Raw genomic sequence first — 493,291 nt, 5'->3', positions numbered from 1 at the left:
CTCTCTCCTCCCAGCCTCCCCCAGCATCAGCCTCCCACAGCATCAGCCTCTCTTCTCCCAGCCTCCCCCAGCATCAGCCTCTCCCAGCATCAGCCTCCCTCAGCATCAGCCTCTTTCCTCCCAGCCTCCCCCCTCCCAGCCTCCCTCAGCATCAGCCTCCCTCCTCCCAGCCTCCCCCAGCATCAGCCTCCCTCCTCCCAGCCTCCCCCAGCATCAATCTCCCCCAGCACCAGCCTCCCCCAGCATCAGCCTCTCTCCTCCCAGCCTCCCCCAGCATCAGCCTCCCTCAGCATCAGCCTCCTTCCTCCCAGCCTCCCCCAGCATCAGCCTCCCCCCTTCTAGCTGCCCCCAGCATCAGCCTCTCTCCTCCCAGCCTCCCTTAGCATCAGCCTCCCTCAGCATCAGCCTCTCTCCTCCGAGCCTCCCGCAGCATCAGCCTCTCCCAGCATCAGCCTCCCTCAGCATCAGCCTCTTTCCTCCCAGCCTCCCCCAGCATCAGCCTCTCTCCTCCCAGCCTCTCCCAGCATCAGCCTCTCTCCTCCCAGCCTCCCCCAGCATCAGCCTCCCTCAGCATCAGCCTCCCTCCTCCCAGCCTCCCCCAGCATCAGCCTCTCTCCTCCCAGCCTCCCCCCTCCCAGCCTCCCTCAGCATCAGCCTCCCTCCTCCCAGCCTCCCCCAGCATCAGCCTCCCTCCTCCCAGCCTCCCCCAGCATCAGCCTCTCCCAGCACCAGCCTCCCCAGCATCAGCCTCTCTCCCCCCAGCCTCCCCCAGCTTCAGCCTCTCTCCCCCAGCTTCCCCCAGCATCAACCTCTCTCCCCCAGCTTCCCCCAGCATCAGCCTCTCTCCACCAGCTTCCCCCAGCATCAGCCTCTCTCCCCCAGCATCAGCCTCTCTGCCCCCAGCATCAGCCTCTCTACTCCCAGCCTTCCCCAGCATCAGCCTCACTCCTCCCAGCCTCCCCCAGCATCAGCCCCCCCAGCATCAGCCTCCACCCTCCCAGCCTCCCCCAGCATCAGCCTCCCCCCTCCCAGCCTCCCCCTCCCAGCCTCTCCCAGTATCAGCCTCCCCCACTATCAGCCTCTCTCCTCCCAGCCTCCCCCAGCATCAGCCTCCCACAGCATCAGCCTCTCTTCTCCCAGCTTCCCCCAGTATCAGCCTCTCCCAGCATCAGCCTCCCTCAGCATCAGCCTCTTTCCTCCCAGCCTCCCCCCTCCCAGCCTCCCTCAGCATCAGCCTCCCTCTTCCCAGCCTCCCCCAGCATCAGCCTCCCTCCTCCCAGCCTCCCCCAGCATCAGCCTCCCCCAGCACCAGCCTCCCCCAGCATCAGCCTCTCTCCTCCCAGCCTCCCCCAGCATCAGCCTCCCTCAGCATCAGCCTCTCTCCTCCGAGCCTCCCGCAGCATCAGCCTCTCCCAGCATCAGCCTCTTTCCTCCCAGCCTCCCCCAGCATCAGCCTCTCTCCTCTCAGCCTCTCCCAGCATCAGCCTATCTCCTCCCAGCCTCCCCCAGCATCAGCCTCCCTCAGCATCAGCCTCCCTCCTCCCAGCCTCCCCCAGCATCAGCCTGTTTCCTCCCAGCCTCCCCCCTCCCAGCCTCCCTCAGCATCAGCCTCCCTCCTCCCAGCCTCCCCCAGCATCAGCCTCCCTCCTCCCAGCCTCCCCCAGCATCAGCCTCTCCCAGCACCAGCCTCCCCCAGCATCAGTCTGTCTCCTCCCAGCCTCCCCCAGCATCAGCCTCCCTCAGCATCAGCCTCTCTCCTCCCAGCCTCCCCCAGCATCAGCCTCCCTCAGCATCAGCCTCCCTCCTCCCAGCCTCCCCCAGCATCAGCCTCCCTCCTCCCAGCCTCCCCCAGCATCAGCCTCTCTCCTCCCAGCCTCCCCCAGCATCAGCCTCTCTCCTCCCAGCCTCCCCCAGCATCAGCCTCCCTCAGCATCAGCCTCTCTCCTCCCAGCCTCCCCCAGCATCAGCCTCCCTCAGCATCAGCCTCCCTCCTCCCAGCCTCCCTCAGCATCAGCCTCCCCCCTCCCAGCCTCCCCCAGCATCAGCCTCCCTCAGCATCAGCCTCCCTCCTCCCAGCCTCCCTCAGCATCAGCCTCCCCCCTCCCAGCCTCTCCCAGCATCAGCCTCCCCCCTCCCAGCCTCCCCCAGCATTAGCCTCCCCCTTCCTAGCCTCCCCCAGCATCAGCCTCCCCCAGCATCAGCCTCCCCCCTCCCAGCCTCCCCCAGTACCAGCCTCCCTCCTCCCAGCCTCCCCCAGCACCAGCCTCCCTCCTCCCAGCCTCTCCCAGCATCAGCCTCCCCAGCATCAGCCTCTTTCCTCCCAGCCTCCCCCAGCATCAGCCTCCCTTAGCATCAGCCTCCCTTCTCCCAGCCTCCCCCAGCGTCAGCCTCCCCCCTCCCAGCCTTCCGCAACATCAGCCTCCCCCAGCATCAGACTCTCTCCTCCCAGCCTCCCCCAGTATCAGCTTCTCTCCTCCCACCCCATATGCAGATCTCCAGTCTGCATTAGAGACACCCCCACGCTCCTTATGAATCTTCAGCTCTGCGAGCACTTACCTGCTCCAGGGCCCGCCCTCATCTTCCTGGTTCACATGAGTATCCTCTTCTGACACCGGCTTCCATCGCGGCATCCTCTGCGGCGTCCTGCTATGAGCTCTGCATGTGAAATCCACACAGCATTGGACGCAGCACAGAGGAAGGAGCTGATTGGCGCGCCTGTGACCCCGGAAGTGCAGGCGCCGGCAGTTCCGGGGTCAATCAGCTCTCTGTGCCCGGCCGCCGCAGTTTCTCTGCATTCACATCTTAATTGACGCGGATACAAATAAATAAAGGTGCGCCTCTCCCCCCTCCGAAAATACAGCGGATTTAATGAATGTGTAAAAAAAAAATATTTTTTTTTTTTTTACTGCTAGAAGGTGCTGCCCCCCTGCATCCTGCCGCCCCAGGCACGGGACCACGGGTGCCTAATGGTAAATACGGCCCTGGTGTGTGGACTGGGAACCCTTGTAGACCACATACTCACACTGTTGTTGGCTGGCCAGGACCGGATGACGACTTACACACACAAGAAGACCATCTGTTCACTGTAAACTACAACACTTTACTGGATTGTTCATTGTCGTTGACAACTTTACACTCCAGATAGTGTGCATATATCTTCCAGTACATTACATTTTCACTTTGCATTAACAGACACAGTTCAACTTCCCTCTGCGATGTGTCCAATCTAACTAGGCCGGTGAATCCTAGTGCAACCCAGTCCAGCATCAGAATGTACACTGTATGGCCCCTTCCACACGTCAGTGATTCTGGTACGTTTGTGCTTTTTTTTAAACGTACCAGAATCACTGACATACGCAGACCCATTATAATGAATGGGTCTGCTCACACATCAGTGATTTTTCACTGCACGTGTCTCCGTGCGGCGCACCCGCGTGTCCGTGATTGCCGCACGGAGACATGTCCATTTTTTTCTGGCATCACTGATGTTCCACGGACCACACAGTGGTGTGATCCGTGAAACACGTGCCAGAAAAAAACGTGCTTTTAAAATAAAAATCATTTTTACTCACCCGGCTCCAGCGATGTCCTCTGCAGCCCATTCTGCTTGCTGCTTCTGAGCCGGCTCATTACTGTCGCGCATATTTATGATGCACGACACAGCCGACCCGAAAGCAGCTGCTGCGGGGGTCAGCGCCGGCCGGATGCTGCACCGCGGGAGCGATCAGCACCATGGAGAGCGGGAGCGGGCGCTGGTGAGTGAATCTCTAAGTGCAATCACGGGCCACGGAGAACGGAGCCCGGATTGCACTTAGACAACCCACGTGTGCCGTGATTCACGGCACACGGAGGGACATGTGTGTGTTTTACACGCCAGTGAAAAACGTCTGTGTTTTTCACTGACGTGTGAAACAGGCCTATTGGTCACTTTCCCTTACTGCAGTCCCATGTCCAGTCTCCTTAGAGGTGCCATAATGATCGAAGCAAAGCTTTGTACACCCAGACGTCTAACAGGACACCGCACGGTTAGTCACACGACAGTAGAGGTTAACCCAGTACCTTGACGGCTAAGGGGCCTGGTTGTTAGGGTTCTGTCTTCCGACTCCTATTGTATGGAGCCAATGTCCAAGGCTCGGTCTCCTGTTACAATTCTATCCTCACCCTGTGCTTCTGGCCTCTGTTGAGCATCACGCTATCTTCCCTCCTGTTTCCTTTGTGCCGTTGGCACAAACTACCCACTGTATGCAACCTTCACTATTGACCAACTATTGTCTGTTACGTTCACTCAGTAGGCCTTTACGAACCATCCTTTCCCTGTCAGCTTACCCCTCCCAGGGTGGGCTAGTCCCAATACTTACTTGTTTCTGTCCCTGCGGTCTGTTGCTGGGCACACTTAACCTTTCACCTACATAAACATTGTAATATAAATACTATACATCTCACAGCATTACATTATACACTACGCATTATACATTACATTACACAGGAACATATCACATTACAATACATTACACTTCACAGGACACTATTTAGAAAAGATGCAAGATGCAATTCACATGATGCTGCATTGACACTATTGGTGTAGGAGAAGGGACATGAAGGCAACCACCATTGTCCACCACTCTTACATATGCAGAAGTTGTGTAATTTCCTTTTTGATTTTTTCATACTTGACAATGAGTGATGAAACTGATGGCAAAAATGACACACTGACCAAACAAATGAAAATCAGACCGTTTTTTTGCATATATGAAAAATCACTGCATTCTGAGAGCCTTATAGACTTTTTCTAGTCATAAGGTAACACTTTGACATTAGTTAACCATAGTTTTCAGGGTTTAATATTGCCATCTTGTGGGTAAATATGAAAAGACATGCAGATCAGAATCCCACCTTGTTGCCAAACTACATATGGATATATACTATAGATTGAGCAGGGTAGCATCCAGCTGCATCTACTTGGTTCTAGCAGTTGGGTGATTGAAATAACAGCTGTATTAAAAAGTGAAGTTTTGACCTGGTTGTGTCCCTCATCTTCGGCTTCCCATAAGTCTTGCCACTGCCTATGCGACCTCTGGACAACAAAGACCATACTCCCTTCTTGTGTGGTCCTTCTCATAATCCCTCCAAAGGCTAATTGGGACAGCAAAGTGAATTTAAGCATTCTATATCCCCCTGCCCACTTCAACAAGCTTACATATACTAAGGGTATGTGCACATGATCAGGAGTGCAAGCGCTCTGGACACAGCATGTTTTCTGCTCCGAAGAGGGATGTCCTATCAACAAAGTACATTTTAGTCAGATCTTGTAATAATAGGTCCAATAATTGGATTTCTTAAAAAAAAATGCTCCTGTGCTGAGATGATCTTATATGGGATTATGACGCACCCCAGGGCTTTGGGGTACTCGGTCTCAGGCCTTCTATTCACTGGGACGTATCACGGGTGGCCATTGCCCAGTTTCGTGACCCTGGGGGTCACTTAAAAAGGGGGATAAATGAAAAGAGAAAAATAAAAATAAAATGTTTGTTGTGACGCCACTTGCGGTATGCGGCTATATAGGAAAACCCGCCGCTGCAAAGTCTCTAATTGCTGGAGCTGTTAGTATTGGGCAGCTTGGATATTGTGGCTCTCCGAAAGTAGAGCTAGGCCTCAGGGGAGGATGATGGTGGTCGTAGTATGGTGATGCAGATGTGTAGGAAGAATTCAGACAACACAGGAGCTGCGGTTTAACTTGTGCTTGTGCTGGTTTGGAGTAGCTGAAACCCGGATGGTGCTGGTCTCTACCAGTCTGGGTCTCAGGTGATCCGGTATTCCCTTGGTCCCAGTGCCGGTGTAGTGACCAGGTGAGCTTTACTTCCTTGCACCCGTCTGTAGTTGGTGGGTCCCCGTGGCCTGGAGCGTTTTGAGAGTCCCCTCCTGTTGTCACAGTCTTGGCCCATATGGCAGGCAGCTTGAACCTCTCTTGGGTCGAACCTCTGTCCCCGTTCCCGGGTTCCCTCTTTGCTGCTGTGCCCCGGACACTAATGCTGGTGAGGAACCGTAATGATTCCCTCACCGGGCAGATTTATCAGGTGAGCTTGAAGTGTCTTCCTGAACTAGGGCTCTGCACCCCGCCGGTGCTCGGTCCAGTGTGTACTCACACCGTACTCTCCCTGGCAACCGTACTCCTTTGGCCCAGTAAGTCACTTTACATTTTCTGTCAGATTTAAACTAAAGTGAAATCAAAAACGCGTAACAACCTGGTTTCAGCTGCCATGGGGTTGGAAAGGGGGAAACCGGGTCAGTTGGCTTCTTGGGATCATTGCTCAGGGTCTGGGTACATTGATCCCTTGCACCTCTACTGCCTCCTGGTGGCATTGGTGAGACTGATGCTAGTATGGAAGCAGGTACCGGTGATGCTGCAGCGGCCCCTGCTGGACATTTCACCATGTCCAGGGAGTACCAGCCCCGCTCCCCATAGTGCCGGATGTACGAGACCACATCAACCGGGTGTAGGTCTCGTCCAGGGTATCATTTTGGGAGGTGGGCCCTCACATCCCGCCAGTAGACAAAGACCTCTGGTTCCAGTTCCGGCTCTGCTTCCGCCGGTGCTCGGTCCAGTGAGTACTCACACCGTACTCTCCCTGGCAACCATTTTCCTTTAGCCCAGTAAGTCACTTTACACTTTCTGTCAGCACGTCAACTTTTTACTGACTGTCTGTCTGACTTTTTACTATCTGACAAGATGTCCGTCTTCCATCCACTCCACTGACTAGCTCCTCCTCCTCCCAGGGTTCTGACTAGTGGAATGGATGAGTCCCGACCAATAGATGGCCATCCATCAGTTCTGTCTCTAGCCTGTTACCCAGTCTGGGGAAAAGGGCGTGGATTTGTGTGTGTGGTTTTTTTTACTGGCACTGGTCTTCCAGGAATCCGGGGTTAGATGTAATACCTTGTGGCACCTGACACTCAGGGGTGCCACGTTTATAGATGCTGGTTTCAATAAAATTTAGGCCTAGATTGTGACTGGGCCATTCACTCACTTGAATCAAATGAATATGATTTGATCTAAACCCTGCATTATAGCTCTGGCAGTTTGTTTAGTGTTGTTGTTCTGCTGGAAGGTAAATCTGCACCACAGTCTCACGTTTTCCTGCAGGCTTGTCCTATATTTAGCTACACTCCATTCATCTTCCCATCAACTCTGACCTACTTCTCTGTCCCTGCTGAAGAAAAGCCTCCCCACAGCATGATGCAGCCACCACCATGTTTTTGATAGTATCTAGTATATAGACCATCACTGAACAGCTGTAGTTATACTGAGAATAAATTACAAACAAAGTCATTTGGGTAAACTCAATTAGGTGACTTTTGGAGGCAATTGGTCACACAGATTTTATTTAGGTTTAGATACATGAGACCGAAGAAAGCAGGGGTGGACACTGACAGCTTGGGGCCCCTGTGCATGAAATTGTGCCTGGGCTTCCCCTTTTCTTCATGGTGAAAAAGCTGCAGATATATGATATATATCGATATAGATATACCTCCGCTTCAAAAGCCGGGCCTTGGTCAGTAAGCACTTTTTCTGAATATCCATGTGGGCGGCAGAAATAAGCCTGGAACGCTCGAGCAGCAGTTCGACCAGTTAGGTCCTTGACGGGGACAACCACCATGAATCTTGAATAGTGGTCTACGATGGTCAACGCGTAGGCGTACCCACTTCTGCTGGGGGTGAGCTTGACATGGTCTAGGGCGACCAGTTCCAGCGGTTGATGTGTGATGATTGGGTGTAGGGGCGCCGTCTGGCTGGTCTCGTCCTTCCTTCTCAGCGTGCAAGGACCACACTCTCGGCACCAGGCCTCTACCGACTCCCGCATCCCACTCCAGTAGAACCGCTCTCTCAACAGCATCTCCAGCTTCTTCAACCCGAAGTGTCCGGCACCATCATGGTATGCCCGCAAAACAGTAGCCACATCAGCTTGGGGAATAACCAACTGGCAGATTTTCTCATGGGTCTTCGGGTTGATCAGCTCACGGTACAGCTTCCCTTGATGTAGATAAAGCCGTTTCCGTTCCTTCCACAAGCGCTGGGCTTCAGCTGGAGCGGCAGGGTCCATTCCAACAGCACCTTGTTCCACCAGGGTCTTGACGAGGCGGACAACCGGCGCCTGGTTTTGAGCTTCCTGCCACTCTTGACTGGGCCGTGGGTCCAGATCCACCCGTTGTTGGTGTATTTGTACCTTCTCAGTTGGTGGCTGGTGAAATGCAGGCAACTCAATCTCTTCGAGGTCATCATCCTCGCCCCCTTCTTCTGACAAATGGGGCATTCGGGAGAGTGCATCAGCATTAATGTTGACACGACCAGCTCGGTACTTGATGGTGAAGTCGTAGTTGGCTAGCCGGGCCACCCACCGCTGCTCCAATGCGCCCAGCTTGGCTGTGTCCAGGTGGGTCAACGGATTGTTGTCCGTGAAAGCGGTGAATTTTGCTGCAGCCAAGTAGTGGCGGAACCGCTCTGTGATAGCCCATACCAATGCCAGGAGCTCGAGCTTGAAGGAGCTGTAGTTCTCGGGGTTCCTTTGAGTTGGCCTAAGCTTCCGGCTAGCATAAGCAATCACTTTTTCCTTCCCATCCTGGACCTGGGACAGAACTGCTCCCAGTCCCACATTGCTGGCGTCGGTATAGAGGATGAATGGGCAGCCATAGTCAGGATACGCTAGGACCTCTTCCCCAGTCAAGGCCGCTTTCAGCTGGCAGAAGGATTCTTCATGCTTTTCTTCCCACACCAGTGGGGCCCCTGGGGTCTACCACCTTTGGTCTGTCCCACGAGGAGATCTTGCATGGGAGCAGCCATCTTCGTGTACCCTTTGATAAAGCGCCGGTAGTACCCCACCAGACCCAGAAACTGCCTTACTTCCCTCACTGTGGTTGGTCTCGGCCAGCCCTGGATGGCAGTGATCTTCTCAGGGTCGGGGGCGACACCTTCTGCACTTACCACGTGCCCCAGGTATTGCACTCTGGGTTTCAGCAGGTGACACTTAGAAAGCTTCAATTTCATCCCGTATTTGGCAAGGGACGCAAACACCTCGGCCAGGTGCTCCAGATGGGCTTCATACGTCTGGGAGTAAACAATCACGTCATCCAAGTACAATAGGACGGTCTCGAAGTTTAGGTGTCCCAGACAGCACTCCATCAGCCGTTGGAAGGTTCCTGGGGCGTTGCACAGCCTGAACGGCATACTATTGAATTCACAGAGCCCCATCGGGGTGGTGAAGGCGGTTTTCTCCCGGTCTTCCGGGGCCACGGCCACTTGCCAGTACCCACTGGTGAGGTCAAGGGTAGAGAAGTAATTTGCAGTTCTCAGTGCGGCCAAAGACTCTTCAATACGAGGCAGTGGGTAGGCATCTTTATGGGTTATCTGATTAATCTTCCGGTAGTCCACACACATCCGCATGGTACCATCCTTCTTCTTGACCAGTACCAACGGAGCGGCCCAGGGACTACAGCTGTCCCGAATAACCCCTGCCTCCTTCATATTCCTCAACATATCTTTGGCACACTGGTAATGTGCAGGGGGAATAGGCCTGTACCTCTCTTTGATAGGGGGGTGTTCACCAGTGGGGATGTGGTGTTGAACCCCTTTGATCTGCCCAAAGTCTAGTGGATGTTTACTGAAAACCTGTTCATACTCCTGCACCACCCTGTACACCCCTGCTTTGTGATGTGTAGGAGTATCGTCAGTGCCCACGTGTAGCTGTTGGTGCCACTCCTTTACCACCCCTTGAGGCGGGGAAGTGCTGGTGTTAGGTGGGGAGACTGAGGGACTGGCTTCGTGGATGGTGTGGGGATCCAGGGTGAGCAGCTTGGCAATGGTGGCATACCGGGGAAGCCTGACTTCTTCCTCCCCACAGTTCAACACCCTCACAGGCACTCTCCCCTTCTTTACATCCACCACCCCTCGGGCGGCCATTACAGTGGGCCAGTGCTCGGAGGGCATGGGCTCCATCATGGCAGGTAGTCACGCCCCTGAGGCCCTACTGCTGCCCTACACCAAATCATCATCTCACTCCTAGGGGGCACAGTCAATGGAGCAACATCCATCACTCTCACTCCACCAATCTCCCCTCCTGTTGAGCTTACATGCTGGCGGTACATCAGGGCTCGGATCTCACGCTGCACAGCTCTCTGCCGGCTTCCCGCCGCTGTGGCGGCTAGCTGTTGCAGTAGGGTCAACACATCAGCCATGCAGTGCTCCATCACATTGGTTCCCAGCACTATCTTTGGGTTATGATCACTGGGTTCATTCATGATCACAATCATACCCTGGTGTTGCAGTTCAGCTTGCCCCACTGTCATAGCCACTTGTTTATACCCCACCTGGGTCAATGGGAGTCCATTAGCAGCAATTAGCGTTATACTAGTATCTGGGGGTGCCAGCTCGTCTATTCCCCAATACCGCTGGTACAACGTGTATGGTATGGTGGTTACCTGTGATCCAGTGTCCAAGAGAGCCATCACTGGTATGCCGTCCACAGCCACGGGGATGATGGGGCGGGCCCCGATATATCGGTCCCGCCAGTCCGGGGGGCCACGATGTTCTACTCCTGAGGATTGGCCCGGGGCCCCAGGGGTTGCTCGTTTAACGGGCACTGTCGGAAGTAATGACCAGGCTTACGGCACTTGTAGCAGATTGGAGGTCTGCTCCGCGGGTTATTAGCACTTCTCCGCTGCATCCAGGGAACATCCTCGGGGATGTCAGCAAGCTGTATCTGTGCTGGAGGCTGAGATCTGGTCAAAGGTTGTAGTGCAGCAAGGATCTTGGCGAGGTCTCCGTCCATGCGACGGACCTGGGCTGCCAGTTCTTCCACTGTGCTGCTTGGGGCTGCAGGTATTGGAGAGGTTGGTAGGGCAGGGGCCGCCACAACGGGGGCCGTCTCGACGGGCCACGGGGCTGGCTCCAGGACTTCTGCAGCTGTGGGCTGTAGTGCTTTAATGGCCCATTCCTTTAACACAGCAAAGTCCATATCAGGGTGTTCTAGGGCCCACAGCCGGAGTTGTTTGCGATCCTCAGGGGATCTCATCCCCTGCACAAATTGCTCTACTAACATCTTGTTGCTATCCGCCTCATTGATAGGGTTCACCCGCTTTAGCGTGCGGAGGGCGGTCTGCAGACGTAAAGCATAGTCCCGAATGCTATCCACAGCCCGTTGCTGGCACTGGTAAAACTGCATCCTCAGCTCAGCTTCAGTCCGGGTCTCAAAGGCAGTCTGTAGCTTCTCAAAGATGGTGGCTACAGAGAGCCGGTCCCCCTCGGCCCAGGTCTCCGCCTCCTGCTCAGCCGCGCCGGTTAACTGGCCCAGCACTACCGCCGCATGTTGCTTATCGGTCAGGGGGTACAGTTCTAGCAACGGGTTAAGCTTTTTCCGGAAGACCTGTAAAGCATCAGGTTTCCCGTCATACTGCGGTAGCCAGGTAGCTCCGGGCGCATAGGGCAAGGAGAACGGCATCACCTGAGCTAGCGCAACCGGGGCCTGGGCAGGCCCATTCCCATCCGAGGGTGCCACTGCGGCTGCGACCGCCGCTCCTCCAGCGGCTCCGTCGGGCGCAGACATCTTGTTTCCGTCCTCCTTAGCTTCTCTTCAGCCACTCCTCTATCGGGGCGGGGTTTTGGCCTTCGCGCCTCTGCTACTCGAGAAGACGCTCGAGCGGGGACTTTTCGCGCCAAAGATGGTGGCTTCTGAAATTTTTCTGCCGGACACCTCCGGCGGTAACAAGGCGCACCTCTACCAGACGGCAGAGCGGTAAGATCCTGTTCGTGACGCCAAGTTGTTGCGGGCGGGGAGGAGTGTGTCAGCACTGCGCTCACCCCTCTGCTCGGGTCCGGCTGCTGCTGCTCAGTGGTGGCTCGAGCGGTGGGCCGGATCCCGGGGGTTCTCGAGCGGCGCTCCTCGCCCGTGAGTGAAAGGGGATTGGGTTTTTGGGATATAGTCTATTGTCCGTGACGCCACCCACGGCTGTGGTGATTTGTTAGCACCACCGCTGCTCGGTGTGGGGATCCCGGGAGTGATGGTGTGAAGCAGCAAGTTGTTGTGTTGCCCCTCCGTGGGTAGGGGTTGGTGATCCAGGGGCCCAGTGATGAGGTGGGAGATGCAGGGCTTGGTGGGCGCAGGGACGCGGGGGCAGCGCTGTGCCTTGCGGCACTGTGGTACTCACTCAGCCTGAGACGATGACACAGTTCTCGGTAAAACACAAGGCTGGAAAGACGGTTCCCACGGACGGCTGCACTTGCTTTCCCCAGAAGGTGACGGTGACGGTCCCTCTGTCCTGCACCTATGTTGTTGATGGTTGCGATGGGTTCCCACCGGTAACCCGCTCCCCGGCTTCAAGCTGGACCGGAGGAGCTCTACTCTTTGCCCGCAGGCGCTGGCCCCGAGGAACTGGTGCCCTGGCGGTGGCGGTGTTCCTCCTTAATGGTTGGACTGTTGCCTTCAATCGGGACTTGGTTGTTTGGAGACAGACGTCCCCTTCACTGACGGATTTGGCAAATTATGGCGACTCCTAGCCTTGCCGGGGTCCGAGAGGCCCCTGCCCTGGTGCTGACTGTCCTTCGTATACTGCTCCAGACCGCCGGGCCACTACCCGTCCGCGGTCCTTCCAGCAACCTCCGAGCAGTCACCCCTCCAGACAATCACCGCCATCTGCTGACCTTGCTGTCACTGTCCGGGCACACAGCCGGACTCACTTCAGGCTTTATTTCTGTCACCTTTCACTTTACTTCATCTCCTCTTACTTCCCTCCTTTACCACTTCACTTTCCTAGCTGAACTCCTTGTTTACTCCTCACTCAAGCTCCCCCTGAGCTAATCTGCCTGGTTCCTCCTGCCTCCAGGGCTGTGAACTCCTCGGTGGGCGGAGCCAACTGCCTGGCCCACCCCCTGGTGTGAACATCAGCCCCTGGAGGAAGGCAACAAGGATTTTTGGGTTAGCTGTATGTGCCTAACTGGGGTGTAGGGTGTGGTGGTGTGATGACCTGTGACCCCTGGCTTGCCCAGGGCGTCACAATGTCATCAAGGTGCACGCACCTGTGTCACAGTGAAAGTGCCCGGCAGGAAGCAGATGACAGAATTCTGCGCTCCGTTGCCTGCACTGTGTGGAGCTGCAGGATCACTCACTGCCCACCGGTACGTTGCATGTGATGAGGGCAATCTGGCCAGGGGCCTCCTGGAGCCTAGAGCTCCAGACAACAGGTCAGATTGCCCCCGTTATTAACCGATCAGCAAGGCCCCCTGAGCCTCTGAGCCCCAGTGCGGCTGCACCAGCATTATGTCAGTCACTGGAAGAAAGTGTATGTGGCAAAGTCCATTCGACCAGACCCTAAATGTCACCCCAAGGAATACAGAACAAATGGGAAAACTCCAGTTTACGATGGGAAAACGGATCACTCCTTTTCCACAGTAGTGGCCAGGCCAGGCCCGAACACTGACTCCAGCACTACCAGTTCTAAAGCAAAGGTTTGACATAGACTTGGGCGAACAGGTCGACACGAAATCACCAATAGACAAACTTTGCCTGACGGCGGTCGAAACCGTTAATAGCAGCAGGTTCCTGTGGAAACTCTATTGAGTGAAACCATGGTGTCAGACAGTGAAGAGGAGGACGTACAAACATCAGCACTAGTGCCAGGAACTATAGAGCAGTAAAACTGTATTTCAAAGTATAATGTACTGTACTTACATAGTTCAAGTGTTGTGCCCACAGTAATGATGTGACAGAAGTACTGTGAATAACTGTTATTAAAAGACTGTTGAAAAATAAACCCGAATCTGTGTCTCCCCTGTATATAATCCCCCTTTAAAAAGCGACCCCCAGGGTCATGGAACCGGGCATCGGCCATTACACAACAGTGACACAGCATCTCCGTACATATACGGCCCGGGACCGAGTACCCCATAGCTCTGGGGCGTCACACTCATATCTCTGGAACCAATGGGGGATTAAAAAAAAAAAAACGAAAAAAAAAAAAACACACGGGAATAAAATGAGTGCAAAAACAGACCACTGTTAACTTGGCGACAGTCCATATAAATATAATTTATCTATTACTATAACCATACCACTATTTTCTTTTTGTCTATTTCTATCTATATCATATCATTTATTCAGTAATTTTAAAGGCAGCACATTTTTATCATACTACTTGGTTCTTTAAGAGAATAATGAGTTACATATGCCAACAACGTTTATTTTTTCCATTACTATTCACAGTTAAGACAAAAATAATTCATTGTACAAATATAGCAAAACTGATAGATTCTCATGTGTCCTATTTTTATCTATGAGTTCAAGGGCTTGTTAGGAACATCGGCATCACATGGATAAAGTCACAGGAAGTGATGTCACACAGTTTCTATGCTGTCTGTATATACTATACAGTATGTGCAGATTCATTATTTGCTGAGATACTGTTCTGTCCCCACTTAAAGGCAGTTGAAGGTACATAGTTGTGCGATGGTGTGAGAATCTTACCGTCGTCTTCCAATAAGTGAGGCAGGCAGGACAAGAGTGCTCCAGAGTTTATGGATTGAACGTGCACATTCTAAGATGAAATAACGGTGGTTTATTTTCTCCAAAGGTTAAGGACATGCATTAGTACAGTGGTCCGAGTACCTGGCATTGTGGTTATTTTGTGATGCTTGTCTCTGGAGCCACTAAGGTCAAAAGACTTTACCTTTCTGCAGCCCAAATGAGGAAGATGTGATTCTCACAAGCACTGGCAAAACTAAAATGGATGCTAGGAAGTGAGGTGCAAACAGGGCAGTAGACACTCCCATGGTCTGGACAAGAAAAGAAACTGGTGAACAGAAGGGCCTGACCAGTAGGTGGCAGCAGAGTACAAGCATGAATAACATAAATAACATACATTAAATAACAGTGGGTATGAACACTAAAGGTAACAGTTTAAAGAAAACAGGTAGGAACACCACACACACTCCCCATCTGAAATTCACTTTGAGGATTTCGCTACTTAGTCCATAATATAACAACCTGTAAGAAAAGGCATGTTAAAATGCAACATTAACGATCGTCCATATCAATGAGGATGACTCAAAGTTCAGGTTCGGTAGCATTCAACCGCAGGAATGCTCTCGATGGGCGACAGCCCAACGCTCACTGTTTGCGTGGCTGGCGCGAGTTCTGCACGTGGACAGCATCCATGGCCCAAAGACGTCTAGGCCAACGTCGGTGAAAGCTGGCTCTGTAGAAAGTCTGTCTGTAGGCACGTCAGCCATTTGTTAGTGTAGTTGCCTTCCTCACACTTTGCGACAGTGCACAAAGTCATGCAGTATTTGTGCTACACATCTCTTCATTCCAACTATCCAGAGACCTGCAGACCGTAACTTGCCCTCAGTAATTTGCCTGCCTTGGTGTTCAGTCTTTCCATGGTGGTGTCGGATCAGCAAGACTATAACATGTTGCTTGTTGGGAATGATGAAAGGATTTTGTTCTGCAACTCCAAAGTGTGCTTGATTTAAACAACCAATAACTCTCAGTAAGCCAGAACTGTCGATAACTGGGTTTAAATTGGAGAGAAGGCTTCTTAATGGAATCTGCTGTTTATTGTATAACTGTGACGACATGGACTCTCATGGGTTAACGTTTCTTAAAAGCAGCCAGACAGCATGATAGATTGTCTATAGATGGGGGAGAAGTCCCTCATTGTTTTTACAAGACTCTTGTTGACTCAATGTAATTGTGTTGGCCACTGAAAGCTAGACTATTGTTCTCCAGACATTTCCAGTAACCATTGTATTGTAGTTGTGTATTGATAATGTAATTACCTTAGTAGCCATTGTCTAGTCAGTGGCTCCCAGTTTACATGTACACCCTCAGCCTTTCTAAGCACATCATTTAAATGAACATTATCCATGCAGCTTGAAATTCCTCCAATGGGAGAAGCAATCTTGTCCAACCAATCGATGAGGACGCAGTGTATCCAAGGGGAAGGTTGTGGCTATAAAAAGGACTTCTTTAAGCCACCAGTGGTTGTTGATGGTTGATGGATTCAGTCTAAGCTCTTTGGAGCTGACTGGAGGATCAGGACATCTTATGGCTTCAATCTAGGGACTCCGGATCCGGTTGGAGACCATATCCACAGCCTAGGGATTTCGACTCCGGCTGCCAGGATTGTAACATCAAACCAGGACTACCTAAGGAGGACACGCAGGTTGGGACAGTTCAGTCACCTGTTACAGACTTTGCAGACCTCAGACAGCTTGGAACCTGTGAGGCATGGACATTCTAAATCCCTGGTGAGCCAGCGGAAGGGTGAGACTCTGTTGCCTGTTACATTTTGTGTGTTTTGCTGGTTATGTGTTATGTGCCGTTAATTGTTTGGGGATCCAATAAAGTCTAATTATTGTGGTTCCCTCACCCTGTGTTGTCTGAGTAGTGTTACGCCCACGGTTAGGGAGGCCGGCGTTCAGTTGGGATGAGCCCTGAGCCACGCTGTCTTTCTAAAGGCGGCGGGTTTTAGTGGACGAGAGCGCCCACTGAGCCCCGTGTCTCCACAATTGGTGGCAGCGGTGGGATACTACTCAGCCTGGTTTACCCAGGGGAGCTGCAGTGGACTGGTGTTTTCGGACACCGTCCAGGGCTCAACAACCAGGGAGGCACATAAGCATACCCAGCAGGCCATAGGGGAGGCATTCAGGTTTCGGACGCTGCCATGTCCAACCCCACCAGCTCAGCCATGGGACAAGGACCAGAGAGGAGTTACGACCGCAGCAGTAAATGGATGCTACAGGATCTGTGCCAGATGCGAAAGATTGACTACAGGAACACTGACACTCGGTCAGACTTGATCCGGAAATTAGTCTGTTGGGATGCCCAGAATGATGCAGAGGATGATGAGGACACTGCCGTCGTGGTATCAGAGGAGGTAAACCCTGTATCTCATCCTAGATCCAGTGACAGTCTGGAAACAAACCAAACCCAAGCAGACCGAGTCAAGGAATTGTTTACTGCATTGGGGCCTGAAGCTTCAAGGGAAGAGAGGGCTGGTGTTCTGCAATTTGTGTTTGGATTTCCAATTTCCTCACCATCAGCACCTACCTCCAGGATAGACCACCACCAAGGAAGTCATCTTCGCTACAGGGATGTGCCAGTGTTTAATGATTCCAGCACTGAGATAGATGAACACTTGCAAAACTTTGAGATGCTAATGCGTATGCACCAGGTGCCCACAGATGAGTGGTCCAAATACCTGTGGACAAGCTTGCCGGTCCGGGCCCAGGAGGCTGTCCGATCACTTGAGCCTCAGGACTGCTTGGACTACGGAATTATTAAGGACACTTTGTTGGCCCTTTTTACCATAACACCCGAGAGACATCGCACTAAGTTCCGGACTATGTCTCGCCAGGGTGTCTCGTACGTCGAATTTGGCAGTCAACTCCGACGACACTGTAATCGCTGGCTCGATGGACGGGCTGCCCACTCCGCTGCTGCCCTCCGTGATGTGATAGTGCTTGAACAGCTGCTGGTGCAGATGGACCCGGAAATCCGAGAATGGGTAGCTGACAGGAAGCCCGACACCCCAGAGCAAGCAGCGCGATTGGCTGACGAATTTACAGCCAACCGACCCAGCTGGAGGCCCAATAGGTCCCTCAACCATGGATCCAAGCGACCCCCAGACTCACGTGCTGGACTAACTCGTTACCCCACAGAAGCCCCAACAAGACAAAGGTTTACCAACAGGGTGGGTGACTTGTCTAACCCACGGCGCTGTTATACGTGTGGGCGCCTTGGACACATGGCCAAAGAGTGTCTACAAAACCGGGACCCCATGCCTGGAGCCCGTCTACCAGTCAACATATGCCGAGATGAACCAACGAGACCTGAGGAATGCTACTCCCGAGAAACACCAATAGCTGAGGAAGTGGTTTATCCAGTCCACACCCTACGGCAGGCCGGACACCGTACACCAGCTAACCTCCATCCCCACATCCAGACGGTCAAGGTCGGTGATATACAGGCTCAGGGACTTCGAGACTCGGGATCTTCCATCACCCTGGTCAGCCCAGATATTGTTCCCACAGAACATCATTTACCTGGCCGCCAAGTGACCATCATCCTTGCTGGGGGCCAGCGCTCGAACATCCCTCTGGCACGAGTGCAGTTGGACTGGGGAACTGACCAAGGAGAGGTTGAAGTGGGGCTCATGGACGGCCTCCCCACCCCTGTAATTTTGGGAAATGACCTAGGACAAGGACTATCCAGCCAGTTTGTCACCGCCATCACCCGCAGCCAAGCCAAACACCATCCTGGTGCAGGTCTTTCTTCCAGCCCATCAGAGGAGAACCCAACTCCTCAATCTTCAGCCTCCTCATCAGAGCCAACAAATGTGAGTACATCAGACCCAACTGTGGCCATTGATTGGGGGGAGATAGATCGTAAAGAGTTCAGGGAAGCTCAACTGTCAGACCCCACCTTAGAGCTTATCCGTAGTGCGGCAAGCCAACCTGGGGGAGGAAATCAGGGGGAGGTATATAGATGGGAAAAAGGCCTCTTATATCGGGAGAAGCCCGCATCCTGCCCAGAAAAACCCTGGACCCGTGTACATCAGCTTGTGGTACCCCAGCCATACCGACCCCAACTGTTGCGTTTAGCTCATGATGTTCCTGCGGCTGGGCACATGGGGACCAAAAAGACTCGGGCCCGCCTGCTGCGTAGTTTTTTCTGGCCAAGGGTCACTCAAGAAGTGCAAAAATACAGAGCCTCTTGCCCAGTGTGTCAGCGTATGGGGGGAGCCCCATGCCGTGCCCCACTTCAACCCATGCCCTTGATAGGAGAACCGTTCCAGAGAGTTGCCATTGATATAGTAGGCCCCTTAGCCATCCCCAGCCGCAGTGGAAAAAGATTCATCCTCACCCTGGTAGACTTTGCCACCCGTTACCCAGAAGCCGTTGCCTTAACCTCCATAGATGCAGAGCACGTGGCTCAAGCTCTACTGGACATCTTTAGCCGGGTAGGGTTTCCACAGGAAGTATTGACTGACCAGGGGGCACAGTTCCAAAGTGAACTGATTCACACCCTGTGGGAAAAACATGGAGTCCGCCCCATGCGCACAACCCCCTACCATCCTGAAACAAATGGATTGTGTGAGCGCTTCAACAAAACGCTCAAACAGCTCATTAGCCGATATGTGGAGTCCGAGGGGGGGGACTGGGAGAAAAACTTGCAGCAGCTCCTTTTTGCTTACCGGGAGGTGCCGCAGGACTCCACTGGGTTCTCTCCCTTTGAATTGCTGTACGGCCGAAAAGTACGAGGGCCCCTAGAGCTGGTACGAGAGAGTTGGGAGGGCACCTTCCCCACAGAAGAGGTTCCCATACTGGACTATGTTCAAAAGTTTAGGGAAAGGATGAGGCACCTCATGGCGTTAGCCCATGGGAATTTAGAAGTGGCTCAGGAAAGGCAAAAACGATGTTATGACCGCACTGCCCGGCCCCGAGAATTTGCCTGTGGACAGAAGGTCCTAGTACTAGTACCGGTGCGGAAAAACAAGCTGCAAGCCATGTGGGCGGGTCCATTCACCATTACCAAGAAATGTGGCAATACTGACTACACCGTGGCCCTGGATAGAGCAGGTGTTCGTGAGCGTACCTACCACATCAATAGGCTAAAAGCTTATGAGGAACGAGAAGTCACCAATTTAGCAGTTTGCTGTCCAGAGTTAGATGATCCAGAGTTGGACCAGATCCCAGACCTATTAGTGGACTCCAAAAGGGAAATGGGGGTAAAAGATGTATCACTAGGGGAGCAGCTTTGTCCATCACAGAAGCGACAGATATCAGACATACTCGGAACATATGAAACCCTGTTCACAAGTCAGCCTGGTAGAACCCCCCTGGTCCAGCATCATGTCAATACAGGGGCAGCCACCCCACTAAGACAACCCGCCTACCGGGTGACCCCTCCTGTGTTGGCAATGATGAAGGCCGAGGTGGATGACATGTTAAATATGGGAGTCATAGTCCCCTCCCATAGCCCATGGGCTGCCAGTGTGGTATTGGTGCCAAAAAAGGACAAGAGTACTCGTTTCTGTGTGGACTATAGACGGCTCAATGAGGTCATGATTACAGATGCTTACCCCATGCCCCGGGTGGATGAACTACTAGATAGGTTAGGGGGGTCTCGGTTTATATCTACCCTCGATTTGAGCAAGGGATACTGGCAGATCCCACTCACAAAAAACGCTCAAGAGAAATCGGCCTTCATAACCCCTTTTGGCCTCTTTGAGTTTACCAGCATGCCTTTTGGGATGAAAAACGCCCCAGCCACCTTCCAGAGGATGGTAGACCATTTACTAGAGGGATGTCAGGGGTATGCCCAGGCCTATTTGGATGACATCGCTATCTTCAGCGACACTTGGGAAGAGCATCTTCAGCATGTGTCCCAGGTGCTGCAGAGGGTAGCCAAAGCCCAGCTCACCATCCGACCTGACAAATGCCAAATGGGGATGGCCGAAGTGCTATACCTGGGACATCGGGTGGGAAGTGGGTGCATTCGTCCCGAACCTGCAAAAGTAGAAGCCATTATCCAGTGGCCACGCCCGGTCAATCAAAAACAGGTCCGTGCATTTCTAGGAACCGCAAACTACTATCGAAAGTTTATCCCCAATTACAGTACCATAGCAAAACCGCTCACTGACCTCACAACCAAAAGATATGCCCGTAACCTTATCTGGACCCCAGAATGTGAAACTGCGTTCCTCCAATTGAAAGACCGGCTAGCCCAAAGCCCAGTCTTGACTGCTCCTGACTTCCGTCGCAGATTCATTGTCCAAACAGACGCATCGGACACAGGACTAGGAGCTGTACTTAGCCAAGTGGGGGACAACGGTGAGGAACATCCGATAGCTTACCTCTCCCGGAAACTGTTGGACCGAGAGAGGGCTTATGCCACCATAGAAAAAGAATGCCTGGCCATAGTCTGGGCCCTAAAAAAATTGCAGCCCTACCTCTATGGCAATGAGTTCACAGTTCTCACTGACCACAATCCATTGAGTTGGCTAAATCGCACTGCCGGGGACAACGGACGCTTGCTCAGGTGGAGTCTGGCATTACAATCTTACAATTTTTCCATCTCCCATAAACAGGGCAAGAACCATGGAAATGCGGATGGGCTTTCCCGACAAGAGGAGAAGGATGATCGGAAGCCTATCATGTCTGGCTAATATTAAGAAGGGGGAGGAATGTGACGACATGGACTCTCATGGGTTAACGTTTCTTAAAATCCAGCCAGACAGCATGATAGATTGTCTATAGATGGGGGAGAAGTCCCTCATTGTTTTTACAAGACTCTTGTTGACTCAATGTAATTGTGTTGGCCACTGAAAGCTAGACTATTGTTCTCCAGACATTTCCAGTAACCATTGTATTGTAGTTGTGTATTGATAATGTAATTACCTTAGTAGCCATTGTCTAGTCAGAGGCTCCCAGTTTACATGTACACCCTCAGCCTTTCTAAGCACATCATTTAAATGAACATTATCCATGCAGCTTGAAATTCCTCCAATGGGAGAAGCAATCTTGTCCAACCAATCGATGAGGACGCAGTGTATCCAAGGGGAAGGTTGTGGCTATAAAAAGGACTTCTTTAAGCCACCAGTGGTTGTTGATGGTTGATGGATTCAGTCTAAGCTCTTTGGAGCTGACTGGAGGATCAGGACATCTTATGGCTTCAATCTAGGGACTCCGGATCCGGTTGGAGACCATATCCACAGCCTAGGGATTTCGACTCCGGCTGCCAGGATTGTAACATCAAACCAGGACTACCTAAGGAGGACACGCAGGTTGGGACAGTTCAGTCACCTGTTACAGACTTTGTAGACCTCAGACAGCTTGGAACCTGTGAGGCATGGACATTCTAAATCCCTGGTGAGCCAGCGGAAGGGTGAGACTATGTTGCCTGTTACATTTTGTGTGTTTTGCTGGTTATGTGTTATGTGCCGTTAATTGTTTGGGGATCCAATAAAGTCTAATTATTGTGGTTCCCTCACCCTGTGTTGTCTGAGTAGTGTTACGCCCACGGTTAGGGAGGCCGGCGTTCAGTTGGGATGAGCCCTGAGCCACGCTGTCTTTATAAAGGCGGCGGGTTTTAGTGGACGAGAGCGCCCACTGAGCCCCGTGTCTCCACAATTGGTGGCAGCGGTGGGATACTACTCAGCCTGGTTTACCCAGGGGAGCTGCAGTGGACTGGTGTTTTCGGACACCGTCCAGGGCTCAACAACCAGAGCGGCACATAAGCATACCCAGCAGGCCATAGGGGAGGCATTCAGGTTTCGGACGCTGCCATGTCCAACCCCACCAGCTCAGCCATGGGACAAGGACCAGAGAGGAGTTACGACCGCAGCAGTAAATGGATGCTACAGGATCTGTGCCAGATGCGAAAGATTGACTACAGGAACACTGACACTCGGTCAGACTTGATCCGGAAATTAGTCTGTTGGGATGCCCAGAATGATGCAGAGGATGATGAGGACACTGCCGTCGTGGTATCAGAGGAGGTAAACCCTGTATCTCATCCTAGATCCAGTGACAGTCTGGAAACAAACCAAACCCAAGCATTACATTTTGTGTGTTTTGCTGGTTATGTGTTATGTGCCGTTAATTGTTTGGGGATCCAATAAAGTCTAATTATTGTGGTTCCCTCACCCTGTGTTGTCTGAGTAGTGTTACGCCCACGGTTAGGGAGGCCGGCGTTCAGTTGGGATGAGCCCTGAGCCACGCTGTCTTTCTAAAGGCGGCGGGTTTTAGTGGACGAGAGCGCCCACTGAGCCCCGTGTCTCCACAATAACCACTTCCATTCTGTGGTGAATTCTCCTTGTTGGAGGTGGCATATTATGAGGGGTTCACTATGAGAGATGTACTTGTGGCGCCCTGGACAAGCCAGGTCGTCACAGAACTACACCAACACACCCCACACCCCGGTTAGGCACACCAAAGCCAAACACAAAATCCTTGTTGCCTTCCTCCAGGGGCTGATGTCCACACCAGGGGGTGGGCCAGGCGGTTGGTCCCGCCCACCGAGGAGTTCACAGTCCTGGAGGCGGGAAAAGTAGGCAGATAGAGTTTTGAAGTGAAAGTGGAAGGAGGGAAGTAGGAGTTTAGGAGCCTGAAGTTGGTCCGGGTGTGTGGCCCGGACAGAACAGCAAGGTTGGCAGACGGTGGTGACCGTCTGCAGGAGAGGCCGATTGGAGCCAGCCGTAAGGACCGTGGACGGGCGGTGGCCCGGCGGTACCGGATCGGCGAGCAAAGAGAAGCCAGCACCATCCGGCAGGGGCTTGCGGACCCCGGCAAGGCTAGGAGTCGCCGTGAATTTGCCAAATCCGTTAGCGAAGGGAACCTCCTGGGTTTCCCAGCAGCCAAGTCCCGACAGAAGGCAACAGTCCAACTGAGAGAGGGAAACACAGTCACCGCCAAGGTTAAAGTTCCCAGGGCCAGAGCCTGCGGGCAAAAAGGGCTCCTTCAGCAACATCCAAGCTGGGGAGCGGGTTACCGGTGGGAACCCATTGGAACCGTTACACTACACAGGTGCAGGGAAAGGCAGTCACCATCAACCTGCCGGGAGAAGAAACACCGCAGCCGTCTGTGGGACCCGTCCATACAGCCGTTTGTTTTACCAGAGACTCTGTGTACATCATTGGCTGAGTGAGTACCACCGTGCCGTGTGGCACAGCACTGCCCCCGCGACCCTGCACCTCACCAGGCCCCGTAACCCGCCTGCAATCCATCCCTACCCTATCACCGGGCCCCGGGACAACCAACCCCCTACCCACGGAGGGGAGAACTAACAACCAGGCTGCTCCCTGTCATCGCTCCCGGGATCCCCGTCCAGAGCAGCGGTGGTGTCACCAATCTCACCACAACCGTGGGTGGCGTCATGGACAATATCAAATCCCCACAATCAATCCCCACCCTTTTCACTCACGGGCGAGGAACGCCGCTCGAGTCCCCGGGATCCGGCCCACTGCTCGAGCCACCACCGAGCAGCAGCCGCAGCGGCAGCGGCCGGACCCGAGCAGTGGGAGAGCGCAGCGTCCCCTCCTCCGCCCGCAACAAGTGAAGTTTTGAAGTAGCATTTTGGGATGCGGATGTTGTCCAAACCGCACAAAGACTGTTTCCAGGCTTCCCATTTTTGCTCTTTGTCAGGAGGTAGTGGGACATCCCAATCATTGAGAGTTTCAGAGAATTGTCTCAGCAGGGATTTAACTTGTATAGTGATGGGCGCTACGAATCCCAGCAGGTCGAATAAGCTGTTCACTACAGAAAGGACCCAACGTTTTGTGAATGGCTTGTCTGAGCAACTTACTTGAAATCTGAAGGAGTGAGCTGCAAGATCCCATCTGATGCCCAGGCTCCTCTGCAGGGGTGGACTGTCTAGCCCCAAGTCGATGTCCTTGAACCAAGTCGCATGATCACCTGACTCGAACACTCTCATTATGGCCAGGCTGTTTGAAGCAATTTTGTGTAACCTGAGTTTAGCCTGAGACAGTGTCGCTGGCGGGGAGGGAGCCGTCGCTGCTGCGCTCTCGCTGGCGCTCAGGTACGGCGCTGCTGCTGCTGCTGCTCGGTGGCTCGAGCGGTGGGCCGGATCCGGGGACTCGAGCGGCGCTCCTCGCCCGTGAGTGAAAGGGGTGGTTTGGGTTGGGGATTTGGTCCGTGACGCCACCCACGGTTTGTGGTGAAGGTGGGCACCACCGCTGCTGGTGACGGGGATCCCGGGAGCATTGTGAGGGAGCAGCTGAGATGTTTTCCCCCCTTTGGTGGTCCCGGGGCCTGGTTGAGGTGACGGGGAAGCAGGGCTGGCAAGGTGCAGGGTCGCTTGGACTGCGCAGCGCGGTGCCAGTCAGCACGGTAGTACTCACTCAGCCACAAATGGATGCACAGTCTCTGGTAAAACAAACGGCTGGATGGACGGGTCCCGCAGCCGGCTGCTGTGGCTTCTCCCGGACGGTTGGTGGTGGCTGCCTTTCCCTGCACCTTTTGTGTGTGTTCGGTCCCGATGGCTTCCCACCGGTAACCCGCTCCCCAGCGTGGATATGTGCCGGAGGAGCCCTTTTGCCCACAGGCTCTGGCCCTGGGAACTCTAGCCGTGGCGGTAGCTGTATTTCCCTTTTGCTGATTGGACGGTTGCCTTCAATCGGGCTTGGCTGTTTGGAAACCCCTGGGGTTCCGGTCACTAACGAATTTGACCTGTTTAACGGCGACTCCAAGCCTGGTCGGAGTCCGCAGGCCCTGCCGGTTTGTGCTGGCTTCCCTTCGCTCCCCGGTTCGGTACCGGCGGGCCACCGCCCGTCCCCGGTCCTACGGTTCCGCGTTGATCTGCCTCTCCTGCAGACGGCCACCACCGTCTGCCAACCTTGCTCTCGGTGCCCGGGCCACGTACCCGGACACAGTCAGTTTTGCTCCTCTCCTACCACTTCCCTAACTTCACTCGAGCTCTGCCCGAGCTTAACTGACTTCCTTCTCCCGCCTCCAGGACTGTGAACTCCTCAATGGGTGAGGCCAACCGCCTGGCTCCACCCCACCTGGTGTAGACATCAGCCCCTGGAGGGAGGCAACAAGGATTTGTGTCTGACTGATGTGCCTATCTCGGGGTGGGGGGTGTTGTGTTGTAGTCCCTGTGACGACCTGGCTAGCCCAGGGCACCACAACAGCATACCTTCAGTCTTCTTAAATAAATCAATGGGCAGAAGCAGTAAAAGACCGATCTGGACCCCTCTCCTTGCTTCTGCTCACTGGGCTCCTTACACTAGTAAGGGTTGTAATGTGCTGATGGCAGCTTAGGACTCGACCTATGTAACCGCCGGATCACGGGTGGCACCGCCATTGTGCATTGTGCTCTGACTAGCATAGTGACAGGACGCTGTTCGAGTGAGGGACAGTACTAGGTTATTCCTGTTACTCCTCTCTTTGTATACTCATAAGACAGGTTCTGTATGAGCACATTGCACCAGGTTCTCTGTGGGTATTCTTAAAAAAAGGCTCTGTGTGGGTAGTCTTAAAAAAGGCTCCGTGGGGGCACTGTGCACCAGGCTCTGTTGGGGCACTTTTAAAACAGGCTCTATAATGGTACTCTGAAAAAAGGCTCTGTGGGGCAACTTTGAAAAAAGGCTCTTTGTGGTCACTCTACACCAGGCTATGTTGGGGTACTATTAAAAAAGGCTGTGTGAGCACTCTATACCCAGCTCTATGTGAGAATTCTAAAACAGTCTCTGTGGCGGGACTCTTAAAATTTTGGCTCTGTGGGGGAATGCTGAAAACAGTCTTTGTGGGGGCACTCTGCATCAGGCTCTGTCGAGGTATGCTGAAAACAGGCTCTGCGTTGGTACTCTGAAAACAGCCTCTGTGGGTGTATTCTGCACCAGGCTCTGTGGATGTATTCTGCATCAGGCTGTGTGGGGACACTCTGAAAATAGGCTCTGTGGGGGCACTCTGAAAATGGGCTCTGTGGTGGTACTCTGAAAACAGGCTCTGTGGGGGCACTGTGAAAACAGGCACTGTGGGGTCACTCTGAAAATAGGCTCTGTGGGGTGGGGGCACTCTGAAAACAGGCTCTGTGGGGGCTCTCTTAAAATGTTGGCTCTGTGGATTTCCTTGAAGCAGGAAACAGGCTCTGTGAAGCACTCTTAAACAATTTTGGCTCTGTGGGGGCACACTTAAAATTTGTATTATATTAATTTTCTTCCTATTTAACCATGATTGCTATGGTAACAGAACCCCTTTAAGTAATTTCCCTATCCACATTTGTTTGCAGAGCAATTGTCCTGTGCTTACCCCAATTTTCTTCCTTTTGCAGTACTCTAGCCCTTACTATGAACACTTTACAGCAGTAAAGTTCAGGTTCCCATTGATTTCTATAGGGTTCCGGGTTCAGGGTCAAGTTCGGGTAACGAACCGAACTTTTAACTACAGTTCGGCTCAACCCAGTGAATCCAAACATTCACTGGTCCACTCGTCCCTACTGTTGACGAAAGTACCTCCTGGAAGTGGTTCCCCACTGTAGTAAGGTGACATAGTATGAGTGTGACGCCCCTGGACTATCAGGTCGTCACAGGGTATTGCACAATCTGCCCTCCCGTGCAGTATCCACCTCCGTCTTGGTTATGGGTCCCCAACTATATGGGGTTGCCTACATCAGCTAATCAAATCCTAGGTACACTCTGCACCACACCCACCAAACACTCCAGTGGACGGCTTGAGTGGAATAGAGTTGCCCACCTGGGGGGTTGGAGAGGGAAGGTCAGGAGTGTCAGAGGTAGGAGAGTGAAGTCTGGAAGTGAAAGAGAGAGGAGGTCAGGAGCAGGGCTCCTAGGATGCTATCTAGGTGGCAGACGGTGGTCTGGGCCTAGAGGAGCTGGACCCCCCGGTCACAGGGGATCGTGGCAAGGGGCACAGATCTGTCGAGGAGGACAGCCGGCGGCCTTGCACCATCACCGGGCTGGGACAAAGGCACGACGGGGTACGTGGACCCTAGGTCGCGTAGTAACTTGAGGCAACCCGATAATTTACCCGAGGAAAACGGAGTCTTCAGGAGCCGTTCCCACCCGCTCCAGAATCGGGGTATTAGCGCAACGAGGGGGATAGGACTTTCCACTCAAAACGGTCCACAAAATCCCAAGCGTGAACCCTGAGAGCAAGCTCCCACACTTAGCTATAGTGGGGAGCGGGACCCGGCAGGTTTCATAAAACCGGGACCAACAGAGAAGTAAACTGAATGCCAGGATGCAGGTCACAGATCACCAGGCAACACCATTGGGGATGGGACCCGAACTAAGCTCCCCTCAGCAGCAGCGTCAGTCTAGCGTGTTGGGGTAGCGGGGAAACCCCCGGTAGGCCCCGACCTTGTCTTCAATCTAAGCTGTCCCCGCCAGCCTGCAAGGGCCCCCAGCCGGGTGTATTAAAATGACTGTCGGGCCGCCGCAGGGTTATGTCATAATCTGACTGCTACATACACGTCCTGACGGTCATTTTGATACACCCGGCGGGGTGGGGGGGGGCTGCAGGCTGCTGGAGCTACAGGGGGGCAGAAGGGGCGGTCCTGGCCTGGAGTTTTATTAGCTGCAGCACGGCAGGGGCAAAGCAGAAAGCTCCTTCCGAGAAGAAGAAAATGGAGTGGTTTAGCAGCCAGGACCTGCGATGACTCATGCCCATGTGACCGTGTGGGAGGAGCCGAGCAGGAACTGCTGATGGAGATGTGCCCGCCGGTAATGAGGTAATGAGAGATGAGGGTTGCTTGGGGGGTGAGGGAGGGCAGGGTGAGAGGCATATGAGAGGCCAGACTGTGACACAGAGGTGTTAAGTGATACAAGCTGTGTGGTACATGGGGTTTCAGTGTGTTTGAGAGAGAGGTCATTTGGTTTACAGCCAGTCTGTCTGAGAAATGCAGGGCATGAGTGCGCTGGGTGTGTGTGATTTGGGGGGTGCAGGGTGTGTGTGATTTGGGGGTGCAGGGTGTGTGTGATTTGGGGGTTGCAGGGTGTGTGTGATTTGGGGGTGCTAGGTGTGTGTGATTTGGGGGTGCAGGGTGTTTGCTCCAGTCCCTGCTGCGTGACATGAGTGAAGTCCACACAGTAACCATATATCAGTAGGGATTAGGGAAAGAGGGATAGCATGGGATGGAATTGGGAAAGCTGGGTGCTGAGCTGAAAGAAAGGCGCACTGTTACTCATCACCCAGCTTTCCTATGTTCTGATATCCATCTTGTCCTCCGCTCCCCAGCTCCCAGCTTTCCCATTCCCTGAAGCACTGCAGAATATGTTAGCGCTATATAAAAATAAAGATTTGATTTGTTCATGGGAAAGCTGGGTACTGAGGACAAGCTGTTTATCAGAACATAGAAAAGCTGGGTGCTGAAGGAAAGAGCCAAGTGTCAGAGTAATTATCTTGTACCCCCAGTGTCAGTATCCCGTACCCCCAGTATCAGTGTCATTATCCCGTACCCCCAGTGTCATTATCCTGTACCCCCAGTGTCAGTGTCATTATCCTATACCCCAGTGTCAGTGTCATTATCCTGCACCCCCAGTGTCGGTGTCACTATCCTGTACCCCCAGTGTCAGTGTCATTATCCTGTACCCCCAGTGTCAGTGTCATTATCCTATACTCCCAGTGTCATTATCCTGTACCCCCAGTGTCAGTGTCATTATCCTGTACCCCCAGTGTCACTATCCTGTACCCCCAGTGTCAGTGTCATTATCCTATACCCCCAGTGTCATTATCCTGTACCCCCAGTGTCATTATCCTGTACCCTCAGTGTCAGTCATTATCCTGTACCCTCAGTGTCAATGTCATTATCCTGTAACCCCAGTGTCAGTGTCATTATCCTGTACCCCAGTGTCAGTGTCATTATCCTGTACCCCCAGTGTCAGTGTCATTATCCTGTACCCCCAGTGTCAATGTCATTATCATGTACCCCCAGTGTCAGTGTCATTATCCTGTACCCCAGTGTCATCAGTGTCATTATCCTGTACCCTCAGTGTCAATGTCATTATCCTGTACCCCCAGTGTCAATGTCATTATCCTGTACCCCCAGTGTCAGTGTCATTATCCTGTACCCCCAGTGTCAGTGTCATTATCCTGTACCCCCAGTGTAATTGTCATTATCCTGTACCCCCAGTGTCACTATCCTGTACCCCCAGTGTCAGTGTTATTATCCTATACCCCCAGTGTCATTATCCTGTACCCCCAGTGTCATTATCCTGTACCCTCAGTGTCAGTCATTATCCTGTACCCTCAGTGTCAGTGTCATTATCCTGTACCCTCAGTGTCAATGTCATTATCCTGTACCCCCAGTGTCAATGTCATTATCCTGTACCCCCAGTGTCAGTGTCATTATCCTGTACCCCAGTGTCAGTGTCATTATCCTGTACCCCCAGTATCAGTGTCATTATCCTGTACCCCAGTGTCAGTGTCATTATCCTGTACCCCCAGTGTCAGTGTCATTATCCTGTACCCCCAGTGTCATCAGTGTCATTATCCTGTACCCTCAGTGTCAATGTCATTATCCTGTACCCCCAGTGTCATTATCCTGTACCCTCAGTGTCAATGTCATTATCCTGTACTCCCAGTGTCAGTCATTATCCTGTACCCTCAGTGTCATTATCCTGTACCCTCAGTGTCATTATCCTGTACCCTCAGTGTCAATGTCATTATCCTGTACCCCCAGTGTCAGTGTCATTATCCTGTACCTCAGTGTCAGTGTCATTATCCTGTACCCCCAGTGTCAGTGTCATTATCCTGTACCTCAGTGTCAGTGTCATTATCCTGTACTCCCAGTGTCAATGTCATTATCCTGTACCCCCAGTGTCATTATCCTGTACCCTCAGTGTCATTATCCTGTACCCTCAGTGTCAGTGTCATTATCCTGTACCCTCAGTGTCAATGTCATTATCCTGTACCCCCAGTGTCAGTGTCATTATCCTGTACCCCCAGTGTCACTATCCTGTACCCCCAGTGTCAGTGTCATTATCCTATACCCCCAGTGTCATTATCCTGTACCCCCAGTGTCATTATCCTGTACCCTCAGTGTCAGTCATTATCCTGTACCCCAGTGTCAGTGTCATTATCCTGTACCCCAGTGTCAGTGTCATTATCCTGTACCCCCAGTGTCAGTGTCATTATCCTGTACCCTCAGTGTCAATGTCATTATCCTGTACCCCCAGTGTCACTATCCTGTACCCCAGTGTCAGTGTCATTATCCTGTACCCCCAGTGTCAGTGTCATTATCCTGTACCCTCAGTGTCAGTGTCATTATCCTGTACTCCCAGTGTCAATGTCATTATCCTGTACCCCCAGTGTCATTATCCTGTACCCTCAGTGTCATTATCCTGTACCCTCAGTGTCAGTGTCATTATCCTGTACCCTCAGTGTCAATGTTATTATCCTGTACCCCCAGTGTCAGTGTCATTATCCTGTACCCCAGTGTCAGTGTCATTATCCTGTACCCCCAGTGTCACTATCCTGTACCCCCAGTGTCAGTGTCATTATCCTATACCCCCAGTGTCATTATCCTGTACCCCCAGTGTCATTATCCTGTACCCTCAGTGTCAGTCATTATCCTGTACCCCAGTGTCAGTGTCATTATCCTGTACCCCAGTGTCAGTGTCATTATCCTGTACCCCCAGTGTCAGTGTCATTATCCTGTACCCTCAGTGTCAGTCATTATCCTGTACCCCAGTGTCAGTGTCATTATCCTGTACCCCAGTGTCAGTGTCATTATCCTGTACCCCAGTGTCAGTGTCATTATCATGTACCCCCAGTGTCAATGTCATTATCCTGTACCCCCAGTGTCATTATCCTGTACCCTCAGTGTCATTATCCTGTACCCTCAGTGTCAGTGTCATTATCCTGTACCCTCAGTGTCAATGTCATTATCCTGTACCCCCAGTGTCAGTGTCATTATCCTGTACCCCCAGTGTCACTATCCTGTACCCCCAGTGTCAGTGTCATTATCCTATACCCCCAGTGTCATTATCCTGTACCCCCAGTGTCATTATCCTGTACCCTCAGTGTCAGTCATTATCCTGTACCCCAGTGTCAGTGTCATTATCCTGTACCCCAGTGTCAGTGTCATTATCCTGTACCCCCAGTGTCAGTGTCATTATCCTGTACCCTCAGTGTCAATGTCATTATCCTGTACCCCCAGTGTCACTATCCTGTACCCCAGTGTCAGTGTCATTATCCTGTACCCCCAGTGTCAGTGTCATTATCCTGTACCTCAGTGTCAGTGTCATTATCCTGTACCCTCAGTGTCAATGTCATTATCCTGTACTCCCAGTGTCAATGTCATTATCCTGTACCCCCAGTGTCATTATCCTGTACCCTCAGTGTCATTATCCTGTACCCTCAGTGTCAGTGTCATTATCCTGTACCCTCAGTGTCAATGTTATTATCCTGTACCCCCAGTGTCAGTGTCATTATCCTGTACCCCAGTGTCAGTGTCATTATCCTGTACCCCCAGTGTCACTATCCTGTACCCCCAGTGTCAGTGTCATTATCCTATACCCCCAGTGTCATTATCCTGTACCCCCAGTGTCATTATCCTGTACCCTCAGTGTCAGTCATTATCCTGTACCCCAGTGTCAGTGTCATTATCCTGTACCCCAGTGTCAGTGTCATTATCCTGTACCCCCAGTGTCAGTGTCATTATCCTGTACCCTCAGTGTCAGTCATTATCCTGTACCCCAGTGTCAGTGTCATTATCCTGTACCCCAGTGTCAGTGTCATTATCCTGTACCCCAGTGTCAGTGTCATTATCATGTACCCCCAGTGTCAGTGTCATTATCCTGTACCCCAGTGTCATCAGTGTCATTATCCTGTACCCTCAGTGTCAATGTCATTATCCTGTACCCCCAGTGTCAATGTCATTATCCTGTACCCCCAGTGTCAGTGTCATTATCCTGTACCCCCAGTGTCAGTGTCATTATCCTGTACCCCCAGTGTCAGTGTCAGTGTCATTATCCTGTACCCCAGTGTCAGTGTCATTATCCTGTACCCCCAGTGTCAGTGTCATTATCCTGTACCCCAGTGTCATCAGTGTCATTATCCTGTACCCTCAGTGTCAATGTCATTATCCTGTACCCCCAGTGTCACTATCCTGTACCCCCCAGTGTCAGTGTTATTATCCTATACCCCCAGTGTCATTATCCTGTACCCCCAGTGTCATTATCCTGTACCCCCAGTGTCATTATCCTGTAACCTCAGTGTCAGTCATTATCCTGTACCCTCAGTGTCAGTGTCATTATCCTGTACCCCAGTGTCATCAGTGTCATTATCCTGTACCCTCAGTGTCAATGTCATTATCCTGTACCCCCAGTGTCAGTGTCAGTGTCATTATCCTGTACCCCAGTGTCAGTGTCATTATCCTGTACCCCCAGTGTCAGTGTCATTATCCTGTACCCCAGTGTCATCAGTGTCATTATCCTGTACCCTCAGTGTCAATGTCATTATCCTGTACTCCCAGTGTCAATTTCATTATCCTGTACCCCCAGTGTCATTATCCTGTACCCTCAGTGTCAATGTCATTATCCTGTACTCCCAGTGTCAATGTCATTATCCTGTACCCCCAGTGTCATTATCCTGTACCCTCAGTGTCATTATCCTGTACCCTCAGTGTCAGTGTCATTATCCTGTACCCTCAGTGTCAGTGTCATTATCCTGTACCCTCAGTGTCAATGTCATTATCCTGTACCCCCAGTGTCAGTGTCATTATCCTGTACCCCAGTGTCAGTGTCATTATCCTGTACCCCCAGTGTCAGTGTCATTACCCTGTACCCCCAGTGTCAGTGTCATTATCCTGTACCCCAGTGTCATCAGTGTCATTATCCTGTACCCTCAGTGTCAATGTCATTATCCTGTACCCCCAGTGTCAATGTCATTATCCTGTACCCCCAGTGTCAGTGTCATTACCCTGTACCCCCAGTGTCAGTGTCATTATCCTGTACCCCAGTGTCATCAGTGTCATTATCCTGTACCCTCAGTGTCAATGTCATTATCCTGTACCCCAGTGTCAGTGTCATTATCCTGTACCCTCAGTGTCAATGTCATTATCCTGTACCCCCAGTGTCAGTGTCATTATCCTGTACCCCAGTGTCAGTGTCATTATCCTGTACCCCCAGTGTCAGTGTCATTACCCTGTACCCCCAGTGTCAGTGTCATTATCCTGTACCCCAGTGTCATCAGTGTCATTATCCTGTACCCTCAGTGTCAATGTCATTATCCTGTACCCCAGTGTCAGTGTCATTATCCTGTACCCTCAGTGTCAATGTCATTATCCTGTACCCCCAGTGTCAATGTCATTATCCTGTACCTCCAGTGTCAGTGTCATTATCCTGTACCCCCAGTGTCAATGTCATTATCCTGTACCCCCAGTGTCAGTGTCATTATCCTGTACCCCCAGTGTCAGTGTTATTATCTTAGGCTATACGTAATTACTCTTCAGGGGGAGGGGTGCCCTCTATATGTGATGATAGTACAGGGGGGCCCTAAAAATAAATACATGGAAAAAAAAGAAAAAAAAAAAAGCCTGATCTGCCTATGGAGCAGTATTGTCAGAATACACAGGGTTAGTGAAGGGTTTATCCAACATGTTAAACTAATGTGTAAACCATAGTGCGGCTTGTATAGGCCTCTGTCCCCATAGAATGACTGGTCACATCCAGTACAGACACTGGTGGCCGATCATTACCTGCTAATTATATAATGTGTGAAGATGGAAAGAGAAGAGAATTCACCAGTCTCCAAATGGAACAGTGTATGGAGGGTAATGCTTCACACCTCCACATACTGACTCTTAAGGGTGCTTTACACGCTGTGACATCGCTACTGATATATCGTCGTTGTCACGTCGTTAGTGACGCACACCCAGCGCCGGTAGCGACATCGCAGCGTGTAACACCAAGGAGCGACGATCAACGATTGCAAAATCGTTCAAAAACGGTGATCGTTGACACGTCGCTGATTTCCTTAATATCGCTGCTGCCACAAGTACGATGTTGTTCGTTGTTCCTGCGGCAGCACACATCGCTATGTGTGACACCGCAGGAGCGACGAACATCTCCTTACCTGCGTCCACCGGCAATGAGGAAGGAAGGAGGTGGGCGGGATGTTACGTCCCGCTCATCTCCGCTTCTATTGGACGGCCGCTTAGTGACGTCGCAGTGACGTTGCTATAATGCCGAACGCACCTCCCCCTTGAGGGAGGGATTGTTCGGCAGTCACAGTGATGTCGCAGAGCAGGTATGTGCGTGTGACGCTGTCGTAGCGATAATGTTCACAACGGCAGCGATCACCAAATGTCGTACATACGACGGGGGCGGGTGCTATCGCGCTCGACATCGCTAGCTATTGCTAGCGATGTCGCAGCGTGTAAAGCACCCTTTAGGCCCGGTGCCCACTAGAAAATGGCATTTCCTTAAGAAAATTCCGCTCCCTCTGGCTGAATCCGCATCCGCGGCAAAAAAACGCACCAAAAACCGCATGCGGATTTTCTATGGTGTGTTGCGTTTTTGGTGAGGATTTGTCGCAGTTTTTCCGTGGGTTGGTCCCTGCAGTTTTTAACCATTATTTAATGGCAAAAACGCAGGTACCTGCGGAAATTAAGTGACATGCTACTTCTTTTTGCTGCAGAATTTCTGCAGCAAAACCTGGAAAGAAAAAAAACCCGCAATGTGCGCACAGCATTTTGATTTTCTCATATATTTTGCTGGAGAAGGACTGCAGGAAGGTTATGATGAACAAATTCTGCAGCTTTTCTGCAGCAAAATTTGCGACAAAAAACTCAGCGTGCGCACAGGGCGTAATAGGGGATTTCTCAGATAGATGGGGGCAGAGGTGGATTCATTTTAGTAAACTTTTCCATGTGAAGATGCTGGATAACGTTCTGCTTTTTTTTGAATGCTGTTTGGCTGATGGGCTTGGTGGGTTACCGAGGACAAGGAACGTCCGTGTGTAAGAAAAACTGCGACTGACTGTAAATAACAGTTTCCATTATTAACTACAATAAATAAGATGCTACAAGAAATCCTGCGCTATCTGCAGGCACAGGACAGGGCTCTTCTGCGCACTGTAGAGTTTGCTAAAAGGCGCATGTTATAGTGAGAGAAGCCGGAAATGATCAAGTAATAAAAACGTTTATGGCAGCTATAGTGTGGGCCCCTAGAGTCAATTATCCTGGTGGGCCCCTCACACCCCAGTCCGACCCTGGGCAGCGGTGTCCAGAACTTTGGTTTATCCAGGTGTCGGTGTCAGCTTAATGGACTGAGTGAGTACGCAAGTGACCCCATTGCATCCAATGGCACTCCCCTACCATCACCGAGCCCCGGGGTATGCCCCCTACCCGTGGAGGGTCATAACACCTGGCTACCCCATTCCATCATCCCCGGGTACTCCCAACTGCAGCGGTGGTACTCCTAATTACCACATACCACAGGTGGCGTCACAAACTCTATAATCTCCCTTGTAAATACCCCCCTTCATTTGAGTGGCTGCACTAACCCCGGGTCCGGAGACCCTCGAGCCACCACAGATCTGGATCCGAGCAGCTCGGCTGCTGGCACCTGGGTGGCACATGAGCACATGTATAGTACAAACTTTATATTTCTACACAGATGAGCAAAAACCAGGTATATCCTGTGTCCAAATATGTGCCACACTCAATTTGAGGAAATAGCATGTATGATCAATACCATCTAAGATACCCATGAGTGGGAGTTGCCTCATCGAACAGGAACGTAACCCATCCTCACCATCGTTTGAATTGTAACAATATCTTGAAGATACATTGAAAACAATGGTGGGACAGAGAGCCATTAGCTCCCTCTCTACCATTCAGCCTGGGCTTCACCATTTAGCACAGCAGGTGTGATGACTTCTCTCTCCTGTTGTGTAAAGCCTCAGTCCACACTGCGCAGACTCAAACATTACATCAGCGAAAAAGGGTTAGGTAAAGAGTAGAGCTGGTCTAACTCGCAAAAAAACGGGACCAGCGGGTCCCTGCTAAATTTAAAAGAAAACATGGATCTACTCCGGAATGTGGTACCCGTGTAAGTCTATGGGGACCAGAATCCAGAGATTAAAAACGTTCGTGAAAGGGATTAGAGCGGTAGGAGCGCGTGCGGTGTACTCACTGAAGCTCTGTCATGGCAACACACTCCTTCCGGGTCACTTTTTCCCTTCCGGAGCCGACAACAAATCGTCTTTGAATATTCACTGCTTTCCCCCGCCCACTGGTGCGTGTAATTGGTTGCCGTTAGACGCACCCCCACCCTGAGTGTAAGCTGACTGCAACCAATCACAGGCGCCAGGACAGCCGGTGGGCGGGGAAAGCAGTGCAAGTGTCTGCGGGGCAGTATGGTGGGATAAAAATAAATTAATAAATAAAACAATCGGTACAGGTTCCCCCGTATTCTGATGCCAGCACAGATAAAGCCCACGGCTGCAGCCCCCAGCTGTCGTGCTTTATCTGTGCTGTGTATCAAAATAAGCCCAGAGCCACACGTTTGACTCACATCAAATCATCCGACACGGCCTGCCACTCTCTGAACATGAGCGTGCAGGTACATAGAAACACATGCGGCCAACCCGCTCCTGTTAGGAGAGTGTGCGGATGTGCCTGGTGATGTGATGTGAGACTTGTGCGAGTCTGGCATGACATCACCCAGCACTGCTTGCCACTCTCTGAACATGAGCATACAGCTCCATAGAAATGTGGCGCCCCTGAGGCTTCAGTCGCCACAGGGTGCTGCATCTGACCAGAGGTGCGGTCGCATCCCGGGTAAGGAGGAGGTCGGTGCTGGTTCACAACATCCATCACCACACATAAGCCAGTTGCCCACTCACCAGGACGGGGTTAGGGTAGGGTCATATAGGATGGTCACCATATCATCTGGGACCTCCCACCCACTAACTCTGGAGCTCGAGTTGGCGGAGTGACTGATCTGGGGAGCAGGAGCCACACACCCACTTATTCAGTCTAGTCATGACCGGGAACCAAGTGAGACGCAGGAGAACACGGTCGCTGAGGGGAAAGCTGATAGCTCCCTCAGGACCGGCGCACATCTCAGGGTGCGGAGCCCTAGGCTGGTGAGCACTTCAAGGCCTGTCAGCAGAATCCACTGGGCAGAGGATTTCAAGTCTTTGGCCCACAACAGCGCCCGGGGCAGAGCAGTATATACAACCAGGAGCTGTGACCATAGGGCGGCCCATCAACGGACTCACGCTGCCTACTGGATGGGACGGGGAACATAACCACCCCAAAGGTCAGAGGTCCCTGTGTAGCTTCAAGTCTCTGGGACTCACACAACAGAGCGTAGGGAGGAAGGACTCACAAAGTATCTCTCCGGTACCGGCCCCGAACTATCCGGGATCATCTGGAGCCCATCACAGCGTAGTCTGGTAGTCCAATGGCAGGAGCAACTCAGTGAGTAAACACCTTAAACTGCAACCGCTGTGTTGTCTGATCCTTCCCGCGCCCCGCGCTTCCCATACTGGGATGGACTACTACTCTCAACATCCTCCCTGGGGCCTAACTCTGCCTGTGGAGAGCTGCAACATCTGTGCTGCGTTACCATCCGCCCCAGCAGAGAGAGACCTTGAGCAGCGGCGGCCCCCATTATAGCCGCATACCACAGGTGGCGTCACGAAAGGCAACTACTCCCTTCATTACCACCATCTCCATCATTTTGGTTGACACCGCGGGATTACAGAGCCGGGCCAGGCCACTGTGACAACCCAAACTCCCCCAAAACCGGCCCGGTGGCGAGTAATTCTCCAAGACCCCGTGGGCGCGTCAGAAACACAACGGCCGATCCGGTCCTGTTAGGAGTGTGCGGCTGTTCTGGGTGATGTGACACGAGACTCGTGGGAGTCCTTCGCAAGTGTGACTTCAGCCTAAGAGAAACCGCATGCAGCTTTTTTTTTCTTTTTTTAAATTTAAATAAATAATTAAAAAACGATGTGTGGTCCCCCCAAGTTTGATACCCAGCCAAGATAATGCCAGCTGGGAGCTGGTATTCTCAGCCCTCAGCCGCGCAGATCCGTACTTTTACAGTCCGGGTCCACTCAGCCCTAGTGAAGAGTTTTTTTGTATTTTGTTGGCACTTGTTAAAATTTAGTGGGGCCATCATACTGTATTGGGGGTTGAGGGGGGAATGTGGGGGCATATTACTGTGTGGGAGAAGACTGTGGGAGCATCAAACTGTATGGGGAGCTGTGGGGGATATCATACTGTACAGGGTGACTGGCTACATTCTGTGGGGTGGGCATGGGAATTTCATACTGCATGGGGACCATGTGGGGATCTTGCTGCAGGAGGTAAGTGACTGGGGCCATCATACTTTTGGAAGCACTGTGAAGGGATCATACTGTGTAGAAAGTCATTGTGGGGGATTCATAATGTGTGTTAGTGAATTATGGGAACATATTGTGTGGGGGCACTGTAAGGGATGCTGTTGGCACTGTGGGGGGCAACATAGTGTTGGTTTCACAGAGGGAGGGCATAATACTGTGTTGGGAACACTTGCAGCATTATACTATGTTGAGGGCACTGTGGGGCACATCATACTGTGATGAGGTTGAGGATGGGGGCGTTATATTGAGACCCGAGACATACTTTTCTGATGGCATGTGCTGCAATATTGTCACACAGAGTTTTGCACAAACTTTGCCAACTGCCGTGGTGGCAGTGGAATTTGTGTAGATTGCAGATTGTGACATTCCACCAGATGGTTTCTCTGTTAAAGAAATATGTGGGAACCCCTCTTGCCTTACCTTTGCCTCCTGTCTTAGTCGATGGGTCATTAGAATTTCAGGTGTCCAAAACAGTTTATTCTCACTTTGTTCGCTGATCTTTAAAGTATTTGGTTCATTGGCGAGGTTATGGTCCTGAGGAGAGGACTTGGGTACCAGCCTCAGATATCCATGTTGAGCGCATGGTTAGGACACACCATCGTCTCCAACCTGAGAGACAGTGTCATGAGGGTCCAGTGGCTCCTCTTAGAGGGAGGGGTACTATCACACATGAGTTTTGCACAAACTTCGCAGACTGTCATGGCAGCATTGGACTCTGTTCAGATTGCAGATTTTGACATTCCACTCAATGGTTTCTCTGGTGTCTGGGATCAACACAGGCAGACTCGGGGGTTGACCTACTGTGTGTTGGCAGCCTAGCAAGAGTTAATCTTTGCTAGTCTGCTTGCTTCTTTAATCACATGTTGTGGGGAGACCTATCACATCTACTCCCCTCTTATTTATACTAGTGGAATCCTTCTACCCATGCCAGCTATAGTTTATTCTGTGTTGGTCTGTGAGATGTGGTGTCCCAGACTCTCTCTGGTGAAAGTTTTTTTTAGTGGTGGTTATTGCTTGGTGCAGTTGTGGCATGTACCCCTTTTGTTTTTTGCTTCCTTCCTGCTCGTTTTCTTCCTGAATACCTTATTGTCTTATCCTGTGTGTCTGTGTGTGCTGTGCAATAGAGTTTTGGTTTTTCCCTTGTCTGTGTTTTTCTGTGGTTTCAACATACTCCTGTTCTGTCCATCCTGGGGAAAGTGGGAATTAGATCAGGACTAGTCAGGAGGAAGGCCAGGAAGTAGAGACAGGCCTCTCCACCATTAGGAGTATCCTTGAGAATTGGGATAGCATAGGGCCCCCTAGCTTGAGGGACAGCTTAAGAGCCCCGGTTCCCCACTATCCCATAGTCATCGTGCCAAATACATGTCCTTCCCAATGTCTAATAGTTGAAAGGTATGCCTTTCTGTGACTTTGTCTATGAGCCATGACTCTACCTATGCTGATGAATATTTTATATTATTTTTTGGGGGGTTGCGGAGAGTGACTTTTGCTATGAATGTATGCCCCTAGTTGTGTTACCAGACTCAGGAGTGGCAGAGATCGCTTTTATTTTTCTTTCATTTTTTACACAACATATAAGGAGATGTTACACGCAGCGATATCGCTGGCAAATCGCTGCCCGTGGCGCACAAAATCGTTTGGAGCTGTCACACATACTTACCTGCCTAGCAATGTTGCTGTTGCCGGCGAATCGCCTCCTTTCTAAGGGGACGGTTCATGCGGCGTCATAGCGGTGTCACTAAGCGGCCGCCCAATAGAAGCGGGGGGGCGGAAATGAGCGGGATGTAACATCCCACCCATCTCCTTCCTTCCGCATTGCCGGCGGCTGCAGGTAAGCTGCAGTTCGTCGTTCCCGAGGTGTCACACGTAGCGATGTGTGCTGCCTCGGGAACGACAAACGACCTGCGTGCTCAACAGTCAACAATTTTTTAAAAAGGAACGACGTGTCAACGATGGACGATAAGGTGAGTATTTTCTATTGTTAACGGTCGTTCCTTGCTGTTACACGCAACGACGTTGCTAACGATGTCGGATGTGCGTCATGGAATCCGTGACCCCGGCGATATATTGTTAGATCCGTCGTTGCGTGTAACGGGGCTTGTAGGCGAATCTTTATATTGCTCTCACCACCAGGTGCCGCTGATCTCTCGACTGCAGATCATAGTTCCTAAGCCATGTGCTGGTCAAGTAAAACTGACTCACTTTTCACAGCATTATTGGACAAAAAACACATCACTTCATTTGAGGTCACATTTTAAACATGAAGATAATTCTTTATTCTCTTATATACAAAGTACCTCTTCTCCATAAGGACCTGACGGTGCAGTGCATTACAGATGAGGACAACTAATGTAATGTGTCCATATTATTGCTGCGTATAGTAAACCACAACTTGCATGGTCAATAATACCTGTGGTCAGTTTTAGAAGCATGTCCACATGAGTATAAACAATGTGCGCAAAGTGAAATAAAATGTATGAAATACGAAAACCAAAAGCTTCCATAGAAAGCATTAACTTCTATACTTAATTTACATACACTGTATACACATATAGTTTTGTTAAAATATTTTATAGATAGATATAGATTACATATCTACAAGGTCTTTATACAATTAAATTAAAAAGGAGCAATATCACTGATATCTCCATAACGTCCAGGAGTTCCCTACATGCTCAGCGCTGCTCTATGAAGAGTCATTGTCACGTCTTATATTGGATATTCCTGTTATCGTATGCAAAGTCTTTGTGTAGAACATTCTTCAGATTTTCGTCTCTGGTCCTTCTGCTGTAAGGGGCTGAAATGAGTTTCGGATTCGCAAAGCTTCTACGGCACAAAGATGTCCAAAGCATTTGTTGTACCAGTCTAGGCAATGGCCTCTGAAATAAAAATAAAAGACATTAAAAATCAACTATTTCAACCATCTCCACCATAAATATGACTGCCTGCCCTGGCAATTTTGGAAAAACTTTTTTCAATGTGCATAGGGATCCACCTCCCAGAGGCTACTGATTGTGGCGCACTTTGGACGCTACACAAGAAACCAATGATCAATGATGCCTAGGAAATTTCCAAACTCTTCTGCAAGTCTAGAATATCTCTTTTTTTTCAGTATTTTTTATGATCTACAGTGTAGTGAGCTGAAAGTGATGCTCCACCAACCAAACCTAAATATGACTATGCCTTTCTCATATATATATTGATCATATCTGGTGCTCTCCACTTTTCTAACTCTGCTCACTCTGTTAGATCACCTGCCTTTTTTCCTCCATAATGCAAATCTGCAAATGCATGGGGAACGTAAAGTCTAAACAACGTCCCACCTGCCTTTTCATCGGTGGTGGATGAACAAGCACAAACTACAATGGTGCTTTGTCCATCTCAAGGCAGAGAAAGACAGGGGAGATGGGGTTCAGACTCTCTGTAGCGCTCCCCATACCTCTGCAGTTTGGAGAAGTATTATAAATATGGCCTGAAATCTGTTGCCAAACTAAGGACAAACCCCGGCATACACATTGGCTAATGTTCTCCGAATGTGCCAATATCAACAAGTTCAGCCAACAGCCCCGATCAATTTGTCAGGGGAAGAATTGATCCAACATGTCAGATTTCGGACTGTCATCGTATTATTTCTTGGCGACAAACCACCACCAGATACAGTTATATGAAAAAGTTTGGGCACCCCTATTAATGTTAACCTTTTTTCTTTATAACAATTTGGGTTTTTGCAACAGCTATTTCAGTTTCATACATCTAATAACTGATGGACTGAGTAATATTTCTGGATTGAAATGAGGTTTATTGTATTAACAGAAAATGTGCAATCCGCATTTAAACAAAATTTGACCGGTGCAAAAGTATGGGCACCCTTATCAATTTCTTGATTTGAACACTCCTAACTACTTTTTACTGACTTACTAAAGCACTAAATTGGTTTTGTAGCCTCATTGAGCTTTGAACTTCATAGGCAGGTGTATCCAATCATGAGAAAAGGTATTTAAGGTGGCCACTTGCAAGTTGTTCTCCTATTTGAATCTCCTATGAAGAGTGGCATCATGGGCTCCTCAAAACAACTCTCAAATGATCTGAAAACAAAGATTATTCAACATAGTTGTTCAGGGGAAGGATAAAAAAAGTTGTCTCAGAGATTTAAACTGACTGTGAGGAACATAGTAAAGAAATGGAAGAACACAGGTACAGTTCTTGTTAAGCCCAGAAGTGGCAGGCCAAGAAAAATATAAGAAAGGCAGAGAAGAAGAATGGTGAGAACAGTCAAGGACAATCCACAGACCACCTCCAAAGACCTGCAGCATCATCTTGCTGCAGATGGTGTCAATGTGCATCGGTCAACAATACAGCGCGCTTTGCACAAGGAGAAGCTGTATGGGAGAGTGATGTGAAAGAAGCCGTTTCTGCAAGCACGCCACAAACAGAGTCACCTGAGGTATGCAAAAGCACATTTGGACAAGCCAGTTACATTTTGGAAGAAGATCCTGTGGACTGATGAAACAAAGATTGAGTTGTTTGGTCATACAAAAAGACGTTATGCATGGAGGCAAAAAAACACGGCATTCCAAGAAAAGCACTTGCTACCCACAGTAAAATTTGGTGGAGGTTCCATCATGCTTTGGGGCTGTGTGGCCAATGCCGGCACCGGGAATCTTGTAAGGCTATGTGTCCACGCTAGAATGTCCCTGCGGATTTTTTTGCCTGAAAATCCGCGACTTTCGCGGCAAATCCACACCCGCGGATTTGCCGCGAATTTACCGCGGATTTACCGCGGATTTGCCGCGGATTTTGATGCGGATTTCATTTTTTTTTTCCCCCATTCAAAACCAAAAATCCGGACCAAATCTGCACCAAACAATTGACATGCTGCAGATTTTTCCGGATCAAAATCCGCGGCAAATCCGCAGCGGAAAAATCCGCAGCATGGACACAGCATTTCCAAAATGCCATTGAAATGGCTTGGAAGTGCTGCTGCTGCAGATTTTCGGGAAATCCGCGGCAAATCCGCGGCAAAATCCGCGCAAAATCCGCGCGAAATCCGCAGCGTGGGCACATAGCCTTAAAGTTGAGGGTTGAATGGATTCAACTCAGTATCAGCAGATTCTTGACAATAATGTGCAAGAATCAGTGACGAAGTTGAAGTTATGCAGGGGACGGATATTTCAGCAAGACAATGATCCAAAACACCGCTCCAAATCTACTCAGGCATTCATGCAGAGGAACAATTACAATGTTCTGGAATGGCCATCCCAGTCCCCAGACCTGAATATCATTGAATATCTGTGGGATGATTTGAAGCGTGCTGTCCATGCTCAGCGGCCATCAAACTTAACTGAACTGGAATTGTTTTGTAAACAGGAATGGTCAAATATACCTTCATCCAGGATCCAGGAACTCATTAAAAGCTACAGGAAGCGACTAGAGGCTGTTATTTTTGCAAAAGGAGGCTCTACAAAATATTAATGTCACTTTTATGTTGAGGTGCCCATACTTTTGCACCGGTCAAATTTAGTTTAAATGCGGATTGCACATTTTCTGTTAGTACAATAAACCTTATTTCAATCCAGAAATATTACTCAGTCTATCAGTTATTAGATATATGAAACTGAAATAGCTGTTGCAAAAACCCAAATTGTTATAAAGAAAAAAGGTTAACATTAATAGGGGTGCCCAAACTTTTTCATATGACTGTATGTCTGGTAATGGCTCTCTCGTGGAGAACACAGGAGTAATCAGCCAAACTGTGTATGGGAGAGCCGGCTGAGATAAAAGGTGGCTGACCATCGGCCAAACTATTGTTTGGCTGACCGCCATCTAATGTGTATGATCCTACAACCTTTCACCATGAGGAACCCAAAGAAAAGTTGAAAATGGGGTATTTACTTTAGGTCAACTCTGCAAATATAGGTGAGCCTGGATTTTCCGGAGCCGCAAGGTTCAATCAAATATCGAGTGTCCAATACTGCTGCTCTCACTCCTCCTAACAGAGGAGCATCTTCATGCTCTACAGAGGTGGCCACCAAACTGCACATTCCCTTTGGCAAATCAGTCCTCCATGTCCTACAAGTGAAACGAAAGGTCAATGAGAAATAGTTACAATGAAATAGCATTTGTATAGTTTTAGTAAAATTTAGTAAATGTTCTTTGCACATTGACTGAACTGAAACATTAATTAATATATTACATATAGTACATTTCTAATTTTATACATTTTGGATATAATATCTCATGGGATTAAAGAACAACTTCTTCTTAAATGTCCAAGTCCTCCGAGTAAAATATCAAAACCTGTCGCATCGGCACCGAAACCACAATGTCGGCACCGGGTCTCCTGGTGCTCATGTGACATTGTTATGTCTTGTGAGCGCTGCAGCCAATAAGTGGTCAGTGCTCATCAACATTCCATCGGAGCGGACATCCACGCGGACAAGAAAGTAGCCTGCAGTCAGTCAGCAGCTGCTGATAGGCTGCAGCGGTCACATGACACAACAATGTTTTGGTGTAACCTACATATGAATACAGGCTGCCCATGTGGCCATAAAGAGAGGAAGAGGCAAATGCAATGCTCTTTAGACCTGGATGGCACAACCAGACACATTATGGGGGTAAGATTTTTTTCTTTAGTTTGGAGCAACACTAATGATCTATTCCAATATTTAGGCAAGAGATGGGCCACAAATAAAAAAAGTATTTAGAGCTATAAGAACTAGAAATGTCTTGAAATAAAAATTCCCCTTATTTCATAGCGATCTATAATCTGGTAACATTAATACAACTTTCCATACCTCAACACTACAATATCCTTGGCCGGATGAGGAGCCATACTGTCCACCACATACTGGTAAACTTCGGTTTGATTATCCATAGTTTCTATTACTTTTGCTTGTGCAAAATCATCATCCCATAGGTGGCGCTCTCTTAGTAGACGATTGAGTACAACTGATGGAGGAGCCTCTGCCTCCACAGACACCTTCCAAAGCCTCAGAGGATTTCCATCTCCAACCTGAATAATCACATGATCCAGTCAATATAAAGAGCAATAGTAATCTAATAGTCAAGTGAATTACGTGAAACGCCTTTACCTTTTTGTAAGCCAGGTCTGCGTTCTCAGAACTGGAGAAAGACACCCATCCTTTAAACTTTTCCTTGGATTCTTTCTGAAGATTTTGGATGACCGTATCAAAGTATGTACAGACACTGCCGGCTTCCTCCTCGATCTGCTTTATCAGTTCCTCCATAGTAGGAGCATGAATATCAGCCTCCGAATATGAATTTCGTGATTGGGCAATAATTTCTTCAGGAATCTGAGGAAAATAAATCTATGATTAGTGATTGAATGACAATTTCAAAGTCTCCCCTTCTGATGCCATGTGATTTCCCCCAGGTAAAATTAAAAAAAGCCTATACTCATCTCCGTGGCCTGTACGGTTCCAGCGGTGCAGCGGTTCTCATTCCCAGGACAACCCCTTCTAACGTGGAATTAGAAGGGTTTGTCCTAGTAGTAGACAATCCCTTTAATTACTCTCTTACAAAATCTGACGGTTTGAACATTTGCATGACATAAATAATGGTCAAAACAGTCAAAATCAGCCATTTTTAAACCTTAACATGCAGGAACATTTGTATACGGCACACGACACTTACCTCAAACAGCTTGTTGCACTCCATTATCATATGGGCCAGACCCTGTGTAGCTGCCAGGTTCTCATTTAAGTCCTTCTGATCTGGCTTTCCGGTTGCATACTTCTTCTGAATAGCTCTGAAAGCCAAAAGATGTCAGAAGAAGTTAAAATTATATTATGTTAATCTTGAAAGAATGTCAACATATTTAATGAGAGGATAATCCAGCTGTTTCTTGTATTAAAGTATGTCAAACCCTTGTTCCAAAAACTTTTATAAAAATTGGCAATACTGTATCTTTACATTAAAGCAATCTGCAAGTTGTCCTTCCTATGCGTTTCAGATGTTAAGCCCTTCCATGATTAAGAACTTAACATGATAAGAAATGGGTAGGAAAAGTACAACTTGCATATTGCTTGGATGCACAGGTATTGCCAATTTGTATCAAAAATTTTTGGAATAACATTTTGACATATTTTAATACAAAAAAAGTCTGAATTATCCTCCATTGTTCTTTCACTATTCAGCCACATTGAGCAGGAGGTGGCGTTTTTGTGCCGAATCTACTTAGAAGCCTCAATTTGGGTGAGCTGGACTATGTCTGCACCTGGCACCATATTTACCCTTGAAACAGTGCTAATTGTGTGTGTGTGTGTATTTATATTTTTATATATATATATATATATATATATATATATATATATATATATATACAGTACAGACCAAAAGTTTGGACACACTTCCTCATCTCTAGAGCAACTATTAAGATGAGACTTTGTGCAGCAGGCCTTCATGGTAAAATAGCTGCTAGGAAACCACTGCTAAGGACAGACAACAAGCAGAAGAGACGTATTTGTGCTAAAGAACACAAGAAATGGACATTGGGTCAGTGGAAATCTGTGTTTTGGTCTGATGAGTCCAAATTTGAGATCACTGCATCCAACCACCGTGTCTTTGTAGAAAAGGTATACGGATGGACTCTACATGCCTGGTTCCCACCGTGAAGCATGGAGGAGGAGGTGTGATTGTGTGGGGGTGCTTTGCTGGTGACACTGTTGGGGATTTATTCAAAATTGAAGGCATACAGAACCAGCATGTCTACCACAGCATCTTGCAGCGGCGTGCTATTCCATCCGGTTTGCGTTTAGTTGGACCATAATTTATTTTTCAACAGGACATTGACCCCAAACACACCTACAGGCTGTGTAAGGGCTATTTGACTAAGAAGGAGAGTGATGGGATGCTACGCCAGATGACCTGGTCTCCACAGTCAACAGACCTGAACCCAGTTGAGATGGTTTGGGGTGAGCTGGACCGCAGAGTGAAGGCAAAAGGGCCAACAAGTGCTAAGCATCTCTGGGAACTCCTTTAAGTCTGTTGAAGACCATTTCCGGTGACTACCTCTTGAAGCTCATCAAGAGAATGCCAAGAGTGTGCAAAGTAGTAATCAAAGCAAAAGGTGGCTACTTTGAAGAACCTAGAATATAAGACATATTTTCAGTTGTTTCACACTTTTTTAAGTATTTCATTCCACATGTTTTAATTCATAGTTTTGATGCCTTCAATGTGAATCTACAATTTTTAGAGTCATGAAAATAAAGAAAACTCTTCGAATGAGAAGGTGTGTCCAAACGTTTGGTCTGTACTGTATATGTATATCCAAAATTATGTATAGGCAGAAGGTCCTGGGTCACAGGCCAAATCTTTACTAGGCTGCCCCTCTCTTCCTACATGCCATTTATATGCCATCTTGGAATAATAATAGATTCCCCAATTGGATGTGTTTAATTATGTTTCCTGTGCTGAGATAATCTTATATATGTGTCCCTGCTATGTACTGTGTAATGGCCGTATCTGACCGTACACCACACGGTCTGATCATAAAACATCTCCTGGGCCCTGGAGGAAGTAAAAAAATATACAACAATTCCAGCCATGCATCATAAATGATTCTTTCTGTGAGGTAAAACAATTTCCTGACTGGCTTTAAAAAATGTTTTACCTCAAAGAAAGAACTATTTGGGATCCCATGCTGTCTTGTTTCTATATATTTTTACTTCCTCCTCTGCCCAGGAGCTGTAGTATGATCAGACCATGTCCCTGTACGGTCACACATGGCCATTACACAGTACACAGTAGGGACACACATATAGGATTATCTCAGCACAGGAACAATTTTTTTTAAAGAGGACCAACCACCAGGATTTTCCTATATAAACTAAATCCAGTGCTATACTGGCGCTATCATGCTGATTCTACACATACCTTTAGTTGTGAGATCGGATGTATACTTTCTGAAATACAGGCAAGTAAAGTTTGTGCAATGCACTGTTATTTGGTGAGAGGTGCTGCAGATTATCTAATAGAGAAACAACAAAGAGCCAGCACCAATGTGCACTAAGGCATCAAATATTCCAAACTGCATTATAAAAATTTTTTTTTTTTTTTTGAGATTTTTGGCAAAAAATTGCAATTTCTTGAGCTGCTTCGCCACGTCACGGCAAATCTCATTTGAAGCAGTCCTACACTAAAATATTTTTATAAAATGTGCCATGCGGCCTCACATATAAATAGCAGAACTGCTCTCAGCAGCACTCACCTGGTCTATTGCAGTCCCGTACCCATGACTGAGTCATGGCTGTGGGCGGGACAGGTCCAAGCAAATGCTGCATGAAGTATATATATAGCCTGTGGACAAAGCCTGATGACCCAATGTGAACAGTCACCAAACGCCAAAATCTATACAGATGGAATACATCCCAAATTGGGGTGCATAGCAAGGTGGAGGTCAACCACCGACCAATTCAACAAAGAAACAACAAAGAGCCAGCACCAATGTGCACTAAGGCATCAAATATTCCAAACTGCATTATAAAAATTTTTTTTTTTTTTTTTTTTTTTTTTTTTTTTTTTTTTGAGATTTTTGGCAAAAAATTGCAATTTCTTGAGCTGCTTCGCCACGTCACGGCAAATCTCATTTGAAGCAGTCCTACACTAAAATATTTTTATAAAATGTGCCATGCGGCCTCACATATAAATAGCAGAACTGCTCTCAGCAGCACTCACCTGGTCTATTGCAGTCCCGTACCCATGACTGAGTCATGGCTGTGGGCGGGACAGGTCCAAGCAAATGCTGCATGAAGTATATATATAGCCTGTGGACAAAGCCTGATGACCCAATGTGAACAGTCACCAAACGCCAAAATCTATACAGATGGAATACATCCCAAATTGGGGTGCATAGCAAGGTGGAGGTCAACCACCGACCAATTCAACAAAGAAACAACAAAGAGCCAGCACCAATGTGCACTAAGGCATCAAATATTCCAAACTGCATTATAAAAATTTTTTTTTTTTTTTTTTTTTTTTTTTTTTTTGAGATTTTTGGCAAAAAATTGCAATTTCTTGAGCTGCTTCGCCACGTCACGGCAAATCTCATTTGAAGCAGTCCTACACTAAAATATTTTTATAAAATGTGCCATGCGGCCTCACATATAAATAGCAGAACTGCTCTCAGCAGCACTCACCTGGTCTATTGCAGTCCCGTACCCATGACTGAGTCATGGCTGTGGGCGGGACAGGTCCAAGCAAATGCTGCATGAAGTATATATATAGCCTGTGGACAAAGCCTGATGACCCAATGTGAACAGTCACCAAACGCCAAAATCTATACAGATGGAATACATCCCAAATTGGGGTGCATAGCAAGGTGGAGGTCAACCACCGACCAATTCAAAAAAAAAAAAAAAAAAAAAAAAAAAAAAAAAAAATTTTTATAATGCAGTTTGGAATATTTGATGCCTTAGTGCACATTGGTGCTGGCTCTTTGTTGTTTCTTTGTTGAATTGGTCGGTGGTTGACCTCCACCTTGCTATGCACCCCAATTTGGGATGTATTCCATCTGTATAGATTTTGGCGTTTGGTGACTGTTCACATTGGGTCATCAGGCTTTGTCCACAGGCTATATATATACTTCATGCAGCATTTGCTTGGACCTGTCCCGCCCACAGCCATGACTCAGTCATGGGTACGGGACTGCAATAGACCAGGTGAGTGCTGCTGAGAGCAGTTCTGCTATTTATATGTGAGGCCGCATGGCACATTTTATTAAAATATTTTAGTGTAGGACTGCTTCAAATGAGATTTGCCGTGACGTGGCGAAGCAGCTCAAGAAATTGCAATTTTTTGCCAAAAATCTCAAAAAAAAAAAAAAAAAAAAAAAAAAAAAAAAAAAAAAAAAAAAAAATTTTTATAATGCAGTTTGGAATATTTGATGCCTTAGTGCACATTGGTGCTGGCTCTTTGTTGTTTCTTTGTTGAATTGGTCGGTGGTTGACCTCCACCTTGCTATGCACCCCAATTTGGGATGTATTCCATCTGTATAGATTTTGGCGTTTGGTGACTGTTCACATTGGGTCATCAGGCTTTGTCCACAGGCTATATATATACTTCATGCAGCATTTGCTTGGACCTGTCCCGCCCACAGCCATGACTCAGTCATGGGTACGGGACTGCAATAGACCAGGTGAGTGCTGCTGAGAGCAGTTCTGCTATTTATATGTGAGGCCGCATGGCACATTTTATAAAAATATTTTAGTGTAGGACTGCTTCAAATGAGATTTGCCGTGACGTGGCGAAGCAGCTCAAGAAATTGCAATTTTTTGCCAAAAATCTCAAAAAAAAAAAAAAAAAAAAAAAAAAAAAAAAATTTTTATAATGCAGTTTGGAATATTTGATGCCTTAGTGCACATTGGTGCTGGCTCTTTGTTGTTTCTTTGTTGAATTGGTCGGTGGTTGACCTCCACCTTGCTATGCACCCCAATTTGGGATGTATTCCATCTGTATAGATTTTGGCGTTTGGTGACTGTTCACATTGGGTCATCAGGCTTTGTCCACAGGCTATATATATACTTCATGCAGCATTTGCTTGGACCTGTCCCGCCCACAGCCATGACTCAGTCATGGGTACGGGACTGCAATAGACCAGGTGAGTGCTGCTGAGAGCAGTTCTGCTATTTATATGTGAGGCCGCATGGCACATTTTATAAAAATATTTTAGTGTAGGACTGCTTCAAATGAGATTTGCCGTGACGTGGCGAAGCAGCTCAAGAAATTGCAATTTTTTGCCAAAAATCTCAAAAAAAAAAAAAAAAAAAAAAAAAAAAAAAAAAAAAAAAAATTTTTATAATGCAGTTTGGAATATTTGATGCCTTAGTGCACATTGGTGCTGGCTCTTTGTTGTTTCTTTGTTGAATTGGTCGGTGGTTGACCTCCACCTTGCTATGCACCCCAATTTGGGATGTATTCCATCTGTATAGATTTTGGCGTTTGGTGACTGTTCACATTGGGTCATCAGGCTTTGTCCACAGGCTATATATATACTTCATGCAGCATTTGCTTGGACCTGTCCCGCCCACAGCCATGACTCAGTCATGGGTACGGGACTGCAATAGACCAGGTGAGTGCTGCTGAGAGCAGTTCTGCTATTTATATGTGAGGCCGCATGGCACATTTTATAAAAATATTTTAGTGTAGGACTGCTTCAAATGAGATTTGCCGTGACGTGGCGAAGCAGCTCAAGAAATTGCAATTTTTTGCCAAAAATCTCAAAAAAAAAAAAAAAAAAAAAAAAAAAAAAAAAAAAAAAAAAAATTTTATAATGCAGTTTGGAATATTTGATGCCTTAGTGCACATTGGTGCTGGCTCTTTGTTGTTTCTTTGTTGAATTGGTCGGTGGTTGACCTCCACCTTGCTATGCACCCCAATTTGGGATGTATTCCATCTGTATAGATTTTGGCGTTTGGTGACTGTTCACATTGGGTCATCAGGCTTTGTCCACAGGCTATATATATACTTCATGCAGCATTTGCTTGGACCTGTCCCGCCCACAGCCATGACTCAGTCATGGGTACGGGACTGCAATAGACCAGGTGAGTGCTGCTGAGAGCAGTTCTGCTATTTATATGTGAGGCCGCATGGCACATTTTATAAAAATATTTTAGTGTAGGACTGCTTCAAATGAGATTTGCCGTGACGTGGCGAAGCAGCTCAAGAAATTGCAATTTTTTGCCAAAAATCTCAAAAAAAAAAAAAAAAAAAAAAAATTTTTATAATGCAGTTTGGAATATTTGATGCCTTAGTGCACATTGGTGCTGGCTCTTTGTTGTTTCTTTTTAGATTATCTAATAGGTGGGTTGGGTTTTACTAGTTATTCCCGCCCCTGTCTGCCTGACTGTCCTTCCTCCCTCCTTATACCATCTGTAATAACAGAGACAGGGGGAGGAAGGACAGGCAGCAGACAGGGGCGGGAATAACTAGTAAAACCCAACCCACAAATTAGATATTCTGTTGCATCTCTCACCAAATAACAGTGCATTGCACAAACTTTACTTGCCTGTATTTCAGAAAGTATACATCCGATCTCACAACTAAAGGTATGTATAGAATCAGCCTGATAGCGCCAGTATAGCACTGGCTTTAGTTTATATAGGAAAATCCTGGTGGTTGATCCTCTTTAAACACATCCAATTGTGGAACTTTTTAATCCAAGATCTATTGATTAAAATTAACTTTGGTAGTGGGAAAACCCCTGTAAGTGAATACACATACAGTATAGTAATTTCTGAGATAGGAGATGACAGTTACTGTCCATAAAATTCTATGGAGGATGGAGGAGTTCACCGGATACAACAGTTAAGGGTGCTTTACACGCTACGACATCGCTAGCTATAGCTAGCGATGTCGTGCGCAATAGCACCCGCCCCCGTCGTACGTGCGATATATGGTGATCGCTGCCGTAGCGAACATTATCGCTATGGCAGGGTCACACGCACATATTTTGTCAGCGACGTCGCTGAGACCGCTGAACAATCCCTCCTTCAAGGGGGAGGTGCGTAAGGCGTCATAGCGACGTCACTGCTGCGTCACTAAGCAGCCAGCCAATAGAAGCGGAGGGGCGGAGATGAGCGGGCCGAACATCCCGCCCACCTCCTTCCTTCCTCATTGCCGGCAGGACGGAGGTAAGGAAATGTTCGTCGCTCCTGCGGTGTCACATATAGCGATGTGTGAAGCCGCAGGAACGAGGAACAACATCGCTACTTACCTGACAACAATTTTTTGTAATTAAGCGACCTCTCCACAACAAACGATTTTTGTCTTTTTTGCGATCGTTTTAGGTCGCTGCAGCCTGTCACACGCTGCGACGTCGCTAACGACACCGGATGTGCGTCACAAACACCGTGACCCCGACGATATTAGCGATGTCGCAGCGTGTAAAGCACCCTTTACACTTTCTGATAGCCTATGGATAAAATCTCTTTTGCCCTAGAAAATATTTAATTTCCAAACTACATTATTATATTTTAGGATAACTTTTCTTGAAAATTTTGGCATTTTGCTCTATTTTCTTAACTCACAGCATTCCAATATTTATGTTATCTACGAAAAAGAATCACTTTTCCTATATTTTTTTTAATAAAATATATATATCAGTAATTACATAAAAAAATATTCCCGGTAATAAATACCTACCTAGGGGAATTGTCTTTCTTCAACAAATTGAGGTGGAAGAGTGATGGCGCCAAACACACAGCCAGATTCATTGGGGTCATCTGATTCTCTTCTACTGTGGTGACATCATTTAGGAAACACAGGAGCGTTTGCAGAACTTCACGGTTCTCATCTGACATTAACATGATGGCCGACTGCACCGCCTGGAGCCTCTGGTCCTTGGGAACATCTGAGGAAATTGAAATAACGTAAAATATCATTAATAGGATGTTATATTAGTAGTCCAAGGCATATTGTCAGACACCATGGAGGAGACAAAATTAGCTTTGGGCGAAACACACATTGATTTCAGCACTTTGTCGCAATTTGACAATTTTTTAAAAGAATTTTCCAGGAATGTAATTTATATGGGGACAAGACAATTCACTGCTGATGGGTCATGTCAGAAGAACACACTAAACTGCTTTGACTTAAAGGGTTTTTTAAGATTAGAAAAACTTTGTTGATTTATTTAAAAAACAGGGCCGTATGCACAAGGATTATGTCTGGTATTGCAGGTCTGCTCCAATGAAGTGAATGAAGGTGAGCTGCAATACTACACACAAACTGTGGACAGGTATGGAGCTAATTTTGACAAAAAAAAAAAGATTTTCCTAATGCTGTACAGCCCCTTTAGAGTTAGATTTTCTAGAGTTGAGTGAACCAATATCCAAGACCTGGTCTACTAGACATGTTGGCAATATGTTGCCGTTGGGTTTGAGCCTTTGGGGAGTGAATCGATTTGTAACACCCGGTCTATTGGCAATATGTTGCTGTTGCGTTTGAGCTTTGGGGGAGTGAATTAATTTGCAAAACCAGGTCCATCAGCCATGTTGGCAATATGTTGCCATTGGGTTTGAGCCTTGGGAGAGTAAATAAATTTGCAACACTTGGTCTATTAGCCATATGTTGCTATTGGGTTTGAACCTTAGGGGAGTGAATCAATTTTCAACACCTGGTCCATCGATCATCTTGGCAATATGTTGCCGTTAGGTTTGAGACTTGGGGGAAGTGAATCGATTTGCAACACCCGGTCTATTGGCCATATGTTGCCATTGGGTTTAGCCTTGGGGGACTGAATCACTTTGCAACACCCGGTCTATTGGCAATATGTTGCCATTGGGATTGAGCCTTGGGGAAGTGAATCAATTTGCAACACCTGGTCCATCGACCATCTTGGCAATATGTTGCCATTGGGTTTGAGCGTTGAGAGGAGTGAATTGATTTGCAACACCCGGTCTATTGACCATATATTGCCATTGGGTTTGAGCCTTTGGGGAGTGAATCAACTAGCAACACCTGGTCTATTGGTCATTGCTGTTGGGTTTGAGCCTTTGAGGAGTGAATTGATGTTTCAACCCTTGTTCCATCGGCCATCTTGACAATATGTTGGGCCTTGGTAATCACCTCCTGGCATCGGCAGCTCTTCGTTTGGTTAGCCAGCCTGGCGTAACACTACTGTTGCGGCATGAAGCACATGTGGCGTTGTGCCAGGCTGGCTAATCAAAAGAAAATCTGTGGATGCCGTCAGATAGGAGACTGTTCTCATGGCTCCCGATCGAAGACCATAGATCAGTGATGTAGTTGATGTGGTCCTGCAAATCGATTAGCTCCAATTCTGCCGGTCTCATATTTTGGAAGCGGTTTGGGATGTTTTTGGGAGCCCGGTATCTTCTACCTCTATTAAAACAATTTGGATCTGAGTGGAGCGGAGCTGCAATACCAGACACCGCCTATGGACAGGAGTGGTGCTGTTTCTGGAGAAAAGAAAACATGTTTTCTAATTTCCTATAACTTTTCAAAGCTTGCAATTTTCTCAATCATCTATTTTCCTAAGGGTAAATTATGAGATCCCCACTCTGGTGACAGTTCTTGTGCACAAAATGTATAAAAAAAAAATCTAAAAAGGTCTTAAAATAGAAATTATATGAAGATTATTTTTAGACGTGTCTACGAGTTGTTATTTTGTGTAGACACAGAGACAAATCCTGGAATACATGTGAGTAATGACAGCTATTTATGTGCGGTACTGTTATGTGACTTTTATATCCACAGCTTTTATCTTCATGTAAACATGGTATTGTGTCTTTGCTCCAGATTAAATACGTTTAGCTGGTGTCTCAAGTAGTTTACATAGGACTGGCATTAAGAGTTAACACGGCTATTGCAAGACTTGCCACACATTTCTCCACTTGGTTGCAATTATGGTTCTTTTAATTAAATGTTACAATAAATAATATTATGGATGTTTTCTGGCAGAAACAGCGCCACAACACTTTACAGGTTGTGTCTGGTATTGCAGTTCAGCTTCATTCACTTCCAAGGAGCTGAGTTGTAATACCAGACACAACCTGTGCACAAGTGATCTACTATTTTCGGAAGAAATCAGCCACATTTTGAAATCCTGGACAACATCAATGTCTTATTTGTTCAAGCTGTTGTTCAGCACAAGCACATCACATTCCTATTATAGTCTATGGGGCGGTTCACATCTACTGTATGTTTATTTTAAAAAGGGAGACAAGTCCAATTTTGATTTGATTTGTGGATCAAAATCACTTAAAAAGTATTCATATGGGCACTGCTGTCCAGTGATAGTGCTCGTGTTTCAGAGCGGCAATCCAAAATATCAACATAACGATAAAGACCGACACTCACATCGATTTATTCGATGTGAGTGCCGGTCTTTATTGTTCATTCAGGTCAATGGGACCATGAAACAAAATGTATAGCAGACAGATCGTATCCACAATGCATCCTGTTGCTAGCCATTTACTATCTACTATGTGGGAGAAGTGGAAACTTGGGCTCCTAGTCATGAAGACATGCAATTTTCTCGCCGGTCTTAATGAGGGGGTGTGGTGGAGCCTGACGCTCCTGATTCACGAAGAAGTGCACGCCTCTTCATGATTCTGGAGCATCTGTTGAGCAGTGTGCGCCTCCGTGTACAACGCTAAAAATCTTATTCCAGTCTGGGATTGGAGTGAGATTTCCTGAGTGGTGATATCACGCTGTCACAGGGTATATGGAGACAGGACAGGGGCTCCTAGGCTTGCCCTGAGACTTATGCCCCTGCGTTTTCCCTTATCTCGAAGGTAGGTTTGATGGTAACCATGTTCAAGTCCCCAGTGTGACCCCAACTCCTGTCCGGACCCTGATCTTACTCCCCCTCTCCCACACCATAAAGACCAAACCCCAGAAAACGACATGGACAAGGGAGAACGAAAACTCGTACACACGGCACTGAAAACACACAGAATTGACAATATGTGTACAGGGGAACAACAAGAAAGGGGGGGGGGGGAGTAACGTACAACCGGGGAACACTCACACCACTCAGAAGTGCAGCACAAATCACCATAAACAGGAGCAACAACAAGACTGGGATCGCAAAAGCTATCATTGGCACAAAAAAAGAAGAAAGGCGTGCTTAATATAGGAAGGAGACAGCTGTACTTGGCAATCGGCAACCTGAGCATTTAGGTCCTGCTCACCAATCTGCCGGAGTGAATTCCTGCAGAGCTGAAGACCAGTGAACCTGAACCAGCCAACGCCCGGCTCTGGCTGAACACTCCAGAAGCCTCAGGTTGCTTGTCAGACTCTGCAGTGTGAATAGAGTCTGATGCCACTGTGCCAGCAGGTGTGTGCAGAGCTGAACATCGCATGACACATGCCTCAGCTGCTTCAGCTCTGACTAAATGGCCCGACAAAGCCAAATGTTGGCTTTTCAAAGCTTTTTTTGCCAGAATTCTAGCATGAGAGCTTTGATGAATCAGGCCCCTTTTTTGCATATGAGAAAAATGGTTGATGGTAAAAACAAAGAGTGAAAATTAATTAAAATTGCATTCAAAATTAATTCCTTTTTTGTCTTATGGAAAAAACCCTCAATTTTACAATCAGTTTCTGGAAAAGCTGCTTACATTGTAGTCAGGGCCGGCGTCAGCACCCGGCATAGCCGGGCAAATGCCGGGGTCCTGGAGAGCTGGGGGGGGGCCACTCGGCCTCGTCACTTCAGCTGACCCCGGGCCCTGCCCACTCTCCTTCAGTTCTGCTGCCCCCCGGGCTGAGTTCCGAGGACCGCAGTCCTCGGCAGGAAACTGTGGCTACCGTCCCTTAGCTAGTTTCACACTTGTGTTGCAAAAAGTGTAATAATAAAGGCCACGGATTCCAGTGAAATAACGCGTTGCGTTAAGTTTTCTTTAGCCGAAAGAGAGAGCCCTCATCATCACCGCACACATCCTGACATCACCGCACACATCCCAACATCACCGCACACATCCCGACATTACCGCACACATCTCGACATTACCACACACATCCCGACATTACCGCACACATCCCGACATCACCGTACACATCCCAACATCACCATACACATCCCGACATCACCGCACACATCCCGAAATCACCGCACACATCCCGACATTACCTCACACATCCCGATATTACCGCACACATCCCGACATCACCGCACACATCCCGACATCACCGCACACATCCCGACATCACCGCACACATCCCGACATCACCGCACACATCCCGACATCACCGCACACATCCCGACATTACCGCACACATCCCGACATCACCGCACACATCCCAACATCACCGTACACAGCCAGACATCACCGCACACATTCCGAAATCACCGCACACATCCCGACATCACCGCACACATCCCGACATTACCGCACACACCCCGACATTACCGCACACATCCCGACATTACCGCCCACATCTTCACCGCACACATCCCGACATTACCACCCACATCTTCACCGGACACATCCCGACCTTACTGCCCACATCTTCACCGCACGCACACCGGCACTACTGCACCCATCATCACCGCACACACACACCGGCATTACCTCAGTGACGCCCCCGCTGACAGCGCGATTCACTTCAGTTGCTGCGTGGAGCTCACAGGAGCGGCGGTGTTCTACTGCGCTCCTGTCAGCTTCATGTAGCAGAGCTGGATGCGGGACGTTGTGTGGATTACGCCGGACCTGGAGGGGTATTTGGGGATTTTAATAAAGTGGTGAAAGAGGGTGTATTTTTTTGTCTTTTATTCCAAATAAAGGATTTTTTCGGGTGTATGTGTTTATTTACTTTCACTTACAGGTTAATCATGGAAGGTATCTCGGGGAGACGCCTGCCATGATTAACATAGGACTTAGTGGCAGCTATGGGCTGCAGCCATTAATTCCTTATTACCTGGATTGACACCGCACCAGGGCAATTCGGGATGAGCCGGGTTGGTTCCCGGGACTGTCGCATCTAATGGATGCGGAAATTCCCGGTGGCTGCTGGCTGATATTTTTAGGCTGGGGGGCTCCCCATAATGTGGGGCTCCCCATCCTGAGAATACCAGCCTTCAGCTGTGTGGCTTTACCTTGGCTGGTATCAAAATTGGGGGGGACCGCACGCCGTTTTTTTAAAATTATTTGTTTATTTATAGTACTGCATGATATAGAACCGCCCACTGGCGGCTGTGATTGGTTGCAGTGAGACAGCTGTAACTCAGCATGGGGGCGGGTCTGACTGCAACCAATCATAGGCGCCAGTGGGCGGGGGAAGCAGTGAATATGAGATTGAATAATGGGCGGCCGGCTTTTTCAAAAGAGGAAAAACCGCTGGAGCAGTGTGAGTGTGTCTGTATGTATGCAGCAGAGCAGTGTGTGTCTGTATGTATGCAGCAGAGCTGTGTGTGTCTGTATGTATGCAGCAGAGCTGTGTGTGTGTGTCTATATATGCAGCAGAGCTGTGTCTGTATGTATGTATGCAGCAGAGCAGTATGTGTGTGTCTGTATGTATGTATGCAGCAGCAGTGTGTGTGTCTGTCCGTATGTATGCAGCAGAGCAGTGTGTGTGTCTCTGTATGTATGCAGCAGAGCAGTATGTGTGTCTGTATGCAGCAGAGTTGTGTGTATCTGTCTGTAGGCATGTATGATGTGTATCTATGTATGTCAGTGTATATGACTGTATAGATTTGTCTGTTTTTATGTATTTTGTGAGTTCGTCTTTAAATATGTATATGTACATATCTGTGTATGTGTGTGTGTCTGCGTGTTTATGGGGCCCACTGGGACTCTTCCGCCCGGGGCCCACAAAAACCTGGAGTCGGCCCTGATTGTAGTTGTCACCCAGTTTTTCCATTCTCCTGGATGAAAACCAAGGATACTTATACATCCAATGCCGTCATATCACTTCATAACTCTGTACATTGACATTCAGGGCTTTAGCAATCCCGGAATAACTCCTGACCATGGGAGCAGTAACCCCGGGGGAGATATCTATTTATTTTGCTGAAGCTTTATCCCGCTAATAAGGAGGTCATTTCCTGCAATGTCTCTGAAGACGGAGCCCGGCACCGCTGTGCTTACATTGACTCCTGGCTGTTAGCCATAGGCACTGAGCACAACAGTAGTGTATATTACACTCAATTACCATATAGGTTGACTATAGTGACTGTGTATTGCGGAGACAAGGCCATTACGATCTGTGTCCTTATAGCGGACAAAGACCAAGTGTAGTAAATATCCTGTAACAACTTGTTTGCTTAACTGAAAGCTTCCAAAAATACGTAGCTAAAACCATCAAGGAGGTAATAATAAGGGGCTGAGATGAAATAGTGATTATTATTATTTTTTTTTTTTGTAAATGGAAAACTATAGGCTTGTAGACATTGGGGGGATTTATCATTTCTTTGAGGACAGTTTTTTGGTACTAAAAAGCTGCAAAATTTGTTCACTTTTTGATCATTTGTGCTAGCCCCAATCCTCTTCTAAAAATGCATGGTGCTGCACAGAAGAGGGCATAACTACGGTAGCAGCCACACAACAAAATGACTTCAATATATGGCAGAAAACAGCCCAAAAATGGCCCTATTTTATGTCTTAATAAGTTTGGTGCACCTTACTCCAGCTTTGGGTTCAAAACACTGAAACTCAGAAGTTGATAATTTGATTCCATTATTTAAAACATCTAAATTGTAATATGGCATTCTAATAAGTTTATGGAGCATAGGAAACGGGTATTTTTCCTGGTTCCAACTACTCCATAGAAACATTTTCCGCTATAAGAAGTATGTACCCATAAGGCCTCAGTACATTGCTCCACAGTTGTGTAAACGAGCTCTTCCACAGTGTGTACACGAGCTCTTCCACAGGTGTGTACACGAGCTCTTCCACAGGTGTGTACACGAGCTCTTCCACAGTGTGTACACGAGCTCTTTCACAGGTGTGTACACGAGCTCTTCCACAGGTGTGTACACGAGCTCTTCCACTGAGTGTACACGAGCTCTTCCACAGGTGTGTACACGAGCTCTTCCACAGGTGTGTACACGAGCTCTTCCACAGGTGTGTACACGAGCTCTTCCACAGGTGTGTACACGAGCACTTCCACTGAGTGTACACAAGCTCTTCCACAGGTGTGTACACGAGCTCTTCCACAGGTGTGAACACGAGCTCTTCCACAGGTGTGTACACGAGCTCTTCCACAGGTGTGTACACGAGCTCTTCCACAGGTGTGTACACGAGATCCTCTACAGGTGTGTACATGAGATCCTCTACAGGTGTGTACATGAGCTTCTCTACAGGTGTGTACATGACCTTCTCTACAGGTGTGTACATGAGCTCCTAGACAGGTGTGTACATGAGCTCTGTTTTGTGCATGAACCTTATGTTATGTCACAGGCCAGTGGCTCCATTAGGGCTTCCATCTGAAACCCTGAAAAAAGGGATTCAGCTGGACCCCAACAGAGCCATTCAAATTGATGAGGCAGACTGAGTGACTTTGTGCTCTCCTTGGCCTCCAATTCAGGATTTTTGAGGTGAACACATGGTTGACCATGACGGAGCCACTGACGTATGTCCTAAATGCAAAATAAACATAGCCTTATGGTTAGACTAGACACACATTAGACTAAAGTAGGGTGAGCTTATGTGTATAGGGGCATGACAATTCTTCCCCGAAAGACGAAATCAGTGGAGAGAAGGATCCAGCCATTGGAATTTCCTTTTGTTCCTCGGGAAGACAAGCCGCTGCTTATCTCACCGTTATCTAGTAGCTGCTCTCTCATAAAGTAAACTTAGCCTCTAAATTTTAATATGGCATTCAAATAAATGTATTCATAAATTTAAGTTTATGAGTCTAATGAAAGGGATATTGCCCAATTCCAGGAATTTTTTACCCTACAAGTATTATAGAGAAAAAAAGGAACCAGCACAATCTGAAATTGGCATGCATCATATAAAAAGTGAAAATTCACAGATTTATTCCAACTGTACTATAATAAAAAAAAAATGAGATTTTTAGCAAATAATTGATCAATTTTTTGAGCCACCCCTGCCAACGTCACGGCAAATCTCAATAGGGGGGTCCTACTCTATATTCTGTATTTCATGTGCCATGTGGCCTCCTAGATAAAGTTAAAAGCAGAACCATAATGGAGCACACATACCTGTAACCTGTATATAGCCGCTTCCATGTTGCAAAAAAGGCAATTGTGGATAGAGACCAGCCCAGGTCCCAGCATGTGGAGCAAGCTCTACACATACCAGGACTATATCAGAACTGATCCTCCCAGTGCCAAACAGCAACCATTGATAAAGGCGGACCAGATCCAAGAATGGTGCTTAATTAGCATTGCCTGTGGAAAGGGGTGAGGTAACTGAATCTGAACAGCTACCAACAGTACAGTTGGAATAAATCTGTGAATTTGCACCTTTTATATGATGCATGCCATTTTCAGATTGTGCTGGCTCCCCTCTCTCTCTGTTTGGTTGTAGTTATGCTACAAATGTCTGGTGGCTGGTCACCACCATGCTATGCACGCCTGATCTTGGTTTGCAATATATTCCTCCTGTTGGTAGCTGTACACATTCAGTTGCCTCACCCTTTCCACAGGCATTGCTAATTAAGCACCATACTTGGATCTGGTCCGCCTTTATCAATGGTTGCTGTCTGGCACTGGGAGGGTCAGTTCTGATATAGTCCTGGTATGTGTAGAGCTTGCTCCACATGCTGGGACCTGGGCTGGCCTCTATCCACAATGGCCTCTTTTGCAACATAGAAGCGGTTATATATACAGGTTACAGGTATGTGTGCTCCATTATGGTTCTGCTTTTAACTTTTTCTAGGAGGCCGCATGGCACATGAAATACAGAATATAGAGTAGGACCCCCCTATTGAGATTTGCCGTGATGTTGGCAGGGGTGGCTCAAAGAAATGATCAATTATTTGCTAAAAATCTCATTTATATTACAGTACAGTTGGAATAAATCTGTGAATTTGCACCTTTTATATGATGCATGCCATTTTCAGATTGTGCTGGCTCCCCTCTCCCTACAAGTATTATGTAAGGCTAAGCCGAGCGTTCCTGTGTATGGGAGAGTTTGGACAGATATCGGCTAAATGATCGTTTATTTTAGAGCTATTTAGAGTGGGTCCTAATGGGGTCTTAATATAATTTATGTTATATTAAAAATATGTAAAATAATGAAATATATATATTCATTCTCATAAAAATATATAATAATAGGGTCCTAATGCCTTTGCTACTTGGCCTCCACATGCAGCTACACATAGAAATGTTTCCACTTCCTTCACATTTAAAAGTTTTTTTTTCCAGAATTTTCAAAAGTAGAAATATGTAAAATGTATAGCAGTAATTATTCTAAGCCTTATGTATGGATAGTTCCGTGCACAATATAGAAAATGTGTCTATATGATGGCAGCCTTCCAGGCTTGATTCCGGGTATGTCCGGCCTGGTATGCCAGTGTCTTGTGTAAAGCCCCCGGCTGGCTTCTCACATATATACTTACACTGGTAAATATGTAGGAAGGTCTCTCCTAGTTTGCTGGTGAGCAGGGGCTCTGGAAGGTCCCTGAAGAACTGCTTCATCATGTCTGCCACATCGTAAGCACACTGGCCCTCGTAGTTTACATTCTCGGGGCTGCTCTCATTCATTTGGCGCAGGGCCTGGATCCGAGACTTAACACCAGACTTTCTAAACAAGCCAACCTGCAAGAAAAGTAAATGTTTTCCATAACTATTTCACAATTTACCAGTTAGGACCATTTATCTTCTAAGGACTGGAGACAAAAATACATAACTCCATCTGACATTTTCAATTATTGTATGCAGATCACATTTCCACTAACCAGAGGTGTAACTACAATATGTGCTAGGATTGTAATCGCACCCGGGCCCTGGAGCCTAAGGGGCCCAAAAAGTCCCTTTGGCCTATATGAAAAGACCACTGCTATTAAAGATTTGCAATAATTTGGGGCCCGTTGGAGCTTTTGCTTTGGGGCCCATGAGCTTTAACTTACACCTCTGCCACTAATCTAACTTCTTATTGAAACTGCAATTAATATACAACTTAAAAGTCAAGGAAAAGTAGACACACCTGTTTTACAGACTGTAGGATCTGATTCATTATTGCATTCGCCCCTTTTGTGTCTACTTTTTGGTGTTTTTTCTCTGTTTTCATTTGCACCCTTGTTAAAGGGAACCTGTCACCAGGTTTTTGCTACCTCATAATTTAGGAAAAGAGACCCTGATTCCAGTGATGTGTCACTTAGCTTACTGGGTGCTGTAATTGTGACACAATTAGAGTTATTAAATGCAGCATAAAGCAGAACTCAGAAAGCTAACTCCGTCCATACCACAGCTTTCTGTATACATTGTATATTGAGAGTGAGCTACTTATGAATGGAGGGAATGTGATTGGACCAGGACTTACATGCACTGTAGTCCTTATCAACTGTTGATAAAGCCTTCATTGTATGGAAACAACAGCATACAGCCTAAAAAGTGACACAACCCTGAATTCAGTGTTTCACCCTCTACAGCGTGCGGTCTTTAGATTACATAGCAAAAATCTGCTGACAGTTTCCCTTTAAAGTTTATTTTATATTTATTCATTGTCAGCGGGGTTTGAGCTTTACAGATGTTTTTGGATAATTCATCAATTGCAACTTTTTAAAAGTCACAAATTTTGAAACAAATGTGTACCCCTGGAGTGATTTTATGTACGCCAGATATTTTCATGCAATTTTTTACATATTTTAGAGACACTTTGAAGTGTTTCACTACATAAAAAATGGCAAAACGTGTTAAAGACAAAAATAAACAGCATTTTTTTTATTTTGCACCAAATTCTTCAGCCAAATGCTCCAATTTGAAGAGTTTGGTGCAAAAAATGTCAAGGAATACAAAAAGGCAAAAATATAGAAAGTGAGTTTTAAAACCCGCAAATGATGAGTTGGGCTCATACTGTATTCTACATGTCTAAGGTCCCCCCCCTTCAAACCTCTATTCCACATTCCAAATAAAACCAAGGTACAGCAAGTGCCATGGCCCATGCTCACGGTCCATAGGATAGGCAGTGAATCATTTCCCTTTGTAGGCACCCACATTTTTTCTTATTTTTTTGGTAGATGGCATCATATAATGCATTATTTTTGATAAGTAATTTTTCACTTCTTGTCTGGGGTACGACTAGGAGAAAAATAATTTTCCCCTCGCTGTCATGCACGTTGTAGATAAAAAACTTAGATTGCTACAATGTAGAAAACATAGCAAGTATATTAAAGAGGTTGTCCACTACTTTAATACTGATAGCCTATCCTTAGGTGGGCTTTACACGTTGCGACATCGCTACAGATATATCGTCGGGGTCACGTCGTTAGTGACGCACATCCGGCGCCGGTAGCGACATTACGTGTAAATCCTAGGTGCGACGATGAACGAGCACAGAAGCGTACAATATTGCTGATCTGTATAACGTCGTTCAAATCCATAATGTCGGTTCGACCGCAGGTATGATGTTGTTCGTCGTTCCTGCATCTCCACACATCGCTGTGTGTAAACCCGAAGGAACAACAAACATCTCCTTACCTGCGTCCCGCCGGCAATGCGGAAGGGAGAAGGTGGGCGGGATGTTACGTCCCGCTCATCTCCGCCCCTCCGCTTCTATTGGCCGGCAGAATAGTGACGTCGCGGTGACGCCGAACGCACCTCCCCCTTGAAGGAGGGATTGTTCGGCAGTCACAGCGACGTCGCCGACCAGGTATGTGCGTGTGAAGCTGCCGTAGCGATAATGTTCGCTACGGTAGCAATCACCATATATCGCATGTGCGACGGGGGCGGGTGCTATCGCTCTAGACATCGCTAGCAATTGCTAGCGATGTCGCAATGTGTAAAGCCCGCCTTAGGATAGGTCATCAATGTCAGATCAGCCGGGGTTTGACACCCCACACCCCTGCTGATCAGCTGATCTCGATGTTGGTGGCATCAGCAGGCAGCCGAAAGTACTCACATCCGGAACTGCTCTGTCTTCTGATAGTGGCTGCCGCTGGGTACTGCACATCTGCCTCCTCCTCAAATATATACGAGGCGGATTTGCAGAACCTAACCATGGCCGCTATCAGAAGACAGAAAGACGGAGCAGCTTCGGAATTGAGCATTTCTGTCCGCCTGCTGCCGCTGCCGATGGCCGGAGCAGCTGATCGGCGGGGGTGCAGTGTGTTGGACCCCAGCAGATCAGACATTGTTGTAAGGATAGGTCATCTATGTTAAATAAGTGGACAACCTCTTTAAGGCTCAGATTAAAGAGAACCAACCATAAGGATTTTCATATACAAAGTAAAGCCAGTGCTATACCGGGGCTAGAATGCTGAATGTCACCATACCGTTTGTTCAGAGATTAGATGTTTTATTTCAGAAATATGTGCAAGTAAAGTTCCAACAATGCACTGCTATTTGATTGACAGGTGCAACAGGAAGGAAATATGTGGGTCGGGTCTTGTTATCTATTCCTACCTTTGTCTTCCTGCCTGATCTTCCTCCCCCGTCGCCGTCATAGATGTTAAATCTGGCGCAGGCACAGACAGGGGCGGGAATAGATAGCAAGACTCGACCCACATATTCCCTTCCTGTTGCACCTGTCACTCAAATAGCAGTGCATTGCTGGAACTTTACTTGCACATATTTCTGAAACAAAACATGGAATCTCAGAACAAAAGTTATGCTTACATTCAGCATCCTAGCCCCAGAATAGCATTGGCTTTACTTTATATATGAAAATCCTCCTGGTTGGGTTCCTTTAATCAACACCAGCATTGTTCATGCCGGTCTTGAAGAGGGAATGTGCGGGAATCAAATGTGCCTCTTAATTAATCAGAAGCGTCTGAAGAGTAGCGTCAGAGACTGGAGCAAGGAACTCCATAGTTCATCATGAATTAAGAGAGCTGTAGCATTACGCACCCGTAATTTTTGTGGACCTGGGTGAATCAGGAGTGAAACGGCCAAAAAGTACAAGATTTTTGCACAACCTCAATTTCCTCAGAAATGTTGTGACTTGTTTTACTTATTTTACAACAGATTTCTGGTGCAAACGCTTTGACGTTCTTGTTGGAGAACGCATACACACACTAGGTGATGTTGAATTTTTATTTTTTTAGTATTTCTCTAGCATTTTGTCCTCATACAAAGCAATAATTTCTTGTTTCTTCATACCATGCCAGGTTATATTTAGACTAAATCCTATTCACTTCATAGAACAATAAGACATTTTTTTATGTTCCAGAAATGATGTTCTGGATTTTTGTTCACAGAAGAAAGGGTTGGCCATACCCTACCATGAATGTGTCACTGTCTGAAGGCTCTCAGAGAGACAGTAGTCAGAGCGCAGCTTTTTCTGCTCGCAGCGAGATGTCTCTGAGGAATTACATGCTCTCTCCCAAGACCTCAGATCTAAAATTATATTGTGTGGGAGGACAGTGAACTAAGAAATCCTTGTTCTAATTGTCCTGAGAGCAGCACAATCCGCATTCTGTTTTGACAACATAAAAGTTGCAGTTTCCATGTCAACTCTTGTTATGAGGACACAAACGTATTAATCGAAGAGAAAACATACAAAACTACTCACTGAGCCATCACGCCCATCACATCAATGGGGGTTCTAGATTTGGCTTCCGGAAATATACAATAATTACCGGTACCTGAGAGGATAATGATTAAAAGTGCATTGCTTATCAATATTAGTTTTTGTTTTAATGCTTCTGGGTAGAGTTGGTGGAAAATGATTGGCAGGAACTGGTCCATCGATTGTCCAAGTTATGGCCACTGGATGGGAGTCCAGAGAACTACCACCAACTTCTCAGCATATGTGGCACACCAGTGGTCTGGTTGCCACAGTAGCGTTGCCCTCCTCACAGGTGGTGATGTTATGCCTGGAAGCAAGAAGGGGGGCCCACTGGCTAAGTAGCACCAGCTGCCAACACTTTCTTGACTCTAGACCAGAAGGGGGAGCTCTAACACACGGTTTAAGGGGAGCTTCCCTATACATTGTGGCCTGGGGAAGGGGTTGGTGAGTGAAAGGGAAGAGAGAGAGGAAGTTGAGAAGAGCTTGGGGAGCAGAGCAGTGACAGAGCTCACCCCAGAGTTGAGCAGTAGAGAAAGGACGCTGGAGTCCTTGGTTGTTCGGGTACTGAAGTCCCGGCAGCTGAATCCGGTGGGCAGTAGACTGAATGTCTTCTAGCCACACCAGATGCCTGGTGGCACAGCAGCATACAAGAGCCTGGAGCCACTGCCAGAGGAGCGACACTTGTAAAAGGCTCGCGCTGCTTTCCATACAGGTGAGAAACTGTACCAGCATTAGGAAGAAGGCCGCAGCATAGCTTTGAGCAGCAGGGACCTACATGGGACAGTGCAGAAGGAAGGCCTTCAAGCAACCTGGCTAGGTGGATCCCCAATTGCTTCCAGGCTGCCCAGACCTCCATTACCATCTGAACTAGGTTCCCTGGCTGGCACCATCCACTACCAATAAAAAAGGTAAAGGAAACTGTAGTTCCTGTGTCATCCAGTTATTGCCTGCATTTTCGGTCCTGCACGCATAATTCCTCCATCACAGACTATACAGGTTGCCCTGGGGTACTGCTCCATCTATGGGGAGCGGTGCCATCATTTCTGCATCACCATCTGCCCCAGCAGTCCCATCCAGCAGCATCGGCCATACGTTGCCGAATACTACAGTTGGCATCACGACTCACCCCCTGTAAATATCCCTCATGTAAATGACACCGCCAGGGTCATAGAGTTGGGCCCTTTCGTCGTGACATCCCAATAGAACCGGCCCGGTCCCGAGTGCCCCACAGCTCTGGTGGGCCTGTCAGATACTAAGTTCTTCTTCTGATTAGCTAGCCTGGCGCCAAATCATTGTTGTAGCGTGATGCTAAAGAAAAGAAGAGTCTTGGTTGAAGTCAGGTAAGGGGCAGTTGTCAAGGCCAGAAATTAGTGATGGGCCCAATTGGCCGTGTCCTCTTACTGAATCGATTTGCACCACCTCTACTTTTGGGATAACTTTACAATTGTACATGACATTTTCATAGCATTATTCTCCTTACCTGATCAAGGCAGTTGCTGCGCAGAAACCGTAATGCCTGTTGGATGCTCTGCGGTATCGGCTGCCCAGTTCTCTGCACATGAACCATCAGGGGTACACCAAAAACATTCTTATCCTTGTAATCAGGACCCTTCATTCTCTTCATAAACTTTGGTACAGACCTGTAATTGTGATTGTACAAACAATTGCATAAGAAATTGCCTGCATGCTAATGAATGAGAGTATGGTTAAGCTGGATACTTCTTGATGCACCTACCACGTCCACCCATGTTTGTTTGACATTGAATATTTTTCCATGATGGCGGTCAGCCGTAATAAGGAGAACTTTTGCAGCAGGTTGAGCTGGTTTGCAGACTGGTTACTAATTTGCAGTGATGCCAGAGAGCCACTCAACTGGTGAGAGACCTGGAAACTGTGCCACCTCAGGTGCCTACAGGGAACAAAATATAGAAGAAGTGAGAAAAGAAAAGTGTAAGAAAGAATAATATACATTATACATATGCTTTGTCTTGTAGTCTTTTGAGTCATCTTAAGGCGCCGTTTTCTTCACGTACGTTTTCTTTACGTGTTTTTCCATGTTTCATAACACACATACCCATTATAATCTGTGGAGCTGTTCAGACTTCTTTGGGATTTTTTTTGTGGACATTGTGTAGGGAAAAAAATCATGGAGACATGTCCGTTTGTAATCCGAGTCATGGACCAAAATTTCCCATACAAGTCTATATGTCCATGAGAATCATGATCAGATGAAAGCTGGATGAAAAGTACTGATTAAACTCAGACCATTTGTTGCAAACTAGAAATTTCATGAACGATCCCTCAAAGGGAAGCTATAATAATACATAATAAAATATAGAAATCTTACAATTCTCCCACCAGCCTCTGTTTTTATTTGTTAGATTCTAACTTCCTGGTTTTTTTTTAAATCCACAATCAACAGACTCCAACCCTATTTTCTTTGATTAAAGCATCTAATGAGCGTGTGCAAAGCTCATTGTGAAGGTAGGAGAAGGATCAACTGTGACATGGCATTTTTGTAATTAGTGGGTCCCTTCTAATTGGTTGTCATTATTATCCTGCCTCTGATGATAATGAGTCTGCTGAAAACGCCTCCTAAAAATGACAGTATGAGTCTAAACAAGCCCTAGTTGCCGGTATAAAAATTGAAAGATGTCTAACGTTGTCCTTTTTTTTTATAAGCACCACTACAGCATTATGTCTTTTTCACCACTCCTGTGACACTTTAAATGTAAGCCACCCAGCTCCCTGTCTTATACTCATCTTCTGGTGATTTCATACTTCACTGACACTGTTCGATCCTGCAGTGCCATCTTGCGTCTATGGCTTTCTAACTGGCCGGAAGTCAGAAGTTACCTCACAGGCAATCAATGCAAGTCTATGGGAGCCAGTATCTCCGTCACTCCCACCTCGGTGCTCATTGAGGACACAGGTAAGCTGTAGTTCGTCGTTCCCGAGGTGTCACACATAGCGATGTGTGCTGCCTCCGGAAAGATGAACAACCTGCGTCCTCAACAACCCAACGATTTTTTGAAAATGAGCGACGTGTCAACGATGGACGTTTTGGTGAGTATTTTCCATCGTTAACGGCCGCTCATTGGTGTCACACGCAACGACGTCGCTAACGATGCCGGATGTGCGTCACGGAATCTGTGACCCCGGCGATATATCGTTAGATACATTGTTGCGTGTAACGGGGCCTTAAGACAAGGGCAGGGGACTTAGACTTAAAGCACCACTCCAACAACGGTGCAGGGAAAAGCAAAACACTGTAGTGGTGCTATTTATAAAAAGATCATGATATGAAAAATAAAACTATCAAACACTTTTCGAAATATACATTTTCCACAAAAACCTGATTTAATAGGTAATTTTCTCATAAAACATTACCTTTAACACTAGAACTACTGGACTCGTGACACCTATGTAGAAATACATAGTGCAAAGTAGTCAAAATGACTACCTCAGTACTTCTAGTGTTAAAGGGAATCTTTCACCAGATTTTTGCTCCCCCATCTGAGAGAAGCATAATGTAGGGGCAGAGACCCTGATTCCAGTGATGTGTCACTTAATGAGCTGTTTGCTGTGATTTTGATAAAATCAGTGTTTTCTCTGCTGCAGATCTAGCAGTTATATAGACCTCATCTATATGCTTGACCACCTGGCAGCAAGACAAGTAGTAATGATAATCTACTGCTGATTAAACAGTGATTTTAACAACACTACACTAAGTGCATTTACATAGACAGATTAGCAGGAAATGTGAATCCTTGGAGCATTTGTTCCTGATAATCAGGCAGTGTAAAAAGGCGGCTAATCACCTAATGAACAAGCAAAATGCTCATTTGTCTTATGAAATGATTTCTAAGTTCAATTAAATTATCATGGCTGCACATTGCCAGATGAAAACAGGACATGTGCTGCAGATAACAATGACAGTCTATGCACACCACCGCCGGTCAGCTTCTATGTAGCCAGTAGGCGGTTGTTGAACGCCAAGGATCAACAATTCTAAACCCACTCTTTATGTGTGTCTTTATTTAACTTAAAGGGGGTTGTCTGGTCTAGAATGACAAGTTTGCAGTCACTGAGACAGAGTTGTGAATCCACCTAGTGCACACACTGTATGTTGCGAGGATTCCTCGGTGTCTGCGCCAGGCATGGTAGTCAAGCATGTGCTATGCATATATTTGTACTGAGCGACGTTACGCCCAATAGTCAGGTATTGACTAGGTGTCTGCATATCACATATTTGATAACAGTTCAGGCGCAAACACAGAAGAATCCCAACGCACAGTGTGTGCGCTGGGAGGATTCACAAGTCTACAGTCACACAAAGTGACTGCAGACATTCAGTCTAGACCGGACACGACAGACTGCAGTGGCAAAGGCCCACCAGTAACATTGACCATGGGGATCCATTGTTCAGCTACATGCAAATATTGCATGACCCTTTTTCATAAATATACCTATAGTATGCGTCTGTATAATAATACACTGGTAATTTTATGAATGAATGATGAGAAGCTGCTCTGAACATAGTGAATCAAATGTATTGATTGGGCCAACTATTGCTTTTACTAGGATGTAAGGCGGGCTTTACACGTTGCGACATCGGTAACGATATATCGTCGGGGTCACGTCGTTAGTGACGCACATCCGGCGCTGTTAGAGACATCGCAGCCTGTAAACCCTAGGAGCGACGATCACCGATCGCAAAAACGTCAAAAACCGTTGATTGTTGACACGTCGCTCATTTTCATAATATCGCTGCTGCTACCGGTACGATGTTGTTTGGCATTCCTGCAGCACCACACATCGCTGTGTGTGAAGCCGTAGGAATGACAAACATCTCCTTACCTGCGTCCCGCCAGCAATGAGGAAGGAAGGAGGTGGGCGGGATGTTATGTCCCGCTCATCTCCGCCCCTCTGCTTCTATTGGCCGGCCGCTTAGTGACGTCACGGTGATGCCGAACGCACCACCCCCTTGAAGGAGGGATTGTTCGGCGGTCACAGCGACGTCGCCGACCAGGTATGTGCGTGTGAAGCTGCCGTAGCAATAATGTTCGCTACGGCAGCGAGCAGCAGATATCGCATGTACGACGGGGGCGGGTGCTATCGCGCTCGACATCGCTAGCAATTGCTAGCGATGTCGCAGCGTGTAAAGCCTAAGTGTTTTACTCCTGCACAGAGGCCCACCGGGGCATTCACCTGTTCCTCGGTGGGCCAGTCCAGGCCTAAAAACAATTACACCTGATTCTTAAAGTGCAAAAGAGCCAAAAGGTCTTTCTATCCCATAAAATTTTATTTGGATTTATTTTTTTTTAAATATTTTTTTTTTAAAATGTGGGCACAAAGCAGAAGAACCTACCTGTTTGTTCTCGTAAGAGATGCTCCTACTCCTGAGTCTCTTCTTTCCCTTGTTCCTGTGGCATCGGACTCGTTAAGGGACGTTGCGTCTCTTTCCATATCACTTGGCGTTGTTCTTCCATCAGAGATAGAATTTCCTTCAAAGTCTACACCGGCTGGATTTGGTGTGAGGAATGCCGGATTGGGACTTTGAAACAACGATAAGTTATCATCTTGTAGTTCTGGCATTACATCTTTTGACCAATGGTCTACGGACTGTTGCAGTCCATTAATATGTTGTAATACATCATCTAAATGAGGGAAAAGATCATCTTTTTCCAAATCCATGAGATCTCCAGTGCTGGCATACAAGTGGGATCCGGGAACATTGTCATATACGCTAAGCCTGCTGCCTCTTGGGCATCTTGAAGATAAAGGCCTTGGTTCTTTAACAGAGAGGCCCTTTGGCCCACTAAGAGATATGCTTGCACCTCGCCAGTTCACACCACAAAGATTATCAGTAGGTGACAGGCTTTCAATGGATATTGCTTTTGGAAATGTTCCAGGTTTGTGGTCCTTTGGAATATGTACAACCAGATCCTCTTGGGAATGAAATTCATTTTTATGATTGTGGCTGGGTTTAGCCCGTAGCCCAGTCATTGTGAAGAGGTCAATGTCCTCTAGGTACATGCCAGCACGTTTGTTTGAGTCAGATATCTCCCCATCCTTTAAACTTGAAGCACTTTCAATAATTGTCCTCATTTCTGATTTTGAGCCGAATTTTCCAGTTACCTTAAGGTCCATAGTTGGGTCACTTACTGGTCCATTGCCTATCTGAAGACAGTTCATCGACTTTACAGAATCAGGCTCCAGTTGCAGAATCGGTTCACTAATTATGAAGCCTCCAGTTTTAGGTGGTCCTTTTAGTTTCCCATGAGCTCCTTTTCCACGAAGCGTACCCATGCATTTTAGTAGTGTTTTTGCTTTCGTATGTGAAGATTTATCAGTCTTTGTATTTAATTTGCTATCCAAGATATCCCTTGACCAATATGGAGGTAAAAAGTTAACCGAGTTGGAGTCTGGCACGCACATGGTGTCATTACCCTCGAATGTTTCACTGGAAGCACATCTGCAGTCGCTCCCACCGCTACTTCCACTGTGAATAGAACATATTTCAGGCTCACTGAGATCTGTCAGCACACTTTCACTACTTGTCGTATTTTTCATGTCCCCGGATGACCCAAGTCTTTCTGATCTCCCAAGCAGAGTATCAATGTCATCCACCCGAGACCATCGACGACTGAATCTTTGGAATGTCCATTTGTCACTGATTGCGCAAAGATCTTCTTCATCTGAATCTTCACTCTATAAAACAATACACATGATGTTACATCCTCATTTTCATATTCATTTTATCATATTGTGTATATGTTTTTAAGGAGTCTAGGGGATAAAGTTTTTCCTTTTGAGGAATGAAAAGTTGGTGTAAGTAGACTTAAAAGCCATGCAATGCTCCTCTAGGAATTTAAAGGAATTTTAACTTGTCATGTGAAAAAAAAGCTATTGACCTGCAGGTATGGGGTTAATGTGCAAGTTAATAGCATTTGGAAACTGCCCAGGGGCCTGCAATTCCAACCCTGCTGCTGCGAGGAAAAAACTTTAATCCTCCTGGCAGCCTTTGGGTTTCAGTCATCAGGTTGGCGCCGGTGCCAGTTCAGTCACTGCTATCTGTAACCACACTGACTGACAGCCTGCTCTAAGACTGAGCGAGCTGTCAGTCAGTGTGGAAGGTGCAGTTATAGTCTCCGCCCTTGATATACGCAGCGGTAACTGAACGTAATTGAAACCCGAATGTTGCAGGGAGGATTACAGGCCTTTTTTTGTCCCAGTGGCGGGGAAGCCAATGTGCCAGGCAGGTTCCAAATCCCAGTTGTTTCAATTATTATTCATGTGCATTTCACTCCTATATTATTAATGATTCAATTATGACAAATTTCCATGGTGAAAACCAATTGTCTGAATATAAAAAAAAACATCAACATTCGTCTTTTCCTATCGTATGACTAACATTTATTGTTACGTGTTGTGGATCTTACAATGTTGCCAAATTTTGATTTACCGTCAAAACACTGACAGAAAATCCAACATATTTGTAAACATTTGTGACTATGTGTCACAGGTCGTAATGCGATACTATGGGAAATCATTAGACGTGTTCCATGTTGCGCTAAATATGACGCTGCGTAGTTCTGGCCTAAATACTCACACAGCCTGTACTTCTGATTGGCAGCAGTACTTTTAGTTTAGCCCTTAAAGGAGTTGTCCACTACTTTCACATTGATGGCATATTCTTAGGATAGGTCATCAATGTCTGATTGGCCGGGGTCTGACACCCGGCACCCCCGCTGCTATTCTTGGTACCAGCAGCGGCAGCAGGCAGCCGGAAACGCTGAGCTCCGGAGCTCCCTCGTCTTCTGATAGTGGCCACGGCCGGGTACGGCACATCAACCTCCTAATGATCTGAATAGGAGGCGGACATGCAGTACCTGGCCGCGGCCGCTATCAGGAGACAGAGCAGCTCCGGATTTCAGCATTTCCGGCTGCCTGTTGCTTCCGCTGGCACCAAGAACAGCTGATCACCAGGGGAGCCGGGTGTCAGACCCGGGCCGATCAGATAGTGATGACCTATGCTAAGCATAGACCATTAATGTAAAAGAAAGTAGTGGACAACCCCTTTACTAATCATAAATAAATAGCCTATTCAAAGTTTAAATCATCTATGCATATTACTGAGAGAAAAAAAAACCTTTGGAGACAATTGTTTTTGTTTTTTTTAACTTCAATGCCCTTTTTTTCAATTGAGTCGTATTAAAATTTTTCCATGGTTTTACTTTTAAAGACTCTTTGTTTCTGGGCACATTCAACTTTGACATGATTTGTGACCATAAATCAGCTTAGAGCAGATGAGAAAAAGAGAGATCAGAGTTAGAAACTCCCCAACAGACAGAATGAGCTTACTGATGGATTCTCAGTTAAAGGGAACCAACCAGCAGGATTTTCATATATAAAGTAAAGCCAGTGCTGTACAGGCGCTAGGAGGCTGAATAAAAGCATAGCTTTTGTTCAGAGATTGGATGTTTTATTTCAGATATATGTGCAAGTAACGTTCCAGCAATGCACTGCTATTTGATTGACAGGTGCAACAGGAGCAAGAATATGGGTCAGGTCTTGCTATCTATTCCCGCCCCTGTCTGTCTGCCTGCACCAAAATTAGCATCTATGATGGTGACATGGGGAGGAAGGCCAAACAGGCAAACAGGGGCGGGAATAGATAGCAAGAACCGATCCACATGTTCCCTTCCTGTTGCACCTGTCAATCAAATAGCGGGGCATTGCTGGGACTTGTACATATTTCTGAAATAAAACATCCAATCTCAGAACACAATCTATGCTTACATTCAGCATCCTAGCCCCGGTATAGCACTCACTTTACTTTGTATATGAAACTCCTGCTGGTTGGTTCTCTTTAACTCATTCAGCAGCCATTAATAGACAGTGCAACATAGAGGCTACAGAAGGCAAACGGTATAAAATATTTTATGAAACCCAATTGCAAAACAGAGTTTTAGCTAAAAATGCATGTCATGTCCCCAAACGCTGTTAAACTGTAAAGGTGGGGTTAATCTGCAGATTAATAGTTTCAAAGCGGTCCGTATCAGTGCTGTAAGTCAGTACCAGGGAGTGAATACAGCCTCCACTCACTGTGTACTAAGCAGTGACTGAAGCCACGCTGGCCGCGCCTCTATGAATGAAAACTGGAGGCTACAGGGGAGAACTAAAGTTAATTTTCTCCCAGTAGCCAGATCATCAGTAAGTAGGCCGGGCAGCTTAAGAGTGCTATTAACCCCTTCACAACCTAGGACGTATATATACATCCTAGGTTGCCTCGCTCCGGTTACCCTGGGCTCATGCGGCGAGCTTGCTGTCATCTCCACACGTCTGCTGATCTGATCAGCAGAGATCTGCGGCTAATAGGCGTGGGTGGATTGGAGATTCAATGTTAACCCCTTAGATTGCGCAGTCAAACTCTGACATGATCTAATGTGCTATGGTGGGGATTGTGCTGTTTCCCGTCGCCATCAGTGGCCGCGTTACGTGATTACGAAGTGCCAATGGATTGCCATGGCAGCACGGAGTCAGATGATGACCGCTGACACTGCCATGATATGTTTCCGGTGAATGCCGGCATCGGTTTCAGCAGGAGAAGCGATCGGACAATGAAGTCATAAAGTCCCCTAGAGGGAATAGTGAAATCAATTAAAAAAAAAAAAAATAAGAGGTTTAAAAAATATAAAAAATTAAAAATCCTAAAAGTTCAAAATGCCCTACTGAGAATAAAACAATAATAATAAAAAATACATATATTTGGTATCGCTGGGGTATGTTTTTTTTGTTGCCATAAAACTGCATTAAAATGTAATAACAGGCGATCAAAACATCCCAGCCACCCAAAAATGGTATCATTAAAAACATCAGCTCAAGACTCAAAAAATAAGCCATCTCTGAGCCCAGATATCGAAAAATGAGAACGCTACGGGTCTCGTAAAATGGCAACAAAAGCGTAACTCTTTTTTTGTTTTTACCCAAACTTCAGAATTTTTTCCCACCACTTAGGTAAAAGTAAAACTATACATGTTTGGTGTCTATGGATCCGTAACGACCTGAGAAATCATAATGGCAGGTCAATTTTACCATACCTTGAAATGGTAATTAAAATTTCAAAAAAACTATTGGGGAATTGCACTTTATTTTGCAATTTCACTAACACTTGGAATTGTCGTCCCGCTTTTCAGTACACTATGTGGTAAAACTATTGACTTCATTCAACAGTGCAACTTGTCTTGTAAAAAAACAAGCACAAATATGGCAAGAGTGACAGAAAAAAATAATAAAAAAATTATGGCTTTTGGAAGGAGGGGCGGAAAAAAACAAAATTTAAAAATGGAAAATCGGCGGCGGGGTTGAATGGGTTAACCTGTAGATTAACCCCATATGTGAAACGTAGTAATTTTGTAGGATATGACAAGTTCCCTTTACATAAGAAAGAAACATTGGACAGAGAAGCATCATTATCATTATAGCTCAACACCTCCAAAGAGTAATAATGTATTAAAGTATCATTTTGCATGTGGTTTCTTTTCCATAGACAATAACAGATAATTGATTTGCTGCCTTTGACAGGACACTCCTACATACCACCTTCATTTAATACAAGTACCTTAAAGGGAATCTGTCACCAAGTTTTTGCTCCCTTATCTGAGAGCAACATAATATAGGGGCAGAGACCCTGATTCCAGCGATGTGTCACTTACTGAGCTGTTTGCTGTCATTTTGATCAAATCAATGTTTTCTCTGCTGCAGATCTAGCAATTATACAATATGAATATGCTGGACTATCTGCAGCATGCCAAGTAGTCCTGTAATGATAATCATCTACTGATTAATCAGTGATTTTATCACAACTACACTAAGCAGCCCAGTAAGTGACACATTGATGGAATCAGGGCCTCTGTCGCTACATTATGCTGCTCTCAGATTAGGTGGCAAAAAAACCTGGTGACAAATTCCCTTTATTACTAATTAGTTATTTATATGGTGAATAACTCATTTACTGACACTATAAAATCCTGAACAAGAAAGCAATAGAAAACCTACAAAAATAATGGAAAAAAACACAACATACAGTGATCATGTTAGTTGTGAAAAAAAATGAATTGTACACAGATGACAAGTGAGAAAAAAATTGTTTTTCAGGATGAAATTCTGACAATTTTTTTATATGGATGTGTGAACATAGCCTTAAGATAATGGAAAAAAATGGTGCTTCCCTAGGATCTAACAAAATTATAAGATCGAGATGAAAACTGCAGCTGATTTTCTCCCCTGGGGTAGGTGGAGCCAATATTTGAGTCCACTATTAAATCTTGACAGTATGACTGACAGACAGGGAAAACACAGGCAATCCACACCTTACAATTACTTATGACTCTGGCAATGCTAATTATCTTCTCCAGACTAAACACCATTGTTGGTCCATTGTTGGTCTGTAGGAACATAGCCTAAAGGTGGTGTCACACACAGCGGCGACGACAACGACGTCGCTGCTACGTCACCATTTTCTGTGACGTTGCAGCGACGTCCCGTCGCTGTCGCTGTGTGTGACATCCAGCAACGACCTGGCCCCTGCTGTGAGGTCGTTGCTGAATGTCCTGCTTCATTTTTTGGTCGTCGCTCTCCCGCTGTGAAGCACAGATCGCTGTGTGTGACAGCGAGAGAGCGACGAAATGAAGCGAGCAGGGAGCAGGAGCCGGCGTCTTTCCCTGGTTACCCGATATTTACCTTCGTTACCAGCCTCCGCCGCTCTTGCTGCTAGTGCCGGCTCCTGCTCTCTGCACATGTAGCTGCAGTACACATCGGGTAATTAACCCTATGTGTACTGTAGCTAGGAGAGCAAGGAGCCAGCGCTAAGCAGTGTGCGCGGCTCCCTGCTCTCTGCACTGACATGTAGCTGCAGTACACATCGGCTTAATTAACCAGATGTGTACTGTAGCTAGGAGAGCAAGGAGCCAGCGCTAAGCAGTGTGCGCGGCTCCCTGCTCTCTGCACATGTAGCGACGTTATGATCGCTGCTGCGTCGCTGTGTTTGACAACTAAGCAGCGATCATAACAGCGACTTACAAGGTCGCTGCTACGTCACAGAAAATGGTGACGTAACAGCGATGTCGTTGTCGCTGTCGCTTAGTGTGAACCCAGCTTAAGAACCAAAGAATTGACCATTTTGATGCCAATTTTATTTGTTTTTAGAAGAAAAAAGTGCTTCCTATTCATGTGCCCCTAGGTTATGTAAAAAGTCTATAGATTGCTTGTGTACATTTCACCTCCTGTAGAGACCACTGAATAAAGCGAGCCCACCTGGTGTGAGCCGCTCTATCCACTGGCCACATCGGATTCCCTCATTGAGTTTCCAATGATGAACATTGTGTCGAGTATACAAAATATTTATGTACTTTTTGATACCTTTATTCAGAACTTTACTGTCTGTACCACTTAATTTGCGTAGTTTGAAATAACTTTTTATCTCCTAACCAGAGAATAGGAGATGACTTGACCTGACCTTTGTCTGGGTCCCCTGCTGATCCTCATGCTGTGAAAAGCCCCATTAAGACAATGGCCTTCACATCCATTCATTGTTTAGAGGAGTGCCAGACATGCTGAGTGCTGTACTATCTCTGGCAGTCCCATAGAGAATGAATGGATAATGGCCACTTTTTTTTTTTATCAAATAAGTCTCAGGATAGGTGATAAATTACATGGTTAGGAAAAACACTTTCACTTAACACTTAAGTTTTTACTTGCAATACATTTTATATACAGTATTTCTAGATCTCCATAAAGAAATTCTTTCCAATTTGTGGCTCGTAAGCTGTGGAAAAGTACAGCAACCCGGAATGACCTGATCGGTGGAAGCTGGCGGGGTATGCTGAGAGTATTGATTTCACAGGTAGACAGGTACACATTTAGAGACCAGGACTATACTGGAAATGATAATTGCATGTTGTCGAAGAAAACGCACAATTTCCCAACATCTAATTTTTAATACATTAGACCCTAATAATAGCACATCCAATCTAAGGCGGGCGGTGGGAACTGTGCACTTATTCTTTGCACCACATGCAAAAGTGTAATTTTGTTTGCTTGGGGATATATATATATATATATATATATATATATATATATATATATATATATATATATATATATATATATATCTACTGTGTATGTACATAATGAATGAGCACTAAATATGTGTGTGTGTATGTATATACTGTATATATATATATATATATATATATATATATATATGTCAAATGAGCACTGATCGTCTGTGTATATATTTAATCAGTGCTCATTCATTTATATATAATATGTCTAAAAAAATACACACACAACCAGTGCTCATTCACTATATATATATATATATATATATATATATATATATATATATATATATACACATATATACACCCACCCCCACACACACACACACACACATACACATATATATGTTATGAATGAGCACTCATTGAATTAAGTAAAATTGTTCTAGTTATATACAACAAACCATTTTTCTATTACGATTTATTCCTAAAGGGGTATTCCCATCTCCAACATCCTATCCCAATATGTAGTAGGTTTAATAGTAATAATATTATCAGTAAATACAGTACCTCCAATTGGAAATGTAGTATAGTTATCCTGATAAAACCATGTCTCCTACCTCTTGTGCAGGGCATTGCAGCTTAGGTATCCATGGTTTAAAACCACAAGCCGCTAACTAAATATCATGATCACACAAGGCCCATTCATTCCCATACAATAAAACTGAAGCAGACAACAGAGTATGGATTGGAAAAACTTGGCCGATTGTTTATTATTAAGGGTTACCAAATAATCAAATAAATAAACCATAACAACATATTTCCCATATATAAATAACATTACCAAAAATTACCAAGATAAAACCAAAATCCACCCAGAGCCCCTGGGCGATTTTTCCCCTCTAATAAAAACAACCGACAAAAACAAGAGAACAAACAAAAAATAAAAAGGAGGCGGGAGGGCGGGGCAACTTCTTCCTTGTCCGTCAGCTGTGGAATGACACAGCTGACTGAAAAACACCTCTTTTATAGAGAAATAGCTTCCCGCACAAAAGAACACCACCAATGAATTATTCCAAAACACCCGCGCAGTGAGCTGATTGTCTTCAGCCACCCACCCGCGTTACTAGGCAAAATACTTATAATAAACTAAGGGCCTGTGTGATCATGGCCATCCCACAGCTAATCGCTATGGGATTTTTCATGATATGAGTGGATGTAACCATGGATACCTAAACTACAATGTCCTGCACATGATGTAAGAGACATGGCTATATCAGAAGAAGAAAGGTTTCCGGCACATCCTTGTATAAAATTCTTTACTTCACAAATTTAAAACTTGGCTTCTGACCCTGATGCTGACTTTGCCCTTAGTCGTAGGATAACTCAATAGAGTAGGGCTGTATACTTAAGGTACCGTCACACTAAGCGATGATCCAGCGATCCCACCAGCAACCTGACCTGGCAGGGATCACTGGAGCGTCGCTACACGGGTTGCTGGTGAGCTGTCACACAGGCAGATCTCACTAGCAACCAGTGACCAGCCCCCTGCCAGCAGCGATGCGTGGAAGCGATGCTGCACTTGGTAACTAAGGTAAATATCGGGTAACCAATCCGATATTTACCTTGGTTACCAGCGCACACCGCTTAGCGCTGGCTCACTGCACTCCTAGCAACAGTACACATCGGGTTAATTACCCAATGTGTAGTCTGGCTATGTGTGCAGGGAGCAGGGAGCCGGCACTGACAGCGTGAGAGCGGCGGACGCTGGTAACGAAGGTAAATATCGGGTAACCAAGGAAAGGGCTTCTTGGTTACCCGATATTTACATTGGTTACCAGCGTCCACAGAAGCCGGCTCCCTGCTCCCTGCACATTCAGTTGTTGCTCTGTTGCTGTCACACACAGCGATGTGCGCTTCACAGCAGGACAGCAACAACTAAAAAATGGTCCAGGACATTCAGCAACAACCAGCGACCTCACAGCAGGGGCCGGGTTGTTGCTGGATGTCACACACAACAACATTGCTAGCAACGTCGCTGCTACGTCACAAAAGTCGTGCCTCAGCAGTGATGTTGCTAGCGATATTGCTTAGTGAGACGTGGCCTTAATGAACACAGGCAACCAAGCTATTTATTTATTTTCCTTTTATGTGCTTTTCATTGGTTGTCTGTGTTTACAAATATCCACCCCTACTCTATTGTGTTATCCTACGACTAAGGGGCAGTCAGTGCTGGAAACGAGTCAGGGTCAGAGGCCAAGTTTTAGGCTAAGACTGCACTTTGCGTTCTCCTACATGCAGTTTTGAACGCACGTTTTGGACTTAATTAATTTGACCAAAGTTGCCTTTTTCAGAACTTTAGCGCTGAAAATGCATGCGTATTTACAGTGTTTAAGATGCGTTTTCAGCGCTTTTTACATGCTTTTTCACCTGCATTTTGACAGATGCATTTAGAACATCAAGACACTGCTAAATAAAGATTAAATAGTCAAACATCATGAAAAAAGAGAAAAAAAAGGAAAACAGGTAAAATTTTGGAATTAATAAAGAAAATATTTATATTTCATGAAATTATAGCGGTTTTATAATATTTAATGTTAAAATAGCAATAAAATCAAAATTTTCTTAAATTTAATTGTCGGACTATGTGTGTGTGTAAAAGGACATTTTATTCCATTATTTTAATGTCAGAAAAGCATGCGTTTTTGAAGTTAAAAACGCATGTTTTCTGCATCTAAAAAGCAGGTAAAACGCAGGAAATTTGAAGTTCTTGGTTTTTGCCATTTCTCATTGACTTCAATGTTAACAAAACGCACCCAAAATGGCAAAAACAATTGACATGTTACTTCTTTGAACGCATGTTTTTTGCCACAAAATATGCAAATTAAACGCAGCGTTTTAAACTGCAAAGTGCGGTCTAGAAATCCCCATTTCCCATAGACTTTGCTGTAAAATCAAAACGCATGCCTTTTGGCATGAAAAAGGTGCATCTCAAAGCAGACCTAAAAAGCACCTTAAACGCAGGTGGAAACGCAAAGTGCGGTCATAGCCTTAAACTTGTGAAACATGGAAAAAAAATTGAATTTTACACAAGGATGTGCTGGAAACCTTTCTACTTTATGTTGCAGATCTCAGTGGCGGACTAAACCAGAGCACTCCTGGATGTGCAGTGGTCATTGATATTCGAAACATCAGTAAGCTCTTTTTTATCAGATTATTATATTTCTGATTGGAGGTATTTGCTAATATTATTATTATTACACCTACTACATATAGGATAGGATCTTGCAGATGGGAATAACCCTTTAAATATTAAAGGTCTGGTACTTCAGAGAATTAATACCCATCTGTCTGCCATATGACCGCTCTTGTAGGCATCTAGGGAGATGTTACTATGTAAGGACCGTGGGAACATAGAAGAGATTGCGCTTACCTTCTTCCTTTGGAGGCTGACATCGAGTTTCATGGATGCACACTTGTTCAACGTGTTGAGCCGTCTGGAAGCAAAAACACAGCTTTGAATTATTAGGTGACTGACGGAAGACAAAGATTTCTTGCGTTTGCCAACTTTCCAGTCCTTCCAAGGCTGGCCTCCCATCTTCTCTGCAGTTTTTACGCAAAATCCAAATGCTTTAAAGGATAAGTCCACGTTCCTTTAGCAGAACTTGGCTACGACTATTGCTGACATTTAGCCTAGCGTCCTCAGCAAATGTTGATCTAGTAAGAGTATCATGGGCTGAAGCTGCTTCATCCTTTCCTGAATGGATTGTGTCCTCCTGACTAACCTATAAATCAGGTCAGGGCTGGGGGCTCGGCTTCACAAAAGGTCCAATTACAGTTTGGTCTTCTGTGGCCCACCCATGCCCATGCGCTCCTGGTACGTCACCTGTTTCCGTTATCAGAATGCAAATGTGTACATCACATTCTCTAAGATCACAATGTTCTGTAAATCCATTTGCATTGGGCTAAGCCTGTCAGCTTTTCTTCCCCCCTAACCTTTAGCATATCTATTGGTAGTTATCTGCAGCTATTGAACCCATTCACTTACAAGTCCATGCCGGATTGCTGCTGCATGCAAACCATTGGGCTGGATTAAGATTTCATTTACTGGGGATGATTGTGGATTTAGCCTTAAATCTCTTCTACTGCATAACATTTTTTATTATCTGTACTATAATAATATTTGCATTCACTATATATTTGAGTAGGTTACACTGTTATAAAGCAACTAGATGGTGGCCTGATTCTAGCGCATCGGGTATTCTAGAATATGTATGTAGTTTATTTATGAAGATTTAAGAATAATGCAATGAATATGCAGAGTAAAATATATACATTATCATTAAATGTTATTGTTCATAGAACTTAATACAACTGAATAAAATTATTAAACGTGTTAATCGTGATAGCATACAGTAAAGAAGTATCTGTTCAGCGCAGTGAACGTGACAGAACTACGTGGCACTGTGACTGACAGAACGTATTCAATAAATGTGACTGAACTACGTGGCACTGTGACTGACTGAACGTATTCAATAAATGTGACTGAACTACGTGGCACTGTGACTGACTGAACGTATTCAATAAATGTGACTGAACTACGTGGCACTGTGACTGACTGAACGTATTCAATAAATGTGACTGAACTACATGGCACTGTGACTGACAGAACGTATTCAATAAACGTGACTGAACTACATGGCACTGTGACTGACAGAACGTATTCAATAAACGTGACTGAACTACGTGGCACTGTGACTGACAGAACGTATTCAATAAACGTGACTGAACTACGTGGCACTGTGACTGACAGAACGTATTCAATAAACGTGACTGAACTACGTGGCACTGTGACTGACAGAACGTATTCAATAAATCTGACTGAACTACGTGGCACTGTGACTGACAGAACATATTCAATAAATGTGACTGAACTACGTGGCACTGTGACTGACAGAACGTATTCAATAAATGTGACTGAACTACGTGGCACTGTGACTGACAGAACTTGTCCAGTAAACGTGACTGAATTACATCACACTTGCTTAGTAAACATGAGTGAACTACGCAGGGCCGGCGTCAGCACCCACCGCCGCCCACACACATCGTTCCATCACGCCGAAATCATTATTTTCCCCTGCATTTGCTTATTTTCCCCTCTCCCCTCCATTTGCTCTCTAAGGCTGGGGCCACACGGGGACTAATGCGATCCTCGCATGACACTCGGCTCACGCTGACAGCATAGCGGGAGCCGAGTTTCATGCGAGTGTCACTGCGACTGAGGTCCGATCATGCAATCGGACCACAGCTGCGGGGGGCAGGCTGACACTGAGGAGGGGCGGGCCAGCGCTGAGGAGGGGCGGGCCGGCTCTGTGGAGGGGAAGGAGGGATTTATCTCCCTCTCTCCTCCGTAGCTGGCTATTGCCATTCTCGCCCTGCACTCGTGGTACACCGGTGTACTGCGAGTGGAGTGTGGTCTTTCTCTCGCCCCATAGACTTGAATGGGTGCGAGACAAAGAGTTTGGCATTACAGCTAATCGGACCAAGAAAACAATCGCTCATGGGTGCTAGCACATAGGCAAATATTGGTCCGAGGGGAATGCAATGTTTTATCGCATTCCACTCGGTCCAATTTTCATGCCGTGTGTCTTAGGCCTAACACAGGTTCTGTGACAGTCTGTGTCACATTGCTAAGGCCGCAGTCGGGTATCAAAGGGGCCTGCCCGCACCACTCCCTCAGCAACACCCACATCCAATCTGGAGGCAGCTGAGCAGAGAAGTGGGAGGGACATGCCGAGGAGGAAATAGGAAGCAGCCGCATCTCCCAGCCTGCAGGACCAGCGAGGGGAGGGAGAAAGTACTACAAAGTATGAAAAGAGAAGAATATAATCCTTTTTTTTTTTTTTTACTATGTGCTGGAGGCTGCTTCTGGGGTGTATATGGAGGCTTTGTCTTGTGGGGTGTATATAAAGGCTGCTGGGGTGTATATAGAGGCTTTGTCTTGTGGGGTGTATATAGAGGCTGCTGGGGTGTATATAGAGGCTTTGTCTTCTGGGGTGTATATAAAGGCTGCTGGGGTGTATATGCTGGGGTGTACATAAAGGCTGCTGGAGTGTATATAGAGGCTGCTGGGGTGTATATAGAGGCTTCTGGGTGCGGCAGTGTCTGTGTGCGGTGGTGTCAGTGTGCGGCGAATCAGCAAAGCGTGGTTCAAATTTTGCGTCAATTCGCGGCCGGACTGCGCCGGTCGCTGATTGGTCGCGGGCGGCTGGCATGACCAATCAGCGACGCGGGATTTCTGTTTCAGACAGACAGAATTAGACAATTATACATATAGATGAATGAAGAAAAAAAAAAATAAATAAATAAATAAATATAGCTAAGTCTATGCTCAGTGACGGTATATGACCATACAGATACGCAAGGAAGGAAAAGCATTTAGCAAATTATATATCTTATTATAGAAAGTATTTAGCTTTTTACGCATAACAAATGAATTTGGAGCTGCATGGAGGAACACAGAGCTCCTCCTGCAGCTGCACAATATGAAAGCACTTTATGTGCCGCCATATGGTGCTCTGTATAATGCCGTGATGTGAAATTATTCCTCTATTGAAAATATCTTTCTACAGGGGATTAGCTCTGTAGAAAAGTATCTCCTGGACCATTCTCTTTCATCCTCCACAGTCCATAAAAATGGGGCATTGTTCTTACAGCGTCCGTAAAAACAAATATTGAGATGTGCGAGCTATCATCATGGTGAATTTCATTACTCTATGATTGATTCATGAGTCGTAATAATTTAGGCTCAGTTCATATCTATGTTGGAGGTGTACATCTCAGATCTACCCCAAAATACTGAACAAACAGATAAAAAGCCAAGAGACCCTATTAGCGTTAATGGGTGCAGCAGGAGCTTCTGGTGTCCGCCATGTTACGGATCTGATACATCTGTCATTTTCATTGTTGGAGCAGAATAATGAAAATTAATAGCATAGATAAGAAAAGTATTATGACCCTCATAGACAGGGCCAACCATCCAATATGTTTTGGGCCTCATGCACACGCTGCGTTTTTTTGCCGCATTTTTGCCTCATTTTTAAAGTGCAGTTTGTAGCACAAAACTGCATGCATTTCATTCCCCAGCAAAGTCCATGAGATTTCATTTTTGCTGTGCGCACATTGCAGCTTTTATGGGCTACATCTTTGTAGTGACCACAAAGATGCAGCATGTCAATTATTTTTGCATTTTGTCCCTATGTTTCGCACTAGTGATGGGAGGACTCACAGATCAATCTATCGCTGACTCGGGGTCAGCGGAGGATTGATACCTGAAATGTGGCCGGATGCCGGTCCCCAGATAAAGTCTAAGGGAACCAGAATCCGGCGCAAACGGGTAGGTGAAAACACTTCATACTTACAGAGTCACTTCCGGGGGCCGCTCATTACCTTAATTAAATATGCACTGCTTTCCTCGCCCACCAACGTCTGTGATTGGTTGCAGTCAGACGCGCCCTGTGCTGAGTGACAGTGTGTCTGACGCTTCCAATCACAGACGTCGGTAGGCGGGTCTATATCATACAGTAAAATAAATAAATAAAAAAAATTAACGTAGGGTCCCCCTGCATTATGATACCCAGCACAGATAAATCATACAGCTACAGGCTTCAGCCCCTAGCCGTGTGCTTATCTTGGCTGTATATCAAAAATGAAGGAACCGCATGCTGCTTTTTTTTGTTAAATATTTAAATAAATATTTTAAAAATTGGCGTGCGGTCCCCCCAATTTTGATACCCAGCCATGATAAAGCCGACAGCTGGGGTGTTACGGTTGCTGTGGCACTGGAGACTAAGTCCAGATTTCTTGCTACTGCACATGTGCGAGCACTGGAGACTATGTCCAGATTTCTTGCTACTGCACATGTGCAAGCGCTGGAGACTAAGTCCTATCTTGGAACCATTGCACATGTGCGGGTGACATCATCGCTAACACGAGATCACATGTCTCTGACACCTTCTATGCCGATTGGCCGCTGGTCATGTGCTTGTGACACGTGGTCACATGTCTCTGACACCTTCTATGCCGATTGGTCGCTGGTCATGTGCTTGTGACGCTTTGCTCGGTGATAGGCCAGCGTGACGTCATTCCTATCGTTCTGGCAGCGGATTGGCTCTGGTGTCCTCCATTTTGGATGAGGCACAGAGTCTATATAAGACCCTGACGCACGCCGCACGGCGCTCAGTCCTCTTGGTTCATGCATGAGAGTAGACGCTCTGTGCACGGTCCTCTAGGCATCTCTCTGTCTATGCTAGGTGAGCGCTACCGGCAGGGTAGCGTTCTTATACCTTACAGCTTCGGCTGCAGTCCGTATCCTTACCTCTTAGGGGAGCGGACATAGGCAGGTGCCTGAGGCACATGGTCCGGCTGGGCCTTGTGATTCTACTCGTAGGTGGACGTTGCCGCTAGGGTAACGTTCCTTATACTGCGTCTGGCAGTTGTTCGTATCCTCGCACACTAGGGGAGCGAACAGAGGTAGGAGCTTTGTGCGGCTTATGCTGCTGTCTGTCTCTTTTGCACCACTAGAAGAGCGGACCTAGGCAGGTGCCATATCTAGTGGTTAGTGTCCTCGCACACTAGTGGAGCGAACGCAGGTAGGAGCTTTGTGCGGCTTACGCTGCTGTTCGTCTCTTTTGCACCACTAGAAGAGCGGACCTAGGCAGGTGCCATATCTAGTGGTTCGAGTCCTCGCACACTAGTGGAGCGAACGCAGGTAGGAGCTTTGTGCGGCTTATGCTGCTGTCCGTCTCCTGGCACCACTAGAGGAACGGACCTAGGTAGGTGCCATTTCACACTCACTGCCTTTGTCTCTGTGATTATTAACAGAGACCATTCCACACACCCTCCAAGTAAGGGAGGAATTGCCTTATTTACTAATTATATTCCTCTGTGAGTTTAACAGAGGTATTGCACTCTGCCATAGTCTGCAGCAGAGTCTTTGCACGGTGGACCCTGACTGTCTGATACTCCTTTAGGTTTTATTATCAGACAGCCCTCTGTAACATTAGGACTGAGCCAAGGGTCTGGCAGTTATGGCAGAATATCAGCAGTTACACCGTTACATACAAGTACTTGAGTCACGGCTCAAGAGTATAGAGGATAAACCTCAGACCATGGTGACATCTGCACATGATCCTCGACTTGCTCTGCCAAACAGATATTCTGGCGATGCCAGATCATGTCGTGGTTTCATTAGTCAGTGTCAGATACACCTAGAGGTCAACTCTTCTCGCTTCCCTACGGAGAGGTCCTGAGTAGGCTTTATCATCTCCTTACTTCAGGACAAAGCCTTAGAATGGGCGACTCCCCTACGGGAGCGCTCTGATGTGGTTACTCTGAGTCATCAAGACTTTCTTGATGCTCTTAAGGCGGTATTCATGGGTCCGCAGGTTACCCATGATGCGGCCCTGAGACTGTTAGATCTATCTCAGGGTTCGTTATCCACTAGTTCTTATGCCATTGATTTTAGAACTCTGGTGGCAGAACTAGATTGGCCAGAGAAGGTGTTGATTCCTATCTTCTGGAGAGGGTTGGCAGGCTATGTCAAGGATGCTCTTGCTACTCGTGAGGTCCCTGCTTCTCTGGAAGACTTGATCACAGTAGCAACGAGGATCGACGTACGCCATAGGGAACGTAGACTCGAGGTCTCTTCCTCACGCCCTAAGCATCGGGCTATTCCAGTTGTTGAGGGTCCACTACCATCTTCCTCAGCATCTGAAACATCTCCCACTCCTATGGAGTTAGGTCATACGTCCTCCAGACTACGCAAGTCTGGTCCTCCTATATGTTACGTATGTCGTCAAGCTGGGCACTATGCCAACAAGTGTTCTAGTCGTCAGGGAAACTCCCAGGCCTAGTAACCATTAGACGGGGGTTACAAGAGACGTCTTCTGCACCCTCTAAGTGTAGTACCCCAGGTCACCTCTCATTCTCTGAGAATACATGGCCTATTATGGCTTTTGTGGATTCCGGAGCTGACGGGACTTTTGTGTCCTCAGGATTTGTAAAGAGACACAATATTCCCTCTATCATGTTAGAGGCGCCTATTCCTGTCCGTGTTGTTAATGGAACTATGTTGTCTGACTCCATTACATTGAGGACAGTTCCCTTGCTCCTTTCCCTGTCTCAGGGTCACATAGAGGAGATTTCTTTTCTTGTTTTGCCTGAGGGTATAGACGACGTCCTTCTGGGTCTCCCATGGCTTCGGACTCATGCTCCTCACATTGACTGGGAGTCCGACAGCATTATTAGTTGGGGTTTAAAATGTCAGTCCCGATGTCTTCCCTTACCACCTAAGGTCGTTGCGGTTGCATCAACTGATCTCTCTCCCATACCTACACCCTATTTGGATTTCGCTGACGTGTTCTCCAAACAGGGTGCTGAGGTTCTTCCACCCCATAGGCCGTATGACTGTGCCATAGACCTTATCCCAGGTTCGGTTCCACCTAAGGGCAGGGTTTACCCCTTGTCGATTCCTGAGTCGGAGGCCATGTCGACCTATATAAGAGAGAGTTTAGAGAAGGGGTTCATTCGTAAGTCTGTCTCTCCCGCGGGAGCTGGGTTTTTCTTTGTTCGGAAGAAAGAGGGTGATTTGCGTCCCTGCATAGATTACAGGGGTCTCAACGCAATCACAATAAAGAACAAATACCCGTTACCTTTAATTTCGGAGCTCTTTGACAGACTGCGGGGAGCTCAACTTTTTACGAAGTTGGATCTGCGGGGTGCGTATAACTTGGTACGAATTCGAGAGGGTGACGAATGGAAGACCGCTTTTAACACCCGAGACAGTCACTATGAATACCTCGTCATGCCTTTTGGTTTATGTAATGCACCCGTAGTATTTCAGGACTTCGTAAACGATGTGTTCAGGGATTTACTGTTATCCTCTGTAGTGGTGTATCTGGACGACATCCTGATTTTTTCTCCTGATCTGGAGACTCATCGTCAGGATGTCGTTCGTGTCCTTTCCCGTTTAAGGGAGCACTCATTGTTTGCTAAACTCGAAAAATGTGTATTCGAGCAGTCATCCTTGCCTTTTTTGGGCTACATTATCTCACAAGAGGGTCTGGCTATGGATCCTGCGAAGCTCTCTGCTGTCCTGGAATGTTCCAAACCTCATTCCTTGAAGGCGGTGCAACACTTCTTAGGATTCATAAATTATTACAGGCAGTTCATACCCCATTTTTCTACTTTGGTGGCCCCTTTGGTGGCCTTGACTAAGAAAGGTGCTAATCCCAAAGTCTGGTCTACTGAGACATCTCAGGCTTTTGAGGCAGTAAAAAGACACTTTTCAACTGCTCCCGTTCTTCAAAGACCCGATGAGAATAAGCCCTTCCTCTTGGAGGTTGATGCCTCTTCAGTGGGTGCTGGTGCGGTCTTGTATCAAAAGAACGGTGCAGGTAGAAAAAGGCCGTGTTTCTTCTTTGCTAAAACCTTTTCACTTCCAGAGAGAAACTATACCATTGGGGATAGGGAACTGCTCGCCCTGAGATTAGCCTTGGAGGAGTGGCGTCACTTGCTGGAAGGAGCGAAACATCCTTTCCAGGTCTATACAGACCATAAGAATCTGACGTACTTACAAACCGCTCAGCGTCTGAACCCTTGCCAAGCCCGCTGATCCTTGTTTTTCTCCCGCTTTCACTTCTCCATCAACTATCTGTCTGGGAGTAAGAATAACAAGGCAGACGCCCTGTCTCGCTCTATGGTTTCTACCCAGGAAGAGATTGACGAACCTCGTCTTATCCTTCCCTCCAGGGTTTTTCATACGCTCTCCCCTGTGACGTTAGACCAAATCCCACCGGGCAAGACCTTTGTTCCGCTTGATCGACAGAATGATATACTGTCGTGGGCCCACACCTCAAAGGTGGGTGGGCATTTTGGTATTAGGCGGACACGAGAGTTACTGGAGAGGTGGTATTGGTGGCCACACTTAGCCAGCCACGTCAAGAGATATGTTGGTTCCTGCTACTCGTGTGCTCGCAACCGTCCATTACGGCAGAGACCGGCTGGGCTCTTGCATCCTTTACCAGTGCCAGATAGACCATGGGAGGTGGTAGGCATGGACTTTGTGGGTGATCTTCCGTGTTCACAGGGACATAGATTTGTGTGGGTCATTACAGACCATTTCTCCCGGATGGTTCATCTCGTACCGTTATCGAGAATCCCATCTTCCAGGGTACTAGCCAAACTATTCCTCAAGCATGTCTTTAGGCTTCACGGGATGCCAGATCGTATCATTTGTGATAGAGGCCCGCAATTTGCTTCCCGTTTCTGGCGAGATCTTTGTAGCCTTCTGCAAATTGAGTTGAATCTCTCTTCGGCATACCATCCGGAGACCAATGGTTTGGTTGAGCGTACCAATCAATCCATGATTATTTACCTTCGACACTTTGTTGCTGAGAACCACGATAACTGGTCCTCCCTCCTACCCTGGGCAGAATTTGCCCTTAACAATTCGCTGGCTGAGGCCACTGAGCAGACACCGTTCATACTCAATAATGGGCAACACCCTAGGGTACCGATACCGTTTCCCGCTGCTGCACCTCCTCCTCTTGTGGCCGACTGGGCAACTAATGCCAGAGAGGTTTGGGATCGGACTCAAGAGTCGATCCAAGCAGCTAAGGACCGTATGAAGACGGTGTCCGATCGGTTTCGTCGCCCAGCTCCTGTCTTTTCTCCGGGGGACTTTGTGTGGCTCTCTGCAAAACACGTGAGACTAAGGGGCACTTTGCACACTGCGACATCGCAGGTGCGATGTCGGTGGGGTCAAATTGAAAATGACGCACTTCCGGCATCGCATGCGACATCGCAGTGTGTAAAGGCTGGATGATACGATTAACGAGCGCAAAAGCGTCGTAATCGTATCATCGGTGCAGCGTCGGCGTAATCCATGATTACGCTGACGCGACGGTCCGATGTTGTTCCTCGCTCCTGCGGCTGCACACATCGCTGTGTGTGAAGTCGCAGGAGCGAGGAACGTCTCCTACCGGCCTCACTGCGGCTTCCGTAGGATATGCGGAAGGAAGGAGGTGGGCAGGATGTTGACATCCTGCTCATCTCCGCCCCTCCGCTCTGATTGGCCGCCTGCCGTGTGACGTCGCAGTGACGCCGCACGACCCGCCCCCTTAACAAGGAGGCGGGTCGCCGGCCACAGGGACGTCGCACGGCAGGTGAGTGTGTGTGTGAAGCTGGCGTAGCGATAACTTTCGCTACGCCAGCTATCACCACATATCGCTGCTGCGACGAGGGCGGGCACTATCGCACTCGGCATCGCAGCATCGGGCTGCGATGTCGTAGTGTGCAAAGCCCGCCTTAGAGTGAGCTCTGTCAAATTTGCTCCTCGCTTCCTGGGTCCTTATGAGGTTCTTCGACAGGTAAATCCTGTAGTCTACCAATTGAAGTTAACCGTCCATCTTAGGATCCATGACAAATTCCATGTCTCACTGCTAAAGCCGGCTATTTTACCTCACGCTCGTGAAGTGCACTCTCCTGCCTCTGATTCCTCTCGCTCTAGCTATGAGGTACGAGCCATAGTTGGTTCTAAGATGGTTAGAGGGCGCAGGTTCTTCTTGATAGATTGGGAGGGCTACGGCCCGGAACATCGCTCTTGGGAGCCTGAGGAGGCTGTCCATGCTCCCGACTTAGTTGCCGATTACCTGCGTCGCCGAGAGGGGGACCCTTGAGGGGGAGGTACTGTTACGGTTGCTGTGGCACTGGAGTCTATGTCCAGATTTCTTGCTACTGCACATGTGCGAGCACTGGAGACTATGTCCAGATTTCTTGCTACTGCACATGTGCAAGCGCTGGAGACTAAGTCCTATCTTGGAGCCATTGCACATGTGCGGGTGACATCATCGCTGACACGAGGTCACATGTCTCTGACACCTTCTATGCCGATTGGCCGCTGGTCATGTGCTTGTGACGCTTTGCTCGGTGATAGGCCAGCGTGACGTCATTCCTGTCGTTCTGGCAGCGGATTGGCTCTGGTGTCCTCCATCTTGGATGAGGCACAGAGTCTATATAAGACCCTGACGCACGCCGCACGGCGCTCAGTCCTCTTGGTTAATGCATGAGAGTAGACGCTCTGTGCACATTCCTCTAGGCATCTCTCTGTCTATGCTAGGTGAGCGCTACCGGCAGGGTAGCGTTCTTATACCTTACAGCTTCGGCTGCAGTCCATATCCTTACCTCTTAGGGGAGCGGACATAGGCAGGTGCCTGAGGCACATGGTCCGGCTGGGCCTTGTGATTTTACTCGTAGGTGGACGTTGCCGCTAGGGTAACGTTCCTTATACTGCGTCTGGCAGTTGTTCGTATCCTCACACACTAGGGGAGCGAACAAAGGTAGGAGCTTTGTGCGGCTTATGCTGCTGTCTGTCTCTTTTGCACCACTAGAAGAGCGGACCTAGGCAGGTGCCATATCTAGTGGTTCGTGTCCTCGCACACTAGTGGAGCGAACGCAGGTAGGAGCTTTGTGCGGCTTATGCTGCTGTCCGTCTCCTGGTACCACTAGAGGAACGGACCTAGGTAGGTGCCATTTCACACTCACTGCCTTTGTCTCTGTGATTATTAACAGAGACCATTCCACACACCCTCCAAGTAAGGGAGGAATTGCCTTATTTACTAATTATATTCCTCTGTGAGTTTAACAGAGGTATTGCACTCTGCCATAGTCTGCAGCAGAGTCTTTGCACGGTGGATCCTGACTGTCTGATACTCCTTTAGGTTTTATTATCAGACAGCCCTCTGTAACATGGGGGCTGGTATTCTCAGGCTGGGGAGACCCATGGTTATTGGGCGCGCCCCAGCCTAAAAGTAGTAGCCTGCAGCCACCCGGAATTGTCACATCCATTAGGTGCAACAATCCCAGCAATTTACCAGGCTCTTCCAGATTGCCCTGGTGCAGTGGCAATTGGATTAATAATGGGTTAATAACAGCCCACAGATGCCACTAAGCCCTTGCTTAGTAATGGGAGGCATCTATGAGACCCCCATTATTAATCTGTAAGTGAAAAGAAATAAACACAAACACAGAAAAAAATCTTTTATTTGAAATAAAATACAAAAAAGCACCCTCTTTCACCACTTTATTAACCCCTAAAACATCCCTGCAGGTCCAACGTAATCCATACAAGGACCCACAATGATTTTAGCTCTGCTACATCTAAAGTCACAGCGCGTGATCATGAAACATGACTGCTCGCTGTGAGCTTCAGGCAGAGACTGAGTGAGCCGCGAGATTATTAGCGGTGACGTCACTCAGGTTAGCCATGGTCACATCTGAAGATTCCCAAGGCCCTCCACCTGTGAGCACAGGTAACCTGACCCTAGATGACCTCAATGAACTCAGTGACCTCACCTTAGGTGAGGTCATTGAAGTCACCTGAGGTTAAGTTTACTGCGGTCACAGGAGGAGGCCATGGGAACCTCCAGGTGTGGCTTACCTGAGTGACGTCACCCTTTATTACCCCGATTGCCACCGCACCAGGGCAATCGGGAAGAGCCGGGAAAAGTGCTGGGATTGTAGCATCTAATGGATGCGGCAATCCTTGGTGGCTGCAGATCATCCAGTAAGCACGTGTCTCCCCAGTCTGAGAATACCAGCTCCCAGCAGTCGGGCTTTAGCTTGGCTGGGTATCAAAATTGGGGGGCCACACACCGCATGCGGTTCCTCTTATTTTGATACACAGCCAAGATAAGCGCACGGCTGCGGGCTGCAGCCTGTAGCCGTATGCTTTATCTATGCTGGATAGCACCCTGCATCAATTTTTTTATTTATTTTTACTGTACAATATAGACACACAGACCAAGTCTGTGATTGGAAGTTTCAGACACGATATCACTTAGCATGGGGTCGCATCTGACTGCAACGAATCACAGACGCCGGCGGGCGGGGAAGCAGTGAATATGTATGAGGCTAATGAGTGGGCCCGGAAGTGAATGAGAGTCCGCAGGAGCAGTTACAGCAGCGCCAGTGACTCGTTAAATATAACGCGCTCGCTTTATTTGAACCCGCAGGGGTCGGACTTTACAGTCTGGATCCGCCCATTACTATTTTTCACCCACTTAATTAAAAAAAACACATTGTCAAAAATGCATTGCATTTTTTGGATGCGTTTTTGAGCCCCAGGCTGCGTTTCTGCGATCACACAATGAAATTCTGTGGTCACCACAAAGATACAGTTTGCGGACATAGCCTTAAGGCATCTCGACTTTCCCAAAACAGACAACTGAATTTCAATGACCGATCCTTTTGTTTTAAAGAAACAATAAGGGTATTATACTGTGTGGAGGGCTGTGTGGGAGCTATTAAAAGTGTAAGAGCTTGTGTGTATGGGGAAGTCAGGAGAAGTAACTATTCGGCCAACCATTATTTCATGTATATAGCCATGTTAAGAGGTCCCTTGGCTATTGGTATTATTTTTGATCTGTAAAAACAATAATCAGCTGCTGTGACAAATATTTAGATAGGTGCAATATATCATGGGCTGCCAGAATTAGAAAATCTTGGCTGCATTCATCCAAAAACAGCACCACCCCTATCTATATAAAATATCTTCTATTGCAGCTCAGCTCCATTGAAGTCAACGGCACATAGCTGCAATAAAACACAACCTGTACACAGGTCAGGTGCTCTTTTTTGAGGAAGGGAGACATTTAAGCTTTTACATTTACAACCCATCATACAGCAAAGTATAATTGCCACCACACAGTTGTCCACATGGTATAATGGCCCTGACACAGAATAATTGCCCTCATACAGGCCTCAACATAGTATAATGGTCACCCGTAGCCCTTCACATAGTATAATGGCACCCACAATTATCCCCACAGTATGGTGGCCCCCAAACAGCACATTAACAAAGTATAAAGGTTCCCACACAGCCCTCTTGTCAGTATAATGGCCTCCACACAGTTACTGGCCCCGCACACAGCATATTGGCCTCCACAGAGTATAATGGCCCCCACAAGGTCCTCACACAGTGTAATAGCCTCACACAGCATAATGGCCGAAGCACATGTTTCCACACAGTTGAATGGCCCCTACACAGCATAATGACCCTGCAGAGCCCTCCATAATGTATGATGACTCTCACACATACCTCCACACAGTAAAAGTGCCTCACATAGCCCTCCTCACAGTATAATAGCCTCTACACAGTTTTATGGCCCCCAACAGGTCCTCACACAATATAATGTCTCTCACACAGCTCAACGCACTAAATAATATTTCCACACATTATAATTGACCCCACAGCCCTCTACACAGTTTAATGGCTCCCAAACAGCCCTCCTCAAAGTATAATGGCCAACACAGTATTATGGTCCCACCAAAGCCCTTCACATAGTATAATGGCCTCTTCAGAGTACAATGGCACCCAAAAGGCCTCTACGCAATGTAAAAAACTCACACAGCATAGTGGCCTAAGCACAGCTTTCCACGCAGTTTAAAGGTCTCTACACAGCATTAAGGCCTTGTATAGCCCTCCACACAGTATAATGGCTCTCACACATATCTCCAGACAGTATATTTGCAGCATATGGTATAATGGCACCCACCTCAGCTATCTACACAGTATAATGGCCCTCCACACAGCCCTTTTCACAGTGTAATCGCTACACAGTATAATGGACCCACACATCCTTCGAGGAAGTATAATAGATCCCACACAACCCTCCAGCTGATGGGAATGTCAGAGGAGGTGAATTTCTTGCCTTCAGCTCCCTTGGTAACCCTGCTCCATAAGTTTACGTGATTTCCACTTTGTGGCTGAGTTGCTTCGGCTCCTTTTACTTTTCAATAATATCACTTATTGCAGAATATTTAGGAGGAAAGAAGTGTCATGATGTCATGTGGTGTTCTGCTTTGCACTTGTGGCGCCCCTGACCTGGTCAGGCACCACTGAGTACTGCACCCATGCTGGGGACAGTACAATACAGGTAATCCAGAAGGCTGACCGGGGTGTGGGACACAGGCGCATAGTGATCAGGTCTCACACATGTACCTTTGAGAGGACCCCTGGGGATCCCAGGAGGGGGCGAAGCATGAGCAAAGCCTCCATCTCCACTCAAGGGGTGTGGTAAGAGAGTCTGGTTGCTAGGTGGCGTAGGCAAGAACAGGAGAGGAGGGGCAGTGAGCCAGTTCAGTGTGGAGTTCAGGGAGCTCGAGTGAGGAGCAGATCCCTGGGGCTGTGCAGTCTGACAGCGCCCGCGCAGTGGCTACTGACGGGGGAGAACGGTCAACTAGGAGTGCTACCCGAAATCCATCTTCAGCTAGAGAGAGAGCACGGAGTGGGAAGTAAGGAGACTGCTAGAGAGCACCAGGCCCAAACGGGCGGCAGATCCCGAAGCGGAGATAGATCCAGCTTTCTTTTGCTAAACCTGCCGGTGTGGGGCTCTCAAAGCCCACGCCACAACACCACAAAAGCCGCAGCCACGTAGCCACAGTTAGGGCCCATAGGTCACAGGAGGCAAGCAGCTGGAGTGGCCTGGTCCAGGCGACAAGCAAACGGCAAACGAAGGGGAGAGAGGCTGCAGCATCTTCCCTGGGTGACCCCCATAGGGACTAAAAGTCGGGGTTACCCCAAACCACCAAGGGCTAAGGAAGGCGAGTTGGTAGTCACCCTCACAAGTCAGCCTGAAGGACACCTGGTTCCCACTTGGTTCATCCCAGCTACGCCCGGGTCACTCACCCTGCCATCAACTGTGAGTAAAAACCCTGAAAGACATCCTGCTTGTGTGGAGTCATTCTGCGCCTTGTAGTTCTACACATCTCCACAGGGCCCTGGGGCTTGCCTCACTCTCAGGAGGCTACTACAACTGACTGCACCCACCATCAGCCCCAGGCATCCCTTAATCTGCAGTGGCGGTCCCCACTGACCGCAATTCTGAGAGTGGCGTCACGACAAATAGAAGATTTCCTACCTGTAACAAGATACAGCCGAGTGGAGTCCCTGAAGGTAATGCACCGACACAGCACCTGTGGGGCTCCACATCTGGCGTCACGAACAGGATAAGGACTAGACCTGTTCAGACAGGTGACCATGTGCCTGGGCGGTCCGCTTGAAAAATTGGAAGCGCCGCCATATTGCCACCATGAAAAGCGCGCTGAAAAACAACCGCAGCCCGCGCTGGGAGAAGTTACCGCCCACGAAGAGGTGTGGCTACCCAGAGATCCCCTGCAGAGTTCTGACCTCGCTTGTGAAGAGAGCGGAAGCGTCGAGAGACGGCGGAGCAGAGGAGAAGCCAGTAGCGTGCTAGAGGAAATGGAGTCCAGACGCGGATACCCAGAACCAGGCTCTGCTGCCTGGTGGTGCCGGGAGCTTGCTATCTTCTGCGACCAGCTGGAGGCCAGGATTATACGACAGCTCAGTGAGGGACGCACGGAGCTTCTGGAGATGGCTGCGGCGGTTCGGACCTACGAGGAGGGAGCCGCGCGACGCATGCCAGACCGAGCGGCGACGACTCAGACCCCGATGGTGCCACCGATGGGTGAGTCCAGAGTTGCCCCGGCCAGCGCAAGTGCTCCGACCCCTGCTGCTACGACCGCGGTCCCAGAAGAGGCGCCTGGCGCGGCGACGCTGAGCGAGGCCGCAGCCACGCTAGGTGCGGCCCGCCAAATCCAGGCCGCCGCAGCGATGCCCCGCCTGGCCCGCAAAGGTCCGACTGCCACGGCGATACTCATCCGTGCCGCAGGTGTGACGCTGACCCAGGCTGCCACCCTGCTGAGCCCAGTCCGCCAAGACCCCACCGCAGCAGTGACGCTCGTCCGTGCCGCAAGTGAGATGCTGAACCAGGCCGCAGCCACGCCAGGTGCGGCCCGTCAAGCCCCGATCACTGCAGCGACGCCCAGCTCAGCCTGCACAGAGCCCTCTGCAACAGCGACCCTGATCCAGGCCGCCGCCATGCCAGGCGCGGCCCGCCAAGACCAGGCCGCCGCAGCGATGCCCTGCCCGGCCCGCCAAGACCAGGCCGCCGCAGCGATGCCCTGCCCGGCCCGCCAAGACCAGGCCGCCGCAGCGATGCCCTGCCCGGCCCGCCAAGACCAGGCCGCCGCCATGACAGGCGCGGCCCGCCAAGAAAAGACTACCTCACCATTTTCCCCGGCCTGCAGGGCCAGAGCAGACACCGCTCCCCAGTCTAAGGAAGTCCCTACTAGGAAATCCCTGGTAGGTGAGGACCCCGCATACTGGCAGCTGAAGGCTGACCTGGAGGCCAAGTTCCCACAGGAGATGGTGGACCAGTACATGCTCCCTCCGCACACCCCTAAGGCAACCCCTGCAGCAACTACGCCGAAGAGTCCACCGCCTGGGCCAGCTGAGGAACACTCATCCCCAGCGCTGCCACGACCAGAGTGCAGCGAAGAACTAAGGGGGAGAGGAGGGCAAGAAGCTGAGGAGTTGCCCCCGGAGCCAGCAGCAGTGCTAGTCCCAGAGCCGGAGATGCTGCCATATTCCCGCTGGGATGAGGAAGACTTGACCCCTCCTGCTGAAGAGGACCTGCCCAACCGCCCCACCTGGGAGCTTGTAAGCTGTACTTCGCAGAATCCAGCCCGCAAGACACGGCGCCGAGGCGGTAGTACAAAGTATCCTCCAAGTCCACAATCCCCTGAGCAGAAAGACGAAGTCACCACCAGAGACCTAGAGGAGAAACGGTTTCTGAGAAGGTCCAAAGCACAGGTCAGAGGACCCCTGCGTCGAGGAGTTGTCGAAGATTTTAGCCTCAAATCAGGATACGGCTTTATAGTATCACCTGGTGTGAAGGAAGGGATTTTCGTCAATAGAAGGGATGTGAGAGCCCATTTGCCCAGAGGACACCCTGGAAGAAATTTGAAGATAGGAGACTCGGTGGAGTTCACTATGCATCAGGGAGAAAGAGGCTGGTATGCCCTAGATGTTGCACCATGCCCTAGAAGTCCTTGCAGAAGCCCTGCAGTCACCACAGAAGAGGAAGACAGAGACACAGAAGAAGAAAGGAAAGACAGAGATAAAGAAAGAACAGAGAAAGACCCTACTGATGAGACCACTACAGATGAAGAAAGAGGTCAAGAAAACGACAGGTGCCGCAGCCCTACAGGCCCAAGCCCTGGTGAAGAGGAGTTTGCATAAAGTTCATGTAAAGTAAGAAGTACAGCAGTTGGAAAGTTAAAGTTTTGAAAAGTTTGAAGTTTTGCAACGTTTGCGTTTAAGCATGTGCCCACAAAAACTATTGTGAGAAATAAACCTTAAGGCTATGAACTTGCTATAGCCACAAACTCTCGCAGTGTAAATAGTTACGCCAGTGGCACCACCACCAGAGCCAGCCTGTTTAGGGGCTTGGCTCGTCTGCAACCAGGAGGAGCCCGTCCGTATATAGGGCCTTGGCTCGCCTGCGACCAGAGAGCATGCCTGTTTATGGGGCCTGGCTCTCCACCACAAAGAGGGTACCTGGTCAGCACCAACTGTGGAGGCCGCCTCTACATCCTGCCAGAAGAGGCTGAAGGCGCGGATCCACCAGGCCAGGTATACCCTGAAACCACCAGCCCATGAAAGCCGCCTCAACATCCTGCCAGAAGTGGCTGAAGGCGCGGCCAACGGGAGAGGGTCTGGGTGGTTAACGGACTTGTGGGTGGAGGGTGGTGATGTATGATAGCTGGTGGTCTTAAAATGTTTTACCATGTTTTAATGTTTTATGCATTTTAAAATGTTGTCTTGCAGCCCGAGGACGTGCTGGTGATAACTAAGGGGGAATGTGGCGCCCCTGACCTGGTCAGGCACCACTGAGTACTGCACCCATGCTGGGGACAGTACAATACAGGTAATCCAGAAGGCTGACCGGGGTGTGGGACACAGGCGCATAGTGATCAGGTCTCACACATGTACCTTTGAGAGGACCCCTGGGGATCCCAGGAGGGGGCGAAGCATGAGCAAAGCCTCCATCTCCACTCAAGGGGTGTGGTAAGAGAGTCTGGTTGCTAGGTGGCGTAGGCAAGAACAGGAGAGGAGGGGCAGTGAGCCAGTTCAGTGTGGAGTTCAGGGAGCTCGAGTGAGGAGCAGATCCCTGGGGCTGTGCAGTCTGACAGCGCCCGCGCAGTGGCTACTGACGGGGGAGAACGGTCAACTAGGAGTGCTACCCGAAATCCATCTTCAGCTAGAGAGAGAGCACGGAGTGGGAAGTAAGGAGACTGCTAGAGAGCACCAGGCCCAAACGGGCGGCAGATCCCGAAGCGGAGATAGATCCAGCTTTCTTTTGCTAAACCTGCCGGTGTGGGGCTCTCAAAGCCCACGCCACAACACCACAAAAGCCGCAGCCACGTAGCCACAGTTAGGGCCCATAGGTCACAGGAGGCAAGCAGCTGGAGTGGCCTGGTCCAGGCGACAAGCAAACGGCAAACGAAGGGGAGAGAGGCTGCAGCATCTTCCCTGGGTGACCCCCATAGGGACTAAAAGTCGGGGTTACCCCAAACCACCAAGGGCTAAGGAAGGCGAGTTGGTAGTCACCCTCACAAGTCAGCCTGAAGGACACCTGGTTCCCACTTGGTTCATCCCAGCTACGCCCGGGTCACTCACCCTGCCATCAACTGTGAGTAAAAACCCTGAAAGACATCCTGCTTGTGTGGAGTCATTCTGCGCCTTGTAGTTCTACACATCTCCACAGGGCCCTGGGGCTTGCCTCACTCTCAGGAGGCTACTACAACTGACTGCACCCACCATCAGCCCCAGGCATCCCTTAATCTGCAGTGGCGGTCCCCACTGACCGCAATTCTGAGAGTGGCGTCACGACAAATAGAAGATTTCCTACCTGTAACAAGATACAGCCGAGTGGAGTCCCTGAAGGTAATGCACCGACACAGCACCTGTGGGGCTCCACACACTCGCTTGGTGTCATGGTGGCGCCAGACTCTGTTAACACTGCAGAGTCTGACAAGCAACCTGAGGTATCCTAGTTGTTCAGCCAGAGTCGAACGTTGGCTGTTTTAGCTTCACTGTTCTTCAGTTGAGAAGAAGTTAATTTCTGCTAACTTGTGAACTTCTGCTAGGGTCTCAGGCTGCTAACGACCACTCACAGTCACCTTAACTCATTATAAGGTGCTGGATCCGGTTTCTCGTCTCTGAATATAGCTCAGCTTTGCTTCAGCGATACCAGTCCTTATTGGGGTGATCCAGAACCTGGTGATCTGTTGTCTGCTTTCCTGTATGGTGTGGAAATATCCCTGTTGTAGTTTATTTTCTACTCTGTGTTTTATTTCTTCCTGGGCACTTATTGTCTCTAACCTGTGACTAATTGCTGTGTGTATGTGTCGCGCTCAGGGTTATGGGGTACTCGGTCCCGGGCGGTGTATAACTGGGGAATGTCACTTTGGTGGCCGTTGCCCGGTTCTGTGCCCTGGGCCCTTTTTGTAAAGGCAATATATTTACAGGGGATTAGAATAGTGTTCACACGTCACGCCACTTGCGGTGTTGCGGCTATGTGGATGGAGCCGCCGCTGCACAATGTCCGCTACTGGGGCTGGTATTAATGGCAGCCTGGATGGTAGGCCCTCAGCAAGCAGGGCTGGGCCCCAGAGGGTAGGTGATGTGACAGGTATCGGAAGAAGGTAGTCTACACAAGAGTTCAGTGCAACTGGGTTTTTACTCACTTTTGCTGGTGTTAATTGGTTACCCGAGGCCGGCTGGTTTCACCTCCAGGTTCCCTTAGTCCCAGTGCCAGTTTAGTAATCTGGTGCCTTCTTCCCCTGCACCTGTCTCTGGTTGGTGGGTCCCCGTGGCGTAGAGCAACTGGGGGTCCCCGTCTGATTGTGTTTCTTTCCACTGCTGTCCGCCTGACAGTAGCGTGAACCCTGTGGGGTTGGAGTCTCTGGTCTTGTCCCCGGCTCTCTCTGTGCTACTGAGTCTTGGATTCTTAGGGTCAGCGAGGTCCTTGATGGTCCCCTCGCTGTGCAGGTGTTAACAGGCTTGGAGATTCTGCCTTTCCTAGGGTCCTGTACCCCGTCGGTGCATAGTTCCGGGAGTACTCCAGCGGCAACTACCCTCCTGGATACCAGGTTACTGTCACCCCGTGTCAGTGCGTCTCCTCCTGTCCACCTTCAGTCCTCGACACTCTCAGACCATCTGACTCTCTGTCCTCAGTCCGACCCTCCCACCTGGTCAACTAGTGGACTGGACTGACTCCACCTCTAGGCGGCCATCCATGGGTCCGACCCTAGCCCTGTACCCTTCTATGGGGGATTGTTGGGGAAAACTGGGATTACCTGGAATGTTTGTGTGTGATAGGCACTGGTCTTCCGGGTCCCTAGGAGGTAGGCCCTGCATCCTGGTGAGGATGCAGAACCTTGTAGCTCCCTAATGGCTTCAGGGGCGCTACATATGAGTTTGGGATTTTTCCCCTGTCTGTGGTATTTGTGGGGTTTGCTACTCCGGTCCCAGCCTTCCTGGTGTTAGATCAGGGTTCAGACAGGCGTTAGAGCTACGCTGGCGGTTCAGACCTTGCTACCATTAAGTGTACCTCTGGCATAAGGGACAGCCCAGGGTCCCTAGTCTGAGTGCCAGCTTAGAGGTCCCTGCTTCAGCTACACCAACATTCCCGTGACACATGAACCGAGTTGTTGTCCTATAACAAGACCATTTTGGTATCAGTGAGCTCTTTATATTGAGCTACTGTCTCACAAATGTTAGTAAAGGACAACAATATGGCCAGGGGCTGGATGTTATGTCTCTAACAATAGGACTGAATGAAAAACTTGAATTCAATGATTAGAAGGTTCTCCAGTACTTTTGACCATATCATGTATGTCCTCCAGCTGATACAGTTTTATAAGAAGGGTGTTCTAGGTAATAATGAAAGTGGAGATGAGAGTTTATATCACAGTACTTTTCACTAGGCCTCATTGAAGGGAATCTATCAATGTGATTTTGCTATGAAATGTAAGAGCATAATTATTTATAGGCAGAGATCCTGATTCCAGTGATCTGTCACTTATTAGGTTGTCTGTTGATGTTTCAATAAAATCAGTGTTTTATCATAAGGAGATTAGCACTACAGCACTAGTTGTCTGAGACATTCTGAGTATTGCTACATCTGCAGCAAAAAAAACAGTGATTGTATCAAAATTACAGCATATAGACCAGCAAGTGAAACACTGCTTGAATCAGGGTCTCAGCTCCTACATCATGCATTGACCTGCTGACAGATTCCCTAATCCCATAAAGGGACATCAACTCTTCTAAATGTAGCCTTATCCATCGGATTTATCTCATAAAGATAAGCTAATGGCTCACACATATCTACAATACATATGTTATCACAGTTGCATTGGAACGCTATCAGTAATGTGCTTTACAATTCAGACAAATCTCCTATTTCTACAATTGTGTCCTAAACTATAAAAGCTCAGAAAGTCTATTCACTATGTGGCAAATGAGGTTTTACGACAAAATATAAATGAACTGATGTTTTTTCTTGCATCTGCTAGTTATTCAGCACATACCAAGCAAAGTCATATGGAGCCGTCCTGAGAGCCAGACTGAGCAAAATGTATATGTCAGGGTAATTATTACCAGGGGCCGTTTAGAATAGTTGGTCATTGCTTTGCCACCATCTCTAAAGAGCACAAGTGTTATATTAGCATGTACATGGGCAGGTCATCTCACCAATCTTGAGACCTCTCTAATGCGGGCGTCACACGATGCGATCTATCGTGCAATTGCATGTGCGATCGTACCCGCCCCCGTCGTTTGTGTGTCACGGGCAAATCGCTGCCCGTGTCGCACAAAGTCGTTAAACCCCCGTCACACGTACTTACCTGCTGAGCGACCTCGCTGTGGGCGGCGAACATCCTCTTCCTGAAGGGGGAGGGACGTTCGGCGTCACAGCGACGTCACACAGCCACCGGCCAATAGAAGCGGAGGGGCGGAGATGAGCGGGACGTAAACATCCTGCCCACCTCCTTCCTTTCGCATAGCCGGCTGGTGCCGCAGGATGCAGGTAAGCTGTGTTCATCGTTCCCGGGGTGTCACACGGAGCGATATGTGCTGCCCCGGGTACAATTAACAACCGGCGCCATGAAAAATAACCGATTTTTTAAAAATAAGCGACGTGTACACGACTCACGATTTGTGACCGATTCAGCGTCGCTCGGGGGTGTCACACGAAACGACGTCGCAAACAATGCCGGATGTGCGTCACGAAAACCGTGACCCCCGACAATGCATCGCACGATAGATCGTCTCGTGTGATGCCCGCACAAGACTTGATGAGAGCTCTCCAGTAATTACTGTAATTTAAGTGTTGCAGCAGGCAAAGATATGACTGCAGCCCTCAGATCTCTGTACAAAGCAGTGAGTAGAGCGCTGACCAATTTTCCAACCTCTTCATACTTCCTCATGTACAGCAGTTGAAGATCCTCATATCTGTTTCTATGACCAGCTTTCCCAGGAGAAGAGGTTCTTCAGCCTCTGTTTTTTTGTATCTTCTCCTGGGAAAGTTGGGTACTTTGGAAAGTTACACAGATTTCCCAAGTACCCAACTTTCCCAGGAAGAGATAAAACTAGCAGTGATTGAAGACTCTGCTCCTTGGTCTCCTGGGAAAGTTGGGTACTTAGGAAAGCTGAACAGCTTTTTCAGGATCAGATACTAATTTAGTAGCATAGGAGGAGTAGTTATGGAGGGGATGTGGTCAGCGTTCGCTACAAGCCACCCCACTCGTAACACTGACCCTACTCACCTCTAAAAAAAATAAATTAAAATTTTACTCTGTCCTATCTCTAATACTAAAAATAAAGAAAACACAAATATTAACATCCACAAAACATCCCTAAAAATCTGTTCTACCCACCCTCCCCCCCGTTGTCATATACAAAAACTAACTGAAACAGCAGAGTTGTGGTTTTTATGTCACCTTACCTCCCTTTTATATATATAAAGTATATAAAATATATATAAGATCAAACCATGGTGTGTGTACCATATAAACACATCAGCTCTCCACGTAGAAAAACAATGGAAAAATAAAGATGTTACAGGCCTCAAGAAGAGGCGACACCAACCATTTTGTATTTTATTGAAACTCGAACTGCAAATTTGGTATCACCATCATCATGCTGTCCTTGAGAATCATGTTACTAGGTCATTTTTACCATACAACATACGCCGTAAAAATGGACCCCAACAACCAATGGAGGAAATGCGTCTATTCACGGCATTTTTAGGTTGCACTGTGGGCAAGGGGTGCCAATTCAATGCTCCCTTAGCAGGAAAGTCAAAATCAATGTTGCCGGGCGTTCTTGGTGATACTGACTGCATCTCTATCACATTGCAGTCACCAACAAAATGGTGTTGCACTGCGATCCTTATTTATTTATTTTACTGGCTTTACTTCCACAGCGCTTTACAGACACCACCATCACCTCCATACAGTTTGCATATCCCCTTACTGAATTAGGGTGTGAGGGGCCCACAAGTGTGAACAGGGCTCGGGACAGAGCTCCCTCCACACGTGGTAGATGGCAGCTATATTATATAGACGGAATCTGTCTCTAAAGGGTGCTTTACACGCTATGACATCAGTAGCAATCTCGTTAGCGATGTGACACGCCAGATCGCAGATATGATTTGCCAAGATCGCACATAGGCCAGTTTTTGTAGCGCCAGTCACATGTGTAACTCGTATGTGCGATCTGGCGTGTTACATCGCTAACGAAATCGCTAGCGATGTCACAGCATGTAACGCACACTTTATAGTCGCGGCCAGAGACAATCTAACTGCCTACATATCGCTGTCGATCTCTGATAGCACCATTTAAATGGAGAGGTTGCTGTTTCAGGCACGCACTGGCTCCCCTCTGCCCACTGCGATGTGTGGTACTAATGGATTGGCATGATAACCGAGGGCCTGCTGTAGGCCTTGGTCGCTGCTATCTTGGTTCTCCTTTGAGGCGTAGCCACAAGCTGAGCTTCGAATCAAGCTGTGATTTTTACTGTAATACTGTGGTACAAGTTAATCATGTCCATCCATAGATGTTTCTTCTCAAGACTAAAGGTGGCGCCCCTGAGGCTTCCGTCGCCACAGGAACATTGCACCCCAGTCAGAGGTGTAATGTCCCATCCTGGGTAAGGAAGGGGGTAAACGCCGGTCCACAGGCAAATTTGCACTACACCCATTGTTGGGCGCACACAGGGACCAGGGACAGTGGCAGCAACCCCCCCAGGCTGCATGCTGGGGGGCCGTAAGACCCATCCCTGCTCCCATAGGGGAGGGCTTAGCAACTGGGAGGGTGGGAGGAGCCAGCAGAGTGTAGAGTAGAGACAGGAAGGTCAATTTTTAGTCAGATTGAGTTGGAGTTGAAGAGAGTGAGACGTCTGCGGGAGGCAGAGGAGGCAGATAGCCTGAGGGAGAAGTGAAACAGCAGAGAAAGTGACGCTTCCTGGTGGAGACCCTGAGGCCCAGATAGGCTCAGGTGACACCACAGCAGAACACCACAGAAAGGATTCCAGGGCCACTGCAAAGCTTTCAAGCCTGTGGCCTGTTCCACCAAGTCACCGGGTGGAGAGGTCAAGCTGCACACGGGGAACGGTCCCTAAAAACTGGAGGAAGAGAAGTTATTTCCAAAGGTGAAAACCGAGGCCCAGGGTGGTTGCAAACGCCCAGGGCCACATCCCACTGCAGAACCCCTGGGAAAAGGGTACAGTTCCAACTAGGCAAGCCCTCTTGTCCAGAACCTGTAGTGGAGGCCAAGCCAGGTTTATCCAGCAAAGGCAAGGCTTAGAAGTCAGCTGAAGAGAGGGACACAATAGAAGGGTGCAGCGGCTTTTATTGCCAGATCTACCCGGGATCGGCGGAGGTCCCTGACAGTGGGTTCCAGCAGTCCAAAGGCACCAGTGTGCTACAACCCAGGAACTGTGAGTAAACAACTTGAAACTGCACCCTTGGTGTCGCCTCCGTTATTTTGCCTGCACTGCACCATCTACAATATCCTCATAGACTCTTACAATCACCAACTGTTGCCCCGGGGCACCGCTCCACCTGTGGGGAGAAGGACCATCCAAGCTGCCATTCCTCCAGCCCCGGAGGCCCCATACAGCAGCGGCGGCTTAATAGCCGCAAACCACAGGTGATGTCACGAATATAAACTTTAAGCACCCCCACTGAAGCCATATTAGTTGACCCCGCCAGGTTCATGGAGTCGGGCCCCGCCACCACTGACGACCCTCCGGACTAGTCCGGCCCGGCACCGGGTGTCCCATAGCCCTGGGGTGGGCGAGTCATAAATATATCTAATTATTGTTTTATCTTTCCATCTTATCGGTTGTGTTGCTCTGGTTTGTACCTTTTCTAACCCCAGTGCATCTATCTATAAACCGATTCCCAGGACCAAACTGTATATCCCAGATGAGGTCGCACTAAGGGGTACTTTGCACACTACGAAATTGCAAGCCGATGGTAGCGATGCCGAGCGCGATAGTCCCCGCCCCTGTCGCAGCTGCGATATCTTGTGATAGCTGCCGTAGCGAACATTATCGCTATGGCAGCTTCACATGCACTTACCTGCCCTGCGACATCGCTCTGGCCGGCGAACCGCCTCTTTCCTAAAGGGGCGGGTCGTGCGGCGTCACAGCGATGTCACTCGGCAGGCGGCCAATAGAAGCAGGGGGGCGGAGATGAGCGGGACGTAAACATCCCACCCACCTCCTTCATTCCTCATTGCAGCCGGGACGCAGGTAAGGAGATGTTCCTCGCTGATGCGGCTTCACACACAGCGATGTGTGCTGCCGCAGGAACAAGGAACAACATCGTAACATCGGTCCTTCTGAAATTATGGAAATGACCGACGCTACACCGATCATACGATTTTGACGCTTTTGCGCTTGTTAATCGTAGTAAAAAGGATTCACATACTCTGATGTCGACAGCGACGCCGGATGTGCGTCACTTTCGATTTGACCCCATCGACATCGCACCTGCGATGTCGTAGTGTGCAAAGTACCACTAAGTCTCCATTTTCACTAAAACTTTATTTTCTATCAAATATCCCAATATGTAACTTCTTCTAAAGGCCCCTTTACACACTGAGACTTTCAGCAATCCCACCAGCGATTCCAACCTGGCCGGGATCGCTGCAAAGTCTCTGGTGAGTCTCTGGTGAGCTGTCAAACAGGCAAACCTGGCCAACGACGCAACAGCGATCCGGACCTGCAGAGCGACCTAGCTAGTCAAACACTGGAAACGAGTGATGTGTCACAATATCTGTCAATCACTATTCTCGTTCAGTCGGTCTCTCCCTCTCGGTCTCTATTCTCTCTCTGTCGGTCTGTCACTATCTCTGTCCCTCTCTCACAGTCTGTCGGTCATTTTCCCCTCCTCTCTCATACTCACCGATCCCCGATCCCCGGCGCGGCACTGCACGGCATTCACACTGCTGAGGCGGCTTTTTCTATTTTGAAAAAGCCGGCCGCTCATTAAACAATTTCGTATTCCCTACTTTCCCCGCCCACAGGTGCCTATGATTGGTTGCAGTGAGACACGCCTGCACGCTGAGTGACAGGTGTCTCACTGCACCCAATCACAGCAGCCGGTGGGCGGGTCTATACTGTGCAGTGAAATAAATAATTAAATAATTAAAAAAAACGGCGTGCGGTCCCCCCCAATTTTAATACCAGCCAGATAAAGCCATACGGCTGAAGGCTGGTATTCTCAGGATGGGGAGCTCCACGTTATGGGGAGCCCCCCAGCCTAACAATATCAGTCAGCAGCCGCCCAGAATTGCCGCATACATTATATGCGACAGTTCTGGGACTGTACCCGGCTCTTCCCGATTTGCCCTGGTGCGTTGGCAAATCGGGGTAATAAGGAGTTATTGGCAGCCCATAGCTGCCAATAAGTCCTAGATTAATCATGTCAGGCGTCTCCCCGAGAAACCTTCCATGATTAATCTGTAAATTACAGTAAATAAACACACACACACGAAAAAATCATTTATTAGAAATAAAAAACACAAACAAATTCCCTCATCACCAATTTAATCAGCCCCAAAAAGCCCTCCTTGTCCGGTATAATCCACGGACCTCCAGCGTCGCTTCCAGCTGTGCTGCATGGAGGTGACAGGAGCAGCAGAAGACACCGCCGCTCCTGTCACCTCCACGCAGCTAATGAAGACAGCCGAGCGATCGGCTGAGCTGTCACTGAGGTTACCCGCTGTCACTCCATGCAGCACAGCTGGAAGCGACGCTGGAGGTCCGTGGATTACGCCAGACAAGGAGGGCTTTTTGGGGCTGATTAAATTGGTGATGAGGGAATGTGTTTGTGTTTTTTATTTCTAATAAATGATTTTTTCAGTTGTGTGTGTTTATTTACTTTTTAATTATTTAATTATTTATTCACTGCACAGTATAGACACGCCCACCGGCTGCTGTGATTGGGTGCAGTGAGACACCTGTCACTCAGCGTGGGGGCGTGTCTCACTGCAACCAATCATAGGCGCCTGTGGGCAGGGAAAGTAGGGAATACGAAATTGTTTAATGAGCGGCCGGCTTTTTCAAAATAGTAAAAGCCGCCTCAGCAGTGTGAATGCCGTGCAGCGCCGCGCCGGGGATCGGTGAGTATATGAGAGAGGAGGGGAAAATGACCGACAGACTGTGAGAGAGGGACAGAGATAGTGACGGACCGACAGAGAGATAATAGAGACCGAGAGGGAGAGACCGACTGACAGAGAATAGTGATTGACAGATATTGTGACACATCACTCGTTTCCAGTGTTTGACCAGCTAGGTCGCTCTGCAGGTCCGGATCGCTGTTGCGTCGTTGGCCAGGTTTGCCTGTTTGACAGCTCACCAGAGACTCACCAGAGACTTTGTAGCGATCCCGGCCAGGTTGGGATCGCTAGTGGGATCGCTGAAAGTCTCAGTGTGTAAAGGGGCCTTATGACTACACATTTTACTAAGAAGAACATTAGAAGGTGTGATTAGACATTAATTAAGACTACTGTATAGACAGTGTACTAAATTAGGATAGAAAGGCAACCCCATATTTAATGTGTCATTCTTGTGTATCCTCATTAACTGATTTCCTAAGATGTTGACAACTTGCACTTCATCCACCAGCCGTCACTGCAGTGCGTTCATAGAGCGCTGTATACCTTATCATTGAATCCACAACTGTGTCATTCACTTCTGGCTCATGTCCTCCTCCTTAATGCAAAACTATGTGAAGTATTAGCTGGCGGTGCACGAACAACAAATATGTCCCAGATGTAGAAGTTATTGCAGGTCAATTTCGATGACAGATGTAAATATAACATCCAGTTCAAGTGAAAAAAAGAACAATACCCTACACAAAACACTACACCATGGCCCCAATACAAAAGCTTCAATGGGCCCCCAATTAATGCAAGTCTTTAATTGCATTGGTTTTTTTTTCAAATAGACCAAAATGATATTTTGGGCCCCTTAGGTTCCAGGGCCCGGGTGCGATTGCAACCCTAGCACCTTATTGTAGTTACCCGACTGCTATACATGAACATCATGGTGATTATGCAGCCCAAAAAACATATGTACCACAATCCATACCGATCATGGTGCTGGAAAAGGAAGTTTAAGGCTATGTGCGCACGTTGCGTACTGGCCCTGCAGAAATTTCTGCAGCGGTTTGAACAGCACACGTGCGCTTCAAATCGCTGCAGAAACAAAAGCCGATTTCATGCGCTCTGAATGTAGCCCCTCCCAGCCCCTGCCATAGACAGAGCAGGGACTGCATGCAGAGCGTACGAAAGAAGTGACATGTCAATTCTTAGAACGCGCGCTTCGGGCAGCAGCCGAAGCGCTGCGCTCTAATACGCCACGTGCGCACGTCTCCTGCATAATCTCCATAGATTGTGCAGGGGACGCAGGGCGCATGCACTTACGCTGCGGTGCAGATCGCAGCGTAACTGCATGCAATTATGCAACGTGCGCACATAGCCTAAGAATTAAAAAGGACTACCTCTGGACTGGAGAATCTTCCGGTGGACACAAGCTGTGACACATTAACAGAGGACAACTCAAAAAAAATATTTTTAAATTATACTTGTTATTTAAAGAGGTTTTCCCAAGAACAAAGTTAATTTTAAAGTTCATTTAAATCAATAGATCTCGGAATAGTAGCAAAGGCAAACACAAGAAAAGTTCTGCACCCCTGAAATGAATCTTCAACCCCCTGAATGTGTGGAGGATTAGCAGCAGGCACTCAAGTGTGTAAGATTTAATTAACACGCTTTTAGGCGGTGCACACTACAAAAATTATGGAGTACATAATAGTTCATGAAAACGGAGAAGAAGAACATACTATGGCACTCACAATTGCGTAAAAGCTCAGGTTTATTGTGTCAACTTAAAAACACAGCAGGTTTTATTAGAAAATATGGTCCCTACAGACGACGGCCGTTTTGTGCCCCAAGGGCACTTCTACTTGGAAATGCACAGATGTGCAGGGATTACCGCGTCCTTGGTCGTAAAGGGGTAAAGAAAGATTTTTTTGTGATTCCATGCTGTAATGTCTATACTTTTTTGTTTCCTCCCCTGCCCAGGAGATGTAGTATGATGAGACCATGTCCCTGTACGGTCAGACACAGCCATTACACAGTACATAGCAAAGACACGTATATACCACATACAATTGTGGAATTTATTGTTATTCAAAGATCTATTGATTAAATGGACTTTGTTTGTGGGAAAACCCCTTTAAAGTAAGCATGCAGCAGCATGTTGGCATGTGCAGCTCCTCCTGCCCCCTCCCCCTTCACTTTCCATAGAACTTTATGAGCAGCAAGTGTCATCATCAACCTTAGTAATATGAAGATTTGTCTTCACTGAAGACAGATTTTACAGATCAGTCCAGGAGGAGAAAAATCAGTCGAGGATTGGATCTATGTGATTCAGATAGACATCTGCCATGAGTGGCTCATGTACTGAAGGTGTGATTTTAAAAAAGTATCATCAAACTTCCTTTAAAAACTAAAGTGTCAGTCTTTGTTGATGACACCAAACTATGTAGGATAATAAAAACAGACCTTGATAGTACAATATTATAAAACGATCTGCATAACTTGTCAGAATGAGCAAATGACAGTTAGCACATGAGCTTTAATGTTGATAAATGTAAAGTAATGCACCTAGGACGGAGTAATCCTATTGCTGCGTATACATTAAATGAAACTCGGGACTACAGAACAGGAGGACTTGGGGATTCTGGTTACAAGTAAGCTGAGCAGCAGCACTCAATGTCAAGCAGCAGCTGCAAAAGCAAAAAGATTTTAGGGTGTATAAAAAGAGATTATTCCTGTGATCCCAACGAATTGTTACCCCTCTATAAATCACTTGTAAGGCTACATCTAGAATATACCGTAGGAACTAGGTTTGAGCTACAAATTTTAAAAAGGATTTTCGGAGGTTAGAGTCTATTCAAAGGCGGGTAACTAAATTATGGAATTGAAGACCTCCCATATGATGAGAGGTTGGAAAAGTTGAGCTTGTTTAGCTTAAAAAAAGTCATCTCAGAGGAGATCTCATTTATATGAATAAATACATGTGTGGCCATATACAGGACTGGCACATGACTTATTCCGTCGAAAAACCATACAAAGGAACAGGGGGCACTCACTGCGAGTGGAAGAAAGGCGATTCTGGCAGCTACCACAAGAGGTAGTAATGGCAGATTCTATAACAGCTTTTAAAAAAGGGCTGGATGATTTCCTCAGCAAAAATGGCATTGTGGGTTTTAAATAATTTAGTTACCAAAAATGGATAATGGGTGGATAAAGGTTGAACATGATGGACCTAAGTTTTTTTCAACCTATATAACTATGTAACAATACAAATGTGCACTTTATCACAAACAGGAATGAAATGTTTTTTTTTAGCATTACAAAATTTATGGGCAAAAATTAGGATAGGCCATAAGTACGAAATTATTAAGGGTCTGATCCCCAGCAACCCTGACAATCATCTGATTTAATAGGCCGTAGCGCCGCAATGCGCAGCTACCCCTTTGCCATCAGCAGCTCGGTACTTTTGGTATTATCTGTGCCTGGTGTTGCAACTAAGACTTATTCAACACTAAAATTTGCTTGCTACTGAAATTTGTACACACAAATAAGTAAAAGGGTGTTACCATCCAAGACATTTTTGGCATATCCAAATTTTAGGCTTTAAAAAGTCTGACCCAATTGTAGGACTTAGGCCATGTGCGCATGTTGCGTCATTACATGCTTTTACGCTGCGTTCTGCACCGCAGCGTAAAAGCATGCGTCCTGCGTCCCCAGCACAATCTATATATATTGTGCACAATCCATCCACACGTTGCTTTTCAGAACGCAGCGTTTTGCATGCTGTCAAAACGCTGCGTTCTAAAAAGTAACATGTCAATTGTTTTGTGCGTTCTGGATGCTTTCTCCACTCTGTCTATGGGAGAGGCAGCATCCAGAACACACGAATTTAGCAGGAATTCTGCAGACACCAAACTTTCAGAACGGAGCTTTTCAGCTGCGTTCTGAATCGCACAAGCAGTGACTTTACGCTGCGGTGCAGAACGCACTTATGTGCACACATGGCCTTACACTGAACTCAAGGACAGCGCATGGCACGCTGTACTGCTGTGAATAGAGATGTGTCCGCGCATGCGCTGCTCTCTCCATTAATTTCTAGGGGAATACCAGAAATAGCCAAGCAAGTGTTCTTGACTATTTTTTAAACTCTGATAAAGCGAAGAGGCATGTATTTGTGGCCACCTATCATTGGCAGAGTCCACAGCTGGGGCTTGCACCTAACAGACATTTATGGATCATTACACAGATAATACAAAGGCTAATGGGAAAAAAAATAAAATTAAAAGTGTAGCTATGCTTTAAAGGGAATCTGTCAGAAAGATTAACCCTCCTAAGACATCTAAATGGGCATGGAGGTCATGGGAAGCTGAATAAGATGATACTTTGATATATGTGATCCTATGTCTTATTTTAGACAAAAGCATATTTTTTTTTAATATCTTAATGAAATGCTAAGATCTAAGTACCAGACATAGATCTCCTTGGGAATCTGCTCCTAGAGCTTTTTTTAAATGAAAGGAGGAGATACCAGTTTGAGACGGACAGCCTGCTCTCGTGATATCACTGCAGAGTTGTGTGTGAATATAACTAACCCAGTACAGCAGGGCTGAACTTAGTCTCATTACAAACACTTCTGCAGCTGCAGCTCCCTTATTATAATACTGTCAATTCTGCTGCAGTAATGTGCTGATTATAACTCACACTTCTTCAGCTTCCATCTCACAGGCAGCTAGGGTGGGTAAGGGGAGTACAACAGAGCTGACAGCACTATAAGCAAAGGGCTGTAGCTGTACAAGTGCTTGTAATGAGACTAAGCTCAGCTTTGCTGTACTGTGTTAGTTATATTCACACACAGCTCTGCAGTGAGATTAGGGGAGCAGACTGTCAGCCATTACATGTCTCACACTAGTAAAGCCCCCTTCATTTAAAATAAATTCTGGAGACAAATTCTGAGGGAGATCTATCTACTGCCCATAGATCTTAGCAGCTCACTTACATAGTAAGAAAAATATACATTTTTCAAGAATAAGACACCAAAGTATACATATCAAGGCATCATTTTATCAACTTTCTATAACCCACATGTCCATATAGATGGCTTAGGAATGTTGATCCTACTGACAGATTTCCTTTAAGTTTGACTTGCAGAAGCTTTCTGTGACCCTTGTTTATGGCGGTAGGACATTACCCTTCCACTCAAATCAATGTCTATTCAGGTAACTTTTCAACATGGGTGTCCCTGGTTTTATGTAGACTTTTTTCCAGTTTATAAAAGGTCATATTTTGAGTTATTATAGAGGATCCCATGAATATGATCCATATCTTTTGGTCAATGTGAAGAATAGTTACAAAAAGCATCTCTGGCGGACATGTCCTTTCCTGCATTACAAAGAAAATCCATTGATTTGAATTGATTTGAATGAGAACTGTGTAATGTTTCATTTCCCTTGTGTTGGCTTTGTAGGGAAAAAGTCACTTACTATCCGGATTTCCAATGATGTGATAGCTTATCATCAAGAAACCCATTTAGGTAAGAATTACCCAATATGGAGAACCCCCTTAATCAGTTCTTCAATTACCCTATCACACATTAGGTTCCTGTGACAAAATTAAGTCTCTTTATCCTCTATCCTCATCATCAATACTCAGATATGGCTAGAAATCATTAGCCAGTCCAGGTGAGAATCAATGTCTGGATGGCGAATAATAAAGAAGCCATGTGAATTGCTAATGTGTTAAAAGCAACACCAACAACTCTGGGATTATCACATGGATCTGTTTATCCCATCACTCCAAGTAGGGTCATTAATGGCCAACGCTCAGTTACTTATCTGGCTAGGTGAACAAATGTATGATAAATCAATGTTCTCTGTTAGAAAATTACTTAAAAAACTGGACAACTCACATCACATTTCTGTGCGTGTCTTATACTGCATCATAATTGCTAATTACAGTGTATCGTCAGTTTGATAATATTGCTGTATGGAAATGATGGGTAATAGATGTACAGGGAATACATTATTTATCTGAACGGGTAAGTGAGGTCAGTGACATCACAGGCAATGGCTACTGAATAAATCATGAGATTACCTTCAATGGTATCAGGAATCGAAGAAACAGCACAAAAGATGAGCACATAGTAATGGGAAGGTCACACATTAGCGAGCTATGCATGAAGAACACTCATTGGGTTCACTTGTACGGTATCTTTGTTGCAAATTTTCCACATGCAAAATATGCACCATTTTACAGTAGCATCAAAAAACAACTTAAAGAGTTGTTCTAGTATTTTATATTGATGACCTATCCTAAGGGCGGCGTCACACGCTACGATATATCGGGCGATATGTTGTCGGGGTCACGGATTCCTTGATGCACATCCGGCATCGTTAGAGATATCGTAGCATGTGACAGCTACGAACGACTGTGAACAAGCAAAAATACTCACCTTATCATTGCTCGTTGACACGTCATTCATATTCATAAAGTCGTTCTTCCTTCTGCACATCGGTTGTTCGTCGTTCCCGGGGCAGCACACATCGGTCCGTGTGACACCCCGGGAACGACGAACACAGCTTACCAGCATCCCGCCGGCAATGAGGAAGGAAGGAGGTGGGCGAGATATTACGTCCCGCTCATCTCTGCCCCTCCGCTTCTATTGGGCGGCTGCTGTGTGACGTCACTGTGACGCCGAACGTCCCTCCCCCTTCAGGAAGAGGATGTTCGCCGCCCACAGCGAGGTCGTTTGGGAGGTAAGTACGTGTGACGGGGGTAAACTACTCTGTGCGCCACAGGCAACAAATTGCCCGTGACGCACAAACGACGGGGGCGGGTGCGATCGCTCATGCGATCACATGATAAATCGCTGCGTGTCACGCCGCCCTAAGGATGAATATCAGATTGGTAGAGGTCCAACACATGCACCGAACAGATGTCATCAGTGCGACCGCCAACAGGTAGCGGTTATAAAGCTGAACAGTACAGCTCCATCAACTGTTTAGTGGCCACTGCCAGGTACTGCTGATTCTTCCCTATCCGTCATGGCTGAAAGTGTTGGCACCCTTGAAATTGTTCCAGAAAATGAAGTATTGCACCCAGAAAATGATTGTAATTACACATTTTTGCTATACAGAATGTATTTCCTTTGTGTGTATTGGAACAACACAAAAAACAACAGAAAAGATAGCAAATTGGACAAATTGGACATAATGTCACACAAAAACCCCCAAAATTTCACCACTGATTCTCTATTATGAGGCCCCCTCCCTATAAACTGTTTTCTCAATCTATGGCAGTAGCCCAGCCATTTTTGTTTCATGTATGAAGATGCATTCCATGCACCACTCCACGAATCGTGCACCTTGGTACCACCCTTCACATGGTTGTAGAACTAGATCAATTCCAAAGAATCTGTGGCACTGAAATTCATCTTTCACAAAAACGTTATTGATCGCGAAATACTGTACATATTAAAACATACAGGAATTGTAATGTTTTGGCCACACGGGGCCTTTTTCAAGCCATTAGAAAGATATATACATTTATATCTTTCTAATGGCTTGAAAAAGGCCCCGTGTGGCTGAAATGTTATATTTCCTGTATCTTTTTATATGTATATCGGGATCAATAAAGTTTTTGTGAACCTGTAATAGTTATAATATATTAATGAGTGTCACAAAATCACACCCCCAACATCTTTATTAAAGGGAACCTGTCACCACTTTTTTTGGCTATAAGCTGTGGCCACCACCACCGGGCTCTTATATACAGTATTCTAACATGCTGTATATAAGAGCCCAGGCCGGGGGTATAACATAAAAACACTTTATAATACTTACCTAACAGTCGTGCGGTGGGCCTTATGGGCGTCTCTGCTGTCCCGTACCGGCGCCTCCTCTTTCAGCCATCTTCGTCCTCTTTCTGAAGCCTGTGTGCATGACGCGGCTACGTCATACACACTCGCCGGTCCTGCGCAGACGCACCACAATACTTTGATCTGCCCTGCTCAGGCAGATCAAAGTGTGCCTGCTCAGGACCTGAATGCCGGCGAGTGTGTATGACGTCGGACCCGTCATGCACAGTGGCTAGAAAAGAAGGAGCACAAAGATGGCCAAAAGAGGCAGCGCCATCATCGGACAACGGAGACGCCCATAAGGCCCACCGCGCAACTGTTAGGTAAGTATTATAAAGTGTTTTTTATGTTATACCCCCGGCCTGGGCTCTTATATACAGCATGTTAGAATGCTGTATATAAGAGCTCGGTGGTGGTGGCCGCAGCTTATAGCCAAAAAAAGTGGTGACAGGTTCCCTTTAAATTAAATATTAAGCAGAATTTAAGTTAAGGATTATTATAAATGGAACGTTTAAAGGGAACCTGTCAGCTCATTTTTACATACAGATGTAGTGGTTCAGCTGTATGGCCTTGTTTCACAGTAAAAATGATAGTGTGAAAATTTGATGTGCCGTCATCAGAAATCGAGCATAGAAGCCATATGCAAGTAGGCTGCAAGTGCATTGGGGTGGTTCAATGCACTTGAAAGACGCAGTGCAAGTACACTGATACGCCCCCAAAGAACTTCCAGCATAATCTGCTTATGGCTTCCATGTTCAATTTCTCATGACAGGCCCATTGGATTACTACCTAAAAGACTGTTTTTAGTGGGACACAAAAAACAATACAGCTGTATCACTTTCTTCCTTAAGTGAAAACATCCTGCAGGCTTCCCTTCCGTAGATTAAGATTAAGATTATGACATTGTTTAAAGGGGTTGGCCACTACTTTTATATTGATGATCTATCCTTAGGATAAGTCATCAGTATCAGATAGGTGGGGGTGCATCAGCTGTCCTCAGCTCCGGTGGCGGCCAGCCGGCTGTTATCAGTTGTGGAACAGCACAGCTCTATCTGTATAGTGGCCACAATGGGGTACTGCAGATTCACTTTCATTTGAATAGAGGCCAAGGTGCAGTACCCCCCACAGCTACTAAACAATTGTCAGAGCTGTGCTGTTCAGATCAACAACATCCAGTGGCTGCCAACACTGAGATCAGCTGTTTGGTGGGGATGCTGGGTGGAGTCACACCCACACCGTTCTGATATTGATGACCTAACCTAAGGATATTTCATCAAAATAAAAGTAGTAAACAACCACCTTAAGTGAAACAACAGACAAAAAAATTACCTGCAAAGTGGTTCTACATGGTCTCTATCAAGGAAATCATGATCACGTTTCACAGATGCAATATCGATGGGAAATTGAGAATCTGAAATGATAAATTGTATAGTTGTGTCACGTGACTAGCTCCTCAACAGTTTCCAAAAACATAACTGATAGTAGTGGAAAAACATAAGCCTTTAAGAGAAACTTTGCAAACAATAAAGTGAGGAACAGGCAAGAAGGGAGCAAAGAAAAAGACTATGTGAAGGTCAGAGATGAGGTGTCGTTAGGTTATGGGAGATTAGGGGATGTCAAACAGAGTATGTACTCATCCATCACCCAACAGCATCTGCGAGCAAGTGTCGCTAACTGCTGGCTGTACTGTGAGACAGGAACTGAAGAACAGAGTGTGTGTTCCTCAATGGAAGAGTTTGGAGGAGAAAACACCTGGTCAGGTGAGAGTTGTGACGCAGTTGTTTAACATAAAATCCCGGGTGCTCAAGAAGGGGGGGTGTTGGTGCCAAGGTTGAGAGGAGACAGACGTGTGAGCAGTGGAGTAGCCCCACGGCTATTATTGTAGGAGATGTACTGGGAGTGATCCGAACACCGAGAACAGACTTCATGGTCAAGCACTGAAGACCAGATACCAAGGACCACACTTTGTGGTCAAGCTTCGAAACCTAGAGATGAGCAAACTGAACTGTAAAGTTCAGGTTTGTACAGAACACTGGGTGTCCAGGGATTGAATCAGAACACTTTTTTTTAAAAAAAAAAAAGTCTGTGTCCGATTTCAGCTGTTGTTCATATGCTAATTACTTGATCAAGCATCGATGTGCTTTGGTAAACTCGGTGCTGAGCCCAGTGTGAGCTGCTTGCAGTCTCTGAATGGCTCTCATAGGGGGTAAAAGCCAAGGTTTTGGATGTAGTATGTCTCCCTCCAAAAAAAACATCCCCACCCTTCCTCCCCTGGAAATGCTCTGTTTATGGCTGGCTGTTTGTGAGTAGACAGCTGACTTGCATTATACTCATTACGCAAGTCGAGACCTGTAGTTTAGGTCTTCATTGACTTATATGGGGTTCGGAAACAAGTTCAAGTCAAGTCTGGGTCCCGAAATTAACTTTTAATTAAAGTCCGGCCGAACTCGATGAACCCGAACATCCACGGGTCCATCCATCTCTACCGAATACTGAACAATGAGAACAAGACTTTATTGATCAAGCACCAAAGACCAGATACCAAGGACCAGACTTTTGCTGGTCAAGTACCGAAGACCTAACACTAAGAAACAGACTTTGCAGGTCAAGCATCAAAGACCCAACACCAGTTACAAGATCCAGAATATAGACACCACAAGTGAGCCTGGCCACTGCCAAAACCAGATGAGTATTGCTAGTTTTAGATTAGTTAGAAATTAGAGAATGACTGTTCTTAGTAACATTCATTTTCTACTATCAATGTTCATTTGCAGGGTGTCATGATTTTGAGCTAACTTAAAAATTATTTTTGTGTGCCAGCGCATCGTTCTGTAAACATAATAGTGATCTATCGGCCCTGTAAATATAGAAATGATCATTGGTTCCTGTGAACATGCCTGTGCCCTTGCAAATATGGCACTGAACATTGGTCTATGTAAACATGGCACTGATCATTGCCCCCTGCAAACATGGCATTGATAACATTGGTCTCGTAAACATGGTACTGATCATTGACCCTTGTAAATATAGCACTGATCATTGGTATTTTGTAATAGGGCATTGATCATTGGTCTTTCTAAACATGACACTGATCATTGCCCCCTGCAAACATGGCACTGATGATTGGTCTTGTAAATATTACACTGATCATTGGCCTTTGTAAACATGCCACTGATCATTGGTCTTTGTAAACATGGCACTGATCATTAGTATTTGTATAAATGGCACTGACCATTGGTCTTTATATACATGGCACTGACCATTGTTTTTTGTATACATGGCACTAATGTTTGTTCTTTGTATGTATGGCACTGATCATTGGCCTTTGTATACATGGCACTGATCATTGGTCTTTGTATACATGGCACTGATCATTGGCCTTTGTATACATGGCACTGATCATTGGTCTTTGTATACATGGCACTGATCATTGGCCTTTGTATACATGGCACTGATCATTGGCCTTTGTATACATGGCACTGATCATTGGTCTTTGTATACATGGCACTGATCATTGGTCTTTGTATACATGGCACTGATCATTGGTTTTTGTATACATGGTACTGATCATAGGCCTCTTAAAATATGCCAGCGATCAGTCAAGACGTTTAGGGCCGGGGTACTGGTTTGTGGGACAAATATACCCTTGTCAAAATACCCTGACAGTTATTGAATCTGATGGCATGAAGCAATGGTAGAAGTATGTATCAACCTGCTTACCTGCCCCAGTATTAATGTCATTTCATAAAATTCAATCAAGGACACTAAAGGAAGGACATAAGTTTATCAGACACCTCCGGAGTCTGCAGCCCTTCCCCTAACATAATCTGTTAACCCAGTCTAGTCCTTGAATCCTTGAGATTCAGAGCTCAGTAGATTGATCCTGCAGACACAGGTTGTGACACCTTAATTATTTTGCTTATTACATAAATATTATTTCTGAGTGCACACCGTCACTACTGTATCAAGGACTGGGTGGTCCTGATGAATGGGATCCGCTGTTCTCAGGCTGGCTATGTTTTCAGTGGCTGGCATAATTATGGTTTTAAAGCTCATAAAAATCAGCCTTCCCGGGGTGTAAAGTGTGATGGAACAGAATGATGTCATGGATGAAAAGCATGGCAAATTCCATGAGAAGACTCGGTGCCGTTACCTTCATAAAGCTGAGCGTACTGAGGAAATCCAGCCGCCCGTAACCACTCACATGCTTCTTTCGCCTCGAGTTCTGTAAAAAAGAAAGAACATAAAGTAAATGTATGGCCTGGACATTCATGCTTTATGGATACAGAACTTCATAAATCATTTGAGATTCTCATAAACAAGGAAGTCACCAGAATCATAGCAGAGAGCGGAAAATACGTCACACACACATTCATAGCAAACCTGCTGCAGTAAGACCATAAGTTACCTAGGCTGGAAAAGGACTGCAGAAATTACTGAAAATATGCAAAGAAAAACAGAAAGATGTGTTTTCTTTTACCAAATAAATGGATTTAAAACTATTACAAAGGCATGATCCATTACAGAGATCTCCTGCACCCCGATGTTGCCACGGCACAGACTAGGGGAAAGTCCGGCAGGAGCCAAAACACACACCAACAGAGGATACACAACGACAACAAGGGGTACAGCAGGGACACTTTAACGGAGGGTCCTAGGACTTTTGAGACACATCCTCCACTTACCTGCCGATGTACCCTGCACTACTACCTAGCCAGTTCCTATTCATGTTCCTCACCTGTCGCCAAGCAGAAACCTGAAGACCCTACAATAGTCCCTGGCTAGTGAGTGGGCAGGTGAAGGACACTAGCCCCACCGCTGCACTGAAACAACATACCAGGAAAGGAAGATAGATGGGTGGAAAGTACACAAACTGCTGCACGCAGCACTTAGACTGCAGCCACCAATGCTATTTCAACAGAGGTTTTCTGCAGCTCCTTACACATCCTGGCTCAGCATCTAAATGGCAAAGAAAATAACCAGCACCCTCTGCTGGTAGCAGAGGGTATAAAAAGGGACTTGGAGTGGTCTAAACCGGAAACACCTGGTAATTAGCCTGCTTGCTGGCAAGGAATGACTGACATTAATCATAAAACTGCCAAAAGAAAAGAAAACACGTTTCATATTGAGAGTCAAGAACGGAAATGACTCTCGAGTCCTGAATCTGTTACTAGTTTCATAATGCAGAGAGACAGCCATGACAGATGTCCCTCCTATTTCATACAGAGGCAAAGGGATCATTTTTTGTTAGATTTTACATGCCTGGCAGTGATTAAGGACCTGTTTTAGTCAGAGACGCATTACTAGGTTCTTTCTTCTTTTTCTAAATGCTCTGTACCATGTACCATACTGGATGCTTTTAATCATTCTAAACAATTGGATTTTATAAGTTTTCAGAGAAACTTTGTGCTGGTCGTATTATCTTGTTTTCTTGTTTTTTTGGAGTTCATGACCGTGCACTAGGATCAAGTGAGCTAACATTTGGCTATTATTTAAAGAGGACCAACCACCAGGATTTTCATATATAAACTAAAGCTAGTGCTATACTGGTGCTAACATGCTGATTCTATACATACCTTTAGTTGTGAGATCGGATGTATATTTTCTGAAATATAGGCAGGTAAAGTTTGTGAAATACTCTGTTATTTGATTGATAGATGCTGCAGAATATCTAATAGGTGGGTTGGGTTTTGCTAGTTATTCCTGCCCCTGTCTGCCTGTCCTTCCTCCCTCCTGTCTCTGTTATTACAGGGGAAGAAGGGAGGGAGGAAGGACGGGGGAGGAAAGACAGGTAGGCAGATAGGGGCGGGAATAACTAGCAAAACTCGACCAAAATATTACATATTCTGCAGCACCTATCAATCAAGTAACAGTGCATTTCACAAACTGTACTTACCCATATTTCAGAAACTATACATCCGATCTCACAAATAAAGGTATGTGTAGAATCAGCATGATAGCGCCAGTATAGCACTGGCATTAGTTTATATAAGAAATTCCTGGTGGTTGGTCCTCTTTAAATGTCCAGGATAGTCACCCTACAATACACCTCCGTCTGCCTTCTTTGCTTTGATCGCTGGTCCATTTCTGCTGCTTCAAAAATCTCCACCACATTGGCATGGAGAAAACAGGAAAGACATGATTTAGCCTTATCACTGGACTTCCCAAGACATTGTGCTGCGGTCATCTTGGAAATAGGAGAAACAGAAAATCGATCTGAGTGGAAGAGACTAAAGAAAGTAAATGGAGGGTACCAGTTATCCTGATCATACATGGGAAATATCTAATCACTTTTTAGTTCCAAGATGGAGAGTCGTTTTAAAGGGGTTGTCTGGTCTAAAACGACAAGTCTGCAGTCCCTCTATGTGCCACTCTATGTGACTGCAGACTTGTAAATCCTCAAATCGCGCGCACTGTGTACTATGAGGATTCTCAGGGTAAGCACTTTCCGCAATATACTTGCATTCAGTGTGCTGGAAACAGTCTAATTCTGCCCGGAGTCTGAATACTGCATACTTGCAGTCACAAGACCACCTTTCCTGGCTCTGACACCGGTGAATTCTCACAGCACACAGTGCGTGTGGACAACGCCTTTAAAGGGTTATTTCCATCTACAAGATCCTATCCTAATATGTAGTAGGAGTAATAACAATAATATTATCAAATACCTCCAATTAGACATATAGTATAGTTCTTCTGATTCACTATATCGCTTACCTCATGTTCAGGGCATTGCAGGACCTTAGGTATCAATGGTTACGACCACACATTTAGTCGCAGTTAGTTACTTGCTTCTGGTCATAACCATGGGTACCTAAGAAAAAGACTGATGGCACATCCTACCTTTTTAATGTGAAAAGGTAAAAACTGAACATGAAACAGTAACTAACAAAAAGGAGTCAGTTGCACTCTGTAGTGCTAATATATGTGTAACAATGAATATGGGAATATAGACATGCATTACTGCTATGATAAACATGCAAAAATTGAGATACTTAGCACACAAAAATGGCCAGTTTTATGTGAGCCCAACAGCCAATGGCAAGGCGACCTCTTTTTTCTTAGATTACAGGGCTATGTCTTCAGATTGAGCACTCCTGTACTTCAGCCTTAGGCAATTTTAATTCTCCATTTGTAGATTACTATCCGCCCATAAATAGTAGGTTATTTAACCCAAAGAGAGGCATTAGTTTGGTAGGGACCCAACAAAAAGAGGTTACTTTGCTGTTGACTGTTGGGCTCACATAAATCTGGCCATTTTTGGGTGCTAAGTATCTCAATTTTTGCATGTTTATCATAGCAGTAATGCATGTCTATAGTCCCATATTTATTGTTAAACATATCTTAGCACTGCAGAGTGCAACTGTCTCCTTTTTGTTACATGGATACCTATGTTCCTGCAATGTCCTGAACATGAGGTAAGAGACATGGCTATATCAGGAGAACTTACTACATTTCTAATTGGAGGTATTTGCTAATATTATTATTACATCTACTACATATTGGGATAGGATCTTGGAGATGGGAATACCCCTTTAAGCCCAATTGAAGGCTAGTGAAAATTTGGAAAATATGGGAATCAGTGGTAAGTGGGAAAGATCACTCTGATCACTCAGCAGGGTTTCTAATAGATTGCAGAGAAGACATTCCAGCTCATGGTCCAACAGGTAGACATTGTAGTAATTGAGATGGAAAAAGAACAGTTGTGTCAAAGAGTCAGGAATGATGAAGATATTGTGCAAGAATTAACAGTAAGGTAAGAGATGTTCTGGATGTGACGAATGAAGGACTAAACTGATGGTTATTAGGGATGATCAAATATCACAAATATTCGGCAATATTCGGCTTCGCGAATATCCGACGAATAGGTCGCCGCTATGCGAATATTCGATGCGCAATGTAAGTCTATGGGAAGCCTGAATAGTTGCTATTCGGCAACTATTAGGGTTGCCCATAGACTTACATTGTGCATCGAATATTCACAAATAGTCGAATAGTCGATCTATTCGGCGAATATGGGCGTTGCCGAATATTTGAGGTATTCGAACATCCCTAATGGTTATACCAAGGAGTCAGCACATTATATAGGACTAGTCACAATACCATCTACAGAAACCATCTTTAGGTCTACCCCTTTGTCCACGGACATCTGTAAAATATAAGATTGTAGGTAGATTAGCTTAATAGTCAGCTTTCCCATGTCTTTCGCAAGTGATATACAGTATCCTGGAATCTAGAACAGCTTCCCTCCCTACGTGCTACTCTGTGATGGCTTTAAGAAAGATCTCATGTTTCTTCCCCAGCGTAAACAATAAAAATATTCTTGGGAATGTGAAAAGACTCCGAAAAAGTTACAAGCTACATTTCTGCTCAGAGTAAAGTACAGTAGGACGTGAACGTAAGACACAAGCACCGACTCTCCAGCATAAACACAACTTCATCCGAGACCTTTGAGTTTTGACCAAACACATTAACAATAGTTAGCGGAGCCAATCTGAACGAGCCTTTTTTGGCCCATTGTTTTTGCTGGAAAGCCTCTGCGCCAGCTCATTAGTCTTTATTTACTTAGACAGCAGTTTAATGCTTTGGCCTCTGTGACTTTGTAACATGTGAGAGTACATACAGTTCTTATTAACCAAAAAAACACTGTAGATATCGTTAAAAGAACACATCTGCGCCCAAGGTAACAACTGCTGCGGTCAGTCCAAGAGCCACGGCGATCTGATGTACATTGGGCTTTATATCTGTCGGGATCATGTTACTATATAGGTCAGAAGAATTTCTGGCAAGTTTAGAAGATGGTGTCTGCCAGAGCTAGAGGTGCGGTCAGGCCACTATATCTAATGAGACTCATAGCTCCTCTGCAGTATAAAATAACTGTACTTACACAGTATAACACTACTATAATTATCTAATATAACAGTACTATAATTATCTACTACATAAATGGCTTAAAACATGGGTGGGCAATTCATTTTCCAGAGAGGCCATGAGAGACTGTTACTGTTGTGGAGGGCCGAGCCAATAGGCCAAACTTTATTCTGCTCAATACTAATATTAAGTATAATTATTTTATATTAATTGTATCACTTAATATTGAGCAGGATTAAGGCTGGTGACTTGCTGCAGCTCCGCAAAGCAGATCTGCTATATTGACGTTATCGCGTCTACTGTTCCAGTCACACGCGCTGAATGGTGGAAGAAGGAGCCTGTGGTTCCCTCCTCCATAGTTATATTCACTGGTATATGAGGATGCAAATACTGGTGAAACTGGGACTGGCAGGGGAAGGCGACCACACTCACAATGCAGCCTGCAGGCCATTGTTTTCAGCCTTTTGGCTGTACCGGTCTGCGGGCCGAAAAGCAATAGCCAAAAGGCCGGATCTGGTCTGCGAGCTGCACTTTAAGACTGACCTGGGTGAAGCGTCCTGTGTCAATTTGTAACTGAAATACTGTCACATGTGTTGGGTGACCTAATGCCACAATAAGGCATTTATATATGTGAGCCAATAGAGGGGAACTTGACAGCAAATTGATTATACTATAAAGGGCACAATGGCCCGTACTCACCAGCTGGGGGGAAGGAAGATTGAATGAGAATGAAGCTGTGCCATCCATTCACCAGCATAGTCACAATCAATGTTCACATTGATGCACTGGACAATAATATACACCGCGATGTGCACAACACCAAGTGACAGGGTGGTGGTGGGGAACGCCGTTTCATCCAAACTCACTCCACTATGCCATACAATCAGTGAGTAGCAGAGAGCAGCTCCCGCTACGCTAACCCATGCACCAGTTAGTCTTGTTTCACAGCATCCCCATCAAAGCGCTAAAAAGGGATGTACAGAGGGATGTGGATGCTACCAGGCTGAGCAGGAGCGGTGCTCACAGACTTCAGTGGAATCATTTTCTAATACTGTCACTGTTCTTGGACAGGCTATTTACTAGTAGAGTATAAGACCCTGTTCCCACGATCAGGATTAGCAGCATTTTGGACGCAGCATATTTCCAACACACTGCGTTGTAGAGTACAAGCACAGTGGATGGGATTTATAGAAATCTCATGCCCACTGTGCTTCTTTTATCCACCTATCTCTCGACCCGAGAGTGGAAGCTCCATAGAAATATATGAAGCTGTCACACTCCGGTCAGAAGACGCACCGCCAGTCTGTCCATTGCGATCCAAGATTGGAGTGTTAGGGTGAACTCTTGCAAAGTTCCACAAGTTGCCTACTGCCTGATTCTTATTAATGAGGATCGAGTGCATGCTTGAAAAATGAGATCAGACACACAGACGGATATTTATCTTTCCTCGACTTAGATCGGCCCAGAACAGACAGGTTTATTCAAGATCATGCCTTTATAAAAACTAGGAAAAGGGGCATGGTCAGCCCTACAGTGGGCATACTTGGATGTGTCCATTGGTCAGTGGGTTGAACAATGTGTTAGTCAATGAGCTGATTGGTGGGCGTCATTGTAGGCAGGTCTATGACGTCATTGGACGGATCCATGCTGATGGGAGGGTCTATGTCGTCATCTGGTGGATCCATGCTGATAGGAGGGTCTATGTCATCATCTGGTGGATCCATGCTGATGGGAGGGTCTATGTCGTCATCTGGTGGATCCATGCTGATGGGAGGGTCTATGTCGTCATCTGGTGAATCCATGCTGATGGGAGGGTCTATGTCGTCATCTGGTGGATCTATGCTGATGGGAGTGTCTATGTCGTCATCTGGTGGATCCATGCTGATGGGAGTGTCTATGTCGTCATCTGGTGGATCCATGCTGATGGGAGTGTCTATGTCGTCATCTGGTGGCCATCCTAGTTATCTCTGAAAACCTGGTTCATGTAAGGCAAATTGACACATTTCCCACAATCCCCTGTGAAGAGGTTAATTAAGTATTTGATCTAATGGCTCTCTTCAACAGGATCAATGATAACGGAAAATAATAAAGCATTAAGACCATGTGCACACATTGCGTAAAAGTTTTGATCAATAAGTAGTAAGAAAACCTCAACAAATCTGCTACAGAATCTGCATTTGTTACTTCCAGATTTTGTCATGGATTTCACCTTATTCCATTAAAACGCACAGGATAGGGTGAAATAGGAATGAAAATCCGGGAATCAGCAAGCTGTGGATTTGAAATCAGCACCACGCTCCCATTGTCATGCTTTTTATTTCCTTTTTTTTAAACTCATTTTTTTATGTTATACTGTAAAACATTGCGGGTTTGTGGTACGAAATTCGCACCAAATCTGTCATGTTTGAACTTTGCCTAAAGATTTATTCCCAAAATAAAAAAATAATAAACTCTGTTCTCTGGATCGTTTGGGGGCTCAGAGGTTGGACTCCCATTGATCAGCAAGTCATCCCCTATCTTTGTTTTTTGGGAAATAACCCCTTAAAACATTATAATAGAAAATAACAAAACCAATTAATATAACAATACATAAGCTTTATTTATATAAAACTGGAAAACCGCAGAAGACAACATGCTGGAATAACCATCTGCTATGGAAAGACTTTATTTAGAGGAGGTGCCTCCTCTGGACATCATTACTGAACCCACGGTGCGATCATCGAAGCTTCAGACACACAATGATTTCTATCAATCACCAGGAAGTCAAATCCAAAACAAAACAAAACATGATGAATCAGGAGGATTACATAGCGGTAATAGGAAATGGCCACCCACACCCGGCCCGAGCGCCTGCATCTGATTATAGACGTTCTGCAAAATAACTTTTTAGTGTTAGTATTTATAGGTTGCACGTATGAGGAGGATGTGATTTTAATAAGTGGATTGAGTCATTTTTCTCCCCCTCTCGTGATGCCAAATATCCACTATATGACTCATTTTTTAATCGTGTTTATTTGCTTAATAAAATGTATTTGAGATATAAATGGTACAATTTCCATTTTTTTCACCCTTGTATATAATAGTTTCTCCATACCTAGTGAGATGGCGCCTGTATAATGGAAGGTGCAAGCGGGTTTTTTTTAACATGGATTTTGGAACAGATTATGCTTCAAAATCCAGGTAAAAAACGGCTTCAAATACTCTTTGAATAAGACTCCAATGCATTTTAAAGAGGTTGTCCACTACTTTTACATTGAAGGTATATTCTAAAGGGTGCTTTACATGCTGCAACATCGCTAACGATATATCGTCGGGGTCACGGTATTTGTGACGGACATCCGGCGTCGTTAGCGACATTGCAGCACGTGACAGCTAGGAGCGACGATCAACGATCAAAAACGGCAAAAATCGTTGATCGTTGACACGTCGCTCCTTTTCATAATATCGTTGGTGGTGCATGCCGCTGGTTGTTCGTCGTTCCTGAGGCACCACACATCGCTGTGTGTGACACCGCAGGAACGACGAACATCTCCTTACCTGCATCCACCAGAAAAAAAGGATGGAAGGAGGTGGGCGGCATGTTCCAGCCTCTCTTCTCCTCCCCTCCTCTTCTATTGGGCAGCCATTTTATGACGCCACTGTGACGTCGCTGTAACGCCGAACGCACCTCTCCCTTGAAGTAGGGATTGCTCGACAGCAACAGCGACGTCGCTGAACAGGTATATGCGTGTGACGCTGCCGTAGCGATATTGTTCGCTACGGCAGCGATCACCACATGTCGCACGAATGACGGGGGCGGGTGCTATCGCTTGCAACATCGCTAACAATCGCTATGGTGTGACTGGATATGGATAAACCCATTAAGGATCAACCTAAACTGTCTAGAACGGCTTGAGGGACAGTTTAGGTTGATCCTTAATGGATTTATCCATATTCAGTCACACCATATAGATAACCAATCTATGGGGTCCAACACGTGGCAATCCCCATCAAACAACCAAAAACAGCTCTTATGGCAGCTAGATGCAAACACAAGGAATGGAGCTACCTAGAGCAGCCTTTATCAATGTGTAGTGGGTTGCTGCTGGGTACTGCAGAACAGCGGGTGCTACAGACTGAATGATGCTGCGCTCTGCAGCTCCATCCTATGCGCTTACATCTTTACGCGGTCAGATGCCGTCCATTTTTACTGACTAATGTAACAAGCTTCTTTTCTCATAGGAGAAATGGATAGAGATGAGTGGACCCGTGGATGTTCAGATTCACTGTGTACAGCCAGACATTAGTTAATGTTCATTTTGGAACCCAGACTTGACCTGAACCCTAACCCCATATAAGTCAATGGGGACTAAAATTTACAGGCTCGACTTCAATAACGAGTATAATGGAAATCACTGATTGGGCAGTTCGGCTCTTCACCCACATACAGCTAACTATATACAGAGTATTTCCGGAGACATTTTCATTTTTTTGGACACACTACATCCGATCATGTTGCCTTTAACCCCCTCCCCCATTGAGAGCCATTATTAGACTACAAGTGGCAGCACACCCGAGCACAGCGATGCGCGATCCAGTGGTTAGCATATGAATAGCCCCCGAACCCCGACACAGACAGAAGACCGTGTTCGGATTTGAGCCCCAAACTTTACAAGTCGGGTTTGCTCATCTCTACATATGGATGGAAAAATGGACAGATGGACCAAAAATAGGTGAAAATCAGACCCAGCAAAAGAGGAGGCGCCGACACCGGAGAACAGAGACGCCCATATGACCCAACTCCACCGCAGCGACCGTTTAGGTGAGTATTATAAAGTGATTTTTATGTTCTACATAGCGGTCTGGGCTCTTATATACAGCATGTTAGAATGCTGTATATAAGAACCCACTGGTGGTGGCCGCAGCTTATAGGCCCCAAATCTGCTGACAGGTTTCCTTTAATGTCTTAATGAATCATTAAAGTAATACCAATAAGTTTTACTTTAAAGGGAACCCAGCATCAGAAAAAGATCTATTGTTTAAATTAGGAGGTACAGGTAGGGCCAAAATTGTCAGGCAGGAGATTGGTCAGCAAACGAGCCGAAGTCAGAATAAAGGTCACATTGGCATACCGTATGTAAAAATCGGTCCCATTCTCATCCAGAAAAGTGGCACGAGTGCCATCTGTTTGGTACTCTGTATGCAATGTGAGTGCTATCCGAGTGTGCGATTTTTTTTCTCGCCTAGGATCCATATGACATTCGTTTTTTCCCTCAGCAGTCATTATTCTACAGTCATTTAGAGTGTCCTATGCTACAGAATTGTAATGTATCAGAAAAAACAGATGCTACTAGTAATTCACAGAAAAAAAACGTCCGCCTAAAAAAATCCAGCTTTATTCATACAAAGGATTAAAATTCTGAAAATTACAACCCAATGGGTAACAAAAGCGACATCAATGGGCAAAACAATAATACATCGTTAAGCCTGCTTTACACACTTCAATAGATCTTTCAATCCGTCGTTGGGGTCAAGTTGTAAGTGACGCACATCCGGCATCGTTCGTGATGTATTTGCGTGTGAAACCTACATGCGATCGATATTGAACGAAAATACGGTGATCGCGTACACGTCGTTTATTCCTCATACATTGGACGTTTGGTAGTACGAAACTAGTCAATTGTAACGTGTGACATCCCTCATACGATTTCGTTGTCTGATGCTATGAGTGCAGGTGTGCGCTCTGCACCGCAGCTTAAAAAAGGTCCACTTCAGAGCGCAGCTGAAAAGCTGCGTTCTGAAGCGCCTCACAATGTCTGTCATGCACTAATCTCTGTCAGTCCGTCACTATCTCTGTCCCTCACTCTCTGTCCATGTCAGTCTATCCCTCTTACCCCCTCTCTCATATACTCACCGATCCCCGATCTCCAGCGCAGCGCTGCACGGCATTCACACTGCTCCGGCGGCTTTTACTGTTTTGAAAAAGCCGGCCGCCCATTAAACAATCTCGTATTCCCTGCTTACCCCGCCCACCGGCGCCTATGATTGGTTACAGTGAGACACGCCCCCACGCTGAGTGACAGGTGTCACACTGCACCCAATCACAGCAGCCGGTGGGCGTGTCTATACTGTGTAGTGAAATAAATAATTAAATAATTAAAAAAAACGGCGTGCGGTTCCCCCCAATTTTAAAACCAGCCAGATAAAGCCATACGGCTGAAGGCTGGTATTCTCAGGATGGGGAGCTCCACGTTATGGGGAGCCCCCCAGCCTAACAATATCAGCCAACAGCCGCCCAGAATTGCCGCATACATTATATGCGACAGTTCTGGGACAGTACCCGGCTCTTCCCGATTTGCCCTGGTGCGTTGGCAAATCGGGGTAATAAGGAGTTAATGGCAGCCCATAGCTGCCAATAAGTCCTAGATTAATCATGTCAGGCGTCTATGAGACACCTTCCATGATTAATCTGTAAGTGACAGTAAAAAAACACACACACCCGAAAAAAATCCTTTATTAGAAATAAAAAACACAAACAAATTCCCTCATTACCAATTTATTAACCCCGACAAACCCTCCATGTCCGGCGTACTCCACAGTCCTCCAGCGTTTGCGTCCAGCTCTGCTGCATGGAGGTGACAGGAGCAGCAGAAGACACCGCCGCTCCGGTCACCTCCATGCAGGTAATGAAGACAGCCGTGCGATCAGCTGAGCTGTCACTGAGGGTACCCGCTGTCACTGGATACAGCGGTGGATGCAGCGGTGGCCGCGGGTAACCTCAGTGACAGCTCAGCTGATCGCGCTACTCACCGCCGCTCCAGTCAGCAACTGAGGTGAGTAGCGCGATCAGCTGAGCTGTCACTGAGGTTACCCGCGGCCACCGCTGCAGCGCCGGGGATCGGGGATTGGTGAGTATGAGAGAGGGCTGCTAACTTCAGTAATTTAGGAGATTAGCGGTCACCGGTGAGTCCTTCACTGGTGACCGCTAATCAGGACGCGACACAGACGGAGCCGCAGCATGACCGTGAAGTCGGGTGAAGTTCACCCGAGTTCATTCTGACAGTGCGGCTCTGTCTGTGTCTGCTGTCATCTGCCATTCAGCTCTGCTACATGGCTGTCTGTGGCTGCTGTTAGCGGCCATGTAGCAGAGCTGAATGGCAGATGACATAGTAAAAACGCATCCCTACACAGTACACACGCTTGTCAAGTCAATAAATAAAAAAAAAAAGGGTGTCCAATGCATACGTCACGGAACACATGATCTAAAGGATCGCACACAAAATTGATCAATTTAACATAGGCTACTAACGCACGTGTGACAGCAAATGAACGACCTATGTGCAATCTCATTAGATCGCATATGCGACCTGGGCGTGTCACATCGCATACGAGATCGCATCCCTAATTGTAAGGTGTAAAGCTGGCTTTAGAATGATCCCAACCGGACCTAAGTGGACAGGTAGGTAATATAACCAAAATATTGGTATTTATATCACTATACCAATCAAACTAGATCAAGATGTCATATACGTCAATGAACCATAGTCTCTATTTAAACAAAATCTTACACCACACACTCAAAACTTTCATGTTAGTCAAGTCAGGTCCACAATGGTGTCTCTAAATATAACAGTCAATCGACACATCTTGCCAAGATGGTCCAGTGGTTAGTGTGGCATTTAGTGAGTGATAACCACCCGGTAGTAATTAAGTTCACCTCTGGTGTCTATAAATACTCACAATGCTTCCATATCAAAACATGATAGAGTGATGGCTAACCTGTGGCACTCCAGCTGTTGCAAAACTACAATTCCCATCACGTCTTCACAGCCAAAGCTTTTGCTTTGAATGGCCAGGCATGATGGGAATTGTAGTTTTACAACAGCTGGAGTGCCACAGGTTCGCCATCACTGTAAAGAAATAGAGTAACCCAAGACATAAAAAAACACCCAAAATAGTAATCGACAGTTGGGTCTATGTCCCTACATTAGCGAATTGATACACATGGCACTTCTGGGGTGGTGCTCAAGTAGCGTCCAAAACCATCTCAAATAGATGTAGAAACTTGGTACTCAAGATAAATGTGAATAGTGGTCTTTTATTGAGAAGAACTTGTAGGACCAGCACAAGCACAGACGTTTCGGTCATAGACCTTCATCAGTGTGCGTGCAAAGGATCCTCAGAAAGTATAGGAACTTGGCAACTGGCGTAATCAGGTATGACGCGGTGTCCACCGCGGTCTATGTGGCTCAAAGACCTTCATCAGTGTGCGTGCAGTGACTGTCCTCAGAAAGTATAGCAACTTGGTAACTGGCGTAGCCAGGTATGACGTGGTGTCCACCACTGTCTATGTGGCATCACATAGATAGCGGTGGACACCACGTCATACCTGACTACGGCAGTTGTCAAGTTGCTATACCTTCTGAGGACCCCCTGAACGTACACTGATAAAGGTCTTTGACCGAAACGTCTGTGCTTGTGCTGGTCCTACAAGTTCTTCTCAATAAAAGAACACTGTTCACATTTATCTTGAGTGCCAAGTTTCTACATCTATACCCCTACATTAGGCTGCTACCAGATTAGGAGGCCAAAACATGGTGACAGATTCCCTTTAATGAAAACAGCCTGTGACCACACAAAGGGGACATTTCTCCTTGGCATTATTTCCATTGGACTGACCCAACCGTACAACTTCTAGCAGCTCCCAGTATGGTAACTCCGCAGTGTCAGCCAACCTAACTAAAGGTACCGTCACACTAAGCGACGCTCCAGCAATCCCATCAGCAACCTGACCTGGCAGGGATCGCTGGAGCGTCGCTACATGGGTTGCTGGTGAGCTGTCACACAGACAGATCTCACCAGCCCCCAGCCAGCAGCGACGCGTGGAAGTGATGCTGCAGGTAACCAACCCGATATTTACCTTGGTTACCAGCGTACACCGCTTAGCGCTGGCTCCCTGCACTCCTAGCCAGAGTACACATCGGGTTAATTACCCGATGTGTAGTCTGGCTATGTGTGCAGGGAGCCGGCACTGATAGCGTGAGCACGGCGGACGCTGGTAACGAAGGTGAATATCGGGTAACCAAGGAAAGGGCTTCTTGGTTACCCGATATTTACATTGGTTACCAGTGTCCGCAGAAGCCGGCTCCCTGCTCACTGCACATTTAGTTGTTGCTGTCTCGCTGTCACACACAGCGATGTGTGCTTCACAGCAGGAGAGCAACAACTAAAAAATGGTCCAGGACATTCAGCAACAACCAGCGACCTCACAGCAGGGGCCAGGTTGTTGCTGGATGTCACACACAGCAACATCGCTAGCAACGTCGCTGCTACGTCACAAAAGTCGTGCCTCAGCAGCGATGTTGCTAGCGATGTTGCTTAGTGAGATGTGGCCTTAAGCTTAGTTTATATGGCTTTTACACCCAGTATGACCCTCCTCATGATATTATTTTATCTAACGTATACAGTATATTATAATATAAAAGAGATGCTTAAAAAAACCCAAAACACATAAAAAATGTAAGAGGAGAGCATATAGGTCATCTTGCCAGCAGCATTGAGCTTGGGCTTTATAAATTTATGGTTAGTTTAATATTAACCTTATGTTTGGAGTTTGCCTACATATTTGGAATCCTGATTAAATACTTAGGGTCAATTTTGTAAGTTTAGTCTCACTTGCTACAAAAGAAAATAGAGACATCCCATGGGCTGGAGGAATTGGCAGCAAGTGAATGTTTGTATAGGTAGTGTAAATTACAGTATCCAGAGCATCCGTATCCATAGACTCTAGTAAAAGTTAAAGGGGTTTCCAACATCTTGAAAAATCCAGCATGAACTGCATATGGGAAATATTACAAATAGCCACATCCGAACCTGTTCCATTCCTGGAAGCTGCTGTGTCTTTTTGTGGTTCCCAGCAGGTCTTGGTTTAGCAGGAAACAGTGGTGGTTTCCAATATTCAGTACTGGATATGGCCGCTAAACATTATTTGCCAGGGTAGCAAACATGGACAGATGAGAAGGACAAACATACATATTTGGACCCATTGCTTTCCAAAAGGTTATCATGGGCTATCTCTAAAAATGTATGAGCATTGAAATTCATTAATCTAGTCTTTGCATCCACTACATAGTAAGACACTGATTTTAAGGGCAAGTGCGCTACCTTATATAATAGAGCTGTCACGTGTACAGTGTAAGGACAGGCTCAGGATCAGAGTTCTCTATTACCATCTGAGACCATGCACTTTTAAACGTTGCTTTTTTCCTTTGGGCATTTTAGGGTTAATCCCTTTCCTATTGCAGCAGCAGACTTGATCAGCTGTCTTCAGTCAAACACTTCCAGGCTGAATTTAATCCCTGTGCTTCCTGGAGTGGTTGCTGGTTATTCACCTCAGTTTGGAGCTAGCCCAGGAGCAGAGAGGACATGCTTGTTGCGGTCTGCTGTGGTTTGTCGATTGTTGTCTGTTTTTGTTCTTACCTCCTTTCCCTTGTTACCCCTACCCTTATACCTTTGGTTGCTACTTGGTGTAGGTTTTAGGTGTGCATGAGGTTATATTTTACCCCCGTCTGTTTTTCATAATTGGGGGAGTTTTTGGGATTTCTGTCCTGGTCGGTCCCCTGGGTGGTGTGGGTAGTGGGGACTTTGTCATCAGGGCCAGGACAGGAGGCAGGGCATGGTCAGGGGCCCAGACCTCTCTACTTTTAAGGGTACCTCTGGGCATGAGGGAGAGCTCAGGGACCCCGTCTTAGCGTCTGCATAGGGTTCCTTGTGTCCCCTGGCCATCTGTTACACACCCGTCTCTGACAAGAGCCTTATGAAGTTACACTTGTAATACATAACATCTTTTGAGATGCACACTCAAAATATATTAAATGTGAGCACTACAAAAGTTTTGGAGACCAATAATAAATAAAAGAAAGGCAATACATATTACATTGTGTACACATACAAAAAATATGAAGTTTCATTTACAAAATATAAATAATTTCACATGTAAAGCACCATGGAATAAATGGTGCAATAATATTAATAATAATAATAATAATAAAAAATGTGTCACAATGTGACTACAAGTGTCGCACCAGGTACAAGAGGTCTCCTGGTGAACGGCGCAACAAAGCGGGAACATCTGGGTAGTTACGTTGGGGGGAAGGGAAGACCCCCCCAGCCGATAATGCAACACAAACGGTACACAACACAACGGTAGATCCTTAACCTAGGGAGAAGGGAGAAGGGTCACCCCCCTGACACTCATCTGAGGCTGATCGCTGTCCTCCCTAATGTCCCTAGATGGATCCTGCCCCAATGTGCTGATCCCATGCCTAGGCCCTCGCATGCCCTGAACTCTCCCTGACTAGTGAAGGCCAGTAAGACGCTAGTCTTGCCACCACAATAAGACAACTCGAGATAGATATACAACGAAACGAAGCGGCTGATTGGTATTGTATGCTGTTATTTAGTCTTACATCTACTAGTACACCCAGATCCTTCTTTATAAGTGACTCTCCTAGTTTTCTACTTCCTAGAATATATGATGCTCCATCCTTGAAAAGCATGAATAGAACATATACCTGAAATATGGACTGAAGCCTTGGTATTATGTTTGTAAATGACAAAAAAAGTAAGTATATTGTGTGAAGTTACTTACACTTGTGAAATTCTGTACAATGATAAGTCTGCATTATAAAACACAGAATCTGGTAGAAAATGGGAATAGCTCTCCTTGGACTTCATTGACCTTGGCTTTATAACACATACTAAATATTTCCACGGTATTAATCAGAACTGAGTGCTTTCCAAATCCTAAGTGATATTCTCTGTGAACTTCCTGAAATAAATGTGTGTGCTGGAAAATATCATGTCCATTTATCTAGTGTTCTTTACAGGGTGTACATCTGATCGAGAATGGAAAACATCCAGGTCTACAACACAAAGAATAGGAAACTCCAAAACATGGAACAAGTTGCTGAAAGCTAATGAGATGCCCATTTTCCCATTCCAAGCATGGACAATCTGGCAGAATGGGCCCGTTGATGCTACATGAAGAGGCGGTTAAACACTTTTGGCACCAGGAACAATTAGGTTGTTGGAATAAACAAACCCATGTTAAATTTTGCTACTGGAAGACATCTCTGCTGGTGACTTCCCCCTTTACAATTTGGCAGAAATCAATGTTTTTTATCATCAAACATTTTAAGGCGATGGACCCGAGCACCCCAATGCTTGATCGAGTATCAAGAAATGACGAGCACGTTCACCCAACATTAATCAATAGCCTATCATTAGACTAAAGAATGAATGTGTAATGCTCCTAGGAGCCCCACTAACTAATCAACAGTATGAAGGGGTCCTAGTGCTCAGTTCACGCATCCACTGTGGTTCACCCATTCTGTTGATTACTCAACCAACATTGGTTCTTAGGTTATGTTACCCTAATAGAGGAGATGATACTATCGGACATATTTTTGATTATTTGATTCAGTATTTTCATATAATAAGCGGTTTAAACGTGGGCACAAAACGTGTCATTCCTGCTTCTATCGCCCACACACAGTGATTGATAGGTTAATATATAAACACAGAAGGGACAGCTATTAGATAACCCATAAATATTATATTCTTATAGAGGACCTTTCACTGGGTAAACAGAGCACTTCCTCCAATTGATGCTAATCCACTGATTCTAGAAGCTTTTTCTTTTCTGTGCCCCTCTGTTACGAAGTTATGCCCGCTAGTCTCAAAAATTCATATTTTCCATTCAACTAATTGGGTGAATACTCCAGATGCTCCTGATGGGCGTGGCCATGTTTTAATTGGCCAATGTCAGAGGAGAAAGTGCAAACACCCACAAAGTAGTAGGAATATGCCAAATTCAAATTGGTTAAAGAGAACAAAAGTACCATTATTCTCAGAGGTTCATAACTTTGGAATGGAGGAGCACAGAAGTAAAAAAAAACTGTCCCAGAAATGGAGGAGGTACACAGTTCATAGAGTAACCATCATTTTAATTTTTATTTAATAAATTAAACATACACATGAAAATTAGCAGCTTTGTAATGTATCTTATCAGAGAAATCTGCTTTTTTTTTCTCTGCCAGAATTGATCAGTCATTATTAAAATTCTTAATTTTCAGGTAAAATCTGTATTCAGGGAAGACTTTCCCATTTCTGAGATAGGAGATGGCAGCTGTTACTGAGGAGATTCTATGATAGGAGGAGGGAGAGGCTATAGGCACACAAGGAGGAGCTAGATTCAGAGGGGGCGCTAGAGGCAGAGAAAGAAGCTACAGGCAGAGAGAAGAGCTAGAGGCAGAAGGAGGGGCTAGAGGCAGAAGGAGGGGCTAGAGGCAGAAGGAGGGGCTAGAGGCAGAGAGAGGAACTACAGCATTTCATACTTCAAACAAATAGCCACATGGTCATAGCTTGGAGTCTCATGTGGGTCACACCGGATAGGGCATGATTGAAACCTCCCAGTGTGGCCCCGAGACGGCACACTCCAACAAACATGTAATAAACAAGAGCACTAGGAGTACTGATGCAAATAGTATAAATTTTATTTTAATTAATAAATAACAGGTAGAAAAATAGTAGGACGTTTGTAAGCACGGGTTAGGGAAATAAAAGTCTGGATCCCATGGACCACAATAAGAAATTCAGTGATAGGTAGGTATAATAAGATTTAAGCTCAAGCCACTCACAAAATAGCATAAATGAGGATTAAACCGAATCCTATGGAATCACACATGAGCTTCACTGATCAAGTTATAATGTAGTATATTATTTTACCCATTCATGGTAGTAGTGCAGGGGAGCCAGGTCCAGAGGACTAGGTCACCAGGAGTCTGAGTCACATGGGCCACGACCATGAACTAAGTGGTTCGTGTATATGTATAATAACAACGTGATGCCCGTATGGATACACAGGAGTATGATGTTTAAGTTGTCTGATTAAAGACAGGTATGAAAAAAGGGGGGAGGCTTGAGCTTACATTGGTATCAGTGGAAAAAGGGCTAAGTATAAACAATTTCACATAGTGAGGCAGTAATTAGTAGCAGTTCTATAGCCCAAATCCACAGTATAGCATGATGCTTACCTAATCAATGGTGGTACAGGGGAACCAGGTCAGCCCAGGGGGAATTAGCATTTTATACTTACTGAGACTTGGTGTCATGGTGGCACACTACTTCCGGGTCGCGCATTTACTTCCTGTACTGTGCATCGTATATACACAGCTTTCCATGTTTTCCCCGCCCACCGGATGTCCTCTTATCTGTGATTGGTTGCAGGCACACGCACCCCCAGCCTGTGACAATATCTGCCTGTCGTGCAGTCATCGCGGCTCAGTCATTGTCTGCACAGCCAGCGGTCGTGCTCTATGGCAGCTGGCTGTGTTATGTAGCAGAGCTGAAGCGGCGTGGGACCTCGTGTGGATTACGCCAGACCTGCAGGGTGTTGGGGGTTAATAAGAGGTGAAGAAGGGTGTGTGTTTTGTACTTCCTTCCAAACAAAGGATTTTTCTCTGTATCTGTGTTTATTTACTTTCATTTACAGGTTAGTGTGATGCAGGCATCTCATAGACGCCTGTGCCATTACTAACCTTAGGTTTAGTAGCAGCTGTGCGCTGCTATTAACCCCTTATTACTCCGAATGCCACCGCTCCAGGACAATCAAGATGAGCTGGTATTGCACCGGGATTGTCACATCTAATAGATGCGGCAATACTGGGTGGCTGCGGGCTGAGACTACCAGCCCCCAGCCAGCATTATGATGGCTAGGGATGAAAATTAGGGGGACCACACGTCATTTTTTTAAAATGTATTTAAATAATAATTAAAAAAAGCCACATCACCGACACAGCTGCGCACACTTCTGACAGGAACGTACATGTGTTTCTGAAAGACATGCACGTTCACCATACTGACTCGCAGACGTTTGCACTGCTTTCCCCGCCCACCAGCCGTCCTGACGCCTATGATTGGTTGCAGTCAGAAGACACGCTGCCTCTCAGGGTGGGGGCGCATCTAGCTGCAACAAATTACACGCGCTGGTGGGCGGGCAAAACAATGAATATTGAATTGTCGGCTCTGGAAGGGAAAAGTGTGACCAGGAAGGAGTGTGCTGCCATGACACAGCCTTGGGTTAATATACCGCGTGTGCTTCTACCCCCCCCTATCCCCTCCACAAATGTTTTTAATCTCCGGATTCTGGTCCCCATAGACTTATCTGGGCACTGGAATCTGGAGCGGATCTGGATTTTTTTTTTCAATCCGGCAGGGATCTGCCGATCCCGGATTTTCGCGGATTCGATCAACTCTAATAATGACTGATCAATTCTGGCAGAGAAAAAAAGCAGATTTGTCTGACAAGAGATATTACAAAGGTGCGTATTTGCATGTAAACTATTGATTTCTGAAATAAAAATTAAAACAACAATTACACTTTAAATGAAGGAGTCCAGTGAACTTTCCTCATAAAGGAGAACTTACCACTAGGTCAAAAGTGGCCATTTTTTTCCTTTTTTTTTTATTCTGGTTGCCCCCCAAGTATCATGTTTTTTTTTGTTAAATTCACTATATGTTTCCAGAGATCAGAGTCTTTTTGTTTAATGCTCCCAATATTTTTTTATGGCCTTTACAAAAGGGACCGTTCCTCACAGGATCCTCTGGGGGCGTATCTTAGGCTGTTTTGTATAATTACTCTGTGCGCCCTCTTGTAAAGACTATGACAAGTAGTATACGAGCAGCACTAAATAAAAAGGACTTACATATAGTTACTAAGGTTGAAAAAAGACCTAGGTCTATGCAGTTCAACCTTCCTCCACCAGTTCTACATTTGGTCACAAGTCATTTATAACCAACAATGTTGTGTGTACTGAGGAAATCATCCAGCCCTTTTTTGAAAGCTGTTATAGTGTCGGCCATTACTACCTCTTGTGGTAGGGCATTCCACAGTCTGACTGCTCTAACTGTAAAGAACCCTTTCCTATTTAGCTGTTGGAATCGCTTTTCTTCCACTCGCAGTGAATGCCCCTGGTCCTTAGTATTGTCTTCGGAAGAAATAAGTCATGTGCCAGTCCTTTATATTGACCACACATGTATTTATACATATAAATGAGATCTCCTCTGAGACATCTTTTTTTCTAAGCTAAACATATCTAACTTTTTCAACCTTTCATCATATCGGAGGCCTCCATTCCTTGTAGTAGTCTAGTTGCCCGCCTTTGAACTGACTCTAACTTCTGAATGTCCTTTTTAAAATTTATTTAAATATAAATATACCGCTGAACGTGGTACTGACATCATTCACCTAACTAACATGAGTGCCATCTTTTTCGAACGTTTTGTGAACTCCTTACAACCTAAGCTCCAAACATTGGAAGGTGGAACAGTTGCTTCTATTGCTTTATATTGTTCTATGACAGCACAGGCTGTTCTTTTACATTTTGTACTTTGAGGTCACCATATCATTTAATCAATCAGAGATCAATCTAAGAAAATGCACTTTACAAGACTGCATTGTTTGCAGATTACTCAGCCGTAGTATGTACACTGTAGTAATCAGATCTAAGAACACAAGACACCAGTCTTGTGAGTGTGCTTTCCTGCAAGTAGTAATTCACTGAACAAGAGCTGGGGCTGGAGCGAGGTGAACTCTACACATTAGTAAGGAATGAAGATGAATATAGTAAACTATATTGCATCGTAAATGGGTTTTATCAGGTTTGAAAGTTATATCTGGTGGACACTAAGGGGTACTTCTCATATAGCGAGATCGCTAGCAAGATCGCTGCTGAGTCACGGTTTTTGTGACGTACCAGTGACCTCATCAGCGATCTCGCTGTGTGTGACACTAAGCAGCGACCTGGCCCCTGCTGTGAAATTGCTGATCGGTACACACAGTGCTGGTTCATTTTTTGCTCGTTACTCTCCCGCTGTGAAGCACACATCGCTGTATTTGACAGCGAGAGAGCAACGATCTGAATGTGCACGGAGCAGGGAGCCGGTCTCTGGAAGCTGCGGACGCTGGTAACCAAGGTACATATCAGGTAACTAAGCGGAGCGTTTTGCTTGGTTACCCGATATTTACCTTGGTTACTAGCGTACGCCGCTCTCAGGCTGCCAGTGCTGGCTCACTGCACACGTAGCCAGAGTACACATCAGGTAACTAAGCGAAGCGCTTTGCTTAGTAATCCGATGTGTACCCTGGCTACGTGTGCAGAGAGCCAGCGCTAAGCGGTGTGCGCTGGTAACCAGGATAAATATCGGATAACCAAGCAAAGAATTTTGCTTAGTTACCCGATATTTACCTTGGTTACCAAGCGCAGCATCGTTTCCACGAGTCGCTGCGGGCTGGTGGCTGCTCCCTGGTCGCTGGTGAGATCTGGATGATTGACAGCTCACCAGCGACCATGTAGCGACGCACCAGCGTCATATCGTGGTCGGAATTGCTGGTACATCGTTTAGTGAGACGGTACCCTTACAGAAGAGGCCCCTGTGCAAGAACCTTGGGGTTTTTTTTAAGTCCAATAGTTCATTATAATGCACAATTCCACCTGCGTTTTAGGAGGCAGTGGCCCCCTTACCCCTTGTGCGACTATACAGGTTGTACCAATGATATGTCCGCCCCTGCCCCATCCTGATCACTGAGATCACTGTCCAACCGCTGAGACCATCATTGATCCTAAGAATAGTTCTTTGAGGAATCCAGCCTTAAAGGGAACCTGTCACCATGAAAATCCAGTCCAATCTGCTGGCACCATGTTATAAAGCAGGATGAGTGGAGTACAATTAGATATAATTTTGTGAGAAAAGATTCAACATAAAGTGTGCATTAATCATTCCAACTTCTTTTCTTCTTGAGAGTTTCAGTCCAGTGTTCGGTCCTATCAGTGATTGACAGATTATTTTTGTATAAGTGTGTATAAAGAAAGACCTGTCAATCACTGTTAGGACTGCCCACTGGACTGAAAATCCCAGAAAGAACAGAGGATTAAATGATTAATACACAGGTTATACTGAATATTATCTCACAACACTATATACTCCTCTCCCCTATTATATAATATGGGGCTTTCCGATTAGACTGCATTTTCATGGTGACAGGTTTCCTTTAAAGGAGTACAGGTTGAATATGTTTACCCCTCCTTCCATTCTCTCTGCACTATACGCAGCTATCTCCAACAGTCCTATTAAGAATGAATTTAGTGGAGATGTGAACGCTTCATGTCTGATCTGCTCTGACAAGACTCTTCAGAGTCCTGTTTTAGAAATTATTGGGGGTCCCAACAGTTGTACCCCCAGCAATAGACACAGGACAACTTCGAAAGTTGGCACAACCAACAGCACTGTAAAATGTTGACCCAAAACATTTTTATCTCTCCATCAAGCAAGGGCTTGTTATCTGCAGGACATCTTGCAGTATTCATAGTTATTATTTTGGGATACATATACGGTAACTTTCTAATCAATTTCTGTTCTAGTTTTATTGATATTCTTTTTTTGCTATTCGCAAAGCAGGGTCAATACCAATAACTTTTTATAGCACAGGTTGTATGAAATGTGACAGTACCATAAATGTTTTTTTTGTCTGTCTATAGCAGATCTGAAGGCTTTTTCTCGGGCCTTTAACCTATAGGTTAGCACACTAAGCTCCCTCTATCTAGTAAGTGCTGCATCGAAGGGGTTAGACAACCTAGTCTGATCCCACACACTTTTTATAGGTATTTTTTAATGTCCATACCAGATTTGAACTTTTGTCAGGCCTCTTGACCCATGGGCTCGCAGACTAAGCTCCCTCAGATGCCATGGTCAGTAGTAACTGCTGCATCTAAGGGGGTTAAATGACCTAGTCTGATCCTACACTTTTTATATAGTTTTGTCCATAGCAGATTTGAAGGCATTTGTCAGGCCTCTGAGCCGTGGGCTGGAAGACTAAGCTTCACTCTGTTCTGTAAACTCCTCAGATGCCATGGTTAATAGTAACTGCTGCATCCAAAAGGGGTTAAACGACCTAGTCTGATCCCACACATTTTGTATAGGGGTTTTGTAGCCTGTTCAGAGCAGATTTGAAGACTTTTGTCAAGCCTCTGCCCCAAGGGCTAGCAGAGCATGCCCACTGCCCACTCTATCTGGTAAACCCCTTAGATGCTATGGTTACAAATGACTGCTGCATCTAAAGGGGGTTAAACAAACTAACTCTGATTCTGGCTTTTTCAGCAGGTTGTAAACCACATGTTACTACTTATAGCCTTTGTTGATGGTCCAAACTTATCTCATGATGTCTGTATATTTAATTAAGAAAAGAGAAAATCGATTTGCAGTATAGCATACAGGATTTTTCCCCCAAGATTATATATAAAATCTCTATATGCTTCCATATTACAATACAATATGTCCTTAAAGAAGTTAAATTAATGAACACTAGCACTCAAGAGACTCCTTTTTTTCAACAGTTATGACGTATTAAGGTGTATCCAAAACCTTTCCCCATTAGTACTAAACAAAAAAACCTGCGGCAAATTTTTACTTAAAGTGTAGGGCCAACCACAAGGATGTAAAAAAGCGTTGGACCCATACCTACTCCAAAAGACATAAGAAAAAGGAGGAACAACAGAGTTTTAAGGTATAAAAATTAAAATACAATTTTATTATGACGTATTTTTTTAAAAGGATTACATAACAAAGTGCAATTTAAACATGACACGTCATTTGATTACTATATAAATTAATTATACAGGTGTAGAAGTACAGTGGGTGGGCAAAGATTAGTGGATGGATATACACCCTATCCGGGCACAACCCGTATTAGAGAAGTCCCCGGGTTAAAAACTTACCAGCATTGGATACCGGGAGGGGGTTGAAAGCAACAGGATTTACCTACGGCGCCAGTACACACAGCTTGCCGATGGAAGAGGAGCTCCGCGTGGAGGACCCGACGTACATTTTGCCAAGAATTATGATCGCTTACTCACCCATGAATAAGCGACCATAATTCTTTGCGAAACATACGTCAGGTCCTCCACGCGGGGCTCCTCTTCCATCGGCAAGCTGTGTGTACTGGCGCCGTAGGTAAATCCTGTTGCTTCCAACCCACTCCCGGTATCCAATGCTGGTAACTTTTTAACCCGGGGATTTCTCTGATATGGGTTGTGCCAGGATAGGGTGTATATCCAGCCACTAATCTTTGCCACCCACTGTACTTCTACACCTGTATAATTAATTTATATAGTAATCAAATGACGTGTCATGTTTAAATTGTACTTTGTTATGTAATCCATTTAAAAAAAAAAAATACAAGTCATAATAAAATTGTATTTTAATTTCTATACCTTAAAACTCCATTGTTCCTCCTTTTCCTTTCCCCATTAGGTAGCGCGGTAGTTTGTATCTATTTAATGTCCTTACAGAGGTTGTATATTATGGGTCCATACAATGAGAGGGTTGTACGAAGTCATATTTTGGGTGTGAGCCCCGAGGCTTTGGCATGGCGTGCTATTGTTTCAAGGAGTTACACATTGTATATTATTCTCCTTTGGGAACACAGTACATAACTGCATTAATTATGCAATTCCATTGTTAAAACCGCTCACGTCATTAAATCCCAAGTGTGATCCAAGCCTACATAGTAAAAGGTAGACAATAAATGAAGACTTAGGGGTACTTTACATGCTGCAACATCGCTGCCGATATATTGTCGGGGTCACGTCGTTAGTGACGCACATCCGGCGCCGGTAGCGACATCGCAGTGTGTAACACTAATGAGCGACGATCAACCATAGCAAAATCGTTCCAAAACGGTGATCGTTGACTCGTTGTTCATTTCCTTAATATCGCTGCTGCCACCGGTACGATGTTGTTCGTCGTTCCTGCGGCATCACACATCGCTATGTGTGACACCGCGGGAGTGCCGAACATCTCTTTACCTGCGTCCACCGGCAATGCGGAAGGAAGGAGGTGGGCGGGATGTTATGTCCCGCTCATCTCTGCCCCTCCGCTTCTATTGGCCGGCCGCTAAGTGACGTCGCTATGACGCTGAACGCACCTCCCCATTGAAGGAGGGATTGTTTGGCGGTCACAGTGACGTCGCTGACCAGGTATGTGCGTGTGACACTGCCGTAGCGATAATGTTCGCTACGGCAGCGAGCACCAAATGTCGCATGAGCGACGGGGTCGGGTGCTATCAAGCTCGACATCGCTAGCAATCGTTGGCGATGTCGCAGAGTATAAAGTACCCCTAAGTCTCCTATCATTCACTTTTCACAGTCTGCATTCAGTTAGCAGAGCAGTCACTCCTACCGACAAAACATACTTGACTCATTTGCCGTCTTTTAGGACATTAATTTCTTTTTCCTCTTGCGGTTATTACAAAGTGCAATGTTTATCCTTTCATTTCCAATTCTGCGTATACTCGCTCCTTTCCCAGATCGCAAGTAAATACAAGTAATCAGTAGGAATTTCAGTGAAATACATAAAGCAGTCATCCTTATGACTTTAGCAGAAGATAAACGATTCCAGACATTGGATATGATCCACTTTCCCACACAGACTACAATGTTTTGTCATCCATATTGGGTAATAACACTGGGATTTTTTCCCGTCAGTTAACAGCCAATTTTTTTTTTCAGCTTCTGGCCTGTTCAAAGGCACATGCAATAAAACGAAGACAATTAGTCTTTATCTCCTATCATTTGGTAAGATAAATATTTAACTGAAGGCAACGATGACTTCTAAGATTTTCCATTTCAGCCTGATCTTGAAAAGCTGTGCGGAATTGACATGTGGGCGTCTCAGCTTTACTTTTTAATGATCTTTCAGCCTTGCCTCCTTTTACGTAAAGTATATTTCCACCAGTATAAAGAAGGATCTAGAAAACGAGCTTCACCTAGAGATGACCACGTTTATGTTTGCAATTTTAGACTATTTTCAGCCCTCCCCAAGTCCCACCCAGGAGGACATCCCATAAGTGTGGGCAAACCCAATCCTTCTCAGGGGAAACCATAAATTTGTCAGAACTATTTACCCCTCAAATTGGAAAAGCCTGGAATGCTGGAACGTATATGAATTTCATCTAAAGCCCTGTGCGCACGCTGCATTTTTTTGTTGCCCTAAACTGCATGCATTTCCTTCCCCAGCAAAGTCTACGAGAATTCAGAAAGGCTGTGCGCACGTTGCTTCTTTTTTGCCTGCAGTTTTTGCTCAAGAAAAAAGAAGCAGCATTTCACTTCTTTTTGTATTTTGTCCCTGTGTTTTGGAGGACTGGCAGATCAATCCCCCGTTGATTGATCCACCGGAATCTGGTTAGATGCTGATCCCCATATAAAGTCAATAAAGACCAGAATCCGTTGTAAAGGGGTAGGAGCAAGCGCTTCATACTTACCGAGTCACCGGCACCGCTGTCACTTTCGTCTTCCTGGGCCACTCATTAGGCTCATACATATTCCCTGCGTCTCCCGCCCACTGGTGGCTGTGATTGGTTGCAGTCAGATGCACCGCCACTCTGAATGACAGCTGTCTCACTTCATCCAATCACTGATGCGGTGGGTGGGTCTATATTGTAAAATAAATAAAGGCTATGTGCACACACTGCAGTTTTGTTTCTTCAGCAAAAAGCACACTCTTTGGCAGAAAAAGGCAACCTCTGGCTGAAAAACGCAAAAAAGGCATGCGTTTTTGCCCCATTTCGGTGCATTTTCAGTGTGTTTTTGGACTTATGATGCGTGTGTTTTTTGCCCATGCGTTTTTTCACTATACTGTATTTTCACTATATTCAATGCAAAAACACAGGTTAGAAACGCAGAAAGGCTATTCTGCAACAATTAGTATGCTGAAAGGAGTCACACTGTGACCAAGTGGTGTCTCCCAGCTCAAGGATGGCACCAGGAACAAAGTCCAAAGTCCAAGATGTCGTTCACAGACTGCAAGAACATCGGTTCAAAGCAAATAACATGATTGTCTTATAAATCCCCTATAAAAGGGGCCACCTGGAGGCAGATTCCCTAAATGACCTTACTGTTTAGACTGGGTTTACGCCTTTGTGGTGTTTTCCATTTTTTCTGCTCCATCAAAGGAGCAAAGATAAGGACAATAACTATTTGGTAAAACACATTTATTTCATTGAATATTATTATGTCTTGTATTGATTATTATCATTATTATTTCAATTGTTTTTAGTTTTGATCTGTTTAGTCAGTTTTCTGTTTATTTTACAGGCAAAAAATAGAATTTTTATTTTTTTTGGCAAAAAAAGATGGAAACAACAAAAATGACATAACGTTTGTATCCCTTTCATTCTGATGGATCTGTTATGTGCAACTGCACATGCTCAGGAGGAAAGCAGCATTCTATAAAAGGGTAAAAGATAGAAAAAATGAAAGCAGAAGTTTTCATTGTTTTAGAGGGATTTCTCATGAAAACAGTAACGTATGTTTTTTTGTGTTCATATTTTTTTTCTTGCGACTTTCCAGTAGAAATAAAAAAATCGTTAGACAGTGATGAGACATGGTCCTAGTATGGTCACTGATGTACGGACAGGACGCAGGTCTTCAAAACAAACTCAACAGCTTCTTTTTATCACTCCGAGGCTACTCTGGGTCGTGGACCATCTTTCATGGCACAATTCATTATTTAATTTGCAAAGTTAATTCCATACTAGCTGTAGTATCCGGAGTTGCCCGGGATAGTAACGAAGTCTCTCTCTCTGACTCTCTCCCAGTCTCCTTCTCTTCCATTATCTCTCTATCCCACTCCCCCACTCTTCCACTCTCACTCCCTCTCCTTTCCCACTCTTAAGGCTGCTTTACACCAGACAATCTATCGTGCGATAGATTGTCGGGGTCACGGTTTTTGTGACGCACATCCGGCATCGCTGGCGATGCCGGCCTGTGTGACACCTCCTAGCGACGCAGTATCGCTCACAAATCGTAAGTTGGGTACTGCTCGCTAGGTTCCATAATATCGTTTAATTTAGTTGACCATCGTTTCCGTGGTAGCACACGCCGCTCCGTGTGACACCACGGGAACGATGAGCAGCTCACCTGCCTCCCGCGGCCGCCGCCGGCTCTATGTGGAAGGAAGGAGGTGGGCGGGATGTTTACGTCCCGCTCATCTCCGCCCCTCCGCTTCTATTGGCCGGCGGCCGTGTGACGTCGCTGTGACGACGAACGTCCCTCCCACTGCAGGAAGTGGACGTTCGCCGCCCACAGCGAGGTCGCACGAGAGGTAAGTATGTGTGATGGGGGTTACTAACTTTGTGAGACACGGGCAGCGATTTGCCCGTGACGCAAAAAGGACGGGGGCGGGTACGATCGATTGTGAAATCGCACAATCGGTCGTACCGTGTAAAGCAGGCTTTACTCTCTCTGCCACTCTCCCTCTCTCCCTTTGGCTGGAGTCACACTTGCGAGAGACTCGCGCAAGTCTGGCATCGCATCACCCGGCATGGCCACATGCTCTGCTGATAGAAGCGGGTCGGCTGCATGTATTTCTATGCTGCTGAGATGCTCCTGTCAGGAGAGTGTGCAGCCATGCCGGGTGATGTGATGCGAGACTTGCGCGAGTCTCTCGCAAGTGTGACTCCGGCCTTTGTCTCTCTCCCACTCTCCCTCTCTTCCACTCTGTCTCTCTCCCACACTCCCTCTCTCTGCCACTCCCCCTCTCTCCTACTCCCCCTCTCTCGCACTCTCCTTTCCCACTCTAACTCTCTCCGCCTCTCTCCCTCTCTCCCTATGTCTCTCTCCCACTCTCTCTCTCCCACTCTCCCTCTCTGTCTATATCCCGCACTCCCACTCTCACTCTCTGCCTCTCTCCCACCCTCCCTTTCTCCCACTCTCTCTCTCCCATGCTCCCTCTCTCTCCCACTCTCCCTCTCTTTCACTCTGTCTCTCTCTCACTCTCCCACTATCCCTCTCTTCCACTCTGTCTCTCTCCCACACTCCCTCTTTCTGCCACTCTCCCTCTCTCCTACTCTCCCTCTTTCCTACTCTCCTTTCCCACTCTTACTTTCTCTGCCACTCTCCCTCTCTCCCTATGTATCTCTCCCACTCTCTCTGTCTTTCTCCCACTCTCTCTCTGCCACTCTCCCTCTCTGTCTCTATCCCGCTCTCCCTTTCTCCCTCTCTCTTTCTCTCCCACTCTATTCCACTCTCTCTCCCATGCTCCCTCTCTCTCCCACTCTCCCTCTCTTTCACTCTGTCTCTCTCTCACTCTCCCACTCTCCCTCTCTTCCACTCTGTCTCTCTCCCACACTCCCTCTCTCTGCCACTCCCCCTCTCTCCTACTCTCCCTCTCTCCCACTCTCCTTTCCAACTCTTACTCTCTCTGCCACTCTCCCTCTCTCCCTATGTCTCTCTCCCACTCTCCCTCTCCCACACTTACTCTCTACCTCTCTCCCACTCTCACTACCATTAGATGTGTGATAAGTTGTACATGTTATATGTTTTGGGAATTTTTTTGTGTTTGTCATTTTGATCATGTTTTGGTGGTTTCCAGATGTTTTTGTCTGTTTCATAAAAGTTGTGGCAGAAATATATATAATTTACACCTCCCCCTTGAGCGATTTTATGTACATCTGACATATTTTAGGCAAACTTTGCATTATTTTTGAGAAAGAGGAACATTTTTGTGCCAAAAAGTTTAAAAACACAATAAACAGCATTTTGGATTTTGCACAAAATTCATGAATCGCAGGTGTCGTTTGGAAAAATTTGGTGAAAAACTCTAAACAAATAACGCAAGATGGTAGCTAAAGAGGAAAGCGTTTATTTTTACATTTAGTATACTGTCTTTATTTATAACAGGGAAAAGGGAAAGGGGAAACATAAAATGAGGTGTAGCAAGCATTGAAATTACTTATTTTACAATTTTTGTCATTTTTTAACAAACAATAGGCTTTAGATATATTTTTACATTTAGGACAGTCAGACTGTGGACTGTGGCTCTCATTTATATGTATAAATACATATGTGGTCAATATAAAGGACTGGCTCATGAGATATTCCTTCCAAAGAGAATACTAAGAACCAAGGGACCCTCACTGACAGTGGAAAAAAGACGATTTTGGCAGCTAAATAGGAAAGGGTTCTTTACAGTAAAGGGGGCTTTACACATTGCGACATCGCTAGTGATTGCTAGCGATGTCGAGCGCGATAGCACCCGCCCCCGTCGTACATGCGACATTTGGTGCTCACTGCCGTAGCGAACATTATCGATACGACAGCGTCACACGCACATACCTGTGCAGCAACGTCGCTGTGACCGCTGAACAATCCCTCCTTCAAGGGGGAGGGACGTTTGGCGTCACAGTGACGTCACCGCGACGTCACTAAGCGGCCGGCCAATAGAAGTGGAGGGGCGGAGATGAGCGGGACGTAACATCCTGCCCACCTCCTTCCTTCCGCATTGCCAGTGGACGCAGGTAAGGAGATGTTTGTCGTTCCTGCGATGTCACACATAGCGATGTGTGCTGCCGCAGGAACGACAAACAACATCGTACCTGTGGCAGCAGAGATATTAAGGAAATGAGCGACGTGTCAACAATCACTGTTTTTGAACGATTTTTCGATCGTTGATCGTCGCTCATAGGTTTTACACACTGCGATGTCGGTAACGGCACCGGATGTGCGTCACTAACGACGTGACCCTGACGATATATCGGCAGCGATGTCACAACGTGTAAAGCCCCCTTTAGAGCACTCAGATTGTGGAATGACCTACCACAAGAGGTAGTAATGGCAGACGCTATAACAGCTTTTCTAAAAGGGCTGGATGATTTCCTCAGTACACACAACATTGTCGGTTATAATTGATTTAGTGACAAAATGTATAATTGGTGGAGGAAGGTTGTACTAGATGGACCTAGGTCTTTTTTCAACCTATGTAACTATCTAAGTCAAATAAGTGAAGAATGACTTAAAAAGAAGTAAAAAATAAATCAGGCTTTTAGGGTTTAATGACAGGCTTGCTGACAGTTTCCAGCTGGCAGATTTGTGAGCGCAGCTCTGGAGCTCTGGTCTTTAGAGGGTGTTGCTCAGCATCAATACAACATAAGCAAAGTAAAGTATCCACAAAGTTGCACGACTTTTTCTGCAGATTCTATCTACAGATAACATGATAGTATAAATAGCAGAGTTCACCGACAGATGTAGCGAACGGCCACATGACCATGTATAATCTGTGGTTGTACATCTGCATGGAAACTTAATGAGTTTTACAGAGGATCCATAGTCTGAGACATTCATTTTCTATGTGCCCTGTACCGAGCAATCCTACAAGCGGCAGGAAATACAGAAAATATTACAACAGAAGAACTACGTAGTCATAGTCAACCATAAATCATCCTCATGACGCACAAAGGAAACGGTGACATTTTCAGCTCTGCTACATCTGCAAACAATAAGACGCTTTTTGTACAATTTTATACAATAACAGCATATTAGGGCATGCTGGGATTTGTAGTTCTCTAAGGTTAAATAAATATTAAACTATTGCCTCCTTGTTAGAAAGTCGTCTTGGGGTAATAAGTCGATTCCTGATGACACACAGTATTGGCATGCCTTTCAGACGCGACTACAACACCTATCGATTGATTGACATTGATGATGGAGCGATCCCTGTGAAGTGACAGGAGGGGGAACAATACCTTGGCAGCAGATCTGTTCCTGGTCTCATTTTGCTGGCGTTTCCCGGATTTCCGCAGCTCCGTGTGCCCCCCTATAATCCGTCTCCGAGCTTGTATATCCCAGTGATGCTGTATACAGCTGTGCTCTACATCATTGCCGCCCGAGCAGAGCTGTGACTGTTTCCACAATCCCACAAGCCCGGCCCATCCGTATTGAGGGACTGGGGCTAAAAACAGCTGGAATTCCATAAGTTCCTCAGCAGCTGCTTGTAGTAAGACACCAGTATTACTGTAAATGTGCAGCGCCGCTCCTCCAGTAATTATCCCTCATTTCTGTCTCGCTTAGTAAGAGAAGAACAGAAAGAATATGATTTCAGGACGTCACTAATAGAAATGTTCTGGTCTGTGAGACAAATGGAGAACGGGACGTCGCTTACTGGTAATGTAAAGAATAGGCTGCGGAGTTTAACCCCTTACAACCACAGACATGTTTTTTTTATATTTTGATGGATTTATTGAGAACCCAATGTGGACACTTTTTGCTGCTATTTCATTCCCACTGCTTTCCCAAGTATTTTTTTTTAATCCGCTACACTTTTTCTGGACTTTGCCAAAGGGGCGGTGCTCACATGCTTTTCATGTCTTTACGCTGCACTTCGCTAATGTGACGCCCTGGACTAGCCAGGTAGTCACAGTTAGACCCCCGCACAACACCTGTCCCCTAAAAAGGAGTCATCAGCCAACCACAAAAACCCTAGTCTCCTCCTTCAGTGCTAGAAAGACACACCAGGGGGTGGAGCCAGGCGGTTGGCCACACCCACCGAGGAGTTCAGAGGGCCTGAGGCAGGAAAATACAGTCAGTTTAGTCAGTGCAGATTAGTTGAGGAGTGAGGAGGTGAGGCCTGTGAGACAGGCCGGTGACAGTCTGACAGGTGTGAGGGTCGTAGCCCGAACACCTTGGCTAGGAGGCAAGCGGTGGCCTCAACCTGCAGGAGCCGGGAAGACGGTTCGGTGGAACCGCGGTGGACCGGGACAGGGTAGTGGCCCGCAGGTACCGACCCGAGGAACCAACTCGGAAACTGGAGCACACAGGGGCGTACTCAGACCCTGAAACGAGGTCCAAAATCCACTGGACTGAGTTAATTAACTGATTGCGGTCTGGACTATAGGTCCTTTCCCACCCAAGTCCCGACTGAAGACAACAGCCCAACGAGGGGGATAGAAAGCCACCGCACAGGCAGAGAGATCCCACAGGCCAGCGTCTGAGGGCAAACGGGCTCTCCCGACATACACAAAGCCGGCGAGCGGACTCCCGTCGCTGAAGCGTGGGCAGTCTACAGCTACGCAAAACGGTGCAGGAGAAAGGCAGATGTACCGCCCCGCGGCATCGGCTGCGGCCGCCGACCCGCTCGTGTGTCGGTGGCTCGAGCGCCTCCGGACCCGGGGGTCACGTCTCTCTGGAAGGATGTAGTGGCGGTACACGCAGGGGGTTTGGGGTGATAGTTTGGTAAAGTTTGTGACGCCACCCACGGGTTGTGGTGATCGTAGGATGGACACCACCGCTGTCGTTGACTAGGCTTCCCGGTGACGGTGTTATGCAGCTTGGTGTTAACCCCTCCGTGGGCAGGGGCGATGGTCCCGGGGGCCCGCGGGGAGGATGAAGGCCGGGGTGCAGGGCGCATGGTCGCGGTGCAGCGCGGTGCGGTGCCTGACGGCACTGGTGTACTCACTCTGACACAAGATAACGGAGTCTCTGGTAAACCAAGCGGTAGAATAGACGGGGCCCACAGCCGGCTGTGGTGTTCTCCCTGGACAGGTTGGTGATGGCTGTCGTTTCCATGCACCTGTGTTGTGTTGTGAGTGACTCCTGTGCCTGGACACTGGTAGCCCGCTCCCCGGCGTGTAAATGTCATAGGAGCCCATTTGCCCGCAGGCGCTGGCCCTTTGGATCTCTTGCCTTTGGCGGTGGCACTTATCCGGGATGGTTGGGCTGTTGCCGTCAATCGGGACTTGGGTGGGAATGAACCCCTGAGGTCCAGACCGCAATCAGTAAATTTGACTATCAGGGCAGCTTCTAGCCTAGTCGGGGTCTGAGTACCCTGCCTGGTGCTTGGCTCCAATCGGCTCCCCGGTTCGGAACCAGCGGGCCACCGCCCGACCGCGGTCCTACGGTTCCACCGACCGTTCGCCAACTCCTGCAGACGGCCACCACCGTCTGCCGACCTTGCTGGAGGTGCCTGGGCTCCGACCCAGACACCTAGACAGTCCGTGGCAGGCCTGGTCCCAGGTCTGCCCTTGACTTCACTCCTCACTCCTCCACTGTCCTGAACTCAACTCTGTACTGTACTGGACTCAACTGTCTTTGTTTTCCCGCCTCCAGGCCTGTGAACTCCTCGGTGGGCGAAGTCAACCACCTGACTCTGCCCCACCTGGTGTGCACATCAGACCCTGGAGGGTGGCAACAAGGGTTTTCAGTGTGACTGTTGTCACCTATCCGGGGAAGGGGTGTGTGTGGTGTTGTGTCTGTGACTACCTGGCTAGTCCAGGGCGTCACACAGAGACCACCATCCGGGTGGGGGACCCGACCGCAGCCGGCTGCGGGCACCGAGCACCATCAACTTGCTTTACCAGTGATTTGTGTGTGTCAATAACAGTGAGTACAACAGTGCCCTTCGGCCGTGCACATCGCCCTGTACCGCCCAGCTATCCCCAACGGGTCCCGGGGCCATCATCCCTGCGCACAGAGGGGTTAACATCTGGCTGCACTACCATCTCCCCCGGGTACCCCGTAACTGCAGCGGTGGTGTCTACCTTCAACACGTCCCGTGGTTGGCGTCATGAACTCAAGCGCGGCTCCGGCCGTGCACCTACCTAACCCCCCACCGAAAGCGCCAGCATCCCCTTTCACAGCGAAGTGACCCTGGGTCCGGAGGTGCTCGAGCCACCCACCAACGAGCCTGGATCCGAGCGGCTTGGCTGCAGCCGAGTGCGGGGCGGTACACTAGTAGCCTGTGAACACCGCCTGGTTTAAACTTTATAATTTGGCGACTTCTTTTCACCAAAACATGCAATTGTTTGATTACTTGTGCAATATATCCCAACACTTCTGCATTGTAGTGTCGCATTCCACTATTATACCCATTGGGACCCCCCACTCATAATGTGGGGGGTTGAGGTAACACAGGACTCCCTTGTCTATCCACTTACAGCACTAAACACAATAGCCTTAAGTTGGCTAAACCCACTGATATCAGCAGGATAGGGCAGCAGTCTAATGTGCATGATGGCCTCCAGACTTTCCAGGCAAGAAATCTAATGTGCATGGTGGACTCCCGATTCTCCAGGCCAACAATTTAATGTGCCTGGTGGCTTCCCGACTCTCCAGCCCAGCAACCTAATGTGCATGATGGCCTCCAGGCTTTCCAGCCAGCAATCTAATATGCATGGTGGACGCCCGATTCTCCAGGCCAACAATCAAATGTGCATGGTGGCGTCCTGACTCTCCAGACCAGCAATCTAATGTGCATGGTGGCCTCCTGACTCACCAGACCAGCAATCTAATGTGCATGGTGGCCTCCTGACTCACCAGACCAGCAATCTAATGTGCATGGTGGCCTCCTGACTCTCCAGACCAGCAATCTAAGGCTGGAAACACATCTATGCGAGTAAAATCGGTCCGACTGGGCTGAAAAATACTCGGCTGATTTTAGTTCACGTTAAGTGCGAGTGCAACGCAAGTGCGATGCTTTTTGCTCGCGTGTGTGTCGCGTTTGCGATGTTAGTTTCATGCAACATCTTAATTAGATAAAAGCTATTACACATGTGTCATTTAATTAACCTATGGGAATGTGATGTCACATTCATCTAATGTGCGAAGTTACTGCCACACTCGCAAATGTGAACGCTGGTGCGCGTGTGTGATCCTACTTTTAATCCCCTTCCATAGGAAATCATTGGGACAAATGGTGCGAGAAACTCGCAAAAAAGCAGCATGCTGCGATTTTTTTCTCAGTCCGATTTGGACTGAGAAAAAAATCGCAGATGAGAGCTGAATCATTCACTAACATGTGTCCGATTCCAATGCGAGTTTTTCTCGCATTGCTCTACTGCGAGAAACTCGCAAGTGAGAAGCAGCCCTTATGTGCATGGTGGCTTCCCGGCTTTCCAGGCCAGCAATCTAATGTGCATGGTGACTTCCTGACTGTCCAGACCAGCAATCTAATGTGTATGGTGGCCTCCTGACTCTCCAGGCTAGCAATCTAATGTGCATGGTGGCCTCCTGACTCTCCAGGCTAGCAATCTAATGTGCATGGTGGCCTCCCGACTCTCCAGACCAGCAATATAATGTGCATCGTGGCCGATTGACTTTCCAGACCAGCAATCTAATGTGCATAGAGGCCTCCTGATTCTCCAGGCCAGCAATCTAATGTGTATGGTGGCCTCCTGACTCTCCAGGCTAGCAATCTAATGTGCATGGTGGCCGATTGACTTTCCAGGCCAGCAATCTAATGTGCATAGAGGCCTCCTGATTCTCCAGGCCAGCAATCTAATGTGCATGGTGGCCTCCTGACTCTCCAGCTGATAACGTTGTGAGAGAGAAGACTCTGGCCTGTTGGATTTTCAATGGTAAGAAATAATATAAGCCACTGCCAAATGAAGACATACAGATCACCGGAAAGGTCGGCCGAGCATTCCTGTGTATGAGGGATTCGGGTGGAATAGCTGCCAGATAAGCCTATGTCCGCACGCTGCAGTTTTTTTTTGGTTAACAAAACTGCACCTTCTGGCAGAAAATGCAACAAAAAAAACCACTTGTGTTTTTGCCACGCTTTTTTCCATTCTTTTTTTTGTGTGAAATCAATGGCTGGAAGGGCTAAAAACCGCCTGACAAAAACGCAGGAAGAATTGGCATGCTGCAGTTTTTTTCATCACACAAAAACTGCAGTAAAAAAAAAAGCAACGTGCGCCCAGCAACTCTGATTTGTCATAGACTTTGCTGGCGAAGGAAAGACATGCAGATTTTGGCCACAAACTGCACCAAAACAAACGAGGCAAAACACGTCAAAAACCGCAGCATGCGCATGAGGCCTATGCTAGCTAATATGCTCGGGGGCCTTTAGATGTCTAAACACAGGCCAGGATTTCCCATAAGGCCAACCTACGCCATGGCCTAAGGTGCAGCAGTCTAAGGAGCAGCGTATATACAGACGAAGTAACAACCTAATATTTACAATATTTTATGTATTATTTTAAAAAGGCCATATAAAATGTGTTTTTTTTTCTGTATATCCATATACATTAAATAAATTGAGATGTTCAGTTACGCTGCCAGTCACAGGGGCAGCGCTGCAGTTATTTACTACAGTTTTTTGAATTGCTGACCTCTCTGAAGATGTCCTGGATCCTGGGTGACAGATGCTATTGGAGATGTGAGTGCAGCGCCGGCTCTCTGCTTTATCTCCACTTCTGAAGCTTCTAACTGCAGCAGAAGACATTGTAAGGGGGCACAATTAGCGGCACTGAGTGACACCAGCGCCATGGGGATGGGGTACAGAATTATGTGCTTTGGCCTAGGGGCGTAGGAATCTGGCCCTGCCTAGACACTATTGACCATAAGTGGTTATACTGCTGGGATCTCCAAGCTATCTCCAATACCATCCGGTGTGACCAGGTGTTAGCTGTCTATCACAGCCAACACCCACAAATGATAACTGGTAAGCGTATACCACTGCTGACAGTCCAAGCAAACATTTGGGTGACCCTTTTAACGAAAATGAAATGTAAAAATAAGTAACTTTATTACAGGGTAATTCCATCTTGTGCCACCTAAAAACAGGCCAACTATAACATTGTGGTGGCCAGTAGGTTGTAGTCACTAGCAAATTTCTGCAATAAAGTGGTCTGAACTCCTATTACACACTAGGTTACCGGGAAGTATGAAATGCACAGCGAAAGGGAAGGTAAACCTGTGTCTAGGGAAGGAAAAGATGGTGACCTCTGACCAAACCTACTGATGGTCCCTCACCACCCTAGACAGGTTCCACATTTATGTTCCGAGCCTGATGCCTACCCTAGGTATCCCTAATGCTGGGCCCTAATTAGGGAATGGATGGCATGAGCTCTTCGTCAAACCCACTAAACAACTATAGAAGAAACAAGGGGGACACACAGGGGGAAAAGCATGAACTAATTATCTACAGATGATTCAGATAGAAGTTCAGCAGAGTTTTCAGAAACGATATCACACAGGAGTACAAGCCACTTGCTTGCAACCAAGGCTTGAGGGAACTGAAAAATATCACCAGCACTAGTCCAAGGAAGGAAGGGGCATTTAAGCACCAAGATAATACTGATGATCAGCAAATGGATGTGTCGCAGGCGGGGAGGGCGCGCTGCGCTCACCACGCTCGGGTCCGGCTCTGGGCTGCTGCTTGCTCGCCGCTGTTCGGTGGCTCGAGCGGTGGGCCGGATCCGGGGACTCGAGCGGCGCTCCTCGCCCGTGAGTGAAAGGGGTGGTTTGAGTTGGGGATATGGTCCGTGACGCCACCCACGGTTTGTGGTGAGGTTGGACACCACCGCTGCTAGTGTCGGGGATCCCGTGAGCGATGGCGGGGAGCAGCTTGGATGTTGTTTTCCCCCTCCGTGGGTAGGGGTTGGTTGTCCCGGGGCCAGTGATGGAGACTGGGAGGAGGGTTGCGGGACTTGGCGAGGTGCAGGGTCGCGGGGCAGCGCGGTGCCAGGCGGCACGGTGGTACTCACTCAGCCAGTAACGTACACGGAGTCTCTAGTAAAACAAACGGCTGGATGGATGGGTCCCACAGGCGGCTGCGGTGTTTTTCCCCTGGCCCCAGTTTGGTAGTGTAAGTCCTTTCCTGCACCTTCTTGTACGCTCCTCCTGTGCTCCGGTTTCCAGCTGGCTCCCCGGTTCGGTACCGGTGGGCCACCGCCCAACCCCGGCTACCTACGGTTCCACCAAGACTGTCTTCCCGGCTCCCGCAGACGGCCACTACCATCTGCCTGACTGCTACACGAGGGCCCTAGGCTCCAACCTAGGCCCCAGTCTGCGTCTGCCTCTCTGCAGACCTCCTCTCTCTTCCTCTGCCTGGACTTGTCTCTCTTGCTTCCTGCCTCAGACCAGCTAGACTTTTCGGGGGGCGTGCCCATCTGCCTGACTCCGCCCACCTGGTGTGTCTGTCTGAACCCAAGGGAGGAAATCAGGTCTCACTGGAGATGACTGCTGTGACCTGCTGGGGGTGGGGATGTGTGTTGTTACCTGTGGCCCCTGGCTAGTCCAGGGCGCCACAGATGGAAGTCGAGCTCCTGTTGGGTCCAAAAGGGAAAGAGATGAATTCAGCAGGAAAGCTACCTATACCAATGAATACTTACAGCAGGAACAATGGAAAGTCTGCAAGAATTCTGCGCAGCCAGACGCTGTGACCTTCTATGGCCAGAAACCACATTACTGTGTGTCACACGTGACACAACTGTGACACCTGTAGTGTCAATTATGCCGATGCTTCTAAATGGCATATCCGTCTTGTGATGCAGTGATAAATCAACCGCTTCGTAGAAATACAAAACTGGGTAGGTATGATGTTGAGTTTCTATGTTAAAGCATACCTGCTTAATTTTCAATTGTCCCTGAACTAGTGGGTGTAGGGTAGCTGCTATGATGTCTCCCATACATGGCACACAGATATAGGAACAGAAGGCCCTCTGCCTCTTTATGTAGCTCATCTTCAGAAGCAGCAGCATCATGTAGGATATCGTACAGCTGCACTGAGCAGTACACCTATCAATCCAGCTCTGGGCTGAGATGAAACACTTACTAGAAAGCAGCAGCACAGTTCTATGTATCTGTGCATCTTTTCTTTAATAGGCAGCTATAGTTTGATTCCTTAGTGAGCTAGAAGCCTTTCTTGTTGGGACCAAGCCAAATTTCAGCAGTTTTTCCACAGTTTGGGAGGGGTGGGTGGTAGAGGAGATATAAGTGTCCTCTAAAAATTATTATTATAATTTTCAAGCTAAGCAAAGCTGCAGAAACTCTTCAATGCCAGGGTTTCTATAACAGTGAAATGCACTGTAGAAAGTTTTAGGCAGTTGTGGAAAAGATAATGCAAAGTAAGAAGGTTTTAAAAATAGAAGTGTTAATTGGTGTGAAGACAATTTGTCTTTGCAAGATCAGCAATCCTTCTAGGTACACTCGCGCAGTTTTCGATGGAACTCACCACCAGGGAGATTGTTCCAAACTTCTAATTCTTACCACAGACCTTCTGTGGATGTAGCTTAGACAAATACTTCTGTCTCTTCTTGGAATCTCGGACAGACTCGATGATGTTGAAATCAGGGCTCTGTAGGAGCGATATCAAGACTTCCAGGACTCCTTGTTCCTTTTTACCCTAAAGATAGTTCTTCATGACATTGGCTGTATGTTTGGGGTCGTTGTCCTGCTGCAAAATAAATTTGGAGCCAGACGTCTCCCTGATGGCATTGCATGTGGACAAGTATCTTCCTGTATTTCTCAGCATTGAGGACATCATTAATCCTGACCAAATCCCTAACATCTTTGCTGAAATACAGCCCCAAATTTGCTAGGAACCTCCACCATGCTTCATTGTTGCCTATAGACACACATTATTATTATATCACTTTCCAGCCATTCGATGAACAAATTGCTTTCAGTTACAGACAAGTATTTCACATTTTAATTCATGAGCTCTGTGAACCTGCTGCCATTTTTCTGCACCTCAGTTCCTAAGTTTTCGTGTATAGTTGAGTCACTTGGCCTTATTTCCATGCTAAAGATTTGTTTTTTATTTTGCCAACAAGACCACATCTGGCCATACTTCTTTCAGTAGATCGGTGCAGCTTGGTTTCAGTGATTGCTGCTAGTTCTGAACTGATGGCACTGATGGACATCTTCCAATTTTCGATGTGTCTTTCATCTGCTGCACTAATATTCCTTCACCGGTCACTGCCTCTATGATCCTCTACATTCTTAGTGCTTCTTCAAATAGCACATCTTCATATCACAGTCTGCTTTGAAATCTTTGCCTAGGAGAAACCTTTCTGATGCAATATAACTACCTTGTGTTTTGTTGCGGAGCTCAGTTTTGCTATGGTGTATGACCTGTGACATGAAACTGTCTTCCACAACCTCACCTTTGTAGCAGAGTTTGGCTGTTCCTTGCCCAGTTTTAAGCCTCCTACTCTGCTGTTTCTGTTTGAATTGATGACTGTGTTTCAATCTACTTAAAGCCCCCGTCACATTTAGCGACTTACCAGCGATCCCGAAAATGATGCAACCTGATAAGGATCGCTGGTAAGTCGCTGGGAGGTCACTGGTGAGATGTCACACAGTCAGACCTTACCAACAACTCAGTAACGATCTCTGCTGTCATTGGGACCCTGTCACACAGTGTCTTACATAGTGATGCGTCTTGCCCAGCAGGACATCGCCTTTGAAGAAAATGGTCCAGGACATTCAGCAACGACCGGCGACCTCACAGCAGGGACCTGGTCGTTGCTGGATGTCACACATAACGAGAGTGCTAGCGAGATCGCTGTTGCATCACAAACCCCGTGACTCAGAAGCAATGTCGCTAGCGATGTCGCTAAAGGTCCAGTCACACTAAGCAACTTACCAGCGATCCCAACAACGATAGGGATCGCTGGTAAGTTGCTAGGAGGTTGCTGGTGAGATGTCACACTGCAACGCTCCAGCGATCCCACCAGCAACCTGATCTGGCAGGGATCGCTGGAGCGTGGCTACACAAGTTGCTGGTGAGCTCACCAGCAACCAGTGACAAGCCCCCAGCGCCGCGTGGAAGATGCTGCGCTTGGTAACTAAGGTAAATATCGGGTAACCAACCCGATATTTACCTTGGTTACCACCGCACGGAGCTACACGTGCAGAGAGCAGGGAGCAGCGCACACTGAGCGCTGGCTCCCTGCTCACCTAGTTACAGCACACATGGGGTTAATTTCCCGATGTGTGCTGTAGCTACATGTGCAGAGAGCAGGGAGCAGCGCACACTGAGCGCTGGCTCCCTGCTCTCCTAGTTACAGCACACATGGGGTTAATTTCCCGATGTGTGCTGCAGCTACATGTGCACAGAGCAGGGAGCAGCGCACAATGCTTAGCGCTGGCTCCTTGCTCTCCTAGTTACAGCACACATGGGGTTAATTAACCCAATGTGTGCTGCAGCTAAATGTGCACACAGCAGGAGCCGGCACTGACAGTGAGAGCGGCGGAGGCTGGTATCAAAGGTAAATATCGGGTAACCAAGGACAGGGCTTCTTGGTTACCCGATGTTTACATTGGTTACCAGCCTCCACAGAAGCCGGCTCCTGCTGCCTGCACATTTAGTTGTTGCTGTCTCGCTGTCACACACAGCGATCTGTGCTTCACAGCGGGACAGTAACAACTAAAAAATGGCCCAGGACATTCAGCAACAACCAACGACCTCACAGCAGGGGCCAGGTTGTTGCTGGATGAAACACACAGCAACATCGCTAGCAACGTCACAAAAGTTGTTCGTTAGCAGCGATGTTGCTAGCGATGTTGCTTAGTGTGACGGGGCCTTTAGTAAGACGTGGCCAATAATGATCATTATCAGATGTTTGGTATAATCGGTTACTCATGCTCCTGATTAAATCCTATTTAATCCCTGACTTTGTGCATGGGTATTGTGCTGTTTCTATTTGTCTTAGTTAAAACTGTTATTTAATGTTTTTCATGCTTGTCTCTGCTGCCATCTACTGGTCAGACCTTTCTGCTCCTCTGTTTCTTTTGTCCAGCCCATGGGAGTGTCTGATGACCCTCTTGCATCACATCCTGGTATGTTCATTCCAAACCAGAGTTTGTGAGAACAACATCCCTTATTGGAGCTGCTAGAAGCAAAGTCTTCTGACCGTAGTAGCTTCAGAGACCAGCATCACAGGAGAACTACAATGCCAAGTACTTGGACCGCTGTACTTCTGCATGTCCTTAACCTTTGGAGAAAATAAACCACCATTGTTTCATCTCAGCATGTGCATGTTTAACTCTGGAGCGCTCTGGTCCTGTCTGCCTCACCTATAGGAAAAACGAAGGTAAGATTCTCACAACTACGCACCTTCAATCGCCTTTAAGTGGGGACAGAATAGGTATCCAGAAGGACTGAGTCTGTTTTGAAGGCAAAAGCTTCTCACACCAAGTATTGATTTGATTTATTTTTATCTTTTTCTCACTTTACATTTTATTTGCTAAAAATAAACTATTAGTATCTTTAATTTTGAAAACATTCTTACTTTTCAGCCTTTTTCCCCACACTGGCCTATAACTTTTGCTCAGTACTGTATGCAATACACAGAAACATGAATAGGCAGAAAAATCACATCAGATTTACTGCATAAAATACCCAGAATTAGGTCACCTGAAATCGTCTCATTGCTCCTTTTTGATGGAGACATTGGTATTACTCAGGTTTGTACTTTTATGGTGTAGTATTAGCAAACAATTAGCACCATGTTACGGAATGTTTCATTTTACTTGCGAATCTTCTGGGAAAACCATGGCAAAACATGATATAAACAATAAAAGCCCTTAAAACGGGAAATCAAAGAGAATAATAGCGAGCCATTACTGTAAATGGCTGAAATGATTCAGCAAGTGTAACCCATGTGGTGTGTAGTTGGGCAATAGATGGATACATGCACGTTTTTGTTATTATTCCTTCATTGTAAAATGACGGAAAAGCTGCGGGAAGCAAGTACACAGCAATGTGGTACATAATGAGGACGAGCGCTTCACGCCAAAGGCTGGCCATGACCTGATTGCCCTGGAAAATACTCCTCTTTTTTGCAACTAATTTTCATTAAAAGAGTCATCCTGCGATCACAATTTATCCCCTAATCTCAAAACAAAGGGGCATGTCTTTTCTTTACTAAAAGTTAAAGGGGTTTTCTGCTTTTAAAGGGGCTTTCTGCTCTTAATTAAAAGTAACTATCCTGATAAAAGAAACCATTCTTAACACCAAAATCCACCATCCCCTCCGGCGCTACAGTCTTTCTCGTCCTGGATCGGACATTATGACGTCTCAACCACCAGCCACCTGACTCTGCAGCTAATCAGTGGCATCAATGGTCAGGTCACTGATTGTCATGGTCATCTCCCTGTTTTTGGAGACTAGTGATAGCTTTAGGACTGGAGCCTCTAATCTCCTTCTGGCGCTCTACATTTAAATGTTGTTTCATTTCTTTTGGTGAAGAAACAGTTAAATGTCCATTTTGCTGCTAGCAGATTTCCAGCAGTGTAGCTCAGCTGTAGCTGCTCTGTAGCCAGGCCCCTTTGTGTTTAAGTAGCTAGGTTTCCCAGGAATCTTTGATGGTTATACAAATCCATTTGTATTCTGGCTCCCTTGGTGAAAGGACCTGTTAAGGAGTGTTTCAGAAGCTGGACTTTATCCTTTTGTTGCTGTCTCCCCTGTTTGTCTTATGTTTCCTTGTGTCATCTTAATGCAGCATTGGGGCTAGTGTCTCCCACCTGCCAACGCACTAGCCAGGGCAACTACAGTTTTTTTCAGGGTCTCAGGTTCCTGTTTGGTGACAGTTGAGGAGACTGTATAGGGCCTGGCTAGGAGAGTAGGGACAGCTACAGGTGAGGATAGGAGGTGTCTCATCTACCCCTCTCACTAGAGCTAGGGCCCACCATTGTTATTGTGTCCCTGGTGTTCCCCCTTACTTGTCGTATTGTTCTGTTGTATTTTTATTGTGTGTCAGACATCTATTGGTCTGAATGCTCCCACCACATATAAAAGTGTGACACTGATGGTCAGGAATTCACATCTAATCTGGCAAAGACCATCAAAGCTACAGCACTGATAGAGAGTGTATCTGGGAAAGTAATTATGACTTTTTTAATGAGTATGGTTTCCTACTGACAACTAAAAGGCAGAAAACACCTTTAGCCTTTTAGAAATTGACCCTTGTGGCCAGTGATAGGCTCTTTTATTGGCTCATAATAAAGTCGTTCTCTGCGGGACCTTCAGTCCCTGTTGCACAATATTGTGTCAGATCCTGGGTCCATTTACCAAGCACCAAGACGGAAGTAGAGATATTTTCATGGAGAACATGGAGCTGACGGGAGGTAACTTCTCTCAGCACAGGAGGAAGTGATATTCACATATTTACATTGTTTTTGGTACATAGTCTGTGTCAAAATCCATATAGCAAAAAACCCACAAAATACGCTTGAAGTAAGATTACAATTTGTTGAAATAAGAAAAATATCTATAGTGCACATGACATGTTTTTTTTTCTGTATGAAAAAAGTGCCATTTTTGCCCAATTAATTCCATGGAAGCAAAAAACATACAGCGTCAACAATCGGATAAAAAATGAGTGTCCAATAAAAAGATTCCACTTTTATACAAATAAAAACTACATAAAATCTGTGTGGACATCATGTAAAGGATTTTATATTGAACGCCATGGGGAATTTAAGTATAAGTTGTGAAAGTATTCAGGATTCAAGGGTGGAATAATCACATACAGGCCCCTGTTCATCAAAACTAGGGTTTTGCACCAGTCTCTTAGTAAGTGGAGTGCTGGAGTAAATGGTTTGTATCTTTCCATATGTACTTCACTCTACGAATGGTCAAGAACACTTCACATCGCCGCCTTTTCAAAAAAAAAACTCTTGGAAGAACTGGCCAGGATTGGCATAAAAACTGTGGTATGAATCGTGACCTTCATTTGAAAAAGTGGACAATTCCTTGAATTAAGAAATCCGCATGAGTGCATTAAAGATATAATTGTAGATGAAAGAGAGATAGAAAAAAAAAACGTGTATTTACGGCGAGGTCACATTTTCATGTCTCTTTAGTTCTCCTTCAGGGCGATGCTTACAATAGTAAGAAATAGAATAGATGGAATACTGGAGACAGTAGAAGTATAGTCGTCTCACAACCTTCTGACATTGAACCGTTAATTATCTTTATAACGCTGTGTGTGGTCAAACGTGATATACTGCATAGCATATGCTACTAAAGCCCTCATTAACACCGGCAGGCAACAGCTACTGGCAATTAGCAGATTAACTCCAACTATTTCATATTCTGTTTTCACACTCATTTATAAAAACCCCTTTCCTAAAATCCTAGGTGGGAGTTTTAAGTTCATAGGGGGTCATCCATTCCAGGTCTACATCCATTAGTCTAAAGGGTGCTTTACACGCTGCGACATCACTAGCGATCTCGTTAGCGATGTGACACGCCAGATCGCAGATAAGATTTGCTGAGATCGCACATAGGTTATTATTGTATCGTTGGCCACATGTGCGATCTCGGCAAATCGTATGTGGAATCTGGCATGCTACATCGCTAACGAGATCGCTAGTGATGTCGCAGCGTGTAAAGCACCCTTTAGTTGAGAGCAACTACAAAGAGCTTTGGAGAACCAAAAACCACCCATTGATTACAACAGGAAAGGCAAATATGTAATAATTAAATTGGAAGCGTGCGCTCACTCCACCATATAACATGGACTTGTTGTCATGGGAGTGTCTCATGTGACAAAGTCATGTGGTTTCTGGCCATAGAAGGTCACAGCGCTTGGCTGTGCAAAATGCTCCCTGACTTTCCATTTATCCTGCTATTGGTATTCATTGTAATAGGAAGCTTTCATGCTGGATTTTCATCTCTCCGCCTTTTGGAGCCAGCAGGAGTTTTCCTTCCACCCAGCTGCTGATCATCAGTATTCTCTTGGTGCTTAAATACTCCCTTCTTCCCTAGACTGGTGCTGGTGATATTATTCAGTTTATTCTAGCTCTGGTTGCAAGCAGGTGGCTTGCTCTCCTCTGTAGTATCGTTGTAGAAGCTTTGCTGAACTCCTGCCTGTGTCATCTGTGGATAAGTAGTTCATGCTTTGTAGTGGGGTTGACGAACAGATCATGCCACCCGTACCCTATTTAAGGTCCAGAAGTAGGGATACCTAGGGTCAGGTATTCGGCTTGGCGCATAGGTGCGGAACCTATCTAGGGTGGTGAGGGACCAGAGGGAGCATGCTATAGGTTTGGTCAGGGGTCACCATCTCCTTCTTCCCTAGATGCAGAGGTCCCCTTCCCTTTGGCTGCTCGCTTGGTGCTTCTCTGTACCTAGCATGATACGTGTGCTACCTGATGTTTTTTTGGATAGCACTCCCTCCAGTGCCAATTAGCATTTTTTTTGTCATGCTGATTCGTCATGAGAAAATAATCGCAGAATGCCGTGAATGTCTGCGTGTCTCAGATCACATGCACCCATATAGGTGTATGGGTGTGTGCAAAACATCGGACTGCACTCGGATATCATCAGTACAGTCCGATATACACAGAGACAGGCAATGGAGAACATGGAGAAATTAATCTCTCGATCTTCTCCTCACATGTGATCTGATTCTTACACATGACAGACTCTGATCACAGTGAGTGACACTCGGTCACGCTCACAGCAGAGTCTGAGCAGTGTCATTAGCAGATCACATCTCATTCTCTCACATCAGATGCTATATGCCACTGTGACCCCGGCCTAAGTAGTATTTCAGGTGACTGATAAAAATATGCTGTCATGTGAGTGCACATGAGGAATCACAATAAATTTGGTCGTTATATGACTTGTTCCTGTTTTTTTTACAAGGGGCTGCTGATAAGTCTTTGGCTTTGTGATTTTTTTTTGTTTCTATGGTAACGAATGTTACATCACATGAAAGCCTTATGTGTTTAATATATGTTTTCAAAATGTTATGTTTGTTGCTTACGGCAACAGTGTTCTACGCATGTGGGAAAACAAAATTGCGTAGTCTAATGCGATATTCACAGCAACTGAGAGTAGAGGAGTGATAAAATTCTTGTTTCTGCAAGGATACGCATGGTGATATGTCACAGACATTGGGGGATCAATGCCCTTCATATTCCACAGTTAAGAACTGGATTGCCAAATTTAACACGGGCCACTTCAGCACCAATGATGAGGAACATCTTGAAAGAGTGGTTGTTGTTCTGGAGATCGTCGATGCTGTGCACAACCTCATAATGGAGAATCGACGAATTTCAGCCAAAGAAATAGCAGACATCATGGGAGTGAAAACTTTCCAGTCTATTAGTCAGTGTTTCCGGACTGATAAGATCCTCCTGGATCGACTGGTCACTATTGATGTGTGGCGCCCCTAAGACACCAGGTTGCCACAGGGTAATGCATCTCCTGGAGACGTGATACCCATCCTGGATTCTAAGGACTCCTGTGCCGGTAAAAGCCACTAACAGCACACAAAGACACACTAGTTCCCCATGGGCCTGACTGGGTTACTGGGCTAGAGTAGGATTATAGGGATGGTTAGTCACTTTATGGGCACATCTAATCCGCGAGTCAGGAGCCTGGGAGGAGCTAGGGGTGTAAGTACACAGCACAGGAAGGAGAGAAGCAGTCTGAGTCAGGAGTGAGGTGTGAGAGGAACAAGAGGTTGAAGGGAGAGTTCTGCGGGACCCACAGTCTGGGCGATGTGAGGACTGGGGTCCAGCCTGGCCACCGGTGTCAGGTGGACCAGAGGAGCAATCAGAGAGAAGCAGAGGACAAGAGAGCAGTGAGGAGCCGGAGAGGCCAGTTGGTCTGGTGGCGCGGCAGCCACAGCGCTGGCAGTGCCCGAAGCTGCTTGAGTACCTGTGTGTATCCTGGGGCTGGTAACTGGAGCTCAATCCAGGTTCTGTCTGTTAACCGCTGGTGAAGCTAAAGGTGCAGGAAGGGTTCATCTCACACGGTACCAGCATGGGAGTCTGAGAAGAAGAGATTCCCTGGAGTCCACCTTGGTAGAAAACAGTACCAGGCGGCTGCACCTTTTACCGTGAGTAAAGTGACATCAACCGCAGCACTTGTGTGGACTGAATAATTGCTGGCACACTGCACCGCAACACCAGCTCCAACCACTACTACCAACGTCATCACCTGCTGGGGAAAAGCCCTACTTGCGGAGGGCCCAAGTCATCAGAGCTGCACATTCCATCAGCCCCAGCAAAACCTGCAGCGGCGGCTCGCTATACTTAGCCGCAACACCGTAAGTGGCGTCACAAATAACTTTATTATTACAACTCCCCTGTAAATATTCTCCATTACAAAAAGGGCCCAGGGCACGAAACCAGGTAACGGCCACCATCGTGACATTCCCCATAGAGACACTGCCCGGAACGAGTACCCCATATCCCTGGGTGCTACAGATGAGACCTGGATTTATTTGTATGACCCTGAAAACAAGGAGTAGTCAAAAGAGTGGAGGCACAGTGGTTCTCCTTGTCCAAAGAAGTTCAGGGTGCAAAAATCAGCCACTAAGGTGATGGCTTCTGTGTTCTGGGATAAGGAGGGCATGCTGCTAGTGAACTACCTTCAAAAGGGTTGCACCATCAATGCAAGGTATTACATTGAACTTTTGGACTAACTGAAGGCAGCTCTGAAGGCCAAAAGGTGCGGCAAGATGTCCAAAAGAATCTTGTTCCTGCAAGACAACACCTCCGCTCACACTGCACAAGCGAACACAGCAAAACTGGCAGAGCTCGGCTTCCAGCTGGTTGACCACCCACCTTATTCACCAGATCTAGCTCCCTATGACTATCATCTGTTTCCAAACCTGAAGAAACACCTCAAGGGTACCAAAATTCACACCATTTCTGATGCCATGGCTGCTACAGATGCCTGGTTTGAGGCACAACCAAAATCCATTTTTTTGCTAGGCTTACAGAACTTGGAATACCGATGTAAGAAGTATGTTGACATCAGTGGAGAGTATGTGGCATAAATGTAAAGTTTCATCATCCTTTCTCGTTTCTTTCTGGGTAAAACCAAGGACTTATCGGCAGCCCCTTGTAGTAGTTTCCTACTTCTGGCCAGATTCACACATCCATGTTTTTTGGCCTGATTATGAATGTAAGAATTGCCCCAAGGACTCCTACGGCCTAATTTCTGAAGAGCATAAAATACGATTGTGAGAATCCGGCATTAGCCTCAGGTTCTAATTGTCAGTTTCTGCCGATCTCAGCGCAATTGTTGATACAGATGAGCTGCTATTATTTCGGCCTTACACCACACACATAGTTACATAGTTACATAGTTACTTAGGTTCAAAAAAAAGACCTAGGTCCGTCTAGTTCAACCTTCCTCCGCCAGTTCTACATTTGGTCACTAAGTCATTTATAACCAACAATGTTTTGTGTACTGAGGAAATCATCCAGCCCTTTTTTAAAAGCTGTTATAGTATCTGCCATTACTACCTCTTGTGGTAGGGCATTCCACAGTCTGACTGCTCTAACTGTAAAGAACCCTTTCCTATTTAGCTGTCGGAATCGCTTTTCTTCCACTCGCAGTGAGTGCCCCCTGGTCCTTAGTATTGTCTTTGGAAGAAATAAGTCATGTGCCAGTCCTTTATATTGACCACACATGTATTTATACATATAAATGAGATCTCCTCTGAGACGTCTTTTTACTAAGCTAAACATATCTAACTTTTTCAACCTGTCATCATATGGGAGGCCTCCATCCCTTGTAGTAGTCTAGTCGCCTGCCTTTGAACTGACTCTAACTTCACATAGAAAGGAGGAGATCGTGCTCTCCTATCTCTATGCAGAACATCTTCAGAAGCAGCAGAATGAAGGACTTTACACATCATTACTGGCCCTTGTCACCTTTAGGTTCCTTTAAAGAAGCAGAAATAAAGTATTCATGTGGGGATACATCTGTCATGTGGCTACAACCATTGTACAATGGATCCTGTTGACTAATGAGCGCCTCAGGTTTATATCATGAACCATCTTTTCTCTTGGAAAAAATAGTACACATGTTACCCTATTTTTAAGTTAAAAATTATGGAAACTTCAGCTTGAGCTTGTAATGCTGATGTGAACAGAGATCAGTGATCAGTGCAAGAGCCCGGGGGAGAAAAAGAAGTGGCTTAAAAATGGAGGAAGAGGAATTTTCCAATAAATATATTAAAAATGTTAGGCCTCATTCAGACGTCTGTATATCACGGTCATGTCCACACTGACTGCAAGTCTCCTGACCCCAACTCGACAGGCTCATATCTACTTCAGGTGACCCTCAGCCGGTCTGTGCATTGTGACCCAAGCAAACACAGCTAAGTAAAGGCCACGTCTCACTAAGGCTACTTTCACACATCCGGATTTTTGCTCTCCGGCACAATACGGCGTTCTGCAGAAAAACCGCAACCGGCTTTTGTAACGCCGGTTGCGTTTTTTTTTTGCATAGACTTACATTAGTGCCGTATTGTGCCGCAGGGGCTTGCGTTCAGTCCGGTTTTTGCCGCATGCGGCAGATTTAGCCGATGCCGCGGCCGGATCGAACGTTCCCTGCAACGTTTTTTGCTCCGGAAAAAAACACCGCATCGCGCAGCATCCGGCTGCTGCGGCGCATTTTTCAATGCATACCTATGGAGGCCGGATGCGGCGCGATGCGTAAAAAACCGCATCCGTTTTTTTCCACTGCGCATGCTCAGTAGCATGCCGCAACCGGAAAAAAACGGGCCGCATGTAAAAACTTATGCAAAGGATGCGGGGTTTTCGCCGCATCCGTTGCATAGTTTTCACAGCCGGATTGAGCCGCAGTGCTCAAACCGGATGTGTGAAAGTAGCCTAAGCAACATCGCTAGCAACATCGCTGCTGAGGCACGACTTTTGTGACGTAGCAGTGATGTTGCTAGCGATGTTGCGGTGTGTAACATCCAGCAACAACCTGGCCCCTGCTGTGAGGTCGCTGGTTGTTGCTGAATGTCCTGGACCATTTTTTAGTTGTTGCTCTCCTGCTGTGAAGCACAGATCGCTGTGTGTGACAGCGACAGAGCAACAACTGAATGTGCAGGGAGCAGGAGCCGGCTTCTGCGGAGGCTGTAACCAATGTAAATATCGGGTAACCAAGAAGCCCTTTCCTTGGTTACCCGATATTTACCTTCGTTACTAGCGTCCGCCGCTCTCACGCTGTCAGTGCCGGCTCCCTGCTCCCTGCACACATAGCCAGACTACACATCGGGTAATTAACCCGATGTGTACTGTGGCTAGGAGTGCAGGGAGCCAGCGCTAAGCGGTGTGCGCTGAAAACCAAGATAAATATCGGGTTGGTTACCCGATATTTTCCTTAGTTACCAATCGCAGCATCGCTTCCACGTGTCGCTGCTGGCTGGGGGCTGGTCACTGGTTGCTGGTGAGATCTGCCTGTTTGACAGCTCACCAGCAACCCGTGTAGCAACGCTCCAGCGATCCCTGCCAGGTCAGGTTGCTGGTGGGATCGCTGGAGCGTCGCTTAGTGTGACGGTACCTTTAATCCTGGATAAACCTGTGAAAATTTGCTACACTGGTGTTTGGTTTGTTGGCGGCTACCATGGCTGCCTCTAGGTTTTTCAGGCCTTTCACAGTGGGTCATCTTCACTTTTGACTTTTCTTCCTCACCTATAGTCAGCACTCTGCTCTTGAGCTTGCTCCATACATGCTGTGCTCACATCCACGTACAAGTATGGTGGATATCACAAATTGAAATCTGAGTCAAATTTGCCTCACCCTTCTTGTGGCATCATGGGCCCTGGCACTCCCAGGTCTACAGGTGATAGCATCAACCCTGAATGGCCAAATTACTTATTATCAAGTCGTATTTTCCTCAAATAGGTTGTCCACCACTTTTTGTATATACAGTGGAACCTTGGTTTAAGAGTAACTTGGTTTGAGAGCGTTTTGCAAGACAAGCAAAGTTTTTTAAAAATTTGTAACTTGGTTTAAGAGCAATGCTTTGCAATAAGAGCAAATATCCACCGTGTACCCTTCCGGTTCTGTCGTTTCACCGTATTCTGACCCGCTCTGGAGGTAACTATCTGTACATATGTACTGTATACAGTATGCCATTGTACAGCACAGTATATAATATATAGCATTTCTTTCAATTTGCATTTGTAGATGCAGTATTGTACTCTAGGCTAACCAGTACAGCACATACTGTACCTCTCGCGCACCAACAATTCTATTGTAAGCATATGTAGTTTCATTTGTTTTATATGTTTTTCCTGTAATGTACAGTATTTTGTATTAGTGTACTGATATAATTTTATATGCATACAATACATTATTTTGTATTACAGTAAAAAGTTTATATAAATACAGTAAATATTTTTGGGTTGTGGAACGAATTGTCTACGTTTCAATTATTTCCTATGGGAAAATTCGCTTTGATATAAGAGTAACTTGGTGTAAGAGCTCAGTCCCGGAACCAATTATGCTCCTAATCCAAGGTTCCACTGTATTGATTTGTTTATAAAATTTACCCAGTATGTTCCAATGGTAGAGATCATCATATAACATTGTTGTCTTGCAGCGCTGGGGTCCTGGATTCAAATCCCACCAAGGACACCATCTGCAAGGAGTTTGTATGTTCTCCCCGTGTTTGTGTGGGTTTCCTCCGGGTTCTCCGGTTTCCTCCCACACTCCAAAGACATACGTACTTATAAGGAAGTTAGATTGTTAATCCCATTGGGGACAGTGTTGTCAATGTATGTAAAGCACTGTGGAATTAATCACGCTATATCAGTGAATAAATATTATTATATTATCTACCAAACCCTGACCCCCTGCTGCCCCTCTGTACCACACCAGGGTCCTCAATTGCTGTCCTCTCTATTTTTTCGGCAGGGCTATTAATTCCATAGCACTTTACATACATTGGCAACACTGTCCCCATTGGGGCTCACAATATAAATTTCCTATCAGTGTTTTTGAAGTGTGGGAGAAAATCCACGCAAACACGTGGAGAACATACAAGCACTTTGCAGATGTCATCTTTGGTGGAATTTGAACCCAGGACACCAGTGCTGCAAGACTGCAGTGCTAACCACTGAGCCATCAGACCAATCTTGAATATACAAATTACACTGTATGTAGTTTTAGCAATCTGGAACAATCTAGGCTCGGGATTATCCTCGCTTTTGATCTTTGCACTTTAACAGCCCTCTTTTGTTCTTTTTTTTTTATGGAATTGAGAACCGAAATGCTACTGCCAAATTAGAGCTCCGGTCTAATATGCCCATCCGATGTCATCTGTGTTTCCAGGTCACGTTCTAGCCCTGCTTTTCGCAGATAGGACACGTACCCATTATAGTCTATGGTGATACGTACCCATTATAGTCTATGGTGCTGTTCATATTTGTGTTTTATTTGTAGACTGAGTATGTGCAAAAAAATAAAAGAGACATGTATGGAACATTTTTGATACCTGCCCATTAATATCAATCAGTCTGTAAAAAAAGCAAACATTCATGGGTCATCAGAACGTCTGTTTTTTACTATTTAATGGTCAATAGGTGTTGTGAATTTTTTTCATTTATTTGCAGATGACAAAATTGGATGCCACTTTGATGGAGACCAAAAGTGGATTAAAACTGGACCTAGCCCCATGATGAAAAATGGTCTGTTTTCTTCTCGCATGCTACAAAAAATGGGTCTGAATTAGGCCTTATGCATATATAGGGGGTGCAATAGGCATTGCTTTTACCTGTCTTTGCCAAATTGGCATTTGGCCACCACATGATCCAAGACTTCCTTGGTTGCACACCTACTGATGGCAGTAATATTCTAATATTCAGGTAGTTACCAAAAGACGATTTTGTGCTAGGGTTACTGACGAATGAACAAGGCAATACAAACCGTATCCCTGTTCTCTAATCACAAAGTGCATGATCCTAACCCCACAAATACAGGGCTACCCATAAACCGAAGGTTAAAGGGAACCTGTCACCAGTTTTTTCACTATTAGGCTGGGGCCATACGGGGATTACTGCGATCCCCTCGCATGACACTCGGCTCACGCTGGCAGTACAGCAGAGCCGAGTGTCATGCAAGTGTCATTGAAACTGAGGTCCGACCATGCGAGCGGACCTCAGCTACGAGGGGCAGGCCGGCTCTGAGGAGGGGAGGGCCGGCCCTGAGGATGGGTGGGCCTGCACTGAGGAGGGGAGGGAGGGATTTATCTCCCTCTCTCCTCCGTTGCCAGCTATTGCTATTCTCCCACTGCACTCGCGGTACACCGGTATACCGCAAGTGCAGTGCGATTTTTCTCTCGCCTCATAGACTTGAATGGGTGCGAGAGAAACAATGATTGCATTACAGTCGCAGCATGCTGCGATTTTTTTCTCGGTCCAATTAGGGTTGAGAAAATAATCGCTCATGTGCGCTGACACACAGGCTAATATTGGCCCGAGTGGAATGCGATTTTTATCGCACTCCACTCGCACCATTTTTCTCGCCGTGTGTCTTAGGCCTTTAACTAAAAGTATCACTTTCTGCAGCTCCTGGGCTGCATTCTATGAAGGTGCACCTTGTTCCCCGACTCCCCTTGCAGACCCCAAAAATAGCCTTATAAAACATGACCGTTACGTATGCTAATTACCTGTGTTGGCCAGATGGGTGGGCTCATTTTCTGCTCCAGTCCCCCCTCCTGCTCCTGTTCGCCGTCCTCCTTTCTTGATTGACGTGATGACGCCTCCGTCATCATCCACGTTGCTCTTTCAAATCTCGCGCCTGTGCAGTCATTTTCGCTCGCGCAGGCGCAGTTCGCTCTGCCAAATCGCAGGCAGAGCAGAAAACATAGCTGCCCTTGCGCACGCCGGTGAGCTATTTGCACAGGCGCGAGATTATGGTCGGCGCTGTGCATGGCTTCACTGCGCCATCTTCGTACCAGACCTAATTCTAACGCCTGCACATTTAGCTCACCGGCACACGTGAGGGCATCTATGTTTTCTGCTCTGCCTGCGACATTGCAGAGCGAACTGCGCCTGCGCGAGCTGACCTAACTGCACAGGTGCGAGATTTGAAAGAGCAACGTGGATGATGACGGAGGCGTCATCACGTCAATACAGAAAGGAGGACGGCAATCAGCGGCAGGAGGGGGGACAGGAGCAGAAAATGAGCATGCCCATCTGAGCCACACAGGTCATTAGCATACGTAACGGTCATGTTTTATAAAGTTAATTTTGGGGTCTGGAAGGGGAGTCAGGGCCAAGGTGCACCTTCATAGAATGCAGCCCAGGAGCTGCAGAAGGTGAGACTTTTAGTTTAAAAGGGAAAAATCTGGTGACAGATTCCCTTTAAAGGGGTTCTCCTGGGAAAACAATTTATAGAATTAGATTTCATGCACATAGCAACCAATGGTATCATGTGTAATGGTGGCAAAATGATCATCCAGAATCATTAGAGGGAAAATAGTCATTTCTTTCATGGTCTAATAGGTATATAAGTGCTATTCTGCTGCCCTCTAGTGCTCAAACGCTAAGTATGGCGACAAAACACAAAGAAGCACACAAAGAAGAACCGCATCTAAACTCTCAATTTCCCTCGGCATCAATAAATTGCATCATATGGTATCACAAATAATGTCATAGGCACGTTACTCATCAAGGTATTTTCCTAGGTAATTGATCTTGGCATGGCCATAGCAAAATAACAGCAGTGTCAAAACGGTGATAACAAAAGGAAGTATAACACAAATGAAAACAATCTAAATGCAAATTATTAAACAATGGAAGTTCAGTAATCTATAATACAAGAATAAGTAAACAATCCCAAGAACTGTACGTAGCCCAGCACAGCCAGATAAGACGATATAATGTTGAAAATCCAGAATATCGCAAACTCCACTGAATCCCCGGCATGGAGGTGGCTACAAATATCAAAGCCTTTATCATTCCCCAACAGTAATCATTTTTGAGAAATGAGGTTGAGACCAAAAAGAATGTACTTATAGGATAGTATGTGGTCAACCACTGTAGTTTTGGCATGGAAAAGAATACAAAGGTACAAGGTACCCAACATATATATATATGTGTATATATATATATTTTTATATATATATATATATATATATATATATATTGTATATATATATATATATATATATATATGTCAATTTTACTAATCCTGCCTAATATTTAGACAGCCTGAAGTGGCGCCAAATTGATTGCATTTGTTGATGCGGAGTAGTGAATGCGCCACATCTATAGACAGTTTTGTGTACCTTTACACCGTCTATTGGTTGGTTTACTTTGTGCCAATTTGCCATTAATTAGGCAATTTAAAGAGAACTTTCCACCAGATTTGGTGACTATAAGTAGCGGCCACCACCAATGAGCTTTTATATACAGCATTCCAGAATACTGTATATAAGAGCCCAGGCCGCTCTTTATAACGTAAAAAAGACATTTATAATACTCACCTGCAGTCCAGTCTGGGTCGATGGGTGTCACTGCTCTCCGATCCGGCACTTTCTTTCTGCAGCGATCTCAATCCTCCTTTTTCACAGGCCCATGTGTATAACACATCCTACATCATCCACCCAGGCTGGCATTGCGGTCCTGCGCATGCGCACTTTGATCTGTCCTGCTGAGGGCAGATCAAACATGCGAGGGCGGTGTTTGTCCTTTCCTAGCACCTGCACATTACAGTACTTTGATCTGTCCTCAGCAGGGCAAATCAAAGTGCGCCTATGCAGAACCGCAATGCCAGCCTGTGTGGATGATGTAGGACGTGTCATGCACAATGGGCTGCGTAGAAGAACGACGGTGATTGCCGCTAATAGGAGGTGCCGGACCGGAGAGCAGTGACACCTATCGGAACAGACCGCCAACGAGGTGAGTATTATAAAAGTGTTTATTACATTATACAGCGCGACCTAGGCTCTTGTATACAGTATTCTGGAATGCTGTATATAGAGCTCACTGGTGGTGGCCGCAGCTTATAGTCGCCAAATCTGTTGACAGGTTCCCTTTAATTAGGCACAAAAAGTGTCTAAAACACCAAATAAATGGATTACAAGGCATGTACTATTGTTTTGGGCACAATTTGTGTGCCAAAATCTGTGTGGCACAGTGTGTTAAATTCACAGAGCTCTGGTGAAACCGGTCTAAATTCAATCTAATAAAACAAATAAAACAAATATGAATCGAGGCATTGTATTGAGGCATAGAATCATTATTGTGTCCGTATTACAGAAATTAACCCTAAAATAGTCATTCTCATTAGTTTGGCTTTTACCTAATCTCTACCTCTCATATAATTGGCCCAAAACATTATTTTTTTTATTTCAGAGGACAGGGGAATAAACATTTGTCAGACTTCTCCATCTGCAAGTTTTCAGACTTCTCCTTTTTCCAAGTGTTGTATTCCAAGTTTTTCCATTATTTCCAAGTTTTGTATTCTGGAATAATAAAGGATTGGACAATAAAGGATTGCTGAATTTTCCAGATGTCTAGGGGACATCAAGGGACTGTGATTAGGCCCTCAAATATATAAAATGTACTAACATTTACACAGATGATCCTCCTGTATTTGTTCAGAGCTCAGCAACTAAGTTTTAGGTGAAACAATTGTTTCAGAACGTTCAAGAGGCTTCCTAAAAGAGAAAGCAGGGAAACCAGACTTCCAGATTACTTAGCAAACCTTCTGGTTGCTGTTGAATCTTCTCAAAACCTCATGGAAGACCATATTTCTGGAAGAACTCATGTGTTCTGTATGAGAGAGCCGCTGCCAGACTCCTTAGGCCTCAGGTTGTTTAGGAGAGATCAAAAGGATAAGACGTTGGCTATCCATTGTGCTGATCCTTCTCTCCCTTGACATCATCTCCGGAGGGAGGGAGAGTCGGTAAGCCCTCATACGCATTAGACTGTTGGCCAATCACATTGATATTTGGTGCATTGTAGCCAGAAGTCTCTTCCAAACATATTGTCACAATAGTGATTAAGGGTAGAATGGTGCACAACACAACACAGGGATAGATCGGGGACACTTTTAATAACGGTGGGCCCTAGCGCTAGTGAGGGAGAAGATGGGACATCTCCTTCACTGACCTACTGCTGTACCCTACACTACTAGCCAGTCTTTATACAGGTTCTGCACCTGTTGCTGAACAGGATATCTGAGACCTTGGCAGACCCTGTAATAGCCCTGGCTAGTAAGCCGGCAGGTTAGGGATGCTAGCCCACCCCACAACTGACCTAATAAAACACCAAACAGGGGGAAACACAACAACAGACTGCTGCAGTAAGCACCAAGACTGTAGCCTACACAGCAACTTGCAGGGAGGGCTCCACTCTATTGGGAGCAGAGGGCATATATATATGGACTGGGAGTAGTCAAAACTGGAAACACCTGGGAAGGTAATGAGAATGCTTGCTGGCAAGGAATACTGATATTAACCCTCTACTCCCCAAAGGATAGGGAATACATTTAAGCTGCAGAGTGTCAAGGCAAAGAGACTCTGGCCCAGAACCTGTCACTCTTCTTTGCAACAGAGAGACGACCATGACACATATCTAGCTGTGCCGTATCTCCACGAAAATAAAGGTTTGAGCATGTTGTAACCCAACATGCCCAATCCTTGTTTCTCCAACAGCTGACATTAGACACCACAACAAATGATTAGCTGCTCCTGCTAAAAGGGGTTGACTGGAATTGAACGTTTATAACAGCAGAAATCAGGCCGGTAGAGGCAAGATGTCAGCAGAATGTCGGCCTCCAGTTGTGCTTCATGGTCACACATTCTATATAAAGTTATGGAAATAAGTTACAATTTTCCCAAATATTAACAACAACCAGTTTTTCGTCCAGTGACCGGATGATTGAGTCAGGCTGGACAAAGGCATTTCTCAGAAATGGAACAGATGCTGATGTATACGATTCATTGCTGAAGAAAGAAAACAGAACCATTGAAGTAGCCAATAAAGCAAGCAAACTAATCAGGTTATAGACTCCCACGGAACAAGAGAAATAACATTAGACATCCCCATATGTCTGAGCTAGATTCCGGAGAATACAGATAGCTGTGTCGTTTTGTGTTAGTTGGAGCACAGTAATGCAGCACATAAATGGTTTATCCTTCAAAATGCATAGCTCTATTTTTACAAATCACTGGACACTGATCTATCATTGGCATTTCAGAGCAAAAATAAATTGGGTAGATTTATCAGAACACTCTAAAAATTGTCTCTATTTATCCACATCAACCAATCACAGGCCAGCTTTCATTTTATGAGATCATTAAAAAAAATGTAAAGCTGAGCTCTGGTTCTGTCATGGGGTATGAGGGGATAACAGGGAATTGGGGCTCCTAGACTGGCCCATAGGTTAGGGGTTCCTAGCTGTCCCTAATCCTAGAGATACTTCTAATGGTGAGGATGTCTAGGCCGCCTTCCTTCCCTGCTAATAGCCAGCCCTGACCTAGTACCCCCTCTCCCCCACCTCTTCCCCACCCCAGGGGATGACCAAGAGAGGAGTGGTTGCGTTCACAGATAAAGACAAACGGGGAAACCAAAACCTCTACCACACAGCTTGCACACACGGAGATATAAGACAATACCTGATGAGAAAATAAAGAGCAGGGAGGAAATAACCAGACGACAAGAGGATTTCCACAGCACACCAAGCAGCACACAATAAAATACCAGCAACAGGAACACAACAGCACACAGACCGGTTTAGCAAAAGCTACAGTTGGCATGGGAAGACAGGATCCACCATTTTAAAAAGTTGGGCAGTAACTGTGATAGGTCTGCCTCAACATGTGATCCAAGAGGCAACCAGCAGGGTAGCAAAGATTAACTTCTGCAAGCCCAATCACTAATGAGCACACAGCTGGTCGACGCGCGAGCCTGTCTGTGCAACTCAGAAGCCACAGAGAAGGCATAGTATGGAGTCTCAGATTCTGCAGTGTGAACTGCGTCAGTCATTGACCCTTCTCCAATTAGCAATACGAACATGTTAATTAATCTAAAGTTAGAATATTAACCTTTTTTGAGTCTTTTTGAGACAGTTCAGTGGCTGCAGCTTTAAAGTGAACCAACCATTAGGATTTTCATATATAAAGTCAGTGATATACTGGTACTAAGATGCTGAATGTAAGAATAGCTTTTGATCAGAGATTGGATGTTTTATTTCAGAAATATGTGCAAATAAAGTTTCAGCAATGCACTGCTATTGATTGACAAGTGTAACAGGGGAGGGAATATATGGTCTGGGTTTTGCTCTCAATTTCCGCCCTTTTGCCTACCTGGCCTTCATCTTCCTGTTGCGATCATAGATGTTAAATCCGTCACGTGCACAGTATCATTTGTAAGTATTGCAGAAAACTGTTCACTAAGATGGCATTGGACTAGGCGCTTGCACATAGCTCTATCTCTGGCGCCATCATTGAGAACCTGTCTCCTTCCTGAGCGGTATCATGGCTGGACATTACCATCTTCTTTGTACTTGTTTATAATTGTTTGTACAGATGAATGAGACACCTTTAGGTATCTGGAATTGCACCCAAGGATGAACCAGACGTGTGCAAGCCCACAAATCTCTTCCTGAGATCTTGACTGATTTCTTTTGACTTTCCCATGATGCTACACGAAGAAGCAGTGTGTTTCAGGTGTGTATTAAAATACATCCACAGGTGTGTCTCTAACTCACATGTTACCAATAAACCTATAAGAAGCCTCCAAAGACATGACATCATCATAGGGGCTGTCCCATATTTTTTTTAAAGGAATAGTACTCTTATTGTATGTAAAGTTTTGAGTTTGCAGAAAGTAATAAAAAATGTCTTAAAACATTCCCTCTCTCATTATTCTGGCATTTGGCAAATATAAAGAATTTTAGTTTCTAATTGACCTAAAAACGGGAAAGGTTTATTCTGATTTTATGTCAGCTAGTGAGAAAAACCTGCAGATGTGTCTTTATAGAGAGTGTATTTAACTTCTGGTTTCAACTGTATGTATCTGTTATTGAGAATATTAAATATGTTATATTTTAATATAATCTAATAAAAGTTATTTTATTTTTATTTGTTCTGAATCCACTTTCCTTCTCTTGTTCCCCTCCTCCCTTTTCTCGTTATGTAACAATTGTACAAAAAATATCTCTTTATGAAGAATACTATTTTTATTATCAGACCATCCTATTACTTTTAGGCACAAATATTCTGTTCATTCCAAAAACGAGACTTCAATGGAGTGCCTTGTCACTGACTAGACAAGAAATCCTCCTGATGACCCAGCAATCTGTATAAAGCACCTTCTGCTGAACCTTGTATTATATAAGAGCCATGTAATTACTTATACGGATACCTAGATACCTGGGTGACATCACTTTGTTAGGACGCTGATGATGTCATATAAGACCAGAACAAGCAAGAAGACCGTATTATGGATCTCATTCTACTTTTATTGATGGAGACTAAGATCCTTCATGTTTAAAGGGAACCTATCACCAGATTTAGCCCTTATAAGCTGCGGCCACCACCAGTGTGAGTCTTTATATACAGTGTTCTAGAATACTGTATATAAGAGTCCAGGCCACTTTGTAGAACGTAAAAAAACACCTTTTAGTATACACACCTAGGGGGCGGGGCGGTCCGATGAGTGTCGCTGCTCTTGGTCTGGCACCTCCAATATCTTGTGGGATCCCCATCCTCCTGCCCAGTCCCATGTGTATGACACGTGCTGCGTCATTCATACACAAGCCTTCATTGCACTCCTTCTGAGCATGCGCACTTTGATCTTCCCGGCTGAGGGCAGAGCAACGTACTGTAATGTGCAGGTGCGAGGAAAGGACAAAGACCGCATGCGCCTGCACATTACAGTAATGTGATCTGCCCACAGCAGGGTAGATCAAATTGCGCATGCGCAGGACAGCAATACTGGCCTGTGTGGATGACGTAGGATGCGTCATCCACACTGGACTGAGAAGAAGGAGGATGGCAATCGCAACAGAGAGGAGGCGCCGGACCCACAAGCAACGACACCAATCGGACAGGGCCGCCCCCTAGGTGAGTATTATAAAAGTGTTTTTTTACGTTATACAGAGCAGCCTGGGCTTTTATATACAGTGTTCTAGAATGCTGTATATAAGGACTCACTGGTGGAGGCCACAGCCCATAAGGCAAAAACCTGATGACAGGTTCCCTTTAATGTTCCATTTTTTAACAGTATTAATTTAATATAAAGTAATTCAATAAAAGAATATGAGGAAATGGAGAACAGACAAAATACTTTTTAAGAATAAAAGTGAGAAATGATGACCGTGCCTTTCCTTTGGTGTCTTTTTCATTACACCACTTCCAAAAGGTTTTCTCTACCTTTCTAATAATTCTATAAAAAAAACCACCCTAGAGCTGTCTAGACAGCCAAGAATGTGAATCTGTGCTCGGTTACAGTAAAATTAGTAATTCTGCAATAGATTTCATCCCCATTCTACACCAGGATGTAAACCAGGACCTTCTCCTCCAGACAATACAATGTATACCGTATAAGACTAAACCGACGCGGCAGGACCTTACAAGCACAGGTATTATTAATTCACAATCCAAACCAGGTTTTTAAAGAGCAGATGAAATCATATTTCAACTAACACCGCCTGCAACTGCTTGCAACAGGACCCGACGCTGACATAACAAATGGAATAGAAGATGTGATAATAACACAAGGCACCAGAAAAAGAGTCATAAAATCTTACATACTGAAAGAAATAATGATAGTGAACCACAAGTCTGCCTAGAAGCAGAAATCAGTGTAATCGCATGTAGACTACAGGTGTGGAGGGGTAGAGGCCGGAGCAGAAGCGTATTTTACGAATTCCAAATATGTTAACCACTGGAATCTATACACCTATACTATACCTCTGTGTGCCTCTGATTTAATATGGAAGCAACTGTACCCACCCCCATACCTTATTACCGAGGTATTTACACCCTACATGGAGGTGCAATTGAACGGCTAAAGCCAGCTTTACACACTGCAATGTATCTTACAATGTGTCGGCGAGGTCACGTTGTAAGTGACGCACATCCGGCATCGTAAGGTACATTGCAGTGTGTAACAGCTACATGCAATTGCGATTGAACGGTAAAACGTTCATCGAACGCACGTCGTTCATTTCTCATGAATTGAACGTCAGATTGTTCATCGTACCTGGGGTAGCACACATCGCAGTGTGTGACACCCCGGGAACGATGAACAGATCTTACCTGGGTCCTGTGGCACCCGCCGGCAATGCGGAAGAAAGGAGGTGGGCGGGATGTTTACGTCCCGCTCAGCTGCGCCCCTCCGCTTCTATTCGCCAGCTGTGACGCCGCACGTCCCTCCCACTCCAGGAAGTGGACGTTCGCCGCCCACATCGAGGTCATATGGAGGGTAAGTACGTGTGACGGGGGGTTCCTCGTATGTGCGGCACATTCAACAAATAGAACGTGATGCACATACGATGGGGGCGGTTACGATCGCATACGATATCGTATGCTGGATCGTAAGGTGTAAAGCAGGCTTTATACTCCAAAATTGTGCAAGCGGCGTGCAAGGGGTTTAACATTTACCGTATTTTTAGCTTTATAAAACGCATTGGATTATAAGACGCACCCCAAATTTAGAGATAAAAAAGGCAAAAAACGGGGGTCCGTCTTATACTCCGGGGGTGTCTTACCAGAGAGGAGCGGCAGCGGTGGTGAAGCTGGGTCACAAGAGGCAGGGGAGGGTACTGGAGTAGGGCGATGCTGGCTGCGGTGGGGGCAGCTGTGCTGGCAGCAGTGGTTGTTGTGCTGGCTGCGTAGGCTGTGCTGGCTGTATGGAGCAGTGTAGTGCGGCAGGTATCCCAGATGCTCTGTCGGTGGTGCGGGCTTCAAAGAAATGGCGCCCGGAATTGGGGCGTGTGCAGATTGAACTCTTGGCTCAATGACAAGGAGTGTTCTCATCTGCGCACACTCCACCTCTGGGCACCATTTTCCTTCAGTCCACTGCTGGGAGATCAATGGGCCGGAGGTGGCGCGTGCACAGATGAAATCTTGAGCCAAGAGCTCGATCTGCGCACGTACTGACTCCGGGCACCATTGCTTAAAGCCCTCACCGCCTGCAGCCGATGCCGCAGATCCTGTGCAGCCACCGCCGTAGACCCTGTACAGTCACCGCTGCAACTCGAGCACATCCGCCGTAGCCCATGCACAGCCGCCCAGCATTGCCCCTGCCTCCTGCTACTCCTCTCCACCATCCCCCGGTAAGCTACATGCATATTATAAGACTCACCCCTCACTTTCCTCCCAAATTTTTGGAAGGAAATGTACGTTTTATAATCCAAAAAATACGGTACCTAAGTACTTAGTCTATGATTGCGCTAATGTTTTTTAATCCTAGTTCACATTCATTTATGATAATAGTAAGAAAATACAACTCTTATATTTTCAAAAACATGTTATAGAAATGTTCAGAGCGCACTGTCTACAGCATTGTGGCTTTTCTTGGGAACCCTCTACACATTTGTGGTTTTAATAATAGAGTAGGGCCTTCTCGAATGGGTACACCTTGTCTTGGTGGGATGGCTTTTCCACTTTTTGATCAAACAGTATTATTTATTTTACTCTATTATTTCCACAGCGTTTTACAGATGTGATCATCACTGTCCCCATTGGGGCCTCACAATGTAAATTTCCTATCAGTATGGTTTTGGAGTGTGGGAGGAAACTGGAGCACCTAGAAGAAACCTACACAAATGTGACGCCCTGGCAAAACCAGGTAGTCACAAAAAGTTTACATCCTCCTTGTTACCATCAGAAACCCACACTTAAGGCCACTTTACACACAGAGATAAATCTGTGGCAGATCTGTGGTTGCAGTAAAATTGTGGACAATCAGTGCCAGGTTTGTGGCTGTGTACAAATGGAACAATATCCCTGTGTGTAAAGTGGCCTTTAGGCATAACACACAGCCATTAAACCCTAGCCACTCCTCATGATAATAGGGGCACACCAGTGGGCGGGATCAGGTGGATGAGAACGCCCACCTAGGGTTCCTGAGGTGTCAGAGGCGGGAACACAGTAGATTAAATTCAGGCTTTGAAGTGGACACAGTCAAGTTGAAGTGTGGAGAGCTGACAGCAGTGTAGTCCAGGGTAGTAGCCCTGGGACTACCCGGCTAGGTGGCAGACAGTGAACAGGGCCACAGGCGACGGAGATCCGGTCGCAGGAGACCTAAAGTGGACCAGGGCAGGGTTTTAGCCCACCGGTGCCGACAGCGGGAATCCGGTCCAGAGGCCGTGCACAGTTGGGGTGCCCGGACCCTAGGCGAGGAAGGTTGCAAGCCCCTCTCCAATTAACCAGCGAGGGACAAGGTTCCAGACTTTGTCCCATTAACTGCCCAGATAGAGCGAAACGGAAGCCCAGCGCGGGGAATAGGGTGTCCATCAGAACCCACTGAGATCCCAAGGGTCAGCTTTCGCAGGCCACAGCTCCCAACACACACAGAACCGGGAGTGGATTTTTCCGTTCCATGCAAAGTCGTCCAAAAGGAAAGACAAACACTAAGGCAGCCGGTCACTGGCAACTTGGTTTACTACTGGACTTGTGTGAAATTACTGAACTGTGAGTACACCATTGTCCATTTGGGAAAGCCCGGCGCGCCACCTCCAGCAGCCATCACTCCTGCGTTCAATCCTCGGGCCCCGGGACTATACCTTCCCTACCCGTGGAGGGGATCCCATCTAGCTGCCCCGCTCCATCAGCCCCGGGCGCCCCATCACCAGGCAGTGGCGGTGCCACCATCCCTCACCGCAACCCACGGGTGACGTCACAGACACAACAACTCCCCTGTAAATATCCCCTTTCTGACGGTTGTGAGGACGGGCGGCCGTGAGAGTCGGGGTCCGGTCACCACTCGAGCCGCAGCAGCGAACCCGGATCCGAGCAGGCCCCCGAGAAAAGCGGCAGTGGCCTCCACCCGCAACTCAAACACAGGGAGAACATATAAACTACTTGCAGATGTCATTCTTGGTGGGATTTGAACCCAGGACCCTAGTGCTGCACAACTGCAGTGCTAACCACTGAGCCACCATATTAACCAAGAGCCCTATGTTATTTACATGTACTACAACTATTTACTTATTTTCTTACTATAGAGTAAATGTTCCTTTTGTTTGTTTTTTTTCTTGGATTTTTTTTCGGGGTGAAAGGCAGAACAATAAGGTAAACTTACTGTTACTGTCCTAATAGTAGACAGGGTGAAAAAATAACCAGTAACTGATAAAAATGGTGCATATTGTATGAGAAATGTGGTGCTTTTTTTTAGACTCTTATTAGACAATTAATTTTTCTTACTTGACCTTTTTTTATACCTCTTAGCTGCCCTATTTTATAGCAATAATGTGAACTTTACACATTTTTTGATTCCCTTTTTCAGCTTTTTTAGACACTTTTCAAACCTGGCTAGTAATGTGTAAAAAAAAAAAAAGTGTCTTACACATACACTATACTACAAAACTGAATACAATTCTCAAATTTTTGTAAATAATTTTTCTGCAAATTTTTTTTTTTTTGTAAATCATTTTTTGTAAATTATTTTTTTCATGTGACAACACTGAAGATCTGACACTTTGATAAGATGTAAAGTAGCAGTGTACAGCTTGTATAACAGTGTAAATATGGTGCCATCTCAGCACATAGCCATTAATGTCTAAACCGCTGACACCAAAAGTGAGTACACCCATATGTCAACATGGCCAAGTTGAGCCCAATTAGCCATTTTCCCTACCCAGAGTCATGTGACTCATTAGTGTTACAAGGTCTTGGGTATGAAAGGGGAGAAGAGGTGTTACATTTGGTGTTATCTCTCACACACTCTCTCATACTGGTCACTGGAAATTCAGCATGGCTCCTCATGGCAAAGAATTCTCTGGGGATCTGAAAAAAAGAATTATTGCTCTACATAAAGATGGCCGAGGCTATAAGAAGATTGCTAACACCCTGAAACCAAGGTGCAGCATGATGGCCAAGATCATTTAGCGGTTTAGCTAGACAGGATCCACTCAGAACAAACCTCGTCATGGTTGACCAAAGAAGTTGATTGAATGCTCAAAGTCATATCCAGATGATGTCTTTTCAAAATAGACGTATGAGTTCTACCCGTATTGCTGCAGAGGTTTATGGTTGGGGGGGTCCACCTGTCAGTGCTCAGACCATACGCCACACACTGCATCAAATTGGTCTGCATGGTTGTCGCCCTCGAAGGAAGCTGCTTGCCGTGTTTGAACGGCTCGCACTGGTAACAAGGGCATTATCGGATGTAGTGTGCACCAAACAAAATGGAAAAAACTCCGTCCAACCGACCCCCGGAAGTGATATCTGTATAGCTGGCCTTATGTAAGCGGAGAGCTGAACTACCTAATCAATTGGGGTTCAGGTCAAGTCCGGGTTCCAAACTGAACTTTATCTTAAGTCAGGATGAACCCATTGAACCGATCAACTTGTCTGCCCATCTCCGATGGTGAGTAACGCACTTTGTTTTTTTTGCGCTACCAAATTGCAACAGGTCCTTTTTTATTTTAGGATGTTTAGGCTACCCTGAATAACACAAAAGTGCAATGTGTTTGCATTAGTATCTACTCAAATCAAGAGATGGGCATTTTAATATGCTTCCTATAATGCATGTGTTGTATGCCTTCATGGGAAGCTACAGGTTTTATCAGGTTCAGTAGTCTCAGGGGCCCAGTATATGAGATCCCACTATTTGAGATGAGTGACCCCCACCAGGCCACTTCTTTATATGGTATGGGTAAAGCAATCATGTATCTTTACTTGGATCCTGTGAGTGGTGTTAATACTAGATTTATGAGATACAGTATATCACGCCGACCTTGTTAAAGGGAACTTGTCAAGTTGGATAATGTTATTGACTTACATATACAGGGTTAATCTGCAGGTAAATAGCATTATGAAGGCTGTACTGAAAGTGATGAAAATTAACAATTTTTCTCAGGAGCTATGGCTTTCAGTTATTGAGGTGTACCAGTGCGGCTACACACAGCATTGAGAGTGGTGTAAACACAACCCGACACTGATTGACATCCGAGTGGTGTCTGTAAAGGCCCCTTTACACACAGACTTTCTAGCGATCCCACCAGCGATCCCAACCTGGCCGGGATCGCTACAAAGTCTCTTTTGAGTCGCTGGTGAGCTGTCAAACAGGCAGACCTTACCAACGACGCAGCAGCGATGCGGACCTGCAGAACGACCTAGCTAGTCATTAGGGACGTGTTAAAGCAGCTATTTGAAAGGGAAGTCTCTAACGAAGTCGTTGTAAAGGTGTCAAACACACGGATGCATGCTGCTAAGCGGGAAACAAAGGACCAAAAAATGTTCCTGAAAGATTTGTAGTGATCAGCAACTTCACAGCGGGGGCCAGGTCACTACAATGTCGCTGGGGAGGTCGCTATTGCGTCACAAAACCGGTGACGTTACAGCGATGTCGTTAGCGATGTTGCAGTGTGTAAAGGGGCCTTAACTGTTCAGCACACACCTGCTTTACTGAAAGATGGTGGCTCCAGGGAGAAATAAAGTTCATTTTCTCCTGGGTGCTGTACTATCAGTACTGTGGCACTACCATAATGTTTTGACCTGTAGATTAACCCTATATCTGCAGGTTAATAGTGTTATCGGCCCTGACAGGTTCCCTTTAAATAGGATCCTCTGTAACAATGGGCTTGCAGACAGTCACATAACCATGCCCTCGCCTTTTATCAATAAGAGTCTATTGTTTCCATTGTATTCACTAAAGTGTAAAGCAACCAGGACTTGTCAGCAATTGTTCTCGTGGCTTCATGCCAAAGACTGGTCATAAAATCTTCTGTGGACCTATCTTCTAATAGGGATGACATGTACCGTAGTTTTTTTTTTTTAACTAAAACACATTGTAAAAGATATAAATAGTTATATTGATTTCAATCCAAGCACTGTCCTTATCAACCGTTTCAATATACCGTATGTGGGCAAGAAAAATGTCCCTCCTCGATTGACCCAAAATAAAAAGGTTGATCAAGAGATCCAAATTATTCTTATGGTTTAAGGGCTTTAATTGGGAAACATAGACCATTAGCAATAAAGTTTTTTTGTTACACAGCTTGACATTTGTATATAACCTAAGAAAGAAAGCAGAAACATTTTTATTTTAAACCACAATATATGTATTACACATTTTGGAAAAATTGAGCCAAATGAGGCGCCAATAATCCTAATCCTTTTTCACTTGGATTCTGGGTTGTTTGGTTAGCACAATTTTTTTCACCAGACCAAATGAGGATAAGCAGTCTGGTTTACTGAAAAAACCCTCTAATTTTGGAGGTATATTATGCCATCAAATATGACCAGCCATTTTACATTTGTTATAATTAAAGTATTATGACTTATAGCCTACTATCTTTGAGTGTCACTATTTTTATTTTTTAGGATTTATATGGGCAAAAGGTCCTGTGAGCAAAATACACTCCTTCTATTCCACTGGAACTCCAAATTATTAAGATTTGTTTTGCAAGCGCTTGGGAAATCAAGATAGCACACATGCTATTGTGGTGTACTGAAGGTTTCTGCTTTATTACATCATGTGACCAGTTTATATAGTATGCCAAACAAAGAAATACCTCCCCTGAACTATGCACCAATAAGAGCCGCAGAGGTGTGTGCAAAAATGTGAAACTTCCCCGCCCATGAGTGTTAGCTGAGCCCTATGACATCATTCAGTTATTATAAGACAAGATGGTTTCTAGAAAAACAAAATGGCTTGTGTTCTCTCACAGTCCCATTACATATTGGATGGCTGTGGGAAGAATTCTGGTTCAGCCAACAAATATCACAGAGGATGACTTATCTCTCGGGGAACAAAGTGACCGGTGGTCCAAAATCGAACATGCCTGATTGACATTTCCTTCAATAATCAGTTGGCCATGGCCACCATATACACTACTGTGTTGTCTGCACCCGTCAACAGGGGAGGATGTGACCAACATTAGTCTAATGTGTGGGTTTGGGGTGGGCTTCAGGCAATAATGTATCTTTACTTGTATTCTGTAAGTGGTGATGACACAAACTAAGGATGTGAGAAATGTCACAGAGGTCACCTAAAGTAGGGTCTACTTTGGCACTGGACATGCTGCCAGTCACATAACCATGTCCTCGCCTTTTATCAATAAGAGTCTATTGTCCCCATTGTATTTACAAACGTTTAACACTTAAAAGTAACCAGGACTTTATAGCGATTGTTATCATGGCCTCATGCAAAAGAATGGTCATAAAATCTCCTGTGATTAATCCCATAGCTCGCAAGCTAAGAGAAGAATGAACAAACTTCCTCTTCTCCTCACCTAAGCATGACAGTACAAGATCAATGATTCACTATCATCACCAGTGTAACGTGCTGGCACTGATATTTATATACACGTACATGAAGAATTTACTCTTTGACTTCAAAGATAATAATCGGAAACATTACATAGTTACCTAGGTTGAAAAAAGACCTAGGTCTATCTACTTCGACCTTCCTCCCTTCTTTTGGTCTTGACTCTTGAGTCATATGTCTGGATACATCCATTAGTAGAAGGATAAAAATGAAAATTCTCAACACAAGACCATGATAATACAAAATTGCTGATGAATGACACGGCCAGATGGCCAAACAAATCCATAATTTGTCAATGTTCTTAACATAAAAGCTCCTCTAATAATAACACATCAAACAATAGAAGGGCAGGAAAAGTACAAAAAGTCAAGGTACATAAATCAAAGCAATCCAACACCTCGGCCGAGCGTTTGTTTGTTCTTCATGACAGATCCATTGCCAGAATCATCTGACGGCAGCTTATCTACCTATTGAACAAAAGGATTGGGCGACTGATTTCCACCCACCCGATCTTCATATATCCGACGACCGTGAACAAAACCTGTCAGGGAACAGTCATGGGGCACCTATGCACACTAGACGGCTCTTGTTAAAATCGGTGGGTTAGGCCGGTTATTATCTACGGTTTTATATATTTATATTCAGAAGGAATATGACAAGAATTGGTCAATCTAAACAATGTTCATTACTGATTATATCTTCAATTGATAACCAGTCAATGGAACATGGTCTTCAGATGCCAGATGATAACAAGTCATTTCTATCACAGGTCTCCTCTACTACCGCTATAACCTCCTCAGAAGAGGTTTCATCTGGTAACCTGTATCTTAAGTTCTCAAATTCATTCACTTCTTTCTTATTTATTTATTTAAGATCTTACTACACCGGCTGATTATCGGCCAACAAGTGTCCATAAGAATGCTCATTTCCGAAAAATGCTCGAGGCAATGATGCCCCCAATTAGCTGAAACAAAGCAAAATTTTATTTGTTTGGAAGGGCCTTAAAAAGAACCTGACAGCTGATCCATGCTGCCGAATCCACAGAAAGCATGTATCAGGCACTGGGTATAAAATCTCGCTAGGTATGTTTGACTCTGACTCATACATTTAAAGTCACCGGAGACCAAGCCAAAGAGTCTTATCAGATAGGCGGATCCATGGCAATTTTTCCTACCCAATGCCAGAGAATGATAGGTCTTTCCCTGTGTGTGTGTGTATAGGGACAGACCTGTCACTCCAGGAGAGCAGGCGGGGCAAATTTGAAAGGGATCCACCTGCTCTAATAGTCTCTTGTGCGGCTCGGTCTCTGGTGGCTTCTAAATTATGTTTTTCTCTGAAGTGCCGCACCATTCCAGAGTCAAACATGTCTGCTGAATTTCTACAGCCAGTGCATGATACATGTTACCCATGGATTGCAGGAAAATAGCATTTACATTTCATGTAGTTGGTTTACTGGACTAGTGGCTACAGGGAGAAAATTAAGTTACGTTCTCCCTTCAGCCGCTTGCTTCAAGTTATTAACGTGCAGGCCAAGGTAAGCCTGGCACGTTGACTGACAGCCTGCTACGCAGCGTATATGTGCAGAAGGAGTGATTGCAGCTGCATTCACTCTATAGTGAGCTGTTACTGTAATAATGACTGGTCAGAGGCTGCACAGAGAGTATAACTTCAATATACACCAAAGCAGATAAGACAGAACAGGCAGCTTCTCATTGATCATATGAACACTGAAGCAGATCGTGCAGTGTAACTAGAACTTCAGTGGTACAAGTAACGTACAGTCCTAAAAATCTTTCCACAAAGATAATTTGTAGAACAGATGACGCCACTCACCCATTGCTTCTTAAAATACTTCAAATTATTATTGTGGTGAGATTATAACTTCATTTTCTTCCTGCAGCCGCTGCTCAAGCATAGCAGCTTGTCGTGATTTAACCCTAGAACGCGCAACCATAGAAATCTACCATAGAAAACAAGTGACCTAGCAGGCCTGCGAGGCCCCAGGTATGCGTTCTAGGGTTAAATACTATTAACTGCAGATTAACACTATATCTACAGGCAATTAGTGTTTGTGGACATGACAAATTCCCTTTGAATGACAGTTGATTGACTTGTCATATAATCTATTGGCACTAAAAGTAGAAAGCTACCTTTGTAAAGGAGCTGTTAGCCATCTCTCTAAGGCCTGTTTCACACATTAGTGAAAAACACAGACGTTTTTCACTGACGTGTAAAAAACGCATATGTCCTTCCGTGTACCATGATTCATGGCACATGTGGGTTGTCCATTTGCAATCCGTGATCCGTACTCCGTGATTGAATATGGACGTATACTCACCTGCCCCTGTTCCTGCTGTCCGTGGTGCTGAAGTCTCTGGCTCTGCAGCATCCGGTCCCTGCTGTCTCTCACCTCTACAGCTACGGTACTTCCGGGTCGGCTGCTCCTGCATACATGAATATGCATGCCATAATGAGCCGCCCAGGAAGCTGCAGAGAGCAGGGGCCGAACACAGCGTCGCTGGAGAAGGTGAGTTGAAAATGTTTTTTTTTTTTCAATGTACGTTTTTTTCTGGTATGTGTTTCACGGATCACACCATAGTGTGGTCCGTGGGACATCAATGATGCCAGAAAAAATGGACTTGTCTCCGTGTGGCAATCACAGACACGCGTGTACGCCGCACGGAGACACGGTCAGTGTAAAATCACTGATGTGTGCGCAGACCCATTGATTATAATGGATCTGAGTATGTCAGTGATTCTGGTATGTATAAAAATTAGCATATACGTATCAAAATCACTGATGTTTGAAACAGGCCTAAGACTGCAAAATGCGCTATAAGGCTGGGGTCACATGAGCGTATAAGAAATCTGTCCCATTCTCATTCAGTAAAGTGTGACGATTTTTTTTTCTCATTGTCAAACTCTTGCTGTCCGCATGCAATCTGGTTTTTTTTACTCTGCAGCTATTAATCTTTTACAGGACTATTTACAACTTTCCATCTTACAGAATTGCTACATATCCATACAAATTGGATACTATACTGATGATCCGGATGGCATCTGATTTTTTTCAGCCAAGTCTTTTGCAGAGATGAGGCAGGTCAGTGGAGGAGGGAGTTAAAAGTGTTGATTAACTGTTTGGAGTTGGGATAAAGAAGATACGAGGGTTGTATAGTAGTCTGGTTTAGCAGAGGTGAGTGTAAGGGTACCTTCACACTTAGCGATGCAGCAGCGATCCGACCAGCGATCTGACCTGGTCAGGATCGCTGCTGCATCGCTACATGGTCGCTGGTGAGCTGTCAAACAGGCAGATCTCACCAGCGACCAGTGAACAGCCCCCAGCCAGCAGCGACGTGCAAGCGACGCTGCGCTTGCACGGAGCTGCCGTCTGGAAGCTGCGGAGACTGGTAACTAAGGTAAACATCGGGTATGGTTACCCGATGTTTACATTAGTTACCAGCGCACAGCTGTGTGTGCAGGGAGCAGGGAGCCGCGCACACTGAGCGCTGGCTCCTTGCTCTCCTACCATAGCTACAGTACACATCGGGTTAATTAACCCGATGTGTAATGCAGCTACATGTGCAGAGAGCAGGGAGCCGCGCACACTGCTTAGCGCTGGCTCCTTGCTCTCCTAGCTGCTGTACACATCGGGTTAATTAACCCGATGTGTACAGCAGCTACATGTGCAGAGAGCCGGAGCCGGCAGCACAGGCAGCGTGAGAGCTGCAGATGCTGGTAACTAAGGTAAATATCGGGTAACCACCTTGGTTACCCGATGTTTATCTTGGATACAGCTTACCTCAGCTGTCAGACGCCGGCTCCTGCTCCCTGCTCGCTTCATTTGTCGCTCTCTTGCTGTCACACACAGCGATCTGTGTGTCACAGCAGGAGAGCGGCTTTGAAGAAAACGAACCAGGGCTGTGTGTAACGAGCAGCGATCTCGCAGCAGGGGCCAGATCGCTGCTCAGTGTCACACACAGCGAGATCGCTAATGAGGTCACTGCTGCGTCACAAAAAGCGTGACTCAGCAGCGATCTCGGCAGCGAGCTCGCTGTGTGTGAAGCACCCCTAAAGTTGCTTGTTTGAATGTGGTGAAGTCCTTTTGTGAGTGTGTTTTCTTCTAGTGCTACTCAGCAACCATGGACACTTGATGAAGCTTTTACTGAGGTTACTGTGCCAAGGTTGTCTATTGATTCGTCGCACTCTGCCATGTTTGAGAGGTGCAACTGAGTGACTAGCTGATTCGAGTGTGGGCGTTGTAAAAAATGGTGGCACTGTCTGTGTCGTGGATTGAAGATATGGAGGACAGTGGTAGAATAGAGTCAGAGAGTGTGTGCGGTTTCTGAGGGGGTTTCTAGTTGCTGGACATTGAGGGCATGTGGGGAGGACATGGATGAGAAAGTGAGTAGATAGTGGTCAGATAGAGAGGGAGAGATGAAGTTGGATAGGGAGCAGAGGTGGGTGAAGATAAGATCCAATGTATGTCCGTATGTGTGGGTGGCTGTACAGGACCATTGAGTAAGACAAACGGATGACAAGAATTTAAAGGTTGACTACTGGTGGGTGACAGTGAGGATGTTGAAGTCACCCATGATAGTGGTGAGAACATCAGCAGAGAGAAAATGTAGAAGCCAGGTGGAGAATTAGTCAATAAGAGCAGTGGCCAGACCAGGGGTCGGTATATGACGGCCAGTTGGAGATAGAGGGAGTATAGATGTGGACAGAGTGCACTTCAAAAGAATAGAAGATAAGGGAGGGTAAAAGCCGCTTTACACGCTGCAATCTCGCTAACGAGATTGCTAGCGTGCGTACCCACCCCCATCGGTTGTGTGTCATGGGCAAATAGCTGCCCGTGGTGCACAGCATCGCTCGGACCCGTCACACTACTTACCTACCTAGCGACGTCGCGGTGACCGGCGAACCGCCTCCTTTCTAAGGGGGCGATTCATTCGGCGTCACAGCGACGTCAATAAGCGGCCGCCCAGTAGAAGCGGAGGGGCGGAGATAAGGGGGATGAACATTCCGCCCACCTCCTTCCTTCCTCATTGCGTGCGGCCGCAGGGAAGGTGAGGTTTCTCGTTCCTGCGGTGTCACACATAGCGATGTGTGCTGCCGCAGGAACGCCGAACAACATCGTACCTGTAGCAGCAACGATATTTGGGAACTGGACAGGGTGCCAACGAGCAACGATAAGGTGAGTATTTTTGCTCGTCAGCGGTCGCTCGTACGGGTCACACGCAACAACGTCACTAACGAGGCCGGATGTGCGTCACGAATTCCGTGACCCCAACGACATCGTGTTAGTGATGTCGTTGCGTGTAAAGCGGCCTTAAGTGTTGGATTGGGTTGAAGGTGTAGTTAGAAAGGAGAAGGCCCTCTCCTCCACCATGTCTATTGCCATGATGAGGAGTGTGGGTGGAATGATACCTGCTACTTAATGTTGGTATATCACATAAAATCCCAATAAAATACATATAAGCTTGTGGGTCTAATGTGCAAACCTTCATGGGGGTATGAATACTTTTCAAGGCGCTGTAAGGTTTCAGTGTATATATTAATACAAGTGCAAACAAATATATGGGCTGGATGAAAAACTTACAAACAAAAAAAGTAAGAAAATTTACTATTCACCCTGAGACTAGGGAGACCTCTTGGCACAGTTTATGGTGAGAACCAAAGTGTTCCTCAACATGTGACTACCCAAGAGAAGGTTGAGTGAGTCTTCTAGAGAGACCTCCAGTCTCACCATCAATCATAAATTTTTAAGTGTATATATTAATCTCGTGCAAGCAAATATATGGGCTGGATGAAGAACCTTACAAACAAAGATAGTAAGAGAATTAACTAATCACCCTGGGACTAGGGAAACCTCTAGCTACAGTTTATGGTGAGAACCAAAGTGCTCCTCAACATGTGGCCACCCAAGAAAAGGTTCAGTGCGTCTTCTATAGAGACCACCAGTCTCACCATCAATCATACATTTTTCAGTGTATATACTAATACAAGTGCAAACAAATATGTGGGCTAGATCAGGAACCTTACAAATATTGATAGTAAGAGAATTACCTACTCACCCTGAGACTAGGGAGACCTCTTGGTACAGTTTATGGTGAGAACCAAAGTGCTCCTCAACATGTGGCCACCCAAGAGAAAGTTCAGTGCATCTTCTATAGAGACCACCAGTTTCGCCATCCTAACTTTCAATCATACATTTTTCTTTAGGAACTTTCTGAGCTATCACAAGTCTGAGTTATGTAATTATTCATCTGTAATCATCACTAATCTAAACAGCCATTCATATTATCAAGGCCAAGAGTTTATCATACTTTAGGCGTGACCGGATCATAACTTTTTACTGTTTATATGAAACGTACAATGGATGCTAGCCATAGAGCGGAATAGCTGAGCTTCATAATTGATAGATAAGGCTGACATTTCTGTTGTTACACGAGGATGACATAATGTGCATCTCGGCTTCTGTTCCCAAATAGAAGGCAGCTGACGTGTTTGGCAACAGAAGAGACCAAGATGTTTACAATGATAGATTAAAATGCCACAGGAAATGTTTTCATACAGCCGTGGAACAGCTCATGAATGCTTTATTCTCTCTTGAATAGACTCCGCGCTGTAAGTAGGCATTATTGAGCGTGCCTGCACATTACATGCCTTTTCAGTCTCCCTTTATTCCAAGCCGGCTGGAGAATGCCTGCCCTATGTGATCAGCTCCATCCAAAAAAAAGTGACCAAACCTTCTTGGAAATGACAAACTGAACATCAGCTCTGGAAATGTGTAGAACACAGTAAAGAATATCTCAAATACTGCCATGAAAAGTAATGTCATGCCCTTTGGCAAACAACACTCTACATGATTGCCAATGATTATGCCTGTATGAATGGTCAGAAAGTATTTGGCATAATAAAAAAGCTATGCAAACTACCGGCCAAGAAATAGATCCAAAACCGCGAAAGAAGCCACTTATTAAAATTGAAATTGTGCATTTATTTTTGTAATTTTAGATGTTATATAGGTAAGAATTAGCTTTTAGTTTGTTTTCTAGTCATAGAAAGGTTGTATGAAATTAGAAAAGCATGGCTGACTACCACAGCGCCACTTTTGTCTATGTGTTGGGTGTTTCATTGCAGCTCCGCACCTTTTACAAGAATGACTGAGATGTATTACCGCACTGTTTTGGGAAGGAATCAGTCATTTTTTTACTTTATATACAGTGGAACCTTGCTTAACGAGTAACCCAGTTAGCGAGTATTTCGCCTAATGAGCAAAGCTTGCTGTAAATTTGTAACTCAGTTTATGAGCAATCTATGCTGAACAAGCAAAATACTCACCGCACACACTTCCGGTTCCGTACATCCACCGCGCTCTGACCCACTCTTGCAGTCCACTCAAACACACACAAACATGCACAAACACACACAAACACACAAGCACACATGCACACACACATATTATGCTCACCTTACCTTCCGTTCCATTTCCGGCCTCATGGTTCTTGTAGTTCGCCGGTACAGGATGTGTATCGGCAACCATCGCGATGAGGGAGGAACTTGCTGCTCTGGCAGCGGAAGTTCCTCCCTCGTCGCGATGGTTGCCGATACACATCCTGTACCGGCGAACTACAAGATCCATGAGGCCGGTGATGGAATGGAAGGTACACATATTATGCTCACCTTACCTTCCGTTGCATCGCTGGCCTTCTGGAACTTGAAATTCGCCGGTACAGGATGTGTGCAACCATCGCGACGAGGGAGGAACTTCCGCTGTCAGCCACTACTCAAAGGCAGCGCGCTGACCAATCAGAGGCAAGTGGCTCCTGCGGTCGTTCCTCCCCCGTCACGATGGTTACCCGATACACATCCTGTACCGGAAAACTGCAAGTTCCAGGAGACTGGCGATGGAACGTAAGGTAAGGTGAGCATAATATGTTTGTGTTTGTGCGTGTTTGTACGTGTGTGGAATGGCACAATAGGGGATCAGGATGGGACATTTAACAAGTTGTGGAACGAATTGTTTGCATTGCAATGATTTCCTATGGGAAATTTTGCTTTGCTGAACGAGTAACTTGGTTAATAAGCACACGCCCAGAACAGATTGTTCTCGTTAACCAAGGTTCCACTGTAATGCTTTTAAAGGGGTTTCCACTAAAATGGTATTGATGACCCGCCCTTAAAGGGTTATTGCCATTTCCATGATCCTAACCCAATATGTGGTAGGTGTAATAATAAGAATATTAGCAAATACATACAATTAGAATGCAGTCTAGTTCTCCTGATATAGCCATGTCTCTTACCTCATGTGCAGGGCATTGCAGCTTAGGTATCCTTAGTTACATCCAGTCATATAGTGACAGTTAGTTCCTTGTGGTTACCAAAGCAGCAATGCCCTGCACATGAGGTAAGAGACATGGGTATATCAGGAGAACTAGACTACATTTCTAATTAGAGGTATTTGCTAATATTATTATTACACTTACTACATATTGGGATAGAGTCTTGCAGATGAAAATACCCCTTTAAGATAAAATAGGAAGAACAGCAGCAGAATATATCCCTTAGGGAGCAGAGTAATGTTGCAGTAATACCTTGGTATTCGCAATGTTAAGTATATCTCTAAAAAAACAAAACATTTTCCACAGGTTCCTTATCATCAGAGGCAGAACTACAAGGTCCGATAACATCTCAATACATAGCTGATAACATAGCATATGATCACAATAGGTGATATCACAGCCTCTCCTGCTCCCACTCCCTTTAGGATATGCTCACACAGGGCTTTTTTGTTTTTGCTGCGTTTTTTAGCTGCAGATTTGCCTTGGTTTTATGCAAATCCATGCTAATAAAAAGCTGCTTTTTACAGTCCCTGCAAAGTCTATGAGATTTCTGAAATCTCATGCACATACACCTACACACACACCTACACACACACCTACACACACCTACACACACACACACCTACACACACACACCCCTACACACACACCTACACACACACCTACACACACACACACACACACACCTGCATATTTTTTCCTGACTGTTTTGTCAAATACCTGCGTTTTTTCTGCTGATTTCAAAGAATTAGCCTGTCAATTCTTTGCACCAAAAAAAACCCGCACCAAAACGCAGATGACTCAAAGGAGATTTCCTGCCCCAAGATCAGGTTTTGGTCAGGAAAAAACCTACCAAAAAAGCCCTGTGTGAACATAGTCTTATAATGATCTTTGCACACTCTCTTTAGATGCATAAATGCACATAATAGTGTGAGAGTTTGTTTATTGTGGCTAATGTACGTGTTATTTCCTGAATCAACAGGACATTACAGCTGAAAGAATCTCTGGTGTGAAAATTGCAACTTTTCTGTATTTTTTTTTACTTTTAATACAAATTATATGGAAAAAAATTAATCCCCCTCCTCCCTCCCAAAAAAACATATATATGTAGATACTTTTAACACAAAAACCTGGGAGCTTCACCTTCTCCTTACAACATCAATTCTATCCCTCCTATCTGATGCCAAAAAGTAAAAGTATTTGTGGGACAATTGTACAGATTTCTTTTGCTTTATAAGACATTTTTCCACTTTGGCTTAGGGTGCTTTTCATTATGTTTCCAATGATTCCTGAAATGTTGTAGTTTGTTGCATTATTCTTTCTTGATGGACCATTTGTAAGTCAGTGGGATCCTTTACTGCTCAACTACCGATGAGCGGGCACTACCATGCTCGAGTGCTCAGTACTTGTAACTAGTGATGAGCGGGCAACTACCATCCTCAGGTGCTCAGCACTTTTAACTAGTGATGAGCGGGCACTACCATGCTTGGGTGTTCAGTACTCGTAACTAGTCATAAGCGGGCACTACCATGCTCAGGGGCTCAGTACTGATAACTAGTGATGAGCGAGCACTACCATGCTTGGGTGCTTGGTACTGGTAAGTTGTGATGAGCGGGCACTACCATGTTCAGGTGCTCTCTACTAGTAACTAGTGATGAGCGGGCACTACCATACTCGGTTGCTCGGTAGTCGTAACTAGTGATGAGCGGGCACTACCATGCTCGGGTGCTCGGTACTTGTAACTAGTGATGAGTGAGCACTACCATGCTCAGGTGCTCAGAACTTTTAACTAGTGATGAACGGGCACTACCATGCTTGGGTGCTCAGTACTCGTAACTAGTGATGAGTGGGCACTACCATGTTCGGGGCTTGGTACTGTAACTAGTGATGAGCGAGCACTACCATGCTCAGGTGCTCAGTATTCGTAACTAGTGATGAGCGGGAACTACCATGCTCGGTGCTTGGTACTCCTAAATAGTGATGTGTGAGCACTACCATGCTCGGGTGCTCACTACTCGTAACTAGTGATGAGTGAGCACTACCATGCTCGGGTACTCGGTACTCATAACTAGTGATCAGTGAGCACTACCATGCTTGGGTGCTCGGTACTTGTAACTAGTGATCAGTGAGCACTACCATGCTTGGGTGCTCGGTACTCATAACTAGTGATGAGTGAGCACTACCATGCTCGGGTGCTCGGTAGTCAAAACTAGTGATGAGCGAGCACTACCATGCTCGGTACTAGTAACTAGTGATGAACGAGCACTGCCATGTGCGGGTGCTCGGACAGGCTCGACTCCCATACTGAGTATAATGGAAGTTAATGGAGAATTCAATCATTTTTCTGTAAAGGTTCCTGTAAAAATGCTCTAGTTCCCCATTGAATTCCATTATACTTGGTACTTGAGTTGCGCCCATCGGAGCATCCAACTGCTCTTTATGAGAACCAAACATCCGAGCGTGGTAGTGCTCGCTCATCACTACCCTCAACCTGTCATGGCTCCGGTATAGAGGACATGATACCAGTGTGAACTAATCCTTCTACCAGCAGCCTGATTTTACAGTAGTAAATGCTGGATTTCTCTTAAAAAATAATTGACATTATTCTTCAGATTATCAGAGAGCTATAATCTACCATCAGTGTTTATCGATTCCCAGTAAGACGCGAAAGACATGGACGTTTCCACACAACTATGCTTCATATCTTAATTTCTGCCAAGGTTTATAAACATTATGATCTATATAACATTTGTGACTGTGCTGCATTCTGTGATTTATTCCCCTGGTGGATTTCACTGTAATCCTTATTCTGGGGGATCTAATGCTTTTAAATGATGTTACATTTACATAAGTGGAGAACATTATTACATTGCAGATAAGCTAATGCCTTAGGCCAATCCAGGAGACCAGTTTAGCTTTATAAGACGCAGATACCATCTGTAGTTTTGTGTTCATACAAAAGAAAAAGGATACAAATCATCATATCATCTCACAAAAAAAAAACATTTGGGTATTACCAAATTATACAGTTAAAGGGGGTTTTTCTTTTGGAGAATCTTTCTTTGTTTTAAGGATCTTCTGATAATAAAGGACACATTAGATCAAAATCGGCATGGTGTGTGAGGCGATCCGTAGCTCAGTAACCCAGGGTTATCATGGTGACGACCCAGGGTTGTCATAGCAGTGATCGGGTCCCTGTGATCGCATTACAGGGACCCGATTGCCAGGGAGAGGTAAGCGATTCCTCTCCCTGCCTCCTGAATGCTGTGATCACAATTGATCGCAGCATTTAGGGGGTTAAACTGCTGGGAGCAGTGTGGGCATCGTTCCTGACAGTGAGAAACGGCCCCGGCTGTAACATCAGCTGGAGATCCAGCGTTGATAGCAGGGGTACAGCACAGGAACCCCCGCAATCACCATGAAGTAAAAACCCATGAAAAAACAAGAAGAAACGCATAAAAAAAGTGATAAAAACATGCGTTTTTCTGGGAAAACATGCAGTTTTGTGTGCAGAAAGTCTGCTACGTGGGCACATACACTTAACGTGCCCATAATCACTCAATGTCCTGCCTAAACACACCTTAACCAGCTGAACAATAAGGCCATCATTGTAGGGTTTGACAATACAGATCAGGCTCTGTTCACATCACACTAAAAGCTTTCTGTTATAGTTATAAATCAGACGTGTATTCATGATATGCCAGACACGTCACTAATGGGCTCCCATTGTACTAAATGTATAATGCTCACACAGTGTACTGTGTTACTGCATACTGGTATACTAGTCCGGCAGTGGCTAAAAGAACACTCTGTTAGTCTCCATGGAGTGTACACGACATAGTAAGGATGATGGGAACAAGTCCCCAGATAAAAACGGAATTTGTCAGCAGGTTTTTGCTATTAAACCTGACTGCAGCATAATGTTGGGGCAAAGACACTGATTACAGGGATATGTCACTTTTTCATCAGCTTGCTGTAGTTTCAATGCAATCAGTGTTTTATCAGAAGGAGATTATCAATGCAGGACTAGGTGTCATGTGCCAGGCAGTCCAGGTAATTGGGGTAACTCCTACCCATCACTGATTGTCAGCTTTCTATACAGTGTTAACAGGAAACTGCCAATCAGTGCTGTGGGCGCGGTTATACACAGCTCAGCATTGTGAGTAATGCTACATCAGAGAAAACAGGGATTCTATCAAACTGTACCAAGAAATTCGGGAAGTGATACATCATTGGAATCAGGATCTCTGCCCCTACATTATGCTGCTCTCAGATTCCATAGCAAAAACCCGCTGAAAGATTTCCTTCAAGAGCGTATTTTGCTGAAAATAAATTGATCTGGGCAATTGTGTGCTTGGGCTGCAATGCTGAGAGCATTTGCCTGTGTTCAGATGAGGACATGTATAATCTGATCTTGGATGTTCGCTGTCATCTGTGAGAATCTGTATATATTCTTCCACATACCTGATAATCATCCTGTCAATTGGAAGTGACTCATAAAGTAAAACTTGTTATTGTTTTTCTCTCCTAAAGGCCACGTCATAATCTAGATATAATTATTGCACTGAAGTCTTTTGTTATCTTTTCACAATTGCTTGTAGATTGCTAACTGTATTATTTCTTCTTTTCATTGCATTGTGGTGTTAGATTACTCCAACCTTTTACTATATTAACAGACCTCACAGAAAGACGAACAGCCTTACCAAAACAAGGGCTTTAATCTGCAGGTTAATAGCTTTCTGGCACTGTGCAGTCATTGCACTGAGAGCCCCACTGCCAGGAGGAAATTATCTTTTCTCCTCCCAGCAGACTCCAGCTTTCAGTCATAAGGCCGGCAGGGTTTTAGTCACCGCTTAGTTCATAGTGAGAGGGGGCTGTAACCAAGTCCCAGGACTAACTGATAGCCGGCTCTGTCAGTGCAGGGACGTGGTTACAGCCCCCTCTCACAATGAACCAAGCGGTGACAGAAAATGCGCCGGCCTCGTGAGTGCGGCGGCTGCATGATGTCAGAATGCTATTAACCTGCAGATTATCCCATATCTGCAGGTTACTACCGTTTTTTTACATGACAGGTTCCCTTTAAAGAGAAGGCTGTAAAGGGTGCTTTACGTGCTGTGACATCGCTAGCGATGTCAAACGCGATAGCAGCCGCCCCTGTCGCTCGTGCAACATTTTGGGATTGCTGCCGTAGCGAACATTATCGCTACGGCAGCGTCACATGAACATACCTTGTCAGCGACGTCGCTGTGACCGCCGAACAATCTCTCCCTCAGGGGGAGGTGCGTTCAGCGTCATAGCGACGTCACTGCGGCGTCACTAAGCGGCCGGCCAATAGAAGCGGAGGGGCGGAGATGAGCGGGACGTAACATGCCGCCCACCTCCTTCCTTCCTCATTGCCGGTGGACGCAGGTAAGGAGATGTTCCTCGCTCGTGCGGTGTCACACATAGCGATGTGTGGTGCTGCAGGAACGAGGAACAACATCGTACCTGTGGTAGCAACGATATTAAGGAAAGGAGCGACGTATCAGCGATCACCGTTTTTGAACGATTTTGCGATTGTTGATTGCCGCTCCTTAAGCCTGCTTTACACGAGACGACCGATTGTGCGATAGCACGATCGATCGAACCCGCCTCCGTCGTTTTTGCGTCACGGGCAATTAGTTGCCCATGGCGCACAAACTCGTTTAACCCCCGTCACACGTACTTACCTTCTGGACGACCTCGCTGTGGGCGACGAACGTCCACTTCCTGGAGTGGGAGGGACGTTCGGCGTCACAGCGACGTCACATGGCAGCCGGCCAATAGAAGCGGAGGGGCGGAGATGAGCGGGATGTAAACATCCCGCCCACCTCTTTCCTTCCATTAAGCCGTCGGGTGCCGCGGGACGCAGGTAAAGCTGCTGTTCATCATTCCCGTGGTGTCACACGGAGCAACGTGTGATGCCACGGAAACGATGAACAACCGCCGCCATTTTAATTAAACAATTTTATGAAACCTAGCGACGAGTACACGACTCACGATTTGTGAGCGATACTGCGTCGCTAGGAGGTGTCACACGAGACGACGTCGTGCGGTATGCCGGATGTGCGTCACGAAAACCGTGACCCCAACGACACATCGCACAATCTATCGTCTCGTGTAAAGCCCGCTTTAGTGTCACACGCTGCGATGACGCTACCGGCGCCGGATGTGTGTCACTAACTACGTGACCCCGACGATATGTCGGTAGCGATGTCGCAGCGTGTAAAGCACCCTTAAGAGTTAACATGAAGTTTACAGCCAGCCATCTCTTATCTCAAAGTATGCCTTGTTTACCTGCATATTAGTTTAAGCCTCTTAGCTTTATGATTAGTGGGTCTCAGTAGCATGTGAGCTGTAGTCCAACTCCACCCCCTCTCTGATTAGCAGCTTCTGTCTATGGAAATGTCCACTGAAAGCCTGGTGTGGGTGGGGGCAGCTCTCAGAGCTCTGCAAAACAATAAAATCTTTTACTGTGTCAGAACGGCTGCAGCCAGTAATCTAAGTGATACATCGTTAGGTTCAGGTTCTCTGTCTCTACATCATGCTGCTCTTAAATGAGGTAGCAAAAACCAGCTGACAGATTCCCTTTAATGCAGATCTTAAAAATAAAAAAATAAAAAAAAACAAACTTCACATATTGTGCTTTATAAGTATGCAGTAAATTAAAGAATGTCAAGTTAAATCATGTAGTTGCTAACAGTAAGATAAAGCTGTTATTGTGGGTGATACACTCCCAGAAATGGAGACATTAATGTGCCACCATTGAATGCACCAAAAATAAATTGGTAGGAAGTAGTGATGAGCGAGTATGCTTGTCACTACTCGGTACTCGCACGAGTATCGCTGTACTCGGGCTGCTCGGCGGGGACCGAGTAATCTCGCGATACTCGTGCTGTACTCGTGGTCTTCATTTCTGCATGTTGGCGCTCTTTTGAGAGCCAGCCCTCATGCAGGGATTGGCTGGCAGACCACTGCAATGCCACAGCCCTGTTAGTTGTGGAATTGCAGTGATTGGCCGGCCTGCACAGCGTGACTGAGCCTTTATATCGGCCGGCGCGCTGTGCTCTGCTCACAGCTATCCAGACTGTCAGTGCAGGGAGAGTGTCGCTGATTCAGGGAAAGCTTTGCGGCCCTTTATAGCTTTTTCAGTTGCAGGGCTGCAAACAGTGTGACCAAAAGTCCTTCTCAGGACTATTCTAGTTGTATACAGGCAGGCAGGGTATAGCCAGGTCGGAGTACAGTAGCAGAGTCCTTCTCAGGACTACTGTTGCTATATACAGGCAGGGTATAGCCAGGTCTGAATACAGGCTAGTGACCAAAAGAGTCCTTGTCAGGACTATTGTACCAGTATACAGGCAGGCAGGCAGGCAGGGTAGTGGTGACCGTATACCAGCCTTCATCATATCTGGGGCTGGTGTACACAGTGTAAAACAGTCCAGATAGTGTCTGACTTGTCTGTAATTGTCGCTCCCCAAAAAAACCTGTTAGGTTCTTATTGCGTCCGTGCTTGGTTTTTAAAACCGCACGTGTGTGCCTGTTGGTTGCAGCGTACAGGTGCACTTGTGTGCAATTTCCAGAAACTTTAATATAACGCACAAGTAGTGAATATACACGTCAGCAGTGCACAGCATTGCAAAATGCGCAAGGGCATTGGCAAGGAACAAGGAAGTGGACGTGATGGTGGTGCAGGCAGAGGCCGAGGTCGTGGGCAAGCTCTAATTTCGCCACAACAAAGGGCCACATCTAGTCGCTCGCACGTCCTGTCCCAAATTCTTGGGGACCGCAGCAGTACACCGCTCTTGAACCAAGACCAGTGTCAACAGGTTGTTAGTTGGATAGCAGATAATGCTTCCAGTCAGATTGGCACCACCACAAACACTCTGTCTTCCACACGGTCAAGTGTCAGTAGCCGTGATACTGCACCGCACATTTCTGAACCTGATCCTCCTTCCTACCACCAGGCTGAGTACACGTCCTCCTCGGACATTAATGATCCCACACTTGGACACTCGGAAGAGCTGTTCACGTTTCCATTCACACATTCTGGCCTCTCGCCAGCTCATATTGAAGTGGGTCATGAGGAGATCGTCTGTACAGATGGCCAAATATTTGAGCAGCCACGTTCTCACGAAGTTGGCAACGTGTCTCAACAAGTGGTGGACGATGATGAGACACAATTGTCAGGAAGTCAGGAGGAGGAGCAGGGTGCGGAAGAGGAAGACGACGTGGTGGATGATCCAGTAACTGACCCAACCTGGCAGGAGGATATGCAGAGCGAGGACAGCAGTGCACAGGGGGAGGGAGGCGTAGCATCACAACAGGCAGTAAGAAGCAGGGTGGTGGCCCCAGGCAGAAGTCAGGCAACCGTTCCCCGGAACAACACGACGACACAAGGTGCCTGTACAAATGTTAGGTCTTCCCGAGTCTGGCAGTTTTTTAAGTTGGATCCAGATGATTCAAAAAAGGCCATTTGCAACACCTGCCGTGCCAGCATCAGCAGGGGTACCAAAACTAGCAGCCTGACCACCACCAGCATGATCAGGCACATGTCAGCCAAGCACCCGACTTTGTGGGAAGTACAACAGAGTCGAGGAGCAGTGCTTGCTGATGTCACTGCTACGTCTTCGCTGGTTGTGCATGCGAGCCAATCCCCTGTCCATGCTGCCTGCGAACAAGCCTCCTCCACTCCTGCACCTGCAGTTGCCTACGCAGAAAGAACACCATCATCAAGCACGTCCTTGTCCCAGCGCAGCGTTCAGTTATCCATTCAGCAAACCTTTGAACGCAGGCGCAAATACACTGGCAACACCCCACATGCCACAGTTCTAAATGCTAACATTTCGCGACTGCTTGCGCTGGAAATGTTGCCTTTTAGGCTGGTGGAGACAGAAGCATTCCGTGACCTGATGGCGGCAGCTGTCCCACGTTACTCGGTCCCCAGCCGCCACTATTTCTCCCGGTGTGCCGTCCCCGCGTTGCATAACCACGTGTCACAAAACATCACACGTGCCCTGAACAACGCTGTTTCACCCAAGGTCCACCTAACCACAGACACGTGGACAAGTGCTTGTGGGCAAGGCCGCTACATCTCGTTGACGGCACACTGGGTTAATATTGTGGAAGCTGGGACCCAGTCTGAGCGAGGGACGGAACACGTCCTTCCCACACCAAGGTTTGCAGGCCCTACCTCAGTCAGTGTTTCACCCACACTCTACAGCTCCGGAATGTCATGCTCTTCAGCCTCCTCCTCCTCCTGCGCATCCTCATCCACTGTGCCCTCCACACCAGTCACAAGCTGGAAGCACTGCAGCACTGCCTCGGCGAAGCGGCAACAGGCTGTGCTGAAGCTAATCTGCATAGGTGACAAACCCCACAATGCAGAAGAGCTGTGGACAGCTCTGAAACAGCAGGCAGATCACTGGCTCACACCTCTGAACCTAAAGCCAGGAAAAAGGTCATGTGTGACAATGGCCGGAACCTGGTGGCGGCTTTGAGGCGAGGCCAGCTGACACATGTTCCATGCGTGGCCCATGTGCTCAACCTCGTGGTTCAGCGGTTTATAAAGTCATACCCAGAGCTGTCTGATCTGCTGGTAAAAGTTCGCCGCCTGTCTGCACATTTTCGAAAGTCACCTACTGCTTCAGCCGGCCTTGCCGGCTTTCAGCGCCGTTTGCATCTTCCGGCTCACAGACTGGTGTGTGATGTCCCCACGCGTTGGAATTCAACTCTGCACATGTTGGTCAGGATATGTGAGCAGAAGAGGGCAGTTGTTGAGTACCTGCATCACCTAAGCCGTCGGGAAATGGGTCAAACTCCACACATAACACCTGAGGAGTGGAGATGGATGTCAGACCTATGTACCATCCTCCAAAACTTTGAGGACTCCACCAAGATGGTGAGTGGTGATGACGCCATTATTAGCGTCACCATACCGCTACTCTGCCTTCTAAAACGGTCTCTGCTGAAAAACAAACATGATGCATTGCAGGCGGAGCGCGATGAGTTGCAGCAAGAAACAGTAGTGGGTGTGGGTGATAACACACAGCCCAGCCTCGTCTCATCACAACGTGCAGTGGAGGACTATGACGAGGAGGAGGATGAAGACATGGAGCAACTCTCCGGCCAAATTGAGGATATGACATGCACACCAGTCATATCCTCGGTTCAGCGTGGCTGGCCAGAGGACAGGGTAGATGAGGAGGAGGAGGAGGAGGAGGAGGAGAAGGAGGAGGACAGCATGTTCAGTCATCTTGTTGGTCAGGCTACTGAAGTCCTGGCTGTTAAGAGTCTGGCGCACATGGCTGACTTTATGGTAAGCTGCCTGTCTCGTGACCCTCGCGTTAAGAACATCTTGGCCGACAATCATTACTGGTTGGTAACACTGTTAGACCCACGCTACAAGGAGAACTTTTTGTCTCTTATTCCCGTGGAGGAGAGGTCAACCAAAATGCAGCAGTTCCGGAAGGCCATACTCACGGAAGTAGGCAAAGCATTCCCCTCACAAAACGCTAGCGGCATAGGTCAGGAATCAGTGGACAACCGAGGCGTACAGCCGAGAGAGGCACAAGTCCAATCCGCCAGAGGTAGGGGAACAGTCTTTAAGATGTGGGACAGTTTTCTCAGCCCCTCACGTACCACAGCCCCTGAGGTGCGGGGTAGTGCCACAAGAAATCCTAAGTTTGCCCAGATGCTGAAGGAGTACCTTGCAGATCGAACAACTGTACTCCGACATTCCTCTGTGCCTTACAATTATTGGGTATCCAAGCTGGACACGTGGCATGAATTGGCTCTCTACGCCTTGGAAGTCCTGGCCTGCCCTGCTGCTAGCGTTTTGTCAGAGCGTGTTTTTAGTGCCGCAGGTGGAATCATTACAGATAAACGCACCCGCCTGTCAACTGAAAATGCTGACAGGCTGACTCTGATCAAGATGAACAAGGGTTGGATTGGGCCAGACTTCACCACACCACCAGCAAATGAGAGCGGAATTTAAAGTTTGCCATGTACCTCCACTCACCCATGGGTACACACTTCTGGACTTTGGATAATCGCTGGACTGCTCCTCCTTCTCCTCATGCGCCACCATGATGATGACCGTTACAAATTGCAATACTTAGGCCTTTGTTTCAGGTATACCCCCAGTGGTAAATTTTTTCGCCCATTCTTTGCAGAATGGACATTACAACGACAGGAGACCCGCTCCTTTGCAATGGGAACAATGTTTTGAGGCCCTCATGCACGTCTCTACCCAGGGACAACGTGGAGCCTCCCAATTTTTGGCTGCCCTGCCTAAGGGCTATACTATAATACACCCACTTCCTTAAAATGGACACTTAATGTTTTGAGGCCCTCATGCACGTCTCTACCCAGGGACAACGTGGAGCCTCCCAATTTTTGGCTGCCCTGCCTAAGGGCTATACTATAATACACCCACTTCCTTAAAATGGACACTTAATGTTTTGAGGCCCTCATGCACGTCTCTACCCAGGGACAACGTGGAGCCTCCCAATTTTTGGCTGCCCTGCCTAAGGGCTATACTATAATACACCCACTTCCTTAAAATGGACACTTAATGTTTTGAGGCCCTCATGCACGTCTCTACCCAGGGACAACGTGGAGCCTCCCAATTTTTGGCTGCCCTGCCTAAGGGCTATACTATAATACACCCACTTCCTTAAAATGGACACTTAATGTTTTGAGGCCCTCATGCACGTCTCTACCCAGGGACAACGTGGAGCCTCCCAATTTGTGGCTGCCCTGGCAAAGGGCTATACTGAAATAGACCCACTTCCTTACAATGGGCACTTCAGGTTTACAGGCCCTCATGCACGTCTCTACCCAGGGACAACGTGGAGCCTCCCAATTTTTGGCTGCCCTGCCTAAGGGCTATACTATAATACACCCACTTCCTTAAAATGGACACTTAATGTTTTGAGGCCCTCATGCACGTCTCTACCCAGGGACAACGTGGAGCCTCCCAATTTTTGGCTGCCCTGGCAAAGGGCTATACTGAAATAGACCCACTTCCTTACAATGGGCACTTCAGGTTTACAGGCCATCATGCACGTCTCTATCCAGGGACAATGTGGAGCCTCCCAATTTTTGGCTGCCCTGGCAAAGGGCTATACTGAAATAGACCCACTTCCTTACAATGGGCACTTCAGGTTTACAGGCCATCATGCACGTCTCTATCCAGGGACAATGTGGAGCCTCCCAATTTGTGGCTGCCCTGGCAAAGGGCTATACTGAAATAGACCCACTTCCTTACAATGGGCACTTCAGGTTTACAGGCCATCATGCACGTCTCTATCCAGGGAAAATGTGGAGCCTCCCAATTTTTGGCTGCCCTGGCAAAGTGTTACGGTTGCTGCGAGCACTGGAGACTATGTCCAGATTTCTTGCTACTGCACATGTGCGAGCGCTGGAGACTAAGTCCAGATTTCTTGCTACTGCACATGTGCGAGCGCTGGAGACTAAGTCCAGATTTCTTGCTACTGCACATGTGCGAGCGCCGGAGACTAAGTCCAATCTTGGAGCCATTGCACATGTGCGGGTGACATCATCGCTGACACGAGGTCACATGTCTCTGACACCTTCTATGCCGATTGGTCGCTGGTCATGTGCTTGTGACGTCTTGCTCGGTGATAGGCCAGCATGACGTCACTCCTGTCGTTCTGGCAGCGGATTGGCTCTGGTGTCCTCCATCTTGGATGGGGCACAGAGTCTATATAAGACCCTGACACACGCCGCATGGTGCTCAGTCCTCTTGGTTCATGCATATGAGTAGACGCTCTGTGCGCGTTCCTCTAGGCATTCCTCTGTCTATGCTAGGTGAGCGCTACCGGCAGGGTAGCGTTCTTATACCTTACAGCTTCGGCTGCTGTCCGTATCCTTACCTCTTAGGGGAGCGGACATAGGCAGGTGCCTGAGGCACATGGTCTGGCTGGGCCTTGTGATTCTACTCGTAGGTGGACGTTGCCGCTAGGGTAACGTTCCTTATACTGCGTCTGGCAGTTGTTCGTATCCTCGCACACTAGGGGAGCGAACAGAGGTAGGAGCTTTGTGCGGCTTACGCTGCTGTTCGTCTCTTTTGCACCACTAGAAGAGCGGACCTAGGCAGGTGCCATATTTAGTGGTTCGTGTCCTCGCACACTAGTGGAGCGAACGCAGGTAGGAGCTTTGTGCGGCTTACGCTGCTGTTCGTCTCTTTTGCACCACTAGAAGAGCGGACCTAGGTAGGTGCCATTTCGCACACATTGCCTTTGTCTCTGTGATTATTAACAGAGATCATTCCACACACCCTCCAAGTAAGGGAGGAATTGCTTTACTTATTATATCCTTCTGTGAGTTAACAGAGGTATTGCACTCTGCCATAGTCTGCAGCAAAGTCTTTGCACGGTGGACCCTGACTGTCTGATACTCCTTTCGGTTATTATCAGACAGCCCCCCGTAACATTAGGACTGAGCCAAGGGTCTGGCAGTTATGGCAGAATATCAGCAGTTACACCGTTACATACAAGTACTTGAGTCACGGCTCAAGAGTATAGAGGATAAACCTCAGACCATGGTGACATCTGCACATGATCCTCGACTTGCTCTGCCAAACAGATATTCTGGCGATGCCAGATCATGTCGTGGTTTCATTAGTCAGTGTCAGATACACCTAGAGGTCAACTCTTCTCGCTTCTCTACGGAGAGGTCCAGAGTAGGCTTTATCATCTCCTTACTTCAGGACAAAGCCTTAGAATGGGCGACTCCCCTATGGGAGCGCTCTGATGTGGTTACTCTGAGACATCAAGACTTTCTTGATGCTCTTAAGGCGGTATTCATGGGTCCGCAGGTTACCCATGATGCGGCCCTGAGACTGTTAGATCTATCTCAGGGTTCGTTATCCACTAGTTCTTATGCCATTGCTTTTAGAACTCTGGTGGCAGAACTAGATTGGCCAGAGAAGGTGTTGATTCCTATCTTCTGGAGAGGGTTGGCAGGCTATGTCAAGGATGCTCTTGCTACTCGTGAGGTCCCTGCTTCTCTGGAGGACTTGATCACAGTAGCAACGAGAATCGATGTACGCCATAAGGAACGTAGACTCGAGGTCTCTTCCTCACGCCCTAAGCATCGGGCTATTCCAGTTGTTGAGGGTCCACTATCATCTTCCTCAGCATCTGAAACATCTCCCACTCCTATGGAGTTAGGTCATACGTTCTCCAGACTACGCAAGTCTGGTCCTCCTATATGTTACGTATGTCGTCAGGCTGGGCACTATGCCAACAAGTGTCCTAGTCGTCAGGGAAACTCCCTGGCCTAGTAACCATTAGAGGGGGGTTACTAGAGACGTCTTCTGCACCCTCTAAGTGTTGTATCCCAGGTCAGCTCTCGTTATCTGAGAATACATGGCCTATTATGGCTTTTGTGGATTCCGGAGCTGACGGGATTTTTGTGTCCTCAGGATTTGTAAAGGGACACAATATTCCCTCTATCATGTTAGAGGCGCCTATTCCTGTCCGTGTTGTTAATGGAACTATGTTGTCTGACTCCATTACATTGAGGACAGTTCCCTTGCGCCTTTCCCTGTCTCAGGGTCACATAGAGGAGATTTCTTTTCTTGTTTTGCCTGAGGGTATAGACGACGTCCTTCTGGGTCTTCCATGGCTTCGGACTCATGCTCCTCACATTGACTGGGAGTCTGACAGCATTATTAGTTGGGGTTCGAAATGTCAGTCCCGATGTCTTCCCTTACCACCTAAGGTCGTTGCGGTTGCATCCACTGATCTCTCTCCCATACCTACACCATATTTGGATTTCGCTGACGTGTTCTCCAAACAGGGTGCTGAGGTTCTTCCACCCCATAGGCCGTATGACTGTGCCATAGACCTTATCCCAGGTTCGGTTCCACCTAAAGGCAGGGTTTACCCCCTGTCGATACCTGAGTCGGAGGCCATGTCGACCTATATAAGAGAGAGTTTAAAGAAGGGGTTCATTCGTAAGTCTGTCTCTCCCGCGGGAGCTGGGTTTTTCTTTGTTCGGAAGAAAGAGGGTGATTTGCGTCCCTGCATAGATTACCGGGGTCTCAACGCAATCACAATAAAGAACAAATACCCATTACCTTTAATTTCGGAGCTCTTTGACAGACTGAGAGGAGCTCAAGTTTTTACGAAGTTGGATCTGCGGGGTGCGTATAACTTGGTACGAATTCGAAAGGGTGACGAATGGAAGACCGCTTTTAACACCCGAGACGGTCACTATGAATACCTCGTCATGCCTTTTGGGTTATGTAATGCACCCGCAGTATTTCAGGACTTCGTAAACGATGTGTTCAGGGATTTACTGTTATCCTCAGTAGTGGTGTATCTGGACGACATCCTGATTTTTTCTCCTGATCTGGAGACTCATCGTCAGGATGTCGTTCGTGTCCTTTCCCGTTTAAGGGAGCACTCATTGTTTGCTAAACTCGAGAAATGTGTATTCGAGCAATCCTCATTGCCTTTTTTGGGTTACATTATCTCACAAGAGGGTCTGGCTATGGATCCTGCGAAGCTCTCTGCTGTCCTGCAATGGTCCGAACCTCATTCCTTGAAGGCGGTGCAACGCTTCTTAGGATTCATAAATTATTACAGGCAGTTCATACCCCATTTTTCTACTTTGGTGGCCCCTTTGGTGGCCTTGACTAAGAAAGGTGCTAATCCCAAAGCCTGGTCTACTGAGACATCTCAGGCTTTTGAGGCAGTAAAAAGACACTTTTCAACTGCTCCCGTTCTTCAAAGACCCGATGAGAGTAAGCCCTTCCTCTTAGAGGTTGATGCCTCTTCAGTGGGTGCTGGTGCGGTCTTGTATCAAAAGAACGGTGCAGGTAGAAAAAGGCCATGTTTCTTCTTTGCTAAAACCTTTTCACCAGCAGAGAGAAACTATACCATTGGGGATAGGGAACTGCTCGCCTTGAGATTAGCCTTGGAGGAGTGGCGTCACTTGCTGGAAGGAGCGAAACATCCTTTCCAGGTCTATACAGACCATAAGAATCTGACGTACTTACAAACCGCCCAGCGTCTGAATCCTCGCCAAGCCCGCTGGTCCTTGTTTTTCTCCCGCTTTCACTTCTCCATCAACTATCTGTCTGGGAGTAAGAATAACAAGGCAGACGCCCTGTCTCGCTCTATGCTTTCTACCGAGGAAGAGATTGACGAACCTCGTCTTATCCTTCCCTCCAGGGTTTTTCATACGCTCTCCCCTGTGACGTTAGACCAAATCCCACCGGGCAAGACCTTTGTTCCGCCTGATCGACAGAATGATATACTGTCATGGGCCCACACCTCAAAGGTGGGTGGGCATTTTGGTATTAGGCGGACACGAGAGTTACTGGAGAGGTGGTATTGGTGGCCACACTTAGCCAGCCACGTCAAGAGATATGTCGGTTCCTGCTACTCGTGTGCTCGCAACCGTCCATTACGGCAGAGACCGGCTGGGCTCTTGCATCCTTTACCAGTGCCAGATAGACCATGGGAGGTGGTAGGCATGGACTTTGTGGGTGATCTTCCAAGTTCACAGGGACATAGATTTGTGTGGGTCATTACGGACCATTTCTCCCGGATGGTTCATCTCGTACCGTTATCGAGAATCCCATCTTCCAGGGTACTAGCCAAACTATTCCTCAAGCATGTCTTTAGGCTTCACGGGATGCCAGATCGTATCATTTGTGATAGAGGCCCGCAATTTACTTCCCGTTTCTGGCGAGATCTTTGTAGCCTTCTGCAAATTGAGTTGAATCTCTCTTCGGCATACCATCCGGAGACTAATGGTTTGGTTGAACGTACCAATCAATCTATGATTATATACCTTCGACACTTTGTTGCTGAGAACCACGATAACTGGTCCTCCCTCCTACCCTGGGCAGAATTTGCCCTTAACAATTCGCTGGCTGAGGCCACTGGGCAGACACCGTTCGTACTCAATAATGGGCAACACCCTAGGGTACCGGTACCATTTCCCGCTGCTGCACCTCCTCCTCTTGTGGCCGACTGGGCAACTAATGCCAGAGAGGTTTGGGATCGGACTCAAGAGTCGATCCAAGCAGCTAAGGACCGTATGAAGACGGTGTCCGATCGGTTTCGTCGCCCGGCTCCTGTCTTTTCTCCAGGGGACTTTGTGTGGCTCTCTGCAAAACACGTGAGACTTAGAGTGAGCTCTGTCAAATTTGCTCCTCGCTTCCTGGGTCCTTATGAGGTTCTTCGACAGGTAAATCCTGTAGTCTATCAATTGAAGTTACCTGTCCATCTTAGGATTCATGACAAATTCCATGTCTCACTGCTAAAGCCGGCTATTTTACCTCACGCTCGTGAAGCGCACTCTCCTGCCTCTGATTCCTCTCGCTCTAGCTATGAGGTACGAGCCATAGTAGGTTCTAAGATGGTTAGAGGGCGCAGGTTCTTCTTGATAGATTGGGAGGGCTATGGCCCGGAACATCGCTCTTGGGAGCCCGAGGAGGCTGTCCATGCTCCCGACTTAGTTGCCGATTACCTGCGTCGCCGGGAGGGGGGCCCTTGAGGGGGAGGTACTGTTACGGTTGCTGCGAGCACTGGAGACTATGTCCAGATTTCTTGCTACTGCACATGTGCGAGCGCTGGAGACTAAGTCCAGATTTCTTGCTACTGCACATGTGCGAGCGCTGGAGACTAAGTCCAGATTTCTTGCTACTGCACATGTGCGAGCGCCGGAGACTAAGTCCAATCTTGGAGCCATTGCACATGTGCGGGTGACATCATCGCTGACACGAGGTCACATGTCTCTGACACCTTCTATGCCGATTGGTCGCTGGTCATGTGCTTGTGACGTCTTGCTCGGTGATAGGCCAGCATGACGTCACTCCTGTCGTTCTGGCAGCGGATTGGCTCTGGTGTCCTCCATCTTGGATGGGGCACAGAGTCTATATAAGACCCTGACACACGCCGCATGGTGCTCAGTCCTCTTGGTTCATGCATATGAGTAGACGCTCTGTGCGCGTTCCTCTAGGCATTCCTCTGTCTATGCTAGGTGAGCGCTACCGGCAGGGTAGCGTTCTTATACCTTACAGCTTCGGCTGCTGTCCGTATCCTTACCTCTTAGGGGAGCGGACATAGGCAGGTGCCTGAGGCACATGGTCTGGCTGGGCCTTGTGATTCTACTCGTAGGTGGACGTTGCCGCTAGGGTAACGTTCCTTATACTGCGTCTGGCAGTTGTTCGTATCCTCGCACACTAGGGGAGCGAACAGAGGTAGGAGCTTTGTGCGGCTTACGCTGCTGTTCGTCTCTTTTGCACCACTAGAAGAGCGGACCTAGGTAGGTGCCATTTCGCACACATTGCCTTTGTCTCTGTGATTATTAACAGAGATCATTCCACACACCCTCCAAGTAAGGGAGGAATTGCTTTACTTATTATATCCTTCTGTGAGTTAACAGAGGTATTGCACTCTGCCATAGTCTGCAGCAAAGTCTTTGCACGGTGGACCCTGACTGTCTGATACTCCTTTCGGTTATTATCAGACAGCCCCCCGTAACACAAAGGGCTATACTGAAATAGACCCACTTCCTTACAATGGGCACTTCAGGTTTACAGGCCATCATGCACGTCTCTATCCAGGGAAAATGTGGAGCCTCCCAATTTTTGGCTGCCCTGGCAAAGGGCTATACTGAAATAGACCCACTTCCTTACAATGGGCACTTCAGGTTTACAGGCCATCATGCACGTCTGTATGCAGGGGCATTGGTGAACCTCACAATTTTGGACTGCCCTGGCAAAGGAAAATACTACAAAGACTCACTTCCTCAAAATGGGCACATTAGACTCAAGAGGCCTTCATGTACGTCTCTTCTCAGGGACATCGGAGTGCCACACAATGTTTTCACGTAAAATCTTTCATGTATTAATCTCAAAAAGTAACATACACCAGCTCTATCTCACTATTGGGTATGTGCCCTTAACATTTCTGCCATGAAAAATCATTTTGGGGTCATTTTGGAAGGTTTTCTGGTGAGTCCGTAAAAATGGCGTGAAACGCGGACAAAATTGTTCACAGCTGTGACTTTTGAGTGATAAATGCTTCAAGGGGTCTTCCTCATGCTGTTGCCATGTCATTTGAGCACTCTTCTGAGACTTTTGTGACATTTTTAGGGTTTCTCCATGCTGCCGGGGGGTCATTTCACAAAAATACTCGGGTCTCCCATAGGATAACATTGGGCTCGTTGCTCGGGCCGAGTACACGAGTATCTTGGGAGGCTCGGCCCGAGCTTCGAGCACCCGAGCTTTTTAGTACTCGCTCATCACTAGTAGGAAGCAGTTATCTCTTAACTGGATAACTCATCAGATTCACTAATTGTTTGCAAACTTGTACTCTACAGCCTGAAAATGCTACTAATGTATCACAGTGGCTATAGCTGGATAATAAAGGTGGCACATCTTTACACACTGTTATCTAAGGCTAGTTTCACACTTGCGTTGAACGGTATCCGTTGCATTGCGTTGTGTGACGGATGCAACGGATGTGTTGCATATAGTGGCACAACGGATGCAACGGATGCTGCAAAACAACGGAATACGTTTTGATTTTTTTTTTTTTACAGTTTTACCGGCGGCAGACTATTGTGAACGATCAGCTGATCGCTCCCAGTAGCCGGCCGCCGGGTGATCAGCTGATCGCTCCCTGCAGCCGGCCGCCGGGTGATCAGCTGATCGCTCCCTGCAGCCGGCCGCCGAGTGATCAGCTGAGCGCTGTCACTTGCCGGCCGCCGGGTGATCAGCTGATCGCTCCCTGCAGCCGGCCACTGGGTGATCAGCTGATTGCTCCCTGCAGCCGGCCGCCGGGTGATCAGCTGAGCGCTGTCACTTGCCGGCACCCGGGCATGCCGGCGGGCGGGCGCTCAGCTGAGCGCTGTCACTTGCCGGCGCCCGGGCGCTCAGCTGAACGTTCGGCCACCGCGAGCCAAAATAAAGTTTGTGATTTTAAAAAAAAAAAAAAAAGAGCATGCGCAGTGAAATCCAGAGGATTCCTCTGCTCAAAACAACGTTACATGCTGCGTTCCTCCCGCTGGGCGGAAGCAACGGAGCATCGCCCAGCGGAAGCAACGCAGGTCCTTTTGGTACAATCCGTCATCCATACAAGTCTATGGGAAACAGCGGAATCCGTTAACGGATTCCGCTGTTTTCCAAAAGGGCGGATTGTAACGGAAGGAAAACAACGCAAGTGTGAAAGTACCCTAACTTTGCACCATCTCTTGGTTTGCTGAAAAAATGTTGCCACCATATGGGCATGAGTTGCTTTTAAACCATGCCCATTTTTTGTGAAATCATTTCCTTCCACGTTAAGCCATGTCCTCTTTTATGGAGTCACAAATATGGTTTAAGGCTACATGCGCACGCTGCATCTTTTTGTGTTCACAAACTGCAGCCAAAACTGCAGCCAAAACTGCACCTTGTCAGAGAGAGCCTGGAAGTGTCACAAAAAACGCATGCAATTTTAGGTGCGTTTTTGGTGCTTTTTCGGTACGTTTTTCACACCCTGCGTTTTTGCTGCGTTTTTGTGACAAATGTTGACAAAAACGCAGGAAGAATGAACATGCTGCATTTTTTTTCTCACAAACCTTTGACAAATAAAACGCTGACAAATAAATTGCAACGTGCGCATGACAAATCTGACTTCTCATAGACTTTGCTGGGAAGTCAAATGTCAGAAAGTTCTGACAACAAAACTGCAGCCAAAAAAGCAGCAAAAAAGCAGGAAAAAAAGCAGCGTGCGCATGTAGCCTAAAGCCTGCTTTACATGGTACGATCGATTGTGCGATTTCACAATCGATCGTACCCGCCCCCGTCCTTTCTGCGTCACGGGCAAATCGCTGCCCGTGTCGCACAAAGTTAGTAACCCCCGTCACACATACTTACCTCTCGTGCGACCTCGCTGTGGGCGGCGAACGTCCACTTCCTGAAGTGGGAGGGACGTTTGGCGTCACAGCGACGTCACACGGCCGCCGGCCAATAGAAGCGGAGGGGCGGAGATGAGCAGGATGTAAACATCCCGCCCACCTCCTTCCTTCCACATAGAGCCGGCGGCGGCCGCGGGAGGCAGGTGAGCTGGTCATCGTTCCCGTGGTGTCACACGGAGCGGCGTGTGCTACCACGGAAACGATGATCAACCAAATTAAACAATATTATGAAACCTAACGAGCAGTACCCGACTCACGATTTGTGAGCGATACTGCGTCGCTAGGAGGTGTCACACAGGCCGGCATCGCCAGCGATGCCGGATGTGCGTCACAAAAACCGTGACCCCGACGATCTATCGCACGATAGATTGTCTGGTGTAAAGCAGCCTTTAGGCTATGTGTTCACGTTGCTTTTTACCTGCTTTTTTGCTGCTTTTTCAACTGCAGCGTTTAATGCCAAAATGGATGTGTTCTGCTTTTCAAGCAAAGTCTATGGGAATTTGGGTTTCTTGTCCGCACTATGCTGTTCAAAATGCTGCCTTTTTGTGGCAGAAATTTGGGCAAACTCTGCTTTTCAAAGAAGCAACATGTCAATTGTTTTTGCCATTTGCGTTTTGAACTGCAAAGCAGAGTTTTTGCCCAAATTTCTGCCACAAAAAGGCAGCATTTTGAACAGCATAGTGCGGACAAGAAACCCAAATTCCCATAGACTATGCTTGAAAAGCAGAATACATCCATTTTGGCATTAAATGCTGCAGTTGAAAAAACAGCAAAAAAGCAGGTAAAAAGCAAAGTGCGGTCATACCCTTAGACACATTATTAAGTGTAAAACTAGATGCACATTCTGTTAAATTCAAGGCACACTAAAAATAGTAAATCTGCTCTAATACCCGTTTCCCTGAAAATAAGACCTACCCCAAAAATAAGCCCTAGTGAGATTTCGGGGACTTTTTTTTAGTAAGCTTAAAATATAAGCCTTGCCCCAAAAATACGCCCTAGTTGCGGTTCCTTAAAGAAGTATCCAAGCAGCTAAAAAAGTTAAAGAATAAAGCAGGACTTCATCAAAGAAAGCAGAGAGTCCCAAAAGAAAGCAGCGACCCCCAAAAGAAAGCAGACAAATCCAAAAGAAAGCAGACAGTCCAAAAAGAAAGCAGACACCCCCAAAAGAAAGCAGACAGTCACAAAAGAAAGCAGACAGTCACAAAAGAAAGCACAGTCACAAAAGAAAGTGGACACCTCCAAAAGAAAGTACACAGTCCCAAAAGAAAGCAGACAAATCCAAAACAAAGTAGACAGTCCGAAAACAAAGCAGACAAATCCAAAAGTAAGTAGACAGTCCGAAAAGAAAGCAGACACCCCCAAAACAAAGCAGACAGCCCCAAAAGAAAGTAGGCAGTACCAAAAGGAAGCAGACACCCCCAAAAGAAAGCAGACACCCCCAAAAGAAAGCAGACAAATCCAAAAGAAAGTAGACAGTTCCAAAAGAAAGCAGACAAATCCAAAAGAAAGCAGACAGTCCCAAAAGAAAGCAAACACCCCCAAAAGAAAGCAGACACCCCCAAAAGAAAGCAGACAGTCACAAAAGAAAGCAGACAGTCACAAAAGAAAGCACAGTCACAAAAGAAAGTGGACACCTCCAAAAGAAAGTACACAGTCCCAAAAGAAAGCAGACAAATCCAAAAGAAAGTAGACAGTCCGAAAAGAAAGCAGACAAATCCAAAAGTAAGTAGACAGTCTGAAAAGAAAGCAGACAAATCCAAAAGAAAGTAGACAGTCCGAAAAGAAAGCAGACAAATCCAAAAGAAAGTAGACAGTCCGAAAAGAAAGCAGACACCCCCAAAACAAAGCAGACAGCCCCAAAAGAAAGTAGGCAGTCCCAAAAGAAAGCAGACACCCCCAAAAAAAAGCAGACACCCCCAAAAGAAAGCAGACAAATCCAAAAGAAAGTAGGCAGTTCCAAAAGAAAGCAGACAAATCCAAAAGAAAGCAGACAGTCCCAAAAGAAAGCAAACACCCCCAAAAGAAAGGAGACACCCCCAAAAGAAAGCAGACAGTCCCAAAAGAAAGCAGAGACCCACCCCTCCCAAAAAAAAATCACACTCACCAGACTAAAGACAATTACAGTTAGCAAGTTGCTCATGGTGGATGGGCTCTCACACAGAGATCTGCATCACTGTCAGGTCCCTTGCCATTCCAGCTACATTGCACTTCAGCTGTCACAAACAGATCTGGTACCAGTATCACTCTCAGTAAGTGATACCGCTTCCAGTCACCAGGGGGAGCCAATCGCTGTAGAATGCAGGGGGACCTGACAGCGGCACAGATTTGTATGTGAGAGCCCATTCACTTGCCAACTCTAATTGTTTTGGATCTGGTAATTGTGATTCTTTTAGGTGGTGTATGCATTCTTTGGGTGTAAACCTAGCAGTACATGAGAATAATAAATCTAAGCAGGTAATTTAAACCTTTGCAAATATGGTATGTACCCACCACTATAGGACTGGATCCGCACCATGAGAATAGCAGAAAATGTGCATCTGAACCGGTATCAGGATTAGTACAAAATGTAATGACATGATTATATTTGAAAAAATGTTGGGTTTTTTTGTTCAAGAAAAAAAATGTGGGAAAATATAAGATCCCCTGAAAATAAGCCCTAGCGCATCTTTTGTAGCAAAAAATAATATAAGAACCTGTCTTATTTTCGAGGAAACACGGTATGTGCTTGGAAAGGTGGTTAGTTTGTCTATAAGGCTACTTTCACACATCAGTTTTTTTCCATCAGGTTCAATCCGGAAAAAAACGGGTAAAACGGATCCGGTACCGCATCCGGTTTTCCCCCATAGACTTGCATTGTTACCGGATTGTACCGGATGGCTTTGCGTTGCATCCGGTTTTTTCCGGATGCGGCAAAATAATTGAATGCGGCGGCCGGATAGAACGTATCATGTAACGTTTTTTGGCCCCTTAAAAAAACCGCATTCTGCCGGATCCGGCGCAATGCGGCATTGTATACAATGGGTGTCTATGCATGCCGGATCCGGCGCAATGCGGTTTAAACCGGATGCGGTGACCGCATCCGGTTTGGTAAACAGAGCATGCGCAAATTTTTTTTTTTCATCATCACAAAACTTATAAAAGGATCCAGCACATTCTACACACCTCCTGCCGGATCCTGACTTCAACTTCTGCTGTCCTCCAGTCCAGTGCTCCAGGGAAGAGGTATGTCCACAGTACTGTCCACAGATCACTGCTGTGAGCTGCGTACATGTACTTAGACATTTTTTTTTCTTTTTTTGCAGGTGCAGTGTTGCCGTTGAATTTGTGGACAGCCAGTTGCTGTGTCCGTTTCCATTGAGTGCCAGTGCGGATTTGGAGGAGAGTGTTCCTGAGGTAATGTCCACAGTACTGTCCACAGATCACTGCTGTGAGCTGCGTACATGTACTTAGACATTTTTTTTTCTTTTTTTGCAGGTGCAGTGTTGCCGTTGAATAAAAAAAAGATGTCGTCTTCTGGTAGCCCGCCCTTCGGTTCAGAAACTGAGGTATTTTTTTTTTTTTGGTGTTATTTTTTTAAAAAAAAAAAAAAAAATTTTTTAAATAAACGACATTTACACAGGTGGCCGAAACATCACAGGAGATGCTGCCAGAAGAGGACGGAAGGGGTGGAGAAATACACGGAGCGGGCGGTCAGAGTGTAAGTTTCATACAGGAATTGTTTACCACAGCACACCAAACACATAAGTAAATAATGTTTTTTTTTTTCTTCACTAAAGGCTTCAACTTCTAGGGCTCACGATAGAGCTCCCCCAAGACCGTCCCAGGGTCGTCGTCGAGGTGGCGGTGGTCATAGTGTAAGTTAATTTTTTTTTTTTTTTTTTTTTTTTTTTGTCATGTCAGTGTGAATTTTTGTCTATTTTTTTTTTAAATTTCTTTTTTCTTTCTTTGAACAGGCATCACAGCGTGCTCCCGATTCTGACGGTGAGGAGGCCGGATTTATCAACATCGACCTCCTCATCGATGAAGTTAGAGAAAGGGAGCCGCTGTGGAACATGGCTGACCGCCGCCACGCTGATTCGATCGTAACCCGTCGACTCTGGGACGAGGTATGCCACGCAGCGGTAGAAGGTTGGGGGGAGCTCAATTCTCGTGGCCAGAAGAAACAGCGTAAGTATTCACAGTTCAGTAGGTTATGCTGCATGATGTAATGTGTTGTATACTAACCACTTTCTGCTTTCCACTTTCAGGTGACAAACTTCAGAAGCGGTGGCGGTCTATCAGGGATCGCTTCAAAAAGGAGTTGAATCAAGAGATGCAGGCCCCGAGTGGATCCGGAGGACGCAGATCGAAGTACCGTTACTTTAGAGCGTTGTCGTTCCTCCGGACAACTATGGTGTGCAGAAGGTAAATATTCCCCACAATATGTACAAAGTATAATATTTTATGTCTGATTTTTTTTGCCTTTTTTTTTTTAGTCAGTGCCAATGTATAGCAATTAAATTAATTATTGTTTTGTTTTTCCTCTTTTTAACAGCACCGTCTGCAGCACTCAGGAGCCTGCATCGAACCCGACAGGAGCGATCCCTGAACAGTCCGCCACTGGGGAACACAGGCACAGACCCCACCCATCTGAACCTTCCCTTCCATCGACATCTGTCCCATCCACCTGCGCTGGAGCTTCCCGTGAGACTTCATTACCTGAAGCTGCTGGTGATGAGATAGCTTTTCCCCTACCCCACCCCTCTGACACTGCTGCCCTCAGTAGAACACCTTTGGGTTCTGGGCGTCAGCGTCATAGGGGTCAGGAAAAGAGCTATGCGCCCGAGTTCTTGCATCTAAATGCAGCCTTCCAGAACGCCATTCAATTATTAGCCGAACAAAATCGTTCATCTTTTAGCTTAATAAATGCCAATATGGAAAAAAATACGCACGAATTGTGCACGCGTCTGGACAGGCTGCATTTAGATGCAAGTAAATCACCCAATCATTGTTTTTTTCAAGCCGTACTAGAGCGCATGGAAAAGCTATCTCTTGACCATCAGATGCATGTAATGCAAGCCACACGGCAGGCTCTGGCGCAGGTTGACTCCCAACCACCTCCACCCACCCCTCCAAGACCACCTGCCCCCCCTCCAGCCATTGTCCCTACTCCCCCTACTGCCCAGTACCAGCCTGCTGCCCAGTACCAGCCTGCAGCCCAGTACCAGCCTGCAGCCCAGTACCAGCCTGCAGCCCAGTACCAGCCTGCGGCCCAGTACCAGCTCCCAACCACATCTGCCCCTACACTTCCTACCCACTACCACATCTCGCCTTCCACACCCATCATGACCACAACTCAAGCCACTAATTCACCAGCCACCTCTTCTGTCTCCCAATCCCTCCACTCCACCCCTCAATCCTTACCAAATCCCATCCCATCTCCTGGTTTCCCTCTTGGTTTCTCAAGCACACCTTCACCTTCTGTTACTTCCCCACCACCACCACCAACACCACTTTCCACCCTCAATACTCCAACTGTGCGTGTGTTCCCACCTGTCAGCCCCTCCAGTACTATCTCCACCCCAAGCCCAAGATATACCAATTTATAATTTATGTTTGTAATAAAAATAAAAGTTTTTTGTTGAAAAGTATTTATTTGTTCTTGTTTTTTTTGGGGGGAATATTATTTTGCAAGTTAAGTAAATAAAAAGGTAATACAAAAACATAACATGTTGTAATTTGACGGTGTAAAAATTACAAATTTTTAAAGCGAGTGAAAGCTTAAAATTAACAAGGTTAACAAGATATTTTTTAATTTATTTTTAACTATTTTTATTTGTTATAAAACTAAACAAAAATCTTACACCATTTGATCTTGCCAATCTACTCTACCTTCTGGGGACACAAAATAGTCAGCATATTTGTCACGGATTGTTGAACAGGCAACACTACTCCTAAATCCAGGACTGGTGTAGTCAGTCAAAGAGGTGGATTCCAAACTCTGGTCATCCAAGGACAAAGGTTCCTTTGTTAAAACAAAATTGTGCAGTACCACACATGCTTTCACAATTTCATCCACAGTTTCAATGTTTAAATTAATGGCTGTTAACAACACTCGCCATTTGCTGGTTAGTATCCCAAAGGAGCATTCCACCATTCTTCTGGCTCTGGATAATCTGTAATTATATATTTTTTGTGTTTGCGTCAATCCACGGCTTGCATATGGCTTCAATAGATGTTGGGAGAGTTGAAAGGCTTCGTCGGCCACAAAAACAAAGGGCATTGGGGGCTCACATGTGCCAGGAAGAGGTCTTGCAGGAGGGAAATCAAAAGTATTCCCATAGATTCGCCGCCCCATTGGGGACATTTTAAAGACCTGAGAGTCATTGGATCTCCCATATGCGCCAATGTCCACTGAGATGAATTTGTAGTCCGCATCCGTTATTGCCATTAGGACAATTGAGAAATATTTTTTATAATTGTAGTATTCTGACCCCGAAGCAGCAGGTTTCACAATTCTTATATGTTTGCCGTCCACTGAGCCAAGGCAATTTGGAAACTGACAAATGTTATAGTATTGTTCAGCAATTGCAAGCCATCTGTCCCTGGTGGGCTGGGGGATGAAATCCTCATGGAGGCAATCCCACAAGGCTTGGCAAGTGTCTCTAATGATTCCCGAGATGGTGGAAATTCCTAGTCGAAACTGGTAGTGGAGGGATGAAAGCGACTCTCCAGTTGCAAGGAATCTGTAAAGGAAAGACAATAATTATAAAAAAATAATAGCAAACACATTACAGTTAAAAGTCAATTTACAGGAGGATACAATTTAAAAAAAAAAAACTTACCTAAGCGTAACCAGCAAACGCTCCTCGGGTGTTATAGAGAACCGGCTGTAGGTGTCCGTTTTACGGATGTTGTCCGCAACAAGGCCAAGGAGGACGTCAAAATTAATCACTGACATCCGGACATAGCTTGTGAATTTTTCATGGTTTCCACGGAGCTCCAGGTATAGTGTTGAAAACACCCCACGTGTCAGTCTCTGGGCAGTCAGGGGATGGATCCAAAAGCGTCGATGTCGCTGACGCCTCAGTCGCTGTCGCTCCTTTTCTCTGACGATGATAGCCAAGCGATTTGCCTCAAATATAAAATCTGCAGCGATCTTTGTGTAATTTGCAAGAATAGCATCCATGGTTTCTGCTTGCCTCTGTCTTCATTCTGTCATATATGCTTCAAAATACTGTATATATACTATATGTTCCCAATAGCCAATCAGAATACGGAACTCGTTAATTGTTTGTTTAGTGTTTAAAAAACGGATCCGTAAAAAAACGGACATAACGGATGCAAAACGGATGCAAACCGGACCTACCGGATCCGTTTTTTAACGGATCCGTCATAAACGGATCCGCTTAAAAACGGATCCGGTAGGTCCGGTTTGCTCCGGTTTGCACAACAAAACCGGAAACGTTGGATACGGCAAAAAAAAGGACTGTGCCTGAATACAGAAAACTGATGTGTGAAAGTAGCCTAAGAGACACAAGAAAGTCAGTTCCTGGAATGTATGTAACTTGGGCTGCTGAGGGGTATGTATAGGGTATATCGGAGGTTAGGTATTTATTTTATCTCAGTGAAGCGCTTAGTGAAGCATCAATATGTCAAGATTACATTCCTATGCAATATACGACCTTGTAATAAGGCTGGGCCTCCAATACAAACAGGCGATTACAATATGTGCTGGTAAAGGCTCTGAGGCTGCAGTATAGGTGCTAGAGGGCTGTGGTTTTGCAGTATCAGTAGTTTTTGTGCATATTAAGTCTAAAGGAACAAGTTTACTGTAGAATGAAGAAAACAATATCTTACAATTGATGTACCCCCAAAACATATTCTGAGTACCCTAATTATTTTACAAAATTAAGTTACTAATGCTGAAGATTTCCCATCCAACACTACAATATATTTTTGCAAAAAGAGACTTTTTGACATAATCACACATTATAACGTAGCAGATTACATTAAAGGGAGTCTGTCAGCAGGTTTTTGCTATGTATTCTGAGATCAACATATTGTAGGGGCAGAGACACTAAATTCCAGCAATGTGTCACTTAGCTTACTGGGTGCAGCAGTTGTGATACAATCAGTGTTTTCTCTTCTGCAGATCTAGCAGTTCTCTGAATGCTGAGCTCTGTATAACCCCGCCCACACCACTGATTGGCAGCTTTTTGTGTATACTGTACACTGATAAAAAGCTGATAATCAGTGATGGAGGTGGGGTTGCACACAGCAGTTGCCTAGCAGGCTTGAGACACCTAGTCCTGCCATGATAATCTCCTGCTGATAAAACACTGATTTTATTGAAACTGCAACACACAGCCCAGTAAGTGACACATAGCTGGAATCATGGTATCTACCCTTACATCTTGTTGCTGTTAGATTACATAGTAAAATCCATTTTAAAAAAAATAAAGATATACTTATAAACAATCTGCCCATGATTTTTGAGGTAACTATCTTCCCTTAGCTTTTGTTAACAGCATTTAGATATAGGCTTTTCAGTAGCTCAATGGACAATGGAAACAACAGACTGAAGATATTACTTGACTTTGAAGTATGTTGTGGGTTTGCATTATACTTGGTCATTGTGCTGGGAGGAGATGAGCTGTGATATCTAGTATTGTAAATAGTGGATACTGTGCTGTCTATAAATACGTTATTTATCATTGTAATCCTGCCTGTAATGGTAATAAGTAGAGATGGGCGAATAGTGAAATATTCGCATTCAGATTATTCGCACTGAATACCAAGTACTATTCTAGTATTCGTCATGAATAACAAACCTAACGCATGTCAATGGGGAACCTGAGTATTTTTCTTGAAGATTGCTGGGGTTCCCCATTGACCTGCATTAGGTTCATTATTCAGAACGAATACTAGAATAGTACTTGAAATTCGGTACGAATAACACTATGTAACATGACTTTTGTTCCCAGGGAATAAATGTCATTTCTTAATTGGTTATATCGTTAAAACATGAAAAAAAATGTATTGCAAAAACTTTGATTTTGCGGTCAGGACACTGAAAAGTTGAAATTGGAATACTTACTTAAGGAAAATTACAAATGTTTGGGTTTAAGTTCATAATGAAAACGAAATACAATATATTTCCAATTATTAGTATATTTTAATCAAAATGCTACAAATTGATGAAAAGTAACCTAGAAATGTTTATGTAGTACCCCTGAGGTACCAGGTGCCACAAATGTAACCCATGGAAATCCAAACCCCGGAATATCCGTGCCAGAGTAAACACACCAGCACCTTCAGGCCACACACACAACCCCAACACCAGCCTGGGAGACTGCCTAGTAACAGGTAAAAGGGGAGGGCACTGATTGGATAGTACCACCCAGCCTGTAGGGAGAGACCCAGCGAGGGGGAGGGGGCCAGTGCTCAGTTGGAAATGGCGGGAGGAAGTTGAGTGCAGTCGGTAGAAAGTCAGTCAGTCAGAGAATGAGGTGAAGGAAGGAAGTGAAGGAGAGAGGAGGAGAGGAGTAGTAGTCAGAAGTAGTAGGAAGTGGAAAGTACTGAAAAGACCTGCAGTGACAATGGAGTGCTGTAAAAGGAGTGAGGGACTGTGGAGTACGGAACGGGACTCCAGGCAACATGGGTTACCTGTGGAAGCAGTAGACTCCAGGAACCACGGGATGCCTGTGGAAGTTCAGAACCAAGGCTCACGGGACTCAGCACAACGCGGGGTGCAGACCCTAGGACAGTGGGACACTTTATGGTCAGTTGTTAACTCTGCCGGGCGAAAAGATCTCCAGGGTCCATCACCAACCCAAAAAAGTTTGAAGCACAAGCAGCAAAGAGGGGACCGGGGACTGAACCCCTTAAATAGGCCAGGCTGCCTGCAATAGCACCAAGACAGAAACAGAGGGGTTCCCCAGTAGCTCTAGGCCACAAGTGCCCATCAACAACAAGTGTGCACGGAGGACAGCGATCCCAGGTCACAGCTGGCACAGAGAACAAGGGGAGTGGGTACACCTGGGATCGGCACCCGCAGGTTCAGGTACCACTACAGAAAAGTAAACAAGGCAAGTTAAACTACAACACGGGTGTGGACTGTTTTCTTGACGGCGTGCACTCACATAGACTGTTCTCCCACTACAACCCCCATCATCCACTGCTGGGGCCTGTCCCTGCTTGCGGAGGGCTCTAACCATCCAGGCTACATCACTCCACCAGCCCCAGCAGAAACCTGCAGCAGCGGCCCCAAATAACCTGGCCGCACACCGCAAGTGGCGTAGTCGACAAAAACTCTTTTTATTTTATTCTCTTTTATTTAAACCCCCCTTTTATTTACCCCAAAAGACACCGCCAGGGTTATGGAACTGAACCCTGCCACGGCTGACGACCCCGGACTAGTCCGGCCCGGTTCTGAGTCCCCCGACCCTGGGGCGGGCGTGTCATTTACTTTTGTGAGGGTATTTAAATATCACTTTTACACATTAATCCCCAAATGTAGTCCCCCATCAGGTTTTCCTTGTAGTTTACCTGGCATCCTATATTTTGAAATTTGCTATCTTGATGAAAGCGCTCTCCTTGCTCCTCGGAATCTATCTTCCGTTTGAGTCTATCAAGATGGGCATCAAGGATATGGACTTTGAGACCTCGTGCAGCCCATTTTGCTTCACCAGTCTCAACCAATGCAACATAGCTTTCAGCTTTATAATTTCCAAAGGAAGCCTGTAACTACATTAACAAAACTGATCCATGTGTCTTTCTCTTTTCTTTTGAGGAGTTTGGGAAACTCTTGACACTTCATAACTTTCTTGATTTGAGGGTCAACATAAAACGTCAGCTTTACCTTTTGCTTCTGAAAGCTTTTGGAAGAGATCTTGTAGATACTTGAATGTCACTGATTCCTTGTCCAAAGCTGTGACAAATTGATTGATTAGGCCTAGTTTGATGTGGAAAGGTGGCATTAGTGCCTTTCGAGGGTCTACAAGTGGCTCCCATTTAATGATGTTGTTCCCCACGGAAACTCAGTACATTCAGGCCAATATTGTCTATGGTAGCGTCCCTGCTATCCCAAAGGCAAACAGAGCATGGAAGCTTAGTATAGCTTTCTTGAAGACCTACCAAGAACGCAACCATTTTGAAATCTCAAATGACTTCCCAACCATATTCCTCATATTTCAGCGCATTTAACAATCTGTTCACATTTTCATAGTCTTCTTTAAGCTTTGCCGAATGGGCAAGGGGAAGAGAAGGATGATGGTTACCATTATGGAGTAATACTTATGCGTATCAATAGCTTTGAATGATGTAAAGTCTGGAATCCTGAAGTCTTGAACACCTTTCATACTTTGGTTACACAAATCTTATCAGACTAATAAAAAGACAGTAATGAACAATGACTTTCGAATATAGTGAGTTTACTATTGGACTACATAGGTATCCTAAAATCATTGTGGCAGCCACAAATGCAAAGTTTCGGGGGTTACATCAACTTTTTCCAAAATAAGTAATGCACAATTAAACAGGAAATAACACTTTTAACCAAGGAACAGAATTTTTTTTTGTTACATAGTGTAATCTGAATATTTTACTATTCACCCATCTCTAGTAATGACATGAATAAAGGACACATACACCAAAGTCGACAAAAGTCGAACTGCCAATTTCGTTGATAGACAGATAATGTCAGGGGCGATAAGGACCTGGGAGGTTGAATTTTTATGCCTGACCCTTTTTTATTATTTATTATTATTTAAGAGATAAGTCAGTGACAGTTCATGTATATGGGGGGGTCAAGAGAGAGAGGGGACGGTAAAATGACCGTTCAGACACGTGTGTACATGAGCCTGGACAGATTTACAAAGGAAAAACCAATTCAGGGACAAATCTGATTAATATAGATAGTGATAAATTTATATTTTGTACTAGAATTTATGCACTGTCTCTTTAAAGGGATCTTGTCATGTAAAAAGATATGAGGTTAGTCTGCAAATATGATGTTAATCTGCATGGAAATAGCATTCTGAACCTGCCTGGCATCAACACTGAGAGCCACGCTGCCAGGAGGAAATTTACTTTACTCCTCCTGGCAGCCTCTGGCTTTCAGTTATAGGGTTGGCTTCGGTGTGGTTTCAGTCACCGCTCAGTGCATAGTGAGCATCAAAATAAAAAAGAAAAATCCAGCTTCCAAGATTTGGATAACATTTCAGGCTTTATTGCAAACTTACTAAATAGTAAAAGGTGTCTAGGAAACTTGTGCAGAACCCCAATGGGCGAATAAAGGAAAAATAAATAAATAAATTGACCGTGGTTGTTACTCAAGCAGCTACATGTTTCAGTCTAAAGAGTCCTTTTTCAAAGATTTATTTTTCCTTTATTCCCCCATTGGGGTTCTGCTCAATTTGCCTAGACACCTTTTGCTATTTGGATTTTAATTAGTAGGTTTGTGATAAAGCCTGCAAATTTATCCAAATCTTGGAAGCCGGATTTTCTTTTTTGCTTCAGTGTTCACACCAAACAGGGTGTTTTTTGTGCTTCATGGAGTGGAAAGTCTGAATGCAGGTGAGCTGACCCAATTTTTCTTCTTTCTTAGTGAGCGTCGGCTGAAACCTCCCCCCAGCACTGACTGACAGCTGGCTCAGCATTACAGCCGGCTGTCAGTCAGTGATGGGCGCAGTTACAGCTGTCGCTTAGTGTATACTGAGCAGTGACTGAAGACGTGTTGGCGCCATCGTATAACTGAAAGCCCGAGGTAGCCAGCTGCAATACTGAGCCAGCTGTCAGTTAGTGCTGGGGGCGATTTCAGCCGACGCTTACTATGCACTAATCGGTGACTGAACCCGTGCTGGTGCCATTCTTATAACTGAAAGCCAGAGGCTACCATGAGGAGAAAAGCTAATTTCCTCCCGGCAGAGGGGCTCTCAGTGCCGATGCTGGGCAGGTTCACAATGCTATTAACCTGCAGATAACCACATATCTGCAGGTTAATAGCATTTTTTTTACAGGACAGACTCCCTTTAAATTTAGGATTAGAGAGTGAAGGCGGCTGTGAATTTTGAAGATAATCTGCAGCGAAATAATCAGCTAAAACTTGGATTTGTGTTGCGGACTGGGCATGAGGATCTGCACCTGGATTAGCTCCTTTGTAATTTATTTGAGCTACTCCACAGCTTTGAGCCAATAATAATCACAATGTAAATTTAAAAAAATCCTCTACAAGAAAAATAAAAAGTTAGGTCACAACATCTTATAATGAATAATATAAGCCAATGTCAGAACATGACACGTCATTAACTGTTACCTAAGTCTCCGAAGCAACAAGTTCAGTGAATCAGATTACCCCGTACAATTGTTTAGAACAGGACGTGAAATGCAATCCAAGTTCTGAAATGAAGGTACAACAGCCTGCAGCTACCGATTACCAGGAACACATGTGTGATCGCACACACGAGCCACAAACCGAGCCAGAATGACTGAATGAACCCAACATTGTCCCCCGACACTAATTACCAGACGCTGCGCAGGGGCTATGACAATTATAAGACTTGTACAAAGAGTTAAATATTTGAAAATAAAAATAAAATGAACATTCCGCAGATGAAGATAAAGCCGGCATGTAATGACTACTCACCGCATAGGAAGCTCTCGGCTGCACAGAAAATCATGGTGAAACCACGGCTCAACTTTCTATCAACTTAAATCACAATGCCATGCTGTAGAGAAGGCGAAGCTTGTCATCCTTCTGGCTTGTTGCTTCATTGCACTCATCTAACAATAGTGGATGTATTGAGCTGTACAGTGCTCCTATTGACCCGCTATGAGCTGCACGACTGCACGTCCGGCCAATCAGCGGCCACATCTTATGTAATGTCTTCTGCGTTTAGTGAAATGACTTCTGTGTTCTCAGTAACGTGCTTTGTAGATTTACCGTACTATGAGAAGTACAGATGTTTTACACAAAAATATTACTTTCACTATACTTTCCAGCAAACAATAAAGAAACCAAACAGTAATAAAGCAAGAAAACAGACAAAACAAAACAGAAAGTGAACTGTTAGATATACTGTAGTTTTTATTTCCCTTTAGGGGGTCGCTCACACCACCGTATAACTCGGAAGAGGGCTAGACGATGTTTTATCATTAATGTTAATGTAACGGGGTGCCAGGGGTGCCTCTGGCCTTGTAGTCGTGGCCCTTGCAATCAGGCGTACCCCTGGTTCCACCGTCACTATGGGGACAGGAGATGACTTGGTGGGGCAGAGTGTGGTGGTGATGCAGATGTTATCCGGCGCACAAACACTCTTCAGGCAGGGTTCGATGCAATGAACAAACATTCTTTTATTCTTCACAAAGTCCCAAACAAAGCAATAAAGGTGATGATACGCTTTCTTAGCTGGGGGAAGCCTGTCCTTGCGTCCCCTCCAGTGGGGATGTGCCTGACTACTCCACTTCGCCCGGCTCCCACTTCTGGCTACCCACAGCCCGGACCCACACCGGACTGCTTCACACTATGAGGTTCCGCCCGCTCCTTTTCTCACCGGCTTCCCTGCTTTCCAGCTCCCACACTCTGCCCCGGCTCTGCTGCTCCGCTCCTGTCCCCGAGACGACTGCTCCCTTGATCTAATCTTTCCCTCACACCCTTGCTCTCTCCTCCCCTTGTCTCTGCCGGCTCCTCCTCCCCACTGTGGTGACAGCCGTCCCACCCGGCCACTAGGGGTACCCTAACACTATACACATGCACATACAAATAAAACATTTTTATTAATAACATTTCCGGGTTAACTATGCTCCCTTTTGCAGGGGGTCTGCTCACCCACTGCATACCTCCCCTCTTAAAACCCGAGCCTCCCGGCACGGCTCTTACTTAAAACACACAGAAGTACGTAAAGTCTGCAATACCGTCCACAATAGGCGCAGCACCCACACAGAGGGCTCCAGTGTGCCCAGTTCTCCTCCTCTGGACGGCCACCAGTGTGCGCAGCTCTCCTCCTCTGGACGGCCACCAGTGTGCGCAGCTCTCCTCCTCTGGACGGCCTTCAGTGTGCCCAGTTCTCCTCCTCTGGACGGCCACCAGTCCCGCGCAGCACTCCTCCTCTGGACGGCCACCAGTGTGCGCAGCTCTCCTCCTCTGGACGGCCACCAGTGTGCCCAGTTCTCCTCCTCTGGACGGCCACCAGTCCCGCGCCCGGCGGTTTCTGCAGCGCTCCCGGTCTTAGATGGGCGCCCGGAGGCTTGGCAACAGCGCTCCCGGTCTTAGATGGGCGCCCGGAGGCTTGGCAACAGCGCTCCCGGTCTTAGATGGGGCGACTGCCCGTACAAACACACAGAAGGGAGCTCGTCCCGTGAAACTTTAAAAGAACTTCTGCCGGCTAAACGGCGCCGGACTTAAACAACAGATCAGCAGTGGTGACTTACTCTGGGGGCCAGGCCCTCTTCCATTCCACCGCTTGGGCCTGGATGTATGCCCCCAGGGATTGTCCCGGCTGCTGACGGATCCTCTGGAAGGACGCAGGGGCGTAGGGTGGCTCCACAGGCGCAGCTGCTGCAGCTCCTCTCGGTGGTGAAGGCGTCGCTGCCCCTGACAATCTTGCTGGTAACGGCGGCGGTGTCAATGCTGAGACTGGGTAGAGTGGAGGCGGGTCCTCGTTTCCCGCTCTTAAACAGACTCCACCCCCAGCCCCACGCATCATCTTGACTCCTCCGCTGAGGTACTTCTTTTTCTTCTTCCGTGCCCTGGAGCTGGCGCCTCCCCTCTTTGGGCGGAGTACTCCATGCTTTCTCTTCGGCACCGGCCAGCCCCAGGCTCTTCTTTCGGCGCCAACTTTCCGCGCCTTTTCTTCCCCACAGATAACGGCCTCCTTGCCGCCATCTTGTACCCGGTCCAACGCTACGGGTACTAGGTTCTCTTCCCACCACGGGACTGGAAATCCTGTATCACGGTCCGGATCCTGTGCTTCAGGCACGACCCGATCTCCAGCCTCCTGGGTTCCTGGCAGGGGAATCGCATCCTGCCGACTACGCCACATGTAACGGGGTGCCAGGGGTGCCTCTGGCCTTGTAGTCGTGGCCCTTGCAATCAGGCGTACCCCTGGTTCCACCGTCACTATGGGGACAGGAGATGACTTGGTGGGGCAGAGTGTGGTGGTGATGCAGATGTTATCCGGCGCACAAACACTCTTCAGGCAGGGTTCGATGCAATGAACAAACATTCTTTTATTCTTCACAAAGTCCCAAACAAAGCAATAAAGGTGATGATACGCTTTCTTAGCTGGGGGAAGCCTGTCCTTGCGTCCCCTCCAGTGGGGATGTGCCTGACTACTCCACTTCGCCCGGCTCCCACTTCTGGCTACCCACAGCCCGGACCCACACCGGACTGCTTCACACTATGAGGTTCCGCCCGCTCCTTTTCTCACCGGCTTCCCTGCTTTCCAGCTCCCACACTCTGCCCCGGCTCTGCTGCTCCGCTCCTGTCCCCGAGACGACTGCTCCCTTGATCTAATCTTTCCCTCACACCCTTGCTCTCTCCTCCCCTTGTCTCTGCCGGCTCCTCCTCCCCACTGTGGTGACAGCCGTCCCACCCGGCCACTAGGGGTACCCTAACACTATACACATGCACATACAAATAAAACATTTTTATTAATAACATTTCCGGGTTAACTATGCTCCCTTTTGCAGGGGGTCTGCTCACCCACTGCAGTTACACTATGGGGCAGTGCTGATCAGCAATTTTTTTATCATTCTAATTTGACATGAGAACAAAACTACAACATGTTGCAAGTGGCAGAGCAAATAGGATGACGCGCACCCATTCAAGTCTAAGGGTGCGTTGAAAACATCGGACTGCACTTGGATGACGTCCGAATGCAGTCTGATTCCCGTACATTCGTAGACTGGAGAAGATGGAGAAATTTTGTTTTCTATCTCCTGACTTTCTCTCATTCAAAGAATCGGATCACATTAAGCTGACACTCTGATCAGAGTTTGATCAGAGTGTCATTAGCATCTTGAGCCTGATAATCTCACATGAGAGAATCTACAGCCATCTTACTGCAGCCTTAAAATGATCCTGACAGCTGATACATGATGCCCAAACTATAAGCAGTATGAATCAGAGACTACATCTATCATTTCAGGCAGGTAGTTCAGAGAAAATATACATTAATTACCTGGCTGCTCAGGTGGCTAGTCCAAAAGGCCAGTCCCCGACAGCTTTATCCCGCTTACCTTAAGTGAAAGGTCTCTCCCTATGTGTGTATATAGACAGACCTGTAACTCAAGTGTAGTAAGATGGCGAGAAGTGGTTAGGGCCTCTTGGACTAGTCAGAGGGACTGGCCTCTTGGACTAGTCAGAGGGACTGGCATCTTGGACTAGTCAGAGGGACTGGCATCTTGGACTAGTCAGAGGGACTGGCGTTTTGGACTTGTCAGAGGGACTGGTCTCTTGTACTAGTCAGAGGGACTGCTGTCTTGGACTAGTCTGAGGGACTGGCCTCTTCGACTAGCCAGAGGGACTAACCTCTTGGACCAATCAGAGGGATTGGCCTATTGCACTAGTCAGAGGGACTGGCCTCTTGGACTAGTCAAGTTAGTGGCATGGTCTCCTGACTGAAATGATAGGGCCAATGTCTGATACATACTGTCCATTGTTCAGGCAGCAGGTGTCAGGCCTTTTAAATGTATGAGTAATAGTATCATGCCTGGAGTGGAGGATGACCCATTGCAAAAATCAAAATGAGGCAACCCAATACAAAAGAGCTAGAGTTTGTCTCCTCGTCCAAAAAAACACATACATAAATACCCAACAACCAAGGGGCAAAATTCCCAGATTTTGTCAGCTGGCCACAACTATAGGCAGTATGAGCTGATTTCAATTATATCTGCATCCAGATACAATACAATCCTGCAGCAGGGAACTCTGAGAAACCAGTCCCAGAAATTATTTATTCTACACAAGTATCCATGTGAGGTTTTGATTCAACACCCAGTCCCCTTGCCCAAATAACAATACTCATCTACCAGGCAAGTGCTAGGCCTCCGTTCTGCCAGAATCCTCCACTGGGCTTCTAAATTGTATTTCCATCAGGAATTTTTCCATGACCACTGCAGCCAATCAGCAGTTTCTAATGCTAGGACAGAATGTCAAGGCTACAGCTGATAAATGGCCACTATTTGGCTACAGAGGTCACGTGATGGCTTCACTGCAAGGAGCAGAACCGATACCAGTATTTTTTTTTTCTTTTTACCCATGCTGGGCCAACATCCCTGATCCCCTTAACATGTGTTTATATGTATAAAGCACTAAGCTACTCCAGATATTACACACAATATTACTGGATATACGGCACCTGCATACTGATGGAATTACCGCAGGAATTCCGCTGATCGCTACATGATACATGTTTTCTCATACCAGTCATTTTCCCAGATCTGGATAATATTTTATCAGAATCTGAGACCATGTGTGGCAAATATATATATATATATATATATATATATAAAAATAGTATATAAAATAAAATATACGGTATATATATATATGTATATGTATATATATATATATATTGTGAGACTGTGACCGGGGTTATCTATGACGGCCGGTATGTCTCGCCCCGGTTGTGCTCACTCCATGATAGAAAGTAACTCCACTCCAGGGTTAATGCTGTTTCCCTACAAGCTGAAGGAAGGGTTAAAAGGAAACAGGAACAAGGGCGGGGGTGCCGGGTGTGAGGGAGTGAACACAACTCCCTGAGTTCTCTGCCGGAGAGGCACATGTGTACTGTTGTGGACTTTTGTTTGGATATTAAACTGTGTGCTGTGACCCTTGGTGCCTGGATCCCGTGTCTTCTGCTGCGCAGCCGACCACGCTACCTCACATATGGTGGAGAATGTGGGCATGCCAGCCCGGTGAGGTGTAACCTCCATTTCTGGTGACCCGGTAGCACATGTCCTGGATTCAAGCGGCTATACTACAGCCCAAACCCGGCGACGCCATGGAGGAAATACTAAAGCAACAGCACACCTGCTCCGGTCGTTGGATCATCAGCAGTACTCTTTGAAATTGCAGGAACAAAGGCACCAAGAACAGATGGTTCTCCTGGCCAAGTCGATCCGTGCCGGACCGGCAGCAACAACCCCGGGACCGGGTGACGACGGCAGCTTCCAGAAACCGGTGAGACAGGCGTTGCAAAAGATGACCCCGGGGGATGATGTGGAAGCGTTCCTGGCGGTGTTTGAGCGGGTGGCCGAGCGGGAAAAGCTGCCGACCCCCCAGTGGGCTGAGGTATTGTCGCCCTATCTGACGGGGGAGCCCCAAAAAGCGTACCTGGACCTCTGTACCGAGGACGCCTTAGAATATGCGACCCTGAAAGCCGAAATACTTGCTCGGATGGGGGTGAATACCTATGTACGGGCTCAGCGGGTAAATCAGTGGTTCTATGAGGAAGCCAAACCCGTACGCTCCCAGGCCTATGACTTGTTGCATCTCGTAAAGAAGTGGTTGCAGCCTGACACTCTGAGCCCGGCGCAAATGGTGGAAAGGGTAGTAGTTGATCGTTTTGTGCGCACTTTACCCGTCACCATTCAACGGTGGGTAGGACAGGGCGACCCAAGTACCCTGGACCAATTAGTGGGCCTGGTAGAGCGGCATGTGGCTACGCAGGACTTGATACGGGACACTGAGACTTTGCGTACCGCTCGTCGGTCCGGCCCCTCCAAGCCTAGGGCCAAGGACCCACCGCTGACACCGGGGCAGGAGTCCGCTACCGTCCCGTCTGAGGCCGCGCCCTCCGTCCCTGAGGTCCGGAAGGCTATATACCCTAAACGACAACTCGTCAAGGGGGTTTCCGTCCCTATTAGATGTTGGCGGTGCCAGCGGGTGGGACATATGGAAGCCCAGTGTCCACTCACCACGGAGCCCATGGATTGTGGAGTTACTCGGCGGGGTTCAATGTATGCTCAGGTGGTGTGTACCGCTGACCTGGTCTCCCCAGAGACTGAGCCCCACTTGTGCCAAACACAGGTGAATGGATGTCCGGTTACAGGCTTGTTGGATTCCGGAAGCTTAGTGACCCTTGTGCGATCAACCTTGAGGGCTAAAGTAAAGGCCACAGGACGTACCGTGGGGGTGGTTTGCATACATGGGGACCGCCGAGACTATCCCACGGGGATTGTCACCATCACAGCACCTTGCGGTCAGGTGCAACATGAGGTGGGACTTATTAACACTCTTCCCTATGACGTGATCCTAGGAAGGGATCTGCCCTATTTTTGGACTTTATGGAAGGGACCTCCTAAGTCCCCTCAGATATTGGTCAGTCCAGGACCTGAGCCCTACAATCCTGAATCCGGGACGCCTGCCGTAGGGGTCCCCATGATAGGGACAGAATGTGAACCCGATAGGTCGCGCCTAGAGGTATTGGCAGGAGAGGCTGAGACGGTCGAGCCCATCCCGGAGTTGGAGGCGTCCCCGGATACGTTTGGGACAGCCCAACTCCAGGACCCTTCATTAATACATGCCCGGAGTCGGGTGACAGTAGTTGACGGGGTGGCACAGCTGCCCGGTGCCCAGGTAAGGTACCCCCATTTCGCTCTTAAGCAGGATTTACTCTACCGGGTAGATGAAATACGGGGCGTGGGGGTAGAGCAGTTGGTGGTGCCCCAGCCGTATCGCCGGCGGGTCCTCGACTTGGCTCATAAACACCTGATGAGTGGCCACCTAGGGGTCAAGAAAACGCAGGAGCGAATATTGCAAAGGTTCTATTGACCCGGGGTCTTTGGGGAGGTAAAACGGTTCTGCGAAACCTGCCCGGAGTGTCAGCTTACCGCACCCCTGACCCACTTTCGCAGCCCGTTGGTACCGTTACCCATTATAGAAGTCCCTTTTGAACGGATAGGGATGGATCTGGTGGGGCCCCTCGTAAAGTCCGCTCGAGGGCACCAACACATCCTAGTGATCGTTGACTATGCCACCCGGTATCCAGAGGCGATACCTCTCAGACATACTGCGGCGAAGCTTATAGCTCGGGAGTTGTTTGCTGTGTTCTGCCGGGTGGGGTTGCCCAAGGAGATCCTTACGGATCAGGGGACCCCATTCATGTCTAAAGTAACCAAAGAGCTATGCCAGCTACTCCAGATCAAGCAGTTGCGTACGTCTGTATATCATCCTCAGACGGATGGGTTAGTAGAACGATTCAATAAAACCCTGAAAACCATGCTCAAAAGGGTGATCTCCAAAGACGGGAAAGACTGGGATATGATGCTTCCCTATTTGATGTTTGCCATACGAGAGGTGCCACAGGCATCCACGGGGTTTTCGCCTTTTGAATTGTTATACGGGCGACATCCCCGGGGATTGTTGGACCTGGCAAAGGAAACATGGGAGCAAGAGCCCACCCCCCATAAAAGTGTGATTGAACACATTTTAGGAATGCAGAACCGCATAAGCGCGGTCATGCCAATTGTGAAGGAGCATTTACAGGAGGCTCAGGCCGCGCAAAGCGGCCGCTACAATAGACAAGCCACCGTGCGGACCTTTAAACCCGGGGATCGGGTGTTGGTTTTAATCCCCACGGCGGAGAGTAAATTCCTGGCTCAGTGGCAAGGCCCCTACGAGATAAAGGAAAGAGTCGGGGTGGTCAACTATAAAGTATTGCAGCCCGGTAGGCGGAAACCTGAACAAATATACCATATCAACCTATTAAAACCTTGGCAGGAACGGGAAAACCTGATGGTTGTTTTCTCCCCATCTCCCTCCTCTTCGGGTCGTTCACATCCGGCTCCAGCGACCTCCGGAGAGGACGAACCGGAAGTAAGGATTGGAGAAGCCCTCACCAAGACACAGAGGCGAGAGGCCAGACGGCTGGTTCAGCAGAACCCCGATGTCTTCTCCGAGTTGCCTGGTAGGACCAGTCTGATACGACATGACATTGTCACCGAGCCTCACATGAAGGTACGCCTGAAGTCATACCGGGTGCCGGAGGCTCGAAGACAAGCCATATCAGAGGAAGTGAAGACAATGCTACGCCTGGGGGTCATCGAAAAATCCCGGAGTGAATGGGCTAGTCCCATTGTCCTAATACCAAAACCCGATGGCTCCTTAAGGTTCTGCAATGACTTTAGGAGATTGAACGAAATATCCAAGTTCGATCTCTACCCCATGCCCCGGGTGGATGAGCTGATTGATAGGCTGGGACAGGCGCGATATTTCACCACGCTCGACCTGACCAAGGGGTACTGGCAGGTGCCACTGACGGAGTCCGCCAAGGAGAAAACCGCTTTTGTTACGCCGGAGGGTCTCTTCCACTATGTTGTCTTGCCTTTTGGGTTACATGGCGCTCCGGCCACGTTCCAGGGGTTGATGGACTTGGTGCTGGAACCCCACCAGGCGTATGCATCAGCGTACCTTGATGACATCATTATTTACAGCTCTGAGTGGCAGACCCACTTGGAACAGGTACAAGCGGTGGTGAACGCGCTCCGAACAGCCGGATTGACTGCCAATCCCAAGAAATGTGCGTTGGGGCTCACGGAAGCCCGCTACTTGGGCTACGTAATAGGCCAAGGAGTGATTAAGCCCCAAATTAACAAAGTTGAGGCGATCCAGAAGTGGCCTAGACCCCTGACCACGAAGCAGGTTAGGGCCTTCCTGGGTATCGTGGGGTATTACAGGAGGTTTGTAAAAGATTTTGCGGGACTATCAGCCCCCTTGACGGACCTTCTCAAAGGCAAGAAGTCCGTCATGGTGCGCTGGACTCCGCAGGCCGAGGACTCCTTCCGGGCCTTGAAGGGGGTCCTGTGCGGACAGCCCGTTCTTGTCAAACCTAATTTCCGGAAGGAGTTCATAGTACAGACTGACGCCTCGGAGGTCGGCCTGGGTGCAGTGCTGTCTCAGGTAGTTCAGGGGGAGGAACACCCCGTCACCTTCTTAAGTAGGAAGCTCACCCCTCCCGAGCGGAATTATAGCGTAGTGGAGAAGGAGTGCCTGGCGATCAAGTGGGCCTTGGAGTCCCTACGCTATTACCTGCTGGGACGGCAGTTTCGCTTGGTGATGGATCACTCTCCGCTGGTCTGGATGAGGTCCGCCAAGGAACGGAATGCCCGGGTTACCCGGTGGTTCCTTTCTCTGCAGAACTTCCGGTTTACGGTTGAACACCGGGCCGGTAGGTTGCAGGGCAACGCCGATGCCTTGTCCCGCGGCCCGTGTTTGATGGCGAGAGTTCAACCCCGCACGCTTGAACTGAGGGGGGGGTATGTGAGACTGTGACCGGGGTTATCTATGACGGCCGGTATGTCTCGCCCCGGTTGTGCTCACTCCATGATAGAAAGTAACTCCACTCCAGGGTTAATGCTGTTTCCCTACAGGCTGAAGGAAGGGTTAAAAGGAAACAGGAACAAGGGCGGGGGTGCCGGGTGTGAGGGAGTGAACACAACTCCCTGAGTTCTCTGCCGGAGAGGCACATGTGTACTGTTGTGGACTTTTGTTTGGATATTAAACCGTGTGCTGTGACCCTTGGTGCCTGGATCCCGTGTCTTCTGCTGCGCAGCCGACCACGCTACCTCACAATATATATATATATATATATATATATATATATATATATATATATATATATATAGATAAGAAAGGGAAACCCTATTATATGATATCCAGTTGAGTTTCTTCCAACATGTGTTGGTCATAATGTAGCATTGAATGCTTTTAACTTATTTATCAAAATAATTATATATATTTAGTAATGACCCATCACTTCCCATAAATATATACTGTAATTCTTTTCTTTACTTGACATAAAAATTGTTGTTCTCCTGAAGCTGACATTGTTTTTCTTTCCGACCTGCAACTCTTCATTCCTGAGAAATGGCCATCTCTTCCTTGTTTATAAATATAATCTTTATAGCCAAGAGGTGACTCTCAAGAAGGCTGCCTAAGAAAACAGTTAAAGACCACTTCCAATTGTCTAAAAAATTACTTAAAGAGGACCAACCACCAGGATTTTCCTATATAAACTAAAGCCCGTGCTATACTGGTGCTATCATGCTTATTCTATACATACCTTTAGTTGTGAGATCGGATGGGTTGTTTCAGAAATATAGGCAGGTAACGTTTGTGAAATGCACTGTTATTTGATTGATAGCTGCTAGAGAATATCAAATAGGTGGGTCGGGTTTTGCTAGTTATTCCCACAGCTGCATTTACATCACATAAAAAAAATAATACATATTTATGGCAAGTGACAGGTCTTTAAGGGAAATGGGTGGAAACTGCGCATTCTTTGGCTCTGATACAACTCGGGCTACAAATATAGATATGATTTCACTTGCCGTTCAATGTCTAAGGTTTAGCAGGGAGGATAGAGAATATAGTAAGTTATAAAGTAATAAAATTAGTTCAACTGACACGATGTGCACCGGCAGAGCTTTCCAATAACATTTACAAAGAACCTGGCAACTTTTTTTTATACTATTAAAGTGAACCTGTCAGGTGCAATATGCACCCAGAACCACGAGCAGTTCTGGGTGCATATTGCTAATCCCTGCCTATCTATCCCTGTATCTAGTATCAAAGATAAAGAGATCTTTAGAAAAAGTGTTTAAAAGATCTTTTATGATATGCTAATGAGCGCAGGGACTAGTTGCAAGGGCGTTAGTTCCCTTGGCTAGTCGGCCCTATTAGCATGTAAGCACGTCCCTGTGGGTGTACAAACATGCTAATAATCCACGTTCTTCCGGACTTCCAGTCATGCGCACTACACCAGTTTGAAGCTGGGACGCGTACACCTGGCTTCATAGTACTCATGACTGGAAGTCCAAGACTTCTGATCATGTACACTGAGCCGAAAACCAGCAGTGGCAGATGAGGTGAGAGCGACCATGCCTCTGACACTGCTCATTCATTAGCATGTTAGTTTGCCCACAGGGGTATGCTAACATGCTTAGGGGGCCGACTAGCCAATTAACTGTATTTTTTCCAGGAGTCTGCTGGCTTTCAGTCATTCTAGCGTCACAGCTCATGGCTTCAGTAACTGCACTGATGCACTGCAGAACAATCTGTCAATAAGTACCGGAGAGTTCTAACAGCCATCCCTCTCTGTTTCAGTGTACTGTGTATAGGAGACATCTAAGCAGATAGTTTCCACCCAAAAGCTCAGAGAGAACTAAAAAATTATTCATAAAGCCTGCAGGGGAAAACTAGTGAAAAATGCAGAAAACAACTTATATAATGCTCATGTTTCTGGGAGCTTTTCAGCATTAGCTGCCATGTTTGTGTACAATTGGTATGTTTTAAAAATTTATATTATTGGTGTGATTTTATAATATTCACAGCCAGAAATCTTCATGTCATACAGAGTATATGTGTGACGCCCTGGCCTATCGGGTCGTCACAGGGTATTGTGCAATCTGTCCTTCTGTGAAATATCCATCTCCTCCTTGGTTACGGGTCCCTCACCTTTGGTGTTGCCAAGAACAGGCTAATCAAAATCCTAGGAACACTCTGCACCACACCCACCAGACACAGGTCAGGTATCAGGAGTGTCAGGAGACAGGCAGTTGAGCGGTGACTCAAGAGGAGAGGTCAGGAGCTGGGCTCCGTGAACTAAAAGGTGGCAGATGTTGGTCTGGGCCTGGTAGGAGCTGGACCCCGGTCACAGGGGATCGTAACAAGGGGCACGGACTGTCGAGGAGGACAGCCGGCGGCCTTGTGCTATCACCGGGCAGGGGCCAGGGCATGATGGGGTACATGGACCCTAGGTCAGGGAGTAGCTTCAGGCATCCTGACAATTTACCCAACGAGGACGGAGCCTTCAAAATCTGTTCTCCACCCGCTCAAAAACCGGGGTACTAGCGCAACGAGGGGGATAGGACTTTCCCACTACATGGTCCAGAAAATCCCAAGCGTCAACCCTAAAAGCAAGTTCACCCAGTTAGCTATACTGGGGAGCGGGACCCGATTAGTTTCAGGCTAAAGGGACCAACTAGAAGACAAGGTGCCACGGGAAACGGTCACAGACTAACAGGCAACACCAACGGGCACGGGATCCAGGCATGCTCCCTCTCAGAGGCAGCGGTGTCCAGAACTTTGGTTTACTACAGTTGTCGATGTCAGAATATTGGACTGAGTGAGTATGCAAGTGACCCTTCCCATCCCAACGGCACACCCCTGTCACCATCATCAAGTCCCGGGGCACCCCCCCACCCGTGGAGGGGTTAAACACCTAGCTGCCCACACCATCGCCACCAGGTACTCCCAATTGGAGTGGTGGTACTCCCTCTTACCATGCACCACGGGTGGCATCACAAACTTTCCACACCATCCCTTGTACATAACCCCCCTTGGTTTGGGGAGCCGTGTGACCTCCGGGTCCGGAGCCCTCTCGAGCTACCGCAGATCCGGATCCGAGCAGCCCGGCTGCTCATGCGGGGGCGACACATATGACAAAAATGAGTACACCCCTCCCATTTTTGTAAATATTATATCTTTTCATGGGACAACACTGAAGATCTGACACTTTGAGACAATGTATAGTAGTTAGTGTACAGATTGTGTAAGAGTGCAAATTTGGTGCCCAGTAAATGACAACTGTTAATTTCTTTGGACGACCAAGGTCGAGGTCTATTCTGAGTGGATCCTCTCTTGTTAAACTGCTATATGGTCTTGGCCACCGTGCTGCAGCTCAGTTTCAGGGTGCTGGCAATCTTTTTATAGCCTAGGCTGCCTTTACGTAGACCAATAATTTTTTTCTCAGATCCTCAGAGAATTCTTTGCCATGAGTAGCCATCTTAAACTTCCAGTGACCAGTATGAGAAAGTATGTGAGATAATGCCAAATGTAACACACTTGCTCCCCATTCACACCTCAGAACTTGTAGCACTAAAAAGTCACATGACATCGGGGAGGGAAACTGACTAATTGGGCACAATTTGGCCATTTTCACTTAGGGGTGTACTCACTTTTGTTATCAGTGGTTTAGACATTATTGACTGTGTGTTGATTTATTTAGTGGCCATCAAATTTACACCTTTATACATGCCGTACACTGACCACTTTACATTGTATCAAAGTGTCATATCTTCAGTGTTGTCCCATGAACCTCAAGACCAATCTCTTCCACCAAGCCTACAACCTACAATAACCCTCAGTCCAGTAGATCACTGTGCAACGAGCTCTGTCCTCACCTATTGTACCCTCTCCCATTCCTTATAGACTGTGAGCCCTCGCGGGCAGGGTCCTCTCTCCTCCTATACCAGTCTGTTTTGTATTGTTAATGATTGTTGTACGTTTACCCTCTTTCACTTTTAAGGCGCCATGGAATAAATGGCGCTATAATAATAAATAATAATAATAATGAAAAGATAGAATGCAATATTTAAAAAAACGTGAGGGGTGTACTCACTTTTGTGATATACTTTCATTTACATAGGTCGTGTTAAAAACACACGTGCGTGTTAGACTGTATCACATTCCAGGTAATGGTTTTTGCGCGGTTTTCCTGCTCGTCCAGGTGAAGGTAGGAGACAGACATTTGGACAGTTGCTTCTTATTTGCTTTTCGGAGGATGTGATTAATTATTAACATTTTCAGTAGAATTTTTGACATGACTGTTTCATAAGTAGAACAAACAGAGCCTCGCCCAGTCCTAGGAGGCCGAGGTATGGCACATCAGGAGCGTTACAAGTTCACAAACACATCATTGGCAGTAAAACATGTTTTCCAGTTTTCAGTAGTATTAATTTGTAAGGTGCTTATCATTAGGGTCATAGTGAGTCTTTGTTACAGCCGGCGCTGGGAGTGCAGCTGTCAGCTTCTGAGTGGGGCAAGAACAAAACAAAATGAAGTGAAACAGATGATTGGAATGTTCCCCGGTTTTTGGAGAAATGAATGTGCTGATCTTATGGGACAAGCAGAATAAGTCAATCCAAATGTAGAAGATATGTCATCTGTAACGTCAAGATGTGATGAGGGAAATGGAAGGAAACGGGAAGCCAAGAGCTGCGGATTACACAGTAGAAAAACAGAATAAATTATGGGATATCTGCAACAAAGCAACTTAGGAAATTTGTGAATTGCACCTTCAACGCCAATTTTTGCATCCAAACAACGATGTGTATTAGGTCCTGGTATTGCCGATGTGACCAGGGATTGCCTACAGTGTTCACATGTCAGTATAATATGCAATCCTTGCTGGGATAGGTGGGGAGCACCAGGGGCTGAGCAGGTTGAAGATTTTTATCAACCAAACATTAACCCTTTATGTACGTATTTACATACAACTATCGGTATAACTTTTGGTATGTGGGAGGAAACCCACCCAGACACGGGGAATCATAGAAACTTCTGGCAGATGTTGTCCTTGGTGGGATTTGAACCCTGGATCCCAGTGTAGGAGGTGGCCAGATTACCCCACTCCTACGGTGTTGTCATGTGTGACTAATGTGTTAACCGTGTAATGTTAAATAGGAATGTTAGTAGATTGGTATTAGAGTAAAAGCGGGTTTTAGTATGTACAGTGTAAGGTTATGGTTCTATTTGCACATAGCTTCTGATGCGAGAGCATCAGAAGCGATATGCTAATGATTCTCTACTGCGAGCGTCAGCCGAGGGTCATGCGACTGTGATCCGATCTTGTGATCGTATCACAGCTGCGGAGAAGAGGGAGGGAGCATTATCTCCCTTTCCTCTGCAGCCTGTCTATGCGTACATTGCACTGCAGTCAGATGACATGTGAGTGCAGTGCGATGTTTCACTCATTCCCATAGACATGTATGGGTGTGTGTGAGCCGAGACTTGCTGCCAAATGCAGCATGCTCCAATTCATTACTCATGCCGATACGGCATGAGAAATCAATTGCAGATTGACACTGGCCCATAGTTTTGCACTAGAGTGAGAGCAATCCAATGTTTTAACAGATTGCACTCATCCGTGCAAAACACAAGTGGAACCGAGGCCTAACAGATATATCCTGGTTGTTGAGGGAACTAGAGCCAGGATGGTAGTAATCTGAGAGAGCGGAGGATTGGTTAGTGAGACAGGCCAGGAAGAGAGTTAGTTCTACAGAAAGGTTCCAGCTGTACAGACAGGTTTGGTAACTTGGGCCCATGAGGAAACCGGGAGGTATCCTCCCTTGTGTCCAGAACCCATGGCTCACCTAGTGATGGGCATAGTATAGCCATCTGAGGCAGCGATTAGACATGGGAAGCTGCGGAGACAAGAAATGGGGAAAAGCAGAAGTTTAGACTCGGCTGCTGGAAGATTAAGGCTATGTGCGCACGTGTGCGTAATTCATGCAGTTACGCTGTGATCTGTAGCGCAGCGTAACTGCATGCGTCCTGCGTCCCCTGCACAATCTATGGAGATTGTGCAGGAGCCGTGCGCACGTGGCGTTTTAGAGCGCAGCGCTTCGGCTTCTGCCCGAAGCGCGCGTTCTAAGAAGTGACACGTCACTTCTTCCGTGCGCTTTGCCTGCAGCCCCTGCTCTGTCTATGGGAGGAGCTGCCGGCAGAGCGCATGGAATTTTTTTTTTTCCACTATGGACTGTTTCTGCAGTGAAGTACGCAACGTGCGCACATACCCTTATCCACAGGCTGAAGGCTAGACAGGAAAAGTACCCAACAGAACAGCGGCAGCAGAACTGGATTGTATTGGCCATGTGTGTCCAGAAGTATAAAGAATGAATAAACCAGAGTAAAGGGACTCTGTGTGTGGTGTGGTGTGATATGTTGCCCTGCTACTCTACGATGGTGACTGGGTGAGGGGAGGTGGAGGCACCTCTGAAGATGGAAGTAAGTGTCACACTTCCCATCTGAGGTGGAACACACACGCAGGTTCAGTCTAGTGACGTGGAGAGGAGCCTTCTCGGCCTAGCATCTGCTCCTCTCTGCACCAGCATGACACCAATTTACGAGGCCAATCACTGAGCCAATGTGCTGCCAAGAGTCTCATAAGTTTGTGGTTATCGTGTCATTTTTCACCATCAGAGTTTCATCATTTTTTATCAAATGGGAAACAGAAAATGTTTTTCCAGCTTGTCCTATCAATCAATCTGTGACTTTTCAACGTCACCATGGTTTCGTGAAACCTTTCGGTCTGTCAAAAAAATCGAATATGTGAGCAGCCCCATAGACTGTTACAGGTACGAGTTCTATTCGTGAAAAATATAGAAGTCAAACGGATGTCTGAATGAGCCCTAAGCTCATTGAGGGTAAGGCGGTGTGCTTAGAGTGCATTTTTTATGCATTTTTGGGTGCAGTATTGTCATAAATGTGCATGCCTATGCTTATGCCAGCAAAATCAATGAGAATTCTGAAGTTTTGTGCATATGTTGCTTAGTTTTCCATTGCAGATTTGGTGCAGAAAATAAACTACAGCATGTCAATTCTTTCAGTGTTTTTGCTTGCCATGTTATTATTATTATTATTATTATTATTATTTGTTATTATAGCGCCATCAATTCCATGGCGCTTTACATGTGAAAGGGGTATACATAATAGGGACAAGTACAATAATCATAAACAGTACAAGACACAGACAGGTACAGGAGGAGAGAGGACCCTGCCCGCGAGGGCTCACAGTCTACAAGGGATAGGTGAGGATATGGTAGGTGAGGGTACATTCAGCCTAAATGTATAAAAAAGCATGCAAAAAGGCATGAAAAGTGCTGAAAATGCCGCAAAAACGCACATTTTTTTTCTGACAGGAGATGCAGATTCGGTGCAGATATTTCTGTAACCAAATACTCAGCATGTGCACATAGCCCAATGCAGAAAATGGAAACTGCAAGCAAAAAGTGGCAATAAGCATTGGCTGTTGGGGACATCTGGGACACGTTATGTCTGCACTAGTTCATATGCAACAGCTCCAACAGCTTGTAATTACAATATTTAATGTAAAGCATCCTTTCCTTGGTCCCTTTGTTATATTTTACTAGTTGTGTATAAAGGACATTATGGACCTGCAGAGGCATGTATTATATATATATATATATATATATATATATATATATATATATAAAAAAATATATATATTTTATTTATTTATTTTTTTTATTAATTTTTTTTTTTAATTTTTTTTTTGTATTTCAGCCTTCTTATGTTACAGTGTAACAGTTATTAGTAATATGTTTTCAGGGGAGTCTTGTTTAGAAACATTACCATTACATGTTTTCCTTCCTTCCGAACCCAGCTGGCATCCTTCATACATCACGGGTTCCTGGTCCTCCCTAACAAACGTATCTAATTTTACTGGAGACAGACAAGCTCAAGATCCCTGCACAATTCATTCTGGTCTCTCTCATAAATACTCCATACCAATATTAATGTGATAATCCATACATAAATGTCTGATAAGTGGGGATCCTACATCTGGGACCCTGATCTATTAAAAGGAATCTGTCACCATGTTTTTGCTATGTAATAAAAAGCATAATGGAGGGGCAGAGGCCCTGATTCTAGTGATATGTCACTTATCGGTCTGCTTGGTGCAGTTTTGTTACAATCAGTTATATTTGCTGTTGATCTAGCAGTTCTCTGAATGCTGAGCTCCGTATAACCCCACCCACACCACTGATTGGCAGATTTCTGTGTACACTGTGCATAGGTAGTAAGCTGCCAATCAGTGGTTGGGGCAGGGTTACACAGAGCAGGAGGACTTTATTGATTTTATGGAAACTACAAACAGCAGCTCAGTAAGTGACACATCCTTGGAATCAGGATCTCTGCCCCAACATTATGCTGCACTCAGATTAAAGAGCAAAAACCTGGTGACAGATTCCCTTTAAAGGGAACCTGTCATCAGATTTGGCCCCTATAAGCTGCAGCCACCACCAGTGAGCCCTTATATACAGGGTTCTGGAATACTGTATATAAGAGCCCAGGCCGCTTTTTAGAATGTAAAAAGCCCTACTTTTATAGTACAGGTTCGTTCCAGTCCGATGGGTGTCGCTGCTCTCCAGTCCGGCGCCTCCTCTCTGCAGCGATCACCGTCCTCCTTCTACCCAGCCCAGTGAGGATGACGTGTCCTATGTTATCCACACAGGCTGACATTGCGGTCCTTCACAGTCGCACTTTGCCCTGCTGAGAGCAGATCATAATATTGTAGTGCACATGCACGAGCCGGTTTTAACCTTTGCTCGCACCTGCGCATTACAGTACTTTGATCTGCCCTCAGCAACGCAGTTCAAAGTGCACCTGTGGAGGACCACATACCTATGATTAAGGACTTGTTTTTATTTATTGTCTGAAACGCGTAAGGTGCGCTTATGCGTCTTCTCTCAAGTTTTGGATCCTTTGGATTTTTAATACCTAATACATTTTTGATATTTTAATATACTGGATTGTGGTGCTGGGTCCACCCTTCACTTCTTTTCAGCGTGGCCGGTCTGGAGGACCACGAGCACCTGCAAGTCCTGGAGCACAGTTGCCTATGGTAAGCTGAAGTCTCATTACTTTTTTCTTACAGTAGTTAGGAAGTGTATCCATAGCAACCGTTCTGTGTAATCAGAATGACGCCAATGTCCATCATCTGTACGTTAATTTGTAGATAATTAATTGGACTTGGACATAATATCTTAATTGCAGTCATAATGAGTCTTCAGTGTACTCAGATTTTATAAACACTTTCAACTAAATGCAATTTTCAATCTAAAGAGTTCAGTTTTCAGATGGCCAATATTTAGTAACACAGAATGTTCCATTTCTCAAATACACTGGTTTTACATTTTTCTGGTAGGAGGCAATCTTTTATATATAATTTATTACCGGGTACATGTGTATTGTATTGTTTATTTCAGAGACACAGTGTATCAGACCATAATCTGCAGCATTGTTCACTGTTATATATTGTCTAGCCCTTGAGAGCCCAAGCCAAGGCACAGCTCTGATAGTCCAACCCAAGGCACAGCTCTGATAGTCCAACCCAAGGCACAGCTCTGATAGTTCAACCCAAGGCACAGCTCTGAGAGTCCTACAGAAGGGCACAGCTCTGATAGTCCAACCCAAGGCACAGCTCTGAGAGCCCTTCCCAAGGCACAGCTCTGATAGTCCAACCCAAGGCACAACTCTGAGAGTCCTTCCCAAGGCACAGATCTGAAAGTCCTACAGAAAGGCACAGCTCTGGGAGCCCTGCCCAAGGCACAGCTCTGATAGTCCAACCCAAGGCACAGCTCTGATAGTCCAACCCAAGGCACAGCTCTGATAGTCCAACCCAAGGCACAGCTCTGATAGTCCAACCCAAGGCACAGCTCTGATAGTCCAACCCAAGGTCCAGCTCTGAGAGTCCTACAGAAGGGCACAGCTCTGATAGTCCAACCCAAGGCACAGCTCTGAGAGCCCTTCCCAAGGCACAGCTCTGATAGTCCAACCCAAGGCAGAGCTCTGAGAGTCCTTCCCAAGGCACAGATATGAAAGTCCTACAGAAAGGCACAGCTTTGGGAGCCCTACCCAAGGCACAGCTCTGATAGTCCTACAAAAAGGAACAGCTCTGAGAGCCCTATCCAAGGCACAGCTCTGATAGTCCTACAAAAAGGAACAGCTCTGAAAGTCCTTCCCAAGGCACAGCTCTGATAGTCCTACAAAAAGTAACAGCTCTGAGAGCCCTACCCAAGACACAGCTCTGAGAGTCCTTCCAAAGGTTCATCTCTGAGAGTTCTACAGAAAGGCACAACGCTGAGAGCCCTACCCAAGGCACAGCTTTGAGAGCCCTCCCAAAGGCACAACTGTTAGAGCCCTAGCCAAAGCACAGCTCTGAGAGGTCTACCCAAGGCACAGCTCTAAGAGCCCTACCCAAAGCACAGCTCTGAGAGCCCTACCCAATGCACAGCTCTGGGAGCCCTACCCAAGGCACAGCTCTGACAGTCCAACCCAAGGCACAGCTTTGATAGTCCTACAGAAAGGCACAGCTCTGGGAGCCCTGCCCAAGGCACAGCTCTGATAGTCCAACCCAAGGCACAGCTCTGATAGTCCAACCCAAGGCACAGCTCTGATAGTTCCACAAAAAGAACAGCTCTGAGAGCCCTACCCAAGGCACAGCTCTGATAGTGCCACAAAAAGGAACAGCTCTGAGAGCCTTACCCAAGGCACAGCTCTAATAGTGCCACAAAAAGGAACAGCTCTGAGAGCCTTACCCAAGGCACAGCTCTGATAGTCCTACAAAAAGGAACAGCTCTGAGAGTCCTTCCCAAGGCACAGCTCTGATAGTCCTACAAAACGGCACAGCTCTGAGAGTCCTTCCCAAGGTTCATCTCTGAGAGTCCTACAGAAAGGCACAATGCTGAGAGCCCTACCCAAGGCACAGCTCTGAGAGCCCTCCCAAAGGCACAACTGTTAGAGCCCTAGCCAAAGCACAGCTCTGAGAGGTCTACCCAAGGCACAGCTCTAAGAGCCCTACCCAAAGCACAGCTCTGAGAGCCCTGCCCAATGCACAGCTCTAAGAGTCCTACCCAATGCAGAGCTCTGAGAGCCCTACCAAAGGCACAGTTCTGAGAGCCCTACCAAAGGCACAGCTCTGAGAGCTCTACCAAAGGCACAGCTCTGAGAGCCCTACCAAAGGCACAGCTCTGAGAGCTCTACCAAAGGCACAACTCTGAGAACCTACCCAAGGCACAGCTGCAATAAATCTAAACAAGACAAAAGACACATTGCCAGTGACAAACTCCATGCTATTTTATGAATTGCTACAACACAAGACCTAAAACCAAACATAGACATACAGACCACAGGAAAACGGTGTCATACATCCATACAGAAAATAAAATAACCATTTTTAAAAACCTGAATTAAAAAATAAAAATGTATTTCAATCAAGAAATTTAGGTGAATTACATTTTGACCACGCATTTGAATACATTTGAAAGGTTGTGCTTGCATTTGTTTTGTGTTAGTTGTTTTTTCAGAATATGACCAATGGGTGCGGATGGTGAATGATATGGTGCATCAGACAAATTCAACAATATGTTAAGGTAGTTAAATTTATACAGCCTTACAATTACATTTGGCCCTTTTGAAGGTAACCATAATGCTAATATGGCCTTCTACCTGTCATGCCAGGTGAAATAGGACCCCACCGCAAGTGATGCAACACAAAGAAAAACCAGAGGAGCAATACAACAGAAGGCCCTGGCACTAGAGAGAGGGGAGCGGGGTCACCTCCTAACACTCACCTGAGGCTGATCCCTGCACTCTATAATGATTTGTTGTTCAAATCGTGCGTCATCACGTGCCTATGCCCGTGCTGACCATAAATTCACTCTTGCCAAGTGTGAAGGCCAGCAAGATGCTAGTCTCGTCACTGCAACAATACAACACGGAGGAGGTAATGCAAACTGGTGGGGAAAGACATAACAAATAGCACTCCACAGCTTCTCCGGTGGGAAACTTTATAGCTGCAACTGAAATAACACCTAAGCTTCTCCAGAAACAGGCTCCTTCAAAGTGGATAGTATAGAATGAAGTCTAGCCGACATAAGGTGAAGTGAGAAGTGGATATTTAAAGCAGAAGTGAGTTGCTGCAGCTGAGATTACAACTACCTGTTAAATCACAGTATGATAGGAAGGAACCTTAACAACTTCATCCCCAGATGAAATAAAATAAGCTCCAACTCAGGGTAAACAACAAGTGAGCACTAAAGAAGATCTGTGATCAACTACACACTGACCTTCTGATCACAGATCCCCTCAAGGAATGGATATTTATAGTAGCTGCAGCTGATATTAAAACTACCTGTTAAATCACAGCAGGATAGCAAGGAAAGTTAACCCCTTGATCACTGGTTGTAATAAAATAAGCTCCAACTCAGCGTAAACAACAAGCGGGTAGTTAAGAGGATCTGTGAACAACTATACACTGTGTACTTCTGATCCCAGATCCCCCCAAGATCACATCAGGCCATGACACTACCAGGGCATTATGGGATTTCTTTTAATATATATTTAATAATACCGATATTTGTTTTATCTTTACCAACTTTACTCATACAATTATATAATTAGCATTTTAGCATCTAAACTGGTAATGTACAAATTTTGTATGCCAAATCTGAATTCCATACCAGACTAGATCTTACATGGTAACAGGTTACAAAAATGTCTTGTAAGTTATAGGTGACGCTATCTGTACTAATGAATATGGATCCCTTACAGCTCACCAACAACAATTAAACCTTTTCATTAGAGCTCTTGGTTACTTTGAGTCGCTCTTTGTGTCCATAAGTTACTGAGATATCAGCTGTATTACATTTGCAGAGATCTGACTGACCACAAAAGTGACCATTCCTTTGGGGCAGACATTCCTGGAGTGCCTCATGCATTTGGTTTCTGCTTCCGGGGATGACACTTCTTTTTTCCAATAATAGAGCGTTGCGGCTGTTACATAGGTCAATAGCCACTGGCTCAATTAAATGAAGAGTGTAACTAAAATACAAGATGTCCCAACATGAAAGGATATTTCGCAAAACATATTTAACAGGGGAGGATATTTCAGCAGCAAAGACGATAATTCATGAGTAAGAATGTGACATCGTTCGCCATGTGGGATTTTTCAAGCTTGATAACTAATGTAGCCAAGCATAAAAATGGAAATTAAGCTTGAAAACAAGGAAGTAATATTTCATTAAAAACCAGAAACATTGGTATAAATGGAGAGGTAGGGTTAATAAAATAAATCAAAATGGGGTCAGATAAATTAATTATAGCCGTGGCATTTCTCTGATCCTAACGGAATAAGAACTAGTTTAACCTTGAAGGGGTTGTCAAAAACATTGATAACTTATTAATGTCTGATCGGTGAAGGTGCGACACCCGGCACACCCGCAGATCAGCTATTCCCGTCAGCTGTACCTGGGTACTGAATATCCACCCACTATTCAACTGGGAGTGGATGTGCAGTTCCTAGCTACAGCAACTATTCCAACACTGGAGCTGTGCTGCGCAGCTCCGCAACTAATTACGGCTCACTGTGGCATCAGGAACAGCTGATCAGAGGAGGCGGGTGTCGCACCTTCACTGACCAGACATTGATGATATATCCTGATGATAAGTCATCAATAGTGATGAACAGACTCTCAGATAACTGGGACTGGCAGGTGTAACCAGGGTGAACAAAAAATTCTGGTTCCTGCCTGGGAATTGGTCCCAGTTAATTGGCCAGACGCTGATCCCCAAGTAAGTCTATGGGAAGCAGAATCCAGCAATTAAAAATGGTACTAGAAGGGATAGCTGGATAGGAGCATGCGTGTTGTACTTACCGAGCCTCCGGCACGGCTGTAACTACTTCTAGGCCGCTTTTTACAAATCCATATGCATTCCTTTCCCCACCCACTGGCCATCTTGGCGTCTGTGATTGGTTGCAGTTATACGTGCCCCCAGCCTGTGTGACAACATCTTACTGCAACCAATCACAGGCGCTGTCTGTTGGTCACTGGTATAAAATAAATAAATAAATAAAACATTTGGTATAGGGTCCCCCTGCATTATGATAACAGCACAGATAAAGCATACAGATACAGGCTGCAGCTCCCAGCTGTGTGCTTTTCTTGACTGTATATCAAAATAGGAGGAACCGCATGCATCTTTTTTTTTTAAATTACTATTTAAATAAATAATTTAAAAAACAGTGTGCGGTCCTCCCCAATTTTGATACCCAGCCAAGATAAAGCCAGACAGCTAGGGGCTGGTATTCTCAGGCTGGGGATATCCATGCTTATTGGGCCACCCTCAGCCTAAAAATAGCAGCCTGCAGCTCCCCGGAATTGCCACATCCATTAGATGAGACAGTCCCGGCATTTTACCCGGCGCCAGGATGCCAGGACGGCCGGTGGGCGGGGAAAAGAGTGCACATGGATGAGCAATAATGCTCAGCCCGAGAAGTGAATGAGCAGCTGCGGGAGCAGCTACAGCTGTGCCAGAGACTCAGTAAGTATGAAGCGCTTGCTTTATTATTATTTTTCCTTTATTTTTTTTTTATTTCCCGAGTGCCGGATCTGGATCATTAGCCAGAATTCAGGGCCCGGGCCTGGCATTTGGGCACGTTTGAAACTGCATGGATCCGGACTTTTACAGTCCGCTTCCGCCCATCACTAGTCATCAAAATTAAAGTCCCGAGCAACTGTTTAATCTTTACCAAGGCTGCTGTTTCTGTAGAGATGACATATCCTGAGCAGTGCCCATGGTTAACACAAGTGCACCTCAGTGCCTTGCCCTCCATAGTATCTACAGCAGCTCGCTCTATGGAGTGTACAAACGGAAATTGTAGGCATTTTCTTCATTACTTGTAACTATATTGAATCCTAGAAACCTATATTAGAAGTGAGTATAATAAGCCAAGGGAAACATGTAAAAAGTGAAAAAATCTTTATTTAAACATACATTGTTAAAAAAAATTAAAAAAGAAGAGGTCACTAGCAGAAAGGTCCAAGGTTGTCAGAACAGAATAAATGTAATCAATTCAATATTGCAGATGTAATACATAATTATTTCACAATATCCAGGCACATAAAAAATGGGAGGAGTCAGACAGCAAAGTCCAAATAACAATCCACATATGGTGCATATAGTACAGTTCAATTCATTGCTATAGCATCTACATAGTGCACATAGATAAAGGATACCATTAATCCTAAAAAAGAAAATGCCATTGAAAAGATGCACATATATAAGGGTAAATATTCCCTTATTGTAGAAGGAACTGGGGTACTTCTTTGACTCCCTGGTTGTCATTCCATCCTGGCTTACATTGTTTTTCCAACTAGATTTCCACCTCCCTGTTCCCAGCTTTGTTGGTAACTGGCCATGTGAAGCTGCCTTTGTCCTTAAACTGGAAAACTTTGTTTATGTGGTTTATTCTGCCTTGTATTTATATCCTGATTTTTTGGAGACACTAGCTCACACACCTGTGAACCATCTCGGTTGCTTTATGTTCATACTCAGGGTGAATAATTGGGTGTTAAGGCCCAGTCACACTAAACAACTTACCAGCGATCCCAACAACGATACAACCTGATAGGGATCGCTGGTAAATTGCTAGGAGGTCGCTGGTGAGATGTCACACTAAGCGACGCTCCAGCGATCCCACCAGCAACCTGACCTGGCAGGGATCGCTGGAGCGTCGCTACACGGGTTGCTGGTGAGCTTGTCACATAGGCAGATCTCACCAGCAACCCGTGACCAGCCCCGAGCGCCGCGTGGAAGCGATGCAGCGCTTGGTAACTAAGGTAAATATCGGGTAAATATCTTGGTTACCAGCGCACACCTGTGACGCCCTGGGCAAGCCAGGGGTCACAGGTCATGACACCACCACACACTACACCCCGGATAGGTACACCAAAGCTACACAAAAATCCTTGTGGCCTTCCTCCAGGGGCTGATGTCCACACCAGGGGGTGGGCCAGGTGGTTGGCTCCGCCCACCGAGGAGTTCACAGCCCTGGAGGCGGGAAAACCAGGCAGATGAGTTTAGGAGTTGAAGTGAGTGGTAAAGGAGCAAGAGAGAGGAGTAAAAGTGGAAGAGAAAGTGACACTTGAGGAAGCCTGAAGTTGGTCCGGGTGTGTGCCCCGGACTGAGACAGCAAGGTCAGCAGACGGCGGTGACCGTCTGCAGGAGAGGCTGCTCGGAGGTTGCCGAAAGGACCGTGGACGGGTGGTGGCCCGGCGGTACCGGAACGGTATACGAAGAGAAGCCAGCACCATTGGCAGGGGCCTTTCGGATCCCGGCAAGGCTAGGAGTCGCCGTGAATTTGCCAAATCCGTCAGTGAAGCGGACCTCTGGGTCTCCCAACAACCAAGTACCGATTGAAGGCAACAGTCCAACCGTTAGAGAGAGACACCGCCACCGCCAAGGCACCAGTTTCTCAGGGCCAGCGCCTGCGGGCAAAGAGGGGCTCCTCCGGCCCATATCCAAGCCGGGGAGCAGGTTACCGGTGGGAACCCATCGCTACCAACATAGACTTAGGTGCAGGAAAAGGGACCGTCACCGTCAACTACCGGGGAAAAGCAACAGCAGCCGTCCGTGGGAACCGTCTTTCCAGCCGTGTGTTTTACCGAGAACTGTGTCCCCGTCTCAGGCTGAGTGAGTACCACAGTGCCGTGAGGCACAGCGCTGCCCCCGCGTCCCTGCGCCCCACCAAGCCCTGCACCGGCCCACTATCCCTCATCCCCCAACTCATCACTGGGCCCCGGGACGACCACCCCCTACCCACGGAGGGGAGAACCAACAACTTTGCTGCTCCCTGTCACCGCTCCCGGGATCCCCATATAGAGCAGCGGTGGTGTCCACACAATCACCACAACCGTGGGTGGCGTCACGGACAATAAACAATCCCAAAAACCAATCCCCTTTCACTCATGGGCGAGGAGCGCCGCTCGAGTCCCCGGGATCCGGCCCATCGCTCGAGCCACCGAGCAGCAGCAGGCCGCAGCAGCAGCGGCAGCCGGACCCGAGCAGTGGGAGAGCGCAGCGTCCCCTCCTCCGCCCGCGACACACCGCTTAGCGCTGGCTCCCTGCACACCTAGCCACAGTACACATCGGGTTAATTACCCGATGTGTACTCTACTACGTGTGCAGGCAGCAGGAGCCGGCTTCTGCGGACGCTGGTAACCACGGTAAACATCGGGTAACCAAGAAGCCCTTACCTTGGTTACCCGATGTTTACCTTCGTTACCAGCATCCGCCGCTCTCAGCTGTCAGTGCCGGCTCCCTGCTCCCTGCACACATAGCCAGATTACACATCGGGTAATTAACCCGATGTGTACTGTGGCTACGTGTGCAGAGAACAGGAGCCGGCACTGACAGCTGAGAGCGGCGGACGCTGGTAACGAAGGTAAACATCGGGTAACCAAGGTAAGGGCTTCTTGGTTACCCAATGTTTACTGTGGTTACCAGCGTCCGCAGAAGCCGGCTCCTGCTGCTTGCACATTCAGTTGTTGCTCTCTCGCTGTCACACACAGCGATGTGCGCTTCACAGCGGGAGAGCAACAACTGAAAAATGGCCCAGGACATTCAGCAACAACCAACGACCTCACAGCAGGGGCCAGGTTGTTGCTGGATGTCACACACAGCAACATCGCTAGCAACGTCACAAAAGTTGTTCCTTAGCAGCGATGTTGCTAGCGATGTTGCTTAGTGTGACGTGGCCTTAACTCTATCTTGGGTTTATATCTCTCAGTAGTATAATGTTTATTGTTCCAATATAAGAAAGATAATATATAAGATTGTTCCCTTGCCCGTTTTGTTGCTGGGCTTATTATTTACCACTATACACCATGTTGGTGTCCCTGTTCGGACCAAAAATTCCCTTTGTGGAAACTATAGTTTGTAGGCTTGGGAGCCATTTATGTTTTATGTTGGATTTTCTCCCATCCAACATTCACCCTCTGAACTTATTTCAACTGTCCTTTCTTTGAAGTTCTTTTTTGGCCAACTTTTGTGTCCCCCTATTTTTTGGGCAGCTTTAGTCCTGTTCCTTCTACAATAATTGAATATTTACCCTTATATATGTGCATCTTTTCAGTGGCATTTAAACTTTTTTCTTTTTTAGGATTAATGGTATCCTTTATCTATATGCACAATGTAGATGCTATAGCAATGAATTGAACTCTACTATATGCACCATATGTGGATTGTTATTCTGGACTTTGCTGTCTGACTCCTCTCATTTTTTATGTGCCTGGATATTGTGAAATAATTATGTATTACATCTGCAATATTGAATTGATTACATTTATTCTGTTCTGACAACCTTGGACCTTTCTGCTAGTGACCTCTTCTTTTTTAAATTTTTTTTAACAATGTATGTTTAAATAAAGATTTTTTTTCCCTTTTTACATGTTTCCCTTGGCTTATTATACTCATTCTAATATAGGTTTCTATTACTTTGAGTAGAGCCACTTTCTTTATGCTTTGGGCTTTTTTTTAGGTTTTCATTATATTCAATCCTAACTAGAGGACCTTTCCCAAAACTTTTCATGTTGAACTGAACACAACAATATGGCTGCAATGTGGAATAAAATATTTTTGTTATTTTTTAATTTCTTCTCTCCAAAGTATTAGCAATCAAAATATTTGGTACCTAATGAGTTAACTTTTGTTAAACCAAGAACCAAGTGAGTGTTATCAGATAGCAACTCATACATGGAGAAGAAGTACATGCCTCAGTGAAAATTATCTAATAACACAATTTTGGGCCTAAGGTTAACTCATTAGATGCCAAATACTTTGATTGCTAATATCTCCGCAAAAGAGATGTGAAAATAAGAAAGAAAAAAAAAGCTTTTTATTCTGCTATGCAGCTACTATTACATTGTGTGTTCAACAAAAAAAATTTGGTTAAAGATCCTCTTTAAATTGAATACAGGGTGTTATGAATTAATATACAATTCTAGTCTCATTAGTATATTTCACTTAATTTTTCGGGTCAACGGTTAAACAGGGTGAAAGGAGACAAATATCATAAATACTCCGAGAGCAATTATTACTTCCTCTTTCTCAGATTGTACAAAGTACATGACGCAGCAGGGACACAGGAGAAAGCTGCACCAGGAAAAAGACATTTTACATCTATATACAGTATGATGCTAAAGTTCTAGGAATGTGCAGAAAAAACTCTCCAAAGTAAGAATGTTTTAAAAAATAGAAACGGTAACAGTTTATTTTTATCAACTAACAAAATGCAAAGTGAATGTACAAAAGAGAAATCAAAATCAACAGCATAAAAAAAAATCACTTCTTCTAGGTACATTTGCACAAAGGTTTGGAAGGAAGTCCAAATATCTTGGAGAAGTAACCACAGGTCTTCTGTATATGAGGTTTGATCAATCCTTTCTGCTTCTTGATGTAATCACAGACAAACACATCAAGGTTACTTCCCTTTGAAATCTGAAGATGTCCATCAATGCCATGAGCTCAGAACTGACGGCAACCTGTGGGACCCAGCTACACTCATCTTCTGTTCGGAGAAGTCTGGCGAGAAGTTGTCTTTGTTGAAGAATTATGTGTGTTTAGACATTCCTTTGACATGAAAACAAGGCTAAGGGACTTAACTATTAGAGATGAGCAAACCTTTGGAGGTTCGGTTCGCTGGCAGCAATCAAACCGCTCCACAGGTCCAAAAATTCCCGAGCCAGGTTCGAAATCACTGATTGACAGTTTGAGTCTCTGCCCACATACAGCCAGCCACAAGCAGATCACTTCTGGTGGAGGGTGGACAGGCTTTTTCAACATTTTTTTTTGTTGTTGCACACTACACGTGATCACGCTGATGTTACCCCCAGTGCGCACAGGGCTGATCACTGAGCGACCCCGAGCACAGCGATGCTCTCGTGAGTGAAGTTTGCATGTAATGCAGTCGAACTCCAAACCCAAACTCTGTTTTTTTTAAGTCGTTGTTTGGTTTGAAAACCGAACCTCGGGTTTGCTCATCCCTATTAACTATGCATGAAAACATAGGAATTGCGGTGCAGAAAAATGACAGCAGGTGCTCTGAACTGATGAGTCAAAATGTGAAATATTTGCCTGTAACAGAAAGCAGTTTGTTCGCCAAATGGCTTGAGAACAGTACAATAATGAATGTCTGTACACAACAGTGAAGCATGGTGGAGGCTCCTTGCAGATTTGGGGCATATTATAGCAGATAGACCTGAGGATTTGGTTAGGATTAATGGTGTCCTCAAGACTGAGAATTACAGGAAGATACTTATTCATCATGAAACCCCATCAGGGAGGCATCTGATTGGGTCCAAATTTATTCCACAGCCGGACAATGACCCCAAACATACAGCCAATATCATTAAAAAGAACCTGTCATGTAAAGGAACACTATTAACCTGCAGTTATGGGGTTAATCTACTGGTTAATAGTATTGTGAAGTGTTGCCAAGTGCCTGTGCTTTGAACCCCACTGTTGGGAAGAGAAGAACTTTATTCCTCCCGGCAGTGTTTGGGTTTGAGTCATTGGGCTGGCGCCAGGACCGGGTTCAGTCACTGTCCTATGTAACTGTGCCCCCTGCACTGACTGAAAACATGCTTCAAGTTCATTATCTCCCAGCAGTGGGGTTCAAAGTATGGGCGCCGGGTAGGTTGATAACGCTATTAGCCTACAGGTCAACCCAATATTTGCAGGTTAATAACGTTTTTAACGTGACAGGTTACTTTTAAGAACTGTCTTCAAAGTGAACAAGAGCAAGTAGTCCTGGAAGTGATGTAATATCATTCAGTCTGTGAAGTAATAGAAGGATTTGCACAAGTAACATCCATAGAAGATCAGAGGTCAGTTCTCCAAGATGTTGGAATCAACCTCCCTGCCGATTTCCATCAAAAACTGTACCTAGAAGAACTGATGCTGTTTTTAAGGGAAAAGGGTGGTCACAACAATATTGATTTAGATTTCTCTTTTATTCACTACATTTGCATTTTGTTAATTTATAAAAATAAGTTAGTAACACTTCTATTTTTGAAGGGATTCTTACTTCACAGTATTTTTTCCAAACCTGCCTAAAAGATTTGCAAAATACTACATATTATAGGGGTAATAGTTTTCTAATTAATACACTTATTCAAGATTTTTAGAGTTATACAGTTAGGTCCAGAAATATTTGGACAGTGACACAATTTTCGCGAGTTGGGCTCTGCATGCCACCACATTGGATTTGAAATGAAACCTCTACAACAGAATTCAAGTGCAGATTGTAACGTTTAATTTGAAGGTTTGAACAAAAATATCTGATAGAAATTGTAGGAATTGTACACATTTCTTTACAAACACTCCACATTTTAGGAGGTCAAAAGTAATTGGACAAATAAACCAAACCCAAACAAAATATTTTTATTTTCAATATTTTGTTGCAAATCCTTTGGAGGCAATCACTGCCTTAAGTCTGGAACCCATGGACATCACCAAACGCTGGGTTTCCTCCTTCTTAATGCTTTGCCAGGCCTTTACAGCCGCAGCCTTCAGGTCTTGCTTGTTTGTGGGTCTTTCCGTCTTAAGTCTGGATTTGAGCAAGTGAAATGCATGCTTAATTGGGTTAAGATCTGGTGATTGACTTGGCCATTGCAGAATGTTCCACTTTTTTGCACTCATGAACTCCTGGGTAGCTTTGGCTGTATGCTTGGGGTCATTGTCCATCTGTACTATGAAGCGCCGTCCGATCAACTTTGCGGCATTTGGCTGAATCTGGGCTGAAAGTATATCCCGGTACACTTCAGAATTCATCCGGCTACTCTTGTCTGCTGTTATGTCATCAATAAACACAAGTGACCCAGTGCCATTGAAAGCCATGCATGCCCATGCCATCACGTTGCCTCCACCATGTTTTACAGAGGATGTGGTGTGCCTTGGATCATGTGCTGTTCCCTTTCTTCTCCAAACTTTTTTCTTCCCATCATTCTGGTACAGGTTGATCTTGGTCTCATCTGTCCATAGAATACTTTTCCAGAACTGAGCTGGCTTCATGAGATGTTTTTCAGCAAATTTAACTCTGTCCTGTCTATTTTTGGAATTGATGAATGGTTTGCATCTAGATGTGAACCCTTTGTATTTACTTTCATGGAGTCTTCTCTTTACTGTTGACTTAGAGACAGATACACCTACTTCACTGATAGTGTTCTGGACTTCAGTTGATGTTGTGAACGGGTTCTTCTTCACCAAAGAAAGTATGCGGCGATCATCCACCACTGTTGTCATCCGTGGACGCCCAGGCCTTTTTGAGTTCCCAAGCTCACCAGTCAATTCCTTTTTTCTCAGAATGTACCCGACTGTTGATTTTGCTACTCCAAGCATGTCTGCTATCTCTCTGATGGATTTTTTCTTTTTTTTCAGCCTCAGGATGTTCTGCTTCACCTCAATTGAGAGTTCCTTAAACCGCATGTTGTCTGGTCACAGCAACAGCTTCCAAATGCAAAACCACACACCTGTAATCAACCCCAGACCTTTTAACTACTTCATTGATTACAGGTTAACGAGGGAGACGCCTTCAGAGTTAATTGCAGCCCTTAGAGTCCCTTGTCCAATTACTTTTGGTCCCTTGAAAAAGAGGAGGCTATGCATTACAGAGCTATGATTCCTAAACCCTTTCTCCGATTTGGATGTGAAAACTCTCATATTGCAGCTGGGAGTGTGCACGTTCAGCCCATATTATATATATAATTGTATTTCTGAACATGTTTTTGTAAACAGATAAAATAACAAAACTTGTGTCACTGTCCAAATATTTCTGGACCTAACTGTATCTTCATGCAAAAAAGGGGTACTCTGGTAAAGATGAGGAAATTGATCCATGGAGGATCGAGTTCAAGTCAAATTTCCTGAAATTCAAGGCTTCAAACATTTTGAGATTCAATTCATGATTCACAAAACAAACTTGCCAATCTTCATTCGCCATACTGCTGAAGCATAAGAGAGCGGGTTAATGTCATTTTGTGTAGCTGCATGGACACCGATGGACACACATTGAAGGGGGCCCATGTGCAAGAATAGTATATGGGCCCTTTGTAGTCCAATAATGCTCCATTAAAGGGAACCTGTCATCACTTTTTTTGGCTATAAGCTGCGGCCACCACCACCGGGCTCGTATATACAGCATTCTAACATGCTGTATATAAGAGCCCAGGCCGCTGTGACTACATAAAAAACACTTTATAATACTTACCTAACGGTCGCTCTGCGGTGGAATTGGGTCACGGAGGCGTCTCCGTTGTCCGGTGCCGGCGCCGCCTCTTTCGGCCATCTTCGTCCTCCTTCTTCTGAAGCCTGTGTGCATGACGCATCTACGTCATTCACACTTGCGAGTCCTGCGCATGCAGACTACAATACGTTGATCTGCCCTGCTCAGGGCAGATCAAAGTGCGCCTGCTCAGGACCTGAATGCCGGCAAGTGTGGATGACGTCAGACGCGTCATGCACCGCGGCTTCAGAAGAAGGAGGACGAAGATGGCCGAAAGAGGCGGCGCCGGCACCGGACAACGGAGACGCCTCCATGACCCAATTCCACCACAGCGCAACCGTTAGTTAAGTATTATAAAGTGATTTTTATGTAGTCACAGTGGCCTGGACTCTTATATACAGCATGTTAGAATGCTGTATATAAGTGCCCTGTGGTGGTGGCCGCAGCTTATAGCTAAAAAAAGTGATGGCAGGTTCCCTTTAAACCTGCTCTGGAGGTGGATGTATCCCCCTTACCTCTCAGTCCCCTGTGCGGCTGCACAGGTTGCACCAATGATATGTTCACCCCTGTATGCGGCCGCCCCATAATGCCCTGCAGCTTGTCATAATCTTGACAGACATATTTAGATGTCTTATACAGTAGATCTGTCACAGCTTTAAGGCTTCCGCTATACATAGAAACTACACCGCAGTGTGACCAGAGGTCCTCAACAAAAGACAAACCAAAATTATTAATAGTTTTTCAAAACTTCCATAGATGACCCCAAATGAAAAGAAAAATCTGTTTCTAGGAGCTTTTGTGTTGAATATCTTTGTATGTGCTGACAGGTTTCTGTGATACAGTACAGGCAACACATACCTGGATACCATTCACCCTGCCTAACTGTGAGAAGAATAATTCTACTAATAGACAATGACCAGACACGCACAAAAAACACTGACAGCTTAGTAATATCTCAAACAAGCTAAAGACACTCTATAATTAAAAGAAGAGTCTGGTCAAAGCACAACAAAAATAGCAACACAAACACGAACATCACTGACTGCCCTGAGGCTCTACACCCACTACAATGCAAAAGGCCTGGTGGGTCCAATGTGTGCATATATATATATATATATATATATATATATATATATATATATACATACATACACACACACACAGAAACAAGTGTTCCAGATGACACACAATCTAAGGTGCACTGCACACATGTCCGAGCAAGGCATCCACAGTATAAAAACTTGAATAAAGGACGAGCATTCCAAATCTTCTATATATATATTACATATAGGTATATATATACACACACACACATATATAATATATATATATACACCTGTAAGGGGTGGGCAGACCCCTTACAAGGAGGTGCAGTTTCCCCCTGAAGATACCTCACTCTGGGGTAGTTACTGTTGATGTTATTAATAAACATGTTTTTACTGTGCAGTGGGTTTTCCCCTAGAGCCCGGGTGGGACGGCTGTCCCCATAGAAACAGGGCAGGAGAGAGGAGGAGCCGGCAGCTTAGAGAGAGAAGTGTGTGTGTGTTGAAGTGAGTTGTGTCCGGGACGGGAGAGAAGAAACAGCCAGGGGCAGAGTGTGGAGCTGAGTGGGCAGAAAGAAAGAAAGAAAGAAGGGAGCTGGAAGAACAGGGAAGCCGGAGAGAAAAGGAGCGGGCGGAACCTCATAGTGCGAAGCAGTCCCGGTGTGGGTCCGGGCTGTGGGTAGCCATAAGTGGGAGCCAGGTGAAGTAGAGTAGCCGGGCACATCCCCACTGGAGGAGACGTCAGGGCAGGCTTTCCCCAGCTAAGAAAAGAACGTGAAGTCATCTGTAACTGCCGGTTTTTGGAAAGAGTTGTGAAATAAAGAATGTCTTTTATTTGCATCGAACCATGCCTGGAGAGTGTTTATACGTCGGACGACATCTGCACCACCACACTCTGCCCCACCAAGACATCTCCCGTCCCGATAGTGACGGCGGAGCCAGGGGTAAGCCTGACAGAAGGGGCCACGACTACAAGCCCAGAGGCGCCCCTGGCACCCCGTTACATGTGGCGTAGTCGGCAGGATCCGGATCATATGCAAGGGGTCCCGCTCCAAGAAGAAGGAGATCAAGTGATGCCGAGGACACTGGATCCAGATTATTGGAAAAGAGTCCCGATCCCATGGTGGGAAGAGGAAGAAGTGCCTAAGGCGTTGGACCGGGCACAAGATGGCGGCAAGATGGCCGTTGTCTGTGAAGACACAGAAAGCGCGCGCAGAATTGGCACCAAAAGAAGAGCCTGGGGCTGGCCGGTGCCGAAAAAGAAGTTCGGAGTACTCCGCCCAAAGAGGGGAGGTGCCGGTCCCAGGGCACGAAGGAAGATATGTGAAGTGGGCGGTGTTCCAGAGAAAAAGAAGAACCGCCGCGTAGGGGTCGACCTGATGTGTGAGACTGGGGGTGGAGTATACCCAAGAGCGGGAAAAGTAAGCCCGCCTCCACTTCCTCCAGCATCTCCACTGACCCCGACGCCATTACCAGAAACGCTGACTCCGAGCAAGATGGAGACTCCAGGAAGACAGCAAGTTGCGGTAGCCGCTTTAGTAGCGACTAGCCTGGGCAGAGGACGCCCGAAGCAGACTGCGGCTGCGGAAGGACCCACCCTTAACCTACCGGCTGTGCCAGGAGGACCGGAGCGGCCCACTACACAAGAGGCCGCACAGTGGCAACAGGAAATCGAGTGGGAGGAATGCCAATACCGGCGGCGGTCGCAGCAAAGACCGGTGCTAGCTGAACTCTCCCATCCAAGACGTTGGAGCAACCCGCCAACTACGAGCCCTTCCGGAGGCTGCGCCGGTTGCCCGGACAGTCCCTGTCGGAGTACGTGCAGGCCCAACGAGCCGAATGGCAACGTGCATATCATCCGGAGTGACTTTTCAAGACCGGAAGATGGTGGGCCTGTTTTTGTTCAACACCGGCGTTGTTTTGAGCCGGAAGAAGGTGTGTTGTTTGTAACCGTTCAAGTTGCTGAGCCCGGAAGAGAGCCTGATGCTGGACTGAGCCAGGGGCTCCCTCCGCGTCGTTAAGAAGATTTTTGCCGAGTTGTGTTCCTGCCAGCTAACGTCTAAGACCGGGAGCGCTGCAAAAGCCTCCGGGCAGAAACTCCACTAAGACCGGGAGTGCCTGCCGACGGCCTCCGGGCACGACTAAGACCGGGAGCTTCCAGGAGGACCTCCGGGCGCTGGACTGGTGTGCCCTTGCGGGTGCCCTCAGGTGAACATGTTCGCAGTTTCATTAAAATGACTTTGTTTAGTTTTAAAATGTGATTTTAGATTTGTGCCTTGCCGGGAGGCTTAGGCTTAAAGAGGGGAGGAATGTAAGGGGTGGGCAGACCCCTTACAAGGAGGTGCAGTTTCCCCCTGAAGATACCTCACTCTGGGGTAGTTACTGTTGATGTTATTAATAAACATGTTTTTACTGTGCAGTGGGTTTTCCCCTAGAGCCCGGGTGGGACGGCTGTCCCCATAGAAACAGGGCAGGAGAGAGGAGGAGCCGGCAGCTTAGAGAGAGAAGTGTGTGTGTGTTGAAGTGAGTTGTGTCCGGGACGGGAGAGAAGAAACAGCCAGGGGCAGAGTGTGGAGCTGAGTGGGCAGAAAGAAAGAAAGAAAGAAGGGAGCTGGAAGAACAGGGAAGCCGGAGAGAAAAGGAGCGGGCGGAACCTCATAGTGCGAAGCAGTCCCGGTGTGGGTCCGGGCTGTGGGTAGCCATAAGTGGGAGCCAGGTGAAGTAGAGTAGCCGGGCACATCCCCACTGGAGGAGACGTCAGGGCAGGCTTTCCCCAGCTAAGAAAAGAACGTGAAGTCATCTGTAACTGCCGGTTTTTGGAAAGAGTTGTGAAATAAAGAATGTCTTTTATTTGCATCGAACCATGCCTGGAGAGTGTTTATACGTCGGACGACATCTGCACCACCACACTCTGCCCCACCAAGACATCTCCCGTCCCGATAGTGACGGCGGAGCCAGGGGTAAGCCTGACAGAAGGGGCCACGACTACAAGCCCAGAGGCGCCCCTGGCACCCCGTTACACACCTATACACGCTACATATTATATATTGTGTATATATGTATATATACATATTGTAAGTGTGTATATACTGTATATTATATATATATATATATATATATATATATATATATATACATATACATATAGATATATATATATATACACACACACACAGTATATCTATATCTAAAATCTTACAAACATGTATATATATATATATATATATATATATATATATACACACACACACACACACACTGTATGTATGTATATACACACACAAGTATATATAATATATACTTCGTTTATACTATGGGAGATGCGATTAATGATTCATAAGGGAATTTTTCCCCTAATATGCAATTTATTTTTCTCTTTGCACATTTTCCATACTAAAAATCTAAACATATTTACAGAAAGCAGCAGATACAGTAAACAACTAAAAATAGATAATTAGGAATAATAATAAAAAATAATATATATGTATATATATATATATATATATATATACACACACACACACAAATAGAATACAAGAATAATCTAAAATATGTATTTAAAGATAAACATTATTTAAAAAAATAAACCAAACAACCCATTACCGAATATGACTTGTTTTTCCTGTCGATCTTTCCTGAGGCTTCTAATGAAGACATCATAATTCATAAGCGTACTTTTCAATAATTGTAATAAAGGCGCGTAGCTGGATGACACACTGGAAACGTACGGTGTAGACGTAATAATAAGGAGGTGATGAAAAGGGTATTATAATAAACAAATATTTGCCAATGAAGCGGAGAGGATGGCGCCATCATACAACTCACCTTGCTGAATTTTGGCCAGGAGCTGCTGTCTTGCTAGGAGCCTGCTCATCCTATAGGGAGACCTCCTCCTTTTCTCAAAGCACGCATAGTACTCCTGACTTTCAGGTGACACAGAGCTCAGATGCTTACAGCCGGGTGCTGGGGAATCCTGTGCCCCCATCATGGCTCACCAATACAAATAGTATCTTATTCCTTCAGTCTTTTTTCTCTTATTTTTTTACTTAGATCCCCAATTCCTGATCATGCAAAGTAGCTAGAAAGGGAAAGTCGTCAAGTACATGAGGAGTGCCAGTAGCTATAATTCAGGATTCCAAGGAGGTCACGTGGCTCCCATTGACCAATCAGAGGCGGCTAGTGATGTAAAAGTACACAGGGCTGAAGTCCTCTCAGGCATGTTTAATCTTCACAAATGCACTAATTCTAATGACATACCTCAAGGCTGACGAAGCAGTGAGCATTTGTGTGGCGGCTACAAGTGTAATTCTTCTACGACTATTCGTAGTCATGGAAGAATCCCCTCTGAATAGCGTTCCCCTTCCTGGAAGTATCAAATTTGTATTTCTATTCTCTATCGGGCAGTGCTGGAAAACTAAAGATATGAAGTTGTTACATTCCACAAAGAACAAGGCCGGCTTCCAGGAAATATGCATATTACACGCAAACATAAATATGTCCTCTATAAACTGCCCAGATATATTCCGGTCATGGACATCCTGATTTTTCCTATAATATACCAAATATTTAGAGATACAGGTGCATCTCAATAAATTAGAATATCATCAAAAAGTTAATTTATTTCAGTAATTCAATACATAAAGGGAACTCCTATATTATATAGAGCCATTACACACAGAGGGATCTATTTCAAGTGTTTATTTCTGTTAATGTAGATGACTATGGCTTACAGCAAATGAAAACCCAAAAGTCATTATCTCAGAAAATTAGAATATTATATAAGACCAACTGAAAAAATGATTTTAAACTCAGAAATGTTGGCACCTACTGAAAAGTCTGTACAGTAAATGCCTCAATACTTGGTCGGGGCTCCTTTTGCATGAATTACTACATCAATGCGGCGTGGCATGGAGGCGATCAGCCTGTGGCACTGCTGAGGTGTTATGGAAGCCCAGGTTGCTTTGATAGCAGCCTTCAGCTCGTCTGCATTGTTGGGTCTGGTGTCTCTCATATTTCTCTTGACAATACCCCATAGATTCTCTATGGGGTTTAGGTCAGGTGAGTTTGCTGGCCAATCAAGCAGAGTGATACTGTGGTTATTAAAAAAGGTATTGGTACATTAGGCAGTGTTGACAGGTGCCAAGTCCTGCTGCAAAATGAAATTTCCATCTCCAAAAAGCTTGTCGGCAGAGGGAAGAATTAAGTGCTCCAACATTTTCTGGTAGACGGCTGCGCTGACTTTGGTCTTGATAAAACACAGTGGATCAACACCAGCAGATGACATGGCTCTCTAAACCATCACTGATTGTGGAAACTTCACACTAGACCTCAAGCAGCTTGGATTGTGGCCTCTCCACTCTTTCTTCAAGACTCTGGGACCGAGATTTCCAAATGAAATGCAAAATTTACTTTCATCTGATAACAACACCTTGGACGACTGAGCAACAGTCCAATTCTTTTTCTCCTTTGCCCAGGTAAGATGCTTCTGGCATTGTCTATTGGTCATGAGTGGCTTGACACAAGGAATGCGACAGTTGTAGCCCATGTCCTGTACCTGTCTGTGTATGGTGGCTCTTGAAGCACTGACTCCAGCAGCAGTCCACTCCTTGTGAATCTCCCCCAAATTTTTGAATGGCCTTTTCTTAACAATCCTATCAAGGCTGCGATTATCCCAGTTACTTGTGCACCTTTTCCTACCACATTTTTTCCTTCCACTCAACTTTCCATTCATATGCTTGAATACAGCACTCTGTGAACAGTCAGCTTCTTTAGCAATGACCTTTTGTGGCTTACCCTCCTTGTGGAGTGTGTTAATGACTGCCTTCAGGACATTTGTCAATGTCAAGTCAGCAGTCTTCCCCATGATTGTGTAGCCTACTGAACCAGAATAAGGGACTATTTTAAATGCTTAGGAAGCCTTTGCAGATGTTTTGTGGTAATTATTCTAATTTTCTGAGATAATGATTTTAGGGTATTCATTGGCTGTAAGCCATAATTATCAACATTAATAGAAATAAACACTTGAAATTGATCACTCTGTAATGACTCTATATAACATATGTTTCTTTTTTGTATTGAATTACTTAAATAAACTTTTTGATGATATTCTAATTTATTGAGATGCATCTGTTTTGAACGAAATTAGCAGGGAGCTTGTACCAAACATTTTGGAGAACCAACCACAGATCTTCTATGAATGTTGACTTGTGCAAATCCTTTTGTCTCTTCATATAATTTTAGACAGACTTGATGTTGAGATCAGGGCTCTATGCAGTCATATAATTACTTTTAGGACTCCTTGCTCTTTCCTTACACTGAAGATAGATGTTCAATGACATTGGTTGAATGTTTTGGGGCCATTGTCCTGCTGCAGAATAATTCCTTAATGGTATTGCATTTATGGATAAGTATTTGACTGATTTGACTGTATTTTTCATTGAGTACACAATTAATGACAAACTCCATTTGCTGAAATGCAGCCCCAAACTATCAAGCAGCCTTCACCGTTGCCTGAGGACACACATTATTGTACGGCTCTTCAGCAAACAAACTTCCTTCTGTTGCAGAGAAATATTTCAAATTTTGACTAATCTGCCTGGAGCACCTGCTGCCATACTTCTGCACTCCAGTTCCTATGTGTTCATCCATAGTTGAGTTTTTCTACCATGTTTCATTGTCGAAGGTAAGGCTCCTTGGCCACAATTCTTCCATGAAGACCACTTCTGGCTAGATTTCTCTGAACGGTAGATGGGTGTTGGTTGCTGACAGCTCTGAGTTGATGGCACTGCTGGACATCTGATTTAGAAGGGAAGTAAGCATGTTTCATTTGCTCTACTAAGTTTCCTTGGCTGACCACCGAGTACTATTTTCTACATTGACCATTTCTTGGTGCTTCTTCAAAAGACTTTGTTAAAAGAAAAAGATTTTGGTACAGTGTTAGCCAGTTGAAAAATGATTGATTGCTCTCAGTGAGAGAAACAAAATTAAAATTTTGTAGTTGTGATACCTTCTAATGGCTAACTAAAATAAAATAAGATGATGTTAGAAAGCAAGCTTTCGAGACATCTCAGGTATCTTCATCAGGTAAAGTATGACAAAATATCTGAAGAAACACAAATATATACACAAACAGAGCAGAGGGATGGCATAATAAAAGGACATTTAAAAAAATAAACAATGAGCTTAGACAGTGAATCCTTAATTAGCTTTGATTAGTGGTGAGAGTTTTATTGTCCCAATATCCATGTAGGATCAGAGATCTCGTGACCTCAGTCTCTGCAACAGACTCCTCAGATTTTGTAGTGAGTCATAAATCTTCCTGACAGTTTGAGTCCTCTGTGAACAGAGTTAAATATTGTAATGAATTTGTATTCCCAGACACTTCGATGGCTCTGTGATCTGAAGTTGCCTTTTAATATGAAAACTTTCATGTGGTTTATGTTGTGTCCTGAAGTACAGAAATGTTTGGCCACAGGTAAATGGGTTTTTTTGTCTGTAATTGTGTGGCGGCGAGATTTCATTCTTGCTCTTAGTCTCTGTCCTGTTTCTCCAACATAGAGGCCCCCAAATAGGACATATAGTGCACAAGATTAAGTACACCACATTGGAGGAGGAACATGTGAATGTCCCAGGAATCTTATAGTCCTTCTGTGTGTTAGGGATCTGTATTCGGTCTTTGGTCTCTACATGAGCACAGGTTTTGCAGCTCTTTATATTGCAGGGATCAGTTCCTCTTGGTGTGTCTGAGGGCATTGAGCTTCGGATCATGATGCTCCTTAAATTAGGAGGTTGTCTGTAGCATAGCAATGGAGGATCTTTAAATATTGTTTTTAACCGGTTATCCTTGTGTAGAATGTGGTGAAGTTTCTTGGCCGTCTTTCTCAGTACCTCAAGCTGTGTGTTGTAGGTCACCACCAGAGGTACTCGACTATTTTCCTTTTTTTGTTTGCATTGAAGCAGTTCACTTCTAGGGGTCCTTGTGGCTCTAATGATCTGATCATTTAGCCTTGGTCTAAAAATGTATTTTTAAGATGGGTTAAGTGTTCATCCCTGTCTGCTGGGCTGGAACATATACGATTATATCTGAGGGCTTGGCTGTAGACAATGAACTTTTTGATGTGTTTTGGGTGGAAGCTGTCCCATCTCAGATAGGTGCGACAGTCAATAGGCCTCCAATACACTGATGTCTGGATTGAGCTATTTAGAATTTTTATGGTGGTATCCAAGAAGTTGATTTCTGTTTTTGAGTGGTCCAATGTCACGTTTATGATATGATGAAATGCATTGAATTTTTCATGGAATTTTAGAAGCTCTTGCTCAGCCTCGGTCCAGATTATTAAGATGTCATCAATGTAACGAAAATAAGCCAAAGGTTTGAAGGAGCAGGATGCTAAAAAATCATTTTCCAGTTTAGCCATGAAAAGGTTGGCATACTGTGGTGCCATTTTGCTTCCCACAGCAGTTCCTGTGCGTTGTAGATATAGCTCCTCGCCAAAAGAGAAAAAGTTGTGTGTGAGTATGAATCTAGTGAGTCTTAATACAGACTCAGAAGAGATCCCATTAGCTTCAAGAAACATTTGGCAGGCAGATAGTATATCTTCATGTAGGATGTTAGAGTATAAGGATTCCACATCCATGGTGGCTAAGATGGTACTCTCGGGTAGGGGACTTATTGTAGATAGTTTTTTTAAAAGGTCAGTGGTGTCCTGTATATAGCTGGCTGTCTTCCTTACCAGTGGCTTAAGGACATTTTCTACCCACCCAGAGATTTTTTCAGTGAGCGTTCCCACCTCTGAGATGATCGGCCTCCCTGGGTTACCTGGCTTATGAATCTTGGGAAGCATATAGAAAATTCCCATCCTTGGATTCTCAGGTATTAGGTCCAGAAAGTTTTTGGAATCTGTCACCACGCATCTGATGACTCTTTTCAACTCCCTGATATATTTTGGGGTTGGGTCATCATCCAGTCTGGTGTAGTACTGTATATCTGTCAGTTGCTTGTTTGCTTCTTTAATGTAGTCCGTTGTATTCAGGAGAACTATGGCGACCCCTTTATCTGCTGGCTTAATAGTGATCTCCTTGTTTTTCTTCAGGCTGTGAATTGCCCTTCTCTCCTACACACTGATATTAGATGTTTATTTTGCTTTTTTGTCCAATTTCGTGGACTGTACCGAATATCTAAATGAGTCAATATACTGGTCCAAAATGGTGTTGTAGCCAGGAGGAAGTGTCCAATTAGAGGTTTTCTTGTTCTTACTTTTGACACACAGAAGGACTATAAGATTCCTGGGACATTCACATGTTCCTCCTCCAATGTGGTGTTCTTAATCCTGTGCACTATATGTCCTATTGGAGGTCTCTATGTTGGAGAAACAGGACAGAGACTAAGAGCAAGAAAGAGATCTCCCCGCCACACAACCCCTTTAAATAACAAGAAAAGAAGTAATCTAATGGTGACAAAGGGTTCCTTACTTTGTGTTATGAATCGGCGCCGCCATAGCCGCAGGCGGCCTGCTGCGGTTCCTGTTGCGCACAGGCGCCGGCTGCTGTTTTTGGCCGTGCCTCGGGTCGTCCAGCTGGCTGCTTCTTCCTCCACGTCTAAGTGTGGAGAGACAGCTAGTGCGCATGCGTGCGCCGATTTACCCCAGCCAGAGCCTAAGTCTAGTGTTTCGTCTAGTGAGCATGCTCAGCTTGATAGTGCCATTTCTGAGGCCAAGTCCTCGGTTCAGGCTACTGAGCATGCTCCTACACTTAGTGCGAAATGCCTCTTTGCACAGGTACTTGGACATTGTGCCGTGTCTAAGTCCTGTGTTGTGCCTACTGAGCATACTTAGGCAGATAGTCTGATTTCTGAGACTGTTGTTCAGACTACTGAGCATGCTCAGGCACTTAGTGCATCAGAGGCTAGGTCCGGTAAGGACCTCACTGGGCATGTCTGTGAGGTGGCAGGCCCTGATAGGGAAGAGGGCATCAAGTGTCCTGATGACGTGGCCACTCCGGACTGGCTCACGGAGGCCTGCCCCTATGACCTAGCACCTTACCATTGGTCGTCAGACGATGACTGGTGAGGTGAGGCATGGCTGCCATAAGGTCATCAGTGATGTGGCGGTACCGGAAGGCTGCTGGTGATGTCACTGATGACATGGCACTCTGCTATTGGCTCTAGGAGGTACCATTGTAGTCCACCCTGGGTTTGGGGTGGACCCAAGTTATAAAAGGGGCTGGAGACAACATGGAGGTGCGCAGTCTTCACTTAGAGTTCATGGTGGCATAAGCTTTGTTGGAAGCGGTAGGTAGGGCTAGGCGAACGGTGCCTGTGATGCCAAGATTCGTGGCTCAGCACATCAGGGTCAGGCGCCGTGCTTCTTTGCTGCAGTTCCAGTTGTGCTATAGCAGTCTAGTGGCATTAACTGGACTGCAGCTGCTGCGATACTTGTCCGGTTGTGTCCTCTACACACACGGACAGCATACCTGCTGTGTCACCTGTCCGAGAGTGCCCTCTACGCACACGGACAGCGTACCTGCTGTGCCACCTGTCTGGTTGTGCCCTCTACACGCACGGGCAGCGTATTCCAGAACCCCTGTGGAGTTAACAGGGTGTTCCTGGATTGGGTGTGTGAACCCTATTTCCCTCCTCGGCTTCCCAGTCAAATGCTACTGGTGTGACTACCTGGTCTGACGTGTTCTTCACACACGTGGCCAGTCGAGTGGTCACCAGAAATGTTAATTGGAGGACCGCTCGGCTTGACGTGTCTTACACACATAGCCGACAGGGCGCTGTTGCAGAGGTCTTCTCGGTCAACGCTAACTGGTTACCATCCGGCCTGACGTGTTCCCTACACACGTGGTCGGAGTAGCACCCACTCCACCGAAACGCTAACTGGGTTGTCGTCCGGTTTGAAGTGTCCCTACACACGTGACCGGTTCCCAGGTCTCCTGGGTTATCTCTGAGTCATCAGCTCTGTATTCTATGCCTAACCTTTGGGTTGCCAGCAGCTCCTTTTCCATCTGGGAGCATGGTGGACCCCGAATACACTACCTTATCCTAATCTGCCAGTCCCCCCGTAACACTTTGCTTGTTGTTTTGGGACCAATTGTCTTTAAAACGAACCTTAACGGTGGATTGCAATGGCACTCTAGTGCCACGCTACCACCGGAGGGGAGTATAGGCTCTTTTACTTTAATGGGGCCAAACTTGAGGAATGAGAAGAGGTTGTCCTAGCAGTGGACAGCCCCTTTAATACTGTTGCATATATATATATATATATATATATATATATATATATATATATATATATCTTCTATATACTTGCTACGCACCGTTCTCACGTACTATTTTTAGGCTACGAATGTTGGTAGCAAGCCAGTAGGCCAATGGGAACAACAGTAAGCAAAAATACTGTGATAAACAGCGAAAAAACACAAAACCTACAAATACCGTATAACATCATATGTACTAAAATTATAACTTTATAAACATAAATACAAATTACATGATAAAAGCATAATGTCGAGTTATGGGTGCTAAAGTCTAAGAGTTCTACCAAAGAAGATACAGGATGTAACAAATATTGCATTAGGACAATAATAGGTATAAATGACAATCAAGTGCTTCTAAATGGAATTATGTGTAAAGCAATATATATATATATATATATATATATATATATATATATATATATATATATATATGTGTGTATAAAATGAAATGACCGACTGATGTATCACTCATATGAGTGTTATGTAAAGATAAAGCTTACAAATAAGATAAAAATGGCATACGTTATAGTGTGGCAATAGCAAATAGCTACAATGAATAGGTGATATGACAAAAATCGGTATTAAATAGTAAAATGCCTCAGCCTAACAATAGGGGTTGTCGAGCCTATTGCATAAGTCTGCAGTCACTCTATGTATCATACTATGTGACTGCAGACTTACAAATCCTAACATCATATGCAATGTGTGCTACGTGGATTCATCATTGTCCGAACCAAGAATGGCGGTCACGTGGCTGCAAGTATGTGATACATAGTTGTCCCTTGGAGATTAGTGACAGGGTCTAACTTTTTCAACCTCTCATCATATGGGAGGCCTTCCATTCCTTCTAGTGGTTTGTCGGTGGAGGTTTGTGACTATTGTCCCAGCCCGACCGCTGGGTGGTGGGTGTGGAGGCTGTTACATCAGGGCCTTGGACAGGAGATAGGGACACACTGGTGGCTCAGACATCACTACCATCGAGTGTACCTCTGGGTTGAGGGTCAGCTCAGGGTGCTACCTATAATAAAGGTTAGTTCTGGCTCACTGCTATGGGGAGGTGCTGAAGGGTAAACAAGGGTACTACTAGTATAAGTAAAACCCCAGCACTCAAAACAAAAACGTTTTTTGATATGCAAAATAAATTTATTGATTAACTGCAAAAGGTGAACTCTGACAGATGCAACACCAACGTTTCGGCGTGCGCCTTTCTCAAGGTTGTTGATTAATGTGGAAGTACAAGGGAACGCGGGTCACATTGGACAAGGCAGGTGCTTCGCATTTTGCAGTACAAGAAATCAAGGTATAGGTGAGAGGATAATTCAGAAAGATGGTGGAGAGAAGGAGAACGCCTGTAGGAGATGCCACATTGCTGCTGCAAGTCTCCCTGGGCATCTCCTACAGGCGTTCTCCTTCTCTCCACCATGTTTCTGAATAATCCTCTCACCTATACCTTGATTTCTTGTACTGCAAAGTGTGAAGCACCTGCCTTGTCTCAGCCACGGTTGTCCAATGTGACCCGCGTTCTCTTGTACTTCCACATTAAGCAACACCCTTGAGAAAGGCGCACGCCGAAATGTTGGTGTTGCATCTGTCAGGGTTCACCTCTTGCTGTTAATCAATAAATTTATTTTGCATATCATAAAACTCTCTTTTTTTTAATGCTGGGGTTTTACTTACACAGGGTGCTACCTAGTCTGAGGGCCAGCTTAGGAATCCCTATCCAGTCACATCCTAGTCACCAGCATGACAATAGTAAGCTGACTATATGGGCATGTACGGGAATGAGAATCTACGATTCGGTCTCTTATTTCAGAGAAGTCCACATTTTTTTTATAGGTAAATGAGCTGCTCCAGGCTATGGGCCAAACACTGATCTGCATGAGAATCTGCCGCCACAGAATATTTTTAATAAAAACGGTGCTTCCAGTGTGACATGTAACTAACACAGAACAGTAGAACTGAACTTTGTCTCCTTACAAACATGTCAGCAGCTGCAGCTCTTATAACAATATTGCAGAACTGCCTGTGAGATGGAGGCTGAAGCTGAGAGGAGCCTGCACATGTATCAGTTATAATCACACACATCTCTCCAGTGAAAGCAGAGAGCGGCCATCACACATCATAGCAGTAACTCCTCCTTCTTTTTAAAAATATTCTCTGGAGGCAGATACTCAAGCAAATAGCCTGAAACAGCTCCTTTAGATACAAGAAAAAGTAGATCTCTTTGGAATAAGACATTGGATTGTAGATATCAAGGTATAATCTTATTTAGCTTCCTATGACCTGCCTGCCCATACAGATGGCTTAGCGTATTTGTGCACACTGCAGTTTTGTTTCACGAAAAATGCACCCTCTGATCGGAAAACACACATCTGGCAGAAAAACGTGTTTTTGCCTGCGTTTCTGCCCCTGCGTTTTTTTAACATTGCCAATGGCAAAACGCAGGGAAAATTTAGAAAAGAAGGGACATGCTGGGTTTTTTTTCTGCAACCAAAACTGCAGGCAAAAAAGAAGCAACATGCGCACAGCCTTTTGGTTTTCTCATAGACTTTGCTAGGGAAGGTCATCGTCACGGTTTCCCCTCCCTGTCCACATGGCTAGGGGGTGGAGCCTTCTCCCGGGCCTCACTTCCGGAGCTGGGATACTTTAAATACTGTCATCTCTGGTGAAACAGCACCGGCTATAAGCTTAGCGCTGCTCTGCCTGTGAGTGCTGGTCCCTGTAAGTGTGATCCTGATCCGTTCCTTCTCTGTGCCCTAAGCCTCTGTCTGTGTTCTGTCCCCTAGTCGTTCTGCCATTCCTCTGTCCCACCTCCTTCCTTCCCACAATAGCCCCGGTTGTTCCCCCCTCTCCTACCTCCCCACTCGGTTGTTTCCTCTGGTACCGACCTTGGCCTGATCTCGACTCCTCCTCTGCTAGTTCCTCCGGTCTTCCTGCTGCCCGTACTGTGTATGACTCGCACCCGTCTGACCATACCCTGCATGCCCCACAGCTTCAGCTGTCCGGCTGATGCTGGCAGACACTACATCAGCACACACTGGGAGTTCCCCTCCTTGCTCATTCAGCTCCGTGTAGTTTCTTTCCCTGCAGGACTCCAGCTCCCCCTGCTGGCAGCTTGACAGTCATACATGCAGTTTAGGACCACAAACTGCATTAAAAAAGCAGCAAAAATGCAGCAAAAAAGCAGTGTGCACACAAGACCTCGAAAGGATTAATCCTACTGATAGATTGGGATTGGACAGACTCAGCCATACCTAATGTGCCTTTTAAAAAAATATCTTTAATTTTGGGTTGGGAAAAGGGAGATTGATTTTTTTCTTCTATCTTTTGCAAATCTTTATAGTCCTACTTATGGCCATGAACCTGGAACTGTCTGATTGCTCTTACTATATATTGAGATACTTTAGTTTTACAGTAAAATTAACATTTTCCTATGAAGCCCAGGGGTTAGCGCTGGCCCCTACCCTCTATGGTGCAGGGTCAGCTTCAAAAGCCTGCTGCACACGCGCGCACCCGAAACAGGACATACAGGTACGTCCCTATTTTGGGAGGGGTAAAAGCGTTCTCGGTTTTGGACACTCCCTACTTGATAAACTGATCACAGTGCCTCGCTACTGGAATCCTCAGCAATAATGTCCGGTTTCTTCATAAACTAAAGCTTAGTGTTCAATTTCCCAGAATCGCCTCCACATTTGACACTGAGTATTCTGAGTATTACACAGTTCCCACTAAAATAAATGTTTTGTTTTTGTAATGCTGGAGAGGTCAGATCCTCCAGAGTGAGAGGCGCTCATTGTAACCAGTGCCAACTCTGGCCAAGAGATAGGGATCCTGATCCTCTATTAACACAGAATTCATTAACAGGATGTATAATATATGGGTTTTCTAAACTGGACAATCCCTTTAATCAGGAATCAGGAATCAACCATTGTTATCATTGGCTTGATACAGCAAGTCCTTCAAAAGTAATGTTAGATTTCAACATGCCTGAAACTTTGATCCCTTGGAAGATAAGCAGCTGCCAAAAATTCAGTCAATGTACAGTATTTCTCTTCTCCCTATTAAAGGAACCTGTCACCTGTGACTTTTCCCCTGTAAGCTGCGGCCACCACCAGTGAGCTCTTATATACAGGATTCTAGAATATTGTATATAAGAGGCCAGGCCGCTCCATAAAATGTAAACAAAGAGATTTTATTATACTCACCTAGGGGGCGTAGGGTCAAATGGGCCTCGCTGGTCTCGGGTTTGGCATCTCCTCTCTTCCTTTCATCGCCGTCCTCCTTCCCAGCTCCATGTGGTTCTTTGTCATCCACACAGAGGCCTCCATTGCGCTCCTGCGCATGCGCACTTTGATTTGCCCGGCTGCTGAGGCAGTGCAAGTACTGTAATGCGCAGTAGCGGGGAAAGGTCAAAGACCACCCGTACTATGATCTGCCCTCAGCTGGGCAAAGAGAAGTGTGCATGCACAGGAACGCAATGGAGGCCTCTGTGTGGATGACTTGGCATGCGTTATCCACATAGAGCTGGGAAGGAGGACGGTGACAGCAAAGGATAGAGAAGGCTCTAGATCCGAGACCAGCGACGCCTATTGTACCCGACCGCCCCGCAGGTGAGTATAATACAGATCTTTTTTTATGGTACACAGATCGGTCTGGGCACTTATATATAGTATTCTAGAATGCTGTATATAAAAGCTTACTCCTGGTGGTAAGCTGCTGCTTAAAGGGAAACTTCTGGTGACAAGTTGTCTTTAACAACTCATTCACACTTAACTGATCCAAGCCTACATGGGTATAGGGGAGCCTGCTCTTGTTTTCCTCCTAATGTCTTATTGTTAATACCTCTGTGTGTGTGTGCTGCATGACAGAGTTTTGGTTTCCACTGTCTGTCTATTTCTGTGGGTTAAATCACACTCCTGTCCCGGCCCCCCTTGGATGAGGCAGAGGAGGAATAAGATCAGGGCTGGTCAGGAGCCGGGCCAGGAAGGAGACTCAGACATCCCCACCATAAGGGGTATGTCTGAGAATTGGGATAGCACAGGGCTCCCTAGTTTGAGGGTCAGATTAGGGACCTCGGTTTCACGCTATCCCCATAATACCTCGTGACACGCAGTTATTTAAAAACTTTTCTCAGCTCCCGCACTCTGCATGCGACAATATTGAATCGTACACTGCACATGTATTGCACTGCGCTATTCTGGAGCTCTCTACCTCTCCTCTCTTTTGTAATATTGTAAGAGGAGAAACAGGGACTCGCCGGGACAACTGTCCCAAATTTAAAAAAAGTTTCCTCTTTAAAAAATAAACACTGTTTATAACACATTTTGGAGCTGATTTTTTGCACAACGCGGAATTGAGAAAAATATATGCGACTTTTGACGTCGTCACTCCACTTTGTATCAGCTCCACCAAAATGGGCAGCGCTGGGGAGGAAAAAGAGCTGGAGAGGTCATGGCCATGCCCACTTGTCCAAGTCATGAAAAGTGTCAAGCGTTTTGTACTCTAGAAATGCTACTCCAGTCGTTGACTGGAGTAGTATTTCTGGCAGGGCGCATATAGGTGCACATCACTCAGAAGACTCAGAAGGAGCGCAAAATTCATTAAGTGGCCATAGCAGTGTTTTCGGATGGACTATAATGCCTTAATTATCAGATAAGTAGAAGTACTAAAGCTGTATCCCAGTTGTTGCTAGAAAACTCATAAATACAATAATATAAAAACGGAGAGAAACTAGATTTTTGCAATACAGAATTCTAAGGATTGCTGCTGACTCATTCACGATACATGTCTAGTTCCAACTTTAGGCTCTAAATCCGACATCAAAATTTTATTGTGGCCTGATTGAGCAATGGATAAATTATATTTCCTCATAATAAAATAGAATATAAACCTTTACCCCATTCCTTTGTGCTGATTTGTAATAAAGTTGACTTTATATGCTGCAATGTGAATTTAATTGATGGAACTACAAAACCTTCCTGGTGCCACAATCACAGCACTGCATACAAATATGCACACTAATTGCATGAAAAATACACAAGTCACAGCATTTCTGCCCATATTTTAAGACTTAAAGGGTATTCCCATCTCCAAGATCTTATGTGTAATAAGTGTATTAATAATAACATTAGTAAATACCTGCAATGTAATATAGTTCTCCTTATTAGCTATATCGCTTACCTCATGTGCAGGGCATTGCAGTAGCTTAGGTACAGATGGTTACATCCACTCATATAGTGACAATTAGTTGCTCGTAACCATGGATACCTAAGCTACTGTAAGCAACATAGCTAATCTGGTGAAATATACTACATTTCTAATAGGAGGTATTTGCTAATATTATTATTATTAGAACTCCTACATATTGGGATAAGTACTTGGAGATGAGAATATCCCTTTAGCTGCCATAAACATTAGATGGCTGTCTGCAGAACAATGGTTCAGGCTATCTTTTGTTCAACAGCCATCTTGGCTGTGTCTCCCATATACAAGAACACCTTATTTTAGCCGAGCGCTTGCGTTCTCTATGAGACAGCTGTTGGCAGATATGTCTGGCAGCAGCTTATTGCTGGGAAAACAAAGTGATCGACAGCTTAAAATAAGACATGCACAATCGATATTTCCCTCGCCAATCAGTTGCCATGGCCACCTTAAATATTAGACTATATCCCGATTATTTGTGCATCTTTTTCTACCACACTTTTTCCTTCCACTCAACTTTCCATTAATATGCTTGGATACAGAACTCTGTGAACAGCTAGCTTCTTTAGCAATGACCTTTTGTTGCTTACCCTACTTGTGGAGTGTGTCAATGACTGCATTCTGGACATCTGTCAAGTCAACAGTCATCCCCATGATTGTGTAGCCTACTGAACCAGACTATATCATTATCAAATGCTTAGGAAGCCTTTACAGGTGTTTTTGTGGCAATTATTCTAATTTTCTGAGATACATAGTTAGACTACTCATCGGGTTATTAACCTGATGTGTACTGTGGCTAGGAGTGCAGGGAGCAGGGAGCCGGCACTGGCAGTGTGAGTGCGGCGGACGCTGGTAACGAAGGTAAATATCGAGTAACCAAGGTAAGGGCTTCTTGGTTACCCGATGTTTACCGTGGTTACCAGCGTCCGCAGAAGCCGGCTCCCTGCTGCCTGCACACGTAGCAGAGTACACATCGGGTAATTAACCCGATGTGTACTGTGGCTAGGTGTGCAGGGAGCCAGCGCTAAGCGGTGTGCGCTGGTAACCAAGGTAAATATCGGGTTGGTTACCCGATATTTACCTTAGTTACCAAGCGCAGCATGCTTCCACGTGTAGCGACGCTCCAGCGATCCCTGCCAGGTCAGGTTGCTGGTGGGATCGCTGGAGCGTAGCTAAGTGTGACATCTCACCAGCGACCTCCTAGCAACTTACCAGCGATCCTTATCAGGTTGTATCGTTTTTGGGATCGCTGGTAAGTAGTTTAGTGTGACTGGGCCTTTAGGTAGCATGAACAACCTACTATCAGGCACTTGTGGCAGCTGTTTATCGCCTGTATAAAATAAAGGATCAGGCATGTTAAATTCCAACATGTCTGATCTTCTTTTCCCTGACATCTGACACCCATCATCATGCATAATAGATAGTAATGGCTGAAAGTGTTGGCAACCTTAAAATTGTTCCAGAAAATGAATATTTCTCCCAGAATATTATTGCACTTACACGTTTTGTTATACACGTTTATTTTGTGTGTATTGGAATATCACAAAAAAACTGAAAAAAGGTAACTTGGACATAATTTCTCAGAAAACTCCAAAAATGGGTTAGAAAATTTGTTGACACTTTTCCAAAATGTTGTGCTTTCTACTTTGTTGGCGTAGTTTTGTGTTTCTAAATGTTTTCATATGATTTATCAGTTACGACTTCATAAAAAGTCACAAAATTATGGCCCAAGTCTGCTCCAGTGTCCCACTGATATATGCAAGTTTTCCAAAACACTGTATCTTTTACGATGATTTGATAAAGATGCAACTTTTTGAGCAAAAAATGGTTAATGACTGGAAAGAAGACCTTTTTTTCATGAACTGTGTTCTCCATTTTGATGAATTTGACACAATAAAAGTTAAGACAACAAAAGAAAAGGGACTTCAAAATAACCACAAATAAGGAATATCGGCCATGAGTTTATTTGCAGCTAACAAATAAGATAAGATATTTACAGTATATGACATTGAAATCATTTCTTCTGGAGGTGGACCAGCATGAACACTGTTCAACACCACTAGCTCACACTGACTTAATGGCTCACAAAACATATGATCATAGGGTCTGAAGTTAAAGAGGTTATCCACTAGTCGGACAACCCCTTCTCAATCCCTATGTTTCCCCCCAGTAAAATAACAACAGTTATACTCATCTCTGGTGCCAGCGCCGTTACATCATTGTTGACACTCGCTCTCCTGGGGATCGCGTGACATTGATATGTCATGCAATCCCTTCAGCCAATCAACACTGACCTCACTCTCCCTCCTTTGAATGTACTTGACATCTGGAAGAAGAGAGAGCGGCAGCTGCTAATTCACTTCCTTCGGATGTCATTTTTGTACAAAGGAGGGGACAGTGAAGCTAGTGCTGATTGGCAGCAGTGATTGCATGAAATAACAATGTCACGCGATCCTCAGGAGAGCGAGTGTCAACACTTCTGGAACGGAACGGAAAGTGATAATAGGTATTATTATTTTACTCGGAAGAATCAAAGGGATTGGGATGCCAGAGTATTTTACCCCGATTCATCATATACGTTTTTTTAAGTCACTTTTTGTTTTGTGTCAATTGCTGACATTTATTGCGCCAAATTCAACTAAATCCAAAAAAGAAAACAAAAATTCAGCTCATCGATTTGCTGCAGTCCCTCTCCAATTCCAGGGTACCGTGCACGGAAAGGCTGAGGTAGCCCGTAACATCAAGTCCAAGAAAAAGATAATCCAGCACGGTCCTCGGGGAGTAGTTAATAAAATTGTTGTCATGATCCAGGCTGGCTTTTCCCTGCTGTGGTTACACCCAGCTCTGGCCTGGTCATGTCAGTGGTTAACTTCCCTTTCCTCGTTCTGGATCCCAAGACACTATATATTGCCTCTCTACATATGGCTCAGCGCCAGTGATATTTCTGCCTTGGAGCATGTATACTGTCTCTGGTGAGTGTTCCCGATCTGTCCTGCCTCCCTGCTACTGTGTCCTGACTTGTACCCTCCCCTGTTCGTCTGCCTGTCCCGGTCCCTGACTTCTCCTGTCTGTTGTTTGTGTTCCCTCTGCATACCTGATCTTTCAGCTTCCGACTCAGTTCTGTTTTCTGACTTGATATTGATCCTCCCTTTGCAGCGACTCAACTTTCCTGGCTAGACCCTGACTGTTTGACTACTCTATTGTTTGACTACTACTATCTATCCTGGTGTTTTGCCTGTTAACTGCCTCCTGAAGTTACTCTGCTGTACTTCAGCTGCCTTTCCGTTCCAGTGCTTCTTTGTCTCTCTTTCACTACTCTGCTGCCACCTAGTGGGAATTACGCTGTACTACGTCTTACTAGCCTTTGTACAGCGTGACAATTATATTCTTTATTCACAGATATTAAAAATTAGAGACATACAGCAAAAAGTTATGTATATAACTCTGAACAATGCGTATCGACATGTTGTCTTAATCATGATCTCAATCATTATCATTATTAAGACAACACGTTGAAAAGCATTGTTCTGAGTTATATACATAACGTTTTGCTGTATGTTTCTAATTTTTAATATTTGTGACTAAAGAATACAATTTTATTGACTACTCCCCGGGGACCGTGCTGGATTATCTTTTTCTTGAAATTCAACTAAATAGTTTATGCGGTTCTTGAATTTGGGGAAATACAAAAAAACAAAGGAAAGGATTAGAGATGGGAAAGGCGTAGAGATGCGCCAAATTTTGTGCCTTTTTAAGAATCACAACTGATGAATCATATGAAAACATCTGGAATCACTATACTCCGCATACAAACAGTAAAAAAAAAAAAAAAAGACAAATTAATGTAAAATAGCCTTCAAAAAAGGCGCAAATAGAATAATGAAGAGGGTGCAAACTAAAAAAGGCACAACACACCCAGAACTAGACAACTAGTCCCGAGTATACGTCCATTTGATGTATATGCAGCAATAGGAAATAGGATTACTCCATCTTGGGTGCATTACTTTACATTTATCAACATAAATCTCATTTGCCAAGTGTCTGCCCATTCTGACATCTTATCCAGATAATTTTGTAATATTGTACTATCAAGGTCCGTTTTTAATATCCTACATAGTTTGGTGTTGTCAGCAAAGACTGAGGGGTACTTTGCACACTACGACATCGCAGGTGCGATGTCGGTTGGGTCAAATCGAAAGTGACGCACATCCGGCGTCGCTGTTGACATCGGAGTATGTGAATCGTTTTTACTATGATTAACGAGCGCAAAAGCGTCGAAATCGTATGATCGGTGTAGCGACGGTCATTTCCATAATTTCGGAAGGACCGATGTTACGATGTTGTTCCTCGTTCCTGCGGCAGCACACATCGCTGTGTGTGAAGACGCAGGAGAGAGGAACATCACCTTACCTGTGTCCCGGCTGCAATGAGGAATGAAGGAGGTGGGCGGGATGTTAATGTCCCGCTCATCTCCGCCCCCTGCTTCTATTGGCCGCCTGCCGTGTGAGAGCGACGTCGCAGGGCAGGTAAGTGCATGTGAAGCTGACGTAGCGATAATGTTCGCTACGGCAGCTATCACAAGATATCGCAGCTGCGACGGGGGCGGGGACTATCGCGCTCGGCATCGCTACCATCGGGTTGCGATGTCGTAGTGTGCAAAGTACCCCTGACACTTTACTATGAATCCCATCCACAAGGTCATTAATAACGAGATTAAAAATAATCTGTGCTAGGTACCCTGCGGCCCCCAACTGCTAACTATAGCCTAATTAGAGAATATACCATTTATGACTACTCTTTATTTGCTATCTTTTAGTCAATTCCTTATCCATCTGCTTATAGTTTCCCCTAGTCCTTACTTCTGGAGCTTCATTATAAGGCTGTGTAAGACAATATCAAATGCCTTTGCAAAGTCTGAATAAATCATATCTGCTGCACTACCAATATCCAGATTTGTACTTACCTCCTCATAGAAACCCAACATGTTGGTTAGACACGACTTATCTTTCATGAATCCATGATGGTTCTCAGTTTTTAGATTATTCTCTGCAATATACAGTATTTCTGCAGGTCGTCTCTTATCTGAAATGCCTAAAAGCCAGGAAGTCCGATAACAGTACAGACTTAAAGGGGTTTTCCCATGAACAAAGTTCATTTTAAAGTTAATTTTAATCAACAGATCTTGGAATAATAAGTTCCACAATTGGAAATGTTCAAGCTCTTCACGACCTTGGATGTACTCGTACGTCCAAGGTCGTGTCTATGCCTTTGATGCGGGCTCGTACAGTCAGCCAGCATGTTACCCAGCACGTCGGCTGCTCGGATCAGCAGTCATGTGCCTATAACAGGCGTGGGTGGATCGGTGATCCACCCGCGTCTGTTAAGTTAAATCCTGCTGTCAATCTCTGATGGCGGGATTTAACGCCAGTCACTGAAGACATGATCACAGAGTGCCGATGGGTTATCATGGCAGCTGGGGTCAGCTATTATTTCAATATATGCATTCTAAGATATTGTGGGCTTAATCTGCTTCTGTCACATATGCTACTTGGGCTGATATACAGTAGTTCCATCCACATATTACAGTTAGGTGACACCCAAACACAGTACTTTAAGGGTGATTTAGAATATTTGTACAATTTCTTAAGGAGTGGAGATCTTCCTACATTTTGGATGCCATTTATTCCCTATACGTGATGTTTCCCTCCTATAAGAACATCTGGCTTTACAATATAAATTCCCACTAGTCTGGTTGTGTGTTTATACATTATATAGAACAAGATTTATGGCGAGGAGTAGTGTTTGAGTCGCCCTTACATGCCAAACATCTGTTTTTGAAAGAAGTATCGAAGGGTAAAAATACAATAGTAGATGTGAATACAAGAACAATGAGAACTCGCTCTTGATTTAATATGGAAAATAAGGAAGGTCTGGAAGTTCTCTCACATTCACCTTCCTTTCCAGCTGTACTTGTGCCAGAAACAACTGAAAAGGGCAGTATAGTCATAGCTGGAGAAGAAGACAACATGTGGTCCGCTAGATAACACAACCAAAATACCTAGGAAAGTAAACAATGCTTCTCGGCGGTGGTGGTGGCACAATTTCACAGAACATGGCATACCCAGAGGAATCACGTCAACAAGCTGGTAATGTTGGGTCGTCATTATTGGGGGCATATCATGATGACAAGCCCTGTAAATATCTCATATTACAGAACGGTGACAAGATAGACAGAAGTTCTTGACTCCATACACCCCCCTTTATGTCAGCAAGGAGATTTATATTTATCAGTGATGGAGACAACCCTTTGAATATATTGGATGTAGTTTGTAAAAAAATATATAAACAAATGTTAAAATGTACAGAGCCCCTATTATATTAGGGAATTGTACAACTTAAAGGGAATCTGACGGTAGGATAAACCTTCCTAAGCCATGTAAAGGGGCATGTGGGACATAGGAAGCTGAAAAAAATGACACCTTGATATCCATAATCCGATGTTTATTTTAGAGAAATCCACATTTTTTCTTAATATGTAAAAGAGCTGTTAAAATCTATGGGCCGGACATAGATGTCACTGAGAATCTGCCCCTAGAGAGTATATTAAATGAAAAGGGGCATTACCAGTGGGAGACATGTAATGACTGACAGTCTGGTCTAATAATCACATACAGCTCTGCAGTAATAGCAGCTACACTTGTCTTCTCACAGTGCTTTAGCTTCCATCTCATAGGCAGCCAGTGCAAGGGACATGCTGTAAAGCAGACCTGACAACACTATGAGAAGACAGCTACAAATGTGTTTGTAATAAGAAAAGGTTCAACTCTGCTGCACTGTGTTAGTTATAATCAGGCACAGCTCTGCAGCAGAGCTGGAGCACTATGAGAGTACAAGTGCTTCATACTTCATCTCCTGTATAGATTACATTTCAGTAGTCATTTCAGGCAGCATTACAATAAAAACAATTACCTACATATTAGTAAAATAGGATGACACCATTGGAAATACTATAGGCATATGTGCCAGGTTTAGTAACTGGATGTGTGGAAGATTTACCAGCAGTGTGTGCATTTTTACACATGATTTGTGCATAGACACACTTGTTTTACAGACCATACCCCTTTCACGAACCGGTTTGCTGCCCCCTGAATGTGCATCGAGATGTCCGGTCTCCATCAAAAAACAAACATCAAATCATTGTGTACAGGAAACCTTTCGATATTTTCCAAGAGCTTTTGGGAGGCTGGTTGAGCAGTGTCCTACATGGTGCAGAAGAGTTGGCAATTGTGGTAGTAGTTTATGGTCACAGTTCATATTCTCTAACCACTTGCCCATTGACTTTGTGCAGGTCGCAGACCATAACTAGAAAGCTCTCATAAATATTAATAGGCAACGTGTTCTATTAAAGAATCATAGAAAAAATCTGCATACACAAAAATTAAATCAAGCTAGGGAAAAATTAATTTTTCAGTATTGCTTTTTATCAGTAAAAAAAAAATCAGGTAGTCCCCGGGTTATGAACTGTCTCGGGATATATGGAGACAGGACAGGAGCCACTAGGCTGGCTCTAATACTTGTGACCCTGCGCTGTCCCTAATCTCGGAAGTAGGTTTGATGATAACCAAGTTTGAGCCCCCAATGTGACCCTAACTCCTGTCTGGACCCTGATCTTACTCCTCATCTCCAACACCCTCGGGGCGGGCTGGAAAACATGAAGACAAAACCCACACAAAACGACACAGACTAGGGAGAACAGAAACGTACACATTGCACTCAAAACACACAGGAGAGACAATATATGTACAGGGAAGTAAAGAAAAAGGGGAGAAAGTAACGCACAATGAGGTAACGCTCACACCACTCAGAAGCGCAGAACGAATCACCATAAACAGGAGTAACAACAAGACCGGGTTCACATAAGCTATCATCGGCACAAAAAGGAAGAAAGGCGTGGTTAATATAGGAAGGAGACAGCTGCACATGGCAATCAGCAACCTGAGCATTTAGGTCCTGCTCACCAGTCTGCAGGGATTAACTCCAACAGAGCTGAAGACTAATGATGGGTGAACCCCCACCCGATGTTCTTGTTCGGGAGACTCACCCGAGCTTTTTGTAAAGTTTGAGTTCAGGTTCTGAGATGACGCAAACTTGCGTCCGAACCCCGAACTTGGACTTTACAGTTTTGGGATGGGACGGGAGGGGAGGGGTCTGTAAAGTAAAGAATATAGTTAATGATAAACATTGTCATTATACTTACCGCTCCCGCAACGCATCCTGCAGGCCCGTTCACCCGCTGTCTCCCGGCCACTTCTGCTTTCGGGTCCGATCATTAACTTCCAGTGGTATTCACTGCACTGCTCATCACCCGGCAGTCTTCAACTGTTTTCGGCTGTGTTCGCGATGACGTCAGGGTTCACCAAAAACCATGAGCTATGGACTCAATTGAACTTTGACTGTCACTGTGCGAGTCTCGCATCGGTATCACCCAACACGGCGCACACTTTCCCGACAGGAGCAGGTTGGCTACATGTATTTCCATGCAGCTGAGGCACTCCTGTCAGGAGAGTGTGCGCCGTGCTGGGTGATACTGATGCAAACCTTGCAGGAGTCATACGCAAGTGGAATTATACACTCAGTGTCAGCCTGCTTCTTGCTTTGTACAGAGCGATGAAGCAGAGCTGACATGGCTCTCCCTGCTTCTCACTCTGTATAGATGCTTGTCAGCACAGAGTGATGAAGCAGAGCTGACATGGCTCTCCATATGCACTACGTCGGGCTAAGGAGTTTTTTATAATAAAGATAGAGTCTCTAAATTTTTTTTGTTTTATTGCTAATATTGTATTCACTGGGACGTATCACGGGTGGCTGTTGCCCTGTTCCATGACCCTGGGGGTCGTTTAAAAAGGGGATTTTGTACAGCAGGAAAAATAAAGTGTTTTTTATGATGTCACTTGCGGTATGCGGCTATATGTATAAAGCCACCGCTGCAAAGTCTCTCACTGCAGGGGTTGGTCTTATTGGGCAGCTTGAATATTATGATATTATGGCTCTCCACAAGTAGAGGTAGGCCCCAGGGTAAGGTGATGGTGATTGTAGTATGGTGATGCAACCGTATAGGAAGCATTCAGACAACACAGGAGCTGCGGTTTAACTTGTGCTTTACTCACTGGTTTGGAGTAGCTGCAACCCGGCTGGTGCTGGTCTCTACCAATCCAGTATTCCCTTTGTTCCAGTGCTGATGTAGTAACCTGGTGAGCTTTACTTCCATGCACCCGTCTGTAGTTGGTGGGTCCCCATGGCCTGAAGCGTTTTTGGGGTCCCCTCCTGTTGTCACCGTCTTCGCCCGTATGGCAGGCAGCTTGTACCTCTCTCGGGTTGGACCTCTGTCCCCGTTCCCAGGTTCCCTCTTTGCTGCTGTGCCCCGGACACTAACGTCGATGAGGTCCTTGATGGCCTCACCTGGCAGATTGTTATCAAATGAGCTTGTAACGTTCTCCTGCACTAGGGCTCTGCACCCTGCCGTTGCTCGGTCCAGTGAGTACTCACACTGTACTCTCCCTGGCAACTGTACTCCTTTTACTCAATCAGTCACTTTACACTCTCCATCTGTGTACTGACTTCTGACTTAACGTCTTGCCGACTCAGCTTCTAACCAACTTCTGTTTGACAAGATGTCCGTCTCCCATCACTCCACTGACTAGCCCCTCCTCCTCCCAGGTTTTTAACTAGTGGATTGGATGAGTCCCGACCAATAGGTGGCCATCCATCAGTTCCGTCTCTAGCCTGTCACCCAGTCTGGGGAAAAGGGCGTGGATTTGTGTGTGTGTGTTGTAGTGTTTACCGGCACCAGTCTTCCAGGAATCCGGGGTTAGATGTAGTACCCTGTGGCACCTGACATTCAGGGGTGCCACATTTTCATTTACCTTTTCTTTTTTACTGGCTCTGTATGACCTTTTGTCATTATCTATGCCTATTGATTAGTGGAGCAACCTTTCATTACCCTATCTACCTGCAACTCCATGTGGTTGATATATATTTATTTATGACTACATATTGTTAGTTTTTTTGGTGCACAGTGAACCCGTACTTACCACTTTTTTGTGATGTCACTATTACTGCATATTATGGCAGCATTTTGGTGTACATATTGTGTTTATCTGTAATATTATTACCTCCTAGCACGAGATACTTTACCGTTTTTATAGTCCATTTTTGTACTATTATTTTTGTACTTTATCTTTATTTATCTAAATCTTTGCACATTGTACCTGTATACTGTACATCCTGCAGGTCATTTTTTCTGTGACACCCCCTTTTGGTTCCAGCTAATTGGTTGTGTTTTTTTTTAAAATACTTTAATATATGCTATTTTTTATTGAAATTTAATAAAGACATTGTTATTTAGTGACCTTTTGTTCGCTTTCTTCTTTTTGGTTTTGGTTTATTAAACTCCCAGTGGTCTACTGGGAGATGACAGGTATTGTATTTGCTTACCTCATACAGTACATCTCTGAATCTATATATGCCGGTATTATGATTCTGAACTGGCCTATTTCCTGACCTTGTTTTCTCCATAATTTCTCATGTGACCCCAGCTTATCTGACTTTGCTCCTGACTGACCTCCTGTTACCTGACCCTGGCTATGACTGGAATAACGTACTGTATGTCTCCTTAGATATTCCCTGGTTCTGTCCCCCCCAGTCACTGATCAGTGTGACTACACTTGCCTCATGTTTGGTTCCCAGCAGCTCTTTCACGGACACAATCCTTGTGACCCAATTGTAAGTCCAGATCCTAGGGTTTAAAGGTTCCTCAAGGATCTGCTAGATGGAGGAGCTAGAGCCTTGAGGGAATTGAAGGCCTCAGATAGACTTTAAAGTGGAGTAGTAAAATCAAATTGGTACAATTAATCTTTTTGCTGCTGGTACAGGGCTTCTCCTCTCTCAGTTCATGGTATGTGAATGTTATGTGTTATTTAGGAAATGAAATGGACATAATGTAGCGTCCTCACTGGTATCAGACATAAATACAGTTATAAAAGATGTGTTTCTAAGGGGTGTTATCAAATTGTACAGCATCTTCAAGAGCGCACCGCTCCCCGGCTCCTAGCCTCATGCTTTTCCAGGGGCAGTGAGCTCCTGAAGACTGACAGTTATACCAACTACATGGATGGTCACTGTTCCTAGCTTTGCAATTTTACCCATTTCTGAACTTGAAACAACCAATTTAGATATGTCTAAACTGAAACTAGCAAGACAAATAGAAAATACATTCTTCGGTCACAAAGGCCACAGTCACACATGGCTAACGTGTTAAAGATTTTCAGTTGCAAAGGAAAAAAACACTAGAAAACCCCATTCATACAACACAGAAAATACCCATAAAGATTTGAGGGGGACGCTGCTGGTTTCCAAGTAGGGGATATAGACAGCAATTGTGTTCAACAACCTGAATTGGAGATCACTCTGATCCTTTCTATGTTCCCTCTGTCATCACTGCACTGCACAATTGCCCTTTTGGGTTGTCAATCTGGAGACTTCAAGGTATGGAAAGTGTCACCCACTGGGATGAACACCACTTTTATTGAGCATACATAACTGTGTACCTAACGGGCGTTTATCACCCATATAATTGTTTTACTTAAGAAATCAGATATTTATTTTTTTATTTTAAAAAATATTAATTTAATCTATTTCCAACACCTAATTTTTGGTGGAGCCAAATAAATCACCCAAACTTGTAGTCCACAGACTGATATAGATGGAAATATGTTGATTGTGAACTAAGAGTGTGACGCCCTGGCCTATCAGGTCGTCACAGGGTATTGTGCAATCTGCCCTTCTGCACAGTATCCACTCCTCCTTGGTTACGGATCCTGGTCCTTTGGTGTTGCTAACAGCTTAGCCAGTCAAAATCCTAGGAACACTTTGCACCGTACCCACCAGACATACCATTGGGGAGCCTGAAGGGAATAGGGCCGCCCTTATGGGGGTTGGTAGAGGAAAGTGACAAGGTGGAAAAGGAGTAAGAAGAGTTGTGTGGTGACTCTCAAGAGGATAGGTCACAGGTTAGGAGCTGGGCTCCTTGAGTACTAGGTGGCAGACGTTGGTCTAGGCCTGGTAGGAGCTGGAACCCCGGTCGCAGGGGATCGTGTCGAGGGGCACGGACTGCCGAGGAGGGCAACCGGCGGCCTTGAGCCATCACCGGGCAGGGGCCAGGAAACAACGGGGTACATGGACCCTAGGCCAGGAAGTAGCGTCACGCGTCCCAGTAATTTACCCGACGGGGATGAAGACTTCAAGATTTATCCCCAACCCACTCCAAAATCGGGATACTAGCACACCGATGGGATAGGACTTTCCCAAACTACAGTCCAAAGAAATCCTACGCGTGAACCCTTAGAGCAAGCTTACTCCGTTAGCCATATGGGCGAGCGGGACCCGAATAGTTCCAAACTTGAGGGTCCAATAGTGAGAAGGTGCCATGGAAAAAGCCACTGGCTTACAGCAACACCAAGGACACAGATCCAGGCAAGCTCCCTCCATGCTGCAGCGGTGCTCAGAATTCTGGTTTACAAGCTGTCGGTGTTATTATTCTTGGACTGAGTCAGTACGCTGAAAACCCCCTTTGCCTCTTCCCAATGGCACCCTGTCACCGACACCTAACGGGCCCCTGGGCACAAACCCCCTACCCACGGAGGGGTTAAAACATCCTGCTGCTACACCATCGCCTCCGGGCTCCCCCCTCCCCAACAGGAGCGGTGGTATTTCACATTACCACGCACTGTGGGTGGCATTACGAACTTCCAATTCCCCCTGTACATAGTTTACCCCCCTTTAAATCGAGTGGCCGCATCACCCCCAGGTCCGGAGACCCCTCGAGCCACCACGGATCCGGATCCGAGCAGCCCTGCTGTTGGCACGGGGGCGGCACATGAGACCTGTGCAGACGTCATAGTGCAGAGAGAGAGGAGGTGCGCTATAACCATCACCTATTGTGATTAGTGAATTTTGTACAATTTACTCCCAGACAACACTGATTTCATATACTGTTGCAATGTACATGATATGTTTCTATTATATGTTCTATTGCCTTAGATATGGATTATGGTATATATGGGATTACCATGCTGGTGGTGGACCCCTATTATGGTACCTATCCTCAGCAGACTTTAAAAATTCCTTCTTTATGTTCTGAATCTCCTGTAAAGATATATAATGTAGCACATCCCATCCTGATCATGTATATATAAAAAAGAAATAAAGCAAGAGAACAGAATAATACTGCCACCTTGTGGTTTTCCTAAGCAAGTGTTCTGTAAGGTTTTGGTTTGCTACTATTAAATATACAAAATGATGACTACTTTTCTAAAGGTAATTTAGAATAATTAAAAAATGTAAAATTACAAAATAATAACGTACGTTTTTTGTTTTTTTTTAGGGACAAATCAAGTATAGAGTAAGCCATGAACAAAACTTATCACGCATAGATGATCTGCAAGACTTAGCTACCCAGATAGTTATTAATTGTTGATTACTAGGTTTTGGCTGAATAGTAACTATTCATGTTGTGATAATGCTTACTGAATACAGAGTACTATTCCAGTATTCGTCACGGCAAGAAAAATGCACAGGTCTCCCATTAACGTGCATTAGGTTTGTTATTAGAAATATTGGAATAGTACTTTGGGGTTCGTTATGAATAATCCAAACACAAATAGTTACTATTCGCCCATCAATATTGATTAGCAAAAAGGAAATATCACTAAGTTCATAGATCAAAGTATATAGTAATAAACAGGATTTAGTTGCAGAGATGTATAATAATGAGAAAAAAGATTTTTTACATTTTTATGGCATTACTTCTTAGAAAAAAAGCAAGTTGTTTTATTTTCTTTATCATGCATCAAACATTTTCTACTTCTTTAAATAAGAAAGCAAAAAGGGAGAAGGATAGTAAGCAGTGATGAGTGAGCACTACCATGCTCGGGTGCCCGATACTCGTAACTAGTGATGAGCGGGCACTACCATGCTCAGGTGCTCAGTACTAGTAACTAGTGATGAGCGGGCACTACCATGCTCGGGTGCCCGATACTTTTAACTAGTGATGAGCGAGCACTACCATGCTCGCTACTCGTAACTAGTGATGAGTGGGCACTACCATGCTCAGGTGCTCGGTACTTGTAACTAGTGATGAGCGAGCACTACCATGCTCAGGTGCTTGGTACTCGTAAGTAGTGATGAGCAGGCACTATCATGCTTGGGTGGTTGGTACTCGTAACTAGTGATGAGCAGGCACGATCATGCTTGGGTGGTTGGTACTCGTAACTAGTGATGAGCGAGCACTACCATGCTTGGGTGCTTGGTACTCGTAACTAGTGATGAGCGGGCACTACAATGCTTGGGTGCTTGGTACTCGTAACTAGTGATGAGCGGGCGCTACCATGCTCGGTTGCTCAGTACTCGTAAATAGTGTTGAGTGGGCACTACCATGCTCAGGTGCTCGGTACTCGTAACTAGTGATGAGCAGGCACTATCATGCTTGGGTGCTTGGTACTGGTAACTAGTGATGAGCGAGCACTACTATGCTTGGGTGCTTGGTACTCATAACTAGTGATGAACGAGCACTACCATGCTTGGGTGCTTGGTACTCGTAACTAGTGATGAACAGGCACTATCATGCTTGGGTGCTTGGTACTCGTAACTAGTGGTGAGCGAGCACTACCATGCTTGGGTGCTTGGTATTCGTAACTAGTGATGAGCGAGCACTACCATGCTTGGGTGCTTGGTACTCGTAACTAGTGATGAGCGAGCACTACCATGCTTGGGTGCTTGGTATTCGTAACTAGTGATGAGCGAGCACTACCATGCTTGGGTGCTTGGTACTCGTAACTAGTGATGAGCGAGCACTACCATGCTTGGGTGCTTGGTATTCGTAACTTGTGATGAACTGGAACTGAGTTAGAGGTGGTCACCATGGCAACGGGACTTTCCTAGCCACTGGTGAGTCATTAGGAAGGTGGGGGCAACATGAGGGAAGTGAGGAACACACAGACTTTTACCTCAGAACAGTCTGAGATGCAAGAGAAGAAGGGTCACTGAGGGGCGTGCTTCAGAGCTCCCTCAGAGAGACTGACCAAGGGGAGTGCTTTAGAGTTCCCTTCAGGGGAAAGAGGAAGAGAGTGCCATGACATTATGGACTCACAGGACCATGGTCGCTGAGGGGCGTGCTTCAGAGCTCCCTCAGTTAGGACTGGGCAGACTGGAAAGAGCAGGAGACAACCGGTGGAGCTGGGGAGACAAAAGAGGAACACGGCAGCTGAGGGGTGACCTTAACAGCTCCTTCGGGACCGGAGCAGTCAGGGTGCAGAATCCTACGGTGGCGTACACTTCATGTTGCGCCATCAGAATCTGCAGGGAAGGAGGATTTCATGTCCCATTGGCCACCACAGAGGTTCCGGGGTACAGCAGAATATAGAGTCAGGAGTCAAGACCACGGTCGGGCCCATAGTTGATTCGCGGTGCCTGAGAACAGGATGGAAACTAAACCCAAGGACACTGAGGTCCCCAAGCAGCTTCACGCCATGGGGATCCGCACTACAGAGCACAAGGAAGGAAGGTCTCACACTCCACAACACCGGTGGTGGCCTCTGAATCATCCGGGATCGGCTGGGGCCCATCACGGCGGAAACCGGCATTCCGAGGGTGACGACTTAACAGTGAGTAAAAGACCTTGACCTGCATCCACTGTGTCAGCTTATCATTACTGGCGCCGTCGCCCCGCGCTCCGGCGCCACTGGTCACTACCACCATCATCCTCCCTGGAGCCTAGTTCTGCCTGTGGGGAGCTGGACCATCTGAGCTGCGTTACCATCCTCCCCGGAGGAGAGCAACAACTCACAGCGGCAGCTGGTTGTTGGTCGCATACCACGAGTGGTGGTGCAAAGCAAACCCCCATCATCCCCCCCCATGTAGAGGTGTAGTATTCATCCAGGGTAAGACGCAGGTCATTCACCGATGCACACCACAATTCATACAACACACAGTTAGCTGTCCTCCCACCGGGACTGAGCTAGGGTAGGTGCTGGGGGTGGCCATCAAGAGGTATGGGACCTCCTGCCCACTAGTTCGGCAACAAGGGAGAGAGAACATGAAAGAACAAGGGACCCGTAGATTGGAGCTGAAGCGGTTCAGCCCGGGTACTTAGGAAGAAGGTAGCATCCCAGGGCTAGCGGAGAGCGCGACAAGCGCCCATGCCCCGTTCCACTGACCAGGTGCTGGGGTGGAGGGAGTACCAATAGAAAGGACACATAGAAGGAACACTGACTTTGACCTCCGAACTATCCGAGATTGGCTGGAGCCCATAACAGTGGAGCTCTTCACTCCAAAGATGGTTACATCTCAGTGAGTAAAGAACTTTGACTGCAATCCCTGTGTCGTCCCATCACTGCCGACGTCGTCGCCCTCGCGCCCCGCCCCCATCAGAGGCTACCACTCTCATCATCCCCAGGGCCTGAGCTCTGCCTGTGGAGAGCTATACCACCCGAGCAGCGTTACCATCTGCCCCAGTGGATACGTCCCGCAGTGGCGGCTCCTATTTTAGCCGCAGACCACAGCTGGTGTCACGGATACAAACTGTTCTCCCCTGTAAATTTTTCCCTCATCCATCTTTGTTGACACTGCCAGGGTCTGGCCGCTGTGACATCCCACCCCCTACACCGGCCCTGTGACTAGTAACCTCCTAGGTCCCAGTGGGCCCATCATACAGCACTGAAAGTGCCCACATTGCTGGACTCTTCACGGTTTCTGCTCCTTCGCCGGCAGTATGGGGCTGTCAGTCATCTTCATTTAAAGGGAATCTGTCACCAGGTTTTTGCTGCCTCATCTGAGAACAGCATGATGTAGAGACAGAGACCCTGATTCCAGCAATGTGTCACTTACTGAGCCATTTGCTGTCATTTTGATGACAGCAAACGGCTCTGTGGCAGATCTCGTAGTTATACAGCGCTCATGAATATGCTGGACTACCCACAGCATGCCAAGTAGTCCTGTAATGATAATCTACTGCTGATTAATCAGTGATTTTATCAAAACTACACTAACCAGCCCAGTAAGTGACACATCGCTGGAATCAGGGTCTCTTTTCCTTCATCATGCTGCTCTGAGATTAGGTGGCAAAAACATGGTAACAGGTTCTCTTTAACTATTTAACTTCTGTTTTTTAAAGCATTCTTACCTTTCAGAATCTTTTTCCACACTTTTGCACAGCACTGTACAATATTTAGCTTGGAGGAGAAACAACTCAGCATCCATTACTCTTCATTTAGCATCAGCATTATCCATGCTACAATTATTTCTCCATAGACTTTCAGACAAATAACTAGGTTTATTGACTACATTCCACTGACAATGAGCTTCCTATGAGTGACACTAATAATCACATGACAGATTATATAATGTCTGCTGTATACTGGCTGCTTTGTGGAATTACTGTAAAACAAATGATAAAATGGAAAAATAACATACTTGTGCTCCTGTACTGTTCTCTAGGATTAAAATGCCAGTCTTCTTCATCAACATTCCCTCTGCCCAAGCCTTATATTATAAAGAACTTTATCATCAGGCCTAAATTACAGCGCTGAGAAACTATTGATCTTAGTCCAGAAACCCATTACTTATCCAATAGTTTCCATTCAATGGAAACATATATTGCATAAAACTATGGATTCCGGTAATTCATGTCAAAATCAGGAAAAATTTGCACTAAAGTGGTTGTTCGGGACTATTTATATATTTTTTTTTACTTTGGGCATAAGAACTAACAGGCAGTAGTTGCTAACCACTAACTGTTCTACCCGGTGGCTATCTCTGCCGGCACAGAACAGTCACAGACAACTCTTGCCAGAGATTTTGCAGCTTCCGCTAAGGTCATGACGACAGAGCAGACGTTACTTTTCTGCTCTGCTCTCTTGACAGAGTGCCTGCCAATGTCATGCTGATTGACAGCCGTCTTCCTGCAGATTGACTGAGGAGAGCCGTCCTTTAATCAGCATGATGTCTGCAGTCCCATCCCGTCAACAGAGCTGCCTGGAAGAGCTGCTCTGTTGATGCGAAGAGAACAAGAAAGTTAGCAGGATCCAGCACCAAAGTAGTTAAAACATCAATTTATCTGTGATGTTAAAATAATTTCATGATGCCATTAAAAAAAGTTCCCAGACAATCCATGAAGTAAGTCAAGACAGATAACATTTCGCGTTTCGGACATACCCAAACTTATTCATAGGTACCTAATAAACTGAAGATTTAACTACATTGGTGTTGGATCCTACTGTTATCAGGATTTTATACCCCAATCTACACAAACATGTAGGGAGACAGGTGTCACTCAGGGGGAGCAGCGCAGGGAGAAGACACCAAAAAGTAGGAGAAGGCTATAAGAAGATAGCAAAGCGTTATCAAGTTGCCCTTTCTCAGTTCAAAATGTAATTAAGAAATGGCAATTAACAAGAACAGTGGAGGTCAAAATAAGGTCTGGAAGACCAAGCAAAATTTCTGTGAGAGTTACTTGTAGGATTGCTTGAGCGGCAAATCGGAACCCCGGCTTGACTGCAAAAGACCTGCAGAAAGATTTAGCAGACTCTGGAGTTGTGGTACATTGTTCTACTCTTCAGACTCACCTGCACAAATATGGCTTTCATGGAGGAGTTATCAGAAGGAAACCTCTCCTGCGTCCTCACCATAACATTCAGTGTCAGAAGTATGTAAAAGAATATCTAAACAAGCATGATGCATTTTGGAAACAAGTCCTTTGGATGGATGAGGTTAAAATAGAACTCTTTAGCCACAATGATGTATGTATGGAACAAACAGGGCACAGAGTTTCAGGAAAAGAATATTAAGCATGGGGGTGGATCAATCATGCTTTGGGGTTGTGTTGCAGCCAGTGGCAGAGAGAACATTTCACGGATACAGGGAAGAATAGATTCAATGAAATTTCAAGAAATTATTGATGCAAACATAACATGATCTGTAAAAAAGTTGAAGTTGAAAGTAGGATGGCTTCTACAAATGGATAATGATCCTAAACACAAGTTAAAAACCACAATAGACGACCTCAAAAGGTGCAAGCTGAAGGTTTTACAAAGGCCCTCACAGTCCCCTGATCTGAACATCATTGAAAATCTGTGGCTAGACCTCAAAAGAGCAGAGCATGCAAGACGAGCCAGGAATCTCACAGAACTGGAAGACTTTTCCAAGGAAGAATGGATGAAAATCCCACAAACAAGGATTGAAAGACTGTTGACTGGCTACAAAAAGCATTTACAAGCTGTGAGGTGCTACCAGGTACTAACCATGCAGCAGTGGCGTAGCAACTGATCTTGGAACCCCCCACCCCCCTTCGTTGGCGAGGGGTGAGCGGGGGGGGGAGAGGGTGGAAGGTGAGATTGAGGATAGCTACCTTACAGGATAGATCTAGACAGCAGGATCACAGCAGATGGAGGAGGCAGCAGATGGAGGAGGGTGAGAGGTGGGGGAGGAGGCAGCAGATGCAGGTGGGATAGGGGGCAGCAGATGCTGGAGGGTGAGAGGTGTGAGAGAGTGGGCAGCAGATCGGGTTGAGGGCAGCGGATGATGGGGAGAGCGGTGGCGGTTGGAGGGGGGCAGCGGCTGATGGGGAGATCGGTGGTGGATGAAGAAGGGCAGCGGCTGATGGGGAGAGCGGTGGCGGATGAAGGCGGGCAGCGGCTGATGGGGAGAGTGGTGGCGGATGGAGGGGGGGAAGCAGATGGAGGAGGGTGGTGGCAGATCAGAGGCAGAAGCGGCTGTGGATCGGGGGTGGTGACTACTGCTGCTGCGGGGGCTGATCGGGCGCAGCGGTGGATCGGGGGCACTTACCAAATGGCACTTGCAGGGATCACTCTTCTCAGCTTTCACGGATGGAGTGAAGCTGAGGGGAGTGGTCACCTACAGGTCACCGGCCCCAGATCCAAGGTGATTGGAAAGATCGGTCACAAAGCCGATCTCTCCAATCAGAGCTGGGGGCGGGTGAAACAAAGTTCACCCAGCTCCAGCCAATGATCAGTGCTATAGCTGCACTGATCATGGCTGGATTTAAATGTTTCAGCCATTTTCAATGGCTGAAAAATCACAGTGGCTGTGATTGGCTGAGTAGTGTTCGTCAGCCAATGACAGCCTCCATAGGTCTGAGGGGGAGACACCACCCCTCCTGAGGTCAGGCAGAGGTCCCCTCCTCCCCGAATCTAAGGTTTTTGCACACTGATCGCAGCCGCCGGGGCCGCGATTTCACCATGACGTACTGGGTACATCATGGGTCGTTAAGTACCATGTCACCATGACGTACCCAGTACGTAATGGGTTGTTAAGGGGATAAAGATGTTCAGGAATCCAGCTGCGGATGGCCCTTTTATATAAGCTTTCTATTTTTTATTTTTTACCCCCAAAATGCCGCCCCCCTGACATGTGCCGCCCGGGGCGGACCACCTCCTCTGCCCCCCCCTTTGCTACGCCACTGCCATGCAGGGTGCCCAAACTTTTGCATCAGCCAATTTTGCTTTTTAATTTTAAAATGTAAAAGATGAAAAAATATTTTTTTGCCTAAAATACAAAGGAAATGTGTTATCTTTTACTTTATGCCTTTTAGAGATAATTTAATCTTCAACTTGCTTAAACGGAACCTGTCAGGTGCGTCAATCCCTGCACTTCCAGTCATGCGCACTATGAAGCCGGGTGTACGCCTCCTGGCTTCAGAGAGGTTTAGTGCGCATGACCGGAAGTGCTAGGACTTTGGATCATGCGCACTGCCTGGAGTCTGATGCGGTGAAAACGGACACAGGTATGCTTGTCACCACTGACGACGCTGGGCAGTGGACATTGAGTAGCATGTTAGCACGCCCCTGTGGGTCTACTAATATGCTAAAAGGGTGGAATGAGCACAGGAACTAACGGCCTTGCGACTAGTCCCTGCGCTCATTAGCTTATTCTAAAGGATGTTTCGAATTACTATTTCTTTAGATCTCTTTATCTATGCTACTAGATACAGGGACAGTTAGGCAGGGATTAGCAATATGCACCCAGAACTGCCCGTGGTTCTGGGTGCATATTTAACTTGACAGGTTCCCTTTAACTGTTCAGAATAACAGTAATTTTGACAAAAATGACAAAGTTAGAGGTAGGTGGAAGGTCCTTAAAGATGATTTCAGGGAATTAGGTTGTAAGCTTAAAGCATGGACCTCAAAGGTGGTATTTTCGGAAATACTACCTGTGCCACGAGCCCCACCATAGAGGCAAAGAGAGATCAGGGAGGTTAACAGGTGGCTCAGGAATTGGTGTAGGAAAGAGGGTTTTGGGTTCCTGGAGAATTGGGCCGACATTTCAGTTGGCTACAGATTCTATGCTAGGGATGGGCTGCATCTTAATGGGGAGGGTGCAGCTCTGCTGGGGCAGAAAATGGCTAGAAGGTTGGAGGAGTGTTTAAACTAGGAATGGGGGGCGAGGGTATTCACTTTATAGAAGGGGAATGTAGTGCAGATAGTGACCAGGGCACAAGTAATGAAATTGGGGGTGGTACGGGGGGAAGGGTTAGGACAGTCAATACAGTAAGCAGGAATATAGGTACAGAGTCATACATAACGTGCATGTACACTAATGCCCGAAGCCTCACAAATAAGGTGGAGGAATTAGAATTAATATTGTTGGAAGAAAATTATGATATAGTGGGGATATCAGAGACATGGCTGGATGAGAGCTATGACTGGGCTGTTAATTTACAGGGTTATAGCCTATTCAGGAATGACCGTACAAATAAGCGAGGGGGAGGTGTGTGTCTATATGTAAAATCATCCTTAAAGCCTGCTTTACACCTTACAATTAGGTATGCGATCTCGTATGCGATGTGACAGCGGGTAACCTCAGTGACAGGTCAGCTGATCGCGCGGCTGTGTTCATTTGCTGTGTGGAGGTGACCGGAGCGGCTGTGTCTGCTGCAGCTCCGGTCACCTCCATGCAGCTGCGGTGGAAGCGACGCTGGATCATCCTGGATTACGCCGGACAAGGAGGGCTTTTTGGGGCTGATTAAAGTGGATAAACAGGGTATATGTTTGTGTTTTCATTTCTAATAAAGGATTTTTCGGGTGTGTGTGTTTATTTACTGTAACTTACAGATTAATCATGGAAGGTGTCTCATAGACGCCTGACATGATTAATCTAGGACTTATTGGCAGCTATGGGCTGCCAATAACTCCTTATTACCTCGATTTGCCAACGCACCAGGGCAAATCGGGAAGAGCCGGGTACAGTCCCAGATCTGTCGCATCTAATGTATGCGGCAATTCTGGGCGGCTGCAGGCTGATATTGTTAGGCTGGGGGGCTCCCCATAACGTGGAGCTCCCCATCCTGAGAATACCAGCCTTCAGCCGTATGGCTTTATCTGGCTGGTATTAAAATTGGGGGGGACCGCACGCCGTTTTTTTTAATTATTTAATTATTTATTTCAATGCACAGTATAGACACGCCCACCGGCTGCTGTGATTGGGTGCAGTGTGACACCTGTCACTCAGCGTGGGGGGCGTGTCTCACTGTAACCAATTATAGGCGCCGGTGGGCGGGGTAAGCAGGGAATACGAGATTGTTTAATGGGCGGCCGGCTTTTTCAAAACAGTAAAAGCCGCCAGAGCAGTGTGAATGCCGTGCAGCGCCGGGGATCGGGGATCGGTGAGTATATGAGAGAGGGGGATAGACTGACATGGACAGAGAGTGAGGGACAGAGATAGTGACGGACTGACAGAGATTAGTTAATGACAGACATTGTGAGGCGCTTCAGAACGCAGCTTTTCAGCTGCGCTCTGAAGCAGACCTTTTTTAAGCTGCGGTGCAGAGCGCACACCTGCGCACATAGCATCAGACACCAAAATCGTATGAGGGATGTCACACGTTACAATTCACTAGTTTCGTACAACAAAACGTCCAATGTATGAGGAATAAACGACGTGTATGCGATCACCGTATTTTCGTTCAATCCTGATCGCACTTAGGTTTCACACGCAAATACGTCACGAACGATGCCGGATGTGCGTCACTTACAACTTGACCCCGACGACGGATTGAAAGATCTATTGAAGTGTGTAAAGCAGGCTTTAAACCCATCCTGCGTGACAACATATGTGAGGGTACTGAGAATGTAGAGTCCCTATGGGTGGAGATAAGTGGGGGGAGAATGAATAATAAAATACTGATAGGGGTGTGTTATAAGACGCCGAATATTATGGAAGAGGTAGAGAATCTCCTCATAAAGCAAATTGATAAAGCAGCGAGTCTCGGAGAGGTAATTATTATGGGGGACTTTAACTATCCTGATATAAATTGGGGAACAGAAACTTGCAGTTCCAGCAAAGGAAGTAGATTTTTGATAACAATGAAAGATAATTACCTTTCACAAATGGTACAGGACCCCACAAGAGGGGGAGCACTACTAGACCTTGTACTAACCAATAGGCCAGACCGCATATCAAATATACAAGTTGGGGGTTACTTGGGGAATAGTGATCACAAAATAATAAGTTTTCATGTATTCTTTAGTAAGATGTCTAGTAGAGGGGCTACAAGGACACTAAACTTCAGGAAAGCAAATTTTAAACGGTTGAGAGATGATCTTAGTGCAATAAACTGGGATGATGTACTAAGTAATAAAAGCACACAAAGCAAATGGGAGACTTTTATGAGCATCCTGAATAGGGCTTGTGCAGAAAATATACCCTATGGGAACAAACATGCTAGAAATAGGAGGAAACCCCTATGGCTAAATAGAGCTGTAAGGGAAGCAATAAAAGAAAAACAGAAAGCCTTAAAAGAATTAAAGAGGGTAGGTAGTGATGAGGCATTATATAATTATAGAAAATTAAATAAAATATGTAAAAAGCAAATTAAGTTAGCTAAGTTTGAGACAGAGAGACTCATTGCGAGAGAAAGTAAAAATAATCCTAAAATATTCTTTAACTACATAAACAGTAAAAAACTGAAACGCGATAGTGTTGGCCCCCTTAAAAATAGTCTTGGTGAAATGGTGGAAGGGGATGAGGGTAAAGCCAACCTGCTGAATGACTTTTTTTCTACGGTTTTTATACAAGAAAATGCCATGGCAGATGACATGACCAGTGATACCATAAATTCACCCTTGAATATTACCTGCTTAACCCAGCAGGAAGTACGCCGCCGCCTCGAAATCACTAAGGTTGACAAATCTCCAGGCCCGGATGGCATACACCCCAGAGTACTACAGGAATTGAGTTCTGTGATAGATAGACCATTATTTTTAATCTTCTCAGATTCCTTAATAACAGGGTCGGTACCGCAGGACTGGCGCATAGCAAATGTGGTGCCAATATTCAAAAAGGGGACAAAAACTGAGCCGGGAAATTATAGGCCGGTAAGTTTAACCTCTACGGTTGGTAAAATCCTTGAGGGTTTCTTGAGAGATGCTATACTGGAGTATCTCAAGAAAAATAACCTTATGACAGAGTATCAACATGGGTTTTTGAGGGATCGATCCTGTCAAACTAATTTGATCAGCTTCTATGAAGAGGTAAGTTCAAGCCTGGACCAGGGAAATGCAGTGGATGTTGTGTATATGGACTTTTCAAAAGCTTTTGATACGGTGCCACACAAAAGGTTGGTACATAAAATGAGAATAATGGGGATAGGGGAAAATATGTGTAACTGGGTTAAAAACTGGCTCAGTGATAGGAAACAAAGGGTGGTTATCAATGGTACGTACTCGGACTGGGTCTCAGTTCATAGTGGGGTACCACAGGGGTCAGTATTGGGCCCGCTTCTTTTCAACATATTTATAAATGACCTTGTTGGGGGCATGCGGAGTAGAATTTCAATATTTGCAGATGATACTAAACTCTGCAGGGTAATCAATACAGAGGAGGATAATTTTATATTACAGGGAGATTTATGTAAATTGGAGGATTGGGCTGAGAAGTGGCAATTGAAGTTTAATGTAGATAAATGTAAGGTCATGCACTTGGGTAGAGGAAATAACATTTATGATTATGTACTTAATTGTAGAACACTGGGTAAAACAGACACAGAAAAAGACTTGGGTGTATGGGTGGATGGTAAACTTCACTTTAGTGGACAGTGTCAGGCAGCTGCTGCCAGGGCTAATAAAATAATGGGATGTATTAAAAGAGGTATAAGTGTTCATGAAAAAAATATAGTTCTACCTCTGTACAAGTCACTAGTGCGACCGCACATAGAATACTGTGTACAATTCTGGTCACCGATATATAAGAAGGACATAGCTGAACTGGAGAGGGTGCAGAGAAGAGCCACCAAGATTATTAGAGGAATGGGTGGGCTGCAATACCAAGACAGGTTATTAACCCCTTAACGACCGCGGGCCGTAAAATTACGTCCTAAATGACATAATCTTACTGCCCGCGGTCCTCCGGCGGCAGCATGCCGCGATCGGCACACATCTCAGCTGATTTTCACAGCTGAGATGTGTGCCTGCTAGGCACGAGCAGAATCGTTATCTGCTCGTGCCGATTAACCCCTTATAATGGCGCTGTCAATACATGACAGCGCCATTATAAGCGCAATCGCGGTAAAGTTTTACTTACCGCCGAAACCGGAAGTCACGTGACGCGATCACGTGACTCCCGATAGTTGTCATGGTAGTACAGGGTCATGTGATGACTCCTGTACTACACATGAATTGGTTTCACTTTCGCTGTGCCCGGGGCACAGCAAAAGAGAAAGACAGCGTATCTGCTGTTTACAGCCTTCCAGCTGTGATCAGCAGATACTGCAGAGCGATCGGAATGCTGATCGCAATAGCCCCCTAGGGGGACTAGTAAAATAAAAAAAAAAAGTAAAAAAATAAGTTTTAAAAAATTAAAAAAAAACAAAAAAACCTAAAAGTTCAAATCACCCCCCATTCGCCCCATTAAAAATTAAAGGGTTAAAAAAATAAAAAATATACACACATTTGGTATCGCCGCGTTCAGAAACGCCCGATCTATCAAAATATAAAATCAATTAATCTGATCAGTAAACGGCGTAGCGGCAAAAAAATTCCAAACGCCAAAACGACGTTTTTTTGTCGCCACAACTTTTGCGCAAAATGCAATAAGAGGCGATCAAAACGTAGCATCTGCGCAAAAATGGTACCGTTAAAAACGTCAGCTCGAGACGCAAAAAATAAGCCGTCATTGAGCCTAAGATCCCGAAAAATGAGAACGCTACGGGTCACGGAATATGGCGTAAAACGTGCGCCACTTTTTTCGGACAAACTTCCGATTTTTTTTTAACCCCTTATATAAAAGTAAACCTATACATGTTTGGTGTCTACGAACTCGCACTGACCTGAGGCATCACACCCACACATCAGTTTTACCATATAGTGAACACAGTGAATAAAATATCTCAAAAACCATAGTGCTATCGCACTTTTTTTGCAATTTTTCAGCATTTGGAATTTTTTTGCCATTTTCTAGTACACAATATGGTAAAACTGATGGTTTCATTTAAAAGTACAGCTCGTTCCGCAAAAATGAGCCCTCACATGACCATATTGACTGAAAAATAAAAAAGTTACGTCTCTCAGAAAAAGAATGGCGAAAAAAAAAAACGGAAAGCGAAAAATCGGCCGGTCGTGAAAGGGTTAAACTTGGGGTTATTTAGTTTGGAAAAACGAAGGCTTAGGGGGGATCTAATCACAATGTATAAATATATGAGGGGACAGTACAAAGACCTTTCCAAAGATCTTTTTACACCTAGGCCTGCGACTGGAACACGGGGGCATCCGCTACGTCTTGAGGAAAGAAGGTTTAATCATAATCACAGACGAGGATTCTTTACTGTACGAGCAGTGAGACTGTGGAACTCTCTGCCGCATGATGTTGTAATGAGTGATTCACTACTAACATTTAAGCAGAGCCTGGACGCCTTTCTTGAAAAATTTAATATTACCAGTTATGTATATTAGATTTTATGACAGGGTATTGATCCAGGGAACTAGTCTGATTGCCGGATGTAGAGTCAGGAAGGAAATTTTTTCCCCATTGGAACTTGTTTGCCACATTGGGGTTTTTTTGCCTTCCTCTGGATCAACATGTTAGGCTACGGGTTGAACTAGATGGACTTAGAGTCTCCCTTCAACCTTAAAAACTATGATAGTATGATACTATGATGACCAGGGGTGCCTAAACATTTACATGCCAGTGTAGCAGCTAAAAAACATTATACTTTTCAACATTGGATAGATCAGTGGCTTGAATTCTATAGAATGGCCTTGGTCAGATGAGCTGTAGGTGGCCTTGTATCATTGTCTGCATATATCTGCCTGACAGACTAATGGATGAAGCATCTATGGTCCATTATCTGCTTTCAGTAAAATCTTTCCATTGGGCATAAAAATCAATAATAGTCCCATCTGGACTGTGACAAGGAATAATGCTGCTATATTTATAAGGAGACAAGTTACAAATCTCTGCTGAGATATAAATATAACTTTCTCTACAGACTTAAGATTTAGACAGCTTGCCTGGCATTGTTCTACACATTTCTATTGTTTGTATATTTTTATTTGCTTTTTGAAATGATAAAAAGTGAGGTTCAATCAATCAGGCTGTATAACATGGCCTGGAATAGCATCCAAATCACATGGACAAAGTTCTCATTCGACAGTTTTTAGGGTGCCGTCACACTTTAGCGACGCAGCAGCGATCCCACCAGCAATCTGACCTGGTCAGGATCGCTGCTGCGTCACTACATGGTCGCTGGTGAGCTGTCAAACAGGCAGATCTCACCAGTGACCAGTGATCAGCCCCCAGCCAGCAGCGACGTGGAGCCGCCGTCTGGAAGCTGCGGACACTGGTAACCACGGTAAACATCGGGTAACCAAGCGCTTGTTACCCAATATTTACCTTTGTTACCAGCTCACACCGCTTAGCGCCGGCTCCCTGCACTCCTAGTCACAGTACATATTGGGTTAATAAGCAAACCGCTGTGCTTATTTACCCGATCTGTACTGCAGCTACATGTGCAGGGAGCAGGGAGCCGGCACTGGCAGTGAGAGTGGCGGACGCTAGTAACTAAGGTAAATATCGGGTAACCAAGAAAGCGCTTCCCTTGGTTACCCGATATTTACCTTAGTTACAGCTTACCGCAGGCTGTCAGAAGCCGGCTCTCTGCACGTTCAGATCGTTGCTCTCTCGCTGTCTCACACAGCGATGTGTGCTTAACAGCGGGAGAGCAACGTCAAAAAAATGAACCAGAGCAATGTGTAACGAGCAGCGATCTCACAGCAGGGGCCAGGTCGCTGCTCAGTGTCACACACAGCGAGATCGCTAATGAGGTCACTGGTGCGTCACAAAAAACGTGATTCAGCAGTGATCTCACTAGCGATCTCGCTATATGAGAAGTACCCCTTCTTACAAATCCTTATTCCGCGTACCACAATCTGCTACCAATGATCTTTAAGCAAAAGACTTATGAAATTTAAATAATTGCTCCAATATTCCTAAAGTTGAGTCCTTCTTGTGTGCCACACATCCCTGGCGGCAGCTTATCTCTGGGAGAACAAAGAAATTGGCATTCCAAAATTGGACAATATCCTTAAAGGGGTGGTTCACCCATATTTTTTATTGTCTAGTTCGATATTATATTGAGAAGCAATGTTTCTCTCAAATACCTTGTGTTGGCAATAGTGCCTGTGAGAGGCGCTATTGCAGACCGCTGTTCCCCGCTCCGGTGACGTCATGTCAAGTTCCGCAGACGTCACATCCCTGCGGCCGGCTGCAGTCTTCCTGACTCACAGAGCTGTGGGCAGTGTTTCACCGCTCGTCACAGCCCATCTGCTCCCTCCTCCCTCCTCCCTCACAGCAGAACGCTGGAAGCAGGAGACGCACTGTGATGTGACAGCGGTGAAACACTGCCCAAAGCTCAGTGAGTCACGAAGACTGCAGCCAGCCACAGGGATGTGACGTGTGCGGAACTTGATGTGACGTCACCGGAGCAGGGAACAGGGGTCTACAATAGCACCTCTCACAGGCACTATTGCCAACACAAGGTATTTGAGAGAAACATTGTTTCTCAATATAATATCGATCTGGACAATAAAAAATATGGGTGAACCACCCTTTTAACTTTCCTGGGGAGGTTTCAGCACTAGAATGGTGCTTTTAATTTAAGCCCCCTGCTCCCGGTCTTATATGCACCCTCTGGTTTCTTCAACGTTTATCGGCATCTCTATGGTCCCGCGGAGCCATCTTGTGACTGCAACTTCTAACTGTCTGGAAGTCAGACATCACAAGCCCCCAATGCAAGTCTATGATAGCAAGAAAGAGGCTCTCATAGACACGCGCTCCATGAAACAATGTCACAAACTGTTAGAGACTGACGGGAGCAGCGGTGATAGAAGATAATGACGGCAGCTGGTAAGCATGACTAAAGTGCAGGGAACTTAGATTAGAAGCACCAGTCCATAGGTAAAATGCTACCTAAAGTATTTGGAGAGTTTTCAGCATTCCAGATTAGGTTACCAAGTTACAATTACGAATAATGCAAATAAAACATCACAAAAAATAACACGTAGCACATACCAGTCAATGAAACAGCCGCAATGTTCTTGTACACAATGAGAATTATGAAGCAGCTGCTGCGTAAATAGCATAATATTTATAAAGGGCCAGTCTGAATGTAATGACAAATGAGCGGTGGGTATTTTGTGTTTTCCAAAAATAGGATTATCGGCCTCCTCGTGAGCCGCATCGCTATGTCTAAAATAAATAAGTCTATTTTTGTCGCTCCGCAGCTATGAAGCCTTGTCCTGCTATCTTGTCTATTACTGGCGGACAGTAGAGGTCACAGCCTGTAGCCAGTGCGCACACATAAAAGTGGCAAGTACATGGCATATCCCTTTATATATTTATATCTCATTACCCCAAATTAGTATTACTTGTGGTTTGCAATGTTTAGCTCACTTAAGAGGAAAAAAAATGATACTGGCAATAGAAAAATGTTCCCGACGAGTGGCCACATATTCCTGGAAGCCAAACTTAATTGATTGTAATCTAAACACAGTTCCATTTAGTGCGCTGGCTGCTACTTGTGGGCATCGAGCCCAGGTCCTCTGCTCACTCTAGCCGTAACTGAGCTGTTTGACAGAGGGTTAAGAGAAGCAACAATCCCTGGAGGAATGTCCAACTGGCAGTAACAAATGCAAACCATCCCAATAGAGATAAACATTACCACCGTGGGCTGCTTGCAAAAAATAAAAAAAAAGGGGATGTCGTGGAGTTTGCGAAGCCGTTCACGTCAATGTGACCTGCCAACCATTTATGGAAGCAGAAATCCCCACTCGTTTTAAAGGGAACCTGTCAGGTGCAATATGCACCCAGAACCACAAGCAGTTCTGGGTGCATATTACTAATCCCAGCCTAACCGTCCCTGTATCTAGTAGCATAGATAAAGAGAGATTTAGAAAAAGTATTTTTCAGGATCCTTTATGATATGCTAATGAGGCCAGGGACTAGTCGCAAGGGTGTTACTTCCCTTGGCTAGTCGGCCCCGTTAGCATGTTACCACATTCCTGTGGGGCCTTCCACATTTCCTGTAGTTTAATACTTGTGGATTTAGCAGCACACGAGAGTGTTTCTTTCTAAAAGCACTTGTTCCTTTAGGCCACTTTACACACAGAGATAAATCTGAGGCAGATCTGTTGTTGCAGTGAAATTGTGGACAATCAGTGCCAGGTTTGTGGCTGTGTACAAATGGAACAATATGTCCATGATTTCACTGCAACCACAGATCTGCCAAAGATTTATCTCTGCGCGTAAAGTGGCCTTTAAAAGGGAGTCGAGCTCCCAAAAATTCACCACCAGGCACCTTTTCAAGTAACCAAATTCCCTTTCTAGTACTTATTTTCAGTTTAACTACCTGCAAAAAATAACAGACACACAACATACACAATAGTGTGATGTCGAGGATACATTTTCATGAATTTCGGTACTTTCAAATAAAAGTGATCAAAGTTCGCAACCCCTAAATATTAATTGATTTCGCTGAAAATTTTTTACATGGATCTTTTAGATGAGTTGGACCAAGGATTCAAGCAAAGTCATATGAAAATCTTAACTTCGGAAAAATGGAACACTCTACTGTGGGCGTGCTAATATGCTAATGAATGTGCAGCGTCAGAAGATGGTCGGGCTCACCTCTCAGCTGCCACCGCTGGTTTTCAACTCAGTGCACATGATCAGAACGTCCCTGAACTTCCAGTCCTGAGTACTATGAAGCCGGCTTCAAACTGGTGTAGTGCGCATGACCGGAAGTCTGGGGACGTTCTGATCATGGGCACTGAGTTGAAAACCAGCGGTGGCAGCTGAGAGGTGAGCATGAACATGCCTCTGACGCTGCACATATAGTCACAGTTAGTTGCTCGTGGTCATTACCACGGATACCTAAGCTGCAATGCCCCAGGTAAGAGACATACTTAAGCTACTGTAAGCGACATAGCTAATCTGGAGAACTATACTACATTTCTAATTGGAGGTATTTGCTAATATTATTATTATTACTACACCTACTACATATTGGGATAGGATCTTGGAGATGGGAATACCCCTTTATTATCCTGTTTATACAGACAGACAGATGAACACTGAACCATCTGCAATATAGTTTTTCATTGCTGGAGGGTAACGCTGTGCAGACATTTGTTAGAAATGTTAGTCAAACCATAAACAGTTAAAAATCTACCAAGTATTTATATATATAATGCATGAGAGCCGTGAAAAGCACACATTGAGTTATATATAGACAGACACATAGCTCCCCGGTGATTTGTCTGGCAGCTAGGCATGCTGGGTAATATAGTTCCGTCATGACACCACTGATGGATTGCTTACACTTCAATGTCTGTTTCAGCGGGGTCAAGATTTTGTTTTACATTGTCCAGACAGCAAAAAGCTAATTTAATTATAAAATGTAAAAGAAAAGATAAAAGAAAACAGCATCAATCAAGAACAGCCCGGACTACTGCCCCGAAGGGGCTCGAGGGAGGGCAGCATGACTATGGATTGATGTTAGGCCTTAGGAGCAGTTAAAGGGTTAATGTGGTGGAGTGCTTTTTGCGGGAAAGTTATAGGGCGGAGTTGTAGGGACAGTTGGGATTTGGGTCACTGTGATTGGTCAGGGGGTAGTGTTGTGGGGGGGCAGTATATAAGGTCAGGTACTAATGTGGCTTGGTCACTCCTACCTGGAAGGCAACAGGAATTGTTTTCTACATTCATACTGTGTCGCCCAGGGTTATGGGGTACTCGGTCCCGGGCGGTATAACTGGGGAAAATGTCACTTTGGTGGTCGTTGCCCGGTCCCGTGCCCTGGATGCTTTTTTAAAAGGGGAATATTTACAGGGTATTTTTAAATAAAGTTCACACATGACGCCACTTGCGGTTTTGCGGCTATATAGATGGAGCCGCCGCTGCACAGTTTCCACTACTAGGGCTGGTGTTGGTGGCAGCCTGGATGTTAGGACCTCCGCAAGTAGGGCCAGGCCCCAGAGGATAGGTAATGTAGATGGGTGTTGAAAGAAGGTAGGCCACACAAGGGGTTGCAGTGTAACTGGGTCCTTTACTCACAGTAAGCTGATAACTGGTCCCTAAACCAGCTGGTCTCAACCGCAGGTCCTGTTAGTCCCAGTGCGGGTTTAGTGACCTGGTGGCTTCTTTCCCCTGCACCTGTCTTTGATTGGTGGGTCCCCGTGGCTTGGAACAGCTGGGGGTCCCCTCTTGGTAGTCTCTTACAGCAGTACGTATGATGGTAGCGTGAACCCTGTGGGGTTGGAGTCTCTGGTCCTGTCTCCGGTTCTCCCGTTGCTACTGTGCCCCGAACTTCAAGGTCAGTGAGGTCCTTGATGGTCCCCTCACTGTGCAGATTTTATCAGGTCTGCCTGGAGCGTTTGTCTGACATAGTGTCACGGGCGGGGAGGGGACGCTGCGCTCACCACGCTCGGGTCTGGCACTGCTGCTGCTTCGCTTGCTGCTCGGACGGTGGCTAGAGCGGTGGGCCGGATCCCGGGGACTTGAGCGGTGCTCCTTGCCCGTGAGTGAAAAGGGGAAAGGTTTTGGGGATTTATTGTCCGTGACGCCACCCACGGTTGTGGTGAGGTGGTGATACCACCGCTGCTCTGGACGGGGATCCCGGGAGCGATGACAGGGAGCAGCTTAGATGTTGTTCTTCCCCTCTGTGGGTAGGGGGTTGGTGGTCCTGGGGCCCGGTGAGGGAGGAATGGCAGGTGGGTTACGGGGCCTGGTGAGGTGCAGGGTCGCGGGGGCAGCGCGGTGCTGCACGGCACAGTGGTACTCACTCAGCCAATGATGAATGCAAAGTCTCCGGTAAAGTCTCCGGTAAAACAAATGGCTGGATGAACGGGTCCCACAGACGGCTGCGGTGGTTCTTCTCCCGGTAGGTTGGCGGTGACTGCCTTTCCCTGCACCTGTGTTATGTTCTCGGTTCAGGTGGCTTCCCACCAGTAACCCGCTCCCCAGCTTGGATAGATGCTAAGGGAGCCCCTTTTGCCTGCAGGCTCTGGCCCTGGGAACTGTAGCCTTGGCGGTGACTGTATTTCCCTTCACGGTTTGAGCGGTTGCCTTCAATCGGGTCTTGACTGCTGGGAAACCCCGGAGGTTCCCTTCGCTAATGGATTTGACCGGTTTTACGGCGACTCCAAGCCTGGTCGTAGGCCCTGCCGAATGGTGCTGGCTTCTCCTGCAGACGGTCACCACCGTCTGCCAACCTTGCTGTATGTGCCTGGGCCACGCACCCGGACACGGTCAGTCTGCTCCACTACCACCTCACTCTTCCACTCTCAAAACTGAACTCTCCTCTCTCCCTTCCTTTTCCCGCCTCCATAACTGTGAACTCCTCGGTGGGTGGGCCCAACCGCCTGGCTCCACCCCCTGGTGTGGACATCAGCCCCTGAAGGGAGGCAACAAGGATTTTTGTCTGACTTTGATGTTCCTAGCCGGTGTGTGGGGTGTGTTGTTGCAGTACCTGTGACGTCCTGGCTTGTCCAGGGCACCACATTAGGACTCTGTACCCCGTTGGTGTGTAGTTCCGGGAGTACTTCACTGTATTCCACTGGCAACTAACCGCCTGGGCCCTCAGGTCACTGTTACACTCTTGACAGTCTTTCATTTCTCCTCCACTGTCAACAACTGCTCTCTGTCTGACTCTCCACTGTCTGACCCTCCAACCTGGTCGTCTAGTAGACTGGAGTGGTTCCACCTCTAGACGGCCATCCATTGGTTCTACCCCAGCTTGGTACCATTCTATGAGGGATATTGGGGAAAAACCGGGATTATCTGGAGTGTTTGTGTTGTTACCGGCACTGGCCTCCTGGGTCCCTAGGAGGTAGGCGCTGCATCCTGGTGGGGATGCAGTACCTTGTAGCTCCCTGATGGCTTCAGGGGCGCTACAATACACACACAGCTAGTTCCTATCGATGAAGGTCTATATTGTGACCAAAACGTCTGATGACTGAACTGTTGGCTGTTGTTAATAAGAAATCATCGTTTTGCATCATTTTGGAGTGCCTGGCTTAATTATATTGTTCTACGGCGTTGGATCTTACTAAAGCACCCATTCCTTATCAGAAGTGCCGTGTCCACTTACATTATTAATGGCTGTGTCCAATCATGCAAGGCTGCTTCAGTTCATGGTGGCAATATGAAGGAACCAGAGATATGGTGTGGTGATGACTGCGCTGCTGAGAAGTAATGAGAGACCAATGTGCAAGATCCAGATAAAAGGCGGTTTATTTCGAAGTGGTCAGACTTCTTCCTCAGGAGTATTGGTGGTTCTCCTGGGGAAGAAGTGTGCTCACTTTGAAACGCGTAAAGAAATAAACCACTTTTCATCTGGATGTTGCACATTCGTCTCTTGTTATTTCTCAGCAACGCAGTCATGGCCATGCCATATCTCTGGTTCCTTCATATTGTTACTAGCCTTGGGGCTCGTGGTTTCGAGCAGTAGCTGATCACAGGCTTTTAATCTTGTTGTATGACACATAACCTAATAAGGTGAGCACATTTCTACATATCATCACCATATATTTGTCGGATAAGACCCTATTTCCGCTGTTCTGTCCCATAGCTTCCTATTAGTTCATGGTAGGCACATACCATAGCTCCTAGTCAGGGGGAAAATCATAAGTTACCTATGATGGCTATATAGTGCCTATACAAACAACATAGCAGGGGCTTGCAGCTGCTGCTTTCTGAGGTAACAAATTTGTCCACTTGTCCAACTCCTTCAAGACTGTTGGAAAGCCATTTCCGGTGACTACCTCTTGAAGCTCATCAAGAGAATGCCAAGAGTGTGCAAAGTAGTAATGAAAGCAAAAGGTGGCTACTCTGAAGAACCTAGAATATAAGACATATTTTCAGTTGTTTCACACTTTAAGTATGTCATTCCACATGTTTAATTTATAGTTTTGATACCTTCAATGTGAATCTACAATTTTCAGAGTCCTGAAAATAAAGGAAACTCTTTGAATGAGAAGGTGTGTCCAAACTTTTGGTCTGTACTGTATGTGTTTGTATGCATGTAGGTTCTGGGTAGAAATGTGTGTGTATGTGTGTGTGTGTGTGTGTATGTATGTATAATCTGGATAGATATGTGTGTATGCATGTATGCTGTGCAGAGGCATAGCTCAAGGTTCAGCTCGGGGTGGGGGGGGAACATCTGAGTGGGCCCTTAACCAGGTAACCCTCATTACAACTATGTTTGGCCTCAAATATCCCCCCTTACTGTAGGATGGCCCCCAGTATTTCTTCCATACAGTAACATTGCCCTCAGTTCCCCCCCCACCCTGTATTGTTGGCCCCCATTATTTCCCCCACACTGTATAGTTGGCCCCAGCATTTCCCCTGCACTGTATGGATGGCCCCCAGTATTTCCCCCACACTGAATGGATGGCTCCCAGTATTTCCTCCACACTGTAATATGGCCTCCAGGATTTCCCCCACCCTGTATTGATGGCCCCAAAATTTCCACCACACTAATATGGCCTCCAGTATTTTCCCCACACAGTAATATAGCCCCTAGTTTTTCCCCACCCATATTGATAGCCCCCAGTATTTTCATGCACTGTATTGATGGTCCCCAGTATTCCCCCAACACTGTATCATGGCCCCTAGCATTTCCCCCAACACTATCATGGCCCGAAGTATTTCCCCCACACTGTAATATTGTCCCCATTATTCCCCACACTATAACAAGGCCACTTGTTCCCCCCCCCCACTGTAATATGGCTCCCAGTATTTCCTCCACACTGTATCGTGGCCCCTAGTATTCCTCCCACACAGTGTACTGTGTACGTTAAACAAAACATCCAGGCTGCTTTATTAAACCTCCATAAAGCAAGCCACACACGGAAAATAAATGGCCTCTCTTGGCAGGAAAGCAGGGTACACAGTCCTAACAATGGAAATTCAGGGTTAAACCAGTATACCAATCCAAGCATGGAGACTTCACACAAGAAGACTTCTTACCTCCACACAGACAGCTAATGACTCCACCTGAACTTTATGTGTAGCGCCCCTGAAGCCATCAGGGAGCTACAAGGTTCTGCATCCCCACCAGGATGCAGAGCCTACCCCCTAGGGCCCTGGAAGACCAGTGGTGGTAACACACAAACACTCCAGGTAATCCCAGTTTTCCCCAACAATCCCCCATACAATGGTGCAAAGCTAGGGTTGGACCAATGGATGGGCATCTAGAGGTGGAGCCAGTCCAGTCCACTAGCTGACCAGGTGGGAGTGACAGACTGTGGACAGTAGTCAGTACAGAATAGTCAGAGTAAGAGGAGAGTGAAGGTGGACGTGATGAGACGCACTGACGTGGAGTGGACAGTAACCTGGTGCCCAGGAGGGTAGTTGCTGGTGGAGTACTCCCGGAACTACGCACCAACGGGGTACAGGACCCTAGGTCAGGCATAAAGCTCCAGGCAGGCCTGATAACACCTGCACAGCAAGGGGACGATCAAGGACCTTGCTGACCCTAAAAATCCGAGACTCAGTATCAAAGAGAGAGCCAGGCACAGGACCAGATCCTCCAACCCCACAGGGTTCACGCTACCAACATACGGACAGCAGTGGAAAATCCACCGGACGGGGACCCCCAGTTGCTCAACGCCACGGAGACCCACCAATCAGAGTCAGGTGCAGGGGAAGAAGGTACCAGATTACTACACTGGCACTGCAAGAAACGGGACCTTAGGTGAAAGCAGCCAGCCTCAGGTGACCAGTTACCACCAGAAAGTGAGTAAACAACCAGTTGCACTAAACCCCTTGTGTGGACTACCTTCTTCCGACACCCGTCATTACACCTACCCTCTGGGGCCAGGCCGTGCTTGCAGAGGGTCTAACATCCAGGCTGCCATTAACATCAGCCCCAGTAGTGGACATTGTGCAGCTCCATCTACATAGCCGCAACACCGCAAGTGGCGTCACGTGTGAACACTAATCTAATGCCCTGTAAATATTCCAAAAAGGAAAATACTTACAAAAAGGGCCCAGGGCACGGAACCGGGCAATGGCCACCAAAGTGACATTTCCCAGATATTCACTGCCCTGGACCGAGTACCCCATAACCCTGGGCGTCACAACACGGCCCGGGGTGAGGATATGTGAGGAGCCAGTCCCACCCATCTCTCTGACCGCTCGACAACCTGGCCCTTGTCAAGCCTATTACGTACGATACGTACTGCAGCTATCTTCCAGGCTTACATCGCAGAGGATAACCACCTCTGTGACACATATCTCCTGTCCATGACATGTCCGGCTGCCATCTTACAGTGTGTATGCGTGTGTATGTTCTATGTAGGTATGTATGTATGAGTATGTGTGTCTATATGTGTACTGTTGGTATGTTTGTGTTTAGCATAAGAGTAGAATCACAGTTTTTGATGTAAGTTTTTGGAAATCAAAAAACTGATTTCTACCACACTCCATAAGGCAACAGAAAAAAGCCTTTTCCTGTACATACTTCTGGACAATGGCCCAATGCATGGTCACATTGAAGTGATGTTGTCAGAAGAAGCATATTTTATTTATAGATAAAGCTTTCTGTTGCAGGAGAAGATAATGTGAAAAAACAGAAGGTAATAACAATGTCAACAATGATTTTGAATTTATTATTGATTTACAAGAATTGTTTCTTATTCCAGTAAAACTACGCTTTCCAATAAAAGGAATTACATCCTGCAAAAAATTAAAAAAACAAAATTGATTGGGTTACTTTAAAAAGCGCAATCCACCTAATCTAAAATATTTATGGTCCATGATAACATCAATCTAACATACAGCATCGTATAGATAATTGAGCGGTTCCTGAATTTTGCCTTCTAGAAATACTTATTGGTTCTCTTTAGGAAATAAATCCCGGATTGATCAATCATTAAACCATCATATTGATTCATTATTTTTAGGAGGACTGTACTCAAAAATATTTATAGACATAATGGCCTCTTCTGTACATTTCCTGCTTTACATTAATAGTCACCTACTACCGAATACTGTGCCCCGCCGCCATTACATAAGGAACATTAAAGATTATTAGATGCTTAATTCATAATATTTATTAAATGTAGAAATGGTTGTCCAAAGACTCCAGCGGACAAATTGAAGGACTCAATTTGGACAACCATTTCTACATTTGATTTTCGAGGCTGGCTCCTGCCCTATTTCCTTGCAGACTCTATATCCGGACCGTATATGAGATTCCACACATCGGGGAGTACCGGTAAGCCGGCTTTAGAATTTTTTGTATTATTTGTATAATATTTATTAGACTGCATTCCCAAGATTAGCTTTTGGTGAGTTTTTGATGTTGCAGAATTTCTGCACCTATTAAGTAATTAGGCCCTGTGCGCACAGTGCAGTTTTAGATGCGTTTGTGGTGCAGTTTTGGGTCCAGTTTGTTGCCCTAAACTGCGTGCATTGCCTTCCTCAGCAAAGTCTACACTGTGTGCAGAATTATTAGGCAAATGAGTATTGTAATCACATGATAATTTTTATACATGTTGTCCTACTCCAAGCTGTATAGGCTTGAGAGCCAACTACCAATTAAGTAAATCAGGTGATGTGCATCTCTGTAATGAGGAGGGGTGCGGTGTAATGACATCAGCACCCTATATAAGGTGTGCTTAATTATTAGGCAACTTCCTTTCCTTTGGCAAAATGGGTCACAAAAGAGATTTGACAGGCTCTGAAAAGTCCAAAATTGTGAGTTGTCTTGCAGAGGGATGCAGCAGTCTTGAAATTGCCAAACTTTTGAAGCGTGATCAGCAAACAATCAAGCATTTCATGGCAAATAGCCAACAGGGTTGCATGAAGCATGTTGAGCAAAAAAAGGCGCAAAATAACTGCCCATAAATTGAGGAAAATCAAGCGTGAAGCTGCCAAGATGCCATTTGCCACCAGTTTGGCCATATTTCAGAGCTGCAACGTTACTGGAGTATCAAAAAGCACAAGGTGTGCCATACTCAAGGACATGGCCAAGGTAAGGAAGGGTGAAAAACGAATACCTTTGAACAAGAAACATAAGATAAAACGTCAAGACTGGGTCAAGAAATATCTTAAGACTGATTTTTCAAAGGTTTTATGGACTAATGAAATGAGAGTGACTCTTGATGGGCCAGATGGATGGGCCAGAGGGTGGATCAGTAAAGGGCAGAGAGCTCCACTGCGACTCAGACGCCAGCAAGGTGGAGGTGGGTACTGGTATGGGCTGGTATCTTCAAATATGAACTTGTGGGACCTTTTGGGTTGAGGATGGAGTGAAGCTCAACTCCCAGACCTACTGCCAGTTCCTGGAAGACAACTTCTTCAAGCAGTGGTACAGGAAGAAGTCAGTATCGTTCAAGAAAAATATGATTTTCATGCAGGATAATGCTCCATCACATGCATCCAACTACTCCACAGCGTGGCTGGCCAGTAAAGGTCTAAAAGATGAATAAATAATGACATGGCCCCCTTGTTCACCTGATCTGAACCCAATAGAGAACCTGTGGTCCCTCATAAAATGTAAGATCTACAGGGAGGGAAAACAGTTCCCCACCCCTCGAAACAGTGTCTGGGAGGCTGTGGTGGCTGCTGCACGCAATGTTGAAATGTTGATCATAAACAGATCAAGCAACTGACAGAATCCATGGATGGTAGGCTGTTGAGGGTCATCATAAAAAAGATGGCTATATTGGTCACTCATTTTTGGGGGTTTTGTTTTTGCATGTCAGAAATGTTTATTTAGAAATTTTGTGCTGTTATATTGGTTTACCTGGTGAAAATAAATAAGTGAGATGGGAATATATTTTGTTTTTATTAAGTTGCCTAATAATTCTGCACAGTAATAGTTACCTGCACAAACAGATATCCTCCTAAGATAGCCAAATCTAAAAAAAAAAACACTCCAACTTCCAAAAATATTAAGCTTTGATATTTATGAGTCTTTTGGGTTGATTGAGAACATAGTTGTTGATCAATAATAAAAAAAATCCTCTAAAAAACAACTTGCCTAATAATTCTGCACACGGTGTATGAGAATTCAGAAGGCTGTTTGTGCCAACGTGGTCAAAATTGTTGGTACCCATCGTTTAATGAAAGAAGAACCCACAATGGTCACAGAAATAACTTGAATCTGACAAAAGTAATAATAAATATAAAATCTATGAAAATGAGCTAATGAAAGTCATACATTACTTTTCGCTTCCATAGAATTTTTTCTAAAAAATAAAACTTATGAAATAGGCCTGGACAGAAATTATGGTACCCTCCTCCTCCTCCTCCTCCTCCTTAACTTAATATTTTGTTGCACAACCATTTGAGGCAATCACTGCAAACAATTCCTGTAACTGTCAATAAGACTTCTGCTCCTCTCGACAGGTATTTTGGCCACTCCTCAAGAGCAAACTGCTCCAGTTGCCTTGTGTTTGAAGGTTGCCTTTTCCAGACGGCATGTTTCAGCGCTTTCCAAAAATGCTCAATAGGATTTAGGTCAGGGCTAATAGAAGGCCACTTCAGAATAGTCCAATGTTTTCCTCTTAGCCATTCATGGGTGTTTTCAGCTGTGTGTTTTGGGTCATTATCCTTTTGCAAGACCCATAACCTGTGACTGAGACCAAGCTTTCTGAAACTGGGCAACACAATTCTCTCTAGAATCTCACTTAATAGTCTTGAGATTTCATTGTACCCTGCACTGATTCAAGACACCCTGTGCCAGATTCAGCAAAGCAGCCCCGGAACAAAACAGAGCCTCCTCCATGTTTCACTGTAGGGACAGTGTTCTTTTCTTGATATGCATTATTTTTTCATCTGTGAACATAGAGCTGATGTGCCTTGCCAAAAAGTTCCATTTTTGTCTCATCTGCCCATAAGACATTCTCTCAGGAGCTTTGTGGCTTGTCAACATTCTGTTTGGCAAATTTCAGTCTGGCTTTTTTATGTTTTGTTTTCAACAATGGTGTCCTCCTTGGTCGTCTCCCATAAAGTCCACTTTAGTTCAAACAATGACAGATGGTGCGATCAGACACTGATCTTACTTGAGCTTGAAGTTCACCTAGAATCTCTTTAGAAGTTTTTCTGGGCTCTTTTGTTACCATTCGTATTATCCATCTCTTCGATTTGTCATCAATTTGCTTCCTGTGGTCATGTCCAGGGAGATTGGCTATAGTCCCATGGATCTTTCTGAATTTCTGAATAATTTGTCAACTGTAGTCAAAGGAACTTCAAACTGCTTGGAGATGGTCTTATAACCTTTATCTATAACATGCTCGTCTATAATTTTATTTCTAATCTCCTGAGACAACTCTTTCCTTTGCTATACAGCTTGCATGTGCTGTTCTGAAGCTGGTCTGATCCCTATTTTTGCTAGAGGCACCTAAAAGCGAACAGTTTGGGCCAGTGGCCCCACAAAAGATTGACTAGAAAACTAGTAAAATGTAGCACAATATGAAGACACGTTAAAAAGTTTTGTCATTCTTCCTGATTCTTCTGAACTTCACTTATTAGTTCTTTTTTCTTGGCCATGAGAAGTTGACAAAATCAGTGAAACATCTGCTTGTATCTGTAACTACATGTTTCCATGGTAACAGACTACAAACAAACCCTGTTTAGTCTAACCGCGCAGTCCTAGTCACTTCCATCAGTTCACCAATTCTTTCTAACAAGTAATTTTTGCTTCCTAGGTAAATGGACACATTATCTTTATAGGAATAGCGTGGAAATCAAATACTTTATCACTGCGCCATCAAGGTTGCGCCAATCATGGGTCTCACCCCTTCACCACCATTGTTTCCTTGGCTTTTAGAAAAATTGAAAGTATGGTGTACTATTGATGATTTAACCTATGATGGTGGTGATAGGACAGAGGACCCAAAGAAGTTGCATTTCCTACAAATGCTCTAGGTTCACAATTGTGTTTTTTTGCTCACTAGCTTCAGTCCTTCATTAAATTACAATAATGATAAAGAAAATGCTGATCATGACAGTTCTTGTAATGATAGATGCAAACTGAGCGCTTTGGTGTCATTTTAATGGCTCATACACGAGGTAGTGTTAGACTAGGTTCACACGTTGCTTTTTTGCTCCTTTTTTCTGCAGGCAAAACCTATCTTGGCAGTAAAGAAGCAGGTTTTGCTGTGTTTTTGGTGCAGATTTTATATCATTTATCAACAGTACATGTTTAATAAAGTTAGTTTCATAAAACCATAAAAAGCATTAAAAATGCAGCTTTTCTGCACGTCCTCATTGCTTTCTATGGTGAAAAAAACTTGTAAAAATGCTGAATGTTTTTTAATTCAATCAGGAAAGTAAAAAGCAATGGTGTGATTCAGATTTCTGAAATATTATAGCTTTTGCTGGTAATGTAAAAAAATATATTTTAATTTGCATAAAAAATGCATTAAAAAAACACTGCAAAAACGCAATGTGTGAACATAGCCTAAGACATCTACATCTGCATAAGTCTTCATTCAGACTTCCATTTTTCACGTTCGTGCGTTTTTTTCGCAGATAGAACACGTCACGTACTCGTTAGACGTTACATTACAGTCCATAGGGGTATTCACATATCAGTGTTTTTTGCGCACTACGTATCCATACAAAAATCCTAGAGGCATGCCTGGTTTTGCTCACAGATCAAAATGACCCATATGAGTCTGTGGGGTCCTTGTAATGTAGAGCGCATGGATGGCATCAGGGCTGTCCGTGATTAACATTGCAATGAATAGGAGAAGCTGTGATTATTCATACAAGAAATGTACTGATGAAAGAGTTAGTAGAAAAACTGATACACCGACCAAACACTGATGAAAATTGGCTGAAAAACACCTACGAGACTCAGACCACTTTACTGCGTATGAGAAATCACAGATGTCTGAATGAGGTCTAAAAATTTTTTGGAGAGACCCCGCATCACCAAGCAGGTGCTCAGGAGAAAATTAGAACAAAAAAGAAAAAGAACTCCGGCACTCATAGAACCCCACTAAGAAAAACAAGGAATGGATATTCTTATAGATTCTTTATTCAGTGAAATAGGTGTAAAACAGTCCATAAACAGTTTTTGACATTTCGGCCCCAGGCCTTTATCAAAATCTGACCATCAGATGGATTAACACAGAGAATATGTGGGTTAATTCACAGGGAATTATCATCGCTGAACGACCTGTAAAGGGCTAGGTGGTATATATGATAGGTAGGTGTATTAGTAGGTACACAGTTAATGGATGTCACTATAGTAACCAACAGCCTGTAGAGGCTTAATGAGATGTATGTGAGTCCAAAATATGGACGACAGGGTCCTAATATTAATATCAAGAAATGGGTTAATAATGCCCCGGGTATATGATGGTTCCAGTGTTGCCTAGATAATGACCTAAACCTAATAGGTACCACCTTGTAGGTCTACAGAAGGGGGCTGATTCTCTACTCTCTGAGTGAATGGGGTTTGGTAAAACTGTTACAGTACTTTGTTGTTGAATTTCAGTGCAAAATTAATCAACCAAAATATATATGATCTATAATTGAGCCCCTGATAAAAGTATCTAAACCTATAAGCAAAGCTGAGATACTGGAGCTCACTGAAGCATCATAAGGTGGCACTTGGAGTGCATAGGTGTCCAACACACACAGGGGTGTTGAGTGCGGCATCCAGCATTTTTGTCTACAACACTGCCTCCAGAGTAGATGTGACTCTAGCTATGAAGGGGCATTTTCATGGGATAGGGACTAACTTTCTGTTCATTGGGGGCTAAATGCTGGGACCCCACTGATCCCGAAAACCAAGGCTGAAGATCCTCTTGTGAATGGGTTTTATGTTATATGTAATGAAGAGTGAGCACTAAAATGTTCAAGTGCTTGGTACTTGAATCGATCAGGTTAGACGTTGGAAAAACGAGCGGAGCTGCAGCTAAAAAGGCCAACAAAATTCTGGAATGTAACAAGACAAGCATTGAATCTAGATCAAGAGAGGTAATTATTCCCTTATACTCTGCCCTGGTGTGGCGCCCTGGACAAGCCAGGACGTCACAGGTACTGCAACAACACACCCCACACCCCGGTTAGGAACATCAAAGTCAGACACAAATCCTTGTTGCCTCCCTCCAGGGGCTGATGTCCACACCAGTTGGGGCGGAGCCAGGCCGTTGGCTCCTCCCACCGAGGAGTTCACAGTCCTGGAGGTGGGAAAAGGAAGGCAGTCGAGTGTAGAGTGTGAGTTAGCGAAGTGGTAGTGGAGGAACTGACTGTCCGTGTCCGGGTACGTGGCCCGGGCACAGAAACAGCAAGGTTGGCAGACAGTGGTGACCGTCTGCAGGAGAGGCCGATTGACGCACAACCATAAGGACCGGGGACAGGAGGTGGCCCGCCGGTACCGGATCGGGGAGCAAAGAGAAGCCAGCACCATCCGGCAGGGTCTACGGACCCCAACCATGCTAGGAGTCGCCGTTAAACCGGTCAAATCCGTCAGCGACGGGAACCTCCGGGGTTTCCCAGCAATAAAGACCCGACTGAAGGCAACCGCTCAACCGTGAAGGGAAATACAGCTACCGCCACAGCTAGAGTTCCCAGGGCCAGCGCCTGCGGGCAAAAGGGGTCCTCCGGCAAATATACCGCTGGGAAGCGGGTTACCGGTGGGAAGCCATCGGGGCCGAGAACATAACACCGGTTCAGGGAGAGACAGTTACCGCCAACCTACCGGGAGTGACCGTCGCAGCCGTCTGTGGGACTCGTCCATCCAGCCGTTTGTTTTACCAAAGACTCCGTGTGCGTTACTTGCTGAGTAAGTACCACCGTGCCTTCTGGCACTGCGCTGCCCCGCGACCCTGCACCTGGCCAAGCCCCGCAATCCACCAAACAGAGAACAACTCCGGGCCCTGGGACTACCAAAATCCCCCTACCCACGGAGGGGAGAGAAACATCCCAGCTGCTCCCTGTCATCGCTCCCGGGATCCCGTACAGAGCAGCGGTGGTGCCCCAACCTCACCACACACCGTGGGTGGCGTCACAAACCGACATCCCAAACACCAACAAAACACCCCTTTCACTCACGGGCGAGGAGCGCCGCTCGAGTCCCCGGATCCGGCCCACCACTCGAGCCACCGAGCAGCAGCAGCAGCGCCGGACCCGAGCGTGGTGAGCGCAGCACCCCGCGGCCTGCGACACTGGTCAGACCATACCTGGAATACTGTGTACAGTTCTGGGCACCCCAATTCAAGAAAGGCATCGATATATTGGCGCAAGTCCAGAGAAGAGCAACCAAGATGGTAGAAGGTCTGCAAACCATGTCATATGAAGAACGGCAAAAAAGAACTAGGGATGTTGAGTATTAAAAAGAGAAGGCTGAGAGGAGACTTAATAGCGGTCTACAAATATCTGAAAGGTAGTCACAGTGCAGAGGGAACCACCCTATTCTCATTAGCACCAGGAAGTACAAGAAGCAATGGGAAGAAACTTAAAGGAAGGAGATTCAGATTAGACATTAGGAAAAACTTTCTGACAGTGAGGGCAGTGAGGGAGTGGAACAGGCGACCGTGGGAGGTAGTGAGCTCTCCATCAATGTAAGTCTTCAAGCAGAAGCTGGATAAACAAATAGCTGGGATGATTTCGGAAAACCTGCACTCGCAGGGGGTTGGACCCAATGGCCCTTGAGGTCCCTTCCAACTCTACCATTCTATGATTCTATGAAGTCAGTGGGAAACTCAAGCCTTTTTCTGGATGTCCCTTCACTCCCTCTCTCACCCCCGGCCCTCCTGTTAGGGCTTTAGGGAAAATGAGAAAGAAAGAATATGATGGGGGAAATTGAGCATATCTATTACCCACACGATATTTGATTAAGTGTCCTGAGCACCCTGATACTCGATCAACTATTGAGCAGTGCCCAGCACGCTCGCTCATCGCTAGTTATATTTCGATTTTGCGCACTGCTGCTTCATTCATTCTTCTGCGAGTGCCAAAGACCAGCCAAGCACAGCGCTCGACTATCTGTGATGGTCCCAATAACAATGAATGGGTCGGAGGTGCATATGATCGAGCACTGCTCTATTCACATAGGGCTCTTTAGAGCTACAGTACTTAGGAGCAGTTGTCGGACCCCTAACAACTGGGAAGTTATCCCCTATCCAAAGGATTACTTCCAAGCCTGAGAATATCGCTTTAATGATCTCTGTTGCATGGATCAATAATACACTGCACCCAGCTTACTATATGGAACTATACTGTATTTCCGTAAGAGTCTTCTTTTATATGGAGAGGGAGAAAGATTGAGGCATTTTGCATTGCAGTAGTAGGGTAAATACATGCTCCATTAAATACAGTGCCTGACCATAAGTCCCATTGAACTGCATGTGATCCATTAGTGAATCAGCCACGATCAGCTATATATAAGAAAGTACAAATTCACATTCCCTGATGTATCAAGATTAGTGAAATTTCATCAAACTTTCCTGCAATATGAAATCCTTGGAATCTATAGAACATTGATTTTAACAAATCCTAAAATTAAAGGACAGCAAGTAAGTTTAAGCAATTTGCTACACAAGAATAAACAGAATGCACTGATCCATAGACTTGAGCTATTAGAGTAGATTATTTACAAAAATCGGCATTAGAAGTGTTGTAAAATACCCTTATAATTAGTAGAAAATTGCATACAATTTGACAAATGTGTGAAAATAACACCTACAGCATATGTTTGGTGTGACTCGGTGTATCAGACACGTCATCGCCATCTAAATGCTGGCATAAATATACAAAAACCAACACACAGCAATAACAGAACTGTTGAGGTTGGCATAAAAAGTGTTAAAGAACCCTGAAAGAATTTAGCACTTGCATCATTCTTGGTGCATTGTGGTGTATAAATAATATCATATAGTAATACAAGGAGTTTATATGTTCCCCCCATGTTTATGCGGGTTTCTTCCCATAGTTTAAAGACATACTAATAGGGAATTTAAATTGTGAGCCCCAATGGGGACAGTGATGATAAATGTCTGCAGTGAGCTGTAGAATGTGATGGCGCTATATAAGCAAATATTATTATTATTAATAATAATAATAATAATAATAATAATGAATAATGTTATAAGTATATGGCAGAAACTCCTTTACAGTCTTACTATGGGGTCGGCAACAATGTATACATAGTCTGAATGTAACTATTGACTTGTAAAATGCTGCAGAATATAATGTCAATATAGAAATAAAATTATTATTATTATTATTATTATCTATAGTAGATAAACAGTATTTAATTGGTGGGATATATAAGCTGTATTATTAATGAATGTAAAAGAATTGCAAATATGACATGTATAAATTACATGATACGCTAAATATCTGCAATGTACCCCTTCCCAATTCCGAGGGTTACAATATTGGTTTACCTATCAATAAACCGCTATGACAAAATGCGCATTCACATAGTATCAAAATATGATTCTTCCATTAATTAAAAATCTAATAATAAATGATTACAATGTAACTTCATTCGCTTTGATCCTCTGCATTGAAATAGCTGAAAGGTGTAAAGAAATGCTGCAAGGGCAGCACATAGGACACAGTCTCAGCTCAGACAGCCGCTTTGCAGTCACCTTGTCAGCATGCAGACACTATTACATACTGAGACTGCAAAGCACAAGTGTCAAGTCAGTGTGTAAAAAAACCAACCAGAACAGAAATGGTCGAGTGTCATTTTACTGCATTGTGTCTGGGATCCGGGGACAGACTGACCTGCCAGGCGCTTTTCCCGGATATTTTTCCACAGCAGGTCCCAAGCCTTGGTTGTGGAGTCCTTTAATTGCTCACTCAGAGACCTTCTCAGCAGAAATTTGGCTGATCTCCTCTTGGATGTCATTGTAAATCCCACAGCATTACTGCACTTTACATGGGAATGCAGCAGTTAGATGGCGAAATGAAGGTCCCAGAAGGAGGTGGGATGCTGCAGGCTGCCAGTGTGCCCTGCAGTACCTCTCTGCACTTCAAAGCCTAGATACATTGTTACAGTGAGGTTCTCCACACTGCATCTCCTGACACTTTCTCTCCAGTGCTCAGCGCTCCCTCCCACTGCCTTCCCTGTAGCCCCCCTCACTACAGCAGCTATTCCTACCCTGACGGAGAAGACATAGAAAATCCCAGACCAGATGTTCAGCCATGAAAGTTTTCAGTCTGATACAAGAAACCCTTTCCTTTCTTTCCTTTCTCCTTCAATTACCTTACAAGCTTGCCTTCTGCTTTATTGACTTACCCTATCTCTCCAGACTCCAGAAGCAGAGGTCATCCCACTATTATTAGCCAATAACCTTTTCACTGCTGGATAATGTGCAATGCATCTTTACATTTTCCTAATCATTTCCAAGCAGGTATTGGCGCAGACATGGATATAACACAGGAGCACAAATGTCTGGAAAGTATTTCCTCTGAGTGGATATTTTACGCGCGGATGCATTTTATTACTCTACATATGTATGCTGTAAGACATTCGCAAATATCTATTGCGTGGTTTCCAAATTTATAAAGTCAAAAGTTTGACTAATGAAAATTTTAATATGTAATTGTTTATACACAGTAAAGGGTACTTTACACGCTGCGATATCAGCACCGATATCGCTAGCGAGTGTACCCGCCCCCGTCGGTTGTACGTCACGGGCAAATCGCTGCCCGTGGCGCACACCATCGCTAACACCCATCACACGGACTTACCTTCACTGCGACGTTGCTCGGGCCGACGATCCGCCTCCTTTCTAAGGGGGCGGTTTGTGCGGCGTCACAGCGACGTCACACGGCAGCCGTCCAATAGCAGCGGAGGGGCGGAGATGAGCTGGCGGAATATGCCGCCCACCTCCTTCCTTCCTCATTGCTGGTGGACACAGGTAAGGAGATGTTCGTCGTTCCTGCGGTGTCACACAGCAATGTGTGCTGCCGCAGGAACAACAAACAACATCGTACCTGCAGCAGCAACGATATTTGGGAAAGGAGCAACGTGTCAACAAGCAACGATTTTTCACGTTTTTGCGCTCGTTGATCGTCACTCCTTGGTGTCACATGCTGCAATGTCGCTAACGGCGCCGGATATGCGCCACTAACGACGTGACCCCGACGATATATTGTTAGCGGTCGCGGCGTGTAAAGCACCCTTAACACTAGAACTACTGAGGTAGTCATTTTGACTACTTTGCACTATGTATTTCTATATAGGTTTTCACGAGTCCAGTAGTTCTAGTGTTAAGGCTCTCTTCACATAGGGCGTTTTTGCTGCGTTTTTGCTGCGTTTTTAGACTTGGTTTTATGCAAATCCATGCTAATAAAAGCCTATGAGATCCCAGAAATGTCATGCGCACAAACAAAACACCTGCGTTTCTTTCACGACGGTTTCGGTCCTTGGTTTTTGCTGCGTTTTAAAGACAATGTACATGTCAATTCTTTTCACCTTTTTCGCCTTGGTTTTTCACCCTAGGGGACCAGAATCCGGCATTTAAAAATGGTTCTGGAAAGGATAGGGGGATTGGAGCAGGCACGTTACTTACCAAGGCTGTAACTCCTTGCCTCTCATTCTACTTCTGGGGCCACTCATCATTGCATATTCACTGCTTTCCCCACCCACCAGTGTCTGTGATTTTATTTTGTCACTGACATCACTGCTCATTGGGGCTCAGTCTGTGCCTAAAGTTAGAGCTTTCATGTTCTATGGCGCTCGCTGTAATTTCAGATGTAGTATAGCTGGAATCGTCGCAGGACCTCGTGTGGATTATGTTTGATCTGCAGTTGTGTTTTGGTGTGTAATAAAGTGGTAAAAGAGGGTGCTTTTTGTCTTTTATTTCAAATAAAAGATTTTTTTGGTGTTTGTGTTTATTTCTTTTCACTTACAGATTAGTAATGGGGTGGTCTCATAGACCCTTCCCATCACTAAACTAGGGCTTAGTGGCAGCTGTGAGCTGCTATTAACTCCTTATATTACCCAAATTTCCACCGCACCAGGGCAATCAGGAAGAGCAGGGTGAAGTGCAGGGATTGTCACAGCTAATAGATGCACCAATCTTGGGCGGCTGCAGGCTGCTATTTATAGGTTGGGGGGCCAATAACCATGGGTGTCCCCAGCCTGAGAATACCAGCCACCAGCTGTCTGGCTTTATCTTGGCTGGGTATCAAAATTGAGGGGACCGCATGCTAGGTTTTTTAAAATTATTTATTTTTCTTAAAAAAAAGCTGCATGCAGTTCCACATTTTGATACACAGCCAAGATAAGTGCACGGCTGGGGCCTACAGCCTGTAGCCGTATGCTTTATCTGAGCTGGGTACCATAATATGGGGGGATTCTATGCCAATTTTTTTAATTAATTTATTTTTATACCACCATAGATGAACGTAGCCTCTGTGATTGAAAGCACTCAGACACGCTGTTGCTCAAGGTGAGGGCGCGTCTAACTGCAACCAATCCCAGATGCCGGTGGGCAGTGAAATCAGTGAATATGCAATGAAGGCAATGAGTGGCCCCGGAAGTAGAAGCATACAGCTGCGCTGGAGACTGGTAAGTACAGCCCGCTTTCTTTATTTTTTCTCTTTATTTTTAAATTTTTATTACCCAGTGCCAGATCCAGATCAATCCCGGCCCGGGCCTGATACTCAGGTACTTTTGAACCCGCGCTTGTCTGGATTTGGTCCGGCTATCACTACTAAGTCATTGAGAAAGTGCAAAAAAACGCAGTAAAGCCAGTAAAAGAACAATGCTACAGAAAAACGCACCAAAAATGCACAAAACCACTAAGAAACTTCCTGCCACAAGATAAGGTTTTGCTGCAGAAAAAAAATGCAAACACCCTGTGTGAACATAGCCTAAATGTTTTAAAGGAAATGTTATTTTCTCACTGTAGATATTTAAAGAGTAGGGCTGGTTATAAACAAAGGGGAACCAAGGCGTTAAATGAGCCGATTGACTATATTAAAATTGTTCTACGATTAGCAGCCTCTTTACACAGGATGTTGAAGAATGATAGGGACAGAACTATCACTAATGGGTCATTCTGTCCCCATCTATATCATTTTATCAGCATCATATCCTTTATTTATTCTAGGCAATGTGCAGCCGAGAACAATGTTTTTTATTCTGGCATAAACTATCCAATCACTTGATGAATCAGTGCTGTGTTCATTCATTGTGTGATTACAGACATGTTTGCACCTATGAACACTTGATAGAGCCTTTGTTTTTAAATAGAAAAGATATGTGGTTCTCCAGCGATTGTTCATAAATAGAGATGAACGGACCATGGCAGTTTGGGCTTTGCAGGTCCAGCTGAACATTTTTAAAGTTTGATTTTGGACCCGGACTTGACCTGAACTTCATTTGAAGTCATTGATTGGGCACGTTGGGTCTTCGCCCACAGGCAGCCATAAACAGATCACTTCCGGGGGCGGACGGATCTGGTTTTCCCATTTTGTTTTTTTTGGTGCACACTACATCCTATCATGCTGTTGTTACCCGTAGTGCGAGCCATGTAAACACTGCAAGTGGCTCACACTGGGCAGAGCACCGTACATACTGGAGCACGGCGATGCTCGCGCAAATGGTCAACACACGTAAAGGACCCCATACTCTGAACCCAAACTTGTTTTCTTGGAAAAATCTGTATTCATACCAAACACTGAATTTCAGGTTCGATCATCTCTATTCATAAATCTTCACATTTATTGAGGCATAATTAAAACCAGATAGAAGACCCCCACACCCGATAGCTGATACCAACGCGTTTCAGCAACAAGCCTTAACCATGGATAATCGCACACATCTTTTCTAATTGGCATTTTTCCATGCAGTTCCTAAGCGAAGCCTCATACATCATATGAAGAGTCTCAGAATTCGGTGAGCTGATCCCTCTATACTTGTCTCCCTATTTTCTACTTTATTATTTAATGTATTTAAATATGGATGTTACACACTCTGTATGTTACACTCACGCTCCATGCCACACACACACACACACACACACACACACACACACACACACACTACATGTTTCATATGCATACACATACTGCATATTACACAAACTGCATGTTGTGCACAACACACACACACACTGCATATTACAAATACACTTGCATGTGACACATACTGCACATTACACACTCATTGTTGCTCATAACCACACTGCATGTCACACACACTTCATGTTACGTGCGCACACTCTTCATGTTATACACCTACACACAACTTTACACACACACGGCATATTATGAAACTCCTCACACTGCATGTTTCACACACTGATGCTATTGACACAGAGAAATCTACTGTACAGAATAGTAGAAATATATGTAGCTCTCATGCTCAGGTCAGGAGAGCCGTGGCCTATCTGTGCACTACGATCTGACATCGAACCAAACTGCACAGACACGTGACAAAGCCCCAAGGTTGGGTTGAAAAGCTGTAGACATTTTTTATCTGCTAAAGGTATAGAAGTACCTAGTAAAAACATCTATTAATGTCATCAATAGGCTCAAAAAAAGAAGAAATCCATCAGAAAGGCAGCAGAAATGTTATGAGTAGTCAAATCAACAGTTTGGTACAGTTTGCAATAAAATGGAGCTCACTGATGACGTCTGGTACTTATAAAGGCCTGGAAATCCACGAAAGACAACAGTGGTGGATGATGGTGGAATCCTGTCCTTGGTGAAGAAAAACCCATTCGCAACCTCCACTCAAGTGAAGAACAATCTCCATGACGTAGGTGTTTCAATATCTAAGTCTACTGTAAAGAGGAGACTTCGTGAGAGCAAATAAAGAGGGTTCACCCCAAGGTGGATACCATTAATAAGCCTTAAAAAAGAAAGGCCAGAATAGACTTTATCAAAAAATACCTAAAGTAGCCACCCATTTCTGAAAAAGCATTTTTGCACAAATGAAACGAAGATCAATCAGATGTACCAGAATCATGTGAAGAAAGTATTGAGAAGGCTTGGAACGGCTCATGATCCAAAGCACAGCACATCCTCGGTAACACATGGTGGAGGCAGTGTGATGGCCGGGCATGTATGGCTTCCAATAGCACCAGGTCACTAGTGTTTATTGATGATGTGACTGACGACAGAATCAGCCGAATTAATTCTCAAGTGTACAGGGCAAGACTTTCTGCTAAGATTCAACCAAATGCAGCAAGGTTGATTGGACGGCGCTTCACATTACAGATGGACAATGACCCAAAAGTTACTGCAAAAGCAACACAGGAGATTTTTAAGGAATATTCCGTCAATCATCAGAGGATTTGTATAAAAATGGTTGCAATTCCTAAACATTTCAAAAGATATTTTTGTTCAACGCCTTTAATTAAACCTGAAAGACGCCACTTAAATTGCATCTCAGTTGTTTAATTTTAAATAATAAATAGGGACATGCAGAAACCAAATCACGAGGATTCAGTCACTGTCCAAATATTTCGGAACCTTACTGTATGTTAAAATAGACATGTCCATAGTGCTGCTAATCTTCACCACATACTGTATACTCTAGCAGGCCTCCTGAAGCGTTGGGGTTTGTATATCTGACCTCTACTATTTTAAATTATTTATTATATCTGAACTTCTCGCTCCATAAAACTCTGCGCATGATGTGCCCCATATGTGAGTATATGTATTTAACTATGAATAGGAAAAGACATACATTCCTGTAGATTAGAAAGTAGACCTTAGTCATAAACTAACAGACATTTTCATCCAATGACCTATATTTAGAATTGCAAATAGAAAAATATGCCGGCAAAAAAAAATGTATGAATAGCACAATGTGGCAGGAACGTGAAATCTTGCTGAATTATATGATTACGCTCAGCATTCTTGTGAGTGTTCTGCCACACAGGAATAAAGGCTTAGTATATTTTTAACACAGCTGAGATCTGGAAATAAAAGTTTGTGTAATTTTCTCCCGGATTCACGTAACTGCTCGGGCTCATTTGGTGACTACAATATACAACTTACCACTAAGAGCTTATGGTAGGCTGCTGTTCAATATAAACTGCATATATATGCCTGCATATATATATGTTTTATATAATAAAAACCTTAGCTGGTCAAGGTCAACAGTATGCCTTCTCTGAGGCTAGATGGGGCAGAGCAATCTTCTACCAAATACCAATACTGCATTTTTTGTACCTACTGCTATCCAGAAGGAAGGGTGTATATATATATATATATATATATATATATATATATATATTTTATATATATATATATATATATATATATATATATATATATATATATATATATATACATACAGTAAAACCTTGGATTAGGAGCATAATTGGTTCCAGGAGTGAGCTCTTAAACCAAGTTACTCTTATATTAAAGCAAATTTTCCTATAGGAAATAATTGAAACGTAGACAATTCGTTCCACAACCCAAAAATATTTACTGTATTTATATAAAGTTATTACAGTAATACAAGATAATGTGTATTCATATAAAATTATTACAGTACACTAATACAAAATACTGTACATTACAGGAAAAACATATAAAACAAAGTAAACTGTACATATGCTTACAATAGAATTGTTGGTGCGCGAGAGGTACAATATGTGCTGTACTGGTTAGCTGAGAGTACAATACTGGATCTACAAATGTAAATTGCTAGAAATGCTATATATTATATACTGTGCTGTACAATGGTATACTGTATACAGTACATATGTACAGATAGTTACCTCCAGAGCGGGTCAGAATACGGTGAAGGACAGAACCAGACGTGTGCACGGTGGGAATTTGCTCTCATTGCAAAGCATTGCTCTTAAACCAAGTTACATATTTGTAGAAAGCTTTGCTTGTCTTGCAAAACGCTCTCAAACCAAGTTACTCTTAATCCAAGGTTCCACTGTGTATATATATATATATATATATATATATATATACATATATATATATATATATATATATATACTTTGTGAAGGACATATGAATCAAGCCGCATACAAGGTTATCCTGGAAAAACAGTTGCTTCCTTCTGCTCAGGCAATGTTCCTCAGCTCTGAGGACTGTTTTTTCCAGCAGGACAAAGCGCCATGCCACATAGCTAGGTCAATCAATGTGTGGATGAAGGACCACCACATTAAAACCCTGTCATGGCCAGCCCAATCTTCAGACCTGAACCTCATTGAAAACCTCTGGAATGTAATCAAGAGGAAGATGGATAGTCACAAGCCATCAAACAAAGAAGAACTGCTTAAATTGTTGCACTAGGAGTGGCATAAGGTCACCCAAAATCAGTGTGAAAGACTGGTGGAAAGCATACCAAGATGCATGAAAGCTGTGATTAAAAATCATGGTTATTCCACAATATATTGATTTCTGAACTTTTTCTGAGTTAAAACATTATTAGTATTGTTGTTTCTAAATGATTATAAACTTGTTTTCTTTGCATTATTTGAGGACTGAAAGCAATGCATTTTTTTTTGCTATTTTGATCATATCTCATTTTTAGAAAATAAATATAAAATGTATTGCTTGGAAATTCGGAGACATGTTGTCAGTAGTTTATAGAATAAAAGAACAATTTACATTTTACTCAAAAATATATCTATAAAGAGAAAAATCAGAAAAACTGAAAATTTTGCAGTGATCTTTTTGCCTGGAAGATATATTGTTAGGTTATACAGTATGTTAATTGCTGGTGAGCCCACGCGGTTTCGGTTTATCCACTAAGCCTGCAGGGGACACACGGGCATTGGGGCAGCAGTCATGAGGTTATATGGAACACAAGGGTAGAAAACAAAAAATAACAGTTTAATTAAGAGTTCAGCAAATGCTACGCACATAATTAATGGCAACAGAATCATAGAACAAACGGACAAAAATTTGAGATGCAGCGGACGGAAAACAGACGACTGTAATGGTAGCTAGAAGCCGCTGGCCAAGAATTCGGATGACAGCTGATTTCTAGGTAGATGCCTGGAGACCGCTGACAGATAGACAGGGCCGCCTTCAGGGCATTACAACTCTTACTGGTCTACGGGGCCCGGTAAAGAGAGGAGCCCGGTCCAGACCCGGGGTAATTACTTAGCTTAATTAAAGTGAACCTGTCAGGTGCAATATGCACCCAGAACCACGAGCAGTTCTGGGTACATATTTCTCATCCCTGCCTAACTGTCCCTGTATACACTAGCATATATAAAGAGATCTTTAAAAAAAAAGTATTTCTTAAGATCCTTTATGATATGCTAATGAGCGCAGGGACTAGTCGCAAGTATGTTATTTCCCCCGACTAGTCCGCCGTCTTAGCATGTTAGCACACCCACAGGGGCGTGCTACCATGCTATTCAATGCCTACCGTCATTGGCATAGATGCGTGTACCTGTATCAGTTGTTACCGCCTCAGATATACCTGTGTCCGTGTACCTGTGTCCGCAGCCACTGCCTCAGACTTTAGGTGTAAGCTCAGTGCGCATGATCAGAAGTTCCGGTATATTCGGTCATGCGCACTACACCTCTCTGAAGACAGGACACATACACCTGGCTTCATAGTGTGCATGACCGAATATACCGGGACTTCTGATCATGCGCACTGAGCCTACACCCAAAGTCTGAGGCAGTGGCTGCGGACACAGGTACACACATCTAAGGCAATGAAGCTGGGCATTGATTGGCATGTTAGCACGCCCACAGGTGTCAACCTGTCAAATAGGTATAAGGTTATACGCCCCTCTCATTCAAATTTTGAAAACCATTCATCACCTGCTAACTGATTAAACAGGTCTTGTATTAGGTGTAAGGGATAAGGATTGTGGACCGTGATGTTATTAATCTCTCTAAAGTGCAAACATGGGTGCAACCCAGCATCCTTTTTTAACAAAGAAAAACCCCACAGCGACAGGAGAGGTGGACGGCTGTATATGCCCCATTGGCCAGACTCTTCTGAATATACTCTTTCAAGGCCTCTCTCTCAGGAAAAGAAAGATTATCTAAACGAGACTAAAGCAGGCATTACACGCTACGATTTCGCTACAGCGATTTCGTTGGGGTCACGGATTTTGTGACGCACATCCGGCCGCTGTAGTGATGTCGTAGCGTGTGACTCCTAGGAGCGATTTTGGATCGTTGCAAAAACGTCCAAAATCGCTCCTCGTTGACATGGGGGTCCACTCCCAATTATAGCTGCTGTCGCAGGGGCGAAGTTGATCCTCGTCCCTGCGGCAGCACACATCGCTACGTGTGACGCCGCAGGAACGAGGAAGCTCTCCTTACCTGCCTCCGGCCACAATGCGGAAGGAGGGAGATGGGCGGGATGTTACGTCCCGCTCATCTCCGCCCCTCCGCTTACATTGGGCGGCCGCTTAGTGACGTCACTGTGACGCCAAACGGACCGCCCCCTTAGAAAGGAGGCGGTTCGCCGGTCACAGCGACGTCGAAGGACAGGTAAGTATGTGTGGCGGGGGTGCGCGATTTTGTGCGCGACAGGCAGCGATATGCCCGTCGTGCACAAACGATGGGGGCGGGTGTCATGCTAGCGATATCGGGCCGGATATCGCAGCATGTAAAGCCACCCTTAGGCATTTTTGCTCCTGGTTAATATTTGATAGCACAATTCTATGCGGTGGAAGAAATTCACACTCAGACACAGAAAATATGTAATAAAAATACTGATTGAAATCTGAAAGGTGATACCTTACAGAAGCCAAGGGTCTGGATAAAGAACTAGAAAAACAATAGTCACCACAAGACTTAAGGCCGCTTTACACGGTACGACATCGCTTAAGCGATCTCGTTGGGGTCACGGAATTTGTGACGCACATCCGGCCGCTTTAGCAATGTCCTTGCGTGTGACACCTATGAGCGATTTTGCATCGTCCCAAAAACGTGCAAAATCACTAATCGGTGACATGCTCCCTATTCCCAATTATCATTGCTGCTGCGTGTACGATGTAGTTCGTCGTTCCTGCAGCAGCACACATCGCTGTGTGTGACACCGCAGGAACGAGGAACCTCACCTTACCTGCAGCCGCCGGCAATGTGGAAGGAAGTAGGTGGGCGAGATGTTACGTCCCGCTCATCTCCGCCCCTCCGCTTCTATTGGGCACCCGCTTAGTGACGTCGCTGTGACGCCGAACGAACCGCCCCCTTAGAAAGGAGGCGGTTCGCCGGTCACAGCGACATCTCTAGGCAGGTAAGTAGTGTGACGGGTCTGAGCGATGTTGTGCGCCACGGGCAGCGATTTGCCCGTGTCGCACAACCGATGGGGGCAGGTACGCAAGCTAGCGATATCGGTAATGATATCGCTGCGTGTAAAGCGGCCTTTAACCTCATGAGTCCCCCAATTGAAAGGAGGATCTTGCTTAACTAGCAAAGGCAAACCCAACATCAATTTTGAAGGTAAATAGGGAAACACCATAAATTAAATGAATTCAGAGTGTAATACTTCTACCTTCATAAATACATCCTGAACATTTGAGGTCATGGTGCTTTGGGATAGAGGAGAGGTCCCAAAAGAGACCATTACTGGCCCTAGACCTGACCCTGATTTGTCCCTGCCTGAGCAAACCGGATACATAACGAAGCCCCCAGAATGCACCAAATGGACTGCCTATAATGTTACAACTGAACTCTAACAGTTTCACAAGGATGGACAAACCAGGAGAGATGTAAAACCAGAAAATCACAGGTCACAAAACAGGACAGTACTTGGCTATATTTAACCCTAATTGGTCTCTACCTGACAGTGGAGGTTGGCACCCTAAGATCACGTAATGGTGCTCCCACTCATCGACGGCTGACACTGAGTGTCCTTAACTGCACCCTAAGCTATAAACCAAGTGTAACACAAAAACAACAATAAACATAAATGACATGCACACATTCAGAGGGTTAGACACAGGGCTAGGAACATGCAAACTCAGGAATGATGGAATAAAAGAAACCAAAAAGAATAATAGAATGTGTAGAAACCCTCCCAAACCTAAATTAAAAAAAGAGATAACTGGAAAGGGATTCACACAAACAGCAGGGAATAGCAATAGCAATATCTCAGTAAGAACACCTTAACCAAGGAGCTGGAACTCCAGACAACAATCCATCCAGAAATATAGCCAGCACTGAGGCATGTGAGTAGTGAGTCAAATAGCGCCATCCCAAAATGTGGTTAGGCAAGCCAAATGAGAAAGTGCACATGCTTGAATAAAAGTTAAATAAGAAGGCAGAAAATAAGAAAGAAAGGCGTTTATGTTGGACTCTAGTGAATAGGCAACTAGTGCACTGACTAGCACAGAGCAGAGGCATCAGTGAAGCGGTTTGAGAGGAAAATGATCCTGGCTGCGGCATTCAGAATGGATTGGAGAGGGGAGAGTTTAGTAACTTGGAGACCAATTAGTAAAGAATTACAATAATCCAGGCGAGAATGAATGAGAGCGACAGTAAGAGTTTTTGCAGAGTCAACGGTAAGAAAATGTCGAATTCTAGAGATGTTTTTGAGGTGGAGGTGACATGAACAAGCGAGTGAACGAATGTGGGGAGCGAAGGAGAGATCGGAGTCAAATATAACCCCAAGACAGCAAGCGTGCTGCTGGGGCGTAATGGTAGAACCACGCACAGAAATGGTAATACTGGGTTTTGCAAGGTTGGGAGAATGAAGAAACATGAGAAGTTCAGTTTTTGACAGTTTCAGTTTTCTATAAAGGGAGGACATGATGTTGGAGACAGTGGAAAGACAATCACTAGTATTTTGTAATAATGCAGGGGTGATGTCAGGAGACGATGTGTACAGTTGGGTGTCATCAGCATAGAGATGGTACAGGAAACTCAATCTGCTCGTGGTTTGTCCAATAGGGGCAGTGTATAGAGAGAAAAGGAGGAGGGCTAGGACTGAACCCTGAGGAACCCTGATCATAAGGGGGAGAGGAAGAGGAGCCAGCAAAATATACCGTGAAGGAGTGGTCACAGCTAGAAGGAGAACCAAGAGAGAACAGTGTTTTTGAGCCAGATAGAGCGGAGCATAGTGAGGAGGAGCTAGTGATCCACAGTATCAAATGCAACATAGAGATCCAGGAAAATCAGCATGGAGCAGTGACCATTAGATTTAGCTGTTAGTAGATCATTAAAGACTTAGTAAGAGCAGTTTTAGTAGCATGTAAGGAGCAGAATTTGGATTGTAGAGGGTCGAGGAGAGAGTTATCTGACAGATAGATTAGACGGGAGTGGACCAAGAGTTCCAGGAGTTTGGAGATAAAGGGGAGATTAGAGATTGGTCTGTAGTTAGCGGCGCAGTTTTGGTCCAGGGATGTTGTTTTAAGTAATGGGTGTATGCTGGTTTGAAGGAGGAGTGAAAGACACCAGAGGAGTAAAGGTGGCTTTACACACTGCAACATCGCAAACGACATCGCTGTAACGTCACCGGTTTTGTGACGTAATAGCGACCTCCCCAGCGACATTGCAGTGTGTGAAACACATCAGCGACCTGGCCCCTGCTGTGAAGTTGCTGATCGCTACAAATTGTTCAGGACCATTCTTTGGTCCTTTGTTTCCCGCTGTGCAGCATGATCGCTAGAAAGTCTCAGTGTGTAAAGGGGACTTTACAGCGACTTCCCTTTTAGAAAGCTGCTTTACAACGTCCCCAATGACTAGCTAGGTTGTTCTGCAGGTCCGGATCGCTGTTGCGTCGTTGGCCAGGTCTGCCTGTTTGACAGCTCACCAGAGACTTTGTAGCGATCCCGGCCAGGTTGGGATCGCTGGTGGAATCGCTAGAAAGTCTCAGTGTGTAAGGGGGCCTTAAGAGATTGAATATTTTAATTAGGTGAGTGGTGCCAGCTGGGGTGAGTGATTTAAGGAGATTTGTGGGAACAGGGTCACTGGTGCAGGTAGTAGGATGAGAAGATGCAAGGAGCTTGGTAACAACGTCTTCTATGACCGGATCAATGAGTGAAAGTGGGCTAGATGAAGTGTAGGAGGGCAGACAATGTGTGGTGTTATGAAGCTGTGACAAAATTTCCTGGGGTATATGGTCAAATAATTGGCCAGATCATCGGCACTAAGGTTGGTGGTTGGGGCCAGAACTCTTGGTCCAAGGAGGGAGTAGAAAGTATCAAACAGTTGTTTAGAATTGTTGGCTAGAGATAAGGGTGTTGAAGTACGCTTGTTTGGAGAGGTGAAGGGCAGCCTTGTATGTTTTGAGTATAAACTTATAATGGATGAAATCTTCGGCTAGATTGGATTTTCTCCACAGACGTTCAGAGCACCTGGAGAAAATGTGTTTGCAACGTGTGCCAGGGCTGCTGCCCTCTGTCCCGAGTTGCTCTGTGTGTAGTAGGAGCAGCTTCATCCAGGGCGCTCTGTAGGGTTTCATTATAATGTTTTACAACAGAGTCAGGAAATGAGAGGGAGGATATTGGGGCCAATGATGACTGCAACTTCTTCAGAAATTCTGGGTGTTAATGGCATGTATATTCTGATATAGGTGGGGTATTCATTACTGCTATAGGAATTTTTACTTAGCTTATGTATTGGCCAATGCATGTGAACCCAGTAACTAATGACAAGGTGATCTCTTATATACTGGGACCCTAACTTAAAATGCCTCTATCTTGGTTAAAAAATGTAAGTTAGGGTTCCAGTATATAAGAGATCACCTTGTAGTTGTTTACTGGGCTCACATGCATTGGCCAATAAATAAGCTAAGTATCTGTTTTTTCAAATATTCCTGTAGCAGTAATGCAATAGCAGAGTTCCCTTAGTCAATGAGTGCATAAAGCCACAAAGTGACAAAATAAGGTATAATGTAAATAGATCAAATATGGTACGGCGCTAAAAACCCTACAAATCTAAAATATCGCAGTAACAAGTTAAAATAGATAGAACAACTTCCCCAAAATAGAACAAAAAATGTTAAATGCCCCAATATCAGGACATGTTTTGCCCACCAAACCCAACGCACGTTTCACCCACAGTCTCACACATTATTGTTTATTGGTGCCAATTTGTTCTCTGGTGCTTCAGCGACACAACTGTATTCTTCCCTTTTTTAATCATGGCTTATACACCTCTGATGTGATGTTACTTTGATTCCCAGCTAGAAAACTGTGTAGCCACTAACAATGAGAAAGTAAATTGCAGTTAAATTGTAATGTTAATGAGCCGCTGGCACTTATATGAAGTAGCTGCTTGGCCACTGCACTTTGGATGCACACTAGCTTCACCCCGTGCACTATGTGGAACCCCAGTCTGAGCCATATCAGTTTACAGAACAGCCAGGATAAGTGTAAACGCATGCAAAATGACCATTGCTTGCCTGAGGCACAGCCCACAATTTCCTCCACTCCATGATATGTTGTCTATATTTCATATGGACGATTAATAAAGCACAAAAATCAGTAACAGGTGAGAGCATTTCTCTTTTGATGACATTGTTTGAGAGATACCAATGTATATACACTGATAAGCCATCACATAATTCATTGATAGGTGAAATGAATAACATTGCTTATCTTATTATGTTGCCACCAGCAATGGTTTGGGATTTATTGTGCCTGAAGTGAACAGTTCTTGAAGGTGGTGAATTGGAAATAGGAAAAAATGGCAACCATGAGGATCTGAGAGACTTTGACAATTGCCAAATTTTAATGTCGAGGTCAGAACGTCTTCAAAATTGTTAGTGTTCCTTGTATCCACTGTTTGGTGCCTTTCAGAAGTGGTCCAACAAATGACAAGGAGTAAACAGGAGAAAGGGTTATGGCAGTTCAAGACTCATTGAATGGCTAGCCTGTCTGGTCTGATCACACAGAAGAGCTACAGTAGTGCAAAGTACTAAAATTTATTGATGATCTCCAGGTGCCAGATAACATAGGACACCTTCGGAGATTTTGCGGAGTCCATACCTCCAATGGTCATAGATGCATTGGCAGGAGAAGGAATTGATATTAATGTTATGGCTGATCGACATGTGGCTGATCACAGTTAATAAAGAAGCCTTTTTTGAGACTTTGAATTCAGAACAGAAAGAAGCTGGAAGAGTCAGTGAAGCTTGATAATGTTTAGTCTAAGGGAAAACCTCCAATGATTTCTTACGTCAAACTATTAACCATTAGATCACTATGGCATTAGATAAGTATTAGTACAGTTATAGATTTCTTGGTGTATTTCAACTTCAGTAAGAAAACCAAACAGCATGTATGTGACAAGTGGTTTTATCTTCAGTGGGATGGACAATACGAAAACGGGAAAACTAGAGCGTAAAAACAACAAATACTGTGATGCTGTCTTGGAAATGCGAATGGCTTATGTGATAAGGCTTCTAGTAACTTCTTAAAATTGATCATATGCAAATAATGACATTTTACCTATAACAACTGAGAGATCAAGTTTCCAAAATCTTGATCGTAACCTTCAATTCAGCAATCGCAAAAAAAACCCTTTTCAAAAGGCACCATCTTTAAAAAGACCCTTAATTATACCATTATTATTTTGGTATAATATTGGTATATTATTGGTATTGGCATTTAATATTTATGATATGTTAATGAGTGCAAGGACTAGTCACAAGGGTGTTACGTCCCCCAACTAGTTCACCCTCTTAGCATGTTACAACACCCACAGGGGCGTGCTAACATTCTATTCAATGCCCACTGCCCAGCGTCATCAGCAGTGATGAATATACCTGTGTCCGTTGTCACCACCTCAGACGCCGGGTTTAGGGTCAATGCGCATGATCAGATGTCACGACACTTCCAGTCATGCGCAGTATGAGGATGTACACATACCAGCTTCAGAGAGGTCTAGTGCGCATGACCAAAAGTGCCAGAGATTTCTGATCATGCGCACTGAGCCTAAACCCAGCGTGATCGACGGTGACAACGGACACAGGTATGCACGCCACTGCCGATGATGCTGGGCACTGAATAGCATGTTAGAACACCCCTGTGGGTGTGCAAACATGCTAAGAGGGCGGCTAGTCAGGGAAAGTAATGCCCTTGTGACTAGTCCCTGTGCTCATTAGTATATAATAAAGGATCTTTAGAAATACTTTTTCTAAAGATCTCTTTATCTATGCTAGTGTATACAGGGACAGTTAGGCAGGGATTAGCAATATACACCCAGAACTGCTCGTGATTCTGGGTACATATTGCACCTGACAGGTTCCCTTTAACAGAACAGTTCTCTTTTCTGGCACACAAAGGGATATTCAATAAGGTTATACTAAGATATTCTGGGCTATTAAAAGTTTCTACTTGCGTATCTTTGGAAGTGCTGCCTCTGTTTATTGATTTTTAACTATCTGGATAAATGCTTTAAGGGTCTTGCACCCATTTTTGAGTCAAAACTGTGGTGCTGTTTCAATTTTCATTATATATACAGTATATATATATATATATATATATATATATATATTTTTTTTTTTTTTTTTATATATATATATTATATATTATATATATTTACTTACCTATCCGCTTTCTTATAGAATTGACACGTCACCCATGAAAGATTTTAGATTTTGCATGTAGCACCCACAGCAGGCTTTCAGTGCACATTTCCATAGACAGAAGCTGCTAATCACAGAAGGGGGCAGAGTTAAGGTGCCGTCACACATAACGAGATCGCTAGCGAGATCGCTGTTGAGTCACGGTTTCTGTGACGCAGTAGCGATTCCGTTAGCGATCTCGTTATGTGTGACATCTACCAGCGATCAGGCCCCTGCTGTGAGATCTCTAGTCGTTGCAGAATGGTCCAGGCCATTTTCTTCAAAGGTGATGTCCTGCTGGGCAGGACACATCGCTGTGTTTGACACTGTGTGACAGGGTCACAGTGATTGCTGAGATTGTTATACAGGTCACTACTGCGACCTGTATCGTTCCTGCATCGCTGGTAAGATCTGGCTGTGTGACATCTCACCTGCGACCTCCCCGCTACTTACCAGCGATCCCTATCAGGTTGCATCGTTTTAGGGATCGCTGGTAAGTCATTGTGTGTGACTTGGCCTTTAAGCTGGGTTTACACACTGCAACATCGCAAAGGACATCGATGTAACGTCACCGGTTTTGTGACGTAACAGCGACCTCCCTAAGTCTCTGCTAAGTCGCTGGTGAGCTGTCAAACAGGCAAACCTGGCCAACAACTCAACAGCGATCCGGACCTGCAGAGCGACCTAGCTGGTTGTTGGGGACGTTGATAAGCAGCCTTTTGAAAGGGAAGTTGCTAACAAAGTCGCTGCAAAGTCTTCACACACTGAAACTTCATGCTGCACAGCGGGAAACAAAGGACCTAGGAATGGTCCTGAACGATTTGTAACGATTACAACTTCACAGCAGGGGCCGGGTCGCTGATAGGTTTCACACACTGCAACATCGCAAACAACATCGCTATTGCGTCACAAAACCGGTGACGTTACAGCGATGTCGTTTGAGATGTTGCAGTGTGTAAACCCAGCTTTACACTACAACTCACTCAGGCACTGCTGAGACCCACTAATGATAAAGATAAGAGGCTTAAATAGTAGATAAACAAACAAAATGTGAGATAATAGAGGCAGGGCTGAATCTCTGTTTTAAAGGCCCCGTCACACTAAGCAACATCGCTAGCAACATCGCTGGTAACGAACAACTTTTGTGACGTTGCTAGCGATGTTGCTGTGTGTGACATCCAGCAACAACCTGGCCCCTGCTGTGAGGTCGTTGGTTGTTGCTGAATGTCCTGGGCCATTTTTTAGTTGTTGCTGTCCTGCTGTGAAGCACAGATCGCTGTGTGTGACAGCGAGACAGCAACAACTAATGTGCAGTGAGCAGGGAGCCAGCTTCTGCTGAGGCTGGTAACCAATGTAAACATCGGGTAACCAAGAAGCCCTGTCCTTGGTTACCCGATATTTACCTTTGATACCAGCCTCCCCCGCTCTCACTGCCTGTGCTGCCGGCTCCTGCTCTGTGCACATGTAGCTGCAGCACACATCAGGTAATTAACCCGATGTGTGCTGTAACTAGGAGAGCAAGGAGCCAGCACTAAGCAGTGTGCGCTGCTCCCTGCTCTGTGCACATTTAGCTGCAGCACACATCAGGCAATTAACCCGATGTGTGCTGTAACTAGGAGAGCAAGGAGCCAGCGCTCAGTGTGCGCTGCTCCCTGCTCTGTGCACATTTAGCTGCAGCACACATCGGGTTAATTAACCTGATGTGTGCTGTAACTAGGAGACTGGGGGCTGGTCACTGGTTGCTGGTGAGCTCACCAGCAACTCCTGTAGCCACGCTCCAGCGATCCCTGCCAGGTCAGGTTGCTGGTGGGATCGCTGGAGCGTCGCAGTGTGACAGCTCACCAGCAACCTCCTAGCAACTTACCAGCGATCCCTATCGTTGTTGGGATCGCTGGTAAGTTGCTTAGTGTGACTGGACCTTAACACTTGCAGCATGCTGTCTTCAGGTTACATTGCAGAAATCTGCTGACAGAGTCCCTTTAATGGATCATTCAAACTAGTGATATTTCTGTTAGTCTGCTATTCATATGCGGAATACGCAGCACACCGACCCGATAATAAACTGTTGGCCAGTGTGAATCCATGGTCCATGTGTAAAACAAAATCTCAGCATACACTAGTCTAGTCCCTTTTATGGACCAGGACAATCCGTATAATAGAAGGCAGCTCCTGCATACACCCGCAGTGTGGACGAGCACACAGAACCAATCATGTACTCATTTTGTGGATATAATGATCCATTTTTTGATACATCCGATTGCAAACTGTACATTAACTGGAGTCCAAAGTTCAAAGAACCTGTTTACATAACCCTGTTCAAATGAGAGATTGTGAAGAGTCACGTTGCCAGGTAAATGTAGATTATAAGATACTCAGGCATTGGATTTTCTATATAACAAACGTCTACACAAAGGAAATTACAGATTTCAGATTTTATTTTTTGTACAACACAAGCTTAAACCTGCAAAGAGAATGTAGTCTATAGATGTAATCAGCTGTGAAATCCAAAATCACGTCTGTCCCCTAAGACCAAGCAAAGCAAGTATGTGAGCCTCATGACCAAATTAATCTTAATTTCTCATCATATCAGGCATGAACTGCAGAGATACGATCAATGAATGAACGTCTTCACCTGAGCACCTGAGATACCAGACGGGAGGTTCTTCGAAGTTATACCTCAAATTTAGTGTGTTGACTTTAAAGTTCTAGAAATTCATCTTTCCTGGAAGAGAAAAAGTCAATGAATATTCCAAATAAACAAGAGTCTTTTTTGTCCATTTTTGTCCCTGTATTGTTCTACTGCACATGATCAGGTGTTATGTTAATATGTCTTACAGACAGAATTGGACAGGCTAAGCAGGACACTGTACGATTCTCCGATGTGCCCCATGTCGTCCCTATGTGGGACCTCTTGCTGGATCCACCATACCGGATCCACCAGTAACCACAGATGTTAAAATAACCATGGGGCTATCAGAGCCTACATGCTTCGGCGCATAAAAATGGCGTTAAAATGGCTGCCAGGCAATCAAAGGCGTAGCGCATAGCAGTAATATTTAATGGCTGGCAACCTAACAGAGGCCACCCGAAGACATGTGCTGTCTATGATAGGCCATTGGCCTTTTAACGTCACTGCTGTGCACAGTCTCTGATGGGTTGCTGACCATTTTAGCAAACGTGCCGGAGAGAAAGCCGCAAGAGTACACTGGGGGAGAACAGAAAAGTGGAAGAGTCTCCCTTCTTCCATGTGAATGGCAAGGGGAGTGGACATGGGGGCCAAGTATAGGGCAGCAGAGGGGCACAGGATGGAGGACATAGGGATCTAGGTTGAGGCAACATAGGGGCCTGGGATGGGGGAACATAGCGGCACTAGATGGAGGATATAGAGACCAAGGATGGGACAACATAGGGGCCTGGAATGGAGGAGCATAGGGCCCAAGGATAGTTGAACATAGGAGCCTAGAATAGGAGACTTTATTAATTAAAGGGGCCATGATGGGGAACAATATTAAATAAAGGGACCCAGAATGGGGGACATTAATAAATAATAGGGTCCAGGATGGGTGACATAATTACTACATGGGACCAGAATGAGTAACATACATTATTGGGTTATGGTGGCAAGTGGGAACAAAAGGGAGATCCTGTTACTGTCATCTGATGTAGTGTGGAAATCGAGGAAAAAGTGGGGAATGTGTTCTAGAAATGATCACCTATAGATAACTGTGTGGTATTTTCTTCAGAGATGAGTACTGGCTAGAAGACGTCATAGCGGTCTGCGCCGGATAAAGAGGGAAAGTGAAGATGAATTACTTCAACTAGAGACATCACTGGTAAGTCATTAAGTCATTGTATTACACACACACACACACACACAGACATGCACTATACACTATATATTATATGCAGAGCTCCAGTGTATAATGTCATTGGTGATCATTGTATTGCCTGTATGCTGACACTGTATAAAGAGCTCAGGTACATAATGTCACCAGTGGTAATATTAGTGTTATTAGTATTGTGGTTTTTATTCATGAACATTATTGTAGTATTAATCGGTCACTATGTGGTGGTAATATGTGGTCTGGTCATGGTTTGGCTTTATTTGTCCCTTGTATGTGGTATTATTGGTCATGGTATAGCCAATTGTATTGTGTATGGAGGTCACTTATTGTCTCTGATCTCAATAAGGGGAAGATTCTTTATTTCTAGAGATTAAATACTTGGATGTTTAACCCCACTCTGTTTTGTGACTATTACACAGTGGCAGAGATGGACTTAGAAAGGTTAATCTGCAGGTAAATAACATGAAAATCCTGTCTGCCCTACTGAAAGCACAGCTACTGGGAGAAAATGAAATTATATCCTCCCTGTAGCCACTTGCTTAGTTTTGTGCGAAGAGTAGTTAAGAGTCCTGGCTCACTATACTATGAGCACGTTGTAATCACTCCCTGCCACATTGATTGACAGCCTGTTCTGCATACACCTAGGCTGCAACCACAGGCGGTGGTGCAGGCGGTCAAAGTTATTACAGTGAGATCTCAGTATAGTGAATGGTGACTGTAACCGCTCTCTGCACTGCCCCAATGACAGGAAGGGAGCACCTACAGGGATAATACATCTTTATTTTCTTCCTGCAGTCGTTAAAGGCAGGTGGAATTTTTACGCTATTTACCTGCAGTTTTACCCTATATCTGTAAGTAAATAGAGTTTTTGAACAGGAAAAGAAAAAAATTCTGTTTTTCCGCAGCCACCTCCAGGTGGAGCTTAAAATCACAATGCAGAGTGATTGCTTAACAACCTCAATAGTAAAGTAGTATACAGTAATCTCCTATGCTCCCCCTAGTGGTAGGTAAAGGAAATCTGAGTTTTATCATTTAAGATTATTGTGAAACTGATGGGTAATTTATTAAATGAATAATAATAGAATGTTGGATCAAAAATATGAGATGGTATTAATGGTGGTTAATTGTTCATATCAAATGCCTATTTATTGAAATAGCTCGAATAATGCACAACGAGTACTTCTGTTTTTATGTTTTACGCTCTTATTTATGTACCTTTTCTGAAAAGCCAGTCAAACTCGAAATCAAGTATGACAGTCAGCAAGGGAATGTGAGGCATAGCACTTGTGAGATTTTTTACCGAATGAAACACATTTACAAGTATTAGTGGCATCCTCCTCATATATATATTTTTTGTTCTATATATTGTTCATTTATCATGTGACAGCTGCGTGCTGGCCTGGAATGATGTATGAAAATATGTGAGAAAATGTAGGTCAGAAGTTAAGAGTTCAGAAATAAGCTTGGATGAAGTCATAAAATATTAAAAATGGATCTTGCAGACATCGATCATAGACGTCTCTGAAGTTCTACGTGAAGACAGCGTGAAATATCTGACTATATGTGTTTGGTGACCTGTATAAAACTAAGCAATGTTTGTTAGTGTTGCATGAGTAATGAGAACCTATTACAAATCTTATAGTAATGCACAAACGAAATGGGGAGTGTAGGATCCAAACCTAAGGTGGACCTCATCAGTGGGGGCAGAAGCCTGCATGTCCTGTATATACCTCCTAGAAGTCCTGCTTCTCCTAGGGCTGTCCTAGAAACAGGATTAGAAAGAGGCAGACGTAACATATGTGAACCAGCTCATCGCCTTAAAGGGAACCTGTCAGGTGCAATATGCACCCAGAACCACGAGCAGTTCTGTGTACATATTACTAATCCCTGACTAACCGTCCCTGTATACACTAGTGTGACGCCCTGGCCTATCAGGTCGTCACAGTTTATTGTGCAATCTTCCCTTCTGCACAGTATCCAATCCACATCCTCCTTGGTTACGGGTCCCTGGCCTTTGGTGTTGCTAAGAACAAGCTAATCAAAATCCTAGGAACACTCTGCACCACACCCACCAGACACATTATTGGGTAGCCCGAAGGGAATAGGGCCGCCCATTTGGGGAGTTGGTTAAGGGGGGGGTCAGGAGTGTCAGGAGTAGAGAACAGAAGTAGCTCCCAGTGAGAGCGGAGCAGAGGAAAAAGAGCTCTCGGCAGTTCAGTTGGAACGGTGTAGCGTTGGAGGAGGAAGTGAGAGGAGGTTGGGAGAAGGGCTCCTTGAACTACTAGGTGGCAGACATTGGTCTGGGCCTGGTAGGAGCTGGAACCCCAGTTGCAGGGGATCATGCCAAGGGGCACGGAACTGCCAAGGACGGCAGCCGGCGGCCTTGTGCCATCTCCGGGCAGGGGCCAGGGCACAACGTGGTACGTGCACCCTAGGCCGGGAAGTAGCTTCAAGTGTCCTGGTAATTTACCCGATGAGGATGGAGCCTTCAAGATCCGTTCTCCACCCACTCCAAAATTGGGGTACTAGCGCAACGAGGGGGATAGGACTTTCCCAATCCACAGTCCAGAAAATCCCAAGCGTGAACCCTGAGAGCAAGCTCACCCAGTTAGCCATACTGATGAGCGGGACCCGACTAGTTTTATACTACAGGGACCAATCAGTAGAAACGGTGCCAAGGGAAAGGTCACAGGCTAACAAGCAACACCAATGGGCACGGGATCCAGGCATGCTCCCTTCCTGCTGCAGCGGTGCTCAGAACTTTGGTTTACAAGTTGTCGGGGTCAGCTGGACCGAGTGAGTATGCAGTGACCTTTACCTCCTCAACGGCATCCCTCTGCCAGCACCACCGAGCCCCGGGGCATCCCCCTTACCCACGGAGGGGTTAAACACCTGGCTGCCATTCCATCGCCACTGGGGCTCCTAACGGCAGCGGTGGTATTCCAGCTTACCACACACCGTGGGTGGCATCACGAACTGTACATAATATCCCCTGTAAATACCCCCCCTTCAATTTGAGTGTCCGCGCGACCCCCCCCCAGGTCCGGAGACCCCTCGAGCCACCGTGGATCCGGATCCGAGCAGCCTGGCTGCTAACACGGGGGGCAGTACACTAGCATAGATAAAATAAGAAACAGTATTTCTAAAGATCTTTTATCTTATGTGAATGAGCACGGGGACTAGTCCCCTGGGCGTTATATCCCCCGACTAGCCGCCCCCTTAGCATGTTAGCACGCCCACAGGGGTGTACTAACATGCTATTCAATTCAGCATCACCAGCGGTGCCGCACGTACCTGTGTTCACTGTGACTGCGCTTCTGAATGCCGGGCACTTTCGGTTATGCGCAGTATGAAGCCGGGTGTACATATCCTGGCTTCAGAGAGGTCTACTGTGCATGACTGGAAGTGCGGGGCATTTAGAAGCACGGTCACAGTGAACACAGATACACGTGGCACCGTTAGTGACCCTGCATTCAATAGCATGTTAGTACACCCCCGTAGGCATGCTAACATGCTAAGAGGTTGGCTAGTCGGGGGAGTATGCATGGAGCAGGTTACGCTCCTGAGCCTCCTTAGGTCCCTTCACACGTTTGTGATTCCGGTACATATGACGTCCATTTTCATACGCACTGGAGACATTGACATACGCAGACCCATTAAAATCAATAGGTCTGCGAAGATATCTGTGTTTTGTCACGGTCGTGTGTCCATCTGCCGCACATGCGTGTTCATGTGTTCCACGCGGAGACAAGTCAGTTTTTCTCCCACAGCACTGATGTCACACGGCCCGCACACTGATGTGATCTGTGTGACATCAGTGTGACACGTACCGGAGAAAACACGTGTCTTTAAAATAAAGTCATTTTATACTCACCTGTCTCCAGCACTGCTGTCTTCGGCACTGCTACTTGCTTCCGGGCCTGCTCATTTGCTCATTAAGCTCATGAATAGTCACTGCACCGTTGACCCAAAAGCAGCAGCGGCAGAGACGGGTGAGTAAAAATTCCTACTCTCCGTGTGCTATACGTGAACACGAGTGTGCCAAAATCACGACCCATGGATGGTCATATGCACCTTCAACACAGTCTGTGCAAAACGTCAGTGTTTTCCACAGATGTGTGAAGGGGGTCTTATATACGTACCTGACATCGGACATACTGGTACATCCTATGTTGGGAAGAGGTTTAGTTATAACTTGATTAAGTCAGGTTTTCCTGGGAGAAAATCCCAAGTATCCACACATTTTTTATAACACCTTTTGAATGTCTCCGCTTCTTCCCCTCCCTTCTTCGGTTTATTTCAGTGTCCACAATCTTAAAACAAGTGAGAATGGCCCACCAGGCGGCAATAGAAATGATGTGGTGAAAGAAGCATATCAGACACTTATGACTGGACAGACGACACTAGCCAAGGATTAAGATTAAGCTTCTACAGACTGTGGGAAAGGAAGGTGAATGCTATTTAATGTTATCTTTGAACAAGAGAACAAAACTGCCCTTTGAATTTATGCAGGCGACAAGTTATTACAATCAAATTTGGACGGAGATCAACCCTTAATCTGCAGGTTTTCTAAGAAACAAAGAACTTTTTCTAATAAGTGCTTCGGTTTCGTAGCCGAGGATGAATCAGTAACACCAAGAAAGTGTAGAATATATAGAGTATGTATAAAAAATAATAAAGCCGCAGTATGGTGTCACTGGCGGAGGGTGATATTATACATTTATAACGCTTTCTAATCTAATACAAATGTTTGTAGGTATAATAGCAACATTTCCTGAAGGGAAGACAGTATCTATTATTGATATGTCATGGCTCTTTGTCTCATATTCTATCAAGACTTTGTGCAGCATGTTTTATTCAAAAGCGTTTTAACAGTGATAACATTCTAGTTGTGTATATTGTGGGTACGATAAAGGATAGAAGAATCAAAAGTAGCATTTTGTTTAGTAAATACAAGTAAAATGTTAATAGCAATTCACTAAAAAAGACATCAATTCATAAAAAGATTTCATGGAAAAAAGCAGCCATACTTATCAATACCTGGTGACAATACTAATGCAGTGCAGGATGCAGCAAGTAAGTCAAAGGCAGCGAAGGTGAAAAAAATTATAAAATGGTTACCCTCTGGCGAATGCAGACATAAAAGGGTAAGAACAATATACAGTATGGGCCCTTTTCAGTCCAATAACTCATCAAAATGGACAATTGGACTGCTGGTTTTGGAGATAGAAATGGCCCCCCTTACCTTTTGGGCCCCTGTGCCGCTGCACAAGTTGCAATAATGATATGTCATCAATGAAATAACAACTCCGTCAACAAACAATCATTAGGGGTTAATTGCCTAGTGTTCTAAATGCACATGAATAAAAGTTACTTCAGGCGTCCAGTTTTTGGGTATGGGTAGTCACACTTATTTATTTTCTGACCTTGAGGAAGTCACTACGTGACGATACGCGTGGGGCTTGGACCACCAGGAGCACTAAGTATTGATTTGGGTTTCTTTCTACCAGGAATAATATCCTAGGGAATTTTACCACATTGGGGAGATATTTCCTTCTGTTCCTCTGGACTCCTAGTGATAATCCCTCTATGTATTTGCAAAGCCAAGTTCTTTGTTTGATTTACCAAACATGAGGTTGCTATAAACTGATTTATGGGATCTGAGGGCATAGTCTATTCACATTGGTAACATCAAATTGCTATTTTAAGCCCTAAATTTCCTATGTGGGTACATTTCTATTTTTGTGAACAGATATAATATTATTATCTGATTATAACATTGTTCTCTATGTATTATCTGTTCAAATGGATATTTTGATTACCCAGTCCTGTATTATACTTAGCTGCTTACACATTGACATTCTGGTGGTCCATATGTGTGTTTTTTAAATGTTTTTAATTGTATGTGTTCACTGTTTAAGGCCTTTTTTGACACTTTGTGTCTGCTTGTGTGCTTTTTGCAAACACCAATAATAAAAATCACTTGATATATCTTTCAATATTGTGCCTGGTCGATCCCTCATTTTTGGCTCTCTTTTTCTTGCTCTTCACATGTAAAGTCACACGTGCCCTAATCGGACTGAGGAAAAAAATCATAGAATGCTGCGATTGTGTGCAACTCTCGCATCATTGGCATCCATATAAGTCTATGAGTGTAAGTGAAAAATTGGACTGCACTCGGATGTCATCCAAGTGCAGTGCAATATATGCACAGGCGGATAATGGAGGAGATGGACAGATTACTCTCGCCCTCTCCTCCGCAGCTGTTATCGGATCACAGTATAATGACACTCGGCTCACGCTCGCAGGAGAACCTGAGCCAAGAGTCATTAGCATATTGCGTCCAATGCTCTGACATCCGATGCCATTCGTTAGTATGACTCCGGCCTACGACTAGAAGTGTGCATTTCCTTTCTTCAAGCGCTTGTTAACTGGAAGGCCTAATTCAATTTGGACTTCACTGGTGATCCCACAATCTGACTGTGGGTCTGAGAAAGCCAGATACAACACCATATTTTTCACTGATAGCACCTGCATGGGGCCATTTATACGTCCGTGATTTTTCAGTAAACAAATGTTTTGTGGGAATTCACAGAGTAATGCCGGCTATTGATCAGTGTCAGATCAAAAGTGATAATGCAAATTTTTAAGATTCCGAGTGCTGTGCATTTTTCACGGACTATACTAAGACTATGTGCACACTCTGAGTATTTGGTGCAGAAATTTTCTGGCTGAAAAATGCACCAAAAAATGCAATCGTTTTTGGTGCGTTTTTTGCTATACGTTTCTCATAAAGATGTCAGTGGGTGGAAGGCTGAAAAACGCACTTGAGTTGACATGCTGCAGTTTATTTTCTGCACCAAATCTGCAACAAAAAAAGCAAAATGTACAAAACTCTTCGTAATTTCATTTACTTTGCTGGCATAAGGATAGACATGCAGATTTGTGACTAAACTGTACCAAAAACGCATAAAAAATGCATCAAAAACTCAGCGTGCACACACAGGCTTAGGAAAAGGCTGGAGTCACACAATCGTATGAAAAATTGATCCAATTCGCTTCCAGGAGAGTAGTACTTGTGGTATCCTTGTGGTATCTGTGTGTCATGCAAGTGCTATGTGAGTGGGTGCTTTTTTCCTCACTTGTCATCCATGTGATGCCTGTGTGCAATCCGTTTTTTTCTCAGCAACTATAATTCATTTACAGTTCTTTGCTACATGTTAGGATTGTATCCATAAAAACAGTCGTCACTACGATGATCTGTGTGGCGTCTGTTTATTTTCACACCCATTGACTTGTATTGGTGAGTCTCGCATGATTTCGGCTTCCAATCGCAGCAACTTTTGCAACTTTTCTCTCATCAAGAATCTGGATAAGAAAAAAGCTGCCCATCTGCTTTCCCTCATTGAATAAGATTGGTCCGAGTGCAATGCGAGATATTCTCACATTGCACTTGCGCGAGTCATACGATCGTGTGAGCGTACCCAAAGAGAGAACCTTTTTTGGGGGGAGTTTCTCAACCAAGAAAAACTGACCAAGCTCTGATGGTAAAAACTGACGCACAAAACTGTTCACCTCACCAGTTCAGTCTTTTCTATGTCTTTATACCTTATTTTTCAGATTATAAGACGCATTTTTCCTCCCAAAAATTTGGGAGCAAAATGAGGGGTGCGTCTTAAAATCTAAATATAGCTTACCAGAAGGTGGAGAATTGACGGGGGGCTGTCTATGGGGCTCTCTGTGTGGGCGGCTGGGTGCCTGTGCGAGCTTCTCTGTGCCGGCCAGCTGCCTCTCTGTGCGGGTGGCCTGCTGGCTGCCACTCTGTGCAGGAGGCCGGCTGGCTGTGCGGACTGCGGTGGCTATGCTGGCAGAGGAAGTTGCGGTGGCTGTGTGGTTGGTGTCCCAGATGGTCTGTCCGGGCTTTAAATGATGGCACCCGAAGTCAGATCGTGCACAGATGAAGCTCTTGGACGAGAGCTTCATCTGCACACGTGCCGCTCAGGGCGCCATTTCCTTGTAGCCAACAGAGCATCTTGGACACTCGCTGCAACCACACAACCACTGCAGCTTCCACTGCCAACACTGACCCGCCGCCGCTGCCAGCACTGACCTGCTGCCGCCAGCACAGACCCGCCACTGCCAGCACTGACCTGCCGCTGCTAGCACTAACTCGCCGCCACCAACACAGACCCGCTGCTGCTGCCAGCACAGCCTCTGCCTCCTGTGACCCTGCTCCACCACCACTGCCGCTCCCCTCCGATAAGACAACACTGGTGTATAAGACGGACCCCATTTTTTGTTTTACCTTTTTTATCTCTAAATTTGAAGTGCTTCTTATATTCCGATGTGTCTTATAAAATGAAAATAAAGGTATATAATCTGCTTGTCTAGCTGGGAGGAAGCTTGCTGCAGCAGTAACCTACCTTTATAATAGTTTGTCAAGACTAAGCACTGGCCCTTTTTCAGGACAGTTTCAGGATGTGGAGAGAACATTTGGGTGAATTACTATTTTTCTGCTAAGTTGTAGTAAGATTGGTTCAGGAGTTTGCAAGTAGAGAAGTGTTTTCATTTAATTAAATTATTTTTTCCTTGGCTTTAATTTCAAGATCTGGAGTTTTTAAATAATAATTTTACATACTAGAGGAAGAATTAATTTTTTTTTTTACAAATAGCACCATAATTGTCCACGGCTGTGCTGTGTATTGCATCTTATTATATTATTGATGTGGCCAAAACTGAACTAACCATCTTTTCTCCATCTCACTTTCTCTCTTCCCTACCTGATCAATTTATCACAATCAATAACATCACACTCTCCCTAATACCCAAAGTTCGATGCTTCAGAGTGAAGGGTGCTTTACACGCTGCAACATCGCTACCGATATATCATCGGGGTCACGTCATTAGTGACGCACATCCGGCGCCGTTAGCGACATCGCAGCGTGTGACACCAAGGAGCGACAATCAACGATCGCAAAATCGTTCAAAAACGGTGATTGTTGGCACGTTGCTCCTTTCCTTATTATCACTGCTGCCACAGGTACGTTGTTGTTCATCCTTCCTGCGACAGCACACATCGCTATGTGTGATACCGCAGGAACGAGGAACATCTCCTTACCTGCGTCCACCGGCAATGAGGAAGGAAGGAGGTGGGCGGGATGTTACGTCCCGCTCATCTCCGCCCCTTCGCTTTTCTTGGGCGGCCGCTTAGTGACGTCGTGGTGACGTCTCTGTGACGTCGAACGCACCTCCCCTTTGAGGGAGGGATTGTTCGGCGATCTGAGCGCCGTCGCTGCACAGGTATGTGCGTGTGACGCTGCCGTAGCGATAATGATCACTACGGCAGCAATCACCAAATGTCGCACATACGACGGGGGCGGGTGCTATCGCGCTCGACATCGCTAGCAATTGCTAGCGATGTCGCAGTGTGTAAAGTACCCTTTACACTTGACTCTGACTTGTACTTCATACCACACATCCAATCCCTCACTACCTCCTGCCGTCTTCAACTCAAAAATATTTCCAGAATCCATCCTTCCCTCAATTCTCAATCTACGAAAATGCTAGTGCATGCTCTCATAATCTCCTGCCTTGAATAGTGCAACATCCTCCTTTGTTGCCTCCCTGCTAACACCCTTGCATCTCTCCAGTCCATCCTTAACTTTGCTGCCTGATTAATACACATTATTCCTCACTACCACACCACTTCTCCCCTATGCAAATCCCTCAATTGGCTCCCATTCTTCAACTACTACCATTGACCTACAAAGCCATCCATAATCTGTCTCCTCCATATATCTCCGAACTACTGTCCCGCTAAACTCCAACACATAATCTCTGGTCCTCCCAAGATCTCCTTCTCTCCTCCACACTCATTCGCTCTTCATCCAACCGCCTCCAAGACTACTCTCAAGTATCCCTTATCTTCTAGAATTCACTGCCTCAACATGTCAGATTGTATGTTACACTCGAAAGCTTCAAACGGAACTTGAAAACTCATCTGTTCAGAAATGCCTATAGTTTGCAATAACACCACCACCTCACCACTGCCAGAGCTGCTGCCTCACCACCACCAGAGCTTCTGCCTCACCCCTACTAGAGCTGCTACCTCACCACCATGCTGGAGCTGCTGCCTCACCTGTGCCAGAGCTGCTGCCTCACCTGTGCCAGAGCTGCTACCCCACCTATGCCAGAGCTGCTGCCTCACCTATGCCAGAGCTGCTGCTTTACCACCACCAGAGCTGCTGCCTCACCACCACCAGAGCTGCTGCCTCACCACCGCCAGAGCTGCTGCTTCACCACCGACAGAGCTACTGCTTCACCACCGACAGAGCTGCTTCCTCCTCCCTAATATCCTATAGAATGGAAGCCCGCGAGGGTAGGTGTGACGCCCTGGCAAAACCAGGTAGTCACACAGAATAGGCCCCCGCATAACACCGTTCCCACACAGGGTTAAATCAGCTGACAAAACCCTAGTCACCCCCCAGGGAAGGACAGGCACACCAGTGGGCGGGACCAGGCAGAAAGGAAATGCCCACCTAGGGGTCTGGAGAGCCCGGAAAACACGGAGTTGAGTTTTGAGTTTGGAGTTGAGAGGAGTGAGGAGGAGAAGCTGACAGGTGTCAGGGTCGGAGCCCTGACACAAAGGCTAGGTGGCAGACGGTGGTCACTGCCAGCAGGAGACGGGAAGACGGCTCGGCAGATCCGAGGTGGACCGGGGCAGGGTTGTAGCCTGCCGGTACCGACACCGGACAACTGACCTGGAAAGCGTGTGTCGCGGGCGGAGGAGGGGACACTGCGCTCTCCCTCTGCTCGGGTCCGGCTGCCGCTGCTGCTGCGGCCTCCGCTGCTCGGTGGCTCGAGCGATGTGCCGGATCCCGGGGACTCGAGCGGCGCTCCTCGCCTGTGAGTGAAAAGGGGATTGGTTTTGGGGATTTATTGTCCGTGACGCCACCCACGGTTGTGGTGATTGTGTGGACACCACCGCTGCTCTGGACGGGGATCCCGGGAGCGGTGACAGGGAGCAGCTTTGTTGTTATTTCTCCCCTCCATGGGTAGGGGTTTGGTTGTCCCGGGGCCCGGTGATGGGGTAGGGGTGGATGGCAGGCCGGGTTCGGGGCCTGGTGAGGTGCAGGATCGCGGGGGCAGCGCTGTGCCGCACGGCACGGTGGTACTCACTCAGCCTGAGACGATGACACAGTTCTCGGTAAAACACACGGCTGGAAAGACGGTTCCCACGGACGGCTGCTGTTGCTTTTCCCCGGTAGTTAACGGTGACTGTCTCTTTCCCTGCACCTGAGTTCAATGTTGGTAGCGATGGGTTCCCACCGGTAACTCGCTCCCCGGCTTGGATATGGGCCGGAGGAGCCCCTCTTTGCCCGCAAGCGCTGGCCCTGGCCATACGGTTGGACTGTTGCCTTCAATCGGGACTTAGTTGTTTGGAGACCCGGAGTTCCCCTTCACTGACGGATTTGGCAAATTCACGGCGACTCCTAGCCTTGCCGGGATCCGAAAAGCCCCTGCCAATGGTGCTGGCTTCTCCTTGTGTACCGGTCCGGTACCGCCGGGCCACCACCCGTCCACGGTCCTTATGGCACCTCCGATAGGCCACTCCTGCAGACGGTCACCGCCGTCTGCTAACCTTGCTGTCTCTGTCTGGGGCACACACCCGGACCAACTTCAGGCTCTGTTGCTGTCACTTTTCTCCTCACACTTGCTCCTTTACCACTCAACTCTCCCTTCAACTTCAACTTCAACTAACTAACTAACTGTCTCTTTTTCCCGCCTCCAAGACAGTGAACTCCTCGGTGGGCGGAGCCAACCGCCTGGCCCACCACCTGGTGTGAACACCAGCCCCTGGAGGAAGGCAACAAGGATTTCTGGTCTAGCTTAGGTGTACCTAACCGGGGTGTAGGGTGTGGTGATGTCATTACCTGTGACCCCTGGCTTGCCCAGGGCGTCACATGTGCACACAAGGGGGTACTCGGACCCTGAAGCCAGGACCGGCACTGACGGCCTAGCTAATTAACTGATTGAGGGCAGGATTCCAGGTCCTGTCCCAACCTAAGTCCTGAAAAATAGACAACCACCCACAGAGAGGTATAGGGCATCCGCCAGGGCCCAGTAGATCCCACGGGTCAGCGTCTGACAGGCACGGCTCCCAACCAGAGGACGAGAGCGGACTCCTGCGTTACACACCGGGAAGTCTACATAAGAAAACACAAAGTGCAGAGGAAAGGAGCCTTGACCACCAGCCCAGGTGGGGGATCAGATACACCCGTCTGCAGCAGCCGGCCACCATCACCTTGGTTTACCAAAAGAATCGTGTGATTGATTCAACAGTGAGTAACTTTCCCGGCCTGACCAGGTGCGCCGCCCCTTGCCGTTATCATTCCCTGCACAGAGACATTGGGCCCTGGGGCAACCATCCCTACCCACGGAGGGGTTAACATCCAGCTGCCAGCCCATCGCCCCGGGAGCCCATGGCAGCAGCGGTGGTGCTACATCTCACCACACATCGTGGGTGGCGTCACAGACAGTTTTCAACAACCCCCATACAAATATGTCCCCCTTTTATTCGAAGTGTTCGCGCGACCCCCGGGTCCGGTAGAGTCCCTCGAGCTATACCGCAGATCCGGATCCGAGCAGCACGGCTGTTGGCACGGGGGCGGCACATAGGGTCCTCTCTGTACCAGTCTGTCTATTATAACTTGTATATGCATTTTTTATTTAACCTCTTCTCATGTACAGCACCATGGAATCAATAGCGCTCTATAAATAAATATTAATGATAATAATATTATTGTTTATATACATATACCGTAATGTATATAAACATGTATTATATGAGTGGGGTTCAGCAATACAAGACACAACCCATGTACAGATGTGTGGCTCTATGTAATGAAGGGACAGAACTATTTTTTTAATACTCATTCCTCTATCCCCTAATAATGTTATATCCATGTCTTCACAAAATAATCTATATAGTTGGAACACAAAAAATACAGTATGTATGAAAACTGCTGCAGGAATAAAAAGATGCAGTGACCTGTAAAAGCGCGTCAGATCACTTCCTTCACTTTCCAGCCACTCTAGGAACACGTGTTAGAGTTTGGATAACTTCTCCATTTTTCTATCACTTTTTTTGCTATGAGGCCAATAGAATAATATAACAGCACTTCCATAGAATAATATAAAATAACTTACCAGCCACTCTATAGTCCAGGGTCTCAGCGTGCACCTAGTGAAGAACAGAAGCAACACATAAATACCTACAGTTACAATATTCCGTAACATTTTAGCCTGGTTACACCTAACATGCATTATAATAGAGCAGGTGAGGACAAGCAGCTGTCACATACCTCAGACACCTCTGCCGCATACTCAGATTAGATGCATCTATGCTGTTGACTCTATACATTTTATAGATCCTTAACCCCTTCACGACCATGGACGGATCTTTCCGTCATGGATCGTGTCCCGGTAAGCCCCGCCCCCTGCCGCGGTCAGGCGGCGTGGATCGGCACACATATCAGCTGTTTTCAACAGCTGACATGTGTGCCTACATGTTCCGAGTGGAATCGCATTCCACCCGGAACATTAACCCCTTAGATCTCGCTGCCAAAGTCTGGCAGCGAGATCTACATGCGCGCGGCCATCTTTTTTACTTACCGCCGCCCCCTCCGGACGTCACGTGAGTGATCACGTGACGTTCGGTGGTTGCCATCGTAGCACAGGGTCATGTGATGACGCCTGGTGCTACGAAGTTTCACTTTCATTCTTCCTCGGCACGGAGCAGAGGAAGAAAGAAAGTGACTGAATCTGCTGATTACAGCGGTATAGCTGTGATCAGCAGATAGCGATCAGAGATCGGATTGCTGATTGCTATAGCCCCCTAGGGGGACTAGTAAAATAAAATAAAAAAAGTCAAAAAAAAGTTTTAAAAAATTAAAAAAAAAAACAAAAAACCTAAAAGTTCAAATCACCCCCCTTTCCCCCCATTGAAAATTAAAGGGTTAAAAAATAAATAAATATACACATATTTGGTATCGCCGCGTTCAGAAATGCCCGATCTATCAAAATATAAAATCAATTAATCTGATTGGTAAACGGCGTAGTGGCAAAAAAATTCCAAACGCCAAAATTACGTTTTTTGGTCGCCGCAAGTTTTACGCAAAATGCAATAACAGGCGATCAAAATGTAGCATCTGCGCAAAAATGCTACCATTAGAAACATCAGCTCGAGACGCAAAAAATAAGCCGTCACTGAGCCATAGATCCCAAAAAATAAGAACGCTACGTGTTTCGGAAAATGGCGCAAAACGTGCGCCACTTTTATTGGACAAACTTGTGAATTTTTTTTAACCCCTTAGATACAAGTAAACCTATACATGTTTGGTGTCTACAAACTCGCACCGACCTCAGGTATCATACCCACACATCAGTTTTACCATATAGTGAACACCGTGAATAAAACATCCCAAAAACTATTGTGCCATCACACTTTTTTTGCAATTTTTCCACACTTGGAATTTTTTTGCTGCTTTCCAGTACACCATATGGTAAAACTTATGATTTCATTTAAAAGTACAACTTGTCCCGCAAAAAACAAGCCCTCATATGGCAAGATTGACGGAAAAATAAAAAAGTTACGGCTCTCGGAAGAAGGGGAGCAAAAAACAAAAACGCAAAAACGGAAAGTGCCCCGGGGCTGAAGGGGTTAAAGGGGTTGTTCACTGATGACAATTTTTTGTTTTTGTTATGGTTTTTTTTGTTTAATAGTGAGAAAGGCAAGAAAAATTAAGACATGATACTAATCTCACCAATCCCCTGCAGTTTCCATTTCAGCTTTTCCTGGATCCCCCGCTTACCTTTTATTTCCTGGTCCCTTTCAACACACAGGAAATTACTACTTGACCAATCACTAACTATGGGAGGAAACCCACCAATTTGGCAATCACTTCTTTTTTACTTATTCTATTTTTTTCATTTAGTTTTTTTTGGGGACAACTCCTTAAAGGGACACTGTTCACAGGTTTTTGGTATGTAACCTGACAGCAGCTTGATGTAGGAACAGAGACCGTGAATCCAGCAATGTATCACTTAGATTAATGTGTGCAAAAATTATGAAATAATCAGTGTTCTCTGTTGCAGATTTAGCAGAGCTCAGACTGTTGAGCCCTGTGTAACTTCGCCCACACCACAGCTTTGAGTTTGTCCTGAAGCGGCTTTGGGATAGAACACTCTAGTTGTGCCATCGTTGGATTGAAGCTGTTGTGTGCACATACCCTAAGGCTATGTGCCCCCAGGGGGGGTTTTTTAGGAACTTTTGGAGCAGAAATTCTCCAAATCATCCTCCAAATCTCAAAACTCCTCAAAGTTTTATTGCTCCAAAAACGTAGCAGAAAGAATCCATGCGCACATAGCCTAATCTATGGTTTACTAAAGCTGCTTGGAATGCAATAAGAAAAATTAGTTTCCTGCCATTTTCTGGAGTTGAAGTGGGAAGTCTTATGTGTCACTAATGGGATTTGTCTTCCGTGATTTACATCAGTCACATACAGTATATTACAGTCATTTCATACATTTTCTTAAAAATTGTCTATCACTGATTGATCAGAACTCTCTATTATTATTCCTAAGCCATAAGTAGATATAAGAAGTAGCTGTCTACCAGAAGTTCCTGAGTAAAGTCACTTTTACTGATCCATTCCAGACACTCGCCTTAATCCTGCAGTTAGTTTCCTTCCATCACTGAACCTCAACTTCACCTAAAGCTCATTGATGTGACCCATAAACCACTTTAACGCTAATCCTAAAGCAAATATTTTCTCTAAATAAAGCTGAGAACTTTTTACAGCCCTTCACTGTGAGATTAATCTCCTGTCTATTCTTATTTACACGGGTTGAGAAAAAGTATTCATGATGTTCATTTGATTCATGTAGAATAGGTTACCATACCGCAGCTACATGTACTATACTTCTGATTATCCATAGCATAAGGTTCTGCCCGCATGCTACAACACCGGATATTTTACTACCATACTAATAATAATATCAGGAATAGGGACATCCCTGCAAAGAGAGAGAATGCATGATTAGGGAAACACCAGCAAACTGCAGCACCTAAAGTCACTAACCGCCTGTGTAAACACACAAACTGGCGGTATTGGGACGCCTGTCCAGTACCAAGGGATCACTTGGTTTCCCATACCATGTAGAAAACAGGAATGACAGCATCCACTTGAGTGAAAAACCTTCCTTCTTTTTATTCCATTTAAGTGCAAAAACAGTGCAACGTTTCGACATAGAATGTCTTTGTCAAGCATAGCATAAAGCATCAGCTGTCTATCATTTATACAAGTTTCAATTACATGTGAACCAATTAAAATCGATCCCATACCCTCATCTACATAATTGTCAATCCCACACATAATCAATAACAATACATAGCGATCTAATATCACCAGGCATCATCAGATATTCCGCCCCTCTTGTCGGCAGGCCACTTTTGGTACTGCAGGACAATGAACAAAATGAGGCTGCTGAGCTAATAATGCCAAATATTGGAGGTCTCACAGCAAGGGTAAATGTATATATCACCAATTCCCGCTAATAGAATATATATATATATACCTCGGTACCCTTAATGATAGCACGCCAATAATTCTATGCAAGAATAATTACGCTGCCACCACCCAGCTTTTAGGGATAGCTGGGGACCTGTTTCAGATAGCAGGCGGCTTTTCGGATGGGTTTGGGTTTGTATATAGAACAGGAGGAAACAAACTATTAAATTTTATATATTTAATCCAAAAATAGGCAGCGTATAAAAAATATACAAGAATTTACAAAAGGGAACAATACAAATACAGTATAGACAGTTACATAAAATAAAAGGTATAAATGTGAAACTTACTAAACTTGTGCCATAGATGTGACATCCGAATTTAGGGAGGGAAGGGCTCCAAGAGAAAAAGATGGTAGAAACGGCCAGCATCACCACTTACTGATGCCCTCCAGTACTGACTTACCTCAGCATTGAGCTAATTGCTCTTATGCCCTTAGGTAACCCCCCTCTCTGTGACCTCATTTTATGGTCTCTTGTGGGCTGTGCCAAGATTGCCACAAAGTTCTTTAATTCTAGCTTTTCACATATCTTTGCCCCTGGGCCACACAGGTGAAAGATATTAGCGTCATATTTTATATCTCGATTTTACATTTACATAGATACCAAACACAACGCATCTAGCATGATTTTAGTGGCCAATTCTCATTTGTCGCGATACCAGCGATCTCCTAGTAAAGCTAAACGGTGCGCTGGGTTCAGTGCTCCACAGGGATTCTGGCAGTATGTTTTTCATTTTTCTAGCATTAACGGGCCACGTAAAAACTGTATTAGAAGTTTTCCCTCCAACAGAACAAAGAGATGTCTTTTCTGTGCATCTTTTTGACTGTAGCTCCACCATCACCCGAGTCGTAAATTCCTACACTTTCAGGCCGACCAGATAATCATCACGACGATCTGTGGCTGATGGTGGGGAGGGGGGTAAGGACCCTTCAAGAGTTTTACATGACACCTCCCCCTTTTTGAGGTAGCATGGGAGATTGATTTGCCAATCGTCTCCTAAGCCTACCTCGCTGGCATCCCCCTGCTGGGATAGCCCGTCAGCGTTGCCATGCTCAACCTCCTTCTTGTGTTGAATGGTAAAATCATACTGCTGTAGTGCTAAGCTCCACCGCAGTAGCTTACCATTGTTGCCGGCCACCCGGCGTAGCCAACTGAGAGGGTTGTGGTCTGTTACTATGGTGAAGTTGCGTTCATATAGATAGGTCTGCAGCTTCCGCAGAGCCCAGACTATAGCAAGGCACTCCTTCTCCACAGCGGCATAGGCCACTTCCCGGGGTAAGAGCTTGCGGCTGAGAAACACCACCGGATGCTCTTCTCCCTCTCCATTTACATGGCTGAGTACTGCACCCAAGCCAAATGCACTGGCATCTGTCTGAACTATGCACCGTTGGGTGAAGTCTGGGACTTGTAGGATTGGGCAACTGACGAGGCAGCTGTCAATGCTCTGAAGGACCGCTCACAGCCATCTGTGCAGGTGACTACTTGCGGTAGCTTCATTTTGGTGAGGTCCGTCAACGGCTTACCAAGTGCACTATAGTTAGGAACAAACTTCCTTTAGTACCCTGCTGTACCCAAGAAGGACATCACCTGCTTTTTTGACTTGGGGGTAGGCCAGGAGCTGATGGCATCAACCTTCCCTGGATCTGGTTTCAGAGTTCCACCATGCTGACAGAGGGTGAGTACGTCTGTCCCATCCTTCTGACAGATCTAACTTTCCCGTCATCTGGATAGGCGATGGGTACAACTTTCCCATTATCCTGGGCAGCTGGGGAAAAACCCTCCTCACTACCTTGGCATGTTATGGGTTTTGCTTCCCCATCACAGTGACAAGTAGGGAGCACAACTTTCCTATCTCCCTGGCAGGTTAGAGGGGCTGCCTGCCCCTCCCCCTGACAGGCAGTGAACACCATCCTCTCATCCTCCATACAGGCGATGGGCACAGCTTTCCCATCATCCTGAACAGCTGTGAGAGACACTTTCGCACTACCATAACAGGTTATGGGGTCTGCTTTCTCATCACCCTGACAGATAGTGAATACAACTTTCCCATCATCGGAACAGGTCATGGATCCGACTGTCCCATCACCCTGTCCAGCTGGGGAAAACATTTTCCTCTCGTCATATTGTATCACAGAATTAGTGCTAATCATGGAGCAGCTACCACCGGTCATGTCACAGTCCATCGTGACACTGACAAGCTGCACACAACCACCTTCCTCATGGCTGCCGTGCCTTTCTCCATCTCCCTTAGCAGTGATTCTTCCAGCTGTGAGGGGATCGTCAGCCACATCACCTCGCAGTGTGACATGGCTGAGTTCTCCTGTACAATGAGACACATCACTTGGTGATACCTCAGGGTCAGCACTATTTATGGGGCAGCTACCACCGGCCGTGTCACAGTGTGTCGTGACACTGACAAGCTGCATGTGACCACCTTCCTCATGGTCCCCATGTCTGCCTCCATCTACCTTAGCACGGACACTCACTACCTTGAGGAAATCCTCAGCAGCGTCACCCCACAGCGTGACATGGTTGAGGTTTCTCGCACAATCATCCACTTTATTTTCATGCACAACTTTAATAATTACCTCCTGATCATCAGTATTTGGGTCACATGACTTAACAGTGCTTGCATCACATGACTTAACAACATTTGCATCACATGACTTATCAGATTGGGGAAGGTTGTCAGGGCTGTATTGTGCCACCAACCGTCCCAAATCAGTCCCCAATAAAACATTTGCTGGGAGATCTCGGGACACCCCTACATCTTTCCATCCACTCCCAGCACCCCAGTCAAGGAAAACCCGGGCCATTGGGAAAGATCGGCGAACACCCCCAATGCCAGTGACAGTCAGGGTCTTCCCCGGGATAAGTTCACTAGGCAACACAAATTCAGGGCGGATGAGAGTTCGTTCTGCACCAGTGTCCTTCAGCCCCTCAGTGATGGTGTCGCCCATGGTAACGGTATGCCAGTTCTCACAGGCTCAACCACCCGTCTCAACAACAAACAGGACATTGGCACTAGGCCCTCGGGCCTCGGGTGTGGGGCTCCTCTTCTGCCTCTCTGGACAAGCAGAGCTGAGGTGTCGAGGCTGGTTGCAGGAAAACAACTGCGAGTGTCAGAGGTGGGCTGGGCACTGGTGGATGACAAAGGACCTACAGTAGGTCTGCTGGTAGGGGCAGGGGTGGTTGTAGTTGTCATCTTTCCCCCTTTCCAGCTTGCGTCGGATGGCTTCCGCACCTCTGATGCAAGGTTGGCCTCATACGTGTCAGCAATCTGTGCTGCTGTATTCGCATCCTTTGGTTCCCGGTCCATCACAAACTGTCGCACATCCGCAAGACAAAGGTGTAGGAATTGGTCCTTTACCATCAGGTCTGTTATCTGCTCAGCAGTGGTGGCGGACAGTCCTTGGACCCATTGCTTAAAGTTGGTCTGGATCCCATCAACAACATCTCTGTTGCTGTCATGTGGTCCACGCTTGAGTGTCTGGAACTTTTTGCGGTACATCTCTGGAGTCAGCTCATACTTCCGTATTTGGGCCTGCTTTATGGCTTCATAGTCTCCATTCTCCTCTTGAGGGAGACTGGCAAACGCATTGAGGGCCTTGCCTCGCAGCCCTGGTGTTAAGTATCGTGCCCATTGTGCTGAGGGCAACTGGTACTGCAAGCAGAAAGATGTCCAAATCCCCGTCCTTTTCCATCACAGTAAAGTGCTCTGGCCGGGGCTTAAAACTGTTGGCAGTATTGGACTCACAGTTCAGTGAGGAAGATGTCTGCTGTTGGGCTTGGAAGACCTTCAATTCATGGTCTCTCTGGGCTTGACGCTCTCGCTCAGCTCTCTTAGCCTCTCGCTCTGCTCTCTCAGCCTGGGCCTGACGCTTGGCTCTCTCCTGAAATTGCTGAATGAGACTCAGCCATCCCTCCCGGTCCTCTGCAGCGAGTTGCTGTAGGGCCATGTGCAGGTAGGAGTCCATGCTGTCCCGGTTGCTGCTCTGGCTTGAAGCTGCAGAAGAGGCCCTGGCCGCAGTATCATCCAGGGCTTGGCTTGTCTCCCCTTCATCAGCACTGGGAAAACGGACTTGCTTTGCATTCCATTGTAACAATTCTTTAATGAGGTCTGGCTTGTTTTTGCCACTGACATCAATCTCTCTGGTCGTGTAGATGGCAATCAGAGTCTCCTTCGTCAGCTGGCTATACCAGGCTTCGGTCAATGCAGCCATAATTGCCAAATAAAGATAGGATAGAAAAACAAGAGAGAAGGGAAGGGGTAACTGCTACAAGTACAGTATTGTTCCAAGTATATTTAAACACAGAGTTCGATCCTCAAATCTTTTGCAAGTTTTTAGTAAAAGGGATGATTGCTCAAACCAGATCACTAATACTCTATGTCCCACCGCTGCCACTAATTTGTCACGAACAGCCGAGGGAGTCAATCAGGTATCCCACCGTTGCCACCAATTTGTCATGAACAGCCGAGGGAGTGAAACTTACTATACTCGTGCCATAGATTTGACATCCGAATTTAGGGAGGGAGGGGCTCCAAGAGAAAAAGATGGTAGAAACGGCTAGCATCACCACTTACTGATGCCCTCCAGTACTGAGTCCCCCCAGCAATGAGCTAATCGCTCTTATGCTCTCAGGTAACCCCCCTCTCTGTGACCTCATTTTACGGTCTCTTGTGGGCTGTGCCAAGATTGTCACAAAGTTCTTTAATTCTAGCTTTTGACATATCTTTGTCCCTGGGCTACACAGATGAAAGATATTAGCGTCATATTTTATATCTCGATTTTACATTTACATAGATACCAAACACAACGCATCTAGCATGATTTTACTGGCCAATACTTATTTGTCGCGATACCAGCGATCTCCTAGTAAAGCTAAAAGGTGTGCTGGGTTCAGCGCTCCACAGGAATTCTGGTAGTATGTTTTTCATTTTTCTAGCATTAACGGGCCACGTAAAAACTGTATTAGACGTTTTCCCTCCAACAGAACAAAGAGATGTGCATATTTTTGTCTGTAGCTCTACCATCACCCGAGTCGTAAATTCCTAAACTTTCAGGCTGATCAGATAATCGTTATGACGATCTGTGGCTGATGGTGGGGAGGGGGGGTAAGGACCCTTCAAGAGTGTTACATCACATCCACAATGCCAATACAGTTGTAGGGTGGCACGGTGGCTCAGTGGTTAGCACTGCAGTCTTGCAGCGCTGGGGTCCTGGGTTCTAATCCCACCAAGGACAACATCTGCAAGGAGTTTGTATGTTTTCCCCGTGTTTGCGTGGGTTTCCTCTGGGTACTCCGGTTTCCTCCCACACTCCAAAGACATACAGATAGGGACTCTAGATTGTGAGCCCCAATGGGGACAGTGTTGCCAATGTATGTAAATCACTGTGGAATTAATAGCTCTATATAAATGAATAAAATTATTATTATTATAAAGTGTGATGCCAGGGGAGGGCAGTGTTGGCCCCGACTCACATGCTCCATAGCGGCTGAGTGGTCTGCCACCATTAGCGGTATGCCACTGAGTGAAAGTTATGGAAGCGATATCTGGGATGATCAACTTGATTCTATACATAAAAAGAAAATGAGGGCAATCTTCATTAAACAAAGAGTTCAATTTAAATGGGTATTCGTTTTTAAAAGCACCAATACTAGATAAAGCCTTTTTCTTTACATTGGCACTGTTGTTTCTCCATATGGTTTGGATGCGGATGGGTTTGACTACATACTATAGAAACATACCGCCTAGGTAGAAATACAGCTCATATATTAAGTGTCTTGACAATTTCATGTTCAGTATAGCTTACAGAGTTCCAGAAATATCCTTCATATTGAAGTATGTGGCAGCGGTGATGTGATTTGCATCATCGTGGACTCTGTTGTGGTAACTGCAGCTATATATGAATGGCAGGTGGGGAGGAACGCATTAGTCTGTCATCCACCTTTTCAAACATATGATGGTTGCTACACATAACATACATTGCAATAGGAGAAACAGTAAACTGAAGCCATAAAGGTCATAAAGATATAACTGTAGGCTTCTCTACGGGTATCATAACTTCTATGGGAAAAATTCTATATATGGTTTGGCCACTTTTTTACTTGCAAAGATATAAAGGAAAAAAGTTGTCATTAACGACTACAAGAAGGTTAGGAGTTTACTACAGTTTTATCATGGAGCGATTGTATGATACCTCCAGAATCCTAATATGGAGGATTATGGATCATGGACAAGAAGATTATCATCACACATGTGCATCACAAGGTCCCAGGTACCTCCTGGGCAAAGTAAGCATTTTTCGACCCTTAAAGGGAACCTCACACCAGATTTAGCGATAATAAGCTGCGGCCAGCATCAGTGAGCCCTTATATACAGCATTCCAGAATACTGTATGTAAGAGCCAAATCCACACTTTAAAACACTTTTATAATACTCACCTAAGGAACGGTTAAGTCTGGCGCCTCTTATCTGTGGCGATCACCATCCTCCTTCTACCCAGCCCAGTGTATATTACTTGTCCTATGTCATCAATACAGGCCGACATTGCGGTCTTGCACAGGAGCACTTTGATCTGAGTTGCTGAGGGCAGATCAAAGTACTATAATGCGCAGACATGGGGAAAGGTTAAAGACCGCTTGTGCATGCGCACTACAATACTTTGATCTGCCCTGAGCAGGGCAAAGAGCACCTGCGCAGGAGTGCAATGGCGCCTTGTGTGTATGGCGTAGGACGCGTCATCCATACTGGGCTGGGTAGAAGGAGGGCGACAATCGCACCAAAGAGGAGGCACTGGACCGGACAGCAACGACACCCATCAGACCAGACCACCCCCTAGGTGAGTATTATAAATGTTTTGTTTTATGTTCTACAGAGTGGCCTGGGCTCTGATATACAGTATTCTGGAGTGCTGTATATAACAGCTCACTGGTGGTGGCCACAGATTATAGTCGCCAAATCTGGTGACAGGTTCCCTTTAACCTGTTGACTGTTAGCAGTCAGAGACCATTCTACATGTCCAGTATTTAAGCCCTTACCCCTTATGCATATGTATTCTATTTTAAGAAAATATTGATGTCATTATTGCTTGCTTTTTTATCTCTACTTAGTTATGCTTTTTGATTAAATACAGCATAGAAGTTTAAAATTAAAAGTTATATATATATATATATATATGTATATATATATATATATATATATATATACACTTTTTATATTTTAATATATTTAGTCCTAACCTTAATTAGGGTTAGAAAAAGTGGATAAAAACATAATTATTAAAATGCTCACGTGGACAGTGTTTCAAATTTTGGCTATATTCTTGGATGGATGGATGTTTGGAGTCCCAGCTCTTCATTCATCCTGAAGACAAACATCAATTACTTCAAAACGGGTTGACAATAAAACTACCCGTTGAATCTTCAGCCTCATATTTTCTACAATGGCAGCACAGAATTAACACCTTCATTCCCAGCTTCCTATGTTCACTATTGCGGGTCTGAAGCAGCCGTTTTCCAAGCGTGATCTGTGGTTTGGGGTGATCAGTGGCAACAGTAGCCCTGCAAATGCTGAGGAGCAATTGTGAGCAAAACAATTAATTATTAAAATTCAGCATCCATAATACTGTGGTGGTGGTTTTAAACAGTTACAGGATCCAACAGTTTCCCTTTTAATGGATAATCGGTTTGCATTGCCCGATTGTTTCTACGTTGTAAATCTTTATCCTTTTTTTCCTCTCTCATTGAATATCTTGTGTGATACGATCTTTGCAGTCACTTACCCCTTTAAATTACCCTGTGCCATCCTTTTATGCAGATTACTAACATTTCCCTTTTAATAAAGCTTCACGTATAGAGTTGAGCGGATCGATCATAATCCGGGTCCGGCGGATCCGGATCGGGTTGCCGCCGAAGTCCGGATCCGATCCGGAATCCGCGGCCATATAAATCAATGGGGAACGGGATCCGGGACGAGAGAGAGAGGGAGAGAGAGAGAGAGGGGGAGAGAGAGGGAGAGAGAGAGGGAGAGAAAGAGAGAGGGAGAGAGAGAGATGGAGAGAGAGAGAGAGAAAAAAAAAAAGGATCCGGATCGCGCACCCCGGATCCCGGGTACTTGTCGGACTCGGACCGGAACCTCGAACCGTGCGGATCCGGATTTTTCAGATCCGGGTCCGCTCAACACTATTCACGTAGTTTTATTACTCTAACATTTCAGTCATTTTCCATGATTTAGATTTATTCTACATGGCAATTATTTCCCCTGTATTCAATATCACATCTTCCAGGTTGAAGCTTCTAATTACAATTACCACTTCATCATGACAGATACAAAACACATCTAAATGCCTTGCATTAACAAACAGCGGAGCCTGCAAGTGACAGGTTGCACTTGTCTGTAATTCAACAGCTGACACATCTACAGATAAGAGTGGAGACAGTGAGAAGCATATGGCAGGCGGGCTCACTATGTAAAATCCACAGCTACCACACTATAGAAGACTAGAACCTGCCTCCCACCATTACTGCTTAGCAATGGAGAGGGTGACTGTCATTACTGGTTGCATTATGCTGAAATCAATAATAAAAGGTAATAGCCGATAGGGATCACCGGAGCACTCAGGCGCTTATTAATGTTCGGTTATATAATCTAATGTGGAAAACTGGGTGGATTTTCTGCCTCTTTCTAGGTTGCTCTAAATAACCGTACCTCTACAGCTACCGGGTTCTCAACTTTTTTTGCCGTGGGAGTTTTCATCCGGTTTTTGGGGAAGTTTTCAGATTTGCAGTACTCCGTGCCACAGGAGGAGAAATTTTCTTCCCGATTGATTAAAGTCTGGAGAGAGGTTGAAAAGGATCTTTTGGTAACTAGTGATCAAGTTGAGGAAAGTGCGCACTGCAGACATTTCAGCACCAAATTTGCAGCTACTGGAAGAAAACTGCACCAAAATGGCATCAAAGCCATTTTTTTTGCATTTTTTTTTGCCAAGAGATGCAGATTTGATGCTGAAATTTTTACACCATATTCCTGCACCCAATCTACATATCCTGGCAAAAAAACACATCACTACTGCATCATACCGCATGGTATAGTGATGTGTTTTGGGGGTTTTTTTGCCAGGAGGTGTAGATTGGATACAGGAATATGGTGTAAACATTTCAGCACCAAATCTGCATCACTTGGCAAAACAAATCAGTTTTCTGCCAGGAGATGCAGGTCTATGATCTCAGTGAAAGTTTATTGAGGTCACCTGAGGTCAGGGTACATGTAGTCACAGATGGAGGACCATGGGAACCTCCAGCTGTGACTGCAAGTCACCTGAATGACATCACAGCTGATCACGCAACTCAGCCTCTGCCTAAACCTTACAGCGGGCTGTGTCTTCAGTAATGCAGCAAAGCTGGAATCGAAATGGGACCTCGTAGTGTGAACTACGTCAGACCTGGGTTTTTTGGGGTTAATAAAGGGGTGAAAGAGGGTGTATTTTTGTATTATATTTCAAATATAGGATTTTTTTGTGTTTAATAACTTTCATTTACAGATCAGTAATGGGGGGTCTCACGAACGTCACCCATTTGTAATGTATGGCTTAGTGGCAGCTGGGAACTGACATTTACCCTTTATTACCGCACCAGGGCAATTGGGAAGAGCCGGGTAAAGTGTCGCCATTGTCGCATGTAATGAATGTGGAAATCCGTGCAGCTGCACTCTGCTATTCTTAGGCTGGGGGGCTCCCAATATAAGCACAGGACTTTCCAGCCTGAGCATACCAGTCCCTGGCTGTCGGGCTTTATCTTGGCTGGATATCAAAATTGCGGGGATCGCACGCTGTTTTTTAAAATTATTTAATTCTTTTTATTTTTTTTTTTTAAAAAGCTGCATGCGTTTTTCCTTATTTTGATACACAGCCAAAATAAGTGCACAGCTAGGGGCCTTATCTGTGTTGGTATCAATACAGGGAGGGACCCTACACCAATTGTTTTATTTATTTATCAGCACTATAAGGACACAGACAGCATGTGTGATTCCAACTAATCACAGACACTGTCTCAGAGGGTGGGGGCGTAGTTCAACGGCAGCCCATGAGAGACGCCGGTGGAAGGGAAAAGCAGTCAATATGCATTAGTGATAAATATCGGATCTGGAAGTAGCGCTGCAGCTGCGGGAGACTAGGTAAGTATGTACTGCTTTAAACCTTTTTTCTTTTTTCTTTTTTTTTTCTTTTACAGCCCCTCTACACCATTTTACAACACATCACTTTTGTCTCTCATTGAATTTAATGGGTTCAGCTAGGACCAACAATCGGATCAGCTAGGATCGTTGATCCGATCATGATCGGAGATCCTGAACCGACCCGATCCTTGACAGGATTTGTGAAGCCCCCTCACCTGCAGGTCACCTCAGGGTCTTCACGTGTTGGGAATCTTCTGGCCACAGGTATGTCGGGTTAACTTCAATAGGAATCGTGATGCCACTCTCGGTAATTGCGGTCAGGGGGTGACGGCCACTGCAGTTTTTGAGAGCGTCTGGGGCTGATGATAAATGCAGTCTGGTGTTATGGCCTCCCGAGAGTGAGGCTGGCCCCAGGGGCTGAGGTGTAAGTGTGTAGTACCACAGGTCGCAGAAGAACTCACACACAGGCAGCAATGTCTTTCAGGGTTTTTACTCACTTTCAGATGGTAGGGTGAGGCAACCTGGGCAATGCTCTGATGAACCAGGTGGAACCGTGTATCCTTCAGGCTGATCCAGGGGTGACTGTCAACTCGCCTTCCTAGCCCTTCTTGTTTGGGGTGACCCCTGACTTGTAGTACTGCGGGAATCACCCAGGGAAGTCGCAACTGCTGTTCTCCCCTTTCTGGCCCATTTGCTGGCAGCGTGGACCAAGTAAAGAACTGGCTTCTTGCCCCAACTCACTTATGGGCCCCCTCGTTGCTGCTGATGCTGCGGACTCTGTGTAGGTTGGTGAGGCGCATTCAGCACCCTCACCAGCAGGTTTAGAAGACCGAACACTTGGTTTGTTGCTCTAGGGACCTGTTTCCCCGTGCGGGCCTGGTCTACCAGGAGTACCCTTCCTCAGTCACCTCGCTCTTTCCTGAGGTGCCTTTCAGTCTGACTGTGTGGTAACCGCCAACAGCCACCACACGTACAGGTTCTGACTAGTGACACCACGCACGTCCTCCTTCTGCGACTGCACACTGCGCTTCCTCACTTCAGACTGGTTCACTACTGCCTCCCCACTGTGCCTGCCAATGCAACCTAGCAACCAGCTTCTCCACCCCACCACTAGCTGAGATGTGGAGGTGACGCCCCCTCCTGGGTCTGCCCAGGGATCCCCTCTATGGTGTGTGTGAGAACTAGCCACCATGTGTCTGTGTGTCTACACCCTAATCAGCCTTTGGGATTACCTGTTTGTACTGACCCAGCATGGGTGCAGTACTCAGTGGTGCCTGACCAGGTCAGCGGTGCCACAGATTGATCATATCTACTCTTGAGTCACTCCCAGACAGCACCAGATTCGGACTTTTTCCCATGCAGTGATGTTAGTTATTCAGTGACTTCACTGCACATGAGATATTCTGGGTCTAGCACTGACTGGGAGTGACCTATGGAGCTTCGTTCTCTGAATTAAGCTTGATAGGTTGGAGTATGGATTCGGGGGACTTTGTGAGACCACTACACAATGGATTATGTTGGATCTTCATATTTTTTGGGGGGTTTTAAATAAATTTGCAACTGAGGGTTAGTGTGGAGGAGTTTTTATTCAAATAAACAATTCACAGATGACATCAATCCCCCCAAAATATTACCCTGATTGCTAACGCACCAGGGCAATCGGGATGAGCAGGGGTGAAGCATCAGAATTGGTTTATCTGGTGTGATGCACCAATTTTAGGGCGGCTGCAGGCTGATATTTAGGCTAGGAAGGGCCAAATAACCATGGTCCTTCCCAGCCTGATAACATTATTCCCCAACTGTCAGCAACTGTGAATACCAGTAAACTACAGCTATTCATAGACGACGGGTATGACAACAATGCTCATCAGAGCTTCCGGCTCAATGCTGCACTCAGCAAAATCAGGCAGCTGTACTTTACTGCTATGAGGTGCAGTTATGGATTGTGCATTATGTCGGAGCTTTGTCGAAACTCTTTTTGATTAATTGGTGAATGAGAGAAGTTTGGGGAAGTCTTGATCAAATATACTATTTTTTCCTATATATGTGCTTTTTTTAACTTTATACTTACTGGGTTAGTAATGGAGGTGTCTGATAGACGCCTATCAATTACTAACCCTGGGCTTGATGCCAGCTAACATTACACAGCTGACATCAACCCCATTAGCCTATTACCCCAATAGCCACACCACCAGGGCAGTCAGGAAAAGCAGCGGCGTAGCACCAGAATTAATGCATCTAATGTTATGCACCAATGTTGAAGCCACTGCGGGCTAATATTTTTAGGCTGAGAAGAGACAACTATCCATGGGCCTTTTCGAATAATAACATCAGCCCCCAGCTGTCAGCTTTACTTTGTCTGGTTCATGAAAAATGTTGGGGACCCCACTCTGTTTTTTTTTTTCATTTATTTATTACTAAATAATAATATATGACAAAACAGCGTCGCTCTCCTCTATTTTTGATAACCAGACAAGGTAAAGTAGACAGGTCTGCTTTACCTTGGCTGGTTATCAAAAATGGTGGAACCCCAAGCTGTTTTTTTTAAATTATTTCATTTTTTACTTGACAGCAGCAACATAGGAGTCAGAGATACGTCCAGGTGTCTTCCCCATGCACTTTTCCTCCCCAAACCTCTAGCAAGGTCTGCCAGAAAAATACTTGAGTACTCCATAGAATTCCATTATACTTGCTACTTGAATAGAGCGGGTCCGTGTGTCGAAACCGCTCTATTCGAGTATCGAGCAGTTGAGTGCTTTAGTTTACTCATCACTAGTTCCCTGTGCTTGAGTCCTAACCCCTCACTGAAATCCAATAGCAAGAGGGTTCATTCCCTGTGCTGAAGTCAATTTGTGACACCATTATATAGTCAGTTAAGTGATAGGTGAAGCTTCATGATATTGTCAATATCATTAAATATGGCTAAGTTCACATTTCCGTTGATTTGTATCAGTCACATGCGTCGCTTGACGCATGTGACTGATGCGCTGTTCAACGCTGTACAACGGATGACAAAGAACAGAATTCTTTGTCGGATTCCGTTGTGTGCGGGGGGCGGAGTTCGGGGGCAGAGCCGAGCGGGGGGCGGGGCCAGGCGCTGAGGATGTCAGTGGAAGTGCTGCGGTCTGCATGGCTGGGGACAGGTGAGTGTATGTGTGAGTGAGTGAGTGTGTGTATGTGCATGTATGTATGTATGTATGTATGTATGTGTGTGCACATGCAAAGTGCGGGAGGGGGCGGAGCCGAGCAGGGGGCGGGGCCAGGCGCTGAGGATGTCAGTAGAAGTGCTGCGGTCTGCATGGCTGGGGACAGGTGAGTGTATGTGTGAGTGAGTGTGTGTATGTGCATGTATGTATGTATGTATGTGTGTGTGTGCACATGCAAAGTGCGGGAGGGGGCGGAGCCGAGCAGGGGGCGGGGCCAGACGAGGGTGTCAGTGGCAGTGCTTGTCTGCATGGCTGGGGACAGGTGTGTGTGTGTGTGTGTACATACATGTGCGGAGTGCGGGAGGGGGCGGGGCCGAGCGGGGAAGTGTCGGCCTCCCTGCACACGTAACCAGCCTAAATATCGGGTAACAGCAAAGCACCCGATGTTTACCTTGGTTACCCGATATTTACCTTGGTTACGGGCCTACACCGCTTAGCGCTGGCTCCTTGCACCGTAACCAGGGTAAATATCGGGTAACCAACCAAAGCTGGTGACGTGTGCAGGGAGCCAGAGAGCATGCGCAGCGAAATCCGACGGATCTCGCTGCTCAAAAAACGTTACATGCTGCGTTCCCCCCGCCCGGCGGTCAGTCGTTCCACGCGCCCGCTGCTCATACAAGTCTATGGGAGCAGCGGAATCCGCCAAACGGATTCCGCTGTTTACAAGAGCAGCGGATTGTGACTGATAGATTTTAGCGGAAATGTGAACTTAGCCTAAAGTGGTTTCTGAATAACCAGTTTGGGAGATGATACATATCTGTGCAAATGATTTGTTTCCTTGTGTGACTCCATCATTGAATTCTGTCTTTGGTTCAAAAAAGTGCAGCAAAAACAGCAAAAGTATTGCATGTGTGAACCCAGATTTGGGGATTTACAGGAAGACACATGGATTAGTTCAATATATTCTATTTGATAATTGTCTGTTTAACTCCACAGGGATGTAGCTCTATGACCGGATCATTTTATGCTTATCTGCAATGCAGACAAACCTATCAATTTCCCTTTACAGCAAAGCAATTGACCTTGTGCAAGGATAAAAAGTAGCATACACAATATGCAGCTCTTATTATAGCAGGATGGAATTTCTGGTACACTACACACAGCATTTGTAGCTGATTAATAAATCATTTTATAAGGTATTTTTAATTTAATTGAAATTTGCATCAATCTCAGAAAATAGGAAAAAAAAGCACATCCAATTCACAATTCCTGCTCCCATATCATCTAAATTATTACTATTACTGCTGTTTGCGTTTTCTCACCATAAGGATTTATTCTAGTGTAGAATAGCTCTGTATATACCAAATCCAATGGCGTTTGTTTGGCAGAACACACAAGGTACAAGTGCATCTCAATAAATTATAATATCCTCAAAAAGTTTATTTATCTCAGTAATTCAATCAAAAAATAGAAACGCATATATTATATAGAGTCATTACACACAGAGGGATCTATTTTCAGTGTTTATTTCTGTTAATGTTGATGATTATGGCTTACAGCCAATGAAAACCCAAAAGTCATTATCTCAGAAAATTAGAATAATTACCACAAAATAGCTGTAAAGGCTTCAGCGCTTAAAATGATCCCATAATCTGGTCCAGTAGGCTACACAATAATGGGGCAGACTGCTGACTTGACAGATGTCCAGAAGGAAGTCATTGACACATTCTACAAGGAGGGTAAGCCACAAAAGGTCATTGCTGAAGAACCTGCCTGTTCACAGAGTGCTGTATCCAAACATATTAATGGAAAGTTTTGTGGAAGGAAAAGTGTGGTAGAAAAAGGTGCACAAGCAACCGGGATAACCGCAGCCTTGATAGGATTGTTAAAAAAAGACCATTCAAAAATTTGGGGGAGATTCACAAGGAGTGGACTGCTGCTGGAGTCAGTGCTTCAAGAGCCACCACACACAGACGTATCCAGGACATGGGCTACAAGTGTCACATTACTTGTGTCAAGCCACTCATGACCAATAGACAATGCCAGAAGTGTCTTACCTGGGCCAAGGAGAAAAAGAACTGGACTGTTGCTCATTGGTCCAAGGTGTTGTTTTCAGATGAAAGTACATTTTGTTCATTTGAAAATCAAGGTCCCAGAGTCTGGAGGAAGAGTGGAGAGGCCACAATCCAAGCTGCTTGAGGTCTAGTGTGAAGTCTCCACAATCAGTGATGGTTTGGGGAGCCATGTCATCGGTTGGTGTAGGTCCACTGTGTTTTATCAAGATCATAGTCAGCGCAGCCGTCTACCAGAACATTTTAGAGCACATCATGCACCTGTCCACACTACCAAAAGTACCAATACCTGGGTTAATAACAACAATATCACAGTGCTTGATTGGCCAGAAAACTCGCCTGACCTAAACCCCATAGAGAATATATGGGGTATTGTCAAGAGGAAGATGAGAGACACCAGACCCAACAATGCAGATGAGCTAAAGGCTGCCTTCAAAGCAACCTGGGCTTCCATAACACCTTAGCAGTGCCACAGGCTGATCACCTCCATGCCAGGTCGCATTGATGCAGTAATTCATCCAAAAGGAGCCACAACCAAGTATTGAGTGCATTTACTGTACAGACTGTTCAGTAGACGCCAACATTTCTGAGTTTAACTTCATTTTTTTCCAGTTGGTCTTATACAATATTCTAATTGAGATAATGACTTTTGGGTTGTCATTGGCTGTAAGCCATAATCATCAAAGTAACAGAAAAAAACACTTGAAATATATCACTCTGTGTGTAATGAATGTATATAATATATGCGTTTCTGTTTTTGTATTGAATTACTGAAATAAATTAACTTTTTGAGGATATTCTAATTTATTGGGATGCACTTGTATATAGGTTTGTACTATGGAGCTGTATGTCTTTTGAGTAATGCGATGCTTGTCAATTCAAGAAAATAGAGAGCCATTCAAAGCATATGAAAAAAGAATGACATGCACTATACAACTGTTTTATTAGTTTTAAATAGATCAAATGCTGGGTGACAATAGAAAAAGAAAGTTCACACAGTTTCCCGCTTTCAGCTTTTAAAGATAGGTGAGAAAAAAATTGATACAAGAGTCTAAGGGGTACTTTGCACACTACGACATCGCAGCTGCGATGTCGGTGGGGTCAAATCGAAAGTGACACACATCCGGCGTCGCAGTCGATATCGTAGTGTGCAAATCCTTTTACATATGATTAACGAGCCCAAAAGAGTCGTTATCGTATCATCGGTGTAGGGTCCGACATTTCCATAATTTCCCTGCAGCGACAAGTACAATGTTGTTCCTCATTCCTGCGGCAGCACACATCGCTGTGTATGAAGCCGCAAGAGCGAGGAACATCTCCTACCTGCGTCCCGGCTGCAATGCGGAAGGACGGAGGTGGGCGGGATGTTTACGTCCCACTCATCTCCGCCCCTCCGCTCCTGTTGGCCGCCTGCCGTGTGACGTCGCTGTGACGCCGCACGACCCGCCGCCTTAGGAAGGAGGCAGTTCGCCGGCCAGAGCGACGTCGCAGGGCAGGTGAGTGCATGTGAAGCTGCCGTAGTGATAATGTTCGCTACGGCAGCGATCACAAGATATCGCAGCTGCGACGGGGGCGGGTACTATCGCACTCGGCATCGCAAAGCATCGGCTTACGATGTCGTAGTGTGCAAAGTACCCCTAAAGGTGGCTTTACACGCTACGACATCGCTAAATTTTGTGACGCACATCCGGCCGCTTTAGCGATGTTGTTGCATGTGACACCTATTAGCGATTTTGAATCGTTGCAAAAACGTTCAAAATCGCTAATCAGTGACATGCCCCCCTATTCCCAATTATCGTTGCTGCTGCAGGTACGATGTTGTTCCTCGATCCTGCGGCAGCACATATCGCTATGTGTGACACCGCAGGAACGAGGAACCTCACCTTACCTGCGGCCGCCGGGAATGAGGAAGGAAGGAGGTGGGCGGGATGTTCATCACGCTCATCTCCGCCCCTCCGCTTTGATTGGGTGGCCGCTTAGTGACGTCGCTGTGACGCCGAACGCACCTCCCCCTTGAAGGAGGGATTGTTCGGCAGTCACAGCGACGTCGCAGAGCAGGTATCTGCGTGTTACGCTGCCGTAGTGATAATGTTTGCTACGGCAGCGATCACCACATATCGTTACAATGACGGGGGCGGGTGCTATCGCGCTCAACATCGCTAGCAATTGCTAGCGATGTCGTAGCGTGTAAAGTGGCCCTTATTCTCAGGACAGCTGGGATTTCTAATGGTTAGATCCGCAACCTACTCCTTATCATATGGATAGGGGATAACTTTTAATTGTGGAGAATATCCCTTTAGAAGTAGTCACAAAATGGATATATATATATATAAATATACACATACTGTGCATATATGTACCGTATATATATATATATATCTGTACACATATATACTGTATATATAATATATATATATATATATATATACAGTATATCTTAGACATGCCACTACTTATCAGTGGGAATGTCCATTTTGGCCCACTGGTAAATAAGACAGTAAGACAATGATATGGCTCTTAGAAGAGGGGGAGGAAACAAAAGTTCAAAAACGAAAATTTGCCATAATGAGAAAGGATTACAGTCTATATGACATTAATAGAAGATCTATAAACACATTCATCCTAATTAACCAAAACAGGCATTTTTCACTCCGATTTTGATAAAGGGAGGGGGTGGAGTACAAGGCGCCTGATTCATTATGAGGCACACACCTCTGAATAAATTAGGTCAGGTGCAAAGTGGTGTGCGCCTCGACACAAATCTTATTCCAGTCTAAAGCCCGCTACACACGCTTCAATATATCTCACAATCCGTCGTTGGGGTCAAGTTGTAAGTGACGCACATCCGGCATCGTTTGTGAGGTATCTGCGTGTGACATCTACGTGCGATCAGGATTGAACGCAAAACCGTTGATCGCAAACACATCGTATCTTTGTCTAGAATTGAGCGTTTTGTTGCACGAACCTAGTGAATTGTAACGTGTGACATCCCTCATACGATTTTGGTGTCTGATGCTATGTGCGCAGGTGTGCGCTCTGCACCGCAGCTTAAAAAAGGTCCGCTTCAGAGCGCAGCTGAAAAGCTGCGTTCTGAAGTGCCTCACAATGTCTGTCATTCACTAATCTCTGTCAGTCGGTCACTATCTCTGTCCCTCACTCTCTGTCCATGTCAGTCTATCCCCCTCTCTCATACTCACCGATCCCCGATGCTGCACGGCATTCACACTGCTCCGGCGGCTTTTACTGTTTTGATGAAAGCCGGCCGCCCATTAAACAATCTCGTATTTCCTGCTATCCCCGCCCACCGGCGCCTATGATTGGTTACAGTGAGACACGCCCCCACGCTGAGTGACAGGTGTCACACTGCACCCAATCACAGCAGCCGGTGGGCGTGTCTATACTGTGCAGTGAAATAAATAATTAAATAATAAAAAAACACGGCGTGCGGTCACCCCAATTTTAAAACCAGCCAGATAAAGCCATACGGCTGAAGGCTGGTATTCTCAGGATGGGGAGCTCTACGTTATGGGGAGCCCCCCAGCCTAACAATATCAGCCAACAGCCGCCCAGAATTGCCGCATACATTAGATGCGACAGTTCTGGGACTGTACCCGGCTCTTCCCGATTTGCCCTGGTGCGTTGGGAAATCGGGGTAATAAGGAGTTATTGGCAGCCCATAGCTGCCAATAAGTCCTAGATTAATCATGTCAGGCGTCTATGAGACACCTTCCATGATTAATCTGTAAATTACAGTAAATAAACACACACACCCGAAAAAATCATTTATTAGAAATAACAAACACAAACACATTCCCTGGTTAACCACTTTAATCAGCCCCAAAAAGCCCTCCATGTCCGGCGTAATCCAGGATGCTCCAGCGTCGCTTCCAGCGCTGCTGCATGGAGGTGACCGGAGCTGCAGAAGACACCGCCGCTCCTGTCACCTCCACACAGCAACTGAAGACAGCCGCGCGATCAGCTGAGCTGTCACTGAGGTTACCCGCTGTCACTGGATACAGCAGTGGCCACGGGTGCCACGGGTAACCTCAGTGACAGCTCAGCTGATCGCGCTACTCACCTCAGTTGCTGCGTGGAGGTGAGAGGAGCGGCGGTGAGTAGCGCGATCAGCTGAGCTGTCACTGAGGTTACCCGCGGCCACCGCTGGATCCAGTGACAGCGGGTAACCTCAGTGACAGCTCAGCCGATCGCACGGCTGTCTTCAGTTGCTGTGTGGAGGTGACAGGAACGGCTGTGTCTGCTGCAGTTCCGGTCACCTCCATGCAGCAGCGCTGGAAGCGACGCTGGAGCATCCTGGATTACGCCGGACATGGAGGGCTTTTTTGGGCTGATTAAAGTGGTGAACCAGGGTATATGTTTGTGTTTTTTATTTCTAATAAAGGATTTTTTCGGGTGTGTGTGTTTATTTACTGTAATTTACAGATCATGGAAGGTATCTCGGGGAGACGCCTGACATGATTAATCTAGGACTTATTGGCAGCTATGGGCTGCCAATAACTCCTTATTACCCCGATTTGCCAACGCACCAGGGCAAATCGGGAAGAGCCGGGTACAGTCCCAGAACTGTCGCATCTAATGTATGCGGCAATTCTGGGCGGCTGTTGGCTGATATTGTTAGGCTGGGGGGCTCCCCATAACGTGGAGCTCCCCATCCTGAGAATACCAGCCTTCAGCCGTATGGCTTTATCTGGCTGGTTTTAAAATTGGGGGGGACCGCACGCCGTTTTTTTTAATTATTTAATTATTTATTTCACTACACAGTATAGACACGCCCACCGGCTGCTGTGATTGGGTGCAGTGTGACACCTGTCACTCAGCATGGGGGCGTGTCTCACTGTAACCAATCATAGGCGCCGGTGGGCGGGGAAAGCAGGGAATACGAGATTGTTTAATGGGCGGCCGGCTTTTTCAAAATAGTAAAAGCCGCCGGAGCAGAGTGAATGCCGTGCAGAGCCGGTGATCGGGGATCGGTGAGTATATGAGAGAGGGCTGCTCAATTCAGTTACTCAGGAGTTTAGCGGTCACCGGTGAGTCCTTCACAGGTGACCGCTAATCAGGATGCGACACAGACAGAGCCGCAGCATGACAATGAAGTCGGGGGAAGTTCACCCGAGTTCATTCTGACAGTGCGGCTCTGTCTGTGTCTGCTGTCATCTGCCATTCAGCTCTGTTACATGGCTGTCTGTGTCTGTTGTCAGCGGCCATGTAGCAGAGCTGAATGGCAGATGACATAGTAAAAACGCATCCCTACACATTACACACGCTTGTCAAGTCAATAAATAAAAAAAAAAAAAAAAAAAAGGTGCCCAATGCATACGTCACAGAACACATGATCTAAAGGATCGCACATAAAATTGATCAATTTAACAAAGACTACTAACGCTCGTGTGACAGCAAATGAACGACCTACGTGCGATCTCATAAGATCCCGTATGCAACCTGGGCGTGTCACATCGCAAATGCGATTGTACAACTAATTGCAACGTGTAAAGCAGGCTTAAGACTAAAGTAAGATTTGTGGTGTAAGGAATACCACCACTTATCATGCCTCATCACACCCCAGCTCTGCCAACTTTGTGGGAGTTTGGTGAAAATGGTGTGAATGGAGTTTGGCATGAAAACTCCAAAAGGTCCAAAAATGTTGTGCAGCCTCATGTTGCACAAAAATGTTGTGTCTTTTAAAGCCACTTTTCTGATGTGAATGGTTTGATGAATCGGGGCCACTGCTTGTATTATTTTAGAGGGTGCAAAATTCAGTAGGCTGAGTGTTTTTCGGGTATTGCTCACAGATGTATTTCTATAGATCTTAAAATTGCCAGAAAAAGAATCTATGTTACAAAAACAATAAAAAAACATTCTAAATGTGTGTGAAGCAGAGTATGTGATAGAAATAAGAGGGCACATAACATCTGTTTAAAGAAAGCATGTGATCTCTCAAGCTCCTACTAAGCCACCACCATAACTTTATATAAATTTATTCCTGGTTTTTAGGAAAATCTTTTATTTGCTGTACAATTATTTATATGTTTGAAAAAATAAATCTGGCTTTTGCTATGCAAATTTAGCCAGGACTAGTCAGGTGGAGCGTTGATTACCCAAGAGCAGTCCTGCCTCGGATCTTATAATCAAATCCAGGGGGGTATGATTGACAAGTATTTTAGAGGTGACTTCACCATCAGAGCTCTCTACTTTTTGTCCATGAGTGTGACATTCTATCTTCTTAATCATGTGCACTGAAGCTAGGTGTACGTTCCCCAGCATCATCTGTGCACTGCACTTGCCCAAAGTGGCATTAGTGATGCTGATCCCACTTAAAAATCAACCATAGAGTAGCAGGATTGGCATTACTAATGCATCACTGGGCATGCGGAGTGCCAAGGTGCAGCTGGAGAGCGCACACCTTAGTACTGCATTGGGAACTTCATTGGCCATGACCAGCAAGGTTGAACATGGCGCTCATGTGCATGAGTTGCAGAGCTGTGACGATGACATTGCTTGAGCATGATCTCAAGATCAGGATTAGTCTGGAGGAATCAATGCCCCACCGGATTACTCCTGGCTAATTCGCATGATGCCAGCGAGGATTATAACTTAATTTTCAAATATAGAAATAAGTGTGTTGCACATAAAAGACCTTCTTATAATTGAGTCGAGACCTTCTTATAATTGAGTTGGTCGAGCAGAGGAACTTATATGTAGAGATGAGTGACCCGGATGTTCGAGGTTCGGGTTCAAACACAGACTACAAAAAACCCCAGAGTTCAGGTTCGAAGTTCGAGTCAGTTACAAGTGTAAACAACTCATGCAAGCATCGCTGTGCTCAGGTATGATTGATGCTCAGCTCTGTGCGAGCCGCATGCAGTATTTGAATGGCTCGCACTGGGGGTAAAATCAGCATGATCTGTTAGATCATGTGCACACATGAAAAAAAATAAAAAGGGGAAAACCCCGCCCACGTTCCCCCAGAAGTGTTCTGCTTATGGCTGGCAGCATGCGGGCAGAGACATGAACTGCACAATTATTCATTTCCATTGAGATTTAGTTCAAGTCAGGGTCACAAATCGAAACTTCTCTAAGGTTCAACTGTGCCCTCCAAACCGAACTTCCAAAGGTTCGCTCATCTCTACTCATAGGTTCCCTTTATGGCTAGTTTTAGGCTTATAGGTAGTGATGAGTGAGCATCAACTAAAAAAAGTCCTCCCTCCCCCTGGAAATGCTCTCTTTATGGCTGGCTGTATGTGGGCAGAGGGCTCCACTGCCCAATCATTGACTTCCATTATACTCGTTACACAAGTTGACCACTTTTAAAGCATTTGACCTTCTCGAATTGAGGACCGAGCACCCGAGCATTTTAGTGCTTGTCCAACTCTCCTTATAGGCATTTATGAAGCATACAGGGGGTATGTGTTTCACAGACGTCTGAAACCTGCCGAAAAACTTTGGTGTAAGCATTTATTTCAATTTAGCGCCCTCAACCATTTAATCCTTGATTAATCCTATCTGATAAGTTGTATGTTCTTCACTTCATGAAGTTATTAAAATATATTTTCATAGGAGAAATACCAACATTGCTGAACTTTGACGCCTCATCTATTCCAATATAACAATATTTTTACTGTGAAGTGTAAGAAATGTATCTGTAACCCAATGATAATACAGGAGGCTATGTGTCCTATCCGAACCTCAGCAGAACAGCATCCAGATGTCGTCCACAGTTAAAACAAACTTTCTCAAAGTTCTGTATCGGTTTTTTTGAACTGGTAGCAATTGGTTTTATGCCTATTTTCAAGATAATGGAGTGATTGTCTTATGTTGGGATCAGCTAGAACTCTATTTCTGCTTACATTCTACGGTTAAGTCTCTGCCTCGGGCGGAATTCTTTACCAAAGCCGACTTAAAGCCATCTGTCAAACGAAAACTCAAGCAAACATCTCTTCTGGACAAGATTTAATTTTTCATCTGTGCGGCCTGAGGTTTACACTGCATTTCATTTAATGTCCCTGGGAACGATCCCCGTATTTTTACTGGTGAATGCAACTGTCTGCCTTGCACTGTGGATGTGTAAATGGCCTGAGGCAGTACTGATATACATTCTGCTAATCTACTCCCATGCTAATTAAATACAACACGTTGGTGAAGACAGAAGAAATCGTCTACGATATATGGATTCCACATAGTCTGATACATTGTTTGTGACATTTACAATAAATATTCTGAAAATTAAAATTTTGTTCAACATTTACTGTAACTGTGAGAATCAACCTAAACACATTTATGACAATTCTATTCGTGCTTTTTTTCACATTTACCATTTTCCAACAGTCTTTCATCCCCTTGTGGAGATCTTTTCTCCTTTTTCTGTTAATCTTAACGAAAGCTCGAACCCCATGCTGTGACATTTCCTTCTCTTAGCTCCTCAATGCCTCTTGATCTCTTTTTAATTCAAAGGACGCAAACCTCATGCTATTCTTGGTGGACTGAAATAAATCAGGATTGGCCTTTCTATTACTATTTAACACTTAGAATAAATGTAGAGCCCAGACACACAACATTAAAAAGATAAGCAAAAAATGGGGAAAAAAAAATTAGTTACTACCCACAACTTATAGCGGGGGCATATAAAAAAATCATGAGGCCCCATAGCCGAAGTCCTAATTGCCCTCCCAAAAAAACTAAATGTTATTCAGTGGGGACTCAGAAGAGCATATCTCATAACTAGGCAGCCCATAGAAAGTAATTTTGTCCCTTTTGAAGCCCACTAGTGTTCCCACAAACTCATATACCCCTTTTATAGCCCTCATAAAGTATGATGCCAACAAATGTGCCCCTCAAACACAGTAAGATACCCCAAGAGGGAATTCCTCCACAGTACCCTCCACATGCAATGTATGATGACCATAATACAGTATGAGGGCCTCCATAGTCCCCACACACACAGTATGATGGTCCTGACACAGCCCTCCACACAATATTATGGCCCCAAAACAACCCTCTACACAGTATGATGGCCCACACATGATCTTCCACACTGTACAATGGCTCGCACACAAATGCCCCCACTAAGCCTCCAAACAGTATAATGGCACTCACAAAGCCCTCTAAACAGTATAATTGCCCTATACAATTCTCTCCATGACATAATGGTCCCCACATAACCTTCCACACTGTGTAATGGCCAGTATACATTATATTGGCCCCCACTAGCCCTTTAAACAGTATAATGCCCCCCCCCCCCCAAAAAAAAGCCCTGCAGACTGTATAGTTGGCACCCATACAGGCCTATAAAAAGTATAATGGCTCACTGCATAGCCCCACCAAAGAGTATAATGGACCTCTCACAGCTCTCCAAACAATAAAATTGACCCCCACACAGCCCTCCAAACAGTATAATTGCCCCCACACAGCTATCCAAACAGCATAATTGGCCCCCACACAGGCATTTAAACAGTAAAATGACCCCAATCAAAGTATAATGGCCCACACACAGCCCTCCAAACAGCATAATTGTCCCCTCATAGTCCTTCAAATGGTATAATGATCCCCAAGTAGGCCTCCAAATAGCATATTTCTCCTCTAATTAGCCCTCCAAATAGTATGATGGTCCCAAAATAGCCCTTCAAATAGTAAAAAGACCCCATAAATAGCCTTCCAAATAGTATAATAGCCACCATGTAGCAATCCAAATAGTATGATGCTCCTCTACATAGATCTCCAAATAGTATGATTGCCCCCAAATAGACCTTCAAACAGTGTTATGATCTCCTAGGTAGCCCTCCAAATACTACAGGGTGGGCCATTTATATGGATACACCTAAATAAAATGGAAATGGTTGGTGATATCAACTTCCTGTTTGTGGCTCATTAGTATATGGGGGGGGAACTTTTCAAGATGGGTGGTGACCATGGTGGCCATTTTGAAGTTTGCCATTTTGGATCCAACTTTATTTTTTCCAGTGGGAAGAGGGTCATGTAACACATCAAACGTATTGAGAATTTCACAATAAAAACAATGGTGTACTTGGAGTGGAGTGGTGCACCACCACATTATGGGTGTCAGGTCCGAGCATTCCTACATGAACAATGTCCTGGAAAGTGGATTGGTCATTGTGGGTCAGCACACTGGCCACCAATGTCTCCCGATCTGACCCCCTTACACTTTTATCTTTGGAGTCATCTGAAGGCAATTGTCTATGCTGTGAAGATACAAGATGTGCAGCATCTGAAACAATGGATACTGGAAGCCTGTGCTAGCATTTCTTCTATGGTGTTGCCATCAGTGTGTCAAGAGTGGGAGAAGAGGGTTGCATTGACAATCCAGCACAATGGGCAGCACTTTGAATACATTTCATAAGTGGTCAGAAAATTGTAAATAGCTAATGAACGAATAAAGTTATATTAAAACCAAGAACACCATTGTTTTTCTTCTGAAATTCTTAATACGTTTGATGCGTTACATGACCCTCTTCCCATTAGAAAAAATAAAGTTGGATCCAAAATGGCCGACTTCAAAATGGCCGCCATGGTCACCACCCATCTTGAAAAGTTTCCCCCCTCCCATATACTAATGAGCCACAAACAGGAAGTTGATATCACCAACCATTCCCATTTTATTTAGGTGTATCCATATAAATGACCCACCCTGTATAATGATCCACTACATAGCACTCCAAATAGTATGATGGCCCCCAAGTAAAGAGTATGATGGCCCCCATGAAGTACTCATTGATTTAATTAAAAAAAACCCCCAAAAAACTACCTACTCCCGTCTCCCCATTTCCCCGCTGCTCCGGTCTCTGCAACACGTGATCTAAAGCTCTGAACTGCTTGGCACAGCTACACTGAAACATTAGACACACAAGGAGGGTGATGGAGGAAGGAGCTGATGTTTCCCTGTTCCACCATTGTTTTGTTCTGTATCTGCATAAATGTGGCACAGCTATGTACTGTGTAATAGCTGTGTCTGACCACGGAGTAACATGGTCTGAAAATACCACAGCTCCAGGGAGATAAAGCAAGAGACTATACAAACAAGACAGCCTGGGATTGCAGCTGATTCTTTCTGTGAGGTAAAAAATTTCCCAGCCTGTTCTTACATTTCCAGTCTCAGTTTTAATTATTTATTGGATTGAAATATATCTAAGTGAAGAAACTAACAACTGGGGGCCAATTAATGCAATTTTTTCAAGTAACTTTTTTTGTCTAGTGGTATTTTGCGGACATGTTTGCACCATACTCATCAAATTTACCCACACGGTTCATGAATTTTGCGCAAAATAAAAAACGTTCTTTATTTCTGTCTTTAACCCCTTCACGATGTACTGGTACGTCATCGGTCATGTTGCAGTAATCACCGCCGGCTGCTGTGGTGAGCCACTGGTGATCCCTGCACATGTCTGCTGATTTGAACACCAGACATGTGGAGCTAACAGGCGTTGGTGGATCCATGATACACCCGTGCCTGTGTACCGCCCTGAGAGTGGCTCGGCCGCTCCCTTGCCGGGCCGAGCCGCTCGAGGTCCGGGCTCATTTTGTCGGTGGCTCGAGCACCTCCGGACCGGGGGCCACGTCGCTCTGTTAAGGGGAGGCAGTGGTGTGGTGGTGTGGGACGAGGTTCGCAGCCGGGGGCCGCGTTGTCATTGTACGGGTCGTGATGCAACCCACGGGTCGTGGTGATGGGATGCACCACCGCTGCGGCTGGAGTGAAGGGGGCTCCCGGGATCGGTGATGAAGGCGCAGCCTGGGTATTAGCCCCTCCGTGGGTAGGGGCAGTGTGTCCCGGGGCCCGGCGGGACGGGCGATGATGTTGTCGGGGTGCAGGGTGCCGTGCTGCGGTGCGGTGTTGTGCCCGGATGGCACTTGTGCACTCACGATTAATTCACACTCAGAGTCACTGGTAAACCAAAGTTCGGGTATGGTCGGCTCCCGCAGCCGGCTGCTTGTGTCCCTTGTGAGGCTGATGGTGGCCCCTTTCCCTTGCACCCTCTGCTGTGATCTTTGGCTCCCCTGCCTGGGCAGTGGTAGCCCGCTCCCCGGCGTTTAGCTGCCGGAAGAGCCCTCGGTTGCCCGCAGGCACTGGCCCGTCGGATGTTTGGCCCTTGGCAGTGGCTCTCACCCGGTATCGGTGGGCTGTTGCCTTCTTTCGGGACTTTGGGTGAAGATGAACCCGTGAGGTCCAGACTGCAATCAGTGAATTTGCCTAAACTCAGTGGCTTCTAAGCTAGGACAGGGTCTGAGTACCTGGTTTCTGGTGCTCCGGTAAATGGTTGACTCCCCGGTTCAGGGCCGGCGGGCTCCAACCCTGGCCCGGTCCCTACGGTTCTGCCGGTTGCTATACCGGTACTCCTGCAGGCGGCCACCACCATCTGCCTGCCTGACGTTCGGGGATCCTAGGCTCCAACCTGGGACCCTGACAGCTTTTTTCCTCACATCTCCTGTCACTGTCCCTCTACAACTCCTCAACTTGACTCAAACTCTTTGTATTTCCTGCCTCAGGACAGTAGTCTCCTCGGTGGGCATGCCTTTTCGCTTGACTCCGCCCATCTGGTGTACCCTAATGGCCCTGAGGGAGGCATCAGGTCTCCCTTTCAGTTGACGGGTGTGTCCTTACAAGGGATGAGGGTGTGTGTGCTGTGTGGTGGATGTTGTTACCTGTGACCCCTGGGGTCCAGGGCGTCACACCTGCTTGCCACTTAGATCGCGCTGTCAAAATGTTACAGAGCAATTTAAATAGCTGAAGCGGGGCTGTAACAGCTGACAGAGCGGTGGCTCTTAGGCCTCTTTCACATGTCAGTGATTCTGGTACGTATGTGCTAGTTTTCATACGTACCAGAATCACGGACATACACAGACCCATTAAAATCAATGGGTATGCGCACACATCAGTGATTTTTCACTGACGTGTTTTCATGTGGCATACACGCATGTCTGTGTGCTCCACACGGAGACATGTCCGTTTTTTTCTGGCATCACTGATGTCCCACGGACCACACTATGGTGTGATCCGTGAAACACGTAGCAGAAAAACACGTACATTTAAAATAAAAAGCTTTTTATCCTCCCCTTCTCCAACGCTGCTGTCTTCAGCCTCTGCTGCCTCCTCCTTCCAGCCCGGCTGCTTATTCTCATGCATATTCATTTATGCACAGAGCAGCCAACCCGGAAGTAACTTCAGCGGTGGACAGCGGCGGCCAGATACACAGCAGAGCGAGAGAGATTAGCACCACGGAAAGCAGGGACAGGTGAGTATACGTCCATGTGCTATCACAGATGGCAGACACAGATCACGGATTGCACATGGACAACCCACGTGTGCCATGAATCATGGCACACGGAGGCACAAATGCGTTTTTTAGTGAGAAACGTCTGTGTTTTTCACTGACGTGTGAAACAGGCCTTAAAGGAACAGTGCATTTTTGCTGATCAGAGCTGTGCAGCTCTGATCAACAGAAATGAATAGGCAATCAGACTGCTGATCCATAAAGTCCTAGAGGAACTAGCAAAATAAATAAAAAATGTAAAAAAAAGTTTTACAAAATATGACAAAATAAAAAACCTAAAATTTAAGATCACCCCCATTTGCCCTATTGAAAAAAAACCAGTACACAAAATAAAAAATATACAGATATTTGGTATCGCCGCGTTCAGAAATGCCCTATCAAAATATAAAATCAATTAATCTGATCTAGAGTGAAGGGGTTAAACAGTTTTGCCACTTTTTAGATAATATTTTGCAAAACTTGCTCTAAAGTTTTAGCCATACATAAAATGACACCAAGGAAGGAATAGGGTACATTTACGCTTTGTTGTGCATTGAAAATTCGCAAATCATGAATCATTTGAAAAAATCTGGAATCTCTAAACTCCTTTTACAGTGATGAACCGAAAAGAAAAAAAACTACAAATACATAAAAATGTGACTTTATAAATAAGGTGGCAATGGAAAAATGAATATGCACAAACAAAAAAAGCTTCAAAACAATAAAAAGTAGACAAAAAAACCATGCACAAATGCAATAAGGAATTAGGCCATTTCTTTTTAGAAATAAGTACCGTATTTTTCTGCTTTATAAGATGGACCAGATTATAAGTCGCACCCCAAATTTGGAGGGAAATAAAGGTAAAAAAAAAATATGGGGTCTGTTTTATAATCTGTGGTGTCTTAACAGGGAGAGGGGGCAGCAGCAGAGCGGGGGTCACAGGAGGCAGGGGCGGTACTGGAGTACTGCAATACAGTGAGTAGTATAGACGGGGGCCCAGATACTCACTGTGGGTGCTGCTCTGTGCGGGGCCGGTGATGCCGGTCTGCTCTGTGCGGGGCCTGATACGTCACTCTGCTCTGTGCGGGGCCGGTGACGCGGCTGCTGTGTGCGGGGGGGGGTGAATCACCAGCCATTCTGTAGATGTTGGCGGTTGGCGGTGAGAGCTTAAAATAATGGTATAATAATGCAGGCTGGAGTCAGCGTGTGCGCAGATGAGAGCTTGAGCTGAGAGCTCCATCTGCGCACGCGCTGACCCTATGTGCCATTATTTGAAACCCTGACCGCTGACATCTTCAGAATGACAGCACGCCGCACAGAGCAGCCGCCCGCAGAGCAGAATGGAGCAGCCGAGCAGCAAGCAGAACGGAGCAGCCAAGCGCCGAGCAGAACGGAGCAGCAGAGCGCCGAGCAGAACGGAGCAGCCGAGCAGCAAGCAGAACGGAGCAGCCAAGCGCTGAGCAGAACGGAGCAGTCGAGCACCAAGCAGATTGGAGCAGCCGTGCACACAGCAGAGCGGCCCCACACAGAGCAGAGCGGCGCTGCCCGATGCACAGAACAGCGTTGCACAGACCACATAGTATTACACCTACCTCCTTTGATCCCTCTCCACCACCCCCCCCAGTAAACTACATTTGGATTTTAAGACACACCTCTCATTTTCCTCCCAAAGTTTTGGGAGGAAAAGTGTGTCTTATAATCTGAAAAATACGGTACTTTGATGATGACTTTTCCTTCTAAATTTATCATAAACATCAATATCTTTCTGCGTGACTACTGGGAACTTGGTCGATTACAATTTGAACATTTGGTGCGCTTTTTATGTTAAAAGCAGTAATTTCAGTTTAGTTTTGGAATCTTCAATGTTTTTGTCTTATCCTATCTTCTTTATATAATTACTGCAATAATGAAACCAAGTCCTGGCACTAAGCATCTACAATAAACGCAAATGTTTTCCAAATGACCTCACAACGATAACATTACTATTCTAATTGGCCATTATACTTTATGTATTTCCTTTCTTTGCTTTGGATCCGGAATGAAGGAGCTTATTTTAGTGGATAATTTGATGTATTTGTTTATTCAGATTGTTTTTAAGGATTTCAATCAAATTATATTTTCTCATGCCAAATATGGTTCATAGCAAAATAGCATTGTTTTTTGTTTTTACTTTTCTAATTGAGCAATTATATCCCAGGTTGTCATCTACTTTTATTTCAGATGAAAGCAAAGGAAAAGTAACAGTAGATGTCCCCAACGGACTACAGTTCCCAGCATTCTATATATACCGTTGAAAACAAAAGTTTACATTCACTCTCTAAGAAGACACATCTGCATGTTTTTCTCACTAGCTGACATGAAATCAGAATAAACCTTTCCCGTTTTAGGTCAATTAGGGTTAAGAAAATTATTTATATTTGCCAAATGCCAGAATAATGAGAGAGAGAGAATGTTTTATTGCATTTTTATTACTTTCTTAAAGTCCAAAGTTTACATACATTTCATTAGTATTTGATACCATTGCTCTTAAACTCTATGACTTGGGTCAAACGTTTTGGATTTCCTTCCACTAGCTTCTCACAATGGTTGGTAGGAAATTGTGCCCATTCCTCCTGACAGAACTGATGTAACTGAGCCATGTTTGTAGGTCGCCTTGCTTGCACCGGACTTTTCAGCTTTGCCCATGAATTTTCGATAGGATTGAGATTAGGGTTTTGTGATGGCCACTCCAAAACATTGACTTTGTTATCTTTAAGACACTTTTTAACCAGTTTAGCAGTGTGCATCGAGTCATTGTCCATTTGGAAAAAACAGTTCCACCCAAATTTTAAGTTCCTGGCTGATGTCTCGAGATGTTGCTTCTGTATTGCCACATACTTTTCTTTCCTCATAATACCATCTATTTTGTAAAGTGGACCAGTCCCTCCTGCAGCAAAACAACCCTACAACATGATGCTGCCACCCTCATATCTCACAGTTGGGAGGGTGTTCTTAAGCGTCAAAGCTTCTCCCCTTTTCCTCCAAACATAACCATGGTTATTATGGCCACATAGTTTTGTCAGACCACAGGAAATGTCTCCAAAAATTAAGGTCTTTGTTCCTGTGTTAATTTGCAAACATTAATCTGGCTTTCTTTTTTTTTTTAACTATATTTTTATTCAAATTTTTCAATAACATAACACTGGCATAAGCGAATTCAGCATTGCAAATTCAACATTACATTGTCATGTTTGATCATCCCAAATTCCATACCAATTTTTAAAATCAATAACCGTAACATGGCAAGATAAAGCAAAGGAAAGCAGCGACCCCTTAACCCATCATTCTTATCATTCCCCCCATTGAACCCTTGTGAACATGGTAATGACATACAATAAAGAAGTCCCACTCAAATCGGTTATTTCCCCCTCTCCTTTTAGTCAGCTTTCAGCCTTTCCTCCCCCACCTCCAAGCCATCCAATGTATCCTTCAATTTTTCAGTATGATACCAGACTGTGTCTTTGAAAGGTGACATAATCCTGACTATCTCCTCCCGAGTACAATAGGCCAGTATGAATTTCTTCCATTTGTTAAAGTGCTGTCGTATTCTATCCGCCCTCCTTTCTGCATCCAATCCTTCTATTTCAAGAAGATGCATGAGCTGACCCAAGATCTCTTCAATCGCGGGGACCCTAGACTCCAACCAATTTTTTAGTATCGCTCTCTTGGCTGCCAGAAGTATCACATGTATAAGTCTGGGTGGGTTAGTCATCTTCCCTTTGGTATCGTTCCCCTCCTCCCAATGGTGAAAAATAGCGAACCCAGGTGAGAGCCGAACTTCAAGACCCCACACCTTTTGTATACAACTTTTGATCTGTGACCATAATGGACTCAAATGGGGGCAGGACCACAACCCGTGAAGGAGATCAGTTCCACTACTCTTACACTTAGGGCAATACGTAAGCCTGTCTGGCTTTGTTGCTGATGGAGGGAGATTAAAACCATAAATTGCCTTGTGCATAATTCTAAATTGGGTTTCTCGCCAATTCTCATTTAAAATTGATTTACGAAGAGCATTCCACCCTCCCCTAATTTTTACCCCCATAGACGGGTCCTCAAATTGTTTTTCCCAAGATTTAAATAAACCTTCCGGGTGCTGTCCTATTAATAGATCACGCATGGCTCCATAAAGAAAAGAGATAGATGATGAAGTTATTGAGTTCTTTACCAGACAATCAAAAGAGTTAAATACTACCTCCTGGGTCACATCATGCAACTGAGTCATAATACTATATCTCACTTGGTCATATTGGATTACTTGGTTAGGCCCCAGGCCATACTGCGCTATAATTTCGTCTCTACTCAACCATCTAGGCTCTGAGGTGTGCAAGAGATGAGCAACAGTCCTTATACCCCTCACCTTCCACTCTTCAAACAGCTTATTGCTTGTCCCCTGCACAAACTCTGGATTCCCCCATATAGGCAAGTATTTGGATATTTTATGGGGAAGTTTGTAATTTTTCCTCAACGCCTTCCACGCTGCAATCGTGTCTTTAAATAAGGAAGAGTGCTTGACTTTCACTGGGAGATTAGCCTGCCTAGTATGAAGCAATGCCACCAGATCCCAAGGCTGTGCATAGTCTCTCTCAAGCTCCAACGCTGAATAATGCCTAGAGCCTTTAATCCAATACAATATATATCTAGTCAAACAGGCTATATTGTAACCCCGAATGTTCGGCAAACTCAGACCTCCATGAACCTTAGATGCCATCAACTTCTTAAGCCCTATACGAGGGCGTTTCCCCCTCCAAATGAAGTGTGAAAAAGCTCTATTTAGCTGGACAATATCTTTATGCTTGAGAAGCAGGGGAAGTGTTTGAAGATGATACATTAATTTTGATATCGACATCATCTTAATTAGGTGGACTCTACCAATTAGGTTCAATGGAAGGTCGTGCCATCTTTTAAGATCTTGCTCTATTTGGCTCAGAAGGGGTGGATAGTTTAGACTATAAAGGGTTGCCGGAACCTTACCTATTTTAACTCCCAAGTATGTGATATATGACTTAGCCACTGTAATTCCTTCAAAAGGGTTCTGCTCCCGTGTTTGAACATTTGTCCCTCCCAGGTATAGGAGCTCGCACTTTGACGCATTAATCTTGAAGCCTGAGTACGCTCCAAACTCTCGCAAAATTTGTAAAATCTCGGGGACCTGCTGAGCTGGATTCGAAAGGAAAAGCAAAATGTCATCCGCAAAAAAAGCTGACTGAATTTGTCTATTATTTACAGAAATACCCTGGAAGGTGCTATGTGTAGATAACAATCGTACCAATGGTTCCAGAGCCAGATTAAAAAGTAATGGGGAAACTGGGCAACCCTGTCTGGTTCCTTTCAGTAACGGAAAAGGGGCTGACAGATATCCTGTAATGTAAACTTGAGCCTTCGGATTTGTGTAAATTTCTCTAATGTAGGTATAAAATGACCCCGAAAAACGCATTTCATCTAGAACTCTATAAAGCCATGACCACTCAATATTGTCAAAGGCTTTCTCGGCATCTATTGTAAGCAAAGCGGGAGATTCTCCTTTCAGAGGCTGAAGGTTAACCCTATCCAGGACAAGAAGAACTTTTCTAATATTTAGTGTCCCTGATCTTTTCTGAATGAAACCGGCCTGTGCTGGGGAAATCAGTTGGGGAAGAATTATAGCTAGACGATTTGCCATAATCTTTGACATTATCTTCATATCTAGGTTGATAAGTGATATGGGCCTATACGAACCCGGATCCTTCGGGTCCTTCCCCTGTTTAGGGATCAATTTTATATATGCCCGGTTATTATTTTGGAAAGACGCATTACCGTCTAGTATGCTATTATACAGCTCTAGTAATGTAGGTAAGATCTCTTCCTTTACTGTTTTATAGAATTCTCCCGTAAATCCGTCAGGGCCAGGGGCTTTATAATTATGCATGGAGTTGATTGTCCCCAATACTTCTTCCCCCGTAATTTTGGCATTCAGAAAAGTGCGATGCTCTTCTGTGAGTCGAGGTAGTGTCACTTTAGATAAAAGATTATTATCGGGAAATTTGTCTCGCTTTTCCGACGAATAAAGGTTTCTATAATACGTGCCTAAAGTCTCAATTATTGTCTTAGGGTTTTTGTGTATCTCCCCCTTTTGATTTTTTATTTGCATGGGTCCCTGAGTTATAATCCTATTTTTCGCTAAGTTGGCCAGTATTTTCCCTGCTTTATTTCCAAAGCGATGTAATGTAGCTTCTTGCATTGACCTAGCCATTTGTTCCCGTTTTTCCGCCCACTCATTAAAAGCTCTTTGGGCTATTACCCATCTATCTCTATGGTCTCTATCAGGATGCTTTTTGAAAAGAAGTATATGCTTCCCTCAATTTATGGGAGGTTTCAGTAAATTTAAGATGAGCCTTTTTCTTCAAATAGGAAACATGTGCTATCGTTCTGCCCCGTAATACTGCCTTCGCCGTGTCCCATAATAACATAGGTGTGTCTTTATGTTGATCATTATGTACCATAAATTCCGTCCACCATTCCTTTAATTTCAAGGAAAAATCTTCGTTATCTTTAAGGAAGGAAGGATATCTCCACAGATAGTCCGTTCCTCTGGGATAAATGTTTGATAGGTCTAGCACCACCGGGGCATGGTCAGAAATCACCAAATCCTGGATAGTAGCTGAGTGGAGCGCATGTACCAGGTTCCCTGAAATAAGGAAGTAGTCAATGCGAGACCAGGAGCTATTAGCATGTGAATAGTGCGTAAATTCCCTATCCTGAGGGTGCAATAGTCTCCACGCATCCCATAAGGCCGTGGCATTTAACAGAGGACGCATAACTTTATCATGGCCACGCGGTACATTTGGGGGGCCTTTAGCATTTTTCCTGTCCTCTAGCACAGATACCACCGAGTTGAAATCCCCCCCAATTATTAGATTAAAATGGGCATGTTCTAAAATTTTGGCCTCAAGTCGTTGAAAGAATGATTTGTTGTTTTCGTTCGGGGCATAAATATTAAAGATTTTATAAATTCCTCCAGGTATCTCCACTGAGACCATCTGAACCCTACCTTCCGTGTCCGCATATGTTTCCAGGACTTGATGTTGTAATCTCCTACTGACTAATGTAATAACCCCTGCTTTCCTTTTAACTGAAGATGACCCACAGACTCCTCCAACCCACAATTTCCCCATCCTCTGCATGTCTGAACCCTCCAGATGAGTTTCCGGAAGGAGCACAATGTCCGGTTTGAGGCGATTAAGGTGGCGTAATATCTTAATTCTTTTTTGGGGGGAACGTAACCCCTTAACATTCCAGGTGACTATTCTCATAAAGCACATGTAATAAATGGAAATCCTGACTTTCGTTTACCATGTTTTTGCTGCCCTCCCTTGCCAAAAAAAAATTCAACCAATTAGACAATTGAACATAGTGTTCACTTGCAATAATGAGAGTAGTAGTAATAATAATAACTCTGTGTAAAATCTTTGCTGCTTCACTTGAATCCAAAATCCCCAAACATTTCAAACATCTCCCTCCCCTCCCCCCCAACTATACCAAAATACTCAGACTTCACTTTTTTCTGATCACTTTCCAAGCTCAGTCAACCTTATACTTGTATAGCATTTAACCAATATAAAGGACTGTCCCACCTACAAAGAAAGAGAGAAGGAAAAAAAAAAAAAAGTTCTCTTTCCTTTCCTCCGCCTCAGATTTCTTGAACTTTTTCCACTGCGGCTTCTCCAGCCTAAATCAAAAACAGGTGTCCCACCTTGAACGTTACACATCCGACATTTGTCTATTTGTCTCAGGTTCCCTTAAGTTCCTTGTTTTGCTGTCTCCGGTCCTTCGGGGAAGCTGTAGCGAGCTTCACAGAGCTCCCTTTGGTCACTCTCTGGTTCAGTGAGTCGTTGCGCCCTTGTACTGGAGAATTCCTGAGGTCACGAGGACTGCTGATCCGCTCAATAAAGGCCTCTTCCTCCTTTGGACTTGAGAAAGAATTGTAGGATCCATCCTGATGTCTGATAATCAACGTTGCCGGGTACTTTAACTGGAAGCGTATATTTCTCTTAAATAAGGCAGAGCATATGTATGAGAATGCCCTCCGCTGCCGTGTGACCTCCGCAGAAAAATCCTCGAAGAGCAAGATGCGCGAGCCTTTCACCTCCAAGGAATGTTTCAATTTCCTGTATGCCTGTAATATTTCCTGTTTATCGGAGAAGTCCAAGTATTTCATTATGACTTGTCTTGGGCGTCTGTTATTTTCACTCTCATCACCTCTCCTTGGCGGACCAATGCGGTGCACCCTTTCCACTTTTCTCCTTCCTGCTACTCCCAGGGTTGTAGGAATAGTGGATTCACACAATGTACGTAGCTCACCAACCGGGTATGTTTCAGGCAGGCCGACAATGCGCAAATTGCTTCTTCTGGAGCGGTTCTCCAGATCGTCCACACGGTCCCTCAGGATCAGATTCTCCCTGGCCAGACGCATGACTGTAGTGTGGTCAGAGCCGAAGTCCTCCTCTAACGTCGACATTCTGGTTTCCATAGCCGCAACCTGTTCCACCGTCTCATCAAGTTGGTTCTCTATGGCACTGAGAGCTGTTGCTATTGATGCTTTAATTGTAGCGGAGATGTCAGGTAGCAAACGATTGGCGACTTCATCAGCCAGACGCTTATAATCCATACCCTCCATTGTTTTGAATACATCCGGGGTCCCCTGGGAATCCTCCATCTCCATCTGATGAGTATTTTCAGGTGACCGAGGGACACTTAATTCTGTATGGGCAGTCACAATCTTTTTTTCACACTGTACGCTGGATGTATGAGGATTTTGTGTTTTGGAGCTGCTGCGCAGCAGGTATCTTTCCATCAAATAGTGAGTGAAGGGACGTAAGTTTTGACACTGATTTAGTGTGGGTTGTCAGACAAATCTTGATTCTGCTCCCCCTTTTGTTTATTCTCACTTTCACCCCTTTCTCCCCCCTGCCAGAGTTATATGAATTCTCACTGTCCTGTAACTTTGCAGGGATGTATGTTTAAACTTCCCTCTACAGCTTCTTTCACTTTCTCCAGAGCTTTGCATTGATTCTGTATGCCTAGAGATTCAGCACCTGCTTATGCACAGGTCTGGACAGGATGGGGGAAGGGCCCAGGGATTCCCTGTTTTAACTCTGCTCTTTTCAGAACTTGTCAGTAGCGTTGTTTGGTGCCGATATCTTATCAGGACTCCAGGAGATTTATTATTCTGCTGCCGGTTAATTGTTTAGTGCTGGGGGAGTGAGTGCAAGGTAAGCCGTCAGCTGCGTCCTGCTCTCTGTGTACAGATCTGATTTTAGTGCAGGGCAGCCTCCGGCGCCATCTTTATCACGCTGCCAGATCTTGAGAGGGAGGGGGAGAGCGAAGTTCACCGCGCTGTTTCAAGTGATTATCTCCACGGCTCCCCATGAACTTCCCTGCATGCAGCAACTTCACTCACCGGTGGTATGGAGCGGGGGAGGCTGGTGGGTTGTCCGGTATATATGTCAGAGCGGCAGGGAATGACAGAGCTCAGGCGTCCTGTGTCCTACATGATCAGCACAGGAGCCGGAAGTCAATCTGGCTTTTTTAATGTTTCTTTTGGAGTAATGGCTTCTTCCTGGCAGAATGGCCCTTCTGCCCATGTTGATATGGTATTTGTTTTACTGTGGATAATGACACAATATTACCAGCTTCCGCCAGCATCTTCACAAGGTTTTTTGCTTTTGTTCTTGGGTTGATATGCACATGTCTAACCAAAGCACATTCATCTCTGTTACACAGAACCCGTTTCCTTCCTGAGTGGTATGATAGCTGGACATTCCCATCTTGTTTGTGCTTGCATATAATTGTTTGTACAGATTTACTAGTTACCTTCAGACATCTGGAAATTGCACCCAAGGATGAACCAGACTTGTGCAAATCCACAATTCTGTCCCTAATTATTCTGAAATTTGGAAAATATACATAATTTTGGATCCTAATTGACCTAAAACGGGAAAGGTTTATTCTGATTTCATGTCAGATAATAAGAAAAACATGCAGATGTGTCTTTTTAGATAGTGTATGCAATCTTCTTGTTTCAAGTGTATATACATTCTCTCTCTCACTATATATATTATATATATATACACACATTATATATATATATATATATATATATATATATATATATATATACACTGTGCAGAATTATTAGGCATGTTGTATTTTAGAGGATTTTTTTATTATTGATCAGCAACTATGTTCTCAATCAGAAAAATATACCTCATAACCATAACTAAACAGATAAAGTTCACGGATGCCCCCTGTGGTGGCTAACCGTGACTAGCACTAAAGCCTGCTTTACACACTTCAATAGATCTTTCAATCCGTCGTCGGGGTCAAGTTGTAAGTGACGCACATCCGGCATCGTTCGTGATGTATTTGCGTGTGAAACCTACATGCGATCGATATTGAACGAAAATACGGTGATCGCATACACGTCGTTTATTCCTCATACATTGGACGTTTAGTAGTACGAAACTAGTCAATTGTAACGTGTGACATCCCTCATACGATTGTGATGTCTGATGCTATGTGCGCAGGTGTGCGCTCTGCACCGCAGCTTAAAAAAGGTCTGCTTCAGAGCGCAGCTGAAAAGCTGCGTTCTGAAGCGCCTCACAATGTCTGTCATGCACTAATCTCTGTCAGTCCGTCACTATCTCTGTCCCTCACTCTCTGTCCATGTCAGTCTATCCCCCTCTCTCATATACTCACCGATCCCCGGCGCTGCACGGCATTCACACTGATCCGGCGGCTTTTACTGTTTTGAAAAAGCCGGCCGCCCATTAAACAATCTCGTATTCCCTGCTATCCCCGCCCACAGGCGCCTATGATTGGTTACAGTGAGACACGCCCCCCACGCTGAGTGACAGGTGTCACACTGCACCCAATCACAGCAGCCGGTGGGCGTGTCTATACTGTGTAGTGAAATAAATAATTAAATAATTAAAAAAAACGGCGTGCGGTTCCCCCCAATTTTAAAACCAGCCAGATAAAGCCATACGGCTGAAGGCTGGTATTCTCAGGATGGAGAGCTCCACGTTATGGGGAGCCCCCCAGCCAAACAATATCAGTCAGCAGCCGCCCAGAATTGCCGCATACATTATATGCGACAGTTCTGGGACAGTACCCGGCTCTTCCCGATTTACCCTGGTGCGTTGGCAAATCGGGGTAATAAGGAGTTATTGGCAGCCCATAGCTGCCAATAAGTCCTAGATTAATCATGTCAGGCGTCTATGAGACACCTTCCATGATTAATCTGTAAATTACAGTAAATAAACACACACGCCCGAAAAAATCCTTTATTGTAAATAAAAAACACACACACATTCCCTGGTTCACCATTTTAATCAGCCCCAAAAAGCCCTCCATGTCCGGCGGAATCCAGGATGGTCCAGCGTCGCATCCAGCGCTGCTGCATGGAGGTGACAGGAGCTGCAGCAGACACAGCCGCTCCGGTCACCTCCACGCAGCTAATGAAGACAGCCGGCGATCAGCTGATCTGTCACTGAGGTTACCCGCTGTCACTGGATCCAGCGGTGGATGCAGCGGTGGCCGCGGGTAACCTCACTGACAGCTCAGCTGATCGCGCTACTCACCGCCGCTCCGGTCATCTCCAGTCAGCAACTGAGGTGAGTAGCGCGATCAGCTGAGCTGTCAGTGAGGTTACCCGCGGCCACCGCTGCATCCACCGCTGGATCCAGTGACAGCGGGTAACCTCAGTGACAGATCAGCTGATCGCACGGCTGTCTTCATTAGCTGCGTGGAGGTGACCGGAGCGGCTGTGTCTGCTGCAGCTCCGGTCACCTCCATGCAGCAGCGCTGGATGCGACGCTGGACCATCCTGGATTCCGCCGGACATGGAGGGCTTTTTGGGGCTGATTAAAGTGGTGAACCAGGGAATGTGTGTGTGTTTTTTATTTCCAATAAAGGATTGTTTCGGGCGTGTGTGTTTATTTACTGTAATTTACAGATTAATCATGGAAGGTGTCTCATAGACGCCTGACATGATTAATCTAGGACTTATTGGCAGCTATGGGCTGCCAATAACTCCTTATTACCCCGATTTGCCAACGCACCAGGGCAAATCGGGAAGAGCCGGGTACAGTCCCAGAACTGTCGCATATAATGTATGCGGCAATTCTGGGCGGCTGCTGACTGATATTGTTAGGCTGGGGGGCTCCCCATAACGTGGAGCTCCCCATCCTGAGAATACCAGCCTTCAGCCGTATGGCTTTATCTGGCTGGTTTTAAAATTGGGGGGAACCGCACACCGTTTTTTTTAATTATTTAATTATTTATTTCACTACACAGTATAGACATGCCCACCGGCTGCTGTGATTGGGTGCAGTGTGACACCTGTCACTCAGCGTGGGGGGCGTGTCTCACTGTAACCAATCATAGGCGCCGGTGGGTGGGGAAAGCAGGGAATACGAGATTGTTTAATGGGCGGCCGGCTTTTTCAAAACAGTAAAAGCCGCCGGAGCAGTGTGAATGCCGTGCAGCGCCGGGGATCGGGGATCGGTGAGTATATGAGAGAGGGCTGCTCAATTCAGTTACTCAGGAGTTTAGCGGTCACCGGTGAGTCTTCACTGGTGACCGCTAATCAGGATGCGACACAGACAGAGCCGCAGCATGACAATGAAGTCGGGTGAAGTTCACCCGAGTTCATTCTGACAGTGCGGCTCTGTCTGTGTCTGCTGTCATCTGCCATTCACCGCTGCTACATGGCTGTCTGTGGCTGCTGTTAGCGGCCATGTAGCAGAGCTGAATGGCAGATGACATAGTAAAAACGCATCCGTACACATTACACACGCTAGTCAAGTCAATAAATAAAAAAAAAAGGGTGCCCAATGCATATGTCACAGAACACATGATCTAAAGGATCGCACACAAAATTGATCAATTTAACATAGGCTACTAACGCACGTGTGACAGCAGATGAACGACCTACGTGCAATCTCATTCAATCGCATATGCGACCTGGGCGTGTCACATCGCATACGAGATCGCATACCTAATTGTAAGGTGTAAAGCTGGCTTTACTCCATAGCATGTATCAAAAACAGGAGAACCAGAGTAATTAATTGTGCAAAATATAACAATGTTTATTAATGTACAAATACACAAGACACACAAAAGAAAGAAATGGCCATTATGATAAAACCATTAAAAACACCATAGAGATGGGAAGAATGACCCTTAAGCAAGGACAGAAAAACAGCTACGTAGCTGTAGAATACATATAAACTGAACCAATAGTAACTGTCTCATGTGGAATATGTCATACATTGGTACATCATGTGTAACACTCACAAAAACAGAGGAGACATGAAATATTACATCTTGCTGGAAGTTGGGGTATGTAAAAACCTAGAAGACTGTAATAGACATATACCAACAATGATAGTAATATTGCCTGTAGGGTAAAAATTTGGCAATAAGCGGTAAACAGGTTACTGGAAGTAAAAAAGTGCTATGTGCAAAAATTGCTGAATGTCCCAGGAAAGGGGATCCCCATTCAGATAAGCCCCCAAACCATCCAACGCACGTTTCGCCGTTATATAGATACCCTTGTGGTTACAGCTTCATCTGGAAGGGAAGGCGATTCTCCTCTGTTTTTGTGAATAGGACAATATGTATAAAAAGTATCATGTGATCAAAATACTCATTTGCCTAATAATTCTGCACACAGTGTATATGGTAAAATTGAGTTGGCAATATGATTCTTCAAGTCAGTATGAGTACCTATATACCAAACATATGTAGTTTTTGTTTATTTAAGTGATTTAAAAAAAATTCTGAAGTTTGTAAAAAAAAATCCACTTTTGGCGCCATTTTCTAATAACCGTAACATTTTTATTTTACGGATCTGGCGCTAAAAGATGGCTTACTTTACTTTTTGCAGACTCAACTGATGTTTTTACTGATTCCATTTTTGGGTAGATACAATGTTTTTTATTGCCTCTTATTGTATTTTATTGCAATGTTGCAGCGGCCAAAGAAACGTAGTTTTGGCATTTTGAATTTTTTTTTTGTTACTCCGCTTACTGATCAGATAAATTTATTTTATAATTTGATAGATCAGACATTTCTTACAACAGCAATACAAAATATGTTTATTTTTTTTGTTATAATTTTAAAGCAGCAAAAGGGGAGTAATTTGAAGTTTTGTATTTTTTTATATTTTTAAAACTTTTTTTTAACATTTTATTGTATTTACTAGTCTTCTTGAAGTGGCGATCATCCGATCACCTGCATCAGCACTGCTCTGTATAGCAGAAATGATGAATTCCTATAAAGGTTGGCTGTGTCCACAGGAACAGCATCATGTCAGACACAGCGGTCAGAAGCTAACACCTGGCTTTCATGACAACCCATGGGCACTCCGTGATGAGGTCACAGGCATGTCGATTGAAGCAGTCAATGGTGCACTCCCTACAGTCGCATGTTAAATCTCACTATCAGAGATTGACAGCGGGATTTTACTGGTTAACAGCCACAGGTGGACGATGCACCTCCCGGCTGTTAGAGGGATATGTTGGCTGCTTAGATCAGTGTGGAAGCCGGCATCAAAACAAGGGATATGACCTAGAATGTACCAGTACGTCCAAGGTTGTGAAGGGATTAATGGAGAAAAAAAACCCCGCTCAGAATGGTTTAAAAAATAAAAGAAGCAATACTCACCACACCAATCCCATTTCAATGATATTCAGTTCCTAACCAGACTAGACTTCTTGCTGCAGAGTTGGGATATGTGACCACTGCAATCAATCACAGGCTGTAGCATATCACAGTGGCAGATTTGGCAGCATTGGAAGAAAAGCACATGGGAATCCTTAAGAGGAATATTTACTTCTTCATTTTTTTTACCTATTCTGAGGATTTTGTAAAAGAGTAATATATCAGATTCAGACAATACCTTTAGACGAGCTTTTGGTGAGTATTTGATGTTTCAGAGTTTCTGCACCTATAATGTAAATTAGGCTACATGCATTTTTATTGCATTTTTTACGTTGTTTCTTGTGGGTGTCTAATGTTTTAAATAAAGTTGCTTTGTTTTTGATATTTTCTACTATTTGGCTTTGACAAAACTTTATTGATACATAGTATGTATGTAAAGGCCACTGTACACACAGCGACATCGGTAGTTGGTGAAAGCACCCGCCCCGTCGGTTGTGCGTCACGGGCAAATCACTGCCCGTGGCGCACAACATCGCTAACACCCGTCACACGTACTTACCTGCCTAGCGATGTCGCTGTGGCCGGCGAACCGCCTCCTTTCTAAGGGGGAGGTTCGTTCGGCGTCACAGCGGCGTCACTAAGCGGCCGCCCAATAGAAGCGGAGGGGCGGAGATGAGTGGGCAGAACATTCCGCCCACCTCTTTCCTTCCTCATTTTGGGTGGCCGTAGGTACGATATTGTTCCTCGTTCCTGTGGTGTCACACATAGTGACGTGTGGTGTCACACATAGTGACGTGTGCTGCCTCAGGAACGACGAACAACCTGCGTCCTGCAACAGCAACGATAATTGGGATTAGAACGACATGTCAACGATCAACGATTAGGTGAGTAATTTTGATCGTTAACGGTCGTTCGTGCGTTTCACACGCAACGACGTCGCGAACGAGGCCGGATGTGCACCACGAATTCCGTGACCTCAACAACATCTCGTTAGCGATGTCGTGCGTGTAAAGCCCCGTTAAGAATTAGCGCATGTGTGTCTGCTATCTGCAAATTTTCTGCATGTAATAGAACTGTTTAAGAAAAATCTGCACATAAAACTCTCTGTATCCATATATATATATATATATATATGTTGCGGATTTGAAACATGCACCGCAGGGCAGTTTACACTGAGTAAAAAGGAAGCGCAGCGGGCAGGAGATTTCTGTAAATCCACCCACTTTGCTGGAACTGTAAGACTCTCTGTGTTTTGGACGCAGTGAAAATATGCAAAATAATTCATGGTAGGCACAAAGCCATGCGCTATTTTCCCAGGGTGAGTAATTAGTGAGATTTTTATGTTGCAGATTTTCTGCACCTATTAGTTAAATTAGGTTACTTGTGTTTCTTTTATTCTGTGTTTTGTTTTGGGTTTTTTTTACAGGTGTTTTATTGCATTGTTGACAATACGTTTTAGGCTACGTGCGCACTTTGCTTTTTTTACCTGCTTTTCCACTGCTTTTTCAACTGCAGCGTTTTCATGCCAAAATGCTTGCGTTATGCTTTTCAAGCAAAGTCAATGGGACATTGAGCTTTCTTGTGCGCACTTTGCTGTTCAAAACGCTGCGTTTAATTTGCATACATTTGGGCAAAAACTCAGCATTTAAAGAAGCAGCATGTCAGTTGTTTTTGCCATTTTGGCAGCGTTTCCCATCCATTCAATTTAATACAAAACTGCAGCGTTTCTAAAAGCACCGGAAAAGCAGTAAAAACTCATGAAATCCGCAAGGTGCACATAGGCTACTTTCTTTGCGTTTTACATGCATTTTTAAAGCCAAAAGCATTGTCCTTTCTGCCAGAGGATGCTTTTTGAACTGCAACTACCTCGACGCAAAGTGCGCACATAGCCTTAAGGCTGCTTTTCACGCTGCGACATTGCTACTCGATGCTAGCGATGTCGAGCGTGATAGCACCCGCCCCCATCGTGCGGCCGATATGTGGTGATCGCTGCCGTAGCGAACATTATCGCTACAGCAGCGTCACACGCACATACCTGCTCTGCGACGTCGCTGTGACCGGCGAACCGCCTCCTTTCTAAGGGGGCGGTTCGTTCAGCATCACAGCGACGTCACTAAGCGGCCGCCCAATCAAAGCGGAAGGGTGTAGATGAGCGGGATGAACATCCCGCCCACCTCCTTCATTCCTCATTGCTGGCGGGACGCAGGTAAGGTGAGGTTCCTCGTTCCTGCGGTGTCACACATAGCGATGTGTGCTGCCGCAGAAATGAGGAACAACATCGTTACTGCAGCAGCAACGATATTTGGGAAGAGGGGGGCATGTCACCGATTAGCGATTTTGAACATTTTTGCAACGATTCAAAGTCGCTAATAGGTGTCACACGCAACAACATCGCTAAAGTGGCCGGATGTGTGTCACAAATTCCGTGACCCCAACGAGATCGCTTTAGTGATCTCGAAGTGTGTAAAGCCACCTTTAGTCTCTTTTTGATATGCAATGTTTTAAATTAAGCTGCTTTGCTTTTAAATATTATTTGGCTTTGTTAAAGATTTATTGATACAGTAATGTGCGGATTACATGAGTTTTAGTGCATTTACGCAGCGGAATGTGTGTTTTTACGTAAGGATTTTGTGCATTTAATAGAAGTCTATGGAGGAAAATCTGCACATAAAACTCAGCATACATAAATGACATGCTGTGGTTTTTAAACACGCACTGCAGGTCAATTTACGCAGCTTAAACAAGAGTGCAGTGTGCAGAAGAAACTTTGCTTGAATTGTAATACTGTCATGCATAGACTAGGGGAGATCCAGCGTTCAGCCAAATACACAACTAAACTGGGGTAACACCATGACAAACAAGGGGTACACCAGAAACACTTTAACATTGGTAGGTCCTAGCACTAGTGAGAGGGAAGATGGACACCTACTCCACTTATCTGCCACTGTACCCTGCACTCCTAGCCAGGCCCTATACAGGTTCCTTACCTGTCGCTGAGCTGGAACCTGAAGCCCTGAGATGACCCTACAACAGTCCCTGGCTAGGGAGTGGGCAGGTGAAGGATGCTAGCCCCACCGCTGCAATGAAACAACACACCAGGGAAGGAAGACAGACAGGGGGAAAACACTACAACAGACTGCTGTAGTCACTGTAGCAACACCAGCAACTCCAAGAGAGGGTTTCAGCAGCTCCTTTCTCCTCCAAGACTAGAATCCAAATGTGATGTCTGCCCAAGACCACAGACTCAGGATGGCTGTCACGTACAGACTAGAGGCTAGCTGCCCACTCAGCAGGATCCGGAGAACCCTGAAACCCTTTAACCCCTGTACAGGGATCTGGAATTTCAACAAGGTCCAGAAAATTGCTGCCTATGGAAGGCTGCAATCCAGGAAAGAGTAGAGTAGTCATCAGGCAGGGTCCAAACCAGGAGGTACAAATAGGGACAAAATAATCAGGCAAGAGGGTGGTCAGGAAGTTAGGCTAAGGTCAAACCAGAGATGCGAAGTACAAAACACAGCAGGCAGGAGAATAGTCAGAACAGGCAGAGGTCAAAACACAGAGATCAGAAGTTCAGGAGCAGGGTGCGAACCAGAGACAAGCAGTATACTACAAGACTATATCTGGTGGCGACCAGCAGACAAGAGGGAAAAAGAAGGGTGTGGTGCCTTACCATTGGCTGTAGCTGAAAGGTGGTAACTTCAGCTGGAAGGCACACGCCACCACAGTCAGACAGTGGTACTGCAGGTCCCAGGAAAACCCAGCTTAGTGGATGGGCAGAGCCTGGCACTGATTCCTCCCTTATCACCAGCATTGCCCACAGCGGAAAAACGGCAGTGCCTGGTGATCGAAGCAGAAGTCGCAGGAGCGGACTCTGGTGGAGATGTGACACCAAATGATTAAGAATAATACACACCCTTTGCTGGTAGCAAAGGGTATATAAAGGGACTGGGAGTGGGCCAAACCGGGAACACCTGTTCCGGAGTCTGAGGCTGCTGGAAAGCAAACTGACATTATCCCTCTTTTCCAAAGGAAAGAAAATCATGTTTAAATAGCAGAGTCTCACCAGGTAAAGTGAGACTCACCCAGAACCTGTCACTAATCTCTTAAAGCAGAAAGAGACTGTAACAAATACACTGTGTTTTGTTCTGCAGCGAAAATACGCAGTTTAAAACGCACCAAAAAATCATTATGATAAACGTAACCTAAAGCCCGCTTTACACGCTACAATATATCTTAGGATGTGTCGGTGGGGTCATGTCATAAATGACGCACATCTGACATCGTAAGGTACATTGTAGTGTGTGACAGGTTCATCGCATGTACGTTGTTCATTTCTCATGAATTGAACGTGCGGTTGTGCAATGTTCCCGAGGGAGCACACATCGCAGTGTGTGACACCCTGGGAACATTGAACGACAGCTTACCTCCGTCCGTGGCTCCCACCGACAATGCGGAAGGAAGAAGGTGGGCAGGATGTTTACGCTCATCTCCGCCCCTCCGATTCTATTGGCCGCCTGCCGCGTGATGTCGATGTGACGCCGAACATCCCTCCCACTCCAGGAAGTGGACGTTCGCCACCCACATTGAGGTCGTATGGACGGGTAAGTACATGTGACGGGGGTTAATCGTTTGTGCGGGTACGATCGCATACGATATTGTATGCTGGATCGTATGGTGTAAAGCAGGCTTTAGGCTCACAAACTAACCAATCTTAGGAATTAAATCACAATATTAAAATCTAATCGGCAAAATGACATAGTTACTAATTAAAAAACAAACCTGCAACATGATAAAAATATTAATAAATATATTTTGAAAAAAAAATATGTATAATACCAGAGGATAATAATGAATGCATTTATGGTTTAGAAAACACAAGGCATAGGCTAAACATTTACCTCCCTGAAGGCAGTCCAAGTCCCAGTACAATTCACAATGGGAAAAGAGAGACCTGAGGGTCACAGCCAAAATCTAGACCACTTTACTTAAGCTCACAGGGCTTCACCACTGAGATTTACACAGGAAAAGTTGTATCACTGATACATCCGACTAAACAGATGAAAGAAGAGCCAAACCTCTGCCAAGAGTGACTGGGATAAGCTACAGATATGGATCTATCTATAAACCTATAGGAATAATAAGAACTTATGTAATGCACTTTTTATTTATTCTATATGGATCAAATAGAAAAAAATTTAAAAAAGTTTGCAGAATTCTTACTAAGTACGTACAGGTGATTTTCCTTATGACCTCCCTGTAAAATCATACATTGCAGAAGTCAGAAGAAGTTACCTTATTAAACAGTATTGATGAGCAATTTAAATTTCTGAACATTGCTATTAGATATCACTTTCAGTGGTTGCGTAACTGTTGGCCAATAATGTAGAACAACAAATATAATAATACCCAATATAAAATATAGTATGTTAAATATGTATCGAACATATCATCAATTTTCTAGGAAAATATATTTCTAAATTAGCAACTGACATGAAATTCTCACCAGATGTCAGTAACGACCCATCCAATCCACAGAGGCAAAGAAATCTACCCAAAGATGTCCATAAATTCAATGACATTTAATATTGAGTAATGACACAGAGAAAAAGTATTGAACACATTAAGAAAGAAAGGTGCAAAAGGCCTTGGGGTCATGAGACCAGCTGAAATCTTTCAATAATTAAAAAGCAATCCTGCCACTTAGTGAAAAATAATATCAGCTGGTTGGCCTATAAAAAGGTGTCTCATTATCAAGGTATCACACAAGAAAAATTCATGATGGGTAAAACCAGTGAGCTGTTTCAAAACCTTTGCAACCATATTGGTATGATGTTTTTGGGGTGATAGGCAGTGCCTTTTGGCCTTAAAACATTGTGTGTATTATGGCATACAAAGAGTTCAATTTTGTCTTATCCGACCAGATTATATTCTCCCAGTATTTCACAAACTTCTCTAAGTGTTGATGCGCAAAATTTAAACAAGTTTGAACATGTTTTTTGTTCAGCAATGGAGTCTTACATGGTGAGCGTGCATACAGGCCATAGAGGTTGAGTGCATTACTTATTGTTTTCTTTGAAACAATTGTACCTGCTGATTCCAGGTCTTTCTGTAATTCTTCACAAGTGGTCCTTGGCTCTTTGACAACTCTTCAGATAATTCTTTTTACTCCTTTGTCTGAAATCTTGGAGGGAACCCCTGGAGGTAGCCAGTTTATGGTTAAATGACGTTCTTTCCACTTTCGGATTATGGCCCCAACATTGCTAATTGGAACCTTGAGTAGTCTAGAAATTCTTCTGTAACCAATACAATAAGTATTGGTTGCATACAAGGTTGCAAACATTTTGAAACAGCTCACTGGTTTTACCCATTATGAGATGTTTCTTGTGTGGCACCTTGGTCATGAGACACCTTTTTATAGGTCATCAGTTAAACCATCAGCTGATATTATTTTTCACTAAGTAGCAGGATTGCATTGTAATTACTAATAAATTTCAGCTGATGTCATGAGTTTCCATGTTTATTTGCACCTCTCTTTCTGAATGTGTTCAATACTATTTCTCTGTGTCATTTCTAATTATTACACATGTCTATATGTATGGGTTTTTTTTCTTTGCCTGTGTGGATTGGATCGGTTGTTAACAACATCCGGTAAGACATTCATGTTAATACTACGTATATCTGGATATATATATATATATATATATACTGTATAGATGTATATATATATATATATATATATATATATATATATGTATATATATATATACATACGCTAGTTTTATTTTGTAGGTTTATTGTTTACGCTTAGATATATTATACTATAATAAAAGTAATGTGTTTTTAGATTGCTGTCATTCACTTCTAGATAGACATAAAGTTGTGCCCTTCACACATCATCAGGCAAGATGTTGTGGAATGGACACCAGTGGGATTCCACTGATGATGTGTGAGTAAGTGAAATAGACAGATTCTTCTCTTCCACTTGAGCAGTACTTCCTGACCAACATGTCAAATAAAACTCTAAATATAACAAACAACCAATAGGAGAAATGGCTATGTTGAGAAGATGACCTATATTCTTAAGTTTCTTGTCCAACATGCTCACTGGAATTTCTATGGCTATTGACATTGTTTTTCAAGTTGAGATATTTTCATTTTTCATTTAGTTGCATAATAATTCTGCACACATAGATATTCTTCTAAGAAGAACAAAACCTTATTTTTAGCTTCTTAAAGGGAACATGTCAACACATTTTTCCCTTTTTGCCTCCTCCATCTTGTGCAATCACCGTCTATTGCCCAGCCCCATGTGCATGATGCATCCTACGTCATTCACAGAGAGGCCTCCATTGCGCTCCTCCGCATGCGCACTTTGATCTGCTCGGTTGAGGGCAGATAAAAGTACTATAGGGCGCATGCGTGGGTGGTCCTCACGCCTGCTCATTATAGTACTTTGCTTTGCCTTCCGCAAGATGGCAGAGGCACCGGACAGAGAGCAGCAATACCCATCTGACCGGACCGTCCCCTAGGTGAGTATTATAAAGGTGTTTTATACAGAGCGACCTGGGCTCTAATATACAGTATTCTGGAATGCTGTATATAATAGCTCACTGGTGGTGGCCGTAGCTTATAAGGGAAAAACCTGGTGACAGGTTCCCTGTAAGTCTTTAAGTTTTAGTCTAGTTAACCTTTTTGGATTGACCGACAGCGCTATACTCGTAGTTGTTCAAAAATAAAATTAACAAAAATACAGATTGTTTAAAAATTGCATACAGTGTCAGTACCAGCGTATCCATCGAGATATGATTTTTTTTACAGTATCTCTTTCCCAACAGGCAATTTTCCCTTTTTATATTTACATTCATATATTTTTATTCACCCTTCTACTAAGAACCATAACTTTTATTTTTCCATCAACAAAAACGTATATTGGGTTCATTAGTTTTAAGTACAAGTGAAATTCCGCCACTGTTTTTAGATTTTTAGTGTTTATTATACAGTAAAATGACTTGACAATATGATTATCCAGTGTGACGATTACACTACTGTGCTCTGAACACTGCAGCGCTGACAGTGGCAGTGAGTACAGGTCGGCAGCCTGGAATTGTACTACTGTCAGGCTATCCAGTTGTTCTCACCGCTTGAAGAAGTCCCCACCTTAGGCCCCCTTCAACACATCCGTGTCTCCGGTATGTGTGACGTCCGTTTTCCCATGTATCAGAGACACGGGCACACGTAGACCATTAAAATCAATGGGTTTGTGCACACATGTGTTTTTTCCCATGGACCGTTTGTCCATATGGAGCATACGTGTGTTTGTATGCTTCACACGCAGACATGTCTGTTTTTCTCCAGCAGCACGGGTGTCACACGGACCGCACGGATGTGTCCGTGTGACATCAGTGTAACACGTACTGGAAAAAACGCATTTCTGAAATAAAATGAATTTCTATACTCACCTTCTCCAGCACTGCTGTCTCTGCTGCTGTCACTTGCTTCCAACCCCCGCCCATTATGCCCATCGCATATTCACTGCACTTTGGGCCGGAAGCAGCAGCGGTGGTGAGTCAGCAGGGCCGGAGACCGCAGATCGGAAGCCATCAGCACCACGGACAGCAGTGACCGGGACAGGTAAGCAGAAAGTTCCTGCTCTCCGTGTGTTATCACGGATAGCAAACAGAGAGCATTCGTATGCCAAAATCACAGCACACAAAGGGCCATACACACCTTATACACGCCCGTGCAAAACGTGTGAGTTTTTAACGGATGTGTGAAAGAGGACTTAGGCAGTGTTCTCACCGTTCAGAGCAGTGCTGCGGCGGTGACTTCTTCCAGTGGTGAAAACCGCTCAGTAGCCTGAGAGTAGAAGAAAATAAAAAGCTGGTCACCGCAATAAATATTCCAATATGATCCAGAGCACGGAGAGACACCTATGCTGGGACGTAGTAACAGAGGAAGAAAAAATCCAGCTCTCAATGAATAAAACAAATCCTTTATTGTAAAGTCGAATAAAATCCAAAGTCTATCATGAGTGCAGGCAGCATTAAAAGATATTCATGATGAATAAACCCGAATAAACGGCAATCAACGCACTTCTGGTGTTATACACCCTTAATAATTAAGGGTTCATGAGTAAGGATGTATAACACCAGAAATGTGTTGATTGCCATTTATTCAACTTTATTCATCATTATATTTTTTAATGCTATCTTATTTTTTTTGACTGATCAATAAAGGATTAATTTTATTCCCTGGAGCTAGAATTCTTCCTTCTTCAGCATGACAGCAGTACAATACAGGCTGCCACCACCACTCATCACCATGATGCTCTGCTCACTCTCTGCCCTGATGCCCTGTTCCCTGCTCATGCCACTGAAAACTGAGCAGTGACAGGGGGAAGTTGTAGATGACAGCACAGTAATGGACTACAACAAAATGGCGCCTGGCTCCCTCCACAGCTGTGAAGTAGACAGGCTATGGAATGTGCCCAGTTCACAACAGAGGAAGCCAGAGATATGGTTGGACTCCGGTCGCAATCTCCTTTGCCCAGGTGGTGACTTATTTACCTTACACACCAACACATAAAAATGGCAGACGCAGCAGCTACAGAAAAAATTATTAAAAAATGTTAAATTGACGCACACAGAGAGGGAGGGGAGAAGGAGGGTATTGGGGTTTTGTTCTGATGATTGTAAATGATGGTAAATGAATTTCTAAAACTTGTCATTATTATTGTTGACATACATATTGTATGTTACAAAACAAAAATGTTAAAGCATGGTTTGTCACTTTGTATTAAAATCATTGGCTATACAGTGTGTCCACCCATATCCTGTACACCGCCATTAACTTGAGAACGGCGGCAGCTATAGGAATAGAAGTGGTGTCTAGGTAAAGTAAAGTAGTCATGCGCTATGCAGTGAAACCACCTATAGCACCACCTGGTGGAAAACAACAGAGTTAGCATTTTTATCTCGAAAACGGAACGAGATAGAGAAAAAAAGTGAATTACAAAGTTGTAGGACATCATCAATTCAATATGAATTGACACCTTGCACACAGAAATGCTATGAAAGTCCTGCAATGTTGGTGGAGGCGTCGCATACACCTGCTGTTTGATGTGACCTCACAGAAAGAAGTCCAATGGGGTCAGGTCAGGTGAGTGTGGAGGCCACTCCACGCAGCCACCATACCCAATGATAAAGGAAGGTCTCCAGGAGTTATCGCTTTATGTCTGCAGTCTTGTGAGTTTTACACATTCTAATCATAGGATTTCTGTATAGAAGGTGTCGATTCGTATTGAATTGATGATGCCCTACAACTTTGTAATTCACTTTTTTTCTCTATCTCGTTCTGTTTTCGAGATAAAAATGCTAACTCCGTTGTTTTCCACCAGGTGGCGCTATAGGTAGTTTCATGTTGATGGCACGGATGGGACAAGTCAGGGAAATTTCTGCTGTTCTGGTGCAGTCGGTTGTCTGAACACCAAACACCGGACAGTGAGGAAGAGGAGTGGGACGTAGAAATCAGACAAGATTTCTATATATATTTTTCTCAGCTTTAGGTCTATTAGACAGGATAATAAACTACTAAATGTAAAAATTAATATAAAACATTGTGCAATGTCGAGACATTACTAACATTAACGCATTTCAAGCAACAGATTGCTCTTAATCATCACAATAATACATTATTGTGATGATTAAGAGCAATCTGTTGCTTGAAATGCGTGGATGTTAGTAATGCATCGACATTGCACAATGTTTTACATTAATTTTATCACAAAATTTTGCACAGACACTGCATGTGACTCAGGGAACGTCATAGACTATGTTTTGAGGGGAACGTTTAACCCCACGCTTTACAGTTATTCTTCAAAAAGCCTGCTTACATTAAAGCCAATGGAGCTGGAAGATACAGGTCATTAGGAGGAGATCTGATTGGTTGCCATAGGCAACGAAGGACATTCTTAGTATCAGAAGCTTATGTGTGAGGTAATATGATTTCGGTGGAAAGACAGACAGATAGACATACAGATAGATAAAGAGAGACAGACAGAGACAGAGAGAGAAGCAGAGAGACAGAGCTAGCGAGACATACAAGGAGAGAGACAGACAGAGAGGCAGAGAGAGAGACAGAGAGAGAGACAGAGAGAGAGACAGAGAGACAAAGAAAGAGAAACAGAGAGAGAGACAGTTAGAGAGAGAGACACATACAGAGAGACAGACAGAGAGATGAATAGAGAGATGGGTAGACAGAGAGACAGACAGAGAGACACAGAGAGATAGAGACAGACAAAGAGATAGAGAAAGAGGCAGAGAGAGACAGGCAGAGAGAGAAACAGAGAGACAGACTGAGAGATACAGAGAGGACTGGCAGAGACAGACAGAGAGAGAAAGACAGAGACAGGGAGACAGAGACAGGGAGACAGAGAGAGAGAGAAAAAGAGAGACACAGACAGTGAGGCAGACAGAGGGACGAATAGAGAGACGGATAGACAGAGAGACAGACAGAGAGACACAGAGAGAGAGAGACAGACAGAGAGATAGAGAAAGAGACAGAGAGAGACAGGCAGATAGAGAGAGACAGAGAGACAGAAAAAGAGTGAGACAGACAGAGAGGGAGAGTGAGAGAGAGGGAGAGGGAGAGAGAGGGAGAGTGGGTGAGATACAAAGAGACATTTAGTTACTATCCTGGGCAACACCAGGTTCCACAGCTAGTATGAAATAAAGTATAAAGTAGGAGCAAACAGAAAAGGTTAAAGGAGCAAGTGCTGGGATATTTTTTTTTGTTTTTATTGAATTGTATTTAGTGTTTGGTTTTTTTTAAAATATACAAATTTTACATCAAGATCTGATTACTATTCAGTTATGGTAATTACAATAGAAAGCTGTCATAGATCAGTTCATTGGATGACCTTATATAGTTTGCTTCTTGTCACTGACAATTCTAGAACATATTTCTAGAATGTTTCCAAATGTTTCAACACGCAAACTAAATAAAATTCACGGAGGTCAAAAATGCAACTAAATTCCCAAGACAGATCTTCCAACTTCAACATCGTGGGTAATATGTGTGTTGTAAGACATTGTGAACCGCGTATCCAAGTGACATGACTCACCCGTCCTTCATTTCCTGCCTGTACTTCCGTTGGCTCTCTATCCTTCTTTTATTACACCTCTAGTGATGTCGGTGCGGTGATTGTCTGGTAAACCTAGCATATCCCCCCCACTGTGTTTCAGGCCAGGTTTACATAAAATATTTACAGCAGCAAAGTAATTGTTACCATATGGTTCTGTAAAGCTGCACAGACGCTGTATTCCTTGTGATGAAATATATTTATATAACAACTTGCGTGGCTACATGACCGAAAGGAAGAAACAAGGATGACGTCTTCCATCCTCACACTCACATTGCCTTTTTAATATTTTTGGAAATCTCAGCTGTCTTGGTTGGGTTCACAGCTAGGGCTTGAATGGTTTTTTTTATGGAACAGAAAGTAAATAATGTAGAACACATTGACAGGCCTCTATGTGAACCAGAAGACATAAGCATTTCCGCAGCTGCATCCAGGAATAAAATACTACAGGATGATCTTGCTGCTGAAGAAGACTACGGAACTGAATCTTCATTTGAGGGTTTTTTTTTATTTTAAGACATTTTCCTCTTTTGTCTTGCCATTTTTTGTGCAAAACTCGCAAAAATTGTTGATGCGATTCATGATTTTGGACCAAAGTGTTTTTTTTTCTGTCTTGAATTGTTTTGCAATACTTTAGAGCAAAAAGTCACACGTTTTTCAAAGTGGCACGAAAAAAAAATCACCGCAACCATGGCGTACTCAATAATACACTGAAATTGGGGTGGACTGGAGTGGAATTGCACCAAATTATGCAGCTTTATAAAAAGTCGCAATTGATGAATCAGGTGAAAGGATCTGAATTAATTAACCTATGCCCACAAAAAAACAACAACAAAAAAACCCCGAACACATATAAAATAGACTGCTAATAAGAGTATGTGCCCACAATCAGGACGCGCCGCATTCAGAACCCAGCGACTCCTGACCGGGGGGTGGGGGGGGTAACGCGCATCTCCTCCGTGCTGCGGTCTCCTGCTTGTGTTCTCCCTACAGAGGACGCAGCCAATTCCGCAGCAAACAATTGACATGCTGCGGTCTGGAAAGACGCTCCGCAGGTCAGTGTTGGCTGCGGAAAAAACAAGCACAGTGGCACGGGATTTATAGAACTCTCATCTACTCTGCTTGTACTGTACAACGCAGTGGTTTGGATGCAGCTAACGTATGCTAACTACTGAAAATACTGATCATGGGCACGCACTCCTCGGCACAAATTAAATAATGAATTGGGCAAAAAATTAGACAAAAAACGGGCACAAAGACAATGCTGAATCTGGTCCTAAGAGGTTTGGATTTTCAAAGGTTTTAATGCTTTGCGCAAATAAAGGTTAGTCATTAGATAAAAAAATATGTACAGTGCCTACAAGTAGTATTCAACCCCCTGCAGATTTAGCAGGTTTGATAAGATGCAAATAAGTTAGAGCCTGCAAACTTCAAACAAGAGCAGGATTTATTAACAGATGCATAAATCTTACAAACCAACAAGTTATGTTGCTCAGTTAAATTTTAATAAATTTTCAACATAAAAGTGTGGGTCAATTATTATTCAACCCCTAGGTTTAATATTTTGTGGAATAACCCTTGTTTGCAATTACAGCTAATAATCGTCTTTTATAAGACCTGATCAAGCCGGCACAGGTCTCTGGAGTTATCTTGGCCCACTCCTCCATGCAGATCTTCTCCAAGTTATCTAGGTTATTTGGGTGTCTCATGTGGACTTTAATCTTGAGCTCCTTCCACAAGTTTTCAATTGGGTTAAGGTCAGGACTAGGCCACTGCAACACCTTGATTTTTTCCCTCTTGAACCAGGCCTTGGTTTTCTTGGCTGTGTGCTTGGGGTCGTTGTCTTGTTGGAAGATGAAATGACGACCCATCTTAAGATCCTTGATGGAGGAGCGGAGGTTCTTGGCCAAAATCTCCAGGTAGGCCGTGCTATCCATCTTCCCATGGATGCGGACCAGATGGCCAGGCCCCTTAGCTGAGAAACAGCCCCACAGCATGATGCTGCCACCACCATGCTTGACTGTAGGGATGGTATTCTTGGGGTTGTATGCAGTGCCATCCAGTCTCCAAACGTCACGTGTGTGGTTGGCACCAAAGATCTCGATCTTGGTCTCATCAGACCAGAGAACCGTGAACCAGTCTGTCTCAGAGTCCTCCAAGTGATCATGAGCAAACTGTAGACAAGCCTTGACATGACGCTTTGAAAGTAAAGGTACCTTACGGGCTCGCCTGGAATGGAGACCATTGCGGTGGAGTACGTTACTTATGGTATTGACTGAAACCAATGTCCCCACTGCCATGAGATCTTCCCGGAGCTCCTTCCTTGTTGTCCTTGGTTTAGCCTTGACTCTTCGGACAAGCCTGGCCTCGGCACGGGTGGAAACTTTCAAAGGCTGTCCAGGCCGTTGAAGGCTAACAGTAGTTCCATAAGCCTTCCACTTCTGGATGATGCTCCCAACAGTGGAGACAGGTAGGCCCAACTCCTTGGAAAGGGTTTTGTACCCCTTGCCAGCCTTGTGACCCTCCACGATCTTGTCTCTGATGGCCTTGGAATGCTCCTTTGTCTTTCCCATGTTGACCAAGTATGAGTGCTGTTCACAAGTTTGGGGCGGGTCTTAATTAGTCAGAAAAGGCTGGAAAAAGAGATAATTAATCCAAACATGTGAAGCTCATTGTTCTTTGTGCCTGAAATACTTCTTAATACTTTAGGGGAACCAAACAGAATTCTTGTGGTTTGAGGGGTTGAATAATAAATGACCCTCTGAATAAACTTTTCACAATTTAAAAAAAAAAAAATAAAAAAAGAAATAACATTCTTTTTTGCTGCAGTGCATTTCACACTTCCAGGCTGATCTACAGTCCAAATGTCACAATGCCAAGTTAATTCCAAATGTGTAAACCTGCTAAATCTGCAGGGGGTTGAATACTACTTGTAGACACTGTATATAGTTTGTCTAATAATTCAGGATATAAAGTCCGTATGAGCTTTAAAGTTGTTGTCCAAGAATGTAATAAAATGGCTCCCGTCACATAATTCAAATAGCAGCCCATCCTATTCTCATGCTAGAACGGGCTTCAATCTGAAGAAACACAGCCCTGTGTCTCTACTGAAAGAGAAGTTGTATCATAAGCACATACAGTAGGGGAAAAAAGTATTTAGTCAGCCACTAATTGTGCAAGTTCTCCCACTTAAAGAGATGAGATTTGCCTGTAATTGACATCATAGGTGACCACAACTATGAGAGACAAAATGAGAAAACAAATCCAGAAAATCACCTTGTCTGATTTTGCAAGATATTATTTGCAAATTATGGTGGAGAATAAGTATTTAGTAAATTAAAAACATGCAAGATTTCTGGCTCAACCTGTAACTTCTTCTGTAAGAGACTCCCCTGTCCTCCACTCATTACCTGTAGTAATGGCGCCAGTTTGAACTTGTTATCAGTATAAAAGACACCTGTCCACAACCTCACACAGTCATACTCCAAACTTTACTATGGTGAAGACCAAAGAGCTGTCGAAGGACACCAGAAACAAAGTTGTAGCCCTGCACCAGGCTGAGAAGACTGAATCTGCAATAGGCAAGCAGCTTGGTGTGATGAAATCAACTGTGGGAGCAATAATAAGAAAATGGAAGCATACAAGACCACTGATAATCTCCCGTGATTCCTTTAGTTTGAACTAGATGGTTGTATTCATTGTTAATTTAAAGATCCTGCAATCTAAGAAGAGCAGGTAATGTCTTCAGCTGTCAGAAACAGCAGAAGACACTGGGGAGAACACAGAAACAGTTATTACTGCTTCTGTCTTCTCTTTTTCTGGATACGTAGCTTTTAAAGAGTGCTATGCAATGAACTGAATCATTAGCAGTTATGATTCTCTATGACTTAGCAATCACACGATAGTCGGGTGTCTGCCCAGTAAAGCAGCGCTGCTGGATCCTAGCAGACCCAGATCAGTTCTGCCAGTGAAGCCTGGCACAGCTAGGAGCTGTTTTCCCTATAAATGGGAGCCTCTAAGGGCTCCTACAGTCTGTCTCTAGTTCAAAATGGATTTAACTGCCACCATCAACAAACTTCTCTTTCCAATCAATGCCTAATGCTTCTGTATATAAGTTATTTTACTTCTTTCTGGCTTGCTATTACCTACACACATATTCAGCACTACTCAGTTATATTTTACCTGCTCTTCTGAATTGTCATGTGAAATGTATAGAGGATTAGAACTGGCATTAATGGCTCCTTCAATGTCTACATTCAGCTGCTCCAGCTTCATCATAAGACACTTCATGGATTGTGACCATTTTGATCTTTCTTCCTTTAAAGAAAACAGAAGTTCTAGTAAAGCTTTATAATCTTAGATGGCAACTTGGTATAATTTTATTATAAATTACATTATAATAACCTGCTAACTCCACTTTTGTAGTGATGAGCGAGCACTAAAACGTTTGAGTGCTTGGTACTCAAATTGAGCAGGTCGGATGCTCAGACGGGCTCGACTCGAGTACTGATTATAATTGAAGTTAATGGGAAACTCAAGCATTTTTCCAGAAGACCCCAACAGGATGGTGGGGAGGCAGGAAAATTGCTAAAGTAGATGAAAACAGCGCTCAAATGGAATGGAAACAACATGGGGAAGACACCTGGACACATCCGTGACTCCCAGGTCACTGCTGTGAACAATGTTGTCAGAGTATTACTCCACTTATATAAAATGACAATAAAACATGCAAAATCGAAGATAACATGGATTTTACAGGAAAAAACGTTAGGAAACATACCGTATATTTTGGTTTATAAGATGCACCGGATTATAACATGCACCCCAAATTTTAGAGAAAAAAGAAAAGAAAAGGGGTCTGTCTTATAATCCAGTGGTGTCTTACTGAGAGGGAGGGGGAAGCAGCGGTGGTGTAGCGGGGTTACAGGAGGCAAGGGTGGTGGTGGAGTAGAGCAATGCTGTGGGCGGTGCGGCGGGTATTCCAGATGCTCGCTGCAGGAGCTGTGAGGCAGGCAACATCCAAACACTGTTGGCGGTGTGGGATTCAAAGATATGGCGTGTGCGCAGATTGAGCTATTGGCTTAATGACAATCCAAGATCTCATCTGTGCAGTGCTCGCGCCACGTCCAGGCAGCATTTTCCTTAAGTCCTCTGCTGGGAGATCAATGGACTGGAGGCGGCACGTGCGCAGATGAGATCTTGAATCAAGAGCTATATCTGCGCCTGTGCCGACCCCAGGCGCCATTATTTTAAGTCCGCACGGCCGACACTTTCAGGATGGTCCCTGCCTCACTGCCCACAGCGGGCACTAGCACAGTGGTTCGCAGCCTGCAGCACAGCAGCCTGCATTCCGCAGAACAGCAGCCCGCAGCCCCCAGCACAGCATCCGCAGTCCAAAGCATTTTCCCCGCCTCCTGTGACCTCTCTCCACCACCCCATGGAAAGCTACATTTGGATTATAAGATGCACCCTTCATTTTCCTTCCAAATTTTTGGTAGGAAAAGTGCTTCTTATAATCCAAAAAATATGGTACTTTCCTGTATAATGACTTGCATATAAGGCAAGATTAAAAAAAGAAAAAAAAAAACACCTCCTCTACCCCTTAATAGCCGAGCCATCTCTCATCGGATTTCCCCGTTGCCTATGACTACAGTAGAAGACATAATAGAGGGGGAATTAAAACTAGACCCACCGGTAGTCACCAATAAATGTAGTTTTAACATTTCACTACCTTATATGGGCATGTGGTGTGTGTGACATGGTCAGACACATCCTGTTTCTTTTATGAAGGAGGGACTATGAAACTCACAAAGCCCATGTGAACAATGCAAGAACTGGCAAAAATGAGAAGGAAGAGGGACTCCGACACACCCTGTATTAGACATAAAGGAAAGCCTCATACACATTCTGACAAAATTGTTAGGTAGCAGGATTCCTTGATACATAAAGTGCAAGTGCAAGGGCTGCCAAAAATTAGAAGGAGACTGAAATACACCCTGCAAGACATGTAGAGGAGGGCTTCAAAAAACATTTTTTTCCCCGTTTTTAAGGACTGGGAAAGCTTATGCACAAGGGCTGACAAAAATTATCAGGAGGGACAGCAACACACCCTGGAAGACATGTAAAAGAGGGCCTTAGAGAACATTGTTTTCCAATTTGGAAGGAGTGGGACGCCTAGACTGGGAAAGCCTATTCAATAAGTGCAAGAGCTAACAAAAATTAGAGCAGAGACTGCAATACTCTCTGGAAGACATGTAGAGGAGGGCTTCAGAAACATTTTCTTTCCAATTTTGAAGGACTAGGACTGTGAAAGCTTATGCACACATGCAAACGCATTCACAGTGGATACAAGCCTGCCAACGTTACTACCGGTGCTTGCACAGGTCTACGTTGAGGAGGAAACAAGAGCATGTGCATTTTCACATTTGGAAGTTCGAGCATATGTGTGGTGTCTGCATATCAGACACTTGAATGAATAAGAGCACCTTGAAGACAGGGATAAAGAGTTTTTGTCAGCAGTTGCAATAAGATGAATAGCAAAACTTCTGAAGCAGATATATTAGTAATAGTTATAAGCAAGCACTACCATGCTCGGTACTTGATACAAGCAGGTCAGACGCTCGGACAGGCGCGACACAGTTAGCAAGTATAATGGAAGTCAATGGAAAACTTAAGGCTTTTTCCATAAGAGTTTCTTGTTGACTTTCATTATGCTCGGTACTTGAGTAATGACCATCCAAGGGTTCCACCTGCTTGTTTCGAGCACCAAGCACCCGAGCATGGTAGTGCTTGTTCATCACTAATTTGCAAGTGTTATACACACCTCTCTACTACTTATGAATAAGTAGTCCATTAAAAAATGTCCAAACCCTTTTAGTTCACCTTTTCCTATACTGACTGCTTATTAAAGAGAATCTGTCAGCAGATTTTTGCTACCTCATCTGACAGCAACATAATGTAGGTAAGGATATTCTGAATTCAATGGTGTATCACATTGTTGGCGTCCATAATGGTAATCACAGAGTAATACACCCTTTAGTTTATGTAAACAATAATACACAGATAAGAGAATTAAAGTTTGCTTTTTGTTTGCTTGTTTTTGTTAACCCTTGCAGCATGCTGTGCTCAGCTTACATAGCAAAAACCTGCTGACAGATTCCCTTTAACACTAGAAGTCTCAGAAATTTCGAGCTCCCCCGTGAAGTCCCAAAAGAGGGTCAAATGACCCTTAGGGGTACTTTACACGCTGCAACATCGCTGCCGATATATCGTCGGGGTCACGTCGTTAGTGACGCACATCCGGAACCGGTAGTGACATCGCAGCGTGTAACACAAATAAGCGACGATCAACGAGCACAAAAACGTGCAAAATCATTGCTCGTTGACACGTCGTTCATTTCCATAATATCGGTGCTGCTGCAGGTACGATGTTGTTTGTCGTTCCTGCGGCAGCAAACATCGCTATGTGTGACGCCGCTGGAACGACAAACATCTCCTTACCTGCATCCACCGGAAAAGGAGTAAGAAGGAGGTGGGCGGCATGTTCCGGCCGCTCATCTCCTCCCCTCATTTTCTATTGGGCGGCGGTTCAGTGACGCTGCTGTGATGTCGTTGTGACGCTGAACGAACCGCCCCCTTAGAAAGGAGGCGGTTCGCCGGTCACAGCGATGTCGCAGAGCAGGTATGTGCGTGTAATGCTGCCGTAGCGATAATGTTCGCTACGGCAGCAATCACCACATATCGGCCGTACGATGTCGCAGCGTGTAAAGTACCCCTTAGTCCAAACTGAATAGAACTAACTAGAAACTAAATGGCTACACTCAATGGAAAACAACAACCTCCTGTGGTGCGACAGTAATGGCCTTAATTACAGAACAAAAAAAGGTGATTATAGGATGTTAGCTAAAATCATTCAGGTCATTCGACTCGTCTCTGGGTTCTAAAGGTAGAAATGTTAAATGACCCCTCTCTGGGACTTCTAGTGTTAAAGCAGTCACCAGATTTCATAATTCAAACTACGCTTTATTAAATGGATGTTACACGTTACACGCTACGATTTATCTGACGATCTCATTAGCGATGTGACACGCCCAGATCGTAGTTACGATTTGCCGAGATCGCTCATAGGTCGTTTATTAGAGGTCACACATACAAATCTCACAAACGACGCTAAATCGTTCAGTGATATATTGTTTAACCAAGGCGGTCGTGTGGATGTTGTTCGTCGTTGGCAGGGTGTCAAACGTACCAATATGTCTGCTGCGTTCCAAACGACGAACAATATTTTGAAACTGAACGACGTGCCAACGATCAATGATTTTCAACCTATTTACGATCGTTCGTAGTCGCTCGTAGGTGTCACATGCAACGACGTCGCTAATGATGCCGGATGTGCGTCACGGAATCCGTGACCCTGACGACATATCAACAGATAAATCGTAGTGTGTAACGCCGCCTTAAGATCTAATGTTGTGTTCTTACTTTGTAAATCCATGTAAGAATGGCTTTATAGGTATATTTGAAAGTTTTACTGTCTGATATTAAGATAAATACAGCTAGATTTTAACACCAAAATCAAACAGTGATTCTGAGATATTTTTAAAGTACGTTTACCAGTCTCTAAGATCTAAGAGCTTAAAAAGCACATGCCGCAAACAACACTATTAGGCCATGTGCGCACTAGAAAAAGGATTTTTCTCAAGCAATTACTTGAGAGTCTGAAAGATTAGCGCACTTGCGTTAAAAAAATGCACCAATAACGCACCGAAAAACGCATGCGTTTTTAGCGCGTTTTTGATGCGTTTTTTCAGCAGGGTGGTCCCTGCGTTTTATTACCATTATCTATGGCAAAAAATGCAGGTACCTGCAGAAAAGAATTGACATGCACATTCTTTTTCTCAAGAAATTCTCAGAAAGAATGTTCTTGAGAAATAAACGCAGTGTGCGCACAGGTATTTTTTTTTTCCATAGGTTTTGCTGGGGAATGTCTGCAGAAAGGTTACAACCATTTTCTCAAGAAATTTCTGCAGCAAAAAATGCAAAAAAACGCGGGTAAAAACGCAGTGTGAGCACAGGGCCTTGATCTGCAGATATGGGGTTAATGTGCAGGTTACATAGTTACATAGGTTGAAAAAAGACCTAGTCCATCTAGTTCAACCTTCCTCCAACAATTATATATTTTGTCACTACATCATTTATAACCGACAATAATGTGTGTATTGAAGAAATCATCAAGCCCTTTTTTAAAAGTTGTTATAGTGTCAGCCATTACTACCTCTTGTGATAGTTTAACAATATGAACTGTGGAAGAGAAGCACAATAGGGTCTTATCCAACAAAAACAAAGGGTGATAAAGGTAAAACTCTCACCTATAGGGGATGTGCCAGTCACAACCCCTGTAATCGTATGTAGTCTCCACAACAGTGGAAAAGCTGCAGACCTGAGGGTAGTGATTCAAGGATTTCAGAAGGAACCGCTCTATTCACCATGCCAGAATTTATTATTGATTAATGTATTTTTATTTTCATGCACACATCAACGCGTTTCAGGAGTACTCAACTCTCTTCATCAGGACATCAGGCAAAAGAACATCAAATCCCAAACCGATCGTTAGTCCGCTCATCAAGCTCAGTCCCTTCTGAAAACCTTGCACCTCTTGTGATAGGGCATTCCATAATCTTACTACTCTAATGGTAAAGAACCCTTTCCTATTGAGCTGCCGGTTATTGGGCCTCCCCAGCCTAAAAATCAGGGCTGTGGAGTCGGAGTCGGAGTCGTGGAGTCGGAGTCGGAGTCGGAGCTCATTTTGGTGGAGTCAGAGTCGGAGTCGGTATAAAATGCACCGACTCCGAAAATATATAATAAATTGGGGACAGGAGTGCAATGCAGAATGTGCTGAATATTTTACTAAATAATAACATTTAGTATAATGCTTATATTTAAGTGAAAAATTTATTGTAGTACAATGTGAACATCAGACATTTAATTGTTTTTATGATACAATAATCAAGATATTTGGATAGAACATAAAATATTTATTGGAATACAACTTTAGAACACAAAAAACTAATAAATTGTAAATATGTAATATATATAATATATATATATATACAGTGTATATACACACACAAGATATATATGTAATCTACTGTATATTACATAGTGTATTACATATTTACAATTTATTACAGTTTTTTGTGTTCTAAAGTTGTATTCCAATAAATATATTTTATGTTCTATCCAAATATCTTGATTATTGTATCATAAAAATTATTAAATGTCTGATGTTCACATACACATATTCATGTACTACAATAAATTTTTCACCTAACTATAAGCAATATATGTAGGCGTCGGAGTCGGAGTCGGAGCCGGAGTCGGAGTCGGTGCAAGAGAATTTGAGGAGTCGGAGTCGGAGTCGAAGGTTTGGCTTACCGACTCCACAGCCCTGCTAAAAATAGCAGCCTACCGCTGCCCAGAATTGTTACATCCAGCTTGTCGACTTTATCTTGGCTGGGTATCAAAATTTAGGGGGACCGCAGGTCGTTTTTTAAAATTATTTATTTAAATAATTAAAAATAAAGTCACATAGGGTCCCTCTTATTTTGATACACAGCCAAAATAACCACACGACTGGGCACTGCAGCCTGTAGCTGCATGCTTTATCTGTGCTGGGTATCACAATATGGGGGGACCCTAAGCCAATTATTCTATTTATTTACACAGACGCTGTCACACAGGGTGAGGGTGAGGTCTGACTACAACCAATCACGACGCCGGGACTGATGATGGGCGGGGAAAGCAGTGAATATGTATGAAGGTTAATGAACAGACCCAGAAGTAGTGTTACAGCCACACGGGAGACTCAGTAAGTATAACGTTCCAGCTTTATTCTATATTATTTTCTTTTCCCTTTATTTTTTTTTTTAATTATCCGGGTGGCCGAACCCAAACAGTAACACAGAGTTCCCTGAGAACTCCGTGTTCGAGGTCCATGCACAAACACTATGTATCCGGTACAGACGCCAAACTTTACAGTTCGGGTTCACACATCACCGCTGAGTACATATTGAGCAGCAGCTGTAACTGCGCCCCCAGCACTAACTGACAGCCGACTCAACTGTATGTTAATAGCATTCTGACTCCATGCTGACGCCGCACTGAAAGCCTAGATAACATGAGAAAATTAACTTTATTCCTCCCAACAGCCTTAGTAAAATGCCAGCTATCAGTCAGTGTCGGGAATTGGTTACAGCCACCGTTCATATGTACTGAGCGGTGACTGAAACTGCACAGGCCAACTCCCCTTGATCGAAGGCCCGAGGCTGTTAGAAAAAAGTTCATTTCCTCATGTTATCTAGGCTTTTAGTGTAGAGTTCTCATGTCGTCAGAAAGCTAGTGACCTGCAGATTAACCATATATCTGCAAGTTCATAGTGTTTTGTTACATGACAGATACCCTTTAAGACTTCCCGACCATGGGCATACTGGGTACTTCCTGACTATCTAGGACTTCCCTACCAAGGACGTACCCAGTACATCCTGGCAATTGTGAGGGTACAGGAGCTGTGCCCAAGCGATCGCTGCTGGGAGCTCGGCTTACCTGACAACCGAGCACCAACTATCACAGCCAGGGACGGTACTCACGTTCACTCTCTGGCCCGATCGGTACCCCCACGACATCATTGTGAGAACCCGATCAGTGCCATGGTGACTAAAGGTCATCATGACGACTTCTGGGTCACCCAGTTATGGAAAGCGTCTGGAATCATGCCAGGAGCATGATCTCAGAGTCTTATTTAGTGTAGCACTGACAGATATAATGTATTTCAATGCTGGTGCATTGCAATACATTATATCAGCGATCAGGTCAATAAAAGTTATTGTTCCATATAGGAATTAAGTATAAAAGTAAAAAATAAAAATCAGAAAATAAAGAACAAAAAAAAATTATACCAACAAAGATATATATTTATGTAAAAAAAAGTACCAATATTTGATATTGCCATGTCCATAACAACCCGATCTATAAAACTGTAACATCAGTAAACCCCTTCAGTGAACACCGTAAAAAAAAGTATCAAAAACTGTCTTTTCATCAGCTGCCAAAAAAGGGGAATACAACGCAATCAAAAAGTCACATGTAAATAAAAACAGTATCGCTGAAAATGGCATCTTGCCCTGCAAAAAAAAAGCCAGCATATACAGATAGCTTTTTTAGTTTAAAATTGTTTTTATGGTGTAAAAGCAGAAAAACATAAAAAATCTCAATATAAATGTGGTATCGCTGTAATCGTACTGACCCAAAGAATAAAGCTGTCTTACCATTTTTATAACACGGTAAAGGTGTAAAGAATATCAACAAAGAACAATTCCTGAATTGCTGTTTCTTCTTGATTCTGCCTCACAAAGATCAGAATAGGAAGTGATGAAAAAATATCAGCAGAAAAATAAAAAACTATAGATTTGAAAACTATAGCTTTTCGGTGATGAAAAAACTTTATTTTGTAAAAAATGTTTTTTAGTGTGATAGTCGCCAAACAAAAAAACCTATACAATTCTGGTATCACTGTAATCGTACTGACCTGAGGAATGAAGCTGCCTAATCACTTATAACACATGGTGTATGGTGTAAAAAATAATAAATAAAGCCAATTCTTCAACTGCCGTTGATTTGTCCATTCTGTCTGAGAAAGATCGTCTCACATTTTTCCTGCGCTCTACGCTGAACGCTTACACTTGGGATTATGTGTAAATCTTTGAAAAACGTCATTTATACAAAATTCCCAACAGAAACTTTGCTATGAGGCAAAGGGAGTCACTTTGAACTCCCATCTGACCTGTAGTCCAGCGATGTCCATCTTTTTGTGTGTCTTTTTACATGAGACACCACTAAACAGAGGCCAAACAGAGTCTGGAGTAACTCTGCTACCTTGTTATAGTGAATAGATCCGTCGGGGTTCTCACCTGAATCACATATTTTGGAGATGGAAATGAAAATCCTAATGTAAGTGCTCAGCATAGAGCACAGGATAAATGTGAAGTGATCCAAAATGTTCTGCCCCCCAAATTGCCACCAAATAGGGGTCAATTCAACCCACAAAAAGACAAGTCCTCACTCAGGTCCATCATCTGTTAATGGGAATATTGATGGCTTCCATGTTACCAGTAGAACAAAGACTGTGGAAAAGCGTAATGTCTCACCCCCCAAAGAATCCAGGAAATTCTGCACTCCCAAATCCAAATGCCCCCCTCCATTCTGACCACCGCAATATGCCTAAACCACAGTTAACGTTCACATGTTTGGCATTATTGTAGTGAGGAGAGCCCACTTAATTAACAGGGTGTGTGTCTCCAGAAGTACAAGCTGGGCACAATATGCGTGCACTTCAATGTGCTGGACAGTACAAGTCTTATTTGCCATTTTTAATTCTGCAACATTCTTGTTTGACTTCATGGGTGTTTTCCAGAACCTTAACATACCCATAGATGAACTCCCAGAGAGGCGCAACTTCCAACATTTGGTCACTTGAGGGGCTTGTTGCTGTTTTCACACCTATGGGCTCTGCAAATGGAGTCCGCATACTATTGTAGAATATTCTGTGCTCCAAGTCAAACGGCGCTACTTCCCTCCTGAGCCTTGCGGTGTGGCCAAACGTTACTGTACAGTCCCATAATGGGTATTACCACATTTAGGAAAAATTGTGTAATATACTATGGGGTGTTTTTTAGCTATTCTCCTTGTGAAAATTGGAAATCTGTGGTTTAAACAACATCTTAGTAGTAAAAATGTAATTATTTTTTCTTTACCACCAATACTATAAAACATTTTGACACACTTTTAGAGTTAATATGCACACTGCACCCCTAGATTAATTCATTGAGGGGTTTATTTTGTAAAATGAGGTCACTTGTGGAGGATTTCTGCTGTTCTGGCACCTCAGGGGCTCTGTCTATGTGACATGGCACCCGTAAACCATTCCAACTAAATCTGAACTCAAATATGGCGCTCCTTCTCTTCTTCACTTTGTACTGTGCCTCAAAAGTCATTTTCGACCACATATGGGGTATTGACATACTCAGGAGCAATTGCACAACAAATTCCATATTCCATTATTTCCTGTTCCACTAGTAAAAATAAAAAAATTGGGGTTAAAGCAAAATTTGTGGTAAAAATTTATTTTCTCATTTTCACGGCTCAATGTTAAATTCTGTGAATCACTGGGGGACTTCAAGCTGCCCACCAAATATTTAGATAAATTAGTTGAGGGGTTTAATTTCCAACATGAAGTCACTTGTGGGGGTTTCCACTGTTTAGGCACATTAGGGGCTCTCCAAATGAGATATGGCGTCCACTGATTTCAGCCAATTTTGCGTTCAAAAAGTTAAATGGGGTTCCCCTCCCTTACAAACCACGCCGTATGCCTGAACACTAGTTTTCCACCACATATGTGGTATTGGCACAACATATTGTATTGTACATTTTGTCCTATTACCCTTGTGAAAATTAAAGATTTTGAGTTAAAGCAACATTTCTGTAATAAAAATGTATTTTTTAATTTCTCGTCTCAATGTTTCTAGCTCACCAAACATCTATATAAATTCTTTGAGTGCTCTAGTTTACAAAATATTGTCAGTTGTGGGGGGTTCTACTGCTTAGGCACATCAAGGGCCCTCCCAATTCAACATGAGGTCCCCTAACGTTTCCAATTTTGTACTGACAAACTCAAATGGCGATCCTTCCCTTCCAAGCCCTGCTTTGCGCCCAAACAGTAGTTTTATTTACCACATATGGGGTATTGGCATACTCAACAGAAATTGATCAACACATTCTATGGTGCAATTTCTCCTGTTACCCTTGTGAAAATTAAAGATTTTGGGTAAAAACATCATTTATGTGTTAAAAATGTATTTCATTTTCACGACTCAATGTTAGAAAATACTGTGAATCATTTGGAGGTTCAAGGTGCTCACGAAACAGCTATATCAATTCCTTGAGGAGTCTTGTTACCAAAATGCGGTCACTTATGAGGGATTTCCACTAGTTAGTTACATTAGGAACTCTCCAAACATGACATGGCGTCCTCCAAAGGGAGGGGATCATGCTTTGTGTCAGAATGTCACAGTACATGTTGGCATTCATGTTCCCTCAATATACTGTAGCTCCCCCGCAGCCAGCAGCACTCATACAGCCCTAAACCAGGACCCTCACACAACAATGCCTGACTGTGGGCAGGACTCACTTGTCTTTGGATTCGTCATCTGGTTGCCACCACACATGCTTGACACCAACTAAATCAAATAGGTTTATCTTGGTCTCCTCAGACCACAGGACATGGTTCCAATAATCAATGTTCTTAGTCTGCTTGTCTCCAACAAAATGTTTGCGGGTTTTCTTGTGCATCATCTTTAGAATTTTTTAATTTATTTATTATTATTATAGTGCCATTCATTCCATGGCGCTTTACATGTGAAAAAGCTACACATAGTAGGGACAAGTACAATAATCATAAACAATACAAGGTACAGACAGGTACAGGAGGAAAGAGGACCTTGCCCGCGAAGGCTCACAGTCTACAAGGGATGGATGAAGATACAGTAAATGAGCGTCAAGATGGAAGAGGAAAAGGCTTCCTTACGAAACAACAGCAATGTAGACCGATGCAGTGTGTGGCATGTGACTTGACCACTAGGCTGCCCCCTAACCCCTTTAACCTCTGCAGCAGTGCTCGCAGCGTTCATATGTCTATTTTGAAAAAACGACCACTGGATATGACACTGACCGCGTTGCATCAATGCGTTCATACAGCATTATTCTATCAAGTCTGTCCTTATCAGCCTGGGAAGATAGGCGGGTAGTCTTCCATTTGGAAGCCAGGTGAATTTTTGCCGCCATGGTAATACAGCATAATAGATGGAAGACAGCTCTCCTGTTTTCAAAATGGCTGCTGGTGAAGGAGCATGAGACCAGACCAACCTATCAACCTCCTTCAATTGGAAAACATTGCATATGAGAAAACTTTTTTAATTTGAGGAAGATTATGTACAGGACTGGTAACATGCTCTAGATCAGTGGCTATGTTATGGACATGAGAGCTGTGCAGTCTGTGAAAAAGACTGTATGAACCTGTGATACTTATTAGTCTTCTTCAGAAATATGCACTCACCATATAGTATGATGTCCCCACAACCCCCTTATATACAGTATGATGTCCCTACAGCCCTATAATATATATAAAAACAGAGATTATTCTCACTTAATCCTGAATCCTGCACACCACCTCCTCTCTCTCCCTTTCTTAATTTTACAGCGAGTCAGTACAGGTGGCGAGATGCAGTGATGTCCTCATGCCACCGCCTTAGGTACTGTATATTAGAAAGTGCCCAAAAATCATGTCCCCAAAACATACAGTGGCATGTAAAAGTTTGTGCACCCCTGGTCAAAATTAGTGTTATTGTGAACAGTTAAGCAAGTTAAAGATGAAATGATCTCTAAATGACATAAAGTTAAAGATCACACATTTCCTTTGCATTTTAAGCAAAAAAAATATAATGTATTTTCATCTTTTACATTTTAAAAATTACAAAAAGGAAAATAGATTGATGCAAAAGTTTGGGCACCCCTGGAGATTTGTGTGCTCAGATAACTTTGACCAAGATTTCAGACCTTATTTAGTCTGTTAGGGTTATAGCTTGTTCACTATCATCATTAGGAAATGACAGGTGATGCAAATTTCATAGCTTTATAAAAACCAAGCCTCCTTTAACCTTGTGCCAAAAAAACAGCAGCCATGGCTTTTTCTAAGCAGCTGCCTAGCGCTCTGACAATGAAAATGGTGGAGGCCCACAAAGCAGGAGAAAGCTATAAGAAGATAGCAAAGTTTGGTCAGGAGTGAGGGAGGTAATTAGACTGGTGACCGGCACGGCTGAGACACTGGGTCCGGAACTGTTTATTTTACAGCTTTCGGAACTCCCGGCTCATAGATACAAGCGTTCTTTGCTTAGATTTCTGGTAATGGCCGCCAGGTCGTGCATCCCGCTGGGCTGGAAGTCCTCTACCCCCCCCACATTGGCACAGTGGGTTTCAAGGGTTAACGACCTAAGGCACATGGAGGACCTGACATCCTCTCTCAATGACAGTCAGGAAGGTTTTCGTAGGACCTGGTTCCCATGGTTGGAGTTCACTTACTCGGCGGATTACGCCAGATTACTCGCTGCTCCACGGCTGCTGTGAGGCTCTGGAGGAGCACTCTCCCCCCCCTCCTCCCCCCTTTTTTTTTTTTTTTTTTCTTCTTCTCTTCTCTTTCTCCTCTCTTCTCTCGCTTTCCCTTCCTCTCATTTCTTTGTCCCCTATCTTCTCCTATTCTCCCCTCCCCTGCATTCCCCTTTCTTCCTCTTTCTCTTATCCTGTTCTAAATTCTTTTGGGCTTTGCTTTCTCTTTCTATGTATGTTCTGTATTCTACCCTTGTTGGGTTGGTTCATAAAAGGATTAAACTGGGCCTGACTCGAGCAGTTGCAGTAACTGGATATGTACAGGGGAGAGGAAGAGTGGGCTACATGTCAATGTTAAATATTTGAAATCTGTTATTCTGCTCTTTGTGGCGCAGTTGTTATTTTGTATGTTCTCGAGTCGGTCTTTAAAATAAAGAATTTAAAAAAAAAAAAAAGAAGATAGCAAAGTGTTTTCAAGTTGCCCTTTCCTCAGTTTGAAATGTAATTAAGAAATGTCAGTTACGAGGAAGAGTAGAGGTCAAGATAAGGTCTGGAAAACCAAGCAAAATTTCTGTGAGAGCTGCTCGTAGGATTGCTAGAGAGGTAAATCAGAATCCCTGATTGACTGCAAAAGACCTTCAGGAAGATTTAGCAGACTCTGGAGTTGTGGTACATTGTTCTACTGTTCAGAGACATCTGCACAAATATGGCTTTCATGGAAGAGTCATCAGAAGAAAACCTCTCCGGCATTTTTACCATAAAATTCAGCGTCAGAAGTATGTAAAAGAACATCTAAAGAAGATGATGTATTTTGGAAACAAGTCCTGTGAAGCGATGAGGTTCAAAAAGAACTCTTTGGCCACAATGATTGATGTGGAGAAAAAAGGACACGGAATTTCAAGAAAAGAGTATCTCATCAACCATTAACCATGGGGGTGGATCAATCATGTGGTGGGGTTCTGCTGCAGCCAATGGCATGGAGAACATTTTACGGGTAGAAAAAAGAATGGATTCAATGAAATTTCAACTAATTCTTGATGCAAACATAACGCTATATGTAAAAAAAGCTGAAGTTGAAAAGAGGATGGCTTCCACAAATGGATAGTATCCTATACACATGTGAAAATCCATAATAGACGACCTCAAAAGGTGCAAGCTGAAGGTCTTACAATGTCCCCTGATCTGAACATCATTGAAAATCTGTGGCTAAACCTCAAAAGAGCAGTGCATGCAAGACGACTCAGGAATCTCACAGAACTGGAAGACTTTTAAGAATGGATGAAAATCTCTCAAATAAGAATTCAAACACACTTGGTTGGCTACAAAAAGCGTTTATAAGCTATGATACTTGCCAAAGGGGGTGCTACTAGGTACTGTGTAGGTTGCCCAAACTTTTGAATCGACCCATTTTCCATTTTTGTTCATTTAAAAATGCAAAACATGAATATATATTATAAATAAATATATATATATATATATATATATATACTGTATATATATATATATATATATATATATATATATATATATATATTCCCCTAAAATACAAAGGAAAGGTGTCATCATTAACTTCAAGCCTTTCAGAGATCATTTCATTTTCAACTTGCTTAGCTGTTCACAATAATAGTAATTTTGACTAGGGGTGCCCAAACCTTTTCATGCCACTGTACGTATGTAAAATAACGATAATGTGGCAAACACTTTTATTGATAACCAGTATATTGCAGGATAAATCTAAAAATGATTCACACATGTAAATTCTTCTGACAAATATTAAATACATTTACCAGCGATCCAAAGCCTGAAAAGGTGCCTGAAGGCATAAAATATTTGGAAGTTACCCAATTGTCATAATAGTAACACCATTCAGCAGAATACACTACAATAGTTGTAAGTCTCTGATATGAATGTCTTTTAGTCTAAATGTGATAAGTTTTACGGCTGCCAAAACATCTTGACCCGAAATTGTGGAATGAAAGAAAGTTGAAAAGTAATTTGAGTAAGAAGTTTTTGTTGAATACTGAGGTCAAAAATGGAGTTGCTCACTGAAGCCATGAAGAAATGTAATTAGGGTTGTAGCAGCAAGTCACACACACAGAAGGGTTATGAGAAACTCTCTAAGAGATCACTTCTGTCAGCTAAAATCACCCCAAGCATGAAAGAATCATTGTTTTCATCTAGCTCCATTCATGTGTATGCCACTCATAAGGTTTTTATGCTTTTATAATATATTTATATAAGTGTCGGCAACAAAAATGAGTATATCCCAAAGTGAAAATGGCTAAATTGTGCCCGAAGTGTCAATATTTTATGTGCCCACCATTACATTGCTTTGCGAAAGTATTCGGCCCTCTTGAATTTTTCAACCTTTTCAGACATTTCAGGCTTCAAACATAAAGATAAAAATTTTAATGTTATGGTGAAGAATCAACAACAAGTGGGACACAATTGTGAAGTTGAACGAAATTTATTGCTTATACTAAACTTTTGTAAAAAAAGAATGAACTGAAAATTGGGGCGTGCAATATTATTCAGCCCCTTTACTTTCATTGCAGCAAACTCACTCCAGAAGTTCATTGAGGATCTCTGAATGATCCAATGTTATCCTAAATAACTGATGATGATAAATATAAGCCACCTGTGTGTATCAAGTCTCCGTATAAATGCACCTGCTCTGTGATAGTCTCAGTGTTCTGTTTAAAGCACAGAGAGCATCATGAAGACCAAGGAACACAACAGGCAGGTCCGTGATACTGCTGTGGAGACGTTTAAAGCCAGATTTGGTTACAAAAAGATTTCCACAAGTTTAAACATCCCAAGAAGCACTGTGCAAGGGATCATATTGAAGTGGAAGGGGTATCATACCACTGAAAATCTACCAAGACCCAGCCGTCCCTCAAAACTTTCATCTCAAACAAGGAGAAGACTGATCAGAGATGCAGCCAAGAAGTCCATGATCTCTCTGGATGAACTGCAGAGATCTACAGCTGAGGTGGGAGAGTCTGTCCATAGGCCAACAATCAGTAGTCGTATACTGCACAAATTTGGCCTTTATGGCAGAGTGGCAAGAAGAAAGCTATTTCTCAAAGATATCCATAAAAAGTATTGTTTAAAGTTTGCCACAAGCCACCTGGGAGACACACCAAACATGTGGAAGAAGGTGCTCTGGTCAGATGAAACCAAAATTGAACTTTTTGGACAAAATGCCAAACGATATGTTTGGCGTAAAAGCAACACAGCTCATCACCCTCAACACACCATCCCCACTGTCAAACATGGTGGTGACAGCATCATGGTTTGGGCCTGCTTTGCTTCAGCAGGGACAGGGAAGATGGTTAAAATTGATGGGAAGATGGATGGAGCCAAATACAGGACCATGCTTGAAGAAAACCTGTTGGAGTCTGCCAAAGACCTGAGACTGGGACGAAGATTTGTCTTTCAACAAGACAATGATCCAAAACATAAAGCAAAATCTACAATCACAAATAAATATATCCAGGTGTTAGAATGGCCAACTCAAAGTCCAGACCTGAATCCAATCGAGAATCTGTGGAAAGAGCTGAAAACTGCTGTTCACAAACGCTCTCCATCCAACCTCACTCAGCTCCAGCTGTTTGCAAAGGAAGAATGGGCGAGAATTTCAGTCTCTCGATGTGCAAAACTGGTAGACACATACCTCAAGCGACTTGCAGCTGTAATCGCAGAAAAAGGTGGCGCTACAAAGTATTAACTTAAAGGGGCCGAATAATATTGCACGTACCAATTTTCTACAAAGTATTAACTTAAAGGGGCCGAATAATATTGCACGCCCCAATTTGCAGTTTATTATTTTTTATAAAAGTTTAAAATAAGCAATAAATTTCATTCAACTTCACAATTGTGTCCCACTTGTTGATTCTTCACCAATTTTTTTATCTTTATGTTTGAAGCCTGAAATGTGGAAAAAGGTTGAAAAATTCAAAGGGGCCGAATACTTTCACAAGGCACTGTATTTTCAAGCTAACTCTCTTAGGCTTGGAAATCACTACAACTTCACAGGAACCACTATGATCCTCTTCCACTCCTTCATGATAACATCATGGGGCTGGTGGATGTAAGAGATCTTACGCTCCTCCATCTTCCAGTTGAGGATGGCCAACATATGCTCAATAAGGTTTAGGTCTGGAGACATGCGTGACCAGTCTAACACCTTTATCCTCACTTTCTTTAGCAAGGCAGTGGTCATCTTGGAGATGTGTTAGGGGTCATTATCATGTTGGAATGTTATCCTGCAGCCCAGTTTCCAAAGGAGGGGATCATGCTCTGTTTCAGAATGTCACAGTACATGTTGGCATTCATGGTTCCCTCAATATACTGTAGCTCCCCCCAGCCAGTAGCACTCATTTAGCCCCAAACCATGACCCTCACATAACCATGCTTGACTGTGGGCAGGACACACTTGTCTTTGTATTCGTCACCTTGTTGCCACCACACACGCTTCACACCATCTAAATCAAATAAGGTTATCTTGGTCTCATCAGACCACAGGACATGGTTCCAGTAATCAATGTTCTTAATCTGCTTGTCTACAGCAAAATGTTTACGGTCTTTCTTGTGCGGTCATCTTTAGAATTGCTTTATTTATTATTATTTATTATTATAGTGCCATTTATTCCATTAAGCTTTACATGTGAAAAGAGTGCACATAGTAGGGACATGTACAATAATCATAAACAATACAAGGTACAGCCAGGTACAGGAGGAAAGAGGACCCTGCCCGCGAGGGCTCACAGTCTACAAGGGATGGGTGAGGATTAGAGTTGAGCGCGGTTCGCGGTTCGAGGTTCTCCAGTTCGCGGCTCGAGTGATTTTGGGGGCTGTTGTAGATCGAACTAGAACTCGAGCTTTTTTGCTAAAGCTCGATAGTTCTAGATACGTTCGAAAACGGTTCTAGCAGCAAAAAAAACAGCTAATCCCTAGCTCGCTTTCCGCTGTAATAGTGTAAGTCACTCTGTGACTCACACTATTATGACATTTCAGTGTATAGTGTGCGGGAACAGCGCATTCAGATCACTGCTGTATGGATAATGGCGATCGCCATTTTTTTTTTTTTCCCTTGTCTTCCTTCCCTAAGCGCGCGCGTGTAGTGGGGCGGGCCAGCATGTCAGCCAATCCCAGACACACACACAGCTAAGTGGACTTTTAGCCAGAGAAGCAACGGCATGTGTGATAGGATGTCCATGTCACATGTCCCTGCATTATAAAACCGGACATTTTCCTCCAGCACGCCATTATCTCTTCTGCGTCCTTGGTGTCAGACATCACTGGCGCAGCTCCTATCGCCGATACTGCTGTATACGCTCCATACACAGCGCTGAACAGCTTAGGGATAGCACTTTCTATCAGTCCTTTTAAGGGCTCATACCGGCAGGGTCAGAGCCATAGGTGACAGACTTTAAAACAGAGTTTAACAGCTACACAAGATGACAGCGTCTGTGTAGCTAAGGTCAGGTATTTCCTCGCTGCATTTCCCCATTAGGAGGGATAGAAAGGCAGGCTTCCTTTCCTCTACCCAGAGACCCACAACCCTGCCACTGTACCCTCCTGCCCTTTGCACACTCCAACTCATTGTTACTAAGCCATTATACTAGCAAACACTGAGTGAACTTAGTGGCATCCTAAACGTGGCTGTTGGACTTCTGTATCGTCCCACAAGTGCAAAGATATTTGCAGCACCTCTGCCTGCATTGCACACTCAAACTCATTGTTACTAAGCCATTATACTAGCAAACACTGAGTGAACTAAGTGGCATCCTAAACGTGGCTGTTGGACTTCTGTATCGTCCCACAAGTGCAAAGTAGTGATGAGCGAGTACTAAAAAGCTCGGGTGCTCGAAGCTCGGGCCGAGCCTCCCAAGATACTCGTGTACTCGGGCCGAGCAACGAGCCCAATGTTATCCTATGGGAGACCCGAGTATTTTTGTGAAATGACCCCCCGGCAGCATGGAGAAACCCTAAAAATGGCACAAAAGTCTCAGAAGAGTGCTCAAATGACATGGCAACAGCATGGGGAAGACCCCTTGAAGCATTTATCACTGAAAAGTCACAGCTGTGAACAATTTTGTCCGCGTTTTACGCCATTTTTACGGACTCACCAGAAAACCTTCCAAAATGACCCCAAAATGATTTTTCATGGCGGAAATGTTAAGGGCACATACCCAATAGTGAGATAGAGCTGGTGTATGTTACTTTTTGAGATTAATACATGAAAGATTTTACGTGAAAACATTGTGTGGCACTCCGATGTCCCTGAGAAGAGACGTACATGAAGGCCTCTTGAGTCTAATGTGCCCATTTTGAGGAAGTGAGTCTTTGTAGTATTTTCCTTTGCCAGGGCAGTCCAAAATTGTGAGGTTCACCAATGCCCCTGCATACAGACGTGCATGAGGGCCTGTAAACCTGAAGTGCCCATTGTAAGGAAGTGGGTCTATTTCAGTATAGCCCTTTGCCAGGGCAGCCAAAAATTGGGAGGCTCCACATTGTCCCTGGATAGAGACGTGCATGATGGCCTGTAAACCTGAAGTGCCCATTGTAAGGAAGTGGGTCTATTTCAGTATAGCCCTTTGCCAGGGCAGCCAAAAATTGGGAGGCTCCACATTGTCCCTGGATAGAGACGTGCATGATGGCCTGTAAACCTGAAGTGCCCATTGTAAGGAAGTGGGTCTATTTCAGTATAGCCCTTTGCCAGGGCAGCCAAAAATTGGGAGGCTCCACATTGTCCCTGGATAGAGACGTGCATGAGGGCCTGTAAACCTGAAGTGCCCATTGTAATAAAGTGGGTCTATTTCAGTATAGCCCTTTGCCAGGGCAGCCAAAAATTGGGAGGCTCCACATTGTCCCTGGATAGAGACGTGCATGATGGCCTGTAAACCTGAAGTGCCCATTGTAAGGAAGTGGGTCTATTTCAGTATAGCACTTTGCCAGGGCAGCCAAAAATTGGGAGGCTCCACATTGTCCCTGGATAGAGACGTGCATGATGGCCTGTAAATCTGAAGTGCCCATTGTAAGGAAGTGGGTCTATTTCAGTATAGCCCTTTGCCAGGGCAGCCAAAAATTGGGAGGCTCCACATTGTCCCTGGATAGAGACGTGCATGATGGCCTGTAAACCTGAAGTGCCCATTGTAAGGAAGTGGGTCTATTTCAGTATAGCCCTTTGCCAGGGCAGCCAAAAATTGGGAGGCTCCACATTGTCCCTGGATAGAGACGTTTATGATGGCCTGTAAACCTGAAGTGCCCATTGTAAGGAAGTGGGTCTATTTCAGTATAGCCCTTTGCCAGGGCAGCCAAAAATTGGGAGGCTCCACATTGTCCCTGGATAGAGACGTGCATGATGGCCTGTAAACCTGAAGTGCCCATTGTAAGGAAGTGGGTCTATTTCAGTATAGCCCTTTGCCAGGGCAGCCAAAAATTGGGAGGCTCCACATTGTCCCTGGATAGAGACGTGCATGAGGGCCTGTAAACCTGAAGTGCCCATTGTAAGGAAGTGGGTCTATTTCAGTATAGCCCTTTGCCAGGGCAGCCAAAAATTGGGAGGCTCCACATTGTCCCTGGATAGAGACGTGCATGAGGGCCTCAAAACATTAAGTGTCCATTTTAAGGAAGTGGGTGTATTATAGTATAGCCCTTAGGCAGGGCAGCCAAAAATTGGGAGGCTCCACGTTGTCCCTGGGTAGAGACGTGCATGAGGGCCTCAAAACATTGTTCCCATTGCAAAGGAGCGAGTCTCCTGTCGTTGTAATGTCCATTCTGCAAAGAATGGGCGAAAAAATTTACCACTGGGGGTATACCTGAAACAAAGGCCTAAGTATTGCAATTTGTAACGGTCATCATCATGGTGGCGCATGAGGAGAAGGAGGAGCAGTCCAGCGATTATCTAAAGTCCAGAAGTGTGTACCCATGGGTGAGTGGAGGTACATGGCAAACTTTAAATTCCGCTCTCATTTGCTGGTGGTGTGGTGAAGTCTGTCCCAATCCAACCCTTGTTCATCTTGATCAGAGTCAGCCTGTCAGCATTTTCAGTTGACAGGCGGGTGCGTTTATCTGTAATGATTCCACCTGCGGCACTAAAAACACGCTCTGACAAAACGCTAGCAGCAGGGCAGGCCAGGACTTCCAAGGCGTAGAGAGCCAATTCATGCCACGTGTCCAGCTTGGATACCCAATAATTGTAAGGCACAGAGGAATGTCGGAGTACAGTTGTTCGATCTGCAAGGTACTCCTTCAGCATCTGGGCAAACTTAGGATTTCTTGTGGCACTACCCCGCACCTCAGGGGCTGTGGTACGTGAGGGGCTGAGAAAACTGTCCCACATCTTAAAGACTGTTCCCCTACCTTTGGCGGATTGGACTTGTGCCTCTCTCGGCTGTACGCCTCGGTTGTCCACTGATTCCTGACCTATGCCGCTAGCGTTTTGTGAGGGGAATGCTTTGCCTACTTCCGTGAGTATGGCCTTCCGGAACTGCTGCATTTTGGTTGACCTCTCCTCCACGGGAATAAGAGACAAAAAGTTCTCCTTGTAGCGTGGGTCTAACAGTGTTACCAACCAGTAATGATTGTCGGCCAAGATGTTCTTAACGCGAGGGTCACGAGACAGGCAGCTTACCATAAAGTCAGCCATGTGCGCCAGACTCTTAACAGCCAGGACTTCAGTAGCCTGACCAACAAGATGACTGAACATGCTGTCCTCCTCCTCCTCCTCCTCCTCCTCCTCATCTACCCTGTCCTCTGGCCAGCCACGCTGAACCGAGGATATGACTGGTGTGCATGTCATATCCTCAATTTGGCCGGAGAGTTGCTCCATGTCTTCATCCTCCTCCTCGTCATAGTCCTCCACTGCACGTTGTGATGAGACGAGGCTGGGCTGTGTGTTATCACCCACACCCACTACTGTTTCTTGCTGCAACTCATCGCGCTCCGCCTGCAATGCATCATGTTTGTTTTTCAGCAGAGACCGTTTTAGAAGGCAGAGTAGCGGTATGGTGACGCTAATAATGGCGTCATCACCACTCACCATCTTGGTGGAGTCCTCAAAGTTTTGGAGGATGGTACATAGGTCTGACATCCATCTCCACTCCTCAGGTGTTATGTGTGGAGTTTGACCCATTTCCCGACGGCTTAGGTGATGCAGGTACTCAACAACTGCCCTCTTCTGCTCACATATCCTGACCAACATGTGCAGAGTTGAATTCCAACGCGTGGGGACATCACACACCAGTCTGTGAGCCGGAAGATGCAAACGGCGCTGAAAGCCGGCAAGGCCGGCTGAAGCAGTAGGTGACTTTCGAAAATGTGCAGACAGGCGGCGAACTTTTACCAGCAGATCAGACAGCTCTGGGTATGACTTTATAAACCGCTGAACCACGAGGTTGAGCACATGGGCCACGCATGGAACATGTGTCAGCTGGCCTCGCCTCAAAGCCGCCACCAGGTTCCGGCCATTGTCACACACGACCTTTCCTGGCTTTAGGTTCAGAGGTGTGAGCCAGTGATCTGCCTGCTGTTTCAGAGCTGTCCACAGCTCTTCTGCATTGTGGGGTTTGTCACCTATGCAGATTAGCTTCAGCACAGCCTGTTGCCGCTTCGCCGAGGCAGTGCTGCAGTGCTTCCAGCTTGTGACTGGTGTGGAGGGCACAGTGGATGAGGATGCGCAGGAGGAGGAGGAGGCTGAAGAGCATGACATTCCGGAGCTGTAGAGTGTGGGTGAAACACTGACTGAGGTAGGGCCTGCAAACCTTGGTGTGGGAAGGACGTGTTCCTTCCCTCGCTCAGACTGGGTCCCAGCTTCCACAATATTAACCCAGTGTGCCGTCAACGAGATGTAGCGGCCTTGCCCACAAGCACTTGTCCAAGTGTCTGTGGTTAGGTGGACCTTGGGTGAAACAGCGTTGTTCAGGGCACGTGTGATGTTTTGTGACACGTGGTTATGCAACGCGGGGACGGCACACCGGGAGAAATAGTGGCGGCTGGGGACCGAGTAACGTGGGACAGCTGCCGCCATCAGGTCACGGAATGCTTCTGTCTCCACCAGCCTAAAAGGCAACATTTCCAGCGCAAGCAGTCGCGAAATGTTAGCATTTAGAACTGTGGCATGTGGGGTGTTGGCAGTGTATTTGCGCCTGCGTTCAAAGGTTTGCTGAATGGCTAACTGAACGCTGCGCTGGGACAAGGACGTGCTTGATGATGGTGTTCTTTCTGCGTAGGCAACTGCAGGTGCAGGAGTGGAGGAGGCTTGTTCGCAGGCAGCATGGACAGAGGATTGGCTCGCATGCACAACCAGCGAAGACGTAGCAGTGACATCAGCAAGCACTGCTCCTCGACTCTGTTGTACTTCCCACAAAGTCGGGTGCTTGGCTGAAATGTGCCTGATCATGCTGGTGGTGGTCAGGCTGCTAGTTTTGGTACCCCTGCTGATGCTGGCACGGCAGGTGTTGCAAATGGCCTTTTTTGAATCATCTGGATCCAACTTAAAAAACTGCCAGACTCGGGAAGACCTAACATTTGTACAGGCACCTTGTGTCGTCGTGTTGTTCCGGGGAACGGTTGCCTGACTTCTGCCTGGGGCCACCACCCTGCTTCTTACTGCCTGTTGTGATGCTACGCCTCCCTCCCCCTGTGCACTGCTGTCCTCGCTCTGCATATCCTCCTGCCAGGTTGGGTCAGTTACTGGATCATCCACCACGTCGTCTTCCTCTTCCGCACCCTGCTCCTCCTCCTGACTTCCTGACAATTGTGTCTCATCATCGTCCACCACTTGTTGGGACACGTTGCCAACTTCGTGAGAACGTGGCTGCTCAAATATTTGGCTATCTGTACAGACGATCTCCTCATGACCCACTTCAATATGAGCTGGCGAGAGGCCAGAATGTGTGAATGGAAACGTGAACAGCTCTTCCGAGTGTCCAAGTGTGGGATCATTAATGTCCGAGGAGGACGTGTACTCAGCCTGGTGGTAGGAAGGAGGATCAGGTTCAGAAATGTGCGGTGCAGTATCACGGCTACTGACACTTGACCGTGTGGAAGACAGAGTGTTTGTGGTGGTGCCAATCTGACTGGAAGCATTATCTGCTATCCAACTAACAACCTGTTGACACTGGTCTTGGTTCAAGAGCGGTGTACTGCTGCGGTCCCCAAGAATTTGGGACAGGACGTGCGAGCGACTAGATGTGGCCCTTTGTTGTGGCGAAATTAGAGCTTGCCCACGACCTCGGCCTCTGCCTGCACCACCATCACGTCCACTTCCTTGTTCCTTGCCAATGCCCTTGCGCATTTTGCAATGCTGTGCACTGCTGACGTGTATATTCACTACTTGTGCGTTATATCAAAGTTTCTGGAAATTGCACACAAGTGCACCTGTACGCTGCCACCAACAGGCACACACGTGCGGTTTTAAAAACCAAGCACGGACGCAATAAGAACCTAACAGGTTTTTTTGGGGAGCGACAATTACAGACAAGTCAGACACTATCTGGACTGTTTTACACTGTGTACACCAGCCCCAGATATGATGAAGGCTGGTATACGGTCACCACTACCCTGCCTGCCTGCCTGCCTGTATACTGGTACAATAGTCCTGACAAGGACTCTTTTGGTCACTAGCCTGTATTCAGACCTGGCTATACCCTGCCTGTATATAGCAACAATAGTCCTGAGAAGGACTCTGCTACTGTACTCCGACCTGGCTATACCCTGCCTGCCTGTATACAACTAGAATAGTCCTGAGAAGGACTTTTGGTCACACTGTTTGCAGCCCTGCAACTGAAAAAGCTATAAAGGGCCGCAAAGCTTTCCCTGAATCAGCGACACTCTCCCTGCACTGACAGTCTGGATAGCTGTGAGCACAGCACAGCGCGCCGGCCGATATAAAGGCTCGGTCACGCTGTGCAGGCCGGCCAATCACTGTAATTCCACAACTAACAGGGCTGTGGCATTGCAGTGGTCTGCCAGCCAATCCCTGCATGAGGGCTGGCTCTCAAAAGAGCGCCAACATGCAGAAATGAAGACCACGAGTACAGCACGAGTATCGCGAGATTACTCGGTCCCCGCCGAGCAGCCCAAGTACAGCGATACTCGTGCGAGTACCGAGTAGTGACAAGCATGCTCGCTCATCACTAGTGCAAAGATATTTGCAGCACCTCTGCCTGCATTGCACACTCAAACTCATTGTTACTAAGCCATTATACTAGCAAACACTGAGTGAACTAACTGGCATCCTAAACGTGGCTGTTGGACTTCTGTATCGTCCCACAAGTGCAAAGATATTTGCAGCATGTCTGCCTGCATTGCACACTCAAACTCATTGTTACTAAGCCATTATACTAGCAAACACTGAGTGAACTTAGTGGCATCCTAAACGTGGCTGTTGGACTTCCGTATCGTCCCACAAGTGCAAAGATATTTGCAGCACCTCTGCCTGCATTGCACACTCAAACTCATTGTTACTACGCCATTATACTAGCAAACACTGAGTGAACTAAGTGGCATCCTAAACGTGGCTGTTGGACTTCTGTATCGTCCCACAAGTGCAAAGATATTTGCAGCACCTCTGCCTGCATTGCACACTCAAACTCATTGTTACTAAGCCATTATACTAGCAAACACTGAGTGAACTAAGTGGCATCCTAAACGTGGCTGTTGGACTTCTGTATCGTCCCACAAGTGCAAAGATATTTGCAGCACCTCTGCCTGCATTGCACACTCAAACTCATTGTTACTTACTAAGACATTATAATACCAAAAATTGAGCAAACTTAGTGGCATACAAGAAGTGGCTGTTGTACTCCATTAGTGCCCCACTGGTTCAAATCTATGTTCAGCACCTCTGCAGGACACCCTCCTGCTCTGTTTTTAATAAGCTATAATGATAGCAAAAAATACTGCCATTTAGTGGCATCATAGAACTGGATGTTGTATTTCATTATTGTCCCACTGGTGCCAAGCTATTTCTAGCACCTCTGCATGACACCCTCATGCACATTTTGCTACGCTAATGTTATAGTAAACTCAGGGAATTCATTGCTGCATTTGATAATTCGGAGGGATAGAAAGTGAGGCTTCCTTTAGCTTTTCCTTCTGTTCATAGACAGCATTTCCAAGTCCACACCTGAAGAGCAATTTCTCCTCCATGTGTAAGTGTGGAGAGGCAGCTAGTGCGCATGCGTGTGCCGATTTACCCCAGCTGCAGCCTAACTACAGTGTTTCGCCTAGTGAGTATGCTCAGCCTGACTGTGCCATTCCTGAGGCTAAGTCTTCATTTCGGGATACAGCGCATGCTCCCACACTTAGTGTGAAAAGCCTCTTTGCACAGGTACTTGCATTCCGTGCCGGGTCTAAGTCCTGTTTTGTGCCGAGACACCATGCTAAAGGTGATAGTCTTTTTTCAGAGACTCTATTTCATGCAACTGACCAAGCTCAGGCACTTACTGCATCAGAAACTAGGTCCGGTAATGAACTCTTTGGCCCTGCCCCTGATGTGGGGGGGCCCATATAGACCACAGGGCATCAGGTGTCCTGACGATGTGGCCAGGCCACTCCCAAATGGCTTGCAGAGGCCCGCCCCTATGACTTGTCACCTTATTATTGATGGTCAGATGATGACTGGTGAGGTGTTTGTGTCGTGGCAGCCATGAGGTCATTATTGAAGTTGCGGTTCCAAATAGGACGCTAGTTATGCCACTCATGACATGTCACTCTGCTTTTGTCTCCAGGAGGTGCATTGTGGTCCACCCTGGTTTGGGGCGGACCCAGGTTATAAAACGGGCTGGAGCCAACAAGGAGGTGCGCAGTCTTCTATTATGCTCCGAAAGAGCACACCTCCATGTGTTGAACCCATTGCGGCTTTAGGCCAGAGGTAGGCAGGGATAGGGCGTCGATGCAGGCCGCCACCACAGTTGGTAACGCAGAACGGTTAAGACCAGCTCCTGTCCTACAAGTCCTGCTTGTGCAGCCCAGTGGCATTAACAGGCCTGCTGCTGCTGATGCGCCTGCTGTCCACAGGTGTGGCCCCAATGCACACGGTCAGCGTACTGAATGGCCCCTGTGATGTTAACAGGGAGTTCCTGGGCTGGGTGGGCGTGTGGACCCTGTGACGCTAACAGGGCTCCCAGTCTCAAGATCCGAGTGGCGTCTAACTCGGTTCAGGCAACTATTAGTTTCATAGCCACACAGATCTGTATCCTCCACCTAACCTTCCAGTTGCCAACCTCTCCTTTTCCATCTGGGAGCACGGTGGACATTGACTGCTGATGGGGATATATACCTTTCTCTTTCTTTTCTTATTAATTTTCGTTATATAGCGGTAACATAGTATATACCACCTTATCCAAATTTGCCAGTCCCACCGTAACACATGGTGTTTCTTCATCAAATGTTACTTTTGCTTAAACAACAAACCCACGGACAAAAACTTTTTTCCCCTTTCCAACACACCTGTTCCCCTTTCCACCAGCATTTGTCCTTTTTCAACTCATTTGGTATATGACCAAAAGTGCAACTCTGCAGGGACACCGTACTCAATGCCATCTCAGCACAGCAGCCAGCCCTCGGTCCCTCAGATGTGGACAAGTAAAAGCCCATTTCCTCCTATCCATGACAAAGCGTTGAGATTCACTCTGTGCAGCACTGGTGTTTACTGGAAAAGCAGATCTAAGAATCCGTACCACCTTCTGCAGATACTCCTGTATACGTGCGTCCCTTTCTATGGCAGGAATTATTTCGCCAAATTTTGTCTTGTACCGGGGATCTGACAGTGTGGCAACCCAGTAGTTAGCATTACTTCGAATTCGTACAATCCAAGGGTCATGTTGTAGGTAGTGCAGCAAGAAGGCGCTCATGTGTCTTGTGCATCCAGGAGGACCAAGTCCTTGGTGTGTTGGTGGCAGAGAGGTGAGAATCGTGCCTCCTTCCTCTGCCCTCTCCCCCCAACCTCGCACAACCGAAATGTGAGCAAGCTCTCACTCATCTGCTGAGTCTTCCATGCCCATCGCCAGTTCGTCCTCCATTTCTTCATGGGCTCCTGCACCTTCCTCAACAATTTTTGCTGATACTATGCGCCCTTGTTAATCCCTCTCCCCCACCGTCCCTTGACTTCCGCCTAGGTGCCGCTCACCGTCTGGACCTTGTAGATCTTATTATCCCTTCTGCATATGACTCCTCCTGTACTTCCTCCCGTTCCTCTTGGACCAACACCTGACTCCGAATAATGCATACAGTGTGCTCCATCTTGTAGATGACCAGAATTATCACGCTGAGAATGGCATCGCCAGTGCTAAAGATCTTCGTCGATATTTGTAAACTGTGTAGAAGGGTCCATAGGTCCTTGATCTGACACCACTCCAGCAGCGTGATCTGCACCACCTCTGGATCAAGTTAGCCCAGGGTATACGTCATACCATATTTCAGCAGGGCTCTGCGGTGCTGCCACAGACGCTGCAACATGTGCAGATTCAAATTCCTGCATGTCGGAACATCGCATTTCAGGCGTTTAACCGCCAGACCCTAAGACTTTAGGAGCGATGAAAGTTGTTGAGCTGCTGGGTGCGAAGGATGAAAGTGAGCACATAGCAGCGTGCCCGCTGCACAAGGCCATGTAGGCCGGGATGGTATTTTAAAAATTGCTGGAGAATCAGATTCAACACGTGAGCCATACAAGGCACGTGTGTCACATTGCCCTGACGAAAGGCCGCAGACAGGTTTGCACCATTGCCACACACGGCTGTTAAGTCACCAACGTAGTCCACTCAATCAATTTGTACTCCGGTCGCCAGGTGACAACGTGTTCCTTTCGTGCATAGTGTTGATGATGGGAATGGAGTCGATGCCTGCGGCGCAGGTGGACACAGGTTATGGTCACCCACTGGGTTGCGTTACCTTGACAGATACAGAACCACAGGCTGAATGTAGGTGGTGGGTATCTCACAGATGAAGTACCATCATTCAGCTACAATCAATGGGAAGACACCACACCCTTTTTTAGGCCCCTCCTGTCTGCAGACCACTGCCAGACAAAGCTATGAACCTCTTGTTACTGTTACCCCCAGTTCAGTTTTATGAGTTTGTGTGCTTGTTACCTGACTACTTTTCCTGCTTGCTGTTTATGTACCTCGTTGGCTGATCCGCATTTCACCTCTGCTTGTTTTCTGATTAAGTCCTGGCCATCCCATTCTGTTCCTCTTCCTCAATTAATGTTTTTGACCCTGCATGACTACTATTCTCTGGAACTGCAGCCTTCCACAGGTATTGATCAACTTGGGCCCTGTGTAATTCCAAATCACTGTATAGGGGTTAAAGGGTTTCAGGGTTCTGGGTGTCCAGCTTGGTGAGTGGCTTGCCTCTAGCCTATCCTTTACAGCCCATCTGAGTGTGTCGATCCAGGCAGGCGTTACACCGTGCCCTCTGCAGAAGGCCATGTAGGCCGGGATAGTGTTTTAAAAATTGATGGACAATCAGGTTCAACACGTGAGCCATACAAGGCACGTGTGTCACATTGCCCTGAAGAAGGGTCGCAGACTGGTTTGCATCATTGTCGCACCCGACCTTCCCTGACTGCTGGTTGAGTGTAGACAACCATTCATGAAACTCGGTCTCACTCTCCAGAGCTAACCGTCCACAATTCCTCAGCGGTGTCTCACATTTCCCCTACATTTCAAAGTAAACATTTGACCGCCTGATGGCCTTGAGCTCTGCTGCCAGCATAGTAAGGAGGTGTGTGGGATTCCTTGGGCGCAGTTACAAGGAAGGGTGGCCTGACTACACAGGGTTTGGGCCGAGGTGGAGGACCCACACGAGGTTAAGGAGGCAGAAGCAGTGGAGGAACTTGTACATACAGAGGAAGGATTGACACACAAGTCGTGGGGACGGCAAGACTTGTACAGCAAACCCTTCTCCATCTCTCACCATAGTTACCCAGTGCCCAGTCAGCAACATGTAACTCTCCTGTCCATGCTTACTGGTCCAAGTATCTGTGGTGAAATGCACCCTGTCACACACAGAGTTTCTCAAGGAATCGGTGAGGTTGTGTGCGACCTGCTGTGGTAGCGCGGGCACGCCTTTCTTGGAGAAGGAGTGACGACTGGCCATCGGCTCTTGGGGCACTGCAATGGGCATAAGGTCTTGAAAATCCTCGGTCTCAAAAGGGTGTAAAGGCAGCCTTTTTGTTGCCAACAAGTTGCAGATGATGAAACTCAACCTCTTAGGCATGTCATGCCCTTCGAAAATCATGTAAAACACAGCGAGGGGACTCCAACCACAGTCTCCCTCGTTTCCACTAATTGGGCCACACACACCCCACTTGACTGGCATCAGTTGACCCCCCTTTTGAAAAAGAAAAAGATGCTTTGCATGAAGCACTCTCAAAAAAACGCGTGCCTTTCCCGTTCCCTGGATGACCCAGGGGAAGAAAAGTCCTCTGAGAGCCATGACTTGTTCATCTTGGTTCTTTTTTCAAAAGCGAGGGGACTCCAACCACAGTCTCCCTCGTTTCCACTAATTTGGCCACACACACCCCACTTGATTGGCATCAGTTGCCCCCCCTTTTGAAAAAGAAAAAGATGCTTTGCATGAAGCACTCTCAAAAATACGCGTGCCTTTCGCCTCCCCTGGCTGACGCAGAGGAAGAAAAGTCCTCTGAGAGCCATGACTTGTTCATCTTGGTTCTTTTTTCAAAAGCGAGGGGACTCCAACCACAGTCTCCCTCGTTTCCACTAATTGGGCCATACACACCCCACTTGACTGGCATCACTTGATCCCCCTTTTCAAAATGAAACAGATGCTTTGCATGAAGCACTCTCAAAAATACGCGTCCCTTTCCCATCCCCTGGCTGACCCAGGGGAAGAAAAGTCCTCTGAGAGCCATGTCCACATTGTCAGTGGACAGACACGTGTGCTTATCTACCAGCAGACCCCCAGCAGCACTGAAGACAGGTTCCGAGAGAACGCTGGCTGCAGGACACGACAAGATCCCCAAGGCGTACGTGGCAAGCTCAGGCAATTTATCCAGATTGGAAGCCTAAAATGAGCAGGGCTCAAGTTGCACAGTAATGGCATCGATGTTTCCTTGCATATACTCATATATCTGTGTCTCCTCCTCTTTTTCCTTGTCCAGCTCTTTTGTTTTCGCATGAGTATATGTCCTTGTCACTTTCCCATGTGTTTGTGTTGTGTTGTTAGTTGTTTATCACCTTTTGGACACCTTTGAGGGTGTTTTCTAGGTGTTTTTATGTGTTTGTGATTGCCTGCCATTGTTTCCTATGCAGTTCGAGTTTGGTTCGTCGAACGTTCGACGAACCGAACTCGAACGGGACCTCCGTTCGGCGAACCGACCTCGAGCCAAACCGCGACCAGTTCGCTCATCTCTAGTGAGGATATAGTAGGTGAGGATAGAGATGGAAAAGGAAGAGGCTTCCTTCTGAGACAACAGCAATGTAGACCTATGCAGTGTGTGGCGTATGGCCTGACCACTAGGCTGACCCTCTCCCTACCCCTTTAAGCTCTACAGCAGTGCTGGCAGCACTCAGACATACAAATACGACCACTGGATATGACGCTGGGCATGTGCACTCAACTTCTTTGGTTGACCATGGCAAGGCTTGTTAAACTGCTGTATGGTCTTGACCACCGTGCTGCATCTTTTTATGGCCTAAGCCATCTGTATGTAGGGCAACAATTATTTTTTTCAGATCCTTATAAATGTCTCTGCCATAGGGAGCCATGCTGAACTTCAAGTGACCAGTAATAGAAAGTGTGTGAGCGATAAGAACAAATATAACACACCTGTTCCTCATTCACACCTTAGACCTTGTATCACTAATGAGTCACATGACACCAGGAAGAGAAAATGGCTAACTGAACACAATTTGGCCATTTTCTCTTTTGTGTGTCCTCACTTTTGTTGCCAGTGGTTTAGACATTAATGACTGTGTGTTAAGTTTTTTAGAGGGAACAACAAATGTACACTGTTATACAAGCTGTACACTGTATAAAAGTGTTAGATATTCAGTATTGTCACATGAAAAGATAATAAAATACAAAAAAATGTGAGGAGTGTAATGAATTTTGTGATATACTTTAGCTATGAGACAACAGTACAGAGGAGATTAATATTAGTTTTATTTATAGGGACCTGTCACTTGATTTACCACCATTGTAGCATAGCAAATATGTGGCGCCCTGGACAAGGTCTCGCGGGGCCCGACCCATGCGCCGGAGCTCGCAGCAGCACCGTACTGGGATAGGGAGCCGGTACCGTTGGGCCCAGAAATCGAGGAAAGGGAAAGAAAGAAGGCGGAGTTGGTGGCCCGTGCAATCCGGGAGAAGGAGAGCCTCCGCCAAGCGACCTTCCGTGTCCGGGGCCCCCTGTATGAAGGGTAGGTGAGGCGGTTTGATGTCCGCCGGGGCTATGGCTTCATATACGAACCGGGCCTGGAGGCCGAAGTATTCATAGCCCGGCGGGATGTTAATGCCCACCTGCCGGAGGAGCACCCAGGCCGTAACCTGATGCCGGGCGACCTGGTGCAGTACACCCGGCACTGTGGGGAGAGGGGGTGGTTTGATGGATTCCAAGCTGAGGGGCAGCCAAGAGGCCCGGGTGTCCACCGCGTCCCCTCCTCCAGCAGACACCAAAGAGTCGGAGTAAGGGCAGCAGAATGCCGTTGTCACCGTCCCCGTTGGGACCACCAACATTGTGTGTTAAAAGTACCATTTGAAAAGTTTTGAAAATGAATGATAAGTGAATGATACCGTGGAAAAGTCACCTGATTTGCACCTGATTGTCAGCCTGCTTGAAACCGGTCGTTGCCGGCAACTGGTCCCCGTTGGGACCCCCCTTCACCATTTTGCATAAGGGACTCCTTACGAACAGGCCCGAGAACTAGCAGGGCAACCACAAACTAGTGGCATGTAAATAATGTTTGTTGTGGCTTCTACCGTTACCGCCTCCGGAGAGGCAGATTGGAGGAAGGGCCCACAGTGGAGCAGGCTGGGGCCCAGCCCCCACCGGAACCGGTGGCGATTCTCTGGGGGTTTCAGGGGTTCCCCATGGACGTGGGTCCCCTGAAAAGGACAGAACCCGCTCGGGCAACTTGTGCAGGACTGGGGTCAAGGGCTGCCGCCTGTTTGCTTAGAGGCAGCATCAGGGCCAGGTTGCTTGGGTGGGAGAGAGCGGAAGCCATAAACGTAACGTTTAAGTAAGAGTACCTCCCGATGTGGGAAGATGTTATTATAATTGTATGTGTGTTACCGTTTTTTATATTTTTCAGTTGGTGAAAATAAAACCGGTGATGGACGGGCAGCCCGCGGATGGTCTGCATTTAACTAAGGGGGAATGTGGCGCCCTGGACAAGCCAGGGGCCAGAGAGAACAACACCCACACACCCCACACTCCCAGCAGGCACACCGAAGTCAAACACAAAACCCTTGTTGCCTTCCTCCAGGGGCTGATGTCCACACCAGGGGGTGGGCCAGGCGGTTGGTCCCGCCCACCGAGGAGTTCACAGTCCTGGAGGCAGGAAACTGTAGTGAGTTTTAGCTCAAGCAGTCCTTGAGTGCAGAGCAGAGTTTAGTTTCGGAGGTGAAAGTGGAAGGAAGTAGAGTGGTAGTGGAGCAACTAACTGACAGCGTCCGGGTGTGTGGCCCGGGCGGTACAGCAAGGTTGGCAGACGGTGGTGACCGTCTGCAGGAATGACCGATTGGAGTCTACCGTAAGGACCGTGGACGGGCGGCGGCCCGGCGGTACCGGACCGGTACACAAAGAGAAGTCAGCACCATCTGGCAGGGGCTTACGGACCCCGGCAAGGCTAGGAGTCGCCGTGAATTTGCCAAATTCGTTAGTGAAGGGAACCTCCTGGGTTTCCCAACAGCCAAGTCTCGACAGAAGGCAACAGTCCAACCAAAGTGAGGGAGACACCGCCACCGCCAAGGCAACCGTTTCTCAGGGCCAGCGCCTGCGGGCAAAAGGGGCTCCTCCGGCCTATATCCAAGCCGGGGAGCGGGTTACAGGTGGGAACTCATTGGAACCATCTACCGTATCTAGGTGCAGGGAAAGGCAGTCACCATCAACCTGCCGGGAGCAGAAACCACCGCAGCCGTCAATGGGACCCGTCCATCCAGCCGTGTGTTTTACCGAGAACTGTGTCTTCATCATTGGCTGAGTGAGTACCACCGTGCCGTGCGGCACAGCGCTGCCCCTGCGACTCTGCACCTCACCAGGCCCTGTAACTCGCCTGCCATTCATCCTTTCCCCATCACCGGGCCCCGGGACAACCAACCCCCTACCCACGGAGGGGAGAACTAACAACAAAGCTGCTCCCTGTCACCGCTCCCGGGATCCCCGTCCAGAGCAGCGGTGGTGTCACCAATATCACCACAACCGTGGGTGGCGTCACGGACAATAATCAAAACCCCCACCATCAAAATTCCCCTTTTCACTCACGGGCGAGGAGCGCCGCTCGAGTCCCCGGGATCCGGCCCACCGCTCGAGCCACCAACCGAGCAGCAGCAGCAGCGGCCGGACCCAAGCAGTGGGAGAGCGCAGCGTCCCCTCCTCCGCCCGCGACAACTACTCTCGTGCAATGGCTTTATCAGCAAGTGTGGCACCCCTGAGGCTCAGTCGCCACAAGGTATTGGATCTGACTTAAGGTGCAATATTCATCCTAGGTAAGGAAGAGGTTAACCACTGTTTTTCACTTACACAACTCTCACAGCCAGGACATATACTGTCTGTTACGTAAAAAATCAATTTATAATAATGCGTACAATATATGTTAATTATTATGATGTGTCATTTAGGTGGTGCTGTGCAGGTGAATGGTCATAAAGGCTAGGAAAATTCATTACTTGTCAGCTTCTGTGACATCTGCGAATGTGCAGAGGCTTCATCTGGGAATCCAGCGCATGCACTGATTCTCTGTGGAGACAAGCTTCTAAACGTTACTGATTGTGCTTGCAGTTATTTTAGATGAGAAGGAAACCAGCGCATGCACATTTCAATGTCGGGTACCAAATGCTGCAGGAATTGGCTGATAAATTTATATACAATAATATTGTGACAATCCCAAGGTCAATTGGCTGTCAGTTTAGCCATCACATGAGATAGACGGTTGTCACTTTGCAGTTAACACAGTGGATTAGGCTCAAAACATTTCACAACTAGCTTTATTGTCTTCATACATAGCAAGTACAAGACGTTAGAAAATAAATGCACGGCCAATAACTAAAGAGATTTTCGCAGCTTCAAGCTCTGAACAAACTGGAAAGCACCTGAAAATACAACATAGTCCATACCATTCTTTATGATGGTGACTCCCGAAAGCCTTCATACAACCTGTCCTTATTCAGACTGGGAGCATTTTGTCAGAGGATTACACTTTTCCTTAAAAGGAGATTTCTGTTGCCTAATGAGGCTCAATAGGTAGCCCAAACCTTGATTTGTCTGTATGGAGTAGGCAGCGTCGGACCAGTGAAGGAAGGTGCACTCCTTCACTAAGGAGACTCTGGGTGCTCATGAGACGTCTGGTGGGGTGCACGAAACTTACTGTTTTAGTCAAGCCGGTGTCCATCACCCTGCTAGCAGACCTCGTGATAGACAGTCAGTAACACACACAACACCAGGGCTCACTTAGCCAACCAGAAAGTTCACTTTATTCTTCACACCGTTATGACAGACATGACCTGCATTTTTCTTTCTTCCTCTCAGTGTGGCATGCTACCTCTTGACCTGCCTCCCTACGCTATCTTGGATCTTGTCCTCAAACGGCAGGGTCTGTGTCTCTTCCCCCTTACTCTGTTCACCTTTGTCCATTTCTGGGCTCAGATGACTCTCTAAGCTCACCAGGGTGAGACATAGGCTCCGGACCTCTTGAGGATACCTGAGGGTTCCCTGACTGGCTCTAGCAATGAGGCCTCTTCTTCTCACACTTGAGCCCTATTCTGGACTGCTCTTCTCAAGACCTCCAAACCAACCTCTTTCCCACACCTGTCACTACCCCTTTAACCCTATCTCTTCCATCCTGCCGCAATCTCAGCCCAACCACTATGGTAACAGTCCCACTCTACTGTATCTGGGACCTGCACACCTAGCAATAGGCATAACACATTACACTCTAAATGACCATAAACTTTAAATTGCAGGGCTTGACCACCTCCTACACTGGAGTACCTTGGGCCCACCAGAGAAAATCATTCTTGTTGCCCACTATGTAGCTACATAAAAATAAATGCAAATACACCAATTGTGTGGTAGAACGTGCTAATATCAGGGTGTAATACAAGGTAATACACTTCTTAAAGCCCCTCTCCAGTGCTTTTTTTTTTATTTTACTACTGCTGGCGTAGTGCTTCTAATCTAAGGTGCCTTACTTTATTCTAACACTCACCTTCTAGCATCTTTACCCTCTATGGCTGACACTCTCATCAGTCTCCGACAATTTCTGACCTGTAGGTAGCCTCAGTGTTTCATGGAGAGCGCCGAATATCACAACTTAATACAAATCTATGAGAGCATAATTCTGGCTTCGTTCTGGCTTTCATAGAGATGCATTGAGAGCTTATAAAGTAACTTGTGACTACAGGCAATCAAACATTGCACACACGAGATGGTACTGTAGGACTGGAGTAGATCCAAAAAAAGGTAAAAACACCCGAGGGTGAGTATAAGACAGTGGCAGAGACCTTGGGCTAAAAGCCCCACTCCAGCAGAGAAAAAAGCAAAATGTTGGACTGGTGCTCTAGTGTTATAGAAAGAGCTGGCGCCCACATTTTAGTGCAAACTCAACGATAAATGTTCCCCGAATTTCTACATTCACACAACACTATAAAAACACTTATGCATATGGAGCCCCGGTCGGCAGCTACCATCTGCTAAAAAATTACAGGTACTTGTATGCAATTTATATTTTTCTTTTTTTAAAAAAAGGTTATATATTAACCACAAGGAGAGGGATAAGTGAATAAAGTCAATACAGAGAATCCTAAAAAGTTCACAGGTACAACCTCCGTTCTGAAAAGTATATAGGATTGTTATACTGCAATACCGCAGGACCTTCAAGTATTGCTATTGGTATTTGCCTGCCAACCTGCTATACTCCTGTAAATATCTGTAGCGGTAACACGCTAGGAGTGCGGGAAAATCTAAACTTATCAAGAAAAGTGTGGCTTATGTGGAGTGCATGGCTCATAGCAATACTTAAAGGTCCTGCAGTATTGCAGTATAACAATCCTATATACTTTTCAGAACGGAGGTTGTTACTGTGAACTTCTTAGGATTCTCTGGATTGACTTTATTCACTTATCCCTCTCCTTGTGGTTAATATATAACCTTTTTTAAACAAGAAAAAATTTAAAAAAGAAAAATATAAATTGCATACAAGTACTTGTAATTTTTTAGCAGATGGTAGCTGCCAGCCGGGTCTCCATATGCATGAGTGTTTTTTATAGTGTTGTGTGAATGTAGAAACTCATGTGTTTTATTCTTGCAAATTATAAATCATTATTATTTTTTCTTGTGAGTGGAAAATAAAATATTAATTATCAACAAAATATATATTGTGTTTGGTTCAGCGCAGTTTTTTACATATAGGAATTTATTTCTATATACCTAATTCATTTATTTACCTAGGCAATAAAGGTTTTTTTGCCTTAAAAATCTAGCTGCAGAACCAGCAAAACATTGGGTTTTAGCGCTGACCTTTTTTCTATTGTTTCTCATTTGATTTGTACAGATTATGGGTGATGGTAAAGGTTCTTTAAAAAGTTCTGAAATGATCCTTCTTGCCAAGATTGTTTTTACACGACAAAGACCTTGCATTTTATCACGGGTGTGTAGACTTTAGATCCATTATTTACACACACACATAAGCACACTAATACATTATATAAGTAGCTATAGATGCAAGTACTACAATCGCAGAAGCATTGCTAGTAATAGTGTAAAGTAATAATTGTAACTTCATGGTTTGAGTTCTCCTTATCTTGCCTAAATTTCTTACCAGTGTGATAATTATTCTCCCTTTTAGACTCACACTGTCTGTACTCTTGATTTTGCTCTTCAGTCTTCAAGTCTCTTAATGCCTTTAAATGTAGAAAATACTGCTGGCTTGTCCTTAGTCCCTGTTATTTGATTGAGATTTTTCTGTATACTTAATTTTTACTTAACCCATAGTACTCCTATGTAGCCCTGTGTGTCAGTGCCTCCTAGTGGATGAAATCCTATTAATTAAACATTTAAAGAAATTGTGTCAAGTATACTTATTATTATTAATTTTGTCTTATCAAAAAATATATATTCAAACTGTCACATGGTTTTCATTTTTATTAAAGGGTTATTCCCACAATCATGTTATTTATCGAAACACACAATGTACAAGTGCATCTCAATAAATTAGAATATCATAAAAAAGTTAATTTATTTTAGTAATTCAATATAAAAAGGGAAACGCATATATTATATAGAATCATTACACACAGAGGGATCTATTTCAAGTGTTTATTTCTGTTAATGTTGATGATTATGGCTTACAGCCAATGAAAACCCAAAAGTCATTATCTCAGAAAATTAGAATAATTACCATAAAACACCTGCAAAGGATTTCTAAGCATTTAAAATGGTCCCTTAGTCTGGTCCAGTAGGATACACAATAATGGGGAAGACTGCTGACTTGACAGATGTCCAGAAAGCAGTCATTGATACACTCCACAAGGAGGGTAAACCACAAAAGGTCTTTGCTAAAAAAGCTGTCTGTTCACAGAGTGCTGTATCCAAACATATTAATAGAAAGTTGAGTAGAAGGAAAAAGTGTGGTAGAAAAATGTGCACAAGCAACCGGGATAACCACAGCCTTGATAGGATTGTTAAATAAAGGCCATTCAAAAATTTTGGGGAGATTCACAAATAGTGGACTGCTGCTGGAGTCAGTGCTTGAAAAACCACCACACACAGACGTATCCAGGTCATGGGCTACAATTGTTGCATTCCTTGTGTCAAGCCGCTCATGACCAATACTCAACGCCAGAAGTGTCTTACCTGGGCCAAGGTGAAAAGGAACAGGACTGTTGCTCAGTGGTCCAAGGCGTTGTTTTCAGATTAAAGTAAATTTTGCATTTCATTTGGAAATCGAGATCCCAGAGTCTGGAGGAAGAGTGGAGCGGCCACAATCCAAGCTGCTTGAGGTCTAGTGTGAAGTTTCCACAATCAGTGATGGTTTGCAGAGCCATGTCATCTGCTGGTGTAGGTCCACTGGATTTTATCAAGACCAAAATCAGTGCAACCATCCACCAGGAAATTTTAGAGCACTTCATGCTTCCCTCTGCCGACATGCTTTTTGAAGATGGAAATTTCATTTTACAGCAGGACTTGGTACCTGTCCACACTGCCAAAAGTAGCAATACCTGGTTTACTAACCACAGTATCAATGTGCTTGATTGGCCAGCAAACTCACCTGACCTAAACCCCATAGATAATCTATAGGGTATTGTCAAGAGGAAGATGAGAGACACCATACCCAACAATGCAGACGAGCTGAATGCTACTATCAAAGCAACCTGGGCTTCCATAACACCTCAGCAGTGCCACAGGCTGATCGCCTCCATGCCACGCCACATTGATGCAGTAATTCATGCAAAAGGAGCCCCAACCCCCATAAAAGTATTGAGGCATTTACTCTCCAACTTTTCAGTAGGTGCCAACATTTCTGAGTATAAAATCATTTTTTCAGTTGGTCTTATATAATATTCTAATTTTCTGAGCTTATGACTTTTGGGTTTTCATTGGCTGTAAGCCATAATCATCAACAGTAACAGAAATAAACACTTGAAATAGATCATTCTGTGTGTAATGACTATAATATATACGTTTCCCTTTTTGTAGTGAATTACTAAAATAAATTAACTTTTTGATGATATTCTAATTTATTGAGTTGCATTTGTATTAGATTACAGTGTAGCTTTGGAAGACATGGTGTAGCTATGTATTTCATCGCCACCTATTTATATGAAAGGTTTTTGCACAATTGTACAATTTTTTTTCATTAAATAAGTGGCATGGTTAATTATTGAGCAGTGGCTGTGCAGTTAGGAGAACCCTTAGGCCTAGGGTATATGCACATGACATGATTAATGTGAAGCAGAAAAAAATGCAGACTGGATAATGTTGCCAGGAGAATTCAGGGATTAAGTAAAAACCTTTTAATAAACTATGTGTTTCGGAGCCGATCAGGCTCCTTCATCAGGTATATAAGATTATGTACCTGATAAAGGAGTCCGATCGGCCCAAAAACGAGTAGCTTAATAAAAGGTTTCTACTTCATTCCTAAATTCTCTGGATTCTCCTTGCAGCACTATCCAGTCTGCATTTTTTGTGCTTCACATTGTCTCTTCCCAATCCCGATACATACTAACCAGGGAGTGCATAAACACAGCTGCAACCGGTGGAGAAAAATTTCCCATGTGCTCATCAGTGTTGTGCTTGCCTTGCACAACATTACAGGTGAGTGCCTCAGCTTACACACTGCATCGCACACATGTTTGATCTGTACTTGCTATTCAGACAACATTTTTAAGACTCAGGCATAACAGCTGAGGTTTGCCAAGATTAGATTTTGCTGGTTGTTTTGCTGGATCAGTCGCTAACATTTTCTTCCTATTGTTTCAAGTGTAAAGATCAGGTGGCTTCAAAGTGAAACCGCCTGAACAATGAACGTTACTTATTTAAACTACTTTGTGATTTACGAATCCTGAAGCAGATAATAGAAGTAACAAAACACTGATTATGTGCACAGCAATATTGTTTTTACACTGCTGTGCATTCTCTTTATTTTTTTTAGGCGGTTTTGCGGCACCTTTTTAGGTGGGTGCCATGCGGAGTCTGCCTAAAAAAGACTACCCTAAGGCCCTGTGCGCACTGGGAAAATTATTTTCCTTAAGTAAAATCTGCAGAAATCTGCACTTGCGGCAAAATTGAACCAAAAACGCACCCAAAATCCACATGCTTTTTTTCGCGGTTTGGTGCGTTTTTGGTGTGGATTTGCCACAGTTTTGCCTGCAATATTGTCCCTGCATTTTTTAACCATTATTCAATGGCAAAACCACACTTACCTGCGGAAAAAAAGTGACATGCTACTTCTTTTTGCTGCAGAAATTCTGCAGCAAAACCTATAGAGAAAAAAAACGCAGTGTGTGCACAACATTTTAATTTACTCATAGATTTTTCTGGGGAAGGACTGCAGGAAGGTTATGACCATTTTCTGCAGCTTTTCTGCAGGAAAAACCGTGGCAAATCCGCGACAAAAAACGCACTGTGCGCACAGGGCTTAATAATAATAGTTGATATAGTTCATTTTTATTACATACATTCACATTTTAATGCTTTCCTTGCGGCTGCTGAAGTATTCCTCTATATCATAAAATTAGATTAGGAGGATAAATTATATTCTGTTACAGACATGACATCACAGGTAGTTCTGACTGTGAAGTTATATAGATGACTTACTGGAGGCACCAGTTAGCCTCAGCTACTTCATCAGTCCTTATCGTTTTACAATCTTAGTTGCCTGCCTCAATGCATGCACCTGTCAGTCACGATGGAGACAACCTCGGTGGAAGTCATCCCAGCAGATTTATACTGCGTGTTTCAGGTTACAAATTCCAAGGGCTGATACACTATACACTAAGCCTAGCTGGGCTATAGTGCCGATGCTAGACACACTGGAAGATTAGTTGCAACTTGATTTACTTTTTGTTTTTATCTCAATTCTAGCCTGCACTCGTCAATGGAGATAACAATTTGACAGCTCAGATAAATGATGCTCTCTAAGAAATGTATTATGTCATTGCTAAGATGTACACTAAGACTGACAAATTGATTTTTTTCAGACATAAAAATTATCAAAATCAGATCAGCCCTGATCATAGAAACTTGTGTGTCATATAAATGGATATGTAAAAAACTTTACAACCATCTGAAGTTCAAATCACAAGATTTACAACAAAAAAAGCATAGTTTCACCTTTAGTTTTTTTTAATGATGACCCTACTGTCGTAAATAAACACAATATAAGCTGCACAATAAAAGATAGGAAAAGTTATACTTTCCTTAAAAAGAAAAAACAACAACAAAAGAGCAGAAATGGGTATACATATTAAAAAGTGCAAAACAAAAAAAAAACGAAAACCCCAAGGTCTCTTGCCGTGATTGGCAAATGTCCACCCCTCACAGTGTAGAATGTACAGTTGAAATCAGAAGTTTACAGACACTATCTAAAAAGACACATCTGCAGGTTTTTCTCACTATCTGACATGAAATCAGAATAAACCTTTTCTGTTTTAGGTCAGGTAGGAACCAAAATAATTTATATTTGCCAAATGCCGGAATGAGAGAGAATGTTTTGAGGCATTTTTATTACTTTCTGCAAAGTCAAGAATTTACATACATACATTAGTAATTGGTACCATTGCCTTTAAACTGAATGACTTGGGTCAAATGTTTTGGATATCCTCCCATAAGCTTCTCACAATAGTTGTTAGGAATTTGGGCCCATTCCTCCTGACAGAACTGGTGTAACTGAGCCATGTTTGTGGGTCGCCTTGCTCGCATTGGCCTTTTCAGCTTTGCCCATAAATTTTCAATATGAATAAAATCAGGGTCTTGTGATGGCCACTCCAAAACATTAAGTTTGTTATCTTTAAATCACTTTATAAACAGTTTGGCAGTATGCTTCTGATCATTGTCCATTTAGAAGACCCATTTCCACCTAGGCTTTAAAGAGAGGGTGCCACATTTTTTAATTTTTGTATTAATAATCCTGATTATGGAATCAGTTACTTTTAATACAAAATTAAATTCATTGTTTATTTAGTTTTTATGACCCCTGGGCTATCCAGATCACAGCTCTGGGAGTAGATTGCCGTCATCTTGTGGAGCCCACGTTGTCTACTGTGTGGCTGTGTGCTCCACTGGCCCCCTGAGCATGGTGGCGGTGATGGTGATCTGCAGATGATTCTGGTGTTTCACTGGGGAAGTCACGCTGCGATCACCGCACCCCCCATGTGTGTGTGCTTGCCTTGGACCTCCACTACCCTCGTGTGTGCTCACCTCAGGACTCCGCTTCCCCTACGTGTGCTTGCCTCGGGCCTCCGTTTCCCTTGCCTGTGCTCGCCTCGGACCTCCATTCCCCCCACGTGTTCGCCTTGGGCCTTAGCTCCTCCCCGCATGTGCTCACCTTGGGCCTCCGCTCCTGGCAGCTTCTCCTCACTGCCCTGTGCTCTGATTGCTGATAGGAGGAACGTCTGAGACACCAGGCTGACAGGAGATGCTGCCGAGAGTGGAGGTCTGAGCTGAGTGCATGCGGCTGGGAGCGGTGATCACGGCGTTATATCTGTAGTGGAGTGCCGGGCTCAGGCTGCAAATCACTCCTCCTCGCTGCATGTCACCTGCATGTTGGAACTCTGCTCTCGGCAGCTTCTCTTCACTGCCTTGTATCTCAGCAAATTTTCCTCTCAGCGCTCAGAGCACAGTATATGGGGGCACAGGAATGTGGAGGCACAGGAATATTGGGGCACAAAAATATCAGGGCACAGAAATAGTGGGGCACAGGAATATTGGGGCACAGCATATTGGGGCACAGTAATATGGTTACAAAGTATATGAGGCATAGTTACAGGGGGGCAAAGTGGAGCACTATGCCAGCTGCCTTGGTGACACTTTAGACATATTAGGATCACTTTGCAGTCACCAACAAAATGGCTCCGCACTGTGATCCTAAACTTCATCTTCCCTTATCCTTTTGGAAACACCCAGAAGGTGAGGGGTAGGTGTGACATCACACACATGAGAGCAGATTCCACCCACTTTTACTGCACTGGTAATCCAGGCTAGTTGTACACTAGGATTTCAGCAGCTGCTCCCCCTAGTGTTTAAGAGTCGAAAGTATCAAACTTTTAAAAATGTTTGTTATATTTTGCTCAATTAAAAACAAATAAAAAATATTTCAACAAAACATTAAAACATTAATACTTTACAGTTTTTTAGTTATTGAATTTGGTTGTTTGTTTGGATGACACCTTTTCTTTAAGTTCCTGGCTAATGTATTGAGACGTTGCTTCAGTATTGCCACATAATCTTCTTTCCTCATGATGCCATCAATTTTTGTGAAATGCACCATTCCCTCCTGCAGCACTATAATTACACAACATGATTCTGCCGCCCCCGTGTTTCAGTTGAGATGGAGTTCTTAGTCTTCAAAGCTTCTCCCTTTTGCTTTCAAACATATTGATGGTTCTTTATGGTCAAACAGTTCAATTTTAGTTTCGTCAGACCACAGGACATGTTTTCAAAAATTAAGGTCTTTGTTCCTGTGTGCATTTACAAACATTAATCTGGCAGTTTTATGCCTCTATTGGAGTAATGGCTTCTTCCTGGCAGAGTGACCTTTCAGCTCATATTGATACAGTACTTGTTTCACTGTGGATAATGACAAAACCTTACCAGCTTCCGCCAGCATCTTCACAAGGTCTTTTGCTTTTGTTGTTGGGTTGATATGCACATGTATGACTAAAAATATTCATCACTGGTACACAAACCCAACCCCTTCCTGAGTGGTATGATGGCTGGAAATTCCCATATTGTTTGTACTTTTGTATAGTTGTTTGTACAGATGAACAAGGCACCTTCAGGTATCTGGAAATTGCACCCAAGGATGAACCAGATAAGTCCACAATTCTTTTCATGAGACCTTGGCTGATTTCTTTTGACTTTGCCTTGATGCTACACAAAGGAGCAGTGTGTTTCAGATGTGCATTAAAATACATCCACAGGTGTGTCTCTAATTAACTCAGATGTTGCCAATAGACCTATCAGAAGCTTCCAAATACATGACATCATCATATGCGTTGTCCCATATTGTTTAGAGGTATAGTGCTCTTATTGTATGTAAACTTTTGACTTTGCAGAAAGTAATAAAAACGCTTTAAAATATTCCCTCTCTCATTATTCTGGCATTTGGCAAATATAATTTTGGTTCCTAATTGACCTAAAACGGGAAAGACTTATTCTGATTTCATGTCATAGGGCTCTTTTCCACTTGCGTACCGCTTCCGATTCAGGAGCATCGGAAGCGATATGCTAATGACCCTCTACTGCGGTGTCAGGCGAGGGTCATGCGACTGTGATGCGATCTTGAGATCGCATCACATCGCAACAGAGCTACGGAGAAGATGGAGGGAGCATTTTCTCCCATCTCCTCTGTTGTCTGTCTCTGCGTGCACCGCACTGTAGTCGCATAACATGCGAGTGCAGTGCAATTTTACACACACGTGAGCCGAGACTCGGTGCAAAATGCAGCATGCTGCAATTACACCGAGAGCCCGATTCGTGTGGAGAAAAAACGTGACAGAGGAAACTGTCTCATTGATTAACACTGGTGGAAGTACAATCAGATTTTTTATCGGTCGCACTCGCACCAGGAAATCGTGAGTGGAAAAGAGCCCATATAGTGAGAAAAAAATGCATGTGTCTTTTTAGATTGTGTATGTAAACGTATGTTTTAAATGATAGACAACCTAACATATTTATAGATCAAATAAATATTACAACCACAGTATACACACTGGAATAGTACTACACCGAAAAATAAGATAATCAGCATAATAGGTAATATGAAAAAGATAGTACATAAAGTGTCACATGCATCAGACTGATGATAAGTGTACACAGAACATTACTAAATCTCACTGTGGCACCAAACTAAACTGTCAGAGTCTGCTGTTGTGCCACAATAAATACATTAACAATAATGTAGAGCAGGCAGGATTGTGAATTACTCGATTTCCTCTCTGTCTGCATACAATATACCCCTATTCTTCACTCCCACCTTCCATATCTCATAGCTAAACAGTGAATCATAACGTTTTTCAGCTCTGTCTATATATATATTTATTCAGTTCTTCTTTGTGGCTCTTTCATTGTTTGCCCAATCATGGATCACTAATATATGATGGCACAAAGAAGCTTAGAAGAACATCTTCTGTAATATAAATATTTACTCGCCCCTGAAATGTTACTGTTTACTCCTGGGGTCAAGGGTGTGACTAATAAGAGGATTACACTAAAGTCACTCTTACAATTGGTTCACATGCTTTACTTTACACTCTGTAATAATGACCCACATCCTGCAATCTGTATACAGCCAACATTTAATTACCAGGAAGTGATTGAATTCCTTTTCATACGGTAGTAGTCATCATTAAGCTTATTTATGATAATTTCAACATACACAATTTACTAGTTGAGTACAACATTTGATCTGTTCCACCAAAAATATGGGTACCACTCTAAGGGGCCCTTTGCACACTACGACATTGCAAGCCGATGCTGCAATGCCGCGCGCGATAGTCCCCGCCCCCTGTCGCAGCTGCGATATCATGGTGATAGCTGGTGTAGCGAACATTATCGCTATGCCAGCTTCACACACACTTACCTGCCCTGCGACATCACTCTGGCTGGCGACCCACCTCTTTATTAAGGGGGCGGGTCGTGCGGCATCATAGCGACGTCACACGGCAGGCGGCCAATAGAAGCAGAGGGGCGGAGATGAGCGGGACGTAAACATGCCGCCCACCTCGTTCCTTCCGCATTGCGGCCGGGACGCAGGTAGGAGATGTTCCTTGCTCCTGCGGCTTCACACACAGCAATGTGTGCTGCCGCAGGAACGAGGAACAACATCGTAACATCAGTGATTCCCAATTCATGAAAATGACCGACGTTACACCAATGATACGATTACGACGCTTTTGCGCTCATTAATTGTATCAAAAATGCTTTACACACTACGATATCGCCTGCGACGCCGGATGTGCGTCACTTTCAATTTGACCCCACCGACATCGCACCTGCGATGTCGTAGTGTGCAAAGTGCCCCTAGGGTGTTGTACCAAATTTATCTTATTCCCTGCTAATCCCCTGTGGTCAGAGGTCTTGAACATTTACCAATCCTAAAAAACAAGACGGCAGAGCCCAGTATGAATGACACTGCAGTTAAACATACTCAGCTCTGCTCCATTAATGGTCTATAGGATTGTTTGAGATGGTCGAGTACTAAACGATATGTGTAAAACTTGTTAAAAACCTTGTATTCTTACCCATAAAGCTGTCTGAATTGAAGAAATTAAGGGAGACACTATCACCTTACTAGTTGCAGTCTGCTTTCTCAGATTCTTCACTATAACTGATGTGAATGCATTGGTTTCACCTTCCTTTCACCAGAGAATAGTAGACGTGAATTTTGGGGTGACTTGTACCTCTTTCTCATTTTTAAGTCTCTCCAGGATACTACAGCTTTGTGTAACAAATATGTAGATACTCTGGAATCTGACTGCGTGGAATATAACAAACTGAGACTAGGGTTAGGTAAATACTTTGTATTAATAAATAATAAATACAGTCTTACTAAGAGAATAACAGAAGCCAAGTACAAGTTAAATGTAAGTGTAACCGTACTAATATGTGAATGTTCAAACATCATGTGCAGTATTGCGCACAGCAAACAAATATGCAAAGTCCAGAATAATATGGTGAAGTACGCTCAGCAAACTAGTGATGAATGTCCAGAATAATTTGCACATCAAACAGGTGGTGAATGTCCAGAATAATATGCACAGCAAGAAGGAGTGAATGTCCAGAATAATGTGCACAGCAAACAAGCAGTGAATGTCCAGAATAATATGAACAGTAAACAAGCAGATAATGTCCTTCCTAGGGCAAAGTCCTGCAAAAGTCCATCACACAGCCCGTTATAGATTGAGATAAGAACACTGATCACTAACCGAGAAGTTAGTTCTTACTGATCAAGGAAGTTAAGCAGTATTAGCACTTTTTCTAGGAGTCTTGAAGTGAGGGAATCAAGCAAGGATGAGGATAATGACATCGACTGCAGGCAGCTGAACAGTACTGAGGCCGAGTATAGGATAAACATGCAGCAGCAGGAAGTCCAGAAATGACTCAGGAGCCAGTAGCGCAAAATACTCAGGCAAGAAATGGATCGAGGACTGGAACTTATAAGCACGGCAGACTGGAAGTTCAAGGGCAAGATGAGGCAAGAGGCTTAATTTTGGATAAGGGTAAGCAGACACAACAAGTTCCATGGAAAATCCGGAACCTTACACTCTTGTGGTGCACCAAACAGCAGAGACAGACCAGCAGTGTATGGTGAGATCTGTAATCTGTATTAAGATTCTTTGTTAGGGGTACTTTAAATGAATGTTGCCACCCACAGACAAGGACTTGACCAAAGCACACATCAGCTTTGACACTATACCAGCAGGAGTGAAGGAGTATGGATATGGTGTCCAGCTCTTTTATACTTTCTGCACGTTATACTTTTGCCTTTTTTTCATTACAGGTTAATTGCTTGTTTATGCTAAATGGGTTGCACCTAATTTGCATACCGAGGATCTATTTTAGGATAGGTCATCAATTTCAGTTCAGCATACCCTATAATCAGCTATTTTTGGTCAACAGCCTTCTACGTACATTATACTCCTACACAGTAGCGACCAAATACTTAGCATTTTTTTTAAAGTGTAATTACTTCTGTCTGATTGTTGTGATGCCATTTTCCTGGTGATGAATAGAAAGTGCATGAAGTTGTCATCATGCAAGACATTAATGTTAACCAATATGCTTTTGAATATAGGTATGGTCATTTAATTAAAGAAAATTGACTGCCAAAAGTTTTGCATATACTATTTATTGATCACAAAAAAAAGAGTAGTTAAACATTTGAAATAGATCACTCTGTGTGTAATGACTCTATATAATATATGCGTTTCCCTTTTTGTATTGAATTACTGCAATAAGTTTACTTTTTGATGATATTCTAATTTATTGAGATGCACTTGTAAGTGCTTAGCACAGAACACAAGAATCTCATCCCAGCCTTATATTGAAAGCAATCAAAAAATGTTCTGTACCCCAAAATGTTACCAATAAAACCTCTAACTTATCCCATACAATCCCAGCCCCCGCTCAGGACCGTTATCTGTCACTGGAAATATCGTGGGGTCTCACATTACTGGTACAAGAAAAACTCTGTGTGTGGCATTATTGAAGTGGGGAGAGCGCACTTAACATTTTACAGGTTGCGTGTCTACAGAAGCACAAGTTGGGCACAATGTATGGGGGAGCTATAATATATAGGGGAACAATGTATGGGCACTAAATTAGCATATTTGTAATTCTCCAGAAAATGAGCGTGGCGTGGAGGCTACAAAATAGTCACTGCAGCCATAAAAAAATTATATAATGGGGGTCATATTGGGGTAGTTTCTTCTGTCCTGGCACCTTAGGGGCTCTGCAAATGTCAACCATAAACTATTTTAGTAAAATCTGTGATCCAAAAGCCGAATAGCGTTCCTTCCTGGGGGTCAAACAGTAGTTTCTGATGACATATTGAGCATCACTGCATTTGGAAGAAATTGTGCAATAAATTGTGGCGTCCATTTTCACCTTTTAACTATTGTGTAACTGACAAATTTGCAGCTATTAAAAAAAAAATAAAATTCATTATCCACTAAAATGTTATATTTGCATTTCCAATGTTATAAAATTCGGTGAGGCACCTATGGGTTCAAAATGATCGCTACACCCCTAGATTAATTCCTTAAGCAGAGACGTTTCCAATATAGGGTCACTTGTGGGGTTTCTGCTGATCTGGCTCCTCCAGGGTTCGGCTAATGGAGGTCACAATCAATTCAAATGAAATCTGTGTTCTAAATACCACATTGTTCTCCTTCCAATCTGATCCCCTCCTTGTACTTAAATAGTAGTGTACAGCCACATATAGGGTACTGCTGCGTTCAGTAAGAATTGAATAACAAATTATCCTGTTTATTTTCTCCTGTTACCCTTTGTGTGAATTGACAGTTTTAGACAAAAGTAAAATTGTAGCGGAAAAACCCTTTGATTTTCATTTTCATGGTCCAATCTAATATAATTCTGTGTAATTTGTGGGTTAAAAGTACTCACCACACCCCACACCAATAGATGAATTCACTATAGGGTTTAGTTTGCCAAATGGGGTCACATGTGGGTGTTTCTAAATTTTTGCCACCTCAGGGGTTCTGCAAATGCAACATGTCCAAATTTGCATTCACAAAATCAAATTGTGCCATTCGCTTTCTGAGCCCTGCCATGTGCCCAAACATTCATTTTTGACTATGTATCGATTATCACTGTGTTAAGGAGAGATTTACTAACAAATTTTGTGGTCCATTTTCCCCTAATTCACATGGTCAAATTACAAATATGGGGCTAATATAATATATTAGTGGATAAAAACTTAACCATCATTTTTATATTCACATTTTAAAAAGTTCTGTGAAGCCTGTATGGGTTGAAAATGCTCAACACACCCTTAAATAAATTCCTTTATGGTCTAGTTTCCAAAATGGGGACACTTATGGAGGGTCTATTATATTTTGGTACCTTAGCAGCCCTGTAGATGCGTTGTGGTGCCCACTTCCTATTTCAGCCATATTTGCTTTTCAAAATTCCAATATTGCTCCTTCCATACCGATCCCTCCTATTTGTCCAAACAGAACTTTTTGACAACATGTGGAGTATCGACGCGCTCATAAAAAAGTGGATAACAAAATTGTGGGGTTAACTGTTGGCACTTTTTTGAAAAGTGAGAAAAAGGTGCTAAAGTAACTTTTTTTATTAAAAAAATGAAAATTTTCAATATTACGACCTAATGTTATCAAATTATGTGAAGTACCTGTGAGTTCAAAATGCTCACTATATCCCTGAATAAAATCCTTGAGGATTCTAATTTCCAAAGGGGGGTCACTTGTGGGGGTTTATGGTGTTTTGATACCTTAGGGGCCCTGCAAATGCGACATGGTGCCTGAAATCTATTTCAGCCAAATTTGCTTTCCAAAATTAAAATGGCACTCCTTCCCTTCCGAGCGCTCCCATTTGTCCAAATAAAGGTTTCTGACCACATGTACGCTCATAAAATTGGGTAACAAATTTCGGGCTCTACTTTTTGTGTTATTTCTTGTAAAAGTGAATAAATTGGGGCTAAAGCAACATTTTTAGGTAAAATGTGAAACTATTTTTTTCATTCCACTTTGCATTCCTGTGAGACACCTGAAGGGTTAATAAACTTTTTGGATTTGGTTTTCAGCAGTGTGTGGGGTGCAGTTTTTATAATGGTGTCACTTTTGGGTATTTTCTGTCACCTAGGCCTCTCAAAGTAATTTCAAATGTGATGTGGTCCCCAAAAAAAGTTTTTGTAAATTTGGTTGGAAAAATTTGAATTTGCTGATGAACTTTGAAGCCTTCTAATTTCCTAACAAAAAAAAATTATGGTTCACAAATTGTGGTGCTGATGTAAAGTCAAAATGTGGGAAATGTAATTATTAACTATTTTGTGTGACATATCTCTATGGGTTAAGGGTTTAAAAACGCAAACTTTTTGCCACATTTCTGATTTTTTTCACAAATAAACAAAAAATATCATCCTAAATTTACCACTATCATGAAGTACAATGTGTTATGAAAAAAAACAGTCTCAGAATCACTAGGATCCATTGACCGATGGAATAAAAGAATATGTTTATAACATCAACGTGCTACATCTTCATTTTGGCTAATGCGCGGCATTAACCCCCTTTTCACTCTGATTTGTATGCACATCCACGTGGGGCTGCAGCAGACGCCATCATCCTATGCTCTATCAGTGGTTGTGACTATCACAACCTTTTCAGGTGAGTGTATTTTTCCTGATCTACCTCACTGATCTGTTGGTATTACACTATCAGCGCTCCTTATTTTTCAGCTTATAGGATCCACTGAAGCGTTCCAGAGTTATTACCTCATAAGGTGACACTGCATAGAATTGTAAAATGTTGCCTGGTCATTTGAGGTCAAAATTGGCTCTATCATTAAGGGTTTAATGGTAAATGTAACCTAAGGGGCACTTTGCACACTACGACATCGCAAGCCGATGCTTGCGGTGCGGAGCGCGATAGTCCCCGCCCCCGTAGCAGCTGCTATATCATGGTGATAGTTGGCATAGCGAACATTATCGCTATGCCAGCTTCACATGCACTCACCTGCCCTGCGACGTCGCGCTGGCCGGCGACCCGCCTCCTTATTAAGGGGGCGGGTCGTGCGGCGTCATAGCGACGTCACACGGCAGGCGGCCAATAGAAGTGGAGGGGCGGAGATGAGCGGGACGTAAACATCCCGCCCACCTCCTTCCTTCCGCAGGGCTGGCGTGAGCCGCAGGACGCAGGTAGGAGATGTTCCTCGCTCCTTCGACTTCACACACAGCGATGTGTGATGCCGCTGGAACAACATCGTAACATCGGTCATTTCCAAATTATGGAAATGAGCAACGCTACACCAATGATACGATTACGAAGATTTTGCGCTCGTTAATCGTATCCAAAAGGCTTTACACACTACGATATCGCGTGCGACGCCGGATGTGCGTCACTTTCAATTTGACCCCACCGACATCGCACCTGCGATGTCGTAGTGTGCAAAGTGCCACTAAGTGTTTGTGTGTGGTGGTGCAATAGGTTTGCATTTAGGGCCCCACTTTAAACTTTTGGTCAGGGCCTCACTTTGTCTAAAACTAGCCCTGATTTGATGATTCTATTACTTTAAAGGGAATCTACCGTATTTCTGCTGTTTGTATTTTAGTGTAAGACACGCACTTTTCAGAGTAAACATAGTTTGAAAGCTGACTGGGGACTATGTATCTTGAATGACTAGTCAGAGTGAGGTCTTTGATCTACTTCTCCACATACTGCTCTAGTGGACTAATGTCTGCAGTAGTTAGGGCCAGATTCATGCTGCCCGTGGTTTGAGCAGCATGAATTTAATAATAGTTTCCCTTTAACTTAACATCCACTACTAGTGCACATGATGTGTTCTTACTGCATGTGTTCCAGGTCATTGTGCTCTGTTCGTTACAAAACAATAACATCATAATGTACAAACACTTTTGCATCCTACTTTGTTGATAACACATTGTTATAAATTTGCTCTGTCAATATGCGAGGAAAGGAGGGAGTGAGGGAGGGAGATAAAGAGGGAAAAATGAAGGAAGTAAAAAAAGAACAAAGGAAAAAAGGAAAAAAAAGGGAAGAAAGGAAGGAAGGAAGGAAGGGAAAAAAAGGAAGGAAGGGAGGAAGGAAGGAAGGAAAGAAGGAAGGAAAGAAAAAAAGAAGGAAGGAATGAAGGACTAAAGATGGAAAAAAATAAGGAAGGAAGGAAAAAAGAAGGAAGGAGGGAAAAAAAAGAGGGAAGGAAAGAAAAAAAGAAAGAAGGGAGGAAGAAAGAAAGGAAGGATCCACAAAATCCTATGCAAAGTGCATGACTCAACTATGTAAAACAGTGGGGTAGGTTTACTATTGGGCAGTATGACTTACAGCCAGAGGCACAATTGCAGCCAGTTATTTTATTCTCTGAAATGCTTTGGCATTATCCATAGATACATTTTTTACATGACAGGTTCCCTTTAATCTTTTGCATATGTATTATTTGTTGTACTGTATTGTATGCAATCCATTGGTGGTTAGTTTACCTTTGTGTAATTATCCCCATTTTAGTTAATATTTTACTATTATTTTTCATTAATAAATATAAGAGCAATATACTTTTGCTGTTCATATTGTTTTTTGGTTTAGAATATTTAAAACGTGACACCTATTTAGTTTTCTTTTACATTCACATGGTTTTTAAATGCTCCATATTTTTTGGTTGTGTCTGGTAGTTTAGATTAATGAAATTGAATGGGAATTCTTTGTGCTACACAATATAAAAATAGTACATCAAAATTATTGTCCCAAACGTTTTCAACCCCTTAACCACTTCACAACTGGCCGATTTTGCGCTTTCCGTTTATTTTTCTTCTTCCGAAAGGCATAATGTTTTTATTTTTCAGTCAATATGGTCAGTGCGAGGGCTTGTTTTATGCAGAATGAGATGTTCTTATGAATGAAACCATGAGTTTTACCATATAGTGTACTGGAAAACGGCAAAAAAAAGCCAAATGCAGAAAAATTGCAAAAAAAAGTGAAATTGCACTATTGTTTTTGAGATATTTTTTTCACTGTGTTAACTATATGATGTGTCAGTGCAATGCCTGAGGTCGGTGCGAGTTCATAGACACCAAACATGTATAGAGTTACTTTTATCTAAGGGGTTTTAAAAAAATCTGACGTTTGTCCAAAAAAGTGGCGCACGTTTTGCGCCATTTTCTGCAACCCATAGCGTTCTTATTTTTTGTGATCTATGGCTCAGTGATGGCTTATTTTTTTGTGTATTGAACTGATGTTTTTAATGGTACCATTGTTGCACAGATGCTACGTTTTTATCGCCTGTTATTGCATTTAGTGCAAAATTTGTGGCAACCAAAAAACTTAATTTTGGCGTTTGTAATTTTTTCGCCGCTACATCGTTTACCAATCAGATTAATTGATTTTATATTTTCATAGATCGGGTGTTTCTGAATGTGGCGATACCAAATGTGTATATATTTTTTATTTTTTTAACCCTTTAATTTTCAATAGGGCGAAAGGGGGGGTGATTTAAACTTTTATTTTTTTATTTTTTTTTAATTTCTTAAAACTTTTTTTTAAACTTTTTTTTTTTATTTTACTAGGTCCCCTAGGAGACTATTATTATTTTATGTTTAATAACACATGGTGCTTTGATGAATTGGATTTACATGTGAGATCTTAAGTTTGAATACCTACTGGTGATCATTAATTGCTTTTTCTACTATAGTGCCCTAGGAGACTATAACAATCAGAAGTCTGACTGCTCATTCTCTTCTCCCGATCAGAGCAGCATCGCTCAGACCGGGAGAAATGATCATCTCTTGTAACAGCTAGTACTCGGCTGTATCTTACAGGACCTGAGTCATGTGAGCACAGGAGTCATCACATGACGCTGTGCTACCATGAGAACCACCGGATCCACATGATCATGTCCCGTGACTTCCGGTATCGGCCTGTGAGTACGGATCTACTGCTATTGCCGTTAATATGGCGCGGTCACATCTTGATAGCGCCATTTAAGGAGTTAAAAGGCATGGGCGGATAGCGATTCCGCTGGTGCCTGGCAGGCACACATTTCAGTTGAATAAATCAGCTAAGATGTGCGCTGATCACTGCAGACTGCTTGCAGCAGCCCGTGGGGATTAACACTATGACCGCTAGGACATAATATTACTGCCCACGGTTGTTAAGGGGATAATAACCAATATTATACATGTACTTTATGTCATATGGCTGTTAAAGATTGTCAAACAACTGATATGTATGCTTTATCCATCTGGCTCTACCGAAATCATTCCCCAAACTGTACGCCATTTTTACCAATATCAATGGCAAACGTTGCAACCCTTTTCTGAATTTAAAGGTTACTTAGATAAAATCTATATGAGGACAACAGTCCTTTTTCAAGTGTAAGACGGAAATAATTCTACTTTTTACGATATGTTCGTGAGACTGCAACAAATTAGAATTCAGACCCTTCCAATCCAGTTTCCATCTTCTTTACCCTAAGGGAATTCCTGTGGTGAATCTGCTGAAGTTGCGGTTCTCTAGTGTTTTTCATATTTTATCAGTTCCAGTTGATATAGTTCACATTTTTTGACAATGTGCTCTTCATCTCAGTAAAGAACTATTTTTCTGACCTGTAGCATTTTCCCTGTGGGATAATTTCATCTTTGGAATGAATGAATATAATTGCCATGACAGGGACAGGTTACTAGAAGTTAGACTTTCAGCTATTTTTACAAATTATTGGAAAGTATGTGTATTCACATATTATTGGTAATATGGTAAATATTTTCCCTATTTTTCAATTATATTTTGCTTCCTTTAATAAATGATTTATTTTATTATATTTAATTCATTTAACTCTTTCACTGTGTGATAGAAATTATAAGCCAGCTTTATTCTTCATGCATGTATATGGCCAGATTTATTTAAGATTCTAAATATAAAAATATAGCAATGAAAACAATTTTTGTGATAAAACGTTTTTATTGTGCAAAAGAAGAAAACTCTTTTGCACAATAAAAACTTTTTATCACAAAAATTGTTTTCATTACTATATTTTTAGATCCATAACTTTTTTGTTGTTTGATAGATCCATATATAGTGAAGGAAATAATTATTTGATCCCTTGCTGATTTTGTAAGTTTGCCCACTGACAAAGACATAAACAGTATTTCATTTTAATGGTAGGTTAATTTTAACAGTGAGAGATAGAATATCCAAAATAAAACCCAGAAAATCACATTGTATAAATTGTATAAATTTATTTGCATTTTGCAGAGAGAAATAAGTATTTGATCCTCTGGCAAACAAGACATACTTTGTTACGGGGGGCTGTCTGATAATAACCGAAAGGAGTATCAGACAGTCAGGGTCCACCGTGCAAAGACTTTGCTGCAGACTATGGCAGAGTGCAATACCTCTGTTAACTCACAGAAGGATATAATAAGTAAGTAAATATAATAATTAAGTAAAGCAATTCCTCCCTTACTTGGAGGGTGTGTGGAATGATCTCTGTTAATAATCACAGAGACAAAGGCAATGTGTGCGAAATGGCACCTACCTAGGTCCGCTCTTCTAGTGGTGCAAAAGAGACGAACAGCAGCATAAGCCGCACAAAGCTCCTACCTGCGTTCGCTCCACTAGTGTGCGAGGACACGAACCACTAGATATGGCACCTGCCTAGGTCCGCTCTTCTAGTGGTGCAAAAGAGACGAACAGCAGCGTAAGCCGCACAAAGCTCCTACCTCTGTTCGCTCCCCTAGTGTGCGAGGATACGAACAACTGCCAGACGCAGTATAAGGAACGTTACCCTAGCGGCAACGTCCACCTACGAGTAGAATTACAAGGCCCAGCCAGACCATGTGCCTCAGGCACCTGCCTATGTCCGCTCCCCTAAGAGGTAAGGATACGGACAGCAGCCGAAGCTGTAAGGTATAAGAACGCTACCCTGCCGGTAGCGCTCACCTAGCATAGACAGAGGAATGCCTAGAGGAACGCGCACAGAGCGTCTACTCATATGCATGAACCAAGAGGACTGAGCACCATGCGGCGTGTGTCAGGGTCTTATATAGACTCTGTGCCTCATCCAAGATGGAGGACACCAGAGCCAATCCGCTGCCAGAACGACAGGAGTGACGTCATGCTGGCCTATCACCGAGCAAGACGTCACAAGCACATGACCAGCGACCAATCGGCATAGAAGGTGTCAGAGACATGTGACCTCGTGTCAGCGATGATGTCACCCGCACATGTGCAATGGCTCCAAGATTGGACTT

The 493,291-nt window shown here is 45.3% G+C and overlaps 3 protein-coding genes across 6 annotated transcripts in view; 1 reads left to right on the top strand and 2 right to left on the bottom strand.

Annotated features, from left to right (window-relative positions):
- Nucleotides 1–41,134: 41,134 nt before the first annotated feature.
- Nucleotides 41,135–339,327, bottom strand: STARD13 (StAR related lipid transfer domain containing 13). Of its 4 annotated transcripts, none has more exons than XM_075337335.1 (14): nt 338,982–339,327; nt 124,680–124,751; nt 121,856–121,937; nt 84,502–84,565; nt 73,373–74,715; nt 69,737–69,910; nt 69,482–69,641; nt 63,893–64,091; nt 54,047–54,254; nt 46,541–46,655; nt 45,979–46,200; nt 45,682–45,899; nt 44,780–44,956; nt 41,135–41,766 (listed from the first exon to the last, which is right to left on the bottom strand). In XM_075337335.1, the coding sequence occupies exons 1-14, from the start codon at nt 339,103–339,105 to the stop codon at nt 41,649–41,651; spliced, it is 3,276 nt and encodes a 1,091-aa protein (XP_075193450.1). In that variant the 5' UTR covers nt 339,106–339,327; the 3' UTR covers nt 41,135–41,648. The 4 variants fall into 4 exon arrangements, with proteins under 4 accessions (XP_075193450.1, XP_075193449.1, XP_075193451.1 ...); XM_075337334.1 differs by lacking the exon at nt 338,982–339,327 and adding an exon at nt 277,029–277,265; XM_075337336.1 differs by lacking the exon at nt 338,982–339,327 and adding an exon at nt 239,154–239,367.
- Nucleotides 128,182–231,114, top strand: LOC142292425 (uncharacterized). The gene is made up of 7 exons (XM_075337769.1): nt 128,182–128,282; nt 227,920–227,980; nt 229,146–229,223; nt 229,303–229,380; nt 229,480–229,693; nt 229,774–229,930; nt 230,061–231,114. Exons 1-7 carry the CDS (start codon nt 128,182–128,184, stop codon nt 231,112–231,114), a joined length of 1,743 nt encoding a protein of 580 aa, XP_075193884.1.
- A 96,100-nt stretch (nt 339,328–435,427) lies between the features above and the next one.
- Nucleotides 435,428–493,291, bottom strand: part of LOC142289993 (uncharacterized) — a 119,656-nt gene continuing 61,792 nt past the window's right edge. Inside the window, exons 3-4 of the mRNA XM_075333940.1 lie at nt 435,888–436,022; nt 435,428–435,475 (exon numbers count right to left, since the gene is read on the bottom strand). Coding sequence (XP_075190055.1) covers nt 435,428–435,475; nt 435,888–436,022 — 183 coding nt within the window. The remainder of the gene's footprint in view (nt 435,476–435,887; nt 436,023–493,291) is intronic.

The sequence above is a fragment of the Anomaloglossus baeobatrachus genome, chromosome 2 (assembly GCF_048569485.1).
Source record: "Anomaloglossus baeobatrachus isolate aAnoBae1 chromosome 2, aAnoBae1.hap1, whole genome shotgun sequence".
Lineage (NCBI taxonomy): Eukaryota > Metazoa > Chordata > Amphibia > Anura > Aromobatidae > Anomaloglossus > Anomaloglossus baeobatrachus.
Note: the sequence above shows the minus strand (reverse complement) of the source record. Positions and strands in the feature narration are given on the sequence as shown.

Excerpts from the sequence above, each read along its gene's own strand:
- LOC142292425 (XM_075337769.1), top strand. The coding sequence starts at position 128,182 with ATGGTCCAACAGGTAGACATTGTAGTAATTGAGATGGAAAAAGAACAG. Across the intron at positions 128,283-227,919 it reads GTGCAAGAATTAACAGTAAG|GTGGTGTATGCATTCTTTGG; the intron begins GTAAGAGATGTT and ends TGATTCTTTTAG. Across the intron at positions 229,381-229,479 it reads GAGGTGGCGGTGGTCATAGT|GCATCACAGCGTGCTCCCGA; the intron begins GTAAGTTAATTT and ends TTCTTTGAACAG.
- STARD13 (XM_075337334.1), bottom strand. The coding sequence starts at position 277,191 with ATGATGGGGGCACAGGATTCCCCAGCACCCGGCTGTAAGCATCTGAGC. Across the intron at positions 84,566-121,855 it reads CATGTAGAACCACTTTGCAG|ACGGCTCAACACGTTGAACA; the intron begins GTAATTTTTTTG and ends TTTTGCTTCCAG. Across the intron at positions 74,716-84,501 it reads TCAGCCTCCAAAGGAAGAAG|AGTGAAGATTCAGATGAAGA; the intron begins GTAAGCGCAATC and ends ATTGTTTTATAG.